Below are 456,862 nucleotides of genomic sequence, written 5' to 3' on the forward strand. Positions count from 1 at the left end.
GGGGGGGGCTTTGCACTTACGACGTCGGTCATGACGGTGTCAGGAGTCTTGACAGTGGGCGATGAAGGCTCTTCCTTGGTCGACTTGGGAGTGGAAGGTGGTGCAAGTATGAGCGCCGAGGTGATGTCAGGAGAATCACTCGGGCTCTCGACGAGATTGTCGACAGACATCTTGGTGCGAATGGTCTCGGCTTGAGTGACCTCAGGCGTAAAGGTAGCGCCAGCGGCGGTGTCGGGGGTCTTGATAGTGTAGTCGGTGGACATGTTGACTGAGTCCGTGGGTAGATATATTACTAGTAGAGGGACGACTGTTGAAGGACGGTCGGCTGCACTGCTGTTGACGAGAGTTCAGTCTGTTGTTAAGAAAGTCTCGAGGGAGGTGAGCGGAGGCGGGTTATAAGTGGGAGAAAGGGTGGGAGGCGGCGGTGCAATCGCGGCAGGCCGATGGGAAGTGAAGGTGACTCTCAAGTGACCAATTTTTACTGTTTGAACAGACCGCCTGAGCAACCCGCCGTCACCTCAGGACGGACTCAACCACGTCCCTGACTATTGTCCGTGATTCACATGTGCCGTCGTACAATGCAACGCACTGCGGCCCGAGACCGCTCGACCGCTTGAGCCCCGCTGAACTGCCATCTGCCTGGTAACTTGGGCCAATGATGAGCCCGTGGGACTCGCGATACACGTCCCTGCCAAGACAATCGTTTGTTCAAGCCCTGGCCAGCCTTTTCTTCGAGCCGCGTATGACGCCTCGAGATCGCGACCCGTGTGAGTCCAACACTTGAAGATATTAATCATGGAATGGTCGGGAAGATGAAACAATCGCCGCAATCGCCAACCCGAGTGGCAACTAGGCAATATTGAAGCTGTGCCGCTACTGAAGGATGATTTACACTCAGAGTAGGCCCGCGGAATGTTGTTACAGTACCCACATTGACAGAATACGAACCAGAAAAACCTTCGAGTAGGGTTGAATGAAGTGAGGGAGTGAGAGGAATGGAGTCACGCATACGGTGATTGAAGCCTAGGAATGAAGTCTCCAGACGTGACATGGAAGTTCGAATACGATTGAGTCAAACGAATCCTCCACGCATCTATGACGGCCCCCAAGTGACTGTTAACCGACCCAACCGCGATGGTGTACGTCTAAGAGCTCAGAGTCGACAATCAGGGCTCGTGCCAACAGTTCGCCAGCCCGACCCTTGTGAAGAGACTTACTTGCCGAAGGGTAGATGTAAACGAGCATCTACGGCGTGGCATGAGTTGGTTCCCGTTCCCGTTCTAGTTCCATGTTGTCTAGGTTTTGATAAGTTTAGTGCTTTCAAGGTTCCGAGGTCGTAACCGCGCAGCGCTTGTGTCGAGAACTATTGATCAAACACTTATGCGATCCAGCCAATCTAGAATGCGCAAATCTGATGTGCCTGGCGAGATACCGTATACGTCTGAGGCTTAAGGCCGGCAATGCTCCTCCACTACGATCTCCGGACCGAACCCAATTGACTACGCCGCGAAGGATTCCAAGCTGCTATAGGTCGCATTCCGACGGCGGCTATGGGAAGTTACTCAATTGGTGGATACTCCTAAATATAGTGGAAATAGTACTAGTTCTTTTGCACTCTTTGGACTTGTGCCTTTGGAGAAATACGGGGCGAACCGCGGATCGGGGCCAAAAGCGTGCATGAGGCTGAGTCTCTGTGTTACTATTCGACATTTATCTCCGGGACTTCGAACGTCGAAACAATTATCCAAAGTAACACGACTGCGTATGTCCCGTTGCATACCTCAGCGATGCCGATGCGATCTGAACCGACATGAGACGGACGGTTACGAAAGGGATTTCCACGTAGAGGATAGCGGACCATGTCACGCGGACGACTGCGGCAAGCACCAACACGGCCGGCGCGTAGAGTAAAGTAACGATGAAAGAAAGTTTGTTGTGGGTGTCTTATCTGGTCAGTACCGAGAGCATGGTAGCTCCGTGGACCCCGTGCGGTTGGGGAAGGGGAGACGGTTAAACTCGAGGGTGGTGATGGTGATGGTGGGAGGGAGATGGCACGATGCTTATGTCACTATCGGCTACCGCCGATAACGCAAATCACGTGCGCACTCCCGTCAACAGACAGCTGGAGTGCCTAGCGTCTTTCGCGCCTGTAGCGTCAAGTGGTAGTGAGGAGCTCCTGTTCTGCGCATCGTCACGCTGCACGGCACCCACAGGCAAATCGCGGGACACGCCAGCAAACTACTGTTTATCGCTTGAGATGCGCCCACACGTCATTCCTACCACGCAACTTCTTTCTACACACTGCTTCCTGAGCTGAGCGCGTCCGCGGCCACTTTCCTCGCCCTGCAACCCACGGAGCGCCCTCACAGCCACCATGCCGCCGACCACAGGCACTCGAACGTCTACGAGACAGGGGCGGGCCACGGTCCGACCTACCAACTACTATGCGCGCACCTTCGCCGGCCGCCTCGCCGCCAGCGGGATGGAGCAGACGCCCGAGGCTTCCAACAGCGCGCCCGGCTTCCTGCCCGCCCTCACACACTTTACCGGCGCCGTCGACGCATTCCCCAAGGAGATAATCAAGCACTTCTCCATGTTCAAGGAAGTCGAGGCGAAACTCCACGACCCAGAGCAGATGCTCACAGAGCTGCTTGACGAGATCGCCCAGCAGCCCGTCACCACCAAGGCGCAGCTGGCGGCTGTAGAACAGGCCTCTACAGCGTCCGAAAACAATACCAATGTACGTTCTTGTTTGAGCGCACGCCATTAGCCCAGGCTCACCATTCGCAGCTCAACCCATCCAACCCCGACAACCTCTCCCCCGAAGAGCAGGCAGCGATCCAGAAGCGCCAGCTCTTCTTTCGCCTCAGGATGCTCATTGCGAACATGCTCCCTACGCTCGACGAGAAGCTGGTAGTCCTCCAGGGCGCCAAAGCCACCAAAGACAAGGGCCTCATGCGCATGCACCACTCCTTCTCCCAGCTCGACGGCGAAATCAGCGACGAAGCGCGATACGGCAGCCTCACACACTGGGCATACGCGGACAAGGAGGAGAAGAAAAAGGGCGGTCAGAACCACGAGCGACAACGGCGCGAGGTGGCTGCGGCGAACAATCTGGCCGCGGCAGCCCAGCACGTGCATGACGTCGACTCAATCGCGGCGAAGAGCGAGGCCAGACGCGAAGCCATGCAGGCCAACAAGCGCAGTCGTCATCACCAGGTCGATTCCGACTTCGACGACCGACCCGCCAAGAAGCCGCAGAAGAGGAAGCCCATGCCCGCAGAGACAGCAGGGCCAGACAGCAGAAATCTCGGGTTGGGCATCTCGAGCAATGGCGCAGGTCCGCACGGCAAGCGAAAGAAGACCGAAAAGGCCCTCGCTGCAGCGGTACCAGCTGCCCCGGCCATGGAGCGATCAATAAGCAATGCTCTCAAAGCTACCAGCAACGGCGTACGAGGTGGCTCAAGCCCACGGGGTACCCCAGGTCCAGAGAGCGGCGCAGCGAAGCGCAAACCGCGTGCCGCTCCCGTGCCTGCGCAACGCAAGAACCCGCTTCCGCCGTATTCGCCCCCAATGGCATCGTCACCCCTGGCCGCCAATTTTGCCATCAACAAAGCAATTGCCGGTGCATCGGATCGACCGTTGTCTGCACGTGCGCGGAAGAACTCCACAGCCAACTCGGTGGCGTCGCTCAAAGACCAAGAGGCTCCTGCGGCACGGCGCCCCTCCTCTTCTCATTCCGTACAACAAGCCGCTAGTAGCAATGTCATTACAGAGCTTGAGCAGGCTGCTGGGATCGTGCGGGACAATACCTCGGTAAAGGGCGCATCGACTCCCAAGGAGAGCGCAGAGGTCCCGGCGCCCTTTGACACATCCAACATGAAGTTGGAAGATTTGGGACAGCCTGAGCCAGAGAGTATGGACGTTGATCCTCCTTTGCCGGCAGCAGCCTCTGCAAGGCCCGGTCGCACTTCAAAGACTGCGACACCTGTCATTGGCGCGTTCCCAGAGATATCAATGGCGAGAAGTCGCAGCAGTCGCAACGCGAACAATGGCAACTCCAACTCCAACACCTCATCCGAGAACAACAGCACGACAGGCACCGGGTCGAAACGAGGCCACAAGAAGAACACGCAACCGACTACTGCCACTGCCTCCCCCGCCATGAAACCCGTTCCCAACGCGAAGTCGAACCCTCCGTCCTCCGCCGCAAGCTCCGTCGCACAAGAACAAGAATACCAAGAAGCCGAGGTAGAAGCCGAGCCCGAATCGGAAGCGGAAGAAGACGGTGACGAGCCCCGATACTGCTACTGCAACGAAGTGTCGTATGGCAACATGATTGCCTGCGACAACGACGACTGCCCCCGCGAGTGGTTCCATCTTGCTTGCGTCAACCTTGACAAACCGCCCACTGGCCGGACCAAATGGTTCTGCAGTGACGAGTGCAAGGAGACACACACCAAGACCAAGGCCAAGGGGGGTCGTCCAGGCAGTAGTAGGCAATAGGAATTAGGAAGGAGTTCAAGGCGTTCTGGGACGGGTCCAGCGGGAGCTGGGTCTAGGCAAGGCCCGAAGGGTAAGGGCAAGGCTAGGTTAAATCTCTGGGATGGTTGGAATGCTTTGTAGAGGGAGCTTCCAACCGCGGTTTGCATTTCTTTGGATTCTTGTGTGGGTTTCGCGGCGTTGTCCCTCTGGGCTTGGGTAAATGGCGCATCTTCTCTCTTATGATCATGATTTCTGGACTGGTGATATCCGCTTTGGAGGGCACTGGCGTTTTGCATCGTCCAGCACATGGCATCGAGAAGCACAGCCCTCGCCTTTGCTGGCTACATTATTGTATATGAGGCATTACCTTTGCTCTGACGAATAGAGCAAGTAGTTCAATAGAAAGTACCTACATGCATTCACAAGTCTTGTCGCAAGGGATCTGGAGTGGCCTGAGCTTCGTGTAGCACCGTTGTTGATGCGCGCCATTCCAGAGGTCCTTCCTAACCCCTCATACATGCCATGCGGCAGCGGTACGGCACCCGTCAGCCTCAAAACTGCCCCTTGCAGATCCACCCACGACTTAGAAAGACGTCATCGTTATTGGTCCACGCGCCCTCGCCATGCAGCTCAGCCTGGACCCTGAAGCGCTAGCTGCGTTCGATGATGCAGCCAGCAGCCCCGGGGCGTGCTCACCGCTCGAACACGCGACAGGAACGCCTTGGATACCATAATCCCCCGACGACTATCTCCCGCGTTGGAACACGTATGACATAAACTCCAACTTCATCATGGCACCTACAGACCACCCCTCAGCGGAAGAACTGCTCATATGCGAGCCCGAAGGCGGCGCGCCAAATGCCCCGCCAGACCTCCGTTTCTTACACTACAATGATGTCTACCACGTTGAAGCGGGGTCGAGAGAGCCCGTGGGCGGATACGCTCGGTTCCAAACCCTCGTCAATTACTATAGAAACGACGAGAGATTCAAGGACCAACCAAAGCTCCTGACCTTTTTCTCTGGAGATGCGTTCAACCCAAGCATTGAGAGTAGTATCACAAAGGGTGAGTGAGCTGAATCGCCCGCGGGTATGCAAGGAGACTGACGCTAATTCTAGGAAGCCACATGGTTCCTGTGTTGAACAACATTGGTACAGACGTCTCTTGTGTAGGAGTATGTACGTCAATCTCCATAAACGGTGATTTCAACTAACGACAGCATAGAACCACGACCTTGACTTTGGTGTCAAACAATATCGCTACCTCACGGCCAAATGCAAGTTCCCATGGCTCCTCGCAAACGTACACGATCCAGCCCTCGGCGACGGCGTCCCACTCGGAAACGCGAAGAAGACGGTCATGCTCACAGCATCCAACGGCATCAAAGTCGGTGTTATTGGGCTCGCAGAACGAGAGTGGCTTGACACGATCAATGCGCTGCCGCCGGACATCATATACAAGAGCGCGTCCGAGACTGCGAAGGAACTTATACCTGGCCTGAAGGAGCAGGGCGCAGAGATCATCGTATGCGTGTCGCATCAGCGAGAGCCCAATGACAACAAGCTGGCAAAGCAATGCGGCGGCGGCTTGATTGACATCATTCTCGGCGGCCACGACCACTACTACTCGTGCAGCCTGATCAACGGCACCCAAGTGCTGCGTTCAGGAACCGACTTCAAGCAACTCTCCCATGTCGAGGCATGGCGGAAGCCCGAAGGCAAAGGATGGGATTTCAAAATCATACGGCGAGACATTGTCAGCAGCATACCACAAGATCCTCAGGCAATGGAGCTGGTCGAAGAACAAACACGAGAGATCAGGAAGCGATTAGACAAGCCGATCGGATACACCGCTGCGCCACTTGACGCTCGCTTCACGACTGTGCGGACAAAGGAATCAAATATCGGCAATTTCGTCTGCGATCTCATGCGCTACTACTACTCAGCAGAGTGCTGTATCATGGCCGCTGGAACAATCCGCGGTGACCAGATCTATCCTCCTGGGTTATTGAAGCTCAGAGATCTGGTCAACTGCTTCCCATTCGAAGACCCAGTCGTAGTACTAAAGGTCACCGGCAAGGCCATACGAGAAGCACTGGAGAATGGTGTCAGCAACTACCCAGCCCTCGAAGGAAGATTCCCACAAGTCTCCAACATCACCTTCGAAGCCGACTACTCAAAACCACCACATTCGAGAGTAACAAACGTGACAATCGGAGAAGAGCCCGTAGACGAGACGCGCGAGTATGTCCTTGCTACACGGGGCTACATGGGCCGCGGTAAAGGTACGTCGCCATCCCTCAACAAAGACATACCACTTACTAACTCCCTTCAGATGGCTACACATCCCTCCTAATCGAAGAAGAAGGCGGCGTCGCCAAAGAAATCGTCTCGGAAGAAAACGGCGTCCTCATCTCCACCATCCTCCGCCAATACTTCATGTCCCTGAAAGTTCTCGGCAAATGGAAACGCTGGGGCAAGTCCATGAACTCGCGCTTCGCATCTATCCAAACAAACCTGCAGAAACACGGCCATGCGTTCCACGACCCTTCTCCTACTTCGCCCACCCAATCGCGCGGCAACAATCCCGTTGAAGATCTCGGTGAAAAGAATCAACGCGACGACAACACACACGACACCCTCGGAGAAGAAGACCCAGACCAAGATGAAGACGAAGACGACGGGCCGATGTACGATTCTAGAGTCCCGATACAGTTCACAGACAAGCAGACCGAGATGATAAGGCGTGTGATGCGGAAATGGTGGCGCGTTGCTGGACTGAAGGGGAACCCCAAGCTGTGCGATGAGCTAGACGGCGCGGAATTCCAGGTCAACTGGACGAAAGCTATTGCGCCGAGGTTGGAGGGTAGGATAAAGGAGATTGGGCCGGGGGTTAAGATTGAGGCGTGATGGTGTTGTGTGTCTAGAGAGCTGTGATGGGAATGATGGTTAGGGTATTGATGTTCACTGCTATGAAGATGAAGGTGAAGAGAGGAGATGTGTATGATGTTTATGATTCATGATTCATAAGCCCCAGGCTGGGCTGAAATACGATCTCGAGAGCCTGCTTTAGTGCTACCTCCATATGCTACACACCCTCATAGCCCATAAATCTCTTCTACTCCTTCGCATACCCCTTGTATGTCCCGTAGTTTCCTCCCGCAGGTGCAGGAACGTTCTTGTAATCGCCGTAGGTTGCTGGCTTGGGAGCAGGGACGTTCTTGTAGTCGCCGTATCCGCCCACAGGTGCAGGCACGTTCTTATAGTCGCCTTGTTGCGGTATTAGTAGGACGGAGGGTAGGAAGGGACGGAGAGGGACGAGAGGAGGAGAGATCGATAGAATGATGGGTAGAGCATACCGTACGTGCTGTATTTACCCTGGGCAACTGCAGCCGGTGCGGCAAGAGCGCATGCTACGAGAGCGAGGATGGAGAGAACGGACTTCATGATTGATGTTTGGGGTTGGAGAGAGAAAGTTGGTATTAATGAGTAAGAGGGAGAAGAGAGTCTTGTATGGGTGGGCAGTAGGAATGGAGTCCTGCTGTAGCCAGATACATACAACGAGCACCATCCTTATATATGTATATACATACGTCCTTTAATCGCTCACCTGAAGCTAGCTCTTACCTACTCGCATGCCTCCCCCGCGTGTCTTAGCTACATCGTGCGCTGGCTTCCCTCTTCCGTGGCGTGGTTCCAGACTAGATCTCGTATGTGCGGCGGGCTGACTATTGAGCTTGATCCGGTCAAAGCCGTGAGTAGGAAGGCTTAGTGGAGAGTAGTCAGGGTCTTGTCCGAATGAAGTCGTCTATGCAAAAGCATCTGGTTGTTTGTGGAGAGCTGAGAGCGTCTTTAGCATCATACACTTGAGGTCGGTGTGGATGTCAGCTTTGGAACCTTGGTAGTGGACATTCGGTGTCGAAGAGATGCCACTGTAACCCCACAAAGCTTCGACTCTTTGGAATTCGCATCTTGCATTGTAGATTACGCAAGTCTCGATGTGGCGCTCGTAATGGTAGCTGGCATCGTGCCATTGATTCTGCTTGTCAACTCTAGTCCCGTATCTATTCTTGTGGTGGTGGCATCGAGTTTGAAAGCCAGCTATCGAAAATGCGGCACGCGCGCTGCAAGCTGCTCGAACGAAGTTTAGCGCAGATGATGACCATTATTTCCGGCAAGGTATACGAGATAGTTCGTGGTGGTTGTGTGTCCCAGCTCAGCCCTAAAACGCCACCAGCGATCGTGAATGGAGGGGTGCATCGTGTGTCGTATTCAGCTTAGGCGGGGTAAGAGCTAGAAGCTGGGAATGCGACTGACCACCATCCGCGATGTTTTGGCCATGGATAATCGTCGCTTTTTCGATTTGGCATATCTCTCGCTTCTGTCTTCACCTTCAAACCCGTGTACATAATTCCATCTCTTCTTCATTGCCGCCATGTCGAACGTCGAGACTGAGAAAGGACCAAGTTACGAACATGATCGAGAGAATGAAGACTGCGAGAGGTTACTTGCAGAGCACAAAGAACCCTCGCTCGATTTGCGATCATTGCGAAAAGCAACGCGGCATTGGTCATGGCTAGCAACCGCTACCGCGTTCCTGGGCACAGCTATACTCTCTGCCTTCATAGGAGCATGGATAGCTCAAAGGGAACGACTCGATGCAGATGCGTTTTGCATCAGGCACACCTCACAGTATTGTACGGTCGATGGAGCTGCGTATGAGGAATATGTTGCTAATACTAGTCAGCTCCGATCATCAAGGATGTCGGGGTTACCTACAAGCAGATCCAGTTCAACGGATCCTTGTTGGTATCAAATGCGTATCGACTGGACGCTGGACCTGAAGTAGATGCGGCGTGGAAAGAGTTGGGTGTCGACTGTAAGCTCTACTGACTGATGTACAGAGATTCCAGTATTTAACATCCATGACTAGACCATGCCGCGAGAGTACCCAACGAGGAGGCTGGAAAATCGGGTCTTGCCTCTGATCAAGTAAAAATCAAGGAGGAATACGGAGGTGGATATCCGGCACACGTGGAAGGCTTGCACCATCTGCATTGCTTGGTGGGTTTTGCGAATACTGTATCAGGAAAGATTTTGACCATGTGTAGAACCTATTGCGAAAGTCCCTTTCTTGGAATTTCGAGTACTACCAGAAGCAAGGGCTTGGTCCATTCTCCAACGATGCAAACATTCTGAAGCACCACGTTAGTAAGTCAGCGTCCTTGCATACATCTGGAGATGTTACTCACATTTCTAGCTCATTGTCTCGACATCTTGCGGCAACAACTCATGTGTACAGTTGACAATGGCGTTCTGGGTCAAGTGTGGTATCAGCCTCCGGACAAGCCATTGCAAGCCTTTGTCGACTTCAATACCGTCCATACGTGCCGGAACTTTGATGCGATCAGAAATTGGGCTGAAAAGCACCAGCTGCCGGCAGCGGAAAACACTCCGCCGGACTTTCTTCAGTTACCGGGAAAAGATGATCGGATATATCATGATGTTCCATAGACTACCAGAATGGTTCAGAGTTATCGAGCGTCGCCCATTCATCTCCTCCGTCACTCCAATCTCTCCAAATATCTTTCGCTACGATATCCAGCTGACCGTGGCGAAGCCTGGCAAAATCCACGTCGAAAGGGTGCGGCTTGAATGTCTCGCCTTGGCTGCTGGCTCGGTTCATCAAATCGAGCTTGTACATGCGCACTATCCTTGCAGCAGCGCGAACAAATAGCTCTTTCTCCATATCCTTTTCCCATATGTCTTCTGTGAGCATCATCACCATATGCGAGATCTTGGGGAACTCGCGAAGGACGTTGGATAGGCTACCATCTCGAAATCCATTCAGTATTACTTTGGTGACAGCAACCTTTTGCAGCTGTTCGGGATTGCAGCCCGTCGCACGTCTGAAGTGAGCCAGTAGTCCTACTTCGGGCGAGTCGTCATAATGCTTCACGCGCTTCCCTTCCAGCTGTATCAATAGGATGTCGGTATCGATGCGGAAGTAGAATTCGCCCCCACCGGTACCTGGAATGTCCGACGGCAGCTCCACGATGTGGTCCGCTTTGATAGCTTGGTAACGAGCCTCTTCGCGCGACTCATGACATATGTTTACCACAATCGGCGCAGGGCTAGGTGAGTATCGTGGGCAAAAATGCGTTTCGTCATGACTTTCTGCGTGTGGTTGCGTTTCCAGCGCAACCAGGCGAGGGGGCTCGTTGTGGTATGCAAGCGACCAAATCTGCAGGCGAAGTTCCTTGGGCAGCAATGATATGGACATGGCCGTCGGGTAGGAAGGTGGGTTTGAGATAGGAGGAACGGACACGCTCGGACCTTCCCCATGCAGAGGATCACGTGCCGGCGTGATCCGGGCAACGTTGGGTTGGCATTCCGCCATTACGAGTCCTACCCACTTAGCTCCACTTGGCACGGATGCCTAACTTTATACCGATAACTATCCCATGTTCGGCAACACATCACACATAACGCGTGGTCAGCTCCGATGCTCATACCTCCGAGTTCCAAAATTCTGTGTCTCGAAGCTTCGCTGGGTGACCCATTCCAAAGTCCAGATCATCCGCGGGGAGCCATGGATATTGCAATCAGATCGTCAATGGCATGTTTGTTGTGATTGACATCGGACTTTTCGCGTGCATCGCGCAAAATGCCATCCATGGAGCCATCCAAATCATCGATTCGCATGGTGGTAAGCGTAGTAAGCCCAGGTGGCACAGCACGATAGCGAGTCATTGCCGAAGGCGAACAGCTTCTGCTGACATCGCATTAGTCCATTGGAAGCAAAGAGCGTCGTGGACAGCCTGGTGACCAAGGTGTTCGAAGGTCGGTGAAGGACTCCTGGAGCTTGGAGCAACCCGCCAACCCTTATTGTTAAGATCGTGAGCACGGTGCGCGTGTTGTGATACCGCCGAAGCTGGTAAATTGATGAGGCTCTGGGTGGGTTCGATGCGGGTATCCCACCGGAGCCCCCTGGAGTCCCACTGGAGAAAACACGACGGCGTCGTCTTATGTGGATCTGTTGGACTCGCGACCCGCTGTATGTGAAGTCACACTGACACCCGCGCGGATGCTTTGCCGGGCGCAGAGTCTAGTTTTGCTAGCATTGGCCTGATCGACGATGCTGAGACCGATCAACGGCTTGCCTCTCGAGCTCGGAAGAGGCTGAAAGATTTGAGGCTCCATGTGACGAGGCTGGGCGACTTTGCTGTCGTGTTGTTGGTCGTGGAGCGCTTCCCCTCCCCCGCTTTAAAGGCAAAACCACCCCTCTTCGAGCGTCATACCGCAGACACCGCATAGGAAAGGCACGCGCCCGGGTTCCGCTGCCGATTAAACACCGAAACCTTCGTTCTCCTACCATGCTCTCCTGGCGATTCTCTCTCTACCACCTCAATTTCAACTCATAAGCTTATACACCTAAAATTCGGTGTTCTTTGTCGCGAAACCTCCTTCGCACCGCACCTTCGGAACAACGTCATCGGCAATTGCGCTTTGCTGCGGCACCGCACACTCACACGCAACCCAGCGCAATCCAGACATCCTTCAGCGCGGACACTGCAGAGAAGCGAATCGGTTTTTAGACCTGATTGGCTTGATTAGAAATTTTTCCGTACCTTCGCAATACCCAGTACCCTTCTTGGTGCCGAATTTCGGGAAGCAACACGTCGCGACCAACAGCTGCACCCGTCGCACCTATTCCACAGCCCCGACCGCGGACGGAAGACATCTTCCGTATAAGTACAACGGGTCGCATACACATTTGAAACCATCCAGCGCAACTTTCAGCATGGCGACACAAGATATTTCCGCCCACAACACTGAGCCACAGCCAGTCCCCAAGGGAGAAGAAGCTGGAGACGAATCGCAGGCGCATCTAGACGAGGGGAGGTTGAGGCAGTTCTTCATTGGATCCATAGACCAAGGAACCACGAGTACCCGCTTCATCATCTTTGATGGTCTCGGTGAGCCCGTAGCTCAACATCAGATTGAGTTCACCCAAAAGTATCCTCAGTCAGGGTCAGTACTGCGCATGTCTCGTGACTTTACATGGGTTAATTAGCGTAGATGGCATGAACACGACCCATGGGAAATAATCAACACCGTGGAGCAATGCATCGATAGGGCTACGAACATCTTCCTCGACAACGGACACGAAATCGAGGACATCAAGGCAGTCGGCATCACCAACCAGCGTGAAACAACAGTCGTCTGGGATACCAATAGTGGGCTGCCACTATGCAATGCGATCGCATGGTACGTACAGAATGCACCCCAAAGACGAGCACACGGCGACTGACTTCAGGCGATTCTAGGCCAGATACCAGAACCAAGGGATTGGTCCGTGAACTGAAAGATCGCGAAGGCGCCGACGAGCTACTCCAGATGTGTGGACTTCCCCTGTCGACGTACCCGTCATCGGTCAAGCTCAGGTGGCTGCTAGACCACAACGACGACGTTCGCAAAGCATACGACGAGAACCGACTATCTTTCGGTACTATCGACTCTTGGATATTATACAACCTGAATGGTGGAAAGGAGGCCGGAATTCACGTGACGGATACTACCAATGCATCTAGAACCATGTTCATGAACCTGTAGGTCATCCTTTGCATGCTTCTGCTTAAGCGAAAAAGCCCGCTCATGCAACCCCAGGCACACCGTTCAGTACGATGACAAGCTCTTGGATTTCTTTGGAATCGACAAAAACAAGGTTAAGTTGCCAAAGATCGTGCCGTCTTCTTCACCAGACGCTTTCGGATTCCTGCGCACCGGTATACTGGAAGGCGTTCGCATCGCAGGGTGCTTAGGTGACCAATCGTCAGCTTTGGTCGGTCAACAGGGGTTTACGCCCGGCTCTGCCAAGAACACGTACGGTACTGGTTGCTTCCTGCTGTACAACGTGGGCGAAAAGCCGGTCATTTCGTCGCACGGACTTCTGGCAACGGTCGCATACGACTTTGGCGGAAAGCGGAAACCCGTGTATGCGCTTGAGGGCAGTATCGCGGTTGCAGGCAGTGGTGTCAAGTTCCTCATGAACAACATGGGCTTCATCACGCACTCGCACAAGATTAGTGACCTGGCAGCGTCTGTTGAAGACAACGGTGGATGTGTCTTCGTGACAGCCTTCAGTGGTCTGTTTGCTCCTTACTGGATTGACGATGCCAAGGGCACTATATTCGGTATCACCCAGTTCACCGAGCGGGGGCACATCGCTCGTGCGACTTTGGAAGCGACTTGCTTCCAGACCAGGGCCATTCTGGACGCCATGGAGCTTGACAGTGGCCACAAGCTCAACATGCTTGCAGTCGATGGCGGCATGAGTAACTCAAACCTTTGCATGCAGGTACGTGATCTTCCCTACATATGCCCGTATACGCGGCCTCCACTAACTATTTTCGATAGACGCAAGCAAATATCATCGGCATTCCCGTCGACCGTCCCGCCATGCGCGAAACCACAGCCCTGGGCGCAGCCATTGCAGCCGGATTTGCGGTCGACGTATGGAAGGAGTTTGACGAACTGAAGGAGATTAACCAGAAAGACCGCATGGTCTTCAAGCCGAATGTCGACAAGGAGGTGGGCGAGAAGATGTTCAAGAAGTGGGGAAGGGTAAGCAGATTCCACGAACCAGAGCCAAGAGTGACAGTTGCTGACTTGAATTTCTTACTAGGCAGTCGAGATGTGCCGCGGCTGGCTAGATGCCGGGGAGGCCAATGGAGAGTTCTCATGATCAACACGTGCAATGGAGCCTTATATATCCACAACTGGTGTGATGCTTTTCTCTGCATCGTCGTATGGAGAATAATGAACTATTTCTAACGAAGACCTGCGCTTACGCATTCCGGTGATATGTATACACTCGGGCCGCTGCGTCTTCCAGTGCCGTCCGCTATCCGTCCCTTACACAGGGTTTATGCCTTAGGTGGGCTGACAGTCTCCAATATCTATAAGACTTAGTGCTATAGCCACACCACTGCTTTTGGCCTTACCGCCGGTTTGGCAACGCGGGGCAGTGTCGGATCCACATATATAGTCTGCCCAGTCAGTTCACCGTTCTGATGGCATTGATGTTGATATCCATGTCTCACGTTCAGCCTGAATGTCCGTGGTTCTTGCCAATGAACGACGGATTGCGTGCCTACCAGGTGGAGATTTCGAGGAGGACCCAATAAAGCGTCAACAAGTTATAATACTCTGACAAAAGCTGTGGGTGTAAATGGCGTCTTATACGGCCTAGGTTCTGCCCGGCTTCCGCGGGAGAGGCGCTTCGAGCCACAGGTCCCCCTTTCAATAGTGGCGTCGATAGTCAGCCTGCAAAGGCCAACATACACTTGCCCACATGTATGGAAGATGGAGCTGTGCCACATGCTCATGGTACGAGAGACATCCTATCGATTCTCCACTTTCCGATAGAAATCGTATGACGCGTTTGTATGCAGTCATGGTCTATCGTTACGAAGTTCGCTTCGTGGGTGATTCGGCTCGTCATAAGCTCGCGTCTGGAGTGTCGAGCGAATGCGGATGGACGGACTTATCCGATCAGCAACGAATAGTGTTGAGCATAGGCAAGACATGCACTCCAGGGGTCGCGATCCTGGTACGTTCTGCGGGCATTCACACTTTTGTCACCGTATGAGACGACGTTCTGCATTGGTCTTGCGCAGGCGAAGCGGCAAAATCCCAACTTTTCCACGAGGTCGCCATATCCCGTTTTCGGTAGCCGCATTCTTGGTAGCCCAGTTCTTTGACCAAACGTACCCCAACCGAACAGGGTTGTAGTTGGCCGCCTTGTTCGAGCCGATGCGCATTGTCTTTACCTATGTCATGCAGCACTCTGACCCGTTATCGCAAGAACACCGCGTAAGAATGCCGTTCTGCAAATGGATGTTACCAGGTTCCTGGTATACGTATATGTATATGCACACGTTGCTGAGGATCTCCGTGCGAATCGCAGTTGCTCCTCTTCTTCCACGCAGCTACGGCACAGCGCTCGGGCACGGTCCACCAATGCGAGAAGCCTACGGTCCATAGTGAAGCCCCATGGCTGTGCCGTGCAAAGGTGTGGACCGTGCCGCTGCCATATAGCAGGCTCAAATGTAGGGTAGCATGAGTAAACAGTTGTGAACTTGAGGCGGACGTCCGGACCCAATGGCGTCATGCGGGCGAGACCCAACCCGACAACAGCACTGGGTTCATCAAACGCTCACAACACCACATCTCGCCCCAGAACTCAAACACAAACCCATTCCCATTCCATCCTGCGAGCAACGCATTTTGCGCGTTTATGCTCGCGATGTCAGAAAGTGAGGCCAGCGACCAGGGACCCGCCGACAGCCACCAACGGTGGGATCATGTCGCGCAGCCGCGCTCACCGTACGCGGGACGGCATATGGTGATTGCGCAACACTCGACCTCCGGATGCTCTCGCGATATGGACTGGGGCCGGGGAAGCGGGAAAGTAAGCATAAAGGACACAAATCGGTGGAAACTCCGGTGCAGTACTGCCGAGAAAGGCACGCCCAGGATGAAACAGGCGCCACGATGCAGCGACCGCCTTATTCCAGCAGTGTGTAAACGTTAGCAATAACTAATATTTGGTATATCGTCGACCTGTCTCGCGACCTGCAGGAAGGGTAACCCTGGCCTCCGAAGCTTAGTGTCTGCCACAGTCAAGGATTTTCCAACGGCTGCACCACCCCACGCGCCACCTTAACGTGGAACCGTAGTCGCAGATCAAACTTGATCTGTGCACGTCTGATAACTTTGAACTTAGTGCACACTAACGACGAGGCGGATTGGCGCACTTCTAAATCCTATACCCCCTCAGCCACTCACGGGCTGCCATTGCCCGTCCGCTGGCTATTCTACCCTGAGAGCAAGACCGAGGATCTTGACGCGTGCAAGCATCTTGTTCAAATACGGCCAGCGGCCCTTGTAGTCCCTCTCGGCATTCGGGTTGGGCTGCCACTTACCTCCCTCAAGGTTCATGGAAGCGAGAGGACTTCAAACATGAAGGTCCCCACCCACGTCTATGATGTGCAAAGGGCTCGACCACTCTCGGGCTCCCGGGTCCGTTGAACATTCACGGCCACTACCATGATGCATGTCAACTGACGAACCAGGTTCTATGGACATGGGCTAACTTTGCATAGCTCTCACGGGTACCTGATCGCACTGACGTCTGTCTGCTCTGTCTGGCTTACTATAACATAACGGACCGTCGCGCTGCATGCTAATCCGGAGAATTCATCGAGCGTACCAACAAAATCGCTTGCTTGCCATCCATCATTGCTTGTGCTACCCTTTTGGAGCTTTTACTCGTCAATCACCTCTAACGCCTCGCGCCTCTCCTTTCCTACCATCATGTGCGACTATACGCAAGTTCAATACAAGTGCACTCACGTCCGCTACGTCGTCAAAGCCTGGTGTACCAAGTACCAACAAACGCATGTACGGTGTCCGGCCAATGTCACGGCAGTGTAGGTGTTCGTCCCAACTACCATATTCCTAAACTGATTGTCGGTCCAGAGAATACAGACTCAATGAGAACTGTGGTTCGTTGCCCCATCTCACGATGCCCGTTATGAACACAACCCTAACTCGACGCCAGGCGATTGCAGACGATGACACGAATCTGGCCCTCTCCATCATTTCTTATCATCACGGTTGCAATATAGCACGGCGTACACGGCGAACACGGCGGAAAGCTGCACAATACCCCATTTTGAATGTTTCCTTACCTTGTTGGATAGTCGAATGTATCATCACTGTCAATTTCAAAAGTCGTTTTTTCAGTACTCCGTCCAATACTGCTCCACCGACTATGGCACTTAACCGAAATTATAGTCACCAATGTCCGGCGTTGGTCACCAGCCACGATGGCGGAGCTGCATCCATCTGCCGACAACCTTTCGCAAAAATACGATAGCCCAAGGCAACTTGACGTTTAAAAAAGGGTCCGGTTTCCAATCAAAGTTTATGTGATTTTGGCGGTACTGCGTTAGCCAAAGCAAATCGCAGGTGACACACAGGATCTTACCCGACGGCGACAACTCCGAAGCACGCAATCGGCCACCAAACCAGGCGCCAGTTACGTGGAACGTGAACAAAACACGGAACGCGCACCGGAGGAACATACCTTCAATACAGCATTCCGTGTGTTCCGACCTGCAAAACTATCCCCAAGCATAAGGTAAGCTGAGCGCGTCGGCTCAATGTCGGTCGCCTCTCTGTCTGTCTCAGTTTCGCAGCTTCAGAAACTCTCGAGCACCATCCCGGGCAGTGCCTGACTCCCAATTGCGTCGGGTTCGCTTTTCGCAGTTTCTCGCATTCATCACAAGTTAGACTGGAAAGATGTCGAGATATGGATCGGCCGAATACCCGCTTTTGGCCTTTTTTAATACAGGCTCCTCGCATCGTAGCGCCAGCTCGCTACCTGCAGCTACGCCGGACTTATGCACGTTGCCAGATTGGTGTGGCTTACCACGTCCCTGGAGCGCGATAAAAGAGCTGGTAAGGCCAGTAAAATCCTTCTGTCCATTGTTCGGCCTGGCCAATCACGGAAATTGGTTCGCCAGAGGCACGGTCGGGTCGTGCCTTTGCAACCGCATGTCAAAAAGTCTTGAACTGGACGTCGCATCGCATAGCGACTTGACCTATGCACGATTCGATGCAGCTATGTATAGCTCGAAGGATGTCGCCCTGATGTTGGTGACGTGGAGTCACGATCCTCCTTACCAGGCTGAGGCTTCGCTGGTATCAAGAGTCAGTTCTGCCCACTATTCATTCTTCCTCCACGAGTAGATCAGGGTCATCAGTCAATACGTTGGTTACGGTCGTTGAGTCGAGCAATGCGAGCCAACCACGTTACTTGACAACTCATTGCATCGGCAACTCCGCAGCTTGGAACACGACGAATATTGCCATTGACGCACGCATACAGTTACCCGGTTCGTATGTGTGGGGAGCTTGTTGGAATGTGGGAATGGCCAGCAGCATGACGCCACCTTGGTTTCATCGACACTCAAGATGAGGTTCTGTTCTCCGCCTTGACGCGGTTTGCGAAGTCCAACTCAACTGCGGGGCCTTTGCGACCACTGTAGGACTGCCGAGAGGATTCAAAGACCTCGTCCAGAACCAAGCGCAGTGGGCCAGGAGAGAGCATTGCCTACGGTCCACTCTGGAAATCTTCTGGAAGGCGAATCATGATTGTCTCAAGGCTTCACGGGAGGATGATGATCTGCGCTACTGACTCATCGTCCAACCGAATGATGGGCCAGGAGCAGACGAGACGGCGTAGCATGTTGCTGTTGTTTTTCTACCAATTTCCCAAGCTCCACGGAATACGATGAAAAGCAAAGCATGCATTACCAATCTGGTAGATATACACTGACGCAGTTGGGTTGAAACACTGATAGACTGCACCCTGACCCGCGTGAAGGTGCATCGTGAACCCCCAAAGAGGCACAGGCTTGACTCGCAACCGACGACAACTTCCCCACCACCCCGCCCGCCACAAACGACCTTGAAAACTCGTAAGGCCACACTAAGGGAGGCGTAGTAAGTCCCTCAATTAACACTCCACTGCGATCCTCCTGGCGTCCTGATATCCAGCGGTTGCGGCTGCCAATTCCGTTCCAATCGCCCAACGGAACTTGAAACCAACAACTCAATGACAGGACTGGACGTCGCGACGAGGCAGCTTGTTGTTACTTCCGGTTACGACATGGCAATCTCAGAAGCCAGTGATATGTCTCTATCGTACCAATATCCCAACATTACCTTTGCGCGGTTTGTCACGGACTATTTCGGTGATATAAGCATACCCTCCCGCCGCCCCGCGTTCAGCAGGAACCTAATTCTGAGTTGACATGGGGCCGGGGCCCGGATGAGCTTGATTTGGGCACATCTAACGACGTTGGGACAATGGCTAGCTGCTGGCGGGCAATTACGCACCCGGCCATGGCAGCAATTGCGCGAAGGGCATAGTGGGTCCTGTCCGGGCACGGGATGTGACTCGTAGCGATTCGCGTGGATAAACGTCCGGCTTCCAGGTGAGTTGAAATTGGCGAAGAGACGTGTTGCGACTGGATATAACAGTAATATGCTAACGTTGATGCAGGGTGCCACCAATGCTTGGAGTGGTACGATTCCCGCATGCATGCGCGGTCATGTTATCTGCAGCCCGTCGTACCCTCGTCACAGTACAGTGCGCACCTCAGTGGGCACGGTCGACGACCAGCATTGCATCGCCATCAACACTAGGAGTGTCGTCAACCCACGGTAACACGTTGGTACATGCCACCTCCTGGTTGTGCTTACGACACACAAGCTAGTCTCTATAGGATCAGGAGCACACGGAGCGGATGAGATAATGTATTAGGTTCGTCGATCGCACCTGACTAAACGTCTTGGTTGGAAGCCCACCGCATCTCTCTACCGTCATATTCTTACCACGGCCTTTTTCTCCCTCGTCCTTTGCAGGAAACGCCGGAGTAATCCTCCTAGCCAACGGCGGATCGGAGGGTGGCTAGTCTTCCATGCCGGCACTTGCAACCTGCGCCGGTACTTCCGACCCAAAACTCGTATCGACCTTCTGCAACGCGTAATGGTCTGTGACTGTCACGACGAGCCTGACAGGTGACACACAGTCGAGGAGGATCATGTTTCATGCCTGGTGCCTGAGCCCTGAGGATCCGCATTGGTGGCCTATCCGGCACGGCCCGGGCTGTCACCAGAAATCAATACCAGTGCGAGAGTCGCCTGTTTTTGCTTTTTCTCGCGGTTGCATATACCTTGGGTTCAGCGGCCCGATCAATGTATTGTGTAAACATCCACCGCTCTTTGTCACCTCTTGATCAGCACGAGCTGCATATCTCGGAGAGCTCGACAGAGTTGGAGCTCCGCCGCGGCGACTGGGATCCCATGCTTACCCAAGAGCAGAATCGCGGGTTGAAGCGGTGGGGGACGCAGCACCGCATGTTTTACCGCCATCGCAAACCTTCTTCCAAGAGAACTCCTCAAACGGAACATACCGCAAACGTTTTGGAGTAGATAAACGGATAACGTATACATCCTGCTCAGCCTCGGTCGGTCGGAGCGTTCACACCGAATGGCGAGCGCGGCCGTAACGGCGCGTGAGACTGTCCGCTCCCTACTATGACAGCGGAGCCATCTCCGCCCCGCTACGGACACGGTACGGCTTAAAGTCTGGCCTTTTTCACTAGCACGATCTGAGACGCAGCTAAAAGGCTACAGGTATGACGTGCATAACGACTGCAGAGCTAGTCGTGGATCGCCTTTCGGAGGTTTAGCATTGTTTCCACGCCCGTGGGCGCGCGCGGAGACAGCTCGCTATACAGAACAGAGGCAACCTTGGAAAGTATATTCAGGGTCTAGATTTGGTCAAGATTAGCTCGGGTTCAGCAACACTTACATTGACCCCCAATCCGGCTCGTCGCTTCTGCTTCCACAATCTGATAACCGGCATAAACCGACGATATGCCTCGTTGGCGCGTCGAGACGGCGGCCCTTACTCGGCCATATACTTTCAACCTCCGCTTCACCATCCGGTTGGTAACGCACAATGTTCTGTATAACCTCGCAGTCCCTACCCCAATAGTTCGAACAAACGGGATCAGCATAGGCATGATTTGTCAGTAACGCTGATACGCGTTTTGGAGCTGGTGATCACCAATCTCGTCAGCCCTGTTCTGGGTTGGGCCGCTGCAAAGAAAGCAATGTATGAGGTTCATACCTAACCTGACGATGTCAACCGCGTGGTCTTACCGCAAACAGGCCCCACATCCCCTCCCTGTAGGTGTAGCAAGGACAACCCAACTACGGACGAATCTCAAGCGTCGGTCGGACCCTCGGCGGAAGCATATGTACGAAAGACTGTCGTGCTGTGAGGCGGCGGGTGATCACGTCTGTGCCGTATCTCGGCGTTTTCACCGATAGTCGCTTCGCTCAGGGCGCGGCGTTGATGGCGGTAAGGCTGACTGACTGACAGGGTTTGGGTTCATGTGAACAATCACCTACAAGGCATTGCATATCCGCGACATTCCGCCAGGACCCTGCTGCGCAACCGCCAAGGCTACCGAGATGCACGCGCAAACATCCTTGCCGGATATGTTGATCTGGGGCAGCAGCATGGGGGGTTTACAAAGCTGACGACAACAGTCTTGTCTACGTATGCATCCCTTGCTCCAAGCATACGCACGCCGTCTTGGCTTCCTCAGACTCGTGTCTGGGGTCACACTCATGATTAGCGGACGGTTTGGAAGATATCCGAATACGTGTATGACACAGACTGTCTGTCATACCCTACGTATGCGCGTAAGTCCATGTCGTGGATCCCTTGGGTTACACATGGTACATCCTGGCATACTGGACTTTGCGCATCAACTGCGCTACTGCTACTACACTATAAGCAGTGTGGTATCGAGACGAGGAACGAAAGCGAGATAATGCAATGTTGAACCCACATTGGCAATAGAGTTTGAAGAAGTTTATCTCAAGTGCAAAAACTGTTGGGTTATTTGCGTCTGCCGTGTCTGCCGTGCGGGACTTGGTCGTTTGGTCGTTTGCTTTGGCTCGTGACGAGGTCAATGTGGGGGATGGGGCGCCGTGTAAAGTCGTAAACTTTGTTTGCTGGAGAGCCACAGGCGGTGGCTCAAGATGATATCAGCCGGTCGACTATTGACTGCTACAACTTTGGAAGAGCATTTTTGAGGGGGCTAGAGGGGGAGAGTTCTTTTCCGTAGAAAGGCGCTGTTGTTACTCGGGTCTTCAAACTGCTTCAGTAGTATACTGAGTTTCAGTGGTCTGGTGTGCTTGTTGTCTGTGTACTGTATTGAAAGGTGATTGAAGACTAACATGTGCATGGGAGATGATCTTAGGACCCAGAGCACGATAGAATTAGTCTATGTCAGACTATCCACACAAGTGATCACCATCATTGCGCTTTCATCCTATGATATCACGTTTCACTTCACTCTTGCATACTGTCCAAACTTGCAGTTGCTCATAGCAACCATACTCTCATGCTGAATAGTCGCACAAAACTTTGTCTAGAGGCTCAAAACATGCATACGTGAATTGTCCAACCAAAAGTCGTGTTCAAGAATGATGTAGGTCGTGATTGGTCAAAGCGCGCCTTCTGCCGTAGCGAATTCAGGAACAGGCATCGCTCATCCTCCATCACGTCAGCCAATATGTCGCGTCTCGAAGACATTCCCACACCCGACAATGGCTTCTATGTCCTCGTCACGGGCGCAAACAGGTTGGAACATCTACTCTTCTTTCATGTACGGCTAATTGACTCGTGCATAGCGGCCTGGGGCTTGGTATCGGAACCCGCCTGATCGACGAATTCCTGCAGACGCGCCCCCAGAACGAATCCCTCGTCCTCATCATTACGACACGCGACCAACGGAAAGGCGACGCGACGATCGAGACGCTACAACATCATCTGCGCAAGGTCATTCGCAGCCATGAACAGAAGCTACCGGGCATTGCACAGGTGCTGCAGAATCGCGTGTATTTCCGGCAGGAGCGACTCGACCTGCTGAGTCTGGTCTCGGTACAGAAGCTGAGCAAGAAACTCCGGGAAACAACACCGAAGCTCGATGCAGTCATCTGCAATGCTGGCATAGGTGGATGGACGGGTATCGACTGGCCGCGCGCCGTTTGGTCGGTCTGCACAAAGTGGTTGCAGGCCACTACTTGGCCCACGTACAAGATCTCTGGTCGTGAATGGCTTGCAAAGGAACAAATACCTGCGGACAAGAAGACGGAAGAGGAGCCTCCTCTAGGCGAGGTCTTCTGCGCCAATGTCTTTGGGCACTATCTGCTAGGACACTACCTCGCACCCTTACTGGCGAAACATCCCAGGAACGAGGGGACTAGGGGCAGGATGATTTGGGTCAGCAGCTTGGAGGCGTACGAGCACGTATTCGACACAGAAGACATACAAGGCATCACATCGCATATGCCATACGAGGCTACGAAGAGACTGACAGATGTCCTGGCCATCACCTCTAGATTACCTTCAACCACGGAGCCGGTCGATCAGTACCTCGAGCACGCCCAAGATACGGAAAAGACCACGAAGCCACGGCTCTACGTTACACACCCAGGCATATGCGCCACTTCGATCGTCCCCCTTCCCCTCATCCTCCAATGGGCCATGGTCGCCGCCTTCTACATAGCGCGCCTTCTCGGCAGCGATTGGCATACCATCTCGGTCGACAAGGGTGCGACTGCCATGGTTTGGCTGGCGCTTGCAAGTCAAAGCACATTGGACAACATGGAGGCAAAGGAAGGCGTAGGGAAGTGGGGAAGCGCGGCGGATGTTTGGGGTCAGGAGCGTGTAGATCGCACTGAGGTGGCAGGATGGGGATGGGGAGGCAAGCTGGGAGAGTACAAGAGGAAGGGGAGGGATCCATACGCCAAAGACCTGACCAAGGAGAGCCAAGAGCGCTTCACAGACACTGGGAGGAAGTGCTGGGAGGAGATGGAGAGGTTGCGCGTCGAGTGGGAGGACCGACTGCGACAGGCTGGCATGGCAGTGGAGATGGAATGATCACCGTCCCCCGCTCCCCACATGCAAGAGGCCACACACTATTTGTATATCTTTAATATTTCACGATAGACATAAGCTTTCTCTCTTGCGCCCCACATGCAGAGCAGCGGGGCACAGGGTTCGGCCAAGCAATTAACTCAGCAATTGACCGTCTACTTGCGACGTGACAAAACCACCAAGAAGGCAGCTAGCAAGCAAAAAAAATGCCGGAATGACAGTGTTGGCGCCGACATTATGCCGGGCGATCGCTTGTCGGAGGGGAGCCCGAATGCTTGGGCAACATGAAGGTTGAGGCCTGAGCTTGACAGCTGAAGTATGCAGGTTGACGGCCACACAGCAGGGACAAGGCCGGGTCGACAGAGATCTTGGGTGGAGGACTGAGATCGTGGTAGACTACGTCAGCTCGGTCGCAGATCTGGTAGAAAAAGAAAGTAAATGATGGAAGCTGGGAGACCACGGAGTCCTGGATATTCTCGTGTGCCTCATCACAAATCACCTCGGCGACGACCGACGAACGACAGGACTGACCTGCGTTGGAGGCAGCGCTACTGGGCATAGTTTGGATGGTCGGGGAACGCGCCACACTGCGCCGCACTCGGGTTCGCAGGCGGTTTCGCACTTGTGATGTTTCTTTTGGATGCTGAAGTTATCGTAGGGGAAAGCAGAGCGCGCCTCGAGACAGTGGTCACGATAGTCACAATCCCCCGCAATCGCAATGTCTCGTTCGTGATGTTTCTTGTGACGACATGCGTCGCTCATGCAGCAATCCCAGGAACCGCACTCGTCAAGTCGGCCAGGCAAGGGGCTCAACCAGGTTCATCCCCACTCATCTCCCAAAAGCACGAATAGGAAGTGTTGACGCGACGTGCAATCCGCCGTGCTGGGTCGCGCCGGCCAAGGGCTCCCGCTGTGCCCCTTCTCACTTGCCCTATCTCGGTCAAGTCTTCCCTTCTGGCCCTCCCTCCCCCATCCACTGAGAGTTGCTGCCCGACGCGACTCTTCGCTATCCCTGAGACAATTCGTCATTTTCGAGTCCTCTTCACGCGCACAAGTCTCTCTAATACTACCGTCTCTTCACTTCCTCTTTCCAATTCCGCCAGTGAATGCGCCTGCCGTGAAGTCACGACCGAAGCCATCTACGCGATCCCAGCAACGTGCACTCGACTGCTTTGACCGCTCATTTTCTTTTACCACGACAACCCAGGACGCCAACAGTTGCGCAATACGTCGACGGTAGCATTGTCCCTGCCATAGCGCGAATGGACCCCAAGAACGACCCGCTTTCGAGCGACTATCCACCTGTCTTCGCACGCGACGCGACCGTTCAAGCGCCGTTGCTATCAACAACCCTCGCATAGGCGCAAACCTCACATTCGATTCGCATACCCTACCGAATACCTCGCCCTACACCTACCCAACCGACTGCACGATATCGCCCGTCTTGGTCGCGTGACGATTGCTAGAACTGGAGGCGCATACATTGTTCGCGCACAGGACTTGAACTATACAATCGCATTGTCGGCGACCAGCTTTCTCTCGCGAACAAAGCGCTGTTTCTGCTGGATTGAGAACACTGCAAGTCTACCTATAATACTGCCGGTCGCAGTTATTCACCGGAACTCCACACCAACATGTCGAACACCTCTTCATCACATGGTTCCTCGCGTGGGATAGACTTTAGGCCGTCTACCCCCGACCAGACCCGACCTACGCTTTCTCGATCGAACTCCCTGGCACCGAAATCAGAATACCTACGGCATGCGCTTCAAGCACGGAGGGCACAGGGTACGCCTACTCCTTCACCTCAGGATATCAAAGTGCCCCCACCACCAGCACAGAAGCCTCCGGAGATATGCACGCCTAAGACTTCGCCTGATATCTTTGATCAATTCGCCCTCACAGAAGAACAGATGACCCCGGTTTCGCCCATCCGACGACGCCGGCCCAGCGATGCTCGTCCACCGCAGTCCAGGACGAGTCGAGAACTCACAGACGAGATCGACAAGCTGAAACAGACGCTCATGACTGCCAACATGCGAGTGGAGCTGCTGAGGAAGGACAACAAGGTGCTGCAGCATGATTTGACTGCCGCCAAAGAACAAATCGAACGGATGGAGCCACTAGAGGATTTGAACTACGAGCTGAGTGCGGAGAACAAGCAACTCAGACTCAAAATGGAAAAGATGGATGAAGAGATGACGAAGCTGCGAGAAATCGACGAGGAGCATCGGAAGACCAACATCGAGCTCACCGCTATAGCGAGCGAGAGCGCGGCACACTGGACAGATCACGAGCTCGCCATCGAAGAAGCTGCCGAGACCATCATCATGATGGAGGAAGAGAAGGAGTTGCTTTCGGAAGAAGTCAAGCAACTCAAACAGCGAGTCATGGCTATAGAAAGCCATTCCCCTGCTAGCACGCTCGTCAACAGCCCGGGCAAGTTTCCACTTCGCGTCTTCAGTGTGGACGAGTCGCGGCCCTCTACTTCGCACTTCGATTCGGATTACTACAGCCAGCCTGAATCGCCGCAAGCCAAGCATAGCAGTGCGTCCATCAGGTCGTTTACGCCTTCAGAACGGTCGAAGAAGTTCCTTGATCTGAAGGAAGAGCGACGACGGTCTGCTCGTGATCTGAGTGAGCGCATGTCTGCAGTATCCCTGAAGGCACTACGTGATGCGTCTCTTTCTCCAACGCCAGAAGAAGTTCCCGCAGTTCCTACGGCCCACCAGCAACAGGTTCCTTCTATCGTAGCGGATGACAGGTCTGCCACTCCCTCCAGACGCCGTGAGCACGTTCGCCAAATCGATCAGCCACGTCCACTGTCTTTGATGGACGCAGCAGAGATCTCCCCACCACGACCGCACACAGTTGCCCCTCAAGCTCCTGACCGCCAACCAGACGGTCTACGCGGTCTATACCGCCCCCGCAAACCCTCAAGCCGAGCATCAACCGACCAACGCCCATCCTCAAGCTACATCCCTAGTACCACAACCACCCCCGGCAGTTCCCTAGGCCGCCACCACTCCACCCGCGAGGCCTCCCCTCACGTCCCTGCCCGCAGCAGCAGCAGACACCGAACCACCGATCGTTCAACCGAGTCACCCCAACGCACCTCCCCACGCCACCGCTCCTCCTCCATCGACGCGCGAACCCCCCAAACGAACCGCCATTCCATAGCTCCAGGGTGGGAATCCACCACCCCACCCCCCTCCTACACCCCCTACTCCCCCGCCTCCAACACCTCCACCCTCGATCTAACCAGCTCGTTAGATCCCCGTCGAGCCAAAGACCAATGGTGGCGCAGCCTCGATCGTTTAACTCACTCTCAAGTCATGGCTCAGGAGATTCAAGCACAGGGCATACAAGTGCCACGTGGTTATGACGCCGGGCCAAATCCTACTCCTGCTGTTGTTGCTCGTCCTAGTACTACGCAGCGGACGCGGAGTAGTAGTACAACGGGTCAGTATCGAAGTCGTAGACCTACGCCTACGCCTTCGAGTGCGCTGAATAGCCATCCTGTGGTGGCTGTGGAGAAGGACCTGCTGTTTAATGCGAAGGAGAGTACGGAGGATTTTATGAGTAAGATGAGGGGGGGTAAGGGGTCGAGGGATTCGGTGTTTTCTTTACGGTAGTTTTTCTTTGGGTTTTTAATGATTGTACGGCCGTATTTTTGTGGGTTTTGATAACGGCGTTTGAGAAGGAAGATAATTTACTCCGCGAGGAGGTCATTCAATAGCGTGGGAGTGGTATATTTGAGATTGCGGCTTTGTTTCGCGTCTACGTTCGGCTTTTATCTGTCTGTCTAGAGGGCAGAGAAGGAGGAAACTGTATCATTAGTCGAGTATATCGACGTAACATTATATAATAACATCACCCATCCTCATATCTTTTCCATAACACATAAGTGAAGTAAATCATGATCACACATATCCAAAACAAGCGAATCCCAAACCAACTCATACCCCCGTGAAATGTTACAATCCCAATCTACCCCCTCCCCCTAAACTGCTCAGCAACAACATCCCCAAGCGTCCTCCTCTGCCTCGCCTCCCCCGCCCCCTCCGCCAAAATCCCCGTCGCCAACCCCGCCCCACCCCCCTCCCTCTCCCTCTCATCCTCCAACCTCGCCCTCAACCCCTCAAACCCACCTTTCCTCTCCTCACCTACAACCCACCCAGGCACCCTCCACCTCGCCGCCCCCGGCAGCACATCGCGCCTATACGCCGTTCCAACTCCCCACCCCACCGCCGCCGCTAGTAAGCTCCCAGGGAACTGGGATAGCGCGAGTTGCAAAGGGGGAAGGTAGGACAAGGATTTCGAAGTCAGCGTTATGGAGCGCCGATAGAAAGATTGTTGGGATGGAGATGGGGTGGAGGCGGCCCAGGGAGAGATTTTGTAGCGGTAGGTGGACGGGATTGCGGCGTAGTAGTTTGCGAGGAGGGCGAAGAGGAGGGGGGTTGGGCCGGCGGGGAGGTGGTTCATGCGGCCGAGGGTTAGGGGGCGGAGGAGGAAGGTTAGGATGAGGGGCGGGAGGAGGGTTGTGTAGGGGAGGGTGGAGAGGAGGAAGGACTGTTGTTTTGTTAGCTTGGATGCGCTGGGTATGGGGGATTGGATGGAGGGGTGGGATGGGAGAGGGGATACGTACAGCGAACTTCCTACTCCCCCAAATCCTTTCCACAACGCGCAGTTGGTAGAATGTCAAGACGGCGAAGAGGACTTCGGTTGAGTTTGTGAAACTTAGCTGTTAATCTCATGTTAGCATCCATTTCATCCATTTCATCCACCCCATTCCCATCCATTCCCATCCATTCCTCCCCATCTCTCCCCAAATGAAATAAAACATACCATCCAAACCCCACACCTCCAAAACTGCCCATACCCCCACAAATGCGGCACAACCTGAATATGCAGATAGAATCTCGAATCCGTAATCGCGGCCAGCAGCGCGCCAATGACGGTGCCGAAGACGAGGAATTGCGTTACGGGCGCGTTGGTGAAGCCCGAGGAGATCATTGTCGCGTTTTGGTGGGAAAGCGGGGGGTGGGGAGAAGGTTGTGCGATTGCGATTGCGATTGCGATTTGGGGTGATTATAACATGGTTCGGGTGAGGTGTCGTGGCTGGGGTGGTGAATGAGGGTTGGTGGGTTGGGGACAGGTGGGAGCGATGACGATCGGCGCATGTGCAAGGTGTGGACTGCGGAGCCAAGGGCGGAGGTGCCACAGTTGCCATTGGTACGCGGATGGCCTGACCCTGGTTGCGCTGTCTTTCGCATTCTTGCTATGTAGTCGCATATATCCATGTCCTTTTGTTATAGGAGAGATGTTCGCAGCATGTTATTTCCATGCTTGCTCGAAATTAAAATGTACATGTTTTTGCGTAGATATCCGAGGAAGCGTGACTGGACTGTCGCAAGAACATGTCCAACAATCGCAATCATAGCTCACGCGACCAACAGACAAGTCAGATAACAGGATGATTCCGTTTCAATATATCGCACGCCAAAGCAGGGTACTCAACTATATACACAAGCCAAAAAAACACGACCATGGGCTCCTCACCAGGAACGCCTCGTCGCCAGAAAAAAAAAGAGCCACACCTTCTCGAATTCCTCCCGCACGCACACGTTTATTTCTCACCCCTGTTATCACTCCTTGCAGCATTCTTCTTCTTCTCGACAGCCGCATGTTCATGCTTAGCCAGCTTCTCCTCGCTGGAACCCTCCTCCTTGAAAACCTTCTCGCGGTCAACAGGACCAGGGATATGTTCCGGAAGCTCGCTGCGAGAGATGAGAGTGAGGACGATACTGGCTCCGACGATGGCGGTGAGGACGAAGCGGTATACGGCGTACCAGTTGGGTGTCCAGCCGAGGCGGCTTACGCCTGTGTGTTGTGTCAGTATAGATTATTGGGACGGGTTGGGGGGGGGGGAAGGACGTACGAGTATCAACATAGTACAACCCAACGAAACCCAAGAATTGCGAGATGAGCGCGCCTTCAACGGGCATGAGTAGTGTTGACCATGCTACCATGGGTGCTACAACGCCAATTGCATAGCGCTTGTAGCCCTGTGTGCCTCCGTAGCCTGCCCACTCTAGTCCCCAGTGGATAGCGCCGAGGAAACTCAAGATGGACGCGCCGTATCCGATTTGGAGGGGTTCGATAAGGGAGAGGAGATATGTAGCGTCTTTTTGAGAGAAGATCATGCCGTAACCCGCGGTGGAGTGGTTTAGTTCCCAGGAGAGATACACGGTAGAGATGGAGGTTGCGAGGTAGGGAAGCGTGCCTGCGAGACCCATGTAGTATGCTTCGCGAGGGACTTCAGCCAGAGAGAATGTCTCTTTGATTGTGCCCTGGTATTTGTTAGAGACCACAACCAAAACACGTCGTCACGATTGTGCAGAAAGAACTTGGTATACATACCACATCATGCTTCAACCCCGCCGCCATATCCACCTCATTCTGCGGCTGCTCGGTGCCCACCTCCGAAAACATCGGATGCGTCGAACTAGTACTCGTCACCGTCTCGGGCGTAGGCTTAATCTTCTCGTGCGCATATCTGCTCTCCGCCTGCTTCTGCCCTTCCGTCAACGTCTTATCCGCCATGCTGCGGCGCAAGACCGCAGACGCAGGCTTCCATTGCGCAGCTAATTGCGGTCTCCGCGCAGCCAGAGAACCAAATTGTGTTGCCCATTTCAGGGAAGAAGGTGTTGTGCGTGTGAAGCTCGCAGCCGGGCGTGCCGACTGGGGCGCTGCTACGGACCTCAGCGCGAGGCGCGACGCTCCGTTGCGAAGCATATTAGATTAGCGGGCACCTGGGTATGTAGGTAAGATGTGATAGGGAAAAGCAAAGGGAGGTGGAAAACGCGGGTGCAGTAATGTACACAAAGTACGAGCTGGGTATATTTGGGGAGAAGACAAGAGAAGATAGGGTTAGATAGTACTTTGCGATTCCAGCTACAAGCTTCCCCCGCAGGTTGACGCGCGACGCCAGTCTGACGTCATGCATGCTTTTCATCATCGCCGGCCATGCTTCGGCATCGCAATCGTGATCCTTGTCTCGTAGTGGATCGCAACGGTGCCGCGACCCGTAAATAACGCGAAGGAGCTGTCACCATGAGACAAAATGTGCCGTTGCGCGGTGGGGCTTTCACGCGCCATGTTATCGGTTCGATCATAATTCGGCCCAGCCTCGCTCCAGCCCGGCCATGCTGACAAGTCCACCTGAAGATGACGCACGATCATGTTGCTCCATTGCTCCAAGAGAAAAACTGTCTGATTGATAGAAAGAGTATACATTATAGGAGTCCAATCGAAACCGCAAACTCATACCAAAACCACGCTATGCCATGTACTCATAAACCTCATTAAACCTCCCTTTCTACTCACCCATTCCCCATTTCAATCAGCCCTTCGCGTTCCACCGGTCATTATAAGCATTAACACCCACAGCAACCTGTCGGTAGAACCAGTTCCTACTCTCCTCATCACTAACCGGGATGAAAGGCCCATTCGTGCCTCCCTTGAGCGTAATGCCCAGTCCAGTCCTCTCCTTGCTGATGGTCTGGACGTCCTTGAGGGGTACATCCCATTCAGTCTGCAGCTTCTTTGTGCGCACCATCATAAGGCCATTGTATGTGAGCATGACGAGCATCTCCTTGTTCTGCAGCTCCAGATGCGCAATGTAGTCTTCGTTGAAGTACTTGCCGTTATCAAGTGTCTTCAGCCAGAATTGACCGAGCGCTTCGCGTTGAGAGTAGGGGCGCACAATGCCATCTGTGCCGATGAAGCGCGTGAGGCGCACGCGGTCAAGGCCTTCTTGGTCGAAGACGGTGGTTGTGTTGCGCACACCTTCTGCCATGTTGGAAGCAAGATCAAAGGCTCCGATGGCGGCCTTGGTAGGTACTCCCAATAGTCCTTTGCCGACTCCCTTTACGAAACCAAGAGCACCTTCCTTCTCAGCTCCTTGGATGGGGTGACGGGCGAGACCACCAAGACCACTGGCGAGACTGCTGGCGAAAGCATTGCCACCGGATGTGATACCGTAGAGTGCGTGCTTGGGCCTGTTGCGAGACCGCGACATGCGACGCTGGTCCTGGAACTCTTTGTCCAAGGTGGCCGCAGAGAGACCCTTTGACATACTGCCAGTGAACTTGGCCATACTGTCCGAGAATCCGAACACGGACTTCTTGACGAAACTTGATGCACCCTTGGCGATACCGATTCCAAGATCTTCGGGTCGATCCGATTTGACGAGACCCTGGTATGGCTCGTAGAAGATGTCTGCAACACCAGAGCTGATGTTGTTGAACAGACCAACTGGGTTACCGAGGAAGTCGGCGGACCCGATGATGACGTGCACTTGTCGCAGCGACTCCTGTACGTAATGGTTCTTGATGTTGTTGATCAACGCAGTTGTCGAAATGCGAGCGTTCTCCAGCATCAACGAGTTGTATCGTACTGGTGCATCGTTGACGTTGCCAATTGACATGGTGAGAACATTGACGGCGAACATGAATGGGTTGGAAGTGCTCATGGTATCCTCAGCGTTGATGCGCTCTGTTCGGACGAACGACAGATCGATCTGCATAGGCTGCAGATGGAGAAGCTCAAAGTAGACGTCCTGGCCAGATTGTTCCTGCTTTGGCTCGGGTATGCTGAGATTGTCATCCCATAGCTTGCCCTGCTTCTCTTCGGACCAAGAAGCACCAGGGATATTCGCGAAGTCGATCATGGCGAAGATGAAGTCCTCGTCGATTTCGATCGTCATCTGCTGGAGCAGGAATGTGAAGTACTTGATATACAGCACACCATACGAATCGTCCTTGACCTTGGTGATGGTCGTCTGGAAGATGGGATGCGCCTCCATCTCCTTGCCCGTTTTCGGAACAACACTGGGGTAGAAGATGATGGGGAAGATGCCGCCGTAGAGTTGGTTGTCGACTTGAATCCACTTGACCTGCATGTTGACCATCTGGTAGAGGGGCGAGTCGGAGTATTTCATCTCGATGTCGCGCAGTGTAACATACACGAGCTCCTTGAGATGGCGGTTGACGAGCGAGATGCCGATACCAGCAAGGCGTATCTGCGCCTTGAAAGTGACGTCTGTGTCCATATCCTTAACCTCGAAGCCGGTCGCCGTCGAAGATGAGCCAGCAGACTTCTGCTTGTACATACTCTTAGATGGCTTGTAGTTCGATACTTCGAGAGTCTGCGTAGGACCCTTTGCAACGACGTTCAGATCGATGACCTTCATGCCGCCACGTTCCTGGCCAGGCGGTATCTTGAATGGAATGAGCGGACCAATTTCGGCAAGCTTGACATGTCGCTCTCGGCCATTGGCGCTGATAACAATCTCCTTGTTCTTCGCAGCCGGGAAATCCCACGCATATGGCATGATGCTCCTAGGAGGCAGGCGGTACCTAATCGGTCGGAAACCGGAACCGCGGTCATCCTCGTCCTCATCCAGGTTGGGGTTAGCTTGCCAGTACAGGAACTCTTGGTCGCTCATGTTCTTGAATGAGAACGGCCAATGCTTGTTCTCAACGCTGACATGGCAGAAGATCGTTGCTGCCTCCATCAGAATGTCGACACGAACAAGCTTCTGGCGCTGTCCAGCCTTCGAGAGCTTGACGTGGACGTTGCCGACGTTCGAGATGTTGAAAGGAGAAGACCACTGGTTGTTAACACCGGGGTAGCAGAGGGACAATTGTGGTGCTCCGCCTTGTCGCAGCCAGCGGAGAGGGAACAGCTCGCCGTCCTTCACCGTCATCCAATCAGACTGTCCAGGCTCTCGGATGAGTAGTTCCTCCTTCATCTTGTTGTTGACGATGAAGCGCGGTGCGATGGAAACGGTCTTGGTCAAGTTGTACTTGCCTTCGCCCTCTGAGACGGAGACACCCAAGTGCATGTCAGAGCGTGCCGCTTTTGAGGGCAAGGCTACCGTGTATGTGCTACCGATCGCATCGAAACTCTGAGGCTTGCTCCAGTTTGACTCGCCGACCCTGATGAGGGCACGGTTCTTCTTGTTCTCTGTCGGGTAAGAGAACATGAAGGGCAAGGCCTTGCCAGCATCGTCCTGGTTGTCTGTTACGACACCTTGTCCAGCAGCAGCTCTGGCTTGGCCCATGAGCTGCTGAGCTCGAACATCAAGCTGAAGACCGGTACGGTTGAGGACGATGTAAGGGCTGTAGATCGCAACCTTGAAAGCGCCGCCGCCGTCGGGGAAGTTGCTGAAAACTGTTAGTACTTGTAACTAGATCTCAATGCAATGTACTTACAAGAAATGCATGTTGAGGTGCAGAGTAGTGTCGTTGTTGTCCTTGACCTCCAACACCTTTTCTCTCCTAAAACTCTCGCGATCGGTCGAGTTAATGATGCCAAATTTGCTGGGCTTGAAAGGTCCATCCTGCATCTCAACACTGATGAGAAGAAGATGCGACAGTTCCACTACATGAACTGGGCTGATACCACCCTTTCTAAGGAAGTTCGTCCAGTCCTTCTTCGTGTTGCTGTCGTAGATCCTATACTTGAAGTCGTATGGAAGAAGGTTGTGCACTTCGACTGGTGCCTGGAGGCGTAGTCGCATGTACGGGTAGACGCCAGTGAGAGGGTCCTTCTTGTCGTAGGCCGCATGGAGTTGGAAGTAGAACGGCGGCGATTGGTCGTCTTGCTCGCCACGGCAAGTGATGGTCCTCGTGGGTCGCTTGAGCAAGTCCTTCCAAAACAAGCGCTCGTTAGACCAAGCATAGCCGAAGCCTTGATCGGGGCGGATGACGATAGAGTGCATGAAGCAGGCGCCGACCGGTGCTGGTCTGGCATCTCCAGGAGCGATCTTGTCGATTTTGAGGAGATGGCCGTCTTCTGGGCTGTACATACCAAGCTCGATCGGAATCTGAGTGTTGTTCTCTACCAACATTGGTGAACGAATGGTGATGTTCTTGATGTTGTCGGCGCCAAGCTTCACCTCGATTAATAGACGATGTTGGATGCGGTCTTGCTTCGGTTTGAGGTTGTACAGGAACTCGCCTTCTCGGTGAACAGGTACCCGTGTAAGAGTATCGAAGCCACTGCCCTGCAGCTTGATACCAAGCATGCCGGTTGCACCATCCGTGGAGAGTGACTCTCTGGTCGACATGGGGTCCTCGAATCGCCAAGGCTGCTCTTCTCCGTCCTCAAGCTTAGCTGCAAAGCCTTCTTGCTCCTTGCCCTCAGCCCAGACATCGAGGCTGAAACCAGTGTAGTTGCGCACACGGTACGGAGCGTCGCTACCCCGAGGTTTAGACAAGATGTCATCTTCGCTAGTGAGGAAGTCAAACGACTTAGATCCCAGCGCGATGGTGGCGGCTGTCACTGTGAGTTCCATAGCTTTGCGCGAGTAGATATCAACGGCTAGCTTGTCGGGATTCTGATCCTTGGACATGTGGAAGCCAACGGCCCAAGGCTCGATGAGCGGCTCCCACGCAGACTTGGAGAAGTTGTACACGTTAACCAGGGTGTCAAGCGAGGTGTCGGCAACCATCGCTCCTGACCAGTCTCTTACGTCGACACCAAACTTCTTGACGCGCCAGTCGAGCATGGGCATCTCATGTACATCACCGATGAGAACAACGCGTATGCCTTCAACGCTAATGTGAAGTTCTTCCCGCTTGAGTACAGCAGAAGAAGAGGGTGCCTGTTGCTTCCCGACCTGTTGACTAGATCGTCTGGTGGTCGCGAGAGACTTGGTCCGAGGCTTGTTGGAGACTGCTTTGCCTGCATGCGAAGTCCCCTTCTTTGATGGTGTGCCCGTCTTGAGTTGCTTGGCTTCTGCCGAGGGCATACTCTTCTCAGCTGGGGCTGCCATTGCTGATGCCCTGTTGACAATCTGCATAGCGAGCAGAATATCACGGAGCGACAAGCGAAGTACGAGAGGTTCAATATCGACGGTAATGCTCATCATCGAAGACTTTGAGCCTTGGTTCCTGATGTCGAGCGCGGTCTGGATACTGAAGTCGTCAAGAATGCGCATTCGGTTGGTCTCGAAGCGATCCATGCGACATAGGAACATGCCAACCTTGTCGACCTGCAGCGTCATTGCTTGTTGCTTGGATATAAGTACTTGCTTTGTGCCAAGGACAATGGCCTCTGAGCTGGCCATGGCTGGGTTGGCAATGAGCACAACCTGGGCATCTACCAAGTTGACACGGAACGACATGTTCATACCACCATCGGTAGGCTCTTTCGCAGGCTCTGGAAGTTCTAAAGTTCGAGAGCCATCTGGTGACATGATGTCGTCATCGCTGTCAGTCTCCTCTTGCTCGGCTACCTCCTCGATAGCCAAAGGCTCATCGGTAGCGAGACCTGCGTTTGCAAAGGCCTGCAGAGCAAAGAGATAATCGAGAGCCAGGATGATCCTTGGACTGTCAATAGTAAGAAGCGCAATCATGCTCTTCTCTTTTCCGCCCGAAATGGAAACACTGGCCATGAATTGCTGCTTGACGTCGTTGTTGATGAGCGACATGATCTTGCGGAACTTGTTGGTTCCTTGCGTACGGCTGTCTCGTATCGTGAAAGATTGCACAACTAGTTCAGCCTCCATCGCTCCATCGCTGATCATGCGGACCTTGACGTTCGTGTCGTTGAGGGAGAACTTCGAGAGACTAGCGGCCTCAACATCGCCTACAGGCTGGGCATCCTCAGACTTGACAAGCTCCAATCCGATAGTGCCGACCTTGAAGACAAAGTCCAGCTTCGTCCACTTGTCGCCGTCAGATTGCAGCTCAGGTCCTTGTGACGACACAGCGTGCTTAGAGGACTCTTCTTCTGTGTTGTCCTTGTCCGTGAGTCGTCGCGCAGGCTCCGTCGTCTCGCGAGGTAGCTCGGCCTGCACATCTTGATCTATAGCGTCAGACTCCGTAGCAAATGCTGCGGGTATGGAGCGAGACAGTTCTAGTGCGAACTTCATTTGTTCAGGTGTGAGCATCAGGTTAATGTCCGACATCGAACCGTCGATCTCAAGGTCCGGCCGCTTCTGTCCAGCCTTGTGCTCGACCATCGTGATGTTGAAATCGAGATCGACCTTGTCAATCAGCTGCAACTCCTCGGAGCGATCCTCGTCGTAGTGTAGTTTCGATGTCAGCTTAATGTTCCTGATACCAGCCGAAAGCTTATTCGCGGTCTCGGCACCCTTGGAATCATCAAGAGGAACAAAGCTGTTCTTGGCATAGATCTCTCCCAGGTTGGCAGTAAGTGTATCGCGATCTGGCTTGTCGGATACCACCATGCGTGGGAAGACGACGATGGGCGTACTGATGGTGATATCGAAGTGGAACTTGGTCGCTCGCTGCTGGATCTGCGTCGCCTGGTTCGCCGCAGCCTGACGAGCTGCATTAAAGATGGCTTGCATCTTACCGAACTTGACAGCGAACTCCATGATCTTGCGGAATGGCTCCGTCAGGAAGTTGATCTTGATAGAGCCCGTCTTGAGCGTGACTGCCATGTCGTATCCAGGGTAGCTCTCCGCGTCCGCATCGAAGGTCTCGTAACTGAAGTCGGCCAGGTTCTTGCCCTCAATAGTCACAAGTTGACGGAGAGACGACTCTTCGGAGACACCTTGGTTGATGTCGTCAATGAGTGACAGGTTTCCAAGTCGCCCACCGATGCGCATCGTCTTGCCACTGAGAAAGATGCCAACATCTCCAGAGTTCAAACTCAGCGTAGCTAGCCGTATTCCGTCGTTGTTTAAAACGACAGCAATGCGCTTCATCTCTGCTCGAATGCGTATCTTGTCGGGCTCTGCTTGAGTTTGGACAGCAACGGCTTGTTCTGTCTCCTTATCCGTTATCTGGGCTTGCTGGTTTTGCGGCTGGCCTGGATTGGTGAATGTATCGAGGACGAAGTCCAGTAACGTGAGCAACGACCGCCTGGTTACTATCAGGTTGATCGTTGAGACGGCCACGTCCAAGTTGGTCGCAATGCCCTCGTACTTGGTTTGGAACTCCGGAGACTCCTTGTTGACCTTGACGAACTTGAGCGTGAAGAGATCCTTCTGTTCGTCTGCAGAGACATCTTCAGACGAGATTATGTTCTTGAACTCGGGAATGGTAGACTCTTCGACGTGGTCCTCCACAGCCAAGCTCTTGAGACGAACATCCGCGGCCATCTCGAAAGCCTCTTGGTAGAAGTCAAGATCGAAGCTTTCAGCGATGAGCTCAACCAGCAGTTGATCAGATTTCCTGCCCTCTGGGTCTGCTCTGTACAGCGAACCCTTGAGTTTGTCGACAGTGAACTTGAATTCGAAGTTGCGCTGATGTAGATGTGCCTCTTTCTTCTCATCTCGCTTCTCCGGGGCATCTGCAAACTTCTCGTCTGTGTCATTATGACCTTCTTCTTCCATGACGAGCTCATGCTCTTGTGCAGCAAATGCGAATGACTTTGAGCGCGTCCGCCCGAGAGGATCTGAATCAGCCTTGGCATCGCTTGTGGGCTTGAGGTTGGACGGACCCTTCGCACCCTCAATGACTGGCTTTTTAGGCCCATCGTTGTCGAACTTGGGTATAGCGACATCGATCAGCTTCATTAGGTTCTTGTACTTGGAGTCTGAGACCGATGCGTGGAGCACCGGCAGGTTTCCAGACACGCGGAACTTGGTCAGATCTGACGCCTTGGGTACGATGCATATCTCAATTTTGAAGTCCATGTTGATCCGGTCAACGATATGGTAGTTCTTCAAGCTGGAGTCTTGTTCGAGCTGCGCGCGAGTTTCTTCGATGGATGGTCCGATGAGCACTTGCGTCGAATGGAGCGCCAGGTTGAACTTGTCGTACATGAGCTTTTCCAGCTTTCGGAAATCCTCGTCCGTGTACTGCTGCTTTTGCTTCGACTGTATGTCGCGAAGGGTATCTTTGTCGACAAGCTCGCTCGTTACACTCACATGACCGGCATCGACAATGAGACAGTTACTCGACTTCTTCGTAACAGAGTCTGGCACAATGATGAGTGGGGCCTGCAGGTCGAGTTGCGCATTGATGGTCTTGTGTTCGGTAAGGGCGAACTCCAGGCCTGCGCGCGTCTGTTGCCGGATGCCCTCAACAGTTGCTCCGGCAGTCTCCATGAGTGCGCCGATGGACTCCATGTGTCGCTCTGGAGGCTTGAAGAATTTGGCCACCTCAACCACGAATCTGGGGTTGTAGACGAACTCCATTCCCTTCAACTTCATGGTCAAGTTTGTATCGGCCGCTCCGTCGAGTGGGTTGTTCTCAAACGTAAGGAAGAAGAACGGGTCTTCTTTCTCATCGCCTTCCTCATCGTCATCATCGTCCTTGGGTGATTCATCATCATTGAGCTCTTCAATGCGCTTGTCGTCCGGCACAGGCGGTGCATCCTTGACTGTGATGATTTGAGGGAAAAGACTGCCGTCTGTGGTACCGTCGTAGAGGCGCATGCCTTCAAGCGCGACCTTGACGAACATGGAATCTGTGCGTTGCAGGAATTGAGTGCTGAACGAGTCAAAGAGTAGCCGGAGTATCTCGTTTGATTTGCCATGGGGATCGCGCTTGAGTGTGAAGCTGCCGGTGCGCAGGCTCATATTGACCTCCAACTTGACGTATTCGCGAGGCATGTCCACCGACTCGGTGATGGCCTTCTTTTCGTCCCAATCGATAGCGTCGTACAGCTCTTTTCTTTGCTGTTCGCTCATCTGAGTGTTCTCGTCCTCGTGGGATTCTTCCTGTTTACTTCCCCACACCCAAGAAGTCCAGGTTTGCTTGGGCGGCGGCTTCTTGACACCGATATTTTCCTTGCGTAGCTGGTTGCGCGCCAGCGAGCGCCAGAAGCGGAGGTCCTCGTACTTGAGCTTTCGCTCGAGCTTATCGAGATCTTCAGCTTCCGTAGCATCGAGCTTCTCCTCGCGCTTCTTCTTCTTGAAGAGCTCAATGTACCGTACGCGGTCGTCGCGGCGCTCTTTGAAGTAATCCCAGCTCCATTGTCGGTTCCTTTCGTGAATCTTGTCGAGCACAGCCTGGCCGGCAAAGCGAAGCCAGCCAGCAGGATCCTCCTTGGGTGATGACTTGGGTTGCAGCCTCTTGTACTCTTGATGGCGGATGAAGTAGTGGAACAGGTCGACCAGCATGAGCGCGTCGCGATATTGATCCTCGTCGATGATGAAACCAAGCTCGTCGAAGAGGAGTCGAGCCTTCATCTTTGCGACGTCCATTTTACCGGTTTTGTCCATCTCTATACCAGCGCGACCGCTGATGGGCTTGAGAATGAACTGATGATCACCCAAGTCTGGGTTATCGCCTCGTGCAATCATGCCCTTTGCACGCTCAATGAAATCGGCTCGGTCGATTTGCTGCTCATCGCTGCTCTGGCTGCCCTTTCCAGTTCCAATGAGCTTCGCATCCGTATCCCAGTATACTGCTAACGAGCCAAGGGTGGCTAGCTTGTGTGTCGAGGTGGATGTGCCTTGGATGAAGGTCGGCTTCCAGTTCTCGTCGGTGCTGATAGCACTGAAGTCTGCGAGGGTGACACCAAGGGCGAATGGGTGTCCGGGGTCGGCGATCGAGTCTTCGTATCGGATGTGGATGTTCTTGACTGTGATTTGGACATTGTCGACGATGGCAGTGATCAAGCTCGCAGTGAAACTCTGATTCTTCTGCTGCTCTTCCGCGCTCATGCCTTCTGTGTTCCGCTCCTTCAGCAGCTCTGCGCTGTCGAGCTTCTCCATCTTGACGGCGTGCGCACGCTTGTCCTCCTCTTCTGCGTCGTAGTCGGCATCTTCCTTGGGCGCTGCCAGCAGAAAAACATCCTCAATGTTGACTTTTAGCGGCTTCCCTCGTAGATTCGACCAGGGTATGGATAGTGTGAGTGAGCCAAGGTGTCCTTCGACAACGTTCAGCGGGAGGCGTAGCTGATCTAGGGCTTCGCGACGGAGCTCGAGGTCCCGCAGCTTGACATCGCCAGACCAGATGCCGACGTTCAACTGCTTTGGATCGAAGTTCTGGACATACATGCCCAAGAACCGATTCAGCAGAGTAGACACGAGTCCCTCAAGCATAGTGGCGGTGGGGGGCCGTTACCCAGGCCGGGCGAAGGGGGTAGGTAGGTAGGTAGGCGGGGTATAGGGTGTGTCGGAGGCGGAGGGGTATCGTTATGTCGTAGGGCTGCGTGGAGTCATAGGGAATGGCCGTCAATGCGTGGATGCCACGTTTGGGGCGGTTGTAGGTGGTAAACACAAGGTGGGGCGGATACGGCACAGGTCTGGGTGTTGTGCTGCGCTGAGTATTACCGAGACGGCGATCGCTAACAGGCCGTAGGGAGTGTCAAGAATAGAATACACACGCAAAGGCGACACGTCGTGTAGGCACAACCAGGAATTAGACGACGCACAAGACGCGTAAAGGTGGAGTTTGAGGGATCTCCAAGGCAGCTGCAAGTGCGATGCATGACGTAGCGTATAGGCTTCCCGCTCACGTGTGCGGGCCGTCTCATGTCTGATTCGCCGGAAGTGCCAATTGCCCTTGGGAATTTCTTGAATTTCTGCCCAAGTCTCAAGCCCCGCGGATTGCACCCAGAGCCTAGACGTCTGAACATTCGAGCTACAACATACTAGCCTCGACCAATTGCGTTACCGCTCGTCGCAGCATATCGATTAAACGTTTGCCAGGATTTCGACGTGCGACAACCCACACCATCGACTGCTACAGCTCGTATCGCGAGTCTTCCGAATAGCGCGTCTCTCGCATACCTACCACGCCGATTCTACACACACGCGCGCACCTCACAATGACCTGGTGGCCCTTCTCAAGCTCAGGCGCAGATGCCTCCACGAAACAACAACCACAAACCATATCGACTACAGCATCACCAGTGCAAAAGCCCAGCGATGCGCCTACATCAACAATAGATACACCTTCACACCAACAACCCGACTCCGCACCCCACGACCCCGACTTCTACGCCGCCCACCCACACCTCGCACCGCCATCCTTCTCCACAAACACGCCTTCGTCCTCTCCCTCAAATCCTCAAACCTCCTCCAATAATGCCGAAACTCTCGAAGAATACGACCCCACCCTCCCTCGCTCAATGTCCTGCCGCGCCGCTTTCGATAGCGCCTTCTACTGCTCCTCACTAGGCGGCCACTTCAACGATCTATACCGCTACGGCCAGCTGCGCAGCTGCTCCGATCACTGGAACGACTTCTGGTTCTGCATGCGCACCAAGAACAGCTATAGCGGACAGGATGTCAAGGAGAGGATGATTCAGGATCGGTATCGCGAGAAGGAGGAGAAGCTCAAGAGTGGGCCGAATAGTGAAAATATTTGGAGGAAGAGAGGGCCTGGGGAGGAGGTTAAGAACGCGTTTAGTAGGGCGGCGGAGGATTTGGAGTAGTAGAAGACGGTAGACAGATGTACGATATATGAGGCTGTATGATTTGGGACTGTACACAAGCATGGTGTATAAGAGTAAACTCTGGCGATGATATTGAGCGTATACCCACAGACCGCCAATGCCCAGGCACATCGTATACACCAGGGATGTAGTTTGACTACGCGATCAACCTGCGCGAATCCAGTGAAAATCTCATGGGCTCCAGATCCCGTAGCAGAAGCCAGTGGGAAACACCATGTAATCTGCAACGGAATGGTTTCTCCCAGCCCCTAAGGCACAGCGAGCGAAAGATTAGGAGTGCCGTTATTACTACCAACGCGCCCAACGGAGTCTTTCAACCAAAGAACATGAAGCCCTCCTACGTATCAGTAACGTTCCCCAGCGTCCGCAAACTCTAGCACTTTAAGTTTGTGTTATGGGCTGAGAAGCGTCACTATTGCGCAGTCTGCGCGTCAATACCCACGATACTGCTGAGATCAGAATGCCGTAGACAGCATGGATGAAGTAGCAGTACCAGGATCGAGTAACCAGGAAGATGCTTGACTTTGCTGAATCACTAATCAACCACCCATTGAAGTGATCTCTAGTATTTCCAAGAACTGGTTACACATTGCGAGACATGGTGTATACATTCATGAACTGTTTTGTGTGTTAGGAGCCACGACCTGCTCCACGTGTCGAAAGCGCATCTCATTCAAGGGGAAATCTCAACACTCTGGAACCTACATTGACATCAGGTCATCTAAATTGCACACTTTCATCTTGACGTAGGCTGCAGACCCGGTCAGTGACTCCTTGTATGAGGAGATTGCGCGTCTCTAATACCCTGGCAACACGTGAAAGCCGCGAGTACCTTGAAGCTCCCTTTGTCTAGGCCGCGAACAAAGCATATGCGTGGCAAGGTACAAGCCTGTTGGTACGTGTCGTGTGCGATCAAACAGGACGCTGGCCGTATTGGTAGGCAAACCCCGCCGCGGTGACTTCACTCGATCGCGGCGGTTGAAAAAATCCTGGACATCTGGAAACTACTTGAAGCTACCCGTCGTTGCTATGGGCGGAATGACATATGGGCCCGCTCATGGCGGGGCAGCTCGCTTATGTCACCCGTTTGAGGCTTTGGTGGGGTGAGGGCTCCGTCATAGCAAGGCGGCGGCCAGCGCCCTTTGCGGCGGCGACAGAAGATGCACGAAGATTCACAGTCCGCGAGCAGAAGGCGTTGGGCGCAATACCGCGGCCGTGCAATCAGCCGCGAGTGGAGCCAGGATGACAAGAATTAGGCATTTGCCCCCGGAAAGCGTGCCAGGCAGCTGTTTCTAGTGGGTCGCAGAGCTTGCGCGAGCTTGCGGGAAGGTTCTGGTTGGTTGCTTGGCGCGTCGAAGGCGCTGGAATTCTGTAGAAACACCACGCTGCCAGGCGATACAAAAACTTCGTCTGCCCGCGCCTTGGGACTGTTTCTCTTTCCACTACACAACACAAACCACACTACACCGCGAAAGCCTCACCTTTATAAGTCACCGACTTGTGAGCATACCACTACTTTTTCTTCCCTTTTGATACCCCACTACACACACATATCGACATCATGGCACCCGCGATTGGTATCGATCTTGGTACTACCTACTCTTGCGTAGGTATCTTCCGAGATGACCGCATTGAGATTATCGCCAACGACCAGGGTAACCGGACAACACCTTCGTAAGTCACCACTTCTTGCCTACAGTCACGACCACTACTAACATGTCCAAGGTTCGTTGCCTTCACCGACACCGAGCGTCTCATTGGTGACTCCGCAAAGAACCAAGTCGCCATGAACCCTATCAACACCGTCTTCGACGCCAAGCGCCTCATCGGCCGCAAGTTCGCCGACGCTGAGGTCCAGGCCGACATGAAGCACTTCCCCTTCAAGGTCATCGACAAGGGCGGCAAGCCAGTCATCCAGGTCGAGTTCAAGGGCGAGGAGAAGACTTTCACACCCGAGGAGATCTCATCCATGGTCCTGGTCAAGATGAGGGAAACCGCCGAGTCCTACCTCGGTGGCACCGTCAACAACGCTGTCGTCACTGTCCCCGCATACTTCAACGACTCGCAACGTCAGGCCACCAAGGATGCTGGTCTCATTGCCGGCCTCAACGTCCTCCGTATCATCAACGAGCCCACCGCCGCTGCCATCGCCTACGGTCTTGACAAGAAGACCGAGGGTGAGCGCAACGTCCTCATCTTCGACTTGGGTGGTGGTACTTTCGATGTCTCCCTCTTGACCATTGAGGAGGGTATCTTCGAGGTCAAGTCTACTGCCGGAGACACCCACTTGGGTGGTGAGGACTTCGACAACCGTCTGGTCAACCACTTCACCAACGAGTTCAAGTAAGTACAAACAAAAATCACCCTGGCGCCTACATCGTCTCCTCCAACAACACATTGTTCATGGAGACCGCCTTGTATTCCTCAACACATGCTAACTGTTTTCATAGACGCAAGCACAAGAAGGACTTGACCTCCAACGCTCGTGCTCTCCGCCGTCTCCGAACCGCCTGCGAGCGGGCCAAGCGCACCCTGTCCTCGTCCGCGCAGACCTCCATCGAAATCGACTCCCTGTACGAGGGTATCGACTTCTACACCAGCATCACCCGTGCCCGTTTCGAAGAGCTCTGCCAGGACCTCTTCCGCTCCACCATGGAGCCCGTCGAGCGTGTCCTCCGCGACGCTAAGATTGACAAGTCCTCCGTCCACGAGATCGTCTTGGTCGGTGGATCCACCCGTATCCCCAAGGTCCAGAAGATGGTCTCCGACTTCTTCAACGGCAAGGAGCCCAACAAGTCCATCAACCCCGACGAGGCTGTCGCCTACGGTGCTGCCGTCCAGGCCGCTATCCTGTCTGGTGACACATCTTCCAAGTCCACCTCCGAGATCCTGCTTCTCGACGTCGCGCCGCTCTCCATCGGTATCGAGACTGCTGGTGGTGTCATGACTGCTCTCATCAAGCGCAACACCACTATCCCCACCAAGAAGTCCGAGGTCTTCTCCACTTTCTCCGACAACCAGCCTGGTGTGCTTATCCAGGTCTACGAGGGTGAGCGTGCTCGCACCAAGGACAACAACCTGCTCGGAAAGTTCGAGCTCACCGGTATCCCACCTGCGCCCCGTGGTGTTCCTCAGATCGAGGTCACCTTCGACGTCGACGCCAACGGTATCATCAACGTCTCCGCCCTCGAGAAGGGTACCGGAAAGACCAACAAGATTGTCATCACCAACGACAAGGGCCGTCTGTCCAAGGAGGAGATCGAGCGCATGTTGGCTGAGGCTGAGAAGTACAAGGCTGAGGACGAGGCTGAGGCTGCCCGTATCTCTGCTAAGAACGCTCTCGAGTCCTACGCCTACTCGCTCCGCAACACCCTCAGCGACTCCAAGGTCGACGAGAAGCTCGATGCCGGCGACAAGCAGAAGCTCACCGCCGAGATCGACAAGACCGTCCAGTGGCTCGACGACAACCAGACCGCCACCAAGGACGAGTACGAGTCCCAGCAGAAGGAGCTTGAGGGTGTCGCCAACCCCATCATGATGAAGTTCTACGGAGCCGGTGGTGAGGGTGGCATGCCCGGCGGTATGCCCGGTGGCGGTATGCCCGGCGGTGGTGCCCCTGGTGGTGCCGGCGGCGACGACGGCCCCACTGTCGAGGAGGTCGACTAAGCGGATCGCTTCTTCTTGATGCAGTCTGTTCGTCTTCTTTCTCCTTGTGCATCTTCAAGCATAGACTTCTTCTTTCTTTAAGGTGGTAGTTCACGGCGTTTCAACGGCCAACATTGAGCCCATTTTCACGGATTTTTTACTGAATGCATCGGATGAATAACGATCAATGATTCGGAGGAAAAGTTGGGTGGTATAGCATGTACTCTAATAGTGGGATTTCCATATCCTGTGTAGAGAGAATTGAGAGAATACTTCAAATACTTTGTGTACCTTTGATTTGTGATGTTGCGGTGTCGATTTGAGATGCCTATGATAATCTGACTCTCGAGCTAGTGGTGGGTGGTGTACCGTCTGAAGGGCTCGCCTTGTTTCAGGAAGAGATCGAACGTCTATTTACAGAAGATGTACATTATATATGACCCAGACGTCTACATTCGCGTCATGTGGCCACAAACTTTCGATTTTGTACCGATGTAGGCTGCAGGGTGTTGTTTTATTGAACGTGGTGGACCCCTCATACGGTTATCAGTTAGTGCATACCTTCAGGGTACATACATCTCCGCAAGGTCGTACTGTCGCTAGCCCGCCAGCGTACTTTCGTGACACGAACGCCAGCTCATCTCGAGATCTCATTCAACATAGCTCATCATAAGAAACTGTGACATACAAGGCAGAGTAAAGCTACGAAGGCAAATCGTGACATATACTTGATATAAGCACTACCAACAGAGAACTCCACCCAAGTCTAATAGATACTTGCAGACATAAACAAAGGAGATCAAACAACTCATATAAGTACATATGTACAGCCGTGGTGCACCGCGAGCCCAAACGCCAGTCGTGGGTATATAGTGCGAGACCGTAACGCGAAACCTGATACACCGTAGGATCCTACTCGAGGGAAAGACCTGAACAAGCTACCTACTACAGTTCGAGGCAAGAAACAAAGGAGCTGGACGCCTACATTATCGTAGTGTGTCTCCATCTACCCACTCTTACTGTAGTGTAAGCCGCAAGGAACACGTTCAGTTTCCCCCTCCACCACCGCGTCCCCTACCACGTCCCCTTCCATTCCCACTCGCAGTCCGTGTCATCGCAACACCACCGCCATGACCGCCGACAGTCAGCGAGTCCCTCTCCCCATAACGGCCCAGGGGAGTGTTGTTACCAGCGTCCGACCACCCCGCCATACTACTCTGTGCGCTCATCGGGACACCGCCCAAGCTAGCACCAACCTCAAGATGTGGCGCCGTACTCCTAAGCGCACTCGTCATCTCATGAACAGGCTCTGAGAAGTTAGGTGGCTGGACCTGGTAGTCACGCGCTTTAACGGGGTTGCAAGCAGCTTGTAGAAGTTTCTCGTTGATATCGTCGTCGGGCGGTGCGTCTCTAAGCATCAACTTCAGGTCTTGTTCGATATCGTGTGCGCCGAGTGGAGGTGGTGGTGGTGCGGAGGCGTTGATCTTCTGGAAGATCTTAGCATCTAGAACAAAGGGCGGGTTATAGATGAACGGAGGTATTTGACCGCTCACTATAGCCGCCGTGGGGTTCAGAGCTGAGCGTGTGGCGCCGCGGGTCGCGTGTGGGTTCGACGAGTGCTGGCGCATCATGTCGGTTGCGCCTGGGACGTCGTCGGAGTCTTGGTCTTGGTCCATGGCGTCGCCGTTCTCGGATGCGTGCTCGCCGTTTGCGCCGTTGGTGTTGCCGTTTGTTGTGGCTTCCTGCGGTGCGGCCTCTGTGTTCTTCATCTTGGCGAAGAAGTGCGACGCGGCCATGGTGGCTTGATTCATGGCCATGTTGAGCTCTTTCTCGCTGAAGAGGCGCTCGAGCGAGTATGCGGACGATTCGAATTGGGCATTGACGGTGCGCGCTTTGGCTTCGCGGAAGGGTGAGCCGATGCCCATCTCGGTGGGGCGACCAGATGGACCTGGCGAATCGTTGTCCTGGTCTTCGTACAGCTTGCGCTTTCTCTTGTGTTCAGTGGCGGCAGCCAGCTCCTCCGCGTCGCCAAACTTGTGTCCTGTCCTCCTGGTCTTTCGTGGCGCTTGCGGTCCGCCAGGGCTTGCGGGATGCCCTATGCTAAACTGATTGGGATGGAGGAGCATAGCGTTGCTGTCAGACAGATCAAGTTGTTCCTTCTCCCGCTTCAGTCTGTTTGTCCGTTGTTGTATGCTTGCGACAAGTCGTTCGCGGATGGTGGCGGCCAGCAGCTTGTGTTCTTCTTCGGCGATTTGGACTTTGTAGTAGTGTGAGTTTTCGATTTCGTTCTTGGTGTTCTCGTGCTTGTTCTGCGTAATTGGCGGTTAGCGTCTCGTACCAATACGGCAGGAAGCCGTGGGACTCACCCAGAGCATGGTCAGGTTGTAGTCGCGCTCTTCCATCGCATCGTTGACGGCGTCGACAAAGCGAGAATAGTGTTTTCCACATTGCGCAATGTAGTCGGTACCCGCGCTCGGTGCGGTAGGGACGTTGTTCCCCATGATCTGCGAGACGAGCTCGGCGGCCTCTTCATTGCTATCCTCGAGCGGCTGGTTCGCATACGGATCCGCCTTCATGATCAGGTTGATGTCGGCTTGGAGCGCGGCGAGCTGAGCTCTGTAATGACTGTCCCGGTTGTCGGAGAAGGTAGCCATCATCTCTGCCAGCTTCTCGGCGAGCATGTTGCGCCGTTTGTCGCGCTTCGAAGGCTGTGGTTGAGGGGATGTCGCAGAATGACCCAGCGGAAAGTTGTCCGCTGGCGACGGACTGCCATTTCGAACCATGGCGGTAGATGATGCCCTCGAGGGTCTAGGAGGCGTTGATCGTCTAAAGCAGGGTAGTCGCAGCGCTGCGCGTATGCTGGGGTGTGTTTGCTGCGTCGAAAAGAAGTTGGAGTCAACTCGCTGTATGACACAAGGACTATGACAGATCACAGCTGCGCGTTTGACGAAACAGTGCGACAGAGAGGTGCGGACGGCGGGATGTGGTTTGCAAGAGCGAAGGGTCGGCAATCGAGCATCACACACCTGCCAGGGTCTAGCGTTCAGGAACCGCGCTAGGACCAATTTAGATGAACCGAAACAAAACCTACCAAAAGGGTCTATCTTTGCACCTCAGAAGCTTGACGTCACGCATACAGACAATATTAACTGAGAGATTACGATCATTTTTCGTAGACAGTTTGGACGATTCAACAGGTAGGAGCGCCATTCGATAAGACCGGAACGGACCCACTTGAATTATATCCGACAATGATCAAATCCTAAAGGAGTGACGTCTTCTCTAATACCCTACATTCATACACGCTGTATTCTTTCCATTACCCTACTCCACTTCGTTGTTCATTTCCGCCTGGTTCATTGTACCCTCTGCAGCCATGAAAGGTCGCCTACCGACACCACCATGCTCAGCCATTGTCCCCTTTTTAAGCTCTGAAGCGTCTTGCAAAGTCGTCGCACAGCTCAAGCGTCAGGGTTGCCTCGCCGTGATAGTGTTCAGTGCCCTCGGGCCTGTGATTGCCGACCCAAACAATCTCCGTAAAAGGCAGACCGTCGGTGTTGTGGATGCGAAGCTTCTCGTCTTTGAAGGCTAAAGCGTTCGGGTCGTTGCTCGGCGTGTTGCCCATGCTGTACCACAGATCTTCTCCATTCAAAGAGTACTGCAGGCTCAAGATTGGCTCCTTCGAAAAGGCGTCCTGCTTGATGACCTGGACGCTGACGCCAACCCCGTCGAGAGCAGGTTTCTGTGCCTCGGTCGATGTGTCGCCGGGCTGAATCTCCTTCAGCGAAGTTGCATCCTTCTGAACGGTTGAGACCCAAACAGAGTAGTGGCACTTGTTGTTGATGACGATGTCGGCCGCGAAAGCGGTGTTGGCTATCAGAGCGAGAGAGCCGAGGAGAGTTGGGAAATGCATCTTGGTGGAGTGAGTCTCGAGATAAGGTTGGAAGTTGATAGAAGATTTGGTGATAGTGACTTAGTTGTGATGAAGCATGAATGAATTGCTTGAGCTTGCTTCTATACATACCGTCCCTTTGGCCCTTTCTTATACATAGTGAGGACGTCTTAAGAAGCCAATTGTACTTCCTTCCTGATTTGTGTACGGTATCGCAGCCAAAACTAGAAGGCGCTGCTATCTGTACGATGCTGCGACCCAAACTAAGGTGGCTGTGTCTGATCGCGGATGTGACGGCAGGTCATCTCCTGTGGATATCTGGATGATCTCATAGATCATGTGAGGAGTAACGTGCCCATCATAGCAGAGTGACTTCTTGAGACTGCAAGGTAGGGTTGAGCCCCGCTTGTCCGGCGTGGCACAGCAGCCAATATGGCGAGGCAATCGTTGTATCACGATGTTGATGCAGGTACAATCGTGCAGATACCCGCACATACAGGCGGTGAAGAGATCTCGATGGCGAATAGGAGAAGGGATGAATAGTAGGAAGATGACAAAAGAATTTTGAAGCAGTGGTCTCCGGTATGAACGCGTGACCGACGGGAGCTAACCGGTGAGCAGAGGATTGCGCGTCAATAAATGTTGTGGTAACGAGATATCACAAAGCGTGAGACGGGTGTTCCTACGACAATCCTGTCAACTGTCATCATGCGGGTGACTGTACTCGATCAACAATTCCCTGTACAAACACACGATGCTAGCTCTTTGAGAATTTAGGTGGGTCTTGCAGTACAGCTGAGCTCTGGCGAGCCAATCCATAAGGTACACCGTACTGCGTGGCCGTCGTGGTCACGCGTGGCTATAGTGAGGAGCAGGTTCGTGACATGTTCGCGTTTGTGACATATTGGCTGGTGTGAAGCATGTTTGCGTCGGACGAAGTAAATCTTTTTCAAGACGTGACCGTTCTAATCGGCTCCGCGACACTGAAAACGCGGAAGGTCGACGGTAACGTGACATAATAGGTTGAAGCTTGGAGGTCTGTCTTCACCACTGGGTATGGGGAAGGAGGAGAGTCCAAGAGACCGACTAAGCCGGGCGGTGCCGTGTGCTGCCGAACCTCGGCATAGACGTCAGAGCGCGTATCCTCCACATCCCGCCGCCCGCATCTTAGCCACGGAACTGTTGCCGCCATGTGACAACCACGCTTCTGCTCGTTAGAGTCCTTTTCTCCGCATTCTCAGTACAGTTCGAGCTTTTTTGGATATTGTCATCCAGCCATGTCGTCTTCCGCCCTTCGCACATCCATGAGAATGGCTTCGCGGCCTCAACAACGGCTGGCCAGTATCCAAAGACAATTCAGCAGCTCTGCGCCGCAAAGGAAAGAAATTCGAGATGCATACATCATAAGTGCCAGCCGAACGCCAACTGCAGTGGTTAGTAGACTATCATCCCAAGCCATCTCAGCTACTAAACATGTCATAGTTCAATGGCAACTTCACAACCGTATCCGCGACCCAACTCGGCGCCACAGCCATCAAGTCCGCCCTCGAAAAGTCAAAAGTTCCGATATCCTCGATCGATGCCGTATACATGGGCAACGTCCTCTCCGGAGGCGTCGGACAAGCACCAGCGCGTCAAGCTGCCATCTTCGCCGGCCTACCCACCAACATCGAAGCCACGACCATCAACAAAGTATGCGCATCGGGTCTTAAGGCAGTCAACATCGCCGCCTCTACAATCGAGCTCGGACAAGCGGAAGCGCAAGTGGCGGGTGGCATGGAGAACATGACAAGAGTACCATACTATCTGAACCGGGCAAGCCAACAACCAGCATTCGGCCACCAGAAGCTGCAAGACGGCTTGATCGCTGACGGACTATGGGATGTCTACAACCAGATCCACATGGGCAACTGTGCGGAGAACACAGCCAAGAAGTACGAAGTCTCAAGGCAGGACCAGGACGACTACGCGATCGAGACCTACAAGCGCGCACAACAGGCATACAAGGACGGGCTCTTCAAGGATGAGATTGTACCAGTTACTGTCAAGTCGAAGAAGGGCGAGACAATCATCTCCGAGGACGAGCAGTACAACAAGCTGAAGCTGGACAAGGTTTCCACACTGAAGCCGGCGTTCGAGAAGGGACCAGACGGCTCAGTCACAGCAGCCAACAGCTCACCTCTCAGTGACGGTGCATCGGCCTTGATATTAGGAAGCAAGGAAATCGCACAGAAATACGGCAAAGACAGCCGCGTACTAGCAAAGGTCGTCACCTACGCCGATGCCGCCGTCGGTACGTACCCCCATCCTCTTACTGAAACCCACCCTTACTAACACCACTCAGACCCCATCGACTTCCCCATCGCCCCCGCCTCCTGCGTCGAGAAACTCCTCAAGCAGTCCGGCCTCTCGAAGAACGACATTTCCATCTGGGAGTTCAACGAAGCCTTCGCTGCTGTCATCAAGGCCAACGCCAAGATCCTCGGTCTCGGCACCGACAATGTAAACCCAAGGGGTGGTGCTATTGCGCTGGGACACGCGCTGGGTAGCTCTGGAAGCAGGATATTGGTTACGCTGCTACATCAGCTGCAGGTTGGACAATATGGCGCTGCTGTTATCTGCAACGGAGGTGGCGCGGCGTCGGGTATCATTGTGCAAAGAGTCAGCGCGGATGAGCTATAGAGATATACGAAAGTATGGTATGGTGTGTAACTCAAATACCAAAAAGAAGCTCTTGAACGATGCAAAAAGACCACGCGTCCATACTGCGTTGTCACCACGAATCCCTCCCATATCTTCTAACCCGAAGGCCTTACCGTCCATCCCCAACAGCAACACAATTGCGTCTACCTCAACGTCGCACAACCCAGCAAAAAAAGAAACTCGACGTTGGCCAGACTCGAACTGACGCTCCCTAAGGAATTAGATTTCAAGTCTAACGCGATAACCACTCTAGGAACTCAGAATTAGTAAGCAGTATGTGAGGGGAATAGAAGGGGAGCTTACCCGCCACAACGCCAGGATGATATTTGGTGATTGATGATGTCATTTTCAATTTTACAGTATATATAATTAAGAAGTCAAGAGTGTGAAGGCGGATAACCGGGAAGTAAGATTTAGTGGTGTAGAATTAGGAATTGTAGGGTGGAGTATGCGGTGTATTGGCAGCTACGTGTGTGTGGTGTGATGGGTAGGTGCGTTGTGGAACGCCGGACAATGACGATAGATTATGTAAGGAGACGAAAATGGTAATGAGAATAGCGGAAAGGGATGTTGGGATATAGCAAGGGATGTGCGATGTAATTATGACCATTAGGTCTATCTCTGCGTCAACCTTGGCTGCAAAAAGCTAAGACATTTTACCCCCGGATTTACGCCTGGATTCCAAAGCCCAAAGGAAACAAACAATTCCTGCACCAGGTGGAAAGAACATGGTGACCAAATAACAATCCCAAACCATCAGCCTCATACCTGGTTAAGACCCATATCCATATCCGTATCCAAATCCATAGCAAAGTCCATATCATCCCAGGGCATCGCATCCGTACCCTCAACAGCCGCCATACTAACACCAGTCGTCGTAATAGGAATAGTAGAGTCAAAGTCCGCGCTGCTCGTTGGGTTCTGGAAATCCTCTGGCAGTTGATCCCACGATGGGAATTGGAAGTCGTCGACAGTAGGCCCACCCGCGGTCAAACCGTCAACCATGGGCTGTTCGCTAGCACTGGATGTGAACGGCGCCAGATGCGCAGTCGAATCATCGAGCCAGTACCTCCTCTTCGGTAACCCAGCAGTCTTAATCGAGAAGCCGATCTCGCCTTGCTCGCCGCGACAAGTACCGGCTCCTGTGCACGCGAGTTCTGAGATGGGCTCACAGAAACCTAGTAAGTTGTCTGCGCTCGAAGTAGTCGTGATGGGAGCGTAGGATGCCGGTGAGGTAGGCGATCCGGTTAGTCCTGGTACGCTGTAGGGTGTTTGGCGACCCGAGGAAAGTTGTCGCGCATGTCCTTGGACGGCGCCTACCGAACCGGATAGCGCGAATTCGTAAGATAGGGCGCGCAAAGGATCGTTCTGCGACATTGAGGTGCAGGCGAAGTTGCTCACGTCGAAGCTGGGATCTAATGCGGAGCCGTAGTTGATGCCGAGGTCTTCGAATATTTCGTGTTCTCCGTTGATGTCTGTTCTGATGTCAGCCACATGTTTTGAGGCATACAGGAATAGATTTCACATACTCTTTATTGGAGTTTGGCAGTTGATGCCATGTGCTTTCTTGAACAAATTCAGCCATTCGGGGTTATCCGCAGACGTTTGGTTCCATGGATCATCGTCATCGTAGAGGATACGACGTGACTCTGCTTGCAACACCTCGTCGGTCAAGGTTGCGGAACCATGCTTTGCGATTTGTTCTCGTGCGAAACGGCCCAGTTGTAGTGTGAGGATCTCCCAGCAGGTTGCGTTCGGGTTGTCAACGGGGGACTTGGAAGGAGAATAGTCTTTTGGTGTCGTCAGGACGATGGGTCCAATAGTGGAGGGATCACTGCCAGGTTGGTATGCCGCAGACACGTTGTTCGTGTAGTCGATGTCATCAACGTTGGGTAAAAGGTATTCAAGGTCCTTACTATCAACGGACAGATTAAGCTGCTGTTGACAAGTCAGCCTGTTGTGCGCAGTCCACATGATCGCCACGATGGTACGTACCTTGAGGCTCGCAGTGTTGGATGCTGAGAACGGGAATGGCGATTTGCTTTCGTTGGCGATGAGATAGGGTGGCATCGCGTTCGTGACATGGATGGCGACATGAGGGTCTAAGCCCCTGCATCCCTTCCAGTTCTTCATGTGTGCGCCGTTGCGGAACTCTTTCGCCAAATGGTCGAGGCGGTCTTGCCACTTGTCAAAGTTCATCCCGCAAAAGCCACAACGAGATTTGATGTATTGGGCTTCCGACTTCCATGTGTCCATACTGGAGGTCATCTTGCAACCGTGCATGAGTCGTAAGTGTTGTCGAAGATGGTCTTTCCGGTAGAAGGTTCGGGACTCTGGGCCCTTCTCGTAACAGGCAGAGTGGTTGTGCGTGGCCAGATGCTCTTTGCTGGGATCTAGCTCATCACAGTATACGCATCGGGGCTTTCCGGTTGCTTTGTCGGCGACAATCTCACCCAGAGGTGCACATAACCACTTCTCCAATGACAAGTGGAGACTTTTCTCGTGCCGTGACCTGTACTCTGTCAGCTTGTTGTCTCTTCTTATACTTGGCCTCCGCATAATATCCCAGGTGTAGTGACAGAGAAAGATAAAGATCACGCGACGAGAACGTGGGATGACGGAAGGACGACGATGCGACCAAAAAGGCCTTGACTTGATGTTGAAGAAATTTGTCGGCTTCAGAGTGGCCGATGCATCGCGAGAATGCAGGAACAAACTCACCAATCGTATTTGGACTTGAATGTGTCAGTGCAGAACGTGCACTGAAAGATACGTTGCCCTTCGTCAGGACCAGCTTTTGGCGCTCGCGTGGGAATGCGACGACGCCTTCGCCTTTCCTTAGACTTCAAGCTGTTCAACGAGCCGAGGGAGTGACGCGAACCATGCGAGTAGGCTGATTGGTGAGATCCAAAGGAGCCAGACGACACGTTGGTAGGGCGGGTCTCCAATGAGGAGATAGATGGTGCTCTGAATACAGAGAAGCTTCCGGTGCTATCATTAGAGATATCCTTGCGATAGCTACTACTCGAGCTCTCCGCTTGAGGCAGGTCGAAAGTCTCAACAGCGTGCGCGATAGCGTTCATCGGCGCAGGTTCGTTCTCAGGAGGAGAGTGCTTCCATCGTTCGAACGGATCTGTCGAGAGTTAACCGAAACATTCCTGCTGCTGAAGCACCGGCATTTGAGCCATTGTGCTAGTGTCTGGGTCCCTGTCTCTATCCTCTGAACGCCTGTCACCCACACGAAAAGTGATGAACTTTCCGGTGGATGACGAAGCCAGAGTTTTGTGCGATCTTGTGAAACCAGACTCGGAATACGTACTCATGCTTTCCCAGGTCTTGCCTGCTGGGATGTTGATAGCTCCTGTTGATGGTCGGAGACTTGGCGAAGCGCTCCGCTTGGGTCGAGACTTCTGCCTTCGCCTTGTGTTCGCCATCCAGTTCGAGATTTGACCGACCGATAGGCCAGTCTCTTGCTTCAGCGTCTCCTTCTCCTCGTCGGTCGGGTATGGATGATCGATATGCATGAGCATCCAGTCTTTGAGCACTTTCACAGCCGCTCGTGGAAAGCGAGCAGCTGCGGCACCCTTCTTGGGACCTTCGTCATCCTCTTTTCCATCTTCGATCGGACCGAGGTGACCTAGCGATCGCATCTGCTTCTTACCAGTGAGACCACCGACATGTCGGATGTCGTTCTCTGCCACGACGTCTAAGGTGTCCAGCGCAGTCCTCTGGCGCATACCTGGCATCCGCTCAGGGTTGCTGAAGCTGCATGGTCGAAACAAAGCGTTGCATGGCGAACATCCGGATCGCTTGGAGCCATCGGCGTTGAAGATAAAGCATTCGAGAGATTTCGATCGACAGTACTCGCAAGGCTGGACAGCCTTTTGATAAGTCGGAAGCCAGCTGCTGAAGTTCGTATTGAACTCTGCACTTGCGGGTGGGATACTGTCGGAGTTCTCCAGCTCTCCAGATTCATCCAGTAAAGAGCTAGTTGGTGTCAGAACCATACACGCAGATCTTGGAAAATTTAAACCGCTATCCTTGCTATTCTGCAAGTATACAAGTTTGAGGTCGGAGTATATGACCGGATATGATACACGGGACACTCACTTCTGGGGTAGTACCGTCTCAGATACGCCGAAAGAAGCTTCTTGTGACGCGTTGGGCAAGCCTGTTTCTCCGAAATCGACAAAGTCTGCCATATCAAAGGCGGCACTAGGCGTCGCCATGATGGTGGCGCGTGGTCCGGCTTGCAAGATCAATCAATCGTATTGGTTGGTGCCAATGGCTCGTGAGGGGAAAGAAGACAAATGCGCGCCCTCCGTACAGATTTGACAATAAGGCGCAAGATGTCGTTGCGGAAGTATGGTTGCTAAGTATGACTGCTGGCTTGGACTCATCTTTAGGACCATGCCCAAGAAAGCACTGCACACTTTCTACAGACGCTAAACCGTATTCTGAAGGATGTCGAGTTGAAGGGCGCAGTCCGTGCGCGTGCAGGATACAGATTAGCCAGTCTTGAGCGGCCTAGTCATCCGATAGAGAACGCGTTCGTACCGCTGAGTCATTAGCATGGCATTGCGGTGTTGGACACTCGATGCGGAGACTGGAGGTGAACAATTGAACAGGACGTATGTACAACTTGATGGAGGTCGACGTTGTTTTAAAGTCTCCTACACAGTTTTGCGAGGATGTGAGACGTTGCGACAGTCCAACAATACAAAGACGCGAATATTACCGGGCTATTGAACCCCAGCAAAGCTGAAGCTGACATACCCCACATCGGTTCTGCGCGATGTACGAGCCTAGCGGAAGTCATCCTCTAGCTCTTGTGGCAGGTTTGCCATTGGTCGTCGAGAATCTAGAAGATAGCAGACCGTTTGGGCGCACTGCACGGTGGAATGGGGTGCCGCTCCAGGCTCGGAAGACTTCGCGGAGGATGCGAAATCGGCAACCGCAGCCGTCACGTATCGGAATATGCACGCCATGCAGCAAGCGGTCAACTGGCACCGTTCATCGGAGGTTTGCGAAGGTCGGCGAAAATTTGAACGTCGGGACCGAAGGATTGGCGGCTGTTCGGGAGGACTTGACCCGTCCAGTACGCGGAGGCTGTCGTCTTAAATAGGGCCCAGGCGGTAGAACGTGATGATGGTTGTGAACTGACGTCTACAGAAGCGCATGAAGTTTCTCGTTGTTCTCACGGATGAAAGAAGCTAGCTTTGGCAAGAGTGACGCGTGACGTCACGAAGCCTGCCGTGTTAGGGAGGCACCTACAGAACATAACAACAGAACATTTGCCAGGCTTAGTCGTTGACAAACGTATCGAAGTTGCTCTTCTTCTTTGAAGCTGTGCATGACTTCTGCAGACTTCATCTCACTCACTCAAAGTACGGGCATTCCACGCACAGGCTTCTCCATGCCCTAGGTCACCCAACCTACCTCGCGTGCCAGGGAGTCCAACCGATACGGAGCATTGACCGCCCATAGATCAGACATACATCGGAACGAGCTGAGGGTAGAACTGACGGTGAGTCGACATCGCTTATGCTTAACAGCTCAAGCAAATCGCGAATAGCGCATAGGTGACTCCCTAAAGCACCCAACCATCCGTCTCACGTTGCTTTTCAGGTACCACAACGATGCAATCACTCACATATCACGTCTCCGATAGCTTTGGATACGGAGCACACTTGCACTGGTCCTGATCGGAGAGCATCGAGGGGTCGGACAAGGCTGGAAGCGAAGGCGGGGTAACCTGATGCGAAGATCGAGTACTGACATGTGCCACGCAGACTTACAGCTCTGTACTCACGATCAAGGCTGTCCTCCATCACCATAAGACGGTGAAGCATAGTAGTCGACATGTGCCTAGCTTCCGATGGACTCCTCGGACTCTGGACTGTTATATGTAGACAGCCTTGGCATAGCGCGAGGTTGGGTGTCGAGCGGACCTTAGCGATTCTGCCAACTCATAACGCATCCGCACGTCTGTCCAATACATCAATCCACCCATAAGCTGCCCGAAGCTAGCCAGTCCCCGTCACTGGCATCCACATTGCTCGTCATGTAACATGTCACTTGTCACCGCCTGTGCCTGATTACCCAAGCGCGAGCATCCGCCTAGGGCTTGTTTTAAACCGACGATACTCCATACCGCAGCCTCACTCTGCCTCCGCAGCGAGCTCCGAGGCAGCTTCTTAACGTGTACGGCCCACTCTGGACCGACGATGATTAGCAGTGGCTCACCAATTTGCTACCCACGAAATGGATGCAGCTCCCAACTGTGCCATCTGCAATGCGCCGCCATATCCTGAATGCTCCTGCGAATCGGAGCGGCTTCAAATAGCCGTCAAGCAGGCTGAGGCGCGTGCTATGGAAGATCGCATGGCTGAGATACGGTATGATCCAGATCCGTTCCCTGCAGTACATGCTGACATTGTGTAGAGACTGGGTAATCAACAATGCGCGCCAGCATATCCTCAACGCATTCGAAAGATTGACCTCGACACGCAAGCAAGCGCACTCATCATACCTAGCTTCCCTCCCAAACTACGAGGTCTACATGCGATACTCTGGCCACCCGCCGATACACCCCATGTACGTTGCGACGTTGCAGACACAGATCGCAGAGGCGCACGCGGAACTCAAGCGCGGTATTGACGCCGACTGGCGCGCATCGGTGCTGCGATATCCAGAAGTGCTGGACTACTTCTACAGCCTTGTCGAGCTCAGACTGCCGGACGATCGCTCTCGAGAAGTCGTTGAACCACCCTTCGCCGCGGCAGGCTACGCGGATGTAGGATATGGAGTCAAACAGAAGAAGAAGAAGCGACGAGAGAGGGAGGGATCAGTGCCGCAGCAACACATGGCTCTCAGAGTGATGCGTGGAGTGCCACCTCCTGCGGTGCCGACTCCACCAATCCATCACAACGGGTCGTATCCTCGGCCGCCCGATCCCTACGGATACTAAATCACTGGACTTCTACTTTCTTTCCGTTTGTTTTCTATGCTCACTTCATAACGTCCTGTCACGTTCACCGAAACGGATGGTAGTGGGTAGTACTGCTGTTGCAGACATGAAAGGCCTTCGAGGCAATGAAGAAATAAGGAGTGGCACAGGTCGCATGTATTGGCGCCATTGAATTTGGTCGCGTTTCTGATATTGTGACCGCTCTATATTCACACGCGAAACCAAGCATAGCGAGGAGTGTTCGTTCATAGGAGTTTCATTCGCAGCGGGTACTATCAGATCTTCAACATGTACCTGAACCTGAATCTACTCCTATAGTCTATTCGAATTCAATCTAAGTTCGATGATTTCTCAGTATGATGTTGGGCGATAGCGGATAGCAAATGCCTCAGGCACCTTCCGCTACATAAGTCCGTGCACCCATGGTTTGGAAAGTCGCGACTTGAGCTTGTAGAAATCCTTAGACCCATCACCACCAACCCAACCATACATATTCCGCACGGTACCACGCGACTTACTGAATAAATTGACAGTCGCCTAAACCTGAACAACCGACCGACATATACACGCGATCGCAAACGGCGTATTCGACCGAGTCGCCCACCATGAGCGGAAAAGCAGGCGCATACGGAACGTCTGGCGGCGGCGACACAGACTTCAGGAAAACATGGGATCGCGACGAGATGGCGCAGCGGGCGAAGGACAGGGAGGCAAAAGATCGTGAAGAGGGCAAAGAGCGATATGAGGCAAAGCTGGCGGGCAAGACATACAGGCGGAGGGCGTCCACACCTGATGATCTGAAGCAGACTGAGGCAAGATCGGAGCGCATAGACTGGAGCAAGATGATCGGAAAGCAAACCCTCACATCAGCAGCAGCCGCTGTTGGCAAGAGGGGACGTGGTGCAGGCGCATACTGTCAAGCCTGCGACCTTACATTCAAGTACGTTTCTATTGTCGCAAACCTGAAACCTATGAACTATACTAACAGCCATCAGGGACAACATCCAGTACGTCGAGCATCTGAACAGCAAGCAGCATTTGGTCGCGACGGGCCAGTCGGGCGAGGTCCACCGCGCGACAGTCCACGAAGTACGGGAACGCCTACGATATCTCAAGCGCAAGCGGGACGAGGACAAGTTTATGGAGGTGACAGATCTGGATGCGAGGTTGGCCATGACCAAGGAGCAACTGGAGAAGGATGCCGAGGAGAAGAGGCGGCTGCGCAATGAGAAGCGCAGGGCGAAGAAGAAGACGGACGCGACTGCTATGGAGTGGAAGGTCGAGGGCGATGGCATCATCCGCTGAACACCATGGGCCCTCGATCCTCATACTACACTTTGGCACGAAGACCGATAAATGCGCATACTGGGGTCTACTATAGCCCACGTCCGGCTGGTCTCTTGGAACGCTCAGGCTGCGTGGTGTTCGGAGCTTGTAAGAAAGTGCCCTGCCCAGCCCTGGCGAACCGCATGCACCACTAGGCGCAGTTTTCTTCCGCCGATCCTGCGGACCTTTCATGTCAAGATTCGGTCATCATGCAACATTGTCTTCCGCCGAGCTTTCGCTCATCAGGCATCCAACCTTTCATGGCACGGAGGTCCGGGCCAAAAGGCTCGGGGATTAGGCGCACGACACCGCGGACGGCATACCCCACATATCAGCATCGCCCCTCCCAGCAACCCGAGCGTAATACATCAGCATGCTGATTTCTAAGCCCAACGCCGAGTTGCAATATTAACCATAGCAACATAAATAAACACCGTTTCTCTCAGAAGCGCTTTCTAGTTCTGCATCAGTCAAGCTTCACACTTGGCATCTCTTGTCGTATCTTCCGCGTTTTCTCCCCGCATTCTCAGCCGCATTGTCACCTAGCGCTGACATCATCTTCGACATTCTATATCAATCGCTATGGCTCAAGTCAATGGAAATGCGCCCAAAATCACGCTTTACACTAATCATCGCTGTCCTTGGGCGCATCGAGCTCATGTGGTGCTGAAGGAGTTGGGGCTTCCGTATGAGGAGGTTATCATTGATTTGGGTAAGCCGAGGGAGCCGTGGTATCTTGAGATCAACCCTGTAAGTTCAGTCTTGCTTCCATAGTGGTGTAGTACTAACATCTCCAAGCGCGGCCTCGTCCCCGCCATCAACTTCAATGGCGAAATCATCACAGAGTCCGGCGTCGTCGCAACGTTCCTGGCAGATGCGTACCCCTCACATGTCCTCCCCGCATCTGGCACCCCAGAAGCAGCTCTGACCCGAGCGAGAATCAGCTTCTTCGTCGATACCTGGTTTAGCAAGGCCGGAAGCTTCTTCTACAAGATCCTGATGTGTGACTCCAAGGAGGAGCAGGCAAAGATGAGCCAGGAGTTTGTGGATGTTGTTACCAAGGAGATCGAGCCGCTACTGAAGGACGCGAAGCCATTCTTTGGAGGTAGCCAGAAGGTCACGTTGGCTGAGGTAAGTACATTGTCAGACGATAACGAGCGACGCTAATACATAGCAGGCTCTGACGGCACCTTTCATTATCCGCACATACGCCATGGCTAAGCATGAACTGCTTCCGAAATCCATCATCTCTGACCTCGATGCACTGCCCAACTTCTCCAAGTGGGCCGCTGAGGTCAACAAGCAGGAGAGTGTGACGTACATCTGGGACGAAGAGGCGGTCATCGATGGGACAAGGAAGAGAATTGAGAGCCAGAAGGCAGCTTCCAAGTGAGCTTACACGATAGTAATCCATAAGACACGGGATGACCATAGCACGATTATAATTACGCACAAAAGATGCAGCTATCTACCTATCTACACTTTTGAGTATGATGTTTGCCAGACCGCCTGATATTGCTCATGCAGGGATGCTTGCCTGATGCTATGTATTTTCTTTCTGGTGAAGAACAAATAGGGGAAAACAACGCCGAAGAGCGACACCGAAGCGCCAATAGCGCGCCTGAAATGTCAAAAAGCCTAGCTGAATGCAAATCGCTTAACGAGTGCGCCTTGATATCTTTGAAATGAAGAAGCCAGGCTGGATGCAGGTTGCTTAACGAGTGTGCCGACGATGCGCGCTGGGAAAGCTACGAGACGTCATGGGCTGACGGAAAAGGAAAGCACCACCGGCGGTATTTTAGTCATCGATATCGCGAGGAAGGTGGGGAACACCGCTCCTAGAACCTCGAACCACAACGCGTCCGCTTCGTCGGTGGCATCGTCTTGTCTCCAGTGCAGAGCGACAACAACATCTCCGCGGCCCTGACATCATCGCGATTGTGGTCGTCGTCGCCGCCACCGGACACCTCTGAGCCGTGCGCGCTGTCCACCGTGGTGGCTGTATTGGGACGAGTGACGCGGTCGTCATAAGAGACTTTCGAATGGGTCCGTTTCGCTCGATAGCCTTCAACGTGGTACTCGTATGGAGCCGACGTCGGCGTGAGTAAACCCGGAGGCGCCTGAAAGCTGATGGGCGAGCCCAAAAGGGAAGAGCCGATTGTGCGTGGCGACCATGGAGACTGCGACCGGTTGATGGGCGTGAACTGAGTGCGAGGAGACACTTCAGGCGAGCAGAGATACTTGCCATGCCGACTAGTGTCCGTCCCATACCCGCTCTCGATATCGGTCGGTCGCGCGCGCCGTTGCATGACCATCTTCTCTTTGCGCAAGGGCGGCTCGCAGTGCATCTTCGGTGTCTCGATCAGCGACGAAGCGTCGGGCTTGGGAACAGCATACGCAGGACCAAGCTTTGCGAAACGAACCGTCTCTTGCGCGCAGAACTGCACAATGGTCGGGTCAATGAGAAATTTCGCAAAGCATGGGTCCTTCGGATGCAGACACTCGGAAGGAAAGTCGTTGCCGAATACCGGGGTGAGTGCCCATCGAATGTCGTAGCAGAATGTCGCTGCTATAGCTTTGGCTGCATGGTATGGCATCCAATAGCCTGCAAGAAGTCAGTACCCATCTCCGTATGACTGCTATTACAACTGACCTTGGCAGACTAGAGCCCCACCGGTGATACTGTAGCTGATGTCCTTCAGTCCAGGGTTCTCTCTCAACGCCTTGGCCGGTATCGTCTGCACCAGTCAGTCTCCTCTTCATCTATTGGGCTAGTCAGCAACCTACCTTTGAATACTTCAACGATTTGAAGAAAGGCGTCATGCGAACAAGACCGACATTGTAGTCCCAGACAACAGTGTACTCTTTCTCGTCGTCTGGTCTCTTGTACGTGTACTGGAACACTAATCCCAAGTCAGCATCAAGCTAGCAGGAGGATGAAGAGAACCTACTTTCAAAAGCTTCTCGTCCGGTCTTTTCATGGAAGGCCTTCTTGTCGCTGTTGTACGGGATGTGCCTTACACCTTTCCTGGATATCTCTCCCAAAGGATAGATTTGGAACCGGCGATGCTGGTGCAATAGTTCATGGTCTTCACCGGCCTCGTGTGGTGGGAAGTTGACGTTACCGACGGTTCTGTTGCCTTCTGAAAAGATTGGAGCGTCCTTCGGAATCTTTTGTCGTCTTGGCTCTGAGACTGCAGCCACTGGATATGGAGCTGGCGTCGGCGAGTTCGAACTGCGGTGGTCGTCGCGGCCACCGCAGATAGGGTTCAGCATTTGCGATATCTTCATCATAACGATAGCTTGCGAACCTTGCGGTTGATGAGACGAAGACTGTTGGTGCAGGTACTTTTCGAAAGGTACCGGTACTTGGCAGGAACGGTGGACTTGAAGACGCAAAGACCAGGTGGGAAAGCGAGACTAAGCTGCCGTGGAACGGAAAAATCGACTTGGAGTGGAGAGGGTTTGGGTGGCAGCAACGGGAAGAAGAGGCTGACGTCTTTTTCGTTTGCGAAATGCTCACGAGGACGAAATGAGCACCGTATACCTCCGGCCAGTACGGACGTGGATCGGAGGCTACCAGACGCTTGCGACAAATCTTCTTGCAATTAGCAGACGGCACCAGATACAACTGACTGTCATTGCGACGTACGTACTGAGTTCGACTGAGGAGGACCTGGGCGACGACGCGCTTGATGGGGTAGATGATGGCGAGGAGACGTGCGCTACACGTTGGTGATGACCCAATACGACAGCAGTGGCTCCGCCCAACAAACGGAATGATCCCGTGGCGATTGGATGGACCTCGTGTGGTATCCAACGGACACTTTGCTCGGCTATCGCAACAGTACCAGTCGACCAGTCACTTTGACAGCGAAGTCAGCAAGTGTCAAGAAGAGGCGATCGTGCAGATGCTGTCGACCAAGATGAGATGCAAGTCTTACCAAGAGTAGGGAAACGAACCAGGTTATCCTCTCGGGAGAGCTTTCGGCTAATGTCACTAAGGAGGACGGTATCCTGGGGCAAGGTACTTGTGCTGTACACGGCTTCTTAACGGGTCAACTCATGCCTTCACTTCGGCCCGCTAGTTGCTCAGTCCTGGCGACGCACTTCGCCAAAGCTTGTCCAAGCGCCTTGCAGACTACGTCCGGTGTGTAAGTGGACCAGCGTCCACACTACATGGCTTGCCAGGTTACGACGTGGTGGATCCATTCATTGGACCAAACGGCCGTTGCCGAAAGCAAGTGCTGGGATCTGAACAATGCGATAGTGAAAGAGGGATCGAGGGGATAGCGTCGTACGGCATCAAACACAACATCCGCCCTGAACCCTGCATCTGCACCAGGGCATACATGAGTTCCTTTGTCGAGAGGACATATGCGCCGACCAAAACATTTCCAATGAGCTCGCGGACGTGCGAGCTGGCAGCGCTGAGCAGCTCAGCAACTCTTCAGCCACCGGCGGTATCAGCGGAGGACGTGGCATTTTGTGCTTCCTGATTGGCACCTATACATATCTCCAGACGGAACATGGCTTTTGGGAGGCTAGTCCATCGCTACGTCCATACCAGCGGTATCCGCTGCTGAAGGTACCTGGCAATCGTACCACCACGCCGCATGTACCTGGTCAGTCCGTACGAGTGGCATGCTCAGACTGGAATTGTTCCCGTGCAATCCTTCTGAGAACACCAGATTATTCTGGCATACTCCCTGTCGGCCTGGCATGAAAGGACCGGATCGGTGCAATGTTTACCTGCAGCGTCCCGTGGAAGTACGGCGCACGTCCCTCCTACCTTTCGTTGCAAACGTGGCCCAATTCCTCACGTATCTCGGATATCTGCACAATTGCAACTCCGTTGGAACCTGTCATTGGTGCACACACTGTCGGTGTGTGTTCAGCCTTGCTCCCGTTGGCGATACTCGAGATACGGTATACAGCATAGACACTGCTGGCTTGTCTCTGCAACAACAATCTGTCTACCGTCAAACATTGCAGGCTGAATGCAATTTCTGGATCAGACATATCTTTCGCTTCGTAGTGAGACATGGCGCGCTCTAATGCAAGCCCTTTCACTTGCCTGCGACGCGAAATCATTCACAGTGGACTCTCGACGGGCCCTTGCCTCACCGGACCTTTTCAAACAAGTCGCGTTGTCACGTTCGCTTTGAAATATGGTCGGATTGATTGCAGGCCTGCTCACGAAGAAAGGCGGTGTTTATGTCTCAGTACAGACCGCTCAAAGAAGACGAAAGCCAGGTTGCTGCATCAGCTGTCGCGACCCGTGACCACGGCTTGATGAGAGTCGTCTCCAGGGCTCTTGTGTATTTTTTTGTTCTATTTTCTGGCGAATCGGTGCCGTTCTGCAGAGCAGCTTGGATACTTACAGCCTTACCCGCTGTCACTGTGCGTGGCCGGCGGTGGGAGATTCGAACAACTCACACTGCCTTCCGGTCAAAGAAGAGTGACTTCGTGAGATCCTAAGCGGACTCGCTCGAGCTCATTGCGCTGATTGGGCCAAGGACCAATGCATTATGAGGATGATGGTCATTCGCATGGCGCCCTGATGGGGAGGAGATGGGCGCTTGCTATCGATCATTGTGCATGTGCCCAGACTCTTTCCGCTTCCGCTGGTTACACAGAAGCCGTCACAGTGGGATGACAGTCGGCTCGAATTACCTCGATCAGCAAGGTCTGTTCAGGGTGAAACTGCGGTGCGGCGAGCCCAAGTTGGAATTGAGCGGCGAACATCAGCAGGTACAGAGCCATGACCAGCGACCTCTTTGAGTTCGCACCCAATTCCGAGTCCAAAGCTATGGCCCGCATCGAGCAAGGCAAAACAATTTTGTGGCGAAGCCATGTCTTGGTGTGATAGCTGTGTCTATTGGACATGACGCAGGTGAATAAACATCTCAACCCGGCCACACGCCATGCTGAGCGCGCGCTGTGGTGTCGTCGCAGGACCAGCGTCTAAGAGAACTGGTTGTACGACAACGCTGTCAACATGCTCGTACCTCTGATGAGCCGTTTTACCGTACGCATCGGCGCCGTTGGTCGTCCTCCCAAAGTTGACCAGGGTCTGCCATGAGTAATGAAAAACTAGAGGAATCATGCACTCCATCGCCTCAAGCTGTTCACCGCATCAGCAAGCACCAGATGCACGAGACAGACTACGAACAGCATCGAGGGGACAAGTCCAAGAACCCATGCGCAAGTCGAGCGTATCCAGCGATGCGTCTGTTCAGCACGACATGTAGTCTCGTAACACAGCTACTTTTTAGGTGGAAATATCGGATGTGGTGCCTCTTTGGGTAAAACCAGAAAGTAAAATGCGCGACAACGTGTCGATAGAGGATGTACTGAACTAGTCGTGCCTCACGTACTCAGGGGACGCGTACATCCTCAACGCATTTGTTCCATTATCTCTCAACGGCCTTCTCATGCAAAGCATGTGTCAAATCGCGACACGACTATCATAAATTCATCCACTATACGAAAAACTCTCTTGGTTTTCTTGGTGTCGATCAAGATTATGAGGCACTGGCTCACCCCAGTATTCTTGCTTTCACCGATGTTGTCTTCACGATCGTTCCACAAACGTCACGGCATGCACAAGAGAAAAGCCCGTAGCCCTTCAAGGCTATCTCAAATATCACAGCCTGAACGGTACTCCGCCCCCTCTGGCGCATCGAATAGTACCACCAAGCTGTCAGAATTGCCTTTCCTCGTGCCCGACGGGTGCCGCGTTGGGACGTGTCTCACACAACCTGACGAGGCGGAAACAAGAGTGCAGTCGGTCCGCTGCCCCACCAAACCACTCTTGCACGACGGACTCCTTAATTGCCATCTTGTTAGGCTTTCCATAACGCAACCTCACGATCGCGCCTGGTAGTGCCTTTTCGCTTAAACAAGAAGGATGCAAGGATGATCCTCGCATTGTGTCTATGAGAAAGCACGACTTCCGGTTAAAATCTCAAGAACGACTGTCAAGGAGCGTTACAGGTGACGAATTGCGGGCACACAGCGTCTTGCGAAAGGACGTTTGGTGCACATAATAGTCGAGGGAGCACGCTCTGTACCCCGGAGAAGGTTCTGACTGACAGCTGCGGTGATGCAATCAAGCTTTGTGGCGCTTTCCACACGGTAGGACGACTTACGACGACACTCGAGCAGCAGATGCACGTTCAGTGAAAGCAGCAAAAGCATGCGCGCATCACCACACCGATACTCGCTTTACTAGCTGCACACCGGTGTATTGGTTCTTGAGAACGCAATTCGATGCTCTCAGTGCGACAACAGGAGCCTCACCCTGCCCCTCTTGGTGTGCAACAATTGAGATAGGTATCCGATATCGATACCGCTGCCTATCTACTAGGTCCATCTCTCACGCAATACTACCCATGTCCGCTAGATACCTCCGCGATCTCCATCTATGGTGCTAACATAGTGCCCGAGGAGTAGTCCACTCCATTGACCTGGAAACCCAGACGGATCGCACGAACCGATGCCCGTTTCTAGTCGCCGCGACCAAGCGAGATCATTCACTCTATTGGATCCATCGACGCCGAACCATTCAAAAAGGACGGCGAACAACTACAGGGAGCTTGCATGCACATAGTCCTTGGCAATCTACTCAGACAGACCCCAAACACCTGCTCCGGGTCAGATGCGCAAATGAGGACAAGTGTCACGGCACCGGCTAGCTTGGGCGCTTCAGGTACCACGGCGTACGATTTGACATGTTCCTGACAGCGCTGACAGGTGTCACGGTGCGAGTCTTTATGCGCGAGCATGGTTGAACAGTCGCTGCGGAAGGTGAGCCGATTAGGGGCAGACATGCCTCACTCTTTGGGCTCTCTTCGCGACCCGTTTCCTTCTTCCTTTCCCTTTCTGCGGCAACGTACATCGTCTTTCTCCCCCTTACGAACGCGCGTCACATGTTTTTCTTCTTCACATGACCTCACGTGTTTGTCATTGTCTGTTCCATCTCTTTAGGCCGTGGCCACCACACCAGCCAGCACATCGGGTCACACACACGCATATGGAACGTAGGGGAAATGTACGCTGCAGCTCCTCGGAGTAGGGCGGCCTCTTCCATTCAATTGCCGCACACGGTGAAGACGCCATCGAGCTATAACCTCTAGTTCATGTAAGTACCCTCTCCCTCCTCCGCTCCGCTCCCGTGCGGAGGCCCACACTGATAGACGATCCTATCGGTGTGAAAAGGAAGAGGCTGTGACACGTTTATATACCCTCCACCAACGTGGCCGCCACCATGCAACCAGCCGGGCAACTCAAGATACGTGCCGAAGACGCCGACAGACGCTTTTTTGTTAGTTCACCGATAAGCGTCATGACAAAACTGCCGACAGCCTGTCATTTGGCTTGACGCTCCGTCTTCTTCCAAGCTATACCGCCGGCCGAGGTAGTTGACAAAACCCCGCTCCCGGTCGTGGAGGTAATATCCGTCTTCGTTCCATGTATTGGGAGGACGTCACGGCTGTCAGAAACCGCACGTTTGGTACATGCTCCCGCTACGGAGTAAGCCCGTATATCACATTTCCACTACCGTATTGATGCAGTCGGCCTATTTTGTCCTCTGCCTTCCGCTGTCACTTCCTCTTTTGATAGCAGGGCCTGGAACGTTCTTTAGAGGTATCCTATGAGCGCTTAGAGAGGGCTTTTGTTTGGCTGTTATCGAATGGGATGATGAATTTGCCAGACGGGATGGGACGAGTCAGGCGGACCAGGAGCAAACACTGCGACTGACTCTCACAACGGTTGTACAGTCTGCATTTAGTTCATAGGCTCTTGAATGGATACGCTGATAGTATGATTAAGCACACAGTATGAACAGCTCAGTATGAACATGACAATAGTCTGATCATTGCCGTTGACTACACAAAAGATTATCTCAGAAGAAAGTAAGCAAGAACAAGAAAACGCCCATTCAAAACACCAAGCAATCATAGCCAGCCACTCAATCGGGGCCGATGCTCGTCCATCCCATCCTACAAAACACCTTATAAAAACAATGACAAGAACCCTTTGGAAGCACGCTCGCTCTGCCTCTTCATGCGCTTCATGCGGTCGTGATGCTGCGCCCGATATAATATATACACAATACACAAAGTTTTACGCCCCAACATGCTCGTTATGAATGGAACATGCACATACGATGGATGAAGAATGTAGTGACACCCCGAATATGCCGTCGTGATAGTCTTCTTAACGGGATGAGCCAGATTGCTTGGGAAGAGGCGAGGGGTTGTACGTCCATCCGCCATCGCGAACGAGGCGTTCTCTTGCCTCGCGCTCCTTGCGCTTTTCCTCAGCTGTGACTTCGTCGTTGGCCCAGTAGGCGCTGCTGGTGCGCTCGCGGAAACGCTTGTGGCGCTCTTTGTTGGGGAAGACCTTTTCCATCTCCAGCGGTGCAATGGGACCGAAGATGTGCTCGGGATCCATGAGCTGTTGGTTGCTCAGCATCTCGCGGAGGTTGGGGGTGTTAACCCAGCTGGGCTGCTCGAACTCGTTCTCAGAGTCTTCGTCTTCCGAGTCGGTCATGATCTCGGGCAGCTTGATGTCATCTCCGTTGGGGTACTGTATCGTGGGTGCCTGGGATTGGGGTTGGTATGCGGACTCCGCGAACGGAATCTTGCCCTTCGCAAATTGAGCATGTGCCGGAGTAGTTGGGTTGAGGTTCTTTGCCTGTTGCGAAGGTCGTTTGGCGGGGCGATGGAGGGTCTCGTCGCTCTCGCCTGGGAACTGTCGCTTGGGAGGAGGCTTTGCAGGGTTAACAGGAGGAATGTTGATACGGTTCGCATCCTGAACCGTCTGCAGGCGAGATATAGGTCGGGCAGCTCCAAGATCAGCGCGCGGTGGTTGAGATGTTGAAGCCTTGGGCTTTTCAACCACAGATTGCGGGCGGGCGGCTTGAGGCGCGGGCGGCTTAGAGATCGGCCTTGCAGACTTGGTTCCGGGTGCAGACTTGGTAGACAAAGCTGAAGCTGGGCGGTTCGCTGCGGCTGTAGGAGGCCTTGATGAAGGTCCTACAGATTTCCCCAAGTTCTGAGGAGCTGACGGGAGAGGTTTGCTAGACGAAGGAGCCGGACGAGCAGCAGGGGGAGGTGCCTGCCCATACTGGCTGCTCTTAAGGTTGACCATAATCTTCTGGGGTGCCTTGGCCTTTGTAATAGCGTCCTTGCTTGATGGTTTGGCAAGTTTTCTAGGCTCCCGAAGAGGTGCCTTCGTTGTCTTAGTGGTAGGCAGCAGGCTCTTTGGAGGTGGCGGGGGTGGCATTTCGTCGCCGGAGTCCACGTCTTGCTCCCTGGAGGAAGCAGTGTTTGATCGAGGGATGCCAGGTCGAGACACGGGCTGTTGCGGTGCTGCCTGCGCTGGTGTCTTACTCGCAGCCGATGCAGTGGGTTGCCTAAGACTTGATTGCGACGACATAGCGGTCGGTGTCTTTGCGCCCATGGCTCTGGCCTTCTGGGCATGTGCAGCAGCCTTGCTTTGTTCCTTCTCGCGCATCTGCCTGAGCTTGTCCTCAGCACGCTGTTGTTGCTTGGTCTCTCTCATTTCCTTCTCTCTCGCGTCCTTCTCCTTCTGCTTCTCGCGTTCAGTGGAGCTGCGAGTCCGTCGTCCGTCTCCCTTGAGTGGGCTGCCGGGCATGGTAGCACTCTTACCGGACTTGATAGAGTCCTTGGAAGGTGAGCGCATATGAGTGAAGATGGTAGCCGGTCTCTCTGCGCGCTTGGGGCTGCTTAGGGCATCTTCTGATGGATCTGAAGAGGGGAACTTGGGCCTAGCAGGGCTCTCCTTGAGTGCATCCATCTTCACCTGAGCGCTGGTAGCACTCGATCCGATGAGCTTCTCTTTGGCTGCGCGGAATGCTGAATACAGTTTAGATTTCGAAGCACTGAGGGGGCCATCCATGTATTTCTTACTAGTCGGAGAGCCAACCGGCGTGGTTGATTCGGCAACTGCTGTGAGATCCGGATTTGAGACTGAAGTGAGCTTCGGCGGGACATGCCTAGCTGGAGAGACCTGGACGTCAGCAGTATGGCTTTTGTTAAAAGCAGGCCTGGCGACCTTGGGTGCAACTGCTGCTGTCCGAACCGGCGAGATCCAGTCGTCATCGTCATCGTCCTCTTGTGCGGGTTCGGGTGCTGGGAGACTCGGGTACGCTGGCTGTGAAGTCTGAACAGGTGCCACTTCTTCCTTTGCTTGTGTGGGTTCCTGAGGCTGCGACTGCGCAGATGTGATGTTCTGGCTAATGCGCTTCGGCGCTTCGTTCTGCTGCTTGAGCATGTTGATTCGCTCGAATAGACGCTGGGTCGAGGTCTTGTTGTGAACCTTCGTTGTCTCCGATTCCTCTCGCTGAAGCTCCGGGCGTTCCATATCCACATCCGAGTCATCGGCGTGTTGTATCTCCGCAGGATGGGCGAGCTGCGAGCCTCCCAGACTCTTTCCTCCTGTGAATCTGCCCATCTGGCTGTTGCGGGCTTTGCTCTGGTCGATGTGACTAATGCGCGATACTCGGTTGCCCATGCTCTTCTTCGGGAGCAATGGCTCGCGTGCGGGAAGGGAGGCAAAGGTAAGACTGCTTTTCCTAACGAGCGGCTTTACAGGGCTGGAGTTATCTGAAGGGGAGCGCACATCATCGTCCATGTCCATTTGATCATCGATATCATGATGAATCAGGGTATCGTTGTGCTCGACTTCTGGGGACGCAGGCGGCGGGCCCGAGGGCGTAGTCGAGTGGTCGGGCGCGTAAATGTTCTTTGGCTCGGGCGCCAGGGCGCGGTTGTTCGCGGTGTCAAGCGCGTCGTGGGTCTCGGCGGAGATGCTGTACTGTTCGGAAACTACGCGTGGTGGCTCTGGGAATTCCTCCATATCCTCCATGCTGTGGTCCTCCGCGTCAGAAAGGTCATGGTGAATCATTGTACCATCGGCATCAGATCGCGAGCGGTCGGCCTTGTATTCGTCATCCACTTCCATCGCATCGGCATCCACGTCCTTGGCGCGCGAAGCTTCGCGCGAGGCATTCTTGCTCGCGAAAGCCTCATTAGCTGAAACGAAAGAATCGCCAGTGTCGCGGTCTTCTTCCTTATCGTGTATCGATTGACGGAAGGATTGAGTGGGCTGTGTGGGTTGTGTTGAGAAGCTTTGCGGCGGTGAGAAGACCTCGCTGGCTTCTGAAGTCATTACTGTCTCTTGCGAGGACTGGACAGGGTTCCATGCTGGTGCAAGAGGCTGTGCTGGGCGCTTATCGAATACGTTCGCTTGGAAGCTAGTGTCAACGTTCTCCTTGCCGGCGCTCTCGGGCTTAGTAAACAGCTGTCGCGCGATGGGCGTACGGGCGACGGTAGGCGATTGGCGAACCGTGTTCTCTGCGTCTTCGGCGATCTGGAATCTAGCCTTCACGTTTCGTAGACTCTCTTCGGCGGCGCTTGTGCGTTTTTGCGCGTTCGCAGACTTGATACTGGCAAGAGGCTGGCTGATGTTAGTATGGGATGGAAGGCGACGCGCAAATTCTTACCTGGCGATCGACCGCCTTCTTTCGCGCGGTGCGAGGCGTCTTGCCGCGTAATTTGCCGGGTGTCTTGAAGACGTCGAGGTTGTGTCTACCGGGGAGTCAGTCTGGCGCGTGTTGACGCAAGGTAGACGCGACGTACGGTCTGTCGCTGGCCAAAATGTCGAACATGTGCTCGTTGAGCCATTCCAGCTCGTTGCGCACAGAGAAGCCAAAATCCTCCAATTCTTGGGATACAAGCGTGTTGGATTGATGGCGCTCCTCGAGGATCCATCCAGCGGACCCTACAGTGGGTGCCTTTGTGCGGGCAGCCATGGCAAATGTGTAGGAGGTAGAAGTAAGTGCGGGTGGTTGGGCGCGTCGCGGTGCTGGCAGTCGCGTTCCGGATAAAGGTCAGGTGTCGTCTAGGTTAGCTGAGCATGTCGTCTCGAAGCAATTCAGTCGTGTATATCAACGCCAAAGGCAAAAGGGCAGTACTGGGGGGTCGTCGTCGGGGCGTTGGGGTGTTGGACCTTGAATGTTGTGACGCGGGACGAATCCAAACAATCGAGTGGGCCGCCCATCGCGCTGGCCATAGCGTTGCCAAGCCCGCTTCTCCCTTTTGGGACGACACATGCATCATCCCTCACCATGGTGCACTGCGTTGCATTCTCTCTGACTATTTAGCCTTGCTTTCATTACTCGAGACATCGCATGTTTAAGCCCTCTCTCACTTGTGTCGGTGGTGGTGGCTAAGTATAGCACGCGGCAAAGGCCCGCCAAACGATCGCTGTAGCCGTTGAACACTGACCACCTGGCTGTCTTTGTCGCTACTTCTTCGCTTCGGCCTATCGATTAGCTACCTTCACTCCTTGTACTCATCGCGTCCTTCGGTATTCGCGCTCGAGGATGGAGGTGATGTATCCAGCCACATACTTGGGAGCGCCGTCGCTGCATGGAGCGCGCCCAAGTAGACCTCAAGAGCGCGTTTACTCCTGTGTGCAACTGACCTTCAATGTATGCAATCAACCAGCTCCCCTGGAGCGTTGAGGTCTTGTAGTCATGCGTACGTATACAAGATCCAATTGAAACGAGGAGAACGATGATTGGCATGGGGTTGGGAGGTACCAGTGGCTCCTCGCCCCTCTCAACCAGAGAATGACATGAAATACTGACCTTGAGCCAAACCCTACGGTGCACCGCTTGTCAACTGCGCTGGTCCGTGGTTTTTTGCTGCCTCCCACGCCACTCTCGGCCACATTGTCGCACACATCCTTTCCTTGGTTGCTCTGGTCATATTTCACTTCAAAAAAGCTTTTACTTGAAAGCAGCACTTCCGCCATCAGAGTTCCACTTCTGTCACTCCTACACATCCACGCCACTCACCACCTCTCATCTACCTCTGAAATCATGTCTCCTTCAAGAGACCCCAGAATTCCGGCGGACGACAATCCTGATAACAATCCTTCTCTTCTTGGGCGCATGCAGGAAACTACATGGGGCTGTGAAAGTCCGACGGAAGACAGTCTTCCCAATAATCCTCCTCGGCGCAGGCGGGAAATGCTCAACTGTGATGACCCTCCCAGCTACTCGTCGCTTACCATACGACGCTCCCATGACCCGGAGCACCCTTGGAATAGACCTCCGTCAACATATCGACCTCTCGTGAGTGCTTCCTCCACAGCTGGGCCCTCTCTTGTCTCTCACCGCCAACCGATACGACAACCCAGGGAGCACGAGCTTCGCAACGCAGTGCAGTCTTCTCCCGAATCGCGACTAGGTTCATTCATGACATCCCCGCGATTCCTGCCATCACTGCCATCACTGTCACCACTACCATCGCAGGCACCGCTATCACCAGGGTCATCAAGGTTAACAAAACAGCAACCACGATCATTACGGTCAGCGCGGCCTGTATCAACCACAAAACCACCAGGGCCTGTATCCACGCCCGACCAGCCTCCTTTGTTCTCAACATCCCATGCCCGGGTGGGCATGACTGTCAACCAAGACGGCATTCCAGACGAAGCAAAGTTCCCCGGGCTCACACGGCCCTGGCCATGGGGCTATACCTCTTCAAATACTACCGATACCTCCGCGAAAATGATCGCGTCCATCGATCAGGAGACGGGAGAGGTACATGGATCTCATTTCGCCAAGCCTGCTCATGCAAATGTTGATTTCAGCACTCCTTCTTCCGCCTCCAAAGATACATCAAGGACTACGTTACCAATTCGAAGTCTTGGTGACAGCAATAAGCTGCCAGTCTTCGGAGAGCCTCCACCTCTCAAGTCTAGAATTCTCAAGCCTACAGTTTACGAGCCTCCAGTTTACCAGCCTAATGTCTACACTTCACCCAAATCGGCCTCGGATGCCTGGCTAAAGGCCCCACCAAAAACCATATCTCGGGCTTCTGGCTACGAATCAACACAACTCGACGGCTCACCAGGCCTCAGAGCACGCCTGGCAACTATCCGTGATCTCCGCCAGCGAAAATACACTGACGCAGAGATCGACACAATGGTCGCGGATATGGGCAATGTTGGACTCTCCTTCCCCGAGCTTTTGGAGATGCTCAGGAATGGACCACAGACGGAAATCTCTACTAAGAAGGCGGAGCGCGCTCAGAGCAAGGTTGGTGCGCGACCGACAACTAGCACGACCCCCACAACACCTGTCAAACGCCATGTGCCGACATACTCCCTCAACCCCTCTGATGTGGAAAGTAGGAGGACTCAATTGCCCGTCAGGAGCCAGAAGACCACAAACCCCATCAAATCGCGTTTCGCAGTCGAGAACCTCGCTTCGGTGCAAACGGATCCTGCTGCTCGTGCCGAGCTGGACAGGGTTTTGGCTTTAGATAAGTCCAAGGCCCCCGAAGAGAAGGTTCCCGAGGAAGAGTTCGAGACGCTGAACTTGGACTCGGATGAAGAAGAATGGGACAAGGTCGACGCGGACGATGAGTGGGAGGTTGTCGATGATCCGAGAGCAGAAGTGGAGAAGAACGCGGTTTAGATGCGTGTAGCTGGTTCCTTGGGTATCTCTCTTTCTCAGCTCACGTTGTAGCCTTAGATTAGCTCGAGGTGAATCTTCAACTGCAGGCTCTCATCACTCAAGAGGCATTTTGTGGTTCAGTAAAGTAAGCAGTAGGCCAAAGCAATGAAAGCCAGTGCACGAGCCGTCCGACTAGATTTCTCCATGCAGCTACACATCCCACCGCCCATTTTCATCCACTAGTGAACATTTCTCAACGTAAAGAACGTCTAAAACCATCCCCCACCGCAACCACAGCACTCAACCATCGAACCTGCAAACATGTCTTCTCCTCCCCCTCCCCAAGGAGCCGAAAGCCATCCGACCACCCGCCCCTACTGGATCCATCACGAGAGAATCTCACCACTTGATCTCTATCCAGGAGGCAGGCGCGACCGCCTCTCAGGAATAGACCCAAGCCAACCATACCGCCCGTCTTCTCCCATACAGCCATCAGAACCCGCTTCACCACCAGAAGATTATCACTCCCCATCATTAACTGAACTCTTCCCCCCTTCCGTCACCGCAACATTCCTCGACCCTACCCCTCTACCAAGAACCAATCCAGATCAGCGTAGGCGTCTTCCATCTACTACACTATCTCAAACCTCCACAACCACCCTCCCCACCTTCCTCGCCAGCAACCTCCTCCCGCTCCTACCCTCACACCCCCTCTACCCCACCCCAGGCACGATATGTGGAATCTGTCAAGACCCGTTCCACGGCTCCCACGCACCCGTTCTCATTACCAACACACCACATTGCGTTGACCACGTCTTCGGCTACCAGTGTCTGCGCAAGTCGCTCGCATCGGGGATGCCGAATAGCAACAAATGTCCACTGTGTCGGACAAAGTGGTTTGAGATAAAGAGAGAAGGGTTAGAAGATTTGGCGGAGATTTGGCGGGGTGTAGAGAGGGAAGAAGAGAGGAGTATTAGGGAGGGGGAGGAAGAGGAAGCGAAAGTTAAGAGGAGGATGACGAGAGAGGAGATAGAGGCTGCGAATGCATGGCTGGGTGATGTTGAGCCTGATGATGTTGACATGACACTAATGGACATGGTAATGATCGTCGCCTGGCGGTACCTTTACGGCATCTCCGTCGGGCTTCTCTGGCTGTTTAAGGCAGCTTGTGTCATTATTTGCGTTCTTGAGTTATGGAGATCGAGAGAGGCGTTCCCGTTCTGGCGTAGATTGCAAGAGGCGTTCAATGTTGATCAGTATTAAGACGCTTGTGAGAGGGGAAGCGAGGTAACTGAGCTGTGGAGCTCATCACAGATAAGATGCGAGGAGACGAGTTCGTACTAGTATGCCATTATCGTTACACGTAACTGTAACATGCGCGCGTTAAAAATACCATACAAAGACATCCCATTCACCCGTCCACCTGAACGCCGTGCGAGAAACAAATTATGCAATAGTGACGCTGCTTCCACCGTACTGTAAAGGGACTTTTCCGTACTCTTCCAACCACCCTTCTTTCTCTTCTTAGGTCTCAGACCATCTAGCAAGTGTGATACTGGTAGTGTACACCATGGCAACGACACCGATAACCATCATGGAAATGTCACCGAACTTCTCCCAAGGACGGTTGGCGACACCCTTGTAGTGCAGGTAGGCAGGGTAGATGTACACCAGGGGTACACAGGCAAAGCTTCCAATGAGCGCGACGAACTTATCGAGGTCGCTAGCTCCAAGGATAGCGATGGCACCGCAAAGAATGACGAGACATGTCCTGAAGGCGTTCTTCTTCCACTTGGTCATGTTGCTCTGCTTGCCAGATGCGCGACCAAAGATCTTGAGCTCAATGTTACGCATAGCGGGGAAGAGTTGCACTGGTGTACCGACGAGGACGGCCATGGAGTAGAGGAACTGGACGGCGTTGACAAGCTTGCTGGTCTGGGGGAAGTTGGTGATGACCTCGACAGAGACGTTCTCGCCGAAGGTTCCGTAGCAGAGGACACCGACGGACGTGAAAATGACGGTGATGATGAGCATGACGATGTAGAGGAGCTTGCTGAAGTGCTCAGGCTCCTTCATGCTGGACTGGATGGGGAGGATAAGGCCAATGCCCTCAAAGGTGAAGATGGCGGATCCGATAGTCAGAGTAAAGTCGCGGGGGTTGAAGAGTTCGATCGATGGGTTGAATCCGCCCATTTTGGAGATCGATGAGATATCGTACCAGTAGATGTATGTCAGGCCGATAAGGATGAAGACATCGGCGAGAAGGGCGGCAGGTCCGAGTTTGGAGATGTTTCGGATGAAGGACATGGGTATCAGAACAGCGATCTGGATACCGATGAGCGCATTGGTTGAGAGAGGCTCCTCAGCGTGAGTGACAGCATCCAGGAACGATCGAAGGTTGTCGGCAGTAAAGATGAGACCAGCGCACACGAAGCCGATTTGCGAGAGCGTGATGGAGACCAGGATGAGGGCGCGGAATCTCGGTCCCACAACGATAGAACCCAGATCACCATAACCACCACCGCCATATCTCTTTCTTGTCGCCAGCAGCAACTCGAAACACAGCGCTGTAATAGCAGATACCATGATCATGGTGATCGACGAAAACAGCATTCCACCGTTCTTGAAGGCCTTGGGCAAGAACATGATTCCGGTACCGATGAACGCCTTTAGGAGAGTAAAGAAGGTCTTGACTTGGTCCGCATCACCCTGAGCCCTCAGTCTCTTCGAGCTCTGTCGGCGTCCGAGAAGTGGTCTCCGCTCGCCTTGCCCTTCATCTTCCTCTTCAACGGCAGATTCCGCATCCGACGAATCTTCATCAAGATCTTCACCAGCGAATTGGCCATACAGTTCAAGGAACGAAATGAAGTTTCGCGTAACAGGCTCCGAGATGTAGCTGACACGCTTGCTTTGCCGTTGTAAGTATTGGCGTCTCAGGCCGCCGGGCGCGAGCTGGTCGCGAACGGGTAGCTCGTCATGGTCAACGTCTGAAATTGACGGAGCAGGGTTGCGGCCAAAGTGGACTGCATCAGAAAAGGTTGCTGCTCGTTGGTGCAACTTTTGCCGTCTGTTCTGTGCCGCAATCTTGTACAGGTCGCGGTGGATGTCGCCACCCTGTAACCGCAACGATGATTCAGGAAGCTGGCGGTCGCCCGAGTTGGAGGCGTTATCTGCGCCCTCTTCTGCCGCTGGCGTCGCTGGGTCAAACTCTGAGAAGTCGAAGCTTGGGTCTAGATGCTGCTCTAGGACCCTGGCTTCCTTGGGGTTGGCACCGGCCGTGGTCTGCGGTGTATCGGTCATCGCGGCGACAGCTTCAATGAATGTTCAAACACCACAGTAGATGACTGGAAAATATCGACGGAGCTACGCAACTTGGGCGTCTGGTAGCTTGGGCGTGGCGGTGAGGTCCAAATGATGAAACAACAGCCAATCAGGGTTTGCAAAGCTCAAATGGTCCGTGTGCCTGACATCACCGTGTTGTGAGGTTTGGCGTTTGCAGTTTGTCGTGACAGAGTAGGAGAATGTGCGAGAAAGCAACAGCGAAGGTTAGCACAGGGGAGGACAGCTACTTGAAGCAAAACAAGGGACGAGAATCTTCGAAGACGAGACCGCGACGGACCTGGGAAAACATGACGATCTCACTGGCGCCTTGGCACCGAGGCACCTGGGCACGTGTTGCGGAGGTTGGCCATCCCTGCGTCAGCCACGCCATCATTGGCGCAATAACCGACCGCGGCCGCATGCTGGGAGCTCAGTCCCAAGATAGCCGTTAATCAATACACATTGCCGGCAAAGCAGGAGAGCCCTTTGATCCGCACTTGACACGTTTCGTCACTGTCGACGGCACCATAAAGGCTGGAGAGCATACTGTACGTGATGGCTGCCCAACAAACCCCGAAAATCGTCTCACGATGGCCCCTCCAGGATTCGGGCCGCCTGGATACTCTGTCCCGCACCGCTCCATGCATCGCGAACCGCCCCCAGAAGGGTCCGATACCAACACCCGGCCCTATGCCATCTTCTTCTCCTATCTGTTGACATGCTTCTCTGTCGCGGTTTTCATCATCCTGAGGCTCGTCAAAAGAGCTAGCGTGTTGCGAAAATCAACTACCGCACAGCTCCCACCAAGAAGACATGTCTGGCTGTTCAGTGCACTTGCCGTGGGCAGCTTGCTCACCACATGGACGCACATGTTCCAGTACTTCAAGGTCAGCTATCAGTCTTGGCTGATGTGGCGTAGTTACTACGAGCTTGAACCAGACCAGAATCACTGGGGGTTGTGGTTGAAAGAGACTTCATTGTTTCGAGAGGCATGGGAGACCGTCATCATCGGATATGCGAGGTACTGGTGGTCACACCAGATCTTCTTTTTCGCATTGAGTCTGGGGTTGTATCTGGAGCAGAAAGGTAGAAGATTATACTTCTTACTTGACAACCATGACTAACGTATCTAGGAATACGTCGCGGCATTCGATATACTTGGGCATTCATGCTGCTTGGCCAGATTGTTGCCATCAGCTTTGCTACAAACCTCTTCCTGCTCACCTTGCTATTAAGCCCGCCAGCACCTGTTCCATCGTCATTTGGTTCGCGCCGGCAAACGTGGCTAGGTCCATGGCTCCTAAACCTCTTCGCAATTTTCGCAACTGCTTATCCCGCGATGCAACTAGCAGACGAACACTACTGGCATCACCCTACACACTTTATGCCGGTGCTCATGGCTCCACACATCGCTTTGATGCTCTTGCCCATTGCACGCGCTGTTGTACCGGCCTCATCCTTCATCGAGGATATCCAATTCACCGATAAGGTCTACAACTACATGTGGGCACTGGTCCTTGGGAATGCCGGACTGATGCTGGCATGGACTACCGCAACAGCGTATGCCTATGGTGGTTTTGTGGGAATCCAAAGTGCTCTGCTAGAACACCCAGCAGTGAGCAGCGTGGGATTCGATGTCATCTTCTGCTGGATCACATGGGCCTGTTGGTACTGGACGCAACCAAACCCTGCTTATGAGGATGTATCGCGGGACTCGGCCGAAAGGAGGAGCGCACATGCTGACGACGAGCCGGCCACTGCGCTCGGTGCCAGTGGATATGATGGCGGAGCAAGACATCGCTAGTGTGGTGGCCTATCGGTTGCCGGAGTTGGCTACATGACGAAGCTACGTGTTGCGGACATACGAGGAGGAGTGCGGAACTTGTGGTTACATCATAGGCGGTTGAGAGGGCTATTGTGATACTGGGTCCGTCGTCAGTCAGCGCTCTGATGTCGATGGAATAAGGTCCTCAAACATACATACGGTTTGTAGGGTGGAACCGTAAGCTCTCACCTTACCCTAGGAGTATAGAGTTGCAACGGTGGCTTGAAAATGGCTTCGTAGCTCTGTTCTTAGTATTCTACGCGTCCGGCGCTCTGTATATTATTAGGTGCTGCGACCGGTCAGTTCGTATCCGGAAGGTGCTGGCGGAAGCGTAGTGAATCAAGGCGACCATCGCAAAGGCAGTATCCCGATCAAAGCCATTCATCTCGTAGTTGGTGTGAGGGTGTAAATCTGAAGCCGTAGACGATGTCACACCTCCGGCGAGTTTAGAATCGATAAGCTTTTACGCTAATAGGGTAACTCCGGCTTACAACCGGCCTGAACCCTTGCGTCATTGACAGAGAGCAACATTCCACTCTCCACCATCTTCATCATCGTACGAGGGTGCACAATTAACACAATATTGAATGCATCAGCATATCACGAGCGAAGTCATATACGACCTCGTACTAGGCTTAATCAGCCTTCCAAAGCAGTGCTTATGATGCCTCTCATATTGCTCACGCTCACGAACACAGCTTTTTCGCCGCACCATTACTTTTTTTTCACCTGCAGGTTCGGTACTGAGCTATCGATTCGACCCTCGTATTGACAGCTGATCCTCACGCTATATGCACCCTGAGGCCCTGTGCGGCTGTGGCACTTGTGGCACTTATGCAAGACTTATCCGGCAGGCTGGGGAAAGCTTCCCTCGCTAACGCGCGGGGTTGATCTATAACTGCCCTGATTGAGTTGCGCTGACCCTCATCGGGCATGCCGTGCGGTACTGCGTACGGAGCGAACGCAGCCGACTGGAAAGGATCATCGTGGGTGTGGCAAGGCGGCCAAAGCTAACGGGTAGCGGAACGTCATGGGCTGGCTGGGGCCCGTTATGGTGGAACACATGACTGCTGTGCAGGTGGAACCTTTGGAAGGAGCTGCGATGAGGCTGCGCGAATACGGCGACTACGAAGGATGATCGTGAGTATAAAGCTCGACCGTGCCGTTGCTGGTAAACTGCACTCATCAACTCCTACATACTCGATCAACGCCTAGCATACCTGAGACTCTATCATTGCATCGACCACCTACAACCCCAACTAGCATCGTTCAGAATGAAGACCTCATCCATCGCCCTCACCCTTGCAGCAGCTGCCGTTACGAGCGCACAGGATCCGTTCTACAACATCAGCTCTGCACCATTCTTCTTAGTCGTCACATCCGAAGACGGAAAGGTCAATGACACGCTAAGCGCCTGTCACGTCGGTGCAGCCATCGAATCACTCTGCCTCAGCAACGCTGGCGTAGGTGACAGCCCAGAACCTCTCGACGGCGCACAATTCCAATTCAACACATCCGTCTACTCTCAAGCACCAGAGGACGGCTTCGGCGTACCAGGCATCTTGACCTGGTGGTTGAACACCACCACCCTCGACATTCCCTCATCGGCGGCTTTCAACCTCGACCCAACTTCCAACCTCGCAGGCATCACTCTCAGCCCCGGAAGCGGAAGCGATACAACTATGCTGGCTTTCGACTCCCAGGACGAACTCACGTATCAGGGCTACGTCCGCGGCGAGAACAACACAGGCAACTACCAGGAATTCTACCGCTGGTATGCATGCGACACGGACTATGCCAGCTACGGGTACAACAACCTGGCATGGGGATTGGGTGCGGGCAAGCCAGACAACCCAACCTGTGTCTCGGTCAACGTGACGAGGGTGTTTGTCTAGAGTAGAAGATTGTGATGGAAGAATCTGTTCCCGTAATGGTTGGATGAGAAGAGGGGAGATGGAGGAAGGCCCAATCGGGATTTACGACTTGACGTGCTACGCAACTAATGCCAATAGATAATGACACTCTTTTGACATGCGCAATCCGTTCCACGTGTGATGTGATCGAAGGTCGCCTCTATAGATATCTATAAGCCAGAGTCCTTCCTTCCTAGCTTTCTGGCTTAATTTGCACCTGTACGCATCGTACAGATTACCTCCGCTATGTTCAGACTTGTTCCTATCCTTCTCGCTTTCGCAGCTCTAACTCACGCTGATTCTGATTGCGAGTACGATTGTGAACCCATCTACACCATACAATCTGACCCCTTCAACCTCGTCCTCATATCCGAAGATCCTTCCCTGAATGGCAAAACACTATCTGCATGCCATGCAGGTGCAGCAGTTTTCACGCTTTGCCCCACGCTTTCAGAAGAAGGGGCCCATTATCCCGTTGTCCTAACCCACAACACGACAGACACTGCCATCACAAACGTAAGCCTTCCATATACACCTGCCCTACTTTCCCCGCCAGCCCTACCACCCACCAAAAGAAACCCATCCCCGCATTCACTAACATTCCCACCCAGACCTACGGCACCCAAGGCATCCTCTCCTGGACCATCCCCTACGACCCCTACCCCATCGACCTCTCCGTGCTCCTCCAACCCCAAGATATCGTCCCCTTGTCCATCGCCCAACTCGCCATAACCTACAGTGGCGACGGCAGCCTCTCCTTCGACAACAACGACGTACTAAACTTCCAGAATCCGATTACTTGGGGGGCTGAGAAACCTGAGATGGGGGAGTGGACGGGATATTATCGCTGGTGGGTTTGCTTCACGTACTATGGAACGGGGTATGTTAGGCAGACTTTGGTGTGGGGAACGGGGGTTGGGAAACCTGGTAAGTTTGGTGCTTTCTTTTTTTCGGTAGATGTTGATGTTGGGGTGGTGGGGCTGTGCTGACTGCTTTTGCTAGATCCGCCGAGTTGTGTTAAGGTTGGGGTTAAGAGGGTGTTCGTGTGAGTCCAAGGCGCATTGCCTTCTTCGTCGATCAGGTGGTAGTTGGAGGTTTACGGCGAACCCGGATGTGAGGTGGACCTGCGTCGGTATGGCTGTTGAGATCAGTAGAACGATGAGAGGAAGAAGCACGACTTCTATGTAGCAATCAATGTTCATTATTTTCCGGGTTAAGTCCATTTTTGTGTCTCCAATGTCAGAGTGTTCAGTAGGCTCAACCGGGATGCTCTTTGTTGTTGAGGCTAGAACGAGCCCTCCAAGTGCCCTTCAGGAGTTGTGTGAACGCCTCCGGAGATAAGGAAACTACACATCAGAGAGCAAAAAGGCGACGAGAGCTCTGATGGAAGTAGTGTACCTAGTCGGCCCAAAGCTTATATTCATGTTGGGTGGACCTCCGTGAGGCTTGACCCTCAGTCCTTGAAGCTTAAGCCCTGGAGCGGTTAGCGTGTCACGCGAGGCTGGGCGTCTTCAATGTCGCGTACTCAACCCCAGCCTTTCTCTACACGCCCACAGCTAGATCAGCACTCAGCACTCTTTTCATCGTTCAATGTTCCTATCGGTCGTGACTCGCAGTCTTGGAGACTAATGACGCGTCAAAATGCCTCACGACGCGGCTCTTGAGACCTGCGTACGCCAAAACCGCCACAAGCACTCTTGCTGCCAATGCCAGCCCTACTGCAGTCAATGTCTACTACGTCAAACTATTGCGTGGCTGCTATTGGACCCATAAATCTCCGATTAACGCGAAAGGCGTTCCCCAGAACAGATAGGCCTTCGAGATGGTCGCATTCAGCCTTCCCCGCGTAGATCCGACACAACGTGTGATGGCGTTCGAGGCGAGCAATGCCGTCATCGTGCTTTCCGGCGAATGTCAGCTAAGGTGCACCACCAACGTAGTGCTGGTGAGGCAGACTGTCTTGACCTCATCTCTCAATAAGTACAGCGCATAGCATCAGTTGTATGCCGGCATTGCATAACATATGCTAACTAGCACTTCGTCATTCTTTCGCATCGCATCGCCCTCATGATTCCTACATTGTTTTTCTTCTCTTTGGCCCTACTTACAAAACCTATAACCGCACAGTCTTATTCTTCCTCCGCATCGAACACACCTATACCTAGCAGCGCTACCGAAACGATCGTCGACGTCTCCAGTACCTTTACGAGCACCTACTCCGCCGACTTCTCGAGCGGTCTCCCGGGCATTGTCCTGAGCACGTTTACATCCGGACGGCAGAATGCCACCGCTACCTCGTCGACGACAACACAAGAGGTGACAGCCATAGTCGGGCTGTCTCCTTCGACCGAATCCTCAAACGGCACTGCTTCAACAACCACGACATCCGCTCGACCAAGTCCGACTAATACTCAGCCATGCAATGGATACGTCGAGTTTTGCCAGAGGAGGTTTTCCAACATCTCCATGGTCGTCGCACATAACAGCCCATTCGTGAGGCCGCACAATGCAGCCAGCAACCAAGACTACCCAGTGCTTAATCAGCTCAATGATGGAGTTCGAGGGTGTAAGCGCATCATACACGATACCGGAAGACTCTAGCTGACGTTGAACAATAGTGCAGTTCGAGACCCAGAAACCCAACGAGACCTCCGCTATACGGCTCTGCCATACCTCCTGTAATCTGCTCGACGTGGGTACCCTCGAATCATACCTCGCAACGGTCAAAGGTTGGCTCGACCAAAACCCATTCGAAGTCATTGCCATCATGATGGGCAACAACAACGGCCAGGACACTCGAAACCCAGCGACAGACTATATCGCACCTTTCCAAAGCTCGGGAATAATGGAATACATATGGACACCACCTTCGGCTAGTCTGAACCTGACGGACTGGCCCACATTGGCCGAGATGATTATTAGGAATAAGCGTGTCGTGGTGATGTTGGACTATGGCGCAGACCAGGAACAAGTCCCGTGGCTGCTCAGCGAATTCAACTACCAGTGGCAAACACCATTTTCGCCAACCGATCCCGCATTCCCATGCACGGAGCAACGACCCCCGAACCAGCCAGAAGAAGTCTCACGCGAGCGCATGTACGTGATGAACCACAATTTGAACATCGAAGTCAGTCTCCCAGGCGTGAGCAGCATCCTCATACCGGCATACTCGCTCCTCGATGAGATCAATGCTGTGTCTGGAAACGGCAGTGTTGGCCTTAATGTACAAAACTGCGAGAAAATGTGGACTCGTCCGCCGAATTGGATACTCGTCGACTACTACAACTATGGCAACTTTAATGGCTCTGTCTTCCAGGTTGCTGCGACGGCCAACAACGTCACGTACAACGAGCAGTCGTGCTGTGGCACAGAGGGTACCAGCGCAGCGCATGCTCTGAGAAGCCAAGGGCTGTTCATAGCTTCATTGTTCGTTGGCGCTTATCTGTTGTGGTGAGTATAGTGCAAGGCAACTCAGTTAGTCTCGGAGTATTGGTATAGCGAGGCGTTCTTGGGAGTAGGAGTTGTTTCTATCTGCCGTACCGCTTAAGCAACGTCTGTTCTTGATCAATTTAAGCGTTGTCCTCTCTAGCCTGGGCGAGTTGCCTAGTGTACCCGTCTGCATGATTGCTACTCGACTGATCCCAGACACGGATACATTGGTGTGTACACGGAAACCGCCCTTGTCACCCCATGAAGCTCATCGAAAATGGATTCATTGTCGCCCAAGCTATGAACTCTGACCCCTTGACTGGAGCCTACGTTCCATTTACGCTAGGCGCCGAAGGCCCACTACATATGTCGCAACACCTCCTCGTACTCCTCCAGTGAACTCATCGCCACTCCGCTCATCAACCCGCAAGAGGTTCTCTCAACTTAGTACGCTCCTCCACGAACCCCATCGCTAACTTCGACAACCATGCCCTACCTGGAAACCCGAATCCGCCATCTACTTCGCGCAGCGAGGAATGATGATGGAAGAGGGGAGGCAATCAACCGCTATAACAGCGTACGGTGCTGTCCGCCACCCTCTGATAAACTGGAGATGCTCGATCACGGAAAGGAAAAATATAAGTACACATTCGAACCCGCACCTCGCCAGAACGACCCAGTCATAAGGTATATTATACGCCTTATTCGCGACATGAAGGCCAAACACATCGGCGTCGCGGCCATGAACTTTCGAGTAGAACCTACCGACAAGTCATCGCCGTTCTGGCTGGCTTTACCCGACTACACTACGTACTGCAGCAAACTGTATACCTTTGTGGACAGTGTCGATGAGTTTCCAGTCACCGCTTGGGTAACTTTTGCCCCAGCAATGCCCGGCCCAACGGAGAATAATCTACATCTGAAGATTGGTAAAGAATGGGTTGTGTTGAAGGACTGGCTTCTTTCCAGCCAGATGCCCGCCAAAGAATTGGTTGGTGAAAAGGGCTACAGGGCGCAGCGCACATGGTGGAGGCTCAATGGAAAACATTTTCGGCTCGCCGACCTCCCGACCGAGATGCGCATGAAGATCTTCGAATTCGCTCTCGGTCCTCGAATCTACCCTTTGACTACATCCAAGGACGCTGAGGTTCGTTTCGGCTTGGGCTTCCGCAATTGGCATGACAGCAGTAAAATCGACCAACGCCACCCCTCACTGTTATATGGAGGACGTGAGCACCAAGTCACAGGCTGCTCCGCCTACGAGCCCAACATTGCACTCTTGTCTATCAACAGGCAGACCCATGGCGAGGCTCTTCAGGCTGGCTGGGAGGACACCCGAAAGTGCTTCTTCTCACCAATTCAGCTCAGATCAGTTCTTGAGGCGAGTACTAAACCGAACTATAACTGGCTCAATCATCTCATTCTCGATTTCACGATGTCCGATTGGTTCAGTTTCTTCGGCGTACGTGTGCGTTCAAACTTCTACATGGACAGCGGTGTATCTCTTGGACCTATTCTTCCTACATTGAACGGACTGTCAACTCTCCAGCTTTGGTTTCGAAGCCCGGAGGATGGAGCATGTTACTATCCCTCTGGGATGCGTAATGTCAGGTGGGGCGTTAAGCACAGCTTTACCTGTTGTCAACGTACGATGGTCGACTGGATCATGACGTTCGCCTGGCCATTTGTAAAGGATCTACCAAAGGTGAGACTAGGCGGTATCCTGAAGAAGGACACAAAGGACAAGTGGAATAAACTCCTTGCGCTACCTGCAAGGGACAAAATCGGCATCATGGACCACGCTGTCGAGCAGGCGGCTATTCTCGACACGCCCCCAGCAGATATGTAAGCACCTACTCATCCTCAGAAAGCTTTTCACGCTGTTTATTTGCTAAACATAGTTATAGCCCAGCTCCATGCTTCTGTCGCACGCCTTGCGAGGTCATGAGTGATACCCGTTACTTTCAATACGATCACGGCTTGTCTTGGGACGAGTTACCTCGGCCTGACTGTTTCGACTGCGAGGAATAGGACGACGCTTCTTGAGCGAGCAAAGGCCATGAGTATGTCATCCATATCTCGAAAGACCAAGGCATCCAGTCCAACAGGCTTGTCGCAAGGCGAGATGACCTTGATCAAAGAGCTGGAGGGGTACACCGGATATCGTCAAATGCAGATAGCCATTGGAGTCCTGATAGAAGGTGTTGTAATTGAGGATGCTTCTTCAATGGACGAAGAATGAGTGAAGCTTTAGAGACTAAGATCGCAATCTGCACACATCGAACAAGAAGGATTTGGACATGATCCCTACTTATCTGTTCGCCCCATGAAACTCAAGGCTAGCTTCCAAGACGTTAGAGATACCAAGAACTTACTTCATCAGGCTTTATCGCGCCCTGAGATACTCATCGGCTTCAAATACGCCTTCAACATTACGCACAGGTAGCCTAACCATAACTTGTGTTGCCACGATCTAATACACCAGGTATTTTGACCAGTCGTTCCGTATGTTTAGTAGTCCAACTAACACGGAAGAAATCGGAGAAAGTAAAACGAAGCCTCTGTATACGCCACTCCATTCCCTATTACAACTGCCTACAGCAAAATGCACAGACCATTCCCATTCTCTGGCGCTAGTATCACCTCCCTGTGCATATGCTTGGATCTATCAAGCCCTAGTCTATCAAAAACACTCAACTACAAGGCCATCAACTTCCTCAACTCCAACACGATGTCCGAAATGGCTGCTTTTGGTCTCTCCACTGAGCCTTTCGACCCTGACTACCGCTCGCAGTTAGGTACCGAACACGACATGGCTAATCCTACTCTTCCTCGGATAGCATTGTTCGTACCATCTCAGTTTTGGGATTACCATGTGCATTCACCCGTCGGCTATCACGATTATCTTGTTCAACAGTACTCGAGCGGCTTCGAGATGGCCCCCTTTAGCCCACCCTACGACTCTTACGAGCACTGGCAACACGAGTACGACACTCTTGCCTCGAATATGGCTACTCTCGACTCCACCACCCAACGAAGCAACCCTGGTAACATCCTCGAAGCCGCTGTGGAGGCAACGAGCCCAAAGCTCTCCGCCGCAGCACCCCCCTTCGTGCCCGTCAAGTCCTCGACGCTCAACCCAGCAGCACCAACCTTCTTCCTAAGCCGCCTAGCAATCTTCGATCCTCCAGCCGACGACGATCTCGTAAAGCGGCCTCGCAAGTACAACCGCGTCCTCCCCGATGCGCGCAATGACAAGATCACAGATGCGCTCGAAATGATGCGGCGCCCACACGATGGACAAGTCGGCCGCTTCACCGACGAGACCACGTACGAGTTCAATAAGGGCTGGCACTTCAACGACCCCGTACTGGCTGCGATGTACCACACGATGATCGCGCCGAAGAAGCACAACTTTGCTGCTTTCGCACTGCGGGTCAACATCCGGCCTGTGAACGATGCGCCGCCGCTGTGGCCGCCTTATGTGAATCTCTTCGATACCAAGTCTTACTACTTTGAGATTGTAGAGAAGGACAGTGTGAAACAGGCGAAGTGGGTTACCATCCTGCCAAGCGGCTCACCACCGACTGCTAAGACTGTCCACATCTACGAGACATACAAGAAGGAGTGGGTGTCTTTCGGTGACTGGCTCGCGAAGAATATCAAGTCGCGCAAGTGGGTCGGTCGTCTTGGCTATCACTTGCAGTTCAAGTGGTACAAGAGTAAGGGCAGCAAACGTCGCTTCGAGGACTTTCCGGCTGAGATACGAGAGAAGATCTACAAGTTCGCCCTGGGTGGTGAAGTATACCCGCTGAACAGTTTGTGCACCGCTGAAGAGTACACCTGCTTCTGGCCCGATGGAGAGCCCGAATCTGAAGCTCAGCTAACGCTGGGGCTGGGCTATCACCCCGGTTTGTTTATGCGTCTAAAGGGTGAGGCATTGTTGGCGTCCCCATGGGATGAAAACCGTGTGCCGGAAGATCGACCTCCTGTGCACAAACCGAGTCTCTCGCTTTCGGCGGTGAACTCCACGATCCGCGAAGAGTTCCTCCATTTCGCCTGGGTACGAATGCGTAGCCGGTTCTTCACACCAGACCTGTTCGTCCTAGCCATTAAAGCGTGGGCGGGTCCAGCGATGACTTACCAGCATCTGAGTAAGATCGAGTTGAACTTCACGAATGTGGAGTGGTTTGAGTTCTTCGGCGTTAGTCTGCTTTATTCTCCGATCGCGATTACTGCTTCTGAGTCAATGGGTTCTTGTCTTCAAAAGCTTGACAACCTCCGTGACTTACATCTCCGCTTTCGGACACCATATGACGGCTACCAGGGCAGCCCCTGGGGCTGTAGACCCGACAAACATCGATTGCCTCGGTATGGAGGAGAAGATTACATTTGCTGTCAGCGTACGATAGTGGACTGGATTTGTACCTTCGCATATCCCTTCCTGATTAACAAGTGCAAGGAGGAGAGCTTAGGGGAGAGATTAACGGTGACGTTGACCGGTGCTGTGAAGACGGTCACGAAAGGGAAGTGGGAGGCGATCTTCAAGGGCCAGCGCCATCACGACCAGGAAGCGGCGTTGAAAGCCATTTTTGATACACCGGATGAAGAATTGTAAGTAACAAGGTACCTGTGATTTGTGTCAGATGTATACTAATTCTCCAATAGGCCTCCGAGATGTAGCTGTGGAACATTATGCGCATTTAATGACGAGAATCGTCACGAGTACTACTACTACGAGTCTTATTTTAGGCATGGCGATTGGTTCAATCCCAATACTTAGATGCGGGGCTAAAGGGATTAGAGTGAATGTATGACCAATGTGGAACGAGTCGCGGGATTCGAATGCGAAGGAAAGCGGAGGTATAGTAGTAGGAGACTAAGAATACATCTTTGAGACTACCATGTAACTCGTCTGGTTGGAGGTGTGGCGTCTCTATCATTCTTTCAATCATATGATGTCCATCATATTACTCATCATGATAGTACTCATCATGCCAAGGTCGCGCATGCAGTAGGGTCGAAGGTGTCGTAGTGCACTCGCATGCCTATTTCAGATCATTAGGATGCCCACAAACAGTTCATGTGGCGAGTCTGTACTTACTGACTGGCAGTGGGACCCACTCATCCTTAGCCTCGCTCAAAAAGCTCACAGTACCCTCTTGAACCTCCCGCCTCAACGTTTCTTGCGTACCTGGCCCCTTTCTGAGACCTTCCATTCGAGCAAAGATACGCAGCTGGGTGACTAAACCAGCGACGATGATAGGCCTGGTCAGTGCTCCGTGTAGCCCGTCGATGAATGGTAGATATAGCTCGTGTGGACGGTCGAGGTTGATGTTGTCGGGGTCAGGAAAGATAGCGGGATCGCGAGATGCAGTTGCCACGTCGAGGATAAGGTCGTCACCCTTGTTTATACCCTCTGCGTGTCGCCAGTCGCTAGTGGTGAGAAAGGTGTTAGGGATGCGGAGGAAGCCAGTTGCAGGTGTGATAAGGCGCAGAGCCTCAAGCACGTATGCGCGCAGTACCTCGGAGTTTGCTGATGTGATGTCTTTCGCCAGTTTTTGGATGTCCGGCCAGTGCGTAGAATGGTAAGGTTCCGAGAGGAAGAGATCGATGACTTGGCAGAACTAATAACGGTCAGCCGGGGCGAATGCTTGAAGCGACTTGTAGACTTACAGCAAAGGTGCTGAACACGACAAGATCAACGGCAAGTATGACCACTAGAGAGACAACTTCTTTGACCTTTGCCCCATTGTCGAAGAGCCGCTGCATCACTTTCGCTCCATGGTCTGGCATGAGATTGCGCTTCGCATGTCGTCGCTTGCGGGGATCCGGAAACTGCACAACGGGTGATGCTTTCATTCCTTCGCAAACAACCCTGACCTCTTTCGACATTTCATCGCTTGCAGTGATTGCATCCCTCCGGAGTGCGGCAGACTTCGCAGGGTTGTTGTCTAGATGAACGAAGTGAAACACTGCTATCATCTTGTTGAAGAGCTGCTTGTCATCAAAGCTGGCCGTTGAATCTTGCGAGTCGTTGATCGGGATGTTGAACAGACACGCAGCAAATTGTGTCCAACCGCGAGCTGCCACGTCTTTGATTGCATCTATCTCGGCAACTTTGAAAAGCCACTTGCTGTTGTTCTGCACGAGCTGGGTGGTCTTCAGGTTGAGGAAGTGCGCAAAGATCTCTATCGACTCCTCGGGACCGAGTATAGCTTGCCGAATAATGTCTTGCTGTTTGATGGCAGCGCTGGTATGACCAAGCAGAACGTGTGGTTGATACTCCAATTGCCGCAAGGTATGAGTCCAAGCTGTCGTGTACAAAGTCTGGTCACGAAGAATGCGGAGGATCATTTTGTAATCAGTGACGACTGTGGGAGGCGACCCGTAGCGAGGCTTTTCATAGCAGAAATCTGTCTCGTGTCCGAGAGACTTCTGTCGTCGTCTCATCTCCAAAGGTGTGGTCAGCGGGTAGTGCGCGTAAATCGAGTTGCCACGATAGTATTCGGGAAAGACTCTCATCAGTAGCTTGTACATGACGCCTCCGTCATCGATTGAGTACTCGCTGGAAGCTGCGTTGTACCCAAAAGCTGTCAGGTGGTGCGGGGTGTAGTCCACAGTGTAGAATCGATCCCCCCGAATAAGAGAGAGCGCATGTGACACCACTGCTCGGGTCGCAGTCGTCCCCGCACATAGACCTGATCCCGGAGTCATTGGAGCAGTTGGCTCTTCCAGAATAGTTCCGGCATATAGCTCAACGTTCTCGACATCCTCGTACAAGACTTCGAGCGCGGCAGCGACATCGGGATCGGGATGGATATCGGTGAACGAGGTGTGGGACGTCATACCAAAGAATCTCCTGGTCTCATTGAGAGAAGCCACGCCCCACTGTCGACCTTGCTCGATACTCATTACCTCGATGACCTTCAACGCCAAAGGGACACGACGTGGGCCGAAGCTCATGGCAACCTCATCCGTGGCTTCTGTGAGTATTTGAACGATATCCTCATCGCGAAAGTAGCCGTCGCCCTTCCTTTCGAGACCAGCGAAGACACGCCGACCAGGATCCGCAGGCGGTATAGCAGCATGTCGACGCATGCCAGCTCGCATGTCTTCCAAAGTCAGATGGCCAATCTTCATATCTGGACATATCATAGACATGTGATCTGTGAGCCAGTCCTCGTCCTTCTTCGATATAGTCGAATGCCACCGATAGATCATGTTGATCTCGGCGCTTGTCTGGTTGCCACGGGCCTTGTCGACGTCTGTCTGCCCAATGATACCCTCTATCTTTGCTCGCGGATCCAAGGTCACCGAGGAATCTACGCACTGTAGGTTGAGGATCGTGCGCACGTAGTCTTTTAGGACAATGTTGATGTATAATCCGGTCGTTACTAGCCGCGCAGTCTGGAAGAGGTCGTTGTCGCGCTTGCTGAGAGCTCGCTTGTAAAACCCAGTGTCGATTCCAGCCGCATTGCAGGGAGGGCTGAATCGATCGTTCTCATTGATGATGGCCAGTTGCTCGACAACGATGTTGTGAAACCGCGAAAAGCATACGATCAGGGCAGAGGACTACCGATAATGAGCAATTGCACAACAGACTTGAGCTCGTATCTTACCGCTGCGGGCCGGCTGAGGATCCTTGTATCAGCGAATGCATCAGGCTTCAACTTCCCATCGACGAAAGTACGGACCGAGCTCTGTGCTTCCTCGGACTCCCCGTATAGTGACGATAAGTCCAGGTATGAAGATGTCATAGCCACATCATTATCTTCGTCACCTGTACGAAACACATCGCATACCATGACAGCCGCGAAGGCAAAGAACAGGCTCGATAGTTGGCTGGGGTGGGGCTTTGGCTTGGCTTCTCGCGCGAGCAGTGTATCGAAGAGCAGTTCTGGATCGGGAAGCTTTGTAGGTATATGTCTTGGAGTGACCATGCGCGCGTAGTAAGAGCCAGCCTTACCGACGTTAGGCAGGTGGATGTTGTTGTTGCTTCCATCAGCGGATCGATACTTGTCTGGCTCATGTCAGTATTCGAGAACGAGACGAAGCAAGGCGAAACTACATCGACCCCCTAGTGATGAATACACCGGCTGTTCCATGTCCCTACAGAACGTTTTGAGCAAACTGCTAGTACTGGTCTCATCAAGGGTGGATGATGCCAGAAACTGTACGAGCTTCTCCTGTCATATGTTGTTAGCTGCGGCTCTTTCCATGTTGAGGCAGTCACTTACATCTTGTGCGCTATCATCAGACACAACACTATGAGTAGTGCCACTGAAAGAACCGCTTGTTTCGTGATTACTGGGACTGGCGTGGCCACTGGCGTCCTGGGCCAGTTCCTGAAGAGGACGCATCGGACCGTTATTACTCGGCAAAAGAGTGCGTAGGTAAAGGTATAATAGAGGGTATGTCGAAGTCGAGTGTGGCTGACATGTAGCTGGCACGGGAGTGAGGTCATGCTGTGGCGTTGGCACTACCTTATCGCATGGCCTGATGGTATCCACATGGAATGATTTCATCTCATCGCCAAGGAAACGGGGTTCACTGGATGAAGTGGTCGCGAAGTAGCAGCAGATACGCGTTAGAAGGAAGTCACAGCCTTGCCCTCGGCCCATGATGACGCCATTGCACTCTCTTCCAAAGCAGGTGCAACCAGCAACCGATAACACAAGCCCGCGATCTTAATTGAGCCATGAATAAAGTAACCCAAATCATCAGCAGCTCAATGGCCGAAAACCTGGCCATTCTGCGGCTTTTCACACTCCCCAGGCTCCTCAAATCTCAGGTTAGGCTGTGTCTCTTCGATGTCGTTTTCATCGTTCCATGTAGCTCCATATCTGACTCGTCTTGAACCAATTTGTTTGACGAGTGCCTCCACCTCCGCATTCGAGCTTGCGTTCTGTAGCACTGGCGCAGCGAACGCCTTCGCGACTTCGATTGGTGACAGCGAAACTTCCCTGCCGAGGTGCCACCATCCCAGAGATATGCTGAAAACGCATAGAGTTGCTATCAGGGTGATGGCCACGGCGAAGGCGAGATAGATGTAGTGACTCCTGTATACGATCTTCGCCCATTCCTCCTGCACTTCAATGTGGTACGTGTTGTTTGGATTTGGCGCTGTATATAGCGCCATTCGAAACGCAAGTTCTCGAGCATCGCTCATTATATCGAAAGTCGGATCCGTGAAAGTCCCCCAACATCCCCCGCCACTTTCGTTCACATAACGCATAGCAGTCGTACCAGTGAACATCGAACTCCACCAGAAGATTCCTTCAAATCTGGTCAGCGAGCTGGAGGCGTAGAGGCTGTCTAAATAGAACCATAGGCCACCATGCTCAGAAAACTGCGTACCGCTTCCTTGTAGGTAGAAAGGTTTAATATAGTGTGCCACAGCCCGATCAGTCTCCCAGGATGTCTCGGGGTCCAGGAAGATCGTGTTGTTGGCTATGACGAATGGATATTCGATGGTGGCGGGTGTAAGCGAGCAATTTGTTCGGATAAGGAAACCTTCACAACTGTCGTTGCGTTTTATGATGGATGTGTAATTGATGATTTTAAGGTTTGGCACTTCCTCGTAGTAAGAGAATTTGGTGAAGAACGCTTGGGCCTCAGCATGGCTTTCATTGTTGAGAGTGAGGTTGTAAGAGATATCCGTATCATTCACACACTGAACGTCGTAACCCATCCCAGGTATGATACCTTTGCACGTCCCGGAACACCCGGAATCGGTAATATTGATTGGATTGCGATTGTTGTGCTCCTTCACGACATGCGTAAACGGGTCACTAAGTCTATTAACTTCGTGAAAACGTCCAGTTATGTATCCAGTATAATCAGAGAAGGATGTATTGTGTATGCTGATCGATGCATTCACGGTATGAAGTCCGCGTTTTTGTTCAATAACAGAAGCCCGTTGAAGCAAAGGACCGTTGATAGGCACCAACGTTACGACCAAAGCCGTCAGGGCGATCATATTGAACGAACGACCCGCGAGCACGATATCCTTAACGCCATGTCCGAAAGCCCAGATGTGGTGTAAGTCTTTGACCTTGGCATCACCTCGAAGTGCTTTGACCCACCAAGCGACAGTGATCGCTTGTGTTAGGGCATATTGTAGAGCGAGATTGGCGAGCGTGTACGTGATCGAAAGTAAGACAGTGGGTTGATATGTCCAAGAATCGATAGGTTGGCCGTCCGATGTGACCAGAATTTGGATCATGAAAGCGGATGCGACTAGTGTAGCGATGAGGGCGAGGTGGCCGGCCCAGGGTAGACGGCGCCAGAAGCCTGTTTTCCATGCTATCGGCTGGGGTTCTTCGGAATGCTTCAGAAGCTGTTGTTCTTGTTGTTGCGCCATGATCAAAGATAGGTTGGTTGGAATGTCGTGAAGCCCGCGGGGGGAACCTGAGCAAGGCTGTTATACTGGACGTAGCCCCCATGCGATGGATCTTCGCCAGCACAGCTACTTCGCCTCGTTTCAATTGCAGCTGGTAGCACACCAAAATCGCAGCCTTGTCGACACCTGCCAATCGCGTGCTCAATCTCCCACAGAATGCAGCACAGCCTAGTAGTCTGCCAAATCGCAATTCATGTGGCAATGAATAAAGCCGCCGTGCCACATTGGCACATCACCGAGACCCCTCCATCAAGACGCATGATGTGCCTGGTGCGCACACCCATTCGTCGATTCTTGGAGGGGTACTGCACCATAGCTGAAATGTAACAGGGGGTTGTCTAGGATTTAGAAGTAGTATGTAGACTTGCATGCTGCCATTGAGGGGTACGTACCACGTGTATAGCCACACATGGCCATCAAAAATAGCCCCCAAAGAACCTTGCATGCTCAAGGCAGTACTTATGACGCTAGGAGATAAGGATTGATATTGAGGTAGCACGAAGGAGAAAATATCGTAATCCAGTCATCGTAGAGCTGCAGTTGCGGGCAATGGAGTGTTGGTGCTGTGAATTTTGGTTCATGGGTATCTCATCTACATATGAAATCGTACCGTATCGCTCGTGGCGTCCGGGTGTTCATCCTCGTTCGAACCGTCGTTCCCGGCCAGACCGTTGCCGCAGATATCCGCCTCGTTTTCGTCTCGTCCTCGATCCGTTCTCGCCCCGTTCTCGTGCCGACGCCTAGAAGACCATCTCATGCGGCCTATCGTTGCTCCTCAACGCGAAGCTAGCACCCAAGTAAGACTCCAAATCAGGAGTCCTCTTGATATTAGCCATAAGCGCCTTATCCACCTTCTTCTGGTCTTCTATCCGCTGAGGATCCGTCTCCTTCTTTGCAGGTGTCTCGCCGTCCTTGAAGAAATCGTCCTCGCCCTTGCCGTCCTTCTTCTCGCGCGCCCAGTACTCGTCCTTGCTGACGCGCGCGACGACTTCCTCATCTAGGCCGGCAATGTCGACGACGGTGGAGGTCGCGATGACATAGCGGTGGTTGACGCGACGCAGGGGGACGCCGTTGGACTTGAAGGGGCCGGTGATGAGGAGGACGCCTTGTTCGAGCTGGCGCAGGAGCACGACGCGCTTACCGCGGAAGCGGCCGGAGAGGAGGATCAGGACGGTTCCGGGGGCGAGCGACTCGCGGTACTTGGTGGGGTGGGCTGTCTTGCGCGCCTGTGAATTGGGTTGTTAGCTTGATATTCGCGACAACTTCAACATATGCGTTTCTGTGTCTTTTTCAGGGCTCAAAATTCATCGCGAGAAATGCGCATACCTTCTTCATCTGCGCCTCCTCCTCGGCAGCGTAGTACTTGGATGCTTTCTGGTCGGCCATTGTGTTGATTTGAGGCAGAGGAAGTCTGCTAGTCAATTAGTATGTGTCGCATGCAAATTTGCTAGACCAAACAGAATAGCCCGGTATCTTCTTACATTTACTTGTGGTGATGATGATGTCGTCGTCGCGATTTCAGGGTCGAGATGTGCGAGCGCTCGCTAAGATCAGCCCTACGGCGCTAGTGGTCCCCGCAAACCATCGTTCACATGTGAACACTGGCATGTTGTTCCGGTGTACCCATTTGCCTAGCTCCATGATGCAAACGCATGCTGTGATAACGGGATACTGTAGGATGTGCGATCGCAGGATTGCATAGAGGAAACAGGAAAAGTCGCATACAGCATTGCAGTCGACGGATTATGGAACGTATATTGTACAATAGTCGGAGACCATCTGCTTTACATGTCATTAGATCGTGGGTATCAGCAAGCCCATTATTTCTTCTCCGTCAGATTCTGCCTCTGCCTCAGCTCACCCATCTTTCCAACAGCCTTGTCCATGCCACTCCACTTCCGCACCAGATGATTCACGCCGACAGGCAGTACACCAAGGATCTGGATATACTTTGAGTATAGAGGAAGCGCAATCTCGCCGCTCTCACCCCTCTCGATCAGCTTGATGATGTCCTTTCCGATATCGGCAGGCGTAACCACAGGTGCTAGGAAGTTGCTTGGGGTCTTGAGGCCTGCAAACATGGTTGTACCCATCTGACCAGGTTGTACGAGGATTGTCTTGATGTCCTTTGCGGCGGGATTTTGTGCAAGCTCCGCGCGAAGCGAGTGATGCAGCGCCAGAAGGGCCGCTTTCGAAGCTGTGTATGCGGATAGGTTGGCGGCACCGAGGTGGCCGAGGACGGAGGAAACGGTTACGATGGTGCCGCGGCCTTCCTTCAGCATGTGTGGGAGGATTGTACGGAGAGTGGTGAACTGAGACAGGGTGTTGACGCGGAAGGTGCTGGTGAGGTGTCAGCAGATATCAATAAGGATTTCAGAGTATACATACCGCTCCACATCTTCCGCGGTTGAGTCGAGGATTGACTTGGTCTGCACCATACCAGCGTTGTTGATCAAGATCGTCGGAGCGCCGAGCTATAGTCGTTAGCAGAGTACGGTCTCCTAGCAGAGGGATACTCACGTCGTCGACAATCTTGGCTACGGCAGCTTCAACCTGCTTTGCATCGCTCACGTCGCACTTGTAGTAAACCACGCCCTTGTTTTCCGCCTCATCTTCATCGACCTCCTTCATGTCCAGGACGGCGATATTGGCATTGCGCATTCCATACGTCTCTGCCAGCAGACCGCCGAGACCGTCAACACCGCCCGTTATGACAATAACCTCTTCCTCTAGGTCTACCTCGCGCGGTGATCCCCATGCGATCCGGTCACTGATGAGTCCGAAGATGCCGGTGACGGTCATGAGCATAGCCCAAGCCATGGCAATGCGCATCTCAATGTTCTCATAAGGCGTGTACTGCGCGCGCAGGCACAGGACCACGACCCATGATACGAACGGATGGAAGACCGTGTATCCGAGGACGTACCATATCAGGTCGACGTTGATGTAGTGATGCCATGGCTCGTCGGGTCGGTCGAAGCTCTTCGGTAGCTGGACGGGTACTTCTCTTATTGAGGAAGACATGGTGGGCATGTCGATACAAGAGGATTGTTGAATCATGGAGGATGGTGGGGCGCGTCGGCGCGTAGTTGAGGCTTGGACGCGAATCGGACGTTGAAAGTATCTATTACGGCGACAATGCTACCCAGGAGCGAGAAGTGAGATGTGTGAGAATGCGCAATTTGCGCAAACAGTATACGGGGCCATTCTGTTCTTATTGTACTGTCGCTGATGCTGAGGTTTGCAGTGTTTCATTCGCGCCTCAGGTCTCCAGGACGCTAGCCGGAGTGCTTCAAGCTGTGAGTGAGGGGCTGAGTAAGCGACTTTCCTTGCCGTGCGCATCTGTCCACAACCAACCCCAAACCCACAATACAACCACCACCATGGAGTTCAAGAGATCACCCATCGTGCATGGCGGCCTATGCGACCGTTTCTGTGGTGATAACGCGATGCTGAAGTCTCCTTGTGCCAAAGCACGCACAGGCGGGGAAGTATCACCGCCGTGCGCCGACGCGCTTCATCTCCTGATCACCAGATACCGGCCCCGGGGCTTCCCTTTAACCGACCGTGGTTATTGATCGTGCTCTCCTTCTCGAGACATGGTGGCAGTTCACACTGGTAAGGAGAAGGCGGTTCCCGAATTGGACCTGCTGCGCCAGGAAAGCGATCTTGCGAGATCGTGATCGCCCTTCCAGCTACATGAGCAAGCACCATGGACCTCGAAGAATGGTACCACACGTTACCAGCATCTAAGAATCGGCTACGGCAGCTGGAGCCTCTTCAAATAACTACGCACCGACATCTCTAGGGGTCTAACAGGAAACTAGGGTAGCAATAGGCTTGGAAGATCTCACGAAATGCATGAGCTACCTTCCAGCGCATCCGGCGCACCTCCTCAAATCTTATCAACTTATGGCAACAATGGGCGCTGTTGCAACTTCCTGTGTTCGTTATGACGACACGTAAACACACTTTCTACCGCTCATAAACTGCACCTCCCATCCCGACTCTCTTCTTCTTCTCCAACCCCTTCTCCAGTGTTTTCTACTGCTACTGCTGACCGCATCATCTCTCATACTGAACCCTTTCAACACAATGCTCGGACAAGCCTTCTTCGTCCTTGCACTCGCGGCTCTGGCTCAGGCCGGAGCTATCGTCACCAACCATTGCCCATACACGGTCTACATCTGGTCTGTACCCCAGTGGCTCAGCAGCTCACTCACCGAAAACGTCCCTCTCAAGCCTCATGGTCAGTACCGAGAACCATGGCACTTTGGATCCCCCCTCAATCCTGGTGTTGCCATCAAGATCTCCGACAAGTTCGAAGGTATCAACAGGGGCGCCAACGAGATCGACTTCGCCTACACGATTGACCTGGACACCTTAGACAAGGTCTGGGTCGGCCTGGACCCGATTCGAGGCAACCCCTTCCACAACAAGATCGCCTTGCACAGCTGTCACCAGAGCTTCTACGGCTCCGCAAAGGTTGAGACACATGTTTGCACCCCTAAAGACAACATTGAGCTTGTCCTGTGCGATACGTCACCACGCGTGACTACATTGAAAGATTCCACGTCTCTTGCCGATATCATGTCGTGCTACGACTACCCATATTTTGGCCTTACACACCACGGTGCAGACAGCGCTGAAGCTCACACGGGCAACCTTCCAAATCATGTGGCAGAGGATACCGACTCCGACTCCGGATCCGACACTGACGGTTCCGAATCGCGGGAGGCTCATACCATGAAGTTCACGTATACCATGGGCATGACCGCTGAATTCTCCGATGAACCCACCCCCGGTTTCGTACCGGCACCATCCACATCGTCAGTGATTCTTCCGCCCAAGCCAGAACCAACGGACACCACCTCCACCACGTCGCGCGGGGGCTTTTTCACACCACCTGCGCCTGCACCTCGCGAAACAGACTGCCCAGATTGCAAGAAGCCACGAAAACCAGGAAACAGTCCATGCCTAGCCAGGGTCATTTACCCGGCAAGACGTCGCGTCCCTGCAGCTCGCAACACTCCAGACGACATTGAGCCAACACGCGTACCAACCCCACATCACTCAGTAAAATCAACACTGTGCAACATCGTCCGGAGGTATCACACTGGAGTCGACGATTGCGATGAATCGGCACTAGAGTCGTATGCTCGTGCCATATACCCCACAGTCTGCGACCCCGTGAATGCTTCACTCCTGATGGGCTTCCCATGCGAGGAGGTTATGGAGGAGATGAAGAAGGTCTACCCAGCCATCGATGCCCCGGTGATTTCCCGGGCCCCCACATGCGAGTGCGAACCTGACTGCGACTTCTGCGGACACTTCAACGATACTTGCTACTGCGCAGGAGCTATCGCGGCGCCAATGCACGCGAGCGACCCATCTCTCCCGACGGATTTCGATTCTTTCCCCTTCACTCCCGAGGATCAAAGGATCTGCCTGTATTCCCTGTGCGACCCAGAGATCCCCGGAGTCAGCTGCAATGACGCAGCCGACCTACTTCACGCCATTCTAACGCTCAACAACGAGAGTTACGAAGAATGGGTCTCCGAGGTCAGGCCTCATGCCTGCGATGCTTACTCTGTTTTCAAGATGGCTACAGGTCAGCTGGCAATCTGCATTGCTGATCTTTGTGCGCACCACCCTGAGACATGCGACAACATCCAGGCTCTTCTCACTTCAGGTACCAAGGCTAAGTTGGGCTTGGACGTCTTCTTCATCAAGCACCGCGCTGTCTGCGACCAGGTCCTCGATGAGAGTACCTGAACCTCGTACATGACCGGTGACATGGTGGACTGGGGTGCTTGATCGTTGTTATCGCTGTTATCGTTGGTAGTCTTTTTGCTTTCACCTCATGCCCTTAGCGTTCGCATAGCTTACCGTTTGTACTTTCATTTGCCTTTTAACGCCGATTATTCTTCTCAATGCGATCACTTGGCTTTCAATATGCTCACATGCACTGTCGAATGATGAGATTGTATCACGTCCACGTTGCCAAAGACCCCACTTGTTTCATGTCAAGACATGTATTTTCTAAGGAAAAGCTTTGCGCAGGCACAAAGTCGGCCTCTGACCTCAGTGAGAGAGCGACAATGAGCTACTCTAGGCTACTACACCGACCAATCGACCCCATCTACATACCCCGTACCTCTTGGCTCGACCTAGGCAGCCTCTCCATTTCCCTCCCCTTCTGCGCCCTCGCCGTCGCCATCGCCACCGTCACGCTCCGGCTCCTTATCCATATACTCCGTAACACGAGCGATGAACTCCGCCTCCGACCCATTCTTCATGTCGATCAGCTTCTGGTAGTCCTCGCACAGTTGCTCGTGTCGCCCAGCCTCAGTCTCAAGCTCTGCATTGTTCGCTTTGATCGCCGCATCCAGGACTTCGATACGCTCCATGTCTAGATTCGGTGCAAGCCTGGCTTCGGTGAGCTGCTCTAGAAGAGCCGCGTATTCCTCCTCCAACTTGGCGACGAGGGCTTTCTTCTTCTCGATACGCTTCTCGGCTCGCTTGCAGGACTGCTCGTAGTAGGCGAGGCGCTCGGCCATGGTGGCGTCGCTGGCGGGGGTGGTGTTGTTGTTGGACATTGTTGGTATTGTGTTGTTGAGATTGATGGTTGTTGTAAGTTGTTCTTGTATGATGGATGATGTTATCGGATGAAGATCACTCATACACAGGAAGTACATCGTTTATATCCCGAACGTCGCCGGTTTGTCTATTGTCTACGTTTGCAACTACAAGAAAGAACACTCCCAAATCCAACAACGCCTACCGAGACATGTTTGCAAAGACAAAAAAACCACGAGAAACCACGAGAACACCCTGAATGAAAGACAACAACGAACCCCAGTCAGTCAGTCTACCAGCGAGCGTTTGTAAAGAAAGAAGAACCACGCAGACTCCAATCAAATCCTCAAAGCAATTCTATCCCAAACACTGAAGTCCAGAATCTACCGGAACCAGCGTCGGTGCAATGCCACACCGATCTAGAGACGTCGCGTACCATTAGAGGCCTGTCGTAGAACCGAGAACAGGAACAAGATCATCAGGAGACGTACCAAGCATGCCGGAGCCAAGACCATGACGAGAACGGCCAGGACATCCATTCCAGCGACAGGCTCTGGGCGAGGATGAATGGGCTGCGGCTGCGGCTCCACGTCGATAGGGCCAGGGCAGGTAGGTTCAGGAACGGATGGCTCGGGCTCAGGTACGGTAGGCGCAGCTGCCACTTGTTCCTGCTGAGCTGCCAAGACTTGTTCAATCATCTTCATGACCCCCTCCACTGTCAAGTTCTCGTCTCCTCCCTCTGCCTCCTGCTCTGCAGCGCCATCCGCAACGGCAGCAGCTCGTTCTGCACGGTACTCGGCACGGTGCTCACGTAGCCAGTGCACCAACGCGATAACGTTGGGGTATTCGACTTGACTGGGCCAGTTGGTGTGCAGTGGTTGGAGGATATCGTGGACGATGGCGCGGTCATCGATGGTGAGAGCGAAGAACCAGGCGTCGAACTCGTGGGGGGAAGGCGGGGAGTCCGTTTGGGCATCCCGGAAGAAGGAGTTGAGTTTTGCGAGGAGAGTGCCGCGGGAGTGGGAGGGGGTAGCGCTGAGGGTGACGCGTGGGTATGCCATTTTTGGTGGGATGATTGGGAGTGGTTGTTGGTGGGTTGATGATAAGAAGGGTTGGAATGCTGTTGTGATGGTGTTGTGAGATGGTAGTGAAGATGTGAAGATGTGTTGATGTCTCCTCACTCCCACGAACTTCTTCATCCTCTTATATCCCCCATCCCCTGGCCCAAACTTCCTCACATACCCTCCTCCGTCACGTTCCAGCGTCACTCACTCCAGTCCACACATGCTCATCATCTGACCAAACCACAAAGTCTCAACAAAGTCTCATTAACTGATCTAGATATCTTCTTTCACCCACTTCCGCAAAGCGCACCAAGCGCCGAACACTGAGCAATGTCTTAAGCCCATGTCTTCTATTGCTTTGACCCGAAAATGCCAACCTTCATCTTCATAGGTGTCTTGGGTGTTAACGGGCCCCGCTCTGTCTCAGCGCCATGTTCCACATACATGCTCTTCTCGTCCGGTGGGTATGCGCTCTCTGCGTCTCTTGCGCATTGCCCAGCGCCCACTTCGATTTTGACGTGTCCGTCTTGGTCGCCCCGTAAGTTGACGATGAGGGACCCGTTACCTCCGTCCGGATCGCTTAATAGCCATATGTGCTTCATCCTCCTCCCTTCTCTCCGCTCCATTATGTCATCGGCTGCAGCTGCGATATCGCCTCCGCCTCTTGATGCAGCGACGATGAGATCACGTGGATCGAGATAGTTGAAGCGGCCAAGCGCAGACCACGCTGCTGTGCGCACTGCCTCAAACACAACCGCAAGGATGATAACGAGGTTGAGCGTGAAAATAGCGTAAATGTAACTCGGTTGCCCAAACTGCAGCGCGTAAACGTAGACCTTCGCCGGTTGCTGAGTGAACATGCGTCCAACCATGAGCTGCGCAGACGCATACGCAACCAACATATCATCAGCCATAGCAACCATGCTATTCGTGAGACCCGCCAGTGTTGCCTCCTCTTCAGTGAATGTCCGATTATTGAACGTCTCTGACATCTTGTATGCCGCGATACTGGAGTTGAACGCTTCGCCAAGCAGCGAAACATACAGATTCGTCATGTCGTTGGACATGAGCTCGAACTGCCGCACAACCGTGCGCGTAACGTTTCGCTGGGGATTGAAATCGGGCATAGTGCGCACGGGCTTGACGGTGATGTTGAGATTGCCGACGTCGACGGTGACGTTGAAGAGGGTGGGGGTGAAGTCGAATTCGCATTGCGTGGTGTTGAGGAAGGAGTAGGCTGAACCTGCAGCGATAGCGAGGTAGCGGCGAGGCGAACGGTCGCTGTACGCTACGCCCATCGCTACGATGGCTTTTCCGTCGTGCCCGATGTAGTTTGAGTATTCGGGGCCTTCTTCGCTGTCAGGCAAATTACCGGAAGCCGCATAGATCCATTCGTTGACGGGGCCAGAAAGGGTGAAGTTGGATGTTGCGTTGTACGTGCAGGTGACGTTTGCCAGATAGCCCTCCTCTTGGTAGATGTATCCAGCTACCTGGCTGTTCGACCTAATCCCTTGGTCCATCAATCCGATCGACGCACCGACGCCATATGAACGACCTCGGTAGCTGAATTGCGTATTGTCGAGTTTGCGATGGACATGGGGCCCTCCACCCAAAGAAGACGCCTGAGCCGCTGATGCCAGAAGCTGACTACTCTGTTGCTGGCCAACCGAATACGTGAAGAAGCCCTTTTGCGTGCGCAGCGACGGTCCCGAACTACCAATCATCATCGGATACTCTTTGATCATCGACACGTCCTCGTAGCTTGGGATCAAAAGCATGCCGCTATCCACCGTCCGCGATACCGATGGTGTCATCGAACCAGCCCAGAGCGCCGCAGGCACAAGACTGAGAAGAACGACAAAGACAGAGGGAAAGAAGAACCGTAGAGGCAAGTCCCAATCCACGCGCATGATGCTCATGTCCACCCAAGTGCGCAACACATCCAGGGAAACGCTGACCTTATTGAGCCGCAGTCGAAGCGCATAGTTGATGAGCTTGCAGATGACCGCGAGATGCAAAAGTCCAAAGAAAGCGGCGAGAAGCTGTACGACCAATGCAGCGGAACCTGGGAACCTATTCGCAAGAGTGAAGAGCTGGCCGGTAACCCTGCATTCGTTGATCTGCGCCAGCAAAAGCACCGTCGAAAGCGTCGTCGTAAAGGAAAGTCCGTAGAAAGTATTATACCGTCCCCAATGGCTATACCGCACCGTCCTGCCATCGTCTCCCGTATCCCTCCGATCTCCCGGTAAGAAGGTGAATTGCCGAACCATTACAAAAGATTAGAAAAAAAAACGAGCGGAAAAGGGACCGGCCAGCGGTTACGAAAAGAACAGAAAACCCTTCAAGGTGGATGGAGAACGAGCGACGAAGATGCAAAAAACGAAAGGAATCCTCATGTTGGCCATCTTAGACGGTGGTTGAGGTGTTTGGCATTGGCATGCCAGGCTACCCGTGTTACCAGGCAAGTGTTGACAGTTGTTGTATCAGGTGCGGCGAGATTCCATGCCTGAGACGAAGGATCCACTGTGATCGTGGCTGCATGCGGTAAGTCTTCACATAATTCTGATGATGTGCATGATCTTATACAAGGACGAGATATCGTTATTGTGCAGATATTCTGCTGAAGGACGACGGGTTCTCCTTGTTGCGCTCTTGTGTTGCTCTTGTCGGGTTGGCAGGTAATGCGTGTTACTCGATGGAGGAGCGCAGCATGAATATAGGGCTTAAAGCATTGTGCAGTTTCGTATGCACTGAACGGTATAGGACTTCTGCTAACTGAGCATCGGACGTTGGTTGCCGAAGATGCCTGGGTATCGTAGAAGAAGTGTCCCAGGTACCTAGCTCTGGGAGCCGCAAGGTGTTGCGCCATTGAAACCCGGTGAACGGTTCATCTGACGCATCGCAAGAAAATTGGAGCACGTCGCTGACTGACCAATAAGCTGGAACGCGGGAGCTCGAGTATAACGAGAAGGATGAAGAGTATCGTGCATAACACATAACGCGACCGCGTCGCACACTGAGACCCACCCGATCACGACCGTTGATGACATCACCACCTACAATCTCCATTTTCCACCTCCACCTTCCAACGCGCAATTGCATGCGCATCAAAACGCGTCAACGCCATCCACCCAACTCACCAACCCACCAACTCACCAATCCCAAATTCCAACAAATGCCGACCATCACAACTCCCCTCCCTCCTCCTCGGTTGGACGAACCAACCAACCACACCCAAACACCCTACCGCCAAGCCACCCACCTGAAACCCCCCACCATACCCAAACCAGGCCTAGCGCATCTCTCCTGCCACTCAGAACCCGTTTGATCTACGCGGGCCCCCTAAGCTCCTTGACTCCTGCATATCGTATATTGCCATCTTTGCCGTGCCGTTCATCGCTATCTGGCATTTTGTGGATTTACACCAAGGGATAGCTTAGATAGGAGAGATAGATGCCGAGGTAAAAGATTTCTCGCAGTCCTGGTCACGGGTTACGGGTTAGATGTGGGACGTGGCATAGCGTATTCCCAGGTTTTGCTGATGCTAATGCCGGTGGGTGGGATTTATTGGACTCGGATCCGAACATGACGAGGGTGCATGGGAGGTTGTGAGGCAGCCTTCCTGCTTGACCGGCGTGACTCAGCCGTCCCCAGACTCATTGTTCAGCTGGAGATATATTGGCTGCGGGGGCTCTGTAGCAGCTATACAGGTGTGTTGTCCATTTGAAGTGTCATGTGTGGTCGGCAAGGTGGTCAGCCTATTGTGGCTGCGCATGCGGCCCGCAGAAAGTGTCGTACAAGGCAGAACGACTGGATAGCATCGCAAGTTAGAGAGCATGGAGTTTACTGAGGTCTCGGATGGCGTTGTGGCTGTACTGTGTAGTTGTGTAGGAGTAGTGACCGGTGTATTCCATGCTGTGTATGTGTATGGATACAAGATTTTATGCCTAGCTGAGTATTGTGCTGCCCGTATGCCGTCTTGCCTGTCTTCCGCGTCGCGCGAATTACCGCACAGCGATTAGATCGGCCTGTTTGAGCGCGGCATGAGAAACATCATGCGATGCGAGAAATATTGGACAAAGTCGCGTATTGATGAATCGCGTCAAGAAAGAGCGTGCGCCACCAAAACCATGGACCTATCTGTAAGTGAAATCCGTTCCGCACTAGCTAGATAAGATACCCGTCCCACACACTAGCGCGCATGTCAGACCCCAATTTACGGAAATTGCGAACCGCGAAGGGATACACGGGAGGGAGAGTCATTCAATCACACTGACAGAGGAGAACGCCCGTTGCCAAGAATACACTTTCCGAGACGGAGACGGAAACAATACGAGACGGAAGAATTGTGTTTTGAACAAAAGATTTTATTTTTTCCTTTTTCCCATTACTCGCGAAGACATCTGACAAGTCAGAAAGACCCGCGGTATATAGTTATTTGTGGGCTGTGAGAAAGCTATAAGAGAGCTAAACTACTATGAGGCGGTCGCGCCGAGAATCGCAATATAGATGCGATTCAAGATTCCGATTTGATTGATATCCCAACGCCGGTACAATGCTGTGCTATGCAAATGCTGAGATTGTGTTATAACGCCGGCCAATGCAAGAAGAGATGACGAGATGGGCGAAGAGATGTCCATCCAGTGAGCATCTTTTCATCAGATCATGTCATTGGGGAACAATAAGGAAAGTCGTTAGGCTGTTGAAGCGAGAGTGGTGGGGTAGCGAATAGCATTAATAGGTAGTCTGGCGGCCGGCGTAGGCGCCGGTCTGGCCGAACATCCTGCTGAAGATGCCGCCCGCTGAGGTCTTGACCTTCTTCGAGGGCTGGGTGTCGTACAGCGGGAGTGCGTGTTGCTGCTTGGGGGCGTACGAGTGAGGGCCATTGATATATACAACGTTGGCGCCCTGGTCGGCGTCGTAGCGCTGGAGGATCGCTTCTGAAGGCTCGTCGTGAAGGCTGACGGGTGACTCGGAAGAGGTGGAGACCGAGGAGCTTCGGGTAGGTGGTGATAGAGATGGTGTGCGCGATGGTGCGCGGGAGGATGGGATGTAGCGTGGTCCCCTCTGGGGCCGAGGCGCATATGAAGATAGGGAGGATTGCGACGCATATGGGTTGACTGAGCGCGAGAGGTTCTCGGCGGTGAGCTGGTATTGTTGGCGGGCAAGCTCCTTCTCCTTCTCTGCGAGCCTGGCCTTCTCGGCCTGGCGGGATTGCCAGACACGGATGGGCGCTAGGAAGGGCTCGAGGTGGTAGTGGAGGTCCTCGGTGCTGATGCGGAGATCCCAGTCAAGGAGGAACAGAAGCTGCTTCTCCATGAGGTTGACCTCGGTGAGGGAGAAGCCAAAGTTCTCGTAGCCGCGAACAGCGCTGTACCTGGCCCAGTGCTTGTTCTTGGGCGAGGAGTCGTTGAGGTTCTTAGCCGCAAGGATGAGGGAGGCGAGGAAGATGCGGTGGACGGTGCATCGCATGCCCTTGGCAACGGGAGGAAGGCGCGACCGTAACCTGCTGAGGTAGACGAGCGAAGTCATGAGGGTGGCAGTCTGGACATGTGACCTCTCGACGATGGATGTGATGAACTCCTCTACTGAGGGCAGGGCAGGCTCGCGGATGTTGGAGGCAGCATGCTGAGGAGGCGAGGCTGGTGGTGTAGGAGGGAGGTTCTTGTTGATGGAGGGTTCGCAGCGAATGACTTGTGTGGCCTTCTGTGCAAGGTACGAGATCATGTCATGTGACACCGGGAGCTGGATGAAGTGGTCCAGGGCAGCCGCGTTCTCGGCGACGAGGTTTGGTGAGTAAGGCATGATGTTGATGGAGTAGTAGTCCCGAAGGTGATGTGAAGTCTTAAGTGAATGTCGAACTGTATGTGGATGCCGTGTATGCCCTGTAGTGAGGCGTAGTCGGAATTCCGGTCTGAACGATGGTAAGCGGGAGTCCGAGGCTGCGTGGCTGACGACGAGGTTGAGTCGTTGAATAGGCAAGGCAACAATTATTAAGGTGAAGGTGAAGAGTCCGAGTCCAGTCGGAAGGTGCAAAGCGATTGAAATTTTACGGGAGATGGCGCTGCCAGTCTGGGAAGTCGGAGGGAAAGTCGGTGGTGGAGCGCGAATCACTGCCGGAGTGTGGAGAATGGCACCTGCACCGCTAGGATGACAGGAGGAAAGAAGGGAGGATGGAGAAGTGAAGCCGGTGACTGACTGTGAGGAAGAAGTATCGACGGCAGGCGGCGTGATACTTATTTCGCAGGCCCCTTGAGCGGGTAGCGATGCGTTTCCAAGTCGAGGGTCGGATCCTTTGGGGTGGTGGTTCGGCGGCTGCGTGTGGGATCCAATGGATGGAGCTCACGCACAGGAAACAGCTACGTAGCGCGCCACGCCGGACTTAGGCCAGCGGCTGTTTGGCCCGTTTGGGGTGCCTGGAAGATTGCGAGTGGTGAGGTGCAGGACCCCAGGAATAGGCTGTTTCAAGTCCAAGCCAATGGTTTGCACGCAGCGCAGGGCCCTCTAGGCGTGCGAAATTGACAGCCAATAGAGCCGTGATGCGAATCGCGTTTCGAAGGCGGTCGAGTATGTTTTAGATGGATGCAGGTTGGAGTCGACGTGTTGGAGTGGAGTGCGCGAAATATTGGGTTGGTACAGACACGACGTTTGCTGCACTGCAGGCCTCGAGTTTGCGGCAGCAGCGACCGCTATGTACTGCGACAATCACGGTGCTTGTGGAAGGCTGGCCGGAACTAGAGGGTCTGCTGGCCTCGTAGCTGGGTCACGTTGCCGGGTTGGGAGACAGATATTGAGGCGGTGAGTCGGGTTAGGTGGAGCCAGAGCACTACGGTTGATGAATAGCATGCGACCACGCAGTAGCAGCACACCTGCTCCCATATATCTCCCGAGCGGAATGCCAGCAGACGGTGACGAATTTGTGGGCGGAATGCACTACAACCCAGCCTCTTCGAGCCCAGCTTACTCTTGGTTGGCCTCTTGGGCAGAAAAGCATTTTGCCTCACGAACACGCGTTGCATGCGTGTAATTCGGCCGTAGCCGTAGGAGATGCTCGCAGTATGGAGTAGACTGTGGCTCAGCCGCCACCACACTGCTGCATTGCCGTGCCATCGTATACCATCCCTCTTGCCTCGACGGCATACCACGGCATGCACCACGGCATAGATTTTCAAGGTGACTACTCCCTGCCATCTGTCAGTCGCATGACAGCGTGTCTATCGCAACTCCACTCGGCCAGACGGTGGACGGAGCTCGGATTTCTCCACCACGATCCATGGATCGCCGTCATGCGCAGGGATCTAGTCTGCGCCCATTGGGCAGCGCGCACTGCAAACAAGTCATCTTTGTTTCAACACACCTGTTTCCATCCCAGATGCTACCAGCCTCTTTGGGCGACGACGGATGACAGCGAGCACGACCAACGCCATGTTCGTCTTCTGCTGCCCTGCTCCAGCGCACACGCGGTATTCGAGCATGCCAAGACTGGACCTTCATGCAACTAAAGCGTACCAATCAATGTCGCGGCCTCGCAGTTTCGAGACCACCTCAACAGCCGCTGCACCGCCTCGCACACCTCGCCAATCACGCTTCCACCGCCGTCGTCGCCAGTTCTAGAAGGTCGCAGCCAGCTAAGACAAGTCGCTGCACGTCGACTACTGGATAGCATCACTTCCTCCACCACCTGCCTATGTCAGGTCCTCCGTCTAAGCGATCCGCGACGTGGTCATGTAACCCCTCACGCTGAACCTCATCAATCTCGAATCCGTATCCCTGCATCCCACGCGCCTCGAAAAGGCTACCTAGCCGAAGCGCCAGATGAGGCTCTGTACTAGTCGCCCAATTCCCCGCGGCTGCTATATCGAGGCCGGGTTCGTGCGAGCCGCCCACGTAGAAGCGCTTGTGTCACCCCAATCCCAAAAATGGCAGCATCGGAGCTTGTCGCAGCCGTTGGAAGATGTCCCGGTATGCGGTTTGCTTGCGCAATTTGCTTGTGTAAGGCTGGCGGGAGATCTGCTTATTGCTGTTTGAGGGCTGGCGGTTGCGAGCGTTGCGACGGCCCGGGCTGGCTGTCCCTCAGCGCTTCGCAGTTTCAGCATGTAGCTGTTGTCGCTGGGCCACAAGAAGACAGGCGGCCCCCAAAAGAACGTCATTGGATTTGATCTTTACACGACTGATCTTGCCGCAGATATGAGTCTTCCTTCTCGTCGTCTCGTCTCGTCTCGTCGTCTTCTTTGCCTCGACGTCGGACCCCGCAGTGCCGACGTCAAACCCGGGCGACGTCTCATAGACAATCGGCGACAGCTCAACACGTATTGAGAGGCGACCGCTTTGTGATGAAGGCTTGGCGACGCGCATCCGATGGCTCATGGCTCGTAGCGATGGCGAGAACTCGAAGCCCACCGGCTAGCACCGATGCTCACGATGCAATAGAGGCGCAGTCCACCAACACACCTCACAATACATGCAAACATCATCTGACCCTCCACGCCACGCACCGACATGACCCTTCCGCGGACCCTCACCATCGCGGCACCCCGCACATGCAGTAGCAGTACTATTGTCTCTGCAGTCTGATCTCAAAAACATGTGACGTGTCACCACGTATGATATCACGGTCCACCCCATCCACTTCGTCCACTACATCCACTTCGGAGTTGCATCTCGAACTCGGGTCAGGCTGTATCGCGCTACGCTCAATTCGCTTTTTTGAAGAAGCGGCGTAGCTCAGTATGGCACGTGGCATTTATGACGCTGTTTCGGAGACGTGGTGAATATTGCTTTTGACGGTTTCGTAGGGTGGGTGGACGTGAGACTGTGACTGTACGTAGGGTATGACGTGCGTGGATGAGACTGACAAGCAACTGCCGGGAGAAGCAAAGCATGAGGGGAGAGTTTGGGCTTTTTCGGAAGAATGAAGATAAGATAGGTGGAGGAAGCATTGACGTGGAGGGGTATGGTTGTGGTTTTATAAGTATGTTGGGTTGATGCTGCTCTGGGTATTCTACTATCGATCTTTTTGGAACAACGTCTCATGGTATAGTTGTGATCATGTTTTATAGAGTCGGTAAAGTCATGTTGCCAGAAGACGGCAGACGAGACATCTCTCGGAACCACAGATGTTTTTGATTCCAGCAGAACAGCTCAGACATGCACTCTCTAATGCGTCTTTTTGGAAAACTGTCGCGAAGTGAAGTATAGTAGGATAGAAGAGACCACGACCGTGAGAAGCACGATTTATAGTCCCGCCCTAGAGCGCAGATGGTCTCGCGACGCAGACATGCTGTCGGCAGTACTGTGTTTCGGAGACGATAATGGAAAAGTGCATCGCGGAGGTCATCAGGATTTTCGGTCGAGTTTTTGGAAACGTGATTCGCTCGACACATCGACCACTCCTTATACATTTTTTAGAAAACCAGAAAACATGATTCGGAACAAGTGAGTTTTTGTTGTAAATACAGAATAGGTATTGGGTAGGATGAAGAAGAAGGTAGTGAACGATAGTTGTATTTATGTACTCTCAGAACCATAAATCGGTCAAGCCGAGCCTTTTGAAGTAAAACTCCATTCCAAACCACACTGCAGCTCCATGTAGTTGGTTGACATGATTTGGTTGCAGATCATAAATGCGCTCCATGGATTTTTGTACATCTACGAGGGACGCGAACATGCCGCGTGCCGACTAAGCTTTCGATGCCGCAGCACACATAGCTCCACCAATCTTGCATTTTTCGGGTATCCTAGAGTGATCAAATTGCGCAGAACGGCCATGACCAGGTAATCGCCATCTTTCGTCGTTCTCAAAACATGTCTGCCTTGCGAGGGATATTGAGCGACGCCCATAGCGATAGTAGAACATATTTTGTGGACAGCGAACTGTGACTTTGTGTTCGTCGATCAGCAGGGAAGGTCATCGACGGACGCGTTCAATCTTTTGGGAGAAGGCAGAACCATGGCCAGATCAACTCTTCTTTTTGGTAATTCACACAACAAGTGTGCGGATGAAGAGAGGAAGAAGGGAGACCTCTAGGTAGTTTTTATACCCGCGCCTCCAGAGCACATTCAGAGGTGTTGTATGCATTTTAAAGGACAGAGCATTATGTGCGGAGTCTGGTTTTGGAGAACAGCATGAGTCATGTCCGCCATGTTTTCGATGAATTTTGAAAACCATTTGAAGATGAAAGTTGCAAGACAAGTATCATGAGCGTGAGTTTGAACACACTGCCGACACAGATCATGTGTTTGGGGGCCCCTTGTTTTGTGGAAGAGAAAGGTCATTCGCTGCTTGTATTCTTATTTCAAAGAACAACAGAGTCCGTTAAGACATCCACTTGTTTTTCTTTGGCTCTCTCCAGAGTACATAGAAGGATAGAGAGTATAGATCGGGTTGATGCAGGATGGCTTTATACCCGCGACTCCATATGACGTAGGGCGCGGTATTTTTGGCCATAGAGGCTAAAGCGGTATTTGAGGAGTCTGGCTTTCGGAGAACAACATGAAAACAGAGTGTAAAAGTTTCGATAAAATTTGGAAGTTATTCGAAGATGGTATATTCGTGAACCAGAGTACAGGCGTTAAGGTTATTGCCACTGCCGACACAGATCATCCCGTTGATATCTTTTTTTTTTTTCGGGAAAGACGAGATCATGGACAATTTCCAGGAAATTTTGGAAGACCAGCGGACTCCATACTATCTACCAGTAGCTTTCTTGGAAAAGTTTCCAATGCAGGAGGAAGAATGGAGAGCGACAGCTAAGACCGCCCCTTGTAGTTTTTATCCTCGCAACGTCGGCCCAGGACATGTCTCCGGCAGATGGGTGTTTCGGGAAGAAAGACCATATCAAGGTAGAAAGCTAGTTTACAGTACTGTATGGCGTATTTGGTCTGACGATTTCGATTGTTCAGCGGAGTCGCATGGTAGTGCTGTAAACCGTTTTCCACTGTAAGTACAGCTTTTCCGAGGAACCAACACATGTTGTGCTGGACTTGGGCTTTTGGAAGGGACAAACCCCAAGATGTATCTGGCATATTCTTTTGGACTCCAGAATGGGAGAAAAGATGGAGAGTCAGATCAGGTCGATACAGGTGGGTTTTATACCTGCAGGGCTAGGCCGCAACACGCGATTGAAGATGAGAATCTTCTTAACAGAAAGACTATAAGGCCGAGTAGTAGATTTTTGTGGAAGACCAGAGGTTATATTATCTTGTCTTCACTGGTTTTGGAACAAGCACCTAATGTTGGTGGTACGAACGTTCAGGGAAGAAGAACGAGAAGTGTGTGGTGTGTGATATCTTTGTGGTGCCGACGCCGACCATCCGAACGATACATGGGGTTTTAGACAGCTCAGTCATATCTGTTGTGTTTATTGAGTTTTGAGAGAACAGCACCGGTCATCAGATCAAACCCAGTTGGTTTTGGATAAATCGAATGTTGGGCTGGATAATAAAGATCCAGTTGCTTCCAGGCAGATAAAATACCCGTACTCCAGCAAAGTTCATATCCTTGTATTGTGACCATTTGCGAGAAGGAATCGCGTCGGTATCTCGGCCTCTTGGAGTGTGAAGTCTTTTTTAGGAGAAAGCACCCATATCGATCTTGACATGTAGTTTAGAGACGAGAAGCGACCATCAGATTCGTCAGGAGACCTTTTGGAATGACCGCACAATGGCGGAGAGACTTTTCGAGGACGAAGAGTCGGAGGCGTACGACATACCCAAGATACCGACACAGATCATCTTTGTGTTCTTGTCTGATTTTGAGAACACAGCCATGCGGCATTGGGGTCATAAGTTTGGAGAGCCGCCGAGACCATGCAGCTATCTCATCTTGTTTTAAACAAATTGAGCGCAGGAATGGGATGAGGATGTACTGCGCCAAAGTGATTGAGGAATGCGTGGTACCGGCGCAGATCATTGGCGATTTCGCTTTCAATTTGAGGAGAACGCAGCCATGTCGCTGATGATTACGCGTTTTGGCGAAGAGGAGAAAGCATGTATGCTTCGGCAAAAAGCTTTCACGTGTCGAGCGTTGGAATAGAGTAGATCGACTCTACTGCACCGAAGTAATTGGGGTATTGACACTCGAGGCGGACATGTCAACGAAGCTCTGCCTTTTGAGAGGACGCAGTCATGCCGAAGATATGGCTAGACTTTTGGAACAAGGCAGGCAGCCATTACGAAGGTGTATGCCGTGTTTCGAAAGAAGGCAATCATTTGTTGCGAGTCATGTAGTTTTGGAGAAGGCAGGCAGCCATGAGGCCAAAGCTGTGCATTTTCGAGAAGAGGAGCGAACATCCAACTCACCTGCGGAGTTTTGGAAGCGCACACAATGAATGTGCGGATGAAAAGTGAAAGCCGGAAAGAGCCCAAGAGGAGCTTTTATACACGCCGCCTTACACCCGCAGTTCCATAATAAAAGGTCGTGAAGCATTTTGGAACAGCATGATGTTGCCTTGCTGGACATTGGGTGGTACTTGGGTATTTTGAGTTGTCATTTAGACGAGGCGGGACATTCTATCGTTGTCTGATTTTTTGGAAGAAGAGAAGCCAGGCAGAGCATCATAAGGCCACAACAAATTTTGAGAGGAAGAGTTGTCGAAGATGATGGAGGTAGAACGGTCGACCAGCGGGAGGTGTTTATAAGAGCTAGAGGTCGTCCAGCGACATCCTAGTTGTCCTCCTTTGTTTCTTGTCGAAGGCGGGCAGCGAAGAGTCGCATACAGCAATCTCCAGATGCTTTTGAGTGAGGCTTTCGGAGAGGAGGACACAGCCATCAGAGCTTTTTCGGCGGTATTTTTTGGAAGAAGAGGAGCAGATCATCCGGAAGGCCCTTCAGTGTTTTGGACAATAACCCCGGAGAGTGAAGGATAAGAAGTAGGTGGCGAGACACCGAGAGGGTGGTTTTATACGTCGCCAGCGTTGTCCCACACCGGCATAAAGAAGTCGCCGAAATGCTTGAATGTTGGGAAGTGTTGTAGCATTCGACCGCTTTTGTCGACGTAATGCGACGGCGAAGCAGACAGTCCATGTGTTGAGTGTATCGAATTTTTGATCTCCGGCGCACACTTCTCATGTCAGTTCTCGTTCTGTGTTTTGGAAAAGGAACAGCACACATGGCGCCGAGCTTGCGGGTTTTTGAATGGTGGTACCGTGGCGTAGAGTATATAGAAGAAGTACCCGATCTCGACCGCATTTTATACTCCAGCAGCAGGCGCGCAGCCACATAGGCAGAATTTTTTAGCGTTTCTGGGTTGATGGCCAGATCAGAAGTTGAACCAGAAGAAGCAGCATCCGTTATCGTTTCGTATGCTTCAGACCAGAGCGAAGGAGGGAAAACATTGAAGATTTCTCCCAGCTTTTTGATTGCCCACATCGACACGTTTGTTCTACTTTTGAGAAAGACGCAGGCGCAAACACCATAGATCTTGAGCTCTAAGATTTTGGTTTCCAAACGGTCTTTTTGTGGAATATAGGCGGAAGGAAGAGAGGTCGAGTCGAGTCGCAATATTTATATGTCCAGTGTCCGTAACATGTAGACGTCTTGTGATGTTTTGAGGCCGCAGCGCACAAGCTCCGCGAACATGTCTTCATCGGCGATGGTTTTTAGAAAGGAGGAAAACGAGGCCCTTCCCATGTGAACATAGCCTGTCATTTTCCAAAGGCCGGAAGCACATCCAAGAGTACTGCAACCTTTTCTGGCGACCCGCACATGCGAAGTCGTCGACGATTTTTTCGAAACAGGGAAGCCGAAACCATGATCAAGGACGTCGTTTATTTTTGCGAAGAAATTCTTGGAAGTGGGGTGAGGAGACAGGAAGCCGGTAGCTCGATAGAGGCTTTTACATGTCGGGAGCGCGTCGTAGGTTGAGATGGCGAGAATGCTGCGAGGTCATGTCGCGTAGTGATTCAACTTTTGAGAGGAGCCAGGCGGAGAAGACGACATGGACTCTTCCGTCGATCGTTTTTGGTATCGGCAGGCGAAGAAGGGAACATGTAGCAGTGGGAAAAGGTTTTTTGGTGACTCGCACATGCGCTTGCGACCTGGATGTTTTGGAAAGGGAGGCAGGCGCCATCATTCACTGATATTCTGTTTTTGGAGAAAAGAATTTGAATGTGGAAGTTTGAATGAACAGAAGAGAAGACGCCAAAGGGCAGACTTTATACTCAGAATCCGCCTGTGCGCATCCAGCCGGCACGTGTTCAACGGCATATCCATCTACGAATGATGACCTAGCGTATTCAAACAGCTCCATACCGTACCATCCTCTAGCCACACCACCCAATAAGCAAGCCCACATATCACCTAATCCAACATTCTCCTCTCTACCCGCCCAATCCTAGGAGGCGTCTCATCCATCCTTGCGCCCCGTTGTTCCTCCTCTCCATAGCGCGCATTAACATTCTCCTCTTCCCGTCGCATCAACGATCTATCCCCGTCGTTCTCTTGATCGCGCTGCTCTGGAGGTATGCGCCTATGCGTACGGGCCCGAATGAGCGGCGAGCGCGAGCGTCTACTAGTCGTGCCACTGCCATGATCTAGAGCGAGAGCTGTGAGAGGGCTGTCACGTGTTGGGTGGAGGTGGCGGGCGCCGGGGAGGGGGCGGTACGATTGAGTGGGTACACGTTGAGGAAGTTCGCCGAAGAATTGGCGGGTTCCGTTTGGAGCTGCCTGACGATCATGCATTCCTTGCGCTACATGCCGCGGGATATTAGGAGTGCTCGAACGCTCCTCGTTACGGTGGGGCATCCCCATGGCTGTAAACGGAGGTTGCGCATAGTCGCGGGGCTGATTGGATCGATCGTAAGGGACCGTCGTCTGCGGCAAGCTACGTCGAGATGTGTTGATAGCAGTCTCGACCTGCGTTGACCGCGGGTTATGCAAACGCTCAAATGCTGCCCTCTGCGCCTGCACTCTGCCATGATGCGCAATCAGATCTCGACTTGTTGATGGCGAGGCGGGGTCGTTTTCACCGGACCGGTGATCACCTCTTCCACCTCTGCCACCAAATTGCGAGCTCTGCATCGTGGCAGTACGTTCGGGTGGGTACTGCAGAGGTCGCAGTGATTGTTGCTGAGGCGGATGGGGGAACGGCATCCTGACACCGTTTGGAATTTGAGGTGGGGGGCGTGGCTGGCTACCCTGCCCATGGCTCGAACGACGGGTTTGGAAACTTTCTGTACGGGACTGGGGAGGAAAGCGCTGGTTTAGCATAGCCTGCTGGCGGAAAGCATGCTGTTGAAGAGCTTCCTCTCGGGCAGCTTGGGCTCGTAGCTGTTGCTGATAGTGCTGCGCATAGGGATCAAGAGGCGACTCGAGATCTTGTACCACCGCTGTAGTGGCGTCAATATAGCCACCTGTGTAGCTGCGGGGCACTGGGTGACCAGCTTCGGTGCGATTATAAGGCATTGAAGGGAGCGGCGAGAGCCCGTGGGAACCAGAGCCAGCCCTGCTTGAAGGAGAATAAGCCGAGCTACCTGAAATTGCACGCAGTTGGGCAGCGAAGGGGTTATCAGGTGAGTAATGGCAAGGGCTTTCGTTCGAGACGGCCGCTCCATCAAGCTGAACGCGGGATAAGTCACGTCCCAACGATGCCTCGCTGCTAGGGAACCTCGTACTGGAGGCAAGTGAGCCGTAATAAGAAAATTGCGCACTGGCAGCTGAAGCGTCGCTACTAAAGTGCCTTGACCTTGGGCCTGCTTGTTCTGGCTGGAGCGAGCCACCGGAAGTATGGAAAATATCCGATGCAGTAGAATGGTAGTCTTCCCCATGAGTTACGGTGGAAGACCTAGCAAACTGTCTGGTTGGAGGCTCGACCGCTGGCAATGTACGGAAGACGTCTTCAAAGAATTGGTCCGGGGGGCTTTGAGCTCGACTTGCAACACGGGATCCCATGGCGGCCCCTGTAGAGGAGCTTCGCGCGGCGGAAGGCTGACGATCGCTACCTCGCCGTGGTTCACTGTGCGGTGCAATACTCCAAAAACGATACTTATCGCTTTCCCGGAAATGATACGTGGTACTATTCGGGGTATCATGGACGTAGCCCTCGAGATAGAGTGTAGGATTGTGTAGGCGCGGGCTGACCGGCGACTTGGTAGGGTCCCCGGATGGCTGTTGGTATGCGGGCGAACTTAGTCTCTGCATCTGGTGTAGGGGCGACGGAGCATGAGGCGTATCTTGAGCCATGTCGCGCATCCGATCTCCGCCGCCTCGCAACCCAGAAGTGCTTTCGGTAGACCCACCAGATGGAGATAACGTGGAGTTGTTGCTGGTATCACCTATGCTGCTTGTGCCAGTTGAGCCCATTCTGGCATGTCCGATTGGTGCTCTTGTTGGCGTACGAGATACTGCCACGACTGCATCCGGCGGAGATTGAGTAGTGGAAGTTCGACGGCTTCGTCCGAATCGGAATGGAAGATGCATTGTGCGTCGGGGTGGAGAGACCGGAGAGGGCAGTGACCATGTTGGCGATGCTGGAGACTGCGGTGGCTCGGCTTCTCTCTCGTGACTGGACGAAGTAGTCCCCTCGGTATCGTCACGATCTGTTGACAGCGTTGCTTCCTGGCTGGAGGTATGCTCTGTCTCCTCCTCCTCTTCCACAGAAGAGAATGTTGCTTGTTGGGGCTGCAGTATGGGAATAGATCCCAGGGCAGTGATGGCATCCCGGGTTGACCTCTGAGCGCCGCGTCTGAGTATGGGCCGTCCTGGTTGTCCTGTAGGGCGAGAAGTCAGGTTTGTGGTCGCTCTGGAGGTTTGCCTGATAGCTATGCGACGAAAGGTCTCCTCGACATCATCGGGCGTCAGGGTGAGTTCTGATGGTCTGAGACGTAACATGTTTACCAACTGGGAAGTGAACGACGAGGGTGAAGCTGAAGGGATATGGGTCCAAAAGAGGGTGTGCAGATGAGGTGCCTGTACCGGCGAGTATACAAAGAAGCCTACCTACCTGGAGCCATGGTGGTTTCCGATTCTAACTCTTGCTCTCTTGCTGTTATCTAGGAAGCGCCGGTGCAGTAGTAATGGAGGTGACGGCGCGCATAGCAGCGCCTTCCCGTCCGACATGATGGACGTCAACGCACCTTACGCGTTGACTGCCGTGAAGATGCATCGCTACCAGACTTGATACTGGTGATGTAAGTGCCCAGGTGAGCCACGAGGTGAACGTCATGTGGTGCATGAGATACTAGAGTGAGGTGTTACTGCATGCGTTACTACGCGTATTCAATGTTTATTCAAAAGGCGCGTCTGTCGTGATGTCGTGGTAGTGGTGTAGTGTATCGCCGACTCGAGTGTCCGTGTCGGTGGGTCGGCGTTCGTCAGCGAGTCGCCGAGCATGGCATCACCAACGGTGGCAGCGGAGCATCACGACGGGCGCCCTGTATCGCATCCTCACCGCGAGGCTTTCGTCGTTTCCTGCCCACTGCCCTGGCCGCTGGGCCCCTGCCATGCCTCCGCTGCACGCTCGTATTCCGCACGCTAAAAGAGGCTACGTTGACGCGCCGCGGGTGGTGCCTGAGCTACTGCTGCGACCTCACTCGCTCTTCTCGTTTACCGCCGTTGCCAGACAAGGCGCTGCCCCGTGGCCGCCACGATGAATGGCGACCTGAGTCTGTCGCAGACGCTCGGCGGACTGCGCATCGCCAACCCGGACGAGGACGACTCGCCGCCGCCCACGCAGCACCAAGACGCGCCCGACCACGACCATGCCGTCGCCCAACACCCGCCCCAGGACCCCACGTACGCCCACTCGTACATAGAAGAGGAGCCCGCCAACTCCTCGCTGCAGCCCACCGCCAATGCCTACCAGAGCTCGCCCTCGGGCTCCCCGGCCGCCTTCCCCTCGCCCCTGGCCGAGACGTCGTCGACGCACTCGCACTCGCCGCGCCTCTCCCACCGCCAGTCGATGCCCCTGCAGCACCAGGCCCAGCACCAGCAGCCCGCGTATCCCCCGTATGCTGCCGGCCCACTGCTCCAGCAGCAGCGCAGCGCCGCCCCGACGTCGCAGCCCATGCGAGAGCGCCCCGTCTCCACCAGCATGTACCAGCACCCCAACCTCTCCACCTCGTCCACCACCGCCCCGGGCACCTACCGCTACAACGACGACGCAATGGCTGGCGATATCCGGCGGACGGCGAGCTCGCGGGTTGCGCCCGGCGCCATGCCCGTCCGAGAGGCCAGCAGGAGAGACCCGTACCGCCAGTCCGCCCAGATGTCCGCCATGAACGGCCCCATGCCGCCCCGAAGAAGCTCGCGGCGGATACCCATGGATGCCGGCGTCTCACAATTATCCAGTTCACCCTACAGCGTAGAAGGCGGGCCGCTATCGAGCAGCGAGGAGTGGAAGGAGAAAGGCGCGGCTGTAAGCACCCGCCAGGACCTCGACCAGAACGGACGGCCGATAACGCGTGTTGTGAAGAAGGGCGTCAAGGACTTCAATTTTGGCAGGACATTGGGCGAGGGCTCCTACAGCACAGTCTTGGCCGCCACGGACCGCCAGACATTGCGCGAGTACGCGATCAAGGTGCTCGACAAGCGCCACATCATCAAGGAGAAGAAGGTCAAATACGTGAACATCGAAAAAGACACCCTCAACCGACTGACAGAGCATCCCGGCATAGTCCGACTCTACTACACCTTCCAGGATGAGCGATCGCTATACTTTGTGCTGGATCTGGCTGCGGGCGGAGAGCTGCTGGGCTTTCTCAAGAAGATGGGCACATTCGACGTCGAGTGCACGCGATTCTACGGCGCGCAAATACTGGACTCCATCGACTACATGCACAACAAGGGCGTCATACATCGGGACTTGAAACCGGAGAACGTCCTGCTCGACGATGCGATGCACGTCAAGATTACTGATTTTGGAACAGCAAAGATACTCGAGCAAAAACACAACGGCGTTAGCTCAACAACCGGCGATCCGCTGGAGAGCGTGCAAATGGACCGCGCGCAGTCCTTCGTCGGAACCGCCGAATACGTCTCGCCCGAACTCCTCACAGACAAGAATGCATGCAAAGCCAGCGACCTGTGGGCCTTTGGCTGCATCATCTACCAATTACTCGCCGGCCGACCACCGTTCAAGGCCGCGAACGAGTACATGACCTTCCAAAAGATTGTTGGTCTAGAATACACATTTCCGGATGGCTTCCCTCCGCTGGCAAAGGACCTGGTGGAGCGATTGTTGGTGCTGGATCCGTTGACGCGGTTACCAATGGAGCACATCAAGAACCACCCCTTCTTTGAAGGAATACAATGGGGCAAGGGCCTGTGGAAACAGAAGGCTCCGCGCTTGAAGGCCTACAGTCCGCCCGCACAGGAGCCCATCAAGCTGAATGGTAGGAACCCTTCTACTCCCCAGGAAACGCCAATAACACGTCCAGGCCCATCAACGCCATCAGTAGCGGCATCCACCCAAACCCAGGCACGACCGAAGCCGCGCCTCATCACCGAACTACCCCCGCCCTCCCAACTAGACATCGACTGGTCCCCGGTCCTCACGAAGCGAGACGAGCGGATATTGAAGCTGGGAAACATGTTCGTGACGCAACACCCAGCTGGTCATGTTGTAGGCGGAAAGGAAGAGCCTGTGGAGCAACCCAAGAAGTTCTCGCGCTTCTTCGGCGGCAACACGGTCAAGAAGCGCCAACGGCTCGTCATGATAACGTCGAATGCACGCGTACTGATGTGCGCAGCAGGCACGAATGACAAGAAGCTGAAGGAAGAAGTATCACTGCTCTCCGCAGGCTGCGCATGGAGATCATTCCAAGACTCCAAAGGCCTCACTGCTTGGCTCGTAGAAACAGTACGCAACTCCCACTCCCATCCCAACCCACCCCCCACTAACACCCCTCCACAGAAAGAGAAGCAATACGTCTTCGAAGACCCCAAGAGTACGACGAGCGACCCCGACGGCAGCAAGTACTCAAGCCAAGAATGGCTCGACAGCATCGAACAAGCACGCGACTACGCGTTCGCCCAAACCATGACCAACTCGTACTCAGCCGACGTAGGTCTGAACGAGCTCGTTTCAAACCACACCACCCCGACCAGTACGTTGGGAGGAGACTCCGCCCTCGAGGGCGTCAACATACCCGCCTCGCGGCATGGGGGCGGCGGCCACCTTCGCAAAGATAACGCCGAGACTGACTCGATCAAGGGCAGGAAGCGCTTTAGCAAACGTCATTCCAAGAACGGTTTGGCAAACTTTTGAGAGAGAAGTAAAAGTGTCACATTAGTAACGTTGCGGTTTACTATGGGTACTACTCTCGAGAAATGCCAATACCCGCGATATCACTTATCGTACTATCATCCCGCTCGACTGCTATTATCTGCGACCGAAGTGCTGCTCATCTTACCAGCGTACGGCGTTCCAGGCGTCTTGCTTTCCTTTGTGTCAAACTACCATACCAGTCCAGAATACCAATCCTCAATCTCCTTTGTCACTCAAACTTATAGGTACGGCATCCCACAGAAGATCTATCACCGTCGATATCCGTTGGCTCAGACTATATTGGCATTTAGCGGCTTCGGCTTGAGCCGCTCTCGTACATTCAGCTCGGAGGGCCGCTACTACTACTACTACTTCTTCTTACTTCTGTTTCTCGATCGTGTATAGGGTTCGTTCTTTGAACTTGGGAGACTGACGCGTTAGATTGGGCATAGTTATTTGTCGGCGTCGCAAACCTTTTCGTGTGTCTGTATTTATTGTTTATCTGAGGGAAGACGATGGGAAAGAAGGGAGGAGCGGGAGTGCAGTGGTGGAAAGTAAGGAAGGAGGGGGAAACTTAGATTGAGCCATTTATCTTGGCGTGGAAAGGGGTTATACAAAGTGGCTTTTTAATGCATGAGTTGCTGGTTTGTTTGACCAGTTGTCTTTGCACACCTGTCTTAGATCAATTTGGCTGTGATTGAGATGGGAGAGTTCGCAAGTATAATATGCTGGTTGTGAAGTAATTCGTCTCAATATATACGTTTCGATGCTAACCCTCCTCCTTCCTCCAGATAAAATACACGTCGTAAATATAAACGCAGAAAAGAACTATGCATGCCTCGCATATCATCATCAACCAGCCAACCGGCGGCGTGTTATCAGTGACAGTAAAAACAAGGAAATCGCTAAAACAGATGCAGATGCAGTCCCATCCCTCCCTCCTTTCCCTCCCCTTCCCATCCCTCTCCCCATCCCCCCCTTTCCCATCATATCTACCACCCATCCCCAAAAATCTCCTTCGGACTCTGCACAAGCTCCTCCTCAACCCGTGGTCTCCTACTCCCATACTTCCTCCCCTCCTTCTTCTCCATCTTCCTTTCTTTCCTCGTCGTCAAATGCGGGGTTACGGGGGTAATGGGTGTAAACGGCATGTACGGGCTGTACGGCGTAAAGGGCACACCTGTTTTCGGGGTGCCGAGAGCGAGGGCCTCGACGCGCCGGTCTAGGACTGTGGTTTGGATGCCGGGGCTTGCGAGAGGGGAGGCGAAGGAGCGGAGGGGGAGGGAGGTGGGTGGAGAGGTGAGGGGTTTGGGGGGGTGTTGGCGGGTGGTGGATGGGGGTTGGGATGTTGGTGGTGGGCCGAGACGTTGTGGTGCGGGACGGGGAAGGGGTTGTACGCTGTCTAATGCTTCTTCTGTGTATTGCTCTGGCGACGTGGGCGAGTTCGTCTGTGTCGGTGGCGAAGGAGGGACACCGAGGTTTGCGTAGAAGCGCGGGGAGAGCGGCGTTCGTGCTTCGTCGTCGGAGTCTGCGCCTGGGTACTTTGCGATCGGGCCTGAGATACGCAGGTTCTTCAGGTTGAAGCGCGCGTTTTTGCTGCCGGTGGAATTGGTGTTGGAGTTTTGGGAGCGCTTGGAGAGGATGCTGCGGGGGCTTGGGGGTGGGTGGGCGTCGGCGCGGAGGTGGCTGCTGTGAGTGGGTGCAGCGGGTTGCTGGACGCTGTAGTTTGGTGGGTAGATGGCTTTTACGGGTGAGATTGGGGTTTCGCTGTGGGATTCTGGGCGCGCGATGCTGATGTTTGAGGGGCGTCGTCGCTCGGTGGGTCGGGGGATGGGCTCTGTTTCTTCTACACTGACTTTGGAGGAGTGCTTGCGCTCGTCGAAGTCCATGACGGCGGCGTAGAGACGCTCCATGTCTGCTTGGTCTTGACCCCTGTGGGCATCGACGACCTTTTGGTCGAAAGAGCTTGGTGACTGAACAACAGGACTCTGTGGGTTGCTAACAGCAGAGTCGTTCCTGTTCCTCTTGAACTTCCCGAAAAACGACCGCGCGGATAGCGGTGGCGATGTGAGTCCAGCTGTTCGAAGAGCCGGCAGAGTCGGTTTATCCTGGAGTTCCAGCTCCAATTGCTTGGGCGGGTCGAGAGCCTTTCGTCTCATCTTTCTACCAACAGTGAGGAGAAGAACCCCCCAAATAAGTACTGTAAAGACGTAGCCGCCAACAACACCGCAAATCTCGTACGGCAGCACGTTCTTGTCTCGGACAGCCTGATATGAAGCAGGAGGCCCCTCGTCAGCCGCCGGCGTGGGGTCGCGATAGTTATCGAGAAAGTCGTAAGGCGCAGCAGAAACACGCGATGCAACAAGAAGCAGTGAGATGAGTGCCGGAGGAAGCGCTCCGACGAGCATCGTAAGCCGCGCCCTCAGGTCGAGGGGGGACTGGAAATATATAACAGAGAAAAGAGGAATAATGTGACAATCAGATGTGGGCGGTCTAACTTTCGAGCTTGCTTGCTGCTTCGTCAAGGTCGTCCAGGGTGCAATGTCGATCTAGGGCCGCAATTGCACATGAATGAGTGCCCGCTATCCCGACTGAGAGGAACCGGGTGAAATGCAGAGTGTAACAGCAGGCGACATGGTGATATGAAGAGGGATGGGCAGCGGGTAAGTACTTTGATCGGCGGTCTGCAAGTGGTCGGATGCAAGGAAAGAGCGACTGGGTGTGATGGCTTGGGAAGGTGCATGTGCGGTCTGATTGGCCGGCCTAGTTCTTGAGCTACATTGGGGCGTCCAGTGGATGCTGTCTCTCAGCCGCTGAGGCGGGGTCGCTTCGTTAAAGCTAGAGCGAGATGGGATGTGCCGGTGATAAATCTCGACATTCGAGGCTTGAGCTATAAGCATCGAGTCTATGCGGTGATACCAACTGTTGTAATACCTATTTGTTGTCGTCGTTGTGGTGGAGAAAACCTCGAGAAACATGTTTACCCGTGCCGCAACGCTCGAGCGCACAGTACTCGAGACTACCAACACCAACCTCCCGGACATGCGCGATCGCCTGCCAGCTCGGGGCACAGTCAACGGGAGACGGTCCGCATGCATGAAAGGCCTCCCCTGCAAGACCAAGAAATGCGCACCCGTTCTGCGTTTCCCATTGGCGATGGAGAACTACCTAGGGCTATTCTAATGCCACGTCCCCACTTATGTCTTGAAGCTTTCTATTGGCTACAACCCATAGGAAAGCAAGCTCTCTACTGAAGTGCTATGCGCAAGAATCAACACAGAGTACTTAATACTGGGGTACAATTAATGCAGCAGAGGTTAGACCTCTTTTGACCTCCACCATCCTCCCTCCGTCTCCCCCACCCACCCACGACCGTCAGCATGCATGAAAGACAGCCCCTGCACGCCAGAGAATGCGCACTCAATACGCTATTCCCATTGGCCACGAAATTCTATTCTAAGCGCCCGACTACATGTACATATGCGAATCAGCGCACAGTCACCCCATCACACTAGTAATCACTCGCCATCACGGAGCCACTATATTGGCGACATCCAGGATCAGACATCTGCTTCGCAGTCCGACTCGTCACCTGAAGTGAATAATTCTACGCGGCCTCGTGGCTTAATGCCCGTGGTGGGCGATGCAACGAAAGTCACAGACTAGGCTTGCAGCAAGGACCGATTAAAACGCCCGCATCACCCCCCGATGCTGTGACAGCCGTTCGCATTGGCCGTACTCCTCTTTCGTTCACGATTCATGCAACACTTTCGGCACTTTGGTATGCCTTACTTTGCTTACAAACAGACGCTGGTGGAGAGATAACGTGGCTTCATTATAGCCTCGACTGACTGCGCGTCGTCGTCACTATCACTACCTAAGGAAGCATCGTGCCGATGCTGGATTAGCGAATGGCTAACAAAAACATCTGCCCAGGAGAGGCTATGGGAGCTTACCCTGTGCCTGTCAGGACCGAGCACCGAGGTGGTGTGAAATACGCAGTTTGAAGCGGGAGGCATCACTTGCCCTCTGCCTTTGCTATGAGCTTTGCGTCCAGACCGGTAGGCTCCCAGAGACTCTTGTCTTTCTTGTTTTGCACCCACAGGATGTCGCCTTTGAGATACGCCACTGCGCCTCCGCGTCCCGTCGCGCTTGCTGTGACACGGAATAGCGGTAGACCGGTCTGGTCGTGGGCTTCGCGGAGAGGAAGGAGAAGGAGGTTCTCTTCGGCGCAGAACTCCTCTACGATGTCCTTGAAAGTCGGCTCGTCGACTTGCGGTGTGGGACCGGATGCTTGTTGGTTGACTGATTTGGAGAACTGAGACACCTCTGGAGAGGCTCCTGTGCTTTCGACTTGAGGCGCAGGCAGTTCTGTCAGTCTCGCATCTCCAAGATCCAGTGCCGTGTTGATGAGCGAGTATGCCTCGTTCCACGACGAGGCGACTGAAGGCAGATTGTTGATGTCGTCCTGCAAGATCTCAGTCCTCCACCAGGTAAGCCACGTCTGAACTTCCTCAAAGACCACCTCTGGGCTCGTGAGCCATTGGTGGATAATCTCGAGGAACTTGGGGAAGAATTGTGCTTTCAGTAACTCTCCAATGACCTCATTCGATATCAGTCCCTTCCAGGCGAACACAGCCTCGAGTGGCGCGAGATCTTGTTCAGCGGGGTTGATCTCAAAACTGTCGCGTAGGAAGGCCGACAAACGAGGTACCAAATGGGAAGTGAGTAGATGATCAAACTCTGCCTTCCCGAAGACCTTTCTCCATTGCTCCATGCCTGGTAATGGACCTTTGGAAAGATCGATAGATTGCAGTGCATGTCGGATCTTGCGCTTGATCTCGGCGACCAGGCCCGATCCCTTGGGGTCCAAGTCAGCTGGTCTAAGGAAAGGCAGCCACTCGACGACCCATGTGTGTGGGCTCTTCTTGAACTTTCGCGGGTTCCAGTCGTGGACAGACGTGGAGAGTTTTGTAGTCACCTGCTCAAGCACTCTCTTCGCGATGAACGGCGGGAGAACTGGCTTCCAAACTTCTAGCAGGTGCACCATGGGCTGTGGATTCTTGACGTCCCATTGTGTGATCGCTGAGCTCACTCTTGGCAGCCAGTATTTGAGCATCATGGACTCATATGACGACGTGGTGCCGCGTTTAATCGTGTCTTCTTCGTCGATTGCGGTGCGACTGACCAGTGCTTCAGAGGGGTGAGTGTAGGCTTGGGATGCAACCCTTCTACTTCGGGGCTGTATGATATTCGCCATTTCAGAAAAGGCTGCCGCCACACCTTCCAACGCACCCTCGAGCGGCTCCCAGGAAGCCACCGACTTGGAGAAGTGAGGATGTATAACGGCAATAGATTCACGGTGTAGTGGCTTGGACGGGTAAGCCGCGCGCAGGCTCTTAAGACCTTCGCAGACAACGTCGAAAGTGCCTGTACGAAGTGACTCTATCCGTGCTTGTAGGTCCTCCAGCTCGTCCATCTGCTTTTCGAGCGCTTCCAGTTTCTTCTGCAGCGCGTATTCCTGCGGAGGGATGGCTTGCGACTCTACTTGCAGCTGTTCGAAAGCCTCCGAGAAGCTGTTCAGATCTCTCCGTACGCGCGCTTGTAGGGAGTTTTCGAATGGGACGATATCGGGACCGCGCAGTGATACGCCTGAGGTAGGCGTCGATGCGCCGGTTGTCGCGTCGATAATGGACTGTAGCGCAAGCGGCACATGCATGCCAGCTTGCTCGAGTTCGAAGACGGTCTTCTTCGGTCGTGGCGCTGAGGATCGTGTCTCGCCCCGAGCCTTAGCCTTCCTCTTTTTCTTCTCCTCGCGCTCCTCTTCCGACGTGTCGACATACTTCTCGCCATTTTCTTCGGCCTTGCGCCGCTCCTCGCGCCGTTGCTGTTCGCTCTTTTCTGCGACGCTACCGATACCGCCCTTGGTGCCTCGGTTCACCACCTGGATAGGCTCTGAGATACCAGCGCCTTCTTTTCCCAGACCACCCTCGCCCTTGTATCCCATCTTCGCCAACATCTTGGCACCGAAGCCAGACTTGAGCGCGGAGCCATCCTCAGCCTTTGCCCGCTTGTTGGGTTGCTGGCGAAAGCTGTGCTTGCGCTTGCCACCTTCGTCCATGGTGGAGGTGTTCGTATGTGGAAATATTCGAATACGAGGGTATTATTGGCAGCCGGCAGCTGTTCGGTGCGCGCGATGAGTCTGATCGTGGGTTCGATGTGGCAGTGGGTGTCGCAATGTACGGGAGTGAATCAGGCAGATATGCGCGCCACGTGATACGTCGTGGATGGACCGTGGGCGAGGCGGGAGTGTTGTCGCAAAATGATGTTCAGTTGCGAGTTCTGGGTGATAGCGCCAAGAACCGTTAGGTCTGGGTCGCTCCTGCCGTAACGTGCTGGGTGCTATTCTTGGAAAGGATCGGGGTCGATCACCCTCCACCCATGTCCGGTTCGGTGCAACAATCACACCAAAAGTCTCCTTTACCAGAGTCGCACCGCAGTCAAGTAGAGATTCTCTCACCTCTGCGGCGGCCCTCTACTGCCTGTCTTTGTGATGACTTCCCCCAAGACTGACCGCGACCTCCGTCATCCGGTGCCCGATCTCCAATCGCTGCAAGGGGCATATGTGGGCAACATCGAACGCCTGGAAGAACATGCCGAACGCATGAGCGAGTCTGGCTCAGACCTGCAGGAGGAGATTCGGAAGACATACTCGGAACTAAAGCTGACTGACAGTCGGCGATCTTCACTACAGACGAACGACCTCGAGCCTACGAGACAGGCCAGCACCCGAAGTCGCGGCGTTTCGATAGGCTCCCACACCAATTCAATCGTAGACCTGAACGGAAACGCACGATGGGGCGGATATTCTCCGGGCGGTTACATAACCTCTCCTGCAGGGTCTCTGCGCTCAGGGACAGGCAACTGGTCCAAACCCTCGACTTCGGTCCAGCGCCAGCGCTCGGAATCAAAGGCATCGCGTCTCGGACAGATTGTACATCCGGAGGAAGTTGAGGAGGAACACAATGAAGAGAGCGACTCTGCTTCGCCGCCCCAACGGAAGGTCTCGTCCTTTACACGCATATTCGATGAAGTCGCGAATGGTCTGCCAGAAGAGCTGCGTAACAGTATCCATATAGGCACCCCACCTAGACGCCCGGAGCCAGACGAGGAGTCGCAGAACCAATATCCAGACTACCGCGATTTCGTGGACCGACCGCCTACAGCAGCCTCGACCGACACCACACACCAAGCACGTACATTATGGCATGACTTTGATGGCGTCCACTGCCCAGATACTGTCGAGGAGGAACCCGAACCATCCCACCACAGCCACAGCCGACATTCCTCGAATCATTCCTACATGATGAAATCCAATCCGAGCGTTCACTCCATAGGCGCACCGCCGCCGGACGATAGCATGGTCTTCTACCCGGCTCCCGTACCGAAGATGCTGAACCTACCCAAGCGCCTGTCACAATTGCCTAATATGAGTCAGCAAGCCAATCGTCGGTCACGGTTGTTGGATTCCATGCAAAACGAGCATAGGAAATCCATGCCATTGCTTGGTGACAATCTGGCAGACCCGAAGCCTAACAACAGGAAGAGCCGACAGAGTCTCATGGCGCTCCCACCGCAATTACGAGCAAGCGCCTACTTTGACAACCGAGCTGCCCCCACTCAGGAGTTTGCGGTCAAGGGAGAATCTGCAGAGGATACGCTCGAAAGCATCCTGGACGCTTCTGCACATGCTCCTGTGTCTGCATTCACTGATCATCCCTTCGCTGGGCATGTCGGCGACGAGGTGTACGGTGCGGAACGCAAGCGCAGGAGTTCCAAACTACCGGAGATGCCACCGACACTGGCAGAGACGCGAAGACGCAGCTCGTTCAACATACTGGATACTGACCACAACGCAAAGGGCGAGCGCCTGAAGAAGTTGAAGAAACGAAACAGCTCTGCTGACATGAATTTATTACTTGTCAAAGCAAGCGAAAGCCGGATGAGCCTCGGTGACCAGTTAGAGGAGCGTGATGAGGACGCACGAGGACCGGATGGACGTGATCCCGATGCTATTCGACCTTCGTTTGAAGAACACACGGAAGACCATTATGAAGAAGGAGAAGAAGAAGAATCGAGCGAAGAGGAAGGGGAGCCAGAACCACAATACGGCGCGCCGACTACTCTTCTCGCTGAGCTTCAGCTACGCAAGGCGAAACAGCAAGGTCGAAAGATGAACTACGTGACATTGATGGAGCAGGGGTTGATTGACGGTAGACAAACCCTGCTCCAGATGAACGACGTGGCCGAAGCCGAGAAGCAACGACGAATCCGCAAAAAAGTAAACCTTGCCTGGGAAGCTCCACCGGAAGAAGACTCGGATGATGACGTACCACTTGGTGTTCTCTACAGACCTCAACAGCAACAGCAGATGCGCCAAAAGAGCATGGGTCTTATCGAACAGCGAGAGTTGGAGGACCGCGAACCCCTCAGTAGCCGTCGCACTAGGCTACTCGGCATTGACCCGAATCAACGACGCACACAGTACCTTGGAGCCTCATCAAGCCAGCTCAACCTTCCTACCATCACAACGCCGGAACCAGACTCGGATGAGGAGCCTGGCGAGACGCTGGCTGACCGTATGCGCCGCATCAAGGAGAAGCAACAACGTGAATCAGCACTCGGCGATGTGCGTAAGAGCACAGTCAGCGATGACTTCGCTTCTGAGATGATGAGCAAGTTCGGTGTTCCAGAAGGCCAGGAGCAATCCAAAGACACTCCTCCAGCACCCCCTCCCGCTGCCGACGATGAAGAGGAAGAGGAGACCCTCGGCCAACGTCGCGCCCGCCTGCAAGCCGAAGCTGCCTTACGAGGCGAACAAGCCCCCCAATCCGGCCACCGACCCAATCTGCGTTCCTCCAGCAGTCTCGCCGACATCCTCTCCGCCAACCCCATCGACCCGCACAACCAAGCGCGCAAAGTCTCCAACGAAGCCCTCGTCTCGCACCTCCCCCAAGGCAGCCTCCTCCATCAAAACGAGCTAGACCAAGGGCGCAAAAAGCAGCAACGTCTCACCGCAACCATGCGCGCCACATCCTACGGCTCCATGGACCCGCTCCTCAAAAACATGACCAACAACCAAAAAGACGACGACGACATCCCGCTCGGCCAGAAAATCCAAGCCTACAAGAACGCTCAGAACCCCATGATGATGGCCAACCAACAAAGAATGAGCGTCATGCCGCCTCAACAGGGTATGATGGGCATGCAGATGCCAGGCATGATGAACGGCATGGGACAACACCAGTCCATGATGGGTATGCCCATGCAGATGGGCATGCAGCAGCCGGGCATGATGCAACAGGGTGGCATGATGGGTATGGGATCGCAGATGAATGGCATGGGCATGCAGATGAACGGTATGGGTATGCAGATGCCGATGCAGATGGGTGGCATGCAGATGAACGGTATGCAAATGGGTGGCATGCAGATCGGCGGGATGGGAATGAATGGCATGCAGATGCCGATGGGTATGAATGGGATGATGCATGGGGGCATGATGGAGCCGCCCATGGATCCGAGGCAGAGGGATCAGATTGATCGTTGGATGCAGGGGGTTAGGCATTAGTTTTGTCTTTGTGCGTAGTGGGTGTGTTTACTTGGGGTGTGGTTCGGTGTAGCGTGTTTGGTTGGTATGTGGCATTTGGCATTTCTTTGGGATAGCATTGTATAGCGTTAGAAGGGCGCGTTGGCAATATCTGCATTATCAGCGTTTTGGACATATTTAGCATAGCAAGTAGGTAATTTCGAGAGCATATATATGGGATGACGAATGATACACGATTTGTAGTTTTGCATTAATCCATTCGCTTGCATTACTACACTATACAGACTATGAAGACCAATTGTACTTGATCCCCTCCATGTCAACGGCGAGTTAGGAACCTTGTCCTGCCGAAGAGGCATCGGATCTACTGGAAGCGCTTCTCAGCGGCCTTCCAGTTGATGACGTTCCAGATAGCCTTGAAGTACTCGGCCTTGCGGTTCTGGTAGTCGAGGCTAGCAATCGTTAGTTGAAAAGCTCTTCATCAAGATTCCTTGATCAACTTACTAGTAAGCATGCTCCCAAGCATCAACACCCAGGATAGGACGGAACTGCCCGACAACAGGATCCTGGTTCGCATACGTCCTAATCTGAATAGCACCGGTCTGGGTATCCTGCACCAACCACGCCCAACCGCTTCCCTGGATGCCCGCAAGCGCCGTGTTGAACTTCTCCTTGAACGCGTCGAGGCTGCCGTAGCTGTTGTTGATAGCAGCAGACAGGGCGCCAGAAGGAGGCTCGCCGCCGCCCTGGTTGGTAGGTGCGAGGTTCTCCCAGAAGAGGCTGTGATTGATGTGGCCGCCGCCGTGGAAGTTGATCAAGGGCTGCAGGGCGATTTGCGCTTTGATGTCTTCTTTTTGCTTGGCTTCGGCGATTTGCTCGCTGAAGTTGTTGAAGGAGGTTACGTAGGTGTTGTGGTGGTTCTTGTGGTGCAGCTCCATTATCTTGCCTGAGATGGAGGGTTCGAGCGCGCCGTAGTCGTCTGGGGGGTGTTAGTTTGTGGTATTTGTAGGAGATAAAATGGAGTCGCACATGGAAGGTCGGGCAGCGTGGCCTTGCCGCGAACGAATGTCGTGCCTGCGAGGCCAGCGCGAGATGTGGTGGGAGCTGCGGCTCGGGCTGCGGAGCGCAGGGCGGATGTGCGGAGGAGTGCGGTGTTCATGATGGCTTCAATTGATGTGGTGCGTTCAATTGGGTGTGTGGTGTGTTGTTGTTGGTGTTGTGGTGTTGAGAGGTCGTGGAACTCTGGGGAAGCTTCGGATTTATTAACTGCCCATTTCGTCATATGCGAACATGCCGACCGCCGAGCTCAGAGCTCCTCCATTCCCTCACGGCCATGCGCTCCCCGGCCAATGATGACGCTTGCATGTCGCCTTACGTTCGCATGATTTATGCAGCGTCTGTATCAGGACATGTGCATCTCATGTGAGAGTATCTCAAAATGAACAGAAAGCTCCGGTGTATGCTAATGCCCCGCGAAAGCCCCGCGCGGGCGTTCTCAGACAGAAACTAGTCAATCAAGACGTGGGTGACAGCTGTGCAGTCTTTGTCAATCGCGTGCCGCAAAAAAGAGACGCTTGATCCAAGTACCATAGATCTCACCCCATGTGAGGTGATTGAGGGTTGCCCTGCATTTGGAACATTACCATTACGATCGTGCTTCGCGCTCCATCTTTCTTCTAACATAATCGTGCTACCCCGCCAACGTCATCATGGCGCCAGTCAATGTCGTCCATTTGCCCAACGGCCAAAACCTTACCGTCACGCCTGTGTTTGGCGGCCTCTTCTTTAAATCGAGCGACATCCACACGCACTCGCCGTTCCCACCTGGCTGGACCATTGTCCTCAATTCCGAAGATGAGCCCCCTACGGACGAACAAGAGCAGCAGCAACAGGGTGAGGAGGAGCTGTTCCCACCGCGCCATGTACATCGCTTCAAGAAGCCGACCCTGAACGGAGACCACCTCTACATATCGTCGATATCGAACCCCAGCAGTAGCGAGTTCAAGCCCGCTGCCTCACCAACCCGCCAGATCGCGATGATGCTGTGGGCGACACTGTACTGGTACTTTCACCAGCCCGAACCGACACTCCAGGTCACGAACGCGATCTCCAAGAACACTGCCGATGCCGGAAAGCCAAAGGGCGAATGGCGCATAAACATCAACAGGGAGGGCGTGTTCAAGGGCAAGGTCGTGCTGCCCAAGTTGGAGCGCATGGGACTCATCGCTAGCGAAGATTCGACCGTTGGGTGTGCACAAGAGGAGTCGTCTCCTGAAGGCTGGGAGCGCATGTTTGTCAGTCGGAGGACCTTCTGGCAGCTTGACCCCAGGATATACCTCTTCACTCTCTCGCCATTAGCCAATACCAACTCACCCTTTCCGTCAGGCTCGCCGTATCCGTCGCGACCGTCCTCCCCCGCGCTTGGATCTGATGCGAAGCAAGAACATCAGCTCGATCAGGTCTCACCAGGCTTGTGGTCACCGACTGCGCCAGGTCCATTCCACTCGAGCTCGCATCTACCCACGTTCTACCCACCGCCTCCTGCGCAATACGTCTTCACCAACAATACGCGACACCCGATACGACCGAAGCCACCTCGGCAGGGCGAGATACTATACACGAGGTACATACCCAGCGTTGGGCAATATCTGTCTTTCCGAGTAGCTTCCATCTCTTCGAAAGCGCTTCGACACCAGGGCCCGGTCTCCAGCCACGCGCCCAGTCCAAACGGCATGTCGGATCCGGAATATCTACACAAGTGGATGAACGACCCCCGTGTGTCGTATTTCTGGGGCGAGGCGGGTCCGCAGTCCCACCAGGAGCAGTTCCTCAAGAATGGTCTACAATCGAAGAACTCGTTCCCGGTCATGGGATGCTGGGATGGGAAGCCGTTCGGCTACTTTGAGTTATACTGGGTCAAGGAGGACAACCTTGGAAAATACCTGCCCATCGTCAGTGATTACGACCGGGGCTTCCACTGTCTGGTGGGAGAGCAGGAGTTTAGGGGAGCGCATAGGGTCAAGATCTGGTTGAGTGCGTTGGTGCACTACTGTTGGCTCGCGGATAACCGGACGGAGAGGGTCATGCTGGAGCCGAGGGTCGACAACGAGAAGTGAGTCTCAGGTCCTACATATTAAGTACGCTGCTAACTGTCTAGACTGGCAAACTACCTTCAAGAAGCTGGCTTCTACAAGGAGCGCGAGATCAGCCTCCCACACAAGCAGAGCAACCTGTTCAAAATCAACCGCGACGTATGGAAGGGACCGGCGCTGTGAGCCCGCGGAGACGGAAACAAATGTGGAGTTCGTATTTGGGCAGAGCCGCATGAACCGCATGAACGGGTTACGGCTCTTGGTGGATATAGTTTTGTGGAGTAAGCGCATCATGAGATACCAAGGTCTAGACTCTAGCCATGCCATTGAACACGTCTGAACTTGACATGTCACTTGCGTGGGGGAATTGTTGGTCATTCAATTAAATACGACCGGGGAATCAACCGCCGAGGACCTGAAGGACATGTCTGAGTGAAGCAATTCGGAGATGCCTTGTAACAAAAGATCGCTACAAGGAGCCTCAAATCCGCCCAGAACCCCAACAACGCGCGCGGGAAAATTTCTGCTACTCCAAATCGCCATTTTCTTGTCGATCGGCCTATCTCAGGTTCCGGCAGTAGGATGACAATCGACCATTGACGTGCGTTTGCAAAGGTGCGATAGTAGCTAAATGTGGGGTTTAGCGAGGGACCAAAACTTTTTGGCTACACGTGAGGACGTCATTGGTTTGTTGGGATAGAAAAAGGGTGACCCACGACGCTGTGAATCACCGTTTGGAATTTGACCTCACGATACCCCCTCAGTCCAGCTCTATAACCCTTTGATTGTAGTGCTAGCATACGTGTTGCGAAATACTACAAGGAACGTTGGAGAGTAAACGTTGATACCGAATTCGGAAGACTATCGGGCTAATCCACAAACGAACCGTTAAAGTCATCGACCACCACATCACTCTCACACTCACACTCTCCCCTCATACACGCGCAATCATGGCCGCTCAAGACGCTTCCCTCGATATCCAGTCTCGCATATCGACCATGAAGGCGCAATCTGGTGCCACCATCTTCGATGCGTACCAGACGTCTCTCACGGGCCGGTACTGCTCGCCGGAGATGTCGCAACTCTTCTCGCAGCGCAGCCGGCACTCGATATGGCGCAAACTATGGTTGTTCCTCGCGGAATCAGAGAAAGAGCTTGGTATCCAGAGTATCACTGATGATGCGCTTTCCCAGATGAGGGAGCATCTGACTGTTACGGATGATGATTTCGGGGTTGCCAAGGTCGAGGAGAAGAAGAGGAGACACGATGTTATGGCGCATGTACACGCTTTTGGTCAGGTTGCTCCGGCTGCTGCTGGTATTATCCATTACGGCGTAGGTTCTTATGTGTGAAAAAGTCAAGATGATTCAAACTGATATCCCACAGGCAACAAGCTGCTACGTAACCGACAACGCAGAACTAATCCTCATGCGCGACGGCCTAGATCTCCTCCTCCCCAAACTCGCAAAGGTCATTTCCAACCTCTCAGCCTTCGCCCTGCAATGGAAGAGCGAGCCCACCCTCGCCTACACCCATCTTCAACCCGCTCAACTCATCACCGTAGGCAAGCGCGCAGCCCAATGGGCGCAAGACCTCCTCTTCGACCTCGAAGCCATCGAGCTCGTCCGTGAAACCCTTCAATTCCGAGGCGCCCAAGGCACAACCGGCACACAAGCCTCCTTCCTCGAGATCTTCAACGGCGACAGCAAAAAGTGCGACCAGCTCAACGAGCTGCTCTGCAAAAAAGCCGGTTTCCCCTCCTGCTACGCCATCTCGACACAAACCTACACCCGCAAAGTCGACCTCCTAATCGCCAACGCCATCTGCGGGCTCGGGGCCTCCGCCCAGAAAATCACCGGCGACATCCGGCACCTCGCGGCGTGGAAAGAACTCGAAGAGCCGTTTGAAAAAGACCAAATCGGCTCCTCGGCCATGGCCTACAAGCGCAACCCCATGCGCTCCGAGCGCATCTACGCCTTATCCCGCGAACTCATGTCCAAGCCCGCCTCCTTCGCCAACACGCTCTCCGACCAATGGATGGAGCGCTCCCTCGACGACTCCGCAATCCGGCGCATGGATATCCCCGAGATGTTCCTCCTCGCCGACGCCATCCTCCTGTCTCTCGACAACGTAACCTCCGGCCTCGTCGTGTACCCCAAGCGCGTCGACGCGCGCGTGCAGGAAGAACTGCCCTTCATGATCACCGAATCCATCATCATGCGCCTCGTTGCGAAGGGCGAGTCGCGCCAAGAAGCCCACGAGCAGATCCGCGTGTTGTCGCACCAGGCGGGTGCGCAGGTCAAGAACGAGGGTAAGAGCAATGATTTGGTGGAGAGGATCCGCAGCACGGAGTTCTTTAAGCCGATTTGGGGGGAGCTGGATGGGATGTTGGATAGTAAGTTGTATACGGGTAGGAGCGAGGAGATTGTGGAGAAGTTTTGTGGGAAGGGGAGTGTGCTGGAGGGGAAGCTGGCGAAGTACTCGAGTTATATTGAGGGCGCTAAGGTTAGTGAGTTGAATGTTTAGATGGGGATGGTTGGGTGGTGGGAGGGGAGTGGGTTTAAGGAGTTTTAGGGTAGAGAGAAAAGCAATCGACTTACGAGTATATGATCATTGTCTTAGGGGAACGATGTCAGCATGGATCTTGTGATTGGATTGATATCGAGCGTGCGTTATGCTAGTACTGATTCCATGTAAATGCCCATGCCCACCAAACGCCACCGCTAAAAACACCCTAGATGCATGAACAACTCAAAAGAGCAAAGTGGTATAGAACACCCCAAAGATGAATCCAAAAACATCACACCATCTTCAAGACTCTAGCTAATACTTCCGCCCCCTCCGTCTCGGCAGCCCAGACTCCACTCCCATGCCCACCCCCGCCGTCGTCGCACTCGGCGGAATGACCACCTTGGGCGCCATCAAACCCTTCTTAGGCGTCGCATCACCCATGCCCACTCTATTCACATTCTCCTTATCACCCGCCTTGGCAGACGAAGGTGTCTGTGGCAGGACAACCTTTTTGGGCGCTGCAAGCCGGCTCTTGCGTTGGACGCCTACGGGTGCGACGTCGAGAGAAGGGAGTTTAGTGTCTGCTGTGCTGGAAGAGAGACTGCTGCTTAGGGATGTTGATGTTGATGTTGGTGTAGAGGTGGAAGTGGCCGTGGAGGTGGTAGAAGAAATGGAAGAGGCAACAGCCATCTTCTTGACCTTTGTCGACTTCGGCTTCGACGATTGCTTCTCCTGCGTCGCGGCCTTTTCTTCTTGAACGGCTTCAGGGAGGAGACTAGCAGGTGCCAGTAATCCCTTTCCAGGCGTACCGTTCGTCGTGCCCAGACCGCGGACTCTGCGTATTTTGGGTGTCGACGTCTTGCTGGTTTTTTCTTTCTTCTTCTTGGGCTCGGGGGTGCAGTCCGACATGCCGAGTTCGTCTGGTGTGGCTAGGGACTCTGCGTCTGCTAGGGCGTTGGCGAGGGTCTCGGGGTTCTCTTGGTAGTATGCTAGTGTTTCGTCCCAGCGGACGTTCTTACCGACGACGAGTTCTTTGGTGGAGTCGTCGAGGGGAGGGAGGCTGGAGTAGTCCATGGCGAGTTTCATTAGTCGGACGGTGACGCAAAAGGCACCCTGTTTGTTCTTGCGCGTGTTGTTGCGGGTCATGTCGGCGAGGACCTTGGCGTCGTCCTTCTTGAGTACGACGACTTCGTTTCCGTCGGCACGGCGGATGTTGATCTTGGGTGCTGGTGCTGGTCCGATCGATGCGGGGGTGGGCAATCTTGTCTTCTTTGCTCGTGCAGAACGTCTTGATCCTTGTTCGCTCTTCTCTTCCGCGGTTTCGATCTCTGTTGCGCCGGGGGTAGGTGATGGAAGCTTCTCATCTGGCTTGGCTAGTGTGAGTGTTTGCGACAGATCCAGCGTCAATTCCGTGTGCTGCTTCGTGGGCGAGTTTGGGTCCTTCTCTTCAAGCACCTTGCGGGGCGAGGCTAGGGCGTGTTTGATAATATCCGAGTCTCGTCGGTTTTGTAGAGATTCTCTCTTGTGTGTAGTGACTGCGGCCTTCTCAGCCTTGCTTGCGGCAGCACGCGTGAGGAAGTCCTTGAGGATGGCGGTGTCATCATCGATAGCGACCGTCATTGTGACATCGTCAGGTCCGGATTCAGGACGTGGTGGAGGCGGAGGCGAGTGTAGTCTGCGTGGGGCGGGCGACTGTGGTTTGCTGGGTGTGAACGAGAATGTCAATCCATCGGCGATGTCTATAGATGCTGAGGCAGGCGCGTCGGCCATGGCAAGGTCCTGGGCAGGGGACTGAAGAGCTTCAGGGGAGGCTGGTTGCTCCTCAGGCCGCATACTATCATCCATCTCTTCTTGCTCAAACTCGTTGGGCTCTGATTGAACTGCTGTAGGCGCAAGACTGTGCTCTTGAAGCGCTGCTTGATAATCCCGCAGTATGTTCAACTGCAAAGAAGCTTCCGTAAACTCGTCTTCACGGTCGACCGCTTCAGAAGAGTTGAGTATATCTTCCTTCCGAACTGCATCTGTCGATGTTGCTAGCTCAACCTCAGATAACTCAACATCTTCCTCGTCTTCCTCGCTAACGTCTTCGTCGAGCGCTGGTAGCGGCGAAGTCGTAGTGTCTTCCAACGGCAACGCTGGGTACTGAAGTTGTGTCCCCGGCTCTGGTGTCTCTGAAACCGGGTCCGTCTCTTCATGCATGGTCTCGTCTTGTTGCTTGACAACCTCGTCTGAGATTTTAACATTCTCTCGGGGTCCTTCGCACACGGAGATTGTTTCCCCTTGGTTTGTCTCCTCTGTGACTTTGCTGATCATCTCGGTGGATACAACCTCGGTCATAGCCGTCTCTGCCTCTGCTTCCAAGTTGTCGCTCAGAGGAAGCTCTGGGTATTCGACCTTCTCCGGCGATGCGGTCGGGATATTCGACTGCTCCCTTAGTGGCGAACGGAATAGCTTCGCAAGCGTCGCGTCTTGTGTGGATACTGCCTCTTCTTGTTCTTGGTCGTCTGCGTCGATGATCTCGTAATCGGTAGTTTCGGCCGTCGGCGCGTCCACTGCGAAAGTGAAAGTCGATGTCTCTTCGTACGTAGAAGATATATCCTCTAGCGATTGGGTCTGTTCAATTATGTTTGTGTCTGTCTCGTTGATGCTATCCTCGCCTTCCACGGTGTGAGCACTTTCTCCCTCCTCTTCACTGTCGACTTCGTCGTTTGCGCCGATCGCGGGGTCCTCGGTCTGAGTCGCTCTCTTCCCTGTACATAGTCAGCGAATGTCTCAGCCGTGCGCGTCGGTAACATACTTGGCAGAACGCTCTTTCTGCGGTCCCAGCGCGTCGCCTTGAACGCGCGCTTCTTGCCGCCAAGCTTGCTCGTTGATTTCTCCATCGCCTTTGGGCTCATGTGCTGCCGCCTCTTTACTGGTCTTGAACGCGCGTCTCGTTCCTCCTCGTCTTCTGCCTCCTGTGGTGTGTCGTCGGCACGCGACCTAAGATTGAATCTGCGCCAGATCTTCTTCTCCTTTCCTTCGCCCACCCTCTTTACTTCTTGTTTCCTCTCCCATCCTCGCGGTATTTTGGAAACTGGCAGCGCATTCGGGTCGAGGAATGCCGCATTGGTCTCGTTCCAGGTGTTGTCGAACGTTGCTGTGGGCGCGGCGCGCTTGCGCGGAGTGAAAACCATGACGTCGACCGTGTATTATTACTGTAATGAATAGATCAATGGCGCGCAAACATGGGAACTGTGTCGTAGGCTCGTTAGTATGGTCGTGACGAGGGTGTCGTCTGTGTTGGCCTCCGTCGCTAGGAAGGTGCGATCGTAAACAAAGCCGGACAGGGATTAGGATGGGGCAGGCACGCTAAGGAGATTGCCGCGGCGGAAACTTTTGAATCCACCGAGTCGACGACGACGACGCCATCGCCATTCGCAGTCTGTGCAGCACCAGCACTCACGTCGCATCCAAGTCGCATCCGTCTCCCGAACCGCATCTACAAGATGGTACCGAAGCCCTCAGGCACCGCCGTCCAGTCGGCCACGCACCGACCCCTCCCACCACTGCCAAAACTCCGCGTCCGCCGACCGAACAAGCCAGAAGCGAACCCATGCTTGGGAGCAATGTCATCAGTTCTGGGTATGTGAAGAGATTGGAACATATCGAAGGAAGGCGCAACGCTATGTGGAATGCAATGGGGAAGCCACGACGAATCTGGGCTGACATGGCTACAGGATGCTGGGCGTCTTCCGGCTACAGTGTGCAAGGCTGCGCACAGCTTGAACAGAAACTACGGCAATGCATGGATGCGCCAGTACGTTCACCTCCTATCGAGTCACAAACACGTCTAACCCTTCATAGCGAAACCCCAACCAGAAGAAGAACAACATCAACTACCACCTCTCAAGAATGTACCCCAAGATCGTCGGCCCCCACAAGCGGGACTAGACCGCCCACGCATTCCTTTGTACATTATGTATACCCTTACGACGGCCACCCGTACGAAACAGCATCATGGGGGAGTTCAAGTCGATGGATTCATCGACAGGCGTTATGGTTACCATCGTTGTATATAGACGAATCTAGGAAGAGTCGGGCATGCTATCTTGAATGAAAAACAGACATCTATCAGGCCATTACGTACACATCAAAGCTCACGCAAGGGAGGCCTCAGACCACGAACTGGCCTTGGCCGTCAGATGTCTTAGCCTAACTGCAGGACGACCCTTCGCGTACGACCGCTCTGCTTTGTCTGTTGGCTTCATTTCCCAGGCCGACTACCACTCAATGATGCAACAGCGAGCCATCTTGAGGACCACAATCTGCCGAAAAAGGCAGTGCATGTAATCCCCCACGTGCATCCACGTGCAATACATCTTTGTATGTTTCATCGCAGGCCTGACGGTCAACTCTCCATCTCATCGCCCAATAGCTAAAGACATCGAACTAAGGGATTACTGCAGTATTATACCCCGCTCGTCATCCCGCATAATTATGCTGTGCATCATGCTCACTTGGGCTATATTTACCTTCTTTCGCCCAACGCCACATGCAGGCTTAGACCCACTCACTCTACACCCCACCAGCCCACCTACCAATGCGCTGCTGCGCCCCAAGCCGACCTGATCCTACACCAACCTCCATCCGGCCGCACACCAGACCTTGCCCAACCCCCTCACTGGCCCACCGCGTACACGTCTTGTCCAGGGCGGAAAATGCCCGACTTGATTGGCCTGATGTGCGAAGAGGTGAAGGGTGTAATGCGACGCCTTACCTGAAGCTACCCCAGCTCACCCGCATCATCGCCAGACGAAACCGCTTTCGATTGGATCGCCAGGGCCATGGCCCGTTTTCTACAGCCAGGGAAGCTCTGGAGCTTACCCTGCCGCAACATGTGTTGCTAGGGTGCTGGGTTCCCTCCCACATGCACTCAGCCGCGTAAGATGTTGTGGGCTTCTTATAGTCTGCTGCATTGCGTAGCGATCTTCGCCTTTTGCACCTCATACTACTCGACGTGCACGACGTTTTCTGGTGTCTGGCCGTCGTCATACTTGATTATCTTGGTTCGAGGTTGATTTGTTTCTTAAGTTAAAGAGCTGCGCACATGGAATCGAGATGGCGGTTACACTTCTTCTTCTTGCCTTGTTAGGATCGACAATGGTATATGCGGCTGCGTTTTCGTTACCTGAGGCTACACAGTATACTCCAACGATGGACGGATGGAGTCCAGCACCTACAGCAGCTCCACAGTTACCGTTCGATCTCTCCAGACGTCAGGACGGCGGAGCTAATACCTGTGGCTATGTCTCTGGCTCTGGTATCTCAGGTAACCTCATCCTCCATCTAGTTCTGAACCTCACTAACATCTAACAGTCAGCGCAATAACCTGCCCCAACCCAACAGATGAATGCTCTTCAAACAAGGTCTTCGGCGCACTCGGCTGCTGCCCTTCATCCCGAACGACCGACTGCAACCTAGCCACAACTTGCATCCCATCCACCGCTCTATCAGCCTCCTGCACAGACACCGCCTGTTCAACCAACGCCTTCATCTTGAAATGCACAGAAAGCTCCGCACCAGCCTGTTACGCATACCACGTCATATACGACAGAATAGTCTTGACCCAACACGGCTGCGCAGCCAGCGGCTTCACCAGTACCGCATATCACAGCCTGGGCATGAGTCTATCGAGCAGCGCCCCAGAAAAAGAAACAGTCTACGCTACCGTCACCAAGGAACCAGTTAGCTCGCCTACGTCCCAGTCCGACTCTGCCTCTTCATCCAACTCCTCAAAACCCAGTCTAGGCGCTATAGTAGGCGGCACAATCGGCGCGTGTCTCTTCCTCTCTTTCATCGGCTTCGTCGTCTTTCTCGCTTGGCGGAGGCGGCGGACTGAAGCACGGAATACCGCCCGCTCTACTGGTGCATTCCATCAGAGAGAGTCCAGGGGTATGGTCGAGTATAACGCCATGGGCTTTCCTTCTCCGGGCTTCTCCTCCCCGGGCTTATCGTCGCCGGGAAGCCCGAGTAGCGAGGTCGATAAGGTGTGGCAGCAGCGTGGCTCGGGTGGAGAGTGGCCTGGCATGGGGAGGGGCAGGCAGATTGAGATTGTAGAGGTGGATGGGACGAGTAGGGCTGTTGAGGCGCCTACTACGGCTGAGAAGTAAGGCGGGTTTAAGTAATGTCTGTTGTATTCTTCGTGTAATGTTTTCTAGTTCCTTCTTGACTTCGGTCTTGGTGCAGATGGTTGGTTTTCTGTTCTTGTTTGTATTTTCTGTACGGTGTTTATGGGGATGATACCCACTCTTCATGGTAGTTTTACAGACGGGGTGGAAAGGTTGCTTGGGATGAGATTACAAGGCAACGAGGGTATTATTACGGCAGCATGTATTAGATGGAATGATAGTGAAGGTTCGGTCATATGTCATAAAGGCAGTTGCTCCTTAGATGCTTCAAGACCTTCCCATTTCCGGACCTGACCCTACAGCTGAGCAGTTGTGAAGCGCCCTGTGACGTATATGTAATAAGTTACCATACATGGTGGACTTTCTAGACGCTGGCAAGCTTCAAGTACCGACAAGACTTCCAGGCTGTGACCTGCTGATGACGTCACTGTGTTTGAACATCCATAAGCAATCCATGTACTAGATACGTCAGGGTCGTGAAAGCGGAGTATACTGGTCGGCGCAGTCGTAATGTGTAGGTGGTGAAGGAGGCGGAGCTGACTCCTGACGCTAAGGCACCCGCGCTAGCACACGCGGAGCAGGAGCCCCGCCCCACGTCGCGGAATGGCTTGCTGTCAACGCGTTTTCCTCGGAAACAACTTGCTAATTGTTTGCAAACATGGGAATATCCTGAATGCTTCCGGATTTGACTCGCAATTGCCGTGGGTCTATTGTCATTGGTATCCCTTGCCCGAAGCAATTGGCTGACTTTCCCGTCAAGGCACCGACGCGTTCTCCATCAACGCCGACGACGCGCTACCTTCAAGATGCTAGCGGATGGGAAGATCGACTCGCTAGATACGCACCTGGAGCAGTTCAAACTCAATGATCAGGCCAGGCAAAATGATCTCACAGTAGGTCAATACCGAGATGTCCTCACTATCTAGGTAATCCGCATTCCGCTAACCCCGCTTAGAACCTCCTTAGAGAGTATGGGCAACTACTCGATGAATACAAAGACCTAAAGAGAGCCTTTGAACAGAAAGGCAACAGCACTATCGCTGCGCCTCCAGGTATACCCATACCAACCATAGCCACGGCAACAACGGCTCGCAACCCATACGTTTTGGTATTAATAGACGGCAACAACTACATCGTCAGTATCATCATGACATTACATACTTCGCCCTAACATATTCCAGTTTAATGATGAATTTATTCGCGACAAAGAAGAGGGTGGAATGCGCGCAGCTCGTATGCTCAACGACGCCATAGAGAAATACCTCCAACAAAGCGTTTCCCAAGCCCGAACGGCTCGCATACATGTCAAGATCTACGCAGACTTGACAAATCTGTCTAAGCAACTTGCAAGGTCCAAACTCGTCGGTTTGGAAAAGCGATCCTTGTCACCTTTCTCCGCTGCATTCACCCGAGCCATCAGCCTCTTCGACTTCGTTGATGCTCTAGATGAAGAAGGCGCCAAATTCAAGATCAGGGAACATTTCAAGATCGCCTCCGAAGATACTGCGTGCAGCCATATCTTGTACGCTGCTTGTCATGATCCGGCTTATCTATCCCAACTCGTCCCGTTCAGCGGTGTACGTGACAAGATTACCCTTGTCCAAGGCGCTGGATGGAACTCAGAGTTCCACCAGTTCAACTTGAATGTTACACAATTCCCGACTGTCTTTAGATGGTCTGAACTTCCCGTTGCTGTACCTACAACCAAAGGTGGTCCGGCTACATTACCCAAACAAAAGGCATTAGCCGCAGTACAGAAACCAATACTCTCTTCCGGAACGCCAACTCCGCGCAAAGAATCGTGGAGGCGAGACGACTCATTCAGCATGAGCGACTCCGCATTCGGCGACCTCTCCCCAGTAGAATCCAACAGTTTCTTCGAACAAGAACGAGTAGGCTGGGAAGACCGCTCCGCATATACCCAAACAGCCAAGAACCCTTCGAAACCAGAAAACAACTCGCAGCTATGCAAGTATTTCCAAAAAGGCAATTGCCGCTTCGGCAACAAATGCAACTTCCTCCACATCCCCAAGACCCACTCCGACGCAAACGGCTCCGGTTCATCCCAGCCCCCGAGAGGGCCCTCAGGAGCTCCGTATCCGTCTCTGCCCCTCTCCTCGCAACAACAGTCCTCCTCCCAAACCCCTCTCTCCGCCCTCCTCCCCGCCGCCCCAATCCCCGGGTTCGTCCCACTAAACACATCCCATCAACGTCTCGACCCCTACCTCCCCATGCCCCCTCCCTCCGCTTGGAAAATCTATAACGCCCGCTTCGCAAAGGCGAAACCATGCAATACGTTCCACCTCCAACAACGCTGCACCACCCCAAACTGTCCTTTCGATCACAGCGAACTGGAGCCTGAAGCAAGACAGGTGTTGGAGTATGTGGTCAAGTGTAATCCTTGTCCGAGAAAGGGGGCGTGTAGGCGGGGCGATTGCTTCTATGGACATCATTGTCAGAGGGATGGATGTAGTGAGGGGGATGGGTGGGGGGTTAAGAAGTGTCGGTTTAAGAGGGAGATGCATTACGGTGAGAGGGATTTAAGGGTTGGAAGTTTGGTGCCCGCCGGGGAGGATGTGGCTGGGAATGGGAATGGAGTGGGGATGAGTGGACTGGAGGTTGGTGATGGGGAGGATTTTATGTGGTAGGCTGGCTGAAGGGGATCGCGAGCTAGGGGCATATATTGGGTATATGTCGCAGTGCCTTACGACGTAGCCTTGGTATGAACTGGTCTGGGCTCAAGTTAGATCTGTCTTTGCACGGTGCAAACGTTACCTCTGGCGCGTCGTTGAGGTGAATGCATATAGGAGGTCTGATAATACAATAAATATGACCCAGTCTATCTCAAGAACTACGCCCCAAAAGGTGGAATCATCTTGAGATCTGCGAACTCTGCAAGCACCTCCCTAATAGCGTCATTTGAATCCACAAACCCATGCCATCCCATCTTCCGCGCTTTGTTCATTGTGAGATCCAGAGAAGAGCCCATCAAGCCGCCGTCCGTGAAACCGAAGATGCGATCAATCTCCATATCCTGAAGCTTGTCTACCTTAAGACCATGTTTAGAGATGATCTCCTCCCATGCCTTCTGCACCTTCTCTTGCTTTGCCCAATCCGTCAGCGTGAAACGCACGCGGAGCTTTGCTGGTGGCCCGAAACCTCGCGGAGGCGGATCGTGCTTCGTGGTAATGACCGTGTAGGCACTTTCGTCCAGGCTGGGAGTCTCATAGCCGATGCCATACCAAGCCGCATACTTTGGCCAGAAATTACCCCACGTAAAAGTCGTACCATCCATCGTATTGAACTTTTCGTTCTTCGCCCCATCGTTAAGCACAGCCCATTGCTCCATGTATGCATTCATCTTGCTGCTCGACATGCATCTATTCGCCTCCCAAGCTTGAAGATCAGTCGGGAACTCAAGCTTCTCGCCTAGATGTTTCTGCACACTTGCGTAGACCCCAAGCGGAAAAACAAGGTTCATTGCGGCGTCTGGCACAGCGCCGAGGATACCCGCTGGCATGCATACGTTCCAGTCGATACCCTGCTTTTTGCAAAAGTCCCAGAGGAAGTCTTCTTGTGGGTAGTAGAAGTTGGGTTCGAGAGTGACGCGTGGTGCTGTTTCTTCCTGGGGAGTAGCTGCAGGGCCGAGATGGATGCCGTAGTTCTTTGCGCCGGTTTGGAGCATGATGCGCTTGGGCTTGATGTTGGCGATGGGGAGGGCTTCGCAGAAGTTCTTGAGAAGGGCGGCTGCGGCAGGTCAGTTTCAGAACAATGGTATATGGTAGATCAGCCAGTACGTACTGTTCACCTTGCACATCTCCTCGGCGTCGCTCCACAAGCCACCACCTTCTTTCGGCTTGACTTGCACGTAGGAGTAAAAGAAAACGTAGTCAGCATTGACGCCCTTCTCCTTCAGCACTTTCGCGATATCTTCTGAGTCCTGCAGGAAATCGAGAGGTATGTGCTCGGCATTTCTCGGTAGTCCATCGGGAATCGCGGGTGGTCGCCTTGACAAACAGTAAATCTTCGTCCATCGCTCGGGATCCTGCGCTAGCACACGCAGCATATAGTTACCAGAGATACCATTTGCCCCGGTTATAATGGCTGTAAGTCCTTTCAATGACGAGGAGTATACAGGTAGGCCGTGGAAGATGCCTTTGCTTTCGACTAGCTGCTGATTGGACATTTTGGATGGAACAATGTAGATGAAAAGTGATGGAAGATAGCAAGGATGATGCTCAGTCGCACAACAGTAAAATAGTTGTTATTCTCCTGATGGGTCATGTTCGACAAATTGATGTCCACCTGTACAACCTCGGATCATGACGTATTGCGGGGAAGTGCAGCAAGATCGATCTCGATAGCAGCAGTGCAGCACAACATACGGGTGGATACATATATGACACATGCGTTTCTCCAGTCGAACAGCGCATGCTTCTGTGATAATTTTCGCGTAGTGTACGCATATTCCACTATTATCTGTAAGGCTGTCAGTATTGTGATAGCGTGTCTAGTCGCGTCGAGACAAGACTCTGCATTTGATCACCAATCTTGTAAGAGAAGATACATGCTCCAAAGCTGCTGATTTGGTAGCGGCATGTTATACCGTGCAATAGATCGTAGACATTGTCTCTCCAGCCGTCGTGGGTGGCTGGAAGATAAACCGAAGCGCGTACCTAGGTACGCGTTTGGGTCGGAGCTTTAGCGCGGCGCTAAGCAGGGCCGATTGCCACGCCTGCTACGCGACATTACACCTACAACACCAGACCTCTTGCCACAGCGACGCCCGATATTGACGCAATTTGAATCCATCTCTTGAAAGTATACATCACAATATATCTATCGGCGCTGTTCCATGCGGCTTGCTTCCTCAGTCCTCAGCCTCCTAACACCCGCGTTCCAGCCAAACGAACGTCCGCAGTTCATCACATTTCCAAATTGGTGATCCACGGAGTCTAGTGTTTGGGATGATCTGTCCACTTCCATACATCAGATACTATTCTTCCTCTTCATCTCTGTTGGAATATTAGGGTATTTCAGCACTGGAGGCCAGCTCCTGGAAGCGGAAATCTCCCGTAATACCAAATTTGACCCAGGACACCATTCGATCTTTCCAATACGTACAGTCTGGGGAACGGCGTGGCTCGAAAGGTCTGGCAGGCGCGCCTGGTCGACACTGCCGATTGCACTTCATCTAGCATTACGACAATCCCTAGCGCGATGCCCCAAGCAACTACTCGGCCGCATAACACTTCCGGTGTGAACAGAGGTCAACTTAAGCACGGTAAAACCATGGAAAAGGACATATCAAAGCTTGTAGCCGTTCCTAATATCACTTTCAGGCCAAAAGAGCAGCAAGTCTCACCGACGGACCAAGGTATACCAGAAACTTCCCGGAACAATGATACCTCCGAGAGTGACCCAGCTGACATTGCATGGGATTATGATGTATACGCGGCGCCTTTCGTTCCGCCAGGTCTCCAAGCAATCAACACCGAAGTAGCTACTGTCATCAACACAAGGCCTAGACATTTGATCGACTTTGAGCAATATGTACATACATTCGCCGGAACAAGCTTTGTACCTCCACTCTACGCGGAGCCTGAAGATCACACGATCAGATCAGCAGCGGATTTCCCTACGCCGCTCAATGAGTCTACCTATCTGCAACACTTCGATACATCGGCTGCCATAGAGCGTATAGCGAAGGAGAAAGAAAATGAATCATACGCGATGTATCAAGTCCAACTCTGGCAATGCCATCCATTGGAGGGCCTCTGGTGCCTACAGATTCCAGGACTGAGAGAAGACAACCCACACATTGAAATGGGCGATGTGCTTCAGATACGCCAACTGTATGTTAACGAAACAGGAGCCTTGACGTTGATGCCAAATCATGTGGATGATTACCAATTCGGATACATGGGATCTCCTTCAATAGCATTTAGGGCCTGGACAGGCGTACAGCACAACGCCGCAGTCTTCGGTGTCAACCGTGCGCAAGAAACAGTCTACTTCAAAGCAGATGGCCTCTGTCCACCGGTATCGCCCATGCGAATGTTCGCTAACGTCGTCATTCCACTGAAGTTCAACCTCCTCCAAGGCCGGCGAAGAGCTTTGGCGCACCTCAGCTCAGAGCTGAGACTCGTCGGCTTCTCCCCACGGACATGTGGCTACCCATCCTCGAACGGTAGGCTAAATCATTTCGGCGAATCGCCCGGTGTCAAATATGCCACACTTCACGCCGACGCCACGAAAGCCGCATCCCACGATTCTCACAACGATTGGAGTCTGCGAATCCTGTTTCCTGATGAAGCTCATGGCGAAGTTCAAACTACACTGCGCAAAGTTCCCCATCGCAAGCTTTTCGATTGCGCTATAAACTACGAGCAAGCGCATGCTGTCAACGATATATGTACCAACGTGTATGGGACTGTGCCTTACTTGATCAGTGGACCGCCAGGTAAGGGAACAACTTTACGATTTGCACCCGGGACATATACTGACTTGTTATCTCAACCTTCACAGGTACAGGAAAGACAAAGACTCTGGTAGAGACGGCAATGCAACTGTTGAACACTACAGATGTCGCACACATTCTTATTTGCGCTCCATCGGAGGCAGCAGCGGACACACTCGCCCTCAGACTGAAGGAATACCTCTCACGAAAAGAGCTGTTTCGACTCAACCGGCCTGGAAGGGCTGATAACGAGGTGCCACGGGAGCTACTACAGTACTGCCATATCGAAAACGATATGTTTTATTTGCCGCCATTTCGAGAGCTCATGGGTTTCAACGTCGTGGTTACCTCTTGTCAGGATGCGGCGATACTGGCAGACGCAAGGTTGACCAACAATGATCTCTGGACTATACAAAGGAATATGTCATCAGCTTTCAACCCAGACGACCGAATCCCCAATCCGAAGCTACATTGGAGCGCCCTACTCATAGACGAGGCAGCTCAAGCCACTGAACTAGACGTCTTGCCTGCCATTAGCGTTGTATGCCCGCCTTTCACGTATTCGACCACGTCCCCCCAACCACGCGTAGTGATGGCAGGAGATGAGAAGCAGTTGGGGCCACGAACTGCATCCCGTAACCTTCTAGTACGCAGGTCATTGTTCGCCCGGCTTTTCCAACGACCGCTATACGAGAACCACCCTCTCTCGCGCTCAAAGATCAAGCCATCATCCGGCCCACCAGTACTAAAACAGTCAATGTTACCGATCACATACCCACCATTCACGTTACTAGTCCGAAACTACCGTTCCCATCCTGCCATCCTCAGCGTACCAAGCGCTCTCTTCTACAACAACACCCTGATCCCAGAGGCTCCACTACCAAACACCCCACTCCAACAGTCCGATCTCTGGCGCGGCCGCAAGTGGCCCGTCCTATTCATCCCGCACACCGGGCTCGACGAAATCGAACGCGACAACGGCGGCTGGTACAACATATCCGAAGCGCGCATCGCCTGCAACCTCGTCCAAACTCTCCACCACCATTCCTCCGTCAAGCAATCGGACATATGCATCATGTCGCCCTTCGCCGCACAGGTCAAACTCCTGCGTTCATTGATCCGTTCATCCGAGTATGGCAGAGGCGCAGGACTGTGGGACGTCAACATCGGTCCGTTGGAAGCTTTCCAAGGACTCGAGAAACGGGTCGTTGTGCTATGTACAACACGAGCACGAAAGAGGTTTTTGGCTAAAGACGAAAAGGCAGGCTTGGGTATCGTGGGTGGAGGCAGGAAGATGAACGTTGCGCTTACGCGAGCGAAGGAAGCGCTGTTTGTGATTGGCAACGTTGAAGTTTTGGAGCAGAATCAGCATTGGCGGCAGTGGATGGCCTTTTGTTGGCGGAATGGGTTGGTTAGTGATGAGAAGGGGGGTTGGGATGGGGGTACGTTGGGACGAGATGGAGATGAGGTCAAGATTGGCGTGCTGGAGAAGGCGTTGATTGCTAAGGAAGAGCAGGGCAAGCATAGGGGGAAGGTGTTGGGTGCTGGGACGGGGACGCAGGATGTCGGCGACTATGATGCTTGGGTTGAGAGTTTGAGGGAGACGCTCGGGGAGGGAGATGAGGAGGGGGATGAGGAGGAGGGATATGAGGAGGATGAGGATGAAGCTGTTGTACAGGCTGATGATGCTATTGCTGGCGCTGAGGAAGGCGAGGTTGTAACGAGGACTGGCACTTTGATGTCCAACTATTAACGCGATGCTGACGGTATGGAGCGCGAATCGAACTCCCTTGGAGTAGCGAGAAAGTAAGCAAACGTAAGGGGGCCTAGACTTGTCACTGTAGTACTTACTGCATATACAGCCTTGTATGATTAACACGAATTGTTGGCAAGCTGCATTTGTCTAATACCGTAAAATTTTGATGCACGAACGACATTCTGACGTTCATTACGGGGTATCAATATGTCTAGTAAACATACTCCAACTCCTCAAAAGCCAAGCATGTTCGGTCCCGTGACCTATACTACCCACGCCGAGCTACCATGCAATATCAGAACGCCTTTTCCTGCCCTTAGACCACCTAACCGATGGTACCGACCTGACTCTCAAGGAACTCAGCGAAAGACGCTATTCCACCATATCACTCAGACGCATGCAGCCTCTAGCCCTGGAACAAAAAGCCCCTCAGCGCATTCTCCACCTGCTGATCGTCGTATCCCTGACCCTGCAACTGTTGAACCATCTGCTGCTGCTGAGCCATGCGTTGTGCTTGCTGCATAACACCATTCGCACCCCCATACATCCCTTCCATCTGTGCCTGAGGCGGCGCGAGCTGGGCGTAAGAACGAGACGGATCATTTGGAGAACCCCCAGACATAGACATAGGCGGGCCCACAGAACCAGAACCAGAACCAGCGCCAGAACCTCCACCATTCACACTCCCGCTCATACTACCCGGCGGCCTGTTATACGCGTTCTTAGGCGGACGACCCATACCAGAGTAAGTAGGTGGAGGAACAGGCTGGCCTTTAGCCAGCGCCGCCTTCTCCCTATCCCTCTTCTTCTGCTGCACGAGCGTGCCTTTAACACCTCGGAGGTACTTCATTGCCGCATCAACGAGCTCTTTCTTTTCGGGCGAGTTCTTAAGCGCCTCGAGCATCTCGCGGACTTGGGTTTCGGATTTGATGTGCGGGCAAGTGCGTGAGTGGCCGAAGTGGGCTAGGCCGCAGAGGTTGCAGTGCTCGACGCCGGCGGCTTTGAGCTCGCAGGCGCCTTGGGGGTGGTTCTTGTGGCAGGCGGGGCAGATGCGGTTGCCGAAGGAGCCGTAGGTTGGTTCGAGGGGGTTGCGGATGGGGATGGTGGCGCGCTCGAAGGGTTTGACTGTGACTTCGTTAGTCTTTGGGGCTTGTGGCGATGACTCTGGTGGTGGTGTAAAGAGGTCGATGAAGGCGGCTGGTGCGCGAGGTGATGATGCCTGGCCTAAAGAGGCGGTTGAATGAGTTGGACCACCACTGCTGGGACGCTTCGAGAGCTCAAGTCTCATTCGAGTACCGCCTTTCGGTGGCGAAATTTTCACCGGCTTCAATGGCGACCTGACAGCTCTTGCACCACCCTTCTTAGGCGTAGTTTGTAAAGAAACAGGTGCAGTGGGGGACTTTGACGAAGGAACTTGAGACGCACCTGCGCCATTCTGCTTGTACAGCGAAGAGCTGGCGTTGTTTGTTGTACTGCGATGGCGAACATGACCCAGCTCCTTGGCGGCATCAACATCCTCATGACCAGGCTCAGGCTCGCTTTCGTCTTCAGACTCGGCTTGGAAGTCAGTATCGCTTTCGGAACCTGTCTTGGCTTTGCGCTTCCTGCTCGGCTTCTTGATTGGTGAAGGTGGTAATGCGGATTCCTCGCGTCGATCGTCTCCCGCGGTGGATGCTGCATCAGCATCTTTTGGATCTATCACGTAATCGACAGTCTGCACGATGTTAGTACTTATTCTAATGGAGGATAAGACATTGCGTACTTGTTTAGCCCGCCGTCCTCGACCCATAGCCTCCGCCTTTGCAAGTGCCTCAGCGGCTGCGGCGGCTTGTCGTTCCTTCAAGATCTTGTCCCAAACACCTGGATCTGGAGCAACTTCCTCTTCCACCGTGTCGAAATCGTCCTGTAATGCGCCTTTCTCGTTGACCCAGATACGAGCAAAGCCAAACTGAGATTCCGCGGAGTCATCGTCACCAGTCCGTGTATTCTCGATCTGGCTACGATCGAGTAGCTTGTCGATAGAGGCGTCGTCGTACCGGATGTCGTGGTCGGCATCGTCGTCTTTGAAGAGCTCCGCCGCGCCATGTTTGAGTATCGACTCGACATCCTCGTCCTCGGGATCATCTCGGTCCAGATCCTGAACAACGACCTTGTCAAGGGCCATTTTCTTCTTACCCATTTGCATGATCTTCTCTTCTACAGACGCTCGAGTAGCCAGCTGAAGACACAGCACCTTCTTCTTCTGACCAATACGATGAGCCCGAGCAATGGCTTGTAGATCTTGATGAGGGTTCCAGTCAGGGTCGAGAATGATGACGGTGTCAGCGGTTGCAAGATTGATGCCTACACCACCAGCACGTGTGGAGAGAAGGAAGGCGAATAGCGGCGAGTCGGGTGCGTTGAACTGGTCGATGCGCTTCTGCTTCTCGAGCGAGCCCATGGTACCGTCTAAGCGCTGATACGGGAGCTGCATACCGTCTAAGAAGTCCTCGATGATGTTGAGCATGTCAAGAAACTGGCTAAAGATGAGAACGCGATGACCGCGTTCCTGAAGCTTCGGAAGTAGGGTCTCGAGAAGAGATAGCTTGGCAGAAGCCTCGACGAGATTGCGATGAGAGACTGCAGCAACTTCGCTTCGCTCTTCAATCTCTCTGCTATAGACGAATGGATGGCAAAGACACTTGCGTAGCTGCATAAGGATATTGCTCAAGTTGGCACGTTCCTGCTGCTTCAGCTGCTTATCGGAGGTGAAGAGAGCTTTGAGCAACTCTGGGCTCTTGGACAGAATAGACTTGTAAACTTGCTTCTGGAGATGACTCATGGAGATGGGTAGGATGATCTGACCTAGAGGCGGGAGGAAAGTCAGGACCTTGGCCTTGGTACGTCGCAGAATGAAGGGCCGGATCTTGTCATGAAGTTCTCGGATATTGTCCGCTGTCATCTCAGCGTACTGCTCCTCAAGCGCAGCAGCATCGATAGTGTCGTCGAGAAAGTGCAGCAAGTTGAAGAGCTCACGGGCGTTATTCTGCAGCGGCGTACCAGTCAACAAAAGACGGAACGGCGCGCGAACTGCTGTGAGAGCTGTATACAACTGGGACTTGTCGTTCTTCAAGCGCTGGCCTTCGTCAACGACGAGACCTGCCCAGCTAACACCCCTGAAGAACCTCCTGCAGTTGTCATCGGCGGCTGCGTCGTAGGAGGTTACGACGATGTGGCATCGCAAGTCTTTTGTCTTCTCGGGATACATCTCGTACTGGTAGGCCATCTCACGAGCTTTGGCGGACCCGAAGTAAGCCACCACGCGAAGAGACGGCGCCCATTGCTTGATCTCTCGTCGCCAATTGGCACATGTCGAGTTGGGGACTACAATCAGGAAGGGGAAGCAGTTGTGCTCTTGGATGAGGGTCGCCATAAAGGCAATGACTTGAATCGTCTTTCCGAGACCCATCTCGTCGGCGAGGATGGCGTTCTTCTGGTCGTACCACTTGTAGTAAAGCCAGTTGAGACCCTCCAGCTGATACTTCATCAGCTCACCACCAACAAGGTTATCAGGCTGTTTCTCTCGCTCAAGTTTGGCGAATGATGTGCTGCGAGCCTTTTCAATGCGTCCTTTGAGTGGTCCTTGCTTGGGAATCTTGACGTAGCGGCCGGCCACCCAGTCGTTGTAAGCAGTGACAAAGTCAAGCCACCTGTCACCGTCTTCTGGGGTTGGTACGCTCTCCCATACTGTATCTTCGTAGCCGAGTCCTTTGTACTTGATGAGCGCCTTGTCAACTTCCTTGATACGAGCTTTGTCAATCTCTTCACTACGGACTTCGACATAGCTCGTGTACTTGATGTCGAGGACAATATCGATACGGAGGTACTCTTCGGGGATGGCGTCTTCGGTTCGCATCTTCGGTCCGTCCTCGCGCTTAAAGAAGGCCTTGCGCTGGACTGCAGCCGTGACACCCCAAGTCCAGGCTCCGGAGTGCCATGCGGATCGGAAGTAGGACTCGTTCTCCCACTTGATCAAGTACTGCTTATCGTCTTCGCAAACGAGTTCACATGGTGTACCCGGACGGTATGTCTCAACATCCGATGGGCGCCAAGCGATGATACCGCCTACCTTCTGATCGAAAGTCTCGTCGCACTCCTTGCAGAGCCATTTGCCAGAGTACTCGCGGAAACGCTCATCTGCCATCTCCTCGTCGTCGCGATTGACGTCCATAGCGTACTGCGACATGGGTGGTAGATGATGGTAATGCCAGGCACGAGAGCACTTAGTGCAGCGGAACATGACGTTGTTGGGATGATTGACAAGCTCAGAAGGTACGTCGACGACTGGATCATGGCCGTCGTTTTCCTCGCGCTCCTTCATCTCCTGCTGTGTGGTTTTGCGACGTCTAAAGGGTCGACAGGAAGGACCCGAGATAGCGCAATCCTGACATCTGGATAGATCGGGAGCAGTTGCGTCTTTCTTCTTGTAGAAATTGATGCACCTCTTGCATTGTAGAACGAACTCCTCGTCTCCAATCTTGGTGACTAGATGATCACGAGTGGAGCGGTTGCCCAAGCAGTTCTTGTGGTAAGCCAGTGAGCAGCCTTGACAGTAGACCAGAGGCGCAACATTGGGGCCATCGAAGCAGACTTCGCAACCCCCAGCGTGTCGCGCACGAAAAGGGTCACTTCGGGGTAGATTCGGAAACACTTCTCGGACGACTGAGACCTTCTGTGCAACCACTTTCGGAGCCGAGTCGGATCGATAGACGTCGTTGATACCCGCTTCCTGCATGTTGTTTGTAGCACGTGTTGCCCGATCAGATTGTCGGACTCCCGCTCGGGGTATCTTCTCAGGCTTTCCAGCACGCAGAGGACGTCCCTTACGTTTGCGACCTGGTAATAGATCTGAACGGAGGATGTCCGAGGCGCTGGACTCGTCTGTGGTTCCATCTTCCGAGTCTTCGTCTTCATCCTCGTTGTCGTTGGCGTTTGTTCGAATCGGCTGTCTTGTTGAACGTCGTGTGGGTTGTTGTACGACTTTGCGACGCCGACCCTTCCGCTTCTTGCCGGCGTCTTCGGAGTCTTCTTCACTTGTGGAGAGCGCAATGAGACCGCTGTTCTCTGAGCGACCTCTTGCTGGACGTCCTCGACGGGCTGCGCGCCTCAAGCCTTGTGAGCGGCCATTGCGACGACCTGGTGAATCGGAGGCAAGCTCGTCTTGATCGTCATCTTCGGAAGAAGAGATGGGGAAGTTCGAGATATCCACAAAGCCTTCGTGATCAGCCTTGCCTGCGCGGTTACGAAGTCTCATGTCGTCGTCGCTACCGGTCGCGTTTGGATCGTCGTCGGGTTGGAAGGTTTGTAGTGCCTCTGGGCCACCGTTGAGTTCGAGGAGCTCTTCGAAGGTGATCTATAGACACTTAGTAAGATACTTCGAATAGATAGTTGTAGAGAAGAAGGACTCCAAGCAGAGGTGGTGCTTATATAGCGGGACCAACTGCACCCGGCGCGAGGGCTGCCTTTACCGGTAAAAGTAAGGGAATTCGAGACATCCAAGATATAATCACTCACCTGTTTGACGCGGTCACCTGACACCCTGACCTCGTAAATCATCTCGCCCTTCCTCCCAGCGAACTCGCGCAGGACCTTCTCCACTTCATCTTGAGGCTCATAGTACTTGTACTCGGCCTTCTTCACTTTCGCTGATGGTATCCGAACGCACACCGCCCGGCGCTTACGAGGAGGGGTATCGATATGCATAGTGAACTCTTCATCCATATCGTCTGGCATTGACATTGTAGCGGGGGAATCAGACGCTTCCCTTGTAGGCGCGGGGCGGGGAGTACTCAGGGCCGCGTTTGCCTTGGGCCCTGGTGGCGGCTTCTTCTTGAATGCCGCCATAAGCGCCGCGCCATCTTCGTCGCTACTCATCTTGCGGTCTGCGATGCGTTCGTCTAGTGTGGTGCGTGATTGCGGGACGGCTCTTTTGGCAAGGGATCTATGTCGACAGCATCTGATGGGCCCGACTCGGTCGAGGGGTGCAGAAATGAATTAGGACAAGGTTCGATATCCTTGGCAGGTACAATGTACAGCTTTGAAATGCGGGATGAGTGGGGAATGGGGATGCAGTCGCGCTGCTGTACCGTGGTTTCCGTCGCGTCTCGATGAACGATGATAGCGCCCAAACGCCAGACGCGTGACTTCGCGTCCCGCGCTTGTCATCTTAGTGCGAACGCCTGGCTTGGCAATCAGGAACTTTTTGTCGCATCTCTTTTGCGCTGGTTACGAGTCCAGTCTCGAATTCCACCACTACTGTCCGATCGACCTTGTTATGGTTTATTCTTGCCTATCTAGTAGCACGCTACTACGCTCACGCCAATTGGTCATCCCACGCACCTTCCTCCGCTACAAATCCATTACTGCCGCCATCGAGAGGGGCAGGCAGGGTGGACCAGATCGACCCTTCCGACCGCGGACACGAAACGACCGCAACGATGAAGGAGATGAACCGGTGAAGAATCGCCGTCAGACTCGCCGTGAGGCACGGTTCGAGAAATTTGGCCGTCCTCGTGAGGATCCAGAACCAAATTTCGGTGATCGCTCGACTGTAGCACCTCGCAGTAGCAGATTTGGACGTATACCCCGCGATGACGATGCGCCGAGTCGGTCCAAGGAAGAGCGACCGAGCGGCTTTGGAAGAGATCGATCGAGTGGTTTTGGAAGAGAACGATCAAGTGATCTGGGAAGAGAACGACAAGGCGGGTTTCAACGAGAGCGACAAAGCAGCTTTGGAAGAGATGCGCGCGGAACGGGAGTCGAGCAGGGCTCGCACCGCCCCAGCGAGGCACAAAAAGAATATGAGAGACAGTATGGCGAGAGAAAACGATCTCCGCACAGGCTTGATCCAGAGGGGAGACGAAACGGGGATATACACCCACAAAGAACTTTCCGACGCTATGATGATGGCGATAGGCCCCGGCCGCGTATGACAAATGATCGCAGCGACTTACGGAAACATAGGACAAATGATCGCAACGACTCACGGAAACAGAGACCCGAGAGAAACTGGAGGGACGACAGGGCACCTTCATACACGCCCCGCACTCGCGATGTAGCAGGAGAAGGTGTCACTGAAGCACGATCCTCCCAAAAGGGTGATGACGCAGCATCATACAGTCCGCGAGCTCGGGATGAAAATGACCGTTCTTTCGAAGCGCGATTCTCTCACAGACCGGATTCGAAGGGCGCCAGAAGAGAACGTCATGGCCGAGAGTCGTCTGATGCCGGCACGGAGCCACAAAAGCCTTCCGTGCGAGGACCAGAGTCACTCCCTTACACGACTGCCGCTTCAGAGTTCGTATACGGGTATGGGAGCGTGGTAGCTGCGATCAAGGCGGACCGGCGAAAATTCTACAACCTATATGTACACTCACGAGGTGCAAGTAGAGAAGGCCTCATGTCTCGTATCAGGTCGCACAAACTATTCCCAATCACACAAGAAGTTGGAGATGAGTATATGCGCGCTTTGGACAAAGCAAGTAGTGGTCGACCTCACAACGGGGTAATTCTCGAGGCATCGCCTCTGCCCGTCCCTCCCATTACCGAACTGAAAACGGCTTCTCTCGAGGATGAGAGCTTCAGGGTCACACTTGATAGCCAAAGCGCTGAAGACGTGCTCGTTAACGGCAAGCAAGAGCTATACTCGTACAAGTCGGGAGGGTGGAGACACCCACTGATCCTCTACGTGGATGGAGTAGTAAGTACAGCAATACCGTCTATACGATGATAGCTAACAACGACAGGTCGACGAAGGCAATCTTGGGGCTATTGCACGCTCAGCCTATGTCCTGGGTGCGGACGCCATCATCACGCCGACCCACCATACCGCAAACTGGAGCCACATCGCGGTCAAGGCCTCGGCCGGTGCCGCTGAAGCCATTCCGCTTTTCAAGGTCGGAGACCCAACCGATTTCCTAAAAAAGAGCGCGGGTGCAGGGTGGTGCATCTACGCGAGCGACGCCATTCCGCCTGCGCCCCCAAGTCTCTCTTCAGCCGAAGACGCACCCGAGCCTGGATCCAACAAAGTAGTTTACACTATTTCGCAGGGCAGGAAACGTCTTCCCGCCGACCACAGCCCAGTTGCCGAGCACCCCACAATCCTCATGATGGGTGCTGAGGGCACGGGATTGAAGACCAGTCTGGTCAACCTGGCAAGATACAAGGTCGGAATCCCCCATGGCCGCGAAGCCAACGAGGTCGGAGTCGACAGTTTGAATGTCAGCGTTGCGGCGTCGATACTCTGCTACGAGATGCTGCAGAAGCCGAGGACACAGCCTGAGCGCAACCCCGAGAACGTTGTCTTCTAGACCGTTACCCATTCGAGGAACACGTCTTCTGTACTATATGTATACTTTTAAAGCTCCATTGTAAGCTTACAGGCTGGACATGCCAACCTTAGACTGGCAGGTGGTCCAATAGCCTTCAACGACGTGCGTCGTTATCAATTCGCTCTCTCCTCCGTGCGAGGCATGCGCCGTTGCAGCACTAATCGTCCAATGATAGATGCAGGCCAATATGGTAGCTGCATGATGCTGCAGTGCGGAGTGCATCCACTAGGTCCTTGCCGACTACCTAGCTCAGCGCCTCTTATCACCGAGGCCTCCCTAGCCCAGCAAGAATAGCTTTATAGCGACATTAATCGTGAGGCTTAAAGCGGTGAGGCAAATTTCAAATGACCATTGCTGTACTCGCGTCCAGCTGGTACCGCGATTTACCATTCCAATATCGCATCGGCCCCACGTGTTCGCTACAGTTCGCATACCGGTGGGCTGACGCTGATCGGTGGTGTGGCTGGTGTGCGTGACCAGATCCTTATCAGTGTATGCAACTGCCAGCCCATCATCCCATCCAAAAATGCCTCGTACCTGTGACACGCAAAGATTCGGAGTTGGAGGATACTGGGAAGTTCACAAGACTTGTCAAAAGTTTAAGTTTCAAGGAAGTAGCAGAGCCTAGGATCATGCCATGTCCATCACGACATGATCGGCGATCGGAGCATGGCGCAAAGCTCAACATGGGATTTGACACCGCTTTTCCGAAATGCGATGCAGTGTTTGCGCCATTCAAGTCGCTGAATCCTTCGCGCTCGCTTGGTGAAGGGGACATGTCGTATAACGTATATACGTGAAATGAGAATGTGAACACCGTGACACTGGCTATACCCACAACGCGCTATGCGCTATCAGTAGGTGGTGTCGAGGAAAAGTCCTAGCGGTGAAGTGAAGCTAGGGGCGCGTGGGGAAAGGCGTCCAAGCGCCCCTGTCGTCATGGAGCACACGCCTCGCCATACCACGATCCTCCCCCTCCTAGCGCGATTCCAGACGGGAGAGCAGCGTTTTTCACACCCACCCATCAGCCAACTCGCACCCATATCATGGTGTCGCTCTGACCCCGTGTAGCCCCGGCTGAATCCGTCCTCCCCGCACCTGCGCCTGCCCTCAGTCACCTGGCGACTGTTTATCTATTCGCTCGGTCGCGCCTGCCAACCCACCCTTTGTACTCAACCGCCGCCTAGAGTTAGAGCCTCTCCGTCCTGCACGCACGCTGCAACTGCACGCCTCATACCTAATCGCGCATCCCGCCGCATCATAAACCCCGCAACTCCTCCCTTTGCGCCACCGCCTCGATTCGACACAAGACTCGGGGCGAAACTTCTCACCACCCGCTGAGACAGTAATTACACATCCACCATGACGCGAAGAATTGTATACGGCGTGGGGCTCATCCTCACTTTGGCCTGTAAGAGACGATGATAATGCCGCTACAAAGGAAAATGAAACTGACTGCGCAGGCACCATTATGACCATCGCCAGTATCTCGATGCCGCGATGGGTCAGCTACAGCCCCGACGGCAAGCGCGAATACTCGTACGGCCTCCACAGTCGCTGCTCCGCCGTCACGGGCACCTGTGTCCCCTTCCCCAAGATGAGCGACTGCACAAAGGACCCGTCCTTCTGCAACATGTGGCGGACAGTCGGTTTCCTGACCTCGTTCGGCGTCGTCGTCGAGCTCTGCGCCATCGTCTCCTTCATCGTCATCATCTCCGGCGGTGTCCAGCGCCGGGCCGCAGGCTGGCAGGTCGCCGTTGGCGTCCTTTCCTTCAGCGCCATCGTCCAGTGCGCCGGCATGGCCATAGTGGTACGTGTCTTTCCCCGCGTTTTCCCTGCTTCCTGCAGGGTCCCATGCCCATCGCAGAAGCAAAGCATGCTAACAGTCACACGCCCAGGCCTTCCTCTTCGACCACGACGAGCGCTTCTGGTCCGGCTGGCACCTCGACCTCTCCTGGACCCTCTGCACCGCCAGCTGGACCATCCTCTTCCTCACCTCCGTCGCCATCGCCGTCTCCGCCTTCTACCTCCCCGTCGAAGGCGACTACGAGCTCATCCCAGAAGAATACTACGGTCCGCCAGACGATCGGTAAGGGCACACCAACATCTACATCCACATCGCACATTGCGTATCTCGCTGTTGTGCAAAAAAGAATCGTTTTAATTTGGGTGTGTAGGCTTCTTTCGCGCATCTCGGCTTGGGACAACGGCTTCAAAGGCCCCGACTCGGGTATGCAGTATAGTTACCAGCGCGATCAGGATTCCATGAGCGATGTTGTTAGTATTGCGGCGAGTAGCATTGCGCCTAGTGATCGCATGAGGAGAGGGAGCAGTATTGCGCCTAGTAATCGGAGGGAGAGTGATGCGAGGAGATAGTGGATCACGAACGGAAATGAAGCGGTACGGTCATGAACGACGATATCGCGGGCATATGCATAATGTGGAAGGGGAGTCGGAGGCATATCTTTATCACTTTTGGCGACAGTTTGTCTGGTCTGTGTTGCGCTTTTTTGCGAGCTCTGTCTTGTTTTGTTTGAGTATTTGCTTTTTTTGGTCTACGATACCCTACTGCCATCCACCGGTGGTTGGGCATATATCTTCTCAGCTAGTCTGGATATCAAAATGTTAGAATCTGTGATTGATTCAGCTTTCCACTCTCATTTGTCCCGAACTTGCTTTGAGATTCTTGGTCTGGTGAATGACGCGGCAATACGATACTCTGGGAACACATAATATGTATTTCATACAATCCTGTATTGACTTGTTGTGCGTAATAAGGTGACTTTGGGTATACGAATAGGAGCAGGTATCGCCTGAAGCGCACGACGATATACAGAGAAAATTAGGTGATCAATTTCCTGACGACCAACGGCATTTTCCCGAAGAAGGACATGGTAGAAGCGGGCTTTGGGGCCTGACTGAATTCATTCAGTGCTTGATCCAAGATCTTGCGTTTAGGGGACTTACATTCATCTGTTGTTCGAGTTCATAGATATCGACATCGCGCCTCAGGCCTTTGTCCCAACGAGTGAGCATTATTGCCCAGTTGATGGCATGCTCGTCGAGAAAAATGCGAGCTTGCTTTTCGTGAGTTTGCATTTCACCAGGAAAATGGCTTCCGCTGCGTTGCAGGTGTCGGACCCAGTTGTGACATGCGTACTCCATCTCTAGAGGGCAAATCCCTTTCGCGAACACTCTGTCGCTCATCTTTGATCTTGTTGTCCCGTTTAACCATTCATCTTGTTGAAAGAATCGCCTCATTATCTCCAAGCACTGTTTTGTCACTATATAGTTTGCCTGAGCACCGTCTACCAAGAATTTCTTATCTGTACATCGATTGCGATCGAGCAAAAAGTCATTGAACGAACGATGATGAAGACGCACAGATTGCGTCCAATCGGCTGGTATATCAGCTGGCACATCGATGATAGCATGCAGATCATCCAGTGAGGGCCTGATACCTTTCATCAACGGTTCGATGCTTTCCATTGGACTCTTCAGCAGTGCATCCAGAGATTGTACAGTAAGGGGTGATTCAAGTACCACGAGAGTCCCGAGAATGAGTTTTAGCGCCTCGCAATGCTCGTTCTTTTCATCCTGCGACCAATTGGGCCGAAGTGACTTCTGCAGAACAGTGGAATAGATTTTGTCGAGATGTGCGTCGAGTCCGCTCTGTACATCTCCACCGCCGTTGTTGACGATCGAATTTAACCTTTGAGGCGTAAAGGCGTACCCGTTTTTGATATATTGGAGAGTTGTGGCAGCGTAGATGAAAAGACCGCCCGCCCTGTGCACCATCTTGTTGACCGCTTCGGAACTGGGCCAGTCAGCGGGTAGGCCCTGTTCTCCACCAATTCTGCGGAGCTCGTCTTCCAAGTAGATCTTTATGTCGGCATCGACTGTGCAAGAATCCACATGATGCAGCACGGAGCTTCGATGCAATGATTGCGATACATTCTTAAAGCTGCATCGTATCGATACTTCAGGCGTGCTTGTCAAAAAGATGCGGAGGCTTGGCCCGGTTTGTTTTTGAGCTTCGACCAACAATCCAATAAGTTTCCGAATGTCCTCCTCATTGTCGCATTCGTCAAGCGCATCGACGACGACTACAAGCATGGTGGCGGTGTCTACACGGGACAACGCAGGCAGCACAAGGCGCTCCCACTGCTCCTGCAACTGAAGGTTCAAGACTTCAGGATACTCCTTGATGATCTCATATATATGCCTGCGGCATACTGGACTATTTTGCGCAAGCTGGAGAGCGATTGTCGTTGCAAATTTGTCTGCACGACTCGATTCTCCGCCGCCGCTGCTAAAGAAGAAACTAGCCGCTAGATTCCCCAGGTCAAGGTGCCTACGAGCCACGGTGCGCGCAATCGTCGATTTCCCAGTACCAACTTGGCCGTTCAGCCAGAATACGTGTCGTTCATCATTTCCATCAATCCAACTGTATATCTGACTCAAGAGGGCGATTCGTGTACGGCGATGGCAGATAGGCGCATGCGGATCGAACGGCGCGTTGGTGGCAGATGGCAGCTTCGCCCTGAGCTCAGCGGCCAGGGCTTGAATCGCTTGACTACAGCCATGTTAGTGACAACAGGTACGGCTATCGATGCGAAACGGTCTTGCATACTGTACAATCAAAGTGCCAGAATTGTTGAAGTTCCCCGTTTGGAGGGCGACTGTCGTACGCTCATTGTTGAAGTCAGGAGACTGTCGGGTCGTGCCAGCATCGGGCTGCGGAGTTGTACTAGCAATAGGCTGCGGAGTCATACCAGCAACATGCTGTGGGTATGTGTTGATTAAAACCAGTGAAGATGTTCGTCGTCTGCCAGGGCCAACGCCAGGCCGCCGAGTTCTGTTAGCATCAGGCTGTCGATTCAGGCCAGCATCAGGCTTTCGATATGGGTATGTCCTTATAGTAGCAGTAGCAGCCCCTAAGCAAAAGGCTATAGTAGCGGGTAGGAAGTGATTCATGTCAGAAAAAGGTAAGGGTAGTGTAGAGAAAAGGGACGGTCATATCTCAGCCTGGTGAAGATATTGTACCGATCGCACAGCCGAGGCGCTCGACGACGCAGACTTCAGGTGGCTTGGATTATGCTGCAGTCGGCCAAAAATAGTGGTTCAGCCTTGTGCGTGAGCAGCGATAAGAACTCGTGTGTCGCCGCGTTGTTCTGATCCACGAGATCTTCCTTTTCTCGACATCCTTTTTTGTTCAATCTCGACGTTCATTCCTCTTCAATTTCCAGCATCGTTTCGCTATCTCTCAATATGGAACCAGCCAGTCTTGCTGTCGGCATTGTTGCCCTTGCTACCACTTTCAACAACGCTGTCGATTGCTTTGAGTACGTCCAACTTGGTCGTGCTTTCGGTAACGACTTCCAAACCAGTTTGATAAGGCTGGGAAATGAGAGACTGCGAGTCTCGCGTTGGGGACAGGCTGTTGGGCTGAGTGGCGACATCAAGAACGCCTCCAACGTCATGCTAGCAACTGCACCACCAGAGGACGTGACCGCAGCCAATAAGGTGCTGAAACAGATACTGGGGCTCTTTGCAGAAGCTGAGAGGGTCTCAGCCAAATACACCAACCGCACGGGAGAAGCTGATCAAAGCCTCGCGACTCTGGACTCAGCTACTGACATGGATCCTGTGGGTCAGTCGCTAGTCGCGCAGATGCGCACCCTGTCTATCAATCGCCAAAACAAAACGCCTCTGACAAGAAAGGCAAAGTGGGCATTGTATGAGAAGAAACAATTCAACGAGTTGATCCAAGATATAGCCAACCTTGTCAAGGATCTTGTGCAATTGTTTCCTGCGGCGCACGAAGAACGGCGGCGGCTGTGCAGGTCGGAAGTGTCTGAGATCAAGTCCAGTGATGCTCGTCTTGCCCTGAAGGATGTCGCAGCATTAGAAGACAAAGAACTTGAAGAAGCAATCGTCGAAGCCTCTGAATCGGAGGTTAGTCGCTCTTTGTCAGTGCAGATGGTGAGCCAACGCTGATGTTCCCAATAGGATCACAAGTCGCCAACATTCAACAACCATGATTCCAGGGTTGGTATGCAAGCTGGTGTGATCAACAACTCTGGTACTCAGGCCTTCAATTTTTAGTCGGGTGTTCCAAAGTTGAGAATGCGTGGGACGCACTTTATTTCTGGGCTCAGCAGTTCATGTCGTTGGATCTTCTTCGCCCTCTCGTCTTGTCGGTCGTAGCCGTTTTAAATGAGAACGATCTCCTTGGTCCCCTCCCCATTCCGCATGATCTTCCCATCCATGTGATTGAGTACTTCCTGGTCGTCTAATTCGATCGGCACCGTCTTGTTGGGATCACCCCATACATAAGAGACGCATGCAAAAGCTCCGACCGCACTTGCGAGATCCTTCACGCCCAGTGTGGCTGTTGTGCGATCAGTGCTTGAAGGGTGGAGATGTAGTAACCGAACTTCTCGTCGGGTGGCGTCTAGCGGTTTTCCTTAGTACTTGAATAGATTGTGAGTGTCCATCTTTGATGACGACAGGTTTTGATTGAACGAGGTGAAGGACGTGGATTATCGGAAAGCGACAGACCTATGTCGCCATCTATTCACTTCATCTCTTCAGCTTTAAGTGGCTCGAAGACTTCCGAAGTAATTGTAGGCTCTTTCTCTTTAATGAAGTTGGTAAGACTGCATTTGGCCTCCTTGCACGTGACATCGTGGGGCGAGGGATGAATAAGCATTGCGTTGGTCGTGCTCGTGTCTGTCGATACGCGAGACTCATAACTGCCGAGGCAGACTCGAGGGGAAGGTGCGACGTCGACGCAAACCGTTGGCCGGTACGTTCTCCAGCATTTCAGTGATGCAGCTGCGATTGCGAAACTGATGGCGGAGCGACTGGTCGTGAACATCACTCAGGGCGCGTTTTGCTGAGGCCGCTAAGGCTGTTGTGCCCAAGTCTTGAGTCCAGCCAGTTTCGAAGGAAGGCGGGAAGCTAGGCGAGGTCTTGGCATGCAGGCGCCTTGCCGACGACGACAGGTACACAGCCTCCACTGATCTCACCCGATTCTACGAATGACGGTAAAATTCAGGCTGACGAGTTAGGTTGCATGTTGCGATCAAGCTGAAACACGTGCTGTGTTTGAGTACCTAGTCTGCATCCTGTACTTCGCCCGGAAGGATTTGAGGTTGCTTCGCCTCCTTATCTTCCTAGGCCTGCAGCTTTGTATTGACTGCATCATACAGCTCCGCGGACCCGGCGATATACCACGTCACACGCATGCATCTGCGTCTCATTGGCTGCAGTCAGATGTAAGTGTAGGGCGAACGATCTGATGCCGCTGTGATGAGTGATGGGGCTGCTACCACGCCTCAAACTCAACGGAGGGGCTCACAATGGGGGAAGAAATACGTTTGATGTTTGACTTCGGGGTTTCCAAGAACGCCAGGGGATTCCGCCCCCCAATCTAGATGCGACGAACACGGCGGTTGAGCTCCATTGAGGTACAATGTTTGCTTCTGCCGCGTTGCATCCTACGCAAAGTCTTACCTCGTTAAGAGAGACCCGGTACAGGTACCCGCGACAGCCCTCGAATGATCTCGACTGAAGAGCACAAGGCCATCAGGAAGTAGCGTCGTGCGAAAGCTGTTCAAACTGAGGGATTGCTCGACCTGTGCATGATGGATGCACTCTTCCCAAGGGCTTGGAAAGCTTCTGCATACCGCGTAAACGCCGGTCAGGCATACCTCTACAACGTGTAGCTTGCGTAACCGACGTGGCTGCGCCGTCCGTCAGCGGTCAAGGCGAGATCATACACCGTTCTCGTGAGGCATGGCAGGAGATGAAACGATACCCAGATATCTGTACAATCAGACACTCGCCGTGATATGGTGTTGAAGCGGTGCGCTGCCGTGACGGTGCGCCTAGTATGTCCTACACTAGAACCCCCAACGGTATTCCACCGATTATTCAGCAATCTTACCAGCGGATTAGAAGATTGACCAGGTTCAATACCGCAGCACGGCGCGACACAGGCGAAATCTGGCCGAAATCACCGTCTTGGTTACTCTGCCTGCAACGGCCCTACACCGACGATCCCGTCAGACTTTTCGAGAAAGAAATGCGTATAATCTTATTAGACCTTGCTCCTTCTAGGCATGCACATGCCTGTGCTCCTACCAGATTAGTCACCTCGTGTACCTGTACTATGGTTCCGTCGGTGCCGGATAGTTCCAAGGTTTGATCGAAACATTCCGAAGAACGATCGGACTGCGCATGAGAAGTTTTCTGTTACTGCGACAGCATGTCTTGCTGTAAGTTTCCAGACCGTAAGCTTTGCGTTTTTAATTTGGCGTCGTTAGGCGCCCCGAAATAGCGGATTGTACCTAAGTAGGCGTGGCGCGAGTGGTGCTAGCCCGGCTATTCTGGGCAAACGAGCGAAAGATCAAACGCGATACGAGCCTCGCATCAATTTCTTCATTTTCGGACGGTTATACAAGGCCTCCAAGGGCGCATCCAAGGAGGAAATATTTGCGCATTCCACCGAGGCTACTCTGCTTGTGCAGTCTTGGTTAGGTCAGCGTTCGGCCCGTTATGTTCACGATACTCGACGGGCAAGTCCCCAGACGTACAGGGCTGAGCTGGTCTTACTGCGCCGACAAGGGGGCGGGGGCGATCATCTCCGCTGCATGCTTAGCAGCTAATCAAACTATCGCATTCTCGCCAAGCTTTGCTTGTCAAGCCTGTCAGCGTTCGCAAGGGTCTGGACAGCGCAAGATATGCCGGGGTGTCCGCGACTCATGGTAGGCTGCCTACCTTTCGACGGGTTTGCCCCCTCGCATAATATGCTGTCCAACCGGATGCGGCTGGGCTTACGGGACCGGCGTGGAAAGGGATGAGGTTGAAATACGGCGGGCGTCGCTGCCTGCCGGTAAGCTTGTGTTCAGTCGTTCTCTTGCTCCAGCACCATGGCGTCCATGTCTGGGTCGAAGCCCAACTGGATGAAGCCTTCCGGCTCTTGGAATATCTTTGCAAGCCCTCGATGGATCCGGATCGCGCTGGGGACGTTTGTGATCGTGTCGACATTTGTTTTTCTCGCCGTGGAAACGCGCGCGTTCGACCACATTTCTATTCCGGAGTTTAAAAGTCACAAAAGCGACAGCGCCGCCAAATCAGAAGAAAAGAAGGAGCCGATACCGCAACCACCGCCCTATGTCAACGCCAACATTACCCTCGACAGAGAGGAGAGACTAGCATACGTCACGTTTCTCTCCGGAACCGTTGATGCGGGCGATGATCTGGAGGAGGACAAGTACTTCCAAGCTATCCGCATTCTCGTCTGGCAGCTCGTACACAAAGAGGAGACTCGTACGAAGCACGATGTCGTCGTCATGGTCACCCCCAGCGTTTCTCAGGCCCGGCGCGATCGCCTAGCTAAGGATGGTGCCATCGTCCACGCTGTCGAATTTCTGCACACCGAAAACGACAGCTGGGTCCACGCCGAGCTGCACCGATGGGACGACGTTATGACGAAGCTACGCGTCTGGGAAATGACACAGTACGACCGCATCCTGGTGATGGACGGCGACTCGATGCTGCTCAAGAACCTCGACGGCGTGTTCGACGACCCAGGCGCCCAGCTCCTTGCCACCAAGCCCACGAACGAAACGAACCTACCCTCCACCTACCTCCTCGCATCCAACTCCGAAGTCTGGGACTCGACCCATTCCTTCCCACCCGGTCACGGCACCGGCCTAAAGAAAGCCGGCAAGATGAACGCAGGCTTCTTCATCCTCGCACCCTCGCTCGACGCGTTCAACTACTACAAAGAACTCCTCAACACACCCAACTCCTTCGACCCCCGATACCCCGAACAAAACCTCATGAACTTCGCACATCGTTGGGACGGGCCGATGCCGTGGCGGGAGATCGCATACACTTGGAACATCCGTTGTCCAAACGACGTGGATATCGCCAAGGGGCTGGTCAGCGTGCACGAGAAGTGGTGGAAACAACCGTATATCTATGAGAATGCCAAGACGAAGCAATGGCTGTTGACGAGGCGGTGGGAAATGAAGGGCTGGTATGATGCTTTTGAGGGAGCGAACTTGACGCGTGTATGAGGACTTGCGATAGCATAGAAGCGAGGCGCTTTGGAGTTAGTTGTTTGGTGCGATAATACCCAATACCATATCATGTTCATTTCAAGATCACATCATACATTTTTTGGCCCATGATGCATAGCTTAGAGTGATGTTCAGTTCACGGCGTTACTGTATCGAGGGGGCAAGTTAATGAAGAACTGAGGAACATATTATATCATGCGCTGTAAAGACATGCTGCAATGCCTATCCATACGTGTAGGTCGACCCAGTCAACTTACATCTGCTTAGAAATGCTATCCATACGGTCCTGAAGCGATCGCATAGCGTCATTAATGATAGTCATCCGCCCCTCCGTGATTTCCGCGCCAGCCGGGATACGAGGCCTCAGTTCGGGCTTCCGCTCCATCTCCTCAGCTAATGCCACCATATCATCCTTGATCTTCTGCTTCTCGTCACGATCGATCTTGGCTTCTTCGATCTCCTTTTGGTACAATTCTAGTGCCAGTGTACCGATGTCACCAGCTTGAAGCGCGTTGTGGTACTCGAACCGTTTTCTTCGCACGTTGTTCTCTGCCTTGGCGGCGTTGATGGTGCTATCGTCCACGGCCTGGAATATCTTATCTTCGACTTCTTTTAGAGGTTTCAAAACAGATTCGACGTCACGATGTCGTGCGCTGTAGGCGGCGATTTGCTCGTTTGCAGTACCTTTTGGCCGGTCTGGATCCTCTTCGCCGCTAGCAGTGGACTCATGAAGCTGGAATATAAACGCATTTTCTTGATCCTTCAGCTCTTCCATTCCAGATGAAAGATCTTGTTCTGGAGTGACCTGGTCGATCTCTTCGAACAGCTCAAGCACCCGCTGTGTACTGAGGTCCGTCAGGCAGCCTTCACGCAGGAGGTTGCTGGACCAATACAATGACGTTGGGTAAGAGAGGTTCGCAAACGAGAAGGGATCTAAGTCCTCTTCGGCAAGCATAAGCGGATCCCACTTCGCTAGGTACTGGGGGTCTTTTTCAGTAAGCTTATTGCGGTCAAAGACCTCCCCTTCCTTTCGAAAACCGATGTAAGCATATCGTTCTGCCTCATCAAGACCTTCTAGCCCCTGCAACTCTCGGGATGTCACAGGTATGAACACCCCGTGCTTTCGGTGTTTCTTTACGAGGACAAAAAATCGATCTTTGGGTACCGCTTGGCCAAAGATGGTGGGTGTCATTCCTTTTTCTCCGATTTCACGAGGAGATGTGGTTGCTTCGTGGACTACGGCTCGAAACAAGTCACCTAGCTTGAGCCGGTCAATCTCCGCTTGTGAGAGGAGCCGAAAGTGCTTGGTGTTCGAAGCTTTAACAAGATAGACCGCCTCACTCCGCTCACCGGGGAATTCGTCAATGATTGGGCCATCGAAGCCAGGAGGTATTGCTCGCCATAACAGTCTGTCCATGTCGGCTTCGCTACGGGCACGTCTGGCATAAGGTGACCAGGTAGCGCGTCTGCCTCTACTAGGCCGAGGCCCCGCGTTTGTTCTTGCCATATCTGTCGTCGATATGCGTGTTCAGATGCTAAAGCCGCGAAGATCCGAAAACGACTTCCGTGGTTGAGTTGGGCTGTAGTCACAGGTCTAACCGGTGTGGATGCAGGGGGGTTCTTCGTGGGTAACACCGCAAGTGTGTTCACATTTATAGTTGCATGCAATGGTCCGTGAACATTGCGATGCACATATTCTGGCTCAGTGAAGCAGATCGTGCTCTGTGAACGTGCAACGTCGCTGCAATCACATTGCTACTTGCTGCATAGCGAATCAACATATGCCATTCACTCAACACCATTCAGACTGAGTGAATAGGGTGGCGAACACATCGGCAATGTAATGGGCCGAAAGGTACCTGGTCGCCTAACGTCATCGAAAACCGTTCCAATGATCGGGTCCTTTTGTTGATGTCGATCCGCGGCATCATGTGTTGAGACAGTATCTACTCGCGACTTACGGAAGCGAAGCCGCAAGACACTGGAGACCTAGGACTCATGTATAGAAGACAAGCTTTGACCACAATGTAAAACTGTACAAAGGAGTGCATCGTTCTCGCTTACATCTACAGTCTCAAACACCTGGTCTTCCCTTCGCCTCAGACGTAGCCCCTCCATCATGGCCAACATTAATGATCACTTCGAAGAAGTCCCTCAGTATGAAGCAGATAAGACTGAAAAGACCAGAAAACGAGCGCTCGAATGTGACGACGACAATAATGGCGATAATAGCGAAAGATGTGCAGCTAAGCAGGGCAGCAAAGGCGTCACACAAAACATGCGAACAAAGAAAAGAAGAACGACCGGAGAACCGCCTCCAGATATATATCAAGACCGGAGAAAATTGTCTTCGTCGTTGGAAAAAGGTATGAAAGACGTCGGAAGTTGAACATTCTAATGGCTAACAACGATACAGAAACGCATGACAATTCTATCCGAGGTTCACCTCTGGAAGGCCCAGAAAGTGCGATCATGGAGAGCATGGTAGACATCGAGCAGCTGTGCGCCAACGAAGCTGCCGAGATGTTCATCTTGAAGAGGGCTAAGACTGAGGAGGTGGACAGCAGCCCGCCTGTAATGTTGATGAAGGTTCCATACAAGCTGGCCACGATGATCCAAAACCAGATCTCAACCGGCCTCAAATACCGGCGCGAAAAAGACTTATCCATACCGAAACTGGACCAGGAATTGAGAATGAGCAGGCTGTCGCAAAAGTCCGTCGAGCATCGTTTGCAAGGATTGCCGAAGCTCAGTGGAGGCCGAACGCCGACTCCACAGGAAAGTCCTACGGCTGAGCGCTTGCACCGAGAAGCGCATGAAATCAACCAGAAGATGGAAAAGATTGAGCAGAAAAAGAAAACTCTATCGCGCGACATTGAGCTTGCCCGTAAAGCATGGGAAGGTGTTGCAGTGGTAGTAGAGAAGAATTTGCAGGATATCTTTGTCCGGTGCGGGCTGTTTGAGGATGATAAGGCGGTGAGTGTTCCTCCCGTCGCGCAGAGGGTTGAAGGGATGAGGGTGGCAAGTAAGCCTCCCATCGTGTCACGCTTCGATGAAAAGAAGGATTCTAAACCCCTGCCTGGCGAGAATGAAGCCACGACGAAAGCAGCAAAGGCGGGAGAGTTGAGCGTTGGTCAGGCCATTGCTATCGTGAGAGAGGCCAAAGCTCGGAGAGAGAAGCACGAGGCTCAAAGACAACACGACGAACATCGTAACACTTTCCGACGAGGACTTCTCGCGGCACGCGTTGCTGCTGCTGCCGACCGACCGGATGCACCCGATCGCCTCATAGAGGAAGAGTTCAGCCGCGACTATGTGCGCGCCGGAAGCAAGCTTGCTGAAGCGGTGACACGTGCAGAAGCGGCCCATGAAGCTCAGTTGGTAGCTGCAGCAGAAGCAGCAGTCTCCATCATAGGCTCGGACGATGACAGGGAACCAAACTTCCCATACGATCTTGAGGAATACGCAGCAGTCAAGAAGCAGTGTCTTGACCAAGACGCCGTCCAGGAATGGATCAATGCCATTGACGCGAGCTCCAAACCCAACCTGCGGCCTTTGGGGTACCTACTGCACATGGCAGAGAAGTGGAAACGGGCAGCAGAGGGATATGACGACGTCTCGAGCTCAGGAGAAGACCTCATGCCGAGTGCCGTCGTTGAGCCCCGCAGAGAGATATCAGAAATGCAAGACTCTGTGCTGAAGCCGGCATCGAAAAGTAAGTCCTGGCACACGGAGCCGTACTGGAGCTTCAGCGACTGCGCAGAGGGAAAGAAACGGCGGCGGATCGACGACTGGACACGCAGGATACAACAACCCGTTGGATAAGAATCACTATACTGTTGGTAATGAACACTTGAATGTATGCACGTTTCCCCGAGTTCCACGTCGAAGATGGTGGTGGTGCGGATGAGCGCGATGTGTGCAATTTCGATCACGTCATGAAAAAGCGCGTCTGATCCCAGAACGGTTAGCGGCTTGGCACATCCATCAGAGGGAAAGGAGTCCCAAACTTCCCTATCTTACGAGCGTATTTGCACCATGCCTTGCGCTTCGTCCGAAAACTGATTAATCTCGAAACTATTTTCACATGGACTACAGCTGTTTTCGTGCTAAGTGTCTACGTAACTCATTCGTATACCCCTCGGTCGAATCGCAATTCCGGGATGTCCGCAAGGTGAATAGCGACACGCCAAGGCATTCAAATGCATGAAACCGGACGCTCTCAGCTTGCGCATCCCCGAATATCTTCTCCAAGTCCAGGCCATCATATCGAGAGACCATATCAGGCCTTCGTGGCACCGTCGCTATCGTGAACTGGGTCTTGACCAGCTACCTGCGTGATAGCTTCTAATGGGTCAGTGCTGGTGTCTCTCTTGCGGTACAGCTGTCTAGAGACATGACCAGTAAGATACCCATCGAAATCGCGCATACACAGTGACGCGACGATTGCAAGCATCCCGATAGCGACAGCAAAGTAGTATACGTAAGCGTACGATCTGGAGTAAGCATCGCTGATAGCTATGTTGGTGGTGCGGAGCAGCTCCGGTGTCATACCATCGATTTCGAGAAGAGCTGTCTGGTTGGCGGTTGCGGCAGCTGCCATTAGCGCACTCAAGGAGCTTTCCGGTAGTCCATCTGCTAAAACGCGTTGCGGTACTATCGATGCAAGGTAGCCCGGCACTTTGTTCGTATACACTGCGATGAATGCGGCCGTGAAGATGGAACCGAAGATAGTGCGGGATGCCGAGATCACAGCTATCGCCGGTCAGCAATGACACTTTGGCGAGATTGTAAACGGAAGACTTACAGAACGCAACACCGAGGTCTTGGTCCGAGACTACATACTGTACGACAATCGCTGCGATGACCTCGCCCCACCCAATAGTCCAACCCGCCAGAAACGAAAAGGCAATCGCACGAGCTTTGTTTTCCACCGTGATGCTGGCCATTGCACCAAGGAAAGCGGTCATCCAGATCGAAGACACCAAGATCTGGTATCTGATGTGGCCAATCCACGACATAAGAGGACCGAGAATGACTATTCCGCCCCAAAGACCGAATGCAGCTGTTGTTGAAAGCCATGCGGTCTCTTCCCAGGAACTAACAGTGGAGCCAAAGATATAGACAACCTGTTGTGGCCACATGACAAAAAGCGCGATATTGATGACACCGTAAGTCGCGGAAATGACTTCCAGACAGGTGAACCCACGTATGTCGCGGAAGAAGCGCATTGGAACGATCGGTTGCACCGGCGGTAGGAAGACCTCGTAGAGGATGAACGCGATGATGGCCACTGCACCCGAGAGCAAAAGACCGAGGATCCTTGGAGATGACCACGGCTGTGCAGGGCCGCCCCAACAGATGCCAAGCAGGAAAAGAGCCAGACCAGCTACCAAAAGGGTGACCCCTGTCCAGTCGACCTTCTTAAGTTCGGCGATCTTGCTGGACTTCTTGCCGTGAAGCTGGGTATAGGAAGGCGGATGGTAGAAGAAGAACCACAACACAGCGCCGGGGACTGTGATGATGATTAGCAAGTCAAGATGTCGTGATGAATGCTGACTCACCCATCATCATAATGTATATGTAGAAGATCCATCGCCAATCAGCGACCTGAACCAATCGCAGGCCGATGTATGCCCCAAAGCCCGTTGCGATTACATTTGGCACGACGACTAGAGCAGTACCAACATATTTGTACCTGTTACTCACGAGCTCACCAGCCAAAAGTGGATAGGCTGCTGGCACTCCAGATGCGATGCCCATGATAACTTCAGCTCCGATCAACGTCTCGATAGATTGCGCTGTGGCCGCGACGATACCACCAATGATCGCAAGCACGCAGGAACCCAAGGCAAAGTTGCGGCGCCCAAAGCGATCGCTGAGTCGGCCAAACAGCAAGAGAGAGATAGGCTGCGACACGGTCCATACCGTACTGACGAGGGCAACGTTGGCGCTTGGCCCGATGTCGGCGTTGACGGAAGATATCGCAGCAGCTAAGGCTTGGAACTGGAAATACGTCGCAAGTACGACGATTCCAGTTCCGGAGAACGAGCCCACGATTCTTGCACTGAGGAAGTAACCATTTTGTAGCTTGGAGACATCAGTCGAAAGGGCCTCGGATCGTAGTCGGTCCGCTTCTTCAGGATTGAGGGAAATGGGAGATGTGCTGGATTTTGGAATGTGCTTCTCGGACGAGATGTCTGGTGGAGTACTGTTGCTGTCAAGGTGAGACATCTTGTTCAACGAGGACACTGCCTTGGGGTGAGAGAAGAAGGCGTGGGATGTTAAGATGGAAATGAAAATGACTGTCAGTGTATCTAGGACCAAGAGCTGTACGAAAACAGGTTAGTGTCCAGATCAGCATAGCTATGGGCTTACCTTAGACTGCCATAGCTTCTCCTCTCGCACAGTCGATATCTTGATCGCCAAAAGTCCTAGACAGCGGGATGCAGTAGCGCATGCAGCATCCTTCCAGGAACATTGACCCGCAAGCGCAGTGGTCTTGGCATGTAAGCCCATTTCAAGGGACTTCCGTTCTCGGCGAAGGAGATTGTACATGGAAGCTGTCCACAAGAATGGCTTCGCCTCTTACAAGCTTTGTGCTTGTGCTGAACGCTCGGACCAGCGATTGTAGCATCTGTCGAGTAATGGGCAATATATGTAAGGGTTTTGATATGTGTTCTAAGCCAGGGTATCATGCATATCGTTTCGTGACTGTTGGGACATTGACACCAGTCGCTGGCGTGGCTAATCAGCCATGCATCAGCGACAGGGATCTATTGTGCGACGATCCATGAGCTCTAGATCCAAGTGCTGTTTATCTACAATCTTCACAGGCTGGCGACGAACGCAAGAATTCATCAATGAAAGGCAGCTGATTCTAATATGCTAGCGTGTATGGTCATGTGCTACAGCTCACCATACATCGGACGCTCAATTATTGGCTCTAAGTTTTCTCTGCCTCATTCCATGTGTCCAGCCGCTAGTCTTGTTCAATGACCTTTCGTTTTTTCGTAGCTGACCTCATACTCATGGTCTATCTGTATGTTATGCGGCCCGTGTTGGCTCATGATGTTGCGCGTAGACCTATCATCGTCACCTAGAGATGAGGTACCATCCAGATCTTCTCCAACACCAGCAGCTGCTTTGATTCCCGTTCGCCCGCTCAGCCTCTTCGACAACGTTGTCCTCTTTTTACTGCCGATACCCTCCTCAAGCTCCATGTATGCATCACCAGACGCCTGATCGCCGGTACGCTTCTTGCTGCTGCGCAATGTCGAGCCAAGGTCGAGCATCTTCTCGAGAAGGGGACGCAAGGCCGAAAGGTTTGCAAGAACAACGCCAAGCCCAAGCTCAGCATGCGCCCATGCAGCTACGGGCATAGCGTAGTAGAGGAAGTCTGTTGTCGCGCTGAGGTTGAGTGTTACGGTGAGGCGAACGATGGCTGCTGTTGATGCGAATACACCGAGGCCGAGGAGGGCGATGATAGATATCTTGACGCGGAGATCGATCTGGACGTTCCAAAGGAGTGGAATGGGACTATGCCACGATCAGTCAAGACACAAGTGAATACTTCAGTAGAACTCACATAATTGCGCAAAACCAATCCGAGAAGATTGAAACCGCAGAAAGCGCAAAACTGAATCCAGTAATGTTGCTTTGCGCTTTGCAGGTGCCGCCCTCTACAGCCTTCCAGTTCATCGCAATCGGAGTGCAATGGAAGAACTCGTATATAGTCGTCGAGGCCATGACACACGCGACTGCCGCCATAATAGCATATATTGACCACTCATATGCCTTTTTGCCATTGGCGATGCGGAGTAAGGTGAAACAAATGGCCCATTTGACGGGGATGGCGGCAAGGCAGAACATGGTTTGCATGATGAACCTGTACGAAGTCAATTATTGTCGAGCTTGCAGTCTGTGATACGGCAGAACTGACCACCACTGTATATAGTGAGCAAGATTGACTTTGTGCGAACGCGGCTTGACTTACAAACATAGCTGTCTGCTTCTCGTTGACTGTAAGTTCGTCGTCCCTCTTTCCACCTCCTGTGAAGGCGATTCCAAGCATACCCATCGTTGAGATGATGAAAAGTGGCTGTTCTTTATAAGCAAATGTGATATTGGTAGAACTTGAGGTGTCCGTACAATTGCAGCTACCATAGACCAGTCATCCGGACCCCATGCTTTTCGAGAAAGTCGGACATGAAAACGAAGCGCCCAAGTGATGATATCGAAAGGAAGCAAAACAAGGACGGCCAATGCCAGCGAGGGGGAGGTAGGACTAGGCATAATGCTCGATGAAGTCTCCTCTCCTTCCCCATGACTACTTTATGTGCTGACAGTAGGAAAGCACCCGTGCTTCGTGAGTGTCCCCTTTCATGGATCCCTTGACGAGAGATGTCCAGGAAGATGAACAATACTGCTACCATCTTGAGCTTCACGCACATTCTCTTCGGAACCTGAGACAAGATCTTGCCTCTGAATGTTGGTAATCCCTCGTGCTGAGGCAATGATCCTGCCAAGGTTGCATCCTCCTCCTAAAGTAGCGCCTTGCAGCGAAATTCAAGTCTAACGACAGGGCCTGATGTGAATGTGACAAGGTCGAGCAGTCAGTGCTACCAATGAACCGCGCTTTGCGCATGTGACATGCGAGGATGCGGCATGGTCATGATATTTCCGAGTCCATGCGCCGCTGTCGGCCCCACGTCGCTTGCCACGCCCGCCAAGGATGCAGTATGTGCTACGGGAGGTCAACGAACCGAGAGAATCTTTGATGGCAAAACGAGTGACTAGATGAGAAGAGGGCATGGAAGGCAGTGGCTGGTCAATACTGGGAGGGAAGCTTGAGAGGGGAGCCTGGCGCACAGATACTCCGGGCGGGGAAGGCGGAAGAGCGGCCAAAACGGGCTGTAGCGCGATGTCCTTGAAATTCGCCCGCTGCCGGCACATTGCATGCCATGCAGGCACAACCACAACCGGTGCGGAGTTACAGTATATGCGAGAGCTCTCATGTTCTAGACAGACTTCAATTCTGAGAGCTAACAAGAAGTCCAGACGTTTCCGGAGGCAGTACTTGCAGGCTATCTGTAAGACCACCTGATTGGACGTGCGACCCGATGCACAACAAATTTTGCAAGACTCATTGTGCTGTTAAGCCACCATCAATATTCAACACCTGTCCGGTGACCCACTGCGCATCATCGCTAGCGAGATAAACCGCGGCCCTTGCGTGATCGTGGGGGTGGCCGAATTTGCCGCGAGGAATAGAGGCTTTGACCGCGTCCGCTGCAGACGACAAGGCCCCACCAAGCGCATCCTCGAGCATTGCAGTTTGCGAAACTGGCAAAAGACATTAGAGTGGCCCATGCGATACTGAAAAGGGTGACTTACATCCAGGAGCAATGCAATTGGCGACTATGCCTTCTTTCGCAACATCCAGCGCAATGGTTCGCGTCATCGAAGCCACAGCACCCTTGGACGCCGTATACCCAGCTGGAACGTGTAAGCCCAACGCCAAAAGCAAAATCATCGTATGTTCTTGCGTGGACCAACTTACTGAGGCCCTGCATACCGATGTTGGATACCATCGAAGCGAGGTTCACGATCCAGCCGCGCATACCATTGGAGTGCGGCGCTTGTGCCTTGAATTGACGAACAGCATATTTGCAACCAAGGAAAACGCCTCGGGTGTTGATACGCATGTGCGCGTCAAACATATCTTCGTCGACTTGATCGATGGGTTGTGGGTTGCTGGCCTCTGTGCAGATGCCTGCGTTGTTGACCACTCTTTTAGGGCCACAATATCAGTTACTTCTCCTATTTGATCGTAGCCATGACAGCTGGACGGATACTTACATATCAAGTCGACCATATACATCCACTGCTCGCGCAACAAGTGCTTTCCAGCTGGTGGCTACACTGACATCGGTCTCAACGAAAACGGCCCGTCCGCCTTTGCTGATGATCCATTCGTGTGTAGCAGTGTCTTCGCCCTTTCCAACAGGTCTAAGATCAGCGCATACGAGCAAGGCTCCCTCAACGAAGAACTGATGACAGATCTCTCGCCCGATACCTTGGGACGAGCCCGTCACTATCGCGACTCGGTTTTGCAGCCTCATGATGGATGCTTCGATGGGAGGACCAGTCAAAATGAAATGATATACAAGTTTGACCAGAGGGGCTGTAAGGACGTGAAAGTTTGCTCAAATCACAAGAGACATAGCAGCTCGCAGTTCGAAATCCAAAGTATCAAGAAGGTGAGGCGGGCCAGTTGCATGTATCCCTTCTTCTCCGCCGATCTAGCCAAGCCTATCTCCACCCGCGGGACATACCCATGTTCTTCCGCCTACGCGAAGGATCATTATCACATGCAGCACCCGGGATGGAGTAATCGCCAAACTATTGGTGTCAATGCAAGATTTGTTGGCATACACGCGGGCATAAAATATCAAGTAGGTTACGTTCGACTAGAGTGGGCAACTAGGCGGCGACTGTGCTGTCTCAATCTAGCACCAACATTGGCCATGACGAGACCTTTGGAGAACAAGTTAGCAATCATCACTGGTGCATCCCGCGGTATGTATGTCCCTCCTTCCGTGACCCCAATGAAGAGAAGACGCTGATTGAGCTTCAAAAGGCCTTGGGGCTGCTTTGGCACGCCATCTGGCTTCCAAGGGAGCGAACATCGTCATCAACTACACTTCGGAATCTTCAACAGACAATGCAACCGCCTTAGCTGAAGAGCTAGAAGCCAATTACTCTATCAAGACATTAGTAGCAAAAGTTGATGTTACTACACCCGACGGCCCGGATCAACTCATCGATGCGGCGAAATCGGCTTTCAGCAACACCAACAAGTTCCAGATCGACATACTTGTAAACAATGCGGCAGTCGTCAACCCAGCGCCGATGGGCTCAGTCACACTATCCGACTTCGAAGCCACCTTCAACCTAAATGCGCGCGCTCCACTATTCGTATTACAGGCTGCGCTACCATATCTCCCGAACGACAGATCCGGTCGCGTGATCAACGTCTCCAGTATTACGACCTCGATGGGTTTCTGGTGGCAGTCTTGCTACGCCGGCACCAAAGGCGCTCTTGAAGCAATGACAAGGGTCTGGGCTCGCGAACTCGCCGAACGCTGCACAGTCAACGCCATCAATCCAGGTGCGATAGCTACTGGCATGTATACAAGCCTCCCGAAGGAGATGTTGGAGAGAGCCTGGTCGCTGAACTACATGGCGCCTTTGGCTGCGACGAGAGAAGGTATCGATTCGGAGGAGACGATTGCGGCGGCAAAGGATTTGGGTGGAAGACCGGCGTATCTGGAGGAGGTCGCTGGGGTTGTTGGGTTACTGTGTATGCCCGAGGCTGGATGGGTTACTGGTCAGGTCATTGGAGCTAATGGCGGTGGTGTTATGACGAAGGGGTAGAATGCGATGGTCAAATTGAAAATGCACAAGTTCGTTAGCGGCTATGCGACTGTTCGGAGGGTATAATGGATTGATCGAAGGCATTGGCGGGTCACTGTATGGGCTATCGGACTTTAAGTACACGTTTCATTTGTGGTGAAGTCTCACGGCACTACCTTACAGCTATGCACACCTTTTCGTTTCGCTGAAGTTTAAGAAATGCTAGAAAGGGGGCTCTAACGTAAGCCGTGTGTAATGTACAGAGTTTCCAGAGTCTAGAGCCAATAGACAAAAATAGCAAGCCGAGCGCCATGAATTAGCTTGAAGCTTTGCCCAACACTACAGAAGAGAATGAAACCGACCCTTGAGGGGTACACATCCGCAGAAGCTGACGTGACCAGATTGGGAAGCATCAGATTCTCGAAGTGCGTGGCAAACTCTTGTAATCGCAGTGAATACTGAGACATAGAATGCAGACGAACCGAGAATGTAGCGGATATACAGCCAGTATGTCCAAGATACGTATGCGATACGGCCAATGCAAGCTGCTAAGGGAGTTGAGTTCGGCGACGTTGAGTGCGCCGACGTTTCTCAATACGGTAGACGTCGCTGCGAGCATTGATCTCGGCCGGGGTGAACTTGCCGGTCAAAGCCGAGGGAAATTGCGCATCCTGACCCGGGCCCTGGGATTGAACCTGGTAGGAGAGATAATCGAGCTCCCTGTAGAGCTCTCTATAGCTCTTCTCCTGGAGTGTTGCCACCTTGACTTCCACCTCGAGACAATCCCTCTTGCGCTTTAGGCTGTTTCGCTCGCCAGTGGCTGGAATTTGATCAGCTTCGACAGACTTATACTCCTCGTCTGCCTTGTAGAGTAGACTCTCTTTCTGGGCTCTAGTAGCTTCCGCAGATTTCCAGGACAAATGAGACGCGTCTTTGGCTTCTTTTGCGATGAGAGAAGGTGAATCTGTGCACCCGCGATTAAGTATAGTTGAGGAGAAGCCGAAGATCACACCGGAATGTGGAGGTGAGGCCCTTGTACTGGACCCTTCTGTATTTACTGACGCGATAACCCGACGGTTCTCCTCTACGAGCGCTTGAAACTCTGCCAAATCCCGCTCGCCTTGATCAGCGCGAGGAGAATTGGTAATGATGTCCCGTGAACATTCGAGGTCTGAAGTGACAGGCGTCTCGTTATGATCACGCGATCTTGGAGGATCAGCGGCGATTGGTCGGTGAGTAGTAGGATCGCCTGAAAGATCAGCTTGTATATTCTCGACCGTTGTATGGATAGTCCTACTGTGGTCGAGTGCGGACTGGGTAGTCATGTTCGGGCGCCGAAAGATGGCAATTGTTAATACCTATGTAGATTGCGCGTGTTCGAGAAGCGCTTCTTCCTGCAGTAGAAGGGTAGTAGCTGCGATCACGAGAGTAGTAGACGAGCGGCTGTTCGTGATGAATGAAGGTTTGTCTTTGAAAACCTTTGTGTATCTGTAGTAAGACGGCTCTAAAGGCAAGCAAAGCTAACGTGGGTGCAGAGCAGGCTGTTATAATCGCGTCCAAGCGTGAGCCGCGTGATGTCGTGTGTCATGGCAACCCTTACTGAACCAATGAGAATAGATGTAGAAGAATCTAAGCCTAATTTGGGGTGCGGGCTCGAGATTCACTACATCTGATCAACCCAGATAGTGAATGGGAAGCGTCGGTAGCATAGCGGGGAAATTTCGGTCGTCGGAGGAAGGCGTTGGAGAAATCAAAGATACATATCAACACTAGGAGTGGCAGAATTGACGTTACATTTGACTACATGCACGTCGCTATATCTCGTCGTTAAATCTCAGTACCTAGGTCGATTCTAAAACAATGTACACTTCAAGTAGATAGCATGCTTCCTGCAACAGAACCTCGGAAGGCAAGAAGCACATAGTAAGGAAAGAGAACCACAAATCAAATTATTGTTACTGATACTGCTTTTATCACAGCCCGAGAGACATATATCTCAAGCTTACGTCTTCGCGTGCGACAGCACCAGCAGACCCGCTAGTTGTTCACAACATCAATCTCTGCGCATTTTCCATTGTCGTGCGAAATAAGCCGTTGATGAAAAACGATACTTCGTACAGACCCGGCGCGTAGAGTATACAAGCGCATGGCCGCTCTCGTCCTCCTGATTACAATTGGGATAGACAGCGGGAGACTGGAAGAAGCTTCCCAGACTCGAGCAGAAGGAATGCATGGTTGCAAAAAACACCGCGCCATTGATATGAGCAAACACCCTACCCATTGAACAGCGCATCATACCAGCGAGCAGACTTTAGTTTCCGTCAAAGAACTTCGTAGATTTCGCTTGGAGCTTCTCCATTTCCGCAGTAACACTGTCGAGCTTGGTGTAAAGACGCAAAGCCTCATCGCGCAGGTTCTCCTCGGGCGACAATGCAAGTCTCTCGCTCCGTTTCAAGCGCTTGATTTCCCGGAACACATCCATGGTACCCGTACTCTTAGTCTTTGCTTCGTTGTGCAGTTTGAGGGCTTCGTCCAGTTTGCGTTTCTTGGAAGCGGAGTCGTTTCCGGCTATGTCCCTGTCACGAACCACCTCTTCCCAGCCCATCCATGCGATATCATGTGCGGCAAGTAGAGGAGCAACAAGTTGCTTAGACGCATATTCCCAAGCCATTCGCGAATCTTTTTCTATCGCTTGTATGAGCGTGGGAGCCGATTGTACACCGCGGCGATCAGGATGAATGCTTGTTGTGCCAACAAAATTGGTCATACTCGTCGCTGTCGGTGAGCCGGATGTTTGAGCCGTGGCTATCGTATCGTTGGGAACGGATTGCCCCATTGGATCCACATTGACTTGGTTCAAGAGGTTTGCTGCTGTATCACCTCTACCATCAGGCGTACGCAGGTTGTTCGCAGGGCTTGCCACGTATTCTTCAGCTCTGCGCCTAAGCACTTCCAGAAGGTCCATGGAGTTTTCATATGATCTAAGCCTGAAGCCAGATAAAACCTCTCGTGGTCGGCGGTTTATTGGCTTGGTCTTTAGGTCACGAAAACGTGCCTCGGTAGTCATTCCCAAGAGTTCAATCCCTAGCTGGTCTGCGATGTCGATCGTAGCACGAAGTCTTGAGAAGGATTCCGTCGCTAGCCTACCCCCGCGAACCAAGAGGTCGTTGTAGTCGCAAGGATGCTGCCGATCGATCTGGACGACAGAACATTGACTCAAACGTTTACCAGGCCCAGAGTGTTCCGCAATCCTCAAGGGTTCATAGATCAGGCGAAAGAGTTCATCGTCTTCCGAAAGAGCCGCACGACTGAACCGACCAACATCAAGTGGCAAGACTCCCATACGCTCTATGAGATCCATTGGTGATAGTCCATCTAGCACTCTATCGCCACGGCGGCCTATCTCGGCGACATTGCAGTGTTGAGCTTTCTTCTTGACAATAATTCCCGGTCGTAGCTTGATAACAAAGACTCCGTAGTCTGTATGCAGAATGTTGCCTCGAGAACGCTGGAGGACGTCTCGATCAGTAGTGGGTTCAACTACTACGTTCCATACGAAATCTCCTTCATTCAATCCGTTCGGGTCTATTGGCTGTGCAATTCGCTCCATTATCCGAGTAATGAGCTTCAAGCCTCGAATCGAAGCACCGGGCGCAACATCCTGGATTGACCACGGGAATGTAGGATCGGCCTTGGCTGCTCGTATGGCATCTATAAGCTCTTTCTCTAGAGCTTCTATGCTCTTTGTAGCTGGCAATGGAATGGATGCTGCTCCTGCTGGGGATGCGTTTGTAACGATGTTGCTGTCCGGAGCGTCCACGAGCTGTTGCTCGAGGAGTTCCACGCTCTCTGTAGCCCCCGAAGGAATAGCTGGAACTTCTGCGGCAGATGGTGCAGTTGGGGGTATAGTAACATCCACTTCGGCATGATTGATGCTAACATTGCTAATCTTAGCGTCGTGTGACCCGTTGAAGTTGACAGCAGCATTACTGATCGTGGAAGAATCGGAGACGTGAGAGGGGCTTGGTGGTGGTTTCTGGGAGGACGAATTGGGAGATGAGGACATGGCGCTCTGATCCGCTTGGGCGGTACTCGGAGTTGTGGTATCTGCCAACATTAGCGGATCGTACCAGATTAGTCTGTTCATAGATTTACCTAGTTCATCCTTTTCACCGTGCCCTGCCATGATTGGAGCGTACCCAGGACTGCACAGACGTAAAGCGGTTTTCTGGACACACCCCACGGTCCCCGTGAATGCACGAGTGTGGAGACGGAGTGAGAGAAAAGGTCAACAATTGGGTTGAGGGATTTGTGTGTGGTATTGAGCCAAAGGAAGGGTTCAATGCCTGGGAAGGGAAAGGAGCGAGAGAATGGTCTGAGCTCGGAGAGCCAGTAGCACATTGGGAAAGGGTGCATACAGTCTGTATGACCTCGCTCATTCACTGCAGGGGTCTAAAAGCCGCATTTTTGCTCTCTACACATGTTGTAAACTATTCTAAAAGCGACTGAATCCTGTCTACTAGAGATAGCTAGAACACGTGTCGCATCTTACCGTGTACATGCTACGATTAGTTGATCGGAAAGTCATCTCAAAGACAGTGTATACATCTACTTTGACAGGTTTCTTGCAGAGCGAGACAGGGATTGTAGCCACCCTAGTGCCATGGCATGCTGACTTTGTGGGAGATAGAGCGGCTGGAACCTATGTCGTGACAAGCCTCGATTTCGCAGAGGTGTCTCAGCGCACGTCAGCCTCTTAAGATCATAGAACGTAAGCTCTCCTGTACTTCTAATAAGGCTAATGATTTAGCTTGCCACCTGAGGCTCATCGTGATTGCAATGTCACCTGAATCCATCGTCAGTGCTATGGCAAGGCTCATTGCACTACTGCGCTAATCACTACGGTAACTTACAATTGATATAACGCTGCCTGTACCTGAAAGAAGTATTATTCTGGCTGTGTTCACTGACCTCGATCTACTTTGTGCGTCTCATACCCTTCATCTTGACAGACAAACAAAGGACACAATTTTAGCGCTCGGGCCATCGCCGGATCGCGAGATCGCGTAGATTTACTAAGGCTGTACAAAGGCTGACATCTCAATCACAAATGAAACATCCACGCCATGGATCATGATGGCCACGCAGACGTACCGAATTCTATCATGGGCGATGGCAGCAACCTGCCCAAGGCTTTGAGACAGCAACGGGCGCCAGGGACAAGCGTTGATCTGGAACCCGACGATACTCTGGAAAAACAGAGCCTCCGCACAAGCAAAGACAGTCTCATTGCGAGACATCCTGCCTCGGACGCCCACGGCGGCAAGCGACAAAAGGTAGTCGACAACAGCACCCCCATCAATGCTAGTGGCCAACTCAACGTAAACGACATTACACATAATCCTGAAGCCCTAGGAAGTACGGTGGGTGATCAAAGAATGAGTGTTCATCACGAAAAGAAAGACGATGCGAAAGGTGCGATGGGGCGAAGAAAGAGCAAGGTCCCTCCAACCCTGCCCTCAACGAGGTTAGAAGCTGCAGAACTTATTCGTGACGAGACGCGTCCTTCTTCGACGCTTGGGAATGGAGAGAATCGCTGCGCTTGGCGTCCGCCTGATCCTACGTCCTCCGCGATAGCTTCGAACAATCTCGCAGTGGAATCGAAGGGGGGTACACCGGGAAAGCTTGACAAGTGTGACCTCATCGAACAATCAGGGATATATCAGGCGCAGACATTACCAAGAAAAGTTGATGATGATCGCATGTATACTCATGGACCTGCTCGCATCATACGAATCACCAGCACAGGTGGAGAAGGAGGTACTCTTGCGTTACAGCTCTCGCACGAGCTTTCTCGGAAGATGATAACGCAGATCGAGGCTGGCCGCAAACTCCGAGCTACACGCGAGGCGGTCGACAGGCGGACCAATGACTTAATTGCAGCAGACGCTCGCATATATGCGGAACAGATGCGCGCCAAGGAAGAGCTGGAAAAATATCTCGGTGATTTCGGAGAGCGGGAGCTCACGCCAGAGGAGTCAACCAAGGCCCATGCGATGGTAGCGCGGTGCAACGAACCAGGGCACCAGCGCGCAGCGATGAAGAAAGAACGGGAGCAATTGCCACAATATCTGCAAGGATTACAGAACACGTGGCTCGAACGTGTAAAAGAGGTAGAGGCTATCCATGAGGATGTTTTCGTGAAACGTAAGCTCATTTCTGAGACAACAGAGCTAGAGAGTCTGCCATGGGACCAGAGTCTGAACGGCGACAAGGATGTTGTCACCCCAGATCCTGTACCGCAGATACAGGGAACAGGACCGACCAGTATGCAGCCATCTGATGAAGCTCCACGCCTCGGTCTTGCTATGCGCAACAGGTTCACCAAAGCCGCCATGCAAGTAGCTCGCGAAAAGCACGACGAATATCGGCAAGGATACGAAAAAGGTCTTAAGGAGTATACCGCCAAGCAGGTCAATCGTCCGAATGTTGACTTTCGCATCGAATTCAGTCATAAGTGGCTTGAAGGCTGGCACGACGTCATCGTAACGCTAGAGGAGGCCGAGAAGGCTGCACAGGATGCGTACGACAGGGCACGAGCTGCGAATGTCACCGTGGCAGACAGTATGGACGACGGAGAGCGAACCCTTGCATATGATATAGAGTGGTGGGACAAGACGTCGCTGAAGCAACTCGATCGGAATAGAATCGAAAGGTGGCAGAACGACGTTGTTCTCGGTGACTTAGGACCAACACACCCTGCTGGAAAAGATGAGGCGGAGCTCGAACAGCAGAGCAAAGATGTCCAGCCTGAGAAGAAGACGGCAGAGCCTGCGATCGATAGTCCGGGCGGCGCACCTGTGAACCCCTCAGAAAGGCAGCCAGTCGTTGGGTCTGAAGGTATGGCGGCATTACCAGCTCTCCATGTCTCAAACATGAAAGCCACACCCTTGCAAAAGATAGAACAACTTCTCGCTGAAGTAACAGGGGCTCTGGATCGCGCCAGTGAGCTGACCAGTACGCAAGCACACAAGCCCGGACGGGCAAGCGCAGCTACTGGGACAAAAGCTGATGAAGCCAACAAGCGAACTTCAGCGGTACATGCAAGCTCTGTTCCCCCTGAAGATTTTGCAGACGTAAGTGCCGAGGATCGTATGGCAGAGGCGATAGACCTACCACGACGAGTGGTTTCGCAAGCTGCGAACATCTTGCCAAGCCCCATAGCCAACCAGGTGGCAGGCAAGTCAAACCCTGGTGGGCAGAACACTGACCAGGGTCCTGAAGAGCCATCGACGAGCAAGGGAAGGACAGAGCAGGCTATCATTCTGGAGCCAAAGAAGAGGCAGAATGGCGAGGACATGAACTCGCAGTTGGAAACAGACCTGAAGGGATATATGAAGAAGTATAACATCCCGCCGCCTCCGGTCTCCAGAAAGAGAGACAGGGACAATTCGCTCGACCAGCGTGACGTCCTTATAACCGGTAGCGAGCGTGCCTACGGAAGCAGGCGGAGACGCATCGACAAGTGGGGTAGCTACGTCCGCGGTGGTGATTGTTGAGCATCGTAATGTCGATCCGAACAACCCGGTCAGGAGCCAGAATACTGAGCACGGTCGTGAACTTGTTAAAGTGTCAGGCCATCGCAGCATAACGACTTTGCTGCTTCCCCAAGTGGCGGTGAAGCACAGGGATATGGGCCTGATGGGCCCCAGGTGGAAGGATTTGTAGCGAACGAGAGATAGAGGGTAGAGCGATGGGAGTATGGGAGTACGAAGAGCTGCTTGCATCAAATGGTGACGAGCAAGAGGAAGCGGGCTAGTAGTGTGCGAAACCAACAAACGCTTGTGGGCATCATATTGCCGCGACACAAGGTTGGTCTGGGTGGTATGAGGATGTATAGGTGACGTCGATATCGATCGCGGGCGTTCGGTACAATCGTGGGCCTGTCACGCGCAGGAACTCGCTTTGGCCAGCTTGAAATTCGGTAGGATTGGAGGAATGGACGCATCGTGTGAACATCTGGAGAACGAGTCGGGATCGACCGATGCCGATGCCATGATGGGTCGTATACGAGGAAGCTGTTTGCTTGGTGCTAAATATGCCTTATAGCGTACGACAGACACATAGGTCATCTAATGTTTCATTAGCAGAACGGTGTAAGAAACAGCAACAATGTGGAGGTCTCTTTTCATGGTAAGCCGTGATGCACAAGCATTTCTCAGGCGACTCTTGCATTAGGGGCTGCGGTCGGCACGAGCGATGCTCGTAGCGCTGTCCATACCTAGGTACAACATACGGAGATGTAAATGTATACCTTCCGTATAGCATGTGGTTGTTTGGAGATGGACTGAGGCAAAAGGTGAACGTAATAGAGGCTTGAAGTGTAGAAGTTCACACAGTCAACATGCGGCCTCGGGAATGTGGCCCAAGCGCCAACGCTTGGCTTCAAACGGCAAAGCTCCGGAATTCCGGCGCGTCATCGCACTTTGAGCACAGCGCGGTCTTTAATCTACAGTATGACGTGTCGCGTCGCGTCGCCATCCTTTGTTCGTGCTTCATCTCAGTCCAACGCCTCCATTCAAAACCGCTTTTTTACTCCAGTAAATGACGATAATACAAGATTGAGGAGGACTTGTTTCACGTGTTTGACATTCAGACGACCCAAGAGATCCGTCGCGCAATCCGTATGTCTTATGCATCTACTCGTTTTTGATGGCATGGGCACATGCCAAGTCCTTTACGACGTATTGGTGGTAGTGAGCTCATCCCTCTCTTCCTCCTCTTCCTCCCCGGTCTCTACCCGTCTGTGTACGACGTCCCCAAGCGCCAGGCCTACCGCCACGTCCTTATTCCCTACCACCCGGCGAATCATACCGGCGATCGCTTCTACGATCCTCACTGTTCGCATAGTATCTGTTAAGAGGCATAGGGTCCGTATCACGGTCAGATCGATGGTCCCGCTCGCCATGTCTCGACTCCTGTACCGTGTGACGCTCCCCTCTGTCACGGCTGTCTGGCCAGTCACCTCTTTGCGCACGTCTGGTACGCTTGTCCTCATAGGTGCGAGGTTGGTAGCGTTGCAGGTCACTGCCTTCATGACGGCCATCGCGCTCACGAAATGGCTGTAGCTCTGCGCTTGAGGGTGTACTGCGCCAACGTGGTTGCGGTGTGGTCCCATGCACAGACACAGAATGCAGCCCTGGGACGATTGACTCCGCCATGCAATAGATAAGACATGTAAAGTCGTTGCATCTCAAACTACTTGCTTAACAGACTGAGCAAGTCTAATTGACGTAGGCTTCTTCGCAGATTTGGTGTCAAAGTGGCGTCACTTTGCTTACATAGACAAAGAGGGTTGAGCAGACAAGGACATCAAGAGCAGTATTGTGTGTTTGTACCGGGCCATGTATCCAGCCCTTGTTGGCTACATGTCTAGAACATGCGACACTGGAGGAAATTCGTCGTGGGTTTCACTTCATCGAGTGGCAGGGTATACATGCGGCATGGAGAACCGTACGTCAGCCGCATCTGAACAGCCCATTCCAACTGGCGAGCAAATCCACAGCTATGTCGCAAAACATGGCATCATCATCTACAACACCCATCATCATCATTACCATGCTAGCTCAACTACCACCAGCGCAGGAAGACATCAATCCGGAGCGAGCCAGAGTGCGGTGGAAATGATGCTACGAAGGAACACGGGAAGAGAGCGGTAGAAACCGGTACCATGTTCGCCGTCCAGGATTGGTCGACAAAAGGCGAACGAGACGCAGCCAGGCTGTTTCCCTCAACGATCCAATTGTTCAACACAAAACAACCAAAAATGAACTGGTTATCGACAGTGATAACAAGAACGGCAGAGGCCACAAGACAAGGAGACGAAATCGCACCCAAAACAGTCCAACGGTGTCACAAATTTCGATAAAAACTCGAGATAATAGAGTTAGACAAGCCTCACGACCAAAAGAAGGCCGACATCCTCAAAGAGCACAACGACAAACTGACCTACAGCGCTTTGCTAACATGGACCGCGATCAAAGGCACGACGTCGTTGCCAAGTATAAGCGACGTTCAGTCACAGACTTTTTCAAGACTTCTAGTCGCAAATTATAGCGACCAAAACGGGGCTAACTAGCTGCTACTCAAGACGTTAATGGAGTTTCACGACGCGTTCAGACATCTTCGGGTTATCTGTTATAACATCTCCGAGCATTTCGCAATGATCTCAAGTCTAATTGCTTGCTAACGTATAGCCATGACGGCCTTCGCAATCGCTTGGTCATCTGAACATATAGTATATGGGGCTCTTGCGTTCTTTCCTGCGAGCTAATCCAAGCAAGAACCCTCCATATGAGCCTGGCATTCACTATATGTGTCCGTGCCAGCGCGATGGCCACTCAGCGTTTCTGGTGCCTAGGCACTGAGTTCTCGCTCACGGTCTTTATATACTACAAGAACTCTTCCTATCTGCCTAGGTACCCAACGTCCACCAACAGAGTCAGCTACTCATTTAAGTACTTTGATCGACCCCCACCCGAGACATGGACCGAAGCGCTTTCCCGAAAGATATGGACACCACCGCCCCGCCAGCTGCGTTCGGACGCCCTCGAGCTTCTTCAACCCCCGTGTATTCTACATCATCAGTCCATGGGACGCACTATATAGATAGGACCAGCGGCAAGCGCGTTTACATAGACTTGAACCTCAAGACATTCTCGAAGCCCAAGGGCGCAGAATGGTACTCCCATATGTACGCCAATGTCAACGCAGACAGGATCGTATGGCAGGGTACATACGAAGATATCTATCCCAGCTCGGACGAGATCTCCTCGGCTGAGGGGTACGCACTTCTCTGCAGCTACAGCTTCATGGACGAAGCAACGTCCACGATTTCTGTCCCAGGATCGCCGCCAACGTTCAAGATGCCAAACCCTCGAGACTTTCCTCTCAAGATTATGCCCGACTTTGGCTACCATTTTAGCGACGAGCATGCAGAACGCGCTCCGCAACAACAATACGAGCCCGCTTTCCAGGCCATCGCGACGATGAACCCTGACACCAGTTTCAACGACGTGGATGTCGTGATCAACCGCACTACGATGTTGAATCTGATGAAGTGCGTCAAGAACGCTTCCTTCCAAGCGTTTCATCTTGATCTCGACTTCGAGAAGAACACTCTCTTTATCGGAAGGAAAGTACGCAACGCAAAGGTTAGGTCCGCTGCCAACACCTACGGTCGTAACTTCGAAAGCGCCCTCACAGACTCCGAGATTGACGGCGCAACGAGCCATCATCGCTTACTCAAGTACAAGCTTGGTAGCCTCACCATAGTCGTACGCCATGAGGTCGACGCATACGACCCCACTATCGAGTCGCGGCGAGACCCCGATGCACCACCGAGTACTCTTCCTACCTTTGCCCCTGGTGAGCACGACGTCGGAACCATTCAGCATGAAGGCCCACAGAAGACTGCTATCCTTGTCCAGGGTAAGGTGGTACCGCAATACCAGATCCTGGAGCTGAAAAGCAACGCAAGTTCGCGACCAATCGATCAGATGTGGTTTGGCAGAACTCCTACTTGCTGTCTCGGCGGGAAACACAACGCGCACTTTGATGGAACATATAGGCAAAAGGACATCCGGATAAAGGAAGTCACCCAAGCTGGCAGCAAGTCAGACAGCTTCAAAGGTTTCGAGAAGTGGGAGAAGGGCAACCAAGAGGCGCTACAGAAGGTTGTGACACTACTCCAGCTGTTGCGGAAGACCGTCGGGGAGGATACTGAGCATCAGTCTGCGGTGTTTGTAGCGATGAGCAGTGACGATATCAAGGTATATGAGACGAAGGAGAGAATTGGCGCACTGCCTAAAGAGATTGTGGAGCGTTTCTGGGATTAGGAAGGTCCTGATTTAGGCGCACGATACCTCGATCGATGTAGTAGTGGTAGCTACTTATCAAAGAACGAGGGCATAACCAGATAGAAGAAGACAGCTCGGTAGGCTTAGCCTAGCCGCAAGTGGATAGACAATCAACTTCATTGTTGCCATTCCTATCATGATAAACGCAGATCTGCCAGATACTCTGCTGAACACAAGATCGTCAGACATTCGCTGGACAGTGAGCCATATGCCCGTGAAAAGTCCCATGTTTCGCACCAACACTACGTGGCGGAACGTATACCCATGAAACACCCATATCTCGCATCAAGATTAACCAGTAAGATCCTGTCCGTGAAATCGTCAGCATGTCGCACCAATCCTCAAAGCCTCTTCGCAGCCGCTTCAGTGTTTCTTGCAAGCCATTCCCCTAGCGCCGACGACTACCCTTGCGTTTCTTCCCGTGTCGTGAACGCCGATCTCGTCCATCCGACCGTTCAGTTCGCGATTCCTGTGGTCTCGATCTAAAGTCCCGGTCTACACGGTCTAAATCTCGACTACGGCTCTGGCGGCTGCTTGTACCTTGTCTAGAAGTTGCGAGTGTGGTGTTTCCCTACGACTGGAAATAGGGATCAGTGATGGCAGGTCCCTGGATATGGTAGGCCGAACGTTCACGAGAGCTCTCATAACTATTGTCTTGCTTGGCCTCCCAGTTCTGGTCGTCGCGAGCATCTCGACGTGGCGATCGCATGCGTGTTGTGTGCTCTGGGCGGTTGGACGGATGTCGATATGGGGAGGGAGATCGACTTCGAGTATTATGGCGACGGCGCCTGTCAGATGATGGCGTATGACTTGACCGACTGTGATCTGTGAATAACAAGAGTTAGTACAGTTTACAAGTAGCTAGTCGCTGATGGCTTTCTGATGGGGTATTATCTTTATACCTTCACTGCTCTTCCGGCTGTGAGCAGCTCTAGTGTTGTAATAGTTACTCTGGAGCTCGCGAGCGCGAATAGAAGCCTCACGAACCTCCTCTTCAGCCTGCTTACGTAGTTCTGGGTATTGGGCATACACTTTGTCTACTGAGCGCTCTCCTTGCTGTTTGGAGAAGACGTCTAGCCTCGCCCAATCAGAAACCTCGATTTCGCCAAGGATGCGGACTCGGTCTGTCAGGCGTACTAGCACCAACTCGCCACCGTGAATGTAAGCATGAGGGTCGATGGTATCTCTGAAGAACGTTTCATAAACAGGCCGGTTCACGCTGAGACCTGTTTCCTCGTAACTACCTGGTTCGAGCAATCTGAATAGCTTGTTGAGTTCAATTACTGACATCAAATTAGAGGGACCTTTCTTTTGGTACGTATAATGGCGTAGACAAGTCGCAGATTCCGGTAAATTGTCTTCGTCTTCGTGAGTTTTCATGACGGTCATGGGACGAAGCTTGTTAGACACCAGGCCTTCGTGTGTCGGTATACCGCTTAGGCATCGTGGATTGTATGCTTGTTGTGGGTCGGGTGCCAAGATGATGTCCCCAGGGCGAACGTTTCGACGATTTTGTGCAGACATTGGGGGGTTGACCTCCCACATGTAATCCTCCACCACGTAGGAACGTGGTTCCGTCTTCGTGGCTGCCCCACATGCGGTTTTCGTGTCGTTAGTCGAATAAGCGAATGTATCGTTGTCGCTATATGTATTAACGTGATCATGGCTAATCAGACCAGCATCTTCGTCGTATGGCAGCCCGATATCTCCGCCTTCGTCGTCGTAGAAAAGTTGGTCGTTCGTCCATTTCGCGGAAGCCGCAGGCCGCGCGCCAGTAGCTCCGATGAACTCCACGTCGCCTACTATTTTCTTTGCCGAATCGGAAATGTCGCGTGATGAACTGATCGGTGGAGTTCCGTTCGGAGTCGACAGTGCCTCGCGATCTCGCTGCCGTGGCGGTGCGGGCTGCCGTAAGTCGTCGCGTTTGGGACTATCTGCGACGTGCGAGATACCAGAACCAGCGGAGTCAGCCATAGCTCCTGGTCGATGCGGTTCGTCTACGCCGATGATACGGACATCAGCATGTGAAGAATGCAACAGCCGCTTGCAGCGAAGTGAGCTACTTACCGCTGAGCATCGCTCTCGAGACGCAGTATCTGCGCCGAGGAGCTTCCGTTAGCAATTTGCAATTGATCTTGGGCGTTGGTGGGTGCAGAGTCTATGAGCTGGTGCACGACCACTTATGACCCGAAAGGCTTGGCCCACGCTAGCGATCAGGCAGTGAAAGATCCACCCAGCGTACGCGCGCAGGAAGACATGAACGCGATGAGAAGACTCTGCCAAACATGTCAACTGATACGTACGATTACATCGCAATATGAGCCGAGGTCTCCATGGCAGACCATATATCTCGATGTACCCGTATTTCGTGTTGCATCTCTATCCACAGACTACCGTGAAAGCAACCACTTCCTGAAGTCAACAGTTTAGTAAATCATAGCCAAGCATCGTCATGATTGAACTCGTAACAATGGCTCTGTTAGTGGTCCCGGCTGTATGGACAATTTTGGAGACTTCAACAAAGAAACGGCCCTTTGTTCGTTCGGCAAGTCCAGTGTTGTCTGTAGATCTGTTAGCAAGCCTCACTCTACTGTCATCCTGACACCTTCCCCTCGTCATAAGCCTTCAGGTGTCTCAAAAGATCGCCCCAGCCACTCAACCATTGAACACACGCATTACGGTAGCCATGGCTAGGACCACTTCGCGTCATGGCCGAAAGAAAAACTTAACCGCCGACTTCCATCCCGCCGGAAGGAGAGAAAAGGGCGATACATACAAATCCAGACGCAGAATGAACGTCTATAACATAACCAATCACTATTACAATAGTGACGAATCGCGGGTACGTCACAACCCAACTGCTTCAAGCCCACGGAGAGCAGGTCTTAGATATGGAGGCGATAGCAACACGAGTGTGAGTTCGGAGGCCAGAGGTGGAGAGCTACCATCAAGCGCTGCTGGAAGATCCCAAACTGGTGACAAAGCCTCACCATTTCGAGCTGAGGCTAGACCCTGGCAGCTAGAGGGTGATTATGACCCAGAGAGACTCATTTCCAGTAGACCCGCCGCTATTATAGCGATCAAAGAGAGGGAAGAATCGAAATTGGCTATCCGACTGTCACCTGAACTTGCAACGTCACTAGAACGCGCGCTTCAATTCGCCGAGATATGTCGTAAGACCTACTTGGCAGGGCAGGAACGACATGAGCGAGCCAAGACATTAGAAGTCGATCACACCGAGGCTGTGGCTAGAATCGAAAGGCGCCTTGCCAATTTGAGAAGGGAAGGACAAGTTGAAGATGAGGACCAGGCTGAGTACAGAGATTTGGAATCACATCGTCGACGCGCACTCGAGGCTCGGAATATCGCCGAAGAAACGATGAGGCTAATAGAGGGTCAGTGGAGCAGTAATGATTTTGGATTAAAAGCTCGCTGGCAGGACGTAGAGAAGTTGTTGAAGCAAGTGTGGGCAGATGCACATATGCCTCTACGAAAGATAGCCCGAGCACTACCGAGGCAAAGAACCCAAAGCTCATCTCGTCAGAACCAGGATAATCGGGAGGAGATGGCAGGCCGGATAAGCCAACGTGAGGGTGGGGAAGAGAGGCCAGAACGGAACAATAATCGGCGTAGTGCTCATCGAGCAGAGACAAAGACACCCTTTGACAAGAGGAAACTTGTTGATCCGTATAGTGCAGGTCTCAGTGCTATAGCGAGACTTTCACGTCGTCATAAAGATCTTCTCCGGGCCCGGGATCGATGCGAGAACTATTGCCATAATTACGATCGAGAAGGAGCTAGGTACCTTAAGGCCGTACGAAACTCAAATGGCTCGAGGTCCTCCAACAGCATCAGGCAGGACTTCAACAAAGCATTTCTCAGAGACGTGATACTTGACAAGAAAAGCTTGCAGGCCGCTAGAACTGACTACCTAGCTGCTCATGAGGAAGCTCGCAAACTCGGAATTCCCAAGAATTGCATTGACTTCGTAGAGTCTATCGATCTGCAGAGTTGTGATACCGGTATCATCATGGAGAAAGATGCCGTGAACCGCAGGGCCACCGGAGACGACCAACACAAGCTCGACAGCCGTATAAGAGCTTGGCGCACGTTGACTACTGCGGATCCATTACCGCAGCAGGTCATTGTCGAAGACAGTCCGGATCGTTTGAGCTCGGCCAGTTCGGCAGGTCGTACGGAAAGTTCTATAGACACTGATGCATCCCGAGACCTGTCGAAAGACGCCGTGGTGAAAGGTGACGCTGGCAAACTAATGCGCGCAACACGTGAGCGCTTACAGGGGCAGCGTTTAGATGCAGGGACTGCATCCTCCGTAGTTCAAGGAATTGACACTGGTGTAACTGCCGACAAGGAGCTGAAGCCAAGCTCGGGGCCCAACCCAGAATCGAGAGCCAGAGAAGACGATGGCCCAGAAGTCAATCTTTGGAAGCCCTCGGATGGTATCAAGTTTTCGCGACCACCGGAAAAGGTACCAGATGCGAACGATAACAAAGACACAGTCAAACCCAATCCCCCTGTCAGAGTTTCGCCACGCGGAGGCAAGAAGTCGATTGCTTATTTCTTCAAAGCACGGCCGAAAACGTCCAAATCAGTTGTCGGTCCTGGGAAGGCGGCCGATACTTCGAGTGCTGGTGAAGCAATGTCGGGAGAGAAGAGGAAAAGTAGCTCCGAAGGATCGCCTTCCAGCAAGAAACGTAGAAAATCTGAGAGGCCGACCGCACCGGACTGAAGTGCCAGCATCCGCTGAGGATTTAGACTTCATGCAGGTAGGTGGGTGGAAACAAGTGGTTCATTGGTCTTCAGACCGTCACGGTAGAGCAACGATCACGGGGCGTGCCATGTGTATAGATAGTGGCATGCTGCATTGTAAGCAATAATGCTGAGAGGCTGGGGTGAACAATGCAGATAGTCTCAGGCCATCATAGGGGCTGAAAAGCTGCGATTGAGGATTCTCGGGGCCGCGAGCCGAGCTCGTCGACGATCAGAGTGCACGGTATGATGAGGCAACATCCATGTAGGTATCGCGCATTGTAGACGTGGCGTTTGGAGATGAAGTTATGACAACTGTAGATGAAAAGAGGTAAGGTAGGCGCGGATGCATGGCGGGTGAATGACACTTGACGCGATATTACGTAAGCGGGGTGGCCTTTGCTTCGGCGTCGTCTCACGACGGTGCCTTCCCGATCTTCTCCCTCCTCAACCTACATCTCGTGGAAGAAGCCAAGGTATCAACATGTTGTTAGGAATCTGCGTTGCATTACAATAATTATACAGTTGTTTGTCTCACTATGGACCAATCTGATTCGGCACCTCCAAAGCCATTACGCGTATCGTGCAGGCGGACAGCTCTTCCGCCGTCGACCAACACTACAGTCTCTATGAACGAGATGCGCACACTACCCTCGACCTACCAGTCACTGTACTCACTCTCATCACCATAGCTATAGTAACCTCCGTCACTTCGGTATCCGTCGTCGTCATCGTAGCGCGCACCAGCCCGGCTGTCACGTGCAGGCGTGTTGCGACGGCCACGACGCTCGTACCTCTCATCGTAATCATCATATTGGCGATTATCACGACCGTCGTACCTTTCATCGTAGCGATCCTCACCCCAATTATCTCGGTCCCCTCGGCCGCCTATTGGCGAACGATATCCTGGGGTATCATCCCGACCATTTTCGTGGTCGTTGCGGCCCTCGTTCGCACCATCGTAGCCTTCCTCGCCGCCGCCGTTCACAGCAACCTGATAATCTTGAACATTCTCTTCATCTCGGTACTTGCGATAATCGTAATGCGCGATATTCTGCTGCCCGGTACCGGTGTTCAAGTGGATGTTGTTGTAGTCACCGCTGATGGCGATGTGGCGAACGATACCACCACACCGCATGGATGCGCGTGAGCGGGATGGAACGATCACGTGGTCTTCATTGAGCGGCACGGAAGGTTCTTCAGGGTACGCAGGAGGTGGCGAAGCTTGTTCGGGCTCTTCACGTCTAGTACCCAGATCGATAGCGCTGGGTAGCACGGTCGAACGCTTTGGTAGATGGACGCCGTTCGCCGCATCACGCATGCGCTGACCTTCTTCCGTATACGACTGTAGTCCAGACTCTAGCCAGTCGTTGATTTCATCATGGGCCTCGTTTTGAGTTGGACGAGACACTCGCATGGCAGCTGGGCCTCTTGGTGCACCTTTTGGTATGTATGACGGCACTACGTACTCCTCATCGCACGGTTCGATGGGGAAAAGGGGCATGTTGAGACTTAGCAGTGAGTTGTACTGCTTCGTGGCAGAGAGTGTAGAGTTGTCAAGGCTGCTTTGTGTTCAAGAAGAAGAGATGGAGGTCAACGGGGTTATGTGATGAGAGCAACTGACACATTCACAGATGTCAGATGATCTAGTTTCACTTCTCTCAGTTGCTAGCGAGACCATGCAGAGGTCCGATGGCGTTCACTCCCATATTAAACATCTAGAAGGGACCATCTTTCTGAAGTCAGAAAGACAAAGGCGTACGCCAAGAGCGTCCATTCCTCAGAGACCAAGCTCGCGTCTAGGTTGTTACATTTTTTTGATGCGCACTTATCGTCAAGTGCTTTGTACCGCATCGACAACGACAAAGGATTCATGCAGTCTGGACAATGAGCATTGTGCAAGCAAAGTGAACAGCTCCCAGCATGAACCGTTTCATCAAGATGCCCACACGCGTGCACTCTCGCAGTCACTTATGGCATCTTGCATGCTTCCACCTCGCTCCACCCTAGCATCATAACCAAGATGCCCCAATGGACATGTGAAGTGTGCCGTTGGCCGAACGAAGAAAATGCTGAGTCATGTACACAATGCGAAAGATCGACTCGTGACGGTAACCCGGGTATGACAGAGGGTGAGTCTAGCTCGGAAGAAGAACAGCCTGAGACGCCAGAGAAGGATGAGGTGCCGCAAGAATATGAGCTACCGGATGAAGAAGGTGAAGAGGTGGGGGAGGATGAGGAAGAAGATGGGAATGGGGACGGAGGCTCATGAAGAAGGATATGTCGAATCGACTTGAAGAACAAGCGTATAGTACCCGTTGCGAACACGGTCGGAGGTATCATCTATGCTCCGCTGATCCACATCACTTCCAACCTCCTACAACAACGCCCAAGCCAAGACCGCAGCAACCATCCCACTTCCCACAACAGGACTGAGCCTACCCGCCGCACCAGTCGGCGCAGGCGACGCCGCCGCATCACCACCTTCTTCCGTCGCAGAACCCACATTCGCAATCGCCACACCACTTACATCCGTCCCATTCTGGCACTGATCATCCGACAGCAACTCCGCCGTAGCGTTGAACATGATATCCGCGCACTGTATCATTGTTAGCTTCAACGCTCCTCTCACAACCACCCCCTCCCCACACTCTCTTCTCCCCCTACCCCACCCCACCAGAAAGAAGATCCTCACTCACATTATACAAAGCACTCCCACTATGCCCCAACTGAATAACCTGCACGGTAGCCATCAACCCATTAATCCGCTCATCATCCAACCCACTATACCCCGCCGCTTTAAACCCTTCTTCCAGATTCGCTTTCCCGGTTTCCTTCATGCAGAACACGCCGGCGCCGGTTTGGTTGAACATTTCTAGCAAAGTGATGTTGAAGTTTGTGGCGTTGCTGCCGAGGGCTAGGTTTATGGAGGTGAGGGCTGAGGTGTGGGAGCCGTTGATTATGGTGGAGCCGCCGGTGGGGGGCCAGAGAGTTCCTGTTGGGGGTGGGTTAGTTGGTTGGAGGGGGTATGAGGGGTGAAGGAGGGGGAGGAAATGGGAAGTGTTTGGTGGGAGAAGGGAGGAAAGGGAGGAATGAGATGCCGTACGGTTCGCCATGTCAGTTGTTTCGTTCACATTGGCGCATGGGTAGATCCATTGACTAGCTGGTTCTTCAAAGGAGCTACCGCGCCATGTGGGTGCGAGGAGACGGAAGTGGGCGTTTGCGCCTGCGGCGAGGGCTGCGACTGTGAGGAGGGTGGTGGACAACATGATCGCGGTGACAGGTAGAAGGTGATGCTGCAAGTAGGTTCAGTCAGAGGGGTATGAACGAGAAGGTGTAGAAGCGATCAGTTCACTCAACGTACAGCGTCTGACATGCAGCTGCCAAACCCTTTATACCCACCCATCCAACACACCTTCCTCTTCGCATGCAATTCTACCTACATGCCTGTCGTGCTAGCGGAAATCAGATGCCTCTGTTCCGCTGCCAAGCAAGCACGAAGAAGCCTTTCCTCGCCTAACCGCGACCACGGCATTGGGAAAGATGTAAGACCCAATCAAACGTGATAACCTTGGTCGAGGAGTCTGGAACCGGTGTGCACCTATCCACTCATGGTTGTAGCGAACATGTTGTGGCGCGAGCTATAGCTGCGACCCTGCATACGGACCCCAGGATAATGTGCTCAAGTGAGCAAGTTTATGTCTTGGCGGGGTTGGACGGCTTCGCGACCAACCTCGAGCTGAACGGAAGCGGAGATGAGATGATGACACGGCTCTCATGGCTGAGCTTTGGGGTGAATACACTGAATGCGAGATCGAAGAGGCGGGAACCTGGTGTCGGACATTTCGTGAGGTGGTTCTGAAGCTGAATGTAGAAGCGCGGGAACGCTAGCACCAATCAGGCATGGCTTGAGATGATGCATGGCATCTAGGTACGTACCGCAGATCAACACGAACACGCACAGAGAACAAGAAGCTTGAATATGAACATGACTGTATTGCAAGGTCTGGTATCATAAAGACTCACTAACGAAAAACTCCATACCCAATGCCATACCCAATGCCCTGACCCAAGCGCCAAAGAACCATTCATCAAAACATGCTACTTTTCTTCTTCTTGATCTTCTCCGCATTGCTCTCACTCTGTGTTCTCAAGCCCCAGAAGCTCTTCTTAGCCTTGGCTACCGGCTTCGGCAGTCCATTGCTGAAGAAGCTGCTCTGACTAGCGGCAGGCCGATGTTGTACAGGTGCTTGCAGGTACACGCCTTGCGGTTGCTGCATGCGCGGGGGTTGTGCGGGAACGGGTGCAGGGCGGGGTGTGGGGTTAGGTCGCTGGTTCTGCCATCCGCCCTGTACGAGGGGTGAGGAGTGTCGCTGAGGTTGTGGGGATGGACGCTGGAGGAGGTTGGACTGGTCGCCAAACTGCTTCTTCAAGCGTTCTGTCTCCTTGTCGATCTCGGCCTGTTTCCGGCGTCGCTCCTTCTCTTCTCGTTCCTTCTGCTTTCGCTCCTGCTCGAGGAACTGCAGTGTCTTGCGTTCTTGTTCCTCCTCCTGCCTGCGCCGAGCTTTTCGGTTTGCTTCTTCTTGTCGCTTCTGCTCGCGTGCCTCGGCCTCCACTTGTGCCTTCAGTCGCGCGGTCTCGGCGTCAAGCTCCCACTGCGCCCGTGGATCTAACCTTGGCCCCGGCTGCCGTTGTTGTGTTGGGCGCTGCGGTTGAGGCGGGCGCTGCTGTTGAAAAGGTCGCTCAGGTTGGACGGGTTGTGGAGGCTGGCTGGGCCGGGCCTGGTTGGTAGCTAGCGGTGGAAGTGAAGAGCGCTTGGCGGCATTGTTGTTGCTGGTATATGAAGGTGGAGGTACCTGTGCGTTCGCACCAGCACCGCCGGCGGGCTGAAGGGCAACCTTCTCGGGTGGGTATTGCGACGATGAAGGGGTGTAGGCTGGCGGTGGAGGAGGCTGCGGTGTCATGACTGGTGCTGTGATGTTCGGGCCTTCGAGCGGCGATGAGCCCTTCCTCGCGCGCACACCCGCGCTGTTCTTTCGAATGTTGGCGTTGATGTGGAACTGGTCATTCAGATCGCTGAAGAACAGATCGCGTATTACAGCGGCCCCGATGAGCAAAGCTACCTCCAGCCCCTTGTAGTCCTCAATCTCGACGCGGTAGAGGTTGGACTCCATGATCGTAAGCTCCTTCAGGCCAGAGAACAGAGCAACGGCAATATCCGGCTCCTTGCTCTTCTTGACCTTCTTGCCGGTGGGATCGGTCGATTTGCCCGTCATGTAGCATGTCATGTCCTTGCCCAGCCTGCCCTCCTTCCGCCAGGCAAAGTTGACTTTGGGCGTGTTCGCATCGCTGCCGGGGTCCGCAAGGCTACGATCGAGAGTCGAGTTGCTCGGAGTCCTGAAGGTGACCTGGGGTATGCTGAACTCCCAGCTGACGGTGCTGCTCCACTTCGCTGTTGAGTGCTTAACGACAACGCGCGAGTCGGGGTTGTAGAGTTGGATAGCGAATTCGGTGGGGTAGATGGGCTGGGGCGGGGGCGGCACTCCGCCATTCCTGCGAATCTCCTCCTGGGACAATGTTGGGTGCGACCATCCCGGCTTCGCAAGCACTTCGCCGTATAGGACCTCGGGGTTGCGTGAGTCGAACAAGGCTACGGCGTATGTGTTCTTCGCCTCGTGGGAAGCTGGGTCGACGTGGTGGAGGGCATATTGGGCCTCGGGCTCGGAGCCGTTCTGGGTGAAGTAGAAGGATTCGTGGTGCTTGAGCTTGTCGGTCGAGGCCTTGAGAAAGAAGGCTAAAGCGTGGTTAGTACCACTACCACTATTGATATGGCGATTGGCCCGGGAAGCTGGGAACACGTACTGGGGAGGTTCTCGTCTAACATTGCGTCATGTTATACCCGTCTGGATACTGCGTGTGGTTTGCGATGTGACCAGGTGCCTGGAACGAACGATGAGCTGGCAGGTTAGTGGATGTGCGGCGGCGGCGTGGACATGTTATGGCTGGTCGACCGGATACGCGTCTCCCATGAGGCTGTACGCACATCCCTGCAATTGCGCCGGGAGCCGCTGCCCAATGACGCTGATCTGCCCCGCTTATCCGCTATTCTTGGTCAAGTCAGCCTCGCGCGAACCGTTCTTCGCGCATCCACGTGCTGCTCTCATTTTCACTCGTTCTATCGTATATCGTACCCTCCATCATCCCGCCTGCCATTGGACGTTCATACGAGTCGACCCTCTGTATCTTTGACGCCAAGTAGGCTTGTGGCATGTTGACGATGCTTGCGCAATGCATCCCAGCAGCGTTTCACCACGGCCCGCAGCACAGCCGACCGAGTGATGACCGCAGCTCATCGACATTTCCAAGCTCAGCGCTATAGCTAACGTCGCTCGCTAGTCGCCTCGCGATCGAGGCTTGTCAACGGTTCGCGAACTTGGCATCTTCGATTGTCCTGGAATTACGACACGCCTACGCGTCTTTTGGCCAAGCAGCATACGTGCATCTCGCAAGTCATGCTGGATTGAGATCGATATCCACCCCGCAGAGACGGGGAAGCGACTCTCGGCCCAATGGAAGCTTCAACCTTTCAACGCATGCACAAATTGTCAAAACTCAGGCTCCGCTTACCAGCGCAGAAGTTCTTTCCTCCGACCATTGACAGCTTGACCGTAACGGCTATCTATCTTACCATCACTAATCAGGGGGATTTTACGTGAGTGCCAGAGCAGGAACTCGTACTCACCCTGCCACAATGTGTCTCTCAAACACGAGGGCGGGAACAAAAACGAAGGAGCGAAACCAAAGCAATGGAGCACAAGCGCTTCATAACTCCAGGACCTTCTAACCTCCTCTAAGCCTCATCGGTTTCGTTTGCCTCTCGCCACCGCGTCCGTTCAACACAGAGTACACATACCAGATCGTTCCCTCGCTGGTATGACCCACGCCATGCGTAGTTCATTCGCAAGACTTGAACATCGGAGAGGTCTCGGAAGAGGCACATACTGGCGACTTCAGCCCTACAAAGTTGACAAGGTGGGTTTGTAATCAGGACTTTGATATCGAAAGAGCGATCTATTGAGCGCTATAGCTCAGCTATTTCACCACCAATGCACCGTACTGGAGCGAGTACTTGAGCATGATTCTGTACCCATAATCGCGAATATGCTACGATAAGAGCCAGGACACTGCGCGGAAAAGTACACGTCTTGATCACTTCTCGCGGATCTGGATGCCAATTTGGACGAGGAATTATTCACATAATGTCATCGAAACAATGTAACAATGGATGGGGTAAGGGTTCATACACATTCTTATTCGGGAAACATGTATTCACTTTATTGAGACGTCGGATTCACGAGGTGTTTGACGCACGCAATTTTCGACTTGGTTCCGCGCTAGCTGCTATTGTCCAGCTGGACCCTGATCCTACGTTTGCACCTTCCACCGACTTGCATTACCACATATTGCGACATCACTTGTCAACGTCCGCAGACCAACTATCCTCACGTGTCCGCGGTATCCACATCACCAGTCATGACTGAACGAGCACCCGCCGCCGACGCACGCCTGCAGCAGGTTCTGGAACATGTCAACACCACTTCTGATATCGGCGCCGTCGCAGCCGAGACAACTCCCTACAGTTCGTTTGCCAGCGCAGCAACTCTACCGGGAATCAGGTTTTCTAGTGCTGCTACACCAACGATTGAACACGGCAAGTCTGGGTTGTCGGAACATGATGCGGTCCCATCGACAGCCGAGGTGACTACTCAAGGACACGTCCTGTACCGCAGTGCTGGTATACAAACACTTCCACCAAGCAATGCCGATGGTTTCCGCAAGATTTACGATCGCGAGCCTACACACCAGGAGCTCGTCAGCAAAATTGGATCTGCCGCACTTGGTCGCTACAAGCCGGGACCATCAGCGCACGACGTCGTTCAGAGCGCGCCATTCCCCGCTCCAGACGTTTCCAATAGGCGTGCAAACTATGTCACCTCATCGTTCCAGACCAAGGACGTAGCGCAATGCAAGAAGGATCTTCTAAAAGCAAAGGTCAAGGCATCGCTGTTAGTTAACAAACAGCGCGACGCAGCTCTGTCGGTAGGATACAAGGTCTGGTCGGAAACAAGAGACGACTACATCGTACACTCAGAGCAGCTCGACACCAGTGTTCAGTTTGATCACCAAGGCAACGCGGCCAACGCGAATGTTGACGGCCTTTCCCTACCCAACATCTACGGCGAAGAGATCGAGCCGCGCTCCACTATCACCCATCCCACGCAACTCTCGAATAGCGGGACTCCAGAGACAGAGGCTGGGGTTGACGTGAAAGCAAGGGAGTACACTTTCAGCGCAGCTTCAAGTCTAACGCCGCCACCAACGCCGCCCTCACTCAAACAACACGACGCCAATGCCAATGGGAGCACACCCCAGCGCATTCGTACTGTGGAAACCTGCATACCGAGTGAGAAGTCCGATCCACTGTCCATTGAAGATTACGGCTACGTTCAACTCGTCCCAAAAGAAGCTAGAAAGCAAGATGTGGACGGGGACAGTGGTCAGGAACAAACACAACAGAAGAGAAAGAGGTCAGAAGTAGGCGAGGAGGACCCCACGGAGGGTCAAAGAAAGGGACCGGCCGTCATTGAAAGCAATGAGGGGACCGTCATGGTGTTTGGTGGCGAGAGATTTGCGGATGAGTATATTGTTTACGACGCCACAATGTCGAATAATACGAACTCAGACACGTCATCTCGATCGCCTTCTAACATAAGCAAGAAGAGAAAGTCTGTCGACCAATGCGAGCCTGAAGTAATTACCAGACCGCCAAAGCGCTTGAAGTCGTCAACCACCCACACCGCTGCTTCCCCTGCCAGAACGGATACCGAGACAGACCGTTTTGGACAAGACAAAGATGGCAGTGTCGCGCACAATGACGCGTCGACTGCCAGTATCGAATGCGCACAACGCAACGAAGCTCCTGCGGATGCGAAACGACACCGTGTTCGGTCGATTTCTGCACATCGGCCACGCGAAGGCCAACATCACTCCGAGGATGATCGTCACTCGCGCAATTCACGAAGAGATCGGGAGCCCAGACGGCGAAGTCGATCTCCCGCTTCTAAACACCATGATGATCGTTATAGGTCAAGAAGCAGCATCAGACAACCGTCTGAGAGCCCATACCAAGAAGGGCGTCGACTCCACATGACAGATTCGCAGCCGCGCCAGACAGGCCCAACACACGGTCTTGCCAAAATCGACGCGACAGAGCAGAAAGGAACGGAGAAGCAAGCACAACGCTCAAGTGACTTGGACGAGACAGTCCTTGCACGCAAGAAGGAAGACGACAGGCGAATGGAGCGAGCGAAGCAGATCACCGACGAAAAGCGAGAGAAGCATCGTCAACAGGAAGAAGCCGAGATACAGCGGGCGAAGCAGATCACCAACGAAAAGGTGGCAAAGCGTCGTCAGCAGGAAGAAGCCGAGATGCAGCGAGCGCGTGAAGCAAAAAACGAACGGAGATTGGAGATCGAAGAGAAGAAGCGAGCTCAAGAGGAAGAGTCTCGTCGCCGAGAAGAGGAGAAGGACAGGCAACGTCGCCGCCGCCGTCGCGGAGACTCACAAGAGCGGAGTAGCAGCACACATCCGACGAAGGTACGCAAGTCAGTAGAGCCAGCCAAGCCGGTCGATGAGTATGCACACGCACGCGAGCTCGAAGCACGCCGACGGGAACAAGTGTTTGCTGCGCAATCTGTTGGTGAGAATGCGACTCAGACACACGAACAACCAGTCGCTGCGAAAGAGAGTACCGGTGGACTCAAAGCAGAGCCAAAGAAGCGAGAGAAAAAGGTGGAAGATGACAAGGTGACAAAATCACGAGCGAAACCGAAGGCCAGCCGGACTGCTCGTGGAGAGATTGAGCGTTACGATCCGAGGAAGAGGTTTGGTCATACTGGGTAGAGGTCAGTATCGGTGTGAGGTAGGTATATAGGTAAGTATAGTGCGGTAGTATGTGGATGGTGTCTGAGAGAAGGGCTCAAGGATGCGTCTCTGTCATTTGGAATGATGGGGGCGTGGTGGTAGATAGACAGTCTTCTGATAGTATAAATACATGAATATCCCAAACGCTTAGTAGAAATAAGCTGAGTGTATATCATGTGGACTGCAAGGTCGTGCTTAGGACAGATACGTCCACAACGTCCTCGCTACGCCAGTTTCTCTCAACAAGTATTGTATATGTTCTAAGACATAGTAATCGTTGTGTACAATGCGTACCGCTCCCTCAGCTGTTAATTCAGTGACAAGGCGTGTGCTCGTGACGCACACCAGTCTGTTTATGAGCTCTTGCTCCCCTTTCACCCCCATTCACTTCGACTTTTGTAACACTCCGCTGCCGCTGGTCACGCAGCATCGAGGGGGCTAGGGACCCACACTAACGATACTCAGTCACCGTCGCGTTCCCATCTCGCGATAGCCCCAGCTGGACAGACTTGCCGTCCTCTACTCACAAGCACGATCGTATCTATACCAAATCTCTTGCGAACGCCCATCACACCGGCCCATCTTCGCTTCTGTCATTGATAAGCAAGATGTTTGCATCACCTCTTGCCGCCAACATGGCTCACAAGCGCACCCTCAACTCCCGCGTCTCCAAGACACACATCACCCGTGCGCATATCCATCTCAACCGCAAGCCACATCCGGCGATACGAACGACGAAGAAGCGCAACCAGAAGCTTCGCCGAATAGACATTCTACCCCCTCCCCTTACCAGCTCAAGCTCGATGCACAAGCCCTTCGACGCTCGCTTCACGCGACATAAGTCCACCTGGCGGTCCATAGCACATGGCTTTGTGGAGCAGCAACAAGAGAAGTTGAGGAATGAGGACGGTGATGAGATGGAGTGCGAATACGATACTATGGACCAACTGGCCGCGTTCGAGACGAGCGGTGGTGTCTTCGGTAGTCCACCTACCTCTGCCGCGTCGTCACCGTCGTCGTCTCCAAGTAGCGATACTACTGGAAGTACAGCATCGTCTTGGGGTACCGCGTGGACCTTCAGTGCTCGCACCCTCGCCAGTTCAATGGTGTCACAGCCCAGCGCGGCGGCCTTCAGTGCCGCTACGAGCAGCTCAAGCGCAGGCAACAGCAGTATGTCCTCTCCAGAGGTCGACATGATCGATGCTTCCGACGAGTATGAAAGCCATGTCACCGCCACACCTACGGTTGTCACAGCTTCCATACCCGCACCACCACCCTCGCAGCCGCCACAGCCCGTGACCACGGCCCCCACCGCCAAGGTCACCCCACCCCTCTTCTCAGGCTTAGTCTCCTTACCATATAAACCCTTGCCGAATGAGAAGGCGGCCGCCAAACCGCGCTCAAAGGCCCCCTCTCTACCCCCCAAATCCGCATCCAAACCCGACGTCGAACTAGGCATGGGCTCTTTCTCCCCTTCAAAAATCACCTCCTCACCCCTCCTCATCTCCGCTTTCTCCAACCCCCATTTCAAAACCTTCTTCGCCTCCGAAATGGTCTCTCTTCAAACCCATCTGAAATCCAACAAGGAGATTCGGGGCTCCCACCTCGTCTATCTTAATAGGTCGCTGAAGTGGGTCATCGATGCGGCGGAGGCAAAGTGGTTCAATCCCGACATTGACTTTGAGAGCGATGATGTGGCGGATTGGAGGGGGAAGTTGAATGTTTTTATGGAGGTTTTGGGGGGTGTTGTTGGGGAGGGTGGGGATGGGGTGGCGAAGGATACGAAGGAGAGGATTGAGAAGGTGTTTGGGCTTTTTGCGGATGAGGAGGGGGTTAATGGGGGGTTTGGGGAGGAGGCGGCGGCTTGAGGTCTGCGGACTACACTGGTGGGCGTGGTCTCTTGAAGATTAGCGAGAGTGAACTGAGATGGATACATGAGTATGGTTTGCGCTTGAGAAGCTGCCAACAAGTGACCGAGGAGGATACGAGGTAGCTGTGCGTTGCTAGTGACAGCTTGTAAAAGACAACGTAGGCATGATGAGTAGTGATAAGGATGGAGGGTAGAAAGCCTGAGTAGATGGTAGCTGCCAGATGGTAATCGAATCTTGCACCAGAAATGATATCTCTAGATGTCTTGACGTCTATACTCTCAATCATACTCTTCCTTCTCCCCCTCGAGCAATATCTCATGCCCATTCCCTTCTTTTACGCCCTGTGCAAGAACCCAGCCAGCTATCGCAACGGCAGCCATACACCACCAGGCCAGTCCAATCATGCCCATATCCAGCCCCCTTCCGAATACCCAGGAGAAGAGTATTGGCCCCACGGTCCTGGTAAGACTAGATACCGACTGGCCTATGCCATGAACGGTACCTAAGACCGATGGATGCGGGCTAACGTTGTTGATGAGGATAGCCGTACACGGCAAGGCGAATGTGCGAGCGAGGACTTGTATGAACAAAGCGCATGTGATGGCGATCCATATCCAAGGTCCGCTGACACCATCAGGCGGGGACGTCCAGCTGGGAACCAGACTCAAGAACGGAGCTGTCGTGTACATGACAGGAAAGAGAGCGAGGAAGATGCGGTAACAACCCACGGTACCTAGACGATGCGCAACTCGTGGGTAAACGAAGAGTTGCAAGGGTATGCCGATGACACCGATGATGGCAAGTGCGATACCGATACGTGCTGGAGGCATAGCAAGACCGCCGGTAAAGAAGAGGCCGTGGGGCGTGAAACCCGGGGGATATGGGTGACTACGGTCGAAGCGAGGCGTAGAGAGATGAATAGTCCAGAGGCCGTTGAAGGTACCTACGTGCATAGCAAGAACGCCGTGCGCACAGAGCGTTGTGACGAGGTTGCGAGTCCAAATACGACGGAAGGGTAGCTGTTGTCTGACGACAATTCTTGACTTGTCAAGACTAGCAGATGATGGTGCATGTACCGATGTTGGTGTGGGTTGTAGCTCAAAGTCATCCTGCCGCACAGCGCTGTACCCATCTTCAGTTGCGATGTTCTGGCGAAAGATCGTTCGACGTATCCATCGGCCAACGCGGAGACCTGGGTCGGGCCTGTGTTTGCAGAGTTCACCTGTCTCTTCAAGGAAGAAGAGAACGGCAAAAGATGATAGGCATAGGAACACGGCGCTCGTGAGATTGGGTAGGGCATAAGGATATCGCTTCATCCACTGTACGCCGTCTTTGCCACCGAAAGTGGAGTTGGGCCCGAATAGAGACGGGTAGCTGGCAAAGGGGTCTGCTAGCACACCACCTGTTATTGTCAGTACGTCCTTCTATGTATACAGCCCGATGATACTCACCCATTATAGGACCAACCAAGACACCGACGTTGAAGATCATAGGCAAGATCAGGAAGGCTCTACTCTGGTACTTCTTTTCCTTGATGATCTCACTGATCATAGTCCTCATCACGCCAACATTGCCGTTCAGTATGCCACCAAGACATCTAAACGCTACTGCCATAGCGAAACTGCGCGAGAACCCAAAGCCAATGATGCTAAGCATGGTGCCAAGCAGCCCAAGATATATCGTTCTCTTTCGGCCACCGTACTCTGCATCCGAGAATCGACCCCATAGCATTGCGGTCATGAACTGAGTCGCTGGGAATGCTGCGCCGATTATGCCAGCTTGGTACGAGATGGTCGACTCTGGGAGTGATGGATCGAAGGATTGGAGTTGGTAGTAGAGATATGCGCCTAGCGAGGTCTGAGTTAGAGGTTCGGAAAGACGAGCAAGCATCAGGACGAAGAGCTGGTCTTTGCGAGGTAATTCGCTCCATGACACTGGTTGGCTCTTAGGCTTGTCTTGTTCGACGTCGTCGATATCGGAAGATGTGGTGTTCGCCTGGGTGTCGACATGCAGGTCACGCGACCCTATCTTCTTTTTCTTGAGCTCATTTCCATCGTCAGATGCTATTGCCTTCACGCCAACGCTTGATGATAAGGGTGTGACACCGTATTTTCCGGAATCGAGTCTCATGAGAATGGAAGAAGTGCAGATGACTGGTCGCTATGTAGCGAAGGAGCGATTCGGCGAACGACGAAGAATGGGTACGCCATTATCGCTTTCTCGACCGTTGTTAGCGCCCGGAACCAGAAATGTGCCGTCCCAAAGATTAGTCCTGCCATCTTATTGGTGAACAGATAATGGGAAGTGTGGGTGGTCGCCTGCCTGGAGATGTCGGAGCTTAATGTTGCGTCGCCACTTGGCGGGGTAATCCCGGCAGCTTAGGTAAGCGCATTGCAAAATCCTTGTCTCGCAAGGGAAGAACGCATTCGGCACCTGCATATAAACTGGAATGGACGCTACGGTACAAGCCCATGGCATACAACACCACATGCTCAGGAAAGATACTCATACGGTCTACGCCGCTGAAATCTGCCATTCTTGTTTGATCATGATCTTTTGCGACTCTTGACTAGCAATAGATGCACGCTCCGCTCGCTGACCTCTCATGCAGTCCATCCTTGAAGGTGGGAGAGTCGATTTCCTGGAGCTCTCCTGACCCCTTAAGCGGTCTAGTCTTGAGGGTGGGAGGGTATCTTCCTCGGAGTTCCCCTCGACTGTTGTGGTGGCGTATGCATCCGACGGCGTCAGCTTCAACGACGAGAATTTCGACTTCGATCGAGTACTTTTCGTCAGGGACTTGAGTTCATAGCTGCCTCCTGACATCCCACTACCTCCGCCCGTTGTTCCCTCACGTAAGTATCCTAGGGATACCCCTTGTGTCATGAATCCTTGGGTAAAGCCTTTGAGGAGTGGAGTTGTTGCGGATATGAGGTTGAATGAAAGAAGAACGCTTTGCCAGGCGACGGTCAGGACGATGCGAATGGCCGGCTCACGGCTCTCTACGAATTCGGCATACGCGAGGAAGTGCATAAGAGCGAAGACAACGTTTCTACAAAGGTGTTAGTCTCGGTGCCAGCTCGATCCGGTGTTCATACGTACGGTATCCTCGTAAAGAAGGCCATCACAACGATGAATTTACTTTTGATCGACATTAGAGACGAGTGGAAGCCTATTATCGGCAAGGCCATGATGATTACCTCGGTGATCATGTCACCGATAGTAATTGCTTTTAGCCAGGGAATCTAACAGGTCAGTGTTTGTGCAGAAACATGTGTGGATCTCGCAGGGGGACATTGACGGGAATGCTACCAAAGATGAGGCACCACTCATGCGAGCTAGTACAGCCTTTCGAGGAAGACGGAGGTTAGACTTACTGAATCGACGCAATACTCGTCACCAGGTCTCGGTATGACGGTATCGACTGAACAATAGGTCGTGGTTGCAATGGCTCCAATCAGGCCCAACACCACTACGATCACCCCGGTACCAATCGCTAGTATGGAGACCTTGACGTTCCGGGCGAACACAGACCGGATGAGCATTAGGATGGAGACTTTCGAAAAACCGAGTGCGATGAACAGCAAGATCCGACTGGTAAAATAAAGCTGACAACATCCAAAGTGTTAGCGCACATCAGCATATTGGATGGATTGGAGGTAGAAAAGAAACCTTCGGCTAACCTCTTGTGTTTTAGATATCTCTGCATCTTCTAAGATGCTATACGACTTCCCGAGACCATTCTTCAGCGCTGAAAACAAGAAGGCCCACATGCTGAACGCCAAAAGCTGTGTTGACGTCAGCTTCGGGTCATACTGATAAAGGCAGTAAAGGTGGGGGGCAACGCGACGCGTACATGTGCTACTACGACGACAAAGTCGTCCCAGGTATGCGCTCTCCATTTCGTGAACCCGAGACGAACTGCGAGTACCAGGACCGCATAAATCATGGAAAGAAGCGTGACGACCCAAAGCGTCGCGCCCTGATCGGTGGTTGTGATGCGGGCAAAGCGGTTGTCCGACGCCCTGGCCAGGGGCGAGGAACTGGATGAGTACGCCATCTGTCGCGTGAGGCCAAACAGACTGGCAAAAAGACGTTATAAACGACTGCTATGTTGCGCACGACATGCAGTAATAAGGTTCTGGACACCGTTGGTTGTTGGAAACATGTCGGGCCTCAAAGAACAGATCTTACCGTGTCACTCATGTCCCTCCATCACACTCGAGAACGTGAGGCGCAAGAGTGATCCCGAATACTGGGTCGCTACCTTGGCTCCTGATAGCCGCTCGCCTCCGGGACTTTGCCTGCATTGGTCGCCAAGGGCTGGGATGCCGAGATGATGATACCCAGCATCCAATCCCGATCGATTTTTCCTCGTGCGCAACCGGCCGAGCACTGACCGAACCGTGCCGTGCCTGTATATAGAGAGCAACAAGTATGCAGTACGGCCCTACTGTACATACATAAAACGAAGAGGTCGGAATTCCCGCAGCCCGCTCCCACCGGGTATTTGGGGCTGTACGGGAGACGGCGAGTCTGTCATAAGACTCTCGGTGCTTCTCGCGTCAGAGATTTACAGCGCGCAGTAGACAAGATCACGTTGATATGTATTTGGCTCGCTTCACTCGTGGAAGTATTTGTGAGTCGCATCGGCGTGGTCTGATTGTTAGCTCGCAATGCTGTCCTCGAGTCCTGACACGCGCGGCCAGCGGCCCGGACTGACTCAAGCTTTTCCCTGCGCTAAAGGCCTGAAGTCTCCAGAAGTCCACCAGCCGTCCCGTCGGCGCCACTCACCCCACACCATCATTCAGAACAATCTCTCATTTCACATGTACCACTCCACTGTCCCCATCTTCGATCTTCGCATCGTATCTCTGGCTGCATTCCACGCATGGCAGACTCACGAAGATGTTGCAGATCAACATGTCACTGTGTCATCATGCTTGCAGTCGCCAAAGACAATGTTCCCATCCGGTTAAAGCTCCGACGCAGGAGAAATGCAGTCGAGCAGCCATCCCACGCGTGGGCTTCCCGACCCGTCAGGATCCTAGACTAACGGCAGTTCTGCGGCGCAAGCCGGTCCTTCTGTGACTGCCATTTCTCTGCGCATAAGCGAAGGGCATCTAGATCCTACAATACGTGCTGCGGAGCATACTGAACCTGTCCAGTGCGTCCAGAGACTCCCACTGCCACATGAAAAGCTGCGAACACGCGAACAAGCTCATGGCATGCGCCAGCCCCCCGGTCTCCAATCTGATCCTCCAGATCCTTTGATTCCCAACATTACGTACCAGAATACCCTGCAGTGTCTCCAAGCGAACGAGACAGCTGAGCACGTTTGCTCCACCCAGCGCCACCCTCTCGAATGGGATAGTACGTCCCGCAGCAGACATCGGAACCACCCTGTCGAATTTCTTTTCTTCTGATTACTGGTTACCGACTACACTCCTCCATCTACTTGTGGCATGCACGTATCGCGACGATGAACGACAGCATGATGAAGGGTCCTTCGGAGGCGATCGACTCTCCCAACAGCATCGAGTTGGCGAACCAGACTGCCGTGGGTGAAAAGTATGGCACACATAGTGATGAGAGCGATATGGATCGCATGGGCAAGCTGCAGGAGTTGAGGGTATGTCGCAAACGCCCGCCGGAGAGGTTCCGATATACTGACAAGAGATCAGCGGCAATTCAAGTTTTTGACTATCTTCGGTTTCGCTGTACTCCTTGGCAGCACATGGGAATACGCATTGATGTATGGTACTGTCCCTCGAAGATGAAGAAGACTGCTGACGTTGCTGTAGTGGTATCGGAATCTCACTCTACAATGGAGGAGCTGCCGGTGGTATCTGGTTACTTGTCGTCGTCTGCTTCGGCATGTTCTTCGTCACGCTTTCATTGGCAGAGATGGTGTCCATGTAAGTGATGGTGAAATTAATAAGACATCAATGCGTCTCGCTAACACAGATATAGGGCCCCGACAGCTGGTGGGCAATATCATTGGATATCAGAACTGGCTCCAAGGAAATACCAAAAGATACTCAGCTACATCACCGGTATGCCACCTCTGGTTGAACTCAGCATATATGCAGTACTGACCGATCATTCCAGGATGGCTGTGTGTCATCGCATGGCAAACAGGTATGGCTGGTACGGCCTTCGCGGTTGCCGATCAGTTCACAGCCTTGATCGTGCTGAACAAGCCATCATATGTCATTCAAGGCTGGCATAGCACCCTTCTGTCCATCGCCATCACCACGTTCTCGATCCTCTGCAACACTGTTCTCGTCAGGAAGCTTCCCCTGCTGGAAGGCTTCGGACTAGTCCTCCATGTGTTCGGATTCTTCGCCTTCATCGTCGTACTCTGGGTCATGGGCGAGCGCTCAGATGTCACAACCACATGGACCCATTTCGAAGACCCCAGTGGCTGGGGTAACACCGGTCTCGCGACTCTCGTCGGTATTCTTGGTCCCATTCTTACCCTTGGAGACCCTGACTTGGCCGTCCATCTCGCTGAGGAGGTCAAGGATGCTGCGTGGGTCAGTCCTCGAGCCATGGTTTCCACAGCTGTTGTGAACTACTCATTGGCTTTCATCATGACTGTCACTGTCTTCTCCACTCTTGGCAACGACCTCGACACGCTTCTCGCCACTCCGCTTGGCCAGCCATGGATCCAGATCTTGTTGAACGCGACAGGATCAATCGTGGCCACCAACATCCTGGTGGTACTCATCTGCTCATTGCTCATGTTCAGCTCGGTCAACCAGGTGACAGCTTCGTCCCGTCAACTCTGGTCCTTCGCCCGTGATCAAGGTCTCCCATTCTCCAACTGGTTCGCTTACGTACGTTCATCCTTCCCGCTTCCTGATCCTTTCGCTAATCTCGATCCTAGGTACCACCAGGCTGGGACATTCCCGTCAACTCCGTCATCGCAACCCTCGTAGGAACCGCACTTTTGAGTTTGATCAACATCGGCTCCGCCATCGCCTTCAACATCGTCATCGCACTAGGAGGTCTCGGTATCTTCACCGCCAACATCATCGTCATCGGCTGCATGATCAGGAAACGTGTTCTCGGAGAACCACTCCTTCCGTCGAAATTCGACCTCGGCAAGGCGGGTCTTTACATCAACATCATCGCTATCACATACCTTTCCTTGGCTATCGTGTTGATCTGCTTCCCCGAGGTGCCAAACCCGTCTTTGGCAGACATGAACTGGTCCATAGTCATGTTCGCTGTACTTGTTGTCTTTGCCATGGGTTACTACTACGTAATCGGGAAGGACAAGTACGACGGACCTGTCGAGTACGTCAAGCGTCAGTGAACGCTTCCAAAATTCTGGGGATATTGAGTCTACGTAGCCCTGTAACCTTCATACCTATATCTTTGTACATATATACTTTCTGCTCATCTAGACTTCTTTCCCAATCGAAAACCACTCCAAAACAACTCCTGCATGCCAAAAGGTTTCCTTCGCTCAGTGGCGCCACGCCGCCGCACACCCAACTTCAAGACCCACCACGTAACCCCAGAATAAGCGCACGCGTGTACCAGTATAATAACCCAAATTATAAGAATGGTTAACCATACCAACCTACCCACGAGATCCAAAAGCACGTTTTCCGATCCAATCGAAAAGTGAAGTCGTATTGCAGGACCCATAAGCTCTACCTCAAGGCCTGCCAAGAAAACAAGAACGTTTGTGTATATACTACGCCGAAACACTGGGTCCATGAGCGTGAGGAAAGAAGCCTTGGTTAGCACGCAAACGTCCTCGTCTGTGAGGGCGCCCCTAGCTAGCGCTTCCACGGCACACAGTGCGCGTCTGCGCCATTTGAGGGGGGTGAGAATCTCAAGGTGGAAGTCGTGGTGGTGGTCTATGTGAGTTATCCATTTTGTATGCACCAACCAACGGAGGAACTTGACTTCGAGATCTTCGTCACCAACCGAGGGTTTCAGGGTGGGAGGGAGGTGGTGGGACCAGTATGGCCACGATTGGGGTGTGCGGTTGATCCATTCGGTGAAGCATTCGTGGCCGATGATGTGGCCGCAGTGATGAAGTTGGATTGCTTGGCAGCCTTCGGGGTCGTGTGGGGAGTAGGGTGTTTTGCAGATGAAGCATTCGGCTTCGGGGTCGGGGTTTGTGAGTGGCGTGTAGGTGTAGGTGTAGGTGTATTGGTCGTTGAAGACGTTGCTGAGGCGGTAGCGGGGCATGACGGCGGGTTGTAACGGTGTAGGTATTGATGATTTGTGTGTGCAGTCGCGTCGTGGTAGTTGCCCAGGCGGTTAGGGCAACCTAGCCGGAGTTGTCGAGGTATGTGAGAGCGTAGTGCATTTGTTCAATAATCTGGGCATGCACTGTGAATTACCGTGCTGAAAGCAGGTAGACTAGTGAATTGCATGCATGATCATGGTGAAAATTGGCGAAAGGTTTTCTGGCTTGATAGCTACTACGGTATGTCGATCTATCGTTGGGTCTGAATGCCAGTCATTATTCTATCAGTATACATATCCATGGGCCCCATTATGTCCCGAACGAACACAATCCTCGCAGTCAGATCCGCAGCATTCCCCTAGATGTCTAATACAAAGTAACCTCCGTGACCCATGCCAGAAGCGGACCCAACGAAGTGCAATCCACATCCCCTGACTCTAGTCCATATTCAGGATTCCACCCATGAACACGCCCAACCTGACCACCACGGCGAAGACCGCCAACATCTGGCCCAATCATTCTAGCAAAGCACATATTGGCTGGCTTTTCCAAGGAAGCCGGACCCTTGTGGCTGCCTGACTGACCCTGGGACACTGGATCATACTCGATGCATAAACCCTTTATGAGGTCTCGGTTCTCGCTATGATCATCTTGCACGACACGGTGATCTGTTATGAACGAGTCCGCCGACGAAGGTGCTCCGGGAACATACTTAGCCAGATCGGTAGGATTAGGTTTCCAGGTGAGACTCTCTCCGTCCATGAGGAGCCAGATGAATCGTGGCTTGGGCTCATCGGCAGGGAAGTAGAGGGCTCGAAAGTGTTTTTCGCTTGGCCGGTTTTGAAAGTCCTTGAAAGTGCTGCAGATGGTATTATGCTGCGGCGCGTCTTCTTGTCGACATTTCTCAGAGCAGTAGCCAATATTGCCGCATCCAGTACATGCGGTAGCCCATTTCTTCATGCATATGGCGCAACCGTCGACTTCATCGGTCTTAGCGTGGTCTTCGCTGTTGGATGTCATCTTACCCAGGGTTGTCTGTTGTTGGCTGGATGCGTGAAGAAGTCGATAGATATAGGAACAACCAACGTTTGCTATCAGCGTCGCATGACGAGCCGTGTGACAAACCCATGCACCTCATACTAGAAAAAAACTAAACAGGCCTAGAGCCTACATCAACGCTAGGTCACCTATCTTGTAGGTTTTTATGTTAATGTAGGCTGCAGACCTGTTTAGTTTTTTTCTTAATTGACGTGCATGGATGCATTGGCTTGCTCGTCCAGCTGGATCACAGAAACAGAGCAAGAGGGCAAAAAGAGAGGTATGAGTTCGAGAGTTCCCATTTCAGATCTGGAACAAAAAAGAGCAAAAACATACAACAGCGGGGATTCGCTAGTGGTCACCCACCTAACTACTAATCCGCCGGTATCATGCTTGTATATGGCTGAGCGGACGGGAAGCCTAATTCTCATGATCCTATGGTCGTATGTATCAGTTTGATCAACCTGCAGCTTCATATAGCTGTCTGAGGTAATGTGGGGGCTCAAGTAGCTGAATCGAGCCCGCCATAAGTAGAAGAACGTCATGCCAGCAACCACTGCACGTCATACGCGAGGTTATCAGAGCCACTGATCAACGTCGTCTCTCATTTCGTCGTCACTAATACACTTAGCCCTACATCCCCATATATACACCACTCGACTCATCCAATACATGACCCAGAAGCTCAGTTCTTATCGTCAGGACTGAAGTTAATCGACACACCGTTCACACAGTGTCTCTCATCCTTGGGGTTACCAAACCTCTCGCCCTTGAAGATATGTCCCAAGTGACCCCCACAGTTATTGCAGACAATCTCCGTCCTCATCATGCCAAGACCGGGGTCAGGCTTCTGTCCGACAGCGCCAGGTACGGCATCCCAAAACGCGGGCCACCCGCAGCCAGAGTCGAACTTGTGGTTTGCCTTGTAGAGGGGCGCTTCGCAACCGGTGCACTTGTAGACGCCGGCATCGGGGTAGTGCTTGTCGAATTTGCTGGAGCCGGGCATTTCGGTGCCTTTCTTGCGGAGGATGCGGAATTGTTCTGTAATCATGTTAGTGACTATGCGCTGATAGTTGGGACGGGTATTGTCGTACCTGGCGATAGCTGTGCCTGCCACTCGCCCTCGGGCTTCTGGACTGGGTAGTTTGTGTTGTCCGCCATACTGCTAGAAGATCCGAAAAGAGCACCCAAGAAGGGGATATTTGGCATCGAACGGTATATGACAGCGCGCTGTGGCGTGTTGTAGATAGTGCGACCGAGCGTACTAGCAGGACTCGATCGGATAAAAGCGCTTGTTGTGTTGGTGACCGTGTGGAAGGCGCGGAGGAATGTGGGGAAGGAAGGGAAGCGCATATGGATTCGTTTTACGGGAAGGTGGTGGTCGTTGTTCTGGTAGAGTAATTGTTCTTCGGTGGATTGGAGATGATGCGGAGGGGTGGCGGAGAGCTTCCGCCACCGAAGCTTTGACAAATCGAGTACATGGCGTCATCAATGTCGCGCACCATCAACACCATCTTCCTTCCAATATCGTGACTATCGCGACTTCATGCCTACCTGGGTAGAGTCTCCTATCGTGGCTGATGTCAGATTTAGTACCTCGTGAAGCCTGAGATCATACTGGGTCGACTTGTTGCCGCGACTCGGGGTTCTCGGCGCGCCCATCACGGCCTATCATCGCATATGTTTCTTTCGCATTCGGGTGTTCGGCACTGGCAGGTGGCAGGATGCATCGATGATACGATGCTGACTGCAGATGTGGGCCAAGGCTGACTACAACTCGCTAACATGTATTGTGAACGTTGTGCTGCACGCCTGAGCATCGTCAGATTGCTGTATCCTGCGAACAGTCCACGTACCTCAAACCTTACACACGCTGGCATTGTGCGTGTTGGCCCCCCACGACATGGATTCTAAGGAAAGCGAGCAGGCGAAGGAGATCGTGGCATCGACCCCAACATCGTCGAGCACAAATCCGAGCTCAGACCCAGACCCAACAATATCCTACGATCCCAAGCCTTCACGTAAGCCACCGCCGCAATATGGCAAAACCGCAACTGGAGCACCCGTCAATCCGCAGACTGCTTCTGCGCTCGCACAATCGCGTCACAAAGGCAGTGGCGTCCCGGCATCAACCCTCGCCGCCCTCATGGCAGAGCCCGAGCCTGAGCCGGAGAACAAAGAGAAGAGATCGCTGCGCGAGCGGTGGAAAGAATGGAAGGAGAGGAAGTCGTATGACAAGAAGGACGAAGAATCGGTATGGCAGGTGCGCGGAAGTTCCACGCAATGGAATGTTTTTGGTTCACCTGTGAGCGAGGGAAAAATAGAGAAGGGCAGGAGTTGGAGATAGGCGTATCGAGTAGGAGAAATCTTGGTAAGTTATCTTAAATGAGCGAGGGAAGGCAGATGCTAATGAGAGGATGTAGGTGGGGTAGAAGCCGAATGATTAGAGCAGGAACCATGATGGCCGATGGTACATCATCGTTCCTTCCACAACATCATCGAATTTAGCTACACAACTTCCTGTCTACGAAATCATCATCCCGCTTTCCTTTTCTCAAATTACAACGTCACAACCCCACATCCCACCAAGTCGCTTTACTTGAACTGCCCCTCAACATCCCCCATCGCCCCCATCGCCATCTCAACCGCCCTCCTCGTCGCCCCATCTAAGTCTTCCTTCTCCATCCCCAACACCCCATTATCCAAACCCCCCTTACTCTCATAATCAGCCCCATCACTCCTCCAAACCCCCGCATAAAGCGCCTTCGCAAACCCCAACATCTTCCCCTCTCCCAACTCCCTCATCCCATCCCCAAACCTTTTCTCCACATCCTCGTATCTGATCGTCCAATCCGCATCTCGCGTCCCGAGCACGCGGTGTAAACTATCCAGGATATCGCGTTGGGAAACCAGGAAAGAGGATATGTAAACGCCCTTGTTCTTCCACTTCTCTAGTGCTACACCGTTGGTCGAACCATCTGATGAGACGGGAAGAGACAATAACCCCGCAACCGCCCTCCCACAAGCCTCCCACGTACTCACATTAACCTTCTTCATCCCGTCTCCATACATCGTCACGCTCCTATCGCGGATCCGGAAGCCAAACCACGGTTCCCCCATTGCGAGACTGAATTCGTACCAGAAGCCGCATACAAGCGCTGTATAATCGACTCCTGGTGTGCTCTTCACATCGTCAATGTAACGCTCGAAGTTGGCGGGTAAGTCAGCCTTGCTACTGAGTGCGCGGTCACCGATGCCGTAGCCGAAGTAATTAGGCATGATCCAGCGGATCTTTGCGGCGGCGGCGCAGGACACGATGCGAGGGTGGAGAGTCGGTGGAGCACGTGCGGAGAGGGTTATGATGAGGAAATCGTGGTCGGTGAGGGCGGAGGTGAGGGCTGTGTCGTCGTCGTAGTCGACCTTGACGACGGTGAGGTTGGGGTTTGTGGGGAGAGTGCCGGTGCTGGTATGTCGGGTTAGAGCTGTGACTTGGTGTTTGCCCGTATCAAGGAGGTAGGTGAGGATGTGGGAGCCGACTTGTCCAGTGGCCTGGTGGCGGTGTTAGTGGGATGGTTGGAGGATGGGATGTGGAGGGGCGTACGCCGATGAGGGCGACTTTGCGGATGTGCGTTAGTTGCTGGGTTGCGGAAGACATTGCAGATCGAACTTGATGCTTTCAAAGTTATGTTGATGCGAGGGAGCGATATCTCTTTGACTGAGTTGGCAGAAGGAGTCGATAGGCGCTTTGTGGTCTGCAATTGCTTTCTCCCACTCATATTTATACCTGGTCCCATCCACGTCAACAGCCTGGCTACACATAAAGCCACGAACACTTTTGGAACGACGCTAACCTCACGTCGTATACAATAATGCCATCAAGCCACAAAAGTCTCACGTCCCTCCCGATCTTGTCAGCCAGTACAAGCTAAGTCCGCTTAACGCCGAGACTGTGCAAAGAGCCACGCTGAAGCAGCATCAGAACCAAGCTTAGTTGATCCGGAGCTTTGTTCAGAAAATCTGGGTTGGGAAATGAAGCGCCAATATCTTCATAGACTATCAATTTGAGACTGGCGATACGAAGGGTGCGAATCTTCGCGCATCGCCGAATATGAGCTTATACACCTGGAAGGCTACGCAAGCCTACGGAGAGCAATAGTATAACCGAACCAATGGGAAATATTGCGTAGGAGAACATAAGCTACGAGTAAGTATAAAGCTTGATTGTCAACACAGCACGTAGTGATTGCGATGATGTAAGACGCAACAATTTCCATCGGCCATTCGGCGGCAACCACCCACCGACCTTACACACATCCTCCCGACCGCTCTACAGACCTCATAAAAGTCCATACCTATTAACCCGCGACCAATCTGATAGATAGCGACTACATTCCCCGTCTCACGACAACGCTGATTATACGGTATAACTTCCTCCCGCAACCTCCACCACGCACCGATCAACATACACTGCCGATGGAACCCCAATTATGTCATCCCCACCCCTCTCTAGTAACTACCAACCACATTATCAATCTCAATACTAGGCTGAATATACGGCACAACCTTCGTCCTAACCATAGTCCTCTGCTCAAACGCATACGCAAAGCCAATCAGACTCTCTTCACTCCACAGCGCACCCGCAAAAGAGATTCCAAACGGAATGTTCGGTGCAGTGGCATTCAAATCACCGCGTGAGTTCGTGACAACCGTTGTGTTGGGCGGCAGCGCACCGAGCGGAACAGTAACAATAGGGCCGCCAATGATAGCGGAAATACCAGATGCAGAGCGCGAAGGAACAACCACGGCGTCAAGGTTATATGTAGATAGTGCGCCGAGGAGACCGCCTTCGCCACCGAGGTACAGGTCTTCTTGGTAGGCTTCCCAGAATTGTATGTCGGTGTTGGAGAAGTTTTGGGATTGCGCGATGGAGCTGTCGAAGTCGGCTGTGTCTCTGTCGGGGTAGTCCTCCTGGGGGAAGTTTTGGGTGAAGTTACGGACATCTTCTAGGCTGTGGACGTCATTGGGGTTGTATGTGAGTTGCTCGAGGTAGTGTGCTAGGTTGGGGACGAAGTCGCCGTCGAGAACGATGCCTTCGGCGTTGGATTCGAGATACTGTTCCCAGGCGGTGTAGTTGGTGTTGTCGACAACGACTGCGCCGGCGGAGCGGAGGACGTCGAGAGCAGCTGTGAAGGCAGCGTAGATGGGCGCGGATTGGGGACTGGGAGTGCCGATAGCGTTGCGCGGTACTCCGATTCGCTTTCCTTCCAACGCATCCAGAGTGCATGCAGCAACGTAGTCGGGCTTGGTAGCATTAGTTGCGTTGCTCGCCCAGGGAATCGCAGACGTGTAGTTATCGTAACTGTCCGGTCCAGCGATGGCTTGGAGAATGTAGGCTGCATCTTTGACTGTGCGGGCCATTGGCCCAACGGTGTCTTGGTGCTCAGAGATCGGGATGACAAGAGCTCTGCTCGTAAGTCCGACAGTAGGCTTGATGCCGACAACATTGTTAAGCTGGCTGGGAGAGATGATGGATCCATCAGTCTCTGAGCCGAGTGTTCCAAAGGCGAGACCAAGACTAGCCGCGACACCACTACCGCTACTACTGCCACTCGGATCTTGCCCAGGGTAGTACGCGCCATACGTTTGACCACCTCGAGCAGTCCATCCATTCGAAGAGTTAGAGGATCGATAGTTAGCCCATTGCGAAAGATTGGCCTTGCCGAGGATGATAGCACCAGCTTCCCTAAGTTTCGCAGCGACCGTCGCATCACGTGGGACTTTGGCACCCATCAGTGACCAAGATCCAGCAGTGTTGTTCATTTCGTCAGCGGTAGCGATATTGTCCTTGATGAGAATCGGGAGTCCATGGAGAGGGCTGCATTCAGTCAGCGAAGGATCATACAGATTCTTGCAGCACAACTTACCCACGAAGCTTTCCACATGCTCGCTCCTCGTCCAACTCTTTCGCGATCGTCCAGGCATCTGGATTGATCTCCAATACTGCATGCAGAGTCTTGTTGACTTCGATGATGCGTCCCACATAAGCCTACATTATGTCAGCGATGCTGTCCAAGGTAGATCCATGCCTACACAAGTTGGCAAGAAAACAGGGAACCTACCTGGACTAAATCCAAACTTGTAAAGTCTCCAGCCTCAAGTCCAGCAGTCAAGTCATCTGCGGTAGCGTCCAGCAACAGAGGCAATTGAGGTGTTGTGACGTTGTACTGTGCGTATACGGTCGTCGTCAGCGGCGCAAAAGCCACAAAGACCTTTGTTAGAAACCACGCTGAAACCATGATGACGGTTGCGAATGCTACCGTTTGGTAGGAGAGTGACGAGTGGATGCGGTATCGAGCAAGAGCTGCTCCATTACTGTGTACGATATCATGTGTCTTATAGTCATGCTTCCCGTGGTGACCCGAGAAGGACTGCCGCCGTGCACCCATGTCTGACCGGGATTATGCTGCGCGCGCGTCTTCCCCGCGGTGCAAATGCAAACTCGATCCTGGAAGTGTATTGATCTGCATGATAAGGAATACAGATATGCAGTGTCACCCTCCAATTTGTGCCCGTTGTTGCGAGGTAATGGCGGGCATGCAGGTACTGTTGATCTGATTGACTCGCCACACCCTGGTACCTGATCAGCGCAATACACCGGTGTCACCCGAACAAAATACTCGAGCAGCCTGTAAGCCCGCATTCCTCACTCAGCCGTTTCGCAATATCATAAACATCTCGAGCGCTCATTGTGTAGGCTGAGAAACTGTCGATGCGATTGCGGCAGGTAGCAACGCAGATCATAGACGAGAAAGGAAGGTGCTAAGGGAAAGAATCGTGAGATCGAGCTTGACAAGTGCCCGCGGATGTCTAACGGGCTGCTGGCGACGGATAGTTATCGATACGGCTAATGCATATTTTCCATGATGTAAACATGGAGTTCTGTTTGGAGTTTTGGGGTAACCATTGCTATCGACCTGCCGTAATCGGCGCCTCTGGCTGCGTCTTACCTCCAGAACCTTGGTCAGCCGTCGGGCGCATGCATAGATTCTTGATCGGGGTAGGTATTTCCCCGTTCCTAATATCGGAGTATATCGTAGTCAAATGTCATGCGCCTTTGTCAATGGCGCGCTTAGTAGCATTTGGCGTTCAGTCGAAGTAGCCAGGGAAGAGCCACTGGAGCTTCTTCTCGGCCTCTGATCCGCGTCCCTCCTTCTTTGTCATGGCGCCTGCGAATCTCATCTGTCCGTCGAGGTGCTTAGCGAGCACCTGTTCCGTGTGCTCCTCCTTGCTGAGCTCGTTCAGCACTGCGCCAACGAACCGCCTGGCGTTCTCGGCGTTTGCCTTCATATGTGCCATGACCATCTCCACGTTGACGTCCTCAGAGCCGTCACCCCTCCAGCAATCGTAGTCTGTTGCCATGCAGATCATCTGGTATCCGATCTCAGCCTCGCGCGCGAGCTTCGCTTCAGGCAGAGCAGACATGTTGATGACGCTGCCGCCCCACGACCGATATAGGTTCGACTCTGCGCGTGTGCTGAATTGCGGTCCCTCCATGCAGATGATGACTCCCTTCTCGTGAAGTGAGATGCCGTCTCCTTCCAGCGCGTGTCCGCACTGCCTGACGATCTTGGACAGTTGCTTGTCGAAGGGGTCGCCAAAGCCGACGTGTCCGACCATGCCGCCTTCGAAGAAAGTGAATGGCCGGATGCCCTTTGTACGGTCGATGATCTGGTCGGGGATGACAAAGTCGCGCGGTCGCACTTCTTCTTGGAGAGAACCAACGGCGGAGAAGGCGATGATGGTGCGCACACCGATGTGTCGCAGCGCGGCTATGTTAGCCTGGTTCTTGACCTCATGAGGTGCGAGTTCGTGGTGTAGGCCGTGTCGGGAGATGAACGCGACAGGGATCGGCTTGCCGGTCGAGGGCGACGGGTGTTGTAGGATGGAGACGGGTGATGATGGTTTGCCCCATGGTGTGTCGACGTCGAGTGTAGCGGCGAGGGTGAAGCCTGGTAGGGAAGAGATACCAGTGCCGCCTATGACGGCAATGTGAACGGGCGCTGTATACAGGGTAAGCATTTGGCCCAACGAGCACGGGACGGAAGGTGCGCACCATCGTAAGTGCTAGGAACGCCAGCCATCTTGCGATATGGAATCGAGACGCGTCTAAACGAAGTGCGAGGCTGGAATTGAGGTTTGGAGAGGTTTGGAAAGTGTTTGACGCGTAGAAACATGCGCCGAGGGGTGTCGCGATAACATTTTCTGCCATGGCGGGGTGCTCCTTCCCCCGGGCCCTGATGGCGTATGCTTCGGCCAATCGGAGCTGACAGGAGTTACACGCTAGCGGCCTTCTTTGGGCAGCTTTCCCTCACATGATGCCCATCACTCTCACGTCCTCGGCATTTGATTGCAGGTTCAGACTGATGTTCTCTATTCGTAGCAAGGCTTCACCCATGAATACCCATCCACTCATCCCTCATCGCCTCCGCCAAATCCCAAACCTGCCCCTCATCCACCACAAACTTAACCTTATACATCTTCATCTTCTCCACCTGCGCGTCATCAAATAGCATCGCCATCGCCCCCTTACAATGCTCATCTCTCTCCTCCTTAGTCTTCGCCTCAGTCACGAAACGAATCACAATCTTAGCGCCAGGCTTCAGTTCGAAGATGCCATCGAGAGCCTCACGCATTCGCTCCGGTGACTTGGGTATGCCAAACATGTAAGCGCGGAAAGAGCCGCGGTCATGCGAGACAGCATTCAGGCCGATCTCGACGCTAGACACGAGTGCCTTTGGGGGAATGCCTAGTTTCATCTCGTCGGTGGTGAGGAAACGCTTCATTACTCCTGGATCGTCGCCGAAGAGAAAGGTGCTTGTTCGGTGGTAGTTCTCTACAAGCTCGCGGTAGAAGGGCTGGCCAACGTAATCGGTGTTCCAGTAGTGCGCTGGGAAGTGTTGTGCTTTCCATCTGTTGAAGTCGTACGAGTAGAGCCTCGTTATCGGATCCAGGGTCGTCCGGAAGTGTTCGCGCTCGATGAGCTCGCGGTCTCGTGTGCTGAGGTGGAAGTAGATCATATCGCGGATCTCACGTGGTAATTTGGTCATGATGTTGTTGGTAAGCTGCTCGCATTCCGTCCGAGCGACTTGTTCGACTGCGTCTCTTGTTGTTGGTGTGGTGTTGGCGAGATCTTTCTTTAGGCTTGCAAGCTCTTCTTGCAGCTTCGCGACACGCGCTTTGCGTATATTCTCTTCGGAGAGTGCTCTATCATTGGTGTTAGTCTGACAAGACATCCATGAGCTCGCTGGCGTACCTCAAAGCACGCTTCCGAAGGTGCACGCATGTACAAGCACCCACACCACCAATCTCATCTGTCCTTGGAATCGCGTACATCACGATGCACATACTTTGTCCTTTGATCAAGATTGAGGAAGATCGCGAACAGAACGTGTCCCAATTTCAAGACGTCGTACTATGGTCTATCAGGGTGCTGCTGATCGCTTATTCAGGTACTCACGCCCTGCGTATGTGGTCTGGACCCTGCATGACTTGCGATCGACAGCATACTCCGCTTACGCCAGCCATCAGCTCCTCGAAAACTCTATCCATATATTCGAGGGCAAAACACACCCGTTGGAACAGGAAGGAAAGAAGCAAGGAGCAGACACCCTCATCGCCTAGCATTGCCAGCAGCTTTTGTCAGCTTCTACATAAGGAACTGTTAAAATTGGCTCATTTGCCAATCTTCTTCGACAAACCGCTCTTTATCTCCTCCATCGTGACATCTCCATGATCAATAGTCACCCCCCACCCAAGATTATCAAAACACAACGTGGCCTTCGTACCAGCAGCAGCTAGCCTACGCAGCGTCGGCAGGATGACTGGAATGACGGTGTCGCATTCCCAGTATTCGGCAACGTGCGCATTCGACAACCGGTCACGATTTACGAGGAGGTGTAAATCGACCTTAGTGCCAGCCTTGAAACCGAATAGTGCTTCGAGGTCTGCGAGCAGCGCTTGCCGGGGTTTGAGCGGATGTCTCCCGTACGGAATGGTCAGCGGTGCCGTTACCCCGTCGAAGTCGTATTTGTCGCATTGTATGAACAAGGAAACGTTGAGGATGTAGTTGGCTGGTATGACACCAAAGTTTCCTCTATCCAAGCTCCGGAAGGCGCCTAGCCTTGCAAATTGGTCTCGTAGGTCGAACGTGGATGTGCGATAGTACTTTTCGAGCAGCTCTACGGAGAATTCTGGAATGACGTATGCGGTTTTGAAGAGATGACTGTGGGGTTCAACGAAGTAATACAGTGTTTCGCTTCCTTTGGCGCAGGGCCTGCTATCGCAATCGCGATGGTCGCAATGCTCTAAGGCGACTGGGGAGTCGGGGAGGAGGTACGCGTAGATGTAATCGCGTATTTCGCGTGGACAGACTTCGAAGATCTTGTCGCAGAGGTTGCGGCAGGCGACCTGAGCGTATTGATTCAGCTCGTTGATGGTCCTCTCCTTCCGTGCTTGCAGCTCGGCTTTACGAGCCTCGTGTCGCGCATCCTCCTCTTTCCACCGTCGTAGGAGCTTGGCTTCTGTGTGGAGTAGCCTGTTGTACGTCAGTAGCTATATGTCGCCCTGTTCGTGCGGGACTTACTCGTAGCACTTGTCGCGGAGCTGCTTTTCCTGTTCTTCTGGCCGTAATGGGGCTGTCATTTTGGTACGAGTAAGGTGGAATGTAATCTTGTTTACGTTTTGCAAGATGGAGCTGTGGTTGAACCTGGGTGTGGAACCGTGTAGTGAGACCAGGCGATCAATGCTGAGGGTGCACCCCAATTTGTAGGCGAGGAAAGGAGTGAGAAAGCAGCTTGTGTTTCTGCCTAGCGAGCGACAATGCTTTCACGCGCGAACATTGCGTTATCAAGCTTCTCCTAAGATGGATTCGGAGAGAAACTCGTATTTGATAGAAGAAACCACTAACAGGGCTATGGAATGGCTGATGTGTGAGCTTTTATAAAGAAAGAAAATCCTGAAAAAACCGCATCAATCGCTTTTTCGTCCGCCCCAGTAGCTAGTACCGTCCCAAACAAGACTGCACGTAAAAGTTTCCATTCGCTTTTCCATGCAACGTATCCATATGAAAGTTAAAAATTTGAGGCCATGAGAGGACATTTCCGGAGTCAGTGGAACTGCTGCCCCTCAACCTGTCACGTCGCCACAAGATCACCCCTCAATGTTCAGCTTGACATCGAGAGTTCCGAGAACTATGCCTCGTCGGCATTGTCAGATGTGACCTCTTCCCCAGCGAAAGCAGTGGCGTCCCATATTGACGCTGTACCAGTTTCCGACTCTTCGTCAGAAACAACGGTAAACCCTAGCTCATCTTGCGACAGGCGGTCCTGTTCAACTTTGACATACTGCAGATGTTAGCTTTTAAAAAGCAGGGTTTCAGCGACCCTGCAAACGTACCTCCTGGACGTCCTGGCTGATGGCTTCCGAAGATTTAGGGTTCCACTTGGACGTGAATGATCTCTTTGACCACTCTTCCTTAGCAGAGAGAAGTATGCGGATTCGACAACCAGCATCCTTGAGTCGCTGGAGAACTGGGAAGATGACTGGAACGACAGTATGCGCCATCCACTTCTGCTGCTCAAGCAAGGTAGCCTTCTCACAAAGCTTGGATACGAGATTGATGGTGATCGCAGTACCGTGTCTGAAACCAAAGAGCGACTCTAGCTCGATGAGAAGACGGTCTGGCACCTCTCTATGACGCGCATTTCCCCAGCCGGTCTCAGAGTCTGCAGATCTTGCATGTATGTCGGTGGAAATGCTGTTGCCTTCGCGGTCCATGGGCTCAAACCTGTAGTCGCGGCAATTGATCGTGATCTCCACATCTGAGATGAAATCTACCGGTTTGAAGCCCAGACCCAGGTGGTCCACGGAGCGGAATGGAACAACATTGGAGATGATGGGTTCAAAGACAAAGTGAGAAGAGCGATAGTAGTTCTCGCCGATCTCTCGTACCATCTGTGCCCCCATGTACTCGCGCTTCCACCAATGAGCTGCTTTGACGTACTCCGGAACGCAACTCGAAAGCGACCTCGAAGAATGAGAGTGCCAATCGCAAGTGTGGCACCAGGGCACATCGCAAGTGATGGAGACGTCCTTGTCACCAGTGATGTAGCTGTAGATAATGTCCCGAATCTCGCGGGGAAAAGCGTTCTGGACTTTGGTGCAGAGCTCCAAGCAGTCAGCCTGCGCAAATGCTGAGAGCGCATCGGCCGCCTTGATACCGTCGGTATGAGCTTCTTCTCTCAGGAGGTGTTCGCGATCTCGCAATGTCTGCCGCTGGAGGTCCAGCGCTTTCTGCTTCATTTCGGTCTTACTCGCACCTTTCAGCGCCCTATGAACGATGTCAGCTATCGCTCACAATCAGTGATTTGAACTCACGCATGGCATTTTGCGCGCAGGCGCTCGGTCTCGCTTGGGGGTGTCGCAGTAGGTGCCATCTCAATGGGGTGACGCGAGGGATGGAAGCTGTAGGTTGAGAGTAGAAGGAGTTCTGGTGGAAGAACTCGGTATAAGTACTGGATTGGGCCACTGCACTAGTGGTCGGGTAAGTGCGAGCAAGATGAGACCGCTAGCAAGCGCATCCGTCAGCAAGTGATAGAAGGTAAAACATGAAGTCGTGAGGCCCTTAATCGCAAGTAAAGGTAGCCCGTAATCGTCCCATCACGCTAACCCAGGAAAAAACTGAACAGCCTAAAGCCTAAAGCCTACGTTGACGTTAGGTCACCTACTTCGTAAGGTTTTAGCTTAACGTAGCCTGCAGACCTGTTTAGTTTTTCTCTTGTATGAGGTGCCTTGGCGATTAGAGAAACCTGCCACCCATGAATAGCGGAGCCCACACATCATCGGGCACCCAAGGCCCGCCATATAATCGTATCCTCCTGACACCCACCCAACTCTTTCTCGATTTCAAGAAGCTCATCTCTATCAAGAGGCATGTATTCGTCGCGCTCGTCATCAGTACCGTCTTCTTCCTCATCCTCATTCTCTTCTTCGTCTTCGTCGTCTGCTTCGTGCAGTGTATCGTCGTAGTACTGTTCAAGCTCCTTCCGAAGCTGCGTTTCCAAAGTCAGCTTGCATAGTGATGCCACGGTAAGATCATCACTTACTTGTCTGAACCTATCCGACCACTCATCGAGTGACATACCTGTATTCCCAGGTATCATCAGGTTGACGTGATGCCCTGGTATGATATCTTCGAATGCATATCCTTGCCATCCTCGCGATAATCGACAGTCATTCGTGACCATGTGCACAACGAATTCGATCGTCCAACCAGGAAGGTCCGGAAGCAGTTGCCTGACATTGTGTAGTAAGATCAGAAGCCGGTCGTCATTGTAGCGCACAACCCCCTGTATGTCGTGTAAGTAAATTCGTAACCGTGTCGGCTGGATCCGTAGTGTAAGATCCGCCAGAGCACTGGTCAGAAGTCGCTCGGTTTCCGGCTCGAACTCGTCGTTGCAGTCGATTGTAATCTCCAGCTGGCGGACTATCTCAAGAGCTTTGCAACTAGTACCGGCAGCAACTCCGTTGAGGAAGGCTTTGATGAGGTGCAAGTCTGTGCCGAAGTCGAATGTACTTCTTGTGTACCAGTACTCCGCCAACTCTTGCCGTGTGGCCTCGCCAAAATGGTCATATCCGCCGCTGGCCAACGGACCGATACTGTTGCTGACAAGCTTGAATGCGTCCGAGACACCGAGATCCTTCGATGCTACCACAGGCACGGTATGTTTGCCGTTGTGCCAGGCTGGGGGGCCCACAACTTGCTCATAGATCATGTCGCGAATTTCGCGTGGCAGTTTCAGCTGCATAGCTTCGCATACCGGACGACATTTGCTTTGCTCCACTGCCATCAGCTCCTGCAGAAGTGGCTCTCCCTCGGGATCTTCGAGACGTTGCCTCAGATTACTTTCAAGCTCATCCTCGAGCAACATACATTCATCCTCGAGTAACATCTTCTCGGCCTGAATCTCGTTGATTCTGTCACGTATACGCTGGTCATCTGCCAACAGGACTTGTGTGCGGTTCTGCTTCGCTCGAAGGTAATGGCTCAGGCGTTGCTCCAGACTACAAATGCGTCAACACATTTCCAACACTTGGAAGGGCTTCCACTTACGTCTCGCCATCAGATGCCTTCTTGGTGTTCGGCATGTCTGCGTCTTGCGCGAGAGGGTGTGGCTTTCGGAGTGGTGGTGGAGGAGGAAGCTGTGGAGGTGCTGCTCAGTCGACACGGTCTGTCTTGTTGCACGGAGCGAAGAGTCGCGTTGGGATCCGCCAGCTGAACCCCACGTCACGCGAAGTCACATGGCAATCGACGATAGCAACCTTGGAAAGCCGAGCGACGTCTTGGGGTGTCAACCAGGTGGCCTGGAACAGCTGCGGGGAACGACGCGCCGAGAAGCGCGTGATCACGCGTGAGGTTTGCCCAGACCTGGTTAGCTTCCACGCTACCTAGCTGGGGACCTCGGGAGCCTCCGCATCACATCGGTCTCCAAGCTGTCATGAAGTGAAACCACAGTCGCCAGCCTAAACGACACACGAGTTTGATGGATTCGATGTGGATCAAAACAAACGAAAGCAGAACAATAGGTACCCATGCAGCCTGTCGTGAATATACCTGCGCCTTCGGCGCAGGTGGTACATAACCCCGCTCTGCGCCCCTGACCTTCCGCCTCCCGGCTCTCTCATCGCGACCGGTACTTTTGGTAATCTCGACGCTCTATCCTACTTTCGCCTCGAACAGCGCGCCTGCAATTCATCTTGGCTGCTTCGCCACTGCTGTAAGGATCTCACAACACGAAATGGAAATGTCCGGACGCTCCGCCACAAAGGCCATGGACACCAATCACGAGTTTGCATGTCGGGGACTCTGCGACAACGTAATTGCGACACTACCAAGGGAACTTAGAGACATGATCTACGAGTATGTCTTGTCTTCAGTAGTACGCGACGTTGCTGCATTGCCGACAAGCGAGCCAACTTCCACCAAATCGGGCCCTCGCTACTGGCAAGCCGAGAATGTTGGCGACGCGACCTCGAAAGAGATACTCGAAGTCTGGTATCGCTTGGTTCGTTTTCACTTTGGACAGGATCTGGGTTATCTCGAACGCTTCCTTTCGTCTCAACCCGCACCGTTGGACACAACCCGCCAGCTGCTTGTCACAAAGATCAGCATCGCCTTCGACCTCAGAGACGTGGGGACTCACATGCAGCCATCGGGAGGAGGTGTGGTGAGGGACTCCGCATCCCGCACACGCATGCTAGAACGACTGGAGCACCTGTTCTTGTTGAAGGAAGGCGCTTCCATTCATGTCTATGTCATTGTACCCCATAACTACACCATACTCGCAAGGACACCAGATCGATATGCATATCAGGAAAGAAAGGTATTGCGTGAGTTTACCGCCACTGTAGCTGACTTACTGTCACGGTTGGCGGCTGCTGGATACGGCCTTTCCACCGGCATCATGCTATCATCAACATGGCCGAACAACGGCTCACTCTATGACTCGGTTTCAGAAAATTCGACCAATGATACGCGAAGTTGCTTTTCCACTGGGTATGGCTCGAATCTGGTATGGCTGTAAGTGTCCGGTTGAACATGGCGGTAGGCTCTCGGCTGACAATGAATAGGAGACGCACACCACCTACTACTTCACGATGCCAATGTCACGATCCAACTGGGATGGCATTTGCACCCCGCGCATGCGTGTTACAGTGCCAAGACGCTATCTAGATACCCGCGCTGCTGCCTAGCCCCGCACAATGTCAAGTCGTTCTTGCGTACCATCCCTCCGCATTCTAAACAGATCATTATCACAAGAATCAAAGAAACGTCATGCGTAAAGAAACAACTGCCAAAGAAGTGTTGAAGCTGTATCAACAGGCTGTTGCGTGAGTTCAGGCAACCCTCGTCCATCCGGGCTCACATTAACGCAAAAGACCAGCGCCCGTCAGCGTATCCATGCGCAATATGCCTCTGGGAAACATAAGGCCGCCACGCGAGCCTTACAAAATTTGAAAGTCTTCGATACCTATGGAAGAGCGTCATGCAAGTACATGTGCCAAAGTATCCTCGTTTCTCTGCCCCCAGAGTTGTGTGACATGATCATTGAACGCGTCATAGGCCACAGTCGCACGGGCGTGGCAGCGGGTGGAACTTGCGAGCCCATTTATGCTTATGACCAGTATCATCCACCCGCACATTACTGGAAGGTCGAGTATGTCGGCAAGGCCATGCTAGCGAGAATGATGGCCGTCTGGTACCGCGCAAATACCTTCAATGTACGGTGGCACCTCGTGGATTTGAGGCGCTTTCTTGACGAGAACGCCCCATCTATACACACCTCGCGTTATAAGCTCATTACGAAGAATTGTATCGTCGTATCTCCAGATTTTCTAGCGTTCGACCCGAAGAAAGACCGTCCTGGTAATATAGTCTTTCGGATGTATTCTCCGCGAAGCTGGGAAGAACAAATTCGAGATCTCGAGCTACTGTTCCAGTTGCGAGCCGGTGCATTGATACACATACTTCTTGACTATATGGATACCTCGGCGATACCTGATGATGGTCAAAATGCTCTCCTCTTGGAGGGTACTGCCCCCATGATTGAGTGTCTGTGCCGGTTGAGAAAGGCTGGCTACATTGTCGGCGCCAGCATTGCTGGTTTTGGAGATTATCGCGGCTTGGTAGACGAATTTCAGTATCGTCTAGAAGAGATGGATGCGTTCCAAGGTTGGAGCAGGAAACAAACTGCATGCCTGTGAACGTCGCAGGCATGGCTTGGCGGTGAGTGCCCAACCCTTTACTAGCCTTTGGCTCCCAGCTGACATGCATTGGAGGTCATCGACGGTGAAGACTTATAGATCGTAATGCGCGCCGTTGATGTTATGCTTGGCTACACCGTATCTCTTGTCACGCGTCATCCACGTGGTGGCCGGGCTGTGACTGCCCCGGCGTCCGTTTGCGCTATCTAGTGCGCAATCAACAACAACCACCAAACTTTGTCGCACTTCCTTACAACATCAGCTATCACGTCTATCACTTTAAACCACCGCCGATAACCTCGTCCCGTAACTTGCTGAAACTGTCGCGACTTTGTGTGCATCACCGGGAACTTCCACTGTCCCTTCCCTCTCATCAGATCGATGAGCAAGGCTTCCACCAGCATACCCTAACAGAACACCGTTATGGCCACTACCGGCGTCATGAGCTCCGGGAATTGGCGTATTGAGGCAAAAAGGTAGGCCTGCGTCTGCTCACCAGGTGCATAAGGCTGACATTTTGACAGGACGCTCGACACGATCGCTAGTCTTAGCGAGGCTTTCAATGACAAAGCGGCCGAACTTGACAAGATGAAAAGAGCGAACCCCAAAGCGAGGCTCATTCGAGAGAAGCAAGCGCTGAGGAAGGCAGGAGGGAATCTACGCCTGGCACGGACGAGCTTCACCGATCAAGTGGAGGCTCAGGCTAAGGCCCAGTGCCGCCCTTTTTGCGAAGCTTTCGATGAACGACTACCGCAGGAACTACGCGACATTATTGCTGGGCATCTTTTGACCGAAAGCTCCGTCACTTTCCTCTCCAGTAAAGATGGCAAGATCTCTTTTGTCAACGGCCTTTCGACTCTACGACACGCTTTCGAAGAAGAATACACTGGTATCGGACTGCACATGGACATCATAAATGAGCTGATAAAGCAAGACGCCCGTTTCGACTTTCGCGCTCGACACGAGCTACTGGGCAAGGTTTTCGAGCACTACGCGGCCGACGAGCGCGGTGGCCTCGATCTTACTTCCAAGATAGGAAGATTAAGTCTGGTGGTGACAGAGCATCACTTGAAAAACCGTGAGGTTGTTCTCACTCGCCTCGAAGAACTGTGCAGACTCAGCAAAGGCGCCAAGATTTTCTTTATCGTCGAGACCGGTCACGGTACAAAGGCTCAAACCCTCCGGAAAGTGCGACGCGTTCTGCGTGTTCTCTTCAGGCTGCTCAGACGCCTTCACAAGCTCGGTATTCACATTTATGTCGTCGTCAACCCGGCTTATTCCGCTTCACAGGTCAGAAACGATAGCGGTGACACCTTCTCGGTCATGCATGAAGGCCCCTGGAGGTACGTCATGACGCCAGGTAATGCTACATTCACGGTTGAAGGCTTTGAGAGACGTCTTAGATATCTCTTTGGAACATACGGAGAGCACTGGGATTCACGTTTTCCGCCTCGCGATGGGTGAGTTGAGAGGCTTCAGGCCATCATGACGGGGTGTGTACGATAGTTACAAAGCTAAATATAGTCAGTACAGTAGTTCTTGTATCGCAATCATATGGTTCTAAATCACAGAGCAAGTTGGTGTCTATTATATTGAATCCCGTAATCCTAGCAACACAACATGTCCCACTCACCACGTCGTACCACTGACGCTCGTAGGACGACCCAGTATAGTAGTCGTCTCGCATCCCAATCTTAACCCACTTCCACTCCTTCTAGATCATCGTCGTCGTAACAGGGCCCATCTCTTTCCCGAGTCCACCAACTGCAGTAGTCACCGGAGCATGTCGTGTCTGCATCGTCGTCATCATTGCTGTCCCAGTCTCTTTCATTCGTTCGCTAATAACGGTAGTCACAGTGACCTGTATCGTTCTTGTAGAACGCACCATACTAGGACCAGCATTCGGGTGAAAGCTTCCCTTCTGGAGGAAGATTATGAGGAAGGCTGCCCCTGTTATTGCACCAGCTAAGATGATGAGGAAGCAGGATAAGGCCATAGCGATGCGAAATGTATCGCTAAGCCACAGACGTTTCCATGGAGGCGGCGGTGGAAGGCGGTATGGCAGGTGCTCGGGGAAAGACGTTGGGGCTTTGGCTTGGGTTGCGGATATCGTTGGATTGAGAACGGGTGACGCGCGGTCTTCATCAGAGTCACTATCGTTAGCCTCCTCCCAAGAGTCTCTTGTTGACGCGTAAAGTGGAGGTGGAGTTGACGGATGGAAGAAGCCACCAGTACTTGGAATGTTGATTTTATCGTCGTGACTTTGCATGCTGGACATGATACGAGTGAATAGAAACCTGGATTTGTGAGTCTAGACAAGTAATGTGGCTCTATGGTACGATAGTTATGATTAGGGAAGTACAGATGCTGGTCTCACGAAGGGTACGTTGAGCCAACGATACGTTGTATAGTGCACACGTCCAAAAGTTGTAGCTACACAGTGCCTAACTACATCACAAAGAAGGTAAGATGCCAGGTAATAGGCTAAGCCAGGCAGGTAAACACAGGTGTATGTTTCTCTGTACCCTGCAAAAACTACCTCTACATCTATTAATAATAATATAGAGCGTGCATAGCTAAAAAGAAGTCTCTTACACTCTTTATAGTAGTAGTAATAAGCTATAATAAAGTTTAAGAGGGCTATAAAGAAGAAGTAAAGGTATAAGCTATTACCTTATAAAAATTACACTCTATACAGGGCTGCTACGCAGGAGTTAGAAACTGCATATTGTAAGTTTAGATATCAATAGCCGTGCTGGAAACACTGCAGCATGTGTACTGACATCACCGAGATAGAGACCGCTACAAATGAGAAGTAGCGTGGTGCAACTCAGTCTCTTCTACGTGGTACTCCCTGATGCTATCGACGCATTGTATACCTCGACGCTACCTCTTATCCCTACCTTTAGCGGTACGACCCGGTAAAATAGCAGTCTCGAGCCTCCCAAATAACCCAATACGCATCATTTTACATCACTGTCGTCGTAGCTTGCATTGTTAATTTATCCAGTCCACCATTTATACCAGTTACAGTAGCATGCACCGTTCTCGTAGCCGGAGGTGGTATGGACGGTGATTGGAACAAAGCGTCGGACACTCTCATACCTTGCTAGCGATTGACATGTACATCCGCTCTTTGTAAGTGGATTGTGCCTCTGTTTGCTATGGCGTCATTATGTGCTCGTTCTGCTAGCTGTTTGCTCACCAGCAAGTCTTCTTCACCTTCGATCGCCAAGGCTCCTCACGCACAGACTGTTGCCAGATGATCCGCTATCAACGTCAGGCTCTAAGCAAGTAACACCTCAAACGTGATCAAGAGACTTGTGGACGGGTTGCATATAAGGATAGCAATTACACAATGGCGAGCGACAAAGACAAGCGAGTTGATGTGACGCCGCCTGCGAATGGCGACACCGCCAACGACATTGACGAGAATTGTGAATATTGCACTGCTAACTGTGAACATATCGTGAAGCAATGCTGACGCTCTGCACTCTAGACACATCGATTGCGTTCACCATCGTGAAAGATGACTGCGTCAGCGAGCTTGCGCCTGCCAGAAACACTACGCAAAATCGCGACAACGAAGACGAGACGAAGACACCGCCAGCGCTATCGAACGTACCTTTGAACCCTGAGAGATTACACATTCTCCTGACATACTCGACACTGCTGGCGCTGACGCGACATCCCTCGCAGCCAGTAGTTGACCTGGACATTCCAGCTCAAGTTCGACAGCTCGACGCCTTTCTGGCTGGAGATGTCACCGAAGAAGGCGTCGCGACACACTGGTCCGCCAAAAGTAATAGTTCCGAGCGACTTCGGCAACACCAGAATTTGTGCGACCAGCTCGTCCCGAATTTGACTGCGGCGATCAAGAAGCAGTCGCAGGCGAACCTGAACGCTGAGCCCAAGAACCGCGTGCATGGCGACGTGAACCCAGAACACCAATCACTATCGCAGCTCTTTTTGAGTAAGGAATTGGTGAGCTTGTATGGTGCGTTGGTGGAGAAGGCCAGGAAGAAGGGTCTCGACCCCGATGTCGACCCTTGGACGCACCCGACGAAGTTCGATAAGATGAAAGCCTTCTTCGATTCGATATACGTGCTCCAATACGACTTCGATAACTGGCAGCACAAGCGACCTAAACCCGTCTTCAACCAGACGGCTCGTCTAGATGCGGAGGAGTTCATACGCGTGATGAACAAGCGCGATTGCATTCGGGTGCACCATCGTGTCACCACTCCACTGGGAAAGGTCTTGGCGCAGCTGGACGTCATTCCAGAGATCGCCATCAAGTACACTGAGCAGGAGCTGACCCGTATGTGGCGCGACAAAACTCGTCCCAAGTATCTCGTTCCCGACCCCGCTGCCGTCACCATTCCGAACAAGCGGAAAGACACATCTTGGGTGACATCAGATGATGGAGAGACCTGGATGCGCGGCGAGACGAGCTGGGCACCTACCTTCAAGTTCATGGTCTTCGACACAGCCACAAATGCTTACATCCACGAACACCTCGTCGATCTCGACCTTCTTGACCAAATCGATCTTAACGATGATACTTCGGTTTTGAGGTACCGCAAGAAGCTCTCTCAGTGGCGCAATCGTGACACTGGTGAGACGACCAAGATGCGCGATCCCTGGACCGATAATGAGCGTGCCGTTGTTTACGAGTGGGTGAACAGTTGGGTCAAGAAGAACGGCGTGGATAAGCTCCTACCTCGGGTCATGGAGAGTGGGAGGGAGGATCTCCAGGCTACCCTTGTGGCAAAGACAGGGTTTCTGCGTTCAGTTGACTCGGTCAGTGGTTGGGCGAGACAGCAGATTACCAATAAACCCAACGAGCCCCTGGGCATGCTATACATTGAGGGCCAGAAGCTGGCTGCGCGGATTGAATCTGGTGAAAGCATCCCGGTCGACGAGCGCTATCCTGATCAGGCTATCGACGTTGCCGGCTTCTTGGCAAAGGCGACGCGACAGATACCGTCCGAACACAACAAATCCGGCAAGAAGCGCAAGCACGATTCCGACGACGAGACTTCCATCGAATCTGGCTCGAACGAAGATGACGATGACGACGATTCGCTGCCCTCTTCCCCGCGCAAGTCTGACAAACGTCCTCGGCTCAGTGCCAAAGGCAGGGTACAACTTGGACGAGACGCGCATCTCACCAAGGCCGAGATGGATGGTCGTAATGAAGCACATGCTGCTAAGGAAGTCGATGAGACCGATGGCGACGACGAGGACATCACCCGCGAAGTTGACATGATCTTTGAGTTTGGCGATGATGATGAGGAAGAAGTAGTTGGAGAGGATGAGTAGAACTTGTTCTTTTGTTAGAGGCGGAATGGGATGAGAAGGAGTCAGCAAGATTTCGGCCCAGGTAGAGATGGAAGGTCTCGCCGTTTTCATCAGCACTTTGCGTGGATCGAAGGTAGTGCATCGGATGCTATAGCGTAGAGGCGAACTAAGGTCAACAGGCGGAAGAGAATCGGACTTCTTGTACACCTAGGTAGTCCATCTATTCCATCTATTCATTACGCGCTGTCGCAAGCTACCGTGACATCTGAGCGAAGACATGGAAAAATGCAGGTTGATGCAGGGCCCCACGACGCGTGACCATTATTCTGTGGTGTTGAAGTTTGCGACAGCTTTCGCGCCAGGATGGCGGGAGGGACTTCGGGAGTTGCTGAGTCATCTAGCGCAACCAGTCCAGCCTGTTATCGACCGGAGCGGCTTTCTCGCTACTCCTTTTCACCCGCATGCCCATCATCTACACACATCATGCGTCGACCATAATCAGCTAATACAGGTAGCACGAAGCAGCGACTGTTCGGTGTTAAATCATCAACCAGCTCAATGGATTGGACTGATAGCCCTCGCTATCTACTTCCGTAGTCGCGCCGATATCTGCCGCAAGCCGCTCAAGATCTCGGGACCGCCCGCCCAGCAGATTCTTCCAGTACGAGACCACCACGCAATTCAAGTCGTCAATAGTACACGATGTTATCTCTTGTCCGGACGGTCTCCTTCTCGTTGCGTCTGTTGGACTGATGCAATACGGCTCCAGATGCACCGCAGACTCTTCTCTCCGAAAAGTCCACCACTCTGAACAGCGTTTTGCATCATCTACTGCCCTTTACCCTTGATAGTGCTCTATTGCCCACACTGATCCTTATCTCTCCCCATATTTTCGAGCCTTTCGCAATATACAGACTCTTGGAACCTGCCTGTTCTGTTGTCGCGAACAATGGCATTGATTTTACAAGGCCCGATTTTGCGGAGTGCATTCCGATGTGGGATCTATCCACAAAATACGACGCCGGATCCCGTGTCCATCGCTTCGCGCCCGGTAGTCACGCTCGAAATGGAAAGCGCTGGCCGGAAAAACAGGGTTGTTTCCCATCCCGTTTCCAAAATTACCCCTGGCGCGACCGTCTTGGCCGACCATGAGTCGGAAGATTCTCATCTACCGCTACCGGCATCGCCTCTTATACGAACTGCATTACGGGAGCTGTGCCCAAACAGGCAGTAGTCAAGAAAAGCGCGATGCTTGGATTAACGATTAGTCGTATCGTAGCCTATGCGACGAAGATGGTGCAAGTCAAAAAGCGCACGTAGTCCAGCAGTAGTAGGCAAATCGACCTTGATTTCCACACGCCGCACCCACGATCAACAGGCAGAATGCAGTTTTTCACCCGCATCACCGCGCTCGCTGCAGCTGCAGCCCCTTTCCTGGCCCAAGCTGCTCCCGTTGTGGCGCCTCCAGCAAACGAGATCATCCCCGGAAAATACATCGTTCAGCTGAAGCCTGATACCGACGTTGCATCCATCGCAGCCCACCACAACACTGTGCGCAGCATACATGCCCGCAATCTGGCTCGACGAGGCGACGATGGTCCCGTTGGTGCTCCAGTGGACCGCGAGTACGGGTTTGGCGACTTCAAAGCCTACGCTGGGTCGTTCGATGAGGCAACCGTTGAAGAGCTGAAGGCCCTCCCTGAGGTCCTCACCATTGAACCGGACTTTATCGTGAGGATCAACGCGGTGGTGACTCAAGCGAGCGCACCGTGGGGTTTAGCCAGCATCTCTTCCCGCAAGGTAGGAGCCACTTCATACGTGTATGATGACACTGCCGGCAAAGGCACCTTCTCTTACGTTATGGGTAAGTCACGAAAGTGATGACAATATTGAATCGGTATTGACATTATCTTTCAGACACTGGTGTTCGTATCAGTCATAGCGACTTCGAGGGACGAGCGACTTGGGGCTACAATGCCGTGAGAGGCACCGCCGACGCCGACAACGAAGGCCATGGAACGTAAGTCACACCCTCTAAAACATTCATTCTCATATCCTGACAAGTCCCAGGCATGTAGCTGGAACCGTGGGTGGCGCCAAGTACGGTGTCGCTAAGAAGACCAACATTATCGGCGTCAAGGTTTTGGACAGTGACACCGGAAGCGCATCAGATGTCTTCGCCGGATTCGACTGGACAGTCAACGACATTGTTTCCAAGGGCCGCCAAAACACCGCCGTCATCAACGTTTCGCTTGGCTCTTCTGCGTCAACAACATGGGATGCCGCCATCACTGCAGCCTGGAAGAAAGGCGTTCTCGTCGTGGCATCGGCAGGAAACGAGGATTCCCCTGCTATCAACAGCTCGCCAGCTCGCTCCCCTGAAGTTATCTGTGTTGGAAACATCGAAATCACCAACAAGAGGCACAGCGGCGGTGGAGGCTCCAACTACGGCGTTGCGGTCGACATCTTCGCTGCTGGAACGAACATCGTATCGGCGTCTAACCTGGGCGACACAGAGACGAGGACGTTGACTGGTACTTCCATGGCATCTCCTCACGTAGCGGGCTTGGTCTCGTATCTGCGTGGTCTTGAAGGACCATCGACTGCCGCTGACGTCAAGGCCAGGGTGTACGCACTAGCTACGCCCAATGTCGTGACGGATCCCATGGGCTCGGTGAACCTACTTGCGTTCAATGGTAACAGCAAGTGATATCCATGTACGAACTGTTGTGAGATGATTACTGACTTCGTACACCCATCTTTAGGCAGGGTGACTACCGCTGGGAACCCGAGCAACGGTACCGAAAGCACGAGCGAGGGTACTGAGGTTCAGAGCAAGGGTGTTGTAAGCTCAAGCAACGGCACAGCAGTCCCTTGCAACGGCACTGTCGAAGCGCGGAGCTCATGGAAGCTGTGGTAGTTCATGATAGTACTATTGGAACATTAATCGAGCGAAACAAATTATGCAGTATTGTATCTTCGACTATTCTCATCTACACATACCATCGACCTGGGCACAGTTAACTCTGCGCTAACTAACACGCACGTGATTAAGCCCGTTTGCTCTTTCCTGAAGCGCATGCGTCGCACCCCCACCGCCCTCCTGTAAGACGCGAAATCTCTGCCTCGGCACCCTTGTTACTGCTTACTGTCTCTCACCACGCCCACCATATTCGCACAGTCTAATGAACCCGGGGCGCAAGGTCAGTGAGAGCGAGTCTCGACTTCAGCGTGAACGCGATGCTGCTCTTAGCAACGCCGAGGAACAGAAGCGAAAACTGACTGATTTATACACCAAAATCGGACAGCTGTGGGAGGAGAACCATACCCTCAAGGAAAATATCAAGACCTCGTCGAACAAAGAGAAGAACACGGATGAGCTTTGCGAGACATGCGAGGACAAAGATGCCAAGATCGCTCAACTTCAGCAACAACTCGACTTAGCAGGTGAGTCATCCGAAGAGAGCAGAGAAGACCTTGGCCTTTACATGCAGAATTGTGGAATCCAATTGAGCATCAAGACTAACGTCTTCTTCGCAGCAGGTGTACGACCCAAGACCGATCCCGACGCCGCACACGCCGGGCTACATATCGCATTCTTTAAATCAGAGGAAGAGTTGCGGACCAAAGACCTCGAGCACGCCACGGAGAAAGCGAAGATCAAAGTGGAGCACGAGATCCTGGTTACTCGCCTCCAGGACGAAGTGCGCGATGCTCACAAAGCGACCAAGAAAGAGCGTACAGAGAAGCTTCTTACGCGGGAACAGCTTTCCAACATCACGAAAGAACTCTCCGATACCAAGAAGCAGCTCTTCGACTCGGAAGAGCAATATCGGAAATTCTACGATATCATACCCAAGCCGGGAGGAGGTAGAATGACAAAGCCGCCGCTGCCAGCCATACCGCGGTCTGATCATATCGCAGAAGCGGTTGATTACTTACCTTCGGCACCGCAAGCCTCTAGCTTTGAGCCAACAGATCATTCGCATCGTGGTCACAGCCAAGACAACGAGACTTCTCCAACCTCATCACATATTTCTGATGGCTCGGAATTTGGCCGAGATGAACCCAGTAAGGAGCGCATCCTTCTCGTCAGTCTGAAGTTGAACAAGCACTGACTTGATGTCCAGCCCCCGAGGAATCCGAGATTCCACCTACATTCACCGTTAACAAGCGCCCGCACGAACTCGACCAAGACCACCCATCGACACAGCGACCGAAAAGGCGGAGGACGAAGTCGGTTTTCGCGGTCAAAAGTCGACCCTTTTCGTCTGCCGAGGACATACCTTGGCTATTCTGCGTTGAGGGCGAAGGCGGAGACGGAGTCAGCTATCGAACGGTCAACGACTTGTCTCCCGCCGCGCAACAGACACTTGAAGAAGAATTCCAATACTGGTTCAGCGCCAGCAACGATGTCCAATACAACAAAGCCGACACTGCCCACCACAATTCCTATGCCACGATGGTGAGAGAAGGCAACCGGCTAGCGAACGTGGGACGAGGATGCGTTCGAACAATTGTATATGCAAAAGGCAAGGTATCAAAGGACGCACGGGAGACCGGTGAGCTTGAAGCTTGCAGTACATGTCAGAATAAAGGCTGTCCTTGCGCCAAAATGATTCTCTACGACGGGAATTCCGTCTTGTGTTGGTACCGGCAGGGCTCGGGCGTGTCGACTGGTACGACGTGGCAAGACGCGTCCTACAGGGTGAGAAAGAGGTCTGGGACAGTTGTGAATTCTGGTCTGCGGGAGGAATCAAACCCACACTCTTCGGGATTGGATGCTCTGATCCATATTGAATGAATGACTGATATTACGCGCCTAGACGGCATGCACACATCAGAAGCATGTGGAAATCAGGCCCTGCGCAAAGACTGAAGACTCGTCACTTACACAATCTTGGGTTATGAAAGCCATATTTCAAATGACTATGAAGTAGACATGTTGTGTAAATTGACATACATTGAACTTCATTTCCACGCAAGATGCTGAAACGAGACCACAGCATATCCGGTGTCCACATGGATCAAGTCACTATGCCCCCTACGCTATGCCATCGATGGATCGTCATCGTCAGCTCTAGCAAGTCGACGCTGAATGAGTTGCTGCAGCAGCCTCAACTCCGCGCGTTCCTCATCAGTGGGAGGTGGTGCATATTTTCCGCTGTCCTCATCTACTCGAGCGAATGACTGCACAAGAGTGTCCTGGCTGTCCAGAACCCCACGGTGAAGGAACCTCTCGGTTACTGTCGCTGAGATGAAATCCCAGAGAACAGTCTGCGACTTCCAGGGCTCTGGATCATCGCTTTCTGGGCCGCCGCCCCAATACCTCCCGCTGATCTTGATGTATTCGTCTAGCATCGGTCTATTGATGAAGACCTGAGGTATGCTGCAACGAGAGTCTAACTCGATATTTTCCTTGCAGAGCTGCACTATATGAGACATTATATTTGGGAGACCGACATTTCGGTACCGAATAAATGTAGCCTTATAGACCTTATCGTCCTCCAAAGAGTGCGGTTTCATGCCATTTTGCTTCTCTTCAGGGCTGCGGAAGAACATTTGATGAGCAATTGCAGCTACGCTGTCGCTAGTGCAGACCGGGAAAGATGGGTTTTGACGCCTGGTTTGCAACAAAAGTTTGTAGTAGAGATGAATCCACGCGCGCTGATCTCTGTTCCATTCGGCGTACGGGATGGCTGGAGTGTCGAGGTTGTCGGTCATGGTGATAATTCCGTGTATTGATCGAAGGTAACGCCATACTGGCCTGCTTCTTTATACGCCAGGGTGTTTGTAAGGAACGGTATCAAGCGACTGATATGATCAGGTTAGTTTGGGCTATAGCAATCGCGCGGAACCACGTGAAGATTGCTTGTCCTACCACTACGTTGCCACCATGTCACACTATTCGCAGCATCCTCGTAATTTGCTCGGCATAACACTGTCAGACTCACCCTGTAAACTCAGTGCTAGGTCATGAAGGAAGGCTAGATTTCGTTGTAGCTAACATCTAGCTAACCTGATCCGAACATCTCTCTCATCCTGAACATTTGCAGAACCCGTCTAATCAGTGTCCGACTCATTGTCCCCTGGGATATCAATGGCTGCTTTCGGAAACCTTTCGCTCTTTGGGACAGAGTCGACGCCTTTGTCGATGAGTTTCTTTTTCATTGCCTTTGCACGCAAGGCCAGCTCCGTGATCGGCTTGTTCGCTACCGTCTTGGCCCTCCGCATCGCGTCTTTTACTTGGCTTTGGACGCTCTCTGCACTGCGCTCTGATCCTCTACCTCTAATCGCGCAATCTGCTTTGATATCGTCAGCAAAAGTCTGACATGTGACTATGCCTATGTTGCCTGATTCGAATTGATCTACACCATTATCCTTGCACCACCTGTTGATGGCGCGCCAGAGGGCGTGACGTTCCATTTCGGTCCAGAGGCTTTTGGAGAACGCTTCCACTGGTGCTACCACATCAGTAGACTGCATAGGCGGTGAGGCTAGATTTGGATGTAACTTTGCCGCTAGGTCCATGAGGAACTGCAAGCGCACGCTATGACTCTCCACGTCTGTGTTGCTCTCATCACCTATGATGACTTTACGTATCTTCCGGTATGCGGCCAGATGATCCGACGTAACGGTTGTTCGCAAGGCTATTGGGTGACCGCCTGCTTTGATGAATGGGTCCAGTCGCCAATCTAGCCTCATGACCGTGTCTCTGGCCAATCTTCTCGTCTTGGCGTTGAAGAGGCCATCGTCAATACCAGGCCCGTCGTTAAAGTGAATCTTGTATTGATGCACGGAGTGCCGTGGATGCCGCAAAACGACGGGCTCCGACGGAAGTTTCGTGGTAGCGTATAGAAGACCGTAATGCAGCTCGAACCACAAGTCCTCGTCGGACATTGGTCGTGGAACGTCTGTTTGATCTGCCAGTTGCGCTTCTTGTCGGCGCTTTGCATACTCCATAGCAAGGTCTTCGCCAAGGGTACGGTCTTCCATGCATCTGCGGATATACTCTTCCGTCATCGATGGACAAGGGCCCATTTGACGTTGGAGCTCAGCTAAGCATGCCTTTACATCCTCGATAGTTGGCTCCAGTGGAGATAGAAGGTACTGCAAGGCGATGGTTCGTTCTGACATTCCATCTTCCATCCATTCTGCGACAAAATTTTGGTCAATGCCATGACGAGTAACACCGAAACGACTCAAGCGCGAGAAGACGTCTGCCGCTCCGCCCGATGAGTCTTGATACATCAACACAGTACCACTCCACTCGGCTTTGATGTGTTCGTCGCTAACACCCTCCTTGATCATGTCGTAGATGTGTAATCCATTCCAGTGCGGGTAGTCGCCGGCTTCAGCCTTGAGACGGGCGTAGAGTAATCTTGCGTGTTTGTAGTGATCCTCTGAAGCCATGGTACTGTGAAGTAACGATAGTCTGTCAGTAACTCCATCGATGACACCAGTCTTTATACTTGATTAGCTTTCGACCTTCCTCACGCGCTTCTAGCAGCAAGCGACACGCGATACCTTTCCCGCGTGTTGATATCGATGCATGGCCCTCTTCAGCATGTCATTTGGCAAGCCACGCCTACACGCTTATTGTTTGCGTATATGTCGCGCGGACGTCTCGTGAGATTGACGGCTCAGATCAGCGATGCTCAGCTGTATCAGGGTTACCGGGCTGCAAAGCTGCGCAATACCGTGAGAGGCTTTCTACGATGCGCTTTGACCAGAAGGACTAATTCATGGTCATGGTGCCCGCGTATGCAGCGGATCTACATAGCATGTCGCGTGTTTTGGGGTGCCCAGAGGTGAAAGAATAGTCTGCATGGTCGAGTATTGAGGTCGGCTCGGGCTGGAATAGACGCAGTAGCGGTAGTACTGCGTAGTAAAAGGCATTGTGTCTGCAGCCTGTCGCATATTGTTCGACCGCTCTTTTGACGAAGATAAAGAGCATTGCGACGCGGTTTAGGAGGATGCTTAACAGTAGGTATCGGGTTCGGTGAGGAGGTTTCCCGCATCGACGCGTCGGCAGTGACGTCATGACCTACTAGCTGCAAACCTCAACCTCACCTTGGCGCCTGGCTTTGTCGTCTTCCGCCATCGCATCACGACTTGCTCGCATCCCTCTGCCCGAATGACTTTCGCCGCACGCACGTATGTTCCTCGTGACAGGCTCAATCTATTCAGGCAAACGCATGCCATTCCCTCTTAAGCAGGCGCGCGTCGTGAAGACACTCAGTAAGCACAACCAGCACATTTGGATATATATCTTTCATCTTTTCATTGCTATAGTAACGGGCGACGGCCTCGAGAATTGCTGATCGTCGGTGCCTCACAGCGCCACTCACGCCTTGTCCAATCTACAGCGCTACCTTCAGTCACCACCTTCCAGCTCATTGGCGAAAGCCGTTGCCTTGATGTCGCCCCGACGGACATGTATTCCAAGACCACCTACGTTCCGCCCATTCATCGATATCCGCTAAATACATCGACACCACCTTCACCATCCAAGTCTCCATTCCTTGTCCTCATTTCTTGCCGCTATCGGGCTCGAGATCCGTCGCCTTGAACACATCTCGAGGCTTGAGCTCCGCCTCTGTCACCGTCTTCTTTGGATCGGCCTTCCTAGTCCTCAGCGCGTCAGCTTGCGCTTTAATGCGCTTATAAGCAGCCTTCTTGTGAACCTGAGTGCGCACACCATCCATGCCGCGAGGATCACCAGGATATGTGGCTTTATCCAGGGCCCTATGCGCGTTCACCGCGTCGGTGGCCTCGTAGAAGAGGGCACTGATATGTTCCGCCCAGTGAATAAGGCCCTTCTCGGCTATGATCTTGTTGAAGAGTGCTATGATGACCTCGCGCTCTGCTTGCGACCAGGCATCGTTCAGCTTCCGATTCGGACCATGACCCTTCTTGGTCTTCGGCTTTGCGGTCTTCTGGGCGGTCTTCCGGACGGCCTTCTTGGCGCGCTTCTTCGGTGACGCTCCACCCTTTTCTTCTTCTTCATCTTCCGCGATGTCTTCTTCTCCATCCTCATCCTCATCTTCGCTCTCCTCTCCCACAATTGTGTTTCGCCTGGTGCGTTTCGTACCTGTCTGCGCCGTTTCCGCTTTGCCGGTTACACGGACTTTCCGACCGGACTGACGGACCGGTGGGAATGCGTTGTCGTCGTCGAGGGCGGCGGTGGACTTCCTGGCCCTAGTACGTGTCTGTCGTGTAGTCTCCTCCGTGGCTGGCGCGTCTTCCTCCGCCGGCGAAGCGCTCTCGGTATTCTCAAACTCGTCTTCAGGCGGAGAGCTTTGGGTTGAGCCTTCATACATGTCGTCGTCAGTATAGGCCATAGCGGTGCCATTCTCGTCCGCATCTGAGCTGGTGGGACTATGTCCCAACGACTTGGGGAACCTTGCGCAAACAATCCGGTACAGGAACTCGCGCATCTCCTCGGAGTGCCTCGGGTCATCGATTGGCAAATCGATGCCATAGTCTTCGCGGATCTCTCGGTACTTGTCGAAGACTTCCTGTTCGATTATCCACATCTTACCCCTCATGAACTCTCCGGACTTCATCGCCTTCCGCACCAAGTCATCCGTTATTGACAGTGTCTTGTGTACCAACTCCTGCCGTTTGAGTAGGTATTCTTCTTGGGTTCTCAAGGTCGTGGTAGGGTTCTCGTCGGAAGCGGCCTCGGCGGTACCTTGCTGGGCGTCATTGAAGAAGCGGCGAAAGACGTAGTAGCCGCTCTGGCCTGTCGGCGGGAGTACTGTACAGATGGGCAGGAAGGCGGCGGTGAGTGCAAATCCGGCTTGTAGCTGGATGAAAAGGCGCTCGTCGACGCTCCAGGGAGTGCGCGCTACTTCATCGGGAATGTCTTGGGTTGGTGCGGGTGCGTCCAGGGGACGGCTTTCTTCTGGGGCGGCCGCATCTTCAATGTTCAATGGAGTGCACACTACCTCATCGGGAATATCTTGGGTGAGTACGGCTGCGTCTTGGGGTCGGCTTTCTTCTGGGGACGCAGCATCTTCGATGTTGCGAGGAGTGCGCGCCGCTTCATCAGGATTATCTTGAGTGGGTGTAGATGCGTCCTGGAGGCGGCTTTCTTCTGTGGCCATCGCATCTTCAATGCTCATTGGAGTGCTCGCAGCTTCATCGGGAACACCTTGAGTGGGTGTGAACGTGTCCTGGGGGCGGCTTTGCTCTGGAGACGCCGCATCTGGTAGGATGATGTCATTCATGATGGCTATGCGAAGAGCTTTGGCGGACGCTTCGTGTTGAAGTAAGGCGCTTAGAATGCGACAAAGGGTTGCGGATGTCTTTATCGAGTTGATTGTAGGTGGTTGCTAACTTGTAGCAAATAGTTATCGACTACTCACTGTTGTGATGGTCAATGCGCGGTGGCTACTTGAGTTTTCGAGCACACAATCAGTTAGCGCCACTCAGCTCTCTCTTTCACTATATCATCTAGAGTGCATTGTTAACAGTCGAGTAGCAGGCCTGGCCGAGCTCACAGGACACAGGTGATACCAACTTGAAGGAGATAGCAAACATCAATCACACCAACTATCTACGACCTCTCCGTCTCGCTCTTATACCAATCTATAATCTCTTCATCCCCAACAACCACGGAACCATCATTACCGTCCCGTTGCAAGTCTCTAACAGTTTTCACAGTCCAGCTCTCAAGCACACCAAACCTCTCTCGCATATCCTCCAACAACAACCGCGCTTGTCTCGTTGCAGCACTCTCCGAGCACTCTCTATACGACTGCGCAAACAAATCGCCGTCATCGTCACTATCCTCATCATCGCTGTCACCAGGGTGACCAACCCCTTCGCCTTCGTCGTCGCTGTCGAGGTTGTCCGCCCAAGGATTACCCAACAACTCCGGATTCACATTCCCCGATCTCGAGAAGTTGGCATTCGAGTTCACACATGCCTCGTTTTCATCATCCGATACCTCATACTCCCGTCCTGCCCCTTCATGTCGCTGACGCCTTGTCTCCCTGACATGCGATTCCTTGACCAGGAAAGTAGAGAACCTGTTCCTCGATTCATACCGCGGCGGCAAGGGAATACGTTCACCGTCCCCGTCATACACCCAAACGGGGGAAGCTATCTGGCCCGGTACCCAATCTCCAATCCATTCACCGTTGCGATCTCGCCCTTCTACCGTTCCATCGGCGCGCATTTGGTGTTGGAAGACGAGGCCTTCGCGCATGTGAATTTCGCGCTGGTAGTGTGGTCTTTTGTCGATTTTCTTGATACGCTCTCCCTTGTCGTCTTTCTTGTAGCCCAGAAAACTTTTTCGGCTTTTGGGGGAGGACGGGGAGGGGGAGGGGTCGCTGAGGGGGTCGTAGACGTGGTGTCGCGTTTTTGTGGTTGTAAGGATGGTGGAGACGGGGGTGTCGAAGGATGTGGGCCAGTTGAAACTTGTTTCTAGACTGCCGTGGTGGGTTTGGTGACCGTCGGGCAGGAGGTTTATGGTGAGTGGGTTCTTGCTGAACTCCTTCTCCTTCTCGGCTCTTAATTTCTCATAGGCCTTTTCGTCAATACTCCATGTAATCGACTCCATCCTACCCCTCCTTTCAAGCCGCATATCCCGGCTTCTCTGCGCCTTCGTCCGAGACCCCTCTTCATCTTCAGCCCTATCTATCTGCTGCCGTCTTGTACGCGGAAACCTTTCTTCGATGTGACGATGGCGGTGGTGATAGCGTGGCGTACTTCGCGGTGTAGTACCACGAGGCGGCTGGCTATACCGATGCGCATTCTCAGGAGCCACAACACCGGGAATGCGCTTTCGATAGCCGAGACACGCACTTTTATACAGGTCGATCATGTGTTTTAGCCATACCATGTAAGGGTCGTGGAAGGCGTCGGTGTAGGCGTTGATCTTCGTTCGGTCGAGCTTGTTCTGATTGTTCGTACCGGGCTTCTGGGCCTGTCGATCTTTAGCCTGGAGGTGATTTGGAGCTTTTGCTGCTGTATCCTCGTTGGAGTCTAGATCTTCCACGTCCTGTCTCGCTTTCGCGCTGAGTGACCCCAGTGCTTCTTGGTATCTTGCCTCGGCAGCCGTTACGCTATATATCTTCCAGGGATCGTGTCCTTTTCTATTCCACACATTCTGGTAGTATAGAAAGTCTTCCCAGGCAGATTGCGCGTATCGGTACTCGACGAATTTTCTCCATGTCCTGTGCTCGTCGTGTATGTTCTCGCGCGTTCTCCTTTCGCGCAACACGGCTCTTTTCATCGCCGCTTGCTGCGCTGCATCATGGATGATGCCCGTTTCTACGTCCGTTTGTCGTTCGAATGGTAGCCATCTCTCCCGCGCTTCTTTGTTGTAGTTGTTGATGGTTTCCTCGATCGCCGGGTCTTTGGCCGCGGCCTCAGCTTCTCTCAACCATTTTTCTAACGCGGCCTTGGTTTCAGCCATCCATGTATTGAACTCTGCCGGCGTCGTCGGATTCGCAGGCCAGTTCTCTTGGACGGTAGGATTAACCAGGAGAGATGATGAAGCTGTCTGCGCGGCCCCAGGCGCATCCTTGGTTTGTGATCTCGTCGCCGCCACCATCGTGTCAGGCACTTCTTCTGAGTCGTCCTGCGTAGCGTTAAATAGTATTGTGCAGAGCGACGTGTATCTCGAGTATCGAGGACGATACGGACAACGTAGCCATTTTCAAGGTGGGGGTTTTCGCTTTGTTCGTCGTCGCCTCGAGTGCCGGTACCTTCCGACACTCGGGTGCTTTGTTTATGATAAAGAAACGTTTTCAGCGTCACATGAATGTCATCGAGATAATGAATAGTTTACAGTGTATTTCATTGTTTTAGCTAGTAGTCGCGAGCGACCAATCCGGTAGCTTCGTAGTTGACGAACTTTGCGCTCCAACACCTGACTTGCTGTCCAGCAAATTCATCGACGCCCTCATCTGCTCAATCATGCCTCCTCATCCGTATCTTCCCCCGAAGTCGTGATGTCTGAATCGTAGGCCACATCTTTTTGCATAGCTGCAGCCCGATCATGCTTCGCTTTCAAGTTGGGGTCTTTGTCAGACTCCTCCTTGATCTTCATCTGGCGCGCGCGCTCGACTGCTTCCTGCATGCGAGGGATGGCAGCTTCGCGTGCGTCAGCCAACTCGAGTTCGTCCTCTGATAACAGCCTCTTCTTGTGGAGATCGCGGATGTCACCTGTGTAGCCGAGGGGTGGGATATCAGCCGTGTTGAGCAGGGCAGTAACTTCCGCCGCTCCGTCTCTGCGTGCAGATTTCTCGTGCCAATCCTCCACGTTGACCATCTTGCCCTTGCCCTCATATTTCTCTTTTAAGTCCTTGTTGAAGAACTCGCGATTAAAATCCTCATTTGTCTGCCTCTGAATACGGTCTTCAAGGTTCTTCTTGGTTGGTTCGATCCACGCATTGTCACTAGGCTTCGCGTTCTGCGCCTCCCGATGTGCCTTGATCGCCTCCTCGTTATTCTTGGGAAGTTCGGTCCAAGTGTAGCCCTTAGCCTTAAGATCGGCAATGACGTCTGGATGGGTAGGTATTGGTTCTGTCTCGACGGGCTTAACGACTCGCGGCTTCGACTTCGGTTCGGGCGCTTCCGTCGTTTTCCGTGAATCAGTCATCGTCTTCTTGGCGGGACTCGTCTTCTTGGTGCTTTTCTCTGGAGGAGGTGGCGAAGAAGAACGGGCGCTTGACCTGCCCGAGGTGGCCTTACTAGTACTCCGCGTGTTTGATGCGGGATTGCTGGTTGTAGGCTTGGTGACTGTAGGTTTGGTGACTGTAGGCTTGCTGGTTGTAGGCTTCGTTATTGTAGGCTTGGTTGTCGCAGGCTTGGTGGTTGGTCGTTTGCCCCCTGGAAACTTGCTGGCTGTGCTGGGTTTAAGCTTGAGCTTGACTATCAGACGCTTAGCCTGTTGTTCGCGCTCGAGAATCTCCATGCTTTCAAGTTCTTCGTCGGTGTCAGGTGGTGTGGTAAGAGTAGAACCATCGGAGACATTACCGTCGTCTTCTTCCTCAGCTTGATCTTCATCCTCTCCTTCTTCACCTTCATCCTCAGCTTGAGCTTGATCCTCATCCTCTTCCTCCGCTTGATCTACATCCTCTTCTTCACCCTCATCACCAGCGGCAGTAGTATCAACAGCCGACTCCCACTCCCCTTTGATGTACTGCTCGATCTCGTCGTCGGTGATGGTAGGCATCCAGGTGTCCTCCTTCTTGCTCTTCTTAAGCTTGGGCTCGAGTGCTTTCATACGATCTCGGAGGCCACGGAGGGTAGTACCAGCGCGGTTGAGGTACGAATTCAGGCCACCTGGGGGCCTGGTACCGAGACCCTCCTCTATGGGTTTGCCGCTCTTGTCCCGAATATCGGTCCGGTCCTCAAAGTAGTCGTTGAAAGCCTTGTAGATGAGTTCGTTGTGGGGCGCGACGAACGGGTCGGTCTTCCCAGTGGCAGCTTCCAGAAGCTTCTCGTGAAACAGCTCGAGATAGGCGGTCTCGAACGGAGTCCATGGTGTGTGGGTGACTTTGGGAGGGAACTTCATATTCTGGACGAAGATTTGATTGCGCCACTTGTTGATGTCCCGGATATGGTCCTTGGAGTTCCAGTCGATATCAGTCGCTTCCCTCCTTTCGTATGTAAAGACTCGATCTTTCTCGTTCCTGTCATGTCGATGGTGGAACGTGAGTGTCAGTCGATTTGCCTGATCCTTACCGACGACTAGCGTCGAGCGTTCGTCGCCGTCTAAGATCTCCCATTCGAAGTTGGCGTCTTCGTCTGGGGCCTTGACTGCTTTTGATCCGGGATGCGCCGGCTTCCTCTGCTTCTTGCCGGTACTGGTTGCGGGTGGTGTCTCACTACCGGTCTTGTTGCGCGGGGATGTGCGCGTAGGAGTGCCGCTTGTCTTGGCTTTCTTCGCGGGCTTTGGTGTAGTGGGTTCTTGGTTCTTACGCTTCGGAGGCATCGCGGCGGTACTGGGTGGTGGATCCTTACAGTTGATAGATTTGAGCTGCGGGTATGAACTTGGAAAGCAACGGATGGGAGGCGGGGTATAAAGCCAACGGAGAATCGACTAGAGTGACTGAGGTGCCTAACTTCTTGCTGTCGACCTTTCACGAGTCGTCACTACACCCTTGTGAAAGGTGTGAAGAACAGTGTAGCAAATTCCAACGGGGGTCAAAGCTTGTCTCCGAAAAGAACGACATAGTGAAGGAGACCGTTTATCGACCATTGTGTAATTCCAATCACTGCTTTGGCGTAGCGATGGCACTCCTGGACGTTGGCATATCATGACGCGGATAGAGCGCTTTGTGGTTTTCTGCATGGTGTATATAGGCCAAATTCAATGGTGAATCGCACAAGAAGGCATGGTCAATACAGCTCTGCACGCTACGCGTTTTTATCTTTTCCAGTACGGGGGAGTTTGCGAAGGAACCAGCTTGTTGGTGTCAGTCGCTCGTATCTTTCTCACATGGACTCCTGAGGATTGTGCTTAGCAAAGTGCAACAGAGATCATGAGCAGGCCGATGTACTTACTGTTACTGGTGATTCACTCTCAGAGTAGGACATAATGGGCTCCACTCAAGACACTAATCCTCGTTCAACACCGCTCAACTTGCAGCAAGATGGCCAGAAAAACATTATTGGCGATGCATTTTTCCCGTCACAACATACAAGATGGACAAAACAAGTAGGGAGGTAACAATGGACTTGGAGAATGTCGACACTGCTCAATCGAGATCCACCGCGTCCAGTCGCTGTAGCCGCTAGATAACATGGATTGTAATATTCTTCCAGCATATGTGGAAGGTTTCGATCACGGTAGTAGTTGACGGAGATAACTGTAGACTCGCATCAGCGGAGAATACCACTGATCGTCGCGATCCAGAACCTAGACTACACCAGTACATCTAGTTCGGCGCGAGAGACGGAAAAGATGGGCAGTTCGTGTGGAGCAACTGTGCCGTAGCAAGAGGCGGTCTGCAGGGGCACTCGAGTAGTTTCTTGTTAATCCCTGGAGGTGTTGAGGTACTATTACCACCCGTCCCGGTTAAGCGATGCCAAGCACGACGGAGGACGCTGCCGACTCAAGAGGGCATGGGAGGAGTGCAATCGCTCGATGCGGACGGAGGGGGTTGGAGGGAGGGAGGTCTTGGTGAGGAGGATGCGGAGTGTCGGCGGCGGTGATTGGCCCCGGCGCCGAAATTAGCGTGGGCGCGCATGTTTACGTCGCGTGTTCCTCGTGCACGCCATTTGCGCGTGCATGGCTGTGACAGCTGCCAGTGGCAGCGTCGTGACATCAGCGCTTGGTCGCGCAATCAGTGACATCAAGGGCTCGATCCATAGGAAAGGCGGAGGTGAGGTCGGTGTAGGTGGGATGCGGGGCCAGGGGCAGCAGCTGGTCCCGCCGTAAATTAAGCAGCAAAGGCGAGTGTGGACCCTGACCAAGAGGGTCTAGCTGGCTGCGGGCCTAGTCCAGGGCCTCCTTGATGCTCCTTTCGAAGGCCGTTGGGGAAATCATTCCCTCTTTTGCGGTCCGTCGCGCTCTTTTCGTGCTGCCGTGAGCTGTTGCGCCGTCGCTCTGACTTTCTTCTGTTGCATGAATGCCGCCTGCAGAGTAATACCCAGAGAGTCACAGCGTGCACGACTCAAGCCGGCGCCAGCATACTAATTCCACTCAAGTGAAACACGCTCTACACCAGCACCACCGAACCGAGCGCCACAGGTAAACAGGTCTGTTCTTTCTACCTGCCGCGGCGGAGAGCAAATTTCCGCTCCGTCATATCGAACCACCACCGTGAAGACAGCAAACATGTCCAGCGGAAGCATCACCATGGAGGTGAAAGAAGAAGCCGTCGAGCGCGCGCCCAGGTCACACGTGGACAGCTCGCCGCTGCCGACAGACTCGATGGTCACAGTGCCCCTCTCCGAGACGGACGGCAGAACCCCAGAGGAAGAGGAAGGCGCGAGGGAATCGGTGATGCGGCCAGAGATTATAGTTGAGGAGCGAAGAGCATCATCACGAACCAACTCAACGGAAATCCGCAATGCCTTCGGACGCCGCGCGAGCCAATCGAGCGTCGACACACCCGCCCCGACCAGCCCTACCATCTCAGTGCGGGACACCGACGCACCCGTCTCCCCCAAGACAGCAGCGCCAGACTGCAGGGGGCGCCGTACTAGCAATGGCTCGGGAAAAAGCGAAGAGGTCGACTGGGCTGAGCTAGAGAAAAAGGAAGAACAGGAGCCCGAGGGCGAGGAGGAGGTGTGTAGCCGGCCCCTGTGTGAATAACGAAAGCTAACATATCTAGGCCATGGCCCTGCTGCTCGCCCGACTAGAGCAGGAGAACGAAGCCATCCTCTCAAACTCAAAGTCCAACATGAAGGTCGCCCGCGCCCGCAGCCAGTCCCGACCGCCCTCCTTCAACCAGCTCAAGCGTCTCGTGGCGGATGACACCGCCACCATGCGCTTCTCCCAGCTGCCCTCGCCGCCCCCCATGACCGAACTCGAGTTCTGGGCTGCCCTCGTACGCGACTACCCTCAGACCGTCCACAGACTGCCCACGCTCTGCTTGAATAAGATTCGGGGAGGCATACCAGCGCCGCTGCGGGGCGTCGTCTGGCAGAGTGCAGCTGGCTCGAGAGAGAAGCTGATCGAGGACCAGTATGACTCGCTGTGCGGAGAGTCGAGTCCGTACGAGAACATCATCAACAAGGACTTGGGACGCAGTTTCCCCGGTGTGGAGATGTTCAAGGACCCTGAAGGCGAGGGTCAGAAGATGCTCGGCCGCGTGCTCAAGTGCTTCAGCTTGTACGACCACAAGATTGGCTACTGCCAGGGTCTTGGTTTCCTCGTTGGCCCGCTGCTCATGCAGATGGGCGACAAGGAAGCCTTTTGCGTGCTCGTGAGGTACGTCATCGCACTTCCCTCACATCACAACGTCAGCGACTAACAACACCAGGCTCATGGAAGACTACGATCTGCGCTCGTGTTTCCTGCCGGACCTCTCCGGCCTCCATCTGCGCATCTTCCAGTTCCAGAAGCTGCTCCACCAACACATGCCTCAGCTAGCCCAACATCTCGACGATCTAGAAGTGCAATCCGCATATCTATCGCAATGGTTCCTGTCTTTCTTCGCTGTCACATGTCCGCTACCCATGCTGTTTCGCATCTACGACGTACTATTTGCCGAGGGCGCATCCGAGACGATCATGCGGGTAGCCCTCGCGCTAATGAAGCGCAATGAACAAAAGCTTCTGTCCCTGAGTGAGTTCGAGGACGTAATGCAGTTGCTTTTGGGGCGCCAACTCTGGGACCCATACGGGCGGAACGCGGGGTCGGCGGATGAATTGGTCGGTGATTTCGTTGGTTTCACAAACGACGTGACGCGCGAAAGGTTGCAGGGATTGGAGCAGCAGTACAAGGAGGCCCAGGAGAAGGATTCGTCCAAGCAGCAAGTCCAGAAATCTGCCACGAGCTTCCTGGGCCGCCTGTGGGGGCCCTCCAACTCTTCGACCAAGTCCGTTTCACTCAGCCCGGGTCTCTCCGCGCCTTCACGCCCCGTTAGCTTCCTCAGGCGCTCGGCGTCCAAGCAGAGTCTCGCCTCGACACTCAACTCTACTGCCGAATCCGATGCTTCTGCTGCGACACAAAGTACAGCCATGACGGATATTTCGCGCGCCTCGAATGGCGACGCGCTGTCGATGAAGTCGGGCCACGGCTCCATGGCCATGGGCGCATCGTCAAAAGACCGGGACCTACACTATCAAATCGAACAACTCCTCATGTCGGTAAGCCAGCTACAACGCCAAAACAGCGAACTCGAAGCCGCCCTCCAAAAGCAGCGCGAAGACCGCAAAGAAGACCACCGCATCGTCCGCACCGTCGTCGACAAAGTCCGCAAAAAGACCACCACCCTCGCCGCACCCTCAACCCGTTCCTCCCGCCGCCGCACAACAATAACCTCCGCAACCACCCTTCCCCCTTCCTCCTCCGATGACGCCGCCTCCACCCCCGAACTCACAGAAGAAGCCTCTGAAATCGTCGAAACGCTCGAATCCCGATTTCCAGCCGCCACACTCCACCACCGCGCCTCGTCCATGTTCGAAACAAAAGCCCTCCTCCGCGACAACTTGTCCCGCACGAAAGAGCAACTCGCCAACGAGACCCTGCGCGCCAACGCCCTGGCGCGCGATTTGTCGGACCGCGACGCAGAATTGCAAATCGCACGTGACGCGCTCAAAGATACGAGACATAGGTTGCAAGATAGCTACAACGCAAACCAGCGCCTCGAGAAAAACATCCAGGAACTGAGGCAGAATGCGCGGAAACAGTCTGCGGCTGCGAGTTGGACGGGCGTGGATCACAGTAGCCATGGGAATGCGCCGGATACACCACCCACGCTATCCCGTTCTACAACGAGTGATTCTATCAACACGAGCGGGTTAAGGGAATTGAGGCTCGGCAGGACGAATAGCCAGAAGAGTGAGAGAGGGGGGTATTACAATAATTACAATTCGCCTGCTCCGCCGGTCCCGTTTTCAAAGAGGAGTAGTAGCTTGGCTACGCAGAGTGTGCTTGCGACTGAGAATAACTCGCCTGCGGATAGTGAGGCGCTGTTGCTTGAGTTGGTGAATGCGAAGACGGCGGAGGCGGTGGCGAGACAGGAGTTGGAGGAGATGAGGAGTCGGTTTGAGGGGATGAAGCGCGTTATGAGTGGTGGTGGTGGCGGTGGGGGTATGAATGGAGGAGCGGGAGGAGGGTATAGTGGGAATGGGAGTCCGATGGGAGGAAGTCCTTTCGCGACGCCGACGCAGACGCCGGCTGTGACGCCTAGTCCTGTTCCTAAAGAACCCGCCGCGGGGACGGGTGGTGGATGGGGCTGGGGGGGTTGGAAGAGGACGGTTAGTAGTAATGCGGCGGGGGGCTCTTAGGCTGGGCTCTTTGATGGACGCTGATGGGGGGGGGGGTGGGGTATGGAATGGAGGGGAGGGATGTTGGTGTACAGTGTACAGTGTATATACTCATACAATCTGGTCTGCGAGACCAGTACGACGCCTACTCTCGAGATATAGAGAGAGGGGCTTATGATCTTCTCAGGCTTCTTCTCTGTCACCGGTGGCAAGGGAATAGCTGGCCCTATCATAGTCAACGGGTTTAATGTCAACAATTTTCTTCATGAACAATCAATCCTCTTCCTCTTCCTCTCCGCTAGTCTCGTGAAACCAGTGATCAGAAATATAGTAGACTATCGTGGAACAGTGATCAGAAACAGAGCACATGGAACTGGTTGCGAGGGAGAGAGCTAACTAATATGTTAGAGGGATGATTTTGTGTGGAGCTGGAGAGTAAGGACTTTGTGTGATGAGATGGAGAGGTGGAAAGGGGGCGAGGTTGCGTTGGTAAGGGATTTGACATGGAAAGAGGGTATGTGGTGAGGTCGTCCCGTGTTGCGATGTGTAGTTGGTGAGGTGAGAATAAACCTCCGCTGTTGACTTGTAGCTCAAAGCTACTTCTAAACCTACTAACCCAGCGGTCTGCGTCCCGGCACATGAACGCAACGGCTCATTGCGCTCGCTACACAACGTTCAAATAGACTTTCATGCGTTCTCCAATATATCCCCTCACATACTACACCACCTCCCCCCATCATCAACCCCCCTTCTCCACCCCCTTACACCTCTTAACCCCCGCCCTCGCATTCGCCACCCCCTCGCCAAACCCAATCTTCTTCGCCAACTGCGCTGCTTCCTCATACTTCCTCCTCGCCTCCCCAATCTTCCCTTCCATTTCCAAGAACTCGCCGAGATTATGCGTCGCGACGGCACAGCCCATGTCGCACTCTTCGTTCCTTTCAGAGGAAGAAGACTTGATCTGGGCGGAGAGGGCGAGGGCCCGTTCTGCCCATTGCCGTGCTTGGTCGATGGCGAGGGAGCGCGGCGCGGAGTTTGTAACGGGGAAGGAGGTGGGGGCGTCGGACATGGTTATTGCGTTGGAGGAGGTGGGCGGGGTTTGTTGGGCGAGGCAGGTGGATATGTTGTTCACTGGGAGTGGGTTAGTCGGGATGGATGGATGGGTGGGGAGGAGTGTGGGGGGATGTACTCAGGACGACGCTGTGGCATGAGGTTGGTGGACAGAGTTGGAGGGCTTTGACGAAGAGGGGTGCGGCGAGGTAGTGCGAGTCGAATTGCTCGTAGTGTGTTCCGAGGGCTGATTGTGTTAGCATGCCATAAGCGGTATTCGGCCATGTAGCTGCCTACCTTCGAGTACACCGCCCATCTCGTCGTTGGTGAGCCATGGCCCCTCGCCGTTCTTGACACCGTCCTTCTCCCGCCGTTGTTGTTCCTTCAATGCGCTCTCCACAGCCTCGACCAGTCGCTTTTCGCCGTTCTCAGGCTCGTTGACATATCTCACGTCGTAGAGCTGGCCCAGCTTCAGATTGATCTGCACCATGTTCTTCTTCACCCTGCTCCTATTCCCATTTGTCCAATGCTTATCCGAGAACTCGTCGACCCATTTCTGGCAATCATTGCGCATAATCTCGAGCACATCGATAGCCAAACTGTAGTATCCCGCATCCTCAAACAGCGCAGCGATGGTGTACTTGACGCCCATGATCTCGTCGCTAAAAGGATCCATGCCCATCTCGTCGGCGAGGGCGAGCGCCTGGCGAAAGTGCTTGTTGGCTTCGCGGATGTCGAGCCATTGGCCGCGGCTGTAGAAGAGGGCTCTGCGCAGCTTCTTTGCGACGGGCTCGGGGAAGTTGTGGTAGGGCTTGATGATGACGTTCTTGTAGTACCACGGTATGTACAAGACGCAGATGCCGGCCACGAGGGCAATGGACCCAATCGCAAAGGGGAACAGCACGGGGCTCTTGTGGTATTGCTCCCGGAACTGCTCCCGCATCGTCGAGCCATAGCGCCGCCCCAGGTGCTGCTGTACTGGCCGCCGGCATCGTGTCAGCGGGGTTTGCGCTTCGCAGCGTGCGATTGCGCTCGTTCGGGGCACGGCGCGGGGGGCCGTCCTGCTCAACATGGTGCGCCGGGCAAAGGCAAAAAGATGTGGGCGATGGCATCTGGCAGCTGGTGGAGCGAGTGCATGACGGAACGAACTTTTAGTGCCCGTCGCGTGCGTTCCGCGTAGGGCTGAGGCTCGTCATGACGTAGCCAATCACCAACGCGCCGCATCGCGTTGCCCGTAGACCTCACCACGATGCACTGAACCTCTTCAATCATGTGTGGACGGTATGCGCTGGCCTTGGTGAGTATATGTGGTCACGCGAAATACAATGTGACAGCTGACAAAGATACCAGAGGCCTTCGGAGGTCCGCCAGCAGCTCGAACAGTCGCAGATGCCAGTCGAAGAGGCACCCGACGACGACAGCAACGTGCGCCAAAGCTACAACTTCGCCCCAGGCTATCATGGGCTTGTATACCGAGCGGACGGTCCCGAGACTGGCGGCCAGGAGGAAGGCGCGACGGAAGATACCAAATACAAACTGCAGTCTATGCAATGGGGTAGGCACATCCACCTATGACCTCGTACGTCACTGACAGCATGCGACAGGTCTCGTACCGTTCTGGACGAAGCGCAACCCCGACTACGGTTCTAAGATGAAGACGATCAACTGCCGCGACGACTCGCTCTTCGAAGACCGCGGCATGTGGACGACCATGAAGAAGAAGAAGCGCTGCATCATCGTGGCACAGGGCTTCTATGAGTGGCTGAAGAAGAACGGGGGCAAGGAGAAACTGCCACACTTTACCAAGCGCAAAGACGGCCAGCTCATGTGCTTCGCTGGGCTATGGGACTGTGTGCAGTTCGAGGACTCGAGCGAGAAGCTCTACACCTACACCGTCATCACCACCGACTCGAACAAGCAGCTCAGCTTTCTGCACGACCGCATGCCCGTCATCTTCGACAACGGCTCAGATGCCATCCGCACCTGGCTGGACCCGACGCGCACAGAGTGGAGCACAGAACTGCAGTCGCTGTTAAAACCATACGAGGGTGAGTTGGAGTGCTACCCGGTCAGCAAAGACGTAGGCAAAGTCGGCAACAACTCGCCGTCCTTTCTCGTGCCAATCAACAGCGCGGCCAACAAGAACAACATTGCCAATTTCTTCGGTAACCAACGAAAAGCTGCCGAGACCAAAGCGGAAGAGCAATCTGTCGGCAAAGCACAGCATGATCTGGACGCCTCGACAGATGAGAAGAGCCAGATCAAAGTCGAGCACGACGTTGATGAGACGCGTGTCACCACAGATCGCGTGGGAGGTACCGAAGATAACGCGCCATTGCCTATCCCAGCGACGTCGCCAAAAGGCATCAAGCGAGAGCACGACGACGTGGCTGATGGCAACGCAGAGTCTGAGCCACAGCACAAGCGCAACAAACCGACCGCGTCTGTCTCGCCTGCCAAAAGCCCTGCGAAGAAGTCAACACCCGTGAAGAAGCAAGGTACCAGAAGCGCCACGAGTAACGGCAGCGCAGCAAAGACGTCCAAGGCGGATGGTTCGCGGAAGATTACATCCTTTTTCAGCAACAAGTGACCGCAAGAATTTGCTTCCAGTATCCTGGGCCCGGCAAGAGCGACGTCGGGACATTACATGCTGGAACATGTTTCCGAGCACCATCCAGAGCATTAGGTGGTTTGGCGGTGAAGAATGAGGTCCGTTTAGGCTTCCTGCCTTGTGCGCTATGCCGTCCGACCTATAGTCCGGGGGCAAGCCGCAGCGCAGACACACGTGTGCGCGGAGATGCGGTCGTCGAGATGTACATGGTGGAGGATATGAGAGGGAAGCCCTTGCGGAGTGAGCATGTCCGCGGTCGCAGATGGGCGCAAACATAGAAGTACCGCCCTTGCCCCGCGCTAATGGTGGCGGGGACGGGCGAGGGGCCATCTAGCGGCCGTCGAAACCTCCAAAACACTACCAATCCTGCCTGCTGGAGCTTTCAACGCCCTGCGCAACACATCCGGGACGCGTTCCTCCAATGCTTATCCCTGCATGGCCCGAAGATGCGGCGACTTGACTCAATCTACTGAACGCCCTCTTGGCTTCATCCTGCTTGCATCTCGTGATCAAATATCAGCTGTCGTCCAAAAAGTAGAACACCAACACTCTAACCATTGCCTTCCGCTCGCTTTCGCATCCAGAAAGCCCTTGTCTTTGGCAATCTCCCGCTCACTAGCATTAATGCCAAGACTTGTCGCTTCCGCGTTCAACCCTAGCCGTTCGCGTTCCTGACACGATGAACTCCAACATGGCGTCTTTGATGGACCTTGTGTCCCAAAACCAACCCAAATTCCAAACACACCAAGCCCTTGTTCTCGTTGGACTCCAGAACGACTTTGTGACATCAGAAGGACGACTGCCGGTTGACACCCAGACGGGCTTTTTGGAGCGCATCCAGACTTTGATCCCGAAATTCAGGGAGCTCAGCGGCAATGTCATTTGGGTCCAGACGCTGTACGAAGCCGATCGCATCGCGACTGGCGCCGACACGGGTGCAGGAGACACGCTTGTCGTAGAAGGGCTGCTCGATGGCGAGGAAAACAATAATGAAGCTGAGGAAGAGTTAGCCAAGGAAGCAGCGTCGCTGCCCGCGCCATCCAGATCCTCAAAACACAAGGAACGCGCGCTAGCCCTGCTGAAACGCGTGTCTGCACGACGAAAGACGCTGCCAAAGGAAGTCGCAAAAGCCAAGGCTGAGGAAGACGAAGAGCTGTTCCTGTTGAAGAGCGAGAAGAGAACGCCAGCATGCGTGCCCGACACGCGTGGCGCCGAGTTTGCAGATGCTATCGCGAAGCAGATCGAGCTACCTGCAGACGTTGTGATACAAACGACCAACTACTCCGCCTTCCAGGGCACCGACATGCTCATAACTCTGCGCGCAAGACTCATTACCGAACTCTTCATCTGCGGATGCATCACCAATGTTTCTGTGCTTGCGACTGTCATCGATGCAGCGCGGCATGGTGTCAAGATTCATGTCATAGAAGACTGCTTGGGCTTCCGCAGGGAAAACCGACACGAACTGGCGCTGAAGCGCATGGAAGATTTCTTCAGCACGTATTTGGTCAACAGTGAAGAGATACTCAAGGAGGATACGACGATAATTGCGACAAAGACAACAGCGCCTGCGGATGGCGCGAAGAGCGAGCAGACTATGGAGGAGCGTATGGCTAAACTGTCTCTCGCAAGGGACATCATAGAGAAGAGGGCTGCACAGGGTGCTGCAGGTGCCGCGGAAGATAAGACAGAAGGGGACAAGCCGGAACTTGTCAAGTCGAAGGTTCGAATGAGGAAGAATAGGAAGAGCAAGAAGAAAGCGAAGGACAGAGAAGCATCAAGGGAAGATGGTGAAGAGGCGAATGGCAAGCCGAGCACGACGGCGAACCAGGTTACGAAAGATCCATCTCCGCCAATCACTACGGCACCGACAGTCATACCACAGTCCGCATCGGCTGAGCCTCAACGAATGTCCAAGATTGCAAAAGCTGGGAGTGTTGCAGATTTGCGGCAGAAGGATAGCAAGCAGCATATGCTGAAGAATGCTAGCTCGGTACCTGCATTGTCCGCGAAGGCTGGTGATGAGAAGGAGAAAAACAGGTTGACTGAACTCTCGGATCGCGTGCGCATGTCACTCACTAGGGCACCAAAGTCTGAGTCGGGGTCTGAGTCAAAGAGAGGGTCCATCAGTTCTGCAAAGCCTGCACCAACCACCCCGAAGCAAGACGACAGGGAAATCAAGCTACCGACTGTAGAAGCTGCACGGCCAGAACAACCTCCTGTCAGCACGCCAGAAGCCAGTTCGCCATCATCAACAAAGACACCTACAAAAGCCGCAACGATGGGTAAGCCGCCCAAGTTGCAGTCACTCGCAACGTTCCCCGTCCTAGGGCCTGGCGATCACATTGCAGAAGGCGACTCACGCATCATCCACGATTTCTTCCCCGCCGACTACTTCCACCCGTCCGAACCAGCAAAACCACTCAAAGACACCATCTTCACCCATCTCTACAACGAAGTACGTTGGCAAAAGATGCTCCACCAACAAGGCGAAGTACCGCGTCTAGTATGCTGCCAGGGCGCCTTCGGCGACGACGGCTCAATGCCCGTATACCGTCATCCATCCGACCAAACCCTGCCCCTGCTGCGCTTCTCCCCCAAAGTCCACGTCATACGAAAGCGCGCCGAGGCGCTCGTCGGCCACCCTCTGAACCACGTGCTAATCCAACTCTACCGCTCCGGCAACGACTTCATCTCCGAGCACTCGGACAAGACGCTCGACATCGCAAAAGGCTCCTCCATCGTCAATGTAAGCTTCGGTTCGCAACGCACCATGCGGCTGCGCACCAAGAAAGCCCCGTCATCAACACCAGAAGATACTGAAAGTAGTACTACCGAGCGCTCAACCCAGCGCGTCCACCTCCCCCATAACTCCATGTTCACCCTCGGCCTCGCCTCAAACGCAAAATGGCTCCACGGCATCCAGCCCGACAAGCGCCTGCCCGCCGAACGCAGCGAAACGGAAAACGCATATGGAGGCATACGCATCAGTCTGACGTTCCGCCACATAGCCACGTACCTCGATTGCCGCAGCACCATCATCTGGGGCCAAGGCGCGACGTCGAAAACGCAACGCGACGCCGCGGATATCATCGCGAATGACGAGGCGGAGACGAAACGCCTCATCACTTCTTTTAGCCGCGAGAATCACAATGTGGAGTTTGAGTGGGAGAAGTGGTATGGTGAGGGGTTTGATGTTTTGCACCTCCATGAGCCGCCCGGTGACGACACGCCGCTGCTTTTCCTGTCGAATGACAGGGTGCAGAATGATCAAATGCTTATCTGTCTAGCGGAAGCGAAAGTGCCGTTCACGCTTGTTGAAGCACCGGATCTAGATTCGTCGTTTGAACGGGACAGACAGATTATGTTCCGTGACGTGGATGTTCAGCATTCGGAGATTCACACGCCGATGGGTATATTACTGTACCTAGACCGATATCACCCCCTCGATAAAAGCCATTCTGCGAATTTGGCTACTGCGAATGCGTTTCCTATCATACTATTAGCAGAGGAGATTTTGCGGGTTTGGCGGAATCAGCAGAACCCGCGGAGAAGTAGAGGAACCGAGGGGAGTGGAGAAATACGGGGGGATACTACTCCTACTTCTACTCCTACTACTCCTACTCCTACTACCACCACCACCAACTTCGCCTTACAGAACCTCCTAGCACGCCTAGAAGAAACTGTAGAGAGGAACGGAGGACCGTTTGTAGCGGGGAGTAGGTTTAGTGTTGCGGATGCGTTTGTTTGGCCGGTTGTACATGGGTTGGTTGGGGAGTGGGAGGGCTGGAGGGTGGGTGGGAGTGGGATGAGTGGTGGGAGTGGGATGAGTGGTGGGAGTGGGATGAGTGGTGGGAGTGGGATGAGTGGTGGGAAAGATGAGAATGGTGAGGTGAGATTTGCAAAGTTGGATGAGTGGTATCGCGGGTGTTGGAAGAGGAAGGCGTGTGTTAAGAAGGTGGCGGAGAGGCTGGCTGTGTCGGGGAAGAGGAAGGTTGGCGGGGAGGGGGTTTAGGGGATGGGATGAGTTGAATATCTGGCGTGGTTGTATGGTAGGTGTTGGAGATGAGTATTTATATTCCCATTTATTACTTCGGTTGGGGTTGTACACCAGGCGCAGTGCCTCGAGCGATGCATTATAACGTCATGTCAGACAAGTGTTGTTGTAGAGCCGCATTCATCAAAGAACCAGATCACCTAAGTCTATCATAGAGAAAGTAGGAAAGGCAGACACTTGTAAGCAAAACACTGATCCGATACGGCTATACTACCGCTAACCCTTCAATTTTTGCGTTTCGTACAACTCACTCATCACCTACTGCCCCGTGCCGAACATCGTCACACGTCATGTGCTTGCACCTCATCACACACCACCGCCGCACACCTCTTCCACTCACACAGCTGTTCGTCTGCCAGCTGCAGGTGCCGCCATCACAGCACCCTTCCTCACCCTCTCCTTCTGATGCGCCTCCCTCCTTAACTGCTCAATCTTGGCATGTAGCTCTGGTACGCCAGCATCTTCCACATGTTTACCGTGAATCTTACGGTTCGCATTCCTGCCGTGGCTTGCACTGTTATTTACAACGTAATCATTGGTTGCGTGCTTAGAAGCTGCAAGACCGGAATGCTTAGTCGGAGTCGAGGTCGTGGAAGTTGTAGCGGCACGTCTGCTATCGCCGCGAGGAGCGGGTCTGCGTCGTTGTTGGGTTGGTCGAGAGGGTTTGGGTGTGAGCTTAGTGGGAGCGGGGGTGTCATCTTCGGTATCAGAAGCCCATGAGAGCTGGGAGTGGCGCCGGGTGGTGGCGTCTTTGTTTGACGTCTTCTTGGTAGCGACAGCCTTTGGGGGTGGTTTGCTATCGATCGGTGACGAGGTCTTACACTCGATGCTGGGCGACGAAGGTGGCGAGGTAGAGGGGCGACTGGAGGGGATCTGCATCTCACTGGATCCTGTACTGCCTTCCGAAGCGCGAGATGACTCAGGGCTAGGTGGAGGCGCAGGAGTATCGTCAAGATCGATGAGCAGATCTGATACTTGGCTGGCACGGCGCATAGATTCCTGGACTGGCGCTGGTGGAGGGGTCAGTCGTCCTGATGTAGTCTGCTTGGGAGATGAGTTCCTCTTGAAGATACCACGCGGCTGCTGTACGTCGTCACCAAGTAGATCACGCTCTTCACTCCTCCTCGTTCGAAATGTCGAAGGGTCGGGAAACACTTTTGCTTCCGGCATCGCACCATCCTGCTCTGCATCATCATTCGCCGCTAGCCTTCGCTGCATCCAAGTAGGCGGCCTGGGACCGATAGCAGATTTCTCCTTCCACCACTTCGGTATACCTCTGACGAAGCCTAGTTCACGGAGTTTCTCGATGCCGGGCATTTCGTGCTTGAACTTGCATCCGATGGCTGTCCAGTCGCATTCGCCTGTCTTGATCCAGTGTGTGCAGTACTCTTTCTTGGATGGGTCGGGCTCGATGCCAGATGGATGGGGGAGGCGGTATCCGAGGCGCTGCGCATCTTTCTGGTAGATAGAGGCGAAGGTATCGGTGAGTGAGGACGGGCGTTCGGTAGTAGCGGTGGGTGTTGGGCGAGGTGGTTCTGCCGTGTTCACGATCGCTGGGAGGGGATGAGATAGTCGAGGAGTACGAATGTCGCTCACGGGCATCGTCTGCGGCTCCGCACGTACATGATGGTCTGGTGCCAAGTATCGTGACTGCGTCGTTGTAGTGGAGCGAGGCGAGAAGCTGCTGGATGTAGGCGCTTGGATCAGGAGAGCCGAAGGGATCTCGTCCGTCTCTGAGCAAAGCTTCCAAGCCCCGTCTGAGATCTGGCGATGGGTCAACTGACGTGGGATTCCTTGAAGTTGGAAAGGCAGCTGGTCTACTGGTACCAGCGGTACCATGACAGTGCCACGAAGGAGATAGTAACGAAGGCCCTCCGGAAGTGCGCAAGTGCTATACGCTTGAGTAGTCATATTGACAAACAAACAATAAGGGAATTTTCGAAATCAGATCGATGTGATGAACTTCCTTGGTGTAGCTGCTATACAAAAGGAGACGATGGAGATACGGCTGGAGAGGACATGCGAGACACTGAGATCCGAACGGTTGTGTTCCATTATATTCGCGGGTGTGCGACTGTGCTCAAGACAGCAATTCGATGTCTCTACCCGACGCAAGCAGTTTGCCGGCATCTGCAACCTTGCTTACCTTTCCGGCAAGCCATTGTTACGAATCACGACGTCTGGCAATGGCCGGAAGGATGAATGGATTGCATTTGAGTTGAAGATTGCCTGCGGATCAATCAGGGAGGACACATAAGCCTACCTAAGTAGGATGTGAGTAACGCGTCTTGGAAGTTTGTGATACCAGGATCTGTCGCAACCCGTGCTGCAAATACACGACAAGCTCCGCCAGAGCGTTGGCAAGCTGTGAGAGAAGAGTGAATAATCGCAGTGTCGATGATAGGGGTCTGTCCTCGTGGCTTGGACAGCACGCAATCGGCCCTAAGACATGGCGTAACGGCTGGCGGGATGGGGAACTGCGGTGTCTGCGCTTGCGATGCCGAACCACTCGCTCTTCGCTCCTCAAAACGTCGAAGTCGTGATGCTATTGTGGCGATCGCGGTGACAATGACGAGTAGATTACAAAATTGAAAGCCTTGAAGATGGCGTACCGCACTGCCATGTGGCCAGGCCAGGTTAACCCTTTCGCTCAACGGGTATCCCTGTGCCGATCTACCGCGGCACGGCATTCTCCGTCCTGCCCAGACCCGCCTAACCACAACTCCAAAACATTAGACTGCTTCAACCCGCGTTGGGCCATCACAGCTTTCGGATTCGGATCTTTGCCTTGGCCGTGGCAGCGCATGCCGTCATCATCGGTACCGACCGGAGGGCCAACCGTTGAGATGCGGAGGGAGACTCCTAGCGGCGGCTTCAGGCTGGGAATCGTGATGCCTGCACAAAGTCAATCTGCAGATCTACCACCTAGTCCTCCGGCAGTTCACGTCTCGACCGAACATGTCAAAAGTTACTTGCATGATATTAACCGTGTGGCTTGTCCTGAGGAGATGTCTCCGTGTTGAGGTTGGCAGCTGAGGTATGCAGCCTAAGAGGCCGCCATTGAAGTTACCGCTCTTTCGCAACGAATAGACCGTCCGGCACATCGTTCATGACTCGGTTAAGAACGCGATCTTCAATAGTGGGTCGTTGGTTTCCACTGGTCTTGCGCGGCAGGGCTTCTGGCCAGTTTCGGAGACTACGCGCCTGGCACGACTATCAACGGTCCCTATGCTCCAGGGTCTGCTAATATTGGAGCCTTCCTCGGCATCCCGTTGTTTGTCGATGAAGTTTCCCATCGCGTGGGATACGGCCAGCAATAATTCGGATGAACGACTGCAGGTAGCTATGAGAGATCGCATCGCTTTAACGAAAAATCAACGAAGCCTCAATAGCCGGAAAGCATCTCCGACATGAGCAAAGACAACCGCAGTCCCGAAGTGTTCGCCGTGGCTGCACTGTTCTTTGTGCTCACATGGACGACTGTTCTCCTACGGATCTACGTACGCGCAGTACTGATGAAGACATGGGGAAAAGATGACTCGTACATGGTTGCGGCACTAGTAAGTGGTCCCGTCTCGCGTTCAATCGGAAACTATGCTGATCAAGCTTGTAGTTGACGTTCACCGTGTATCTCCCATGTCAGATCATTGCCGCGATGCACGGAACTGGTCGCCATCGATGGGAGCTGAGCGATAGCGATGCGAAGACAGCACTCTTGGTAAGTGTAACGTTCTCATCACATTATCTGACATCTGACTCGATACAGTTCTGGTACCTGTGCGAGCTGTTCTACGTAATAGCGAACTGTCTGCTCAAGTTTGCCATCGGCTACTTCTACCTGCGGGTCGCGATTGAGCGCTGGCATATCTGGGCCATCAGAATACTCATGCTAGGCACTGTACTATGCGGTCTTGTCTACTTCTTTCTAGTCTTGCTTCAATGCATTCCTAGTAAGCATCAATCAAGCGCTCGTTTTCACACTCGCTAATGGATATAGTTTCGGATTTTTGGAACGTGCATCCTGCCTCCGACAGATGCATACACAACGGACCAACTCTGGGCATTACCTATGCCCTCGCTGCCATCAACGCAATGGCTGATTGGGCATTCGGCTTGCTTCCTTTCTTTATCGTCTGGGGCTTAGAGATGAGAACGAAGACAAAGCTATTGGTCGCAGGTATCCTTGCATTCGCAGCAATCGGAAGCACCGGTACTGCCATCCGTATGGCGTACATTCACACCCTCGTCCAAGGCCCCGATTTCTTGTATGCTACCACCGACGTCGCCTTATGGAGCACTATCGAACCTGGCATCGGCATCACCGCCGGAAGCATCGCGACACTCCGTCCGCTCGTCCGCCACTGTCTATGGAAGATGGGTCTAGCCGACGCACCCCGTGAAGAACGAGGCCGCAACTACTATCCTTCAGAAGAAGGTGGTCGCAAACGAAAACATCGCCGCGGATATCGCCGTAGCCTGAGTCCTTCCGATCTGGTGCCTACGATACCTGGCAACATGACCACCATACAGATCCATGGACCTCACGATATAGACCTGGAAGAGAATCTGTCCCCGCCAAAAATTGTTGTCACAGATGAAGATGTCCCGGAAACTCCAGAGGGTCAGATTATACACACGGTCACGGTTCAACAACAATATGAAGGCCCTGCAAGGCTTCCTGAGGCACCTCCGAGGCTGCAACTGCGCGATAGCTTGAGGCATAGTTTCACGCGCGGAAGTATTTTGAGTCTTGGAAAGTTTCGCGTACCTGGGTGAACTCTCGCAATGAGTACCGTATGTCTCACCGCCATCTGAATCATCTCAGTTGAGCAAACGGGCTACATTCTCACTTCAAGCGGTCAAACATACCCAGCGATACGCAGTGTCATGAAAACTATGTCTTATCGACTCACCATATCGCGACGCTCTGACGGACACGCGTTCCAACGTCACTAGATCAGTCATCAGAAGACTCAAAGCGTGAGAGCATTCTGGAGCGTGGCGTCACCTGCGCGAAACACATTCATCAACGCTGGTCGTCATTCACGTCACCCACCATTCTATCTCCACCCGCCGCTCCTGACCTCTCTATCTCACTCACGGTATCACCAGAGTCTCAACAGTGCCTGTCCAACAGTATTCCAGTACTTTGCTAGCAGCAGCGTATCCACAACAGGTAGCCATACTGGACCCAGTATGGCTGAAAACCCCACACCACCAACAGCCTCCCCCAGCCAGTCTCGCAACCCCATCCCAGCAACCGATGGCGAGCTACCCGCCTTACCACCCAACAAAGAAATCCTCGCCTCCGCCATCCGCATGACAAACATTACCCGCTTCATCCACCTCCTCTCCCACGCCAAAGCCCTAATCACCCACCACGGCCCATACACCACCCTGCCCGCCACATCAGTCTTCACACGCTCTCTCCGACCACCCAAAGTCCTTCCTGCCTCTTCGCCCTCCCTCAGAAACCTGGCCCTTTCCTTAGCTGCCGCCCAAGACAGCACCTACAGCGCCCAACCGCCCAGCCCCACAAAATCCGATCTCGACTTCTTCACCCTCCTCTGGGACAGTTCCATCGTCGTTCTCGAAGACATCCTATCAGTAGGCGATTTACCACAAGAGTCCTTCGGCTGGGGCATCTTCGGTCTGGCAGCGGGGTACATGCATCCTCCCTCCCCTCCCCATGATCTGAGTCAGCAGAACATCTTCATGCGGAACAAAGCGAGGCTGCATACTGCGCTTTGTATGATGCCGAGCTTGGAGGGGCCAGCCGGGAATGGGTATAGGATGAGTGGGCGGACGACGACGGAAAGGTTGACGAGGGCGAGGAGGGATATACATACGCTAGGCCATATTCTTCTGCATGAGTTTAGGAAAGGGGGGTGGAAGAGGATTAGGTGGGGGAATGCGGTTGCGGTTGCGGAGAGGTGGGTTGGGGCGTTTGGATTGGGGGGTAGCGTGTTTGAAGGGTTTGGGAGCGTGGTGGTGGTTGGGGAAGATGGAGAGAGGGGAGAGGGGAAGAAGGAGAAGAGGAAACGGGTTACTTTTGAGTTTCCTTGATGTCTTGAATTCGGAGAAGACTGATGATTTTGATGTTCAAAAGTAGTCAATGGGAATACCATATACTCATCTCCAATCACTATCATACAATCACGCCGCGATTTATCACTGAAATGGTGCAATTTGAATCGTTCTTTCACTGATAGTCGGTTCCTCAACGTGATCAACCTTGGAAGGCACCGGAATCCTTCAGGCACCGGATCTTTCGCCCGTGCAGCAGTCTCAAAGCGCACTGATGCCTTTCTTACGCGCCTCCTACCTCTATATAATGCCCGTCACGCTTCCATAATCACTCAGCGCTTGCTGTACCTCCATTGTGATCGCTCAACCACAAGCTTGGAGCAAACAAACCACTCACAGAGTCACTATGACAGAGCACGCGCTCACTCCAGCTACCGTCAACTCTTCTTTCTCACGAAACACCATGCAGGACGCTGCACTATCCGTACCGAGCCCGATAGTCCAAGACGCCATGTTCTTCACCCTTTTGAATCGCGACGTACGCATGAGCATCTACGACTTTCTTTATGCATGGCTCCCGCCTCTACCTTACAAGAAGCGCTGGCGGAAAGAAGAAGATTGCCGTGGTATGGTATTGGCTTGCAAGCAAGCTAGCATAGTAAGTTGTTGTCTTTTAAAAAGAGTAGATAGGTCTTGATCGCTAACATGACACAGGAGCTTTCTGAAGCAGCGGCTCGTCACTTAAAAGGATTCTTCGATGAATTCTGCAAGGATTTCGAGAAAGAGCGTGGACATGCAATTGAGTTATACGGAGCCATCCCGCTCCACCAGGGATGGAAGGCGCTGCAATCCGTCACGTTCACCCTGGACATCAGCTTCTTCAACGAAGCTCTCGCTGAGCTTGCGATGATCCCCGAGGCTGAGAAAGATAACTGGCGCCACGGACAGGTGGCACAGAAGCTCACACTCGACGCCAGTGAAGGCTGGGGTCGCAAAATCTCCGCATGGCGCGCACTTCTCTTCCATCCGTTCGACAAGGTCACACTCTTGATCACTGATGCGTCCGAGGAAACCGATCAAGACAAAAACGTCCGGATCGAAGAGTATCGTAGCATCGTTAGTATGCTGCGAGACAGCCTAGACGGCATGGGCGAAAATTGCGGGCACGACTGGCTCATGTACCAACACGCGCTAGACTGGGCTGTGATTTGCGAACAAGAAGACGACTTTTCTCCTCCTCCTGCTCGTTATTTCGACAAGTACGGCGAATACGACGATACGCCAAAGCGCAAATGGTACAAATCTGCAGAACTGTTCCGCTTCGCGCGCGTGCAGTACGAGCGGCTCGGCAATAGGGGCTCACGAAGGGAAGTCCAGAAAGCTGCTCTTCGCGACTATATTAGAACGGGCCAACGCATCCAAACTAAGCAGATCAATTTCGCTTGGAACTTTCTGCCTAGCGGCAAGCTCACGCCGAAGAAACTTGTTGGTAAGATGCACACCTACACCGCGGAACACGCAGAAGAAATGCGTAGGAAAGATCAGCTTCGCGAGCTCAAATATGAGAACATGTGGCCGCACAAGTACGAGGTGGCGGCTGCAGATGGGTTAGTTGGTGAAATGGGTATCCGCCATCCCAAGCGCTGGGTTTTGGCGAGTGAAGAGTATTGCGAGTACTATGGTTTCATGGAACAGTTGAAAGAGGCAGAGCATGTGGAGAGTAAGGGCATTGGGATGCCGCTGTGGAAGGCGAAACCAAAGGTTGGAAAGGTGGAGGCAGATAAAGGGGTTAAGGAAACAGCTGATGTAGAGGCTGAGCAGGAGATTGACGAGGACGTTCAGGAGGAAGTCAAGGAAGACGTTGTCATCGAGGTCGAGGAAGAGATGTGGGAAGAGTCTGAGTCAGAATCTGAGGATGAGGATGAGGGTTACAGTGACGAAGATGACGACGATGACGAAGAAGATGGCGACGACGACGAGGATGATGAAGAGGATGACGACGAAGAGGAAGATAATGGTGGGATTCAGGACGAGGATGGACCTGGCTTCCAGGCTGCGATTCGCGGTGGGAAACAAACCAAGATACCGGATTTCTGGAAAAAGGCGTAGCGTATCAGGGCGTGGGGATACGATGCGTCGATGGAGTATATTCATGGACTCTTCGACCCCTGTTCTAACAACAGAAGTATGAGATAGTATCGACAATTTCAAGTAGACTTTTCAGATCCGAGGGAAGAGTGAAATTGAGACCACCAATATGAAAGCGCAGGGATCCAACTCTCCATCAACATCTCAATGTCAGCGTCAACAAAGCCATCAAACACATGACCTTCCCAATAACAAGTCCGGAAAACACCGCTGCAGTGCTATCCCATTGAAATTGCGAGCTGCCCTCAACCCTATCGAAGGAGAAATAGAGACGCCGAATAATACGCCGAGGATGCCGCTTCTTCATCAAACCAAGAAAAATGCCCTAAAACCCCATCCTTGCACACCATGTACAACTTGCCACAAGCCGCCGCCTCTGCCGCCAAAATCATCTGTCAAAAGAATAAAAAGTAATCAACAGCCAGCGCTATTCCCCAACACGTCCCGTCGCTTACGCACCCCACTTCTTGACCGCCTCGCCCAGCTCTTTCGTTAACCCACGCCTCACAGCCAGCAGCTCTTCTTTCGCATTTTCAGCCTCTTTCTCGCTTCTCTCGACCCGTCCTCTTAGTTTTTCCACTTCATTTCTTAGTTCCTTGCGTAGTTCTTTGCTTGCTTCTTCCACAGCTGTTAACCGGTCTACTTCCACCCTTAGCTTTTCGCCTGATGTTTCGACGGATTCTAACCGCTCTTTCATGGCCATCATCTCTTTTCTCATGTTCTCGGATTCTTTCTTTAGCGCGTCGGATTCGATTTGCAGTCCGCGGTAGGCGTGGGATTCCTTCTCCATACGCTTTTGGAGGTCGGTCTTTTCAGTCTCTAGGCTGGTATTCGAGGCTTTGAGACCGGCGTTTTCGTCTTTGAGATGTTGGATTCGGTCTGTTAATGCACGGTTTACGCGCTCTGGTGCTGGACTGCGTGGGCTGAGGATGGATAACGGTGACGGGACTGAGGTTGAGTCTTTGAGATTCGAGGGCGTGACGATTTGCTCGCTGACGGTGCGACGGTGTTTCTTGGGACGGATAGCCGATGCAATGCTGGGGTAGTCTTCATCGCGTTCGCGTTTGATCTTGACGCTCAAGTTGTCGGTTGCTGCGCGTTTGATGGATGGCGGCTGGACCTGGATGTCTTCCGGTATGGATCTTGATAATGATGCTGCCTCTAGTCAGTACATTATCAACCAAATGACAATCATCATCGACGTACAGACGGTAGATGATCGCTTTGGCCGAACAGCGATCGAATCCTTCTCAATGGGCGTACTGGGTTCCGATTTCCTCGACGGCGGCAGCAATGGTCTTTCTCCCTCATTCTGCACCCACAAACACGCGTCTCGGAAATTCCTGGTAAACATGGTAGGATCTGATCTTGTCCGACATAACTCCTTCACGTGGCCAGCAGCCAAGAAATAGTAGAGAATGAGGGCCGACACACGATGGATGGCTTTGGAGCCGCCCGTATCGTCTCCAACATCACAAAAAGGCGCATGGAAAGCAACAGTACTGGTACTATTCACAGCTTGCAACTCGTGTGCGCCGTCCTCCAACTCGGTAATGCGATAAAAGCTGACCTCGGCCTCATCTTCGTGGACGTGCGCGGTGACCCGATCTATGGGTTCATCGTCGTCGCCCGCGGGGCCTGGCGCATATCCGCCGATGACAAGCAATTGCTTGTGGGTGGAGCGGCCGAGCCCTCGCCAGATGGCTCTGCTGATGGTGAAGCTCTCGTCGAACTGGATCCAATGCAGTCTTGCGGCGCGTGGCAGGGCGCGAAAGGGCGCGGCAAAATTCGCACGCGCCCATGCTTGGACATTTTCGTTTGTCAGGGGCGATCTTGTCTCATGGAAGTCGGTCATTGTGGCGATTGATTGGCGTGGTGTCACCCGTTGTTGCGCTGGATTTCAATGGGGCGCGCCTTGATTCGCAGAAGCGGAGGCTGCGCAATTGCGGGTCGTGGGGTGGTGACGAGCTGGTGCTGTTCCTGGTCGCGGTGAAGAATTGTACGACGAGCACAGGTCGCCGCCATTGAAGCCCGTTGGTGGTCGGATCACGGCGACATTGCTCGAGAAAGCTGTGTAGAGGTTGACGCAGGCAGAAGTCAGGCGGGAATCCTTCCGCTGCCCGTTATTTGCGGGGCTGGCAGTGGCTGGACGACTAGAACGGAAGGTGTGCAGCGCAACCCATTTTAACACATGCAAGACGGCCATCATCCCAATCGTCATCGCACAGTTGCATGTTTCGGTGTTTTGCATCCATCGCGCTGCATATCTAGTTCTGGACTTGCGCGATAAGGGTGCTGAGCGTCCGTAACGCGCTGGTTCCGGGTACCGAGGTACCTCTTGTTGTCGAGCGCATCGCGCGCTTAGCCCCGAAGAGACCTGATACACTTGGCAATAGTATCAAAATAGCTAGAGCTGGATTAAGGTTGCAGGTGCGCCGGACAAGGTTCAGGATGGTCCTGGTCAGGCCAGGCGATGAGTTCATCGGCAGTTCACGGATGCTTGCGCTAGTGGTCGAGACCATCATCTTCCTCATGTTGTGCATGTGCTATGTATGGGTACGTCGGGAGTTGCACTCAGCAATCGTGAACATCTACATGATGAAGTGATGCCAATGGGTGCTGATATGTGATGCAGGTCAACACTTCAATTTTCACGACGGCCAATTGGTACAGCGGGGACTGAGGTAGTACAAGCGAACTCGCCGATGCCATCTTTGAGGAAATTTGCTTTTTCGAGTGAACGATCGATCGTGGTATTTCGTAGTGAGGTGTGTTTAACGTTGTTGCGTCCACGGGTGCCACGGGGTTCTCACGTGCCTTCGCCCAATCGGGCAGTCCTACGCGTCTACGTCATCGCCTTTTTTTCTGCCACGCGCGCCACGTGCAACAGCTTTCACAGTCACCCTGCGCACCTCCATCCTGGCCTTTCCACGCTTCCTTACAGCTGTCGTATCTGCAGTTGTCTTGGCCTTGTTCCTCAAAGCGCCCTTCCCACCCATACCGAAGACCACGATGCCCCGCCGCAGCGCGACCTCGTCGGCATCCACCGACACGACCACGACTACAACGCTCCCAGAAAAGGTCCAATGGCCGTCGACGTTTACAGACGGACTGCCACTTCCTAAGATCGTCGTGTTCGATCTCGACTACACGCTATGGCCCTTCTGGGTTGACACGCACGTCACGCCTCCGCTGAAACCTGTCGAAGGCGGCCTGAAGGTCAAGGACAAATATGGCGAGGGCTTCGGCTTCTACAACGATGTCGGCGGCGTGTTAGAAGCAGTGAGATACCTTGATATCCCCCATTCCCATCACAAAGCTGACGTAACGACAGCTCAAACACAAGAACATCCTCATCGCCGCTGCCTCGCGCACGTGCGCCCCCGATCTCGGCCGCGAAACGCTCAAGCTCCTCAAGATACCCAGCGCAAACGGATCGTCCTCACGCGCGATAGACTATTTCGATCACATGCAAATATACCCCGGCAGCAAGACGACGCATTTCCAGAGGATACATAGAGACAGCGGGATCGAGTACGAGGAGATGCTTTTCTTCGACGATGAGAGCAGGAACAAGAATGTGGAGGTACTGGGAGTGACTATGCAGCTTATAAAAGACGGTGTGACAAGAGATGAGATTGACAGAGGCGTGCAGAGTTGGAGAAAGAGGAATGGACGGACAAAGGCGCTGGAAGGCTGAGTGGATAGTCGTCAGGTGATGAGTATGGTCCCAGCAGCATGAAGAGACGAATCAAGTGAGATACCCATGACATAATTCAACCCCATTCGAATCTGCTAAGGCGTCCCTTTGAATTGAGCCAACGCATTTGGTGTCTTACAACTCCGCCTTGTATCTACACATTCTGGTACTCTGGTGGCCGCTAGCGGAAAGACGGACTCGGCATACGCAGCCTTGTGCCTCCATGCAGCCGTTCTAGGTCAAGGCTTGTCCCTAGCTTGCTCACAGTTCTTATGGTAACACTTCTACAATGTTGGTGTGGCAAGGCGCCATGGGTCCGCCCCATACAGAAGCAACTTCCAGAGCCGCATCAGGCTGTGTGGCGCTCCTGGACCGTACCTTGGGCTGACCCGAACAAGGCTGTGGTTGTCATGTTACTAATGGCAATGGACGCAGATCAATTTCCTTTCAAAAAGGCATTCTTGTACATACGACCATAGGATCTTGAACTCAGCGCTTCCCGTTCGCTCAGCGGTACTTAAGCAAGATACCGGCGGATTAGTAGTTAGGTGGGTGACCACTAGCGAATCCCCGCTGTTGTATGTTTTTGTTCTTTTTGCCCAGGGTTTCGAATGTAAGCCTGTCATGCGGCTCCGGAATCTTCACCATCCACGGCGGTGAACGTATGCACTGCACGAACGGGCTGCTTGCACCGTATTCCCGCATCGTACCTCCCCGCCTTGCATCAGTTTGAACAAGTTGCCATTTTTTACAACTGGACTTGATGATCGGCAGTCTTATGCGGCCGTTTCTGGACAAGGCTTTCCTCAGTGTATGCGGCGCTCCTGCGAAGTCAATGTCACCATGACCACATCTGTCCGCTTCTGGCTCGGAGTGTGTAGTTTCTGGTACCCGAGAGAAAGGACAGGCGTTCCGTGTAGCCCGATCTGCACGAACAGACGCATGGAACAAGACACCGGTGAACTTCGAATCCAATTGAGATCGCACGGAGGAAGGCCTTTCTCATGGCTAGGTTCGAGCTGATCGGGGCTTCGGTACGGACGGCTTCTCATCACTAATCGTACGGTATGTCCACCTACTCTGTGTGTATGCTAGCTCATTCTGGAGATGTCTTCTAGTCTACAACGCCGGTACGGCGCCACGCTGCCGCAGCCTGCCAGCTAGCTACGGGATGACAGCCCATTGCGGCGTCTTGATCATAAACACCTAACTATTCAGTACTAAAGCGTGCCTCACGATCCACTCAGATGTCTTAGCGCCTGATTCCCCGCCTTTTTACACGATAGCCTTGGTGTGCATCACCTCGCGCCCCTCGTTTACTCGTTTAGCCGTTCCTGGGCAATGCTTCTCCGTAGCTTGTTTGAAAGGCTTATGATAACTCTAATTGGATGTGGATACCACCATGAACTTGACACAAAGCTTCGGTGGCCAGCGTAGACGAAGACCAGATCGCAGTCTGAGTCAGTCACATGCTCTTCTTCGATGAATTTGCTGCAAAAGCAACTGTTTCACGTCAGCCTGCCTGACCCATCTACGCCACAAGCTTTTGGACCCTTCGGAAGCTTGTCGTGTTTTGGACAGATACTAATGCACATAAATCAAGCTAATGCCGGGGCCGTACGTCCGTAAGGCTGTACGCATGTCCACTACGGCCCGCAAACCTTGACCACCTACTACTTCAAACTTAGCCAACGAGAGGCGATGTGCTTCCTGCTTACTTGTATCATATTACCATATTGTAACTCCAGGATACCAGAACTAATGCGCCTTCGTGATGCTAGATGATGCGATCGACCGGATCAGGCGTTCGTTCCTGATCGGCGCTTCCCGGATTACCCGAAGTGGGCGTATTCCTCGACACGTCTCTACGCTTTCGTCTAATAGCGGAGGAGGTTCCGATTGCATCTCTCGTTGGTAAGTTAACACAGACTTTCACGTGCACTCCAAGACGCAGAGCTGTGTTTACTGCGTATCGAGTCCAAGTTCGCAAGGCAGACTGCTTCTATCAAAACGTCCGCTGCGAAGGTCCGTGTTTTGTGAGGATTCAAAGGGTGGGAACTCTTCACATCAACCAAGGAAGCAGATCCTAGGTGCTCTTAACCGACATTTTAGGAACATGATCTCCAGATCGGAGTTGTAGCCGAAGCGTGTGCATCGAGCATATGGGGGGCCTCATCCCAAACACGCATGCCTCAGGCCATCATGCACATCAGCATCGACGCACCCTCACCGGTGTCTTGACTTCCAAAATAGTAAGGACAGCGTGGTATAGTCAGCTAGGGGGCTGCGTATGCGTGTCTTCCTGGACGCACACATTTCGTCTATAAATACTGCGTCCGCACAGCGATTTAAAGACATCGAACACATCAACTTCCCATCCATTACCATCACAAACACTCAAAAACACTCCGCAACCATGTTCGCTAAGATCGCACTCGCCCTTTTCGCTCTCAGCAGCACTGCTCTGGCCTACTCCGACAAGTAAGCCACTTCCCCTTCCTACCACCCCTCAGACATCAACCCCTCCTCTCCCCATCATCTTCACCCATACTAATCCACCCTCCCAGCTGCGACGGCTCCAGCCGCTCCCCCAACCTAAGCGAATGCTATGTCGGCATCGCCAGAATCGACGTGAACGCCTACTACAACGACCAGCAGGAGTTCTCGCAGGGCAGCTGCTTCATCAAGTACGCAACCAACGGCTCTGGCCAGCAGGCAGTGCGGGGTCAGGTTATCAAGGACAAGGCCGAGTATATCTTGGCTCACTGCGGAAAGTCGCATGGCAGCTATGGAACTGGTAACTGCGATAAGTGCCATGTGACGGTTAACTACCGTAGCTAGAGGGGATGAAGAGAGACTTTGGAACTACTCGGGTAGACAGAAGAAGGGGGAATGGGGATTTGAGGCGAATGGTCGATAGATACACACTCGTTCAATTGAAAAGCAGTTTACCTGGTGTCTTACTAAATAGACTCATGTACTTCATCTTTGTGCAAGACTCCCGAGGTCACGAGGTTAATCGACGCAGATAGCCATTCCAAGGCTAAACATCAGACCGTGATGTACCTATAATGAGCGTGCGGGCCCGAAATAATCTTATGTTGGGAAGTACTTCACGTCGATGCGCTAGCGCACGAGGCTCTAGTGTAATCTTCGACCATTTAAGTAATAGGTTAGTAAGAGTTAAGACTATTTTAATTATATTAGAATTTTAGTATTATATAGAAGAGAGAGAAGAATATTAGTAGTATATAGCTTTATATACTATTATACTTAAAAAACTTTAACTTATTATAACTAAGAAATATTTTCTTAAAAGTTACTAGTATTTTTTAGTAACTAATAGTATCTTTTTAAATTATTAGCTTTACTAATAACTATAGTACTATAGTAATATACTAAACTAGTAGTACTTTAGTAAATAATATTAAAGCTATTATAATTATACTATATACTAAAGTACTATCTTAATAACTAGTATAAACTAAGACTAGACTATAGTCTAAGTTAAAGGCGCACTTTATTTGTTTAATGCGCTAGCGTTATGTTAACCTAAGTGGGAATTACAATTTGTACCGGCCGTAGGATGTAGGTGGGGCGCGTCCCTGCCGCATATGTCAGCACCAACCACCAACCTCGGGACTACCTAGATACCTTGTGCTTGTCACGACCAGGCTTCTTTTTCACGCCACCCAAATGCTTTTTTGCCTTCAATTTGTCCCGAACCAGCTGTCTCGTGAGTGTCACAAACCCTCATCCTCGCCTGCAGACCAGCACCGGATGGTGGAGCAGGTGCCTGCAGGCGTGCTTTGGTGCCGCCAATGCAACAAGCCTTTCACCAAGCGTCAGTGTTCTTGCCATGCTGCTCAAAGTTGGCGACGACGATCATCGAACTGACCGTTCTCGAAGAATCATCATTGAAACGCCATGGGTATTATTGTCGGTCTAATACGAGAGCCTCTGTCCCGAGACGGCGATCGTGCGCGGCCTGCGCAAAGGCAAAGACCGCGTGCGATAATGCACTACCAGAATGTTCGCGCTGTACCCTAAGGGGTCTCATGTGTCACTATCCCTCCAGATCTACAAGGCAAAAGCGTGATGCTGTGCGTCGTGCTACCTCCGACGACCTGGACGATCCCCTTGACGGTCATGCAAACTCGGTTGTTCCAACTGTAGCCAATCAATCTCAAGGTCTTCTGGCTACTACATTGGCCAGTATTGATCCCGTGTCCGAAGACCTACAGTGGGGCCTCGACGATATGACGGCCTTTGACGACTATATGATACCTACGCCTCAGTCGGCTTTCCCTTCAGGCACATCATCTTCACCAGGGTCAGCCAGCCCGACGACCATTACGCCTCCTTCATCGTTGCTGGAATTAACAGGCCCAATCTCCGACGAACAGAATGAAGTTACTCGTCAGCGGGAGCGGCAACATCGAACCCAGAGACAACAATTTTTGTGCTTTGCCATCTCACCCGGCCCTACTTCGAACGTCAGATCAATGATACAACGCCCAAAGATGCATCCGGGAGCGGAACGAGCGGCCAGCCTCATCTTCTACACGTTAAAGTCCTATCCGCTGATGCTGCAACAAAATGATCTGCCACCTTTCATACACCCAAGCTATGTGTCGTTCACGGATGAAGGCACGACAACAGAACCACTTGAGAACTGCATCGCGTTGATGCACATGATGGCGAAGCGAGTGAAAGGAAGCCGAAAGCTCTTCTGGCGGAATGTGAGAACCGAGTGTGAACGCATTTGTGGCCAGAATCAGACTCTGAACAAGTGGGAACTACTAGGTGCTATGCAGGCTCTTTCGATCTACATCTTGACTCGTCTGGACGAAGGCGAGACTGAGCATAATAATCTGGATTATCTTTTAGAGAGGGCAGTCATTGTGAATCCAACATGTCCGCACGTTGAGGAAACACATCTAACGAATTTCGTTCTAGCTCGTCGCAATACAACTCTCTCGCAACGATTTCGATTGTCATACGCATGACGTACCATGTCGCAGCAAGTCAACTAACAGCTGGCAAGATTGGATTTACAAAGAATCCAGGCGAAGGTACATTGATCATTCCGATAACCGTTCCATATTCCTTCACTAAAACCCGTGATAGACTCGCGGTAATCTATCGCATCCTGAACAAGCTCGTCTTCTTCGACCCAGCAGCCATGTGCGACATGCCTACAGAATTCGTAGTTGCGCCTCTGCCCGCGAGACGGCAACTCTGGGAAGCACGGGATGCAGAGGAGTGGCAAAGGCAACGGCAGAACGAGCCGCGAGAAGAGACATCATTTGCGCTGGCTGTGGATGGTGAGATTATAAAGTTGGATCATCGTCGATTGTCCTGCCGCGATGCGTGGTTGCCATACATTCCATCAAGTGACGAGACGCCATCTCAGATTCTCACGAGTAGAGCTAGTCGTAGCGCGGCCTGCTGGGCCGAATGGTGTTCTGGTATGGACAGCATGGGCGGGTTGATCATGCTCACGGCCTCTATGGCTTAGCGATATGGCTTGATGGATTCTAGCGAGATATACCAACAGTGAGATATTAATGAGTATTTTTGTACGAGTATGCATGACATAGCAACCGGCAAAAGCGCCACCCCATCCGAACTGAATCAGTGCGGTCGGATTTCACTAGTGTCTGGCGGAACAATTTGTATGTCGGGATTCGTGAACTCCGCCGTGTCTCTTTCCCCGACCTGGGTACAAGAACATTATAAGAATAATGGGTCGTCCTCTATTACGAATACCCAGGACATTCGCACCTTTCAAGTGTCGTCAGTCGCAAGTCGCCCAGCAACCCATTCTTTATCCTCCACCAAAACTCATCCAAATCACCATGGTATCCTCCACTCCACCCTTCCCATCTCCAGTCCAGCGCTGGCACAACACCGCCCAACCCGCCGGCGACCCCAGCCTTCCAGCCCTCTCCCAGAAAGGCAAATCCATTTTCGTGACTGGAGGCGGCAACACCGGCATCGGAGGAGAGACAGCACGTTTCTTCGCCCGCGCAGGTGCCGCACGTATCGGTCTCCTAGGACGCCGCGAGGGTCCGCTGCTGGAGAACAAAGCGCTTATCGAGAAGGAGTGTCCAGACACAAGGGTCTTTATACAAAGCACCGATGTTACCGACGAGGCTTCTGTCAATTCGGCCTTTGACAATTTCGCGAGAGAGGGCAAAATTGATACTCTGATTCACGCCGCTGCGGTCATTGGTCCAACTGAGAACTTCGCTGAGGTTGATGCAAGAGAGTTTCTCAAGGGCGTCACTGGGAATATTGAGGGCTCTTTATGGGTCGCTAAAGCTTTCATACGCCATGCTGCACCTGATGCGCATGTTGTCGCTATCAACTCCTGGGGCGCCCATTTGAGTCTAAACGATGCTTACGCGTCCTACTGCGTTGCGAAGATGGCTGTATACCGCCTGTGGGACATGGTACTCCTTGCGAAACCTAATCTCAGCGTCTTCCATACCCAGCCTGGCGTTGTGTTGACGGAGATGAACCGTAGAGTCGGTGGGGCGGATAGCTTCAAGCATGTTGAGACTGATGACGGTAAGTTCTGTGACTCTACTGCATACTGCGGTGACACTAATCGATTTAACGTAGTCACTCTCCCAGCAAGCTTCAATCTCTGGCTCTCGACCCCAGAGGCTCGCTTCCTCAAGGGCAAGTTCCTGTGGTGTAACTGGGATATCGACGATCTCAAGTCTCGTGCCGAGGAGATTGAGTCGGGGAGGTTGCTCAATATCGATCTTAATGGTTGGCCGTTTGGGGCGACTGCGGACTAGATGATGATAGCGAAGGCAGAAAGTGGTGATCTCTGAAACAAAATCGCCTTACTTCTGAAATAGAATGATAAATCTACAAGTAGTGGATGCTTCAGGCAACAAACACAAAGTGATTGGGCGACGTGGCGATGACGTCACGTCAGCAACTGATTAGCGTGATGCCAAGCAGGCATCCGACACGCCCTGGCGGCCTTGCATAACGAGCAACAGCTAACAACACAACGATAAATCTTCTCCAAATGTCAAGATGGCTACCGATTCCTCTTCTCCATTCCAGCGAACTGCCATTGCAAAGTCGTTGTTCTTGCCATGTCACTCTCTATTGAGGAGAAGCTTCCCACTGAGCTTCTCGAACACATTGTCTCGTTATCCCCACGCGAATCTCTCCTCAGCCAATGCCGTACTTCCAGAACACTCAATCGGCTTGCGACGCCATGGTTGTACTCAGAGATTTACCTGAAAGAGACCGACAACCTTGCCGCTCTTGCATACTTGGTTTTCACTTCCCCCGCCCATGCCAGTCTTGTCAAATCCTTCATCGTGCCTCGTACCTGGGCAGATGTTGAAGAGAGATATTCCAACGGATCCTGGCCAAGATCTGATGATCCTGGAGTCCACGAAATCTTGAGGCAGAAGTGCGCGGAGTACACTTCCACCGTCGAAGAGGCTGAAGATGTGTATGGGAAGATCCAGTCGGCCAAGAATGAGGATGCTATTATGGCGCTATTACTCGTAGGCCTCCCAAAACTTCGACGTTTGAACATCAATTGCGACCTGTATGGTCATGATGATTTCGTCTCGTTGCTGCCCAGGGTCATCCGTGGGAACCCGCACGCAATGTCAGAGCCTATCGATATCCTGGTTGCTGGAGCAGACGACAAGTATTCTAGCGACACCAGTCACGTCGCAGCTTTCTTCCATCTACCTAATGTGCGCTCTATAAACGGATGGAAGCACGGCGACAGCGAAGTCCACGATGAGAATGCCCTGTTCTCGAAACTGGAGCCACGATCGTGCCCAGTAGAGTATCTGGAATTGCGATGCGCAAAGCTTGACGTGGAGAATTTCCAAGGCATGTTGAACGCGACAATACCCGGAAGACTCAAGACATTCAACTACGAACTTGGAGGCCCGTGGGCGTGGTGCGACACAGAGCATCCGGCGATGATGCGAAGCCTGGAGCCACATCACGAGACGCTGGAAACACTGGGGCTAAGCCACGAAGACTTCTATCCTTACCTTGACGACGAAAGTGCCGAGCGTGGGAAGGCTTACCCGTGTTCATTCTCTTCTTTTACGGCTCTGAAGCGCCTCAAAGTCGCCCCGGTGTACATATGGGGCCACCGCAAGACTACTGACGAGGAGATGTTCAAGACCGCCGACACGAGAGATAGACTCTGGTCCACGCTGCCCAAGAGCCTCCAAGAACTCTGGATAACACGAGCCCAGAACCAGCATATAGACCATAAGAAGGTTGTCGACTTCGTCCCAAAGTGCTTACTCCCGGCACTCGATCTAGTGGTGCAGAACAAGCGGACATCTTTCCCCCAGCTCAGGCACCTGCGTGTCGAACTTTCGCTCCTGGACTGGAAGGACGATTGGTTGGATAGCCTGGCATCGATCAGCCGAGCTGCTGCCGCCGAGGGGATCCAGATATCCATCATCTTATACAACATGTTCAGCAGATACGGGCCTATAAGCGCGGAGCGAGATTGGGGCTGGAACGAAGACATCAAGTGGGAGCCATCGCGCTACAGCGACAATAAAGAATGCCCAAAAATATGGATTGAGGTAACCTCGGAGCGGCAGGAACATCTAGCCTCCATACTCAAAGACATGAAGACCCGGTTTCAAGAAGAGAATGAGCGATACACAGAAGCGAGAGCTAGAATTAATGAGCTGGGCGCGCTGTGCACGGATTGTCAACTCAGTGGAGAGTACGATTCCAGCAAAGGCATCGGTCTACCTGAACGCTTCGTGGACGAGAGGTTGGGACAGGAACCGTATTGGAGAGGAAGAGGCGGTAAACCTGAGGTGGTGACATGATGCCAATCATGACGCCACGGATGATACACGTCGTATCGCCGTATTGCATCTCAAGGTTCTACGGAACGATGGAAACACTGGCGATTTCATGAAGAGCGAGCAAATCAAACCGTGGCATAATTGATGTAAGCCCTAAAGTTAGTCAGCCGAGATGTAACCGAGGAAGGACCCTGCAGGAAAGGTAGCGGTGAATGTTTGCATCGCAGTGGTCGTTACGCCAAGAAATTCCGCGTCTTCATGTATGCTTTGGAGTATATTTATCGCATCTTGCGTGTGGTAGTAGTCGTTAGCACTATTCGTGGGTTAGTGAATGCATGTGTACATGACGTAACATCGGATGGCTACTAGCAACAGCACTAACATATTCCAGTAAGACGCGACCAAAGGTCTCAAACGGCACTCCGAGGCTCGCATGCTGTGCGCATCATCTTCAGCTATCAACCCGAGCAAGCGACATCCATGTAGCACGAATAAAGCGCTGGCGATCAAGTCCTCAAATACCCCAACTCGCCGCAGTAACGACGACGATGACGAAAGACATTTCGTTTCAACCCGATATTCCAGAACTGCATGTGCGTATCAGGCGAGAAACCATTACGACGAACCAAACCTTGGCTTCGCGGACGGAAAGAATGTTTGGTCAAGATGCATGACATGCAGAAGAGAAGCACCAGGTTGAGGGGCAGTAAAGATAGAAGAATGACGATGCTCAGTCCGCCCAGCTGCTATTCAGCCTATATTACCCAGGTTAGCGACGAGCTCGTACGACGACGGGCCGAAGGAAAGAGAGAGGGGGATCAACACTCATGTACATACGTACGTGGTGATATACCATGCGATACGAAATACGTCGGGAGAAGCGGAATACAGTAAGCAGTAACAAATGTTGTACGTAGGTCGTTGTACAACATATAGGTAGGTGAATATAAATACATGCACCACGACCACCACGACCGCCATCGCCATCTCATTCGAACGACGTCTTCACTATCCACACGCGCCCACCACAAAAACAGCCAACCATGAAGCTCACCGCCATTCTAACCGCCCTGTGCGCAAGCACCGCCTTCGCCATCGACATTTTCCAAGCCGACGGCTCCATCAAAGCGATGGCAGAAGGCGATCTGCTACCACGCCAGATCCCAGGGTGCTGCTCCACCAACTTCAATGGACCTTGTGTTTGCCCACCTGCACCTTGTACTAGCTGTGGTGTACGTATTTCCTACTCGACTCAAGATGAAGGAGACGAAGAAGAAGACGGAACTAGAGAGCCCTGGAGGGGATGAATGAGAGCGATACGTCGGGTTGATCATGGGACGCTTTGCTAACGTGTCTGGGTGTAGCTTGAGTGCTGCGGTTTTTAGAGAGGTGCGATAGTCCGCCATGACCGGGCACTTCTGGAAAGGAGGGATTCTTCGAGAAGAAACGTATGAGAAAACGTCCAAGGGGGAAGAGAGGCAAAGACATGACGATAGAGAGAGAAAGAGAGGGGGGATCAAGGGCGTAATAGCCTGATGTCAGCATGGAATCAAACATCTGCGCTAATGTCAATATTAGGTAGCGTGCAAGTACCAGATTTCAACATTTCGAAGTTTATGAGTGCCACGAAGACTGATGTAAATAGCTACCAGAAGCGATAACAGTTGACACGGACAGGCCTACGACAGACATGGCTTCTCGTATCACTGAGCACTGACCGCCAACCCAGATCACCTTGGGCCACAGCTACGGGTAAATATCGGGACTCTCCTCCAGCCTCATAATTCCCAGTTACCAGGTCCGACAATACTCACACATGGCAGTGGTTTCTGCACACTACCACCTGGGCACTACCACCAACAACGCCAGCAACAACACCTCCATCGCACGACACTTCCATCCCATCCCACCGCCCCAACTCACCGCACCGCACCTAAAGTCGCAATCTGATGCCCAGCGGCGCCAAGATGTGATTCAGCCTTTCAGCCTCCCACCTAGGTAGTCCTGCAAATCACAACAAGAACGGCTTGGGACCCGAACCACATTGGAGAGGTCAAGGCAATACACCAAAGGTGGTGACATAACACCAATCCATACACCGAACACTCCACCAAGGACAAGACCCTTCAAACTTGTCCTCTACATCTCATGTACAGCCTCGTCGCTCGCGCCGGAATTGCGACGTGCAAGGCTACCTGGGTAGGACTGAGCGACCGAGAAACAACCGTAGAAGCACTATGCAGGACAGGGAAGAAAAGCGGTGAATGTCCATGCGACAAACCGCTACCAAAAGCCGTCAGGTGGCGACCAGATACCCGGAACGAGGCAACCATCACTGGTCTGGTCAATCCATCACGCCACTAAAAATGCTACTCCAACGGCGCGAAACCTAATACGCGTATGTACAACATCATCGTCACCATATCCTCCCATCCTCCCGCCCACGCAAACGGCGACCTCCCTCATCACCCTCCCGCTTCCCATGGCCGGGAATGCAGACGCATCCAACTGCCGTTGACTGCTGCAGGTCATTGTACGGCTCTTGCGCCCGCGGTAAGGATACCCACATGTAAGCAGTAGAGACGACAGAGGTGGTGATGTGCGGTTTTGCCCAGGTGCTAGACGTGGCTATTCAGCCTATATACCTAGGTACGGACTAACCTTGGAAAGTGGACGCGAACGGGCCGAAACGATGCGTGTGGTGGGTGGGAATGGGCCGGCTTGTGTGTGCGTGGGTGAGGTGATGAGGTGAGGTGATGGGAAGGGAAGGGAAGAGAAGCTGGAGGTGCGCAAGGTACCCGTGGACGTGTGTGGTGTTGAGGTGGAAGAAAGGTTGGAGCTGTTTGGGAATACATGTAGTATACATACTTATATCCACACCACCAACCACATCCCCACATCCCCAATCCAACCAACAATAACCCAGCACATCTACCCACCACCCAACATGCGTCTCACAGCCCTCCTCACTGCCGTTGGCGTGAGCACCGCGTTCGCAAACCACATCCTTCAAGTCGACGGCTCTGTCAAGATTGTACCAGATACGCAGCTGGATGCACGCCAGTTTATCCCGGATTGCTGCTCGAATAATTTCGCTCCGCCTTGTGGGTGTGGGAGGGCGTATGAGAATGCTTGTGGTGTATATTTTGTTGTGAAATGAATGAAATGAATGAAATGATGGATTGGATGTAGTCATCTTGCTGTAATCTTTGAGGAAGGAGAGAAAGGGTGGGAAGAAGTATATTGGGGTTGTGTATGATATCTCATGGGCAAAAACTTGGGATATGTTTGTAATCTATCCGCCTTGGCCTGGAAGAACGAATTCGAAAAGTTCAATATCAACGTCTGCTTTCCATAACCATCTTCACCGGATACCTAGTTCAACACCCCGTAGCTAGCTGTGATCCCCAAACACTAACAACAACACCACCAACAACGACAACGACAAAGGCACACAGCGGCCACCTCCTCGCACATCTCCTCACCGCAGTATCACTTCATTCATGGTGTGATGCCCAGTACCGCCTAGACGTGATTCAGCCCTTTAGTCTGCAAACCACGCGCCAACGGGCCGAAATGCAAGGGGTTCGTCTCCACAGAATGCGTACGCAGTGTCAGTGATGCAACGGACGAAAAACAAACGAGGCTGGATCAGTAGAGATGTGGAGATGTGGAGATGTGGAGATGTGGAGATGTGGAGATGTGGATATGTGGATATATGAAAGGTACGTGTTGGGTAGGATGGTCAGCCGGGGTAGGAGATGGGGGATGGGCAGTGTGTGTATAAGTAGCTAGGTATAGCACGACCACGACCACCCTCCTATCCAGACAGACAATAAGAATACGTTTACCTACAACTCCGACCTCCTTATATCAACAACCATGAAGCTCACATCCCTCCTCACCCTCCTCTGCGCGAGCACCTCCCTCGCCGCCACGAACTACGTGCTCCAAGTCGACGGCAGCATCAAAGCCTACGACGTCGTAGAAGGCGACCTCCAAGCTCGTCAGCAGTTCGAGAGCTGCTGCGCCACCAGATTCGTGCCGCCGTGCGGCTGTGGTACCGACTGTCCTAGCTGCGGTGTAAGTACCCTACCTACTCCAGAGAAAAGAACAGGGACGTTGCTAACAGTTGCGTGTAGGTCAGTTGCTGCGGAGTATGATTTCACTGAGACTGTATGGGGAGGGAGGGCTTGAAGGAGGAGGGGAAATTGGGAAAGAGGGAATGCATAATGTTACATATGTTTATTTTCTATGCCAATTTGAAGGAGGTTCAACGGTCTTCCCACGTTGCCCAGAGATGAAAACGCCAGTATACGTGAAAACATGTGCCAACGCCGTCGCTATGCAGTTAAGAAACAAACATGGTCTACTTTATCTCAGTTCCTTCCATGCCATCCATGGTACTGCGATGACGCAGATCGACACGAGCCACTCATGACTCCCGAAATAACATAACCACCACGTACGCAAAAGGTACTCCACATCAAATGAGAGAGATTGCAAGCCTCAGACTCGTCTACTTTCTCATTCCGGAGAAGTCTTTCAGGATGCCAATCATGTGGGTATTGGTCTGCTTGCCACCACGACGAGGACCCTTCTTCTTTTTGTTGGTAGGGGCGGCAACAATAACCTTGGCTTGCGTAGCGGCGGTCAGCTTGTTGGCTAGCAGGGCCTTGCGCAGCTCATCCGGGTTATCGGGCACCTGGACCGAGTGCCAGGCCTTTGCGAAGACGGGGTCCATGGGCAGCATGAGAGAAGGGTCGTTGCCCCAGACAGTCTTTGGCACGCCGTCCTTGGCGCGTCGCACCAGCACCTCCTTCTTGTTCTCCATCTTGGTGATGTCGTCGGCGACGGTGGACCAGCCGTCTTTCAGGTCTTTGATCTGCAGTCCCATGGCCGACTTCTGCGTCTGGAAATGGCCTTTGAGCTGCGCGCGGTCGTGGATGCTGAGCTTGCTCTTGTATTTGTAGCGTTCGTTTGCAGAGTCCCAGCTGATCCGGTTGCCGGCGTTGTCGGCGCGCATCAGCTGGCGCAGCTGTTCGCGCTGGATGTGGCCCGGTGGGATGTTGAGGTATTCCATGATGTCGTCGAAGGTGTGCCATTTTTCTTTGCGCTCGCGCAGGAAGTCGTTGACGTAGGTGAGGCGGGTGAAGACGTGCTCGCCGGTGCCTGTGTCCTGCGGCTGCGAGTAGACGACGGGCGGCGCTCCATCGGTTGGACGCTTGCGCTTTCCGCTGGCGGAGGAGCTCGAAGGTGTCGGTGAGGGGGCGTTCATGCCTGTGGCCGAGTTCGCTTTGAGGAAGGACATGGTGGTTGTAGTGGTAGTGGTAGAAGTTGAAGATGCGGTCGGGGGTGGCTGTTGCCTTGTCGAGGAGGCCTGCTGTCGGCAATCGAGTGTGCAGCGTCTAGCTAAAGAGTCGCACGGCAGCCAACGGGGAAGGTCCGGTAGTAGTGAGCGTGGATGCGCGGAAGGTGCGGCGGGTGAAGGTGGAGGTAGTGAATGGAAGACGTCGAGTGAAGGCGTCGGAGAAAGACGCACATGTGCTATGACCTCAAGCCTGCGAGGCAGCCGCGCTAGTGGTTGGCCCCTGCGCGACCGTCGTCAAACAACTGAACTCGCGACTTTGACCGCGGACCCGTTCATTGTTCGCGTCAACACCACCCCCCTCCTTTGTCTCTTTTCTCCCCGGGACCCACTCGACCGACCCGGAGAATGGTTCGAGGCCTGCAATAAACTAATACACCATCATGGCGGCATCCGTCGACGTCGGCTACCTGGCCGCGTCCTATTCCGTCCCAGAGACAACCCTACAGTCATTACTATCCGAGCCCACCGTCGAGCTCGTCCAGACGCTCCTCACCCAGATCGAAGCGAAGGCGCGCGCATACGATGACCTCCAATCGGAGAAGATCCGCACCGATGTCGAGCGCGAAGCCGCCATCCAGGGCGGAGAGCAGCGCGCGCGCACCCTGAAGGCCACCGCAGAGAAGGCGCAGAAGGAGGCCGAGGAATTGAAGAAGAAGCTAGTCCAAGAGGGTACGAGATGCGTAAGCCATGCATGTCTAATTGATACTGACGCGTTTATAGAAAATGCACGGCAAGAGGCAGAGTCGGCGCTGCACAACCTGCGCGCCACGGCCACCAGCTCGACGTCTGAGACGCAGGCGCTCGAGTCGCGCATCAAGACGCTCGAGTCCCAGAACCGCGACCTCATGGCCATGCACGAGACCAAGACGACCGCACACGACCGCCTCGCCAAGGAGCTCACCGAGCAACACCAGAAGTCTGTTGAGCTGCGCAAGCAGGTGTCGACGCTCGAGGAGAAGACGCAGTCGCTCGAGAGCGCCGCCACTAATGTCAAGTTCCGCGAGGCCAACCTGCAGCAGGAGATCGAGCAGCTCCGCAGCAACAACGACTGGTATACGACCGAGCTCAAGACGCGCGCAGACGACCACAGCAAGTACCGGAAGGAGAAGAACGCCCAGATTGCCCAACTCCAGCGCGAGAACGCCGACGCCGCCGAGACCATCGACACCCTAAACCGCTCCGAGACGCTGTTGCGACAACACATTGAGGAGCTCAAGGGCAAGGCCGAGGAGGACCGCCTGCGCATCGAGGAGCTCGAGAACGCAGCCTCAGCCGCCGAGGCCCACTTCCGCATTGAGCTCGACAGCGCGCGCCGCCTGTCGACGCTGCACCAGCAGAACAACGAGATGACCAAGAAGCGCTTGGAGCAGCTGCAGTCGGACAGCAGTCGCGTACAAGAGGAAGCCGCGACCGAGATTGGCCAGCTCATGGCCGAAGTCGAGGCGGAACGCGAGAGGGCTGCCGAGGCCGATGCGCGCACCGCTGAGCTGGAGACGCTCGTCGAGACCCTCAAGAGCGACAACTCGGAGCTTCGAAGCTCCGTCCGCGTTCCCGGAACACCGCGACACGGCATGAGCATGAATGGTGGCTTCAGCACGCCCGGCCGAGCTGGTTCGCCCGCTGTCGTCTTCTCCCCTGGCGGCTCGCAGCTCAAGACCGATGCGTCCAAGACCCAGCTACTGATCGAGAACAATGACCTCAAGAAAGAGCTTCGCAAGGTCCGTGAGAAGTTGGAAGAGAACACCGGTGTCCTCAACGACATGCTGCAGGAGCTGGAGCGTCACCAACCCGAATTCGACGAACTTCGCCGCCAGAACGATGCCCTGAACGAGCAGAACAACGAAATCAGCGCGCTTCTCGAAGAAGCTATTGCCGAACGCGAGGCAGCACAGCGCGACTCGCGCAAGGCCCTGGGTGACTTGGAAGGCGTACACAACGAATCCGCTCTACTGCGTCGCCAGGTACAGGATATGACGATCCAGCTGCGGACATTGTTATGGCGTCGCCAGATTGAAGAGCAGGGTCTGGGCAGCCTCACAGAGGAACAGCAAGAGTTCATCGTCAACGCTGTCGAGAACAACCAAGTACCGGACAAGCACGTACCAGACGACTCGCCTACACACCAGATGATCACGAAGCACTTGGTCCTCTACAAGGACATTGCTACCCTCCAGCAACAGAACGCCGAACTGACGCGCACACTCCGACAAGTGGGCGACGAACAGGAGAGGCAAGAGGTTCGCATGAAGTCTGAGCAATACCAGCAAGACGTCGAAGAGCTCGGCCGTCTACGCTCCGTGGTCGCTGAGAAAGAAGAAGAGATCAAGTCACTCAACGTTCGCTCGCAAACACTCAAGACCGAGCGCGACATGTACAGCCGCATAGTTGGCGGCCGGGGTCAGTTGCCGTCTCACTCGCAGTCAACATCCGCTTTCGCACAATCTGTGCCTGCAGGCGGAGCTCCTTTGCTTCTCGAGAACGGCTCTTCATCCCGCGAGATCCCAGAGTACAGCAAGCTTATCAAGGACCTTCAATCACACATTGACCTGCTCAAGGAGGAGAGTGCCACAGACCGCACTACACTCAAGGCGCAGGTTGATAATCTGACCAAGGACAATTCTCAGCTCCAGAGCGACAAACTCCGTTTCGAATCGCAGGTGCGTCGAGAGCAGGACAGGTACGCTCGTCTTGAGGGCAGCATCAAACTGCTTCAATCTGAAAAGGACTCCCTCCAGGAACGCTACAACAAGGTCCAAGCCACCATGGCCCAACAGGACGACAGGCTTGTCAAGGCCACCCAAAACGCTGCGGAAGCTGAGGCACGTCTTCAGAGCTTGCAGGGTGAGATGGTGCAGCTCAAGGCATCTCGGGAAATGTCCGCGACCATCGAAGCACGTCTCAAGGAAAGGAACCAGGAGTTGATGACCGAGCGCGATCGGTTGAGCAACATGGTGTCTTCGATTCAGAGTCTGCGCAACGAAGCTGAGTTGGCCACCGCGGAAAGCCGTCGCGAGTTGCAGAACACGGTGGACAAGCTTCGGACAGATTTGCAGAACGCTGAAAGCAAGCTGGAAGACGAGATCGCCGAGCACAAGAGGGCCACCCAGCAACGAGACTACGAGCGAACCGAAACGCAACGACGGATCGACGACCTCATCGCAGCACGTAACAGTGCCGAGGTCAAGTCCGCGACCGCTGAAACGACACGCCACCAGTTGGAGCAACGCCTCAAGGACCTCCAGAACCAACTCCAGTCATCAGAGGAGCGCCTACAGGCTCTTCAACCACGATCGCAGGCCAATGATGAGCAAGATCCTGTCAGCCGTGAGGAAGAGCTGGCTGAACAGGTCTCGGATCTTAAGCGCAAGATCGAGCGCAAGGAAGAGGATCTGGAGGCCGTCACAGCCCAGATTGCCGGCTTTCAGGACATCGCCCAGGATGCTGAGAACCGATTGCAGACCTTCGTCGAGGCTCACGAACGACTCCAAGAGCAACTTAACCTTGCACAAGAAGAGAAGGATGCTACCATCCGCGACCTGCAACAGCGCGTAGAAGACATCTCTTCTGAGCTCGCGTCAAGCAGCACCGAGCTTACCGAACTGCGAGGAAAGCATGAGCAAGACACGTTGGTCCTCAGACAAGAGAAGGAAACCTTGGAAGCAGAGATCACCCGACTCAACAACGATGTAGCCGACTACAAGGCTGAGGCCGAGAACCAGATGCAATACGTCAAGACCCAAGCCGACATCGCCGAGCGCGCCCAGAAAGACTACGAGCACGAGTTCCAGAAGCACGCCGAGAGCATGACGAAGCTTCGGGAGCTGCGGGATGAATACAACCAGCTTCAATCCCAGATCACAGAGTTCAAGACGCAAGCAGAAGCTGCACGCACAACGCTGGAGCAGAGTCAAGAACACTGGAAGTCTACTGAGGGCCGTTATGAGGAGCAGCTTGCTGAAGCCAGACGCCGCCACGACGACTTGAAGCAATACAACCAGACATTGCTCAAGCAGTTCGACGAATACAAAGAGCAAATCAACAGCTTGAAGAACGACCGGGGTGCATCGACTGGGGAGCCAAGCAGCACGGAGTCCGGCTCCAACAACCTTCAGGACATCGAGACCTATCTCCGCCGAGAGAAGGAAATTCTGGAGGTTCAGTTGAACCTGAAAGTGCAGGAGTCTAAGCGTCTCGAGCAGCAACTCACACACGCCCAGGGTCAGCTCGACCAGACGCGAGAGAAGCTACTGGAAGAGCAAGCCAAGGCCTCGGGTTCGCAGAGCAACTCCAGCCTCGCACATCTCAACAAGAACCTCGAAGAACTCAACGTCTACCGAGAGAGCAATGCGACGTTGCGCAGTGAAAACACACGTCTCCAGGCCTCGTTTGCCGAGAAGGCCAAGGCACTGGAGGATCTGCAGGCTGAGTTGGAACCCTTGCAAGTTCGCGTAACTGAACTTGAGGGCGAGCTCGAGCTCAACGTAGGCCACCTCAAGGCTGTTGAGGAGGATCGCGACCGCTGGCAGAAGCGTCACCAGGATGTGCTCCAGCGATACGATCGCATCGACCCCAAGGACCTCGAAGATCTCAAACAACAGATCGAAAACCACAAGGTCGAGCGCGATCAGGCATTGGAGCAGGTAGCCGGCCTCAACGAACAGATTACAGCTCTCACAAGTGACGTACAGAAGGCGAATGCTGAGCGAGATAACATCAAGGCGGCCGAGCGAGAAAAGTTCCAAAAGACGCATAATCAGCGCATGTCAGAGAAGAGGGCTGAAATCACCGCACTCACTGCACAACTCAAGGAGTCGCAAGAATCATGTACAAGCCTACAAGAGGAGGTCGACCGCATCCGCCAAGAGCTCACCAATGCACAAGCCACAAGTGCGAACGCTGGACAATCCCAGGAGCGAACGGCGGCACTTCAGAAGGAGTTGGAGCAGACCCGCGCACGACTGGCGACGACCCAGCAAGAGCTTAATGCTGCGAAGACTGCTCGCGACGAAGCCATTGCTCAGGCGAACACTTCTACTCACGCGGCTGAGAATGCAGATGCGGGCGAGGAGGGTCAGATCAACGAGAACCCTGACGCTACGACACCCCAGCTGGCTGTTCTGCAGAAGCAGCTGGGTGAAGCTCAGCAAAAGGCTTCGAATGCCGAGAGCAGCCGATCTGCCATTGCAAACCAACTATCCGAGCTACAGGCGCAGCTGTCGACACTGGGCGAGCTCCAGAAGGAAGCCGTAAGTTCCAGACACGTTCATGTTAAATACCCCAGACTAACGTTTCCGCAGGCTACCAAAGACACCACCATCGGCGAGCTTCGGAACCAGCTTGCACAGCAACAACCGTCATCGAACCCGGCTTCTGGCGAGCCCGCAACCGACTCTACCACGGCCGTGGAGACTGGAAAGCTCAAGGAGGAGCTCGCTGCGAAGGCCGCCGAAGTCGACGATTTGCGGGCTCAACTTGCTAGTGCGAAGTCTGCACAACAACCCGCAGAGGGCCAGACACAACCGGAAGCCTCGCAGAACGATGAACAGATCACAGCCCTGAAGGCTTCACTCGACCAGCGAGAGGCCGAGCTGAACGAACTCGAAGCATCGTTGAAAGCCCGTGAAGACACGATCACTAGGAGAGAAGGCGCCCTGGAGAAGATCAAGAACAAGTACAACGAGTCTATCAAGAAGACCAAGGCCGAATCCAGCGAACAGGTCGAACGCTTGAAGGAGGCTCATCAAGCCGAGCTCGAGAGTCTACGACAAGAGAAGCAGGCCGCTGCCTCGACTCAAAACGCCCCCAGTGAAGGGACAACCGAGACTCAACCTGTACCGGATGGCATGATTAACACACAAGACCTGCCCCGACCTGCAGTCACGGAGGACCAGCTCAGGAAGTGGTTCAAGACCAACAGCGGGGTGTTAGCAGTGGTGAAATCTCAGATTCACATGAACCTCGAGAAGCAAACAGCTGCGAGGGATGAGAAGATCAAACAGCTCAACGAACAGATCAAGCAGCTCAACATGCAGATCGAACAGCTCAAGACACAGAAAGCCATCGATGGCATTACGGGTGTGAAGCAGGAATCTGAACAACCGAAGGCGGCTGGTTCGGGCGAGGATCTGGCCACCGTCAACGCTGCTTGGGAGAAGAAGCTGAAGGAGAAGCTCGAGGAACTAGAAGCGAAGCTGACCAAGACACATGAACTGAAGGCGAAACTCAACGCTTCACAGTTGAAACTGTTCAGAACCAGGTTCAGCTACGTCGAGAAGGCTGCGAAGGAGACGCCGACCGAGGAGGTCGCAAAGGTGTACACCGTTGCGCTGACCCAGAAGCCTGTGGAAGCCACCAAGCCTGCACAACCCGCCACACCCGCCAAGCCTGCTGCCGCACAAGCTGCGCCAAATACATCAACACCAGCACAGCAACAGCCAGCAGCGCCTTCAGCGACAAACACTCCCCAAGCGAACGGCACCAACAACGCTACGCCTACTCAGGCCACCCAGCCCAACCCCTTCCTCCAAGCTGCCGGCCACGGCACCAACCCAAACCCCTTCCAGCAAAACCAGAACCAAATAGGACGAGGACTACCTCAGCCAGGTTTCACAGTCCAAGGCCAAGCCCAAGCTCAACAGCCGCAAGCACAGCAGCAACAGCAATCCGGACGCGGCGCAGGAACCGGACTTCAGGCTCCACGCGGCGCCCTCCAATCCAACATCCCCCGTGGTGGTGGTGGTGGTGGTGTTGGTGGAACCGGTATCCCCATGCCTGGCGGACGCGGACGAGGCCAGAACCAACCGCAGCAACAACAAGGACAGCAAGGTCAAAACCAGAACCAGCAACAACAGCAGAACCAAGGTCCGGGTGCATCGCAAATCGGTCGCGGAGGCGGTCGAGGCGGTGGACGGGGGCGTGGTCAACAGGGTCAGAATCAAGCTCAAAATCAGAGTTCGCCTGCGAGGGGTGGGCTTAATCCTGGTGCGCCGGGTTTCCAGCCTGGACAACCTGGTCAAGCTGGACGGGGTCAGAAGCGTGGGGCTGAGGATGATAGTGAGGGTGCGACGAGAGGGGGGAAGAGGGCGAGGGGTGGACGTGGAGGTGGTGGTGGTGGTGGTAATGGAGGGGGGCAGGGTGGCGCTGAGTAGAGAATTGTTCACGAGTTTGAGGATTCAAGGGATGGGATGGATGAGATGAGATGGGGATGCGAGCATATATATTTTCTCTTTTGTTCAATGTTTTCAGAGTTTCACGTTCATGGTTCTCTTTTTCTCGAGGGATGAAGGATGTGTTTATCAAAATGGGGGTATACAGCGAAGTTCATGCATGGGAATAGTAAGGGCTCTGGGATAAGTTTTGCGGATTTCTTTCCGAAGATGATTCGGGTGGAGGGAAAGAGAGAAAGGGCATGTGTGGTTGTACTATATCATAGCATTGCAGGGTGTTTATGGGAATTTGAGATTTTTGTGCATTTTAGGATTATGGGGTTTGATGGGGTTGTGCTGTGCATGTGCTGATTGACGTGGATGGTATGTGAGTCGAGAACTAGAGATTCTGCAAGTGATGGCATTTGGGTAGGTGGGGGAGGCGGAGGGGAGGCGGAGGGGTGGAGGTGGAGGTCTCGCGACAGCTTTCTTGTCTTCTCATAACTTGCGCGTGCTTGTGCATGTCACCTACATGATTCAATCATTTTCCCCGGCTAACGCTACGTCATCCTCCCCATCTCCAACGCCGATCTTCCAATACTAACCCACCAACACCCCGCGGGATTACCTCCGCATCCATCCCCACGTGTGCATCATCCCCGATCACGCGACAGAACCTGTCAACCCCGGAATCGGCAACCCATGCCAAGCTCAATCTTCTCTAGATAAGCTTCTCGCGCGCTAGTGGTGCCCTCTTTGACGTCGCTTTACTCGCTGCACGTATGGGAACCAAGAGGCTAAGGCGCGAGATCTGCCTGGATGGAAAGCTTGGATGGGAAGAGCCCGGTAGATAGGAGGGTGGGATGTGAGTGGGTGGGCGATGGTTAAGTTTGTTAGTTAGGGTGTGGTTTGGGGACGGGTGAAGCCGGGGTCTAGAGAAAGTACGGGCGGGCTTGGGTGATCTTCGGAGAAGGAAATTGTGGGTTACGTAGGGTGATGAGCTGGGATCTGCGGTGAGCGGGATGGGGGTTGTGGATATATGGTGCGGGTTGCGTCTTCGGGTCTTCTAGAATAATACGTTGACTTCAGTTTTGGACATACCTCGATACCTGGAGACAGCGGGACCGAAGACTACCTTGGTATACATAACAAGACGCCACAAACATCAACGAACGATACAACGGCGTACAACACTCGGTTCTCAATTCTACCGGCACACGCACATCTCTGGTTAGAACGCAATATCCCACGATGTCACCACACTCAACACAAGACCCATGTATCCCCTACGGCCGGGGCGGAGCAGGAAACATGCGTACGTCCCCCTTCCCCTTGCCCTCCCCATCCTCCCTTCTCCCCCATCCAAACTAACCCACCGCCAGACCGCCGTTCCTCCATAGCGCACACCTGGGCAAACATCCTCTCCTCGTCTTCCTCCACGTCCACTTCCAACAACAAACTCGTCCTCACATCCAGCCCCGCCGACCACTACGCCGCGTCGAAAACAGAACGTAGAAGACATTCAAGTTCGAGGTCGGAAGGAGGGAGGAAAAGTAGTGTAGAGGGGAGGAGGAGGGCGAGTAGTCTTTGGAGTAGGGAGACGGGTGATACGGGTGGGCATGAGTCGAGATGGGGGAGGTTATTCAAGATGGGGAAAAGAGAGAAGCAGCATACGGATGGGGGGAAGGATGTGGAGGATGAATAAGAGGGGGAGGTGAGGATGCAAAAGTCACAGGTTGATTTTTTGGTCGAGTGTCATGTCGTGCAGGATACGTCTGTACATTTCTTTGGATGTTCATGTTCATGTTTATTCCTTTATCTTTAGCTTACTAGCGAGAATGATACCAATTTCTTCCTTATTCATTTATACACAAAACATCCCCTTTCCTCCTGCTTCTCATCCACCCTTTCCCCACCGTCCTCATCCTCCCCTCCCACTTCCTCCTCAAATACCTCAACCCCCTTCCAGCTCCCATCCTTTAACCTCCTAATCACGCGCCCTCGACCGCGACCGCGACCTCGCGCGCGTATCCAAGTGCCCCGTAACCTTGCGCAACCCCGGGACAAGACCCGAAAGCCTCTTGCGACTCCGCATGCTAGACCTGATTTATGATTAACTCGATATGAGTCGTCGGTGTAGGGAGTGACTGTGTACTCTGGTTCTCCTTTTTCACTGGCGGAATCGTCGCGTCTGATGTAATCTGTGTACGAGGACTTCAAGCAGGCGACGGGCCGAGGCGATGACGAGCGGTCGGTGGTTGCGTGATTGGTGTTACTGGGGGGAAGATGGATTTCGCTGAAGCGTTTGTGACTTTCACTCGTCCGTGTATAGCTTTCACTCGTGCGTATCCGGTCTTCACTTGAGCGTATGCGGCTTTCGCTCAAGCTTGGGCGCGAGTTTATGAAGGATATCGCATCGCACCGGATAGAAGGGCGGCGAGGAGCTATAGTTGGTCGAGGCGTCATAATTGGGACAGTAAGACTGGTTTGGTGTGTAGTTGGGGGCATGGAGAAGATGACGTGCGGTAAAGAGAGGAAATCATTCATCTTGTACAACCACCATGGCACATGTCCCAACCCACATATTAAAAGCCAACGACCTCTGCGCAAGGACCACATCCGCCATCGAATCAACCTCCATACCAACATATTAATATCTCCGATCTTCGTCTGACCCGCTGGTTTGGAAATGAACGCGTGCGTGTACGATACACAACATGTCCTTTCACACCGACATACCGGATCATGGCTTCTCTCAACTGCGAACTGACGTGTATTTTTATCCCAGGCGTATTTTGATTCGCCTGTCGAAGGGATCTGCTTCGTCTGTTTCTTCCGCATGCGGTAAAGGTAGACCACATGGCGCACAGTTCTGCCACATTCTTGCATGCAACATGTGAAACAGCAAGGGCGGGCCGTCGATCGTTCACCCCAGACACCCCAAGCTGCGGGATGTCTTTCACAATACACGTGCGAAACGTTGCAAATCATGTGGCGGTCTGGGTTGGAGTTTCGGTATTTATTGCTGGGTTTGGGGTTGCTCGTGTAGATCGAGATTGGCGGGGTGGTTGATATTGGCATCGCTTTTCTTTGTTCTCCAGTCAGGGTACTTTGTCAACTTGCGATATGAATGGCTGCTGCTTACAGGACGCGAGTCAGTTGATTTGAAGGTGTTATGACATTGCATTGCTTATTCATATACAATCGTGATCTTCAGGTGGCCATGGCCGCCTACAATGGCACCGCCGCACCGTCACCTCGCAGATCACTACCTCCACTCCAGACCTGCACACCGTCGTCTACATGTCGCCGGATGATCTGGCCCCGACCAAACATACCACGTCCGTAGCCGTCCAGTTGCTTGACGTTATGACCGAGTGCTCGCAGCTCCTCTACGACCTTTTGGTCGATACCCTCTTCCAGGTAAATCGTCGCATCAGTCATCTTGCCGTCGGCGCTAGGCATGCCGGCTCCGATGCAGAAGCGTGGTGAATCTAGCGCAGCTTGCGGGTTAAGCTTGAAGACTTCCTGGTTGAGGAGTACCTGTACATGGCCCTGAGGTTGCATGAAACCGCCCATGACGCCGTACACGGAGTGCAGACTACCATCGTTGATGTATGTTGTCAGGCCAGGGATGATAGTGTGGTATGGTCGCTTTCTCGGGGCCAGAACATTCGGGTGGTCTTTGTCGAGACTGAAGTTTGCACCTCGGTTTTGCAGAGTGAAACCGCAGCCTTTGGGAATGATGGCAGTACCAAATCCGCCGTAGTTGCTGTTGATGAAGGAGATTGCGTTTCCTTCGGGGTCAGAACAGCAGAAGTAGACAGTGTCGCTTTGCAGATGTGCTGGAGAACCATGGACAGGGGCTGAGATGGCCTTCTTTTGATCGAATAGTTTCGCTCGCTCAGCAAGATACTCTTCCGAGATGAGCTCGGCAGATGGCACTTTGACGACGTTCGGGTCTGTGACGAACCAATGGGCATCACAGAAGGCAATTCGCAATGCTTCGATGACGGTGTGAAGATATTGCGTGCTGTTGTGGTCTTTGAGGCTCCACTTTGGAATCTTCTTCTGCTTCTCAAGTTCCTGGATAATGCCGAGGGCCATCAAAGCGACGATTCCTTGACCGTTTGGTGGATGTTCCCATAGCTCGATACCGCCGTCGGGTCGCTCTCCAACACCTTGGCCTGTGTACTTTAGCGAGATGGGGTCTACTGGCTCTGTCCCAGTTTCTGCATGGTGTTTGAGATCGTCCAAAGTGAGATAGCCACCGAGATCTTGTACTACTTTTACGAGCTGCTCGGCTACTTCGCCCTCGTAGAATCCTTTCTTTCCGTGCTTGGTCAGCAGTTTGAAGGTGTTACCCATGGTGGGGTTCTTCATGATTTCTCCGGCTTTGGGCGCCCTGCCATCCTTGAGCATCTCGCGGCCATTGGGCGATGCTTTCAAGAGGTCCTTTTCGCTCGCTGCCCACTATAGAATGTCAGAACGTCACCTGTTCATAAGCGTTGCAAAACTCACGAATGTTGCTGATAGCTCGGAGACTGGGAAACCGTTCTCCGCGAGATCAATGGCCGGCGCGAGCACGTCCTCCATGCTGACCTTTCCACTACCAAATCGCTCAACACAGTCAACCCATCCTGCTGCTGCGCCAGGCACTGTCGCGGCATGTACATGATCCATGGGAATCTGACCGCTCTGGCCTTCTGCAATGTTGAGGTCTTTCCTGACCTTGTCGAGGGTGACGTTCGCACCACTCCGGCCGGAACCGTTCATGGCAGATACCTTCTTCGTCTTCGCATCGTAGTACAGACAGAACATATCACCACCGATGCCCGTTGAGCCCGGCTCTGTGACATTGATGGCTGCCGCAACGGCCACCGCAGCATCCTTCGTAACGTTAGCATGAGATCGAAGTGGTGATGGATTACGTCATACTGCCGCATTACCACCTTTCCTCAGGATCTCAATTCCAGCAGCGGCTGCAAGTGGCTGCGTACATGACACAATGCTTTTGGTGCTATGTACGACTGAGCGTCGACTGGGAAAATGGACGAATTGGGGCTCGGGATGTGGGTAGACATTGCGGGTATTCGAAGTTGTGCTATCCATGGCGACTTTGGCGACTTTGGCGGGCCGTTCTTGCTCAGGCTCTTGTTGGGGTTTGGACCTCTTGCTTCGTCGTGGGGTAGGCATGGGGACTTGAATTGTGAAGCTTGGAGCTATGAGTGGGGTACGGGCAAGCTGCTATGGTATACCTAGGTACCTAAGTAGTCTCCAACGGTTATCCCCGGAGATGGTTGATGCCGTTCAACGTGCCGATTTCGCTCGATAATCCCTCGGGACATATCGCAGCGTCCCCGCCTATCTCCATGACGTCTCCATAACAGGAAGGTGGTAAGGCGGTGTAGTCCGCTTTAATCTGCCGGGGTGAGGGTTATCATCACGTGCACACGTTCCGAGCCGATCGGAACGCGCATTGGACATGGAGAAATTCACAGATTGGAGCTTGAGGCAACTCGACGATGCTTACAACGTCATGGATATGTCGCAATTGCCTGTCGCGCATTGCTCGTCCGTTGATGAATCGCGGCATTCGGCTCCAGAGTAATGGTATGTATTGAATGTGTCCGGTTTGGCCCAGTCGCTAACATCGCATAGCTGCGACATTCGAGTCTATACCCCCAGCCCTCCTCACAAGAGCCCGCGCAATCGTTTCCGAGCATAAGCAACTCACAGAAAAGCTTTCAAATGGCTTTGACACACGCGCGGCAAAGAAGCTCGGCGAGTACAGCCCGATCGTGAACGCATTAGGAGAATGGGACAAAGCCAATGAGGTAAGCGGGACATCGCAGCCAGCAGGAGCACTTCAGTAGCTGATATGGACTAAGTCTGTGACAGAGCTCACCTCGATGATACACGACTCCTCGACCGATCCCGAACTACGATCACTCGCTTCCGACGACCTTGGAGAAACCCGAACACAGCTCGCCAATGCTTCACAGAACCTCATCACCTCTCTGGTGCCGGTACACCCATTTGCACACCTACCATGTCTTCTGGAAATACGGCCTGGCGCAGGCGGATCAGAGGCAGCTATATTTGCGGGGGACCTCTTCCGCATGTACTCAGCCTTCTGCAACCGCAACGGCTTTCGCACAAACCTCCTCAAGTATGAGAACATAAACGGCACAACTGAAGCGGGTGTACCGCTATCAGAAGCCATCATCGAGGTGGAGAACGATGGCGCATATGGCGTCTTCCGATGTGAAGCAGGCGTACACAGAGTGCAGCGCGTGCCCGCCACTGAGGCCAAAGGACGTACACACACGAGCGCGGCATCCGTACACGTCCTACCTAGTCTACAGGAGAACTCCGCAGAAGAGCAGGACTTCGAAGACCCTGAGAGCGACTACTACATCGACGTGAAAGAGGTCAAATTAGAAGTCATGAGGGCAAGCGGTGCCGGTGGCCAGCACGTCAACAAGACCGAGTCAGCAGTTCGGCTAACGCATATTCCCACAAACACGGTCGTCGCGATGCAAGATTCTAGATCCCAGCACAAGAACAAAGAGAAGGCTTGGGCGCTTCTGCGCTCGCGTATCGCCCAGTCAAGACGCGAGAAACGTGAAGAGGAGATGGCCAACATGCGACGAAGCGTTATTGGTGTGGCGAAGATGGGCCGCGGTGACAAGGTGCGGACCTACAACTGGGGGCAGCAGCGGGTTACCGACCATAGGAGTGGAACCACTGTGCATGATTTAGACGATGTAATGGGTGGTGGCCAGACGCTTGAGAAGGTCATGGAGAGTGTCCGCAGCTGGCTCATGGAGCGAGATGTTGAAGCCTTGATCGCGGATGATGCTGGATCGAAGGACAAGAAGTGAGGTGCAGAGGTATGCCCGGACAGAGATGATCTTTCTCATCCGGTATCCGTATTGCACAACATGTACGAAAGGCACCTGGAGAGCAAGCCTGTGGAATTACATCGCCGAACCAGCGCTCAACAAAAAGCAGGGCCATCCACGTAGACGTACGCTGTCGGATGCATTCATGCGAACTGCCGGAACCGCACCGCCGGAATCGCGAATTCAAATGGTTTCAATCGAGCTACACCCAGTACTTGTTTTCATCTTTGTTTCCAACTTGACTGCGGCAGCATTCATGAGAAGTCCCATTCTGTCTAACTAAACAGTATAGTCGTCAAATGAATACTTCGTCTGGTAGATAAGATAGGCTTGCGAACTGCATGTAGGCTACTCAGAATCCCACCGGGGTCACATTACCCTATGTACGCCATCTTTACCACAACGCAACCTGCACACCAGAACCGATCTATCCAGGCCCGCCACCAAAAACAAAAAGCTCGTAGCTGAGCCGCTCGCCAAGTCCATAGGGCCCGATTCCCACACTGCGGGGTACATGGAACCTTTTCCCGGCAAAGATGCTAGCCACAAAGGCCTCTTCCTCACGATGTCGCTACAATCGAGTCAGTCTAACCATGCGCCACCTTCGATCCAAAATGGGCCCAGATCGTCACATTGCTGAAACGTTGGTCAATTCCCCGCACTCAGTAGCTGCAAACTACCCCAGGTTTCGCTTGTGCTAGTCACTGGAAACAGTTCGAGTGGGTCGAATGTGGGCTTGGTACGCGCCTACTGGATCGCTACATGAAGTTGACTGCATGTTTGAGAGGCCAAGGTGAACTGATAGGAAGACGTTTTCAGGAATGTGGGGTGCGTTTGGTATCGGGATTGGAGATATAGGATAGTTATTATCCCGTTACTGGGGGTAGACAGTTGCAAGCACCTCGTCTCCTCCTTTCAAAGCCGCAGTATCGATTCAACGGGATTATCCTACTCAGCTTGCTAGATCATGGCTTCAGATACCATCCAACCCGACTACGAAAAGGAGAAACAACAAGTCAGCCATCATATCGAACATGCAAACCCGCATCATGCTACAGACTTGTCGCTGGAGTCACAGCATGACCAAACAGACCAAGGCGTGGACGTGAACAATGCCCACGCACTCAAAGGAGACGACTCAGATGGCAAGGTAGAATGGAGTATCCGTAGCATCTTCGCCGCCATCTTCCTCGCCGCATTGTATACTGGTACGATCCCTCCCATCTCCATCCCATCTCCACCCCAATTCCACCCTAGACTAACCCACCCCAGGCTCCCAAGTAATCCTCTACTTCGCCGGCGCCTCCCTCTCCTTCATCGAAGCCGATCTCAATCTCGACCGCGGCTCAGCCTGGTTGCCCACCGCCAACATCCTCGCCATCGCCGCCGTATGTCCCTACGCAGGCTACCTCCAAGACCTCTTCGGGAAACGCTACATCGCACTCTTTGGCTCTTTTTGCATCTGCCTCGGATGTGCGTTGATGGGCAGTGGACAGAATTTCGGACAGCTGTTGGCTGGCATGGCGATTTCGGGGGCGGGCGCTGCGACGGGGGAGTTGACTGGTCTTGCTGGGTATGTTGTGTTCCTTGTTTGCTTTCGTCTGTTGTCTTTCGTTGCGCTTTCTACGTTTATCTGTTCATCTTTATCTTCATGAACTCGTACAATACATCTAACACGCAACTAACACCCCCACCCCAGCCTCGCAGAAGTCGTCCCCGTAAAATACCGCGGCTACTCCCTCGCCCTCGTAACCGCCTTCGTCCTCCCCTTCTGCCCCTACCTCCTCTACGTAGAACTCTGGTCGCACACCTCCACCGGTCCAGGTTGGCGCTGGGGCCCCTGGGTCGCCCTAATCTTCAACGCAATCGTCGGCGTCGGCCTCGCCCTAACCTACTTCCCCCAGCGCCACACCAACTCCTCCCCCTCCTACACGCGAAAAGCGATCTTGAAAAGAATAGACTATGTAGGCGGTGTACTATCTATAACAGGCCTAACCCTCTTCCTCGTCGCCCTCCAATCAGGCGGCTACACCCACCCCTGGACCTCCGCATACGTCCTGTGTACCATGCTCATCGGCCTCTTCCTAATCGCCCTCTGGGTCCTCTGGGAATCAAAATACGCAGCACACCCCATGGTCCCCTCCGCCCTCTTCTCCGGCCAGCGCATCGTCGGTCTCGCGTATGTCGTTGCGTTTAGCGCCGGAATGAATTTCTTCAGCATACTTAATTTCTTTCCGGTTACGTTTAGTAGTGTTTACACACCCGATCCAGTTTCTATTGGCTTAAGGGGACTGGGACCGGCGCTTACGACGGCCGTGGGCGCGATATTTTTTAATGCGGCGCTATCTAGGTTTCCGGGGCATACGAGGGAGGTGTTGCTGCTGGCTGTGGGGATTATGACGGGTTTTGCTGGGGCACTGGCGGTTATGACGCCAGACAACGAACGCTTGGTTCTCTTTCTGGGATCCATGGCTGGCTTCGGTGTAGGCGGCGTTCTTGTCCCCGCTGCGACGGTTGCGATGCTGGTTTGTCCAGATTCGCTTATCACGACGGCTGCGGCGTTGTCGCTGTCGATTCGCACGGTTGGCGGCAGTATCGGGTATTCGATTTACTACAACATCTTCGCGGGGAAGCTGACTGCCAATCTACCAAAGTACACGGCGATGTATGCGGTGCAGGCTGGGTTGCCGCTGGAGAGTGTAGAGGCTTTCGTGGGCTTGTTTCTTACGGAGCCGGAGAAGTTGGCGGAGGCGGGTATCCTGGGTGTTACGCCAAAGGTTATTGAGGGTGCGACGGTTGGGACGAGATGGGCGTATAGTGAGAGTTTGAAGTATGTTTGGGTAAGTTGGACTTCTCCTCGCTGACTGCTTGATACCACGGAGCTAACGTTGGTGGCATTTAGTTCACGAGCATCGCCTTTGGCAGCATAGCAATAATCTGCACGCTCCTCCTCCCCAGCACAAAGAAGTACCAGACGAACCGGGTGGCAGTACGGATCTGAGAATTCTTTTCCTGACTACCTCCCGCATATCTGTCTTCACCTTCCTTACAGGTCAGCTCCATAGTTGTTACAATACCATCCGATTTCATGATCCTGCCATCCCACCTTTGGTTCATGATATGAAAGGAGAGGCCAGGAGGAATGAGCGTAAACAAAGAGCCTCATGCAAGGTATTCAAAGATAATGAATCTATGGTATAAAGTGGGTTTACGCAAAACAGTACGTAAAGCAGCGAAACAGACCAAGCGGCACCCACCTCTAGACGGCTAGTTCAAGTGCATGATTCAGTTCGGCATGCATCTCATTCCATCGCATCCATCCCTACCCTTGTCGGTCGTATACCCTTCCTTTCCTCCCTCCCTTCCTTCATCCCTCCACAACATAACGCGAGCGACGCCCAAAACACCCTTATACCATCCCATACCATCCCATCAATGATACCCACCCAAATCCATCTCGTACTCATACTCCATCCTCTCCACCCTTTCCACCCTTTCCCCATCCCCACTCCCACTACCGCTGATTAAAGAACCAGCTCGTCCGCTTCCCCTTATTCGCATCCCCTCCATCACCGTCCTGCTTCTGCAGATTGCCAATGACAGGGAGGACAGGCCCATCCGCGACGGGCCCACCACCGCCGCCACGAAGCGGTTTGGCGATGCGGGACCCGACGCCGCCGAAGCCAGCGTAAGATGCGCCGCCAGCGGGGGAACCGAGACCGCGGGTGGAACCCGCTTTGGCGGACTCGAGGCGCTCTTTGACGGCTGTGAGTTGGGCTTCGAAGCTGGCGAGGAAGAATAGTAGTTAGTATGGTGGGTGGTTTGTGAGGAAGAGGAGGAGGAGGAAAGGGTGGGGGAAGTACATACCGGTGATTCGCAGCTGTGAGTTTCTCCTGGGAGTCTTGCAACAAGCTTTCTAGAGACTGTATCCGCTCGTTGCGAGCCATGAGTTTGCGCTCAGCGATAGCGACTTCCTTCTTCAGGGAGCTGTTTTGCTCGACGAGTTGGCGCTGGACGACGGTGAGTTGCTCGAGGTTGCGCTCGAGGAACATCATCTTCTTCTGCTGAGCGCGGTTGTTGGAGGTACGGAGCACGTTGTTATACTGCTCGCGTGTCTCGTCTAGCGAAATCTCAAGCTCGACAACCTGTGGCTTATTAGCAATGCGTCTTCGTTCGAGAAGCTCAGTCTGCTCACTCGTTCACAGCGGTTCTGGAGATCGCGCATGAGGCTCTTCTTCATGTTGTCAAACTCGGCAATCTGCTGTTGCACAGTCTTGCCGTTGATGCCGTTGGCGACACCGTTGGCAATGGCGCCACTCTTAATGCGCTGTTGCAGGCTTTCGTTCTCGGCTTTGAGCTTCTGGTTCTCTTCCAGCATACGTGCAGTATCCTGCTTGAGACTTTCGACAAGTTCGAGGTTGCCTTCTTGTCGGGCAGAGTAGGCGTCGGCAAGGCGTGCCTTGAGCTCCTCCTTGTCTTGCTCCGAGAGGTTGCCCTCGAGAAGTTCCTCGTACTGCGTCTGCAGGGTCTCGCAGCGTGCCTCCAGTGCCTCGCGGCGCTTGGCATATGTGTTGTCCTCCTCACTGCGGGCAGTAAGGGAGAGCTCGGCTTGTCGTACAATGCCCTGTGTTTCGACAATCTTCTCCCGCAGGCCCTTGATCGCATCCGGAGCAATCGCCTCGCCGGCTGCGCTCATGTCGTGGAGCTGGTCTAGCTCCTCAATGATCTTCCGTATCGTGCGCTCGTTGTCACTGAACACCTCGCCGCCGAGATCGAAGCCGGCCATCATTTGTGCCATTGCCTCGGCCTTCTTCCTCTTCTTCTCGTCCATAGCGGCGGAAGTCTCCTTGGCGTTCATCTTTGCGTCCAGGAGCTGTTGCTTGACGTCGTCCAGCTCGGTGGTCAGCTCAGAGTTGGCTTCCTTCAGTCCGTCCATGGTGATTTGCGCCTCCTTGCTCTCAAACTGGATCTTCTCAACCTGCATGCGCATTTCGTTGAGCTCCATGGTGATTCGCTCATTGTCCTTGTTCGTCTTCGCGTCTCGGTCTTTGTAGTATTGAAGCTCCTCTTTGGCAGACTTGAGTTGGTCCTCGGCTTTGGCAAGCTGTGATTCTTTCTCGGCAACCTGGTCCTGGAGTTCGTTCTCTCTTCGCAGAAAATCATCCTTCTCGTCCTTGTCTAGTGGTATGCTGGGTGTACCTGCGCGTTCCAGGTCCATTCGCGAATCAGGTCGTGGCGTTTCCGAATTTCTCACACCTTCCAGTCTCGATGGCGTGCCCGGACGAGGCGTTGTCGCTGGCTTCCTTCCAGATGACGGACTTGTCTCTAGAGGCGGAATCCATTTCTCCTTGGGGACGCTTTCACCTGCACGCCAAACCGAGACTTCGCCCTCAAGCGAACCGATGTATGTTTCGTAGGACGTGACTTGTCCTTGTACCTTCTTGAGCATGGCCTTGAGCTCAGCCGGACTGAGTTCAGCGTTGACCTTGGCCTTGTTCTTGATAGTCTTTGCGCGCATACCGAATCGAAGTGTGCCCAGCGTTTCGGCATCGTTGTAACTACTTGGCGAACAGTTGATAATCAGAGTTGTCCGGGAGTTACCACCGAGCGATTCTTGAAGAATACGTGTGAGCTTCGAGTCTCGGTAGGGGATATGTTGCGTCTTGCTGTCGGTCAAGCAGTTGATGACCATGCCCAATGCACTCAAACTCTTGTTGATCTTCTTTGCTTCCTCCAGCGTCTGTCCACTCGCTCCGGTCTTGCCGACCTTCTCAGAACCAGCCAAATCGACCAAGAAGAGCTGTCCGCTCTTCAATGACCCGGTCTCGACGTTCTTCTGGTTGACCGTTACGACAAAGATGGAATGCGATCGCGAGGATTCGGCGTTCATGTTGGTAGCCGAGACCGCTCGTGCAGACCCACCTCTTCGGAGGACCTCGTAGACTTCTTCCTCGCTCGAAACGTATACTTCCAGCAGACCCTTGACGTAGACTCCCCTGTTCTTCTCTTCGTGCACCGGCAGATTGTCGTTTTGGGGAACCAAAAGATCGCGAATGCGCTCCATGTAAATCTCCATGTAACTGACGCGGACGGTGTATTCAATGTTGCTCGGCGATGCCAGAATGCTTGCGAAGATTTGCTGGATGATGCGCGGGATGACTCCCTTGCCGACCTCATCGTCCATATCGCTTCCCATCATGGTGTACGACTTTCCGGCTCCCGTCTGCCCGTAGGCGAAGACTGTTCCGTTGTATCCATTCAAGATATCGTCGACGGTGGGGCGGATGGAGTAGTCGAAGACGTCGGCCTGGCGGGAGTTCATGTCGAAAACGCGATCGAAGGTAAAGGCCCCGGAGGCCTCTTTCGACTAACACACAGCATTAGTGGCTCTGCTTTGCATCCCTCGAGCTGGCATGCCGTACCTGGATCGTACATGTGTCGTCGGATTTGAATTCGACTATGGGCTCTCCGCCGCTGGCTATCTCGACCTTGTTCTGCGGGCGGAACCGCGCCACCACTGCAGTCGTACCGTCAGTAACCCGTATCCCATGCGTCTCTGTGTCTCGTGTATGGCGGCGCACCTTTGATAGTATTGGAGCCCCTGTCGCCCGTTTTGTTAGCCATGCCACCCCTCTTCGCCGCCATGTTCGAGCTACTCACGACATGATTGCTGCTGTTCAGGCGGTGCGGCCCAGAGGCCTCGCTCTGTTTGCTTCGCTCGCGCTTCGGGGCAGGTGTTGCTGCAGGCCCGACGGGAGGTCCTGTTGTGGCACCGTCACGTCTCGCTGTGTCTCGGCGCGTGGGAGGTGGGTAATTACAGGCCCCGCTATGACTATGGTTAAGGGGAACTGCTGAAACGGCCACGGATCCGTCTTGGGGCTCGCCGGGGACTCCTTCGCTGCTCGCGCCTGGAGAAAGTGAGGGGACAACAGCACGGGGGCGCGCGCGGTGAGGGAGACGAGCGATGTTGATGCCGGGCTACTGTCGAGGTGCGGGCTCGGGCTTGTGTTGATACGCCCAGGGTCTGCATGCCCATAGCGCGCCTTCCTCCTCCCCGCCGCCAACGGCCGTGACGCAACCTGCCTGGTCAAAGCATGTTCTGCGCATCTTCCTTTACGGTGACCTCTTTGTCCCGCCTACTTGCATCGCTTCATGGCATTGTAGCAGTTGCAGCAAGATACCGCTGCATTGTGCCCAAGACAACTAACCAGGATCCCTGCATTAGTGGAGCGACAAAGACAATCACGCTTCTCTACATGATCAGCGATTCCAACGAAAACGGACGTATATTGGCTACGCCACGAACATAGAACCATAGTGAACCAAACTCCACGCCGCAGAGCCTCAAACAAAACGCCCCTGGCTGCCAGTAATAAACATGACATTGTCCCTGTTCCTTTTAACTCCATCCCATGCCGTCGTGTCGTGATATTCGTACCCCAGTCGCCCCTCAGTCCTCCCAGCTCTTCTCCACCGTCTCGCGCACGCGCTTGGTGTACTCCTTGCGGTTCTCTTTGTAAAGGTTCGATGCTTCGACATTGGCGGGAGATGAGGTGTTCGGGTCGTTTAACAGACTGGACCCTGTTAGCATGTGTCGCGCTGCAGCCCACCAGTTCTACTCTAACGTACCTCTGAATACTGGTCAGGATGGCTGCCACGTCGTACGTGGGTGACCACCGGTTTTGGAGAATGTCCAGACACAGCTCGCCGGTCCCGTATACGTTGGGATGGAACATCTGGCTAATAAACTTGACGCCCGGCGGCTTGTTTGGGTATGCCTCCTCGAAATGCATTATAAGACGGAAGGTCCCGTCTTCGAACGGTGTGTCTGCTGGGCCGATGATAACTGCGTTCCTGTCTATGTGTCAGCATTAAAGCTCAGACATATGTTATTGCCGCTGCTGTGTGTCCGAAAGTCGAGAGTGACTGCGAGGCTTGGTGTCGCGTGCGGGGGAATGCGGTGAGCCGTACCAGGTCATGACATTATCCGCAACTGGAGATGCAGAGACGCCGGCGGGAGGATCAGTTTGCATGCGCTGTTTTTGTCAGTACGGTGTTCTCTATTAAATTGCGCAAACATCCAGAGCTTGCTGGTGCTGCTCTAGTGGCGTACCTTGAAGTCGCGCATCAAACGGCGGCGGGCTGCAGTAGACATGGTTGTGCGTAGTTGATGGACGGAGCTCGAGGTAGTTGAAGCGGAGTGGGGGGTTGAGGTAGAACAGACACGGTGGATATAGCTACAATCAAGGTTGGTGGTACTGAGTCGCAGACGTAACTGGCACCTTCCGCTGTCGGTCGTTCGGCTTGTGGAGGCAAACGCCACCTCACGTGTAGCTTGAAACTTGGCTTATCGCAGTCCCCCAATCGTGGTACTCACCATTACACCCCTCCTTGTCCCCGCCGCTTCGCACCAGAGTCACACAGCTTCACAGCACCACCATCATTCTTTCACACATGATCAACGCCGACGTCAGTTCACACTGCACCGAGGTTACGTTTTCAGTTTTATTGTTGTACTGTGCTATACATAGCCAGATCACCCGTCGCCCATGTATGGCCTGTTCAAGATCATCATCGCCATAACGCCCTGCCCTTATATGCCCCAAAACGCCGTAGATGCTACTCATTCTGACCATGCTGTTTGCAGAAAGCTTGACAATACACACCCTGCGTCGTAAAGTCATACGCCATGAGTCGCTAATAAAACTGGACATTAACAGCATCGCTAGAAACAGACTGGAAACATGGAATCTCGGCATCCGTAATAACACAAATTTGTCGAAAGGGAAAAAAGTCATGGGTGCTTGGGAAATCCGCCCTCACTGGCCAGCTGCTCCAGCAAGACCATGGTGGGATGCCTGAGCTGACTTCTCACGGCCAAAGTAGTCCACGATGGGGAAGCGGGCGCGACGCTCAAGCTCATCCAGAGGAATGTGCGAGCGGATGAAGCGGTTCTGGTCGTTGGCCGGCGGCTGGTAGTCCCACGACTCCTTGCGACCAATCTTCAGTGCACTGCAAGCAACCTGGCGCATGCGCTGGCTTCGGACGACGTCGTTGTGGATGGTCTTGAAGTCCCACTTCTCGCGCGCCTCCGCCTCGAACTTGGCGAGCATCTTCTGGTTGTGAGGCTCTGGGGAAGTGGCAAGATCCTGCAGCTCCTGCGGGTCTTCAACCAGGTTGTAGAGTTGCGGTCCGTCGGCAAGGGAGTAAGTGAACTTCCACTCATGACGTCGGATCATGTAAGTCGGAGTAACGGTGCCTTCGCCCATGTACTCGCCGAACACTTCGTCCTTGCCTGGCTTGTCTGAGACAAGGTACTCGTGAAGGCTGACACCGTCTAGTGGCAGACGATCATCAACCTGTCCTCCGGCGAGGTCGACGAACGTGGGCAGGAGATCCATCGTGGACACTGACTCCTTGACCTTCTTGGGCGCGATGTTGGGCCCGTTGATAATCATCGGTACTCGCGCGCTGTTCTCATACCAGCTCATCTTGTACCACAGGCTCCTCTCACCAAGCATGTCACCATGGTCTCCAGAAAAGACAATGATGGTGTCCTTGTCCAGCCTGCAGTTCTTGAGAAGACGGACGAGCTTGCCAACCTGGTCGTCAACGAAGCTGCAAGCAGCGAAGTAGGCACGGCGCGCGCGGATCTTGGCCTCGTCTGGAACAGGGTTGTCCCACAGGTCGATGGTCTTGAGCAGACGCTGGGAGTGAGAGTCCTGGTTCGCTTGGGCGATCTCAACCTTGGGCAGGGGAATATCGACGCCCTCGTATCGGTCCCAGTACTCTTGGATCATGGTGTAGGGGTCGTGTGGGTGGGTCAAAGAGATGGTCAAGGCGAATGGCCGACGGCTCTCGGGGTCAGACCGAACGTAGTCGTAGAGGTACTGTTGAGCCTGAAGGTATGTGTTAGAAGTCTTCTTTGTACCGCTGCAGTGTACTGTACTACTGAGATTTCTCACCTTGTGCATGACATCTTCGTCATAGTCGAGCTGGTTGGATCGCACGCATGGTCCGGCTTGCATGACCGAAGCCATGTTGTGGTACCACTCTTGACGCTCCTCTGGCTTGTCCCAGTTGACGGACCATCCCAGGTCGCCAGGGTAGATGTCGGAAGTAAGTCGGTGCTCGAAGCCATGGAGCTGGTCCGGGCCGATGAAGTGCATCTTTCCTGCGAGCGCAGTCTCGTATCCTTCGCGGCGGAGGTAGTGGGCGTAGGTCGGGATCTCTGGACTCAGGATCGAGGCGTTATCGTATCCTCCGATCTTGGATGGCAACTGACCGCTGCACATGGTGAACCTAGATGGTGCACACAAAGGTGAGTTGCAGTAAGCGCTTGCGAAGTTGACGCCGGTCCTAGCAAGCTCATCAAGATGAGGTGTCTTGATAACTGACTCTGGGTCATTGAACTTTAGCATGGGTGCGGCCATCTGATCGGCCATAATGTACAAGATGTTGGGACGCTTTCCGTCTCCCGAAGTGCGAGCCTGAGTCGCATAGCTGTCCGACTGTTGACGAAGAGTCTGAGCAGTAATGAAATCGCTTCCGCCTTGCTGAGCATCTGAGAACCCGTTGCCGGAGAAGCCATCGCTATCGTTGACATGGCCGTTACCATTACCGTTCATGGCTGTAGAAGAGAAGGAAAAGTCGCCGCCAACGGGAGCCTGGGCCTCCTTGAGTGAGACGCCGCCGTCCTGGCTGAAGGCTTGCTTGGTGGTGTGGACATAGGATGAGGGCGGCGACTCTGGGTCTAGCAAGAGACTGGGTGCCATACTGTAGTGGCAGTGGCTGTGGTGGTAGACTTGAAGCTTCGATGGTATTGTAGGATTGTAGGAAGAAGCAATTAATTCCTGAATGTGGGTGAAGGCAGGAAACTTGGTGGGCAAACTCTGGTTGAGATGAGGGCAGTGGGACCTTTATAGATAAGAAGGATAAGAAGCGCGACGCCCCGGAAGTCGCGTCGGCCGCACGGTGTATGTGGGGAAGTGCGACCCTGACGCGCCTTACAAAAGGTTGGGTCGTGACTTCCAGCGGTCACGCAATCCTACGCAATCCACGCTTCGAGTGACCAATCCCGCCCGAACTAGTCCCTTTCGGGCGATGGCGAAATCCCACCTCTACGAGCACACCGCCCTCCAGGGCTGGTCTGACTTCAAAAGGCCCGACCGGCCGCAGTTCTATGTTCGATGCTGGAGGGATCATCATGTAGTGTTTCATCGAGCACGCGATCTTACCTCACGTCTTGGCTGGGGTATTCACCATTTAGCGAGCAGGGTTACATTAATCTAGAACAATATGATGTATCTTGTAATTCATAGTGATTGTTGCAAATCTCTGACATGAAATTCTTTCAGTGATTTCGTAGTCGCCTCGCCATTTCTGCGTAACATGCAAATTGTGTGCGCGGCCAGACTCTGGTAGCGCTCAGTCATCCTCCCGCGTTCCGCTGCAGGATTCATGATTGCCACGCTGCATCACCCATAGGTAGCAAGACTGGCCAGACCAATCCCTTGACAATCATATCCGCACAGCCATGCAACAGAATACAGCATGTCTGCCCGTCGCTAGCGCATGTATTGCCAGTGTGATCGATCCCTTTCGAGGAGCAGCGACCACGGACGTCGAGATTGACAACGCCATGCATAGGATCCATATGCAGGGTAGTCGATCAAGTCGGGACTACGTAACAGCCAAGCATGCAAGCATGTACATCCGCTAGAATTTGAGCACATGAGGAATTGATGAAGTTTGGGTAGGAGTAGTGGAGGACTTGGCACTTCGCTTGGCACCGCAAACCTTACTTGTGTAGTGTGCTTTGGTTGCTCTGTTCTACCTATTGACTGAACATCATCTTGACATTTCTGAACCAATACTGCATGCAATGGCTCAAATGCATGCTGCGCGTCCTCTTGCCACCGTTATCGCAAGCGCCACTCGGTCAACTCCTCGCGACCTCGCGACTCCTCGGGACGTCGCTCCTACGTGAACATGCATGGCACGCGAGCATTGAAGTCGTCCAGGCTCCACCCACCGGTATACACTTTGGTGTTCGGATCATCTAGCGACCGGTGCGAGGCGGAGTGTCCGCATGTTCTTCCAGATCCCACCGTCATTGGTCTGCTGCGTCCGCCTAGCCCGAGCGAGAGATGTCTCGTTGCATTGGCGAATCAACACTATTTGGTGCCAAGTGGCTGCAGGCTACTGATAGCGCGCTGCAGTCTCCAACGACACATGCATGCGGCTCTCCGAAGGCTCGCTGGCACTAGAGTCTTCGCAGGATTCACCGGACAGGCACGTGAACATGATTGTTTTGTCGGCTCGACCCGTTTGTGGTCTGACTCCTTCAAAGTCTCTCCGACCTGCACGCAGATTGATGTGTTGGCATCTATGCGCCGAGAAACTACTGTAATTGGACGTCGTATCAGTTCGGCCAGACTTGAGCTGCCTCGTGGTACAGTCGTCGTTCGGTTAGAGAACTGCAGGGGCAAGGGGCCTTCGGAGCTTATCCATCGTGTCCACAACTCCAGATGCAGTTATCCCCACGCGATGGTCTTGATTCTCGACTCGAGGGCTAGATCGCGCGCTGGACATGCATGCTTGCTCCGCTCCACCACCACTGTAAGCAGCATACAAATATTTCTGGAATGCGTTTTGAATTGTTGGTATACCCACCCACACCTAAATGTCATGTTTACATCCGAAGTCCACTAAACTATCTAAGGTCGTCGGGCCCACAAAAAGTAGTTCACCACATTACAACCCAGCAGTGATATCACAACTATCCTGTCCTCCAACACCACGACTAGCACAAAACAACATCAGTCATTATGCCCGCCACTCCATTCTTCCCTGGACTTTTTCTCCCATCCCGGGCAAGAAATCCTCGCAATCTCGATAACAACCACCTCCCCCACTTGCGCTAACAACCACCCCTTCGTGCCCGCCTGGTACGAATCGATAATGAAATCTTGCAGACGCGCAGAGCTGCGTCAGCCAGCCAACTGCATCTCCACATACGCTAATCGCCAGCATCCGCGACGCACGCACGACTTGCAGTCCCGTCCGTCAACGCACCGCCAATGTCCAGACATACCAGTCACGAGGACCCTCAAAACATCAAAACACCAAGGCAACCTAGCCAATCGCCGTCGCATCCGAAGACAAAGTCCGCGAGCTCAGTGTTCTTGGCATTTCCCCGACCGGCGTCCGATACTCTCGAATGACTCTTGATAACCAGGCGCCGGGTCGTCGCCCGAGCGTCGCGCGACGATCCGGTCGGTGAGAAAGCGACAAAGCGACGGCCCGGGACAACGACTCCGAGACGACCGACGACCGAAGTGCGCATAGTCGCCACTGAGCTTTGGGGTCCACATACGCTAGTGTGCGAGGAACTTCATGTTTTGAGCATGGTCGTGGAAGGGGGTGATTGGTGGATATGACGTCCAGCGCATACATCGCGGGTCTTCCGACTCGACTCGACTCGACTCGACTCGTGCTGCTGAGTCCTTGTTTGGCATGGTAATTCTCGCCGTAGTTGCTGATAAGGAGGGTGTAGCCGGAGAGCGGCCTTGCTAGGTCGCTGGCTGGCGTTACGTACGAGATGGTCATGAGACGTACAGGGGAGAGTATTTATCACGTCTATATTGCTGAAGCCAAATAGTATAGCAGGACCATGCATGCAAAGATGGTAAGCTAGGGAACATAAGTATGACAAAGTTATGAGACAACGTCTGTCACTCAACATATCACATTTCTAATCACCAGGACTCTATGACCAGGAAAGCAATCATGCCAACGTCAACACTCAACATCCTATATCGATGTGTCAGTAATCAAACGAAGCCGCCCTCCCCCTCCTCATTGTCACGATGATATAAAGAACAACATGGATACGTGGGCAGACACGCTCGTCGATCACGATCATGAGTAAACCACAACTACTATTTCGTCAACCGCAGCCCAAACTGCCCTCACTACTCGACAATGAGTAAACTACCAACACAACCCTCATCACACAACCCACATCACACAACACCTCACACCACAGCACAAACCCATCAAACGCCAACCATCTCTAACGCAAACAATCTCAGATTCCTATAAACACCTTGCAATGCTACAATACAGACACATGCCCTCCTCTACGCGAGCATCTTCGAAAGATCCGCAAACTTATCCTAGAGCCTTACTAATCCTATGCATGAACCTCGCTGTATGCACCCATTTTGATGACACATCTTCTTATCCCTCGGGAAAAAGATAACCATGGAAGACTGTTGCGAGACTTTAACGGCTGCTCGATATTAACCAATATCTTTCCCATTCCTTCACATACGACCATAGGACACTGAGAATTAGGCTTCCCGTCCGCTCAGCCATATACAAGCAGTGTACCGGCGGATTAGTAGTTAGGTGGGTGACCACTAGCGAATCCCCGCTGTTGTATGTTTTTGCTCTTTTTTACCCTTTTTTTGCTCCAAATCCGACCGCAGGAGACGAAGCTTTAGCTATAGAAAAAGATATGTGTGACATGACATGCTCCGCTTACGGTATACGATCTGCCTTACAGGCGAGTGTGCCTTGCATTCCAGCCACTAGCTACCCGTAGCTGCGCTTCCCTCCTCTGCGTCTCTGCCGAATACCGTGTATCATCTCCACTACACATTCCCAAACCCCTTCGAATTCCTGATCGCCAGTCCCAATTTGCGCTCCAACACCCGCCTATCCCCATAATCCGGCAAATACAGCTTCCCAAAACACGTGCTACTACTCGGCAAGCTCCCCGGGCTTCCCATGATCCTAACAATATGGAATGTGATACTCTCATAGCCCGTGACAGGGACACGATCAGACGCCGTTACGAACTCGAGCAGGAGACGCAACTCTTCTTGACTGTAATGCTCGACTACGTCCCAGAAAGCGCGGATGTTGGAGTGGGTGGCGGTGTAGCCGTCTTCGTATTTCGCGCAGCGTTTCAAGTCCGGTATAGAAATGTGTTGTGTGCCTTCGATGAGGTGGCGGAGGGAGTGTGGTGTGAAGAGTTGGAGGCTCTTTGGGTGGATGCAGGTGAGGAAGCCGTGCAGGAAAGGGATGAGGCCTGGGGCGACGGAACTGTATGTCAGGGCGCGGACGTAGTCCTTGACATACTGTAGACGGTTTTCGTTGGTGACTAGACCGGGCTCTTCGACTGGGGAGTTTGATTCAGCGAGGGCAGGGAAGTTATCACCTAGGTTTTGGTCGATCGGCTGGCCGAACGCTTCGTAGCTGAATACGTACTCGCGCATGAAGACGTCTGCGACGTCGCCGTCGCTCCAGGATAGGAGGGTGCGGAAACTTTCTGCTAGGCTGGGCCAGCCGTCTTGGATGTAATCCACGGGGTCGTAGTTGGCTGGGCCTTCGACGCGCGGGTTGCCGGTGGTTTGGAGGTACTCGTAGAAGGCGAGGGGAAAGGTGACGGGTAGGGTGATGCCGTTGTAGACGGCAAGACTAAATAGTATCCCAAGCATCTGGAACTTCCAAGGTGGTTCGAAGCTGCCTGGTTGGAACCACGTCATGTGCGTCTGTGGATCGATCGTGAACATGCCTGGCAAAGTTAGTCGAGAGCGATGCAACAGTATGATGTGGCTCACCATTCTCAGGCCTGAAAGCTTCACTCAAGACCACTCGGAAGAACTCGTACGTCACGCCGCCATGATCCGCACCGACTTCTCCTTCGTTGTGACCCATCTTGATCTTGAGCGGTTTCAGCAACATCCTCTTGTCCATACCCCAAAGCTGATCAAGTGTGTCTTTTAAAGGCTCTTCGCGACTGACATCCAACACGAGGTATTCACTAAGGGTAGTCTTCATTTTCCTCTTAATGATCCACCAATAGGGTTCCTTAAGGAACATCTCCAGCGATTTCTGCATTTGGTGGGTGCGCATAGTATGATCGTACTGCTTCATCATCTCGGTGAAGTTGATGGTACGGAAGTACGCTACGAGATGCTGCGCGGAGAAGAGGCATGGATACTCGAACACGTGTAGAGTATTGGGGTGATGCTCCCATGTGAGGTAGTTTATTGGCTCGTTTACTGTGTCAATGCGCTCATCGAGTATTGGCATCTCGAACATATTGGAATGTAAGTGCAGAGTTTGTCGGTTGGAGTCTGTGATTGTTAGCTTCTTCGTAGTAGAAACATCCTGTGTGCTTACGAAGTTTGTCGAGGACCATCACGGCTGTACCAACACTGCTCCACTTGTTGATTTCAGCCTTGCTGTCCCATTTCTTGACGATGATAGTTCTCAGCCACTCCATAAAAGTGGCTGTCACAGTCCACCCTGGATCTCCATCGCGATCATGGCTCGAGTTCAGCTTTATCTTTGTCGCCAGAACGACGCGCTCCACCACCCCCAAATGTTGTATAACCATATCCACAAGCCCGACAGAAGGTGAAATTTGTTCTGACCCATCCCAGTTCGTTTCTGCGACGTCTAAACTGGCGAGTATGTGTTCGAAACAAGTCCGCGTCCCGATAGCCCGAAGTAAACGATCGGCAAGACGCACTGCCGGTTCGTATTCCAACTCGTCGATGATGTCCATGTACGGATGCGCAAAGGCGTCGGTATTGGGAGTAGCAATGGGCACCATGACACCCCAAGATCGAAGCTTCCGTATTTGTGCCCATGTGTGTGGCCATCCCAGCGGTACCAGTGATGTGAGTGCGTGTATGCATATCATGACAATATGAGCGGCTTCATGGGTGTCGAGATAGCGCGAGGCACCTTGATGACCACTGGAGGACTGGTCGGAATAAACGTTATTGGAAGCGCCCTTTCTTGATGGCCTCAGACGGGGACTCTTCTGAACGTCGAGTTCGGGTGGAGAGACGAATAAAGCATCCAAAGCGAGCCATAGGCTATCGAAGATGAGCGCACCGTTGCGATGATTCCAATCGCTAAAAGAGTTGGCTAGGCGTGTTGAGTCGAGATGAGGTAAGGGTGAGTCTTTGAAGTCTTGGTTATTATCATGGAATGATGCAAGTAGCTTTTCTGGGTCGCTCAGAGTATAGAACAGAGATCGGTTGACGAGGGGTTTTGTACGTCGCGTACGTCGCCGACGATCAAAGTCCACAACGTAATTGAAGTCTGTAGAATGACTCTTGCCATAGCGATGGACGTCCTCTTTCAGCTCATTGAGGATACTGCAATTCAATGTTGAGACAACGGGTACACCGGACGATGGATGTTCCTCAACAGGGTTGTTCTTCGTAGGTAGTTCGGTTGCTGCTGACGATGGCTTCGCGCGAGGCGCAGCAGCTGGGTATGCCCCACCGATAGTGAAGCTTTTCTTTCCTGTTTTCGATATTGATAGCATGTTTGAATCTGATGCACCATCCACGACAGTAGCATGTGGTGCTGAAGGAGGATGTCTTTGATTCATGCCGTTCGAGGGATGGTAGGGTATCCTGTGGACATGGTGCCCGTTAGCCAGGACCTCGGCGCCAGCGTTGTCTGGCTGCGAACTGTCACGAGTGGCGGCTGATAGATGTGAATGCTGACGAACGATACGCGAGTTCCCATTCAATCGTGTTGCGTTCGAACCGTTTGTCCCAAGCGTTGGCCCGGTATTCGAATCCGCATCATGCCCGTCTGGTCGGGAAGGCGGTACAGCGGAGGTTTGAGTAGAACGAGCGTCATGTGCAGGAGTATGCTCGGGTTTGCGAAGGGAAGCAAGGACAGAAGCAGGTGTGGGTATTTGCGTGGTATAAGAGTATATCATAGTCAAGCTGTCGTACAAGTTCTGACTAAGAGCCTTTGGGTCTTTTCTAGCTTGCTGCCGTTGCTTGAGGGCATTGGTCAAGTCGCCATCCAGCTCTTGTTGACCACTATCTCCCGCATGACTTTGCCTGCGCTGTTGTGCTAGTTGCCACACCGAAGGATAAACAACGTAGTCCTCGGCGGAGCCGTTGCTAGCATGTTGGGCAAGGCTATTTGTAATCTCGAATGACTCAGGCGCGACCTTGAGCTCATGGGGGCATAGGCCGCGGTTCGGGTTGTCTTGACCGGCGAGGTAATGGGCTAGGGCGGTGGCCGTGAGCAATGTAGGTGGACGGTGTGGCCTGGACGCGATGCGCTTGCCGGATGAGAGGCATGTGGGGGTATCGCAGTAGGCACTCTTACAGCCATGTAGAATCTGGGACAGGTAGCTAGTCAACAGTCAGCATTCGCCCCGAAGATGAGAGGGAGTGATAGGCGCACTGTCGGACAAGATGTTGGAAGCGGCGCTGTCTTTCAGTCTGTGAGCATTCCAGGACGCGGCTAGTGTCTTGTACGTCTATCACATCTTTCCTACGCGAGCGGTTCGAGGCACGTGATGACCGTGTCGATGGGCCAGCCGCTGCAGAAGCCGATGAGGTTTGGTTGGTGGCATTGTACGGAGGGTCGCGAGGGTGCTCAGTCCCGTCTGACATACTCATATCATCGATGGCGATGTTGTTGCAAGAGAGAGTGGCGGCTAAGGATGCGGACTGGTATTGTATGTGCGAGTGTCATGGTATCGCATAGTCGCTCCCATATATACGGATACGTGAGTGTAGGGCTGAGGTAGTGGCCGAGGGGTGCTCTTGCCCTGCGGCTCTAATCCGCTGCAGGGATGGCAGGTGCCAGTGGCTTGGCACAACGCCTGCCGATTGATGTCATGCCTGTGCGCTTCAATATTCGCCCCAAGTCGGCCTTTTGCGCAATTCACCATCTTCGCCGTGCGCAGGACTGCTGATAAGACGCAGAATCGACTCCCGCGCCTTCTCAACTTTGTAAATGCGCCCTGCTCGGCCTAGTCGCTTTTTGCCCCTCGGCCAGTCATAAAGTCGTGAAATCGTCGGCGCTACCACATCCCACACTCAACCCCACCTACCGCCTATATTTCTACTCCTCCCTCCGAGTGCAACCACATCGTCAACCTCCCAAACACTCGCAAAGATGGCGTCGCAAGTTCCTTCCCAGGCTAACATCCAGTCTACGCATCCCTTCACTTGCAACACATGCCAGGTCGCCTTCCGATCGAGCGAGTTGCAGCGGGCGCACATGCAGACCGACTGGCATCGCTACAACCTCAAGCGTCGCGTGGCCTCGCTCCCACCGCTATCCTCCGAGATCTTCACCGAGAAGGTTCTTGCGAACAAGGCCACCGCTGCCGCCACTGCCGCCAAGGCGTCGTTTGAGAAACTGTGCACCCCATGCCAGAAGACATACTTCAGCGAAAATGCCTACAACAACCACCTCAACAGCTCCAAGCACCGCATTAACATGGCCAAGTCGGGCAGAGGCGCGCAACTAGACGACGCTGCCTCGGTGACGGGCTCCATGGTCAGCTCTGCCTTCTCGCTGGGAGAGTCCATGGCTGAGTCGGAAGCCACCACCGTCAACGGGGATAAGGATGTCGCAGATGTCGCCGAAGGTCTGCAAAATGCCAGCCTCGAGGGTGAGGACGCAGCTGAGAACGATTCCGCCGCCGCCGAAGACGACAAGAGTTCTGTTGCCGCATCGACCAAGCCTGCCACCGATCCCCTCCTCGACTGCCTATTCTGCAACTACAAGTCGCCCAACTTCCAGCTCAACATCACCCACATGGGACGATACCACGGCATGTTCATACCCGAGAAGGAATTCCTTGCTCAACCCGAGGAGCTTATCAAGCATCTCCACGAGAAGGTCCACGCCTACCACGAGTGCCTGAAATGCCACAAGACTCTTCACACCGCCTCTGGCATTCAAACGCACATGCGCGACCGCGGCCACTGCATGATTGCCTTCGACTCGGATATTGAGTTGGTCGAGATTGGCGAGTTCTACGATTTCCGGAGCTCTTACCCCGACGCTGCCGACTTCGACGAGATGGCAGAGGAGGCTGAAGATTCAGACGATTCGTCATCTACAACAGGAGGCGGAATCAAGCTCGGTGCCAGGCGCGAGACGAAGACCACCACAGAGGATGACGCAGCCATGTCGAGCAACGCCGAGGAGGACGCAGGCTGGGAGACCGACAGCACTGTCTCGAGTGTACCGACCGATGAGATCACAGCCGTACCCATCGACCGCAGCCACCGTCACAAGTCACTGAACAAGTCGAAGCACCACAACCACGCCGACCCCCGCCCACACCGCGCTGCCGACGGCTTCCACTCCCACGCACACCACACTCCCCAAGCCGTCTACCACGACGAATACGAGCTCCACCTCCCCTCCGGCCGCACCGCTGGTCACCGCTCACTAAACAAGTACTACCGCCAAAACCTGCGCAACTACCCTGGCGTCGCCGAGCGCATGGAGGAAGCCCAACGCGCCCGCATACCCGGTGCCATCACCGCCGGCGACGAAGACGAAGAGGACCAGGACGGCGACGTCACCATGGACGGCGAGGAAGGCGAGGAGGGCAGCCAACTCCAAGTCCGCGGTCGCGGCCATGACAAGGACCGCCAGCTTCTGTCCCGCGCCAACGGCGGGCGGGGCATGGTCGGTGTCACCGACGCCAAGAAGAAGGAGATCCAGGCTGTTGAGAAGCGCGACAGGAGGAAGGAGCAGGCTGCTCGCAGTCGCTACCAGGCTAATGTTGAGAAGGCGCAGAATTCGCAGAAGCACTTCCGCGATCCTCTCCTGCAGTAGTTGGAAGAAATTCCCGTTTGTGGGCGGATTGTTGCGGTTGCTTTTGGGTTCTTTTCTTTCGTTTACGTACGTGTCTTTTTAACGAAACTTTTATGAGCATGGGGAGGCGTTTGCGTGGCAGACAAAAGGCATTACACCTAGTGACTAGAATGTCGCAGACTCTGTGATACACTTTGGAATATGGATTACATTACAAAAAAGACTGAGCTGTCGACATGTATCGTGATGTTATCGTGACCGGGTGCCGAGTGTATGCTACGGATGTTGACACTTATACATCGACTTCATATCCATGACATTATCCTACGTTTCCCTACATCCTACGTCTCCCCACATCCCACATTTATCCAACTATCAACTTTCCCCCCCAGACCCGTAACCAAACTACTTCCCACCCCCATCTCTATCCTTTATCCTCCCCCTCCCCCCTCAACCCCGCAGCATGCACCTGCCTCCTAATATCAAACAACGCATCATCAATCTCCCTCTCCTCCTCGCGCCCTAGAACCAGACTGGGGCTGCGGAAAAGATATTCCTTGAGGCTCTTGAGCTGGTTGATGATGCTGCGGGGCGTGAGGATGACGCGTTCGGCGAAGGAAGGCGTTGGTGTGGTTGTGCCTGGTGGTGGGTTGAGGAGTTGGGGTTGAGGAGGTGCGGTTTCGGGTGCGGCTTCTCCTTCGCCTTCGCTTTCGTCTTCTCCAGCGTCAGGTCCAACTTGAAGCTCCACCACACTCCCTCCCTCCACCAATGCCCCATCCCCATCGCCATCGCCATCCCTCCCACCCCCCTCCACCTTCCCCTCCCCAGCCGACCTCGGCCTCGGACTAACCTGCACATGGCTCAACCTCTTACTCCCACTACTTCCCGGCGTCGATCTTCTCGCTTCACTGACATCCTGATCCGCACTCTGTCTCGCCCGCTTAGGCGCTGGAGTTTCATCCACCACAGAGATATCCTGCGTGTTTTCGACGTGAGAGAGGAGGGATTGGGAGCGGCGGAGGTTTTGTTTGCGGGTTGTTGATGCGGGGACGGGGGTGGGGGGTTCGGTTGTAGTAGTAGTGGAGGTGGAGGTGGTGGTGGTAGTGTGTGTAGATTTCCGTTTCTTGCCTCGCGGGTTGGATGATGGGACAGGGGCGGCGACGGTGATGTTGTCGAGGATGTCGGTGTCGGAGGGGTGGGATGGTTCGGGTTCTGGTTCTGATACCGGGGCAGGAGCGGTAGCTGGGGTAGGCGCAGGACTCTCTTGTGTCTGTTTCTTGCCATTCTTCTTGTTCTTTGCGGGTGTGCGTCTGGGTTTCTTTCCACTCGGAGGTCGGGAGGGGCTGCCCATGGAGTGGCGGGAGGAACTACGCAGGGAGTACGGTGTTCCTTTTGCGGAACTGTTGTCGAAAGAGTCGCCTACTCGGCTCGTACTGCTGGTATTGGCTTGGGAGCTCTTGCGGGGAGATCGGCGGGCAGGACCGCGGGTTGGCGTTTGTGACTCGTCTACTTCGGTGTCGCTACCAGCTTGGTCCTCCAGCATTGATGACTGTGGATGTGATGCGGCATCGACGTATTCGGCGTTCGACTCTGATTGTGTGGACTCTGTCGCTTCTGCAGGAGCATCATGAACCTGCATATCGGCGTCGATTTGCGCTGTGAGTTGCAGGTCTATGGTGGAGCTTGGTACGTCTGACATGACAGTGTCTGAAGGAAGTTCAGCGTCCATTTGTGTGTTATCGTGAAGTGCAACAGCGTCAAGCAGTGCTTCCTCATCGATTGTGGTTCCTTCATCAAAGGAAACCGAGACCGAGCTTTCTGGTTGACGGTACTCGAAGCTGGATCCTACTAGAACATCAGGCTCGCTTTGCTTGTTGTTAGATCTGTCGTCCTTGCTGAACTGAGGCGGCGAAGAGTTCAGGTCATCGTTCGCAAACTGTATGCTCCGCACGGCCGTCGGCGTTGCAATGTCTGTGTCCTCGCTCACAATATGACGAGTGTTCTTGCGGGAATGTGGAGTTGGCGACGATCCAAGGTAGCCGTCCATAGGACCCATGGCTGCGAGAGCTTTGAGCGGAGTTGCCCGAGAGGTGTGATCTGGCAGATCATCTGCAGTCAACGCATCTGAGTGTATCTCCATCGGCGACGGCACATCCTCTGGCTGTGGTGAGACAGCGCCCATCTTTGCGAATATCCCAGTGCTGAGCCTTTGACGATCGATCATCTCTTTTTGGCGGTCGGTCAATACTTGCGATTCTTGTTGGAACGGGTTCGATGGTGAGGAGACGATGGGTTCGAATTTGATTTGAGAGTCGTCGTGGCGGAGACGGATCTTAGGCGTTTGTCGCGAGGGCACTCTCCTGGTAGCTGAGGTTGGCACTGCTGGAGATCGAGACTTGGACCTTCGCGACGCTTTAGAGATTTTGAAGGGCGAAGCCTTTACTCGCGGGCTCTTGAATGCACGTTTGACCTCGTCCGCACTCGTATCGGAGTCGTAGAACGAGAGCTTGTTCTCCTGTTTTGACGTTAGTAGCGTTTCGGAGGTACTGACATATGCACTCACAGCATCGTCTTCCCGGACTTCCAGTGAGGGAAGAGAAAGCTCGACACTGTTCCGTAATTGGCGCAGGGCCTGCTCAAGTCGAGTGGGGTACCGCAAGCTATCCTCTTTCCCAAAGGTCACATTCCAGGTCGCAATAGAGATATTGACGATGCTTCGGCGTCTGCTTAGGAAGCCTGCAGTCACCAACGCTTGTAGGTGAAGCAGCGTCTGGCTGTCCTTGCGCGGTAACCGCTCTACAGCTTTGTTGACTTCCTCCCACATGTTGATGACCTGGAAATGGTTAGTGACTGCTGAAGCTTTCGAAAACGGTGAACTTACCTCACGATGCAAGCTCTTCAGTGGCTCTTCCTTGCTTTGCATCTTCTTCTCCGGATCTTCCACCCAAACCTGGATCGCATCTTGTATTTTGCGTAGATACCCAGCGAGATGAGACGTCGAGCAGTGTTGGACCGAGGTGCTCAGCGCAGAAAGAAAGCCTTTGGTAAGCTCTACATCGTCTTTGTCAAGATTCCTGTAAGCGGCTGACCCGACAGAAGTGACGGCTCCGTAAAGATGGACATAAGGGTCGATATCATGGGACCTTGCCGCTGTGTTCGAAGGCCAGAGATTCTGCCGACCTTGATCCATCACTTTGCGGCTCATCTGCTTTGGTAGGTTGCGGAGAAGAATGCTGGCGTACGCCAGACAGGAAGCTTTGTCTTCGTCAGGTGTGCGCTTCAGGACCTGCTCAGAGACCTTTTCAATGACAGCGAGTGCAAGCGCACCTTCTCCCGCTTCCCGTCGGACGGTACCGACCAAAGTTGACAGGATTTGATGCCCGACAGGCTTGTCTAGCAAGTAGGCAGAACCCAGACTGAGGATTTCGACCACAATCTCGTACTCTTTGCCCAATGAGCGAGCGCTGCGATCACCTGAAGGGGCTGTTTGATCTTGCAACATGGTATCGAGCAAGGTCACAATCCGCGTCCAGAACTCTGATGCCACTGCACCCTTCAGCGAGCCATCCACCGTCGCGGCACAGTCCCGAAGAAGCTCCAACTTGCTCAACCGAGTGTTTTGGGCAGCAAAACAGGGCTCGATGATGACGTCCATTGCGCGGAGTCGAACAGGATCAGCTAGCTTTCCTTCTGATTGTGTGACGAGAAGATCCAGCAGGAATAGGAGTGGGGACGATCGGGTGCCCTGGTGCCGTGATCGATGTGATGGTGTCGATGCGACTTCGATCTCGTTGTCGGCGTTACGTGTGAGACACTTATCGGCGAACTGGAAAGCGCCCATCTTCTGCACGACAGTCTCTATCAGGAAGCAGAACTTGGTTGCCCACAGATCCTCCCTCTTCTGTTCTACGGCAATGTTGTCCGTGTGGCTGTCCCAGATCCGACGCAGCAGGTTGATGATATGTGCCATGGCATCTTTGGTTTCTGTGGACGCCATGATCTCCTTGCTGCTTGCTTCCACCAAAGAGTTGATGACTGCCGTCCACATCGTCTGAAACGGTTCGTCTTCGTGCTCTTTGCTTTCGGTCTTGAGTGCGGCCTCTAGAATATTCTCCACAAACTCTAGTACAAGAGCAATCGACTTCCGTACCCACTTGGGATCGACCAGAGGTAGCTCCCCTCGCTGGATCATGAAATTTGGCCGGAGATCTAGCGCCCGATTCTCGTTCCAAGGTTTCCGAGAGCCATCCAAGAGAGCAGACACAATTCGGCATGGTATAGCGTGCTGCGGAGCAGACTTTGCGATTATTGGACTCCAGAGGCCAGCTATGAAGTCAGTCCAATGTCCGTCAAATTGTTCGAAAGAGGCTGCTGGTCGAAAGGCATAATACAGCATTGTGAAGTATGCGGATGAAACAGCATCGCGCTCGGCTTTCTTTACTGGGGTCTTCCGTTGCAGTGCATGTACTGAGATTTTGACGAACATCCCCGACCAGGCTTTGACTTTCTTTTCTTCGGGTAGGTTCATAAAGTTGACAGAGTAGGCCAGGAAGGCAACGGCGACATTGGAGTATAATCGGACTTGGTCGTTGTCCGATGACAGGCACTTGTTGATAAGGACCAGCCAATCCTTCAAGCCTGCAAACGCGTCAAGCGAGTCTTTGAGTAGACCCGTGACAGCAGCCACGATCTGTGGCACCAAGACGGCGTAATCACCACCGAGCATACGATCCAGTTCAGCTGCGAAAACGCTAGCAATGGTGCCTCCGTCGCTCTTCACCCGGTTCAGGACAGACAAGACGGATTTGGCGACATGTCGGTCATGGCCAATGGTCTTTGCAGCCGTTACAGCAGTATCTAGCGCGCTTTGACTGATGTCCTTCTGAACCGAAACCAGAGCTTTGAGAGTATGCGTGAACCATCGTTCGGTATGCCTGATCATAACGTCCGGGCGTTGCTGGAGCAGCTTCCTGTATATCCGGACCCTATATGCCTGTACCGCGTGGCCCGATGTTCGCTCGTGGATGGTGTCTAGCGCCTCGAGCACCTTCTCGACGCGTGTCGCAGTCATGGTCTTCGGCCGGAAACTTTGCTGCATCAGGACAGCCAAGTGTGTGTTGACGGTGGTCTTGGGCATGGAGCTATCGGAAGCTACGCGGATGATGCGGTCTATGATGAAGGAGCAGAAGTCTTCGTCCATGGCGGATATCAGGTCGGTGATGCGGAAGAGGGCCATGAGCAGCTTCATCGCCTGTCCAATGAGCTGTGAGTCCAGCCCTGTCCCCCCCAAACCTGGCGCCGTTATGTCGCGCCGTATGAACTGGGTCAGCAGAGACATCTTCTGCTTCAGCGCCTGGGGGTCGGGTATCTTGTCGTATGCCTGCATTGTCCTCTGCAAAGAACCGTATGCATCTAACCGAGTTCCGCGCTCGGAAGAAGCAAGCAGCTTCACTATCGCGTCCAGCATCTCGGCGAAAGAGTTGTAATTGAGCGGGTTGGCAGCGTCTTCTGCGGGAGGTGTCTGCGTGCCGTCGGAGGGCTTCAGGATCGATTTGAGCGGCTTGGTGAGGCGGTTCTGGGGGAGGGGCTTCAGCGGTGAGCTACGCGTGGGTGTCCAGGACTGCGCGACTGCCTTGTTGGTGGGTATGTCGCATAGCTGCAGCTCGAAGTTGACTCTCTTCCGTGCGCTGGCAGAACTCGAGGGGATGTCGATGTCGGACGACGGCGATTGCTCTGGCGTGTTGGGCACTCTCTTCGCTGCTCGGAGCCTGGGTGGGATTGGCTTCTCGCCAAAGGGGTCTTGGAGGAATTGCACCGTCTCGTCGGCGGCTGTGTCTTCTTGGTCTTTGGGTGGAGTCGGAGGGCGCACGGAGAGAGATTCGAATTTGGACGACACCATGGCTATGCTGGGAACCCGCTAGCAAGAAAAGAGAATAAAAGCACAAGAAGACGCTGGCATCGCTCTGGTATGCGTGAGTGAATGTGTCGAGCGTGTGGAGGTGATCGACCATTCCGGTCTACAAGTCAAAGGTTGGTGTTGGCGACGCGTCTAGCGCGACGCTCCTCGTGCGCGTAAAGTGCTAACCTTAACCGCCATTCACTGGACGACGGGCACTCGAGCCAGCGCCCGCCCCCTGCGTCCGAAACATGTTTTGTTGTGCCAGTTTGATGTGCAGAAGTCCTTCAGCGCATATTATCTTGTTCTCTGATATGATGAGAACGAAGCAAAGGATCAACGTATTCCGTGTTTGGATGTTACTCTTATGACATGATGCTGCAACAGTATGTAAGAGCATCACACCAGATTGAATAACACCTGGGTATCTGTCTTTGAAAAGATGCAGGATCAAGGCATCCGTGAACAGACTATGGCTACTTGCTTTATGGCACCTGTTGTGGTTCGTTGCTTGTTGATGCGGACCCTTGAATGCGACAGTGATGCAGGTCCCACAATATGTAGTGGGGCTTTCCGAGCGCGAGCTTCCACCCCGAGTGACGTGATGCGCTCTGATCGTGTCCTGCAACACAACCGCCATGTTGTCGCAAAGAACGGGCAGAGGTCAGTACTACTGCGCAGGACTACCTTCCACGTGACTCATTACTAACGGTATGACAGCAAAGCTCGACGACGTCACCAGAATCCTTTCCGAGTTGAAAGCCGATCTGGACGCGAAGAAGCTGTCTACTCAGCGCATGTCTCCTACCCTATACACGCATGCGTTGCGCTGACTGGATGGATAGAAAAGCAACAGCTACTCGAACAGCTTAAAGTCTACGGTCGATCAGTCGAGAACTCCGATCCTATATTCACGGAAGATGTACGCTACACTTTGCGCAGAGCGATGGAAACGGCGTAGTGACCGTTACAGGGCCTTCGGACACTAGGACGCTATGCATTCGACGGAGAGACTACTGTCGCCTCACAAGAGGCTCTACGATGTATAGCCAACGCCCTTCTTCTCCAACCCAAGACGCGCCAGATACTCGTTGATCTAGGCCATGGCCCACACGCAGCGGAGATGTTGAAGGTACGCAGACGTCCAAGTAGCATCCACAGCTCTATACTAAAACCCCCCAGAGCGAAAGCATCGACAACGAGTTCCTCGCCTCCCGCATCCTCTTCCTCACAACCTACGACACAACCCTCGACTACGCTTCACTGGTCCGCTCCAACGCCCTAGCCTCCAGCATCAACGCCGCCATAACGCGCCATGCGCAACTATACTCCAAATCCGGACCAGCAGGCGCAAAAGGCCACAACCAACCCATGGAACTCATGGCCCTCGCCGAAACCCTCAAACTCGTCTTCAACATAATCCACTTCCACACCGACCTCAGCACCCACTTCACCCCCTCCATAGCCTGCGTCTTCAAGATCCTCGTCCGGCGCGGCGTCACCGAACCACCTTTGACAGTCCCAGCCCGCGAACTAGTCAACGTGCTCCTGCACCTAGATCTAGAGTGCGAAGAAGGCAAAAAGGCTGTTTTCCCGTCTTTCGAACCGAGAACAAACGCAAGACACCTAATCTGCATCCTGTCCCGCGCGCTGATCGCCTACCCACCCAAGGAACTCGATGATGCTGTTGCTCCCGTTCTAACGCTCATCCGCCGTATCTACGAATTCGCACCTGAAGACGTGAAAAAGACGATGGAGGAAATGCTCCTTCCCACAACCGAAGAACGCGATAAGCCGCTCGGGAAATCAAACACGCTTTCCTCTCGCTTGCTCAACTTGTCTACATCAGCAATGACACCCGCGCTCCGCGGATCAATCTCCTCGATGCTCTTTGAGCTCTCGCATAAAGACCCAGCGACGTTTGTTCACAACGTAGGCTATGGGTATGCGTCTGGATTCCTCATGTCGAATAATATTAGCATGCCGGAGGATTTGGTGAAAGCGAATGCGCCGGCGGGTGATGTCGAAGGGGGTATACCTGTGAACCCTATTACGGGGCAGAGATTGGATAGGGAAGAGCAGGTAGAGATGGAGCCTATGACCCAGGAGGAGAAGGAGAGGGAGGCTGAGAGGTTGTTTGTGTTGTTTGAGAGGTATGTACGAATGAGTCTTTGGCTTAGTATTTGATGCTGACTTTGAGACAGGTTGAAAGCGACGGGTGTGATGGACGTGCAGAATCCAGTTGAAGAGGCGTATCGATCGGGGAGGATTCAGGAGCTGCCGGATGATGAGTCGGATTAAATTCGGGCTGTGCTGTACATGGTCATTGGAGCAGAGCATGTCACGCATGCATAGATCTTTCCCTGATCCAAGGATGAATTATGAGTTGATGATATTGAAAGATAAATAGAGAAGAACTACCATACATGTGCCAAGTTGCCCGGTTTCCCCCACTCCGCCATTTTTGCTATAAGATGTCGAAATTGTCAAAAATGATATGAGATATTGCTCCGACGCCGTGGAAATGCCCTCGTAGAACGGTAAGAAAAATCAAGGGTTATTCGCGAGATGAATATGTATCGACCCGGGAAGATGGTTCGTGGTACAAGGAACGCTTTCTGAGAAGCCGTTTAGAGATATATGTCAGAAATGTGCTGATGATATGTTGAAATTGTTGCTGACCAGTAGAACAGCTTGCGCGGGCACCTCATCGGCTGTCAGGTTTCGTAAGGTGGTGAGGCCGACTTCGAGTAGTTTGGATAGTTGCGATAGCCGACATCATTCCGATGATATCGGTCATCCGCGGGACGAGGATACGCGGCGGGAATCTCGATGCTGGGCAAAAACCCCGTCCCGTTCTCGTTGCTATACTCGCTGATCCAGAATGGGCTGAGAAGCCGCTTCAGGGTCGCAGCAATGAGACTGCCGAGGTAGGCATTGATGTGGCACACCGGGTAGGCGGCGAGCCAGAGTAAAAGGACGATGCCCGCGCCTTTCTGCCAAGATGACATGCCTGCGACAGTCGCAAGAGGTTGGTCGTGGATCTTTGCGACGCGGGAGGGGAGATCGCCGAGCCAGTCAAAGATACCGCATGTGTGTAGGAGGAAAGCGGAACTGCAAGCGCCGGCAGTGTAGGCGGCAAGTCTTGTGTTGAGCTTGTACAGGACAGTGAAGATGAATAGTGTACCGACCATGGCTATGAAGCTGCGGACGAGTAGTGTGACAAGTGCTGGTATCGCACTTAGGAAAGCGAAACCTTCAGCAATGTGCTCCGTTTGCGTCTCGAAGATGTCCAGACGTTGCGCAATACTATGGACTGTAGAAAGAGAGCGATCTGCGATATCGTTGGTTCGATTGATGGTATCCTGAGTGACGCCCATATAGCCTGCCAGAACGGTATAGCTGTCGACCTGAGCCTCGTGATTGGACTGGATGCTCATCCTGGCTAGATCATGGAATTGTTGGAGTTCGCCAGTGAAGTGTTTTGCAAGCTGTGAACTTTCAAACATCAACTCTTGCGAAAAATCCTGCATCTTCTCATGGATCTGATCAATCTCGTTGCTCTGACTCTCGGCCAGAGCTGTAATGAGATCCGAGATTGACACCTCCATGAAAGTACGGAACTTGTCGTCAAGCGCTCCCACAGTGGCAACAGCCTTCTCTTGAACAGCTTGGATGTCCTCTTTGAGCTGCTGATGAGAATCGCGAGCTTCCTCGGAATAGTGCCTCTGCTCGCGGATCAACGACTCATACTCTTCGGTCGTCTTTTGCATGTTCGATGTCACATCGCCCAGCACCTGGGTCAGGTTCTTGAATATCTCAAGGTGGTTTTCTCGCTCGATGACATCTCTGCTGGCTTGACACATGACCACTGCATTCTGGCGGGCGTTGCTGAACGATGTCCAGTACTGTGGTGTCGATTGAAGGCTCTTGAGGCATTGGGTATATTGGTACTCTTTGAAGTTGGGGTAGCATTGCTTGTCGCTAGGAGCTTCCGGCCGGGCGTGCCACCAGCTACCGCCTTTATCGCAATGTCTTGATGCCGGCACCAGGATGTCGCAATTTGCCGGTGGTGTGGGGTTGACTGGCTGGGCACTGAGAAGTTCGCACACAGCTAGCTTGGCCGCGTACTCGGTTTTGACGTTATCCAAGTACGCTTCCGGGCGAGATTTGGCGAAGTCCGGTGCATGTTCCAATAGTTTGCACTCGTTCATCAAGTGAGAAGCAGCCATGCGAGTGCATGTGGGCGCGGTCTGCATTGACACCACGAAATCGACTGCTTGTGTTATCACTTTGTGGTTCCTGGATGTTGTGTACTGGAACAAGGAGTCCACGTTGACTGTTGAAGCTGCATGTGCCGGCGGGGAGTGGTAATGAGAGGACACTGTAGGTAGGAGAAACAGCCCCAACGTGATCAGCTTCGCCTTGCTAAGTCCATGTTGAAGTTTCATGTGAGCGATGCGCTGGTGAGCAGTCAGGGTCATCGAAAGCACGGCACGGAAAGCTGGCGAGATAGAGCAGGAGCCACGGAGTAGAAGAAAGTAGAGAAAATGAAGAAGCCGAGAGATCAATGATGGTAAGATCTCTATTAGTATCGACCATGTGAGTTCACGATATGGTAAGAGAGCGGAGAAGACGCAGCGTTGGAGAGCCTGAAGCATGACGCCTGCCGCGACAGGAAGGTGAGGTCAAATCTGGGGTGAGAGCACGCGCTGTTAGTCGACGATCAAAAGGCACATGCCTGGGTGAGAGGACGGTCAGTCGAAGGTATCAAGCGTCGAATTTCGACGCTGTATCGTGCAGCATCATCCCCAGGGGGGAGTGATGATGGCTGGAGTGTTGTGGTATTGAGGGGTGTTCGTGGGGGAAAGCGCGACCGCCCAACCAATCAGAGACGTAGATGACGCGCTATCACGAGACCGGATGAGCTAGCAGCGAGTTGGAGATGCCGAAAACTCTCGCGATAATCATTGCCGGCATCTAATCAACATGTTCGCCCCAGCACGACGGCGGTGCGCCCAAAGCTTCGCAAAGGCCTCGAGCCAGAGCAGCGACTCAATACCGACTTTCCTGCTGCCCGTATTTTCCAGGCCCGCGCCGACCAGGACCTTTACCTCGACGGCATCATGTCAATCCAAGATCGGGTCTTTGCCGCTCTCAATACCCCAGGGAGTCACGTTCCAGGTGGTCGCACCGTCCGCTAAGGCGAGAAGTGCGAGAGTGCAGGCCATGTCTACAGTACACATCAAGGGACCACTGGGCGAGCTTTCAATGGCCATTCCCCCATACGTCAATATCAACCAGGACCCGGCATTGGGCGGACCGACATTGACAATCGAAGACGCAAAAGATGCGAAACAAAAGGCAATGTGGGGTAAGAGCGCTGCAATCACCATGGGCTGCGCAATTCGCTGACTTACTTCCAGGCACCACCCGCGCATACCTCCAGAACCACATCCTCGGTGTCAGCGAAGGACACAGTGCGATTTTACGCTTCAACGGTGTCGGTTACCGTGCATCGGTAGAAGACTCCGCGACGACCGTAAAGTCCGAATTCCCCGGCCAGAAGTTCGTCAATTTGAAGGTCGGATACACACATCCAGTCGAACTGGCCATACCAAAGGGCGTCACTGCGAGCACACCGCAGCCGACACGTTTACTGCTAGAGGGACCGGAGAAGGAGGTGGTCATGCAGTTCGCGGCCAAGATAAGGAGTTGGAGGGTACCAGAACCGTACAAGGGCAAGGGTATTTTCGTCAACGGAGAGACTATCAAGCTCAAGAACAAGAGAGTGGGCGGCAAGTGAGCGTTGATGGTGATTTGGTGGATGTATACTACATGTATTGGCGCTGTACCACGATGATTGGTCGAACCAGCATTATATCGAGCTTAGGTGCATCTTGCGCACGAAGAAATACACAACACGCGTCCGAAAGGCGCAGCGATCCAGGCACAAAACTTGATGACCCATTGCTTTGGTCTTTTTTTGGTTCGAGCGGCTGCGGTCAACATACGTTGCAACATCCAGTACCACACTTCGGTAATGCTGCTGCCTAAGGACAGCTGGTAAGAGCCCGTGCTCACTAAGCGGAGAACAGCATCGAGGCACTCTTTCATGTATACTGACTTTCATTCCCCACACTAGAGGCCGGCATCAGCACATCGCCATTTTTACATCATGTCGGCGTCGCAGGCCCCCACCTGCCATTTTCTACGCATCCCCCGGGAACTTCGCGACCAGATCTACGAGCTATGCCTTACGAGCGACGAGGGATACCATCACCACGCCGAGACGAATACACTACGATATCCCGATGGCACAGCTATCAACCTCGGACTCCTGTATACTTGCAAGCAAGTCGCAGCGGAGGCAGCAGAACTCACTTTGAGTACAAACACGATTACATTCAAAACTCACATCGCACGTGTTGCAGGGGAGGAGGGCTTTCTTGGACATTCGCTGATCTCTATGGAAACCTATCTCAGGCGCATGTTAAGCGAACTGAATGAGTCGATGCAAGAGGCCGCTGTTACAGCACTTGATATTTACGGTAAAACGATCCTCAGACCCTTGCGCAAGCACACTACTCGAACCAGTTTTGGCTAACCACGCTTCCCAGCTACCGAGGGACTGGCAAGACATATTTCCAAACGGTACCCTCAAAGTTGCATTGGTGCGCAACTTCAATTGATGGTCCAAATGAAGGAACGATACCACGATTTGCCAGATACCACAGTACTCAAGCTCGAACCGACTCATATGGACCGCCAAGCTCTACAAGAAGCACTCCAGTATATATCTTCTCGTCATGGTCTTTCCAACTGGCTCACATCATGGAGTGTTTTTGGTTGGCCCCGTTCTTTCTGGGATTGGATCAACAATGTACGACACGAGGGGAGTCATGGACCACCGCCTGAACGCAGGAGTGCGCTTGAGATCGCGAATTCAACAGTCTTTTCCACAGTATGGCTGCCTTGGACAACACCTACGACAGCTCAGATCAGGGAAATGAAACAGCACTTGGCGTTCCTGAAACTCAACAGGGGTGTCTTATGGCTGTACAATAAGGGAAGTTCTGATGAGGGAAGTTCTGATGATGGTGCAGAACTTCAATATTATGAATCCGCCGCCTCGCAGAGTATCCGCTTCCTCGACATGCTACAACAAAAACAGCGGTCCGGATTGCGTCGTTTGGTCATACGCGAAGATCGCAGAAGTTGTGCATCACCACGATGCCATGCGCACGGCCTCATTCCATACCTAAGAGACCTCCCCCGGTTACGCATTGACCATCATGTTGACATGTGGAGTGTTATGTAAGTCTGATATCGTAACTGGACATGGCCTCTTGCTGACGCACTACGGAAGCTTTCTCGACCTCTACGCGCTAATGAGCTGGATCTCTTCCATTACCTTGCGGACAGAAAGGCCGACCTGCGGGCTGTCCCGCGCTGCATACAAGACTATTGACTGGATCAACGAAGCGATGGACTTGCGACACGCAGGGATGCCACCATCTGCCTATTCCCTCCACCTTGAAGCAGATTCCGCTACCGCCCAGCGTGTTTGGAACGCTGTCAAATCGCTTGCAGCACTTGCTCTTGCCAATCAACGTCGCCATCACACAATCGAGGATTCTCCCGCCATCTCTACTGCTGCAGCTCCCAACGACTACGAGCTTGACTTTATTGGATGCCAAGAACGGCGCCTGGTTGCTTCTGTACGGCTCATCCTGTCTGGAGATCCCACAGTGCAGTTGTCTTGCCCCACAGGCACTCTGGAAGAGTTCGAAGAGGATGCTCACCGCATAGGCAGTGAGCTGAAAGACCAACCGAAAGACGCTTGGAAACTTTATGCTAAGAGTCTCGTCCAGGGCAACCTTGACACTTTGGACCATGATTTCGCGGCTCTAGAAGAGTTGTATTATGATCCCAATTTGTAGTGAGATGGGTATGGAGGTGAGAAGTCAATGTCTCGAAACTCGCTCCCATTACAGTGGCGGACGTCACGAATATAGCATAAGATATACCCATCTTCACGACACGGATGCAAGATATTGCCTAAGGGCCTTATGTCGCATACCACGATAGGTCATTAAAGTTAAAGACAACCCAAGCAGCAGATGACGATTTGATCCACCACGCCTTGATGGACGCATTTCTTCGTGACACCCAGATGACGATGTCTGATCTGCCGTTCAAAGTTGCTCCACTGACGATAGACGTTACTACCCTGCTCTCGCAATGAAAATGACGTGCGTGTCACAGCCGTGGAATGCTGAAACGTTGAACGCCCGCGCCACAGCCGGCGAACCTTGTGTGCAACCTTATGCGGGTGATTCGGTAGTGACGACCGCGAAAGTTGCCTCCAAACCATCGAATGCTGTGTAAATTCGATGCGTGAGGTCATTGATACCAATATGATCAAGACCTCGGGAGTGTCGCTGTTATAGATTTATGCGATGAGATCTTCTGAGGTTCTCTTCCGTGACTGTCCACCAGCTGCATGGCCGCGTGCAAGACTTGAGCCAATGAAAAAACGAGTCATCGCGGTGTTTCCCATTGCTCATGTCGTATGGGCCGAGGTATCCAGCTATCTTTCCAAATCCCATGAACGACGCTGCTCGCTAGACGGAGGAGAACCCTCCGATGACATTTGAAATCCACGACTTGCTAGGCTCCGACGTCGAGTACGATTACGTTGTACGTATTTGGACGCTGGGTAGTATCTGCTATGTAGTTCTAGGCTTCCGGAACGAGGTCCTGTTTAGCCTCTAGCTTGACGCCGTTGGGGTGATTCGAGAACTCGCCGTCGCGTCCGGCTCAAGTATGGTAGACGTCAATCGCCTCGCACGTGTCCATGGGCTACTGGACCGGTTCATTCGGAACTTTCGACTTCACCGTATGTATAATCATGCGATACTGCATTCGCGAGTATGTGAAGCGAAAGTTACCTAGGCCTCAACGGCAAGTCGACGCGACGGCAGACGGCGGAGAATATCACCTGGGCAGTGCGGGGTCGATCACCGCGAAGCCTGAAGCGATCCCCCATACATACATACTCCGGAGTACCAGATCCACAACACCACGCGCAGCCGGCCGTTCCCGCTTACCACACAGCATCATCCACGTGTGTGAAAGCGAATGCGAAGCTGCCGAAGTGTATATTGTGGTTTTCGATACACTAACACGGCGGCGTAGCGGCAAAACAAAGTGCGAACATGGCGATCGGTCAGGCGCTACGTGCCCTGAACACCTCAGGGCGCAGGTCCGAGCCTGTCACAGTGATCCATTTAGTTTGCGCCACCGGACTCCACCTTCGACCTTTTAGGAGGATGATGAGTTCGGGGTTGGAGCTTGTGAGACCGAGTCGTGCGGCGTACCTGACAGCTGGTAGCCTGTGATCTGCACGGAGTGAGGCTTGAACGATTCAGGATGGCTGGTTCCGGGAGGCGTGCTAGGTGCCTTGGGATGGCGGAAGCGTTCTGGGAGGGGAGTGGAGTCAGCGGTAGGGACGTGTATGTATATAATGTGTTGTCGCTTTGATAAGAGAGTTGTTGTTGAGTATTAGTACTATTCGATCATCATGAAGTTCTCCATTTTTGCCGTTGCCGCTCTCGCCGCACCCTTCGTTCAGGCTGCCCCAACTGACATTCGGGAACTTGCCAACAGACAGACAAAACCCAAAGAACTCAGTATGATATACCAACTGTATGCAACATGATCGTTTGCTTACTCCCAGCAGTTCAGCCAGAGTTCTACCCAGTCCTCCAACGATACACCAGATACGCCGTAGCCTCCCTCGCCACCTTCGTCTACGGCTTCGGAACCTGCAAAAGCCCTCCCTTTGGCTCAAAACTCGTCCGAAAAGTCGTGTCCGACATCGTAAACGACACCCAAGTCGCCGTCTTCCAAGATGACGCCGCCAAAGAATTCGTCGTCTCCTTCGCCGGCTCATCTTCACTACAGGATTTCGGCACAGACTTCAACTTCTTCTTCATGCCCTTTGATTCAGCACCGGGATGCACGGGTTGCCAAGTCCACGGCGGTGTTCTGAAAGGCTGGCGATCTGTTCAGGCTGGTGTTGTCCAGGCTCTCGCCGAACTACGTGCTGAGCAGCCGTCCTACTCGACCGTCATCACTGGTCACAGCCTAGGAGGTGGTCTGGCAAGTATCGCGTACACCGACCTCAAAGCAAACGGCGTACCAATCAAAATCGCATACACCATGGGCTCGCTGCGCGTCGGAAACCAACAGTACGCCGACTACACTGACAAGCTGTCTGGTGCGAGCGACACCAATCTCGGCACGCTCATCCGCATCACGCACCGAATCGACGGCGTACCCGGGTTACCGCTCACCCCCATGGGTTTCGTGCACACGCGCATAGAGATCTATGAGCAAGACACTGCACCCATTCTAGGTACTCAGAGTGCTGGGACAACGTACCGCTGCTTTGGTCAGGAAGCGCCCGATTGCAACAAGGGGACTGCTACGGGCTTTATTAACCAGGACCATTTGGTGTATACTGAGATCAATATGACGGACGGGGCGCAGTGTAATAACTGATGCTTTGATGGACGGGAAGGAGAGGGATGACGATATTCATGATGATGTATGCTTGTAATGTAACCTTAATCTTTGTTTCTACCAATACAATACACTATTGTACTAGGACCGAGAGTTCTCATGCATTTTCGTTGTTCTGACTTCCTCATAAGTACGCTCAAATACCCAGACTCATAGGTTTCTCAGTCTGGCCCGAGTAATAATCGACTGATCTAGCGTCGCCATAATCGCTTGCCCATCAGCATCCGCCTGGAGCGCCTCACACGCCATGCTCAACGGAAACCCAGCTGACGAGATACCATACAGCATAAAGTCTTCCTGCAGCAGATACTCCATGCTCTTGTATATGCACTTACTGAGCTCAAGGCACTCGTCCCGCAACGCTTCGGAGCTGTATGCCGCATCATCATGCACCACATGCTTTAGTCCCTGAAACCGGTTCAACAGGCCCTGAATCTCCTTGAGGCAGAGGATTTGGAAAGCCCAGAAGTAGACGAATACGTTGGCGATACCGAGGCTTGGGTACCAGAGCGACTCATAGGTGCCGCCGAGATCGCGCTCTACACTCTGCCGACAGGAGATTGGTTCTAGGGTGTTTGCTAGAAAGCCGCTGTGCCAGTTCTTGAGTTGGGATATGCTTTCCATGAGCTCTGTGATGAGTTGTTTGGCTGCTCCGGCTGTGCCAATGGCAGCGGCGTCGGGGGATGTAGGCAGTACGACGTCGATTTTCTCCAGGAGACCAGGAATGTGTGCTGCGACACCTAAGAGACTCTGTAATGGGGCACCTTTGTGATGTTGGAAGGGCAGTGTGAGCCAGGAACCATCTGCGAAGAATGTCGATTTCCGAAGTATGAAGGCTTTGAGCACCTAGAGCGTAGACATATCAGACCATGAACATTTCTCGCGTGGCGTTGTACTTACTAAAAGCGGTCTGAAGCCCATGAGCATAGTATGCTCAATACCCGATGCGAAGAGCTCTGGTGGCATGAGTTGAAACATCTTGCTGACACCTTCCACATGTATCAGCCAACTTGACTCTTGGGTTGGCGATAGCACCTGTCATATGTCATTAGCCTTTGCTCAACTAAATGACTCAGAAGACAGCCAGAAAGAGCAGTAGACAATCATTTGAGGGAGGGACGAGGTTACCTCCGTGAGTGCCAAACACATAACTGCGGCTACAAGTTCGCTCCTGTAAGCGTCTCCCACAGCTGCAAGACTTTCTCCCAAAAGACGGAGACTATCCTCGTATTGCGCGACTACTGCGTTGAGACAGTCTCTACGCTCTCGATAAGCGGTGATAGCAAGTGCCAAAGCGCTCACGGCCGAGTATAAACACTGAGAATACGGTCCAGTCATATCGGCAGTCAGTTCTGGGAGGGCCTTGGCCCAAGAGCCACAAAACCATGAGCATTGTTCAGATGCATGTGTCGCATTACATGGTAGCTCTTGGACGGGGATGAAATTGCGCAAGATCAACGATACTTTCTCTCGGACGATGGAAGGATCTGGGGGATATGAACCATGCGAAGGTGGTAAGTCGCTGGACGTGAAGGTGGCCTGCTGGGGAAGTCTAGTCGACTCGTCTTTAGCCTGAGTACGACCCGATTCGGCATCGGAAGGACATTGCGCATCCACTGGGAGAGGTAGCTTTGCCCGCGGAGCCGATTTCGGACGCGCCCTTGGCTTTACTGCCGTTTTGGTCGCGTCGAAGGGTACAAATAAGGCGTCCGGGTACCCTTCGCATGTTCGCTTACTGAAAACACATTGAGTGCATGCTGGACGCTTGCCATCGCACTGTTTAATAGCGAATAGCATTAGCACATACACCCCAAAACCAAAGAATCATGCAAACATACCTGAAGTTTTCGTTTGCGGCAAGTATCACAGAGATTCTTTTTCCTGACCTTCATAGCAGAGGTACGCGTCCGTGAGGGAACGCGATATGTTACCGCAACCGGAAGGTATCGATTGGCTTCGGGGTTTTGCTCCCGAATTGAATAGCCTAGGGTGGGGCACTACCATGAAATCTGGTATAGGATGGAAATAGCTAGGGATGCGTTGACGCAACGCGGAGGGTGGCAGCTGAGACAGCGCCCAGGAATGATGTAGGTGCTGTGTTTATCCAATGAGAGGAGGACATGTGGGTCGGGGTTCGCTGCTTCGTTAGGCTTAGCGCTCGCGGCTCTAACGCTACTACTCGGGTATCACGTTTCTACACTCTACCAGAACTCATCAAATCATGGAAAAATTCTCTTTTGCTGATTAACGTTGCTGATCAAGTAATCATCGCACTGTTCGCCGATGTACGAATTGCTCTAGGCCGTTTGTCACAATGGATCTCTATCATGGCGCGGCTTGGTATAAAGCCCACCACTGCGTCCCAGTGCATGGAAGGTTGATACTTAGGTACTGATCTACCATCACTCTACTATTCAAACGACGTTCTACATCCCTATCACAATCATGCCGGCCTCTACCTTCAAGAACAAAGTCACCATCACCCACATCGGCACCGCCACCGCCATCCTCGACATCGACGGCATCACCTTCCTCACCGACCCCTTCTTCTCTCCCGCAGGCACCGAGTTCAACGGATCCGCAGCCGTTCTCAAAGTCCACGAAGACCCAGCTTTGAAGCTAGACCAACTACCCCACATCGACGCCATCCTCCTGAGCCACGAGAACCACCCCGACAACCTCGATGACTTAGGACGTCGAATCGTCGACGGCCGCCACGTCGTAACCACCAACGATGGCGCGAAGAATCTGGCACCGCGGCCGAGTGTCCTCGGGTTCAGTGACTGGCAAGAAAGAGACGTGCGGATCGCAGGGACGACATTCCACATCACTGCTACGCCCTGCAAGCACTGGCCCGGCCACGAATGCGTCGGCTTCGTCCTGCACACCGAAAGTTTCGGCGTCGCAGCAGACGGCCGTCCAAACGCAATCTACTTCTCCGGCGACACAGTCTACATCGAAGAGCTCGCGAAGATAGCGGACAAGTACCACATCAGTGTCGCGATCATGAACTGCGGTAAAGCGACCTTCTACGAGTTCACTGAGGAGGGCAAGCCGGGTCAACCAGGCGATGCTTTACAGATTACTATGGATGGTCGGCAGGCGGCTCACCTGCTTAAGGATTTGAAGGCTGATGTGCTGGTGCCTATGCATTATGAGTCGTGGGATCATTTTAAGCAGGGGGGTGATGGGCTTGCAAGGGAGTTTGAGGAGGAGGGTGTTTTGGAGAGGGTGAGGTGGTTGAGGCCTGGTGAGGCTGTGGAGATCAATTGAGCTGTAGAGGGAGGGAAGAGGCTATGATGGGGTGTTCAGAGATGTATTAGTGGTAGTTGAGCCTTGCATGGTTCGATAGGTGTAGAATGTTGTAGTGATAATAAACACATCTACACTATATCTTGATGTATCCAAATCGTTTTGTGGTCTCAGCATTATGCTTCCTTTCCAAATCGAAGGCTTAATGATAGATGATTCAAACAACACGCGCATGTATTCATTGAAGCGCACCACAGCAAACATTACATTTCTCTCAGCCAAATCCCGAGACAACTCGGCAGCAGCAACGCAACCCAACGAGAAATTTCTGCATTCTGTCACGATCTCTGCCACCGAGCGGAACACCGAGTCTGTGTATATGGAAAACACAATGGGTCGGCTTTTGATACCACATCCGGTCTAGCGCCACGATCACCTAGACCAGGAGTTGGCTCATCCTCGGGCAAAGCCGTCTTTGAATGCTGATTATCAATCCGTACAAGTTCGCCGATGAGGGAACAATTCTCTCATCTCGTACGTGCAGGTCCGTAATGGGAGAGTATATATAGTTCTATGTATCCCAGCCACTGGTATCACGCATCCGCTAGAACAGCCCAAGATCGACACTCCTTACTTGGCAATTCTGAACTCAGAGTAGGAGATCATGTTTGAAAGAAAGACCAGAGACGAACATGAGAGTAAAGTCTCTCCGCAAGCACCAAGTCATGGCGAACCGAAACACGAAGATACCGAATCAGCCACCCTACCATCCTCAAGCACGAGCATCGAGGAACAACCCGAAGACGGAATCATCGCTCAAGAACCACCAGAAGGAGGCTTAGTCGCCTGGCTAGCAGTCCTCGCATTCTTCCTCGCAATAATGAACACATGGTACTTCCCCCCTTCCCTCCCCTCCCACCACCAATCACCCCCCTAACCAACACATTCACAGGGGCATGATAATCTCCTTCGGCGTCTTCCAAAGCTACTACGTAACCACGCTCCACCAAACCCGCTCCACAATCGCCTGGATAGGCTCCCTCGCCGTCTTCCTCCTCTTCTTCACCGGCATCATAAGCGGGCGCCTCACAGACGCCGGGTTTTACCGCTCCGTAACCTTCACAGGCGCTTTCCTCGTCGTCCTCGGCACATTCATGACATCCCTGTCCGAGACGTACTGGCAAGTACTCCTCGCACAGGGCGTGTGTACGGGACTGGGAAACGGGTGTTTGCTTACGCCCATGTCGACGCTTGTTACGAGTTATTTTAAGAGGAGGTTGCCGCTGGTGACGGGGATTGCGGCGTGTGGGAGTGTGACGGGCGGGTTGGTGTATCCGTCTATGGTTAGGACGTTGTTGCCCAGTGTGGGGTTTGGGTGGACGTTGAGGGCGATTGGGTTTATTCAGTTGGGGACTTTTGCGGTCACTTTGGTATGTGGGCGACCGAGGAAGGTGGTGAGGAGGAAGGGGCCGTTGTTGGATGTGAGTGTGTTTAGGGAGGGGGCGTTTAATTTGCTGCTTGTGGGGTCTTTTTTGGTAAGTTTTGTTTGGTCTACCCATTCCGGATGGTAGGGACGCGTTTACTGACAGATCTGCAGGCCTTCCTGGGCGTGTTCTTCCCGTTTTTCTTCCTCAGCTCGTACGCGCGCGAGAAGCGGGGGATGTCATACACCGAATCCCTCAACCTCACCTTGGTTCTCAATGGCATCGGCTTCGCAGGTCGACTGCTACCCAGCCTGATCGCCCGATACTGCGGCACGATGAATGTCTACATCACATTCATCTTCTGCTCTGCACTCTGCATGTATACCTGGGTCCCGGTACACTCCACGCCCGGGCTTTACGTTTGGACGACTTTCTACAGTCTTTCTGTGGGTGGAGTTCAGTCACTCTCCCTGGCCATCGTCCCTATCATCATCTCGGATACATCGAAGATGGGAGCTTCGTTTGGCATTGTGTTCGCGGCTATTGGAGTTGGCGCATTGATAGGCTCGCCTGTCTGTGGTGCTATCATCACGTCGAGTGGAGGCTCGTATACCGGTGCGCAAGCCTTCTCGGGGAGTGTGTTGGTTGCTGGAGGACTGATCATACTGGCTGCGCGCGAAGCGAAGAGGAGGCAGAAACAGGAAGACGTCTGGGTGAAGATGTGAGGGCCGCACATCGGAACCCTGTTAGTTCCTTTATTCTTTTGGTGTTTTGTTATTGTAATTTAGCCATCATGCGCATTACCAGTTACATGGATGCATTCCTTCCAACCGTGCCACTGCCAGGGCCGTTCTTCGACGCATCTCTGAGACTAGGGCCTGGAGTGTTTTACTTGCAGTGGTACATTGTTACGACTGAACCATGCCAATGGCGAGTGTCGTGAGATGGTGCCGTCGAGACGCACGGTCTGTGTTGGATGAAGATAGATGGAGACCCTGAGTTCCACGTGCGGTAGATCCTGTGATAGCGCGTTGTTGTTTACGCGTGGCCCACGTGTCAGACGCCCCGCTTTTACCCTTTGCCCTAGCAACATCAACTGTGCCGGCCGCCTAATTTGGCAACAATACGAGGGGCACTTCCATCGCGACAACTCAGACACCTCGCGATAAGACTATCCGAGTGACAAGACGACACCAGTCCATGCATAGTAGTCAGCGGAGACACCGTGCGCCGTTCCGACCGATCGACACCCTTTCCTCCGCCCAGAAGCCCGCTCTCAAAACCCCAGCGGCCACCGCCCACGCCTACACGTCAGACGATAGCGACTACCCTCACGAACAGTCGACCTCTCTACTCGGCGACTCGAGCAATCTCTTTGACGACATCGAGAGCCCGGCGAGCCATCCCACACAAAAGGAAGTCCTTCAGTCCCGCCTCAAGATGGTGCGTGAGCGAGAGCCTCCCATGGCTCAACCGCCACGCGATGGAAACGCACCCCCGCCTAAGCCTCTACAAGACCTACGAAACCCAGCCCCTCAGTTTGGCGAGACAAGCCCGCTGAGGAACCCGCTGAAGAAGGACCGGAGCGAGCAGTTTGCACACCTCTTCAACAAGCCCAAGCCAGGCCAGATGCGGCCCGAACACAGCCAGACGACCAAGCTACCGTCTCAATACTCGGCGCCTTCTAGGCCGTCACAGAGCTCAGCCTCGAGTGGTAGCAGGGATACACTCAACCGACCTTTCAAAGTCCCCTCCGCACAGTCAGGTTCGCGCCACAGCACAGCGTCTACCTCATCTACCGGTTCCGACATCTTTGAGATCGATGCCTCGCAGTTTCAGCCCCGCCCGTCTCAAGGCGCCTCAGTACCGATCCCACGGCCATACAACCCAGCACCAAAGACCAGCCATCCTCCCCCGCGACCGATATACTCGTCCATGGGCCATGCTGATGGCTTCCAACCGTTGAACAAGGGCGTGCACAACCCGCTACAACAGGCGCGGCAGACAATCATTCTAGACGATGAGGACAACTTCGACCCAGACGCGGCTATTCGAGCCGAGGGTGGACGGTTCGGCGAGCCCGACCCGTACGCGTATGTCGACTCTGGTGCGGCAAGCGAGAACATCAAAGCGCTGCTTGAGGGTGCTTTCGAGGAAGACGAGAAGATCCCCAGGACGCGACTTCGTAAGAAGAAGAAGCAGCAAGAGGATGACGCTGGCAATTCCCTGGCGGACCGACTACAGGCGCTCGCCGTCAAGGACGAAGAGGCCAAGGCAGAGGCTGAACCAGAGGAGGAAGAGGAAGAAGACGATGGAACGGTCGAGGGTCTTAAGGTGAAGCTCCTGCCTCATCAAGTCGATGGTGTCGCGTGGATGATCGAGAAGGAGACCGGAAACCACAACAAGAAGGCCAAGCTGCCCAAGGGCGGTATATTGGCAGATGATATGGGGCTGGGAAAGACTGTGCAATCTCTCGCCCTGATTCTTTCCAACCCTCGACCGGAGAAGGGCGTTGAGCCCGAGAACAAGAAGAACAAGATCTCCGACTCCACCGGCAAAGGCACTCTTGTCATCGCTCCTCTGGCTCTGATCAAGCAGTGGGAGGCTGAGATCAAGAGCAAGGTCGCCAAGTCGCACGCCCTCAAAGTCCTCGTACACCACGGCCCCAACCGCACAGAGTCCGCTGAGAAGCTGAAGCAGTACGACGTCGTTATCACTACCTTCAACAGCTTGGCTACCGACTTCGCGAAGTGTGGTGATGGCCCTGATGGTCTGAAGAAGGGCTGTTTCGCCGTCTCTTGGTATCGCATCATGCTGGATGAGGCGCATACCATCAAGAACCGTACGACCAAGATGGCCAAAGCTTGCTACGAGCTTCGCTCGCATTACCGATGGTGCCTTACTGGTACACCAATGCAGAATAACATCGACGAGCTACAGAGTCTGATCAAGTTCCTCCGCATCCAGCCTTACTGTGAACTCTCTTCTTGGAAAGAGTCTATCGCGCAGCCAATGAAGAACGGTCGCGGCAATCTCGCCATGAAGCGCCTCCAGGTCTTCTTACGTGCCTTCATGAAGCGTCGTACGAAGGACGTGCTGCGAAAGGAGGGTGCGTTGAACTTTGGCGGCAAAGCCAAGGAGGGCGAGGAGAGGCCGGCCTTCCACATTGTTGCGCGCAACGTCGAGACTATCATAGGAGAGTTCACGAACAAGGAGCGCATTTTCTACGACCGGTTACGAGACCGCACACAAGCACGTCTTGATGAGATGATGGGTGGCGAGAAGCAGGATTATATTGGAGCGTTGGTGTTGCTCCTCCGTCTGCGCCAGGCTTGCAATCATCCCAACCTGACGAAGAGCAACGTCAAGGATGACAAGGATGCTTTGACAACCGGCTCGAAGTCGAATGCTGCAGCTGGTCTTCAAACCCCTCGAAAGGTAGCCAAGGACGACGCCGATGACCTCGCAGATCTCTTGGGCGGTCTTAGTGTTGCGACCAAGCGCTGTGACATCTGTCAGAATACACTTACCAGTGATAATACAGCTGCTGGCGGAGTACGTTGTACAGAGTGCGAGGAGGATCTGAACGGGTCTGTTAAGAAGAAGTAAGCCTATCTCAAGCAAAGTCCCAGTAATGCCACATACTAACCATCGATAGGCACAAATCGAAGAAACACCGCAAACACAAGCACAAGGAGGGCAAGAGCAAGAAGCACCGGCAGCCAAAGCCAGTTTTAGACTCCGATGACGAAGAAGACGCGCCGCAATCAACCGCAGCCAAGCATTCTCGCAACCGTCGCGTCGTTGTCGACAGTGACGACGAAGAAGAGGATGGCGAGTGGCTCGTCCCTGAAGATCAGCAAAACGCTGAAGACCTGGGCAAGGCTGGCGGTACCGATGACGAGAATGCAGAAGGCGGTGGCGATACTCTTGCTACTGTGGACTCTGACGCATCCGAGACTGAGGATGAGAGCAAAAGCAACCTTGACTCATTCGTCGTTCACGATACTGACAGCGAAGACGGCGCGCCTGTTGCTCGTAAGAAGCTAGCGAAGAAGCCACAAAAAGTCATCAGTCTCGACTCAGACGACGAGGAGGCCGACAGCGAGAGCGAGAATGGCAGCGGCAGTGACAGTGGCTCAGACGACTCTGCAACCGACTCCGAAGACGACGACACAGACGCCTCAGCCTCAGACTCCTCAACCTCAGAAGCCTCCTACAACGCCTCCTCCCTCGTCCCCTCCACCAAAATCCGCCAACTCCTCGCCATCCTCGAAAAAGAAACCGGTGAGCACAAAGTCATCGTCTTCTCACAATTCACATCCATGCTCGACCTCATCGAGCCCTTCCTCAAACGCGCAGGCTACAACTTCACCCGCTACGACGGCAGCATGCGCAACGACCTGCGCGAAGCCAGTTTGCAGAAGCTGCGTGAAGATAAGCGTACAAGAGTTTTGCTGTGTAGTTTGAAGTGCGGGAGTCTGGGGCTTAATCTCACGGCTGCTAGTCGGGTGGTTATTATGGAGCCGTTTTGGAATCCGGTATGTATATCTCTTTTCTGTACCTCTCTTTCCACCTCTCTTCATGCCACAAGAACAATTCACTAACCAACATACAAATAGTTCGTAGAAGAACAAGCAATAGACCGCGTCCACCGCCTCAACCAAACCGTCGACGTAACCGTCTACCGCCTCTCCATCCACAACTCCGTCGAAGAACGTATCCTCGAGCTGCAGGAAGCCAAGCGTAAACTCGCCAACGCCGCTATCGAAGGTGGGAAAGCCATCAAGAATCTCACGATGAAGGATATGATGGCGTTGTTTAGTCGGGAGAGCGAGTATGATAGAAGGCATGATGATGATGCTAAGGATATGGAGTTGTATGGCAGGAGGAAGGTTTTGGATGGGGAGGGGGATGGGGAGAGGGGTGAGGTGGTGGTGGAGGGGGGGAGGAGGAGGAAGGCGGGGAGTTTGGGGTTTAAGGCGGTTAAGAGGACGGAGAGGAGGGATGAGGGGGGTGCTTATGGACGGCGTTGATGGGGGTTGAGGGGAATGTGGTGTTCTTTTGGTGTTGAGGGATAGGGATTGGGGGTTTGGTTATGACATGGTGTTCACGATACTGTATGACATGAGGAGTCGTTCTTGGACTTTCTTCTCGGTGGGTCAGACGAATCACTTTGAGCATTGCGAAACGAAGTCCGTAGCCATGATTTGCTATGTGTAATGCTTCAAGTTCCGATGAGCTCTGGATAACCCCCCAATCCTTCTCCGCGATATCTTCACTCCACATTCGGCCATTGTTGGTGGTACATATCTGACGACGGTGCATGCTGATAGTCTATCAATCAATCAGCACTCATGACCCCTGCAATATAATCGACATACACGAGGGCCAAATCCTACCATTATATATTAGGAGGAATGACAGACACAGAGGCCTTTAAATTAACTTGCGCAATATAGGGTTCAGAAATGCCTGATTGATCTTTAAAGGGGTTTTCATCGAAATCCTATTTGTCTTCGTCTTACGATAGACCTGGCGATAGTGCATAAAACGGGCATACTATACTTGCGCCCTTTCGCACTTGTGGGAGTTAGGATTATCTTATCTTCTGAATTGCTGCGCATGCAACGTGCATTTCATAGGTATCAACCATTGCATCATTTTCTTCTATGTGAAATACTGAGCTGCCAATACATCGTGATAAGAGAATCGCATGCCGCTGCGTGTATTGAAAGGCCCACCAACTAACCTGTGTTTCCCCGGTTCTCTACATCCAACATGATATCAACACTAAGTATGTGTTACCTGAGCAACTACGGAGGTGGTATCCAGTCGTTCGTCAATCTCGACAGCCACTCTTCAAATGATGATGACGTCCTGTTCTGGCATCTTGCTGACGAAGTCTTGCTCGGTTTCGAATTCCAAGAGTGCAACTCCTATTCGCATATACCGCGAGCAAGGGAGGCGTTTGAGTAGAAGCCCTTGTACGTTGTAGCCAAGAACTATGGTATTATCATTGCGGTATTGGGTTGCTTCCGATTGAGTGCGTATTACTGTAAAGTAGGCCGTATAGAGGTCTAGGTATCCGTCTCGATCGAGCAAAATGAGTTTCTTTCTGTCGTGCATAGACGAAAATTGCGCGATAGTTTCAGCCCTGCCAGACTCCTCAGGTCTCGATATCTTGATGTCCGCAATGTCGTGTATGGGCATGCTGTAGTCTTCATCGTCGCCATGTTTCCCGATCCAATCCAAGGTTCCCAGTGGAGCTCGCAATTCTATCATCCCGGCCAGCACTGCGCCGAACATGTCTGCTGGATTTGCTAATGACGTCTTACATCTCTGCACGGTAGCATACGTCCGAGAATTCTTTTCTTGTCGTGGCCAATCAATAAGATCTATTGCCGAAGCCCAGCTCCAGGATGGTGCGACATATTTTGGTGAGCCATCCGCGTTGGTCATTCTTTCCGCGACTGTTTCATGGGTGATGGGTCTACTGCCATACCACAAGAGACCCATAGGCAACTCTTTGATCCAAAAACCTGCAAGATATTCGCATTGTGTTCTCTTGTGAACCATAGATGCTATACCCGACAATGCGATCAGCCTATCTGTCTCATATGTGAGATCACAACCTGCGTATCTGCCCACAAGATGCTCCCAATCCGCGAAGACATCGTCTTGATCTTTGTCTTGAATTCCATAGCATATGCGTTTCATCTTACTATGGCTATTGCCAGATTCTTTATACGTTCCTTCGCCGTAAGGAAGATGTTCCGAGGCTTGGAGCTGTCTACACTCCCAGAACACCAGTTTTGAGCACATATGCACGATGCGAGGCGATAAGATCCGTTCTTGCAACACCCAGGCTCTTGTGTTGACAGCTGCACGTTCGACTTCCTCGAACCATTCATGTTCGGGGGTCACTGTCCATGTAGTCGCCTCTCCGCTTACATCATACCGGGTACGAAAGCGCCCGAAGTTACCTGAAACATATCGCTTTGTGTACAACCCTAAAGAGCCAGCGTCCCATGCATTTGCAGAAACGTTTAGCCAGCTGTTGGCGTAGACCTTCCCCATCAAGGCCGATTCGTTTTTCCAGTCTTGGGTATCGTCTTGGACAATGCACATACAATCGATCCACATAAGACGTACACCCAGACGCCACGTAAGGTCGGCCATATCCTGGAACGTTTGTCTTAGGGTAGACACGGCAATTCCGTTGCGGAAAGAGCTGAGGGAATCGGTGGTCAGTTGCAGGTTCTGCGAACCAAGGGCGCCCCAACAATGGCTAAGGGTACAGTAACGACCGCCTTGTAGCTCGGATCGATCTCGTAGACGGAGATGTAGGTCGCCGCGAACGTCACTAATCTCCAGCAATCGCGATGGCATCCACATATCCTCGCGCCCTTCTCTGCAAACATCGTGGGCGTCTATGCATTGTCCCATCCAGTTCGTAATATGCGATGTCGTCTCCGCAGAGTTTGTGTAGTTTGACAAGGCCGTCGGGAACCGCCTTTCTTCTCTATCACCCAAGTGAGCGTGAGTATTCATAGGTGTGAAATTATATTCCCCAGCCAGATGTCCACCATCTTCTCCTCCACATTGTTCGCAGTCATCGTTGTCATCGTTGAGGCATATTTCAACTCGCACCGAATTCTCTCTATCCCCATGGCTGCCCGCAAGCCAGGACGTGAGCGGACGAGAAGGATGCTGTCCGACCCGGTGGTTCCACAGATCGATGTCGTCGATTATGCTAGAGCAGACGAAACAACCATCGACTGCAGAATCGATAAGGTTTGCATGCGAAGAATGATGATCGACCTCTTCCTCTGGGGAATCTAGCATCCGGCTAAGGGTATCCTCGCAAACATCGCATAACATGGCCAAGACAAAGGTAGTGGCGAAGTTCGTCGCGAAGATGCTAGGTCTGCCGTATATAGGCTGATGGTCTCGCGAATGCAATGAAGTACTGGCTGGCTTGCGCGGTGGGATATTGCGACAGAATGGAGTATGATGGCTCTCGTTAACTCAGGAGCACCTATAGGATCGAGATATCGAGCTTCGACAGTGCTCTTCGTTGGCGTTACAGCTCTAGACAGTTGGACCAAAAGTTAATCGCGACCGGTGAACAGTGCGGGGGGATTTTTGAAGCTAACCCTATTGCGGACGTGACGCCAGTCACGACAGGATGAACGTCATCCTTGGCCTGCCACACCCTGCACAGTAATCTTGTGTATCCCGAGACGTGTATCGTATTCGCCCGTGAAACATATGCTGCCTGGTGGCTCTCTCAGCATGCAGCTGCCTACGTGGTTGCGCAGGATTCGGTTGTGCAGAAGGGGAAGGCTGATAGCAGCGCCTGGCCTCCATATCTAGCTGTGATTCTCAGCAATTCACTCAAACCTGGCATCTCTAGAGCACAAAATGTCGTCCTTCACCTTGACGCCTATCGTTCAACAGGCGGTCGAGCATCGCCTCGACGAGCTCGAACGCACCAAAAAATCTTTCGAGCGACAATATCTCTCTAAAGCGGCCGAGTCTGATCAGCCAAGTGTCATCGTACGCCTCGATAAGCTACTGGACGAAGTGAAAAATCTGGAGCCAAAGCTTGACGAAGAGGACGGCGAATGGTTGACGGAGATCATTCAGCGATGCATTGAACAAGCCAAGGATGACGGTGCAATATCCGAGAAGAAGTTTTTGAGGCTAGAGAAGAGCCTCCGCGATAAACTGAGCAGGTTTCGCAACCGCATGGAGGTGTCATGTCTACACGCGCAGCTCATCAAGGAGGCTACAAACGCGGCTGAGATCGAAACGGCAGCTTCTAAGCTCAAGGCTGTAGCACTGGACGACGACGACTTCGAAGTAGTCGACAACGAAAGTGAAGAGGTTCTCGAGAAGTTTGAGAAAGCCTGTTCCCAGCCTACCAACGTGAACAGCCAGTCGATCGAGACCTATCTTTCGAGCTTGTTCACCTCCGAAGACGAACACCTACAATCGATCCGAGACGCAATGCAAGCATACGGAGATGATATGAGTGGCGGAGAAATAGAGGTAGACGAGGAGTGCTTGACGTGGATAATGACCGACTTGATGAAGTCGGATCGGATCAGCCCGGAGCGGAAGACTACCTTCGCAGGGTATCTGCAGTCACCCGATGCATTACGAGAGCTTGTCGCAACCTTAAACATGATGAGCTATCGCGACTGGAATTACAGAAACGCGGAGGCGGGCTTGCCAGTCGAAGTGCGCAAAACGAAGAGCGGCCAGCGTTACGTTCACGTCGAGGTAGACATTATCGACATGTTGTTCCTGCATTGCTGTGCGATTGAGTGGGCCGTGAAGTTGAACGAGTGTCTGAAGGACTTCGTTCACGAGTCGGGTCTGTTTTGCTGTGCTCCGTTGGCAGAAGCGGAGCTCGACAAACGTGCTTTCTTCTTCGACACACCTCGTCTTGCATGTGAGGGTTATCTGTCGCCACCACCGCCACCCTTACCTTACGTGTTCCAATCAATACCTCCTCCTCCTCCTGGTCTACCTCTGTACAACAGCAGAAAGGGTAGTCGAAAGAAGAAGAGGAGTCATGAGAAGATGTATCCCATAGTGCACCCGGCACCTCTACAGCCACCGCCAGCTGCGCCTATGGATGTAGAAAGTCTTCGAAGGGACAACTACAAACAGCATTTCTTCATGTCGCGTCTCCCTCACAAAGACGGCGAAGTACCCAAGATTGTTTCGTCCGAAGACGTACAAGCAAGATTGATCAAGACTCTCGCTGTGGAATGCAAACTTCGAAAGGCGTTCGATGGCAAGGTGTGCGCTACAACTTTGGAGTTCGACTCAGTTGCCTCTACAATTCCCCATCAAACCATCATCACCGCATTGAGGTTTCTTGGTGTCCCGGAAGTCTTCCTCGAGTTCTTTACTCGTGCTCTGGAGCCCAAGCTGGGCATCCGAGGTTCAGCCAGTGAGGTGGATAAACTCCTAACGCCTGCTAGTGGAGTAGCGGTTGCTCATGGCCTGGAGATGTTGTTCAGCGAAGCTGTGCTGTTGTTCCTCGATCTTGCCACGCACAAAGCGACGAAGTCGTACATGTACCGTTTGTATGACCGCTGCTACTTTGTCGGTATTGCGGACCAGGTCAAGAGTGCCGAGCAAGAAGCTGCCCGTTTCTCTGATATCATGGGGCTGAAGCTGCGCAATACCTCGTCCATTGGCGGGCTCTCCATCGGACTTTTGACCATGGGCTCGCAGGAATCCCTGACTTTCGATAAGAGTGAGGAATTAAGCGTGGATGAGATCAAAGTCGCCCTATACGCAACCCACGTAAAAGCTAGGCTCAAAGCATGCTCAACCGTACTGGAGTGGATTCGCGAATGGAATGACAGTGTCGGTACCTACGCAGCACAGCTCTTCGGGCCTCTTGCCAATGTGTTTGACGCAGCACATCGCGATGCCGTCAAGTCCGCTTACAGACGTATCCACTCTATCGTACTTGGTGGTAGTGACTTGACCACATACGTTGTGAAGATGCTCAACCCCCATCTGAAATGTGGTCTGGAGCGTATGTCTTTTGATCTTGAGCCCATCATCTACCTCCCGCAATCTTATGGTGGCCTCGGTGTAAAGACTCCGTTTGTCGCTTTAGCATCCGCCGCCAAGATTAGTGAATCTGGTTCCGGAAGGATTGAAGGATATCTCAGCGAAGAGGCTGCCTACTACGAAAAAGCCGCAGACCGATACACTCTGGCGTCAGGCCAGCGTCAGCAAAGGCTCGAGACAATCTTCAACAATGACCTATCAAGGATGATCTCAGCGCTTGGTTCTGAAACCACATCCAGCGTATGTCTCGACGCCCTTCCGTTCATGACGGAAGCTGAGATGACGGAACATCGCGAACGTACTTCATACCCACTGCTCACCAGTTACTTCTGGAAGCTCGGTCCAGTGACAGTGCCTGATCTTCTCAGCCTCTATCATGATCTACTTGGCGAGGACACTGTTCGCATTGAAGAAAGTCAAAGGACCAAGCGGGAGGTACAACGTCTTTCCCGAACGAGAGATCTGAAAGACTGGTACAGAGTGAGCCAGCTGGAAAAATGGACGTTGCAGCTCTATAGCGAAGAGTGCTTTGAAAGGTACGGCGGCCTTGAAATCTGGTGGGCTGAGGGCATGCCCGTGGAAGTCTACAACAGCCTCAGAGGTCACATGTCGGATGACGACGACGACGACGATTGTAGTTCAATGGTCGAAATAGTTTAGCCCAGACGCCCAGGCGAGAGGGAATCAGGTGGAGTGATGCCTAGTTCAGTTGCCCGGATGCGACGCGCGCTTCTCTTCTGTCGGTACCGTCTACTTACAACCGTCGCTTCCGAAGGTGTGTCATGAATCTGTCGCGTTTCTTTCGGGTCTCCTAAAATGCTCACGGTAGCTACGAATCAATGAATCATTCACGACGCGTCTCCATTAGTGCAGCGCGAAGATCGCGACCCCAGGCGTCGTGACCTTGCAGGAGCGGCAATGCCACCCCACAAATGACAAGAGGTGACGTTCTGTGACGGGCAAACGATGCGCGCGACTTTGAATAGAGGTTCCAGTAGCGATGGTGAGGGCAGGAGCGATAGCGTTGTTGCTGTCAGAAGGGTGGATGATGGCGATGCTGTGCGCAAGATCGTGCAGCCTTCGGGATCTCGGAAGCAATCGTTTCCGATCGGACCACGTGACACACGGCGAAATTCTACTCCAGGCTCTTCTTTCATGCCAGACCTATGAAACGAAACACATTTTCCGAAATAGAAACAATGAGCAGGATAAGTCATATAGAACGCCGCCTCATATTGGTGGATTCATGCGGTGCTCGCGCATGGGACACGTAGTTCTCCCCGCACGTTCCGTGCATTCACTTTGCACCACCGGTTAAGAAGGCCAAGCCTTGCTAAGCTTCGTAAAGGATCATCAAGCCTTGTCTATCTACAACACAAGCGCTACGCCACCATGCCCTGCAACGTTTAGACAGCGCGACTAGCAACACCTGTCATCTCTTCACGTCTACCTAGACCTCTTCCACCCATGCGCCCTGAGCACCTGCGACCGCGACGCCTCGACGGGAAAACCTCGTGTCGCAATGGAGGCCGAATATAAGACATCATTTGGCAGGCCGTGCCATCTCGGGCCTACTCTAGATTGTTTTCTTGCAATGCGTTTTACGAATGCGAGCATGTTGCGAATGCGAGGGTCATGGACGAATGCGCAAGGTAGTATATACATCTCCTGTCCGTTGCCCGTAATACTCCGCTATCCATCCTTGGCTTCCATTCTTTAAGCACTAGTCTGTTGTTCAGTTTTGCTTGATTGACTTCAATTCACACCGAACTCTTCGCCCCTGTATTCCAATCTCGCCAAGACGAAACCGACAAGATGCTGTCCAAGCTGGCCTTTTTCCTTGCTTCTTCCAACGTTGCTTTCTCTGCACCAAGTCTCGACCCCCGTCAGGCAGTAACCATTGCCGTGGACTCCAGTAAGACCTTCCAAACGATTGACGGTTTCGGTATCTCCGAGTTCTACGGTCGCGCTGGAAACATCAAGTCTCTGGCAGCGGCTGCCCAGAAGCAAACTCTTGACCTTCTCTTCGATCCTACTACCGGCGCAGGCTTCAACATCCTGCGCAACGGCATTGGCTCTGGCCCTTCCAGCGGCTTCTCTATTGAGCCCAACAGCCCCGGATCGCCCACTGGAACACCAAAGTACCAGTGGGATGGCTCCGACAACAACCAGGTTTGGTTGACGAAGCAAGCGCAAGCCCGCGGCCTCAAGACCATCTATGCCGATGCTTGGTCTGCTCCTGGGTTCATGAAGACCAACGGTAAAGACTCAAACGTAAGTACAACTACCCAAACGGGGTTTGGAAGCGATGGCTAACGTGCTCTAGGGAGGAAGCCTTTGCGGTGTCGATGGCACATCCTGCGGCAACTGGACCCAAGCTTACGCCAACTACCTCACACAATACGTCAAATACTACAAGCAAGAGGGTATTGACGTGACCCACCTTGGCTTTTTGAACGAGCCCGACTACACGTAAGTCTTTCACATGTCTTCGTGTAGATGATCTTTTACTGACGGATTGTAGCACCGCCTACTCTTCCATGCGATCGACCGGACAGCAGGCCGCAGACTTCATCAAAGTCCTCGCTCCAACCGTCAAGGCCTCTGGTCTAAAGGTGAAGCTCACCTGCTGCGACGCCACCGGGTACAACGCTCAGAAGGCCATGCTTCCAGGACTCGCTGCAGTCGACTCCCTATACGACGTCGTTACCACCCATGGATACACCTCCGACCCCACAGCTCCCTTCGCTACTTCCAAGCACATGTGGATGACTGAGACTGCGGATCTCAGTGGCAAGTGGACAGCCAGCTACTACACCAACGGCGGTGCCGGCGAAGGTCAGACCTGGGCCACCAAAATATACACTGCTCTTGTCGACGCAAACTTCTCGGCATACCTCTACTGGGAAGGCGCTGAGGATGCTGGCACCAACCCTACCAACTCTGTTCTCATCGATATTCATGGCGGAGTCGTTGCTCCTTCCAAGCGCTTCTGGGCTATGGCACAGTGGAGCCGCTTCGTCAAGCCTGGTGCTGTTCGCGTCAGCGCTGGTGGCAGGACTAGCACGCTCAAGACATCTGCTTTCAAGAACACTGATGGCTCAGTTGCTGTGCAGGTCTTGAACACTGGCGCGTCGGCAGTGACTGTCAGCATCACCGGTGTCTCCGGCAAAGCGTCTGCGTTCATTACCAACGAGAGCCACGGGCTTGATGCGATGACCGGAAACAGCGTGCCCGCACATTCCATGGTTACTTTCCTTTACAAGTAGATGTTCTCTCCGTGAGAGTTCATACTTCTCCAGCTTCGCAAGTATGGTCTTGCTTTTACGAAGCTGTTACCTTCTGTTCTCCTAGTGTTGACTCACCCCGTTTCCTTGTATATAATTATTATAAATTGTTCAATCGCTGCCATCTTCATTACCTAGGTAGTGCGCCATTGCATATGAACTTGTATCCAAACGGGAGTTTTTTCCGGGGTGCTTTCGACTGATCCTTGACTTCAGCGAGGACATCGCCATCTCGTTGGCTTGCGCAGTACCTGAGTAGCACTACATCGAGATGCGGGATGGAGCGGCCGGTAAAAAGAAGGACGGCCGCGAACTTTGCGGCGCTATGTACGAGATGAGCTTAGTGGCGGGGAAGCCGTTGATGCCGCTAGTGGCTGCCGCCCTGCACCCGACCCTGCCAAAGGATCGATGTAATCTCAGTCAACTGCAGTGCTGCGGCGTAGCTGTATCTACGTACGGTACATCTATACGCAGTATTCCTCGACGAGCGACGGAAGAGTATTGCTCGACATGCTCGTCGCTGGTCATACACGTCCGATACCGAGGAGCCACATACCTTCCACCTACTTAGGGATCATCTCGCAATTTCATGGCAAACAATTAGACCAAGTATCTTCTCCGCGGCCTGACGGCAAGAATCTCACCACTAGGCATGCGGTACGGCACGCGTGCAGAGGGCTAGGCTACAACCGACCCGACCCCTGCGCTGGCTTTTGGGCATGCAGCAGCTCATGTTCGTTTGCGCGGTTCAACGCTCTTCACATGGGCCGTTGCAACTGAGTAATATGACCCCAAGCCGTTGTGTATCTATAAAGACGGTCTTCGCGCTTCCTTCCTTGAGAATCCTGTAGTCTCTTCCGATCCCCAAACCGGTCACGATGCGGCTGTTGTTCCCCTTTGCGACATTGCTCTCGTCCGTGGCGTCTCAGTTTTTCGAGCCTGCCGAATTCAGCGTCACCGAGGCTCTCCTCGATCAAGGCATCAACGTCTCCGCACTGCCAGAGTTAGCCGGCCTTGCAGATCGGTCATCCAACCTGGCCTGCAACATCGTCGTGAGTATCTTCAAGCAAGTAGCTGAGAACTAAGGCTAAATCACAAACAGTGTTCTTCCCTGGAGGTCGTCTACGGAAACAACTCTGTCGAGTTTCAAGATGAGGCCGGATATTCCGCGTTCACATCCAGCTTCTGGTCTGGAATCTCGGCTGAGGTCAGGCCATACTGTATCTTCAAGCCCTCGAGCCCGGCCGCTGTTTCGGTAGTGGTACTTCTGTCTCGGCTATCGAAATGTCCGTTTGCCGTCAAGTCGGGTGGTCACAGTGCGTTCGCCGGCGCAGCTACTATCGAGGGAGGCATCACTGTATCTTTTGAGAACATGAAGGGCATCGAGCTTTCGGAGGACAAGAAGACCGTCGCAGTTCAACCAGGGAATGTATGGGGTAATGTACTTACCGCTTTGTCGACCACTGGTGTCACAGTCGTATCTGGACGTATTGGTGATATTGGGGTTGGCGGACTCACCCTCGGTGGCGGCATATCGTTCCTCACGAATGAGTACGGTCTAGCTTGTGACAACGTCGCTAGCTATGAAGTAAGCTTGATGCGCAAACCTACGATATCGTACTTCTCTAACATTGACCAGGTTGCCACGGCAAGCGGCGTCATGGTTACGGCAAGCCCAACGACCTTCTCAGACCTCTACTGGGCTCTTCGCGGTGGCGGCAACAACTTTGGCATCGTAACCAGCTTCAACTTGACGACAAAACCCCTCGACAACGACCAGATCTGGGGAGGCACCCGCACTTTCACAGAAGACAAATTCCCGGATGTAATCAAGGCGTGGGTGGACCTCACGTTCAACTCGGCACAAGACCCCAAGGCCGGTAGCTGGGTTGCCTGGCTGGACAAGGGCGCAAAGCTTGCTTCAACTGAACTCTGGTACGGCGCACCAGCTGGTAACGAGTCGGCGATTCTCGCACCTTTCTACAATATCACTGCCGTAGCTGATAGCACGAAAACGCGAGGCCATGCTTCTTACGCGATCGACAACGAAGCGACCAACAAGTATGGGCTTCGTGAGGTCTATTACGTTATCTCAGTCAAGGCCTCCTACGAGATCGCCGAACGCTCCGTGGACATCTTCTACGACTCGATCGGCGCGCTTTCCGCCGTCGAAGGCGCATATCCCGTGCTCATCTGGCAGCACATCACCGACGGTTCGCTCAAAGGCAGCACCCGCAACGGCGGCAGCGCGATGGGTTTCGACGCCAACGGCAGCCCTATTCACATCATCCAGCTAGCCTGTAGCTGGAACGATGCAGCGGATGACGACACCGTGTACCAGGTCATGTCAGACATCATGAAGGCGATCAAGAGCGATGCGGTAAAGTTGGGTGTCCAGAACGACTGGGTGTATATGAACTACGCAGCGATGTTCCAGGACGTCATTGCAAGTTATGGGTCGGACAGCAAGAGTAAGATGAAGACTATTGCGAGCAAGTATGATCCGAAAGAGGTGTTTCAGAAGCTGCAGCCGGGGTACTTCAAATTGGATCGCGCGCCGGTGCCTGATGCAAGGTACTTCTCGTATTAGTGCAACATCGGAGAGTGTTAGGTGTAGATACCCATACTTGAGCTTGCAATACTAGCAATAGGCAAGACCATCATCATAATCTTTTCATCTATGTCTACTGTGCGACATGCAAACTGATCTATAGATAATAGCATGTTGACGAGCGGTACAGGATCGGGCAGGTAGGAAATGGCTCTTAGTCAAAGCTGGGGCGATGATCTGCGTACCTGGATTGTACGGTCTTGAAGTCCACTCCTTCTTCCTCAATCACACCCTCTAGGGTTCTCTTCCAGTGCAACTCCCAGTCTTCTTTCGGTCTGCCCCGCAATATGGAATAGATGTACTCGCATTCCTTCTCGAATTCGTCAAGGGTACCCATGATGCACGGGAACTTCACGAGAGAGTCGTACGAGAGGATTTGTCGCACCGATACTGGAAGCAATTCCGGGTTGCTGAAAGCGGCGTCGTCTTCATGTGCGAATGCCAGCGCCAGATCGTCTCGTCGTGAGAATGGATCGCATTGGTCGCGCGTACAGACCACAGCTGCAGAGTACAATGCTGCGACAGCTTTGACTCTATTCCAGATGAGCTGCACAGTGTCGTGAGGACCAACGAAATGGGTCTTGACGGAGAGGCGGCCGGTTCTATCCCAAGAAAGGCTTGTCGCTTCGTTGATCCAAGTGATTGTGCGAAGCACGGCATCTTGAACCCTACACTCAGTCCAGAATTGGTCGAGCCTATCGTTTGTGATCATCTGTGCAAGTCTCCCATAATCATGCGGAAATCTACCCGTTGATTAGCACACGATGCAGTGAGTCGGGCTCCTTGGGTCACTTACACGCAGTGCCAAAGGTCGACGTGTCTGACCACCGACAGCGCGGGGATTTCGTCGAAAACGTGGAGTAGACCCCGTAGGTGACATTCCGGAAGAGCTGCACACTTCTCTTCTTCCGTTATCTTGATATCTCGCATTTGCTTGCGATGCTGAGGATGCAGTGCGTTCAGAAAGCGGACAGCTTGTGACGCGGCTGATTGGAAGTATCGGAGATCCGGCAGGTCATCTTTCCAATTGGGCCACCCGATCGGATTTGACGTTTCGAACAGATCGCGCACTGTGATGATCTGCTCGTCTGTAGGTACAATCCAGGGTCGCCACTGGGTATTAGCAATTGTCGAGCGCATCTCATTGAGTCTTTCAGCGCTCAGATCTGCTGCGGAGCGTATGTCACGGTTGCGTCTGAAGATTGACTCTTTTGCGACACGACCTAGGACTAACCATCTCCTGTCCATTGAGATCAGACGAACACCACGCTTGCCTGGTCCATGTGTAATGATGAAACCGAGAACATCCAAGCACCAGCCTTGCGATCTGACTTGTTCTACAAAGTCGGCGTAAGAAGTCAGTCCCAAGAGGCCATCTTGTAGGACACCGCGATCATGAAAGGTCAGCGACTGTGCGCTACCCATGACAGCTGCAAGAGGTACATAGATGTCATTTTTGATTTTCATGATGCGTCCGAGGATATCGCCAATGCAGCTGTTTGGATACCGCTTCAAGACATATACCATGTGCTGTTCGGGAGCTGTCACAAAGCAGTTAGTATGATTAGATTAGGTAGAGTTTTACGTCAACCACGAATTGACTTACATTGTGTTGTCGCCGCAAGTGCAAAGATCTCTTCCTGTAATAGATGCAGTCTCTCCAGAAAGAAGTCGTACTTGCCAGCCTGAGACCACGCATCCCAAATATTAGACCCCTCCTGCGAAGCCTTGATCTCTTGAAAGGGCTTGAAGACCACTTCATTCACCCTGAGTGGTAGATCTCGCATCTCGCTGGCGACCATCTTGCAGGTCCACATCAAGCTGAAATCGAGGATCTGGCCACTGGAACACCGAAGCTTGTTGGTGAGGGGAGAGTGGGCGTAACCCCCAGTTTCTTGCAAGTAGTATGTGTAGATTTCATCGCGAAGTTCCCGGGGTAGGCTTAGAAGGCGCGATTGTAGCTGCTGGGAAGGGGTCTGCGATGTCATGATATTGTCTCAGTTCTGATGTCGGTGGCAGTACTTGTGCCGGCAAAGCCGTGGAAGGAGGGTATTTATCATAAATTGTAAGATAACACAGTTTTGTAAGGACAGCTGGCTTCCAACATGCGCCAGGCGGTAGCAGCAGATGTTGTTGCCTTGTGCGCTTGTTGTTCGGGCTCGCTGGTACTTCGACCGAAATTGGTTTAGCGGCTCTGCCGTCCCGGCAGTCTCAGGTGCCGGTTCTAGGTGCGCAATTCCGTACCTAGGTAGCGAAGCACCTGAACCCAGCATTAAGTTGAAGCTGACTTCACAAAATATCGAAAGTTGTAACCTGGCCCTATATCGCACATCGAGAGACATAGCGCTCGAGCTAGAAGCAAGTTCGTGCCTCTAGAACCATCCAACCACCACCATGCGCGTCTTTATGAGTTAAATATAACGACCAGACGTAAAATCTCTAAATCTGGTACTCCCTTCTTCTCTCAAACCTGGAACCTCCACCTCGGATGCCGATCCCCCAACTTAACATCCTCCACACTATCATGAAACCCGCCCGTCTCGGGCCTCTCTAACAACACCCTCTCCTTCTCCGCATTCTCCCTCTTCAACAACACCCACAACGCGCCCACAACCACTAGATTCAAACACAAATACCCCAGCGCAAAGCTATGCCCAAGCACATATCTCGGCCCAGAGTTCGCGCGATACAACTGCGTCCCCAGCACCGCCCCCAGATTACCAATACTAATCTGCATAGCGTTGGCCGTTGCGCGCTTGGTTTGCCCGCTGACGTTGATGGCGGGCCAGCAGAGGACTAGGGCGACGGAAGGGTAGATGCCGATGGCTGCGAAGAAGGTTCCCACGTAAGACACGCCAGGGCGTGCTTTGGGATCGGTGTTGGCGAGGAGGATGATGTAGCCGATGATTGCGACGGTGGAGGTGGTGAGGATGAAGAGGGCACGCCGGGCGTAGCGTTCCGAGAGGATGGCCCAGAAGATTGTGAAGAGGGTTGCGACGGCGTAGGGGGGGATGGTGAGGAGCTGGGATTGGGCGGATGTGTAGCCCATGTCGCGGATGATTGTTGGCTTGAGGGACGTTAGAGTGGTGTGCACGTTTCGGAATTGGCTGACTTACAAGGAATAGGGATAGAGTGTACAGTGGTAAACTCATGGTGTGAAAGGCGAAGGCGTAGAGCCAGATTTTGACGTCTTTTGCGGCTAGCAAGACCTCCGCCCAGGAGAACGCTTCGTCGTTCGTTGCGTCGCTGTCGGCTTTGAGACGCGCTTGCACGAACGCTCTTTCTTCTTTGCTGAGCCAGCTGACGGTGGCGGGGTAGTTTGAAATGAACCAGTACGCAATGACGCCGATGATTATGGTGAGCAGACCTTCCTATGTTGCTGTTAGTGACGAACTCATGAGCAGGTTGGTGGGCGTACCAAGATGAAGATCCATCGCCACCCAGCGTATCCCCCCACGTTACGCATATGTGCAATGCCATACGCTAAGATCTGTATTCGTCAGCTTGTCTCTCGTATCCGCAAGAGGGATAGCATACACCACCAAAAGCCCCAGCGAGCGAAGCGCAGCTAAAAAACAGCGAAATGCGATACTGTCGCTCATTGCGCTTATACCACATACTCAAATAATACACCACGCCAGGGAACAGCCCCGACTCTGCCATTCCCAGACTACAGATGATCAGCCGTTGTCGCACTATTAGTGTCTTTCTCGGGCTACTCACAAGAAGCGCACCGCAAAAAACCCCGACAGGTTCTGCGTAACGCCCATCAGCGTAGCCACAACACCCCACACCACCGTCAGCGTAGGCAACCAGAACTTCGGCGTTGTGCGTTTGAGAACGATGTTGCAGGGTATTTCGAAGAGGACGTAGCCGATGAAGTAGAGGGTTAGGCCGGTGAGGTATTGGTTGCCTGTCATACCGAGGTCGGTTGTAAGGCCTTCGATACGTGCGTTGGCGACTGGGTTATTTGTTAGTATATTTTCATCAGCGCTGGGAAGGATGAAGTCTGTACCATTGCTGCGATCGAGAAAGCTGAGCAGGTACAAGATTGACACCGCGGGCAGGAGTCTCAAATCCAAGGTTCTGAGTAACTTCTTTTCGTTGATGGTGCCTGGGACAATTTCTACGTCGCTCGCGGAAGAGGTCGATGCAGCGGGTGCATCGTTCTTCTCCGAAGCCATCGTCACGTTCGCACTGGTTTCCACGCGGAAGTATCGAAACGTGAAATATCCCTCCAACGACGCCCGGGCACCAAGCTCTTCTTATCAACCCACTACCGTCGCATTCCTCGTAGCTCGCAATGATGCAAGAACGTGGGTCCATCAGTCAATCAGCTCAAGCCGCGGCAGCGTCATGCCCCAGGCCGGACGGGCAAACCTCAGGCACAACCGTGAACGCTCATTGGAGCGCATGGCAACCCGCTTCCAATGCGAGATTTGCTGCGTTCTGACAGGGCGATCGTCCTCGGCTTTACTGCACTGCATGGCGGCGTGTTGCAAGGGCTTATGAGTTGGGGTTGTACACGAAATCGAGAGGTGGTATGTCGTGATTGCACTAGCCGCTTGGGGCATAGACCCGGATGGACCACGTTGTTATTTGCTAGATAAGATACGTGACGATAGGGCAGGTAGGTGGCTGATGTTTTACTTGCTGGGTCTGCGGTGGAGGACTTCGGTTTCACCGTTTTGTGGGTCAGCGCTGGCATGCTTTGACGTGCTGTACTTTGGACCGATGTTCGCATAAGAGCGGGGGAACGATTGGTACCAGGATGGTTTGCTCGATGAGTCCTCTAATGCGCTACCGTTTCCCTTTTCCTCCGATAATGCCAATACCCCTAATGAAGAAAACAACAACAGCCGTAGACGCAACACTCATACCAAAGTTAAACCAAGCCGTCGTCCTAATACCCACCTTAAGCGCGTCATCCCAAGGCACCGTCTTATGTCCTTCACCACCAATCTCATCCACACGCAGACCTTTCTTTCTGGCTACAACAGCCGTCTGCACAGCTGTCGCAATCGCCAGACCAATCGCCCTCCCAATCTGACCCACAGCCGTAATAAGCGCCCCTCCCAGTGAAGCATCCTCCGCCGGCAGCGTCTTCGCCACAAACAACGTGAGCACAGGGAAGATGGTATCCGCACCCGAGACACACAGTACCATAGCCGGGAAGCCATATGCCCAATACGTCGTATGTACCGGAATGGGGATTGCGAAGAGTAAGGAGGATATACTCACACAGATAGTGCTAAACGTAAGTATATAATCGCCCGGCACACGAGACAGAATCTGTCCCGTGATCGTAGCCACCAGAATCCCCGTGATGCCGTTCGGTAGAAAGCGCAGCGTGGTTTGGATAACGGAAAGGCCCTGGTAGTCCTGGAACCAGTAGGTGGCGAAGATGAGGTAGTTGTTGAAGGACGAGAAGAACAGCGCCATGAGAACATTGGCAGCAGTGAACTTGCCGTTTTTGAAGATACTCATTTTCATCAACGGCCGTCTCTCTGTCTTGTGCTCGAGGTAGTGCTGCCAGAAGCCGAATGCGCCGATGATGATTAGTGAGAGCACGATGAGCACGGGTACCCACGGCGTACTCCAGCCCACGACATTGCCTTCCGAAAGCGCGAATACGAGGATAACGAGACCGATGGTGATGAGCGATCCGCCGATCCAATCCACCGTGTTGCGCAAGACGGGTTCAGGCCCCAACGGCGGAATCGGGATAACGAAGTAACTCGCAACCGTAGAGATCCCCGCGATAATCCCAAACAACCAGAAAACCCACTGCCAGTCGAGGTACTCGCCCACGACACCACCAAAGATGTTGCCCAACACGCCACCAAGTGGGGCTCCAGCACCGAAACAGCCAAAAGCGATGTCTTTGGTCTTGCCGGGTGGGAAGGTAGAAGCGAGGATGCCGAGAGCGGTTGGTGCCATGGCGGCGGCAGCGAGACCCTGGAGGCCGCGGAAGATGTCGAAGCCGATTTCATTGGGGATGAAGGGCGTTATTATGGATGTGAGTGTGAAGGCTGCGGAGCCCCAGAGGAAGATCATTCGTCGGCCGTAGACGTCTGCTAGACGGCCCCATAGTAGCTGAGTGAGCGGGTTAGGGAAGGGTAGATATATGAGAGAGATTCAGAAGACATACCAGGAAGCAGCCAAATGTAAGATTGTAAGCGGAGATAATCCACTGCTGACGACTAACCGGAATATCCAATTCCTCCCCGATGGTAGGTAGGATGATAACCGATGCTTGAACCGCCATCGTCTATCACAAGTCGATCAGTCTTCTTCCTCTCTTCTCCAACAAAAATCGTCGGGCATACTCACACTCAAAAACGGCGCCGCAGCAATCGTCGTAACAAGCGCCACACACCGTGCCTTCGAAAACGGCAAGCGCTCAGAAGCCGATGTATCCACAGCCACAAGTCCATTATCTTTCTCTGCATCATCCGTGGTCTGGTGTGTCGCGGTGACCACCCGTTCCAGATCCGTGACGCCTTCCACAGGCTCGGGGGTTCTCTCTTCGCGCTTCGACATCTCCAGAACACACTACAAAAGGTTTCATATGACAGTCGACTGTTTCCGCTATGCTTCCAGTGGGGTACCCCATCTTTATAAACGATAGAAGTCTGGGGGAAAGAATATGCCGAGTTGCTCGCTTGCCGACCGCCACAAACGCGCCTTTGCTATTTCGGTTAAGGGTTTATCCGGGGGTGTGCAGGTGGAAAAGGTAGGCAAAAGTATGACAGCGAGCTCTTGGTGTATGACGAATGCCAGTGGGATGCGGAAAAGGAATCCTGATCTGCGAAAGCACTCGTATAAAGATGTTCTTCGTGGTGGTAGTGTAGCGGGAGGAATGGTCTTACTTTCCACCAATCGCAGCGGGCTTATATCAGCAGGGACTAGTCGTAGATGCTCGCTGTCGGTATAGTAGCGGCTGCATGTCAACGAGCGCAAGAGAGAATGGCGGCATGCGACACTAGATCATCGATCAAGATACGAAGTCAAGACAGTGGACATAAATTCATTGCTCGTGCTATTACGTTCCAGTTCCATTCCAAGTCGTCAAGCAACCTCAAACGATGTATGCAAGAGGGAGAAACGCGACCGAACCACTGTTGCCCAAGAGCCAGCCATCAAAAGACGGCGGCGGCGACATCATCATCAAACAAATAGTCTAAGCGCGAAAGGGGGTATGAAGAAGAGGGAGCAAAGAAAGATTTGTTTATGGCTTGTGGATGTCAATGACCATCTCGGTCTCGACAGTTTCCGCCTTCTTGGCGAACCTGGCGACATCGGCGCCCTCGACCTTGCCGTACATGGTCTCGGCGATTATGCCGGTGATCTGGTATGGGTCACCGTTGGAGGCCGGGCGGCGGTCCTCAAAGTAGCCCTTGCCCTCGGCTGCGACGGCGCGGGGGATACGGACGGAGGAACCGCGGTTGGCGACGCCCCAGGTGAACTTGTCGTAGGAGGCAGTCTCGTGCTTGCCGGTCATGCGGAGCTGGTTGTCTGAGCCGTAGACGGCCATGTGCTCGGCTTGGCGGGTGGACAGCTTCTCCATGGCGGCCTCGATGGCCTTCATGCCGTTGTCGCCACGAGTCTCGTTGGTGGAGACGTTGGTGTGCAGACCGGCACCGTTCCAGTCACCGGGGATGGGCTTGGGCGCAAAGGTAACCTTGGCACCGAACTCCTCAGCGACGCGGTGGAGAAGGAAGCGCGACATCCAGAGCTGATCACCGAGCGAGATGTCGGGGCAGGGACCGACTTGGTACTCCCACTGGGCGGGCATGACCTCGGCGTTGGTGCCGGAGATGGCAATCTCGGCGTACATGCAGGCCTTGTAGTGAGCCTCGACAATGTCACGGCAGAAGACCTTGCCGGTACCGACACCGCAGTAGTAGGGGCCTTGAGGGGCGGGGAAGCCGTTCTTGGGCCATCCGTAGGGCCAGCCAAACTCGTCGAGAAGGGTGTACTCCTGCTCCAGACCGAACCAGAAGCCGTGCTCCTTGTGCTTCTCGAAGATGATGGCGGCGTCGTGGCGGAAGTTGTAGGCGTTGGGCGAGCCATCCGACATGTACGTCTCGCACATGACCAGGACGTTGTCGCCCAGACGGAAGGGGTCGGGGTAGTATGCAACGGGGCGGAGGTAGACGTCCGAGTTGTCGCCGGGCGCCTGGCCCGTCGACGAACCGTCAAAGTTCCATTCTGGGAGATCCTTCAGGCTCTCGACCTTCGACTTGAGCGTCTGCGTGCATGTCAGTATGAGCCTCGGGTAATCGGAATGTAGTCGGGTGGGATAAGGGAACGACGTCACTGCGGGCTGTGGCTGGTGGTGGGGTGCGATAAGAAGGAACGCCAAAACTTCCGGCAGAAGGAGCGATTGGCGCCATGTGCGTCACACATGCAGACCACCACGCTCGCGACTCCAGTCGTCGAATGGCTTCTCCAGATTGTGTATCGCACGGCGCGTCGCAGCCAGTTGCTGCTCTCGGCTAGAAACCTCGAACCGCAGACTAGACCGATCCGCAGCCGTAGCGTGGTGCAAATGCCGCGGTATATCGCAGAGATCGTGGAGATCGGGTTGAAGGATCGGAAAGCTGGAAGTTGCTCACCTTTGACTTGGAGCGGATTCCGTTGGAACCATCTATCCAGACGTACTCGGCCATGACGGCGCCCTTTTGGGGCAGGTCGAGGTACTTCTTGAGCTGCAATGCGCGTTAGCATGTGTTTGAGTGTAGCACGCGAGCAGTAGACTTACGTTGGCCGCATTGGAAACAATCGTTGAGTTCGCCTAGAATATGGTCAGCAAGAGTCGCGTGTATGAGCAGCCGGCGACACGTACCATGACTGTGGTTGTGTATGTGTGGTGGTGAGGGAATAGCAAGTAACTCTTGACTGCGACAAGACAAGGCAGTGGAGGGGTTATAAGAGGGGTCTCTGTGTGAAGTGGGGAGTTATGATGGGCAAGTAGATAAGGATAGCGGGCCTGGGGGTCTGTTATAAGGTAAGAATGCTGGATTGCTTTGACTGTCTCGGCCTGTGGCGGGGCTAGCCGTGCTCAGATACTACTTAGGCTGGCCGTAGCCAAGAGGCGTCGCCGAACTGTTTCCGTGGGATGAAGAAGCAATCAATGTCTCTAAACGCGCGACTTTACGCCGCATCCCAGCATGCCTTGCCCACTCTGCAATCTCTAGGCTTCCGCTAGCCACGGTTGTACCGTCTCTCTGGTGATATTGTGCCCAATCTCGCGTCGCCGGTTTCCAAGGCTTACCATAGGCCCACGCGGTCTTTGTCGCGCATCGTGATGTTGGCTGACGGGCGAACGCACAGACGCACAGCCTCACCAGCTTCCGAGTTTGAGCGATTTGACGCTGGGTAGCGTCGCTGTAAGGGCAGCTAATTTTATCCAGGTACTGCCGAATTGGTCATGCCCTTCGGTCTTGGCCCGTACCAACGACAGTTACGACACACCGCTCCACACGACTATTGCTTTGCGATGGCCGTTCGTATGCATCGCCAACCTGTGCCCAACACGAGCTGCGTAACCCTGAATACCCAGACCCTGCGCGTCCACGTCTCGCGACACCTGCATGCCCAGCTCGCTGTAGTGCATAACCGTCGCGCTGGGCAGGGCGCGCCGTTGCCCGGGGTTGACATCGGGGGGCGATAAGGCCGGTTCGGGCCAATGGCTGCAGTTGCAGTTAGTCCTGCCTCGTCATGGCAGCATCACGCAAACCGCTCAACGTCGTTTCTTGTAGTCAGCATCCGAGACTCTAATAGCCTTCCGACCGGTGTGTCCGTTTTATTGTCTGGGACCAGAGGACGTGCATTATTCTAGAAGAGCGCTGGAAGTCTCTGTCGCTGGTGTCGTCTCGACTTCGATGGTACGGCTGGAGGATTCCCATCTCAACCCCACAGGTTTCCTGGCCCGCCGGCGACACAGCGCGCACGCGGCACATTCGAGTTGCACGAATTGCCGTCATCCAAATGATAATCCCTCTCCAACCCCACGATTGTGATTAATCCAGCGCGTTCGAGACATCCCGACAAAGGTAAAAAAGCCGCACAGCGACGTCGGCTCAACATTATCGTGCGTCGACGTTGGGCTTAGCGGGGTTGCGGGCGAGCCGTCGATCCGCTAGCACTGCATGCCCCCTGGCACCAGAGATAAGGGACATGGGCGAATTTCCATGTTACGTTAGCCCATCGAGTAACGCCGCCGGCCGTTGCGCCCTGGATGACATGCTTGCCCGCCAGCGACACAACAACAGCTTTTCACAATGTCAATATCTCTCAAGTAGCACCATCTGCGCAAACGTCACATCACATTTCACAAACAGCCTGACGTTTGACGTGAAGATCAGGAACCGTGCATGTGGCGGTGTCATCTCCGCTTTAGGCAAGGCTGGAGGCCCGCTCGTGTGCTGGAGCGTGGTCGAGAATGCTTGTATTTCCCCAGATGATAGCTTGCGCTGATCCAGGGAGCCTCATCTGCATGGTTCACGCCAGGCAGCCAGTCAGCCAGTGGAGTGGTGGTGCTGGACATGGACAGTGCTCACACGTGCGGCCTATACCGACTGGAGACGCAACCACCAGACATTGCGAGTCGTTCGCGAGACGACGTCTAGCTGCGCTGGGAGATATGGAGGCCAACCATCAGACGTCCCAACGTCGATCCGTTCCCACCAACGCAGCCATCGGCGAACGGTGTCTCTGCCACATGGCATTGGCCTCTGGGTTGCGTCGCTGCGATACCCGGCGTGCGCACAGAAGCAATGTGTGGCACGACCCCTCTGGTGCGGTCCGGGACGATTGATGACCTGCAGCGCGATATGGGTGTGGTGGGGTGGCAGCAACGGGTGTACCTGCAGCAGCACAGGCTACGCTGGACGAAGCGCTCGGAACGATACGGGGGAAGATTTTGGCCATGGCCGACCTCCGGGAAGCTAGGCCTCCGGAAATGGCGCCAGTAGCATGGTGTTGGAAAATCCGGGGTAGATGTTGGCGTCGCTGCCGGATGGGGGTCGATGATGCTATAGGTTATGCGCACTGATCTCGCGTTAGTCACCCGCTCACAGTCAATGGCGCAATCAGCTTCTCCGGATCACTGCCTCTGAGCTCCCGAAGATGCTGGAGAAGTGATTGTCGGCGATTCATGGTCCACTGTATCGACATGGGCCAATCATGGTGAATGCCAATGACGCATTGACGAAGTAGCAGTTGCGACGCCAAACGTCGGGTTGAACAAGGGATTGCGAGCAGACGGTTCCGCGATATTGTCTCTGTCGCTGCACAATGAAGGAGACTCACGTAGTGTTTGCGTGTTTGTACACTGGCAATATGGTATTGTCTGCGGAAGGTCAGTGTTCGTCCAATCACTCCTGTCGGCACCTCCAGGGCGTGGAATTGGTCGCTCAGATAAGACGTCCCCATCACACAGCGGTACATGTGTTATATCGAACACGTCTATCATCGGCCCTGCTGCCATTGGGGTCGTGATAGAGTTGTAGGTGAGCCATGTTGTCGGTCTCGGTTCGTCGACGGACACGCCTTGGCATGTACCTATGCTGAGGACATGGGATCAATTAACAGCAGCGAGTTCTGTTCCGATTGTAGGTACCGCCTCGCGAGTGGGACAACATGGCGGCCATTCGCTCACGTCGACGTGATGCTGCGACAGAGGATGAGAGAGAAAGCGGAGTAGGAGAAGGAAGACCGGAGTATGTCGTGGGCCACGTGCTACCTCTACCTGTTCTCAATCTGAGTGGGTTATTCCAAGATGGGCAGTATGATGGACGATTTCCTACTCCGCTCCTTCTGGCAGCGACAGACGAGACACGCGATGTCGTTCCTTCCGCCTCAGTTTCCTCGGCGCTTTGATGGGCATGGGGCAGCAGGATTCGACTTTCGCTCAAGACGGTGCAAGTGAACGACCCCCACTATAGGTCGAGCTGTGTTCTTTGGAACATGAGTACTTACCGTCCTGCACTGGTACAGGAGACCTTGGATGGTGTCGCCGGCATCCCATCGCCATTACCTGACGGACCGCGAAAGGTGAGAGCATGAACGTCCTTGGAACGCGACAAAATCTAAAGAGCAGGGAGCAAACACTCGAAAAAAGAAGATTCAATCGTGTTGTGTAGTCATGTCGTGAAGTTGGGGCATGATGAGGGGAGGAAGCTTGGGCTGCAACCGTGGCCAATGAGCGATTGCGATGGGGTAACAGCAACCACGACGCTCCTGCCCTGCGCGTTTTTCGCATCGAACTTGCGTTTGGAGACTGCGTAACAGTATGGTGTGTTGACGAGGTACTTGCAAAGCCTTACGGCAATCGCAGTGCTTATTTAAGTCCCAAAACCTGCGGATGTCCGCAAACCGGCTCGCGCGACTCAGAAAGGTGAAGTAAAGTGAGAGACTATCTGCCTGGTGGAACAGCAGGATGTATAGCTAGCTAGGCTCATGGAAGTCCATCAGTTGCGGTGGAAGACTATGCCAACGAAAGATGGGATGACTTGGTTACGTAGTCGATAGCGAATCCATTGCATCCTAAGCATGCACTCACGAAAGAGTTCCTGTAATCGAGGAACATGTCAGAAGAAGGTGAAGGCGGAAGATCTGCGGTTACCCGATACGGACATGAAGGCAGGCACGCTTTACCCTCCCACTACGCGCACGAAATGTTTCTGGCAACAGCACTCTCACTTCCTGCTCCCTTGACAGCATCTTCAACTCGAGTCTTGCGCGCTTTCTCGCTACCAACATCGAGATAGCGGGGCTGTTTCGACAGTGAGTACCACACGACGTTCACTGAATCACTCACTGACCAAAGACTTGATAGAGCCATGGCTGACAGCGACACTCACGACGATCACGGGGAGCCCCCCAATGCGCGACACCACGCGGGCCGCGACAACGTCTTGCAGCCCTCCAAGTCTGGCAGTGACGATGCATCCAGTCCCGAAGCATGGCCTCTAGAGAGTCTCGCGGGGATAAAAGCACATGGCGACCAGTTCGTCCAAGAATACATACGTCTATGCAAGCTCCGCCCCAAGACTCGTTCGGGCAGTCTCCTCTCTTCGTACCAGGATATCATCAATGCAGTAGCGCGATATGTAGAGAGGGTCAAGATTATGGAGGCCACCATGAGCACCAAGGCGGAAGAGACAGCTCAAGAGAAGAAGACGTCACAGCCACCAGACCTTCCCGCGGACTCCAAACTACCCTTACGGGACGATGACTATCTTCCTCCGCACGACCGTGATGGAGCTCAGGACACGACAGCAATACCTGAAGATGTATCAGCTATTACGGATGTTCCAGTGCTCAAAGACAAGATCGGTCAGGCACAGTCAGGCATTGTGGGCGCGGGACAGATGAAGAAGTGATTGAGTGGTTGCAGCTTGGACTTCGCCGTGACACAAGCAGGTGGACTATCAAGACAAACTCGTGGGAGCCTCGCTTAGGGGGGAAGTCATCGAGGAGGACTAGGAGGAATGGTTCTGTACTTAGCAGCACATACAAGTAGGGCCAACATACCAGACCGACTTCGTGTTATTCGCTGCCTATACTCTGTCAACTGTTTCATAAAGGATTAGGATGCACAACAATGTAGACCCCAACTTTGGATGTATCCTAGGCAACGGACGTAGGAAGTGGCGTAGTTCTGCTAATTAAATTGAAAAAGTAGCTGCACGACTTGTGGTAGCTTGAAATCCGCCACTGACGCAGAGTGTGGTGGAGAAGCTAGTCGCGGCTGCCCTAAAAGATGTTTTTGTAGATGTGACTACATCCTCACGATCTGCACTCTCAGAACGGCGACGCCTTCCATGCTAGCCCAGCCTATACAAACTGCAGTATGCCGTACTTTGTCGAGAACCGTGGTTGTCCAGCCCAGCCCCTGAGATTAGCGAAAGGATGCGCTGACTCGTCGCGAACCACGTCTGCGGGACGCGTGACCCTGGGTCGGCAATACAGGCCTGGAGGTGTCTGTCGCAGACGTGTCTTGTGTGACGGTCTCGCGCCGAAAACACGGCGACATTGTTTCGCAGCACGATAATATCCGTCCCGGGGATGCAGGGTGGCTGTTGAGCAAAAAGAAAAGCTGCAGGTACGGCGAGCGTGGTGCGCGAAACAGAGACGTGGTCCTGGTCCCATGGTGCGACGACTCCACCTTGAGTGGCCACACTTTGGTAGACAGCTACTAGACATGTACTGTAATATGTAGAGCGGCTTTACGCCGGCGTGGCACAAAGCCTGTCTTCGACTCTCTTGCTGTGGAGGGCGAGAAGCCACTTCGGACTACGGGCAAAGCAGCTAGGCCAGGGCACATTGCAGGAGACTACCGTCCAGGATCGCCGCTGGGATGTCTCTCACAAGCCGTGACAACCCCGATTCTGGTCTGATACTCTTTTGCTCGCCCAATCTCCCATCTGCCGTTTGCCCGTGCTTTTGCCCGTTCTCTTGCTGCTTGAGTGTCGAATTCATGACAGCAATACCGTAACTTTGTGGTAGTAGTAGCGTGGAGCGCTGTACTTTTCTTCGTGCGCATCGGCTGCAGCCATATTACTCTGCCTAATCGATATCCCCGTTTCCCGACGTGCATGCTCGACCTCCTGCGCCATGCATCGACACGCCCTGTCCGAGACGACTGGCATGGCGGGAATGGCCTCGTCGCGCTCGTCGCGGAGCCACAGCTTCAGCAGCGACAAGACGCCCTCGCTGGCCAGCTCCGTCACCTTCCAGATGCCCACGACGGTGCGGCCTGCGCCGGCCTACATTGCGGCATCCGTCGCCTCGCAGACAGTCACCGACCACCACAATGCCCAGCTGCGCGACCAGGACGCCGACACAGACGAGCTGCAGAACGCCATCTTCTCGGAACAGGCATTGGCCCTCCTCAATGCCTTCCTCGACCACCTGCTCTTCGCATTCCTCTCTAGTGCGCGCTCGCCAGCCCTGACGGCCATCCGCCCCGCCGTATCCGACGTGCTCAAGCCGCGACTGGCCCGCGATGCCATTGAGGCGGCCGACGAGGAGCTACAGGGTCTGCTGGCCGGCGAGGACGACGACGAGCTCTCCACAGCGCATCTTAGGGCTGCCGAGCGGTGGGACGTGGAGAAGGTGTGGAAGCGCACCCGCCTGCGCATCATGGTCTACACCCGCCTGGGCGAGCTCGAGGACGAGGACGAGGAGCGCTATGTCCAGCAGGAGCGCGGCCTCAGCATGGACGACGACGAGGACGACGAGGCTGGGCTGGTCGCCTGGGCCTCTGCCATCTTCCTCACCTCCGTCATCGAGTACGTGGCCGAGCAATTACTACTCGTCGCTGGCTCGGCGGCCTTTTCGCGCATGGCAGCGCGGATGAAGAAGCTGGCCCAGCAGAACGACGACCAATCGCAGCAGCTCATCGAGCGTCTGATCATCGAAGAGCCCGACGTGGAGAAGATTGCCCTCAACTCGGCGCTCGGCAGGCTCTGGCGGACGTGGAGGAAACGCGTGCGCTCCCCCATCACGCCCATGTCCCCGCGAGGTGTCCAGCAAGCCCCAAGCTACTCGAGCCTGCACCACCGCAAAGCCAGCCGCGAGACCATCAACACCGTACACAGCGAGCATGAGCCCCTGCCCGAACACCCCCCTACCGAGACCGACATCGCCGCCAACATACCCCTCCCCATCGGCGACAACGACGTCAACGAGATCGAGGTGCCTGGCCTGGCGCCCACATACGAAGACGGGGCGGAGGGCTCAGGCATGCAGACGCCCGTCCAGCGACCCCAGCGGCCGTCAAGTGTCCTTTTGTTGTCTTCTCTTGTAGAATCCTCTATCAAGAGCAACAGGCCCCGTCCCTTGTCAATGCCGCTGCGTCAGGCACCCCAGTTCACCATGCCCCCACAAGCTGAGGAAGAGGATACCCCCCTACAAGCAACAGAGGAGACTGCAGAAGATGCTGAGGATCAACAAGATGAGTCGTCCGAGGAAGATGCCTCCATGGTGGCATTCGCAGCGGCCACTGGCATGGGCTTCCGAAGGAGCGCAGTTGGGCCGTCGCAGGAACCAGAGCATCAAGCTGAGAAGGTCGAGGAGACTGAGAAGACTGAGCAGGCAGACGAGACGCACGAGGCGACCCCCGAAAGCCCACCCCAGGTTATGCGGTCCAAGCGAATGTCAATCGAACGACCCGGCCCTCCAGGACTGGTCCGCACGTTCTCAACCCGCAGTTCGAGCCTCAAATCACCCGTTGGAACACCCTTGGCAACACCAAAAGCCCCTGTCCACTCTGAAGGGCGATCCTATCTCGACGACGAGCCATCAGACGACGAGCCGGAGCAGCATCGTGCCATTGGCGTCGCGCGAACATCGGACAGCGTTATACGGTCAGCGTCGAACTCCCCCAGCGATTCGCCCCATGAGCGCAGGAGACCGGGCAGTGGAGGCTACGTTGAGGTGCCACCTCGAGACTTCACGCCGACGTCGCTCACATACAGCAATACCCCCTCGCCGGATAGCAAGCCCAACGTGCCAGACCATTCCGTGGCACGCAAAGAGGTCAACAGAAGGTCCTTCACTGGTGCCGAGTTAGTCCCAGGCCCCGCCGCGTACGAAGGTCCCACCAGCGCACCGAGGAGACAGGATCTAGCTCGCTCAGCCTCGCGTGGTTCGTCACTACCAGCGCTGCAGGAAGTTGAGAGCAACACTCCACAGCACAAAAGGAAGACACCGTCGATTCACACGAGCCGGAGCGTGCGTACCTCGGACAGTCCCAGGCGAAGTCCTACTTCTGCGACTGACACATCCGAGCGACGAGCGACGAACCGCCTATCTACAGACGACTCGGCTCGTTCTCCGCATGTGGCCGACAAATCATCTTCGGACAACTCTTCGCTGAAGCGCGGCACATCGACCTCATCCTCTCTTCGGAAGCAGGGCGCTTATCCCGTCGTCTCAAGCGGACGGGAGTCCATTGGAAGCCACCGCTCCCGTGGACTGAGTGGTCGCATGTCTGAAGAAGACCGCGCCCGCGAATTCGACTCTTTGGTCAAAGGACAGGATACGGTAAAGTTTACATTAACCCCCGAAAGCGTGCGAACTGCCGATGTAAGTCGTGCTTGCTTCCCTGGATCACATGTGCTAATGATCTATAGAAGGAATCCCCCGTCGTGAAGAAGGCGGAACTACGAAGGCCCTCCGCATCTTCCGTAACTGTGTATCCCCGCGTCAATGCCGAAGACAAGTCGTTTGGCACTGCGAATCTGCCCAATACCACAGCACCGAGAGCCAAGGGACCTACTGCCGCCAATCACAAGCCTTCACCCAGTCGGAAGGTGGTTACCAGGCCGCTTGCAAGAGATCCAAAGATCGAGTCTGAGTCCATGCGTGACTTTGCTGACTTTATTCGGTCCACCGGTCCTTCCCCAGGACAAGAGAAGCCCGTGCAGCCCTTTGTCAACATCAGTGGGAATGGTCAAAAGTCGGGCAACCAGTCGACATCGTCTCTCGGACGTAAGATGTCCATGTCGAAGCAGTCCAGCGGCGCCAACGGATCAGCTACACGTGCACGCCCGAACATGGAGCCGCGCAGTCCCGCAGGTCTAAGCACCGGCAACGGTGACTTGATCGACTTCATTCGCCAAGGCCCACCCGACGCAAACCACGGCCAACCCAGAATCCCGCGAAACGTCGCGCCCTTTCGTACAACCGTCGACTCCGACCAATTCGAGACAATGCTCGGTGGCCACGGCAACGTCGAATCAGCATACGGCTCCGCATCCTCAACCCTAGAATCAAAAGACAGCACGCAGACTATCAACTCCCGCACCGGTCTCATCCCCTCCCCCAGCGTCGTCCAGCCCGCTTACTCCAACCAACCCCAACAACTCACCGGCAGCATGTCCGGCCCCGATGAACCGCACATCACGCGCACTCGTCGCCGCGTTAAGGACCCTTACGCCATCGACCTGTCAGACGAAGACGAGGACGACGAGGATGAAGACGAGGACCAGTTAACGGCTCTTCCTACGCCGACTAACCAACACCCGCCCCAGGTGCAGGTGCAAAGACACCAAGCACCGGAAACTAAGCGACCGCAACCCCCACGACAGGAGAGTCTGATGGATTTCTTAAATGGGATGGAGCCTCCGTCGACTAGTAAACCCCAACCTTTTATGCTCAGCGAAGAAACTATCGCTGCTGCGCGTGCGCGTGCGGCCGCTTCTTCGAATCCTTCGCTGTCATCTGCCACATCCACTCCTCGCAATAACTACGGTAACGGTAATGGTAACAGTAGTGCCCCAGCATTCGGTTCCATATCCTCCTCCAACTCCTACTCTGGTTCTGGCATGAACAACAAAGCCAGATTGCAAGCTCGCGCTCCTGCTGTCGCTGATAATATCCGCGGCGGCGGTGGTGGTGGTGGATCGAGAACAGCAACGAGTGACCTCGCCGACTTTTTGAAGAATAGCGGGCCCCCGGAGATGCCGCCGCCACGGCAGGAAAGGAAGGATGAGGGCAGGGAGGAGAAGAAGAGTAAGAGGTTTTGGAGGAGGGGGAAGACGTATGGAGATTTGCCTTAGGTTTGAGAGGGGAGGGTGAGAGGGAATGGGAAGGGATGGGAGGGGAGGGAGATGAGAGGGGATAGGATGGGGAGGGGAGGGATAGGTGATGGTTTTGTGACTTTTTTATTCTTGGATACCCGGGTTTTGGTCTTGGTGTTAGTGTTGGTTTTTGGGGGTGTGGGATAGATGGTAGTAAGGCGGGCTTGGATATGATGGTGGTGGTGGTAGTCAGTCCTTCTTTTGATACGAGTTCGTGTTGTGTGTGTGTAGGTGTGTGGATGTGTGTATTTGTTGGCCTGGCCCGCTCATATTGACTTGTAATGAATCATGGTTTTTATTTATAATGATATTATTTCTTTCTCTCGTTATCAAACGGAAAGTTGAAGTAAGATGGGTGGTGGGATGTATGAGTACTGTGTTGTTTGAAGAGATAAGACGAGACTCAGCTCCAAAACGGACTCATACTGTCCCCCTGATTTGATGTGCGTTGTTGGCCTGATGCCGATGCTGATGCCGCAGTCGTCCCAGTCGTCCCAGCACTGTTCGGTACACTTATCTTGTCAGCCAGCTTGATTTTCTAGAAAAGACAAGCTGAGAGGGAAAGAGAAGAACAACGTACGTAACCTCTCTCAACCTCGCGTCTGTGGCTGGGGTACCGGGTGTGCGACTATACAAATCGACGACGTAGCCTACGATTTGGATTTCTTTTCGCACGTAGGGGCTAGCTTTGAGAGCCTGGATGTCGGTTCTGATAGTGTCTTCAGGAGCGGATGTGAGGTGTGTACACCCTAGGTGGAGAGGGACGCGCAAGTTAGGGGGGTTGCCTTTCTTGCTACCTAGGTATGCGTGAATCATGAAGACATACCGGCATGTCCCATCACAATCACCAACCCCAACGGCGTACTTTGATCAGCCCAATAGATGCCGTTGACAACGTCCTGGGTAACACGCGCACCATTTGTGGAGTGGACTGTGGCGTGCGTGGTGTTGAAGTGGTGGGATGGGTGGAGGAGGGCAGATGTACTGGATTCTGTGCAGCAGACTAGCATTGTTAGTAGGTAGTCGCCTGTATGCTCGGACATGAGATAGAGACTGAGAAGCAGAGGTGATGGCGTGACTTACTGATGAAGAGGCCGCCGGATGTTGACATGGTTGGAAATTGAGTAAGTGAGAAAGGGGGCGAAGGCGAGTGTGCTGGTATGGAGGCGTCGAGTAAGATATAGACAATCTCTCGATGTTGCTGTAATAATGAATCTCAAACTGAACAGACACACTTCTCCCTCAACACTCCTCCTCCTTCTTATATCATCTCTCACAATACCACACCAACACCCATACCTTCCTCCAGACCAACCACAGCAATCCATCCCAACTCCCCTTCACCCATCCTGCCCACGTAATCAGCACATAACTACAACATACCGCCACTCCCTCTTTCCTTCTCCTTCCTCACCATCTCCAGCTGACCAAGCATCCTATCTTACCTTGCCTCTTCCTTCTTTCCCTCCTCTTCTTCGCCTCCCGCTCGTCCTCAGCTCGGTCCAGTTGATTACACATACCTTACTCCCCCCATATCGACACCATATCAACAAGAGAGAGGAAAAGGAAAAGGAAAGGCCAAGATGGCGTGCATACACGTTCTAGACGTCCCGCACGTTGGCGCCAGTGTATCTACAGATCGGAGATATGTACGGTAGACTAGCATGCTTAGTTCTTGTCTGAAGCAAGCGCCTTGTTAACGCGAGAAAACCGGTGGCCGATGTTGTAGTCACAAGCATACTCAGCGTGAATGGATGGATGGACGAGCGGAGGTATCAACGCCATAACCTTCGCTACGTTTAGCAAGCAACTCAAATACTTACCAAGTGATATTTCAGTGTGGGTGTGATAACGCTCAACACCCACATCCACCATCTTCGTCCTCAGTATCTTCGTCCTAAGTCCCCTCGGCCCCGAACTCGGATATCGCATCGCAAAATGCACCCGTACGAAGTAGACCGAACCTGCATGAAGCCACCGACCCTACCCTGCCCATCTCCTATTGGCCCACCCTTTCCCACGTTTACTCTTTTGCGTCTAGTCAGGTACATGTGTATTTGTGTAAAATCGCATCATCACCTCTATCGCATTACCAACCCTTCTATGCTGCCTTCCATCCTGCATCATCCTGCATGGCGTCATACGCACCACTTTACGCCATGATGACGCTTTTCCTGAAGAGGAAAGGCACGATGCATGCAACCTTGGAAGTGACGGAAACGGGCTAGTGGGGTAAGCTGACGGGTTGCTGAATAACACGACTTTGCTGTGACGTGTGTGTTGTAGATTATAGTTTGTGTGTGTGTTCGGAGGAGGGGGAGGTGGTTCGGACGAGGGATGTAAATGGTGTGAGTGGAAGTAGGGTGATTTGAGTATGCGATTTATGAGACGTGGAGCGGCAGTGGTTTGTCAAGTCTCAGCATCTCTTCAATCCCACCCCGGTCTCTCCGAACGAGGTATCTGCGTTCGAAGAAACACAGCAGCAACTAAGCCTCTCACATCAGCACATCCATGCCATTCTCATCTTCTCAACTTCGGCATCTTGACAAAGAAAACAACCTACGCGTGGAAGCGTCAATTCTGCGGCATTAGTGGGGGGAGTACACACAAGCAGCAAGTAGCAAGGGTCCATTCCGTTAGCGATGCTCTGCCCCACTTCCGTGGCTGTGGCTTGCAGTATGTAGCTGATCGAACGGATCTCCGCCGCTATTTCACGCATGCATACGACCAGTTTGTGTTGTTGTTGCTGTAGTTGATGGATGATGACTTTGCAGTGACAAATATTAGGAGGGCTAGGGGAGGGGAGAAAAAGGAATGGGGGTGTTGTATTGATTTGTGGTATTGATTGTGGTGGTTTGTAATTACTGATTAAGGCTATGGGGGTGTAATGGATGATAGTGTTGTCTGTGGTCTCTTGTTGAAGTGTTTCCTTAGCTATCCATTGCTGGGGTAGAAAAATACTGTCCTTGTGTCTTTGCTGCGGGGTCTTGCAATGGTTATGCAGGTTCTTGTCGGGCGGATGAAGGCTTCGGTTGCTGATTACAATGAGGCATGTCTGCGACCCGTTGGATACGAGACTTGAGCCTGGAGCACACAATGTCGTTCGTCATCTCGATCCGCCAAACGAAAAAGTTCTCGACATCCTTCAGGGTAGCGCTTTATACTGCGGCGGCAGTGATCTCTCGCTCTCGTTTGCTGATAGGACTTGAAGCGGTATTGCGACAGTCGTAGAAGATACCTCTGACTTTGGCTGATAGGGCGGCGGCGCTTCTCCACGCTCGTCCAGTCCCTCAGTTGGGCGAAGCAGAACAGAATTGGTGGCCCCGTATCGTCCGTGTAGCAGCCTCCGCGTACCAGGCCAGGCTTCCACGTCTCTTGCCACTGCCTGTTGCCCGTTTCGAGGCCAGAGCGCCCGACGACGGACTTTGCGGCGGTGGATGAGCCATATTGCGACAAGGATGAATCCCGCGAGGACGCCGAGGAGGAGGAAGTAGTAGTTGAAAAAACTGGCGTTTTGGCGTTCTTCTGGGTAGAGTTCGGCGTCGTTATCGTCGTCGTCGCGGTGGAAGATGCTTGGTGCAGTCGCCGAGGGCGCTTCCGCGAGCAGACTGAGGTAAACCATAGCCGTGGGTTGTACTACAGTGAGCGTAGTGTGGGTATCGAGTGGAAATAGCGAAGCATTCGTAAGGGTGCCCCAGTGAATGATTCGTACGAGGGGCGAAGGTAGTGATTAGGGCATGGGCGAGAGGTTAGTGAAGAATGGGCTGTTCGCGGTTGTATCGCCTGCATTGCCCACATCGTTTGCTACTTCTTCAAGTAGCTGGTGAAGGAGGCGCGAAGGAGCCATCTTTGTGTGGCATCTCATGCCAGGAAGAAATTGAACAGGTCTGCAGCCTTCATCATGATAAAGCTGAACGACCTGAAGCGTAGAACGACGTTGGAGTATCGATCTTGCGTGTCTTTATCATTGCAAGGCGAGAGTGTGGAAGTGATGCAGCGGAGGCCTCGGAATGGCGTGCTGGGGCTTGCAGATGATGGCGCCAAGCAATCGCGTCAGTTGCGCGCTCGCACCCTGTTGTCCAGTCTTCTACTTCAGCCCACCTGCACCCCGCAACCTCGCATCTACTCCCCAACATGGTCAAAGCTATCAGAGGTATGCCACGCCTCTCCCACCAATTCTCACGATACTGATCTCACAGGCACGCTCGTCAAGTGCGACGCTTCCATCAAAGCCATGCTGGTGGACATTGACAGCAAGAACAACAACGAATACATCATCGAGGAGCTCGACGAGGAGCACATTCTGGTCAAGGAAACGAGGATCAATGAGCTCAAGGCTCGTTTGAATCAGGTAGGTGTCGTATTCATATGGTGTGGTCACTACTGACAGTCACAGATGATGAGAGAACGCTTGAAGGAACCAGAGAGTTCGGACTCTGAATAGACGTCTGGCTTATGGCTTAGTCGTAACACGATCAACCTTATTCGCGCCTTTCTTCCCTGCTCTCGACCGCTCGACCGTCAACCGCTCGTCCTTACATGGCCGCCTTCTGCGCCGCGCTCTCCTGGGAGCCTACCCACTTCGGCCTGTGGTCGACGTACAACTCGGCGTTCATCGTCATGTTGTCGAGGATCTTGGTGTCGTCAAGAGTTCCGACCTTGATGATGCGCTTGCCGGCAAAGGTGTCACCTTGGCGCCACATGGTCGAGCCACAGTCGCCGCTACACGAGGTCAGAACAGGACTCGCTATACCGTAGCGAATACATACCAGAACATGGAAGTCACGTCGTTTCCACTGTCGCCCTTGACCGTGTGTGCCTTTGGCGTACCCTTGGTGACCTTGAAGCCCTCGTCCGAGTAGACGGCGTTGGTTGAGTAGGCGGATCCGGTGATCTTGCGGCAGTCAAGGCAGTGGCAGAGAATCTGCGTATGTCGTCAGCAGCAGAAGGAGAATTGTCCGGATACCACCTACGTTGCCTCCGCTCTCGCCCTGCACCTCGTAGCGAACGTTACCGCAAAAGCATCCTCCGGCAGGCATCTTGATAAGTTGGTGGGGTGGAAAGTTGGTTGGTGGTTGGTGGAGTTGTTTAGGTTGTGAAGGTTGCAAGACCAAGTGTCGTGTTGGACTGCCTTCACCTCGGGCTTTATACTCGAGTTCCTACCCCGCTGTATCGATCGTCAACTTGGACAAGAAGCGCCCTACGCATCCAAGTTCCCCACCACTGGCCTAGCGCCGAGGCCTGATTCGGTTCACTTTGCGAGGGTCTGCCGCCGACGCATGACGGGTAGAGGGAAGCCGTCCGCTTATGCTGCTTATGGTTGAGGGGCATGTTTGCTGTCATTGGCAGTTCTAGGTCTGGCCATAGTTCTGGTCGGGTTATGATACTTTGCTTGGACGAGGGGCAATTCCAAATCAAACACTCTCACACCCATGCGGACCGATTGACAATTAGAATGTTTGCTTGAGCCGACGATGCCGACTATGCCGCACGGCTGTGGCGTGAGACCGGTGCTTACTGAGAACAGTGTACCTTGCTTTACTAATTATTCGAGAAGGATACACTGCGCATGTGTGTAAGCCACAGTTGAAGAGCTATGACGTTGCCAGACGGTTTGCGGAGCGGGGTTTTCCCAATGGGGTTACGGCTGGTTGAAGCACGTGAATTCGAGTCAATTTGGCGTTTGCGCGCAGCCCGACCTCTACCTGTGCACTTAGTGAACACTATGCGATGGACGACCTCGCGTTTTGATCAACCCGGGTCGTTGATCGCCTCTACTTCATCTACAACTGCCTCATCGACATGGCCGGCAACGCACCCAATGTCTGGACGCAGATGAACTATGTCCCTCCCCGCGGCCAATGCAATCACAAGCCATCTCTCCTCGCCGCGAAATGCCCGTGTTTGCGCTTCATGTTGCATCCGCTGAAGGTAAGCCTGGATACCTCACGCCGCCGGTCCATTAGCTAATCAGCATTCCAGTCGTCATCCTCATACGAATGCGACGGATGTGGCCACCACGCCTCCTTCCACACCATGGAGAACAAGACCGAAGACGAGATAAGGAAGCGCTGGGAGGTCGAGGCGAAGGAGCGCAACGAGCAAGAAGCGCAGCAGCCGCGGCCGAAGAAACGGGTACGGGCGATTGAGTACAACAATGAGGAAGGGGTGGAGGACATCTTCAACGAGCTCTTGCTGCAAGAAGCTAGGACCAAGAAGGCTGCGCCCAAGAAGAAGACGGGGAAGGCTGCGGGGACTAGGGCAAAGGGAAAGATTAGTGAGATTCTCGAGGATGATGTGGTGGAGTTGGACTGAGCTGGGACACTGGAGATGGAGATGGAGATGGAGCTGGCGTTCAGGTTTTGGGCTTAGGCCAGGCGTCGCGATATGATACCCCGCCCATATATTTGTGCTTTACACATGGAAACATATTCAGTACTTTGGCAGCATGCATTTCTTGAGTTGGGGTGGTCGTCCTGTCCTGCTTGGGACGCCAAGGCCCAGCAAACCGAGGGCGTACCTTGGGCGCAACACCTTTCCTACTCGCTTCATGAATATGCACGCAACATGATATCGTAACACCCACCCTCACTCGACTGCATAATTAATCCACGCAGTGCCTTGCGCACTCTCCACGCCCATCATGGCCACGCCAACGCCCAAAGACAAAGAAACGCCCTCGCGACACCTCAATGCCTTCTCCTCGCCCGCCCCACGCAGCGTCCCTCCCTCCGGTAACATCAACATGATGTCGTACGACTCGCCCGCGGTGCTTAACATGCTCAACGACGTCGCGAGCTCGGGCATGGGAGGTGTGGGCATGGGCATCACCATGAGCGGGCTGGGCATGTCCAGCTTGGGCATGAGCGCAAGCGCCATGGGACGCGCCGACGAAGCAGAGCGAAGCCGCAGACTGCGCGAAATCATAGACATCATCGGCAAGAAGCCTGGACGCGTCAGCGAGCAGGGACTGCTGGCCCTCTGCAAGAAGATGGACATACCGTGCGAGAAGCACATGGACGAGGCAGGCACCTGGAGTCTCTTGATCGGCGACGAGGCCCTGTGCGACGTCACCTTCAAGAACGACGAGATTGTCAGCGTCAATCTCCAGACGGGGCTGGACGAATCGAGAGCCGACCTCAACTTCGGCGCGACGGGCTCGGAGATTCTCGTGCGCAGCTTGAAGCCTCTGCCCGGCCAGAGCAAGCTGAACGTCACGCTCGAGCGCTTCTCGGAGAGCTTGGAGAAGCTGCTGACGCTCGATAAGCTGGGCTCACCGCAGAACGGCGGGGTCAGTTGCTACAATGCGATTGCGGGAGTCTACACGAGCCTCCGGAAATTGTTTGAGCATGAGAAGAAGACGGAGCTTGCGAACAGGAAGCCGGACGAGCGGTTCAGGACATATAGGGCCGAGCGCGAAGTGCTGTGCAAGAAGAGCGGACGACCCAGGCTCAACGGCGGATCGTGTCTCGGTCTGAGCCTGGAATACTGGATGGATGGACGCTTGCAGCTAGATGGGCCGACCGAGTCTGCCTCGTACCCGGAAGACCATCGCTGGAGTCGCAACAAGATGTATTCCCTGACCATCGAATGCGAATCCTCGCCCTCCACCCTCTACACGCCCATCCGCATCTCCGACGACTGGATCAGCGACGCGGTCGAGAAGTCAGCCGACGCAGACGCAAATGTCTCCCTAGACAACATGCTGATGAACGCATCCTCGATAGACTGGCTCGACCCCAAGCCGACCTACCTCGAACCCCCCGAGCAGACCGACGATGCCATGAACCTCGACTCCGCAGCTGGACGCCTCCCAAATGTACGCTTCGTCGCCAAGTTCAACCCCCCTCTCGTCGTACCGCTCGCTGTGCACATGCAGCTCTACCAGATCGTTGGCATTGAGCCTCGCACCGACGACTTCCGTCCTACCACATTCGCAGGCCTAGCGCTGAGGCCAGGCGAGGTAGATCCAGGCATGTCCAACACAACCGGCGACCGTACCCATGAGATACGCAGCTCGCGAAAGGTTCTAGTACTAGAGCAAGACGCATCGGGAAACGACTTGGACAGACGACACGACATGAGTCTCTACATACCCAAGCTAGAATACAGCCGCACGCTAGAAAGCCTGCCCTTCAGCCATCCAAAGCAACTGGTTGAGATGCTGCCCGTGCTAAGACAGTACGCGCACGTCACATCACTCATACGAGACTGCTTCTACCTCGCACCCGAAAAACCCGTTCCCACCCACAAGCTCGGCCAGCAATCTACACCAACAGCTGCACCGCAGACGTCCGCGCCGGGAGACCTGCCTCGCCTCCAACTCGACGTCACACTAAGCTACAACCCGCCCACACCACGCTTCACCCTGCACGTCCCCCACCCCGAAGCCGTAACATCTTCGCCAGACGTAGCAGACCTCATATCTAATCTCCTCTCCTCCCCCTCCACCCCCGTATCCACACCAATAACATACAACGCGCCCCTCGCCGTCACAATCGATATCCATCCCAACGGCGAGCTAGTCGTCGTCGAGCAAAATATCCACGCGCACCACGACAGTCTTGGACAAGCACAAGCGCAACTAGAGCTCTTCGACAAGAGAACGAAGACGCTGGCTAGGGTACTAGACGCAGCGGATGATCTGGGCGTCTGGGCTGAGTGGTTGAGGAAAGAGGCGCTGAGGAGTAAAAAGAAGGATTAGGTGGACTTTCTGCGTGGACCGGAGGTTTATCAGAGTGAGGAGGAGATGGCAGACTGGCGGGCTTGGGCTAGGCAGAATGGCTGGGATGGGGAGAGGTGGAATGCAGGAGGGGATGGGGGGATGGGTGGGGATGGTCGGATGAGTGATCAGGTGGCATGGGCCTGGAGCACGTCCTACGCGGGACAAATGCGACACTTTTGAGAATTAGATGGGTGGGTGGGGGAGGAGGAGGGGAGGAGGAGGGAGGGTGGTGGATGTAATAGGAAATGGGTGTGAGGTGGATGAGTAACTGGGGCGTAATCGTAGCAGTCCCATCATATCTTCCTTAAATCACACTTACAGCTTCACTCCACATGGGTGGGTGGGGGAGGAGGAGGGGAGGAGGAGGGGTGATAGTGGATGTCCTGCATATCTCTTACATGATGGATCTTCCATCTTAAACACCATACCATCAGTCATCCTACTTTAAAGACCTAGAGTTTAGACTCACCCCCCTCCCTCTCCCCCTCCAGCCTAAACACCTTCCCCGGATTCAAAATACCCCTTGGATCCAAACTCCTCTTGATCCCCCTCATCACATCCACACCCTCACTCCCTACCTCCTCCTCCAGCGCATCCCTTAATTTCATCCCTATGCCATGTTCGCCCGTTACTGTGCCCTCTAAGCTAAGCGCCAGTCGAGCGATATCCATGATTACGCGAATTGCGGCGGAGTAGTGAGAGTGGGGGCAGATGATGCTGGAGTGCACGTTGCCGTCGCCAATGTGGCCGACGTTGGCGCAGAACCAGGTTGCTTGATTCGCAGCCGATGCCTGGCTAATGAGGGATTGGGTTCCGGCGACGAGGCGGGAGAGATTCGAAATAGGAACCGCGCAATCGCTGTGTAAGAAAAGATCCGTATCTTTCTTCTTCATAGCAAGAAGAGCAGTACCCATGCATTTTCTGGCTCCCCAAACAACATCCATCTCGTTCCGTTGATGCGTGATTTCCACGCTAGACGCACCATGCGTTCTACATAGCTCTTGCATGACATCGATCTGGTCTTGCACACTATTCATCGACGGCCCCGCAATCTTAAAAAACAGCGTCGGCACCTCTTCAAACCTGCGCGCGGGTGCAAGACCAGACACATTAACACACTGCATCTGCGGCCCATCCGCCAACTCCAGTGCTTCAAGCCGATGCCCTAGTTTCTGCAACGAAACAACAACATCCACACCCTCTTGGAACGTCTTGAACGTGGCTAGACCGACATGCAAATTCCGCGGTATCGGCGCAAGACGCAACACAGCTTCTGTAACGAGCGCAAGAGTGCCTTCAGACCCGATGACCAAGTGCGTGAGATCGTACCCGGCAGATGTTTTCCGCGGTCTTTTGTGTGTTTTTATGATGGTGCCGGAGGCGAGGACAAGGGTTAGGGAGATGACGTTTGAGGCCATGGTGCCGTAGGCGTAGGCGTTTGTTCCGGAGCAGGACATTGCTATCTTGCTTGCTGTAAGCAAGACACCCATCGGATTGGCATGAATTGATACGTACCATCCCCCCTATCCTCGCCCCCGGCGCAGGATCAACAGGGAAAAACAACCCCTTCTCTTCCAAACTTTGGTTCAGTTCAACCCATCCCACCCCCGGCTGCACAACAACATCCATATCATCTTCATGCACCGCCACAATCCTGTTCATCCGCTCAAAACTTATACATACCCCTCCTTCACTGTTTCCTAGCGCTTGGCCGAAACTAGTGCCGCCGGAAAAGGGTGTTACGGCTATGTGGCGCTCGTTGCATGCTTTTAGCACAATGGATGTTTCGAGGGTGGTTTGGGGGAAGAAGACTATTAGAGGTGTGTGGGCGGGGGGCGCGGGGGACCAGGGGGTGTTGGATTTGCTGTTGCGGGTGGAGAGTTCGAGGGTGTGGGGGATGTTGTGGGGGGTGAGTGAGGAGAGGAGGTTGTGGATGTTGGGGGCGGAGTGGTCGTAGGTGGGTGGTGGCATGGTGACGGGAAGGAAGGGAAGTAGGATAAGTGAGGGTTGGTGATGTTAGACTATGTTGCTAGTACTAGATGTCATGAAATTGAAATTAAGGACATTTGGAGCATGTTGAGGTGCAAACGAGGTTGCCGAGGCGAAGTCATGTCTTCGGAATCAGTTCCGCGGGCAAACAGTGCATGCAGCAGCTGCCAGGGTGGATACGGCGAACATGGCAAACCTCAAGACGGCAACAGCAAGGTCGAGCAAGCCTTCTGCAGTGTGTAGGAGCCTGAAGACACCTCGCCATAATCTACACTTGTGATAAACCTTCCTAATCGGGTAATAACGCAATGTGGAGGTTTGCCGCGCTTTTTGAAGATTGTAGAAACATTTCCTATCTGTTGACAACGCAACAACATCCTGCCATTACAACTTCGCAGTGTCCTTCGCGTCGCCGGTAGCGCCAGCCGCCTTCAGTGCATTCCACAGTCTCAAGCCTTCCTCCAGTCGAATGTCTTCTTCGATAGCGACATTCCCATCGCTCTTCAGTGTCCTCAGTTGCATCGCATGCTGCGTACCCCAGTCCATTTCTTCACCCTTCAAGAACCTGCTCAACGGTTCGTGAAACGTCTTCAACGCGATCTGCTTCTCCTCTCCAGTCAGATTGCTTCCATTGCCCCAAAACCATATCGCCATATCAGACCCGTGACTTGCACCAAAGTGCTTAGGCAACTCTTTATCAACACACTGCGCACGCCACTCGATGCGATATCTATGAATGAGATCTCCAGCGCCATGCTTGACCAACGCATTCACCATTCCGCGACGCAGTGCGTGTATCTGGACATCAGCGTAGATGTGACCGAAAGCCGCCTGCCAGCTCGAGTACTTTGACGGTAGTTTGCGATTGGGAAAGTAGTGCGACATCAACACCTTGCAAGCTTCGCGAGGATAGTCAGCTTCAAGACGGTACAGCATACTGTCGAAGCCCGGTGTAGGCGGTCGCCAAAGACCGTAGACATGATGCTCGTCGCTGCACTCGCCAATAATGAGCTTGACGTTGCGCCGTTTCATGCGCTGAGCATAAACACCATTCGACAGTTCTTCAAGAAGCCCATGCCGCACAAACTCCCCATCAGTAACAGCGCGAAACTGATGAAGCTTGATCCCGTTACTCGCTTCCACAATCGCCCTTGGACTCAACTCACGAAGTCGTGCCAACTTCTCAGCTGGCGATTTCGCCGAATCGATACCCAACGCCCCCAATAGCTCATCAAACTGGTCCTGCGCCTCTCCCAAACTCTTCGGTTGCATACCCGGCCCATTCGACAGCATCAACGCCCTCTTAACAACCGCCTTCTCATCGGCGCAACCGAGATCGTACGACAGCTGATGGAACACCGAGTGCGAACCCGCCGAGTAACCCCCGACAGTAATATTCGCGGCGTTCCCACCAAAATAGCTAATATTCTCATACGTCCACTGCAAAGCCATGCGCTGATCCCAGAAGCCAAGATTAACGCCAAAACCATCAGTAGCAGGACACGAGTCGATCAGCTCTTTGGATGCGAGAAATCCGAATACGTTTAGGCGGTACGCGGGAGCGACGACGACGCATTGGATGGGGGACTCGCTGAGTAGCGCGCGGAGGTCGAGTCCGTTCGGGCTACCCCATTGCAGGAACCCGCCGTCTAGGGCGCGTTAGTGCGGATCTACCACGTGGTGCCAGAGTTTATATCCCGTGCCAATGTGCGCCAGCCGAGGATCTGCCCCGAATGCTGTCTGCCGTGAAACGGCGATGGCCAAGCACTAAGAAGTTACGAGTGCGAGGAGAAGAAATGATTACTTACGGATCCAGAATAGTACCGGCCAACCTCCCCGAGTCAGCTTTCAATTGGTTGAGGTCGGGTAGAGTCAGGGACATTACCTTCTGCTGGCGATGGCCCGGCTGGAATCCAGATGTTGGTTTGCAGGCAGTCTTCGTCCCAGGCGGGCTCGTCAAGGGTCTCCGTGTTGGAGCCTGGCTGCGGACATAGGCCGCAGCCGCCTGTGTATCGTCCTGGGTTCGCTTTTGTGCCGTAGCGGTAGCATGGTGGGAGGGACCGCGGCTTTTGGAAGCGAAAGGGGCCGACGGGTGGGAGTGCGTATGGGACGCCGCCGAAATAATGACACTGTGCTTGGCTGTCGCTGTTGAGGTACGTCAGGCCCTCAGCGAAGCCACGAAACTGAAGATCGCGACGATATGGTTTCGACGGCTTCGACATGTTGATGAAGGTGATGTGTGGTGCAGAGGAGGTTGCTGATCAACGCATGTACCTCGGCTAGATGTGAGACAGGGATCTGCGGCACAGCCCCTGATGTTGATCATGATGACCATGGGAGCGGGATTATGTCCGTGAGCACGCAACGGTGCGGGAATGCATTCCCGGTATTGGGTAGCAGCATGGTTTGAAGATCATTAATTCATTATCATTACTATGTGCTTCTGTATAGAGAAGCGTTTTAAGCCCACTCGGTATGGTCGCGCGACGCTATACTCTTGCTGTCGGCTGTCACACTGACATGTGTAGTCTTCATGATCGCGTGATCGGAGCCTTTCCTCTCATGGCTCGCCTCGTCTGGCAGTATGCCGAGCTCACTGTCATCGTCCGTCTCGTGCTTCGGCTTTGAAGACCTTCCGCTGACCTGGGGCCCTGATACTTGGAGCGCATAGCTTTGTCGCGATCCCTTGCCTGATCCTCCTGTGAGACTGGTTGGGAGCACTTTGCGGAGGACGTTCTCGAATGTTTTGCGGAGTGGTGGTAGCGAAGCAGTGAAGGCGCCAACGAAGACTTCGGCAATGGCGAAGATGCTGAGGTTGACGGAGGAGTAGGTTGGATCTGGCGATTCGTTCAACGACTTCATCTCGTAGAGTTTGAGTGCAGATATGGTGGTGGTGCTGAGGAATATTAGTGATGTGAGCAAAATGCCTGGCGACGAGACAACTTACATGAGACCACACAGGAACACTGCGCGCACGCCCCAGATGGTCCGCTTCGGAAGTTGCACCCTCGCAATGTAGATGAGCGGCGCCATAGTGTAGAGAAGGTCAGTCGCGATGTTAACCGCAGCGCCGGAGTATCCAGAGATGACACGCGGCTTCGCGTCCCAGCAAGAGCCTGGCTTCATTCCGGAGACATCCCAATGCTTGGTGTATGGAGTGCATTCGCCGAACAGGATGACTGTGGGAAAGACGAAGTTGACGCCGAGATGGATCACGACGGAAGCCCAAATGATGATCCGAAAGGTTCGCGAGAAATCCAGCATGAAGATGTAGGCGCACACACTCAGTTTTATCAAGGCCATGCCGTACAGATTGAGCAGCTGACCCACCCAGAGGAAGTAGAGGTACGTTTCCATGTTTTGTGGTGTCAACATAGGGTCCCAGACGTGCCTGCCCGCCCCAACTTCAGCCATCTTGTAGCAGCATGCTGCGCCTGCGACAGCTATAACCTGAGGCTGATTAGCAAATGCTGGAAGCTCTTGCTTGATCGCGACTTACATGTCCCGTCCATAGGAGGTGATCGGTTAGTAGGAAGTAATTCCTATTCCTCCAGTTTATGCCCAAGCGGAGTAGAACGAATATCGAGCTGAATATGATCAAAGCGATGATGGGTATCTTGAGCGCATTAGAGCGGTCGTCCAAAGGAAGCCCCTCCGGTGTTGTGGGTACACCCATTGCGGATGGAAGAATGTAAAGAGGATGAGACACGGAAAGATAAAGATGCCCAATGAAATTGGCTGACCGGAAACCTCTCCTCGAAATGAGCTTCTGCTGATCACCTGAAATGCTATGCAGGCTGATGCAGCAACGGGCCGGGTGGACGTGCTGTTATAATTGCTCTGTTAACGTTCTGCAGATAGCCAGACATAAACGGCGGAGTGGCCGACCGATGTCAAACTCAGCCAATCCCGTAAGACGCAACGAAGCATGCAGGAGGCGGTTAAACCCTATTCCTACGACTGTGCGCCGAGGACTAGCGCACATCACCGTGGCAGGTCGTTAGTCAGGATGCGTTCATGCTCGGACATCGTGGTCCAGATCTCCACTGATCAGCTTGAACGAGGCAGCCGAGCCGCAAGGCTCTGCAGATCAAACATATCTCCTCCTCCTCTCGCGGAAGCCCTGAAAGAGCCAGAAGCGCACGGTCGGGACACCTTCCACAGCCACTCCCAATTTGTCTTCTGGAAACAAACCCAACCAAACTCTTGCATGCTGCTAACCCACAGCCCCGAGATTAGGTTCATCGTGAGTTATGAGCGGAGCCAGCAAGCACGACATCTGTCACTCGGTTAGCCGTCGTGGCATGGGCTAAAAGGTTATGATGCGCGCCGTTGCACGAAGGTTTAGCTCAGGCGGGCGCAGATGCCAGGCCATCAGGCTTGAAACGGCCTTGTCGATTAGTATGGCTGAGCCACGGAAGCGGAGTGGGCACGCAGCGAGAATATCGAGTGTCCATCAGTTCGAGCGCATCGGATACCGCTTGCACTCTTCATCGCGAGCAGCCGACGCGAAGTCTCTGTGACGATGTCATATTCAGTGAACGGGCCGAACGGGCGCGACAGAACCGGCCTGTTGCTCGCTCTTCGCTACCGCAATAATTCTAGTACAACGTGGGTGCCCGCAGCAGGAAAGATTGACAAGCGACGGTTGCTGAGCTCGTGAAGTTAGTGATGCCGCCAGGTTTCTGTCTTTGTGTACCTAGCTAGTGTCAGATAGGAGCGCGCCATTCCCGATTGAGCCATCTCCGGCCGCCACCGATAATCTAGACGACTGCAAAACCTAAACACTCGTACGCCAAAGCATAACAATCGACCTAATGACGACCCGCAGCAGCGCGACAGCAGGATGAGCACGATGGAGATTTTCACCAGTACGGCTCTTGCAACATGACAGCCGTGGCCCCTGCATTCCCGCGGCTGTACCAGGGGCCGCCGCTTCGCCATCACCACACCGTCGGTCTCGCCCTTTGAACTATCGACTACTATGTGGTTCGCACGACAAAGCGCTGCACCATTCAGGGTAAAACCTCCTCAGCTCGCGTGGCGCACGTCATACGACGATGCACGTGGTTGTTACGGCGGGAGCTGATAGTCGACGCCACGTTAGCTGTACTTGCCAGATATCGATGACTACAGCTCTAGGCTTGTCGATAGCCGGGCAGATTGACAGGATCACCAGGCTTACCGTTTCTAGTCGACTACGGTTATACTTTTCAGCAAGGTTTGCGGATCTCTACGTTGTTCCCGTGCAGAATCGATCCAAGAACCCGGGCAACATGCTACATTGAGCACTGTAGAGTCTGGTACCTTTGAGCGCCAGTTACTCCACGAGAAAAAGTCGTTACGCAACGCCCAGCGGGTAGTATAGAACTGCCATGGCATGCCGAAGCTCGTTTATTCGCAAGCGAAACACTTCAGTAGCTTCGCGTACTCAGGGGTGGCCCGTCCGTCAGCTACCTGACAAACGGATCAGTCCTGGTATAAACCTTCGACGATCCGTAATCTTAGCTCTTGACGCACCACTCACCCTTGCGCCATTCGTCTGGTGCTCATACACTCCTTCTGTTGATAATTTGTAATATGGCTCTTCTTCTTGGGGGCATTTTCTACCTTGCGTCTTTCGTGCCGCGCGTGTTGGATCCGTCCTCTCCGGGTAGCAGCAGCGGCGAGCCAGATGTTGGAGGGCAATCGTTCGACTACATCATCGTTGGCGGCGGGTTGACAGGCCTGACAGTTGCCAACCGCCTCAGCGAAGATTCAAGCCGTGAGTAACCACATTGGGCGTTGACACATGGACCTAACATCTTCAGGTACTGTTCTCGTGATCGAAAATGGGTATGTCGTCGACGATGTGACCACTCAAGTACCTAGCTTCGCCAACAGTGTCAACGCAAATCTCATGTACGACATCACGTCTGCATATGACACAAACACAGGCGGTACTCATCCTGTCTGGGTGGGTAACGTTGTTGGTGGTGGATCTGTAGTCAACGGTATGGCCTTTGACCGAGCATCTGCCGCCGACTACAATGCGTGGGAGCAACTTGGTAACGCCGGCTGGAACTTCAACAGCCTCTTATACTACTTCAAGAAGTCGACCACATTCACGCCACCAACCTCGAACAACGTGAAGAGCTTTGGCACTACGTATGACGCATCGTACTATGGCACCAACGGGCCGATACAAGCATCGTTCCCAAACTTCGAGTACGAAGACACAAAGACCATCTGGGCAGCATACAAGCAATCAGGCGTGCCTTTGCCCAGAGAGCATGCTTCAGGGAGGGCAGTGGGTGCTTTTTGGATACCCACAGCTCTGCGACCCAAGACCCAGACACGATCTCATGCGAAGAACGAGTATTACGACCCCGTCAAGGCCCGCAGCAACCTTGTACTCGTCACCGGAAAGACTGTCAACGAGGTCCTCTTCGACAAGGGCTTTCTCACTGGATACAAAGCCAATGGTGTCCAATTCAAATCGCGATCGGATGGCTCGGTCAAGCAAGTCTATGCGAAGCGCGAGGTCATCATGGCCGCTGGCTCAATCTTCACACCACAGATCCTCCAGCTCAGCGGCATCGGACCAAGCAGCGTGCTTAAAGCTGCGGGCATCAACGTGAAGAAGAACATGCCTGCTGTTGGCGCCAATATGCAAGACCACCCTAATGCGAACATGGTGTTCGACCTCAAGAACCTGGCATTTCCCAACATCTACAGTGGCGCAGACCCCACTTATAACGCTACAGTATGGTCAGAGTACGATACTAGTAGGAGCGGTCCCCTCACGCAAGCCCATGGCAGCAGCCTAGCCTTCCTCAGTCTGCAGACAGTTTGCGATAACTGGAACCAGATTGTGCAGACTGTCAAGTCACAGAACGTCCGTAGCTACCTTCCCTCAGTGTACGATGACTCCTCTCTGCTACGCGGCTTCACCAAGCAACGCGACATCATCGCTGGTCTCCATAGTAGCGCCGATGCCGCTGTTGGCGAGTTCCCCATGGTACCCTTCGGTCTCGCTATCAGCTCCCTGCAACGCCCCCTCTCTCGCGGCACTGTCACCATCAACCCAAGCAACAAATATGGCAACCCCGTTGTCCAGTTCAACGCTCTTCAAAACCCCGTCGATCGCCAGATCATTGCTGGAATGGTCCGATGGATGCGCAAACACTGGGCGAACCCTGAGCTCAAGAAGTTCTCTCCGGTCGAGCTCACGCCCGGCACTCAGGCGCAGACGGACGATGAGATCATCAATGACCTTGTTCAGCAAAAGGCTCTCCAGGCTTCTTTCGCACACATGTCTGGTAGCTGCGCAATGATGCCGGAGTCGCTCGGTGGGTGCGTTGGTAGCGACCTGACTGTGCATGGTGTGAAGGGCCTCAGCATCGTGGACGCGAGTATCATCCCATTGATCCCCGCGACACACTTGCAAGCGACCATGTACGCTGTGGCAGAGAAGGGAGCTGATTTGATCAAAGCCCGCAACGCTTTCGATATTCTCAATCCTTTTGGTCTTCCTACTTTTAGGAGTTTCTTTCGTTGGTAGAAGTGGGTCGTCGTATAGTACAATAACACACTTTCCTTGATGCCACCAAGTTTTTTGTGAGATTACTGCACCTGTGATGTTACATGACCGCCTTTTTCGTCTACGTCACCTGTCGTTGTTCTTGTCCCCTGTATCTGATCCTCAACACGACCGAACTAGCTATGAACTGATAGTTCCCTCCAGAAGCGCATGCACCAGAGATTCTTCAACTAGCCTCTAGTGCTCCGTGTGCACGGTCACCCCCGCACAGTTCGTTCACTGCAATCAGGCTAAAGACGGGAAGGGTGATCAGGCACGAAGCGGTAGATCTTGAACCGCATGCTTGGGAACAGTGAAATGACATGCATAACCCAACAAGAAAAGCTGCGAGAACAATAACAATGATACGTACACACTCAAAGGTGCCGAAATACACAGACTACGTCCGCAGTTCCAACCTGATAACCCCAAGTCCCCTTTCGCATTCAACCCCATTTAGCCGTCGCACTACCTAGCCCGCAAAGCCCGTAGCGACTTCCGGCACAGCGTAGCCCTTCCAGACCTCGAGGTTCTCGCTCTTAGCTTTGCTTAGGTCAAATGCCGCTTGCCCCTGCGCCGTATGCTTCGATACACTAGAAGCGGGATTCGCCTTCTGAGCCGGCGCGGTCGGATTCAATGCGAACCCGAGACTTGGTGCTGTATCAGTTGGCTTTAACGTTGTGCCATCGGTCTGAATGCACTTGGAACAAAGGAATGTGTAGGTCCAGTGCGTGCTGTTGACGTATGTGCCGTTTGCTATTGCGGTTTGTGTGAATGATCCGGTTACGACGGCTGGAGAGGCGTATCGGCTGCTGGCTGTTAGCATAAACTAGCTGTTGGAGTCTTTTGTTCAGCTTGAACGTACCCAGTCTTTCTAAAGCTACCCACAACAGCTTGGGCGTTTGGCCAGGCGACGATCAAGAGCTTGTTGAGCATCCCACCTCCGAGAGAAACACCGCTCCACCCCGTGCCTTTGCCCCCGATCGTTGCGATGAAGTCAGTGTTTCCGGTGGCGTTGGCTGGAAGGGCAAGACCGAAGAACATGCCGCTACTGTGTTGGAGAGTGTTGAATGTGATGCCTGATTTGGCATCGGTGTACGGGGAAGGTGTTTGTGCAGCCGCAAGTGTTGCGAGAACGCCGAGGACGAGACTAGAACACTTCATCTTCTCAATAAGGAAGGTATGAGAAGAGTACGTTTCTGAGAATCAATGCCTGTCGAAGGCTTTCGCGCATGTCTTTAACGGCCTTTTTCGTATAAGTCTGCTCCTTCGTACTCTAGATACCGATTTCATCTCCGCTCCGGATACATTGCAGCTTTGCGTGAATCTAAAACACATGGAGTCAATGTCTGTCCCGCGTCCGAAGCATATCCGCTAAGTGCTCAACTCGTTGCGATACATCCGACTGGGTTCTGGATAGATGATACTCGGTAATATGTGGTAAAGGATTGGTGGAGAGCTAACGGATCCCCAAGGCTGCGAAATGAGACAGATGCGAAATATTGAGGACGAGGAGTGCTGCATAAATAGGCTGTGAGTGTCGAACCCGTGTGCTGCGCTTCACCTGGTTTTGGAGATTACCGAGCGATCTAGACATGGCTATAGTATCGGTATGCAACAAACGAGTAGAGATGCATCTCAACCAGCGAAGAACAGCCCGACCGTGAAGATCAACTCATCGAGGAGGTACCACTACTTGAAGTCTTCTTACGGTGAACGAGTGGTCGTCCTGTCGTATCACCTTGGCTCCTCCGGTTCATGCGCGTTTGGAAGACAGACTGTTCTGCTATCATTTATAGCGAGTCCTTTCGTACCGTTCATTGTGATTTAGCCGCACATCGGTGGTTACGAGAATGCTACGTGGCAAGGCGAAGATGCTGGCTGTCCTGATCACCAGCTTGGCCTCTGATATCGCGAAGTGCCGATGACGGTTGTCACTTTGATGGGCAAAATCAGCCCAAGATGTTGTCGCTGTATTGTAGAAGTTGTCTGCCGTAAAATCGCGTCGCAGACGCCTCTGGAGTACGGAGACAAGATGCGATCGTTGAGGCGATCAGAAACCCGCTGGTTGGAGCAATTCGCGCACTAGCCTTTGACTCGGATATCTATTCCTCGGTTGGGTACGCTTCCCGCAGATGATGATGATGATGACGGAAGGAATTCTGGGGGCTGGGATCGCTTTTGGCCCCCACACCACCCATTTACGCATGCTTAGTCAGCTTCGCCAAAGCATCCCGAGGTCTCTCGGACGAACTTCTGGCCTTCGACATCCATCATCTAGGCACCGTGCTGCAAGCCACATCAACGCCTACTCGCTGGTAATTATTGAGGGCTTTGTCACGCGACGTTCAACGATGGCCTGGACAAGGAAAGTTCTCTTGCGCCGCGTTCTTTCTCCACTTGCATCTCAGCCTTACCACTGATGAGTCCCGCTAAGGCTCTTGTTGCTACATCGTCGCATTTGCGCACTATACAGGATCATGGCTGCATCGGAGCGGACGACTCAGAGCATACTTAAAAAGACCTTTGTTGATCCTTTTCGGCTGCAAAAGCTGCGGCGCAAGTCCTCTGCGCCAACTACCGCGCCCGCCAGCCCGCCGGCAACACCCGACCAGGATGACCCACTGGCAGCGTTACCCTTACTGCAATATGGCTCTCTAGATCCGAATAAGAAGAGTGTCAGGCTTCTGGAGATACTGCCGGCACCTGAACACGAGCCCATCCAGGCAACGCTATGCGTCTGCGATTTGGACGACAAGCCAACTTTCATCGCGCTATCCTACATGTGGGACAAAGCTGGCGAGAAGAAGTATATTGACATCCAAGGATCAAGATTCGCCGTTGGAGAGAGCTTATGGAACTTCATTCAGCAATACCGGAGGAAGCAATACCTTCGACAGTGCTGTGAGAAGGACCCAGGCAAATCTATACCCCTCTGGATTGATGCTATCGCAATCGATCAAAGCAACATACCGGAGCGCAATCATCAAGTGTCGCTCATGCGCGATGTCTACACTGGAGCGCAATCTGTCATTGTGTGGCTCGGACTTCCTCATGGATACGAGGAGTTGGCTTTCATGCTCGCGCGGCATCCTGACCTCCTCAGAGTCGAAGAGTTCCACAATGCTTTGGCGAACGTCCTCAACAAGCCGTATTGGAGTCGGGTGTGGGTGGTTCAGGAGTTTGTGCTGGCACAGTCGGTCGACATTTGGTGTGGCGACCTCAGTGTGGGTGCCGCGACAGTCGAAAGCATCTGGCGCGATGGGCTTGCGTCCGCACCAGTCGCGTCCCCAACAAGCGTTATCTATACAAGTCGCGGCTATCTGCTATTCAAGTACCGGAAAGACTTCAAACGCACGAAGCAATACCGGAGAGAGATGCTTGGTCGCCGCAACAGCAAGACCCTGAAGTCGACATTTCGCTTGCGCGATCTCTTACAAGCCTTTGCCTTATCGGAGAGTTCTGTGGTGTACGACAGAGTCTACGGGTTCCTGGGAGTTGCATCGACTGGCCGTGGAGAAAGGATTGTGCCTGACTACAACAAAGCACCTGTCGAGCTGCTCGTCGATGTGCTTCGTAACCAATGTCACGAAGACGCTAGGAGAGGGGACTCGGACGATTATCGTTTCCTGACGTTCCTCATGCAAGCGCTAGGTGTCTCGCGTGAGACCCTCGCACAGCATATCCTAAAGCTGTGCCCAAAACTGCAGCCACACGTCTACATTGTGGCCGCTACGCCCTGTATGACCGCCTCGGTCTCATTCATTAGTACGATTACTGAAGTCGGCAATTTCGTCGACTATGACGAGGCTTTTCAACCAGGCACATGGAGGGCGACCTGGACGCGATCAAACATGCATCCGAGATCCTTCTCGACCCAAGACATCCAAGACCTTGGCGATTATATTACTCAAGGAGACACCCAAACACTGCTCAGCTTTGCCGACCCTCATGTAGCATACGGAAACCCCGGCCCAACTGAGAAAGTACGGCAAACCATGATTGAAGCGTCCGCAGATTTGGTGATCGATGGTCTATCGCGCGCATTTGTCGAGCAAGGGCATGACGCCAGCGCCAGTCCACAGCTTGGCGACAATGGAAGCAAAGTCATACGCAACATCATCTCCCGGAGCATGACGGACGACGCTGCGGCACTATACCCCGCTGCTAGAAGTAAATTGGCTCGGCGAAACACTGATCAACGACACGCACGATACACATCCTTCGTGGGCACCAACGGCATCACTGGATTTGCTTGCGGAGGAGGCCCAGGGTCGTACGAGATGGGATCAGGTGACCGCATCTGCATGTTCTCTGGTGTTACGGACGTAAACAACGCGTTCATTCTCAGTCTCGATTCCAGCGGCAGATGGCTGATCTCTGGCTTCGCAGTCATACTGTTGCCGGAGTTGCGCACGCCTTCAGTGATGCGCAAAGGTACTGGGGCTACGACGAAGAGTAATTATGGCTCGAGCGAGCCGGGAAAGCAGCAGACACCGCTCAACGATGTGACGATGTGCTTCCACTGTCACTTGAGTGACCTGCTTGAGCTCCAGCGATGCCGACTGTTGAGCGACGTTCAGATGAGCTTCTTGTTAGAGCAGACTTTGAGAGGTGAAGCGGAGGGAATGGTTCACCGATGTAAAGAAGGTACTGGAGCTCACGCCATATTGGAATTCGGGTTGTAATAAACCGTTACAAGATGCGAAATTAATGATATCCACATGCAGTCCACCCAAATGTGAACAACGGTATCAGATGATTCTGAAAGTTTGCCTCGGTTATGCGCTAATGCAGGAACACATTGCATCATCACCTCTGCCCATTTCGTCTTCGATATCGACATGATCGGTCTCAACTTTCGCTGTTCTGGTGTGGGGTTTAGTTGCATAAAAGTTGACAGATCCTTTGTGAGCCGTGTGCTTATCATCCCCCTTCTCGTCATCCCCCTTCTTGTCAACCCTCTTTTCGTCAGCCCCCTCTTCATCATCCCCCTCTTCGTCACCCCCCTCTTCATTATCTTCCTCAATTCTTTCCCTATCGCCAATTCCCTCGTTGTTAATTATTCCATCGCTAACTTTCTCGGAGGAGATATGTCCGTAAATGCTGTGATCCAGGCAGACTAGACCAAATCCAACCCTTTCAAAGACGTCATGTTCGACTGCTTTCAAAACCATGCCGTAATAAACTTGCCCTGTACTTTCCGATTTGTGCAATTCTCTGCTTAGAAACAGAAATACTAAGTTATAAGCGGACCATATGGGAGGTTTGACAGCTTCCCAATCAAAGTCTATCCAAGCACAACATCCGAAACTCGACGTCAGAGGAAGATACGTGGAACTCGTCGCCGAAATTCCTTCGCGTAACACTCGATATGCTGAATCTGGTAGGTGACAAGCGGGCCCTCTTAGCGTTATAATAGCATCTTTGACTTTGCCCATGTGAAGCGCGCCTACAGACGTAAACGTCACATCTTCTAGCTGGACAATATTCCTTAAACTCATTCCTCGGAAGTAATACCGTATGGGTCCAGATGCAGAAGCCCAAGACCATGTCGGTATGCGGTCTGAACGGCGAGGCCGAGCTTGAAAGCCAGTGACATTCCAACACAGGCCCTGGATAAGTGTGTCCTTCCACAAGCCTGCAATGTAGGTGTCGTGTGGTCGAATTCGCATAACGCGTAGGACTATGGCAGCAATAGCTGGCAGACGATCGCTCTCGTATGTAAGCTGTAATGCTGAATATTCTTCCACAATGCGCTCCCACTGCAAGAGATCTTTCTTCTCCCTAGATACAAATCGTGAGGGATACTGACCATCCTGTGACGCGAACATGGAATCGCACGCCCAAAAGATCTGCTGTTGACCAAAGTCAACCATGCGGGGCGACAGCTGTCGCTCTTGATATGCCCAAGCCCGGCGCAAGAGGGGCCAACTATCGTGATCTTGAGTCGATCTATCTGGTTGCCCAAAAAACGGCAGTTCCTCTCGCACTTGGAAATCGTGATTATGCAAAGCTCTGGCCTTGTAACGATTTGAAAGAGCTGAATATATGCCTCTCTGACTGCTGCCTGATCCAGTAGCTGCAATCGTGATCCACGACTTTTCATAGATGTCGCCCATAGTCGCAGCCGCCTCTACCCAGTCGTCCGCATCGTCTTGTTTGATACCTTCCTAAAGCTTAGTAACGTCCAATGGCTATTAAGCATTCTTACTAACATAAGGCATCAATCCAGAGGAACCGAATCTTTATACTGATACATATAGAGACAGCATCTCCGAACGTTTTCGGCAGCTGATCGACCGGAACCCCGTTAGTAAGTTGCTGGTAGGTAGACTCTTCAAGCCTGAACGACGGGCCCTGCGCGCCCCAGCAGTGACTGAGACACGCATATCTACTTTTCTCGATCGAATTTTCTCGAAGATAAACATATGCATCATGTATCTCAAGAACACGTTTTGGTAGCGCGGTTTCTGAGAAGTTTTGGCATCCAGGATGTGTTTCCGTACACTCAACGAGCCAGTGGTTCAATCTCTGAGTTGTTTGGCTAGAAGAAGTACAGTCTACAGAATTTGCATGTGATTGAGACGCCAGTATCGATATGAAGAACGAGTCCCCATCTGGACGAAGATCTTTGGATATTCACTGGTCAGCCTATGCTGAAATGTTGGCGTAATATTGTGGGTAGTAGGCAGATTACTTACCCCTCGACCAGTCCAGCTGCACTTTGAGTCCCTTCTCTAAGTACTTGCGTACAAGATCCTCGTCGGCATAGGATGCTAGAACTGGCTCTTTTGTGCCACCTGCACCTTGCTTTCTCGCTCTTTCGTCGATCGATTTAAGGTACAACGGTATCTTCGGATAGGAAGAATTTGTGAACTCGTTATCAGATGCAAGTTCAACTAAACATTCATCCATGGGCAGTCGGTCTTGTCTAAAAGTTGTGACAGCATCGTGTATGAGCGTACATCCCTTACAATCCGCGGCAGCACCCTCTGCTACGTTGCTACTAGTGGTTTCGAGATAGAAATCCACAGAGACCGGGTATTTGAGTGTTCGATTCGAGTAGAGGAAGTCGGCGAAGCCGCTGCAGGGGTGGCGTATAAACTGGTCGCCCCGATAGTTCGTCCACGCTACTGCGCCAACCACCAGAAATGGTGCGTAACGCTGAGAATACTTTTCATCGACGAAGACAGGCTGCAGACAAGAAGAGACTGCCAAGCAGCGGGGTTCAGGCTGCAGCTGAGGCATGAAGTGGGTGGCTTACACAAGGCTAATGGAACCAGCCAATGGACCATGTCATCCCCCTTCGAAGCTCAGTCTCTCCAAAGAGCAACCTCAACCAACACTGGTGCATTTGTACGAACATGGAAACAGACAGGCAGATATGGAATGGTGCTAAAATCATCTCTTGCGTTAAGTTCCCACGACTCCCGCAATACAAACGACATGGCGATGCCTAAATTCCCCCATCCAATGATGGCGAAGGAATTTCAACCGCGAAGGTCTTGCATTGCGTGAGTGTTCCACGTATTGCAGCTGATCGACGACGCGTGATATGACCTTGTATTCCGATGAGTTGTTCAACTCCGTCCCTGAGCTCGTGGCGACATTGTCATACAGCCCCTTCTTACTGCGCCTTCTTCGCCTTCGCCTGCCCACCCCTAAACCCCATACCATATACATACACCAGACTCCCACCCAGGTACGCCGCGAACATCGTCGCCGGCAGCGCAATAACACTGCTAACCAAGATATTCGTATCGCTCGGCACCATGCCGGGATTGCTCCTCCTTGTCCACCAGTTGAAAGCCGCACCCAGCACCGTCACGTCGTTGATAACAGCGTGCAGCGCGCCGACCTGTGCCTTCTTCGACTTCAAGCCGTCGCGCTTGACTAACGGGATGAATTCGTACATGCCAGTTGCGACCGCCGGGGCGGAGAAGAGGAGCGTGAGGAGCGTGGTGTAGTAGGATAGGAGGGGGAAGATGGAGGGGTTTATGGCGATGTCTAGGGTTTTGACTGGGGGGTGTTAGATGTGTGATCAGATGGAAGGACCTTGGGAGGGTTGGGGGAGGACTTACAGGTTGAGGCTACGGCGCCGGCAGTTGGCGCATACTTGGAGAGGAAGTAGACGGCATCCAGAGCACCTGTAAGGAAGGTGGTTGTGATGGGGAAGTGCACTGTCGCTGGGTGTGTTGGGTGGCTCATCTTGATTCGTGATGTTGATTGCACTTGCGAGTGGATTTACTGGGCGATGAGCGGATGAATGAAGGTATATTTTACGTCGCAGGAAGATGGACTGTGTGCGCCGCAACTGCAGCGGAGAGCCGGACGCCTCGTGCCCCGTGCAAACGCGCAAACATCTTCGGCTTACGCTGTGTCGTCATTGACTCCGGGACTCAGAGAGGCGTGCCGCGAGGGGGTGGAACACACACGCGACTAGCTCGCGTGGGGCGGGCGGATCTCGGGAGGCCCGTCAGCGCTTTCCCGGTGCTGTGATTGGTTGAGTACGGTGGTTTGGGTACTCCGACTCGGACTCCCGAACAGCAACACGCTATTTCAATCTGGACGCTGCATTTCCTTACCGTAGGAAGTCATCTCTGGATTTGTGCGCTCTCGAATAATACTGTTCGGTGCTCCGTCTTGCTGAGAACGGTGCGGAGGTGTCGGGAATGGAGAACATGCGTTCCTTCACCGCGTTCCTCACATACATCTGCACAAGTTGCATCTTCACTTGCCATCTCGTTGCGTCGCAATCCTGTCCGAACAACCAAACATTAAAAGTTGTCTTCCCTCGATTGCAGTACCGGATAACGTTTCGCTTCCATGCCGTTGAAGCGAGATCAGCACGACGCTTGGTCTCCGACGCGACTGACCATTGGCGTCTAAGTGCCCACGGTGTACTGCGAGAGGATGTATCATCGCCAATCTCTATCTGAACACTGAAGCTGGACTTCCATTGGGCAGACGACTGTACCTTCCCACTCGGTCACGACCCCGCTCCAAGCAAGGGTTGAATGTTACACAAAGATACGTACTTCGTGATAAGGCAATTGGGCAGTCATCCAAAATGTACGACGCCTTGCCTACGGGTAGTGAGCTACCGAGATGTCATATCGGCCCTAATGTCATCAGCTAACATCTCCCATCTCGCCATTGCTCGCGCCGAAAGCATCGCTCTCCTTCACCTTCTACATTCCGTTCCTGCGCCGCCATCATCCAATCAATACACTGTTACACTCTCGGAGCAGGTATACTCACTACCTCTCAAGAAGGAGCGAGAATTGACTAGCACCCTTGCCTTTCTCTCGTGTACGAAAGATGACCCAGATCGCGTTCCCGCTGTTTGCATCAAGCAGAACACGGCAACGGCATCAATAAGCGTTCTAATAGCAGTGAACAAACGCAACGCACAAGGTGGCAACATAGCATTACGGGAGTTAGAGCAGAGTCTTGAGAGCATCTTTGCCATCCTTTCGCGGGTGACGAATCGTACGTGATAACATTACTTTCCCTATTCAAGACTGATCAAACTGAGCAGGAGACCGTTCTCTTGACATTAAACATGAGATCTTCATTGCGATAGTCACGATGTGCTCGCGCCGTATTCTCAGTCGTCTTCGATTCATTTCCAATGCTTGGAAGAAGCCAAAACAACCCTTAACGGAAGTTTTGCAAACTACAATACGCAGTCTTAACCAACTCGGGAAGGGAAAACTTGGTGCGCTTTTCCGCGACGCGATGCTGTTCACAGAGAAGGCAAAGCATGTGATACGGCTAGTCGGTATATGGAGCAAGCACCAAACAACTCACGAGCTGAGCGAACTCGTTCATGGAATCCACAACTTACGAACAGCGGTAGACATTGGGCCTTTGCTAGCCATCATACCAAACAGTATGATGGTCCCAAGCTCAAGAAGCAACCTGGTCAACATCATCAGCAAAGTCGCGAGGTACCGAGAAGCCGCTCATTTCCTGCACCGAACAGCGAAGAAGTATCCAATAGTTCGGCGCATGAAGGCCGTACCTGCCGATCTACCTGGAACCTTCTTTGATCTCGTCCCAACAAGCTTCAAAACCCCAAATATTGCAACCAGGCTTAAGACAATCGATCCTGTGTACCGGAAGTCTCAGATCAACTACATTTGCAACCTGCTAAACATTACGGAGTTGCAAGCAAACGAGACCATTGCGACTCAAATGACGAAGACAATGACGGAAGCGAAGATACACGCTGAGATTCAGCTTCTCTACTACTGCGAAGTCAACGACGTGCGCCCAACACCTCGAGTGATATGTTCGAGCAAGGACGCTTGTTATCTCTGTAACGCGTTTCTAACCGCGCATGGGAAAATGCACATGCCTAGATACCACGGTCGATTGTATCCTGGATGGCGATTGCCGCTGTGTTCAGCTCTCAAAGCCACGGAGATCAGGTTCAATGATGTCCTGAACAACACGCTTAGACATAGCCTGTACAACATTGTCTCGAAGCGGCGAAAGTCCGTCTACCCAGATCCCAATGAGAGCACGCTGCTCACTCTCGCCGCCTCGACGTCAACGCTGCGCAGTTCGTTACTATCAAGAGCAACAGAAAGGGACATAGAGGCTGTGCAACCCCCATCACACGACGATGTCGTTCAAGGAGATTCGCCGAAAACGTCGAGTGTTTCGACAGTTGAAGCGCCAGTGGAAGAAGTGCAGATTCCGGGGTGTGCGACGAACGGCATATGCGTAACGATAGATGAAGAGGCGAATGCGGAGAGTTTACCGGTGAATGTCACTGCTCCAGAAGTAGTCCCCGGTTACTCCCATACTTCTCGGACTACGCCACTTGTCGAAGACAACGGCGACGTCGTAGCGCTTGTTCCAGGTCAACCGTTATCGTGCACCATTGCAGCTGGCAATATATATCGCCATTCTACGCTGCAAGGTCTTTAGAGACGCAGATCGAGTATCCTATCGAAGAAGCGCAGATGCGCACCAACTGTACCCCAAAAGACGTTGAATACGATCTAGAATGGGTGGTTGATCGGGAAGCAGGACGACAGTATGAGCATTTAATAGCGCCGATAATCGACGCGGAAGCACTAGAGGGTGAATCTACGTATGAGCTAGACGACCAGAATTGTCTTTTCTTCGTAGCTCGTGGCGTTCTGATGAAGATCAGGGTGCGAAGGGGAGATGCTGGAGATTCCAAGTGATGGTATTCATGAATAAGAGACAATGTTGCGTGTCGATGACCCAGTCCAGATTGAAGCAAACCTGATGTTTATGTTGGTGATAACTCGAAGATGGCACTGCGACGGTCAAGTCGCGGGTGATGAGGGACATGAGTGCGAGACGAGTGGGGTAAGCGCCACACGTGGCTGTGCTGTGGCGCACTAGCGCATGACGCGCCTGCCCGCATTCCCACCCAGTCAACTTTCCTGCGCGACTTCCAAGGTTGTTTAATCTGCAAACACGCGACCATACCGCCTCTACTCTCACCGTAGACATACCACGTCTCCTCCACGTACAAAAAAGGTAGCAGGTCAAGAAGCACATTAAAGAGTTCAGGCGATTCGAAAGGTAGGCGCTTCCAAGGTTGCATTGCCCCTCCGAAGCTTCGGGAAGCAGGCAGGCACTATGTTTGGGCTGCGCAGAACATGACTGACAACTCCTTCTATAGTTTCACACTACATCCCCCCATATTGCCACACCCCCATCACCAAACATGGCCTCGACCGCGCTCATCGACGCCGACATGGCGCCCACGCTCCAGTCCATCCTTGACCAGAAGACGCTCCGGTGGATATTCGTCGGCGGCAAGGGTGGTGTAGGGAAGACAACAACCTCCTGCTCCCTCGCCATCCAGCTCGCAAAGCACCGCAAGTCGGTCCTCCTCATCTCGACCGATCCCGCCCACAACCTCTCGGATGCCTTCAACCAGAAGTTTGGCAAGGACGCGCGCCTCGTGAACGGCTTCGACAACCTCAGCGCCATGGAGATCGATCCCAACGGCAGTATACAGGACTTGCTGGCAAGCGGAGCGGAAGAGGGCCAAGACCCCATGGCGGGCCTGGGCGGTATGGGCAGCATGATGCAAGATCTAGCCTTTAGCATCCCCGGTGTGGATGAAGCCATGTCCTTTGCCGAAGTGCTTAAGCAGGTCAAGTCCATGTCATACGAAGTCATTATCTTCGACACGGCGCCCACGGGTCATACGCTACGCTTCCTCCAATTTCCCACCGTTATGGAAAAGGCCCTCTCCAAGGTCTCGCAACTCTCGCGCCAATTCGGGCCCATGCTCAACTCTTTCCTTGGTGCATCCGGCAGACTACCCAACGGACAAAACATGGACGAGCTGGTTGAGAAGATGGAAAACCTGCGCGAGACGATCGGAGAAGTCAATGGCCAGTTTAAGGACGCCGACCTCACCACCTTTGTGTGTGTCTGCATTCCCGAGTTCTTGAGTCTGTACGAGACGGAGCGGATGATCCAGGAGCTCAACAGCTACGAGATCGACACGCACTCCATTGTCGTGAACCAGCTGCTGTTCCCCAAGGAGGACAACCCCTGCGAGCAGTGCAATGCGCGACGGAAGATGCAGAAGAAGTACCTCGATCAGATTGAAGAGCTCTACGACGAGTTCAACGTGGTCAAGATGCCGCTGCTGGTTGAGGAGGTGCGCGGCAAGGAGAAGCTCGAGAAGTGGGTATTCCACACCGACTCAGGATGCAGTGTACTAACAGCGATTCCAGATTCAGTGAGATGCTCGTCAAACCCTTCGTCCCACCGCAGTAGGCCCGTGCCGTTCTCAAACGCGGTAACAAGTAAGTAGCCTAGATTTGAGAGCCTCAACCCCTTTGGTACCGCTTTGGGCCTCACGGTACATTTCTCTTTTGCCGATTTCTCGCCGTCTCACCCTTGTACCTTGTACTCTTGCGATACCATGTGGTTCTGCGATTTCGCGTATTACGCCTTCTTCCCCACACATCACGACTCAAGCAGCACGGAGTTCTGTACCTTTAGCGACTAGCCCCGATCTATCGCAGCCGGTGGAAATGAAAGATTCTGCCAAAGCAGGAAAATTTTTGAAAGCCTCGTTCTCCATATGCGTAACATGCCCGTGGACAGCTGACTTGAAATGCTGCACGCGACTGGGAGGATTCGGAGATATACGTTAGCCGCTGAGCCAGGAACGCCAGTGCCTGGGGTGCATTCAGCCCACCAACACATTTATTGGGACTGTTTGCGCACCCCGCATAAGTACCGTGCACTAGCCCCGAAGGGTGCTGACACCGACGTTTCTTGCTTCTACACCACCACATGAGTTCGGGGTACAAACAGCTTCTGGTCTGCTCCGTGATGTTGCTGTTTAGGTACCTTCCTGTACACGTTAGCGAAAGCCACCAGGCGCTTCTAAATTGACTACGTCATGCTTTTACCCCGCAACATTCAGCACCACCAAATGAGCGCTCCACCTCCATCACGACAAATACCCGTGTGTCGCGTGCAAGCCAGTCATGCGCATGCCAGCTTTTACAAGCACTGCTGTCGCACATGCTCAGAATACGCTGACAGCTGAGCGGCAGTGCAACAAGCAAACATGATGCACTCTCCATCTGCGACCAGAAGAAGACATCATCCTACTTTCCTATACTTGACGCTCTTTCGCTGATGCCAGGCTATTATACCTCGGTATTTACATTCATTGGCTGTCACACCACGCTGTTACTTGTGGCTGAATGCCGGTAAACGCCTTCTTTCATGCATGCTGCATGCGGTAGTGTGCGGGATCATGCGTTCGTTTCGTCGCGTGCACACAAAAGCGCCGAACGGAAGAACGTCGACTAATCGGTTTGGAAAGGAAGGCGACACGAACGAAGTAGGTGGGTCTCTTACAAACATGTAGTTCTACCGATAAAGCCGAAGAGGAACTGCCACACCTGCGACACTTGAGGTTATGCGACTTGCGACGCCGATCTCGAGGCTGAGCACACCTGGCATCTACAACAACCGCATTCCACTATGGTGTTTTGTGTGGCGTACATCCAGCCCAGCGGCGAAATGTCTAATCTTAGGATAGCCATCCTGAGCACGGACATCCCCTGGACAAGCGCCAGAACAAGCGTCATCTCACCCCGGTACCCGTAGCTCTGGTGTGGGCGCCGATCACCACAATGGTCCAGGATAGTCCCACTACCTGGTCCGTTTACTTTGACCGCCGGGAATACTCACCGCGCAGGGCTTAGAAGGATCTGGTGTGCTGAGGTTAGTGGTGTTAGTGGTGATGGCGTGGGTAAGTATATAGTCTGTCGCGTTTCACGCGAGTGGTAGGTTTGTAGTCTGGCTGTTGTGCGGTATATTCTCTCACTTTGTGCTTATATCGGGTCGTTTGTCTCGTCGTCGGTACATTTTTGTTGTGTATTGACATTGACCTGACCGTTTCGACACACCCGTCAAGCAACATGGCACCTTCAGTCCTCCGTCTAGGAGCCCTGCTACTCGGTGCAGTTCACTCTGTCACCGCAGCCCCCGTCGAGATCGAAGGCAGAGGTACATTTACCCTCAACCCGTTTTCACCAGCACCCTCACTAACTTACCTACAGCGGTATCCTCAACCCTCCTCTCCCAACTTGAATTCTACTCCCAATACTCCGCCGCCGCCTACTGCCTCGGCAACAACAACAGCCCCAACACAAAAGTCACCTGCCCCCAAGGCAACTGCCCCCTCATCGAAGCCGCGACAACAAACACTCTGAGCGAATTCGAAAACAGCATAAAATCCGACGTAACTGGCTTCGTCGCCACAGACACAACCAATAAACTCATCGTCATCTCCTTCCGCGGCTCCCGCAGCGTCCGCAACTGGATCACAAACGTCGCCTTCCCAGTTCTACCAACGACCATCTGCCCAACCTGCAACGCATCAACCGGTTTCTGGAACTCCTGGCTCGAAGCACAGAAACCAGTACTAGCGGCGCTGGCCACAGCACGGAAACAGTATCCGACCTACCGCATCGTAGCGACAGGCCACTCCCTCGGCGGCGCACTCGCGAGTCTCGCCGCAGGCTATCTACGATCCACAGGCACGACCGTAGACCTATACACGTACGGCGCGCCGAAGATCGGGCTGGCGGGCGTGAGCGATTACATTACTAAAACGGGGATGGGCGAGACATATCGCGTTACGCACAAGAACGATCCGGTGCCCAAGTTGCCGCCGGCGCTGTTGGGGTATAGGCACATTAGCCCCGAGTACTATGTTACTAGTGGGAATGATGTGCAGCCTACGGCGGGGGATGTCAACATGCTGACTGGAAACCTGAACTTGAAGGGCAACGAGGGTGACTTTGGCGTTGATGTGGACGCGCATTTGTGGTACTTTGGCGAGATTAGCGCGTGTGAGGGACAGCAGGGGATTGAGATTAAGGCTTGATGAGCTTACGATAGTCATGATGTCTATGAGTATCTTCTTTAATGTATATATTGCTTCCAAAAGTCATGTGCCGAGGATTTGTGATGGGTGGCGTGAGCGTAGATGCATAGTCACGAATTCAATGAACACACTTGTGAACCCAGAAAATATGATATGAACACCTCGATTCATCTTCTACAATTACAAATGCAACACGCAAACACCCACCCATACCGTCATGGACGGATCAAAGCTCAACATACCCCCGTCGAGTACAGTGCGCTAAAACACGCTGGCCCGTCTTTATAACGCCAAAACACCACAACATGCTGCCCTCCTACACTGACGCATCAAAAACACTACTTCTTCTTGCCTTTGCCCTTGCCCTTGGTCGCCGAACCCTTAGTCGCCGAGCCATTTGTCGCAACGCTGCTTGCACGAGACGGTGTCGCCGATGCCGATCCGGCCTTGCCCTTGACGGTGTCGAGCTGCTTGTTCTGCTCTCTATTAGTATACGGCATCATCACCAGATCCGAACTCAACATACCTTGACACCATTCTTAGACTTCTTCTTCGGCTGCTCCTCTTCCTCCTCCTCCGTCTCCTCTTCCTCGTACCCGCGCTTGCCATTCTTGTTCTTGAGGTCGCCCTCGCCGAGCTCGCGCACGATAGCCGAGATGAGCGTAGTGCAACGGCGGCCAATCTCCTGCGGCGTGCGGGAGAGGAAGAACCAGTCGAAGCGGAAGAGGGGCGATTCGCGGATCTCGTCGCGGATCTTCTCGTAGATGTACTCGCCTTCGACGCCGTGCTTGTGCAGCATGACGACCAAGAACTTGTCTTCCTCCTCGGTGTACACCTTCTTGTTGGTGGTGGAGACGGTGTACTTGATCTGCATCTGCTGGAGGGGCATGCGGTACATGCCAATCTTCTTGGCGATAAGGCGCTTCTTCTCTTCCGACTGACGGACACGGAGCTCGCCCTCTTCGATGACACCCAGGTGCTTTTGCCAATTGTCCAGCGACTTGTACTTCTTCCAGAAGACCTTGGCGTAAGCTTTGATCTCGTCGGCATCTTTGCCGTCGACCTCCTCCGAGATGCCATCGTAGTTTTGGCGACCGTACTTGGCGCTGCCGTTGAGGAACTGCTGGAAGTCACGCTTGTTCCATTCAGGGAAGCCCTCTTCGATCAGGCGTTCTTTCTCAGCCTTCTCCTCTTCTGTGAGTGGCTCCGCATCATCAATCTCCTGCTGCGCAAGTTGCTGATCGGCCTCACGGGCTTCGAGATCCTCATCCGGGCCTTCTGGGAGAGGGGCTTTGAGGTTGTTCTCCTTGCGGTACCATGCAGTCTCCTTGTCTTGGAGTTCCGAGAGTCGCTTGGGGAAGAACTGGTAGTCGTGGATAGTGATCTGCTTTGGCGCGCGGGGTATCCTGGGTTGCTTGTTCTCTGTTCGTCCACCAGTGACCAGCGTCTTGCGGTAGTACGAATCGATGCCGTAGTTTTGTTCCTTGCGCTCACGCTTCGAGGGGTTGATCCAGGAGATGCCAATTTCCTTCTTGCGTGGTTGGAAGGTCTCGCCATTCCACTCGTAGGTTGAGTCCGAGGTGAACTTCTGGAGATCGTCAAGACCGAGCGTCTCGTACCTCTTGTTGAGCTTCTCCGTCATCTCTTCACCGCGACGCATGACAGCCTCAAAGTCGTCATCAGCAAGCTCGCCATCGGCTGCTGGACCGACGGGGCCTTTGCTTGCAAACACCTTCTCGGCGCCGTGCTGGATCATGGTCAGGAGCTCGTCCTTGGATGCAGCGTTCTTGACGGGTTGTTGCGAGCGGCCTTGCTGAATGACTAGCTGGTCGAGACGCAGCTTCTGAGCCGCACGTTCAAGCACCTTCTCCTCAATGGCCATCTCGGTGACGAATCGGAAGACGTAGACCTGTTTGGTCTGACCAATACGATGGGCACGGTCCATGGCTTGCAGATCGGCCTGCGGGTTCCAGTCACTGTCGAAGAGGACGACGATATCAGCAGACGTCAAGTTGATACCCAATCCACCAGCACGGGTAGTCAGGAGGAACAGGAACTTCTCCGACCCCTCCTTATTGTAGTCGTCGATGGCCTGGATACGATCCTCGTGGGCGGTCGAACCGTCGATACGGCAGTACTTGTAATCGCGCATGACTGAGTAGTCCTCCATGATGTCTAGTACACGACTCATCTGCGAGAAGATGAGTACGCGACTGCCCTGGGCCTTCATACGTTTCAGCAGCTTATCCAGCATGACCATCTTCGCAGCGTTGGTGACGAGATGTTCATCGGTAGTGTATGGCGGACCAGGCTCGGCGCCTTCGAAAAGGTATGGGTGGTTGCAGCACTTTCGCAGCTGCATGACGATGTTGAGCAGACGGGTCTTAGACTCCTTGTTGCCGGCACCGCCATTAACCGCGTCGATGTCCTTTTCGAGAATCTTCTTGTACCATTGCACCTGCATGTCGGACATGCCCACGTATAAGTTGATCTCCTTCTTGGGCAGTAGCGACTTCTCGACATCGGCCTTGACACGTCGGAGCAAGAAGGGCCGGAGGACCTTGTGGAGTTGTTGGACGACGGCGTCCGAGTCGGCGTTCTGGGAGGTGAACCAGTCGTCGAAAGCGGCGGAGTCTCCGAAGACGTCGGGGAGGAGGAAGTTGAGCAGGGCCCAGAGCTCGTGGAGGTTGTTTTGAAGAGGGGTACCTGTGATTAGCAAGCGGCTTCGAGAGTTGAAGACGCGGACCATCTGGGCGAGCGACGATTCCTCGTTCTTGATGCGGTGGGCTTCGTCGATGATGATGTACTCCCATGCGAACTTCTTCAGGTGCGATTTCTCGCGCAGAATCATCTCGTAGGAGGTGATGCAGACATCGAAGCCATCGGGTACCAGGCGCTCCTTGATGAGGTCGGCGCGGTCGTCCTTGTTACCCTGGAGGACCAGGACGTTGACGTCAGGGCACCACTTGGCGAACTCGCGCTTCCAGTTGTCGAGTGTCGACTTGGGCACTGCGACCAGGTGAGGACCGTGAATGCCGGCAATGTAGCGGAGGTAGCCGATAAAGGAGATGGTCTGCAGCGTCTTTCCGAGACCCATCTCGTCGGCGAGGATTCCGGAGATACCGTTCTCGTGTAGGGAGATGAGCCAGTTGAGACCCGCAACCTGGTAGTCGCGCATGGTGCCGCCCTTGATGAAGCCCGGTGATTCCCTAAAGACCGTTTCGTTGTGTCCGCCATGCTTCTCCTCGCGCACCAGCTCGGCGTCCTCTTCCTGCTCAGTCTTCCGCCGACGCTCCGCAGCGGCGCCTCCTTTCCGCACCTTGCTGGCCTTTGATTTCTTGGTCTCTTCGGCATCCTGGCGGTCGATCTCGGCGAGAATCTCCTTGATGCGCGGGTTGGGGTTCGTGTCGATGAAGTGGCGGAACAGGTCTGTCAGACCGAGGAGGTATCGAAAGCGGCGGATGGTGTCGTCTTCCTGTGGGAGGAGCCAAGTTAGTCATGTCTCGGGATGTAATGCGCAGTGAAGTCGCGTACCTTGGATGCCCTCAGACCTTCAGCCTTCTTGCCGTACATGCTTTTCCGCATGTTCATCTCTTCGGCGCGTTTTCTTCGGCCGTCGACTGGCGCGTCACCTGCGACGCTGTTTGCTGTGGTGTTGGGGTTGGTATCCGAGTCCTGTGCGCGTGTCAGTTGTTGGGCCGGGTGAGAGTGGCGCCGTGTCGGAGTCATCGTACTGTGTAGTCTGGGGTATCCACATTGTACTGCGTCTGGAATGTTAGCCAATGTCTTCTCGTGGTCGCGCCTTCCTCCCGCTTGACATGTGAGTGTCGCGGCGAGGAAGGCGCAAACGGGGGTTGCGCTTACGCCAAACTTTTTGAAGCCGTTCATTGTGTCGTCCGGCTGGTCCTGCATCTCGACATCGGAATGCGCCGACGCCTCATCCGAGGACGGCTCCTCCTTCTTCGCAGCGCTCTTCCGCGGCATGTTGCCTGTTTGGGCTGTTCGCCGCGTGTAGTTGTGTCGGCGTCACGGTCGCAATGGCGCAGTGAACGATAGTACGTCGGTCGATGTTTCGGGGTGTCGAGTGTGATGACGTGGACGCGTTGGGACGTGTTCGTGGCGGCAGAGGTTTGCGCGATGTATGTGAGGATGGCTTGAGAATAACTGTGGACGACCCTTGGCGCGTCAGGTCGGCGGCGCGCTATCCTCGTTGCGGTCGTGCGCACTACCCCATGCCTGCATCTCCAAGCACACCAACTTCCATTCGCTCAGCGATTCGACATCTACGCGTTCCCGACTACGAACATCAATCCATTTGAAACTTGATGCCACAGAAGGGAGGAAATGAGACGGACGCGATTCGCGACGCGATATCGAACATGACGTCAGACAGTTGTTTCCATCACCGGTGCCATATACGATCTATCGAGGAGTGCTACGTTGCCTGCCGGCATAGCTTGCTTGAGCCATAGCATACTGAAGCTATAATGCGACATGTTGTTCAATTGTTTCGATGACTTCTTCCAGCCTATGGTCCCACATCTGGACTGCTCGCCAAACTTTCCTCTTAGGATCACGGTTATCTGTTGAACTGGTTCTTCATCGTTAAGCTTTCGAGCTGAGTAGGCTACCTCCAGCCAGGAAATGGGTCATAGCCGACATAGTGCATCTATCAAAAGCCCTAGGTCTATAATATCCCATCGGCATGCCCTCGGCATCTCATCGGCATGGTTGAGAAACCGGATTGCGAGATTACCAAGGCATTGGGAGCCGTAGAGTGGGACAATAACGCATCGTAAGTCGGCAACATGAGAAGCGAAAGACTGCAGCAACTCGCGAGATTCTTAAGCAAGCAGAATCAGTCGGCGTTACTTCTCCCCCACTGACGTCACTAACCCAAAGATAATCGTTGCATAAGTAGAGTCCCTGGCATTGTTGTCAACGACACATCTCTCATCACGTGGGCAATCGTTCAATCCATCTCCCAAACATGCCCGCTACATCCATCACCATCATCTTCTCACCCTACCACGTCGGCCTCCGCAACCACCGCGTCGGCGATGGCCCAAACCGAATCCGAGCTCTCGGCCTCATTCCCCAACTTGAAGCCCTAGGCGTCGCCGTCAGTATCGACGAAATCTCACCCGTCGACGACTTCGAAGGCGAGATAGGCCGAAGTTTCGAAGTCCTCCGCCGCACCTCCCTAGCAGTCAGCAAAGCCCGAACCGGCAATTCCTTCCCTTTCATACTCTCTGGCAACTGCATGGCTAGCGTAGGGGCAGCATGCGGATTGGGTATCAAGGACCTCAACTTCATCTACTTTGATGCGCACGACGATATGGATACGCCTTCCACGAACGAGAATGGGTATTTCGATGCCATGGGCTTGTCGATGTTGGCGGGGAAGAGCTGGCATTGGCATACGGAGCAGATACCGGGGTACGCGCCGATGAACTACAAGGATAGGTTCTTGTACGTGGGCCTACGCGATGTGAATGAGACGCAGAAGAAGACGGTTGCGGAAGCTGGAGTGGATGTTATTTGGGGTGATGCGAAGGCTGTGGATTTCCCGGGTGAGTTGGAGAAGCGACTTGACAAGAGGGATATGTCGCCGTCGCTTGTGCATCTCGACTTGGACGTCCTGGATAAGAGTGTGGGCATGGTCAATGGGTTTGAGAGTGAGGGTGGACTACAAGAAGAGGATCTGGTCAGGTGCATGAGTTTGTTGCCGAAGAAGGCTACGCCGGTATCGTTTACCATGTGCTCTTTCAACCCAAATCTGGGTGATGGGGATAAGATTGCGGGTATAGGCATTCGCGCTGCTGTAGCTTTTGTGAAGGCGTTGATTGCGACATCAGTGCTGTCAGCGCAACAATAGCGAATGCAATGTTATGATAAACAGGGGCCTTCGCCCGTACTTCTCACAAAGGCTCGCGGGTCAGCATGAGCGGAACGATAGATTTCCCCGTAGTGCCTAAGAGTTGATCCATGCAGAAGCAAGACGATGTTGCCACTGCAACCCCATGTCGGATAGAATGCAAAATGGTGACTTCCGCTTATCAAAAGCAGCCGACTGCGCCCAGGGCCACGGGCCTGGGAAGTCGCGGGACAGCCATCCCGCCAAGCCGCGCGACCCCAAATCGCCCCGCTCACCTCCAAATACCTTCCTTCTCGTTATCTACAGCGATGATCATACGCATTTCGATTTCAGCGCGACGCAGGAACCTTACGCCGGGTATTTATTTCACTCCAACCCACTCGCCGTGCGCACTGCCCGTTCGCCCACACTCCTGCCGAACGGAGGACGCGCGACGCCCACCTGTCCAGGCAACAGCGAGGATGTCTGCCCATTGGCCTTTTACCCGCAGCCAGCCAATTCTCCTGTATGCAGTGCAGACGCCACCTGGCATGCATAGCAACGTCGCACATGACCTCACAGCTCAGCGTCCATTTTTACCGGTGAGCGTTGGAGCATAGCACGGCTCCCGGGTGATGCTCATCCACTTCAACTCCTCCCGCAGCACCTTTTCGCAGCTTCATGTGCACAGCGACAAAATATACCCATCATTCCTTAACACCTTGTTACTGAGCGTTCCCGCGAACGGCACTATTATCTCTGCACAAGCGTCGGCAGACGTGACAGTTTCATTCCGTCTATGTCAGCCTGACAGTGAAGACGAGAAGGCTCGTCCAAATGCGTCTCATCAACTGCTCAACACTACAACTGGAAGAGTTCTTCGGTACAAACATCCCGTTCTATGCCATTCTCTCGCATACCTGGGGCGATAAAGAGGTGTCGTTCGCCCAGTTCACCTCGGGTCAGCCTCTTGTCGGATCTGGTTATCAGAAGATTGTCCTCACTTGCCAGCAGGCGATTAAAGACAAAATCGGCTACGCATGGGTGGACACCTGCTGTATCGACAAAAGCTCTAGCGCGGAGCTTTCCGAGGCAATTAACTCTATGTTCGCCTGGTATCAGAAGTCAGTCCGCTGTTACGCGTATCTTTCTGATGTATCTAAACCCAGAAAGGATCAAGACTTCCCTAAGAGTAGATGGTTCACACGAGGATGGACACTCCAGGAGATGTTAGCCCCATCAACGGTTATCTTCTACGATCAACAGTGGGTTGACTTGGGCTGTCGGGGTGACCACGCCGAGCAAATCTCGGAAATCACAGGAATAGAGGAGGGGGCTTTGTGCACTGGATGGGGGCTAAGGTTCAGGGATAACAAATTCGGTTCCTATTGCGTCGCGACGAGGATGTCATGGGCTTCGAAGAGGCAGACGACACGTCCGGAGGACATGGCCTACTGCCTCCTTGGGATCTTCGACATCAATATGCCGCTTCTGTATGGAGAAGGTCACCGGGCATTTCGTCGTCTCCAGGAGGAGATTATCCGGAAGGTTGATGACGATTCCATTCTTGCCTGGGCTCTATCGCCAGAGGCTAGGGACCCTTCTGGTCTGGAGCTTATTGATAGGGACGACCTGTACCATACAACTAAAGAGGTCGACTTTTTGGCTCGCTCCCCAGAAGACTTTAAAGACTGTGCCGACTTGTCTCGCGCTACGGAACCATCCACCCTGTTCACATTGACCAACACGGGCTTGCAGATCCAATTACCACTTGTGAAGTTCTCTGAATGCACCGATTTTCACGGTCGCACGGTCGGAGCTTTAGGCCGGGTATGGATCGGACTACTTGGTTGCTCGACAACGGAAAGCGGAAGCTTTTTAGGCATTCTGCTCTACCCGTACGGAGACGAGAATGATTCTAGCGCAAGAGTGGTTCGCCAAAGGAACATCTACAGTACTGTTATCGTTAGTCCAAGAGTCGCGTTCGGTTCGGTCAGTAAAACATTGACAATTGCTGGCTTTAACGGGTTCCAAGCAGGAAGAGACTACGACTATGTGACCGATGAGCAATTTGTTGTCAACGAATGCAAGACCATCCGCAGCCTTGGTTATCAACTCCAGGCCTTTTCTGCATGGACGCATTATCAGCTAGGAGAATCACTACGGGCTTACCTACCGCTTTGGAATTCAGAAGCCAAGATTCTTACCATGACATTTGATGACCCGTTTAACAGTATGTTCGAATTCGGGTTCGAAACATCATCGAGCGGTCAAAATCCCAAGTTCACTGTCTTTGTAAACCGAACCGGTAGAGGTACAGTAAGGGAAGGAGATATCTTTTCAGACGATGAAAGGCTCGCTCTATACAATATTCTCAGGGACGACGGTCCGCCTTATGACGAGAATCGGGTCTATGATAAGGGTGATGTTTTGGTACATGACGACGAACAACGCCGGTTGCATATTAGCGTTGAGGTCCACCTCAAGACTATAGGCCATCACCATCTGTTTGGGGTCAACGTTGATGCTTTAGGAGATGGATTTTCGGTTGAGAAACATCGTTGGACCCTCAAGCGTAAACAGGCGCGTTGATCTATACGTGGGATTCATCCTGGTTAGCTGTACCGCCGCATTGTACAAGGGCTACACATGATGGATGATTTCACCTTATCCTGGGGGACAAGTTCACCTTCTCATAAGCCAGATGTGAAGACTAAGACGGCCTACAGCCCCCACTATACTTGGCTGTGAATAGATATGAAGCCTGTCATCCGGCACCGATATATCATGACCATACTTTGAGTTAGTCGAGCTATAACAGTATTTGTATCAACGTGGGTTTTCCCAATCTTCTGTCATGAGGTTATGCCGCCAAGCAGCCGGGTATCTACATCCGCGGGCGATGCCCAGGTGGCGTCTGCCAGCTGGTGAACATCACGTGCGCGCGAGGTCCATGCGCGAGTCTGAGGCACTCACGGGATGGCACCTCACTCGTCTGCGAACACAAGAAGCGAGACCTGGATTGCAATACATTGTTGTGAGTGTACCTCCAGACAAATCCGCGCAACCGCCTATCCTCCCAAGTGGGCCCACGTCATCGGCGCATTCCTCGGCGCGTTCGCTAACCACGTTTGCCCCGCCCGGAAAGCCGCATCTCCACTCTTCACCTCCAAACCTCGCGATAAGAGCCGTTGGCAGTGCCAGCGTGCGATAGCTTCGGAAAGCTATCAGCGCGCCGCCCGCCTTCCTGTTTACGATGCTCAAGACGCCCTTTACGTATTTGTGTAGTGTGCATAAGGCGTGCCGATGATGCTGGCCAGTCAGGTGGAAGGGCCGAGTGCTTATCAGGAAGATGGCGGCTTTGATCCTGGTAGCATCGCAGACACCGACTTGTCTTGTCGTTGGAGGGAAGATGGGTTAGGGAATGGATCGGGATCATGACTCTTTGCCAATGGAAATGGTGTCTTGAAGATCAATCGATTCGGTAGAGCAGGAAGTGGCGCCGACGTATAAAGCTCGCAGGCCTGCAGCCGTATAGAGCTTCATCACGGACTTTCGCCAGACCCCCGGTTTGGACTTTTCGTGGACAAGATGCGCTTCTCTCGATCGATCGGCGTCGCGTCTTTCGTCGTTGCCGGTGTGCAGGCTGCTGTTTCTTCAACTGGATTCACGGTTTCCTTGACCGACATCGACTACTTCCTGCCACCAAAACCAGTCGCGAAGATCTCGAGTTGCGAAGAGATTCAGGCCTCCTTCGAAGATGCTCCGTTTGTGCCGTTCACAGTCGTGAAGCCTCACAACGGTAGTGTAGATGTCGCGTCGCTCACAGCAAGCTATGCGCATGATGATGTGTGGCAAGAAGGCTTCATGGACGGTATGCACCCAACTTCACGCTCTTGAGACCCTCGCTGATCCTATCTTCCAGCCATTTACGTCCAAGGAAGCGACTCCAAGCCAATGAACTCTTCGTTGACCATACTATCCGGCACCGCATCCAAGGAACTAGCTCCAGGCCCCTACTTCGTCAACGCAGCTGGTCATGTCTACGAGGCATGGAGACTATTTTCTGATATGCAAGGCGCTTTCACCGAGTCTGCAATTGCCAACGGCGACGGTTCATACTCGGTTTTGCCCGCGGGTACCGTGGGCCAGAAGCATGCCATCGCCGTGCCTTCGCGGTTGTACTTCACCAAGACGGCCGAGAAGCCTTTGGCTGGTGTAAGAATTGGTATCAAAGACATCTACGGTACGACATACCACCACCACGTAGGCTATGGTCTTTGAGCATCGACTGACAAGAACCGCAGATATCAAGGGCCTGCGAACATCCAACGGAAACCGAGCTTGGTACTGGCTATACCCTCCTGCCAACGCAACCGCGCCGCCCGTTCAGAACCTGATCGACGCGGGAGCCATCATCGTCGGCAAGATGATCACCTCGCAATTCGCCAACGGTGAAACCGCAACGGCCGACTGGGTCGACTACCACGAGGCATTCAACCCCCGTGGAGACGGCTACCAAGACACCTCCTCCAGTTCCTCTGGTGGCGGCGCTGGAACCGCATCCTACTCCTGGCTCGATGTCAGTCTCGGATCCGACACCGGCGGCAGCGTGCGCGGCCCGTCGCAAGTCCAAGGTCTCTACGGCAATCGCCCATCTCATGGACTGGTAGCTCTAGATCACACCATGCCACTCAGCCCCGTGCTCGACACCCCCGGCTTATTGGCGCGCAACCCACAAATCTGGATGGAAGCAGCGCAAGCCATGTACGGCCCCAACATCACCATCACAAGCAGCTACCCAACTAGCATCCAAACCCTCGGCTGGCCCACCGAAGTCGAAGACGTCGCCGACCAACTCCTCATCGACTTCCTCGGAAACGTAACCGACTTCCTCAGTGCCAACGCCACTCCGTTCAACGTCACAGCCTCATTCGACGCTGCAAACCCGGATGTCGCACCTCTTACAGTCTTACAGAATCTCACCTACGCTATCCTGATCACCAAACAGCAAATCGAGCTCGTCCGCGAACCCTTCTACGCCGACTACGCCGAAGTCCACGACGGCCGCCTTCCATTCGTCAACCCCGTCCCGCTGGCACGCTGGGGCTGGGGTGACAACCAGACCATCACCGTCGACGAGGCTGTTAATAACAAGACCATCTTCCAAACCTGGGCCAACGAGACCTTCCTCGCTCCCTCTCCCGAGACCTGCTCTGAATCCCTAGTCATGTACGTCGGCTCCACCGGCGGTACCACATACCGCAACACCTACTGGGACGAGCCCGGCGTGCCTTTTGGCTTTGGCAACAGCCGCATCTCGGTCATGGCCGAGGTGCCGGATTATGTTGTCCCGTTGGGTGAGGCACCGTATAACTCGACGATTACGGGGCATGTGGAGTATCTGCCTGTTACGGCGAATTTGATGGCGGCGAAGGGGTGCGATGGCATGTTGTTCTCGCTTATTAATGAGTTGTACGACGCGGGTATCTTGAAGGAGAGTATGGTCGGGCAGAGTGGGGTTACGGGTGGGGAGATTTTGTTGAGGAGGGATGGGCTGTGGTGAGTAGACTAAGAATCGAGTGTATTGATGGAATGGGCTGTGCTATGTCGTTGTGCGTTTGCATGTAGGCGATGTGTTTATCCGCACCGAACAGCGTCCTTGATTGTCTTGGCACGTTCACAGCCTATTTCGCGCTTTCCTGGGCAGGCACCCCGCGGAACTTTCACCCCGCGCAAACATGTCGCATCGCAAGAGCTACGCCACCACCTCATCGACATTTGGCCATAAGCGCGCATTTCGCGTCTATGCAGTCACACAGCCTCATTGTACACAACAGTTATCGGTATTGCTGATTTGGCCTGCAGGCTTCGTAATATTGGCATCGGCTCAGCCTTTCGCGAGCATGGATGGCTCTTCGCTAAAACGCAGACACAGCCTAACCTAAAGACAAGTGCAGCTTTCAGCCTGACAACTGCTGCCGGCTCCGAACCACCGTTCGCTCTCCCCAATCTACCCCTTGCTCTAAGCTGTCCGTCAGATGTAAGAGGACAATAGCGACTCTATACATCCTTCATCGGCTTAGATCCCGCTTTCTGGATATTCCTATCACCGGCTGTCCTGATGTCGGCCTCGTCTTCTTCAGATGAGGAAGGAGCGGCGAATACACAGGAACCGATCATCAAGGATATTACAGAGCTGTGCGACTTCTGCGTTGAGTTCACTCAAAAGATCGTCGATTTCCCTGCGCCTAGATCCCGTGGTATTCCCCAGATCAAATTCCCCAAACGAGGTTCTGAATCAGGATCTTGCCAGCTCTGCGAGCTCTTATTCAGTCGTTTGGACAGGTTTACCCCATATGAGCTACAGGCGACGTTGGCGGGAGCCGACTATATCCATCCGGTGGAAAGCTCAGAAGAAAGAGGTCATAAGCGCGTGTGCGGAATGGATATCTTAGGCGATAGGTTTGGAATGTGGGCGGACGAAGGTATGCATCCTTCAATCTTGTACTGCATGGTGTGTGGTACTAACAATATGATCCAGGAAGTGCTGCGTGTGCCACTCTGGTAGACCGCCCGCCGATGCTTAATCGAGATATGAAACACATCTGCGATATGATCCAACACTGGCGGAATGTCTGCAGAACTCACAGGAAATGCCAACACGAAGGCGACATGCCTATGCCTACTCGTATCCTAGCTCTCAGTGGAAGCCTTGCCCGCCCCTCGATTCAGCTCGTCGAAGCTAGAGGCCAAAAAGGACAATATATAGCCTTGAGTCATTGTTGGGGCTCGATTGAGAATCAACCACCCCGGACGACATCCGCGAACTTCGCGGCGCGTCAAAACTGCATCGCGTTCGAAGATCTCCCGACAACATTCCAAGATGCTGTACAGCTCGCACAGTCTATAGGCATTAAATACATCTGGATTGACTCCCTTTGCATTATCCAAGACAACAGTCGAGACTGGCACTCTGAGGCAAAGATGATGGGGGACGTCTACCGTAACGCAACTTTAGTTGTGGCTGCTTCGGGCGCGAGGGACTCTAGATTCGGTCTTTTTATCTCGCCTCGTCCAGCGATGACCGTCTACAAGATACCTTACCGCACAGCTGGCGAAATACAAGGCACATTCAACATGATCGAGTCACCCGACGAATTTGGGTCGAACCCAGCCAATGGACCTCTTGAAAGACGCGCGTGGACGTACCAAGAGCGGTATTTGGCGCGGCGTTTCATCTCATTCATGCCCGGTGGTATCAGGTGGTTCTGTCGATCACAATCAATAGGCGGGGCAGGACGTTGCTTCACTAGTGTTGGCCACGAAACAAAGTGGCTCAGGCTACTGCATGAGTATACAAGAAGATCCTTGACAGTTCCCTCGGACCGTACTGAGGCTATCAGAGGAATTGCTGAAGAACTTCAATTCTCAAGTAAGGATCAGTACATTGCAGAATTTGGTGTTTGGAAAGAGCAACTTGTACCTCAACTGCTCTGGTTGCGTGACATCACATGCTTCGACGACGACGAATTGCTTAAAATACCTTCTTGGAGCTGGGCTGCCACCAATGGTACTAAACAATGGCCGGACGGAAACGTATACGGAGTTTTTGAAGACGTTGAACGGGCAGAGGAAATGCCCGAACGAGTAGCGGTCACACCCAAAGGGCTCCTCCAGGCACGCGGACCCTTAGGTACTATCCAGTCAGCCCCAGTTTATGTGCGAGGCGAATCACTTGCACGCCATCTTGAGCTACGTGAGCTCTCAGAGCTCTACGATGAATACAGCAAAGTTCAAAGTTCGATACACCAAGGCCTTTGTGTTCTCACGCAAGAGATGCACGATGCTTACCACCAAGCAGTGTTGGGGATAGCACGATTCGACAACCCAATGGCAACATCATACACACATGTTTGTTTCCTTGCAAAGGCACAGCGGATGAACCAAGAAGACGACTGGCGACATCACCAGATGCATACCAACTCCCTCGAAACTCGACCGTTCGTAAAAAAGCAACCCATTGTGAGCAGCCACCGAATTGCCACTTTGACCGCTGACATTAACATTTGCTAGGGAGATATAGTCTACAATCTTGAACAGAACGTCGACTTCGTGTACTGGGTGCTACTTCTTGAGCATGTCAGCGACAGTGAATACAGACGCGTGGGAATGGGGACTCTCTTCCCTGTCGCGTACAAAGCTTTCCAAACCCAGATCCAAGAATATGGGATTATATAGTTGCCGAAGCGAATAAGGTGTACGTTGCGTTACACATGTGGTCCGATTTCTTTCATGATCGGGGTCTGAGAATCAATTGGACGATCGGTCAGATGTATTATATTTTCACATCACCATCAGGATCTTGCTTGCTAGTGACGTCAGTCGAGTATCTGGCAACGTGCAACCTAATCAGGTGGAGCTGTATTTAACGCCAGATTGGTACAGGAAGTGCATCGGCTACGGCCGGGGTTCTGTGTAGCTTCTTACATCTTCATCCCCCCAACCCTCCCCTTCTCCGGCTCCCCCTCCTCATTCTCATACAGCGGATTAACCTGCACCTCCCTCAACCACAGCCTAAACGACTTATCCAACGTCTTCGCATTCATAACCGCACAATCCTTGATCTCCTGCGCACTCAAATATGAAACCCCCTCTGCATCGCCCCCCGCAATCGCAATCGCCCTTTGTAGCAATATACAGTTTTTCTGCGTATATATCGCCCGGTACACAGCCTCTTCGATGCTAGCGCCGAAGGTCGTGAAGCCGTGCTTGTGTTGTAGTACAACGGGACATTCGGGGGAGAAGCGGGAGGCTAAGGCTGCGCCGAGGGCTGCGTTTTTGATAAGGAGGTCGTGTTCAGAGGGCGCTGACGTTCCACGGAGACTGTCCATTGTGAATACCTTGGCGCCGCCCAGGCCCATGAAACCAGCCATGTGGAACACCGGTCGTACGGGATGCGGTTCCATCGTGCCGTGTCCTACAGTAAAAGGGATAACGTCCTCGGAATGCGAGTGCACAACGCAATTCACCTTGGGAAACTTCCTTAGTATCTCCCCGTGGATATACCGCTCGCTGTATCCCTGCGGCGCGTCGGCGTCGACGGGCGAGGAGTCCTTCACCCAGTACGATATAAAGTCGCTCATGTTCTTGACGAGGGCTGGGGCGCCGGGGTCGTAGGCTGCGATGATGTATTGTTCCTTGTTGAGCGGGTGTCTTACGGAGATATGGCCGAAAGCGTCGACGAGGCCGTGGTGGTGCAGGATGTGGTTTGCGCGGATGAGCAGGCGCAGTTGCTGCTGGAGCTGCGGTGGGATGGACATCTTGTGTGCTCGCGACTTGCGCTCTTTGGGCTGCGGCTGCGTTGGCGTGGGCGGCCCTGTTTTGAGCGACTCTGCGTTGAGGGACTCGGCTTTTAGCGATTCGGTGCGCGCTTCTTCGATGATGGATAGTTCGCGCTGTTTGGAGGGTCGGAGATATTCTTCGGGTTGGGCTGCGTGGAGGGGATGCGATGCTAAGGCGCGTGGATGCGTTGCTTCGGCGGCGTCCCTTTGGGTTTGTTGAGCGGCGCAGTAGTTGCAGAGTACCATTTGTGTGTTCAGCACTTGGGGGAGTGCATTCTGCTGGGTATAGAGGCCGCTTGCCTCGTCTTATGGAGTCCGCGAGCGATGTTTCAAGGTGGCGATGGAAATAGTAGCGTTTGAAACCGCGGATGCCTTGGAGTTCCTAGCACACTCTCTAGATCTTCACCTGCGTCGCGAACTTAGTGGTATCGCCTGAGTGCGATGTGAGACGATGCGAAAGGCGGACGACGCTTTGCGCCTGTCGTGCGCGATGTTGCTGGTGCATCGTGACATGGTGTTGGATGGGTCGCGGAGGTGTTGCGGGGATGCAGCCGGGTCATTGGGCGAGAGTGAGGGGATCCGATCTTCTAGCGCCGTTAGCCTTCCCGCCCGCGACAGCCCTATCCCTCACTCGCCCCACATCGCGCGGCCCCCATTAACCTTCAAGTCCGCATCTTGAAACGGAACACCGCAAACTATCAGACTCGCGACGTCGACCCTGTCTCACCAGACCTTCTGTTCGAAGCCTTCTCTTGATCGCCACGTAGCCTCGTTCAAGATGGCCGCCCAATACGTGCTGGCTGGCCTAGCAGCTGCGGGACTGGCTTTCTGGTATGACTTCAAGAGCTGGCAAAGCTTTGGTTCGCGACCCTCCCAGCCTGTGTAAATGCGATTGCTGAGTCGCCGCAGGAACTGGTGGCACGCCTCCAACACTACAAGGCTACATCAAGATCCGTCGATGGGGACTCTATCTGCTCTACACGCGCCAGAACCTGCTCGATGCATCTCCAATTCCTAATACGGGCGCGTCTTACATCAATCCCCAGAAGGTGCCGGACCGCGTTGGCAGTAGACCAGGACTTACACGCTGGACGCTACCACAACGCCAGTTCCCAGAGAAGATCACACCTGGCGCTTCCACCACTCTTCACGATCTCATGCGCGAGTTTGCGGATACAAAGGCGTACTCGGAGTACATTGAGACGCGACCGAGCAAGACCGAAGGCGGCACTGGACCTGCCATCTACGTCAAACCAGACGTCAAGACCATCAACCCTGTCGCGCACAAGATCTTCTACGAGGTCGCGCACGTGCACCCAGCCGAGAACTCACTCCACGTATACGTGAGCCCGCAAGACGCGAGGCTGGTGATGAAGAGGGGCTGGGGACAGCGCTTTCCAGTGACCTGGTTGGCACCGCCGAGCTGGATCATGGTATATGCGCCGAGGAACGAAGAGGAAGTGGAGACTGTGAGGGAGATCGTCAGGACTGCAGTTTGCCATGCTGTCGGGATGAATGTCGATGCTAGAGTTTGACCGAGCGGAGGCGCGACACGCGGAGGTCCTACACATGGTCGATATAGCCGAGCGCAATTTTCCAACCCATTTCATGACTATACTTCTCGGAGACGTTCACACCCATGCGTAAACTGTGTTGCGTTCGATGTCTGGGCACGGCACTGGGGAGGAGAACCGACGCCGGACGCCAGTAACAACGGCGCCCGCCGCATCCGCCGCATCTGCATCGCATCCCCCACTCTCTTACGCTAGCTTACACATGTCGCCTGGCTTGAACGACCCTGCAGCATGGCCTCGATCCGGCATGCTATGTTAAGACCGCTGATGCCGCGACCAAGTATCTCTCGAATCTGACATTGTATCTTGCCTGCACCGTCCCTCACACTTCTCATACCCCACACCGCATCCAACCAACATGGGTAGCATCGACACCAGCCTGAAAGTCATCGTCATCGGTGCCGGTGTGTAACCAAACCTTCAGCACAAGAGACCCCTACTAACACACCAAGGCCCCGCCGGTTGCGCCCTCGCTCACGGCCTCAAGAAAGCCGGCATCTCCTTCAACATCTACGACAAAGGCGCCGACGTCTACCGTCACCGTCACTGGGCCTTCACATTAGGCTGGGCGCGACCATACCTCTTCGACCTCATCTCAGAAGAGCTCAGCGCGCAGATCAACTCATGTCAAGTCGACCCGTACGTCGATTGCGCCGCGCTGGGTGAAGATCGAATCGTCATCTACAACGGTCAGACGCGAGAGGAGGCGTTTGCGTTCCCGATACCAAAGGCGCGTGAGATTAATATTAGAAGACTGCGCATGCTGCTAGCAGAACAGTTGGATGTTAAATACAGCAAGAGCTTCTCGCACTACGAAACGATGGAAAGTGGCGGAGTGAAAGTCTACTTCGCCGACGGCACAACCGACACCGGCACCATCGTCATCGGCCTCGACGGCGCCATGTCAAAAGTCCGCCGCTGTCTCATACCCAAAGAAGGCAACATGGACACCCTCCCCTTCGCCCTAATGAACTTCAACGCTTCCTACACCGCCTCCCAAGCCCTCTTCATCAAAGAGCGTCTACACCCACTCGTCGACATCGCAATCCACCCCGCCGGCCACTACATCCGCTGCAACGTGCTCGACATGCCCGACGAGAAAGACGCGAGTACCTGGACGTTTCAGATCCTGTCGACCTGGCCGCTGAAGTATGTTGAAGATCATGATAACGAAGACGGCCGGTTGGAAAGACTTAAAGCGCATGTGAAGCGCGATGGGTGGGCGGAACCGTATAAAAGTGCGATTGAGTGGATACCAGAGGATACCCCGGTGTTACGCGATCAGCTCAAGATATGGAAAACCGTTCCGTGGGATAACCAAGACGGGAGGGTTACGCTGTGCGGTGATGCGGCGCATGCTATGACGTTTCACCGTGGGCAGGGCGCTAATAATGCTTTTTACTCTGCGCATTGTCTTGTTGAAGCGTTGAAGAGCGTGCAGAGCGGGAGCGCAACACTCAAAGATGCGGTCACGGCGTATGATGAGAGTATTTGGAAGAGAGGCGCGAATGAGGTGCAGATTAGCAAGGCGCAGACGTTCTTCACGCATGATGGGTTGGAGGAGTTTGTTAATAGTCCGGTTATGGCGTTGGGGACGAAACCTAGTCATGCTGCGAGGACGGAGGGGTATCAGTAGTGTTGGGTGCTGGAATGAGGCATTATATGTACATGAACGTCAATTCACTCATTTAGGCACGAAGAGTCGATAGCGGATGTGGCTCATACATGCCATCAATCGTTGATAACTCCGCTGAACTCGAGGTAATGTATACTTCTACCTCGAACTGTCCTTCGTGGAGCGCAAGACAAATTGCAACCACGTCCAGCAACAAAAGACTTCCCTACCTCCCACACACTGTGAACCCTTTGTTACCACCGCAGCTTACTTAACGTGCGATTATCGCTATTACACGTACAAAGGCCCTCTCGTCGCCTTACCTTTCTTCTTCGGCACATACACCGGACCAGTGAATTTCCATTGAGAAGGGTCGCTCGTAGTGTCGATCGGGAAATATTTATCCTTCGAATACGACGCATACCAAGGGGCAACGCTCTCGCCCTGCGTAGGCGCTTCTGCGGGTTCTGAGATGCTCGAGAGCATAGAGGTTCGGTGGCAAGATTCAGTGCCTTGCTCGGACTCGTGATCCTCGCGTTCTAGATCTTTACCGATTTGTAGAAGGCTATCGGTAGTGTCTGAGGAGTGTTAGTGCTATTTCTCTTTCGGCGCATGAGCTGGCATCAAGCTTCTCCTACCTTCAGGGAGTAGCGACAAGTTCCGCACGTTCTGAAGAGCTCCGAGTCTTTCTTCTAGGATCTTCAACTCTTCAATACCGTCTTTGATCTGTGTAAGGACTTCAGGAAGCTGCGCGACGATGCGGTCCTCGAGGATCTTGCTTAGTCTCAGCTTGAGAGTGTGGACGCCGGCTAGTCCAGATGGAAGCGATCTCCAAATGCCAGTCTCGAAGAAAAGCTTTTCAACTCGGTCGCGCTCTTCGGTAGTCGAGTCCTTGGATGTACAGTCTCGGTTGCGAAGCACATGCCACCCCAGGCGAAACCTAACGTCTCTGTTTTGCGCCAGCTCGAAGTAAGACCGCTCGCTATCCGACCCTTCATCCAATGTGTCCGGTTTCGTGATCAGTCCAAGAGTACGCTTCCCCCGAGGATCAATGTCAAGCACGTCCTTTGTGATCGATTGAAGATTGAAGTCGTTCTTCGCGGAAACGACAGCGAGTATGATGCTACGCGGGTTCTTCATGTACGAGAGCACGAGCGACCGGACCGTCTCTACATCGGCGTCTGACTGGGTTCGACTGCCCGCCTGGAACAAGCCAGGCAGATCGACCAGGGTAAGATGCGGCTGTTCAGGTCCCGATAACTCCAGGCGAAGGATGTCGGAGCTGAAAGCCTTGCTGCTGCCCTCTCCGATGCCCATCGCATCTTTGGCTTCTTCGATCACTGGCCCTAGATCAAAGCCCTCTAACGAGCGAGAGTAGTGGAAATTGCGCAGCTTCTCTAGGTCGCTGTCTGAACGATCCTGCTCCCGCGAACTGGGTACGATGCTAATCTTGATTGGTGCTTCTGGGCCTCGTCGAAGGATCAGCTCGGTCGCGAACCTGGTGCATAGGTTGTCTTTGCTGGGGAACTTGACGCCGGATACCGCGTCAAGCACGGAGCTCTTGCCGGAAGACTGCTCGCCGCATACGATGATTTCGGGGAGGTTCATGTATCGATTGATGCCGTGGGACCGGAGGTTGTCGACAATGTCCAGCAAGTCCTTCGTTTCGTGAGACTGCAGAGACATGCCGTAGTCTTGTTGGTTTTGTCCTGAGTCAAATGTAGGGGAACGCACGAGGCTACGTTGCCTTGGTATCCTCTGAAGTTCAGCTTTCTATACCAACGTAGGCGGCACGCCTGTTTGGTGTTCTATCGTACAGATGTAGAATACACGCAATAAGCCTACAGTTGTTGCAAGTTTTAGAAATGCGAAGAATGCGTTGATGGGTTACGAACGAACATCTGCACCAGGCGAAGTTTCCACGGCTTGTCTAAGTAAAGACTGCCTAGAGCTTACAGTGTGTAAGCCCTACGTCCGAAAAAGAGTGCGCATAGCTACCGCCAGTGGCGCAGCGCTGCTCGAATGACAGCCTACCGCATCTGGCTCTGGAATGCATTCGTCCGCGTTTCACCCCAGACCACGGTGCGAAACGTCGCGTTTGAGCGCCTGTCGTTTGCCATCAACATGCAGCGCGCCTGGGTCAGCGAAGATCAGTAATATGACAAGTGGAAGAGGCAACACAATTGAGGCCGCGACTGGTAGGGCATCATTCCGCGGGGTCCATAAGAAGCCCAACGACCGTTCTGTTAGCCAGGTTTCAGCTATTCGCCATCGATGCAGCAGTTGCTAGTCACTATTACATGTCCAGAACGTGGCAGTGCATGTTGGCAGTGCCAGGCTGCAGCGATCCCACAGTATGGCATCGCACGCTGACTCGTTCGCTGACGTAGGCAGCGGCGTCCGGGTACTGCAGGATATCGCATGTATTATGTCATCGTGATGTTTGTGGGCGGCCTTGAGAAAACGTCTCTCAAGTATGAGGTCGTGAAGTCAAGGTTACGCCCATGGCGCGGGGGTTCCTGTTGGACGCGTCAAAGCGGCCGCTAGCTAGATCCAGCCTTACCCGAACAGGCCTGCCCAACCCGGCGAACATCGTCCGGATCGCGTAACCCCCGTTCCCGATTAACCACCATCTGCCCGCTGTCACTCTGCGGCGTCGACTACCTCTTCCGCGACCTTCCACCCACCGCGCGAATCAAATTATGCGACACGGCTTCATTGATGTGCTCCCGGCGTCTCGCGTTGCGCAGCCACCCGCAGCTCACGACCACCCATTCCATAATCGCAAAGCCCGCGAACATGAATCCCTTGCATACCTCCATCCTCTGCTTCGAAGCCCGGCGTTGGGCATCACTTCCCAAGGATTAACCACCAGGGACATAAGACACGCTTGGAATAACAGCGGTAGCGTTGAAGCGGCGTGCATTACAGACAGCGGACTTCGGGAATAAGCTGCAAGTGTCATCGAGAGTACCATCCTTGTTCGCACATATTTGCGACTACCTCTAACATCAGGAAGTCGTGTCGCACACTCGCGAGTACATCAAAGTGTCAACGAGACGTTGCGATACATTCGAGATGCTCGGTGTTGGAGTTCTCAACAGATGCGGCTCAAGCGGCAGTTCCTGGTGAGGCCGCGCAGATCTAGATCAGCCACATGGAACCGACCAAGAACACTTGGAACCACCCTCCCGGAAATTGACCCAGTTTCCAGCCTTCCGTGGGTTTTCACCGAGCTTCGCGATTACCAAGCGATCGAGTAGCATCACGTCAAACCTGCGTTATCCGAGTCAGGGTCCAGCCGCTGTGGAGACGGATCGTGGATCATCCATGGATTTCTCGCGTGTCGCCCGCCTTAAGGAAAATCCTTCACCGACACAGGCCAACTTCCTGTCCCTGCATGCATGGCGCTCGTATCGAGGTCTCGCTCCAAGTCATGTCAACCCCTATGGCAAAGGACGCGCCGAAGGGTTCATAGTTTACATAGCCGTCTCCCCGCGTGGTGGGTTCAGAGTTGGACCGATTTCTAGACCACATTCCCACCGACAACAATGCCGCGAGAAGATCGATCCGGAGAGTTCACCGGTGTCTTGGGCTTCTTCATCTGTATTTGCACCCTGCTAGTACTGCTTCGATGCTACTGCAAGCTGGTTCTCGTGAAGAACTTCGCGGCCGATGACTACTTCTCTGTTCTTACCCTGGCAGCCTTCTTGGTCTATTGTAGCTCCGCGCTGCTAGGTGTCCAAAATGGGACCGGGAAGAGACGATATCTCATCCCGGATGAAAAGTATCCCATCGGTATGAAGGTGTGTAATACCACGTCTACAGTATATTACTTAAGGCTAACAACTCGAACCAGTGGTGGTGGACTTGCGAGCCCACATACGTTGTTACGAATATCTTCCTCAAGATGAGCATCGGCATCTTCCTTCTGCGCATTGCCCAGGACAGAACCCATCGCATGATTCTTTGGATCGCCCTCATCGCCATCCAAGTATACAGCGTGTACTTCTTCTTTGTCTTCACCTTCCAATGCTGGCCTGTCTCGTTCTTCTGGGAACAGTTCCGCGGCGGCAAAGGACATTGCATCCCCTCTAGGTTCGTCGTGAACTCGTTCTACGGCTACTCTGCACTGTCCTGTGTCACGGACTGGACATTTAGTATTGTCCCAATCTTCATCGTGCACAACTTGCAGATGGACAAGAGGAAGAAGATGACGGTGGTTGTTGTACTCGCCTGCTGCGCTATGTAAGCTCATTCCGCCTCTAGAGCCTTCCTTGCATCGTATGCTAACTCAACACCAGTGGCTCCACCGCAACAGTCGTCCGCATCCCATTCATAAACGGCCTCAACGATATACCCGACTTCCTATACACTACCACCGACGTCGCGATATGGTCTACCGTCGAAACCGGTATTGGCCTTGCGACCTCCGCCGCCGCGACTCTCCGCCCCTTGCTCCGCCAAGTGTTTGGTGAAATTTCGACGCATGACAGCGCCTCGCGCAAGCACTCGCGCAGGTGGAACTCGGCGCACCCGTCACGATCAGGGTACCTGGAACAAGCAAGCCAGCAAGGCGGGAATGACATCCAGCTCAGTAATCATGATTCAAAACATCATACTGTCCATGTCACCAGCGGGAACGCGAGTCCGAGTGGGAGTACGCTCGAGTTGAACATGGAGTGGGAGCAAGATAAATTTAGTGGAACGGCTGATGTAACTGCAGCGGGGCACAATGGAATTATGAGGACGGTGAAGATTACGCAAATGTAGAATGAGGTTAACTTGTAATGAAAGCTATTGCGAACTACCGTCATCGACTGACCAACCCACCAATGTGCTCACCCAAAGTCCCTCGCGGAAAGACTTCAGGCTCGAGCGCGAAGCCCAGAGCAAAGCTATTGCGCGAGCGAGGGGGTCGCTTATAATGCGTCTATTCCAGCCCCTTCTTCAATATGTGAGTATGCAGGCTTTGAGGGGTTCGCTTGGGCATTGACCCTTTTCCTTGCCCTATTGTCGTGAGCAGCCCGGGCCAGAGCCAGACCGCAGTCTGAATCAAAGGCGCACTCTATACGTTCTTATGTGGAAATTGAGCTCATTGCAAACAACTTTTTGCATTGTCAGGCTGGAGCGCGAAAGGCAGAGAAGACCACGACATCGCCAAGCTCACCTCCTGTGGCGCAGAGGGCGGGCGCTAGTCGCGGCAGCCTAGCCAAAACGGTGCTGGTCTTCGGCGGCTCCGCGCGAACATCGTACGGTCTCTACACCCTCTCTCGACCAACATCACAACAACCTCGAAAGAAAGCATGGGTTTCCTATTTCGGCTTTCAGCTCACTGGATTGAGTTCGCTTTCGCGACAGGGCTTCATCGACCCGCTTGTGGCTTCGCGTGGTGTAGCTCGACTCTTTCGGTTGTAGCGACAACTGTCACGACAGCGATGCAATCATGAGAACCACAAATATCATCGCCACAGCCTTCGACATGAAGCATTGCGCACCGTCTCTCGTTATCTCCTCCGTCGGACATTGTCTGGCGGCCCTTCTTTTCGCCCAACTCGTCACTCATTCAGTCTCGCGTCGAACCTATCTCACCAATTTATCTTAATACATTATTCGACATCATGCGATCGATCCTTCTTGCACTCCTTGCTGCTCTCCCCATCATCGATGCTGCTGTGAGCAGTCCGCGCATCTCCAAGTCCGGCCGCTGCGGAAGCAGCTTTGGTCTTACGTGCATCGGTTTCTCTTTTGGCAACTGCTGCTCGCAATACAACTACTGCGGCAAGACTTCAGCTCATTGTGCATCCGGATGTCAGTCGGGCTTTGGGAATTGTAGTTCCTCGCCTGTTCTCGTCTCGGTATCTGCAAAGGTGTCGAAGGATGGGTCTTGCGGCGGAAAGAGTGGCTTCACGTGCTCGAAGTCTGTATTCGGCAACTGTTGTTCGCAGTAAGTCAATCTTGGAAGACACAGCCACTTGGACAAATCGCTAATCACGACGCTTCCAGATACGGATACTGTGGATCATCCAAAGAATACTGCGGCTCAGGCTGCAACCCTGCTTTCGGTTCCTGCTCAGGCCCAGCTGCCGCCACTCCTGCTGCCACGACGCGTTCATCGTCGACATCAACTCGCGCTGCTTCCACCGCTTCATCGCCCGCCACGAGACCCGTTACACACAAGGTCTCTACCAATGCGCGATGCGGAAATGCGTACCAAGCTTCGCCCCTCGGGATGACCTGCGCTGGATCCAAATGGGGTAACTGCTGCAGTAAATACTCATACTGGTACGTTCGGCGATGACGTAACTCGTCGCATGCTACTGTATACTAATGCGAGACAGTGGAAGTACCGATGCATACTGCGGTAGCGGCTGCCAGCCAGGCTTCGGTAATTGCAAGCCTGCATCCTCGTCCGCGCCGTCCGCCTCGTCCTCCCCGGCGAAGGCGCCAATTGCACCGGCCAGTGCGCCCCCAGCCATGAGCACACACGCGCGTTCATTGTCTACCTCGTCGTCAAGCACCGTGTCTTCGTCCACTACCTCATCCCAGGCCACAAGCGCATCGCTCGCCGACCCTATTCCATCTTCTTCATCCACGATTCCGTTAGTCGAAAGCCTGTACCCAAGTACTTTCACAACAAGCACAAGCCCATCGGCTACCGCAGTGGAGAGCTCGCATTTGCTGGAAGCCGCTTCAGAGTCAACAGCGGCCACTGACATCGTTTCCGCGCCTAGCGGGCTTTCAACCTCACTCGCATCGTCTGAGGTCACCGCCTTGACGGACTCTGCCACCAGCTCCTCCAGCGTCCTGGCTAGCCATGCAGAGTCACTCACCATTGATGCCGAGCTTTCGAGCACAGCTGCAGTACCGCTCGCAACATCAGAGGTCGCTTCCTCGCAAGCCGAGATTGTCTCTCCCGTCGCATCAATTACCGTGCTCGAGACGTCTGTCGAGCCGACCACCACACCTACACCCACGCCCACGCCCACGCCCACGCCAGCATCCACTGAATGCCGGGTTGTACCGATGGAAATCGAGATCGAGACCATTTCCTCCACCGTTGCCCCCGTGATCAGCGCGTCGCCATCGTCGGAGCTTGTCGCATCCTCCGAAACCACCCCCACACCAACCCAAGAGACCGCAACGAGCTCAGTGGCCGAGACGCCGTCGCCACTCCCGGAGATACTCGCTTCCTCGTCCCCAGCGACTTCGAGCGTCGCGACATCCACCACGTCGGCCCCAGCAACGTGCAACACGCTCGCCGCGAGTTACAATCCATCTTTCGAAAGCGGAGCCATCGCACCCTGGACCAATACCTACGCCACCAATACTTTGTACGGCAAGACCGAGGTTCTTTCGGCTGATACGGCACCCTTCGCGCCGCTCGACGGATCACATGCGCTTTACACTACAATGACCAATCGGTACAACGCGCCAGGATGGCAGTGGAGGTTCACGCTCCAAGACGTCTATATTCCAGCCAGCAGCAACTACAACTGCACGGTCGGGTTCAAGATAGTTCAGGACGACAGTCGCCCGCGATACACCGTGCAAGCCCGTCTGTATGTTGACAATCAACTCGTGTACTATCCGCAGAACGGTGTGTCGAACGGTTTGTTCACGGGATCGCCGACGAGTCCAGAAGCGGCTGTTTGGAACACGGTAGGCGGTTCCGGAGTCGCGAATGCGCAAGACCAGCATACCGTCATGGTTCTCGTTCTCTTCAACAATGCCGGCATTCTCGCTGCGGGAACGACTTTCGCAATTGATAACCTGCAGTGCTTCCCGACGGGGCAATGCGCAATGTAGACGTGTAGCGGAATGCAATACGAGACAGTTCTCTTAAATTCATGCAAAGTACTTGTAATTATTACTCTACTTGCAAAGCTTTATAGTTATATATAACCTAGAAAAGTATAAAGTGTAATTAGCTAATTAAAGCTTATATCTTATTAGCTATAAGATAATTACTCTCTCTTAGACCTAAGAGATAGAGTCTATTATAATAGTTTAGAGCTCTAGGCCTTTACGTAACGTAGAGCCTATAGCCTATACAGCCTCTATATATATATATATTTCTACTAAGCTCTATATAAACTCTCTACTATAATAACTTTATTATTCTATATATATCTATTATCTAATCTTTTATAAGACTCTTATATATTATTATAGTTAATACTATATATCTATCTACTAGCGTAACTTATAAAAGAAGCCTAGTAATACTATAGATATAATTAAGTGCTCTAGTACTTTATATTCTAAAGTCTCTAAAAATACTATAAAGATTATCTATTAATATAATATACCTAAAACTTCTAAATCTATTATAGTGTAGTCTACTAATCTATATACTATAGTACTCTACTACTAGTGTAATACTACTACTACTATAAACTACGCTAAGAATAGCTTAGCTAAGCTTATCTAGAAGTCTTAGATCTTAGAATAGTTATTCTAAACTTTTAGTAGTTAGTTATTATAGACTACTACTTTCTTATAATAGTAAGCTTACTTTTAGCTACTACTACTTTTAGCTCTTTATACGCCTAGTAGTAGTTTTTTATAATTACTAAGTATCTAAGACTTCTATACTAGCTACTATAGTAATAATAATAATATATAAGTCTTTAGCTAATTTATCTTCTATAGTAATAATACTACTTATAATAGTAGTAATAGTAGTAATAGTAGTAATAGCTTCTAGTTTATTAAGATACTTAAAAACCTCTCTAAGTTAAAGAGTAAGCTATCTACTACTATTACTATATATTCTAATAAAAAGTTAGTAGTTTTTACTAATACTAAAAAGTTTAAAGATAATATCTATTATTTCTTTATAAGTATATAGTATTACGTATTATATCTTATAGATATTATAAATAACTTAGAGCTAGAAAGTGCTTAGTAGAGCTTTTAGTAGAACTACGCTATATTATCTAATAGCTTATCTATTATTAGTAAATAAGCCTTATATAATAGCTCTTCTACTACTATAGTAACTCTATCTAACTATCTATACTTTAAGTAATAGTTTTCTAAGTTCTATATTATTTTCTAGAAAAATAATATTACTATATTTAAACTATAAGTATAATAGTTTAGATTTTTAGAGAACTCTAGTCTATATTAGCCTAATGCCTCTACTATATATATTTACTTCTAATAGCTTTCTTTTATAAGCTTCTTACTATAATTACTTTATTATTCTATAATATATTATCTAATCTCTATAAAACTCTTATAATAAGAGATAAATATCTAAAATAAGCTTTCTTACTAGAATAAAGTTTTTAAGCTTAATAATCTAGAGTATATAAACACTAATCTAGAGCTTTTATTTATTATTACTAATATTATAAAGTAGCTATACTTTATATAAAATAATCTTAGTAATAAATACTAACTTTATTATATAAAGAATTAGAGTTAGATTCTTTACTTTTACTAATAAATTACTAGTACCTACACTATCTAAGAGAACGTCTTAGAGCTACTAGGCCTAAGTAATTTTTAGTAAGAGTAATAAGCACTAATAAGAAATAGAGAGTAGCTCTAAAGTAGTAGCTTTAAGGCTTTTAAACTTTACTACCTAAGAGCTTAGATAAAATCTAAGTAGGCTATTTTGTATAGAATTACTACGCGAATTTAACGCTATACTTAGCTTATTAATAGCTACTTACGTTGTAAAGTTATAGAGTAGAGAAGTTTAGAGCTAAATTTTAAAGTTCTTTACGTAATTACTATACTTACTACTAGTATAGCCTACGTATAGCTAGAATTTAGTACTTATAGCTAAATTTTAATATCTATAGCTAAATTTTAGACTTAAATTAAAGCTAAAATTAAGCGCTTATAGTTAGAATTAGTTACTAAATTAAGTACTTAAAATAGGCGCCTCTATAGCTAGAGATTAGTGCCTCTATAGCTAAAAAAGAGCGCTTTTATAGCTAAATCTAATATCTATAGCTAAATTTTAATATCTATAGCTAAATTTTAGACTTAAATTAAGGCTAAAATTAGATATCTATAGTTAGAATTAGTTACTAAATTAAGTACTTAATATAAGCGCTTCTATAGCTAGAGATTAGTACTTCTATAGCTAAAAAAGAGCGCTCTTATAGCTAAATCTAATACTTATAGCTAAATTTTAATATCTATAGCTAAATTTTAGACTTAAATTAAAGTTAAAATTAAGTACTTATAGTTAGAATTAGTTACTAAATTAAGTACTTAAAATAGGCGCTTCTAGTATTAAATTTAGTGCCTCTATAGCTATATATACTCTATTATACTTAGTGTTAGTAGCTAGTAAAGAATAAAACTTACTAGGTTTAGATTAAGTTTACTGCGCGACATAGAGAAAATTAAAGTAAAGTTTTATTTATCTATAACCTCTTTTCTCTATAAACCTCTAGATATATCTTATAAAACTACTATTAATTAAAGTAGAAAAGAATATAGAATTAAAATATTACTATATATAGTTTCTATTTTTAATTCTTTATTATATATTATAACTATAAGCCTTTACGTACGCGTTTCTTACTAAAGTTTCTATCTATAGCTCTCTAACTAACTATAATTATTATCTATAGCACTAAGACTAACTATTATTTCTATCTATAGCGTAAAAGAAGCTTAGCGTAAATAAATTATCTTAAAGAATTTAGGCTAGCCTGTAATTCTCTACTATTTATCTCTTTTCTATACTTCTTTTCTTTATCTATCTATTACGTATAATAGTCTTAATATATTTACTATATTACTATATTTCTACTTATTATATACTATACCTACTATAAACTCTATATAGACTATCTCTTGTAACTATAATATACTATCTATTATAGTCTACCTACGTAACTTATTATATATAACTTATTACGCGTAATAGCCTATTACTACTATTCTATAGCTATATTATATTTTATAATATAATATACTTTAAAGCGTAGATATTATATAAATATTATTAAGTGTATATATAACCTACTAATAGAGTACACTACTCTTAATACTCTATATTATTTATATACGCTCTACTACTTATATATAATAGAAAAGTAATATTATAGAAGTAATATAATTAGAATCTAGCTATAAATCTCTTTATATAGCTATCTAAACTAAAGATATAATAGTATTATAAACTAACGTATTTATACGTTACTATTATAACTATAGCTATAACTATAGTAACTAACCTATAATAGTAACTTAATCTTCTAAGTATAAGTTACTAGTAATTTTCTATAGTAACTAACTAGATACTCTGCTATTATAACCTTACTATATATCTAATAAACTTACTTTTATACGCGCTTAACTTAATTTTAACTATACTTAGCTATATACTATTATAATTACGCTTATTAATACTATTACTAGATTAAGATTTAGAGGTATACTACACTAGTAATACTATTCTTATTTTTATATTAGATATAATATTATTACTCTCTAATATTAACACTATTACTATAATAACTAGAAATTTACGCTAAGACCTATAATAGCGCTATTATTTACGTTTACCTTTATAATAAATGCTAGACCTAGTTAAACTATAAATTATACGCCTAAACTACCTTTTATTAATAAGTACTATTCTTATAACTATAATATACTATAAATACTATAAAAGTTACTACTAATCTTATAGTTATTTATACGTCTATTAAGATATAAGCTAGATATATACTTATTACTTTTAGTATATAAGAGTTATAATAATAGCTCTAATAAAGAATTTTACTATCTTATTAATATTCTTTTTACATAACAAACAGCATCTATACTTAATAAGATTATAGTAATAGTATCTTAGCGCGCTTTTAAAGGTAAGTAAACTAATATTATTACTAGTTTTTATTAATTTTATAAGCTAAACTTAACTATAATACTAGTTCTATTTCTAAATCTAAAGTAGAGTTTAACTTTAAACTTCTCTATACTACTAACCTAGAACTAGAAGATATTAAAAACTATAATAGTAGCTACACTAATATTTACCTACTCTTCTTAAGCTAAACTTAAAAACTTTATATCTATAAAAGTAACACTAAGAGTAAGTTTATTAAGATTTCTAATATAGAGAAAGTATTAAGTAAATATAATAGTATATTATAAGTAAAAACTAGTGTATTTTATAATACCTACCTACACTAAGATTCTAATATACCTAATATAGGTAGAATAAAAGTTAACGTAGATTAGATAGAACTAAATATAAGATAAAGTAGAATAATTAATATAAATACCTATTTTATTCTATTATTATAAACTTATTATATTAGCTATTTAATCTAAATTTACTAGTATACTATATAAAGTATATATATAATATAGAACGTAGTATAATAAGAACTAATAAGTAGAATTAACTATAACTATAACTAACTCTACCTTCTACTATAAGATACGTATACACTATATATCTATATAGAGATTTTCTTATAGCTATAGCTAGCACTTTTTATAAAGTATATATATATATATATATATCTTTTAAAATATTATATATAGGTTTATATATAACTATAACTAATTTCTCTATAAGTACTTATATCTTAATATAGATTTTATAAAAATAGTTTATAGTCTAATTATATATCTATTATTATATAGCTATTTTTATATAGATAATAACTTTTCTATTACTATATATACTATAATAGTTAAGTAAAATTATAAATATATAATAAGTTTAATAAAAGTAAGCTAGTATTTTATATACTATCTACTATAACTATATCTATATAATTTTACTATTTCTAGTAGCTATTATTATAATAGAGTAACTCTAGAAATCTTATTAGACTAGAAAGTAACTATTTACTATAAACCTATATCTCTTACTAGTATTAGCTTTAATACTATAGTAGTTATAGTTAAATAAGCTATTAGAGTTAGTAATTAACTTCTATTCTCTAATCTTAATAAACTTAGTCTTATAGATACTATTATTAGTATAAGCTAGTGTAAGAATCTATTATAACTAGGCTCTACTATTCTATATAATATAAAGCACTATAGCTATACTAAATAATTTTTATAATATATTAAAAAATATATATAGTATAGTAAGAATTCTATATAGTAGATTAGTAGTGTCTATTAGTGTAAAGTTAACATTACCTAGGTTTAGATATAAGTAAATAACTAATATAAAGTATAAAAGTTTAATATTACTAGACTACGCTATAATAATTTTTATAATATCTATTAGAGTTATACTATATTAGAGAAACTTAATACTTAGAAAAGTATAGCCTATAAGGTTATAGAGATTAATATTAGAAGAAAAACTAAAGTACTTACTAGCTAGATAGAGATAGCCTAGTAGAATAATATCTATACGTTTAGTCTAGTTATATATATCTTACTATAACTAAGAGTATAGTATATTTAATTAAAGCTAGAAATAGTAGCCTTAGATAATAACTATAACTAGATCTAATATAATTTTTATATATTTATTAAAAGTTACTACTAGTTTAGCTATAAAGTTAACCTTAATTATAGAAATCTAATAAGTTTATTAAACTTAGTAATTTTTTATATATATATACTACTAAACTTATATTTAAAAGTTCTATATACTAGTAGAAGTAGAAGCTTTCTATACTCTTAATTTTTTTATTTATATATATCTCTCTTTTAAATAAAGTTAGTATAGATACTATTAATATTATATATATAATAATAATTATAAAATAATATAAAGAAGTAAGAAAATAAATATTTAAAATTAATTAATAAAAGTAATCTTACTAACTATAATAAGCGTAATATAGAGTTACGTACTATACTATTATTTAATATAACTCTATTATAAATACGCTCTAATACTAACTATCTACTTTAGGTTTTTTAGAAACTAATTAGGTAATATCTAATAATCTTTACTTTTTACTAACTTTATATTTAGTATAAGATTTTATACCTTTCTAAATTCTAAGCTATAACTATACTTAGATATCTATATAGTAAATTCTTTTTACTATTAATCTAATATCTCTTACTCTAAGTAGATATAAACTATTATAACTATAATACTTAAGATAATTCTTAGTACTAAAGTTATAATAATATCTACGCCTAGTAGCTTTATAAGTTATTTTACTATTTTAATATATATAAAATTATCTTTACTTATAATTAATAAGCTTAGTAATATCTTATTATTCTTACTACTATAGCTTATAGTCTCTACTTACTTTTACTACGCCTTTACTATCTTTATTATTATATTCTTACTCTAATAGTAATATATAATTATGTTACTCTTTATATTTTATCTACTACTAATCTTTATCTTTTACGCTAATAATATAAATTCTATATAATTAACTATAGTAAATCTATAAGTCTAACTAAATAAAACCTTAGCTACTATCTTTACTAATTATTTTTTTTTTTTTTTTTTTATCTAGAGTTCTAAGCTTTTACTTCTATAAGTATACTACTATTCTATTTTTATTCTATGTATTTATAGCTATAATTAGTACTTTACTATATACTTTAAATTAATAAATATATAGTAAGAAAGATTAGTTTTTTTATATATAGTTATAGTAGTAATTTAAACTTCTAAGCTAGCTTAAAAGAGCTATAAGTTAATAATATTCTTAATATATAATTCTATAGGCACTAGTAATAGGTAGAAAGATCTAGAAGAGTTTTATAGTCTATTCTATTTAGTTCTAAATTATTCTAAGTTAGTAGTTACTATCTTACGTAGTTAATATATAATTATCTTAAGCTTTAATACTTTAAGAGTATTAAAAAAAACTAATTATATAATAAACTATTACGTAATTATTATTAAGTTAGATAATACTATAGATAATAGTATAATTAGTATTATACTTATAAAAGTAAAAGGTAAGAGAGAAAGAGTTTAGTAGTCTAGAGACTTAGAGTTCTAATAATATATTATTAAATAGCTAGATCTAATATATAAAGTAATAGTATATAATAGCTTATAAAGTAAATAAGTATCTATAAGAAAAGGTATTTATATATCTTACACTACTCTCTAGATCTACTATAATTCTATACAACCTATAATATCTATTATAACTACTTATAATATAACTTTTTTAATAAACTAAAAGAATAGATATAAATAAGTACTATAATTAATACTAGAAGACGCTTCTTTTAACTCTTTTTAAGAACTTTATCTATAATAATATATATATACTACATATCTAGCTAACTAAGCTTTTTTTTAATCTTAGGCTTTATAATAAGTCTATATCTTCTCTCTACTACTTTAGCACTATAGATAAGCCTCTTAGATTAATTCTAGACTATATTACTAGTAATAAGCTACTATATATACTATTAATTATTAGTAAAGAACAAAACTTACTAGGTTTAGGTTAAGTTTACTGGGTTAGGGTTAGGGTTAGGGTTAGGGTTAGGGTTAGGGTTAGGGTTAGGGTTAGGG

General features: G+C 52.9%; 141 protein-coding genes and 1 non-coding gene across 142 annotated transcripts; 76 read left to right on the forward strand and 66 right to left on the reverse strand.

Annotated features, from left to right (window-relative positions):
• Positions 1 to 2,374: 2,374 nt before the first annotated feature.
• On the forward strand, positions 2,375 to 4,506 carry J4E87_008337 (uncharacterized protein; the record flags this gene model as incomplete). The annotated part of the gene is made up of 2 exons (XM_049379927.1): positions 2,375 to 2,740; positions 2,791 to 4,506. 2 exons carry the CDS (start codon positions 2,375 to 2,377, stop codon positions 4,504 to 4,506), a joined length of 2,082 nt encoding a protein of 693 aa, XP_049230196.1.
• A 770-nt stretch (positions 4,507 to 5,276) lies between these two features.
• J4E87_008338 (uncharacterized protein) lies at positions 5,277 to 7,394 on the forward strand (the record flags this gene model as incomplete). The annotated part of the gene is made up of 4 exons (XM_049379928.1): positions 5,277 to 5,550; positions 5,604 to 5,659; positions 5,710 to 6,769; positions 6,820 to 7,394. 4 exons carry the CDS (start codon positions 5,277 to 5,279, stop codon positions 7,392 to 7,394), a joined length of 1,965 nt encoding a protein of 654 aa, XP_049230197.1.
• A 208-nt stretch (positions 7,395 to 7,602) lies between these two features.
• J4E87_008339 (uncharacterized protein) lies at positions 7,603 to 8,121 on the reverse strand (the record flags this gene model as incomplete). Its single annotated transcript, XM_049379929.1, has 3 exons — positions 7,603 to 7,754; positions 7,844 to 7,925; positions 8,116 to 8,121. 3 exons carry the CDS (start codon positions 8,119 to 8,121, stop codon positions 7,603 to 7,605), a joined length of 240 nt encoding a protein of 79 aa, XP_049230198.1.
• A 1,878-nt stretch (positions 8,122 to 9,999) lies between these two features.
• On the reverse strand, positions 10,000 to 10,767 carry J4E87_008340 (uncharacterized protein; the record flags this gene model as incomplete). Its single annotated transcript, XM_049379930.1, has 1 exon — positions 10,000 to 10,767. One exon carries the CDS (start codon positions 10,765 to 10,767, stop codon positions 10,000 to 10,002), a length of 768 nt encoding a protein of 255 aa, XP_049230199.1.
• Positions 10,768 to 12,288: 1,521 nt separating this feature from the next.
• Positions 12,289 to 14,232, forward strand: J4E87_008341 (uncharacterized protein; the record flags this gene model as incomplete). The annotated part of the gene is made up of 6 exons (XM_049379931.1): positions 12,289 to 12,518; positions 12,567 to 12,755; positions 12,815 to 13,096; positions 13,155 to 13,845; positions 13,905 to 14,111; positions 14,173 to 14,232. The coding sequence occupies 6 exons, from the start codon at positions 12,289 to 12,291 to the stop codon at positions 14,230 to 14,232; spliced, it is 1,659 nt and encodes a 552-aa protein (XP_049230200.1).
• Positions 14,233 to 22,717: 8,485 nt separating this feature from the next.
• J4E87_008342 (uncharacterized protein) lies at positions 22,718 to 24,087 on the forward strand (the record flags this gene model as incomplete). The annotated part of the gene is made up of 2 exons (XM_049379932.1): positions 22,718 to 22,785; positions 22,836 to 24,087. The coding sequence occupies 2 exons, from the start codon at positions 22,718 to 22,720 to the stop codon at positions 24,085 to 24,087; spliced, it is 1,320 nt and encodes a 439-aa protein (XP_049230201.1).
• A 1,631-nt stretch (positions 24,088 to 25,718) lies between these two features.
• J4E87_008343 (uncharacterized protein) lies at positions 25,719 to 27,070 on the forward strand (the record flags this gene model as incomplete). The annotated part of the gene is made up of 2 exons (XM_049379933.1): positions 25,719 to 26,848; positions 26,986 to 27,070. 2 exons carry the CDS (start codon positions 25,719 to 25,721, stop codon positions 27,068 to 27,070), a joined length of 1,215 nt encoding a protein of 404 aa, XP_049230202.1.
• Positions 27,071 to 29,713: 2,643 nt separating this feature from the next.
• On the reverse strand, positions 29,714 to 30,882 carry J4E87_008344 (uncharacterized protein; the record flags this gene model as incomplete). Its single annotated transcript, XM_049379934.1, has 3 exons — positions 29,714 to 29,967; positions 30,026 to 30,437; positions 30,508 to 30,882. The coding sequence occupies 3 exons, from the start codon at positions 30,880 to 30,882 to the stop codon at positions 29,714 to 29,716; spliced, it is 1,041 nt and encodes a 346-aa protein (XP_049230203.1).
• Positions 30,883 to 31,489: 607 nt separating this feature from the next.
• On the reverse strand, positions 31,490 to 41,122 carry J4E87_008345 (uncharacterized protein; the record flags this gene model as incomplete). The annotated part of the gene is made up of 2 exons (XM_049379935.1): positions 31,490 to 34,316; positions 34,365 to 41,122. The coding sequence occupies 2 exons, from the start codon at positions 41,120 to 41,122 to the stop codon at positions 31,490 to 31,492; spliced, it is 9,585 nt and encodes a 3,194-aa protein (XP_049230204.1).
• Positions 41,123 to 41,850: 728 nt separating this feature from the next.
• J4E87_008346 (uncharacterized protein) lies at positions 41,851 to 42,459 on the forward strand (the record flags this gene model as incomplete). Its single annotated transcript, XM_049379936.1, has 1 exon — positions 41,851 to 42,459. One exon carries the CDS (start codon positions 41,851 to 41,853, stop codon positions 42,457 to 42,459), a length of 609 nt encoding a protein of 202 aa, XP_049230205.1.
• Positions 42,460 to 44,041: 1,582 nt separating this feature from the next.
• J4E87_008347 (uncharacterized protein) lies at positions 44,042 to 46,146 on the forward strand (the record flags this gene model as incomplete). The annotated part of the gene is made up of 3 exons (XM_049379937.1): positions 44,042 to 44,154; positions 44,206 to 44,823; positions 44,931 to 46,146. 3 exons carry the CDS (start codon positions 44,042 to 44,044, stop codon positions 46,144 to 46,146), a joined length of 1,947 nt encoding a protein of 648 aa, XP_049230206.1.
• A 1,025-nt stretch (positions 46,147 to 47,171) lies between these two features.
• On the reverse strand, positions 47,172 to 48,908 carry J4E87_008348 (uncharacterized protein; the record flags this gene model as incomplete). Its single annotated transcript, XM_049379938.1, has 2 exons — positions 47,172 to 48,434; positions 48,492 to 48,908. 2 exons carry the CDS (start codon positions 48,906 to 48,908, stop codon positions 47,172 to 47,174), a joined length of 1,680 nt encoding a protein of 559 aa, XP_049230207.1.
• Positions 48,909 to 49,549: 641 nt separating this feature from the next.
• On the reverse strand, positions 49,550 to 50,038 carry J4E87_008349 (uncharacterized protein; the record flags this gene model as incomplete). The annotated part of the gene is made up of 1 exon (XM_049379939.1): positions 49,550 to 50,038. The coding sequence occupies one exon, from the start codon at positions 50,036 to 50,038 to the stop codon at positions 49,550 to 49,552; it is 489 nt and encodes a 162-aa protein (XP_049230208.1).
• A 1,289-nt stretch (positions 50,039 to 51,327) lies between these two features.
• J4E87_008350 (uncharacterized protein) lies at positions 51,328 to 52,699 on the forward strand (the record flags this gene model as incomplete). Its single annotated transcript, XM_049379940.1, has 3 exons — positions 51,328 to 51,450; positions 51,500 to 52,310; positions 52,362 to 52,699. The coding sequence occupies 3 exons, from the start codon at positions 51,328 to 51,330 to the stop codon at positions 52,697 to 52,699; spliced, it is 1,272 nt and encodes a 423-aa protein (XP_049230209.1).
• A 205-nt stretch (positions 52,700 to 52,904) lies between these two features.
• J4E87_008351 lies at positions 52,905 to 52,977 on the reverse strand. Its single transcript has one exon. It is a non-coding gene; the product is annotated as a tRNA-Ser (tRNA).
• Positions 52,978 to 53,482: 505 nt separating this feature from the next.
• J4E87_008352 (uncharacterized protein) lies at positions 53,483 to 56,949 on the reverse strand (the record flags this gene model as incomplete). The annotated part of the gene is made up of 6 exons (XM_049379941.1): positions 53,483 to 54,195; positions 54,250 to 54,658; positions 54,716 to 55,232; positions 55,442 to 55,853; positions 56,040 to 56,707; positions 56,831 to 56,949. The coding sequence occupies 6 exons, from the start codon at positions 56,947 to 56,949 to the stop codon at positions 53,483 to 53,485; spliced, it is 2,838 nt and encodes a 945-aa protein (XP_049230210.1).
• A 2,035-nt stretch (positions 56,950 to 58,984) lies between these two features.
• J4E87_008353 (uncharacterized protein) lies at positions 58,985 to 59,690 on the forward strand (the record flags this gene model as incomplete). Its single annotated transcript, XM_049379942.1, has 2 exons — positions 58,985 to 59,118; positions 59,165 to 59,690. The coding sequence occupies 2 exons, from the start codon at positions 58,985 to 58,987 to the stop codon at positions 59,688 to 59,690; spliced, it is 660 nt and encodes a 219-aa protein (XP_049230211.1).
• Positions 59,691 to 60,295: 605 nt separating this feature from the next.
• On the forward strand, positions 60,296 to 60,995 carry J4E87_008354 (uncharacterized protein; the record flags this gene model as incomplete). Its single annotated transcript, XM_049379943.1, has 2 exons — positions 60,296 to 60,630; positions 60,686 to 60,995. 2 exons carry the CDS (start codon positions 60,296 to 60,298, stop codon positions 60,993 to 60,995), a joined length of 645 nt encoding a protein of 214 aa, XP_049230212.1.
• A 603-nt stretch (positions 60,996 to 61,598) lies between these two features.
• J4E87_008355 (uncharacterized protein) lies at positions 61,599 to 62,409 on the forward strand (the record flags this gene model as incomplete). Its single annotated transcript, XM_049379944.1, has 3 exons — positions 61,599 to 61,766; positions 61,815 to 62,147; positions 62,194 to 62,409. The coding sequence occupies 3 exons, from the start codon at positions 61,599 to 61,601 to the stop codon at positions 62,407 to 62,409; spliced, it is 717 nt and encodes a 238-aa protein (XP_049230213.1).
• Positions 62,410 to 62,854: 445 nt separating this feature from the next.
• On the reverse strand, positions 62,855 to 64,310 carry J4E87_008356 (uncharacterized protein; the record flags this gene model as incomplete). The annotated part of the gene is made up of 4 exons (XM_049379945.1): positions 62,855 to 63,621; positions 63,670 to 63,754; positions 63,804 to 63,919; positions 63,968 to 64,310. 4 exons carry the CDS (start codon positions 64,308 to 64,310, stop codon positions 62,855 to 62,857), a joined length of 1,311 nt encoding a protein of 436 aa, XP_049230214.1.
• A 5,931-nt stretch (positions 64,311 to 70,241) lies between these two features.
• J4E87_008357 (uncharacterized protein) lies at positions 70,242 to 73,863 on the reverse strand (the record flags this gene model as incomplete). The annotated part of the gene is made up of 3 exons (XM_049379946.1): positions 70,242 to 73,508; positions 73,555 to 73,639; positions 73,691 to 73,863. 3 exons carry the CDS (start codon positions 73,861 to 73,863, stop codon positions 70,242 to 70,244), a joined length of 3,525 nt encoding a protein of 1,174 aa, XP_049230215.1.
• Positions 73,864 to 75,630: 1,767 nt separating this feature from the next.
• J4E87_008358 (uncharacterized protein) lies at positions 75,631 to 76,542 on the forward strand (the record flags this gene model as incomplete). Its single annotated transcript, XM_049379947.1, has 1 exon — positions 75,631 to 76,542. The coding sequence occupies one exon, from the start codon at positions 75,631 to 75,633 to the stop codon at positions 76,540 to 76,542; it is 912 nt and encodes a 303-aa protein (XP_049230216.1).
• A 1,503-nt stretch (positions 76,543 to 78,045) lies between these two features.
• On the reverse strand, positions 78,046 to 79,821 carry J4E87_008359 (uncharacterized protein; the record flags this gene model as incomplete). The annotated part of the gene is made up of 1 exon (XM_049379948.1): positions 78,046 to 79,821. One exon carries the CDS (start codon positions 79,819 to 79,821, stop codon positions 78,046 to 78,048), a length of 1,776 nt encoding a protein of 591 aa, XP_049230217.1.
• Positions 79,822 to 80,711: 890 nt separating this feature from the next.
• J4E87_008360 (uncharacterized protein) lies at positions 80,712 to 81,646 on the forward strand (the record flags this gene model as incomplete). The annotated part of the gene is made up of 2 exons (XM_049379949.1): positions 80,712 to 80,928; positions 80,976 to 81,646. 2 exons carry the CDS (start codon positions 80,712 to 80,714, stop codon positions 81,644 to 81,646), a joined length of 888 nt encoding a protein of 295 aa, XP_049230218.1.
• Positions 81,647 to 82,941: 1,295 nt separating this feature from the next.
• Positions 82,942 to 84,601, forward strand: J4E87_008361 (uncharacterized protein; the record flags this gene model as incomplete). The annotated part of the gene is made up of 4 exons (XM_049379950.1): positions 82,942 to 83,500; positions 84,080 to 84,096; positions 84,192 to 84,460; positions 84,583 to 84,601. 4 exons carry the CDS (start codon positions 82,942 to 82,944, stop codon positions 84,599 to 84,601), a joined length of 864 nt encoding a protein of 287 aa, XP_049230219.1.
• A 1,445-nt stretch (positions 84,602 to 86,046) lies between these two features.
• Positions 86,047 to 88,858, forward strand: J4E87_008362 (uncharacterized protein; the record flags this gene model as incomplete). Its single annotated transcript, XM_049379951.1, has 5 exons — positions 86,047 to 86,052; positions 86,114 to 86,146; positions 86,204 to 87,030; positions 87,406 to 87,456; positions 87,586 to 88,858. 5 exons carry the CDS (start codon positions 86,047 to 86,049, stop codon positions 88,856 to 88,858), a joined length of 2,190 nt encoding a protein of 729 aa, XP_049230220.1.
• Positions 88,859 to 89,740: 882 nt separating this feature from the next.
• On the forward strand, positions 89,741 to 91,692 carry J4E87_008363 (uncharacterized protein; the record flags this gene model as incomplete). The annotated part of the gene is made up of 2 exons (XM_049379952.1): positions 89,741 to 91,213; positions 91,678 to 91,692. 2 exons carry the CDS (start codon positions 89,741 to 89,743, stop codon positions 91,690 to 91,692), a joined length of 1,488 nt encoding a protein of 495 aa, XP_049230221.1.
• Positions 91,693 to 92,090: 398 nt separating this feature from the next.
• J4E87_008364 (uncharacterized protein) lies at positions 92,091 to 94,952 on the reverse strand (the record flags this gene model as incomplete). The annotated part of the gene is made up of 3 exons (XM_049379953.1): positions 92,091 to 92,636; positions 92,686 to 94,584; positions 94,632 to 94,952. 3 exons carry the CDS (start codon positions 94,950 to 94,952, stop codon positions 92,091 to 92,093), a joined length of 2,766 nt encoding a protein of 921 aa, XP_049230222.1.
• Positions 94,953 to 98,154: 3,202 nt separating this feature from the next.
• On the reverse strand, positions 98,155 to 98,800 carry J4E87_008365 (uncharacterized protein; the record flags this gene model as incomplete). Its single annotated transcript, XM_049379954.1, has 2 exons — positions 98,155 to 98,640; positions 98,741 to 98,800. The coding sequence occupies 2 exons, from the start codon at positions 98,798 to 98,800 to the stop codon at positions 98,155 to 98,157; spliced, it is 546 nt and encodes a 181-aa protein (XP_049230223.1).
• A 434-nt stretch (positions 98,801 to 99,234) lies between these two features.
• J4E87_008366 (uncharacterized protein) lies at positions 99,235 to 100,474 on the reverse strand (the record flags this gene model as incomplete). Its single annotated transcript, XM_049379955.1, has 3 exons — positions 99,235 to 99,754; positions 99,803 to 99,888; positions 99,935 to 100,474. 3 exons carry the CDS (start codon positions 100,472 to 100,474, stop codon positions 99,235 to 99,237), a joined length of 1,146 nt encoding a protein of 381 aa, XP_049230224.1.
• Positions 100,475 to 101,509: 1,035 nt separating this feature from the next.
• Positions 101,510 to 103,189, forward strand: J4E87_008367 (uncharacterized protein; the record flags this gene model as incomplete). The annotated part of the gene is made up of 1 exon (XM_049379956.1): positions 101,510 to 103,189. One exon carries the CDS (start codon positions 101,510 to 101,512, stop codon positions 103,187 to 103,189), a length of 1,680 nt encoding a protein of 559 aa, XP_049230225.1.
• Positions 103,190 to 103,584: 395 nt separating this feature from the next.
• Positions 103,585 to 105,054, reverse strand: J4E87_008368 (uncharacterized protein; the record flags this gene model as incomplete). The annotated part of the gene is made up of 2 exons (XM_049379957.1): positions 103,585 to 104,057; positions 104,430 to 105,054. 2 exons carry the CDS (start codon positions 105,052 to 105,054, stop codon positions 103,585 to 103,587), a joined length of 1,098 nt encoding a protein of 365 aa, XP_049230226.1.
• Positions 105,055 to 105,407: 353 nt separating this feature from the next.
• J4E87_008369 (uncharacterized protein) lies at positions 105,408 to 107,327 on the reverse strand (the record flags this gene model as incomplete). The annotated part of the gene is made up of 1 exon (XM_049379958.1): positions 105,408 to 107,327. One exon carries the CDS (start codon positions 107,325 to 107,327, stop codon positions 105,408 to 105,410), a length of 1,920 nt encoding a protein of 639 aa, XP_049230227.1.
• A 2,464-nt stretch (positions 107,328 to 109,791) lies between these two features.
• On the reverse strand, positions 109,792 to 110,862 carry J4E87_008370 (uncharacterized protein; the record flags this gene model as incomplete). The annotated part of the gene is made up of 1 exon (XM_049379959.1): positions 109,792 to 110,862. One exon carries the CDS (start codon positions 110,860 to 110,862, stop codon positions 109,792 to 109,794), a length of 1,071 nt encoding a protein of 356 aa, XP_049230228.1.
• Positions 110,863 to 122,642: 11,780 nt separating this feature from the next.
• On the forward strand, positions 122,643 to 125,261 carry J4E87_008371 (uncharacterized protein; the record flags this gene model as incomplete). The annotated part of the gene is made up of 3 exons (XM_049379960.1): positions 122,643 to 124,386; positions 124,432 to 124,853; positions 124,908 to 125,261. The coding sequence occupies 3 exons, from the start codon at positions 122,643 to 122,645 to the stop codon at positions 125,259 to 125,261; spliced, it is 2,520 nt and encodes an 839-aa protein (XP_049230229.1).
• A 992-nt stretch (positions 125,262 to 126,253) lies between these two features.
• Positions 126,254 to 127,669, reverse strand: J4E87_008372 (uncharacterized protein; the record flags this gene model as incomplete). The annotated part of the gene is made up of 1 exon (XM_049379961.1): positions 126,254 to 127,669. One exon carries the CDS (start codon positions 127,667 to 127,669, stop codon positions 126,254 to 126,256), a length of 1,416 nt encoding a protein of 471 aa, XP_049230230.1.
• A 1,610-nt stretch (positions 127,670 to 129,279) lies between these two features.
• Positions 129,280 to 131,382, reverse strand: J4E87_008373 (uncharacterized protein; the record flags this gene model as incomplete). Its single annotated transcript, XM_049379962.1, has 1 exon — positions 129,280 to 131,382. One exon carries the CDS (start codon positions 131,380 to 131,382, stop codon positions 129,280 to 129,282), a length of 2,103 nt encoding a protein of 700 aa, XP_049230231.1.
• A 543-nt stretch (positions 131,383 to 131,925) lies between these two features.
• J4E87_008374 (uncharacterized protein) lies at positions 131,926 to 134,889 on the forward strand (the record flags this gene model as incomplete). Its single annotated transcript, XM_049379963.1, has 1 exon — positions 131,926 to 134,889. The coding sequence occupies one exon, from the start codon at positions 131,926 to 131,928 to the stop codon at positions 134,887 to 134,889; it is 2,964 nt and encodes a 987-aa protein (XP_049230232.1).
• Positions 134,890 to 135,232: 343 nt separating this feature from the next.
• J4E87_008375 (uncharacterized protein) lies at positions 135,233 to 136,027 on the reverse strand (the record flags this gene model as incomplete). Its single annotated transcript, XM_049379964.1, has 3 exons — positions 135,233 to 135,320; positions 135,373 to 135,847; positions 135,898 to 136,027. 3 exons carry the CDS (start codon positions 136,025 to 136,027, stop codon positions 135,233 to 135,235), a joined length of 693 nt encoding a protein of 230 aa, XP_049230233.1.
• A 550-nt stretch (positions 136,028 to 136,577) lies between these two features.
• J4E87_008376 (uncharacterized protein) lies at positions 136,578 to 138,143 on the forward strand (the record flags this gene model as incomplete). The annotated part of the gene is made up of 2 exons (XM_049379965.1): positions 136,578 to 137,980; positions 138,026 to 138,143. The coding sequence occupies 2 exons, from the start codon at positions 136,578 to 136,580 to the stop codon at positions 138,141 to 138,143; spliced, it is 1,521 nt and encodes a 506-aa protein (XP_049230234.1).
• Positions 138,144 to 138,910: 767 nt separating this feature from the next.
• On the forward strand, positions 138,911 to 140,486 carry J4E87_008377 (uncharacterized protein; the record flags this gene model as incomplete). The annotated part of the gene is made up of 2 exons (XM_049379966.1): positions 138,911 to 139,294; positions 139,347 to 140,486. The coding sequence occupies 2 exons, from the start codon at positions 138,911 to 138,913 to the stop codon at positions 140,484 to 140,486; spliced, it is 1,524 nt and encodes a 507-aa protein (XP_049230235.1).
• A 297-nt stretch (positions 140,487 to 140,783) lies between these two features.
• On the reverse strand, positions 140,784 to 143,647 carry J4E87_008378 (uncharacterized protein; the record flags this gene model as incomplete). The annotated part of the gene is made up of 2 exons (XM_049379967.1): positions 140,784 to 143,221; positions 143,269 to 143,647. 2 exons carry the CDS (start codon positions 143,645 to 143,647, stop codon positions 140,784 to 140,786), a joined length of 2,817 nt encoding a protein of 938 aa, XP_049230236.1.
• Positions 143,648 to 143,959: 312 nt separating this feature from the next.
• J4E87_008379 (uncharacterized protein) lies at positions 143,960 to 144,404 on the forward strand (the record flags this gene model as incomplete). Its single annotated transcript, XM_049379968.1, has 3 exons — positions 143,960 to 144,095; positions 144,191 to 144,270; positions 144,318 to 144,404. The coding sequence occupies 3 exons, from the start codon at positions 143,960 to 143,962 to the stop codon at positions 144,402 to 144,404; spliced, it is 303 nt and encodes a 100-aa protein (XP_049230237.1).
• Positions 144,405 to 147,447: 3,043 nt separating this feature from the next.
• On the forward strand, positions 147,448 to 149,438 carry J4E87_008380 (uncharacterized protein; the record flags this gene model as incomplete). Its single annotated transcript, XM_049379969.1, has 4 exons — positions 147,448 to 147,534; positions 147,597 to 147,776; positions 147,823 to 149,021; positions 149,357 to 149,438. The coding sequence occupies 4 exons, from the start codon at positions 147,448 to 147,450 to the stop codon at positions 149,436 to 149,438; spliced, it is 1,548 nt and encodes a 515-aa protein (XP_049230238.1).
• A 54-nt stretch (positions 149,439 to 149,492) lies between these two features.
• On the reverse strand, positions 149,493 to 150,827 carry J4E87_008381 (uncharacterized protein; the record flags this gene model as incomplete). Its single annotated transcript, XM_049379970.1, has 2 exons — positions 149,493 to 150,388; positions 150,443 to 150,827. 2 exons carry the CDS (start codon positions 150,825 to 150,827, stop codon positions 149,493 to 149,495), a joined length of 1,281 nt encoding a protein of 426 aa, XP_049230239.1.
• A 1,106-nt stretch (positions 150,828 to 151,933) lies between these two features.
• On the forward strand, positions 151,934 to 154,854 carry J4E87_008382 (uncharacterized protein; the record flags this gene model as incomplete). The annotated part of the gene is made up of 2 exons (XM_049379971.1): positions 151,934 to 153,104; positions 153,170 to 154,854. 2 exons carry the CDS (start codon positions 151,934 to 151,936, stop codon positions 154,852 to 154,854), a joined length of 2,856 nt encoding a protein of 951 aa, XP_049230240.1.
• A 409-nt stretch (positions 154,855 to 155,263) lies between these two features.
• On the reverse strand, positions 155,264 to 160,770 carry J4E87_008383 (uncharacterized protein; the record flags this gene model as incomplete). The annotated part of the gene is made up of 3 exons (XM_049379972.1): positions 155,264 to 156,571; positions 156,620 to 160,249; positions 160,411 to 160,770. 3 exons carry the CDS (start codon positions 160,768 to 160,770, stop codon positions 155,264 to 155,266), a joined length of 5,298 nt encoding a protein of 1,765 aa, XP_049230241.1.
• A 722-nt stretch (positions 160,771 to 161,492) lies between these two features.
• Positions 161,493 to 163,205, forward strand: J4E87_008384 (uncharacterized protein; the record flags this gene model as incomplete). The annotated part of the gene is given in 4 exon segments (XM_049379973.1): positions 161,493 to 161,501; positions 161,517 to 161,822; positions 161,891 to 162,595; positions 162,642 to 163,205. 4 exon segments carry the CDS (start codon positions 161,493 to 161,495, stop codon positions 163,203 to 163,205), a joined length of 1,584 nt encoding a protein of 527 aa, XP_049230242.1.
• A 1,492-nt stretch (positions 163,206 to 164,697) lies between these two features.
• J4E87_008385 (uncharacterized protein) lies at positions 164,698 to 165,602 on the forward strand (the record flags this gene model as incomplete). Its single annotated transcript, XM_049379974.1, has 3 exons — positions 164,698 to 165,036; positions 165,125 to 165,315; positions 165,404 to 165,602. The coding sequence occupies 3 exons, from the start codon at positions 164,698 to 164,700 to the stop codon at positions 165,600 to 165,602; spliced, it is 729 nt and encodes a 242-aa protein (XP_049230243.1).
• A 2,895-nt stretch (positions 165,603 to 168,497) lies between these two features.
• Positions 168,498 to 169,334, forward strand: J4E87_008386 (uncharacterized protein; the record flags this gene model as incomplete). The annotated part of the gene is made up of 2 exons (XM_049379975.1): positions 168,498 to 169,184; positions 169,239 to 169,334. 2 exons carry the CDS (start codon positions 168,498 to 168,500, stop codon positions 169,332 to 169,334), a joined length of 783 nt encoding a protein of 260 aa, XP_049230244.1.
• Positions 169,335 to 172,165: 2,831 nt separating this feature from the next.
• On the forward strand, positions 172,166 to 173,320 carry J4E87_008387 (uncharacterized protein; the record flags this gene model as incomplete). The annotated part of the gene is made up of 1 exon (XM_049379976.1): positions 172,166 to 173,320. One exon carries the CDS (start codon positions 172,166 to 172,168, stop codon positions 173,318 to 173,320), a length of 1,155 nt encoding a protein of 384 aa, XP_049230245.1.
• Positions 173,321 to 175,442: 2,122 nt separating this feature from the next.
• J4E87_008388 (uncharacterized protein) lies at positions 175,443 to 177,148 on the forward strand (the record flags this gene model as incomplete). Its single annotated transcript, XM_049379977.1, has 2 exons — positions 175,443 to 175,689; positions 175,740 to 177,148. 2 exons carry the CDS (start codon positions 175,443 to 175,445, stop codon positions 177,146 to 177,148), a joined length of 1,656 nt encoding a protein of 551 aa, XP_049230246.1.
• A 457-nt stretch (positions 177,149 to 177,605) lies between these two features.
• Positions 177,606 to 181,403, reverse strand: J4E87_008389 (uncharacterized protein; the record flags this gene model as incomplete). The annotated part of the gene is made up of 8 exons (XM_049379978.1): positions 177,606 to 178,078; positions 178,131 to 178,838; positions 178,888 to 179,653; positions 179,702 to 179,757; positions 180,324 to 180,862; positions 180,912 to 181,211; positions 181,324 to 181,375; positions 181,400 to 181,403. 8 exons carry the CDS (start codon positions 181,401 to 181,403, stop codon positions 177,606 to 177,608), a joined length of 2,898 nt encoding a protein of 965 aa, XP_049230247.1.
• A 1,065-nt stretch (positions 181,404 to 182,468) lies between these two features.
• On the reverse strand, positions 182,469 to 183,447 carry J4E87_008390 (uncharacterized protein; the record flags this gene model as incomplete). The annotated part of the gene is made up of 4 exons (XM_049379979.1): positions 182,469 to 182,668; positions 182,720 to 182,821; positions 182,886 to 183,115; positions 183,185 to 183,447. The coding sequence occupies 4 exons, from the start codon at positions 183,445 to 183,447 to the stop codon at positions 182,469 to 182,471; spliced, it is 795 nt and encodes a 264-aa protein (XP_049230248.1).
• A 405-nt stretch (positions 183,448 to 183,852) lies between these two features.
• On the forward strand, positions 183,853 to 184,762 carry J4E87_008391 (uncharacterized protein; the record flags this gene model as incomplete). The annotated part of the gene is made up of 2 exons (XM_049379980.1): positions 183,853 to 183,904; positions 183,966 to 184,762. The coding sequence occupies 2 exons, from the start codon at positions 183,853 to 183,855 to the stop codon at positions 184,760 to 184,762; spliced, it is 849 nt and encodes a 282-aa protein (XP_049230249.1).
• Positions 184,763 to 185,289: 527 nt separating this feature from the next.
• J4E87_008392 (uncharacterized protein) lies at positions 185,290 to 186,066 on the reverse strand (the record flags this gene model as incomplete). The annotated part of the gene is made up of 1 exon (XM_049379981.1): positions 185,290 to 186,066. The coding sequence occupies one exon, from the start codon at positions 186,064 to 186,066 to the stop codon at positions 185,290 to 185,292; it is 777 nt and encodes a 258-aa protein (XP_049230250.1).
• A 986-nt stretch (positions 186,067 to 187,052) lies between these two features.
• On the reverse strand, positions 187,053 to 188,858 carry J4E87_008393 (uncharacterized protein; the record flags this gene model as incomplete). Its single annotated transcript, XM_049379982.1, has 1 exon — positions 187,053 to 188,858. One exon carries the CDS (start codon positions 188,856 to 188,858, stop codon positions 187,053 to 187,055), a length of 1,806 nt encoding a protein of 601 aa, XP_049230251.1.
• Positions 188,859 to 189,867: 1,009 nt separating this feature from the next.
• On the forward strand, positions 189,868 to 192,300 carry J4E87_008394 (uncharacterized protein; the record flags this gene model as incomplete). Its single annotated transcript, XM_049379983.1, has 1 exon — positions 189,868 to 192,300. One exon carries the CDS (start codon positions 189,868 to 189,870, stop codon positions 192,298 to 192,300), a length of 2,433 nt encoding a protein of 810 aa, XP_049230252.1.
• A 2,985-nt stretch (positions 192,301 to 195,285) lies between these two features.
• On the forward strand, positions 195,286 to 196,638 carry J4E87_008395 (uncharacterized protein; the record flags this gene model as incomplete). Its single annotated transcript, XM_049379984.1, has 1 exon — positions 195,286 to 196,638. The coding sequence occupies one exon, from the start codon at positions 195,286 to 195,288 to the stop codon at positions 196,636 to 196,638; it is 1,353 nt and encodes a 450-aa protein (XP_049230253.1).
• Positions 196,639 to 197,520: 882 nt separating this feature from the next.
• Positions 197,521 to 198,633, reverse strand: J4E87_008396 (uncharacterized protein; the record flags this gene model as incomplete). Its single annotated transcript, XM_049379985.1, has 1 exon — positions 197,521 to 198,633. One exon carries the CDS (start codon positions 198,631 to 198,633, stop codon positions 197,521 to 197,523), a length of 1,113 nt encoding a protein of 370 aa, XP_049230254.1.
• Positions 198,634 to 202,087: 3,454 nt separating this feature from the next.
• J4E87_008397 (uncharacterized protein) lies at positions 202,088 to 202,933 on the reverse strand (the record flags this gene model as incomplete). Its single annotated transcript, XM_049379986.1, has 1 exon — positions 202,088 to 202,933. One exon carries the CDS (start codon positions 202,931 to 202,933, stop codon positions 202,088 to 202,090), a length of 846 nt encoding a protein of 281 aa, XP_049230255.1.
• Positions 202,934 to 205,520: 2,587 nt separating this feature from the next.
• On the reverse strand, positions 205,521 to 207,313 carry J4E87_008398 (uncharacterized protein; the record flags this gene model as incomplete). Its single annotated transcript, XM_049379987.1, has 2 exons — positions 205,521 to 207,223; positions 207,292 to 207,313. The coding sequence occupies 2 exons, from the start codon at positions 207,311 to 207,313 to the stop codon at positions 205,521 to 205,523; spliced, it is 1,725 nt and encodes a 574-aa protein (XP_049230256.1).
• A 1,649-nt stretch (positions 207,314 to 208,962) lies between these two features.
• Positions 208,963 to 211,392, forward strand: J4E87_008399 (uncharacterized protein; the record flags this gene model as incomplete). Its single annotated transcript, XM_049379988.1, has 1 exon — positions 208,963 to 211,392. The coding sequence occupies one exon, from the start codon at positions 208,963 to 208,965 to the stop codon at positions 211,390 to 211,392; it is 2,430 nt and encodes an 809-aa protein (XP_049230257.1).
• Positions 211,393 to 212,048: 656 nt separating this feature from the next.
• Positions 212,049 to 213,281, forward strand: J4E87_008400 (uncharacterized protein; the record flags this gene model as incomplete). The annotated part of the gene is made up of 1 exon (XM_049379989.1): positions 212,049 to 213,281. One exon carries the CDS (start codon positions 212,049 to 212,051, stop codon positions 213,279 to 213,281), a length of 1,233 nt encoding a protein of 410 aa, XP_049230258.1.
• Positions 213,282 to 213,562: 281 nt separating this feature from the next.
• J4E87_008401 (uncharacterized protein) lies at positions 213,563 to 215,414 on the reverse strand (the record flags this gene model as incomplete). Its single annotated transcript, XM_049379990.1, has 2 exons — positions 213,563 to 214,686; positions 214,736 to 215,414. The coding sequence occupies 2 exons, from the start codon at positions 215,412 to 215,414 to the stop codon at positions 213,563 to 213,565; spliced, it is 1,803 nt and encodes a 600-aa protein (XP_049230259.1).
• A 384-nt stretch (positions 215,415 to 215,798) lies between these two features.
• J4E87_008402 (uncharacterized protein) lies at positions 215,799 to 216,493 on the reverse strand (the record flags this gene model as incomplete). Its single annotated transcript, XM_049379991.1, has 2 exons — positions 215,799 to 216,333; positions 216,384 to 216,493. The coding sequence occupies 2 exons, from the start codon at positions 216,491 to 216,493 to the stop codon at positions 215,799 to 215,801; spliced, it is 645 nt and encodes a 214-aa protein (XP_049230260.1).
• Positions 216,494 to 218,763: 2,270 nt separating this feature from the next.
• J4E87_008403 (uncharacterized protein) lies at positions 218,764 to 220,605 on the forward strand (the record flags this gene model as incomplete). The annotated part of the gene is made up of 6 exons (XM_049379992.1): positions 218,764 to 218,913; positions 218,966 to 219,036; positions 219,086 to 219,199; positions 219,255 to 219,337; positions 219,393 to 220,123; positions 220,174 to 220,605. The coding sequence occupies 6 exons, from the start codon at positions 218,764 to 218,766 to the stop codon at positions 220,603 to 220,605; spliced, it is 1,581 nt and encodes a 526-aa protein (XP_049230261.1).
• A 2,614-nt stretch (positions 220,606 to 223,219) lies between these two features.
• On the reverse strand, positions 223,220 to 224,414 carry J4E87_008404 (uncharacterized protein; the record flags this gene model as incomplete). The annotated part of the gene is made up of 4 exons (XM_049379993.1): positions 223,220 to 223,575; positions 223,629 to 223,995; positions 224,153 to 224,243; positions 224,407 to 224,414. The coding sequence occupies 4 exons, from the start codon at positions 224,412 to 224,414 to the stop codon at positions 223,220 to 223,222; spliced, it is 822 nt and encodes a 273-aa protein (XP_049230262.1).
• A 715-nt stretch (positions 224,415 to 225,129) lies between these two features.
• J4E87_008405 (uncharacterized protein) lies at positions 225,130 to 226,189 on the reverse strand (the record flags this gene model as incomplete). Its single annotated transcript, XM_049379994.1, has 2 exons — positions 225,130 to 226,083; positions 226,136 to 226,189. 2 exons carry the CDS (start codon positions 226,187 to 226,189, stop codon positions 225,130 to 225,132), a joined length of 1,008 nt encoding a protein of 335 aa, XP_049230263.1.
• An 851-nt stretch (positions 226,190 to 227,040) lies between these two features.
• Positions 227,041 to 228,830, reverse strand: J4E87_008406 (uncharacterized protein; the record flags this gene model as incomplete). Its single annotated transcript, XM_049379995.1, has 3 exons — positions 227,041 to 228,409; positions 228,459 to 228,580; positions 228,654 to 228,830. The coding sequence occupies 3 exons, from the start codon at positions 228,828 to 228,830 to the stop codon at positions 227,041 to 227,043; spliced, it is 1,668 nt and encodes a 555-aa protein (XP_049230264.1).
• Positions 228,831 to 229,680: 850 nt separating this feature from the next.
• On the reverse strand, positions 229,681 to 230,768 carry J4E87_008407 (uncharacterized protein; the record flags this gene model as incomplete). The annotated part of the gene is made up of 2 exons (XM_049379996.1): positions 229,681 to 230,594; positions 230,648 to 230,768. 2 exons carry the CDS (start codon positions 230,766 to 230,768, stop codon positions 229,681 to 229,683), a joined length of 1,035 nt encoding a protein of 344 aa, XP_049230265.1.
• A 213-nt stretch (positions 230,769 to 230,981) lies between these two features.
• On the reverse strand, positions 230,982 to 231,831 carry J4E87_008408 (uncharacterized protein; the record flags this gene model as incomplete). Its single annotated transcript, XM_049379997.1, has 2 exons — positions 230,982 to 231,798; positions 231,821 to 231,831. The coding sequence occupies 2 exons, from the start codon at positions 231,829 to 231,831 to the stop codon at positions 230,982 to 230,984; spliced, it is 828 nt and encodes a 275-aa protein (XP_049230266.1).
• A 435-nt stretch (positions 231,832 to 232,266) lies between these two features.
• J4E87_008409 (uncharacterized protein) lies at positions 232,267 to 233,235 on the reverse strand (the record flags this gene model as incomplete). The annotated part of the gene is made up of 2 exons (XM_049379998.1): positions 232,267 to 233,128; positions 233,177 to 233,235. The coding sequence occupies 2 exons, from the start codon at positions 233,233 to 233,235 to the stop codon at positions 232,267 to 232,269; spliced, it is 921 nt and encodes a 306-aa protein (XP_049230267.1).
• Positions 233,236 to 233,783: 548 nt separating this feature from the next.
• Positions 233,784 to 236,739, reverse strand: J4E87_008410 (uncharacterized protein; the record flags this gene model as incomplete). Its single annotated transcript, XM_049379999.1, has 4 exons — positions 233,784 to 233,936; positions 233,989 to 234,922; positions 235,486 to 236,655; positions 236,705 to 236,739. The coding sequence occupies 4 exons, from the start codon at positions 236,737 to 236,739 to the stop codon at positions 233,784 to 233,786; spliced, it is 2,292 nt and encodes a 763-aa protein (XP_049230268.1).
• A 3,039-nt stretch (positions 236,740 to 239,778) lies between these two features.
• On the forward strand, positions 239,779 to 240,819 carry J4E87_008411 (uncharacterized protein; the record flags this gene model as incomplete). Its single annotated transcript, XM_049380000.1, has 2 exons — positions 239,779 to 239,831; positions 239,880 to 240,819. The coding sequence occupies 2 exons, from the start codon at positions 239,779 to 239,781 to the stop codon at positions 240,817 to 240,819; spliced, it is 993 nt and encodes a 330-aa protein (XP_049230269.1).
• A 1,894-nt stretch (positions 240,820 to 242,713) lies between these two features.
• On the forward strand, positions 242,714 to 244,680 carry J4E87_008412 (uncharacterized protein; the record flags this gene model as incomplete). Its single annotated transcript, XM_049380001.1, has 2 exons — positions 242,714 to 242,792; positions 242,855 to 244,680. 2 exons carry the CDS (start codon positions 242,714 to 242,716, stop codon positions 244,678 to 244,680), a joined length of 1,905 nt encoding a protein of 634 aa, XP_049230270.1.
• A 1,362-nt stretch (positions 244,681 to 246,042) lies between these two features.
• J4E87_008413 (uncharacterized protein) lies at positions 246,043 to 247,369 on the forward strand (the record flags this gene model as incomplete). Its single annotated transcript, XM_049380002.1, has 3 exons — positions 246,043 to 246,523; positions 246,577 to 246,679; positions 246,730 to 247,369. 3 exons carry the CDS (start codon positions 246,043 to 246,045, stop codon positions 247,367 to 247,369), a joined length of 1,224 nt encoding a protein of 407 aa, XP_049230271.1.
• Positions 247,370 to 247,844: 475 nt separating this feature from the next.
• On the forward strand, positions 247,845 to 248,777 carry J4E87_008414 (uncharacterized protein; the record flags this gene model as incomplete). The annotated part of the gene is made up of 1 exon (XM_049380003.1): positions 247,845 to 248,777. One exon carries the CDS (start codon positions 247,845 to 247,847, stop codon positions 248,775 to 248,777), a length of 933 nt encoding a protein of 310 aa, XP_049230272.1.
• Positions 248,778 to 250,722: 1,945 nt separating this feature from the next.
• Positions 250,723 to 252,072, reverse strand: J4E87_008415 (uncharacterized protein; the record flags this gene model as incomplete). The annotated part of the gene is made up of 1 exon (XM_049380004.1): positions 250,723 to 252,072. The coding sequence occupies one exon, from the start codon at positions 252,070 to 252,072 to the stop codon at positions 250,723 to 250,725; it is 1,350 nt and encodes a 449-aa protein (XP_049230273.1).
• A 1,118-nt stretch (positions 252,073 to 253,190) lies between these two features.
• J4E87_008416 (uncharacterized protein) lies at positions 253,191 to 257,330 on the reverse strand (the record flags this gene model as incomplete). Its single annotated transcript, XM_049380005.1, has 4 exons — positions 253,191 to 254,972; positions 255,320 to 256,308; positions 256,381 to 257,294; positions 257,323 to 257,330. 4 exons carry the CDS (start codon positions 257,328 to 257,330, stop codon positions 253,191 to 253,193), a joined length of 3,693 nt encoding a protein of 1,230 aa, XP_049230274.1.
• Positions 257,331 to 257,590: 260 nt separating this feature from the next.
• Positions 257,591 to 259,615, reverse strand: J4E87_008417 (uncharacterized protein; the record flags this gene model as incomplete). The annotated part of the gene is made up of 1 exon (XM_049380006.1): positions 257,591 to 259,615. One exon carries the CDS (start codon positions 259,613 to 259,615, stop codon positions 257,591 to 257,593), a length of 2,025 nt encoding a protein of 674 aa, XP_049230275.1.
• Positions 259,616 to 261,463: 1,848 nt separating this feature from the next.
• J4E87_008418 (uncharacterized protein) lies at positions 261,464 to 264,585 on the forward strand (the record flags this gene model as incomplete). Its single annotated transcript, XM_049380007.1, has 3 exons — positions 261,464 to 261,916; positions 261,963 to 262,561; positions 262,614 to 264,585. 3 exons carry the CDS (start codon positions 261,464 to 261,466, stop codon positions 264,583 to 264,585), a joined length of 3,024 nt encoding a protein of 1,007 aa, XP_049230276.1.
• Positions 264,586 to 265,303: 718 nt separating this feature from the next.
• Positions 265,304 to 266,686, reverse strand: J4E87_008419 (uncharacterized protein; the record flags this gene model as incomplete). The annotated part of the gene is made up of 3 exons (XM_049380008.1): positions 265,304 to 265,695; positions 265,754 to 265,861; positions 265,912 to 266,686. The coding sequence occupies 3 exons, from the start codon at positions 266,684 to 266,686 to the stop codon at positions 265,304 to 265,306; spliced, it is 1,275 nt and encodes a 424-aa protein (XP_049230277.1).
• A 198-nt stretch (positions 266,687 to 266,884) lies between these two features.
• On the forward strand, positions 266,885 to 268,204 carry J4E87_008420 (uncharacterized protein; the record flags this gene model as incomplete). Its single annotated transcript, XM_049380009.1, has 3 exons — positions 266,885 to 266,911; positions 266,965 to 267,169; positions 267,219 to 268,204. 3 exons carry the CDS (start codon positions 266,885 to 266,887, stop codon positions 268,202 to 268,204), a joined length of 1,218 nt encoding a protein of 405 aa, XP_049230278.1.
• A 700-nt stretch (positions 268,205 to 268,904) lies between these two features.
• Positions 268,905 to 272,240, forward strand: J4E87_008421 (uncharacterized protein; the record flags this gene model as incomplete). Its single annotated transcript, XM_049380010.1, has 1 exon — positions 268,905 to 272,240. The coding sequence occupies one exon, from the start codon at positions 268,905 to 268,907 to the stop codon at positions 272,238 to 272,240; it is 3,336 nt and encodes a 1,111-aa protein (XP_049230279.1).
• A 378-nt stretch (positions 272,241 to 272,618) lies between these two features.
• Positions 272,619 to 273,884, reverse strand: J4E87_008422 (uncharacterized protein; the record flags this gene model as incomplete). The annotated part of the gene is made up of 1 exon (XM_049380011.1): positions 272,619 to 273,884. One exon carries the CDS (start codon positions 273,882 to 273,884, stop codon positions 272,619 to 272,621), a length of 1,266 nt encoding a protein of 421 aa, XP_049230280.1.
• Positions 273,885 to 275,937: 2,053 nt separating this feature from the next.
• Positions 275,938 to 280,418, forward strand: J4E87_008423 (uncharacterized protein; the record flags this gene model as incomplete). Its single annotated transcript, XM_049380012.1, has 6 exons — positions 275,938 to 276,000; positions 276,049 to 276,232; positions 276,280 to 277,020; positions 277,540 to 277,945; positions 278,709 to 278,967; positions 279,024 to 280,418. 6 exons carry the CDS (start codon positions 275,938 to 275,940, stop codon positions 280,416 to 280,418), a joined length of 3,048 nt encoding a protein of 1,015 aa, XP_049230281.1.
• Positions 280,419 to 280,908: 490 nt separating this feature from the next.
• On the reverse strand, positions 280,909 to 282,312 carry J4E87_008424 (uncharacterized protein; the record flags this gene model as incomplete). Its single annotated transcript, XM_049380013.1, has 2 exons — positions 280,909 to 281,612; positions 281,664 to 282,312. The coding sequence occupies 2 exons, from the start codon at positions 282,310 to 282,312 to the stop codon at positions 280,909 to 280,911; spliced, it is 1,353 nt and encodes a 450-aa protein (XP_049230282.1).
• Positions 282,313 to 283,469: 1,157 nt separating this feature from the next.
• On the forward strand, positions 283,470 to 284,157 carry J4E87_008425 (uncharacterized protein; the record flags this gene model as incomplete). The annotated part of the gene is made up of 2 exons (XM_049380014.1): positions 283,470 to 283,739; positions 283,792 to 284,157. 2 exons carry the CDS (start codon positions 283,470 to 283,472, stop codon positions 284,155 to 284,157), a joined length of 636 nt encoding a protein of 211 aa, XP_049230283.1.
• Positions 284,158 to 286,573: 2,416 nt separating this feature from the next.
• Positions 286,574 to 286,998, forward strand: J4E87_008426 (uncharacterized protein; the record flags this gene model as incomplete). Its single annotated transcript, XM_049380015.1, has 2 exons — positions 286,574 to 286,638; positions 286,725 to 286,998. The coding sequence occupies 2 exons, from the start codon at positions 286,574 to 286,576 to the stop codon at positions 286,996 to 286,998; spliced, it is 339 nt and encodes a 112-aa protein (XP_049230284.1).
• Positions 286,999 to 290,018: 3,020 nt separating this feature from the next.
• On the forward strand, positions 290,019 to 290,969 carry J4E87_008427 (uncharacterized protein; the record flags this gene model as incomplete). Its single annotated transcript, XM_049380016.1, has 2 exons — positions 290,019 to 290,733; positions 290,800 to 290,969. 2 exons carry the CDS (start codon positions 290,019 to 290,021, stop codon positions 290,967 to 290,969), a joined length of 885 nt encoding a protein of 294 aa, XP_049230285.1.
• A 309-nt stretch (positions 290,970 to 291,278) lies between these two features.
• On the forward strand, positions 291,279 to 293,015 carry J4E87_008428 (uncharacterized protein; the record flags this gene model as incomplete). The annotated part of the gene is made up of 1 exon (XM_049380017.1): positions 291,279 to 293,015. One exon carries the CDS (start codon positions 291,279 to 291,281, stop codon positions 293,013 to 293,015), a length of 1,737 nt encoding a protein of 578 aa, XP_049230286.1.
• A 3,861-nt stretch (positions 293,016 to 296,876) lies between these two features.
• On the forward strand, positions 296,877 to 297,157 carry J4E87_008429 (uncharacterized protein; the record flags this gene model as incomplete). Its single annotated transcript, XM_049380018.1, has 2 exons — positions 296,877 to 297,077; positions 297,137 to 297,157. 2 exons carry the CDS (start codon positions 296,877 to 296,879, stop codon positions 297,155 to 297,157), a joined length of 222 nt encoding a protein of 73 aa, XP_049230287.1.
• Positions 297,158 to 297,513: 356 nt separating this feature from the next.
• J4E87_008430 (uncharacterized protein) lies at positions 297,514 to 298,305 on the reverse strand (the record flags this gene model as incomplete). The annotated part of the gene is made up of 1 exon (XM_049380019.1): positions 297,514 to 298,305. One exon carries the CDS (start codon positions 298,303 to 298,305, stop codon positions 297,514 to 297,516), a length of 792 nt encoding a protein of 263 aa, XP_049230288.1.
• A 440-nt stretch (positions 298,306 to 298,745) lies between these two features.
• J4E87_008431 (uncharacterized protein) lies at positions 298,746 to 305,513 on the forward strand (the record flags this gene model as incomplete). Its single annotated transcript, XM_049380020.1, has 3 exons — positions 298,746 to 299,034; positions 299,086 to 303,611; positions 303,663 to 305,513. 3 exons carry the CDS (start codon positions 298,746 to 298,748, stop codon positions 305,511 to 305,513), a joined length of 6,666 nt encoding a protein of 2,221 aa, XP_049230289.1.
• Positions 305,514 to 308,741: 3,228 nt separating this feature from the next.
• J4E87_008432 (uncharacterized protein) lies at positions 308,742 to 310,706 on the reverse strand (the record flags this gene model as incomplete). Its single annotated transcript, XM_049380021.1, has 3 exons — positions 308,742 to 309,983; positions 310,032 to 310,400; positions 310,449 to 310,706. The coding sequence occupies 3 exons, from the start codon at positions 310,704 to 310,706 to the stop codon at positions 308,742 to 308,744; spliced, it is 1,869 nt and encodes a 622-aa protein (XP_049230290.1).
• A 386-nt stretch (positions 310,707 to 311,092) lies between these two features.
• Positions 311,093 to 312,397, forward strand: J4E87_008433 (uncharacterized protein; the record flags this gene model as incomplete). The annotated part of the gene is made up of 3 exons (XM_049380022.1): positions 311,093 to 311,123; positions 311,172 to 311,347; positions 311,402 to 312,397. 3 exons carry the CDS (start codon positions 311,093 to 311,095, stop codon positions 312,395 to 312,397), a joined length of 1,203 nt encoding a protein of 400 aa, XP_049230291.1.
• Positions 312,398 to 313,385: 988 nt separating this feature from the next.
• J4E87_008434 (uncharacterized protein) lies at positions 313,386 to 315,282 on the forward strand (the record flags this gene model as incomplete). The annotated part of the gene is made up of 3 exons (XM_049380023.1): positions 313,386 to 313,626; positions 313,691 to 313,991; positions 314,118 to 315,282. The coding sequence occupies 3 exons, from the start codon at positions 313,386 to 313,388 to the stop codon at positions 315,280 to 315,282; spliced, it is 1,707 nt and encodes a 568-aa protein (XP_049230292.1).
• Positions 315,283 to 315,932: 650 nt separating this feature from the next.
• KLP1 (Kinesin heavy chain) lies at positions 315,933 to 319,083 on the reverse strand (the record flags this gene model as incomplete). The annotated part of the gene is made up of 6 exons (XM_049380024.1): positions 315,933 to 316,203; positions 316,286 to 316,563; positions 316,614 to 318,785; positions 318,841 to 318,935; positions 319,000 to 319,019; positions 319,079 to 319,083. The coding sequence occupies 6 exons, from the start codon at positions 319,081 to 319,083 to the stop codon at positions 315,933 to 315,935; spliced, it is 2,841 nt and encodes a 946-aa protein (XP_049230293.1).
• Positions 319,084 to 319,868: 785 nt separating this feature from the next.
• On the reverse strand, positions 319,869 to 320,573 carry UBC2 (Ubiquitin-conjugating enzyme E2 2; the record flags this gene model as incomplete). The annotated part of the gene is made up of 4 exons (XM_049380025.1): positions 319,869 to 319,992; positions 320,048 to 320,272; positions 320,390 to 320,454; positions 320,532 to 320,573. 4 exons carry the CDS (start codon positions 320,571 to 320,573, stop codon positions 319,869 to 319,871), a joined length of 456 nt encoding a protein of 151 aa, XP_049230294.1.
• Positions 320,574 to 321,237: 664 nt separating this feature from the next.
• Positions 321,238 to 323,193, reverse strand: J4E87_008437 (uncharacterized protein; the record flags this gene model as incomplete). The annotated part of the gene is made up of 2 exons (XM_049380026.1): positions 321,238 to 322,317; positions 322,384 to 323,193. The coding sequence occupies 2 exons, from the start codon at positions 323,191 to 323,193 to the stop codon at positions 321,238 to 321,240; spliced, it is 1,890 nt and encodes a 629-aa protein (XP_049230295.1).
• Positions 323,194 to 327,078: 3,885 nt separating this feature from the next.
• On the reverse strand, positions 327,079 to 330,589 carry J4E87_008438 (uncharacterized protein; the record flags this gene model as incomplete). The annotated part of the gene is made up of 4 exons (XM_049380027.1): positions 327,079 to 328,004; positions 328,051 to 328,569; positions 328,616 to 330,536; positions 330,584 to 330,589. 4 exons carry the CDS (start codon positions 330,587 to 330,589, stop codon positions 327,079 to 327,081), a joined length of 3,372 nt encoding a protein of 1,123 aa, XP_049230296.1.
• Positions 330,590 to 333,467: 2,878 nt separating this feature from the next.
• On the reverse strand, positions 333,468 to 338,942 carry J4E87_008439 (uncharacterized protein; the record flags this gene model as incomplete). Its single annotated transcript, XM_049380028.1, has 2 exons — positions 333,468 to 335,876; positions 335,925 to 338,942. The coding sequence occupies 2 exons, from the start codon at positions 338,940 to 338,942 to the stop codon at positions 333,468 to 333,470; spliced, it is 5,427 nt and encodes a 1,808-aa protein (XP_049230297.1).
• Positions 338,943 to 339,577: 635 nt separating this feature from the next.
• J4E87_008440 (uncharacterized protein) lies at positions 339,578 to 341,240 on the forward strand (the record flags this gene model as incomplete). The annotated part of the gene is made up of 5 exons (XM_049380029.1): positions 339,578 to 339,602; positions 339,785 to 339,861; positions 339,913 to 340,071; positions 340,122 to 341,092; positions 341,144 to 341,240. 5 exons carry the CDS (start codon positions 339,578 to 339,580, stop codon positions 341,238 to 341,240), a joined length of 1,329 nt encoding a protein of 442 aa, XP_049230298.1.
• A 416-nt stretch (positions 341,241 to 341,656) lies between these two features.
• On the reverse strand, positions 341,657 to 343,171 carry J4E87_008441 (uncharacterized protein; the record flags this gene model as incomplete). Its single annotated transcript, XM_049380030.1, has 1 exon — positions 341,657 to 343,171. The coding sequence occupies one exon, from the start codon at positions 343,169 to 343,171 to the stop codon at positions 341,657 to 341,659; it is 1,515 nt and encodes a 504-aa protein (XP_049230299.1).
• A 997-nt stretch (positions 343,172 to 344,168) lies between these two features.
• J4E87_008442 (uncharacterized protein) lies at positions 344,169 to 344,745 on the forward strand (the record flags this gene model as incomplete). Its single annotated transcript, XM_049380031.1, has 2 exons — positions 344,169 to 344,313; positions 344,366 to 344,745. 2 exons carry the CDS (start codon positions 344,169 to 344,171, stop codon positions 344,743 to 344,745), a joined length of 525 nt encoding a protein of 174 aa, XP_049230300.1.
• Positions 344,746 to 348,525: 3,780 nt separating this feature from the next.
• J4E87_008443 (uncharacterized protein) lies at positions 348,526 to 349,508 on the forward strand (the record flags this gene model as incomplete). The annotated part of the gene is made up of 2 exons (XM_049380032.1): positions 348,526 to 348,634; positions 348,685 to 349,508. 2 exons carry the CDS (start codon positions 348,526 to 348,528, stop codon positions 349,506 to 349,508), a joined length of 933 nt encoding a protein of 310 aa, XP_049230301.1.
• A 171-nt stretch (positions 349,509 to 349,679) lies between these two features.
• Positions 349,680 to 350,636, reverse strand: J4E87_008444 (uncharacterized protein; the record flags this gene model as incomplete). The annotated part of the gene is made up of 3 exons (XM_049380033.1): positions 349,680 to 350,375; positions 350,430 to 350,564; positions 350,631 to 350,636. 3 exons carry the CDS (start codon positions 350,634 to 350,636, stop codon positions 349,680 to 349,682), a joined length of 837 nt encoding a protein of 278 aa, XP_049230302.1.
• A 1,338-nt stretch (positions 350,637 to 351,974) lies between these two features.
• On the forward strand, positions 351,975 to 352,802 carry J4E87_008445 (uncharacterized protein; the record flags this gene model as incomplete). Its single annotated transcript, XM_049380034.1, has 1 exon — positions 351,975 to 352,802. The coding sequence occupies one exon, from the start codon at positions 351,975 to 351,977 to the stop codon at positions 352,800 to 352,802; it is 828 nt and encodes a 275-aa protein (XP_049230303.1).
• Positions 352,803 to 353,737: 935 nt separating this feature from the next.
• On the forward strand, positions 353,738 to 354,930 carry J4E87_008446 (uncharacterized protein; the record flags this gene model as incomplete). Its single annotated transcript, XM_049380035.1, has 2 exons — positions 353,738 to 353,983; positions 354,379 to 354,930. 2 exons carry the CDS (start codon positions 353,738 to 353,740, stop codon positions 354,928 to 354,930), a joined length of 798 nt encoding a protein of 265 aa, XP_049230304.1.
• A 475-nt stretch (positions 354,931 to 355,405) lies between these two features.
• Positions 355,406 to 359,241, forward strand: J4E87_008447 (uncharacterized protein; the record flags this gene model as incomplete). Its single annotated transcript, XM_049380036.1, has 3 exons — positions 355,406 to 357,810; positions 357,864 to 358,746; positions 358,828 to 359,241. 3 exons carry the CDS (start codon positions 355,406 to 355,408, stop codon positions 359,239 to 359,241), a joined length of 3,702 nt encoding a protein of 1,233 aa, XP_049230305.1.
• Positions 359,242 to 362,632: 3,391 nt separating this feature from the next.
• J4E87_008448 (uncharacterized protein) lies at positions 362,633 to 365,470 on the forward strand (the record flags this gene model as incomplete). Its single annotated transcript, XM_049380037.1, has 1 exon — positions 362,633 to 365,470. One exon carries the CDS (start codon positions 362,633 to 362,635, stop codon positions 365,468 to 365,470), a length of 2,838 nt encoding a protein of 945 aa, XP_049230306.1.
• Positions 365,471 to 366,625: 1,155 nt separating this feature from the next.
• On the forward strand, positions 366,626 to 368,079 carry J4E87_008449 (uncharacterized protein; the record flags this gene model as incomplete). The annotated part of the gene is made up of 3 exons (XM_049380038.1): positions 366,626 to 367,084; positions 367,137 to 367,282; positions 367,335 to 368,079. The coding sequence occupies 3 exons, from the start codon at positions 366,626 to 366,628 to the stop codon at positions 368,077 to 368,079; spliced, it is 1,350 nt and encodes a 449-aa protein (XP_049230307.1).
• An 896-nt stretch (positions 368,080 to 368,975) lies between these two features.
• J4E87_008450 (uncharacterized protein) lies at positions 368,976 to 370,687 on the forward strand (the record flags this gene model as incomplete). The annotated part of the gene is made up of 3 exons (XM_049380039.1): positions 368,976 to 369,149; positions 369,200 to 369,685; positions 369,737 to 370,687. The coding sequence occupies 3 exons, from the start codon at positions 368,976 to 368,978 to the stop codon at positions 370,685 to 370,687; spliced, it is 1,611 nt and encodes a 536-aa protein (XP_049230308.1).
• Positions 370,688 to 370,862: 175 nt separating this feature from the next.
• Positions 370,863 to 372,510, reverse strand: J4E87_008451 (uncharacterized protein; the record flags this gene model as incomplete). Its single annotated transcript, XM_049380040.1, has 3 exons — positions 370,863 to 371,376; positions 371,505 to 372,249; positions 372,315 to 372,510. 3 exons carry the CDS (start codon positions 372,508 to 372,510, stop codon positions 370,863 to 370,865), a joined length of 1,455 nt encoding a protein of 484 aa, XP_049230309.1.
• Positions 372,511 to 373,172: 662 nt separating this feature from the next.
• J4E87_008452 (uncharacterized protein) lies at positions 373,173 to 374,892 on the reverse strand (the record flags this gene model as incomplete). Its single annotated transcript, XM_049380041.1, has 6 exons — positions 373,173 to 373,775; positions 373,825 to 374,079; positions 374,166 to 374,198; positions 374,246 to 374,378; positions 374,432 to 374,669; positions 374,724 to 374,892. 6 exons carry the CDS (start codon positions 374,890 to 374,892, stop codon positions 373,173 to 373,175), a joined length of 1,431 nt encoding a protein of 476 aa, XP_049230310.1.
• Positions 374,893 to 375,508: 616 nt separating this feature from the next.
• Positions 375,509 to 377,251, reverse strand: J4E87_008453 (uncharacterized protein; the record flags this gene model as incomplete). The annotated part of the gene is made up of 3 exons (XM_049380042.1): positions 375,509 to 376,804; positions 376,860 to 376,979; positions 377,042 to 377,251. The coding sequence occupies 3 exons, from the start codon at positions 377,249 to 377,251 to the stop codon at positions 375,509 to 375,511; spliced, it is 1,626 nt and encodes a 541-aa protein (XP_049230311.1).
• Positions 377,252 to 377,939: 688 nt separating this feature from the next.
• GLN1 (glutamate--ammonia ligase) lies at positions 377,940 to 379,562 on the reverse strand (the record flags this gene model as incomplete). Its single annotated transcript, XM_049380043.1, has 4 exons — positions 377,940 to 378,962; positions 379,330 to 379,422; positions 379,476 to 379,508; positions 379,560 to 379,562. 4 exons carry the CDS (start codon positions 379,560 to 379,562, stop codon positions 377,940 to 377,942), a joined length of 1,152 nt encoding a protein of 383 aa, XP_049230312.1.
• Positions 379,563 to 383,559: 3,997 nt separating this feature from the next.
• J4E87_008455 (uncharacterized protein) lies at positions 383,560 to 384,102 on the forward strand (the record flags this gene model as incomplete). Its single annotated transcript, XM_049380044.1, has 1 exon — positions 383,560 to 384,102. One exon carries the CDS (start codon positions 383,560 to 383,562, stop codon positions 384,100 to 384,102), a length of 543 nt encoding a protein of 180 aa, XP_049230313.1.
• Positions 384,103 to 385,336: 1,234 nt separating this feature from the next.
• J4E87_008456 (uncharacterized protein) lies at positions 385,337 to 389,286 on the forward strand (the record flags this gene model as incomplete). The annotated part of the gene is made up of 2 exons (XM_049380045.1): positions 385,337 to 387,811; positions 387,859 to 389,286. 2 exons carry the CDS (start codon positions 385,337 to 385,339, stop codon positions 389,284 to 389,286), a joined length of 3,903 nt encoding a protein of 1,300 aa, XP_049230314.1.
• Positions 389,287 to 393,441: 4,155 nt separating this feature from the next.
• Positions 393,442 to 393,751, forward strand: J4E87_008457 (uncharacterized protein; the record flags this gene model as incomplete). The annotated part of the gene is made up of 3 exons (XM_049380046.1): positions 393,442 to 393,460; positions 393,507 to 393,658; positions 393,704 to 393,751. 3 exons carry the CDS (start codon positions 393,442 to 393,444, stop codon positions 393,749 to 393,751), a joined length of 219 nt encoding a protein of 72 aa, XP_049230315.1.
• Positions 393,752 to 393,842: 91 nt separating this feature from the next.
• Positions 393,843 to 394,346, reverse strand: J4E87_008458 (uncharacterized protein; the record flags this gene model as incomplete). The annotated part of the gene is made up of 3 exons (XM_049380047.1): positions 393,843 to 394,029; positions 394,077 to 394,231; positions 394,281 to 394,346. The coding sequence occupies 3 exons, from the start codon at positions 394,344 to 394,346 to the stop codon at positions 393,843 to 393,845; spliced, it is 408 nt and encodes a 135-aa protein (XP_049230316.1).
• A 763-nt stretch (positions 394,347 to 395,109) lies between these two features.
• On the forward strand, positions 395,110 to 395,622 carry J4E87_008459 (uncharacterized protein; the record flags this gene model as incomplete). Its single annotated transcript, XM_049380048.1, has 2 exons — positions 395,110 to 395,238; positions 395,290 to 395,622. The coding sequence occupies 2 exons, from the start codon at positions 395,110 to 395,112 to the stop codon at positions 395,620 to 395,622; spliced, it is 462 nt and encodes a 153-aa protein (XP_049230317.1).
• A 328-nt stretch (positions 395,623 to 395,950) lies between these two features.
• Positions 395,951 to 398,011, forward strand: J4E87_008460 (uncharacterized protein; the record flags this gene model as incomplete). Its single annotated transcript, XM_049380049.1, has 1 exon — positions 395,951 to 398,011. The coding sequence occupies one exon, from the start codon at positions 395,951 to 395,953 to the stop codon at positions 398,009 to 398,011; it is 2,061 nt and encodes a 686-aa protein (XP_049230318.1).
• Positions 398,012 to 400,405: 2,394 nt separating this feature from the next.
• Positions 400,406 to 402,243, reverse strand: J4E87_008461 (uncharacterized protein; the record flags this gene model as incomplete). Its single annotated transcript, XM_049380050.1, has 3 exons — positions 400,406 to 401,670; positions 401,830 to 401,853; positions 401,907 to 402,243. 3 exons carry the CDS (start codon positions 402,241 to 402,243, stop codon positions 400,406 to 400,408), a joined length of 1,626 nt encoding a protein of 541 aa, XP_049230319.1.
• A 238-nt stretch (positions 402,244 to 402,481) lies between these two features.
• Positions 402,482 to 403,697, reverse strand: J4E87_008462 (uncharacterized protein; the record flags this gene model as incomplete). Its single annotated transcript, XM_049380051.1, has 3 exons — positions 402,482 to 402,917; positions 402,969 to 403,471; positions 403,521 to 403,697. 3 exons carry the CDS (start codon positions 403,695 to 403,697, stop codon positions 402,482 to 402,484), a joined length of 1,116 nt encoding a protein of 371 aa, XP_049230320.1.
• Positions 403,698 to 405,601: 1,904 nt separating this feature from the next.
• Positions 405,602 to 407,564, forward strand: J4E87_008463 (uncharacterized protein; the record flags this gene model as incomplete). The annotated part of the gene is made up of 2 exons (XM_049380052.1): positions 405,602 to 405,785; positions 405,832 to 407,564. The coding sequence occupies 2 exons, from the start codon at positions 405,602 to 405,604 to the stop codon at positions 407,562 to 407,564; spliced, it is 1,917 nt and encodes a 638-aa protein (XP_049230321.1).
• A 490-nt stretch (positions 407,565 to 408,054) lies between these two features.
• J4E87_008464 (uncharacterized protein) lies at positions 408,055 to 408,746 on the reverse strand (the record flags this gene model as incomplete). The annotated part of the gene is made up of 2 exons (XM_049380053.1): positions 408,055 to 408,391; positions 408,448 to 408,746. 2 exons carry the CDS (start codon positions 408,744 to 408,746, stop codon positions 408,055 to 408,057), a joined length of 636 nt encoding a protein of 211 aa, XP_049230322.1.
• Positions 408,747 to 410,062: 1,316 nt separating this feature from the next.
• On the forward strand, positions 410,063 to 412,270 carry J4E87_008465 (uncharacterized protein; the record flags this gene model as incomplete). Its single annotated transcript, XM_049380054.1, has 1 exon — positions 410,063 to 412,270. One exon carries the CDS (start codon positions 410,063 to 410,065, stop codon positions 412,268 to 412,270), a length of 2,208 nt encoding a protein of 735 aa, XP_049230323.1.
• A 2,942-nt stretch (positions 412,271 to 415,212) lies between these two features.
• On the reverse strand, positions 415,213 to 415,793 carry J4E87_008466 (uncharacterized protein; the record flags this gene model as incomplete). The annotated part of the gene is made up of 2 exons (XM_049380055.1): positions 415,213 to 415,604; positions 415,667 to 415,793. The coding sequence occupies 2 exons, from the start codon at positions 415,791 to 415,793 to the stop codon at positions 415,213 to 415,215; spliced, it is 519 nt and encodes a 172-aa protein (XP_049230324.1).
• Positions 415,794 to 419,301: 3,508 nt separating this feature from the next.
• Positions 419,302 to 420,371, forward strand: GET3 (Golgi to ER traffic- protein; the record flags this gene model as incomplete). Its single annotated transcript, XM_049380056.1, has 2 exons — positions 419,302 to 420,278; positions 420,329 to 420,371. The coding sequence occupies 2 exons, from the start codon at positions 419,302 to 419,304 to the stop codon at positions 420,369 to 420,371; spliced, it is 1,020 nt and encodes a 339-aa protein (XP_049230325.1).
• Positions 420,372 to 422,038: 1,667 nt separating this feature from the next.
• J4E87_008468 (uncharacterized protein) lies at positions 422,039 to 423,009 on the forward strand (the record flags this gene model as incomplete). Its single annotated transcript, XM_049380057.1, has 2 exons — positions 422,039 to 422,126; positions 422,180 to 423,009. 2 exons carry the CDS (start codon positions 422,039 to 422,041, stop codon positions 423,007 to 423,009), a joined length of 918 nt encoding a protein of 305 aa, XP_049230326.1.
• Positions 423,010 to 423,347: 338 nt separating this feature from the next.
• Positions 423,348 to 426,993, reverse strand: J4E87_008469 (uncharacterized protein; the record flags this gene model as incomplete). The annotated part of the gene is made up of 5 exons (XM_049380058.1): positions 423,348 to 423,485; positions 423,536 to 426,484; positions 426,544 to 426,684; positions 426,744 to 426,776; positions 426,874 to 426,993. The coding sequence occupies 5 exons, from the start codon at positions 426,991 to 426,993 to the stop codon at positions 423,348 to 423,350; spliced, it is 3,381 nt and encodes a 1,126-aa protein (XP_049230327.1).
• A 1,006-nt stretch (positions 426,994 to 427,999) lies between these two features.
• Positions 428,000 to 428,887, forward strand: J4E87_008470 (uncharacterized protein; the record flags this gene model as incomplete). Its single annotated transcript, XM_049380059.1, has 1 exon — positions 428,000 to 428,887. One exon carries the CDS (start codon positions 428,000 to 428,002, stop codon positions 428,885 to 428,887), a length of 888 nt encoding a protein of 295 aa, XP_049230328.1.
• Positions 428,888 to 429,703: 816 nt separating this feature from the next.
• On the forward strand, positions 429,704 to 431,458 carry J4E87_008471 (uncharacterized protein; the record flags this gene model as incomplete). The annotated part of the gene is made up of 1 exon (XM_049380060.1): positions 429,704 to 431,458. One exon carries the CDS (start codon positions 429,704 to 429,706, stop codon positions 431,456 to 431,458), a length of 1,755 nt encoding a protein of 584 aa, XP_049230329.1.
• A 999-nt stretch (positions 431,459 to 432,457) lies between these two features.
• J4E87_008472 (uncharacterized protein) lies at positions 432,458 to 434,432 on the forward strand (the record flags this gene model as incomplete). The annotated part of the gene is made up of 3 exons (XM_049380061.1): positions 432,458 to 432,740; positions 432,792 to 433,112; positions 433,174 to 434,432. The coding sequence occupies 3 exons, from the start codon at positions 432,458 to 432,460 to the stop codon at positions 434,430 to 434,432; spliced, it is 1,863 nt and encodes a 620-aa protein (XP_049230330.1).
• A 2,920-nt stretch (positions 434,433 to 437,352) lies between these two features.
• On the reverse strand, positions 437,353 to 438,456 carry J4E87_008473 (uncharacterized protein; the record flags this gene model as incomplete). Its single annotated transcript, XM_049380062.1, has 1 exon — positions 437,353 to 438,456. One exon carries the CDS (start codon positions 438,454 to 438,456, stop codon positions 437,353 to 437,355), a length of 1,104 nt encoding a protein of 367 aa, XP_049230331.1.
• A 532-nt stretch (positions 438,457 to 438,988) lies between these two features.
• On the forward strand, positions 438,989 to 439,745 carry J4E87_008474 (uncharacterized protein; the record flags this gene model as incomplete). Its single annotated transcript, XM_049380063.1, has 2 exons — positions 438,989 to 439,070; positions 439,120 to 439,745. 2 exons carry the CDS (start codon positions 438,989 to 438,991, stop codon positions 439,743 to 439,745), a joined length of 708 nt encoding a protein of 235 aa, XP_049230332.1.
• A 397-nt stretch (positions 439,746 to 440,142) lies between these two features.
• On the forward strand, positions 440,143 to 441,420 carry J4E87_008475 (uncharacterized protein; the record flags this gene model as incomplete). The annotated part of the gene is made up of 2 exons (XM_049380064.1): positions 440,143 to 440,188; positions 440,237 to 441,420. 2 exons carry the CDS (start codon positions 440,143 to 440,145, stop codon positions 441,418 to 441,420), a joined length of 1,230 nt encoding a protein of 409 aa, XP_049230333.1.
• A 270-nt stretch (positions 441,421 to 441,690) lies between these two features.
• On the reverse strand, positions 441,691 to 443,085 carry J4E87_008476 (uncharacterized protein; the record flags this gene model as incomplete). Its single annotated transcript, XM_049380065.1, has 2 exons — positions 441,691 to 441,977; positions 442,038 to 443,085. The coding sequence occupies 2 exons, from the start codon at positions 443,083 to 443,085 to the stop codon at positions 441,691 to 441,693; spliced, it is 1,335 nt and encodes a 444-aa protein (XP_049230334.1).
• Positions 443,086 to 444,950: 1,865 nt separating this feature from the next.
• Positions 444,951 to 446,172, forward strand: J4E87_008477 (uncharacterized protein; the record flags this gene model as incomplete). Its single annotated transcript, XM_049380066.1, has 3 exons — positions 444,951 to 445,205; positions 445,259 to 445,647; positions 445,704 to 446,172. The coding sequence occupies 3 exons, from the start codon at positions 444,951 to 444,953 to the stop codon at positions 446,170 to 446,172; spliced, it is 1,113 nt and encodes a 370-aa protein (XP_049230335.1).
• A 1,479-nt stretch (positions 446,173 to 447,651) lies between these two features.
• Positions 447,652 to 449,208, forward strand: J4E87_008478 (uncharacterized protein; the record flags this gene model as incomplete). Its single annotated transcript, XM_049380067.1, has 2 exons — positions 447,652 to 447,656; positions 447,741 to 449,208. The coding sequence occupies 2 exons, from the start codon at positions 447,652 to 447,654 to the stop codon at positions 449,206 to 449,208; spliced, it is 1,473 nt and encodes a 490-aa protein (XP_049230336.1).
• Positions 449,209 to 456,862: the final 7,654 nt, after the last annotated feature.

Source organism: Alternaria ethzedia, assembly GCF_023757985.1.
Source record: "Alternaria ethzedia strain BMP 0044 chromosome Unknown scaffold_26, whole genome shotgun sequence".
Taxonomy (NCBI): Eukaryota; Fungi; Ascomycota; class Dothideomycetes; order Pleosporales; family Pleosporaceae; genus Alternaria; species Alternaria ethzedia.